At 42.2% G+C, this 526,719-nt stretch overlaps 13 protein-coding genes and 1 pseudogene across 23 annotated transcripts; 7 read left to right on the top strand and 7 right to left on the bottom strand.

Moving 5' to 3' along the window:
* Positions 1–3,364: 3,364 nt before the first annotated feature.
* Positions 3,365–8,771, bottom strand: tal1 (T-cell acute lymphocytic leukemia 1). 2 transcript variants are annotated; one of them, XM_033651236.2, is made up of 4 exons: positions 8,575–8,771; positions 6,774–7,322; positions 6,282–6,400; positions 3,365–5,362 (listed from the first exon to the last, which is right to left on the bottom strand). In XM_033651236.2, exons 2-4 carry the CDS (start codon positions 7,283–7,285, stop codon positions 4,833–4,835), a joined length of 1,161 nt encoding a protein of 386 aa, XP_033507127.1. In that variant the 5' UTR covers positions 7,286–7,322; positions 8,575–8,771; the 3' UTR covers positions 3,365–4,832. The 2 variants fall into 2 exon arrangements, with proteins under 2 accessions (XP_033507127.1, XP_078029448.1); XM_078173322.1 differs by having other exon boundaries at positions 6,312–6,400; positions 8,575–8,761.
* A 2,624-nt stretch (positions 8,772–11,395) lies between these two features.
* LOC117272347 (uncharacterized) lies at positions 11,396–25,428 on the bottom strand. The gene is made up of 10 exons (XM_033651227.2): positions 24,969–25,428; positions 23,226–24,460; positions 20,352–20,418; positions 18,876–19,028; positions 17,009–18,162; positions 16,023–16,170; positions 15,448–15,667; positions 14,820–14,932; positions 13,892–14,082; positions 11,396–12,689 (listed from the first exon to the last, which is right to left on the bottom strand). The coding sequence occupies exons 2-10, from the start codon at positions 24,424–24,426 to the stop codon at positions 12,496–12,498; spliced, it is 3,441 nt and encodes a 1,146-aa protein (XP_033507118.2). The 5' UTR covers positions 24,427–24,460; positions 24,969–25,428; the 3' UTR covers positions 11,396–12,495.
* Positions 25,429–25,970: 542 nt separating this feature from the next.
* Positions 25,971–42,257, top strand: rc3h1b (ring finger and CCCH-type domains 1b). Of its 2 annotated transcripts, none has more exons than XM_033651230.2 (20): positions 25,971–26,125; positions 27,446–27,865; positions 29,423–29,543; positions 30,630–30,869; positions 31,011–31,186; positions 31,432–31,632; positions 31,834–31,966; positions 32,333–32,451; positions 32,749–32,861; positions 32,976–33,221; positions 34,042–34,256; positions 34,370–34,779; positions 34,906–35,064; positions 35,222–35,377; positions 36,338–36,560; positions 36,654–36,744; positions 36,904–36,994; positions 37,278–37,517; positions 38,170–38,273; positions 38,374–42,257. In XM_033651230.2, exons 2-20 carry the CDS (start codon positions 27,635–27,637, stop codon positions 38,528–38,530), a joined length of 3,426 nt encoding a protein of 1,141 aa, XP_033507121.2. In that variant the 5' UTR covers positions 25,971–26,125; positions 27,446–27,634; the 3' UTR covers positions 38,531–42,257. The 2 variants fall into 2 exon arrangements, with proteins under 2 accessions (XP_033507121.2, XP_033507119.2); XM_033651228.2 differs by having other exon boundaries at positions 36,651–36,744.
* Positions 42,258–42,447: 190 nt separating this feature from the next.
* Positions 42,448–47,642, bottom strand: LOC117272356 (putative oxidoreductase ZK1290.5). 2 transcript variants are annotated; one of them, XM_033651243.2, is made up of 9 exons: positions 47,506–47,642; positions 47,275–47,369; positions 45,558–45,806; positions 45,265–45,366; positions 45,051–45,142; positions 44,614–44,796; positions 44,468–44,527; positions 43,921–44,055; positions 42,448–43,825 (listed from the first exon to the last, which is right to left on the bottom strand). In XM_033651243.2, the coding sequence occupies exons 2-8, from the start codon at positions 47,351–47,353 to the stop codon at positions 43,960–43,962; spliced, it is 861 nt and encodes a 286-aa protein (XP_033507134.1). In that variant the 5' UTR covers positions 47,354–47,369; positions 47,506–47,642; the 3' UTR covers positions 42,448–43,825; positions 43,921–43,959. The 2 variants fall into 2 exon arrangements, with proteins under 2 accessions (XP_033507134.1, XP_033507132.1); XM_033651241.2 differs by having other exon boundaries at positions 42,448–44,055.
* Positions 45,857–47,030, top strand: LOC144465032 (uncharacterized; annotated as a pseudogene).
* On the top strand, positions 47,611–51,775 carry extl2 (exostosin-like glycosyltransferase 2). The gene is made up of 7 exons (XM_033651240.2): positions 47,611–47,748; positions 47,944–48,013; positions 49,601–50,049; positions 50,182–50,252; positions 50,400–50,515; positions 50,648–51,107; positions 51,252–51,775. The coding sequence occupies exons 2-6, from the start codon at positions 48,009–48,011 to the stop codon at positions 51,045–51,047; spliced, it is 1,041 nt and encodes a 346-aa protein (XP_033507131.1). The 5' UTR covers positions 47,611–47,748; positions 47,944–48,008; the 3' UTR covers positions 51,048–51,107; positions 51,252–51,775.
* A 1,533-nt stretch (positions 51,776–53,308) lies between these two features.
* parla (presenilin associated, rhomboid-like a) lies at positions 53,309–59,456 on the bottom strand. 2 transcript variants are annotated; one of them, XR_004502933.2, is made up of 11 exons: positions 59,350–59,456; positions 57,454–57,655; positions 57,249–57,353; positions 57,027–57,159; positions 56,847–56,942; positions 56,566–56,715; positions 56,414–56,484; positions 56,225–56,326; positions 56,008–56,062; positions 55,801–55,898; positions 53,897–53,934 (listed from the first exon to the last, which is right to left on the bottom strand). XR_004502933.2 is itself a non-coding variant. In XM_033651235.2 (10 exons), exons 1-10 carry the CDS (start codon positions 59,427–59,429, stop codon positions 53,778–53,780), a joined length of 1,194 nt encoding a protein of 397 aa, XP_033507126.1. In that variant the 5' UTR covers positions 59,430–59,456; the 3' UTR covers positions 53,309–53,777. The 2 variants fall into 2 exon arrangements, 1 of the variants encoding a protein (XP_033507126.1); XM_033651235.2 differs by lacking the exon at positions 56,008–56,062 and having other exon boundaries at positions 53,309–53,934.
* Positions 59,457–67,727: 8,271 nt separating this feature from the next.
* fgf12a (fibroblast growth factor 12a) lies at positions 67,728–124,767 on the top strand. 4 transcript variants are annotated; one of them, XM_033651244.2, is made up of 6 exons: positions 87,855–89,104; positions 90,426–90,473; positions 93,999–94,109; positions 103,132–103,235; positions 119,905–120,103; positions 121,889–124,767. In XM_033651244.2, exons 1-6 carry the CDS (start codon positions 88,909–88,911, stop codon positions 122,002–122,004), a joined length of 774 nt encoding a protein of 257 aa, XP_033507135.1. In that variant the 5' UTR covers positions 87,855–88,908; the 3' UTR covers positions 122,005–124,767. The 4 variants fall into 4 exon arrangements, with proteins under 4 accessions (XP_033507138.1, XP_033507137.1, XP_033507135.1 ...); XM_033651247.2 differs by lacking the exons at positions 87,855–89,104; positions 90,426–90,473 and adding an exon at positions 67,728–67,968; XM_033651246.2 differs by lacking the exons at positions 87,855–89,104; positions 90,426–90,473 and adding an exon at positions 79,777–80,361.
* A 23,069-nt stretch (positions 124,768–147,836) lies between these two features.
* Positions 147,837–149,129, bottom strand: LOC144465105 (uncharacterized). The gene is made up of 2 exons (XM_078173324.1): positions 148,809–149,129; positions 147,837–148,280 (listed from the first exon to the last, which is right to left on the bottom strand). Exons 1-2 carry the CDS (start codon positions 149,115–149,117, stop codon positions 148,089–148,091), a joined length of 501 nt encoding a protein of 166 aa, XP_078029450.1. The 5' UTR covers positions 149,118–149,129; the 3' UTR covers positions 147,837–148,088.
* Positions 149,130–154,358: 5,229 nt separating this feature from the next.
* LOC117272346 (uncharacterized) lies at positions 154,359–185,578 on the bottom strand. Its single transcript, XM_033651225.2, has 52 exons — positions 185,320–185,578; positions 182,749–182,802; positions 180,535–180,624; positions 180,274–180,318; positions 179,923–179,967; positions 179,726–179,788; positions 179,506–179,559; positions 179,324–179,350; positions 177,542–177,610; positions 177,380–177,442; positions 177,247–177,282; positions 176,729–176,773; positions 176,463–176,540; positions 175,755–175,808; positions 175,597–175,656; positions 173,347–173,388; positions 173,196–173,249; positions 173,068–173,109; positions 172,893–172,971; positions 172,649–172,684; positions 172,327–172,503; positions 171,669–171,758; positions 171,312–171,395; positions 171,096–171,166; positions 170,816–171,004; positions 170,511–170,682; positions 170,316–170,405; positions 170,065–170,172; positions 169,094–169,188; positions 167,134–167,284; positions 166,913–167,026; positions 165,820–165,984; positions 165,518–165,604; positions 165,178–165,315; positions 163,890–163,988; positions 163,475–163,573; positions 163,118–163,257; positions 162,732–162,858; positions 162,545–162,625; positions 162,273–162,371; positions 162,048–162,095; positions 161,549–161,731; positions 159,770–159,900; positions 158,961–159,033; positions 158,597–158,671; positions 158,230–158,355; positions 157,950–158,045; positions 157,319–157,528; positions 157,051–157,228; positions 156,554–156,668; positions 156,284–156,456; positions 154,359–154,556 (listed from the first exon to the last, which is right to left on the bottom strand). The coding sequence occupies exons 1-52, from the start codon at positions 185,389–185,391 to the stop codon at positions 154,436–154,438; spliced, it is 5,013 nt and encodes a 1,670-aa protein (XP_033507116.2). The 5' UTR covers positions 185,392–185,578; the 3' UTR covers positions 154,359–154,435.
* A 100-nt stretch (positions 185,579–185,678) lies between these two features.
* On the top strand, positions 185,679–215,841 carry LOC117272345 (uncharacterized). The gene is made up of 47 exons (XM_078172857.1): positions 185,679–185,829; positions 186,064–186,157; positions 187,863–187,905; positions 192,455–192,526; positions 192,798–192,932; positions 194,064–194,108; positions 194,593–194,709; positions 196,359–196,424; positions 196,595–196,630; positions 196,775–196,837; positions 196,947–196,982; positions 197,095–197,136; positions 197,235–197,318; positions 197,434–197,478; positions 197,562–197,633; positions 197,723–197,767; positions 198,059–198,112; positions 199,384–199,447; positions 199,673–199,777; positions 199,955–200,113; positions 200,453–200,542; positions 200,649–200,800; positions 200,929–201,001; positions 201,242–201,348; positions 201,470–201,653; positions 201,756–201,821; positions 202,657–202,764; positions 202,929–203,147; positions 203,283–203,447; positions 203,627–203,794; positions 204,078–204,221; positions 205,273–205,383; positions 205,482–205,672; positions 206,033–206,096; positions 206,325–206,399; positions 206,540–206,647; positions 207,556–207,663; positions 207,856–207,927; positions 208,135–208,263; positions 210,248–210,355; positions 210,519–210,674; positions 210,763–210,870; positions 211,075–211,212; positions 211,354–211,470; positions 211,696–211,884; positions 212,010–212,293; positions 212,386–215,841. Exons 2-47 carry the CDS (start codon positions 186,105–186,107, stop codon positions 212,644–212,646), a joined length of 5,031 nt encoding a protein of 1,676 aa, XP_078028983.1. The 5' UTR covers positions 185,679–185,829; positions 186,064–186,104; the 3' UTR covers positions 212,647–215,841.
* Positions 214,302–238,161, bottom strand: nyap2b (neuronal tyrosine-phosphorylated phosphoinositide-3-kinase adaptor 2b). Of its 2 annotated transcripts, none has more exons than XM_033651231.2 (7): positions 237,202–238,161; positions 234,490–234,691; positions 230,382–230,698; positions 224,141–225,202; positions 218,867–220,144; positions 218,651–218,754; positions 214,302–217,507 (listed from the first exon to the last, which is right to left on the bottom strand). In XM_033651231.2, exons 2-7 carry the CDS (start codon positions 234,666–234,668, stop codon positions 217,220–217,222), a joined length of 3,228 nt encoding a protein of 1,075 aa, XP_033507122.1. In that variant the 5' UTR covers positions 234,669–234,691; positions 237,202–238,161; the 3' UTR covers positions 214,302–217,219. The 2 variants fall into 2 exon arrangements, with proteins under 2 accessions (XP_033507122.1, XP_033507123.1); XM_033651232.2 differs by having other exon boundaries at positions 224,141–225,199.
* A 14,073-nt stretch (positions 238,162–252,234) lies between these two features.
* gpc5c (glypican 5c) lies at positions 252,235–391,248 on the top strand. Of its 2 annotated transcripts, XM_033651306.2 has the most exons (9): positions 252,235–252,562; positions 265,633–265,794; positions 286,478–287,181; positions 308,519–308,682; positions 310,532–310,588; positions 311,250–311,372; positions 345,822–345,942; positions 368,422–368,560; positions 390,134–391,248. In XM_033651306.2, exons 1-9 carry the CDS (start codon positions 252,385–252,387, stop codon positions 390,319–390,321), a joined length of 1,836 nt encoding a protein of 611 aa, XP_033507197.2. In that variant the 5' UTR covers positions 252,235–252,384; the 3' UTR covers positions 390,322–391,248. The 2 variants fall into 2 exon arrangements, with proteins under 2 accessions (XP_033507197.2, XP_033507198.2); XM_033651307.2 differs by lacking the exon at positions 310,532–310,588 and having other exon boundaries at positions 390,134–390,460.
* A 26,289-nt stretch (positions 391,249–417,537) lies between these two features.
* On the top strand, positions 417,538–526,423 carry gpc1b (glypican 1b). Of its 2 annotated transcripts, none has more exons than XM_078173317.1 (11): positions 417,538–417,637; positions 424,321–424,898; positions 476,412–476,570; positions 500,993–501,220; positions 502,670–502,833; positions 512,327–512,492; positions 512,672–512,802; positions 518,973–519,101; positions 519,441–519,574; positions 521,289–521,464; positions 522,854–526,423. In XM_078173317.1, the coding sequence occupies exons 2-11, from the start codon at positions 424,739–424,741 to the stop codon at positions 523,060–523,062; spliced, it is 1,656 nt and encodes a 551-aa protein (XP_078029443.1). In that variant the 5' UTR covers positions 417,538–417,637; positions 424,321–424,738; the 3' UTR covers positions 523,063–526,423. The 2 variants fall into 2 exon arrangements, with proteins under 2 accessions (XP_078029443.1, XP_033506494.1); XM_033650603.2 differs by lacking the exon at positions 417,538–417,637 and adding an exon at positions 424,030–424,183.
* Positions 526,424–526,719: the final 296 nt, after the last annotated feature.

The raw sequence follows: 526,719 nt of genomic DNA, 5'->3' as shown, positions 1-526,719 counted from the left end.
GCAGATAATTTGGCTCCCAAAGAAAATCTGGATCTTTTTTTTTTAATAGTTTTTCTATTTCATTGTATAAACTAAACATAAATCACACACAAACATGTTTAACATTACATTACATACCCATATAAAACAAACAAACAAACAGACAACAGCAAAAAAAAATTCTTCTAACCTACTGTCTACTGTTTAGGTTTAAACAGTTTGGAGTTCTACTCTTTCAATTTAAAACAATCCTCCGTTTAGCAGTGAGACAACCCTCTCATTTTCATTGCAGCTTACCTATCTAGTTTGTCTCCTAGTAAACACAGAATAGGACATTTAGGAATAACAACCTGACAGATTTCTAAGGGCATCTGTTTAGGGTACCTTGTTTACCGCAACCATGCCAACATTTGTCTGGGATCATCTCATCCATTTCATTACATTTTACTGGGGTAATATACAGTATGCCCTGTGCAAAACTTTCATTTGAATTATTCTATATCGGACACATTTTGATATTGTTGAAGTATTCTTGCCCTTCTCCCATCAAAGCTGTGTATAGCTGTGCCAAAGTTTATATATACTGGAGTCCTGAACATCTGGACCTTAAGTTATCAGGGAAAAAGGTGAGCACACAGTAGCAGGTGTTGGGCTACACTGATGTGTAATGTGAACCTGCTTTATTTAGTGTTTTTGATGGTTTTAGACCTCTGCAAATAATCAAGCTCCTGGTAAAAACCTGAACAATGAGCACTGAGGGAATTATAAGTTTCAGCTTGGGAGTTTCAACTGGTTTCAATCTGCAGTCCTCACTGCTAGATGCCACGAAATCCCCCTAAATCTTACACACTGTTCCTTTTAGCTAAAAATATCTCTTAACTGGAGAGGCTTTGTTAATTGGAAAAATCGATACTGGGACATATTTGATACTTTATGAAGAATGCTGAACAGAAACATTAGTCGATGAGGCCTGTGTGCTACCAAGTAGATGGATAGGTTACCATGGAGGAAGTGGGTATACTCTGCTACGTATTCCAATGGCTTTTTGACTGTGAGTACTGTAAACAGCCAAAAAAAGAGGAGGGTATACCCGGTATACCTGTGCATACCCTCCACTACACCACTGGAAACAGAACACTAAAACCTGTTAAAGAGGAAAGCCTAGAATGACGTCTCCATCTACTGGTGAAGGACATAAATTTACCTCAAATTTCCACCTTATTTATGCTGCTGTTGGTGGTGATGGTGGTGTGTGTGTCTGTGTGTGTCTGTGTGTGTGTGTGTTAAAATGTTATTTTGCTTGTTTGTTTATAGGCCTATCTGTGGATGTGTGTATGTGTGTGCATTTATGTATTTTCTACTACTCTGTGTGAAAATATAAATAACTACCTTGGCGGTGTGTGCAGTGTAATCTGCTCCCAGCAGGCTGGATTCCCACTGTGAGAAAGACAGTATATTGTTCCTGCAGCACCACAGATAACAACTCATTAGCATACTGAATCATTTGGCTGCAAGAGCCACTCTGCCACCCATCTGCACCGAGCTGATAAACACACACACACACACCAGCTCCCTCACACACAGATCTATGCAGAGCGAGCACATCCACACTCACACAAGCCTGATCTCACAAACATATACATACACACACACGCGCAGGCACAAGCCTCCTCTCATCCCCTCCCTTTCGATCCCTCATATACACTCCCTGTATCCCTCTCTTTTTGTGAGTCTGTGTGTTTTTGGAGAGTCAGGAACACTAAAGCAGGTAAATGTTTGGCAGGCATTAACCCAGAGGGCCCCTCAGTGGAGTCCTTGCACAGCCAGAGCAGAGCACAGGAGAGGTCCCCAAACACCTGGATGTCTCTGATGCTCTCTGGAAGCAATTTTAGTTTTTAGAAATGTCTAAGAGATGATGCGGTTGTAGTGGCAGCAACATCTGCTGTGTGGAGTTACGGAATATAGGGAAGCAGACTTCAGAAAAGTAGCACTGGCAAAGCAACAGCTAATTTCTTATTAATGGCCGCGGGTTTGTGAACATAACTTTTCGATTGCGTAAGTGAATAACTTTCAGGGGCGGTGGGAGTCTCGACCAGCGCGGCGGTTTCACAATGTGTACAGACACAACAGCGTGAAAACGAGTGCAGCGGAGGCTGTCAAAACCACTTTCACAATGGCAGGATATCCTGCAGGTCACCGAGCCACGTTAACCTCTACAGGAAGTTGTCACTTGTTGGGAGGAAGTGAGGATTCCAGCATCCATTGGGGGGAGTTTCAGGAGGAGGTTGTGGTTTCAGCTATACACTCTGTACAGATAAGGTGTGAAACAGTTGCATGGTGTGTTATGCCACTGCCTGCCTATAGAACTTTCGATTAGGTTATGTGATTACAGGTAACTGTGTTAAAGATAGTCATGTGTGATGAAATGTGGCAAATATTGTATATGTTCAGTTTCTTGTACCATGACAGAACTGAATTGAATTGACTATATTCAAATATTCTTAAAATGTCCCCCTGAATATATTGATTAAAAGGCTATATCACAGCTGATTGAGTTTTTGTGAAGTGTTAGGAAAATGAGATTTTTTTTTATTGCCATCTTCTCTGAGTGTTATGTTAAACTCCTTTCAGAGCGTTAGCTAGCTAGCATACATTAGCTAGTGAACTTTCTGAGTTCATTGCACTTGCTAGCTTTGCATAAAGTTAGGATCTGTTAATGTTCCTATCAGCTGTTGACTGGAAACTGACTGTAACACCATGCAATAACACTGTATTTCAGTTAGGTTATGCATGAACAGGTGACATCAAAATCAATATGTGATTTTGCACTGGAGCTGTAATTGTGGAAATCAATAATGTTTTGCCAAAAAAAGCGTCAGTAATTACATGGAGTGGAATTTGGCCAGTTAATCAATGCTAATCAATCAACCATCACTCATGTAAGCTATTGTAGGTAAGTTACCTGCAGTTAATAAGTCACACATTCACCCAGCGACCAACAATGGTGCGAACAGGTGTGTTCGTTTAACATTAATGTCATATATTTGTATTGTTATTTGACTGTGTTAAGTCTGGTAAAGTGTCATTCCTTCATGTGGACTGTAGTAGATTCAATTTATTGCATCATCATATAGTGTACTTGATAGCTGTACTTGCTTATGATAAATAATACCAAAATAGGAGCTGAGTTTTAAAATTTTGAAATATTTTTTGAAGGAAAGGGGGAGCCACAAGCGGATTTAGTCCCCCTCACTGTTAATTCCATGGCCACAACCTTGACTTGAACTGTTTTACTGATTTATATTGAACTGAACTGAGATCAGTTTAATATAAATTAATTCAACTAAAGACCCACAACGTGCTTGAGTGAGATCAAATACAAGGCTTTTCCTCTGCGTGTTTTATTCAGGGGTTTTGTATAAAATTCATCAATTTAACATTGGATATATTTATAGATACAGCTATCATACAACAAATATGTCATTACCAAACGTACAATGTCCCTTTACTGCAATTCATAAAATACCATAGTTAACCAAAGGTACCAATATCGGCTACTAGGTCCTGCTGAAAAAGCAGAATAGCAACAACAGTGAGCAATACTTAACTGTATTAATCAGAAAACTGCTGGTGTTGTTATGATATTAACACTGTGTGTGGTGTGTGTGCTATGTGAGTGCCGTGCATGTGTGTGTGTACGTTTATGTGAAATGCGGCAATGAAGGGATTTATTTGTGTACCTTACTAAACTACAACTGCATTACAGTTTAAAAAAAAAACATTGAAACATTCATATCAAAAGGACTGCATGAGTCATTTTCATGATATCATATGACTCATATTTTGTACACTATAAGAAACACTGCATGTCTTGTACCTCCACAGCAAATTCAAATAGATAGATTCATCCCAGGCAGTGAAATTGTTTAACTGTCTGTTCTCGTATTTGGTGTCGTTTTCTCACCACCAACGTGTAACAGAAGTAAATGGTACCACATTTGATGCACCACGTTCAGTCGCTTGCGTTACATTTTGAGTTCATCTCGTCCCCTCTCCTCTTTTCTCGTCTCCCAAAAGACCATTTTGCTAGTAAACCCATTGACTAACACACTACAGTACATCTTAAACCACATGACTTGAACTCGAGTCACTGTTGTTACATTGTGCAGTGGAAATATAATGCTATTTACAATACATACGTTAACTGCATGGGTACAATAGAGTCTAGTTGGTTCATTTACAGCCTCCAACTGAGGCAAACTTACTTTTGTGTCATTATTCTAACACATTAAATTTGTTGGGCATAAATCTCATTGATGTTTAAGAGCCAGTTACTCGCAGCACAATGCAAGCACATCGGATCTACTCTGGCTGCACCGTATCTGTGAGCAGTGGTGGTGAAGCATTGGTCCAAACTTCAATATTACACGTTAAAAATCTTTACTTGTTTCTTGATTGATCTTTTGTTTGGTTTTGTTTTGTTTGCTTTTTCGTTCTTTGTTTTTTGTGTGTTTTTTATTTTATTTTAGATTATCCTGTCTTTGGACTTTCAGAACACTCAAAGTTATACTCCGCAGGTCAGTCAAAGACATGAGACATGCAGAATTTACAAGTCTTTTGTTGGATTGAATTCAACCCATCACCAATCAAAGCAAGCTATTCATCAGTGCTGCCTCAGGTGTAGCGTGGAGACGGGAACGCACTCCACTTTCTCACTACGTGGAGTTTGATTCTCTTTCCTACACTGACGACTCAAAGCTAACAGGTCCTGAGCATATCCATCTCTTTCTTAGTCCCTCTCACTGTTTTCTTTCAGTCTCAGGTTTTGTGTCCGTGGTCTGTTGGCATCAGCATCATCGGCGACTGGAGCCATCTAAAGAGCGGCCATTGCGCCTCAGCTCCCGGGCAGCTAGATGCAGCGGGGGCCCACGTGAAGCCGTTAGAGTCCTTGGAGCTGGAGGTGAGTCCTGCTCCTCCATAAAGCTCTCAGGACTGCCCTCGCCATCGCCATCAGGCAGGCTTCCACAACTGGAGCCTGGAGACATTGTCTCCAGAAGGTCGTCCCTGGCCAAGCCCACCACTGTGTCCTGATGTGGTCCACCCTGAGGGCCCCCCTCGTGGGCCCCGACCCCAACCAGCAGCCCTGTTTCCCCATCAGTTGTGCTGCCAACATTCCTCCCTCCATCCTGGTCCTCGAGGAGGTTGGAGAGGAAGCTGATGTACTTCATAGCGAGCCGCAGAATCTCATTCTTGCTCAGCTTCTTGTCTGGGGGGTGAGTGGGGATGAGTTTGCGTAGCTCGGCAAATGCCCCGTTTACATTCTGCTGCCGCCAACGTTCACGACTGTTAGTGAAGATACGGCGCACAATCTTTGGCTGGCCAGCTAGGAGAGGAACAGGGAGGGAGAGAGGCAGACATGAGAAGAGGAGGTATTGATAGGATAACTCAAATAACACACAACAGGTAATGCTGACTGTAAAAGGGTAAAGCAACATGTGCAGTAATAAAAATGGAAGAATTAGCCGCAGGAGAACACATGCACATTGATTTTGAGAAAAAAAATAGTTTGCCGGGAAAACAAGCAAGTTTATTTATCCTAAGAAATTAAGCTGCAAAATTGTCCTCCCTACAACCATGGATTTTTAGATGATGGAGAAGAAGCTAGAGGCTTGCAAAATATAGTACAAAAAGCTGTGTGCGAAATGCAAATGTGACACAAGAGAAATGGATGGTTTGACACGCCAAACCTCAGGAAAGAGTGTTGAGGGGACTGTGTGCTCCCTGCTCCATATTCTGTGTACTTTTTATTTATTTAGGTATGATAAAATGCCCCGCTGCAGGTAGTCACATCCTCCCGCCCTCAACAATGGTGTCTTCCAGGCTATTGTCGCCCTTGGAACACACCCAGTCTATCTTAATCCTTCAGCCCACTCTGCAGTAAAACCTTGGCATGGAGGCAGCAGCACCCCCATCCTCCACCCCTGTATATGGCAGTGAGTGGGCAGCGATGGAAAGGATGTTTCAAATGAAATAAACCCCAAATCCGCCTGACAGAGCTTACTTTAATGGCATGCAGGTACATATATTTGACATTCAGATTAGCAGCGTTCATTTATGACATGAATTATGATTTGATATTTATTCCAGTGGGTTAAACACTTATTTTTGCGAGGCATCTTCTGCAACACTCAGATTAGGTACAGTATAGATCCATGTCAGTGGATGAACGACAATGGAGATGAGGAGGGGACGTTTAGGGGACTATATTGGCAGAAGGAGGACACAGCAGAAGTGCGTCTTACCATACTTATAAAGATCTAAAATGCGCCTACCCTCGTCGAGTTCAACCTCATAAGGCGCCGGGCGGCGCTTTACCCTGTTGCTGGGATACATGCTGTACTGCTCCGACTCCCCTCCGAGACTACAGCAACAGAAAGCAGACAAAAGGTGCACAGGTATATGAGAAAACATGAATTTCAGCATACATCATCTCCTTCATTGCATATAACCCTCAACACCCCCTGCTTACCCCTTGCACCAGGAGCACACACACAAACACACACACATTTATAGGCCAGTTCTTTCTGTCACACATGCACACACATGCTCAATAATGTCAATATAATGTATACACTACAAGCATCTTTTCATACTCCAGTAGCCTGTGTCTGCAGGGCCTCACTGTAACAGGGTGACATCCAGCCATTAAACTTATGGCAAACACTCATCAAATGAAAACGTGCATTCATGAAACTGGCCTGTTATTCATTTCCCTTTTCTCCCTCCACCTTTACCTGTTGATGGCGGCGAGAGGCTGCGCCAGGTTGTAGAGCATCGCCCGGGCCGGGACAGGAAACGCGTTTGGGCTCAGTTGGACCATTCGAGCGTCGTCTCGTTGCGGCGGCGGCAGCGGCAGCGGTGGAGGTCTGCGAAGTTCCGTGATCGGCACCAAATGGCTTTCAGTCCTCTGCTCCACCGCTTTTATAGCGTCCCTCCTGGAGAGCTCGATCACCGGCACTTCCCTTTTCAGGTCAAGGGCGTTGTGAGAGGCAGTTTCCTTGGCAACGCCGTTGATGATGATGCTGATGCTGGTCCCGTTGCTCGAGTTCTGCAGAGGAACGTCATCCGTCTCCTCAACCCCCTTGAAGCTCCCTCCCCTCTCCTTCTCCCCCTCCTCTCTCCTCGGCTCCTCTTCCTCCTTGCATCCGTTCAGTCTGGAGATGATGGAGGAGTCCTCCCGCTTTCCAGGACCGGACTCTGCGTCAGGACTTCCAGGACGAAGCTCCGGCTGCCGTTTTTCCATCATTTTTATACCGTCACCACTCGCTCGAGTCCACTACGTCCTGAATAAGATTTTCCTCGATTAACTTATTGATCAGGGCAACATGTGACATTTTTATATAACAAATAAATAACCAAGCTTTTACTTCCCATGAAAGCCTGGTGCATTATAATTATTGGCATTAAAATTATGAGTAAATGTTTTTACTATTATCATTATTAGAATTATTATTATGAATTACAGAGCTGACATTTCTAGCTAATCAAATATTGTGGAAAAAAGACGATTAATAGGCTATTTTACCGGCCAGATTATTTTTCTTAATTATACATTTTTGTTCATTATTTTAAAAAAAATGAAGGAAAAAATAATATTTTGCCACAAGGGATGATAACACTAATGCTTTATGACAATTTAAATGTGTTTTAATACTCGAGGATTGTATAATTTTGTGAGCTGATGAAGGTTTGAGAGCTTTTTATGAAGTTTTGATACATTCCTCATATAGTCTGTATTTATGAATTTGCCCCAGTTAAACATTTTTACCATGAATTTGGAGCCAGTGATATGAGCTTTATCTTGTGGTTTCTGCATTGCATGTTTTTTGTCCTTTCTATGAATCTCTTATCTAAAGCTTGGCCTTCAGTTCAGTTTAAAACGTCCAGCTCATATCTAAACGTATTTAAACCCACGTTTGAGCTATTCATAAAGTCAAATTCGAGTACATGAAAATAAGATTTCGGCTGCTTTTTATTTAGAGGTGAAATGATCGTCTTATAGAGACTGAGCATGCCAGAGAGAGCCTCTTCGTCGAAATAAAATCCCTCCTTTTTTCTGCCTTCATCAAATCCAGAAATAACCTTCAAAATCACTTGGACCTGATCATTTCCACAGCCACAGATGTCAGAGTAGGTGGTGTCATTTTTTTGTTTTATGGCGGTGTATTAGAGGCTATAGGCCATAATGCTGTTGTTGTTAGAGCCGCACATCAAAGCCTTGTCATATTGAACACCCTACACACCAGTGTTAGGCGTTTCAGTGGCTTAATTAACTCGAATAATATTATTATAAACGAACAAAAGACGCGAGAATAAGAAAAGCGCACTTTTATTCCTGGGAATTCTCCAATAGGCCTCGCATCCGTTATTACATCCCGTTACAGTCTCAACCATCCGATCGGACAATAGCTGAAAATGTAGGCTAAATATTTCGCACATCACACCAGTAAAATTCAGACGACAGCAATCCAATTACAGCCGTTAGGAACAACGAGTGCGGCGGTTTAAATAAAGAGGTGTATTTTTTGCACTTACCGTTCCTGCCGTGTTGTTGATGTTACTGTGTAAGTGGAGCCATTTTGTGAGTGGGTCATCCATGTCTGAGGTTTTTCTTTTTTTTCCCTGCCAGTTGTGGAGCAGTGTGTGTGTGTGTGTGCGTGTGCGTGTGTGTGTAGCTGAGTTATTCCTCGCCGCATCCAGTGCGCTCCCTCAGTATGGGGAGCGGAACACAGGCCGCAATGTGGCCGGGTGAGATAAGCGCACGGCAGCGGCCTCTTCATTCCCGATAAGCCTCTAAACCCATTATTTATGAAATGATTCATTATTATTTGGCTGTCGTGGGCTATATAGGCTTGTGGAGGGCAAAGCATAAAAAAAAGCAAACAGGCACAGCGCAACGGCCTGTAACAACGTACTGTAGCCTGAGCTAGCCTATAGTGGAGGTGTTTTAATTTTTTTTCTCTCTCTCTCTAATGAAAGAAACAAAAGCTCAGGTTAAGCTGTTGACCTATTTATATTTCCAACAAAGGTTTTTTTTTTGCTAAGCCAATTTATCCTGCAATGAGATAACTGATATAGCAGAGGGTTGTCCCTTTTTTTTTATTTTATCCTAAAAAGAGTATATCCATTAATCCATATCCATTTCTGCGCCTTGAGGCTGGATGTGCGACTGATACACTAAAAGATTGCTAAAAAATGACGAGGGTATAATTATGATAACGATGCCTTAATCGAATGGGACACAATTCTTTATCAATTAAGCAATAAATAAATAATTAAAGGTGCTGTTGCATGTCATTGTGTGTGTCGGGGGGCCTTGGACGGCGGTTCCTCGGGGCCCATGGGGACTCATGGCTGGGGGAGATAAAAGCGTATCGGCTCCTGGTCGCATCAGATAAAAGAGCAGCACGCTATCAGAGCACATTCAGGACAGCCTGAATGGTAGCAGGTACATCCTAATAACGGATTTTCCACACTCTTTTTTTTCCTCCCTCTTCTTTAGTCAGACACATTTATGAATTTAAACAGGCCAATTGCATATAGGCCTATTTAGTCAAATAAACTCGTGACGTGGCAAAATGCAGAGCCCAGGCTGCGTCATTAGGGAAACACATGGATGTAAAATGTGGGAAGTCTTAATGCTTATCACGTTTTGTGTTTTTTAAGCCCTAATGTTAAAACAAAACAATTAGTCACGACCTTTAAACAAACCTGTTGAAGCAGCAGTCACGACCATCATCCTGCATCCGGTGCTCCTCAACACTCTGACATAATCCCCTCTAAACTTTTTGGTCAGCATTTTTTAAGGAAACCAAGATTGCGAGGCAGTAATTGCAAAATATATTAGGGGGGACACATCATCCCAGATATTAAAATATACTCAAAGTGTCCCCCCTCTCAATAAATAGATAAAGCTAACCTGTATAGTGGTATGTGTATCGTAGTGTGTGGATTTTGGTTTATGTATTTTATTGTGCCTTCCATATTTATAGTGTATTGTGGTTGTATGATGTTTTAAACTGTATATTTTTAATAACATTTTAAGTCGATGTGTAAAAGCCCAACTAGGGACAAGAGCTGATCATATAAATAGCTATAAACTCTGTGCAACACATCAGTCTCACTCTGTATTGGAAGTATGTTAAATTGCACCGTCCCTATCAAATGAAAAATAAATAAATAACAAATTGCCAATATTACTACTGGTTCTATGGGGTACTGCAGTTCTGTGAGGTGTTGCTGTACCTCAGGAGAAGCCATTGCTCCACTGTTGTGGGTGCAATCAATGTCAAACACTGTACTGTCTCTCTGTTTCATTACTTTAAAATGTATTAAAAAGTTTTAGAAAAACGTGACTGCAATATTCCTGTTACTTAGACTATATCATTGTTGATCGTGACATGAAAATGATCATTTTGTGAATGGTTATCTTTTCAATAGTCACTTCATATAGTGTACAGGTGCATATGCATATAATAAATGTAATATGATAAATCATTGGTTCTCAAATGGTGTGATGCCAATCCAGGTGTGCTGTGGGATTTTGTAATAACCACACATTGTTACTGCACTATTCAACTGGACCTATACAGAAAGTTATGAAGGATTTTTTAATTGACTGTATCAGCATGTTGTATGCACTCATTTCCTAATACAGAGGCAAACTCTACCTAAAAAATGTAATATAATTTAATTAAAAAAACATTCACGGGGAACCTATTTGTCGCCATTCCATGTGTGTGTGACACATCACATTTTTTTACATTATTTTATATTATTTCCTGTTTAAATGGATGTGTTATTGGTGCTTTGATGTCATTTTAAAACATTTAAAATTAATTCTTGAATCATTTTGTTAATACATATTTCATGAGTAATAGTGGGTTATCAATTGTTATTTGATATCAGTCAATAAAAATTAAAATCTATGTCATGATAAGAGTGATAACACACATTATAGAGGTTATTATGCACAGATATAAATACAGGTGTGCCTTGAAATTTTGGCCCTTTGGTGTCTCTTGGGCACAAGCAGTTTATAAACCACAGTGATAAATTATTGCCAGGGGGTGGATTTGGTCCCCCCAGTGTTGACTCCATGGCTACGGCCTTGCTCAACTGAGCCATTATTTTTGTTGGTAACAAGCTCTCAGCATGGCCAAATTAATGATCTGAAATTTGCAAATCAATAAGTCTAATTGATTTAATTGAGCCTGATTATGCATTTTGCTGCCAAATTTAGTAAACAGGTCATAAGATTTAAAGTTGTACTCTGAGTTTGAACACGAATTTAACACCATGTGATGTAACTGTAAGTGTCTTTTGTGTGGCATAATTAATAAATGTCTTACAAAAGTTTGGCAAAATAAAACAACTTTATTTATAAGCGAACAAGTATCAATTTCCTGAAGCAATAGGTGATACAGCACACGTGAAATGAAGGGCTCCGGCAGAGCCCCAGGGAAATATGATCTGTTAAAAAACAAAGAGAGGGAGTGACAGAGAAATAATTGCTTTTATATTTATGCAGAATTTGTAGTTGCAATCCATCGGAGGGCACCTTTAATTTCTTTCTTGCTTTAACCTTGTGTCCTTCATCAGTTTCCCAGTGAGGATGCTTTTCTGTGATGCTTGTTTCTATGTTTTGTGTTGTTGATGATGTGTTTTTGATACCCTTGTATGCTCATTTGTGCAAAGCAAATTCCTCTTGGGAGAATAAAGGTTTCATTCATTCTTTCTTTTATTTTAATTAAATAAAAAGCTCTTTAGTTTGAAGATGTCATGGGATTACATTTGTGGCACATCCTTCCACAAGTTAATCATCTGAAATAATCAATAAGAGTAATGGGGAAATTTTAAACCTGTGACAAAATATGGTTCTACTCACTACGCATTTAGGGTGGCAAATAAATCACATTTTGAACATGAGAAAAGCAGCGGTGCTAAAGTTTTGTTTTTTATTGTCACAAATACTAATAAATGCAGTTACCCTATTGCTTTTATTTTGGAGAGTTTAAGACTTTGTGAATGAAATTATCTCTGTTCAACTATGTCTGACAATTTAAAAAAACATATATGTATAAACAAGTTGTGCTGGATCTGAATCAGTATTTATAGTCTGAACTGTTTTATTAGTATCACAATATATACTCTGAAAACCAGTTTCTTGCCACCACAGTCCTGTTTACTACTGGATATATTTGGTTTTGTCATTTGGTCACTTCATTGATTTGTCATTGTAATCAAGTCCCCTGCAGTGTTGTATTGTATAACAATAGTTTACACTAATGAACCTCTAACCCTGAAATCCCATGTAGCTATTTTGAAATGTAAAACTGCACTGAGATACACTCTGACTATCTACCATGGGTTACAGTCCATCAGCAGTGTTTGCAGTGGTGAATCAGACGCCATGGCTGCAGGAGAAATGGCTCTGTGCCATGCCTATCCTCCCAGTCAGCGCTGGTTGCGTCGGGCCGGCATGATCCGAAGGGAAGCGGTGCTCTCCCGGGTCATGAGCCGCGTCACATGGTCCAGACTGAGTCCAGCCACTGCCTCTCCGTTCACCTGCAGAATTTCATCACCGATGCCAAGGAGACCTGTGTAAGGGCCTTCAGGGCCACCGTCACCCACCTTCTCTACATACACACCTGGGAGCAAAACAGTTGGAGGGGAAGACGGAAGACAGATGAAATAAAGATGAAGGAAAGGTTGGAGGTGTAAGGATGGAGAGGGGAAGTAGAATTTTAATAGAAGAAGAAAAGAGGAACCATATAACAGATATATAAATATACATAAAATAGCACGAGTAAAGTCATTTTTACACATTTTACCAAATGAACTTGTCATTGAATTCCTGCTAAATGCATCTGTGATTTAACGTATTTGTACTGTATCTGAATATGTTTCATTGATTACACATTTTTAGCTTCTTGCTTTTCAGAGTAAAGCCAAATCTAAAAATGTCAGTTCAATTCTACTCTATTTTTCTTCTCTCTCCTCTCTTTATTCTGTTTTATTTTCAAGAAGAACATGTCATTGAAGAACAGCCTCGCAGTCAGCCAAAAGAAAGTAACCACCAAAATGAAATAAATGCAAAGCCAAGCTCTATATTTAAAGGAACAGTTCACCCCAAAATCAAAACTACATCATTTTCCTCTTACTTATGGTGGTATTTATCAGTCTAGATTGTTTTGGTGTGAGTTGCTGAGTGTTGGAGATATCGGCTGTCAAGATGTCTGACTTCTCCCCTATATAATGGAACTACATGGCACTCGGTTTGTGGTGCTCGAAGTGCCAAAAATATATATTTGAAAAACTCTGTATCACAACGCAGAAGGATGCATGCATCTACTCGTGGATGAGAGGTTCGCACTCCTGACCGCACAAGATGTGAACACTGATGGCATCCTCCTCGGCTGAACTGTAACGTTAGCTAGCTCAGTGATGCTAGGTGAGCTAGCAGTAGATGCATGCTTCCTTCTGCGCAGTGATAGAGTTGGTAGGTGTAGTTTGGTAGAAAGAAAGTAGTTCCTACGTGAAACTGCTCACGACAAGGTCTGTGGATTATCATGATTTCTGGAAAGAGACATTGCTGTTGATGTTGTTGTTGTTGTTCAAATGTATTTTGTGCCACTTTGAGCACCACAAGCTGAGTGCCATCTAGTTCCATTATATTCAAGAGAAGGCAGACATCTCTACAGCTGATATCTCCAACACTCTGCAACTCACACCAAAACAATCTAGACTGATAAATAGTACTACAAGTGAGAGGCAAAATATGTATTTTTGATTTGGGGTTGAACTGTCCCTTTAACGCAGCGCAAAGATGGTGTGAATTAAAAAAATGTACCTGTGTCTGGTCTGCCTTTGCCCCTTGAGATGACGAAACCAAAGGGACCGTTTGGGGGTCTGACGAGCTCCAGGAGGAGGGTCCCATCGGGGAAAGCCTGGGTGACCCGGCCTACTGGACGCGCAATTCTGGAGGGGAGGACATCCTCGACACTCAGGGCCCGGTGAAGCTCCAGCTGAGGGCTGTCGGGGCTGTAACAGAAAGAGCAGAGAATCAGCTCTAGTCAAGGGCAAGGGTTTGGTTTCAAATATGAAGGAGGGGTCTGGTGTCCTCCCCCATGAAATTTTATGTGTCAAACATGTAATTTCCTGCACTGTAGAGAATTTTTATGCAACAGTTCATGACGGAAATGTCTTTATTATGTGAAGAGAAACAAAAATTCTCCTTTCATGTTATCTCTGTTGAGTCAACACACATGTAGGCATGATCTGAATGTGGCATCTATTCACATCAGTGATACGTCAATTCATTTGAATTAATTTATAAAATCCTGGACTTTAATCGCTCATATATGTTGTCATGTTCACAGGGAGAAAATGGAAACTTGGACAAGAAGAGACCGTGTCAAGATTTGTTTAAGTTACTGATCAGTACATGCACGTTTTGGGGTCATTTTTTAGTCATTTCAATCAGTAGGGTAGTTTTGTTTTTTTTTTTAACTTTTTTGGAGAATGCACATTTGTTTCTTCTATAATTACACTGCATTGTATGTTTTCTTATCGTCATGCAAGCTATAGATAACGATTATGCTTTTTAAAAGTGATGGGGGCAAAAGTGTCTATTAAAAAAAAACACTCTGGGTGTAAATGACACCTCTGGCTTTAGTCATTGTAAAACCAATAAAGCACTGCAGTGTATGATGTGGTTTAATACATGTTTCTTCTTCCTCTCTGTCTTCCTCTCTACTTTATTTTTCTTTCCCACCTACCTGGGCGCCAGGCCGTACGGTATCTGCACCTCTCCCAGTATTGTTGAACGCTCTGTTCTCCTCTCTAAACTCTGCACAGAGGAGGCTTTGCGCAGTTGGGCCAGTGGCAGCACCTAGTGGCAAATAAACGGCACTGTAAGAAATGGTGTCTCTCATGTTGGCAAAATTCACCAGATCGGCTTTTGGAACCGTTAACTTTCTGGCGCTAACACCCCTCTAAAACTAACAAGTGTGACTTTGGCACCACACACACGTACACATTATGCAAATAGAGGCTGTGATTGGCTGGAACAGGAAGTTGTGTTTAGTGTACTAGTGCAGCTGCCAAGAGGACAAGAAGGATGGCTACTGCAGGAAGTGGAAGGAAACACAGACAACCTGGAATGCATTATTTGCACTCCCAGTGTCAGACAGAAAGGATGGTAATACTTCAAAGCTTCAGTTGGTCCACTGTGGCAAGTAAGTAGTGAAAGGTACATCAAAGCAAAACGGGAAGTTTAAAGACATGTAAATAAGATGTTTCCTCCCTACGGCCTTCCTTTCTGAGGTAAAAATCACATCTATTTGAGGTGGAGAAATTAAACAAAAGACAATGGCAGAGCAGCGCAGCATGAAAAATGTTGCTCACCGTGTGCAGGGTTTGCAGTGAGGGTGTCCTCTGCATGCGGATGGTGGGCTGGGGTCTGCGTGTGGGGCTCGGGGATGCAGAGCTGGGCCGTGGGGCTGTGGGGATACTGAGGTGCTCCATGCTGCTGGAGCGGCCTCCTTTCACTAGTCTACCAACACTGTTCAGACCAATAGAGGAAAAGAAGCGACGCAGGAAGAGCTTTGGCCGTCCATCCAGCTTTCTGTAAAAGGAAAATTTGTTTCAGTTGACAATAATATAAACTCAAAATGTATTAAGACACAATTACATCCCCAACTAAACTCCCCAACAAGCCATGGATTGGTAAATTAATAACTATTTTGCTTGTTATAGTTCTGCTACAAATGTCCTCAACAAGTAAAGGCTTTTATAACCAGAAGAGGGCAGGATTGTCTTGATGTTCACAGAATATTTTTCATAACAACATCCTGTAGGTCAGGGTTTTAATCTCCTAACTGTGACCAGTCTGGCACGCTCAGGCCGTTTTGGGAACAGCATGGTGGGGGCAAAGGATTTATTATCTAAGCCACGACAAGAGTGTTGTTATCTTGGCTTACCTGGAGCCGTCAGAGTTTTCCTCCCATAAGGCCTCAGCTTTCAGGTGTTCTGCTCTCAGCAGCTCTGCTCTGAGGTCCTCGGCCCGAGACATGGCCAGGCCACGCAGAGCGGGGCGACACTCAAGACCAGAACCAGGGTCACTCAGACCTGCTGGTGGAGAGGGACGTGCTGAGTGGATGTCAAAGACTCACTCTGAAATGTTCTACTTTATTCTACTCTGTTTGATCTATTGTGTCCTGTTCTATTATATTGTACTCTGTGTTATTTTGTTCTATTATGTTCAGTTCCATTTTGTTCTATTCTATTTTATTCAGGTCTGTTTCATTCTATTTTGTTCAGTTCAGTTCTGTTCCCTTGTACTGTGTTCTATACTGGTCTGTTCTATTCTGCTCTAATCTGCCTTCTATTCTGGTCTGGTCTGTTCTATGTCATCATATTCTGTTCAGTTCAGTTCTGTATACTGTTCTGTTCTATTCTGTTTAGTTCTGTTCTGTTTTGATCTGTTTATATTCTTTTCTATTCTGGTCTGTTCTATTTAATGCTATTCTGTTCTACACTTTTCTATTCTGCTCAGTTCTGTTCTGTTCTATTCTATGTTATCATGTTCTGTTTCATTCTATTTTTTTCTCTTCAGTTCAGTTCTGTTTTGTTTAGTTCTGTTCTATGCTGTTCTATTTTGTGCTTCTTCTATTCTAATCCATCTTATTCTATTTAGTTTGTTCTTTTCTGTTGTACTGTATTCTATTATATTCTATTCTATTTCTTTCTGTTCTAATCTATTGTGCCTTCCATTTTACTCTGTTCTGCTCAGTTTCATCCTATTCTGTTCTATATGGTGCTATACTGTTATGTTCTGTTCTAGTTTATTATGTTCTGTTTTATTCTGCTCTGATCTGCTGTGTATTGTTCTGTCTCAGTTTTCAGGTATTCAATAAAATGGTACTTTATACGCTTATTATTATGCTCATTCCCAATGACCACTCACTTGATCCATCTGGAGTGGCATCCCAGAGTTCAGCAGCTGGCAGGTCAGTGGTGAGCCGGGCTGGAGAGTACCTCAGGGTGGAGGGCCTGATACAGGGCACCTGGCTGCTTGTTGCAGGGGTCCCTTGGGTCAAAGCCGATGCGCACTCCCTTCTTGCCTCTGGAGAGTCCAGGAGGGCAGATGGTCCTCCCTCACCTCCCTGATTTGAGGTCATCTGGAACTGAACTGTGGACTGACCTGCAACAGAGCGGTTTCTTGAACTTGACTTCAGGGCTGACTTGATAGGCAGCGATGGGGGAGGTGATTCCCTTAATCCGTCCAGCAAGCGGGGCTCCAGAGCGACGGGGCTATCTGGGGCAAAGGAAACAGCTCTACTCAAGTTGACCCTGTTCCTGGGATTTGAGTTACGCCTCTGAGCCCAAGATGGGCCGTAAGGGCCATGGCCAGACTCCAACCGACTTTCACCCTTCCTGCTCCTTCTCCTAAGTTTCCCAAACCCTGATGATTTCCACCCTGTGCTCGTCTCTTTATTTTCCCCCAGCACGTAAGCTCCAGCAAAGGTGACAGTTAGAGGAGCTTTAGGACGAGTGCTTGCCTCTGGCTTGTTATGAGGCACCCAGCGAGGAGCCACTTTCTCCCGTGGGTCCTCAGGCTGCTTTGGCTCAGTGTTCTTTGGCTCTGACGGTGATGAGACTGGCTGAGGCTCCCTGACTACAGAGCCACATGCCTCACACTTCTTCACCAGCACTATTATCTCTTTAATCACTGTTGTGGGTTCACCACTGACACCCACAACTTCTTGTTTCTTTGGAGGCATAGAGACACTTCTGTGGCTTCTGCTCCTCTCTGAACCACTGCTGCTAGAATCCGTATTGCTGTCTTTACTCTTGGACTTTGGCTGCCCGGGCCTGCTACGCTGCCTCACCCTATCCAAGTACCGAGACTCTGCTTCTTTCTCTGATTCGTCCTCAAAGCGCACCCGTGTGGGCGAGCAACCATAGCGTCTGGATCGACCACCTTGATCACTGGGGGAAGTGCTTCTTTGGTTTGGGATGAGGAGGGGACCAGATCCAGTTTGAGCCGCATGATCTTCTTTGGTTTGAACAGCTTTCTGCTCTGGTGTTGGACTGGGAGACTCAACTTGCTGCTTCTTTCTGTAAGAAATAACACAGAAGTGCATCTTTCAGACAATTTAAAGACACATTTTTTGTCTGTACGAGAGTTACACTTGTGTTAAACTCATTTGTGAGTCAGTGTCTTATGAAAGTGAAGCAAAAATGAACATGAAAGTGAAACTGTATGTCAGCCATCTCACAGCAGCAGATCAGCTAGGTAAAAGAACACATTTTTTTCTGATTAAATACACAAATGACATGATGTATTGCAATGAGACAGTACATTAAGTGGCTTCAGGTGGGTTTGCTGTGCAGTCATAGATGTAGGATTCAATGCAAGTGAATGCTTCCTGCTGATATAAAGGGATTTCAGCACTTTGTGACATAAACACTTCTTCACATCAGGTTCTGAAGATGCAACTTATTTTCAGTTATTATGCACCAGTAGCTTTGCAAAAACAGGCCAGGGGCAGGATGGAAAAAGCAGAGAAAAAGACATAAGGATTGGAAACATACTTTGTATTTTTGATTTTGAGGTGAACCATCCCTTTGAAGATATAGACAGTGTGGCAAAAGCACAAAAAAGAAAATGTATTAACCTGTCAGCAAATGGAACTTGTTATCACACCACTGACTCATACCCATGCATGCAAAACTGCACAGATACAAGTGGGACATTCACAGTCTCTAACACTAACTTGTGAAGATGCCAAAGGGCTCGCAGCCCACATCAGTAGATGTAGCCAACTTACACAGTGGATCTCTGATCGGAATGGGAGCGTCTGCAGGGGCGATCGCCTTTAATGTGATTGGAGCGAGCCTTGAGTCGTGCTCGCTCCAGAAGACGCTTGGCTTGCTCGTGTCTCGGGCTCAGAGGGAGCTCATCAGTGATTACAAGAAGTGACCTGAAGATCAAAAGAAAGATGCAAATTAGAAAAGAAATTAATCATTTTGGTGATGAAAACGGAGAGTAGAGATGAATGTATAATGAGACTAGGCCACGTCACCATCTGTTTGATGAAGTCTTTAAATGTGCCAAGCTTATTGTGTGTTGTGACATATCCAGCGACATCATATTCCCCGCAGATTGACTTAACATTGAGTGAATCAAGCTGCATCTTCTTAAGCTGTTTTATGTAATATCAGATAGATAGACTGGGGCGTGGCACTGGCAGTGAGCAGTAGAGAGAAACGTCATCCTTCCAACTATCCTTATGCCCAGCAGCTAAGCTGCTCTGCATTGTGCTTCATCGTCTGTACTCGCCTTTATCCCCTGGCCCAGTGATAAAGATAGCATGATACACCAGCCATGTGGATTATCCTTGTAATGGACTGAGTGTGATTCATTCTCTCCTGGGGTGTCAAGAGGAGAACATATTGTGTTTCAATAGATTACAGTTTGTCATGGCAAACTTGTTCCAGCACTGACAAATACGATATAATTAGCAGCCTGTTTTGGTGCCCAATATGCAACTCTATTATTTTGTAGTTTAAAATGATGATGACTAGAATGCGCTCTATAATGACAATAAACAGAAAAGGGTGGATAAGATGAACAATTCAAGTAGTGAGCCAAACTTTGATTTAAAAAAACTGAAAATAATGTTGTTGGTGTTGCTCAGTTACATAAATGCGTTCAACTTACTCATGTATTTATGTATTCTGTACACTTACGTAAGTATGACTGCTTCAAATGTCCCTGTCAATATTTAGAACATCTGCATTTGACCCCCCCCCCCCCCCCCCCCTAATAAAAACATGATAGTAGCAGAGGACTTTTACATTGACAAAGATAAATACATTAACAACATGTAGAACGGGCATAAATTGGTGCATAAAATAAAAACACCAGAACCCCAAACCCCTGTTTCATATCTGCCCCACCCCCCATATTAAACAATACCCACACCCTTGAGATTTTAAGACTTTAACTCTAGTGTCAGGTGTCACAGTTTGTAAATCACCTGCAAATGAGAGCTTCATTTCATAATTTTATTAGCATAAAATATTGGCTTCATCAATATACTGTATTTAATACTTTATGAATATATTATATCTGTATGATTTGATTATGATATATCTGCTTCAATCCAGTAAAAAAAATAGACTCTAAACTCCCATATGTGGAGCTGTAAGAGGGGACTTCACGAGGAGAGGATATAAATAGTGCATAGGAGTTGTATGTCACCGTCACTGCCAAGTACATAAAGAAGCTTTGCATTGCTCACCTCAGATAGGGTTCAAGTTCCTGCGCGAGGATGGCTGAGTCTGAGCTGTCCAAAGCCCCATGTGCACCTGTGACCGTCATAAAGCAGAGAGGAAAAGTACAAATCAAGGCAAATACAAAAGGTTTTATGCATACATAACGTGAATTTTCTGTCCTCTGTTTCCCCTGACATTTAGCTAACCTAGTGTAATTCATATTGTATTGTGGATTATTCTTATCTAGGGTTCAAGTCCTTTTTACTGTCTCATGCTCTGGGGGAAAACACCACAGGCAAGAGAGCCATCACTCATAATGTGACCTACAGGGACATGCGGGTATTAAAATAATTGGGTCTTTGTATGATCATAAGGATTTTCATAAACCATCATACCACTGGATTCAGTGACGGTCTCATAGGTTATCCCTGACTGATCCTTAATGTCAGTCAAAAAAAAAAAAATAGCACAGGTTACGCAACCACTGACAGATAAAGGCAGATTTCCCAGAGAGAAGAGGAAAAAAATCACTTGATCATTATGGATTTACCCCTATGGATTGCACTGACTGTATTGGTATTGACACATGCAGATGCATGCACAGGACACATCCAGAATCATAAATACATTGTATGGAAAAATACATAATCTGTCACCTTACAGGAGTACAAAGACATCCATTAGCGCGTAGTCAGAAATACAAAAGCAGGGACACTTCCCCCCACCGCTCTGACTGCTAATAATAGCAACACCCTCATGCACATCTGCACATCTGACATCTGTTCAACTCTGGGAATCAGCCAGGTTGCATACTGCATTTCTATACAACGTCATTGGTAGACAGACAAAGGCTTATATAAGGAACTTTGAATGGTTACAAAAGCTGGCAAGTATTCTCAGCGGACAAAATTTTAACATTATAAAAAGCTTTATTGCCTCAGTTACCATTTAATAACATTCACTAGACTGTACAAGGCAGTCAGAAACTAGAACTGAACCACTTGTGTAAAAAGAATAAAGCAAAGCCTTCATTGCATTTAGCCTGCGTGGACACTTATGTATATCAATATACCAGTATGCCTGCTTTTGCCTTTATTTTTTTTAACTCACACAACAGAATGTATTAGAAAGCTGAATTAGCCACTTTGATGTCACAGCTTTGCAACCCTTTGTCAGACACCTTCTGTGAAATACAATCCTTACATCAACAAACTATAAATAAAACCACCTCAAGATGAGGAGGAGGGATCTTATCTGTGACTCAGCCACAAGTTGGTCTCTCAAACCATTCAGTCAAGCTTTCTTTTTCAAGCCTTAGACCTGTTTATTATTTACAAAGTTCTTACAATTGACAGTAGAGAGGTATTTCACTGCTGGAGAGATGGTATTTCGCTAAAATTGGGCTGTCTCTGCAGTAGAAAGATACAAATGTGGCCAGTGAAAACAGAGGACAAGTGCTATGGCATTTGCTTTTGCTCAAGATGTAGAAAACCTACAACTACCAGAATGCACTGCACCACACTGGACCAATAAACTTTCCTGCTTGTGGGTGAGGTAATGTGAGTTTGGCTGTATTTTGAGACATGTATAGCTGCAGACGCATTCTGTTTGAAGTGTACACAACACGCTCCTACAAACCGTGCCCACCACCAGTACAAGACAAACCCACCATTGCAAGGGTTATCTAAACTTTGCTACAACACAGCACTGTAATGAATAAATATGCCATAAACGTAGCAATAATTCACTTTATAATCCATCATACATGAAGACATGATTCGCTTTATTAGTAGCAAGATGAAACCCTTACCATTACCCCTACCCTACCCTTAACCACCCCTGTTCCAACCTAACACTTCATAGCTAGCTAATCGCTAACTCAACATTTTCTTTGGGGCCTCCGCTTCGGGGCCAAGGAGCAAAGAGGGTTGATCGTGTATTGTTGTCTAGGTATGGTGGGTGAGTCATGTAGCTGCTCCAGCTGCAGCTTTTTCTCCTCAGCTAACAATACAGCTGGTGACAAACCAGCTTGAAATGTAAGTTAAACAGTAAGACAAAATATGTCTCTGAAAACATCTGAGGCGAGAAATACACAACATGGTAACACAGCCTTCATTTATATTTGATCAACACTGCTTAGTTTTATCATTTGCTCTTGGTATTTTCAGTCTGCATTTTTACAATACAGGAAACTGTATGGCGCACGCTTCCTGTTCACAATTTCTTGTATTACAGCCAAAGAGTGCACTAAAATGCGTTTCTAAAGACGAGAACTAGGAAATACAGTTACAGAATCTTGGTTTATATTCAATCGCCACTGCCTAGTTTTACTGTTCGATATGAGTTTGAGAGAGCAAAATAGGGGGGTGGGCAACTCACACCCAGGTTAATCAAAAAGCCAGTGGGACAATGAGGCTGTCAAACTGTGTTTGGTATGATGACATCCTGTAGTCTCATTAAGCCACTTGTTAGCAACTGTCTTTTTTAAGACACATAAAAGCTTCAAAATTCCCATGTGGGGTAATTACAGAACTATTTTATGTTGTAGAACAAAATCTAAAAGTCTCTTAAGCTTGTGTTGACGACAGTCCTGATTTCAGGTGTCTAACCACCATTCAAACTTTGAGACGAAGGAACTGGGAGTGCTAAAAACTGACTAATTTCCGTTTTTTAGGACCCATTCTTGGTGCACTCTATAAACCTATTTCGTAGCAAGTAGTTTATAGGAAGTACAATCTGTAGTTCGAACAAAATCTGCTGAGAGATGGTCGGAGAGATCTGGGCGCTGGTAAAATGAAGGAAAGTTTACCATAGTTCATTTACACATACTACCCACATTGTTATGATACAAAGATGGAAGTATCCCTTCAAATACATGCAGTATCCCTCAAGAGACCTACCTGTACAGTCCACTCTGCATGTCGTGTCTCCATAACAGCTGGCACTTTCTTCTCTACTCTGATCTCTCTCCTCCCTGCAGTTTTGTTGTCTTTCCCTCAACTTTGCATAAGCTCTCTGCTTCACCTTCAGCTTCTCATCAGCAGAGACCACCCCACTTTGAGAGGACACGCTCTCCCAGCTGTCTGAATTGCACAGTCCTTTGGCTACATCACCAGCGTCTGTCTCCTTCTGCTCACACCTGTCCAGGTAGCTCTCCACACTGTCCGAGAGTTTGAGTTCTGAGGATGCGTCAGTGATATCTGCCACACTTCCCACATTGCTCTTGGTGCCTGTTTCAGCTGGTTTAGACTTCATTTGAGGCTCTGCCAATACTTCTGTCTGATTGTGGTCCTTCAGAGGTAAAGAGGAGGGTATGTTGTTCGGGACAACCCCATTTAGAAGCAGTGTCTCAGGGCGTGCCACTCTCCAGAAGCCCTTGGGTGGTGCCCAATGTCTGGTTGATGTGGCGGAAGAAATGGACGATGCTGCAGGAGCAGAGGTGGTGACAGGAAAACAGGAGAGCACAGGTAGACGAGGAGGAGGGGATGGGTCATCCTTACTGCTGCTTGAGTTATTAGACACAAGACTCTCCAGACTCGTGCCCTCCCCAAGTCCACAAAGCTGGCCTGTCAGAGAACTGACCCGGTCCTCATTTTTCTCTGACCTCTCATCTTCAGTTTTCTCTCCCTCCTGAAGCAGCGGCTCTCCTCGTGCTTCAGCTGGAGGGCTGTGGATCTCAAAACTGACTTGCACCTCTACCTCCTCCTCTTCATCACTGCTGCTCAAGGTCTTCCCAGCACCTGATCGCCAGGAGAGGGCAGGCAGAGGTACTGGACCCTTTCCTCTGGGCCTCTGCCTGAGAAGGACTTCAGATGAAATCTGCCCAGCCGGACTGCTCACTAAGACCTCCGTGTCCAACCTCTCTCGTTCTTTCTCCCGATCTCTCCCTCTTGTCCTTCTCTGCGTGAGCGACTTCACCTTGGTCTGCAGTGCATGCACAGCGGAACTCTCAGTAAGTGGAAGTTGAGTGCTCAGAGACGGTGCTGGGAACACCGGTTCAGGGACAGGGCCAGTGATGAGTCCCCAGTTAATGGGAACCCCAGTAGGTAAAGGGGAGCTGGATTTTGCTTGGATATTATCAACCGCCTTCTCTTCCTCCATTGGCTGGTCATGCACAGAAAAGTCCAGACAGATCCTACAGATAAAAAAGAGAAATTATCTTTATACTCACGTGGACAAAACCATACATCTGTTCTACATCTCTGTTACCAGCTACTTCCTATCTGATCTGCCTGGTGAGGAGATATGTAATGTGGATTCAGTCACGTTGACTTATCCTCTGATTACTTTGCAGTGCACAGGATAATCCTTCAGAATGAGAATAAGCAACTGCTGCCTGCAACTGAGCCCCTGCACGAATAAAGAATATTATGCATGTGTGTTGTCAAACTAAATCAACAGTGTGCCACAAAATAAAACTTTCTGTTTAAATCAGTCACATATTCAATTAAAAAGCTGAGAGAAAAATAAATTATTCACCCTTAAGAGACTGACATATATTAAAATGATATGTCATGTGGATCATATCCTCCTAAACGCCCAATTCAACAAATACCATTAACATTATGAAACAAGTAGCTTCATAATGCAATCTTAAGAAGATTCAGTTACATAATTAGGCTAACAGACAATGAGCAGTGTACCTGGATATTTAGTGAAGATGGTGTCCTTTAAAACACAATCCAAGCGTTGACCATGATGATAAAGTTACCACGAATTCTGGTGCACAAATGCACAAGTTGCCATCCATTCTTAAACCTGAGCCAACCGTGCAGATATTGCAGCGCGCATCCTCAGGTCGGTCGCCAACATAAGCGACAAGACGAATCAACTTTCATCTCCGGATTTTATTTTCGCAAAAAAAAGGAAACAAAATACCATCTCTGAATAATTCTCCAGATCCTCGTGTTGTGCCTCCACTCACTGCCTACACTGCTCCCGGTCCAGGCAGTGTCGGGCGAGCCAGCGACCTCTCAATCATGATTGGTCCGGTAATCCCTTCAGAAATGAGTGGGATTAGACAAAAATGGAATACAAAAAATGTCTGCTTTAATTTCGTCCTAGCCTCGCGAACCGAGTGGAGCTCTCTGTTGCGTAAGTACAGAGCGCGCGCGCGCGCACACACACACACACACACACACACACACACACACCGACACCCTGCACACAGTAATAAGCCAATGAAAAACATAAAGCCAAAATGGAATAATGGGCTTCAGCCTAAATGAGATCCCCCCAGTGTCTTGTCATCCCTGAATATTTAGATGGATCTGATGACAAGACAGAGGCTGCCATGTGTTTTGGAGAATATAGGCCTAATTTTGCATCATAAAAACAACTGATTCTTATTTGTCAATACAGCTGATCCCTCCCTCTGTCTCAGCTCATCCCAGCTCCCTCTCCTTCTATCCCTTTCTGTTTTCATAGACGCGTGTGCGCACAAACATATGCCCTCGTGCCCTGTCACCCTAATTGGGACAATGTTCTGCTTGCCAGTTGTCACAATCCCCAGATGTGATCTGGCAAACGCTGCTCAGTTTTGTGTTGTGGCTGTGCGTGCGGTGCACCGTCAGCAGAGGGCGCCATTAGAACATATACACATACACACGCGCACGCAAGCACGCACACGCGCACATACACACTTCTTGCCCAGCTAGCTGTAACCGGCTAGCTAGTCTGTTGTCGAGTTGACACCCTCCCAAAACCTCGGCAGCAGCTAAGCTGCACAGTCGACATGGCAAGAAAATATCGCAACTATTTCCTAAAGAAAGATGAAAATCTTCCAAGTCTTTTGGAATGAGTGAGTAGTATCGACAATAATTGTATATTTGTCCCGGTGGAAGGTGGCGGTAGACGTTGCACGTTTTGTTTTAGGCACATTTATGACGCATAGCTATGGTTAGTTGTTGCTAACACGAAAGGTAGCTAGCTGACAAGCTAACGGCTAGCAGAGGGAGGAGTATGGTTTGTTCGCTAGGCTGTTAGCCTTCTGTGCTCAGGCGAGTAATTACGAGAAGAGTATTTGTGTTAGCTGCCTCTCTAAATGCGGTGAAAACACGATCCTAGCGTGAGTCTAAACGTTGTGAAGTCAATTAAATGACCGTGCCTGGTGAAATCGAATACATTTTCAAAGCAGTTGGGTTGCTGGATAGTTTCAGATGCTAGCGTTACATAATCTCGCTGTTGCAAGTCAAATGGCTCCACTTTTCAGTGTCACTGTGGTTCTTCTCTAGCTATCGTTTCCTTGACTAATACACGATATGATAATTAATGTTCTCGGCAGTGTGTTTTATTCTTCACCCCTGCTACAATCCAAATAATGACTGTATCACTAATAACCGACAATGAATCTTAGGTTATTACTATTATTTTTTAATCTGACGACGTTTGCTCGCTAGCCATGCTAGCAAACTAGCCACCCTTAGCTTAGCTTGCTAACAGTAAGCTAACGTTACTACAATTAACGTTAGCTAGCTAACGTATTGCCCCATATCTGATTTAATGTTAACCAAACAGTAAATAAGATTACAGCCACCAGAGTTAACTCGTTGACCAATAATGAGGTTGTCTGTGGCGTAATGGTTTTCAACTCTATTAGCAAACGTTAGACTCGTATCAAGTTAGATAGCGCAGAGGGACTTGGTTGTTAGCTTCTTCAGGACCCTTTGTCCATAGTCACAGTGGTTACCAGCTCCTCTAAGTAGGCCACACGGCAGTTGTTTTGATCCTTCTCCGTCGCTTGTTTCCTCTGTATCCTACAAATATGTGCGGTGTCATGTCGTTTTTTTGTTGTTTTTTTGTTTTGTGTTGCGACCGAACACCACATACCGGCCAGCAATCAAAGCCAAATAGACTTTAAATTATAGATTTTGTCATTTTAGTGGAGCAGTGTATCAGCAGTCCCACGAGAAACCTATTTTGTCATCCCATAAGCTTTAATGCATTTTTCAGATACAGATGCACTCATAACACAGCACAGCCATGTTTTGTTACCGCACTTAGATGCTGTTTTGAATGTACGATATAAAGGACGAACAAGCTACTTTTTGACTTGTATGCAAAACGGTTTTCATTGATGAATGTTTGCGCAATTTTAACTCTTTCTCTTTCTCTTTTCCAGTATTCATCACGCGATGTGATCCAAAATCCACAATGTGTGAGGACATTTAAGAACAATTGAGTTCGGAAGAAAAAATCTTGATTCCAGTGGAATCTTCCATATATATATATATTATTATTATTATTAGATTTTTTTTCTGTGTTAAAGCTTACATATATTTACACACCCTCGTCCCATCAACATATAACCATGCCAGTGCAAGCACCACAATGGACCGAGTTCCTGCTGTGCCCAATCTGCACACAGACATTTGAGGAGACTGTTCGCCGGCCCATCAGCTTGGGCTGTGGACATACTGTCTGCAAGATGTGCCTGAACAAGTTGCACCGAAAGGCCTGTCCCTTTGACCAGACAGCCATTAGTACAGACATCGAGCAGCTACCTGTCAACACAGCCCTGTTGCAGCTGGTGGGAGGCCAGGTAAGAGTCTTGTTTGTGTTTGTACACTTATTTGGAAATTCATGAGAGATCCTGTGTTGACAACATTCATGCAGGGCCCTTATTCATGTAACCCTGTAATGAAGGATAACCACTTATGGATGTGTTTGAGTAGTGGAGCATTTTAAGTTACCATTCTTGTCTTGACAGTATAATGTTTCCAGTAGTTGCCATTTAGGTATTATATTAGAGCGTAAGGCACGGGCTATTGCATGATGCACATAGCTTGGAGATTCCTGTATGAGTCATACTCCAATCATTGAGCAATGGCTTTAAATCTGCTGGTTTACTGAGTGCTGGCACAATCAGTGATGCTATATTTCTCTGAGGCGGTGTTTGACTGACAGGGTGAGGCAGAGCTAATGGTGTTTTGGCTTTGTGGCAAGGTTTCCAGATATACTGTGTAATAATGGGTGAGGTCAGTGTATCAACTATGAGCTTGCTGAGTGTCTGGCATAAAGCAACAACTGTGATGTCTTGTCTCTTAGCTGAGTGCCTGGCATATTTTCATCTTTGTTTGCATTACCGTAATCTTATCTGTGCTTCTACGGATTAGTAGGGTACAATGTACAATCTAAAGAATATCACAGATAAAAATAGAAGTTATTATTATAGTTCTGTACCATTGTCGTTCATGAAAATGACCTAATTTATCATAGATAATGCCCCAGAGCTGCAAATTGTTTTTGTCACTATCAAAGCAAAGGGTCTAAAGTGAAGATGGTATAATGATGGTTTCTTGATAGTTTCGTTGGATCCCAGATGGTTATATAAATCGGCCATTGCAAAGCTTGGAAAGTGTGCCTGCTCCAAAGTGTGATATCGCACCGCCTGAGCGTGAAAATACGAACATGATGAGAAATGCTTCTTATCAGTGTCACTGTTCTCTTTCAAATAGTGTTTATTAGCATTGTCTGGGATAGGTGTATTTCAACAAGCTATAATGTACAGAGAATAGAGCATACGCCTTCAGTGCAATGCACAGATTCTCAAAATGTGAGTTATAGATTTTCCTGTCAGTCATATTTCCTTGATCTGATTGTAGTGTAAGAAAGGTCCAGGGAAAACAAGACTATTAGTGAAGCACACTCTAGTAGTCACCATGTGTCTAATGAGATAATAAGGGAGTTGTTACAAAAGAGCTTCTAAGGACACGGTAGTTGCATGACGTGTTTCACTGCACTTGACAGATCAGTATAAATAAAGGGATGGCCTTTATTCTACATTTCTGGCTTTGTTTCAGTCGATAGTATGTGCTGACTAGAGACTGTAGAGTTTTACAGCCCAAACACCATTTCACTTTGTCACTTCTCTGCCCAAATACACTCTGCTTATACACACAAAGACGTATTTTAATATGAATTGACACACCCTAGTTGTGTTTGGCTGTTTAAGCCAATGAATTAGACAGTGAATCGAGCTGGTGATTATCTGTTCCACTACGCACACTACATCATTGTTGGGATATGATTGTACTAAAAGGCTTCAGCTATTGCTATGGGTTGTCCTAATTCTTTTCCTCTGTGTGTCATGCCGCAGGTTCCTAAGGCTCAGCCAGTTGCCTTGATTACCAGTCCAGAGGACTCGCAGCATTATGAGGAGGCCAGGCAGTGTGTGGAGGAGCTGGCCCTCTACCTCAAACCTCTCAGCAACACCAGAGGTGCTTAACATACACACACACAAACACATGCTTGTTACCTTTGTGGTTTGGTTTACCTTTATCATGATCTGTTGACACTCGTGCTGCCTTTAAGTGAAACACGGGAAATCCAGTACTCAATATTCTTGGCATTGAAGTTGTTTCAGATGTGAAAATCCTGCTTCTGGGTGAATGATGATGGACGTTGCCTTGTTCCCTTTTCAGAAATGTTTGTTTGCATGTCAGTGTCATGAAAGGAACAAGAAAGGGGTAGAAAACAAAGATTTTATATTTGTTTAAAAACGTAATCAGTAATTTCCAAAGGGAATAACATTTTCGACATCACTAGGTCATTAAATCAGTTTAAGTTATAAAATCACATTAAAACTGCAGTAAATGTACTGTTTACATTCGTGCTGCAAATTTTAAGCAATTTCCTCAATTCATCATTTGCCACGGTAATAATTAGATGTCCCAGATTGATTGATTAATAGAGAGAAATAGAGATTGCTTGATTAACCTTAAAACTATTGGATCAAAATATATTTGTCATTGAAACTGATGAAATGGGCTTTTTAACAGCATAATTCAGGTAAATTTGGTATTGTAGTATATTTGAATATAAGGAAATTGTTTGAAACGCTAAATACACTCCTTTTATTAAAAAACAGTTAATTTAAAATGTATCAATCCCTGACAAACCTGCTTGAATGTTAAGTATTATTCCATGTGCGTTTATTTTGTAGGCGAGGAAATGTATATTAATATGTAGCTTACAGTATATTAACATGTCTCTTCTATTTGCATTTTACCCAAAGTTAAACATTTTTCAACTCTTGGATTTATGTGATGTTACTGCAAGAGAGGACTTTTAAAAGGGGAAGTAGCCATGTTTAATTCTTTCGATGTAGAGGTGCAACTACATCCTCCAAAATGATCATAAAGTTGAACCAGCAGCTCTCTGAAACAGTTAACAACTAAACATCACACCCTTTGTAAAGGTAGGATTTATTGCAGGGCCATTGTATTTGGCTGTATTAGTTTTAAGTTGGTATCTTAGTATATGTCCCTTGGGTTTACCAGTTGTTATGTCTAATCTCTCACCAGGTGTGGGTCTGAGCAGCACGGCCCAGAGCATGCTGAGTCGACCCATGCAGAGGAAACTGGTAACTCTGGTCCACTGCCAGCTGGTGGAGGAGGAGGGCCGAGTGAGAGCCATGAGAGCTGCCCGCTCTCTGGGTGAGCGAACCGTCACAGAGCTCATCTTGCAGCACCAGAATCCACAGCAGCTCTCCTCCAATCTGTGGGCCGCCGTGCGTGCGCGAGGATGTCAGTTTCTAGGCCCAGGTAGGTAGTTTCCATCACCTGCAAAGTGAGACAAGCACATTAAGAAGAAGCAGTTTGTATTTCCTCTGTAAATTTTGGCTTTTGGCAGTCCACTTTTACTCATGGTTTTTACGTTTGCCCCCCCCCCCCCCCCCCCCCCAGCCATGCAGGAGGAAGCTCTAAAGTTGGTCCTTCTCGCTCTAGAGGATGGCTCTGCACTGTCCAGGAAGGTGTTGGTTCTTTTTGTAGTCCAGAGGCTTGAGCCACGCTTCCCACAGGCCTCTAAGACTAGCATAGGCCATGTGGTGCAGCTCCTCTACCGGGCCTCCTGCTTCAAGGTATGTCACTGACCGAGAACCAGAAGAACTTTTCAAACATTTTTAAAAATGTTGTTGCAATACATCATGTGGTGCTGCTCCACAGCAGGGCCTATTGCCTAAATACTCGAGCAAATATTGTTTAGTGTAGTTCCCCAGTGGAGATTTTATGTTTCCTGTCAGTCATCAATATGTTGTGCAATTCATAAAAAGCTCTCTACAGAAGGAGCCAAACACTCTTTCCTTCTTTCTCTCTGACTACCTAGGTGACCAAACGTGATGAAGACTCATCCCTGATGCAGCTGAAAGAGGAGTTCCGTACTTACGAGGCTCTGCGGCGTGAGCACGACTCTCAGATAGTTCAGATTGCCATGGAGGGTGGGCTGCGCATCGCACCTGACCAGTGGTCCTCTCTGTTATATGGAGATCAATCTCACAAGTCACACATGCAGTCTATCATAGATAAGGTGGGTGAGAGAAGTGAATGAGTTTTGTCTGTATGCATATGCTTGTTTCTGCATCATGGTATGTGTAGGCATATTTAGTGGTTTTTTTATATATATATATATATATAATCTGCTGTCTCTAAGCTCCTTATCTTAAAGCATGTCCTCACATAAATCTGCCATAAATGTACCAACGCATTTACTTAACTGTTTCTGACATAGCTGCAGACCCCAGCGTCTTTTGCTCAGAGTGTCCAGGAGCTGACAATTGCGCTACAGAGGACTGGAGACCCAGCCAACCTCAACAGGCTGCGGCCCCACCTAGAACTACTGGCCAACATTGATCCAAGTCCTGGTAAGAAACACACACACTTCAAGAGTCTTGGTTTTGTAGTAACGTAAGGAGTACGTCAATTACATTCAGTGTCACAGGTTGGAATCCAAACAGTGACCTTTGCATCTTTTCAACCTTCTCTCTCTGACAGCTTTTGTATTATCCCGGTATATCTTGTCTAACAAGTTGGGTTTTAAAACAAGCAGTTATATATTCGGATATGTCTTGGCTAGACTCTAGATGTTGCATTACAGTTAAACTTAAAACTTGTTCCCTATATATTAGATTTATTTGTGGGGTTCCCATAAGAATCTTTGTGTTTTAGTATGAGACAAATAATTACTGTGAATTTAAGTCTGTTTTTCTCATCTCCGTTTGTTTCCCCAGATGCTCCCCCTCCCACATGGGAGCAGCTTGAGAAAGGGTTAGTAGCAGTCAAAACAGTGGTGCATGGCCTGGTGGACTTCATCCAGAACCACAGCAAGAAGGGAGCTGACCCTCAACAGGTCAGTTTATCCATTGGACCACAAAAAGAGCTGGTTCCCTTTGGTGTATGTTGCTTAATAAATCCAAGTAATACACATGGGAGATCCTACCATCATCAGAATGTTGTTCATCACTTGTAGAAATACAAGACCAGCTGTTAGTATCACCTAGCTCTGACTGTAATGTTAAATATCAATGCTATTGAGTGCTAAGTTCTGCTTGTCGTTGAGCTAGGCAGCATCCTTTAATCAGGTTCTACCATAATATCACAAACAGTTGTGTTCTCCATTTCAATAACACTTGCTGTCTCCCTTCAGCCTCCTCAGCACAGCAAGTACAAGACATACATGTGTCGTGACATGAAGCAGAAGGGAGGCTGTCCTCGTGGAGCCAGCTGCACCTTTGCTCATTCTCAGGAAGAACTGGAGAAGTGAGTCTGACAAATAATATGTAGCATTTAAATCAGATATTGCAGTCGAAATGAAACCGTTTCCCACAACCCAGCGTTTCTTATACATTTTGCACTGTGTTGTATGTTTGCCAGGTATCGTAAGATGAATAAGCGTCTGGCAGCTCGCCTCCCTGGCTCTGGAGGGCTCATGCCAGATGAGGGCCTTCCTCTTGATGTAGCAGTGACCCGGAAGCCTTCACCCCTCACCAACGGCAGTGGTGGACCCTCTTTGCCCCAGCTCATTGCCCGCGGCACAGACACAGTCCCATATGAACTGTTGCGCAAACCCATGAAGATGGACGGAGGGAGTCCCAGTGCCCCAGGATCACCTCCTGATCCGTGAGTATAGGATTTTCTCTTCATTGTATTGATTGGCAACCAAAGAATAGGCAACTGCATGCCATGAAGTCAACAGAGTTCCCCTCTGATGGACACCAGCCGATTGCAGTTTTTCTTCGCTTTTGTTATGAATTACATTACCTGGAGGATATTTCACAGAGCAGGGTTACACCCAGGCCACACTGCCTGCTTAAGCGGTGCATGGCGGCTACCTTGCTAAACACGCCTGCAGTGTTTACACAGACAGTATTGCTGCTGCTGTTCTGTGGCAGAGCTGCCTGCTGCTATGATTGCTGTATTTCCTCAATCAACTCCACTCATTTATGGAGCCATGCAGCGATACTGTCCACAGAAACATTGTCAGAGGGCTTTTATTTTATTACGGAAACAGGAAGTGTTAAGTTAGAAATTAATATTTATATTTTTTCAAGTGCTGATATCTCCTCTTACTTGAGCATTTATTAAAATTGTATGTGTATGCACAATCAGTTAGCCTTTCTATCAGTTCAAATTGTTCACAGCTCTGCCAAGTACAAACACTGGACTGTATTGAGTCGCTATAGGTCACTGTTGACACATGGTGTGTCAGTCTGCAGAGGAGAGGGAGCATATCATTGTTGAATCTATAGAATAATATTTGAACGACAGGTGTAGGACGGAAGAAACCTGTATGCAGATTGATGATTACTCAGTAGGTAACATTGCAGACTCTGGGAACTCTATGGCATGTAGTAGTTATTAATTGACATACTTGTATGAATCATTTACTATCAGCCTGTTGTGTTTTCTTTAATTCATTCATTTACATTTATTCCCACAGCCTGGACCCTGTGCTGACCAAACCTGGTATGCCTTTACCACCTCATGCCATGGCCCACCCAAGGATGCCAGTGGACCACCTCTCTGGGGTGAAGCACATGCCTGTGGTAGCCAGAGGTTCACCGGTGTACCCCCAGCCACAGCTCCCTGAGATGTGCTACGACACTCGCCCACCACCTTCTGCTTCTCAATATGAGCCCCCACAGTACCCCACAGGTAGGGTGGAGTAAACTGAATGATACATAGTGGGCCTCTGTGTGTGTGACTGATGAAACTCGTAAATAATTTAGGGAAGTGATGCCAATAATTATTTGCTATTTATTCTTCAGGGTACCCGTACCAACAGCCACCACAGTACGTCCCTCGAGATTACATGCGTAACCCTCCTCCCCCCAGTGAGTCAGGACCACCTTACCAGGACCCCTACCCTGGCTACGGCCCTCCAGAGCGCTCCTACCAGGCCCCTCACTCTGGTCCACCTTTCTCTTACCCTCACCCTCCTCACCATGACCGAGGTCGCCACGGGACCTACACTGGCCCACCACCTCCCCCACAGCCTTACCCATCACAGAGGGATGGCCTAGTCAGAATGAGTCCCGCACCTCTGGATATTCCCCCACAATCAGCAGGACAGGCTAACTCGCTTTACCACCAGGAGCCCAGTACCCGTGATAGATACCCACCAGATGGCTACTACACACCCAGTGCCCAGCCTCCACCCATGAGGCCTTACGTCAGGGTGAGTTTGTTTGGATTGTTCTTTATTTTAGCTGTTTGCCTTTAACACTTTGCGATGCCAGCCTTGTTTCAAACACTAAAATAATACTATCAGTTCACCAGTAACATTTCTCTGTGTGTGTCTTAGGGGCCATCATATAGTGGTTCACAGCCCAGCCTGGACTACCTGCACCGACGTCGACAGGAGCTGTTATCCCAGCTGGAGGAAAGGAAGGTCATCTCCCCTCCTCCATTTGCCGCCTCCCCCACTCTGCCTCATCCCTTCCCCAGCGACTACCCCCCAGAGGTTAGCACTATGGGAATTTCATACGCCCCTGACACTGTTAAAATCATACACAGGCATTAAACTATAAGATTTGATGCATTTGATTTTAATATATAAAAACTATGAGTACATGTTAGTATTAGTGACAGCACTCTCTCTGTATGTTCTGTGCCTGCAGTATGGCGAGGAGAGCTCCAAAACCATGGTGAAATGCAGAGAGCCTGACTATGCAGGGCAGTACTCTCCCTGGTCTTGTGAGACCATCGGCTCCTACATTGGCACAAAGGACGCCAAACCCAAAGACGTTATGGTGCCTGGTACCATGGACATGATGGTGAGTTCAGATGGATAACCCTGTTAGTAACCACGTCAGTATTTTCCCATTCAGGGTTGAAAAATTATACATTGTTGTGATACCTTCTGGTCAGTTGCTTGATTTGTTGGTCTGTATGCTCTTGTCCGACCAAATTTTCTTCTGTCAAACAATCTCTGGCAGGAACTTTCATAAGGCCATGTGTCCACCAACAGCGTTTTTTCCCCAGTTAATAACACCAGGCACTTTTCTATAACACCCAGCTGGGAACACTAGAGCACTTGGGAGGTGCAAAGGCTTTTCAGCTGAGACGCTTTGGTTGTTTCTGGTTGCTATGATACTGAATATCCATTGCAGTATAAAAGTCTATGTGGCCAACAGTATCAAATTCTACTTATTGTTGTTTAGTGATGTGACATTTGGTCTTTGTGGTATTTGTCCCGCCCCTCCTCCACTGTGATTGGATGGCTGGCTAAAAAATGACGTCAGGAGCACAGGATTTTACCCAAAATTCAACATTTTCAACTCTCGGCAACCAGAAAAAAACACCAAATGTGCAATTCTCAGTAGAGAATAGATGCTCATTGCCTCGTCAAGCTGCTGGCATTTGTAGCATCATGTAAATATTCGGCGCTCCCACTACAACAAATTCAAAAGACTGGCCTCAGGAAAAAAAACACGGGTGGACACACAACGTTATAAGTTAGAGTGGAATCAGTGCAATGTGGCCAATGTAGTTAATCTAGAGATTATGTACATTTTTGTCCCAATAACCATTTGATAGGTTGAAGACTTTTTTTCTGATCGACAACTCTACATTGTAGTTCTGTCTTCAAAGATTCAGTGTTGATGGACAAATTTTTATGTGAAATACAATCAGTGCGAGCTACTGAGGTATTTGATCTTGTTTGAACTTGCCTCTTTCTCAAAACTCTATCCTAACCTATTCTGTATTCCTTTCTGTTTCTCTTTGACTGTCAGAACGCAGAGGCTAAGGGTCTGAGGGAACCGTCTCTGGAGGCTCCTCGGAGGGGTGCAGAAGTCAAAGACGATGACCCCATTATCCCTTTTGGCCCCCAGCCCACTGTGTCGCGCTTCGGGGCCATCTCCCGCACCTCAAAGACGGGCTACCAGACCACAGGCCCTGTGCAGGCTATGGCATCCACTCCCCAGAACCCAAGCTCTAAACATATGGCCATGCCAGGTGGGAAACCATGTGCAGAACACAGTGGAATTTTTGCAAAAGTTTGTCAAGAAAACATTTCTGACAACTATTTCACCACCTTGCCTACAGCAGAATACACATATGGAAGCCATGTAGGATGGGGTGGAGCTTCATACCCCTCCCACCCAACTGCCGCCTCCACTCAGGGACACTTCAGTGAGCGGTGAGGCCTGCGTTTGGTTTCCTTTCCTTTTTGTTTAATGTTCTTATGATGATAATACTAATCATGCTTTAGGGAAAGTACCAGAACCACAATTATGAAAATGAAAATTTGTGGTCTATAGTAGTTGTATACATTTCTTACTGTATTTACTCCTCACAGCCTGCCTATGGCAGAGAGAGAGCAGTTAAAGATTGAGCTGCAGCAGGTCAACCAGCAGATCAACCAACAGACCCAGATGCGAAGCATGGAGGTATGTATGCTCTCTGAGGACCTTCAAGAGGTCTGGAAAGTACAGAATTTGATTTTAAAGAATTCTACAAGATTAATAAGACTAAAAATTGTTCCAAAACTCCAGAGGAGATTATTTAATGTCTTATGTATTTATATCCTTGCTAACATTTAAAATGATCGACACTTAAAATGACAATTCTCCAAAAACAGATTTTCCATTTCACGCTTCATTTATTCTGATGATTGACAGAAATTTCCAAATTGCACACTCAGCCTCTTCACTTCCTGTCTCGCTATTACAGGCTGCCAGTAACTCTTTGCTGCTGCAGCGGGAGGCCAGTACATTGGCGGGCCAGCCTGTGCAGCCCAGCCAGGGCCAGGCAGCGGCGGCTCAGCAGCAGCAGTCACAACAGCAGCAGCAGCAACAGCCCAAGTGGCCAGCAGGGGGAGCGAGTTCAACAGCTGTCTCCAGTGAACAGCTAAGCCTGGAGCTCCACCAGGTGGAGAGAGAGATCGGCAAGAGGACCCGAGAGATGGCTTTGGTAAGTGCGGGGGTGGGCTTTTGAGCAATAGTAAGGGATGAAACAGTCTAACCATGTGTGCTGAGAGAAGTTAGGGCATGGGGCTAAATAACTGATGAAAATCAGTAGGTAGGTAACACCATACAGCCAATAAAACATTTTTTAACACCAGGACGAGTGCATATATGCATACAATAACACTTGTAGTGATAAGGGTCGTGGCTCAAGTTTTAAAAGATAATTACTGAGCTGGGTCAACAACATGTTGAGAACAGAATATGCAACTGGGTCCCAACCTGCATCGGGTCCCCCAAAAAAAGTTGCTTTTGTGGGTGGTATTTTGTCTTATTTGTTTTCCGGGTTGGTTCTGGGTGGAAAAAAAAGAACATGTGGATCGGCAAGATGAGTTAGGTTGTGGAACTATTAGGTCATGTGGTCATATCACGGTTCCAGTTTGAGATATTTAACCAAGTAAGTCCTGTTGTGATCACCAATCTCTTTTACAAGGGAAACCTGGCCAAGACTGCAACATACAAAAAGCTACAGCCAAACAATCACACAATAAAAAACATAAACGTTATACAGTAACATGTAGAGATATCAGAACACGTACGCACAATGTCAAGACCCAAGTGACTCATTCTCTTGCATGTTGTGTCTATCTCAAAACCAGGAAAACCAAGTAGCCCATGATGTTCAGCAGTACAAGATGAAACCTGCAGAGAATGGACAACCAGAGCACAAGACTCAGCTGGAAGAAATCTCCCTGGCTCTTGGGTGGGTATATACCTATCCCCCTAAATATATAAATGTTTCATCATAAGCCTACATCTTCCCAGTATTCCTAACATGGCTCTTTTTCTCTGTCTGTAATCAGTGAGGTGTCGAACGGCTCCAGCAGTCTGCAAGAAAGTGCAGTGGGCGGGTCCATGCTGTCACTGACCAATAAGACGTCTGCGTTGAGCCTGTGCTCTGACCCAGGTGCCACTGGCTCAGAAATGCAAAAGAATGGTGTCGTCCATTCCTGCTCATAGGCAGTAAACACTTACACACACACACACACATGCACACACGCACACACTCAAGATGCTCAATTGAAAAGCATGCACAGGCACACATACACCCATTCTATTTAGAAGATGAGCAGTATCTGCCGTGATATGAATTTTCTTTCTTTTTGTTCTGTGAATGAGCTTTTTTTAATGACTTTCCTTGCCTGGAAACCAGAGCATATGATAACATTTCTCGTGTGTGTTAATTTTTTTCTTCTTCTTCTTCTTTTGTTTTGTACTGGGATTATAGATTAACAAGGCTCACAATAGATATATCAGAAGAGAAAATGGTGGTGGTGTTGACAGTTGTATTTTCATTCAGAAATAGTCACAAAAAGTCAAGTTGTAGATCGATCCTCCCCATGTGAGATGTTTGGGTTAGTTGTGCTAGTAAACATGCAGGTGAACGGTTATATACAGAGAGGCAGATTAACAAGCACTATCACATTAACTTCTCTTGCAATCTGACGATCCACGAAGGCGTTGTACGAAACAGCAGGAGTGTGTCACTTGGTACTCAACCCCAGAATCGTAAAAAAAAAAAAAAAAAAAGTGATTGCCCAGATGCAGATGGTCTGAGGAGGGAAAAGCATTATGATATTCCACCAGTATTCAGCTGAGATGCAGGGTGTTCAAGAAATCCCTTTTGCAACACATGCACGTCCTCACCTGCCACAAGAAGTATGATTTTATTAGTGCATTTTATGAACACATCATAAGTCTGTTTCATACTTGAAAGCAGTATATTATATATTTAATTGAAGCATTCTGTTTTAAAGATTGCAACGAGTCTTTTTGATAACGAGCTTTCCACATGTTTTCTATAAGGGAATCTACAGTGTGCTTCTCTCGGTTGTGGTGTGACCTGATGTGGTTTGGTTGCATTCAGTCCTAGCCGATTAAGTTGTGAGATTTTTTCACAGCACGCTCAAAAAATTTGTGTTTTTTATTTTTTGTTTTGGGTGAATGTACACGATCGGGCCAAGAGAGAGTATGTCTTTCTGCCTCAGGGGTCAGGTGAACGTCTTTATAACGTAGGGTAAAAAACAAAACAACAAAGGATTTCCCTCCTCAGAGCTTCTCGTCTGGCCACACAAAAGGCCTCCCCATTGGGATTATCTTGTCATTTGTTCTCCTAACTTCTATGAAGTTGCCTTCCCTTGTCTTTTTTTGTTCAATTTTTGTTTTATTTTTCATGCTTTACGTTGTTACGATTTCGGGGGTGTGGCTTACCTAGTGAAGGCTTTATAGAGCTTAGCTGAATGCGTGTCATCTTCTCTATCATGGATTCCAAGCAAAACAAAGACTTATCATTTGTAGTCTTAGAACGGAGACTGTCGTAGCGTTTTTAGCTACGCAGTACATTTGAAATCATGTTTACAGCTGAGGAAACAAGTGTTAGTATCTGAGGGGTAACAAAACAAACATTCAAAACTACCTGTCCGCTGATAGCAGATTTGATAAGTTAGTCTATATCGCATTGAGTGTGTTTAAGCATCTTTATCGGTGAGTATTACAATATTCTGTTGACTGTCACATTTTCCTTCTCACAACTCGATGTCATCATCACCACCATTACCACTAAATTTTCCTCTTTCTCTGTCATGTTAATTGTTTACTGCTGACGCTCTACAACAGAGCTCTTTGCCTTTTGTAAACAATTAGCATGATTGGCGACAGTTTCAAAGCTCCGCTGAGAGCGAGTGAGTCCTTGTGTGCGAACGGTTGAGAGAAAGAGACGCTCTGGGTAAAGTCGTTAAACGTCGAGCCTTGGTTTCGGTCAGACGAGGGGCACTGAGACAGTTTCACAAATCCCTGATGACTGATGAGTCAAATAAATACAGACACAAATGTTTTGTGTCTCATCTGGGTTGTTTGATGAGCATCTCTTCCAATTTGTCAGCGCCATGATAGTGGATGTTTGGGTTTTTCCTTTCTTGGTTTTTTTTTTTTTTTTTTTTGGTTTTAATTTTTCCTACCACACTTCAAGCCTCTGGCTGCTCCTCGCTACATTTATTGTTTAGGTACACAGCTCACTTATACATATGAGTATGTATACATACATTAATATACTAAAGCACTATTAATGTGCCACCTCTTATTTTACTCGCTCAGCATTTATATTAAATGATCTCTACTTAGAATCAGCAAAATGTTTTTGTTTCTTTTCGTCGTTTGATTTGTTTTCTGTCCACTGGTTGCCAACACAGACTTTATCCTTTCCCAGACGAAGGACCTCTGTGCGCATTGATGTGTGTTCACTTAATCTTTTGTGTTCAAACAAAGATGTTCTTTATAGACTATGCTTCCGAAGAAGACAAAATTCTGTAACTTTGGAAAATTTATGGAGACGTTTTGTGTGTGCTAGATTGTATTGTAGAAAATGTACCCTAAGTTTTTTTTTTCCTCAAAGTGTGCTGTACTGGGTGATAGTTTGGAGGTATTACAAAAGTGTTGGGGTTTTTTTTCCCACCCCTGCCCCAAAGAGGATATTCAGGAAGTCTCTGATGATAGGTTGGCCTTAAATCCTCTTGCAGTGCTCCTTTACCATGTCTGCTTCTGGAGCATGAGGTGATCTCAAAAATACTAATTAAAACAGAATTGGCATGATTTAGAGTCACACAGATTGACTCTAGTAGACCCCACCCCCACCCCCCCCCCCCAACCATGTTTTGAAAGTGTCATGTAGAACAGCAACATGCAATAATGCAAATCTCTGATTTGAATCAAAAGTGTTTTATTTTTAAAGAAATGTTATTGACCTAGCTTGGTTTGTACTTCTTTTTTTCCATTCTTCTTTTTTTGTTTCTGCACTAGTTGAGTGAATTTACTGACCTGCAAGTCTTACAGTCTTTAATGCATCATCTGACCTGAGCTACGAGAGAATCTGAGTGACATTGTTCTTCTTTGATGAATATTTACAACAAATTGGCCCACCAGCGTAATTCTGCTGTTATAATGCCATCAATTGGCAACACATGGTGTTCATTCAATATGTTGTTTCTCACTATCTCTACGTGCAAGTCAACCAAAACTATCACCATGCTGATTCTACGTGATAGATCCCTGCAGGTCTGAATGAGCCTAAAACGCCTTTAGCTTAGCAGACATACTGACATACAATAACTTATGGGGTGGTTTACTATTAGTAAATAGCAGAGATGTTAATTTCAATCTCCTGTGTGTTTGTTTTCTGAGTGGAACTGCTGCCTCTACCCCTCATTTACATAACCAGTTAATCCCTCCACTCCCACCCTTGACCACTGAACTCTGTTACTGCTGTTTGAGGCTCACATTTTATTCCCTGACTTTCTGGGGAAATTCGCAAATGGCTATTTTATATGATTACTCCCTTGTAAAATATCTCTTAAATTAAGGTACAGGTTTGATTTCAGCAAGAAAAAAGAAGTTTTTATATGTATATTATACTCCATTAAGGAATGTCTAGAATTATCTTCCTCCAATGTGGATGTAGCCATTATTACGCCATTTTATGACTTTGTAAGAGAATTCACTGTGTGAAAATTGGTTTGCATTTTTGTATAATACAATCTGCTTTTTTTTTTCGTTTGATACGAGAGGGAGGTCAAACTGGAAGTTTGAAGAGAGAAAAAAATGAACCTGTGAAATTGAGAAAACAAAGTGTAACTTATGTACAACAGTGATTCTAAGCTGAGGGGAAAAGATTAAATGATATTGCTAACTCTGAGTATCTGTGTCGCTGTTTGTATTTCTAACATGTCTTTCTCCCCTTTCTGTAATGATGTAATTCCTGTTTAGGGTGTGGTCAGTACACCTTGACATCAGCGCTGGGTGTGGTCAAAGGTGCAACAGATTTAAACCTAAGATAAAATAACACCTAAGCAACAGTGTTTCAAGTTAATGAAAAACTGATGAAGTCAACCACATTTTTTTTATTGGTCAATGGTAACGATTTCAAATCATACTAAACATCGACAAACCTTGAAACTACCACAGAACTGAATTTATTGGCACCTCAGTAACCCACTTTGAGGTTGATAGCTCATGCTAGGCCTTGTGAACAGCAGTTGATTAAACAGTCTCAACTCAAGGGTGGCCTTACGCATTTTAAGGGCCTTAATATTTGTTAATTGATAATCAAAAGATTGGCGGTTCAATCCCCAACTCCTCCAGTCCGAATATTTAAGTATACCTACCTGGGCAAGTTACTGAACCCCAAATTGCTCCCGATGACTGTTCCATTTGTGTGTGCAAGCGTGTGAATGGTTACTGAGTAGCAGGTGGCACAATGTGTGGTAGCCTCAGCCACCAGTGTGTGTGTGTGTGAATGGGTGAATGTGACATGTAGTGTAAAAGAGCTTTGAGTGATCGGAAGTCTAGAAAAGAGCTATACAAGTGCAGTCCCTTTAAGTGACTGACTAATGGAGACTAATTTTTATTGTCAGTTTGAGTAAAGCCATCAAATTTGTGACTCAAGTCTGACTTGAGTCCACACCTCTGCATAATAGACCAGATCCAGAGCAACCTACAAGGTAAGAACTCACCTGCGGCCCAGGGCAGTATGGTTGGGGTCATACCAAGTCTGAGTGTGGATTTGACTTCTTGTTGCAAGTGGTATCTTTCTAAAAGACCATTAATGTATAATTATGTAATATGAGCTGTACCTATATATGTTTCCTTTCTTATTTCGTTTATTTTACAGAAATATTTTAACCATTTGCTTTTTTTACACAGCTTGCAGGTAAGTCAGAGACTGAAAATCATCATCAACATGTTGTCTGATGTGAGTCAAACTGGACTTTGAATCATCAGAAAAAAGTGGAGAGAAACTGAAATCCTGCTGTTCCTCAGTGAAACTGTGAGGTGCCAGGATTAGTGATACTGGGTGGGGGTCAAACCAGTACTTAAGATAATACCTGCACATCAGCCTTTTGAGTCAATGAATGGATATGTTTAAAGTGCCCTGCCCACTCAGCCTCATCTAATGCAGGTCCTTTGTTAAAGCCTGTAAATCCAGGAGTTAGGAAATCCTAAAAATCCTTCACATTCTCAGTGTGACAGCGTTATTTCAACAGAGGCAAATTTTCAGTATTTAGAATGAGAATCATTTTTTTATATAACCTATGATTGTAACATGCAGTCATTCTTGCATTATTAAACAAAAATAAGTAGATATTAATATAAAGTACAGTACTGTTGAATTTCTTGGTCCTTCTGAGTTCACGTGCCTGTTTGTTCATCTTTTCCAGAAGAGGTAGCTGAGATGAATGAACTTCACATCGTAGTAGAGTCTCCCTACAGGCAAAGTGTGACGCACTACTAATGAACAAAGCGTTAATTAAAATCTTATTACAATCACAAGATCATATCTTCAGTCATCTATTACTGACCAAATGTCCACGATAAACACTGACTCCTCTCACATATTTTTACTCCACGTTTGTTGGATCCCAAGTCACGTGTCTTCCATCGTGCAAGCTTCCCAAAGCGGCCATGTCTGACTCCTCCAGCTGGAACCCAAACACCTTCGTATGTGTGTGAAAGAGGAGAGGAAGAGGAGGAAACAGGTGAAATGAGATCATGAATGACTGTGGCATTAGAGATGATTCGAACTATGGCAGTGCAAAATGGCAGACTCTGTGGATGAGGACCTGCTCCCTATGCAGACATAAAAGGCTCATTTTAAGGTAATGAGAACATGACAATTCTTGTTTTCAGCTGATTATATACTAAAAAAACATATATTTCACTATATTGCATTTCTGCAAATATATCCCCCTAAAACCTACACACTGGACCTTTAATTTTGTGATAACCTTTTACTGTGTTTCATACCTGCTTGATTGGTCAATCGCAATATCATTAATCTTTCTTAATTTATTATTAAACACATTTTTATGATCAAGCAAACGACTGTCAAATGCATTTCCAACTCACCTGACAGTTTTCCTGAATCCTCTTCTTTGTGATTGATTTCGGTATTGTGACAACTCCATTCTAAGGAACAGAAGAGAAACCAAAGCATTATGGGTAAAAAGAAATGTGCGTTAAAGCAGGAAATATCTGAAGAATGATGTGCCAACCTGAATGCTCCAGCGGATGCAGATCTGAGCAGGTGTGCGTCCATATTTTTCTGATAACTGTAGAACGGTTGGGTTGCTGAGGGCTTGACCCTTGGCCAGAGGACTGTAGCCTTCAAACACAATTCCCTCCTGACGACAGTATTTTATCAGCTGATTGGGCTGCTGGAAAGGATGGTACTCCACCTGGTATGTCATTTTAAAGATACATTATAGGCAAGGTACTGTGTGCAGACACTTTATTTGTATGCTCCAGCATTCATGTTTTTGAGGCTTCTCAGACAGAAATACGTCAGCTACATGCATGTCTCAGCATTTTAGGACTTTTTAGAAACTGATTTAAGATAATGTAATACCAATTAAGATCTTATTTATAGATTAATTAATTTAATGCCTTTTAAGATTTTTTAAGTCTAACACTTCTGAAAACAAAAACTTACCTGGTTAACATGTGGCACAACACTGCAGTCTTCCTTTAACTCTTCCAGGTGGCGAACCAGGAAGTTGCTCACTCCAATAGCAGAGCACACCCCTGTAGTGACAAACAGAGAGAGCTCAATGGCATGTCCACTCTGTGACAGTATATATCATGATCATCATATCTTTGCAACATCGACATCATATCTTTGCAACATGATCTTTCATGTTGTGTACCTTCTTTATAGAGTTCCTCCAAAGCTCTCCAGGTCTCAGCTCTCACCTCCCTGTTGGAGCAACCAGGTCGCAATGACTCTGGCCAGTGCATCAGATACAGATCTGTAAAAAAGGGAGAGGTGATGAATTCACGCAAGACTACAAACTGCATACAATGTTGGGGAATGCAGAATGCCAAAATAATGGAGAAGCAAAGATCAATCATATTAGAGAGAGTTTGTACATCCCTAGGTAGTACTGCATTGATAACACAGATATCTGTTTAACATGTCTTCATCAATCACAACCCATACCGAAATATTCCACCCCCATCTGTGAACAGGAGTTCCGGCAAGCCTTCTTTGCAGCTTTGTATCCATAGTCCCCTGGCCACAGTTTATTGGTGACCCACAGATCACTTCGTGGTATCCCGCTTTCTCTTATCGCGTAACCCAGCTTCTCCTCACAGCCGTAGCGCTTTGCTGTGTCGATGTGGTGCACGCCACACTCAGTGAGTGCATACACAACGGCATCATGAGAGTATCCGCCATGATGGGATGTGCCTGGTGTAGAGAGAAAATACAGACAGTTAAAAAGCATCTATTCAAAGGTGATGTGTGTGTCATTTGGACTGGATAAGTGTGATAAGAAGACAATCAGGACCGAGAGGTTTGAACTACTAGAGGGCAGCATTGCAGATGTTCAGGACAGCTACATATACCTTGGGGTCCCGCAAGCAAATGGGAACAATGAGGAGGCCGCAAGGAAGTCAGTCACAGCCAAATACCCACACATAGCAAGGCAGGTCCTGAAAAGTCGGCTGAACAGAAAGAACAAGGTCTAAGCCATCAACACGTACGCCCTGCCAGTCATCAGATAACCTGCTGGTATAATAAGCTGCCCACAGAAGGATCAAGACAAGGAAACTTCTCACAATGCATGGAAGTCCCAAGTCCAGCACCCTGAGACAGACTGTACACTAAGCAGATCAAGGGGGGCAGAGGACTGCTGAGCGTCAGAGCTGCTGTCCAGGATGACACAACTAAGGTCCAGGAATACATCAGGAAGATGGCCCCAAAGATGAGCTACTAAGTGAATATCTCATGGAAGGACAAGCCCCTGCACGGCATGTACCACTGACAGATTGAAGACGTAGCCGACATCAAGAAATCCTTGCAGTGGCTTGACTGACAGACAGAAGCACTAATCATGGCGTCGCAGGAACAGGCACTAAGTACAAGATCAATAGAAGCAGGGGTCTACCACAGCAGACAGGACCCCAGGTGCAGGCTGTGCAAAGATGCTCCTGAGACAGTTCAGCACATAATAGCAGGGTGTAAGATGCAGGCAGGAACAGTGTTCATGGGACAGCATAACCAAGTGGCTGGCATAGTGTAGAGGAACATCTGCATTGAGTATGGGCTGGAAGTCCCAAGGTCAGAATGGAGGACACCTCCTGAGGTGGTTAAGATCCTGTGGGACTTCCAGATCCAGACAAACTGGTGATGGCTAACCAACCGGACATCATGTTAATGGACAAACAACACAAGAAGGCAGTGGTGATAGATCAAACAATCCCGAGCGACAGCAACATCAAGAAGAAGGAACAGAAGAAGCTGGAAAAATACCAAGGGCTGAAAGAGGAGCGAGAAAAGATGTGGGACGTGAAGGCAACAGTGGTGCCAGTGGTAATCAAAGCACTAGGGGCTGTGACCCCCAAACTGGGAGAGTGGCTCCAGTGGATTCCAGGTAAACATCCAGAAGAGTGCGGTCCTAGGAACAGCTAAGATAAATAAGAAAGAAAGGTAAGGACTGAGCTTTTAATACCAAACTGCCACAGCTGATTTAACATTTTTCAAATCACTTGCAAAATGTACAATATATTATTATAATCATATTATTCATGCTTTCCATCAGGGTTTTGTCCTCCACAATGACCCATTAGAAGAAATAATTTGATGTAATGAATAAATAAATAAATAAAAACAGTGACATATCATTCAGTGTTTGTGCACTTTTCATGAGACGCACCTAATCCCAATATTGGAATCTGCAGACCATTGGACAGTGGGACTGTAGGACAGCTCAGCTTCACCGGTGCAAAGGTCATGTTCCTCTTGAGCAACCTGGATCACAAAAACGTGTTATCACTATCGAAGGAATCGAGGGAAAGTCTATGTCCCTGCGTGTTATTGAAAAACAGCTGCACATGTTTACCTTGCGAATAGCTGCCTAACGTTACTTTGTGATAAAAATACATACCTGTTACAAATTATTCCGGTGCTGCAACACTAAGGACGCGTAGCTGGGGTTTCCTCGTGAGCAATTACATCAGATTTTATGAAGTTTTACTGCCGAAGTTTTGTTTGTGCCTCTTCCCAACGGCGTTAGCATCTCTGGAGTGGGTGGAGATGTGCCTCCAACGGAAAACCACACGACGCGACATTGAAGCCTATGGCTAACCAGTTAGCTTACCCCAACAAAGATGGCGTCTGTTTCCAAACGGTACGAAATATGTGGTAAAAACTGACGCACGACACCATATCGTAGAAAATGTGTACATAAAAGTTAAATTAATCGCATTTTCAAGCAGTTGCCAACTTGCAGCTTTTCTTACAATACAAACGTTTATTTATTTATTTTTGAGCTGTAACCGTTAGTCAGGCTACGTAGCTAATGTTACAGCTCTTTCATTTTAAGGCTCTTTGGTAACAGTCAACATGGCGACCACGTAAAGCAAACGGACTGTGAGCAGTGTCAACAAAATGAGGTGAGTTTTGACTTATAGACAGAAATACAACATTTTCTCTAATGCGTTTAATGCAACTAAATAGCTCTATCATGTGGCCGTTGGTTAAACTCAAGGTGTGGCGTTATGCTGACCTACAGAAATAATACTTGCTTGAGATGTCTGGATGTTGAACATGAAGTGGTTTCATATACAATGAGGCATTTGTGTTCAGCTAATATCTAATTTGATGTGCTTGCATGACAAATGCAGTATGTGCAGTGGTGTAGGCAGGGATCAGGGTCCCCGTAAAGGACATTTAATCTGGGATTCAATTAAAGAAATTAAACCTACTGATTTTTTTGGGGCTGTCTCCAGATGTTGACCCCCTTTAATCAGCAACAGCTTTCACCTCAGTGTGGTAACACATCTAATCACTTTCTGATGGACCCCAGTGTGTCCACTTAAAGTGTTTACACCAAAAGAAATCACAGTTATGTGTAAAGCCATGCTTCCCTGTTTCATAGCATGTGTCTAATCCACCCTAAGGGACTGTTCTTTACTTAACAGTGGAGGGGTGTGGCTGGGGTGTGACTTCATGCTTTATTTGTTTGTATTTTTTCTTGACCCTTCCCAAAGCTATTTATATTTTTTCATGAGCCTCCCTGAGTGACTGGGGGGAAATGCATGACCCTCCCACCACCATAAATAACCATATTTCTTATTTTAAGCCAGTACAACAAGCACACAGCACAGGAGTGAGAGTTATCACCAAAATAAACTGCTAATTTCTTAAGCAAAATGCAAATCTCCCTTACATATCGCTATATCATCACACAAGTTGTGCACTTCAGCAGAATATGGGCGCATATCAGCGACCTGTCCTAGCACACAAAACCAGCAAAACTTAAAAAGACTACACAAATCTACTGCATTTATAATTATCTATTTGGTGCAATAATGTAACTGCTGCAATCAACTGTGCAATATTTTTCAGGATACGACTTCATCATGCAGATAATTTCTTATGTTTACTCTTATTCTATTCTTTTTTTATTCTACTGAGGTATATTGTACTTAAATTTCACACTTACAGCCTCAGCACTGTGACAATATATATTTTATTTTCAGTATCTTAAGTGTTAAACACTGTAGCATGATGCACATTCTAATTTTCATTTTCATTGCTTTATATTTACATATTTCTGTTACATACTCTCACTCTTACTTATTATAATTCTCTATTCTTTACATCAGAGCGACTGTAACAAATCACAATTTCCCCTCGGGGAGCCACTTGGCATGGTCAACGTTATTAGATTTTAAAAACCTTCCCTTTGATGTTTAAAAGTTAAAGGTTTGAAGTTGAAAACAAAATCCTGGCATTGAAAAAAGGCTTGGTTTTTCGCTGTTATCATGCATGCAGGTGTGCAGAACTTGTTTTGTACAGGATCTGGTTATGTCGTGCAAACAGTGTATTTTTGGCATGATGTCCCTTCCCCCTGCTTCATGAATTACGAACAGTCCCTACGGAAATCTATTTTAAATATTGGTGTTCTGGGATATCCTAATGGGGAGTCACAAAACCTGGAGTATATCCTAATAGGATGTCCTGCCTCTGTGGTTCAGGGTCCCCAGATGTGGCATGGGCCTCAGACGAGCCTATTTGGTGTGGCCAATCCTGCTGCTGCTCCTGGTTGGTGCAGCTTTGACCACTCTGCTGCCCCCTGCTGACGACCAAAGAGGTGTCGGAGTCCTGGGGGTGCTACGCAGGGCAGCATCACAAAAGGAGAATCCTGCGCAGGTCCACCGTGACGACAACACAGTGGAGGAGCAGAGGTTCACTGTCATCATCCAGACTTACAACCGCACAGACATTTTGCTCAAACTCTTAAACCATTACCAGGGAGTGCCTCATCTTCAGCAGATTATCATAGTGTGGAACAACATTAGGGAGCAGACACCCCTGAAGTTATGGAACTCTTTGGGGCCTCATCCGGTGCCTGTGGTCTTCAAGGAGCAGGCGAGCAATCTAATGCGCAACAGACTGCAGCCATTCCCTGAGATTGATACTGATGGTGAGTATATCTGTCAGCTTGCATATTGTATATGCTTTGACTTAGTGCTTTTAAAAATGTATATTTAAACCTATGTGTTTTGTCTGTTTAAAAAAAAAAGTATTGTAGTTTGATTTGTGCTTTGATCCGTAGCTGTGCTGATGCTGGATGATGACACCCTGGTCAGCGTGCCTGACATCAGTTTTGCTTTCTCTGTCTGGAAGGTAATACAATGACAGTGATTAACATATTGTGTCTAAATTACATTCGGGTTTAACTTGATAATTGATTATGTCAATAAAAAAACATATCAGCATCATGTGGTACAGCACCATCCAAGACAGCATAAGTTGTTCTGTTCTGTTTTGCAGCAATTTCCAGATCAGATTGTCGGGTTCGTCCCAAGGAAACACGTCTCAACACCAGGAGGAGTGTACAGTTACGGCAGCTTTGAACTGCAGGACCCAGAAACAGCAGGAGGTGACAAGTAAGTTGAGCTTTGTCATAATTTTGTAAATCTCCACATCAAATGTATCACACATGCTGCTTGTCTGTCTTGGTTTTACTTTGATGTGAAGGGCTGTTTTTTAATACTTCTATCTTGATCCACTCACTGCAGATACTCCATGGTTTTAATTGGCGCTGCCTTCTTCCACCGCCGCTACCTGCAGCTCTTCCAGGACCAACCTCAAGCTGTGCACGCGCTGGTGGATGAAACACAGAATTGTGACGACATTGCTACGAACTTTGCCGTAGCACTATATTTAAGGAAACACTCCACAGGCAGTATTAACAAACCCTCTGGGGTCTTTGTCAAACCTGTGGACATGCGCAACCTGGAAAAGGACGCCAGTAGTGGGTACCAGGGTATGTGGCATCGTCCTGAACACCTCCTTCAGAGATCCTACTGTCTCAACAGGCTGACACAGATTTATGGTCTCATGCCGCTTTGCTTCTCCAACCTGATGGTCTCCCAGTTTGGCTTCCCCAGCTATGCTAACCACAAGAGTAGAGGCTGAGGTGCTGCCACAGTGCTGACTGTTTTGGACTGAAAGATGACAGACTCAAGTGACAGCCTGGTAAGTCTGTGTTTGATGGATAACACATCACTTGTGTGGGCTCAGGATTAGATTGACACTAAAGCTCAATTTCACAGACACATTTTTTTGTTTGCTTTAAGTTTACTTGCTTAGTGTTTTCCTCTTTTCATCTCTGTTTTTCAGTTTGACCGTGGCATCTGCACGACTATCATGGACTTTTCTGGACAATCAGACTGCTCTACACAAGGCCCAGTTTCATGAAATGTCCATATTTGATAAGGTAATCTGTATTTGTTACCAAAGCTGCCTTTCTGTCAGTATGAACTCTCAATGGATTGTAGTGCTGTTGTTTTATAGCCAGCAGGTGTCAGTCTTTGACATTTTGCCTTGTTTGTAACTGTGATGTTGTGCCTCTTAAATTTTGGTTGTGTATAGAACGTGTCATTTCTCTGGTGGGCTTGTGTACAGTCCCTACAACCTTAAAATAACTGTTGGAAGTTGGCCAAAAAAGGAGTCCCCACCAAAGTGCGAATAAAGCAGAATTATTGCAGGTATTATTACATTCTAACATAAGCTTTATGTGCAGTACTATGCATGCGCAGACAATCTTTTTTTTATTTAACAATGTGTGTACAGGTGTCAAGCTTGTAAGACTGTATCATGTGATTCAGTTAAATAAAGCCAACACCTTTTCTCTGAACAATCTGTGGATGAATTCATAATTACGTTATCTGTTAAAGAAGTATTTCACTGCTGGAAACATGGCCTTTTCATAAAACTGGGCTACTATGCTGTAGGAAGACGAAGATGCTATTGAAATCGGTACTATATAACCAGAGAAAACAGAGAACATGGGCTGTGGTGTTCGCTTTTGCTCAAGAGGTAAACAACTACCACTACCAGAATGCACTGCGCTGTACCAGACCAATAAACAATCCAGCTGGTGGGTGACGTAATTCGAGTTGCTGTCTTTCTATCTTTCTATTAGGAATTTTTGATCCATTGAGGGGTTACATTTGTATAACTTTCCTGGAGCTAAGAAAAGCAATTTTAAAAATCCATGATGTCACAATGAAGAGTCAATGAGCCAAGCAGCAACTTGCAGGCAGAAACACAACTGCACATAGTCAGTGGGCCACATGTTGGTATGAGTAATCGCCATCATGGGATCTGGTATCTAGGTGTTATAATACATCTGGGTTGATCAGGACTGTTTCCACACAGTATGGCCCTTAGAGCAGGCGCACTAAAGCAGTGGTTCCCAACTGGTCCAGCCACAGGGTCCAGATTGCTCCTTAGTCATTAGTTCAAGGTCCACATAGTTTAATACATTCAGTGTCATACTTGCATTTGGCCATGTTGTTGAGCTAGTTTGCTGTCTCTGTTAAGTAGTCACTCACTCTATAGCAGGAAATGGCACTTCAAAATAAAACTTCTGTGCTGGAAATTCACTGTACATCAAAATAAAGTGTGTTCTTTTTTACAAACTTGACACATTCACAAGTGACTTGCAGACCATTCAGAATGGACCCATGACCCACCAGTTGAGAACCACTGCACTAGAGACTCAATTGTGCGGCGCTTCTAGACTTTGTCTAATATTATCGAACCAAACTGATCATATTCTGATAGCGAAATGAGTCATTGCACCTAGGCTGTCTTTCTTGGGCCACAGGGCATCACATGATGGCTGTAATTCCACTGTTTGGCCACTACAAAAATTGCCTTCGACCCCCAACACACTTCCTGGTTTTGCTGGCGTTCAGAAACGACAAAGTACAATCTAGTTTGAGCAACAGCCCAAGAGCCAGTTAATATCTGCTGGATGACTCATTTCACTGGCAAGTGGTGAGATCTGGGCTCTGACAAGATGGAGGGAAGTTTGACGTAACTTGTAACAGTCACATTGTTATGATACAAAGCAGGTTGAAAATCTTCAAAGTCTCCCTTTAATAAGAGTTAAGTCCAGAAACAGGTGAACAGATGTGCAGATCCTGAGATGTACTGAATGATTGAAGAATCAAATGATGGTGCCAAATCCATGAGCGGGTGGTGCAAGTGCCGTCTTTAGTTTTCAGGGCTTCCCAGCAGAGTTACAGACATACTGATGCTTCTTATATCTGACATAAACAGTGTCACCAGTGTGTAGAAGAAGGTTGACGAAACTCATGAGGTAAGTTCTTGTTTCAATACAGACATATCCACTTCTCACTGAACAAAAATATAAATGCATAAATAACTGATTGTTAAAACTCCAGTTTTAATAGCAACAAAAGTAGATCCCACAGTTACATAAAGTTCAGCAATATATCCAATCTCTGCCCAGTCTTCCACAGTTGCTTTCAATAATATGAACAGGAATAAGCCAACATGACGGCTGAAGACGAAACATCTTCAGATTAATAAGAGGTAGGAGAGCGATATTTCATTGTGTAGCTTGTAGGAGTTACTTGTAGGGCAGCAGATCTCATCAGTCTTCACAGTAAACATCTGGATCACAACACCAGGTGTGAGGTCTGACTGGTTTTTCAAAATTCAGGTCTACATACCATTAAATCAACTTATGCTCAATACTAACCCTGAATGAAAAACTATATTTATTAATAAACAATAAAACCCGCCCCACTCGTCCTTGCATATTCTGGGGTAACTTTGGACTCCAATTCTTTCAAGAGTGGTCTGAGAGACTTTAATGTGTCTTAATGAGTCTTAATGTGGTCCAGGTCCACCATTGCCACCACTGACCCCAGGGCCACCTCCTGGCTTGGATCCACCTGGTCCACCTGGCGAACGCATGTCATGCCACATCTTCACAAGAGGCTCCCTCTTCCTCCAAATCAGTTTGTGACCATATGCTACATACCATCTGTAGGACAAGATACACAGAGATGGTTAAAGTGTACTGACTGCAGGACAGGATGATGCCAAACCACAAAATAATCCACTACAACATTCTTTAAAAAGATTTACACCACTATGAGTAGCATAAGCTGAAGTTCCAGCTACAATAATAAGTGTAAAATCATCCAGTAGTCTTATCACAGTGAATAGTTTTTGTTACAATGATTGTTTCATAACTGTGAGCGTCTTCATCAGCTGTTACGACCTAATTGTACTCTTGGTTTGCCTGATGACCACTGAGCCATTAACTGTGCATCTGCTGATGAAGACGGTAAGATGTGTTTGAAAGATTCTGAAAAAGCCAGTAGTGGACTCTGTGTTAATATTATTTTGTCAAACTAAAAGCACACTATTGAGAAAAAAAATCGAACTGCAAAGTTCACCTTGTAGCAGTTCTGGACCTTTTGATCGAATTTCAAGACTAACAGGAGTTTCCAAAAGTTGTAATTAATTTTAGATCTTCAAATTTCCTTTCTTTCTGAGCAATTAAAAGACTTCAAACCTCAGCTTTTAACTCCACCTGCTGATGAAAATCATGTGATCGAAAGCTCCAGAACAGCTAATAAATGAACCTTGTGATGAGATTGTTTTCTCACCTGCTTGGGAAACACATTTTCACCATTCTCTGACATTTTATAGACCCAACAACTAATCCATTAATCAAGAAAATAGTCAATAGATTATTTGATATTACAAATAATTGTTACTTGCAGCCCTACTGAACCTCAGCTACAAGGAGATTAAACTTTTTCACAGCATTTCTTACAATTTGGGCTGATTGCCAAACTTTCTACCACATTAACTGCATCTGATTAGAGGTGTAAGAAAATATCAATACACTTGAGTATCCCAGTTTATGTTTTGTGATACTGTATCTTTTCTAAAAGACACTGCTTTGATTTTTCATTGTTTACAATTTTTTTTTTTTACTGATATAGGTAAATGTAACTTCTTCAAAAAGTAGTGCTGTGATGTTAGATGTTACACGGACTGTGACAAATCCAAATGCAGATCCCACTGTTCTGATTGCATATTAAGTTAACTGTTAATGCATATAGTGGTGTGTTGTCTATACTATGACATTTTTCCTAAAGTTAATTTTTTTTTAAATCGCAATATATCACCTTGCCTGCAGTACGGCAATATACTTAATTGTCTCCCCTGTATTGTGAGAGGTAATCATATCGTCAAATTCTTGCAAATACACAGCCCTGCATCTGATGTATTTTGAGGATAAAAGTAAGACTTGAGAACATTCTTCTCCAGTTTAACCCTTTAAAACCTGGAGTGACATCAGTTTTCTTGTGCTGCATTCAGACGCCTTTCACAAGCATTTAAACCTTTGAAGCATGAGCAAACTGATTTGGATTCTTTTGAAAGAATGCTGAAAGGCAATGAGCAACTTGGCGAGAAATGTCCTGAAAATTGCAAAAAAAACAGTAAAACATGACAAGAAATAACCTGAGAAAGAAAAGAAAGAGAGGGGGGAAATTATTTGAAAATTAAAAATAAAAATAGGAAAAAATACCCCCCAAAAATGTATTTATAACTGTTATAATTGTATTTTTAAAATTCATTACAGAAAATAATTTATTACAAAGATCATTTGTTATTTCTTGTTAAGTTGCTCATTGCCTTTGTCTTGCGTTCTTTAAAGGAATCAGGTCAATTTGCTCAGCTCTTAAAGGGTTAAAACACTTGTATGTGTGTATTATTGGCTGTCGCCCATCATTTATACATTATCCATAGAGTTTCTGCATCTTCGTTGTTTACGAAAGCCATAAATACACTCAATTATTCTTTTTAATGTAAAGGAACATTGGCCACTCACACTCCAAAGAGAGCTCCTCCAAGGTGAGCCGCATGGTCAAACAGCCGCCATCCCAGTATGAGTCCTGCTGTATCTACGGCAACGAGCGCTTTCAGAGCCTAAAGGCAGACCAATGACAGGAACCTGACGTTACACACAATGTGCTGCACTAAACACTAAACCAACAACAACTTTCTCACTACCATGCATTCAGACATGCATACTTACACATTCACTCAAACACTTTGTCGGTTTCGCTCATGCACAGATTTACATCTCTTTCCTGCAGCGAAAACACAACACGACAATGTCATAACGTGTGACATGTATGAATTACCAAACTATTTAATTCACCTTACACTTTAGAGGTGTGTTTCTACATAACAAGGCAGGAAGTGCACACAAACACACACACACCTTGATGTATATACTGTGCATCACTTACAGTTCCTGCTGTGAAGGTGATCATGGGGAGGAAGATTATGCCAAGTTTGGCCTCTGGCACCTTCGCACAGACTGCGGCCAGCACCGCCATGACGGCACCTGACTGTGGATCAAACACAGACAGGTGGGAACATTAGGACTACTGCACTTCTGTCATTAAGCTGTATGAAGATTGTAGCAAATATCTTACCGCTCCTAATGATGGATGAAGTCGCCCAGTGGCAGTTTTACACATGTAGCTGACCATAGTGGAAATCACACCTGAAAATACACATAAGGACTGAGATATCACTCTTGAACGTAGTCACTGAAAGCTGAACCTAATCAGATTCTTTGACTCACCAGCAGACAGATAGACTGCAAGAAACTGCTCCCTCCCCAAGAGAGAGACGATTCCTGATGAGAATGTCCACAGGACATACATGTTCGCCACCATGTGGATAATGGAGTAGTGGCTGAAGGAGGACAGAACCATGGGAAGGCACCGAGTTTCTGGTGGGGGACAGAAAAATGGAGAATTTGATCATATGTCGAGTGGATCCAGCTGCAAATTTACACATGGAGGAAAATCACTGGGTCTCATTCATGAAATTATTATTTATTTAAAGAACATGCACACTCACTGGAGGCTGGGTTGGACGTAAAGTACTTAATCATGCTTCTCTGCATTGAGGGGATCCGCCAGCAGCACAGGACGACAGCATTCACTGCGATGATGCCTGGAAAACAGTAATAAGGAAGTGTGTGAAGCCATCTGAAGAAACACAGCGACAAAATGAGCATGGGTCTGCAGAATAAGTTACCGGTGACAGTCCTTTGTCCCTCTGTGAGGCTGCTCCAGAAGTCATCCACCGTGGACATGAGGAGGATGACCTGTCGCTGGAAGCTTGACAGCTGGTTCCACCAGTCATGCCAGTACGCCATGTCTTTAGACCCCTGGGAACATATGAATGGTTCACTGGATCACTGTAACAATGGTTTTATGTTGACAGCAAGGGAGGAGACAGCCAGCTGTAAAACCTCACCTGTAACAGCTTTTCCGACTCCTCTTCATCTCTTGCAGTTTGAACTCGTGACTTCAGGCTCTCATACTGCAGAATGGCTGCGGCGCCAAAGGAGCAGCCTGTAAACTGACATGGAGTCAGACAACAACCAACGGCACCATACTGTCCCAAACCTCAGCGCTGCATGCATTGTTCTCATTGTAGCAGATAAATTAAAGGGACCTACCCCCACTGTGAACATCAGCGGTTTGAAAAGTGTTGGCCTGGGGGCTTTGGGAGGAGGTCGAGGTGGGGGTGGAGGTGGGGGACCTGGTGTGCCAGCCTCAGAGGGTGAGGCTTTTGTTTCTTGGGTGACATTTCCTTTCTTTGTGTCTGACCTTTTGGCTTCCCGACGGAAACCGCACCTCTGTTGGTTGTGGGGGTTGAGTCTGCCAAAAAATGAGTAGACACAGTATTAAAACCTAATTTACAGATAGCTTATAGAATAACATGGACACCCGTGTGAAGTGAGGCAAAGCAATACAACAGCCCTGCAGTGAAAAGGCTTAGAATGTATGATTTAACTCTTTGTAGGGCTGAAACTAAATATTATTTTCATTATTACACCCAGACCAGGGTTTGTTGGCACACTTTTCATTCTGCCGTATTTCCAGCTCACAATTTATGTTAGAGCATTATAACCAGCAGCAAATAAAAACTTAAGATCTCAGCTATAAATAAATGTGTTTTAGTGTACACAAATGTTTTCAAACAGTAGATTATTTGTGATTACAGTCATGTTGTGCATTGTGCCAATCAGCCCCAACACAGGGAGGGTTGGCACAATGTTAAAATGCTGTAGTTACAACAAAATGAAGCAACCAAGAGAAAAAATGTGAACATTTAATTCAAACAAGAGCCAGAACACATGAATTTAATTGAACATCTGCCCTTTTTTATCTATTTATCATTAAAGATGCCGAATTACTTTCATCCATCGACCTTTCATAACAATTATATAAAAAAATAAGAATAAATAGATTGTTTTGTGTGTTAATCTCATAAAATACAGTTACAACTTTTACTTTTACAGCTGGTCTGCACATGTGCCAAACAACTCCGCTCACATTTGACCCAACTTATTCATGAAACTGTTTTAGTCAGCGACAATAACTCATCACAGACTTTAAAATCTTATATCAAAATATAGCTGATGACTATGACTTTTAACTAGAACCTATACTTTTCCACTATCACTATCTTAGTATTTATAATAGGATATCTTTAGTCCACAGACCACTTTTTTGGTTTCAGTGCTATTAAACTGAAATGTCACCCTCACCAATTAAGTTGTGACTCACATATGTTATGACATAACCTAGTAGATAAGTGCAGGTGAAGAAAGCAAACATTTTATGTTACATTTTTGTGTCTGTGACCTTCATAAGACCACAAAATAGCTGTGTGCCAACCAACCCTGGTGTATGAAAAAATAGTGACAAATGCTTGTGTGATCTGTCACAGTTACCTACAGCCTATGCTGATGTCTTCAAATGCCTGTTTTGTCTGAGTTAAAGTCTAAAACTCAAACTTATGTAGTTTACAATCACATAAGACAAAGAAAAGCATCAATACTTCTTAAATAAGAAGCTGAAATATGTTAATATTAGGCATTTTTTTGCAATTAAAAATGGCACCATTAACCAATTGCTCATCAAAATAGTATTTGTATTATCATTGTATAATGTTACTGTTAAAGGAAATTAGGAGCCATGACCTCACCTTACACTGACTATTCCTACTGGTCAAAACCAGAACTAGTTATGCATTAGGTGTTACATTTAAAGGGTAAACATTATGCAGTAGGAAAACAGGACATTCATTTTGCTGCATGAACAGTTTCAGCTTATTAAACACCATCACAGACAGATAACACACTGCTGGTCTGTGTAGTTTCACTGTAACCAAATTAAATCCAGTTATCTCCAGCCCCGTCAGTCTGTGTACAATGACAGTGGGAACAGTTAGGTAATCTGCCGCTCGAGACACAAACGCACCACACACATACACCACACACACACTCCTGCCAGTGTCATTTTATTTAAACAAACCCTGTGACCCGAGCAGCTTCAGCTCGACTCACCTGCAGCTCCGTAAAGTAGTGTTTGTACATCTGGTGAACTCTGTTTTGGCCCATTTCGTTACACATCCTCTCCACGCCATGTTTGTGATGACCTCCTGCCTGAAGCCCCTCCCACTGAGAGCTAATGCTGCGTTCACGGACTCGCCTAAAAGCTCCGACTTCTGACCACCACTCAAGCGCTCTTTGTGTAACAAACAGTAATACTGTTTTTGGGAGCAGTGGAGGGAGGTCGTTTATATTTTATTATGTGCAAATAAAAAATATGCTGTTATCAGTGTATTTGGTTGGTGCAGCTACATTGCCATCAGTGCTGGGAAGGTCTCTTTTGAAATGTGTTTGGCTTCAGATCACTAGTTACCATGTTAAAAATGCAATAAGTAGTCTGATGTAACTATTTTAATTACTTCATCAGAGTACATGTGCTTATTTTTTAATTACTGATTCTGACTCTTTTTTTTTTTGTCACAGTATTCCTGCATATTTACAGATAGTGCAAGGGTGCAAAGAAAGCTAAGAAAACATTGTAAGGGTTAAGTTGGACAAAAAGTTACAGAAGATGTAGAAAGTTGTTTATGTACAGTATATGCATACCTTTACAAGCAGTATGTATGCTTAGACATGACAATATATCATATAGATATACTGTAAAACTACCGGTGTGGCCACACATTTTGACAAATAAACACCTGGTTTGGTTGCCAGGCAGTTCTTTTTTAAAGAAGCTCTTCAGACGTATAAAAGCGGGTTGCTGGCTACCTCAAATTATGTATCCATTCTTCTATTACCCTGAAAGTTATTCATATTCCTTTAGACCGTAAGGGTCCTCAGATCAAAAGAACTAAAATGGTTTTTCATAAAAACTAATCCAAGTTGTGAATATTGTTTTAACAGGATAAAGTGGTGTTGTGTCGGTGTGCCGGGTGCCGTAATCCTCGAGTGCAATCTCGTGTAATCTCTCTGTTGCGGAGCTCAATCTAATGAATGATTTCTAACTGAAGCCTTATTTTTAAACAAGTAATATTCATACTGGTTTAAACAAAATATTTGATTGTATTTCCCTTTGCTGAGCAACAGTTTTGCGTGAAAGGAATTAAAGGCCTGTCTCAAATATAGGCCTGTTGATTTCAGTAATTTAATTTAAGCAAATAATAGCCTAGGCTATTATAGGCTATTATTTGCTTAAATTAAATTATTCAGTAATTTAATTTAAGCAAATAATAGCCTATAGCCTAGGCTACTGTAAAACTGTACTCTGTAGAGTTTTACAGTATATCTATATGATATATTGTCATGTCTAAGCATACATACTGCTTGTAAAGGTATGCATATACTGTACATAAACAACTTTCTACATCTTCTGTAACTTTTTGTCCAACTTAACCCTTACAATGTTTTCTTAGCTTTCTTTGCACCCTTGCACTATTTGTAAATATGCGGGAATACTGTGACTTGTTTATAGATGCTGTATGTTATTGTCCATTTTCTGTTCACTGTGTGTAAGAACTCTGAGAGCTACTGGAAGCCAAACAGTCAAATTCCCAGTTTTTGTACTTACACAGGTCAGTAAAGTTGATTCAAAAATAATAGTTCAGAGGACTTGAATGCAGCAGAAGGTGGAGGCCTCTGTGTTGTGCAGGAACTACAACAGCTTATTGTTTTTCCAGGGGCAGCACTTCACTTCCATCTAGTGGCGTAGTCAAGTACAGACTTGCCAAATGAACAGTGAAGTCACAGTGGTGGAAAATACATTTACTGAAGTACAGTTTTGAGATACTTGTTTTAATTCTGTGGTATTTTACACTTCCACTTGGCCACATTTCAGAGTGAACATTGTACTTTTTACTCCACAACATTTATTTTGCAGAGATTTCATTTTCATAACTAATGATCACTTTGTAAAATATGATTCATTTGCATTTTTCATTGCACACACACATTTCCAACACAGCAGGAAAAGCATATGTGCAAATAGGGTGCTAAAATTAAAGATGGCTGAATTCCATTTAGCTGCTTCAGTTTCAGGGGCCTGATAATGTGCATGCTGGCTCGCTGTCACACTGTCACAGCTTACTGGAACACTTGAGGAGGACAGAGCTATTAATGTTTAACAGTAACTTGTGCATTTCCTACTGTGACAAGTCAAAATGTCCACACATAGAGAAGCTAAAATTACACATTAATGCAGCAGTAACACTAGTCCAATGATGTAATGTAATAATATCACACTCTGAAGGGGACACTTCTGCAAGATAAGTTTAATATTTTCAAAGTGAGGTATACGAACACTTACCAAAAAGCTTTAATGATATTTATCTTCTCATATATTCTCAGGTTAATTTTTATCCAACTTGACAAGTCAATAACCTTTACCTTCCAATGTATCGTACATCAAGAGGACAGTATTCATTGACATACCATGGAGCCCAGCTGTGGAACATAAACTTGAACTTTTTAACTGACTCTATAGCCCTGTTTCCACCAAACACTTTCAGTATGGTACCTTTGGAACCAAAACTAACCCTCAGACATGGTACCTAGACCCTAGCGTTTCCTCCGCAAACAGTACTCTTAAATGTGGGCAGGGTTGTTGTCACTCACTGCTCTGTCCAGCACTCTCTGCATTTCCTCATTACCAGTGACACAGAGGGAAGTCTGCACCTGGTATATCCTCTGCAGAATGAGGCTGCACACTGACATTTTCTGAACAAAATAAAACAGGCAGTGAGAGTCTCTCTCCATGGGATATTTAAAAATAGCAGCTTTGTACGTTTAGTCCTTCTCAGGCAAGCGCAGGGGTTTAGTGTTGCCGTAGCCCACAGGAACGACATGCCATAATGCTTTTTTTTGTCCTCCAGGTGAGGATTAGAATATACACAGTTCACATAACCCAGCTAAAGTTAACACATATAAATGCTTGAAGATCCACTCAAAACTAAAGTGATGGTCAAAGTTGTCACAGTGAAATTGATGGTGTGATGTATGATTGGTGTGTTTATGGATTCACGTCATCAACTCATACATTGAGTAACATTACTAGTTAGCGTTCCATCTTAAAAGTCACCGACAGTCGGCCCAGAGAATTAAGTTATTTTTTTCTCCAACTCCAGCTGCTGCAAGAGGCAGCAAACATCCTTTCATTTTATAGTTACAGTTTACTAATAAAACTCTCCACGGTATGAACAGTGGTTACATGAGCATCAAAACCAGCCACAACTCAGCCCTGAACAAAGTGACCACTATTGACCAATTACCAGACTGCAGTGTTCACAGTTCCAACCCAAAAATGGGGACAGTACGGACCGGGTCCATTGGTACCATTCACAACTTTTCATAGTGGAAACGGAAAATATGTCCTTGTCCCAAATCTAATAGAAACTTAAATGTGGCTTAATGACAAAAACATTTGGTACCGTGTAAATCCTCACTGTGCTGTGTTGCTGCTGTGTTTCTGCATAGTACTGATTTATTTGATGTTGTGTTTATTTCTCCTCAGTAGCGTTGATTGTGTGGAAGATATGTATCTTTTTTTGACATTTTACTTTGCATCATGTTGTATTTTCAAATCTTTGCATAATTCATTCTTCCCTTTAGGTGAGATATCATGAAAAACCCTTTCTGGGTTTCCTTCCTCACCTGCACATGTACACTGTTTTTATCCTCCAGAGATCTGAGCTTTTGTTTGGTTTGCATTTTTAATTTCTCCTAGCTATTTGGGATCAGTAGGACAACATAAGTATAAAAAAACTTAACATTTTTATCCATAATTAAGTCCCAATGTGATCAAATGAATACTTCCTAGTTAAAAGTGTCTTAGTTTGCTACTGTTGCTAATTGGTCGAATTTGTTGCCATGTCAAACTACAAACATTATTAATCATAAATACACAAGTTTCAACCATAAAATATGATCAGGTTTTGGACCTTGTCCACTTTTGTGTCGAAATCAGCCACAGACTGACTTGGCAGAGATGGCCGCCATCTTGTTTTTTACATGGATTAATGTATTGTGCTCTTACTGCCACTAGATGGCACAAAAAGTGTCCATGAATGAGGACAACAGGTCTAAGTTAAGTAGAATGAAGTATAAGGTCAAGTAAACCCAAGATATGATGTTCTCACATGAGGACACAGGGTCTCAGGAGGTTATTCTTTTTTACTTTTCTCTATTCTTTATATGTAAATGTGCAAATAAACTTAAACTTAATAAGTACTTTTACTTTTAATGCATTTGTGCTTTTACTTGAGTGTTTTTCCATTGTTGTATTAATGCCTATAAAGGATCTAAATATCATATACCATACCAATAAATATTGTGCCACTGAAAATGGAGTGAGTGACAGCACTGTTAAAAACACTGTTAATATATGACATGTTCTTTGGGATGTCAAAATATAAGTAAAAATAATAATAATAAATGACTCGTCTTCTTTTACATTTTCATCTTTTTATTAAAACATTTTGTGAGCACTCTGAAATTTGTTTTCATGAAGAGAGAAAGCAGTGGGAGCCTTGGACTAAACAGTATTGATGGCACTTGGTGTTGCTATTGGCATCTGGACAAGTTCCACAAACTCCTCACAAGCTTGCCACTGACTCCAGAAATAGGTGAATAAGGTAGAAATTACAGCGAGAAGGCTGCACTGCAGTGTCTGCAGAGTAACTAGGGCTCTACTCCAATGCAATATCTGCACTTGACTTGCTGGGCTACTTTAGCTATAGACAATATTGCACAGAGAAATGATGTAATAGAGCTAGGAAAGTATAAAGGAAGTTTGGAAGAGGAAAGGTAATTAATCTTAACTGAAGCAGACAATGCATCCTTTGGGGACATTATAATACAACTTCACTTCTGTGAGACGATTATACAGTTATACAGGAAAGTGTAGAGGTTTCAGGGCAAAGATACAGCGTGCAAAGAAAGAAGAGCAATATGCCTTTGCCACTGTATGGACCCAAGGACACACTGCCAAGTCAGATGATATCCTATGGGTGCAGGTCTGGGGCAGGGGAGGACAGGGAGATGTGGAAGGGGAGGAAGAGGAGGAGGGATAAAGAGAGCAGAGAGGGGAAGGGAGGGATGACAGTGATAGGAGTGAGCACAGGACAGATTGAGGTGGGGAGGCCAAAGGGAGGAGAGTGGACGAAAAGAGGGTGAGAATCATCAATATTTAAGCGGCCTCAGAAGTTAATTTAAGTAAAAGCTGTTTGGATTTTGGTGGAGGAGTCGCTGCTGCAGCCCTGCTACGCAACGACACAACCCTCACACACACATTCATCTCCCTCTGAATCTGTAGAGGACTATAGGTTCCTTTCAGATCAATGCAGTGCGTTTTTCCCCCAGCAGAGGTGTCCTCTTTCAGGTCCTCTCATCGATTTGCTGTGAACCGACGCCAGCCAGGATTTGCCTGTGTCGGCAACAGGGCAACAAGGCCTCGGTCATGTGACAGGAAGTGTCTGAAATGCGAACAACTTGTCATTCATGTAGGACACGCATTCATCTTACTGCAACTATGTCCAGATAGAGTGAATAATAAAGCAACTCTGACGTGCGGCCCCCGTATTTTTGCTGTGGTTTGGATCCACAGGCAGATGCATGATGCGGAACGTCATTTGGCCTTGAGGCTTCTATTTCAGCCCAAAGGCTTGAAACATCTTATACCAGCAGCACATTCTTTTTATACCATCAGAGGAAACTCTAGCTGTTATCATAGCGTCCTATCGGAATGCTGACGGTGAGCTTTCTAAGACACTGATCAATGGGCCGGATAGATAATACCACTCTGTGACTTGTTTTCTGTTTTTTCCTGCATGGATTCTAAGAGTCGGTGGTCAGTGTGTGATTGTGGTGTTCTTTGAGAACCTGTTTATACTATTAAGCTGTGTGAAGTGGATGCTGAGTGGGATTTCAGATAACTCCATCACTGCAAAGTCCTGATGTTTATTTACCTAAAATACCACAGCACACATCATGGCAGCATCAACAAAAAGAAAAGGTCTGTACGTGCAAAGGTTATTATTTTCTAAAATCTAGGGTTAAAAAACATCACAAAACGAGAGGGGCACTTGAATAAATTTGAGAGCAGCACACTCTTATGCACACACTGTACCTCTGTCTACATATCTGCCCCGGCAGTTCAACTGATTTGATTACACAACACTTCCTCAAGAGCTTTTTGCACAAAGCCATTACAAAGGGACAGCCAGCTCATTCCGAATGCACAGTGCAGTCTTTGTATATACTGTACACAATGTCTGTCAAATTTCTACTGCAGTATAATCAAATAACAGGCACAATAAAGAGTCAGATGTTCAGGACACGACTATTGATCTGTGATTCCTTCATTAAATATTGATGTCTCTCTGCAAAATATCATCTGCCTTTGCGGAACGGTGAAGCAACACGGCACAGTACAGTATGTGGTCAGCAGGTGTGTGAGGACGCAGCTCATCACTGAAGGCTGGAACTGGAATTATTCATTGTTAATTCAGCAGAATGTTTCAGAATAAAAAGTGTACTGACACTTTTTGAATTTAGGATAAACAGGAGTACATTATACTGCAAGCACACTCTCACTGGTGTTGCATGTGCATTACATGACATATATTTTACATAAAGTTGTTGTGTGCTGGTGTTGTGTGCAATTCATGAGTGGCTAATGTGCAATACTGTTTTTTTATGATGTATGCTTTTCATTTCCTCTGGACTATTATTGTAAGGCAGCAATACTTGTACAGCTCCTGAGTCAAAGACAAATTTCCATATGTATCGTATCGTATCGTATCGTATCGTATCTTATCGTATCGTATCAAAGTGGCCCTGGATGATGAAAATTGCAATGACTGTTCAATTATGATGTGTCTAAGTTGTTAATTTTTGGTCTCAAAAATGTAGAAAAGAAGACAAAATGGATTACTGAATTCTTTTAACTTTTCCAGTACATGTTTTATGAGCAACTTGTGACATTCTGGATCTGACCTGTATGAATGTGTGGTGTCAAACTTTGCAATGACAACTATAAACCCCCTCCAACCTCCCATACAGGCACTATACAGTGCTGTTAGGCCCCACCCTTGGGCGGCTCTATGGGGCGAACAAAACTCCATCACTGACCCAAAATAACCACATACAGTAAGACATCTTTAAAACACTCAAATCAACGGGATTTATTAAAAAAAAAAACAAAAACAAAAACAAGCAAACAAGACAACAAAAATCCTAGGCTGGAGTCTATCCCAGCTGACATTGGGCGAGAGGCGGGATACACCCTGGACAGGTCACCAGACTATCACAGGGCTGACACTTAGAGACAGACAACCATTCACACTCACATTCACACCTATGGACAATTCAGAGTCACCAATTAACCTGCCTGTCTTTGGACTGTGGGAGGAAGCTGGAGTACCCAGAGGAAGCCCACACTGACACAGGGAGAACATTCAGACTCCATACAGAAGGACTCCCCACCTTGGGTTTGGACCAGGAACCCTCTTGCTGTGAGGCGACAGTTCTAACCACTGCACCACCGTGCTGCCCGTCATTTTATGTCACTTTGTAGTTATCTTGCCCTTTTTTAAAAAAAAATAAATTTGTGTCTCTTGGAAGTTCCTTTGCATCTTTTTGTGGTCTTTTTATTTTTCTTCTTGGTCAGTACGTGGTAATTTGAGTGACATTTTGCAGGTAAAGCCCAGGGAGGTGGGGTTACGGGGTGTCCCTGTCACTTTGGGCCCCTGCACATGTGCCCGCGAGGCCCGTTCAGTAATCTATCCATGCTCTCTGGCCACTAGAAATGGAAAAAGATAAAACAAGAAGAGGAAAAACAATACCAGAGGGTGTTGAGGGGCCTTAAATAAGCTTTTTTGCCCGAGGCCTCCCAGAGTCTAGGATCGCCACTGCAGGCTGGGCTTACTGTGCATTGCACAATAAAAGTTAATTCATTTAGACATCTAATTCATTGTTTTAAATGTTTTAAATTCATTGTTTTAAATAAGCAGTACCCACCTGAGAAGCTCCATGACCACATTTAAAGTGAAAATATTTTAAATAACAATAGAAAAACAGCACTGATCAGGTTGTGTCTATAATATAGAGCAGAATCATTAGTATAAAGATCAGTACAAATTACAAGCATGAAGATTTTGCAAGGAAACTAATATTTGGTCTGTCTTGCCACAGTGTAGCAGAACACTGGCAGCACAAAAACATCTACTGTACTCCTGCATCAAGACACAATGCACACCCTGCATCCGCTCTCCTCTGCAACACACACACACACACACACACACACACACACACACACACACAAAGTCCCAACCCTCCCTCATTCTTTACCTGAGCCCTCAGTCCACCTTACTCAGAAACTCTTGCAAACACGAAGGGCTGAGCACGAGCTCGCTTGAGAACTCTGCACGCGGTGTCGCTCTCGCGCGTTTCAGCGGGGTCCCAGAGGGAGCTCGTTTTGCAATTTTATTACTTGAAACAAGCAACTTGCCTCCCTCTCTGCCCGGCTGTCCCAACTGAAGAACCCAGCGCGCACCAACTCCAGGCGCATTCCTCCAGCCTACATCGGCAGTATATAATCAACTTCAGCACCGCAAGGGGATATGGGTGATAAAAACGCCGGTAAGGAACTTCCACGTGCTTGTGTATGAATAAGTTATGAGCTCATTTTGTTGTGGTGTTTAGTTGTTTTGTGGGGGAGACGAGGCGTTGTTTATTTGTGTGGAAGCACACAGACTGCGGAACACAAACAGCCTTAACTTTGTGATGAAATCTGCAGCGGGACAGCACATGTGAAGGAGTAGGGTGCACTTTCATTGCCTGGGTGTGAAGTTGAATGGGAGGATGCGCAGGATACTGTATGTGTTCAGCAGCCACACATCAGCACATGCTCCAGTGCTGCAGCGCGATGCTGCTGCTGCTGTATACCGGCTTCACAGCTCAGTCTGCCGCCTCACTAGTTTGCTCTCTGCGTTAAGCACCTAATAAATTTCCTTTAGGGGCTATAATTAAAACGCATCAGCACTATTAGTCCACCATGCATTGGAAAATATCTAAACTGCACATGAAATGCAACTTCAAATATGAGGCCTGCATTACAGTGTTTGCAGCCCCAGTGTTGCGCATGGTAAACGGTTTTAGTCTCCCTGCCGGAGCTTTCCTTGACTCTATCAGGGCTGTCAGCTGATTTAGACAAAAACTGCTGGCTCTCCACTTTTTTTTTCCCGGTGAGATGAATGTGCTGCTGTTCCCCGTGCAGCGGCGGCGGTGTGGCCTCAACGATCAGCATGCGTGTTGTTGACAAAGCTTTTCAACTCTGCCAGTAATGGGCTGTAGAGGCTGTTATTCAGAGCTACAGGATAGAGTCTGCTGCATGGGAAACTAGACGCTGCCTTGTGGTTACACACGGCTTAACTCACTGTAAAATGTGGTTGTGTTGACAGTGTTTTGCAGGAGATGGGGTTAAAGTATAAAACAGGTACCATCTTAAAATATATCTGGAAAAGGGACAGGGTGCCCTTGTTTAAGTAGGGTAACCTTCTCGCTCATGGTCACCCTGATCTGTTTTACACACAGTTTACAGTAAAGCAAAAATGCTGCAGTAAAGCAAAAATACAAAAAGTCATGAGTATACAGTAGCCGACATGTCAAGGTAACTAGGCAGGGGGGCTCACCTACATCCTCCACCCTTGTTAAATCCACTCTGGGATCTGCAGAGTTTGCAGCCTCATTCATTGATCCCACACACAGAAAACGAAGTGTTCACCACCCAAAATATGAAATGCTTTATGCTTCACTGTAGTCCGTAATGGCTACCCTCTATTGCTGTAATACTTGCCACCACTGCACAGTGTTTGCGTCCTTGTATTGTATTTGGGAGAGGCAGTAGCTTTATGATTTATTCAGATTTATGTTCTCTCATCGGACTTTTAGAGTCTTTTAGTTCGTCTCCGTTCAACAGAACTTTTTGATGCCACATGCGCACTCAAACTGACGAAACAAACGTATAAATAACCTGAGGACAATTATGAAGATATAAATCAGATGAATCAGGGCTGATATCCACAATAAAAAAGCCCAGACTATCCTAATACAGTCTGATCTTACAGTACGAGGTGTCTTCCTTTAGACAAGGGTTGTGCACACTTTTTTTGAATGGGGGCCAGATTACATAATGTGAAAACATTTGGGGGGCATCTGCCTCTTGCATCCAGTGGGTAATTACAAAAAAAGAAACACAAATGAGACAAATACAGCTGTTTCATCTTTAAGTGCAAAAGTATTCAGCATATCACCGTTCCTGAAAGTGGCGGCCTTTGTGGCCACGTCTGCTACTGTAACCGCTCGTTTGCTTATTTACCATTTGTTTAGGGAAACACATTTGTTCCGCCTGCGTAGTTTCTACATGTTGCATGTCCACAAACTGTATCATAATCCTTCCATTGTGAGGGGATGAGAAAAAAATCCAAAGTGATCTTGCTTGATTTAACCGAGTGGACTGTGGACCGTTTAAAATGGGTCCGCTGGCCAAGACTGGCCCCCGGGCCAGACTTTGGCCATGCCTGCTTTAGACCAACACTTTGAACTGCTTTGCGACTCTCTGTGTTTGTGTGTCTCTGGCTCATGTATGACGACAGCAAGGCTTATTTATTTACTATTTCCTGTTTTATTTTACCCATTTTAGGTGCCTCGTTTAGTCATGTGGCGGACTCTTCAGCTACACTAATGCCCTCTTGCACTATTTGTTTGTTTGTGTGTTAGTGTTTTCATGACCTGTTTGAGTTGTCTGCTCTGTAATTTGTCACTGTGACCAAACTAGTCTGATGTTTTTCTATTTAAAGGCAGGATTACAAACAGGCAAAGTGGGCTCTGCGACCCCAAATCACAGGTCCACTGTGTAGTAATTTGAGTCTATGTTTTTCTATGCTAATTGTGTTTGGGAATATGAAATTATGTTGCATTCCATTTGCACTAAGAAGTCAAAACATCTGTGTTCCGGTTGGAAATTTCAACTGGAACGCCCCCTGAAGTTGAATTTCTGACTTGGAAAGTCAGAGGAAGCTCACTAACCCAGAGAGACATACAGCTGCAGCCACATTCTGTTTGACGCCTATGCGACACGCCCCTGCAAACTGCAAACCACCGCTAGTACAAGACACACCTACCAACGCAACGGTCATTTGAACACTACAACAATGTCACCTTGTAGTGAATAAATATGCATCCAAACATAGCATTAATCCATTAGTCTACTATGTGATTCTCCTTGTAAGTAACATGATGTAACCCTTACCCTAACCCTAACTGTCTCTCCTTTAAACTAAGACGTCATAGCTAGCCAAACACTAACTTAGTATTTTCTTCAGGGCTTCCACTTTCAAGGAGGCTGACTGTGTAGGAACGGTGGGCGATTTAGGTAGCTGGTGGGCAGGTTACGTAGCTGCTCCACCTGCAGCTGCACCTACTCAAACGCCGATCTCAAAATCCAATATGGCTGCTCTATCTTCTTTACAACTTAAACTCTTAACAGTCACACACAGTATTGTCCAACTTCTGTGGACATGTTGCTCCAGTGTTTGTACGCGCAAAATAATGTGTTGTTATCATTGCTGACAGCGGCTAACTCGGCTAGAACTAGTATTGCTAACAACAGCTTGGTTTTCCGACTTGTACTAGAGGATAGTGAAGGTATGACCCACCCTACTCTTCCTCTGATTGACTAGTACTCATTGCCTCTGCTGGTTGGATTGGTTGGGTTCTGAAAACAGCCGTGAGATTGGTTAGGGTAGGAATGTCAGGGTAAGCTGATCAGAGGTAATGCAGAGTAGAGCAGGTCATGCCTTTGCCATCCTAGGAAATGCAGATTCACATCCTGGAACATGGTCCGACTTCCAAGGTAAATTGAGTGCAGAATTATGCACCGCTAAAGCATCAACTGACATAATGAGGACCTTAAGGTGGGGCCTGTTTTATTACCTGATCTTGAGGCCCTGTCTTGAAGAGGTCCCCTGTGTCAAAGGCTTGTTTCAAGGTGATGCTGCTACTGTGTTTACATGGTGTATATTTCTAAATTAATTTGTCTGTATTTCATTAGATTACAACACATAAAACCTGGGGGTAATACCCTGGTGTCTTCCTTGTGCACTCTTCTTTAAGAAGGGACAGAAAGCGCTTCACACACATATACACACAGCCGTTTAACGCTGCTGCTGATTCACTTCTCACCCCCTCTCTCCTCATCTTTTAAATCCCCTTTCTCCGTCATGCACACGACAGCAACCTCTTAACCTCTCATTTCTTATTTCCCACATTTTTGCAGCCCTGGCTATCACATGATTTGAAGATTCTCCTTCTTATTCCCTCTTCCTTACTCTCTCTTTAATACACAGGACCCGATGCAAAAACAAAACACAATGGAATCTTCCTGTTTCTACGAGAGGCGTTATCTGTGACAAGTATCTTGTTGCTGTGTTGTCGTATTCACAGCCACTAACCTCAAGTTTGCACACTTGTCATTCTGCAAGAGATTTTTGGCAGCTTTACTAAATGCAACCATTAACAGTTTTGCTGATTTTAGTAGCAGACGTTGCTTTAGCTTTGCAGAATATGAGAATGCTTTCTGGCATTTCAGCAAGTGGTAGTTACCATCAGCAGTGACTCAGTGCTGTTGTACAACACAGTGTGTGTTTATGTTACCCGCTTCTACCGACTACAGTAGTTTGTTGTCGCTAAACATTAAAACCAATACTTATAGTATAGTATTATAGTAGTTTTAAAGGGACAGTTCACCCCCAAATCATAGCTACATATTCTTCCTCTTACCTGTAGAGCTATTTACCAATCTAGATTGTTTTGGTGTGTGTTGTCAAGTGTCAGACATATTGACCATAAAGATGTTTGTCCTCTCAAATATAATGGCACTAGATGGCACTCTGTTTGTGGTGCTCAAAGAACCAGATAAATACATTTGAAAAACTCATCAGCAATGTCTCTTTCCAGAAATCATGACCCGGTTACTCAAGATAATCCACCAACTTTTTGCGAACAGTTTCATGTAGGAACTATTTACCTTCTACCAAACTACACCTGCCAACCGTATCACTGCGCAGATGGAAGCGTGCATCTCCTGCTAACTCATCCAGCACCACTAAGCTAGCTAACGTTACGGATCAGCCAAGGAGGACGCCATTAATGTTGCATGCTTCCTTCTGCACCTTGATATGGTTGGTGGGTGTTGTTCTGTCGAGAAAAAAATTGTTTCTACATAAAACTGCTCACAACAAGGTCTGCGGATTATCTTGAGGAACCTAGTCATGATTTCTAGAAAGAGACATTGCTGTTGAGTTTTTCAAATGTATTTTTTTGGCACTTTGAGCACCACAAGCCGAGTGCCATCTAGTCCCATTATATTTGAAAGAGGGCAGACATCTCTATGGCCGATATCTCCAACATTCGGCAGCTCACACCAAAACAATCTAGACCGATACACAGGCACTACAGGTAAGACTATAAGTATGTATTATAGATTTGTGGATGAACTGTCCCTTTAAGCACTTTATAGGGCCATCAGTGTTTTTGCTCCGATCAAATGACACATACTTTAAATTAAGAAGCAGATTTCCAGTGTTTTTTGTCTAACTATGAGGCATTTTGTTTAAACTTTAAAATTAGTCGTAAAAGACGATCATGTCTGCATGTTTTTGTCAGATATATTGGCACAAGGCAATGCAGCTGTGTGAAAGCCTGCACCTCATTAACACACAACAATAATAAAAACAAACATGATAATGATAACACTAGTGTGGTAAAATTAACAACCACATATTTGATCTCCAAATATTTTGCACAACATGCCTCTTATGTGTCACGTGTTAAATGAACAAGTGGCTTCTTCATATGTTTTGTAATGATCTGTTTTTCTCATCCAGCATGCCCCACTGTGGGCAGCTCGGCTGTAAACACTCACAACCAACTGAGTCATCCTCCCAGTTAATTTACACATGGGCTAGTTTAACAGTTTGTTAACAGTATATGCAGTATTTATTAGTGTCCCTTTCAATTTAATGTTGTAATAAAAAAAAACAGACTCACTGTATTGTGTATAGTGTTTGTGCCTGTTTTAATACTTTATTGGCGCTATGTTTAACTGAGGGAAATATTAAATATAAAATACAGTTTGAATGGCTGCACTGTATGGAGAGTTAAATAGAAAATTCTGGATGTGTTGTGCATTGTTTTGCACAAACTTCTGTGTAATGATGTTTGATCAATGCTTGGCTGCACAACATGAATTTGTAATGATGGAGCCATCAAAGCATTTGTTGGGTTGAACAGTCTGAGGCTAAATATTCCTGAAATACAGCAGTTTTGTTTCCTACTGCAGACACAAACAACTGACCCTCTTGTTGAGAAATCAGTTAAACTAAACTTTTAAATTAAATGCACACAACTCGTTTCTTTTATGTGAAATGATCTGGAAAAACAGGGACACCTAAATCTCAGTTTGCAGTTACTTTTCCATCAGCATAATCACAATAGATTTCTACATGATACATTTCAATTGCAGTTCCATTCAAAGCTGCTATCGCCTTACAAGGTGAACATTTTAACCTCGGCTCTGTTGATATACTGTATATAGGGAGGTGAAATGAGAGCTGGCTTGTTTCGCATCATTCCACAGTGTCATCACAGGCAGATCTGAGTTTGCTCAAATACACACAGGACACATCTTTTCTTAGACAAGGTAAAGTTACAACACATGCTGACTGAATGAAGACAGGTCATCCGCGAGGTGTCACGTGGACTCTGAAGCTTAGAGAAATTTGTGATAGGAAGTGGGTTAATTTTAAATCGGAAACTAGTACTGAGGATTGGGGGAAATGTCCCCCTCACATTTATTGTTTAATTTCTGACTAAAATCTCTCTGAAAGTCATCTTACTGCTCAGCCACCATAGTCCAGAGGAGAGAAGAGTGGAGCTGATGAAAACGTTGATACACTTATCCGAGTCACCTTCAGTAAGATACAAAGCTCAACGAGCAGTGAATGGTGTGGCCCTGGGTTATGCCTCTCAGGCTGCATGCACTCTGCCTTACCTTATTGGTGTAGATTGAGCTGTTGGGAGAAGTTTGCCAAGAGGGCTCTGGCTAACCTGAGGAAAAAATGTGATTTGGGTAAAAATGAATATGAATTGAACATTAGTTCAAAGGGCAGTAAAAAAGACATGGCTATTCTTGGTAAATACAACATTATACATGAGGTATTTACAGTTTAAAGAACACTAAAATGATTTAAGTTGGTTATCACAGACAGAGAGAATAGTGTGCGGTATGCTATATTAATAATATGGCACAGATCAGTGCTTATTTGCTTTTGTAATCATCTAATTTCATTGAGTGCTGATCAGAGAAATGAACAAATCGTCCTTAGGATCTTTATCTTAAAGGGACAGTTCACTGCAAAATCAAAACTGCATATTTTTCCTCTTACCTGCAGTGCAATTTATCAGTCTAGATTGTTTTGGTGTGAGTTGCTGAGCGTTGGAGATATCGGCCGTAGAGATATCAGCCTTCTCTCGAATATAATGGAACTAGATGGCACTCGGCTTGTGGTGCTCAAAGCACCAAATAAATACATTTAAAAAAACTCATCAGCAATGTCTCTTTCCAGAATAATGATCCAGCTACTCAAGATAATCCACAGACCTTGTTGTGAGCAGTTTCATGTAGGAACTATTTTCTTTCTACTGAACTACACGCACCAACCAAATCACTGCGCAGAGGGTAGCATGCATCTACTGGTAGCTCACCTAGCACCACTGAGCTGGCTAACGTTATATACAGCTCAGCTGAGGATGACGCCATTAAAGGGATAGTTCGGATTCCCTGTGTCCTCATATGAGAACATCACATTTTGGGTTTACTTGACCTTATACTTCATTCTACTCAACTTAGACCTGTTGTCCTTGTTATTGACACTTTTGTGCCATCTAGTGGTAGTAAGAGCACAATACATGAATCTATGAAAATTAAGATGGCAGCCATCTCTGCCAAGTCAGTCTGCAGCTGATCCCGACACAAAATTGGACAAGGTCTATAAACTTGTTTATTTATGATTGATAATGTTTGTAGTTTGATATGGCAACACAGTTGACCAATTTTGGCAACAGTAACAAGCTAAGACGCTGTTAATTAGTAAATACTTGTTTGAAGACATTGGGACGTTATCATCGTCTCATCTGAGGACACTGGAACTTAATTATTGTTGACAGTGTTTCGGTTTTTGTACTTATCAGGTCCTACTGATCCCAAATAGCTAGGGAGACATTAAAAATACATACCAAACAACAGTGCGGGTCTCAGGAGGATATAGTCAGTGTATTACATATAGTAGATGGTGGTCAGTGCACTCCAACAAAATGTATTTTAGCCATTTGAAAAAGGCCTGCCTAAAAAATCAGACAAAGTTGCCGCTAGATTTAGAATATTTTCACCGCTTTATCTTGTCATCAGACAGCCCTGTGTGTTATTTTATGCTCTGTAAGGTGACCTTGGGTGTTTTGAAGGGCATCTTTTAAATAACATGTATTATTATGATTATTATTATCATCTCATTCCTTTGGCACTACATTTTCTCAACCATATAACGTCTGTATTCCTATGGTAAAACACGGCTGTGCTGCATACTGTATCATGTCAGCTGTTTGGATCAGACTTTCAGCTGTTTATGGAGGAAACAATGAATTTAAGAAAATAATAAACTGGCAGACATCTCTGCGGCCAATATCTCCAGCCCTCAGCGACTCATAGTGAAACAATCTATATTCATAAATAGCACTACAAATAAGAAGAAAAATATGTGTATTTGATTTTGCGGTGAACTATTCCTTTACGCTCGTCTTTACATGTGTAATTGTGTTCCTCTGTCTGTTTGCTGTTGTTGTGAAGGATTTGGTTTGTCCACATTTACAGTATGTTTTGATCATGAATTTTAGTTTGGTTACATTTTCTTGCACTTCAGTTCCTGTCTGTGCCACCTCTTCCTCTATTTTCCTCCGCATGCTCTGTCTCTCTGCATATAGTGGTGACTGGCTCTGCAGTGGGACAGTATAGTGGGAGCTGAATATACAGCACCATCACCATATCTGTGACTCTGGGTCTGATGCCAGCTCCTTCCCTCCCTCCACTCATTCTCTCTTTACTCCTCTCTGACCTTTCCTTATTTGCATGGATGCTGTTGTTAAAGCATTTTGCTGACCTAAAACGTCCTTTTATGTACATTGTATATATTACACATCATGAGGGCATGTTCCAAAGGTAGCTGGTGCCATATTTGTCACCCTTGTGGTGCAAGGTTGCACGAGCATAAGAAAATATAAGATACACTGTAAGACACTTTAAATGCAGCAGTGTGTTAAAGTGATGCTGCAATAGCTGTTGAGCTTTGTTCACCACTGAGCCTCAACAACAGCAGTGTCTCAGCACACAGCAAAACATCTGTTTTACTGAATCTAAACACTTTAAAGGCCAGTGAGTGTACTTTGTCTCATTTTCTCTTCCTCTCTCTGCTTCATGGTCAAGTTTCAGTTTCTCTGCATGTTATTTTAACACAACTGCTTTATGTTATGGCTCCCCCTAGAGTAGAGAGTCACACATAGTTTTGCTTTTATGACAAATCAGTGCAACGCTCGTTATCCTGGGAAAAACCTGCATAGAGAGGTTTTGAAGTTTGGCTTTGGGTTAAAATTAGCAAACAAGAAAGGATCATTAGAACACATTAGAAAGTAATTAAATCCAATTGAGCTGCTGCATGCATTATTCCAAGTGTCTTATTTAGCCCAGTTTAGCACTGCAAGTGTGACATTTTATTGTTTTTTCTGTGATGCTTAAACTATTTTCTATAAAGGTATACTTTATAACACAGTTTTGTACAAGCAGCTAATGCAGTGACATCAAAGATAAAGTGTCGTCCATGGTGAAATGAAGCCTGTTATTTTTGTTTTAATTCTACTCTGTAGTTCTACTCCAATTTTTTTCTTCTTCTTTTTTAATTATGAAGCCTTTTTTTTACTTTTATTATGAAAAGAAATGCCCATATATGTCATTATGTAGCAGGTACAATAACCAGTGGATGTAATCAAGTACAACTTTGAGATGCTTGTGCTTTATCAAGTGAAGTACAAGTTGTACTTCCATTTTATTTATACTTTATACTTCTATCCCACCACAATGTAGTAGAAAGTTTTCACTCCACCATATTTATCAAGACAGATTTAATTACTTTAAAAATTAAGATTTTAAACAAAAAAAATGTGATAAATCATGATGTATTGCTGCAGATTAAACAATGCAACAATACATAAAATAGTTAAGATGATAGCAGCACTGACAGGGGGATTGTTTTGGCACTGAGTTTATTATATTTACATATATTATATATAAGAAAAAGTCTACATGTAATAAAATACTCACTTTACTTAAGTAACCACAATGCAGGACTCTTACTTGTGGTATTTCTGCCACTGGTGGAAGAAGTACTCAGATCTAAGTAAAAGTACAAAAGTGCTGACATAAAAGTAAACTTTAAAAGTACTCATCATACAGACTGCCCTATATTAGTATCATATATAGTATATTATTGGATTATAATTTGTGATGCATTAATGTCTTCATCACTGTAATGTTGCAGCTGGAAAGGTGGAACCCATTTTCATTACTTTGTATACAGCTGGGTATTTTAATCTATAATAATATCATAATTTATTAGTTGATTCTATTTCATATATATTTGATATTTATTTCGAACCTGTAAAAAAAGACATGAACGTACAAACAAGCAGACAGACAGACAGACAGACAGAAAGCAGTATTTACAAATAAAGAAAAGCATAATGAAAAGCAGTTGTCAGTGTATAGTTACTGTGATTTACACATACAAAAAGGAATGGGAGGAAGAATAAACTTGTTAAATCCCACGGCTAAATCCCGCTAAATAAATATATAGATCAGAATCTGCAAAGTAACTAAAGTCACATAAAAGGAATGAAGTAAGAAGTATGTTACAATAGTTACTTCTGGGATGTAGAATAGAGTATATCCTCCTGCGACCTGAACTTTTGTTTAGTATGCATTTTTAATGTCTCCTAGCTATTTGAGATCAGTAGGACCCAATAAGTATAAAACACTAAACACTATCAACAATAGTTCAGTTCCAATGTCCTCAAATGAGACAATAGTAAAGTCCTAATGTCTTCAAATCAGTACTTCCTAATTAACAGTGTCTTAGCTTGTTTCTGTTGCTAAAATTGGTCAAATTTGTTGCCATATCAAACTATAAACATTATTAATCATAAATTAACAAGTTTCAACCATAATATTTCATCAGGTTTTGTCCACTTTTGTGTCGGGATCAGCTGCAGACTGACTTGGCAAAGATGGCTGCCATCTTGTTTTTACATGGATCAGTGTATTGTGCTCTTACTACCACTAGATGGCACAAAAAGTGTCCATGAATGAGGACAGCAGGTCTAAGTTAAGTTGAATGAAGTCTATTCGAGAGAAAGTTAACTTATACTTTCTTTACTTTTCGCCCTTGTGGTGGAGACACAGCTGCTGCACTGGTCGCACACTGAGGTGACCACTCCTGACACCTGGGCTGTCGTAACGCAGTGTCTGAGCCTTAAACTTTCTGGTAGTAGAGAAGACACCTTTGTCTTTAAAGCGGTGGGCTGTAGCTGACGTAGGCTCTGCGTTGCCCGCTTGTTCCCAAAGGATCTGGGGAAACTAGATGGCACAAATACACGTCCATGAACGAGGACAACAGGTCTAAGTTAGGTAGAATGAAGTTTAAGGTCAAGTAAACCCAAAATGTGATGTCCACATATGAGGACACAGGGTCTCAGGAGGATAAGGTAGCACAAGTATCTTAAAACTGTGCTTAAGTATTTGAGTAAATGCACTTAGTTACATGCAACTACTGATTTCTACAGTGTGGTTTTGCTCCTTTTACTTCAACAAGTGCTACTTTGCCTCATGCCACTGGCACCTGCATTTGTCATGATATCACATGACTATATGTAAGGCAATGCACGCTGTAATCTGAGATTAAGTTAACTTTCTTGTCACCCTTATGGTGGAGGCGCAGCTGGATGGGCTGGTCAAACACAGATGTGACCACTGCTGACACCTGGGCTGTCATAACGCAGTGACTGAGCCTTAAACTTTCTGCTTGTAGAGAAAACACCTTTGTCTTTAAAGCGGTGGGCTGCAGCTGACGTAGGCTCTGCGTTGCCCGCTTGTTCCCAAAGGATCTGGGGGAAAAAAAGAAAAACTATTGGCTCCCGGGTAACAACATCTGTGCAGGCAGCGTCAGATCGTCGCCTTAACTGTCAGCTCCGCATTACCTCACTCGTGGCCGGCCTGCCACTTTACCCCTGCAGTTTAACTTTGGCGTGCATGCTCTCCCTCCTCTCTCCCTCCCTCTCCTACAATCTCTCCCTCTCTCTTCCTCTCTCCTTTCCTGCTATTACGTCCGCTGCTGGTAAAGACGCGGAGACAGGAGGAGGTGGGGGGGATGTACAATTAAGAGCACATTGTAACGTCCTTGCGTTGCCTGCCGTGGCGGAAGAGGAGTGTGCCGTGAACGCGAATGACCGTCGGTGGACGAGAAGAGGATAGACAGAGAGAGACAGGGCTAGAGGAGGAGAGAAGGAGGGAGGGAGAGAGAAAGAGAAAGAGGGGGGAATCACTCAAGATGCCTCGTTTTAGCGTAATTTGTCCTGCAGACTGTGCCCTTCCGGCGTTTTGAGGGCTGCTGTGAGCCTATAGAGAGAGGCTGGCTGGCTACGCTATGCTGCCTGACCCTGCTGTGTTGTGATAGCGTTGTCCGATTGTTTGGATTGAGGAAGGCTCCCATCAACCCAAATCAATGAGGATTCTGAGGCCATTCCTTCAGAAAGGAGCGCATATGCTGCAGTGTTTCTGTGGACAACGATCGAAGTCGACCACTATCACCAACGGTGAGAGACAAACATAGCATTACAGCTACCTTGGCTTTGCATGCTTTCTCTCTTGAGTGATGAAAAAAAGGAAAAAGGGGGGAGATATAGAGAGAGAGAGGGAGGAGGAGGAGGAGGAGGAGGACAAGAGAGAGGGGGGGTGAGTGGTTTCATTGGCCACTCGAGTGTGTGAGTAACATCTTCCGAGTCTGCAGTGGAGAGAGCCTCTCCTTGTGCTCCTCGCATCTGTCCCGAGTTCTGTGTGCAGGTTTGCAGCCCAGCCGCACTCCAGATACTTTACCAGACCGAGCTATATTTTGCAGACGAGTGTGTTCCAGTGCTGCATCTGAAGCGAGCCAAAAATGGACAATGCAGGGATCAAGTCATTAAACTTCAGGGGCCTGGAGAGGCAGCTTTGTTTCAGGGCCCCAAAACAAGCAGAGCAGTTCAGCACCGTGGATAGCGCCATACTGGAAGTGCTCCAGGAGAGGGGCTCCCAAACTTTTCATGTCCTCACACAGATTTATATCAAACAAGGACCCCACAGCTGACTTTAACTCCAATCTTGAGCTTTAACTACTTTAATACGTATTAAAAACCAGGCACAGAGCACCTGCATTCACCCTCACCTGGCAATCACTACTTTTGATAGTGACTTACTCTGTCCACTATTAAACACACCACACTTAATGAGTCTCAGTGACACACACGTGCATGTGCACATTCACCACCACTCAACAGTCTTTGGCAATAAGCCTAAGATGCCTGCCATGTCCTCTAGTCAATTCACTGCATTGCTGCTGCTGCTGTTTGCTCGTAACACAACTACACCTCCAAAGTCATTAAAAAAACATCCTGGAGTATTTTTCCAAAACGCTGTTTAACTGGGAGACAAATGCAACACCTTCTCCCCCATCTCATGCAGTACGTCGGCTCTCCGGTAGTTTCAGCTTTCAAATTCAGGGCAGACAATTAGAAACTCCATTAAGCACAGTTGATTCCTCTGAGGAAGTTGGACCAAAAGCAGCACGCACACTGGGATCTGTAGGGCTCGGATATAAAGCGCCACCAGTCCTTATCCTGCATCTGCGCTCACTGGTAGGTGAACCTTGTGACCTCAATCAAAAACTTTATGAGTCAGCTCATAGGTGTTGACACAAATGGGTGCAAAGTTAAAGCTTGTTTGGCATGAGGATGTGTCGGGTGAAGATTTTGTTTGAAAGTTTGTGTCATTTTTTTAACATGCCGTGCAAGTTTAATCTGGATTCTCTGTTTTTGACTTCTTTTGCAAGAAGTCCTAAAGACGAGTTTGACTGCTGGTCATCCAAAACTGTAACATGCCATTTCAAAACAGAGCTACAAAATGATGACAGTGTGCTTTTTAAATTTCAAACATACACTACCCTGCTCGTTGGTGATTAATCAGCCAGTATTAACTCAAATCTTAACTTTACCATCAATTATATATCCGCAGTTACACACCACTGACTCAGTGTGCAAATGGCTCATCAGACAAAGAGGGGTGACACACTTCACTTCACCTCGGCCGCTAATCTGACTGCATCACTCACTACAAGATCATGTAAAGAGCAGAAAGTGTTTCGCTCTCCAGATTCAGGCGCCGTGCCAAAATCACCTCTCAGGGATTTTCGGTGAAAGGTGTGTCTGAGTAGGCTTAAATGTTTGCACCTGCTTTCCTTTGTAGTGTCAAGCCTGCACCTGGCTTTTATTGTGTCAGAGTTAAATACAGGAGTCGGGGTGTTTCTGGATCGCAGGAGGCTTGTGTGGTGGGTGGCATAATGGAAAAACAACCAGAAACAAAACCTCATGAGTGGTAATACTTATTTCTTGTCTTTTCATCAGTTTCAATGAGACTGTTTAAGCACTATAACATCAGGTTTCATTTAAGGTCCAGTGTGTAGGATGTAGAGGGATATACTGGCTGAAATGGAGTGTTGTAAGTATGTTTTCTGTAGTGTTTAATCACCTGAAAATTAGAATCACTGTGTTTTTGTTACCTTAGAATCAGCCGTTTATGTCTACATAGGGAGCAGGTCCTCGTCCATGGAGATCACCATGTTGCTCCACCATGTTTCTATAGTACCCCAGAACAGACAAACCAAACACTGGCTCCAGATAGGGCCATTTGTGTTTTCATGTCGACCACCAAGGTTAGCAGCCCCTCCATGACGAGAGTATCAGAAAAATACTTTACTTTTTTATGTGAAACTGCTTTATTCAGTGTTTTTTTCCAGTTTAAATCACCAGGTCCATTTGTTTTGGAGAGGAGGAGACCCCTGCTGATAATTCGGCTCCTGGTAAAAACCTCCCGAATGTCTGGATCCTAAGTTATCAGTGTAAAAAGTTGAGCACTGATTAGCAGGCACTAGGCTCATGGCCATCTCTGACATGCCAAACAGCATCAGAGAAACACTGATTTGTCATGTGAAACTGCTTTATTCGGTGTTTTTACCGGTTTAAATCACCAAGTTTGTTTGTTTTGGAGAGGAGCACACTTCTACAGATTATTCGGCTCCTTGTAAAAACCGCCTGAATGTTTGGATCCTTTAGGTATCAGAGAAAAAAGTTGAGCACACATAAACAGGCGCTAGGCTCATAGCCAATTCCAACATGCCAAACAGCATCAGAAAAAAACACTGATTATTTTAATGTGAAACTGCTTTATTCAGCGCTTTTACCAGTTTAAATCACAGTGTTTGTTTTGGAGAGGAGGAGACCTCTGCTGATAATTCAGCTCCTGGTTAAAACCTCCTAAGTTATCTGATTAGCAGGCGCTAGACTCATGGCCATCTCCGACATGCCAAACAGCATCAGAGAAACACTGATTTCTAACATGACACTGCTTTATTCAGTGCTTTTAGAGGTTTAAATCACTGTGTTTGTTTCTTTTGGAGAGGAAGAGACCTCTGCTAATAATTCGGCTCCTGGTAAAAACCTCCTGAACATCTGGATGTTTAGTTATCAGAGAAAAGAGTTGAGCACTGATTAGCAGGTGCTAGGCTTGCAGCCATTTCTGACATGCCAAACAACATCAGAGAAACACTGATTTCTAACATGACACTGCTTTATTCAGTGTTTTTACCAGTTTAAATCACAGTGTCCATTTGTTTTGGAGATGAGGAGACCTCTGTGGATAACTTGGCTTTGGTAAAAACCTCCTGAACAACGAAAACTGTAGAAATTTTGACCATGAGAAGTTTCAGCTGGTTGCAGTCTGCACTCCTCACCGCTAGACGCCACTAAATCTTTCTAAATCTTACACACTGTTCCTTTAAGTTACTTGGGGAACAGCTTTTATTTCTCTGTAGAGTGACTGATTTGTGAAATGAGGCAATCTTTTGCAGACTAATGTGCAGCATTTTTTAGAGGAATCAGACATTTTTGCATTCTTGTCAAACACAGTTTGTTTCAGTGACTAACCTAATTTGTCTTTTTTAATTAGCAGCTGGTTGCCATCTGTGTGTTTGTGTGTGTGTGTGTGTGTGTGTGTGTGTGTTGCTGTGGTTTTGTAGCTTTTTGCTTTAATGAATGAGAACAATTGTCTTTGTTGCTGAAATAGTTCCTATTGTGATGTAAATGTTGAAAAAATTTCTTGTTTGCAATGCAGGGATTTTACTTTTGCCTCATATTTTGCTGTACTAAATTTAACATAAATAAGAGTCACACTGCCATCCATACAACTTGGGCGTTATGTAGTTATAGTACAAATGTATCACACTAACTATAACCTAACAGTTAGCTCTGACTTGTGTTGGTAGTCATGGGCAGATTATGAGACAGTCAGCCTGTAAGAGCAGCTTAAGCACATATTAATATTCGGTAAGAATTTCCTTGTTGATGACTCATCATATAGGTTCTGACGATATTAAAGTTTACGCAACAGTTTCTGTATATTTTGAATAGTGTATGGTAGTGGACTATACTAAAGTTAGGTTTATATTTACTGTATTTATGTGTCAGAATGCAGGCACAAGTTATTTGTGCTAGGTATAGTGTCATAAGGCAGTTTAGTGCACATGCCAAAAGGAGATGGTGGTTAACGTCATGCGTTTGTATTGGTTTGGATCCTTATAAGTTGTTGACCATGTTATACAGTGTTTAAGAATAATAACGGGTAATATGTGAGAATATATAAAAATAGGACATTGAATCGGTAGTATTGTCAATAAACCTCGTTGAACTTTTTCCCTCCCTCATGTGAATACTGTGGATCACCAGAGAGGGAACAGAAACATGAGTCAGAACTGAGACACCTCATAAACTAAGTGGCCTAGTAACTTTGGAACACTGAAACATCCACTACAAGGCCGCTACAGGACCTCCTTGCCTCGTTTTTTGTTGTGGTTTTGTGTGTCTGTGCTAATTTTGTGTCTCTTTGTGGTCATTTTGAGCCTCTTCCTGGTCGGTATGTGTTAACTTGAGTGACATTTTGCACGTGAAGGCCAAGGGGGGGCGTCCTCTAACACTTTGGGCCCCTGGGCCTGTGCCCAGTACTGTAGGCCTGTTCAGTAATCCATCCATGCTGGTAAGTGTAACTGTGGTCACGAGCATTGCGAGCCACAGTGTCACACTTACTCTCACACATGCCTCCTCTTTGCCTCCTGGAGACTTGGCAAGACAGTTTAGCAGACATTACTCGATGAAAACTAGCTCCAGCTATTGTGAGTCAACAAATCTGTGCGGTATCTCAAGGACACACTGAAGTGACGAACTTGGGAGAGTGGAAACATCCGCGGGTCTCTCTCTCTTTGATCACATGTGGTTCATTATTTTTCCACAAGGGGGCAGCAAGTATAAGGGAATGACTCTGAACAACATGGCACTCCTGTGGTGGTGGTGGTGGTGGCATCTGAGAGGGCCACAGGGACGCTGGGACTTTGGTTCATGTCTTTCAGTTTTCACATATGTTTAGTTCCTATACTGCGGGCTGCAGTGAACGCAACATGGAGGAGAACTAGAACACTTTTTTCTCAGCTTTCAGTGTCTTAAATGCAAATATTTCCTGGTTTCTTTACTCCTCTGAGACAGTAGACTTATTATTTTCGGGTTGTGGCCTAAACAAGACATTTCAGGACATCATCTTGAGCTTTGGATAAAAAACTGATCAACATTGTCACTATTTTCTAACATTTTATGAGCCAAACATCTAATCGAGACAGTTATCAACAGTGAATATATTCATTTGTTGCAGCCCTAATAAAGACAAATGACATAGGTGGTAATGAGGATGATGACATCACACCATTTCTGTAAATGAACTAGCAAACCTTTACAGAGTCACATCATTTTGATTGACAATTCAAATTGATCGCAAAATATACGGTCTGCAGTGCATTTCATAGTGACAGTGTTTTATTGCTCGCGGACGTATCTCAGCTGCAATGAAGTGAACATCAATTGTCTCTAGTAGAGGGAGGAAGCCTAGCAGATCCTCATTAGGGAATACTTTATCTTTTCCTGACAAAGATATATGTCCCGTGTCTCCACAGTGCTCCTCACCACAAAGTCCCTCCCATTTCTGAGAGGGCTCACTCCGTATACTACAAACAGCCAATCCGGGAAATGTATATCACACTCCTGCATATCCGTTAGAGTGATGAATGATGTATTGGAGTTGCTATTGATATTTCTTTATGCTGCAGTCATATTTGTTTCTACCACGCGCTGGCAACTCAATAAGAATACAAAGCTGGATTACAGGTTTTGATTTAGATGCTTGGAAACTTTTCTGTTGCTGTCTCTATTCTCCCTGTCTGCCTTTCTCTTGGAAAAGACTGTAGCTGCCCTCCATCTCACTCTCTCTCTCACACATACAAAGAGACACACACATGTGAAACACACAAAAGGTACCAGCGCTTCACATTCAACACTTTCATCCATTATATCCGAATCTTACGTAAGGGGGGCACAGACAGTGGTAGTCAAAAGAAAATCGTCTCTCTCTCTCTCTCTCTCTCTCTCTCTCTCTTTCTCTGCGTCTCTCCGAGGGTTCGGTTTGGAGAGAGAATGTCAAACCGAGTCCTAGAAAAAGCCTCTAAATGTTTCATGCTGTTTCATCAGGGGGAAGAGAGAGGTTTGCTATGCTGCTGAAGCCTCACGTGTTCGTCCTCCCACAGTGTGTGAGTGTGGCATCTGTGTGTGTGTGAGTGTGGCATCTGTGTGTGTGTGTGTGTGTGTGTGTGTGCCCCAGTCCATGCAATAATAGGCATGAAACCAGAGGCTTGCTCACATGCACACAGACACGTTTGCAGGACATTTTTGGGGGACTTTGCATTGATTTACAGCTTAGTTATAGCCATTCCGTGAATTCCAATGAAAACAGATCCATTAAGTATTTGTGCTTATAACAGCGGCAGTAAAAATAATCAATTGGTTGTGATAGAAACACATGCAGAATACAGTATGCTCTCACATATTCATGTCTGCACTTCTCTCCTGGCTCAAAGGCAAATTTATAAGCTGTGTTTCAGTGCTTTTTATGGTTTATGCAGAGTTTTGTGCCTTTGATGATGTTGTTATATGGTTAATGGCATTTCCATAAGCCTTAAATCAGGGGTGTCAAACTCATTTTAGTTCATGGGCCACATATTTGATCTCAAATAGGCTGGACCAATAAAACCATCGCACAATAACCGGTCATCAGCTCCAATATTTTCCCCTTTTTTTAGTGTTAAGAATTACAGTAATTCTGTAGATGTTCATCCTTTTACAAAACAGATGAACAGCCTGAAATATCTCAAGGAAAATAAGTGCAATTTCAGCAGTATGTCTCAGGTTTTCCAAATTCAGTCAGTCTAATTCCTGATACAGATTATTTTGATCTGAAGCTGCTGACTGACAGTATTTTTGCACAATGTTCCATATCTTCAAACATAGTCACAGTTCTTACATGAAGTAGGCAATGCATTGTCTAACTTGCTCCTGAGACCTGGCACCTTTCAGTCTGGTCATCTTGTGGGCTGCATTTTGACCCTTTGGCGGGCCGTGTGTTTGACACCCCTGCCCTAAAGCATATTCATCCATGTGTTGTGTCACCATCTGGGTCTCCAGTGTGCCATTTCTGTTTTGGGTTCATATTCTGTGCTGGAACCTGTTGCAGGTAATCCCTTTAGCCACATTGAATATGCTCTTTATGGCATGTGTGGGGTTTTAGAAAATAAAAAGTGTGCTTATGTCGCTTAAGCTATGAGAATAAGAATGTAGTATCAGCCAAAGCTGATTAAGATATCTCTGTCACCAGAAGAACACTTTAATGCGGCCTCCTCTGCTGACCTGATGTGCCCCATTTTAAATGTGGCACGCACATCCGGATTTTTATTTGTAATTCAACGAGACATTTGTGATGTCACCCGCCCCCTTTTTAGATGTGCACATTATCCCAAATGACTATGAAACGACGCGCGCGCGCGCACCCACTTTCCCCCTGCATAAACACCCACCCAGCTCTTACCCCTTTCCCTTGTTTATATGTTTTATATTCAGATCTTTTCCTCCCGGAGATCATCCATCTTTTCCCCTGTACACCCCTCCGAGAATTCCTAATACGAACCTCAATCACGTATGATTGCGTTAAAAGAGTTGAGGAGAGACAGAGAGGGAGAGAGGGAGAGAGGAGGAGGAGGAGGAGGAGGAGGCTGTGGACCGAGACCGTCCACTCTCCCTGTCGGCGATGTAACACACCGACAGCATCCATCCAGGACGCACGGGAAATGACGCTCTGCCTACTTTATTATTTGTGCGCTACAACAAAAAGCACTCTGGTGTGCGTTCGCCTCAACTAATTGTTGCTTTTCCAGACGAGCATCCCTCCCTGCAGGCTCACATCTCTGCAGCATCCTTGCAGAGTAGCCTCTGCTGCCGATTCCATTTTCCCCGGCTGCATTTTCGAGGTGCCATCGACAGAACCGGAGACTGGGCTCACGTAATCTGGGCTCCCGCACAGCCGCACGGACCGGCAGCGACCGGTCTCATTCATCGATGTGCATGGGAGTAAATTATTAGTGAGAGAGGGGAGGAAAAAGTTCATTTCTCCAGCCGCGCACGAGCATCTCGTGCATGGATTTAGGTTGATGCGAATTATTAAAAAAGGCGTCAGGGAGCCAGAGGAGAGGCTGGTGTGCAGATGAGGATTACGAAGTCGTGCTCGTCAGACGCGGCGCTGTTCACCTGGAATACCTGAAGCTCTCCAATGACACGCAGCTGCATCAACTTATCAACACTGTTGCATGTCTTTACGGCTGACATGTCGGCCCCTGTGGCCTAGCCCGTAGGTGCATGTTGTCTATCAGATCGGGTGTTGATTTGAAGCCCTGAGTGCCAGATACTTAGACTCACGCGCCGCTGTCCCCTCCAGAGGATGCTGCCTGAAGCGCAATGATGCCCGGGACCCGGAGGATTTTCTGATCAGGATGACATTTGGTTAAAAAACACTCGTGGACACTCTGAATCTACTCTCTCGTTTTTCTTTTTTTATTGCGCCAAGAAGCTGCACCAAGATCCGACCTCTGCCGAACTCAGACTCTCGGTTTTCAGATTCGGTTCGGGGAGATGGCCGCGATCGCCAGCTCCCTGATCCGGCAGAAACGCCAGGCGAGGGAGTCAAACAGCGACCGGGTCTCGACTTCGAAACGTCGCCCCAGCCCCAGCAAAGACCCCCGCTCTCTCTGCGAGAGGCATTTCTTGGGGGTCTTCAGCAAAGTCCGTTTCTGCAGCGGCAAGAAAAGACCCGTTCGGCGGCGACCAGGTCAGTGCTGTAGATCCCCCCCCCCCCCTTTTGAACTGATGTGTGTTATGTGTGCGTATGGAAGCGGTTTCCCTCAGCACCCCCCACCCCGCCCCTCTTTGGAGCATTATACTGCAGTCAAGGGCTCCAATCTGAGCCGGAGGAGAAGGTAGATTTTCTCCGCGGTGCCAAAAAATCCACCTGTTCCATTAGGTCTTCTTGTTGTCTGTCGATCCACCGCACGACACAACCCTCCCCCATATACCGAGCAAGAGCGGCCTGAATGTATAGCAAATGATCCATACTATGCTGTGACGTTACCCCCTTTATTTCTTGTGATCCTGCTCTGATCAGAATAATCAATCACCCTGGAACTACTGTATCTCAGTTACAGCTTGAATAGGCTTTGTTCCAGCTGCTAATATGTAAGCCTTCGATTTTGCACACTTAATTTTTGCACGCCCCTCCTCCCCTCCACACACACACACACACACACACACACAACTTGAATACACTCAAAAAGGCTGCTTTAAATGACCTAATCCAATATTACTGCAGATTGGGGGTACAGAGGGGAGATAAGTTGCACCGCAGTGCACCAAGGCTCTTTTGAGATTAAATGTTTTAATGGTAAATGTTTATTGCAGAGAGGGAGCTTTACTGCAGTGAAGGGAGGTATAGCCTTAGTGATTAAGAGCTACTCTGGCTGTATTAGACACAGGCTCCGAGCCTACTACACTCCATGGTATAGCCTTTCCCCCCTTTTTTTTCTAATTCCCCTGGCTCCGTCCTGGTGCACAGATAACAAGCCAGTGCTGCAAGCCAGCCCTCCCCAAATCCAGATAGTTCTGTGTGTGATGAACGGCAGTCAGGTCCACTCACAGTCCTGCAGACAGACTGATGAGGAATGAGGCAGGACGACAGACAGACATCATTTTTTAAAGGCAGAAAGGGAGGACAATGGAGAGACAGACACCCAGCCAGCCAGCTAGACTAAATTAAAAACGCTGTCGTCGCGCAGCCTCATCAGACAGACAAACAATCCCAGCGCCAAAAAAAGCCTCCACAAAATGAATAGAAACACAAGCAGACAGACAGACAACAAGCCAGTCAGGCCTCCAGACACTGTTGGGCAGGTAGGTAACTCCTTTGCAACTGACACATACATGAACAGACAGAAAGCACGGACAAGACAGATGCTGTGCTTCCTCTAATTGATCATCCTTATCTACCTTATGCCTTGCCATATATTTGCATATAAACAGCCGATACACTGGAGAATTCATGAATTCTGCCTGTTTAAAAGACTGTTGTTTTTCCTTCTATTCCCCCCCTTCGTAAGATGCACCCTCGAAACCTCCACAGGTGTCCCATAAGGGCTGCAGGCTAGGTCAGTAGCTCAGCCTCCATCCGTGTGTGCTGTGTTTTCTTCTCGTCTCCACCCCATCTCGCGCCCATGTCGACTCCCCCTCGGCCAGGGAGGGGGGTGGGGGTGGGGAAAGGGGTGGGACAGAGAGGGAGGGACGGGCGGGGGGCTTCAACACCTGTCTGACAGCCGACGACCCTCTCCCTTGCTGATCTCTTCTTTTTTCTTTCATCCCTCCTTCTGTGTGGCTTTCTTGGATTTCTTAAGCTTAATTTCGTACCTGTTCTTTTTTTTTCCTGGTAGCTAAAGCTCTCTCCTGTAGCCAGTCGTTTGTCGCTCCTCTGTCTCTCCTCTATCTTTGGCTCTGCCTCCTCTCATTTTGTTTTTGCCTCATTCTCCTCGTCAGTCTACGTCGGATTATCCTCGCTACTTGTTCTGTGTCTGTAAATATGTGTCAAGTACTGCTGTGTAAGTGTAGTAGAGGTCCTTATAGTGTATTTTGGTGTACATGGATATGTTGTGTTCCTCCTTGTCAAACACTATATCAGAACAGGTGATCATTCACCATTTCATGGTCATGACACCATTTGTCGACGTACCTAAATGTTTTTGTCCTTCTGTATTGGTATGAAGTAAATTTATTGACGTTTTAATGGCCCATACACACACAGGATGATTTGCTGTATGTTGCCACTGGAAGACATTCTTCTTGCACAAACACATGAGGTAAAATCCGGAGTTTGGCTTGAAGCCTGTTTTAACATGCACACACACACACACACACACAAACACACACCCTCTCTGCTAAATGATTGGAACTGATGAGCCGTCAGAGATTGCTCGGGCTCACGTTGAGGTCTTAATTTATGGAAGCGTAGTTATCACATGTGATTTACTGGTGTGTACCCTCCCATGTACTTTGACACACACACATAAGCGCGCACACTTTCTCCTCACCCTGCCTGTGATGGATGATGAAGGGCCTGTCCCAGGAATTGATGGCCCCATCCCAGGGGTAGGTGAGTTGGGGACTGATGGTCAGGATGATGTACAGTTGAGGTGAACCCACTCTAGTTGGGGGTCACCCGGCGTAGTCCTTCTACGGGCTGTCTTCTGTGAAATATAAAAGGAGCATATGCACTGGTAATTATTGCTGTGATCAGCGTTTGAGTAAAGACTTGGGATGGATTACTAAATGGGCCTCTTGGGCACAGGCCCAGGGGTTCAAAGTGTCAGGGGGACCCCAGGCCTTCACTTGCAAAATGTCAAATGCCAAAAGAACACGCATGAGCAGGAAGAGACTCAAAATGACCAAAAAGAGACACAAAAGAACCACAAAGAGATGCAAAGAAACTGCAAAGAGATGTAAAACAATTCAAAAATGGGCAAAACAACCACAATAGAGACAAAAACAACCACAAGGAGACACAAAATGACCACAAAGAGGCGCAAAACCACTACAAGGAGAGATAAACTGACTATGAAGAGAAATAAAACAAACCCAAGAGAGACAAAAACAACCACAATAAGATGTATAATGACTTCAAACAGATGCAAAACCACCCCAGTGTCTGTGCGTCTTGCTTCTACGTAGGAGAGGTGGTGGGGCCCAGGCACCTATTGTCTCATAATCCGCCCATGGACTCAGTGTATGCTGTCACTGTTAAAGACAGGTCTGGCTAAGAGTTTTGTTTCTCTGTCCCGATATCCAAAAAGTTTCTTTCTGCTAAATCATTTGGGGTTTTATGTGCCTGACTGGCCTGCACTCAACTGCACAGCCTCCAACTCTTCTTATGACCTTGGAGGACAGTCAGGCACACTCATATTCCCTTATTGCAATCACATACATCATCTATCAGGACACGATGTGAGCCCTGCAAAGCAAACATTTCAATTGTTGAATGGGTACTTAGCGGCATAAAATGAAACTGAGCACCAGTTTAATTGTGATAAAATGCTTAATTTGTTTCTTTTGTCAGACAGAGAATAAACAAAGGATTATTAATATCCAGCATCTGAGTTGATGTCTGATTTCAGTGGAGCTTGTATCAAAATCTCTTTTGCTATTGCAAAAACAAACACTGTTTCCAGCTGTAGTGTTTCATTATTCACGGTATCCCTAAGAAAACGTTTTAGTTAGATATACACACTCTCTACCTTTTCTTTTATCTGAGGAACAAGCTTTACTTCTCCTGCGTTTCCTTGTCAGGAGCCACAAGCCAAGTCTTGTTTACCTAATGGTGTCATCTGACTCTGACTGCTGCTTTTGCACAAATCCAAAAGACCTGCCGGACATTAGACAGACCACAGAGACCACTCGCACATTTCCCCCTCAGATAAACACTTTTCTTTTCTTTTTTTTTTTTTTTACACATCTATTTTTTCCTGGCGTAGCCTGAGGCCGAGAGTCTTTCTTTGCCCCGAGCTAATCCTCGTTTCCACCTGCTCCCCTGAAGTGTTGAGCGCTTCGAGCGGCACCCTGGCCGGTTGCCAGATGTCACAGCCTCAAAGTTGGAGGTCGGTTCAGGGTTAGTGCAATGAAATAAAAAGACTCTAAGAAACTTTAGGTCAGTTTCCTTTAGGTCAAGAAAAAGCACTGGAGTCCTTCGGGGTAAACCTGTTGCCTATGATAAAACCTCAGGATCTCTTTCATTGAATATCAGTGATATCGACCCAAAACTGCACAGTTGCTTCATACCAAATAAAGAAACCATTAGCATGTCAGTGTACATTACAAAGGGATTTTAAAAGGGGTTTCTAAATGGTGCAAAAACAGCCATTTTTCTCTACCTGATACAGTAAGACATTATGAGACAGTAACAATGTTCTCATCGATTTTCTGTCATGACGTTCTCATTGTAAAGGCCTTCCCGTCAAAAAGCCGCTTTGGGAATTATGCAGTACAACAGATGACTCATTACAAACTGTCCATCATAGTCGTATTGATATTCACCAGCTGGTAAGAGTTAAATAAAGAGCTGAAGTGGTTTTTAAGTTTAAGTTTTTGTGAGCAGGCAATTGGAGGCTGGACTGTGCCACGAGAACACTAAGACTTTTTAAAGTGTTAATTAAAGTTGAGTATTTAATTAATATATTTATAGAGATTCACACTTCATGCAGAAATTTAATTACTTTTGCTTTTCATTTATGCAATTCAAAAATTGCTGAAGGTGTAATTTATTGGACATGTAAACACACCAGTAAATATTTTTAAATGCTTTAGGCAGTTTAAAGGGTGAAAAGTCTGTAATTGCTCTGCTGGTACTCTCCATCTTCCACAGCCAGCTTGTCTTCTTTAATTAATTAAACACTGTGCATTTTATGTCTGTGAAACGTGTTTGTAAGACGTGTTTAAAACTGCTTCATATGAAGAGCTGTGAGTGTGCAAACACTTAGCTGAAAGCCGAGCTATCAACTCTTCTGTGTGTTTTCATTCACAATTAAGAGAATGCTGTTCTGACATATTCTTGGTGGGGATGGGGCTGTGGCTTGGCCGGTGGTTTGTGCGCTGTCTGTGTGTGTGTGTATGTGTGTGTGCGTGTGTTTCAGAGCCGCAGCTGAAAGGCATCGTGACACGACTGTTCAGCCAGCAGGGCTTCTACCTGCAGATGCAGCCGGATGGAACCATCGACGGCAGCAAGGACGAGAACAGCGACAACAGTGAGTGGAGCGCTATGGAAGCTACAGCTTCCAGCATGAAACATTTAATGGCAATGAGTCACTTGCTTATATAATATATTACCACATTTTATAAGCTGTGCTTTATCATTTTTAATTCTTACGTAACTGATGCCAGCCTAAAGCACTCCAAAATTAGTTTAAGAATGCCCTCGTTGAATTGGATTATCAATCAAAAAAAACCTACAATTTAAAAAGGGAAACTATTCACCAAATTCCTCAAAGCAGAATGCCCTCTTTTCTGAATCTGGTTATGCAACAGTATGCATGAGATACAACTGTAGACATAAATGTGTCAAAACCTACTCGAATGGTTTATGAATTCCTATCCAATCGTCTCATACCTTTCGAGGTAAGTCAATACAGTATTTATGGGAGCATCTTCTACTCAAATTTCTATCCCCAGTGAAATTAATTCCAACATCCCTGTCCCGGTCTCTCTAAGTAAACCATTTCTAGTGTGTACACTGCATGATTGTAAGCGCCACATTGTTTTGATTGATTCTTCTCTGAAGTGCGCGTGATTATCACAGCAGAAATCCCTTCCCTGAAAGCCCCATCGCCTGACACAACTGTAGCCCCGCAGCTTCACGTCTAGTCACACAGATCCCTCCCTGAGCCACTTCTTTGCAATATTTCACCACCAATCGACTTTCCATAGTGGGCTACCAGTAGATAAATAGTCTCCAGGGAGTAGCCCCCTAAAGATATCACACCTCCTTCCGCTCTCACAGGGACAGGAAAAGGGGCAAACCAGTAGAGAGTCTTCTGCATTAAAACATATAGGCTATGGTAACAGTTTCTTATGGGGAGTGAAAGATCAAGGAAGAGATATATGTCGGCGGAGAATGGTCGTCAAAGCGATAATGACGACGCTCCCAGTCTGGAGTGAGGCCAGACAGGAAACCAATCATGACCTTTCTTCTCTAAAACATCCTGCCAATCTTAAAGGAAGCCCGAGCCAAAGCTGCTGGACCATAGCAGTCATGCGGTGAAAAGAACGGTCTCTCGCTGTCACTTGTCGTTTTATATTTTATGAGGGGATAGATCTTCAGTACTTATAGCATAAGGAAAAGGGTCTTCAGGACAAAAAGGATTACTGCACAAACAAAGAAAAAAAGGAAAACACACCCTGCATTTCCTCTGTGCACCTTAAACACATTGCTGGTTTTTTTGGAGCCTCCATTGTGCTCCAAAGGTTTTTGGCTGATGAGTTTTTTGTGGAATGTGAGGGTTTCCCCACCTCTAGGTAATCCTCTTGTTAAGCAGTCCCGCTGGCCCAGGGATGGAGGAATGCAGTGAATAATTCAGCCAGAGGAAACTAAAAATACCACCTTCCCCGTTTGTACCCAATGAATAATTCTCTATGTGAGATGCCTTGAGCTGAGAGATGGTCCGAACGAAGACACAGAAAGAGAGCAGAGGCGAGCAGGAGGGGTAGCGAGAGGAATCTGAAGTGTTTTGAGAAGAAAGATGGAGACAGAAAGAGGAAAGAAAAAGAGAGACAGAAATAGACGATGAGATTTGGTATTCAGATCTTGCACTGAACTATCGACTGCCCGGCTGGATTATCAGAATAATAGATTACCCCCCACCCCCACCCTTGAACCATACCACCCCTCTGACCTGCAGCATCTTCAGCCGCGGCAGATGGAATACTGTAATTTATTTTCAGGGGGAGGTTCAGTGGAACCGATGGGATTGAGGAGCATGACGGCGCCTGCATACTAGGTGCGACCTGAGCCTGGAGTGCATTTCAATTCCATTTTTTATTATATTGCTGTAGAAGTGCTGAGACAAGGACACAACTGAACAGCAAATAGATTTAGCTGGAGAAATGCATCCAAAATAAATGAAATTCTGCTTTAATAAAATCAGCTCAAAAGACTTGTTTGACCCCAAATACTCAGTAAATTGTTACCGCAGTATGTAAAACTGCTTTAGTGGTAAGCATGGCTGACTGGCGGAGCCACGCTTAACTAACTGCAAGGGCTGTGAAACACTGTTCAATTAATTAGTGCTCATGTTCAAATTTGAGCAGTTATTAATTTGATTGTCATCAGTTGATCGCCTGCAGTAATTACCCACACACACACTGCAGCTCCAGAAAGATACTGCTGGTTATGAGACACCTGCGGTATCAGGCGTTCACACTCCATCTGTCTCGGATGCTCCTCGTTGATGGACGAGATGAACCGAGACCTTTTTCTATTAGTTGAAGACCAAGTTACTAATTTCAAGTACTTTAAGATGTATGGCATGAAGAAGGAGTGTCACCAGAATTGAGTTAAAGCAGCCCAGTCACCAGATGAAAATGTTGGCATTGTAATTTCTGCAAACCACAAATACGCTATATCTATATTAGGGTTGTCAAAATAACGCATCAATTTCAATTAATTAATCTCAGAAAAATTAACACGTTAAAAAATGAATGCCGATTTATCGCGTTCCATGGTGCCCTTTGACCCACTGTGTCATTGAAGGCCGCAGTAGCTTTGTTACATGATGGAGGCAGACGAGACGACGCTGCCTGGCCCGTGACTGGAACATTTACAATTTTTAAAAAAATGCCCAGATTGAACTGTCGATAGGAGCCCTGTTCTCTGCAATGTCTGCAGTAAGGAATTTTTGTACTATCGGAGAACTTCAAGCCTGAAATATCACCTCAATGTAAAACATTTAGCAGCAAACTCTGAGGTCAGAGCTAGCACAGCCTCTGATGCTAGCGCTAGCAGTTAGCCTCGTCAAGCCACACTCAGCCAGGTGTTCAGACTCAAACTGAGTAAGTCTACCTGTGACCGACTTAACTCCCTTGCAAAATGGAGTGCAATGGACTGCAGGCTAGTGTCAGTGGTAGAGGACAGGGGGACAATCGTGTCTAAAGTCCAACAGCTTTACTATGACACATCTGCCAATATTCATTTGAACTGAAATTTTTTAAATATTCTCACAGCAAAAGTTCATGTGTGCTATTATGTTGTATATGAGCTGACTTTGTCAACTAGATGCGGAGGGGATGGTGGACAGTGCAACACCTAGGTGAGCTGCAGATGATGGTTCAAGACCAACAAACATTGCTGTTGCTGTTTTTTCAGCAACTTTCAGGCAAAAATTGTGGTTGTTTTTTACCGAGACATTGCTGCTTTTCCTGCCGTTAAACTGACATGATTGTTGGTTGATTTTTACCGAGACATCACTGCTTTTTCTGTCAGGACAGTACCATGAAAAGAGGTTGTTTTTCACCCAGACATCACATCTTTTCTTGCAGGGATTGGGCCCCCCACACCAGCTATTTTGGGCCAAAACAGGATCTTTTCCTAACCATAACCAAGTGGTTTTTGTGCCTAAACCTAACAAGTAAAGTTTCAACATTTCAACTTTATGCCAGTTTCAAATATTTTTATTGTGAAGCAACAGTAAAACAGCAGTACCATCTTTCTTGGTATAAACATTGCCTCATTTCCATTATAAACAAACACATTACAGAACTGTAATTCTACTGCAGAGACTGGATCACTTAATTGGCCTAAAAGGTTCTGCACTAAGCTGGTTTAAATCTTATTTATCTGATCATTTTCAGTTTGTTGATGTTCATAATGAATCATCCTTACGTACCAAAGTTTGTTTTGGAGTTCCGCAAGGTTCTGTGCTCGGACCAATCCTATTTACTCTATATATGCTTCCTTTAGGTAACATCATTAGAAATCACTCTATAAATTTTCATTGTTATGCGGATGATACTCAGTTGTATTTATCAATGAAGCCAGAAGAAAGTAATCAATTAACTAAACTCCATAACTGCCTTAAAGACATAAAAACTTGGATGAGCACCAATTTCCTGATGTTAAATTCAGACAAAACTGAAGTTATTGTTCTTGGCCCCAAACAACTCAGAGACTCTTTATCTGATGACATAGTTTCTCTAGATGGCATTGCTCTGGCCTCTAGCACTACCGTAAGAAACCTCGGAGTAATATTTGATCAAGATTTGTCTTTTAATTCTCATTTAAAACAAACCTCACGGACTGCATTTTTTCATCTGCGTAATATTGCGAAAATTAGGCCTATCCTGACCCGAAAAGATGCAGAAAAATTGGTCCACGCTTTTGTTACCTCTAGGCTGGATTACTGTAACTCTCTATTATCAGGTAGCTCTAGTAAGTCCTTAAAAACTCTCCAGCTAATTCAGAATGCAGCAGCACGTGTACTAACAGGAACTAAGAAACGTGATCATATTTCTCCTGTTTTAGCTTCTCTGCACTGGCTCCCTGTAAAATCCAGAATTGAATTTAAAATCCTACTGTTAACTTATAAAGCTCTAAATGGTCAAGCTCCATCATATCTTAGAGAGCTCATAGTGCCATATTATCCCACCAGAACACTGCGCTCTGAGAACGCAGGGTTACTCGTGGTCCCTAAAGTCTCCAAAAGTAGATCAGGAGCTAGAGCCTTCAGCTATCAGGCTCCTCTCCTGTGGAATCATCTTCCTGTTACAGTCCGGGAGGCAGACACCGTCTCCACATTTAAGACTAGACTTAAGACTTTCCTCTTTGATAAAACTTATAGTTAGGGCTGGCTCAGGCTTGCCCTGTACCAGCCCCTAGTTAGGCTGACTTAGGCCTAGTCTGCTGGAGGACCCCCCCATAATACACCGGGCACCTTCTCTCCTTCTCTCTCTCTCTCTCGTATTCTATTACTGCATCTTGCTAACTCGGCCATTCTGGATGTCACTAACTCGGCTTCTTCTCCGGAGCCTTTGTGCTCCACTGTCTCTCAGATTAACTCATATCGCAGCGGTGCCTGGACAGCGTGACGTGTGTGGTTGTGCTGCTGCCGTGGTCCTGCCAGATGCCTCCTGCTGCTGCTGCCATCATTAGTCATTAGTCATACTTCTACTGTTATTATACACATATGACTATTGTCACACATGTATACTGCCAGATATTAATACATACTTTCAACATATTGTACCACAGTAGCCAGAACTATAACTATAATATTATTACTTTCAATAATGTTGTTGTAAGCTACTGTTATTACCTGCATCTCTCTCTCTGTCTCTCTCTCTCTCTGTCTCATTGTGTCATGCGGATTACTGTTAATTTATTATACTGATCTGTTCTGTACGACATTTATTGCACGTCTGTCCGTCCTGGAAGAGGGATCCCTCCTCAGTTGCTCTTCCTGAGGTTTCTACCGTTTTTTTTCCCCGTTAAAGGGGTTTTTTTGGGGAGTTTTTCCTTATCCGCTGCGAGGGTCATAAGAACAGAGGGATGTCGTATGCTGTAAAGCCCTGTGAGGCAAATTGTGATTTGTGATATTGGGCTTTATAAATAAAATTGAAATTGATTGATTGATAATACAAATACAAAATTAGAAAATACAAAAATAACAATACCTGGGGAGATAGATAAGAATAGAAAAGAAAAAACAAATATATGAAATAAAATAAAAGACTACATATTGTCCTAAATTTGAGATTATTGGTTTCAAGATCTTGTTGAAGTCTTCCAGCTTGTTGTTCAGAGCATACCGAATCCTTTCAAGATGTAATCTATCAGTCAATGCAGTTACCCAGGCCCTAAAAGTTGGTGTCTCCTTCGATTTCCAATGTAAAAGGATGAGTTTTTTCCCGCATAGGAGGCCGTAAGACGTCAGCTTTATGCCAACCTGCAAATATTTTGTATCCATGGTTTGCAGAAATGGACATGCAACATTTTCTGGTGACCCTATTAAAGTCTGTATATAAGACTAACACACCTGTGTTACACCAGCTCTCACATCTTTGGATTTGTGTTTCTCTCTGGATTTGGAGACATGCCCTTGGCATATGAAGTTTGGCTCAGTGTTTCTGTAAACCTTTCCTGCAGGCTTTATTTCCTACTGCGCCACTATTCCTTACATCAAATGCACGTCCTCCAGCCCACCTGCAGGATTTGCTTGCAGCCGATTACTGCTCCACTGGAAGACTTACCGTTTTCAAGGATTTCGCTTTATTGGGTTGTTTGAACCCATTTTGTCTGGCCCTTTGACGATAGAAGATCCCTGGAAATCTCTTAACTCTGTCCCTGCACCATCCCAGCCACTCTCTTTTCTCGGCGAGAGATGGGATTGAGGTTATTAAGGAAGAGGAATCGCCTCCAGAACAGTCATCAGGTACTCTAACAGTAGTAATTATGGAACCCATCAACCGCTGGAGCTGCAAATAGAAAAGCCGGACATTTAGAAGGTAGCTGAATGACAGCTCCTGTCGGCTGTGTAAGCCTTTGGCAGGCAAATGAGAGCAGGGATGGCAGATCATAATTATAGCAAAATAGTGGACTAGCTTGCCATACTTTATGCCTCCTTTCCTCCCACTTTTCAAGCCAAGCTATTACGGAGAGTCTTTTGAGGGCCCTATTGCAAGTATGACTGCTCAGAAAAAGCCAGAATATGTTTTGATAGGTGGAGGTGCTCCGAGGTGGAACACTCCTGGGTTTTAGTGATACGTGAGAGAACTATGGACAGTGCCTCTGAGAGACACTGCCAGTCATCGGAGCGACAAAGGCAGCAGCCATGACAGGCAAATGGAAAAAGGAGCGAGGGAACAGACAGAGGGGAGGGTGAGCGTTATGACAGAAAAGTGATGAAAAAAGAGATCGAAAAGTCTGAGAAAACAAAAAATTAAGGTGCTAATGGATTCAAATTCTGCCAGAGTACCCCAAACATCCGGCCCTCAAGGGTATACATAACTGCAAGAGTGGCCAGTGTGTATCACCCGTACCAGTGGCCTGAGGGCAGAGTTAGACCATTGGCAGGCGAAAGCAGCACGTCGATATTTATTGAGTGAAATTGAATCTGCTCGGAGGACAGACCTGTGTTGGCACATGTCCTCTCGTCCCTGCCAGCTTTATCTGATAGTCCCCATTGCCACTTGCAGAACAATCATCCCAGCAATACACAGAGTAAAGAGTGTCCTCACACCTTCACCAAGCTAAAGCCCACAAAAGTCACAGTCCTCAGATTCAAGAGAACGTACCGACAGAAATAAAAGTAATTCATTGTAGAAGCTGAAGAAAAAGTTTAAATAAATTAATGAAGCCTTTTAGATGATTGACCAGATATCTTTAAGACCAAACATGTCCAGTTGCTTCTCACATACTAATTCTTGATTTTGCTACAAGCTGCACGAATGAAAAATATACAGAGTCGTGAATAAAATCAAATTTTTATCATAGTTTTGGGCAACTTCTGGTTCTACTTGGCCAACACATACTTACTCCCAGTTCGTCAAATACCAACGCTTGGTTGATGGCCCAACACGTAGGGTCTAGGGTCAATTTTGGACACTCAGGGATGGTTTGTCAATTTCTACTCGATACATGCATGGTGTCTTTCAAAATAAACTTTTGTGTTCATAGGAAATATACAGTTTCCACTTGTCAAATGCATACACTCTCTTTCAAAATAGATTCCAACATAGGTTTACTTAGTTTTTAGGTTTAGGCAACAAAAGTGCATGGTTTGGTCAGAAAAAGATCATGTTTTGGGTTAAAATAAGTGCATTTCTTATTAACGTAACATTACATATTACACACCTTAATGCTACGTTCTTAAAATATTCTATATATTTTTGCGTGGGACACAAACAGCAGTCTCCCAGGTTAAAGTCCTGTGTTTGTTTGACCCATCCTCCACCCCTCCCTTAGCATTCTGCAGTGACTTTTTCAGTCTTTATACTATGGCACAATGGGCAAAATAATGCAGTGCGTCTCTTACAGATGCTAAAGGGTGCCTCACTGCGTCAGTATCTGATGCCACGGGCTGTTAACCAAGGGTCGGTATTCAAAGAGTTGGGAATAAGTATACTTGGCTTTACGTGCTGCACTGAAAGCCAAGATCCATAACAAATTTATTTTTATGTGGTGTCATTTGCGTGGTATTTTTAGACATCAAAGGCCCTGAAAACAAATGTTCTCAATCAGCTTATTGGTATGATTGATGGGTCAAATATGAACACACAATTTTCTGCCAAAGTTAAAACAGTTCTGAATATTTCACACAAGAGATTTCTGTCTGCACTGTTTTATCAGTGTTCATGTAACTGCTTTAAAGTGGGCGAGGCTCAGTTGGCAAAAGGTGATGTCACAAACTTCTGTGCACCGATGAGCCTTTAGTAATAATTGATCAAACAATAAATATTTAATGATTTATATCGCAAATTAGTTTTTTCTGAACTTTCATTTCCATGGTTAATTATTTAGTCATGAATATTTAAAGTCGAGATGAAATGAAAAATGCCCTTTTGACCCCTTTAAATCACATCCCCGGCCATATTCTGCACCTATTTCACAATATATGCCAAAAAATTAGTAAGAACCAACAGATTTCAACCGATAGTACCATGACATTCACCCATTAATCAATCTGCAACTTCACGCTGCTCAGAGAATGATTAGTTAACATTAGCGAGATAGCAACAGCATGCTACGTCAGTGTGTCTTGGGGTGTTCGCCACCTCAAGTCTTACATCCCATTTCCACAAAATACCATTTGCAATGTTACAGCGGCTCCCTAATCCCAGTTATGCCTGTTCAATCCAAAGTTGTTGCACACAAGGGACATAAATATAAGTTAGTGTCAAAGTACTAGCAATTAATCCTCATTATCATACAGGTTGTCAGATTAGTTGAAGACATTTTTATTCACCTACACCGGCAGACGTTAAAACAAAACAATGATGCTCATCGGATGCCTTATTTTATTGTACCAGAAAGTTTTGGATTTCTGTTTTAACATTAATGCTTCACTGTCACACTGAGGTGCATCAGTGTTCCCATTGTCCTCTTCACTTTACTGCTGACGGATAGCCAAAGTACAGAGAGCAGAGCCTGTTGTGTCTACAACAGTTAAGTGAAAACTCAATTGTCTTATTCTGTCCTTTCTGTCTGATGTCTCTCTTTTGTCTCTGCCTCTTTGTATCTGTCCCTCTCTCCCGCTCTCCCTCACTCTGTCTGTTCTGCAGCCCTGTTTAATCTTATTCCTGTGGGTCTGAGAGTGGTGGCCATCCAGGGAGTGAAGAGTGGCTTTTACATCGCCATGAATGGCGAGGGCATGCTCTACAGCTCGGTAAGACACAACCCCTTCCAACAGCCATGTCGTTGGGCCGTGCACGTGTGTGCGCTACCAGCATGAGTATTTGCTCATTAACACGTGTTGTGTTTTGTTCCATTTGTTGTCTCTTCTAATATCCCACTGCAACAAAGACTCAGCCCTTCTAAACCCTTTCATCTCCGTTCTATTCAAGAGCTCTTCAGATGTGCCTTTGTGTTGCCGTGCAGCGCTTATTCCCCCCCCCCCCCCTTTGTTGTTGAAGCAGCACCGTGCATGTTTTACATTTAATTTGACACCAAGTTCTTCTTCTTTTACTGGCCACTAACGGAGGCTTGTTATGTCGCGGCTATAAACAGAAGTAAAACCGAATTTTATTGTGATTTTGTTTGTTTTTCATCCTGATTTCTAGTTAAGGTTCTGGTCATGAAAGGATACTACATTTCAAAAAATATCCTTTCTGTATGAATGCAGTCTGAGCTGTGAAACGTGCTCGCTTGTCTCTGAAGTAAATCTTTTTAAATAATCTTTTAAATATCTATTAGTAGTGTTTCACAGAATACCAATACTAGACAGGTATTGCAATAACCTGTCTTTAAAAACAGTACAATACTCCATTTTATTAGTACGGGTTCTTTAAGAATGACAGTGTTTTAATAAGAGCTATATTTCCAATAACTTTCTATGAGTTGCGTCGATATGCGACAGTGCTCTGCAGGGCTCACTGCTTGCCCGGGTGAGGTAAACTCTGTGTTTGGGCAAGTGTAATGCCTCAAGCTGTTGTCTGATTGGGCAAGGAAAAAATAACTGTGGTATCTAATGTAACGTTATCTGAAATTTTTTTTAAAAACTGTGCACTGTATCACTGAAGCAGGGCTTCTCCAGCTGAGCTACACGAGTCTGTCTTATCATGTCATATACAACTTTCAGAAGCTTTGTAATGCAACCTTGAACTGCGGTGTCTTTTAGGAGACTTTGTAGAATAAATCCGTAGTGATAAATTGAACACTTAATGTCTTATTTGATTATTTGTCCATTTTTCCATGTTGAAAATAGTTATCGCTGTTGTTGTTGTTGTTGTTGTGAGCCATGCATGATGCCTTAGGTTGAGTGTCAAATAATCAGAGGCTAGGTTTTCAGTTGAAGTTTTAAGGTACTTTTTCTGACGTTTTGGACTTTTGTCATGTTATGGCTTCAGTTTTTTAGGCAGCTATCGTATCAAATCCATAATGTTGGTATCATGACAACACTATCTATTAGACAAATGAACTGCATGATCATAAAAGTCCTACACCAGCCTTGAAAGACGGCGCCATTATCTCATCACATTAGCAAAAATACTCATTCGGGTTTAAAAATAAAACTCATTTCAGGACTCAGCGGGGGAGGAAATATTGTGAAGATGGATATTGTATTTGCAGTGTAAGATATGAGAAGCATATAGGCTGGTGTGGGTAGCAGATGCACAGGCGGGGGTGGAACTAGTCACGGATGTCAGCTGGAGACAACATTAAGTCATAGCTGTTGCATTGAGGATGAAGACATGCTGCTGGAGCACGTTTGTGGAAATGAGCTGCAGAGGGAGAATGTGTGTGTGTGCGTGTGTGTGAGAGAGACAGAAAAATGGGGTGGGGGCACAGGCAGAGATGTAGAGACAGGAAAATATCCCTAGTTGGCATGGTTATATAACCGCCAGTCTCATAGTTCCTAATCCAGTTGAAGATACAGAAGAGAGCAGAGGATGGGAGGGCTGCGTTACCCACAAACTTCAACAGAGGGATATTGCGATAGCCGTCCGATCGTCCCTCGCAGTGATGATAAATGACTCGCAAGAGCTGGAACTCACAAACTGCCCATCAAACTTTGTCTTTTCTCAAAACACTCATAAAATCCGTGAAGGACAAAGCGAGGCCAGTGTCTGCTATATTGCAACTTACATTTATTGATAAGGGAGCCGTTTTACTGCGAGACAGACATGAGAACATTTTGAAATAGACCAAATAAATGGTGTACATGCTGCATTTAAAGAAAAAAAAATCTATTAAATTCAGTGCTATTATTTCAGTAAGGCCAGCATTCTCGCTCAGAACAACTTGAAAACAACTCAGTGCCTTGGCGGATGTATGAGCACTCGCAAGTTCAGAGAAGGACGTACAATAAATGCGCAGGCTGTTATGACTCACCCAGGTAGACGGATTCATTCATAACTAAAGGCTCATAAACAAGTGCACAACTCACAGCCCTACTATGGGGCTCATAATAACTCTCCACCCACCTATCGACGTCTAATTAAAGTTTAATCGTGCCCAGAAAGCAATCTTTTAATTTATTAAAATTGAAGTTGGGGACCCTGTATGACCCCCTCACCACCCACTCACACACTCAGACGCGCAAACACACACACAGATACCCTTGATGAAATCATCATTTGCGTCAGAGTGTATGATTATTATTAACTACGAGTGATTCAGGATTTCAGTGTCAGCATGACAAACAGTACTCTCTAATTTTGATCATCATTTTTCATAATTTTGACCTCTCTATCACAGGGAGATGGGGATGTTTGTCAACAAATGTTTTGCAGTAACAGCTGAAAGGCTATTAATGGCTGTTTAAAGGAATAGTGTGTAAGATTAAAGGGGATTTAATGGAATCTAGCAGTAAGGGATTGCAGATTGCAACCAGCTTAAACTTCTCCCTGTTAGGATTCCTTCAGTGTTTATTGTTCAGGAGGTTTTTAAAGGGAGCCGAATTAACCGCAGACGTGTCTTTGCCTCCCAAACAAATGGACGAGGTAAATAAAACCAGTAAAAACACTGAATAAAGCAGTTTCACGTTACAAATCAGTGTTTCTCCTACCCTGTTTGACGCATCACAGACCAGCACCTGCTGTGCTCACCTATTTTCTGACACAGACGTTTTTAATGTGAGACAAAAATAAACTCTCTGCCTTTATTTTTCATTTATAAAGCGCTTTTCAAAACAGAGTTACAAAGTGCTTTACATGTCAATAAAAAACAGACAAGACATGAAAACAACAATTTTTAAAAGAACTGATAAAAGAACTTATGTATATAAAAAATTAGGAAATAAAAGACACTCTACGTGAACTTAAAAGTCAGGAAATCAGGGAAGGCTCTCCAATAAAAATAAGTTTTTCAGAAGGGATTTAAAAGAGATCACTGACTTGGTCAACCTGATTCCCTTGGGCAGACCGTTCCAGAGCCTCGGGGCCCTGACAGCAAACACACTGTCCCCTTTAGTTTTCAGTCGGGCCTCTGGAACAGACAAAAGACCTCTGCCGGAGGATCTCAAAGTACGTACTAAGATAGATAGATATAGCTGGGAGAGGGACCATGAAGAGCCTTAAAGGGATAGTGCACCCAAAAATGAAAATTCAGCCATTATCTACTCACCCATATGCCGATGTCTCAGGTGAAGTTTTAGAATTAAGTGCACACATGTGAGCGCAGTGCACAGAGAGGCAGTTCGAGCTACAGGCTACAATGAGGCTAAAAACAGAGTTCAAATGACGTTTTTCCAAACAACTTTTTATGTCGGGGATCAGGACACTTTGATCGCTACGGACAAGCAGTATGGAGATATTTGGTTTTAATCTGGGGCACCATAAGCCTCCATTAGGTGGAGTTTTGTTGCTACCCCCTCTCCCCTGGGATCTCTGCAAGTGATGTGAGGACTCTAAAACTTCACCTGAGCCTCCCTTGGCATATGGGTGAGTAGATAATGGCTGAATTTTCATTTTTGGGTGCACTATCCTTTTAACTGTAATCAGTTAAATCTTAAAATCTATCTTAAAATAAAGAAGCTAAAACCCAGAGATTTAAACCAGTAAACGCACAGAACAAAGCAGTTTCACATTACAAATCAGTGTTTCTCGTATGCTAGTTCGGTTCGTCAGCTCCAAATCTGCTATTGTGTGCTGAACTTTTTTTACCGGACGATTTTTACCGGACACTGAATTATCTGCAGAGGTCTCTTCCTTTCCAAAACAAACAGGCCGGGTGATTTAAACTGATAAAAAGACAGAGTAGCACTTTCACATGTAAAAAATTAGTGTTTCCAATGCTCTTGTCGCAGATTGGCATACGCAAAATCGCATGTGGTCCAGGAGCTGAATTATCTGCAGAGGTCTCTTCCTCTCAAAACAAAACAACCAGGTGATTTAAACCAGTAAAAACACTGAAAAAAGCAGTTTCATGTTTAAAAAAATCAGTATTTTTTTGATCCTCTCATCAAGGAAAGGCCGCCAAACCTTGGTGGCCGACATGAAAACACAGATGGCCCTATGGAGAGCCAGTGTTTGGTTTGTCCATTCTGGGCTACTGTAGTGAAGCTGCAGTGGAAAAAGGGCGATTTCCATATAGGAGGACCTGCTCCTTTATGTAGATATACACAGCTGATTCTAAAGTAACAAAAACACGATTCTCATTTTCAGGTGATTATATACTAAAGGAAACATACTTCCTACATTATATCCCATTTCTGCCACACTGGACCTTTAATTAAAGCCAAGCAGCGAATGCACTCTCTGGCCATATGGAGGAGGTCCGGTTCCTCAGATGTGAAGCATGGGAAATTAGCATGCATTTGTAAGCAGAATGTGGGTGGTGGGCTGGATCACAGGGAGGCTTATAAGCCTTGAAGAGCCACAGAGTGCTCATAAAGAGGCCAAATTAGCATGCAGGGCTCAAAAAGCCTTTGTTTCCGTCTCCATCTCCCACTGTTTACCAGTTTCATTTACCAATACAGATTATGTTTGTTATAGACAGTGTGTTGCAGGGGGAACATTTCTGTTCTTTATTCACACTTTTACGAGAGCTCGTGTGGTGCAATCACAGCTATAAAATAAGTCCTTCACTTTCATTTTCTCATACTTACATACGCATTTACTTTTACTATTATTTGTCCTGGTCTCTTATGTTTTTTTCCCCTACTGACCTCCCTCTAATATTCGCTCTCCTCTCGCTTTTCTTCAAGGTCTCCATTACACTCTTTTGCCTCGCCAAAGTATAAAGTTTCTCACTGCTTGTTTTGTCATCTTGTTTTGTCTTCCTAACATCTGAGAGCTAAGACGCGCGTCTCTGTCTGCCTCGGCCCCCCCCCCCGGGAGATAATTACTGTGGGATATCCTCCTACCCCTTGATCACTCCCTCGTTTTTCTTCTTCTCTGCCTGCTGCTTTGCACCGTCTTGTTAGTGAGAGAATGCGACAAGCTTTGTCTTCTGTAGGAAATGATTCGGAGAAGTTGTTGTGTTGCAACTTTGAGAAACCTCCCTCTCAGGCTTTCATGTAGGTGTCAGGTATCTAACAAGTCAGTTTTTCCCGTTCCCGTTGATCAATTAAGTGGTTTCGTACATGCTGGTCGCTGGTTGGCTTTTCTTGCTGGGAGCGCAGAACTCACTGTTGAGGCTGTTGCTGATTGGAGGCTGATGTAGCCATGGGTGAGCAGGGTGATAATGCTTGTGTGGAGTGTTTAGCGATGAAGTGCGTGGGGGCTGAGCATCTACAATGAAGAGCTCCCTTCCATTATTTATAACACTTCTCAATATGACCTAGTTTACTGCACAGCAGTAACCACTGTTCTCTCTCTCTGTCTCTCTCATTGCTTCCCATCTATCAAACTAATTTATCTATGCATCTCACAAACAGACACATCTGTCCGCAGCTGCTCACACACTCAACAGACACACACACAGCGGCCTCTGAACTGTTCTTACTGTGTCTTTCAATCAGCTACTAATTTTACTGCTTCTTATTTATGTCCCAGAAAAAAAAATAATGTGTCGCAGTAAAACCTTTGCTGAAGGCCCTGAGGGACGGCTGAGAGAGAGTTGGAGTGGAAGGTCAGGGAGAGCTTCAGATTTTGTTGGGGTGACAAATGATAATGGCCATTTTGTAAGTAGTCTCTCCCCTCTGCCGCCGCCCCCCCATGTCTTGATCTTTTTATGTCTTGAACAAAAGTCAGAAGGAGATGTTGTGTTGAAGTAAAAACTTAGGGCTGCAACTAATCTGCAGATTATGTTTTTATTGCTCAAAGCTGCAGTTGGTAAAAATAACTTTTCATATTTGCTGTAACTGTCACTATATTCACTCAGCACGAAATAAGACCAAGCAGCAACCTTCAGGGCTGAAAAATGAAGCCAACACAGACATGCCAAAAACTGCAGTTCCTCAAATGGTCACTTGAGGCTGGCTCCAGTCAAACCCTATAGACGCCCATGTTAAAAGGGCCAGCTATACAGCAGACATAAACATGTTTACAGCCTGGTACAGGGGGTGAAATTTTTAACAACACATCCGTTTAAACTTTATGAAGGCTTAGAGTTATGCATACATAAGGGCAGGGCCGACAGTGACAGGTTGTCCTCCACAGCTCCACCCTCTCTTCCAAATATAGTCACTTCTGGCTCCAAAAAGACCAAGATGGCGTCAACTAAAATGTCGAACTCGAGGCTTCAAAATGGCAGTCCACAAATCAGTGGGTATGCCACGGTAGCTATGTCCATTATCTTTACAGTTTATGAATGAGACTGAATGAATGAATTGCCTTGTAGTGATTTTAATGGCCTTACAGCATGTGCACACACACATGACACCTAATTACACCAACATCGACTTACACATCGCATACTTACATTGCCTCTCCCTGCACTGTATTCATTATTTATTTTCCTTCCAACCAATTAGAGCTGAGGAGTCTCTAATGCAGCTGTCAATCATGTCAATCACTCCTTGGACATATTTCTCACCTCAGATGTTTTCAGAAACATATTTAGTGTACTGTTTAGCTGTAAAATGAGACAGTTGGTCCGGCTGGTGGGCGGTGCTTGGTTCTTCCGTCAACCATTTTCAACATGGCCGCTGGGTCACAAACTTTTTTGCAGCTAAGCAGTACACTAAAATATGTTTCTGAAACCATTTGAGGCAGTGCTGTAACAGAATCTTGATTTGTTTTTGACGTGCAGTGATTGACAGCTGTGTTAGAGACTCTTCGGCTCTGATTGGTTGTTTTTGGTGCGCTGTAGTCAATTCTAGCAAATGCCATTAGAGACAGTAGGAAGAGAAGGAGGGATATTCATTTTTTCACAGATTATCTGTCTCATTCTTCCAGGATATAGTGACAGTTTAAGCAAATATGACACAGAGTTATTCACATAAAAATTACAAGCTGTAACTTTAATTGTTTAGTCTATAAAATGCCAGGAAATAAATAAAAATAAAAGTGCCCATTTACAGAACCTGAGATGACATCTTAAGCTTGTATTTAAGACACTGGTAACAGCCAGTGTTGCTGCACTTAAGCAACTAATTGATTATCAAAGTTGTTGGTGTACATACACATTATAAAATCGCATATATGTGTCAACAGTAATGACAGGTAATGGACCGACATGCCCTCTGGAGGTAAGGAGAGAGAAAAAAAAGGAAAGAGAAGGAAATCAGAACATTAGCATGTGTTTGTAGTTTGATTTTAAATGTCCCCTCTGGAGGAAGTTAAGGACGGACAGAACAGAGACTTGTTTGATGGTGATTGACTTTCAGAGTGAGACGGAGAAAAAGGATAAACAGAGGAGAGGGACAGAAAAGTAAGAAAGAGAGTTTTTCAGTTTAAGTAATGTCTAGACAATCCCCGACCTGAATCTCTCCCAGAATAATAATGAGCTCCCCGGGAGTTCCATGGCAGGCCTGGGATTCTCACTGAGGCCAAATCTCTCAGACACACCAGTGGCTCAACACCCCCCCCCCCAAATATCCTCCGCATCTTTATCCAAAGTCAAAGGATGGCTGTCGGCAACAGCGGGGCTCCTTAATGCAGAGCTGATGGAGCCAATAACTGATTTGGATTCAGAATGCGTTCAACCCAGTTCTGTTGGCAGCCCAGTTTCATTTCCATTACATCGTGCTCTCTTACTTTGCGTTTCATTTTACATTTCCTACACCTGCACCCCAGCCTTCCAAAGCTCCTGACACTCAAACACACCTCACTGATGCATCATCTGGGACATTTGTTGTTGTCTTTTGTTGTGTTTGACACTGTGTGGCAACAGGCTTTAAACTTTAGATGTCCCTACAACTGTTAGCTACTCTTCTCTGCATCTTATTCCACCTGTTCGCCTTTTCTTCTTCATGTTCATGCATTAACTGAAAATTTGCATTTCAGTGCAGTCAGCACATCTGTGTATTACATCACCCAAGAAGTAGTCAGATCTTTACTTAAAGGAGCTCTGCAGCAAAGCACCATTTGCTATGTAAAGACATAGTGAGGTAATGGCATCCTGAGCAGAGAATGAGGCCTCACTCCCTGTGTGTGTGTTTTAATCCGAGCTTTTCTGGTATTTGTTGTGGACGGTCTGACTGCACATGCATATAAGTGGATATGAGTCACTGTGAGCGTATCCCACTGTCTAGCTAATTGACACTTCTCTGTACTGCGATTATTCGACGCCATCCCAACCCACGATGGTGGAATGCCATTGTCACATACATGTACTGTAATGGTCACCCTCCAATTCTTCCCACCTGTAATACCCCTGGCTCTGTCAGCACTGTTACCATTGTTAGCACTGTTGGCACTGTTGGTAATGTGATCTGCTGGCTGCCAGCTGAGTCACCTTCATGTTGAGAACTCTGTGCAGACAACCCCGGAGCATACTCTGAATCATAGATATGCGCTGAATGTTGCAGCTCCTTCAAGTAGAAGCAGCAATACCACAGTGTTAAAACACTGCGTTACTACTAGAATTAAAAGTCCTGCATTCAAAATATTACTAATGTATAAGCATCAAAACATACTTAAAGGTTCAGTGTGCAGGATTTAGGGGCATCTATTGGCAGAAATGGTATATAATGTTTTTTTATTAATTTAATTTTTTTTCCATTAGATAATAATCACCTGAAAAAACAATCAGTGTTTTTGTTACCTTAGAATGAGTTGTTTATATTTATATACAAAGCGGGTCCTCTCCCATAGAGTCTGCCATGTTGTTTCTACAGTAGCCCTGAAGGGACAAACCAAACACTGGCTCTAGATAGGGCCATCTGTGTTCTTGCATTGGCCACCGTAGGTCTCCTACACGCTTGGCACACGGGGGGAGTTTCAGTTCTGCAACCTCACTGCCAGGTGCCACTGAATCCTACACACTATACTTTTAAAATACCAAAATAAAAGTACTAGTTATGCAGAGTATAGTGTATTTATATACATTACTTAAATATGTAGCTGATAAAGATGGCGCTTATTTTTTACTATATGGAGCGACGCCGGCGAGCTAGTTCAGGCAGTCAACTCGAGCTGCACTGATTCACACATATACGTCATACGTCACTCCCTATATGTCATCTACAAACACACCCTCCAAATTTGGTGGCCTATTTAAGCTGCAAAATCTTCCCAGCTCTCCCTTTGCATTTTCTATGCCACTGCTGCCCTGCATCAGTACTGCCGCTCACTCTTTCAGCCCTACCTCCACCCCAGCATCCACCTGCAGGCTCCGGCTAGGGGGGAAAGATTTAATCATCACTTCCCCATATCTCATGTAAACATATCTGCGAGAAGTGATGAGGCCGGAGTCTAGACGCCAAACTCTAACTATGTTCTGCTGTTGAGATAAACATTTAAACGTGAGTTGTCTGACTGAAATATATATATTGCCAGAGAGCTAGTGAATTTCACCAAGGGATCAATAAAGTCTGTCTTAAAATCTTTATCTGTTATAATTCATTTGTTGACCATATTTTGTATTATTTATATCAATCTGCAAAATAACCGAAGATGTGAAATAAATGGAGAGGAATAAAAGTACAGTAATTTCTTCTGAACTGTGGTGGAATAAGTATTTTTATTAGTAGCAGTAAGTAGAATAAAATGGAAATACCTAAGTAAACTACCTTAAAATTGTACATAAGTACTGCATGAGTACTGTATTTAGTTACTTTCAACCACAAACATCACCTGTGAGCATGTGTGTACTAGTTGAGCACGAAATGCAAACAAAACAGGGGTCACGTCATCAAGTAGTTGCCCCATGGCGTCAATTTTTTCCTTGTTTAAAGGGTAACTACGCCCATTTTTAAAACTAAACATGTTATACCTATGGTCAAAGACAGTCCAAAAATATTAGTTAACATGTACAACTTTCTCTCATATTCAAAAACTAGAGCACTAAGACTCAAATTTATTACGTTTGGAACTGCTCCATAGTCGATGAATTGGAAAAGATGTTATATTGATTGAATTTTCCTAGGCCATGTAAATAACATAATTCTTACTTTAGGTGTTGTTCCCCTTTTACATCTATGCCTGTGAAATCGCATGGGTCTATTTTAAACTGGTAGAAGTTGCTGTAAATTCAGCTGGCAGTCTTTGATGAAAAAAATACATAACATAATATAAATTGCTGTGTGCTGAAATGGCTAAAACATTTATATTCTGTCCCCGCTTCATGGTGTTTGTTCACTGGGTCTCAGGTGGACCTCTGTGTTTATTTATCTTCAGCTCCCTAATGGTGACGAGTGAGCAGCCTCACGTGCTCAGTTTCCCTAACAAGTCCTTTGCCGTTCTCCTTCACATCACCACAGAATATAAATAAGCGTCCTTGTAAACGGTTTACTATCACTAAACACAGCCTGTTAGCCCTGAAATGTGGCACGTCTTTTTTTAATTTTCCTTGTTTTGCTACGGTAACAACTTTGGTTGATTATGTATTCCTGGCAGAGGAAGCGACAGCACAAACCTGTTGGTGTGCATTTTAATGTGCGGCGGCATGTGTGTCGCATTGAGTGTGTGTGTGCGCATGTGGTCGTTGTGTATTTCGGTGCTTTTCTTTCCCTCTGTGGTTTTGTGGTTCATGTGTGCCCATTACGGAGATCACATTAATCACGGGAGACTCCGACCCCGTCTCTTCACCTCATATTTCCACTCAGTCATCCACAAACAAGGCACTCTGTCAAAGACTTCAAAGTCACTTACATTCCACCCCTATCATTCCCAAGCCACAGCCAGGGTGCTTTCTACACTGCTCCTAGCCTTTTCATAGACAGTAACAGAGTGTCGTCCTTGTGGATGATTTTGGAGGGGATTCTACGGTGTGTCAGCAAAGCAAAGTGCCTGATTGTGAAGGGTAGGATAGTGGAGTGCACTTGTGTGTATGTGTGTGTGCTCGGACCGATTCTGGCTCCAAACAGATGAAGAAGGGACAAAGCCTGCTGGAGTGTAATGTATCACTGTCTGCCCCCTACCCGCTCTAACACATATGTTCACGCACAAACACACACGCAGCCAGACAGACTCGACGTGACCCCGAGTGCCCCAACAGAGAGAGAGACGTCTGCTGTTTGACAGTGTGTCAGCGGGCCCAGATAAAGTTCGCCGCCAGCTCTCCACAGAGCTTGTCCTCCCTCCTGCTGACCAGCTAGACGTTTCCACTCAGCCAACCATGTGACCTCACCTTCCCCGAGTCCTTTACACAGCCTGCTATGCACTGCTGTGTCTTATAAATGAGCAGTCACACACACTGTGACTCATTTAGCCAAACTGTGGTGTGCCATGCGAGCAAAGACAGACACACCTACTCTTATACAGCATTTTGATGGAGCGTTTAAAGCTGCACTCATCAATTTTTGTACATGAACAATTCGTCAAATGACGTGATTTGGAAGGCGTTGCTTTTAGTGACGAACGCAACGAGAATTATCACCTGACTCTGCAGTTTCCTTTAACTGTACTGAGCTTTTAAGCATCTTTCAAATCATTAGGCTTTTTCGCACAAGAAGAAGAAATTTTTCATAGTTTTAAGACCATGTGGGAATTTAATTTGAAAGGACAGACACAGGAAGTGGCCACGCTCAGCTGTTTACTTCCAGGGCTGGTACCTGCGGTTATTCCACAGGCTAGTTAATAACATGTCGGGCAGGAAATCCAAAGTGTGGGATCATTTTGAGAAGGTGAAGGACGAACCCAAGGTGATATGTAAACTCATCTTCATTGATCGACTACAAACATGACGTATCATCTGAAACATGGAAGTAGCTACATGCCCATTAGCCCACAACGTCATTAACAAGCGGCTCGCTCAGTGTGTGACGTGCACTTGTAGATAAAATATAGGCCTATATTAATGAAGGTTCATTAGTACGGTTTTGTATTTCTCTGTAATGTAGCACAGTGTTAACAATGTTACTGATACTATTCTTTCTCACACCTTCAACTCAAACCATTGTGTTGCCCCACCCAAAATATATCATTTAATAATTAAATTAATATCATAAACATGCGGGCGACTGGTCGACTGATGGCCTTAAATGACCACTATTGGTTGACTAGGAAAATTCTTAGTCAGGGGCAGCCCTAGTAATATCTCAATGATTTGTTTACAGTCTGCCCCCAGCTGGCCAAAAACTGTCCAACCCGCCCCATCACACTGAAGCACTTGTAAGGCTAAGAGGTGCAGGTTTTAGAAGCAAGTTAAACAGTGAGCAGCCTATTTCAGGTAAAATGCTACTTTGGAGACCAGAATACAGCTCTCTGAAAAAACAATCAATACTCACTGTGGTCAGATTTAAAGATATTGGACATTGTGCAAAAATACTGTCAATCTGCAGCTTCAGTGCAAAAGAATCTGAGTCGGACTTCTATCTTTAAACAATATTGATGAAACCCCATTGCCAAGGCACTGCCAAAATGTTTGATATATAACTGTTTTGTGAGGCAGGGGATAATTTTACCTGCTCCCTCAGTAGCTTCCACTTCAGTTTGGTGTGGTGATGCCAGCGTTACTACACAGGAGTGCATATGTATAGAAACATGCACATGTAAATAACAGAGAGAAATTTGGAGGTATTGTTATAGGTTACTAGTCCATACCCATTGGTAGCTTTGTCCCCTTCTACCTATGCCAATTCTCAATGCCTATGTGCAGTTTCACATAGATTGACCATGTCAGTGAGTAGAAAAACGTGGGACAGACAGAATGACTGACTGACAGAATGACACACTGACAGTTTCTGTGATTATGTACAGCATACCATACCATGACTTAGTCATACCAAAAATTAGAAAGAAAACCCAAAACATTGGTCCACAGGGGGAGCCACAGCGATCGGTCACATTTTAGCCATTTTTAAGCATTTTTCTGTTGTTATAGCGCCACCCAGTTGCCAATTAGAGTTAAATTTCTCCAGTCACCTTGAGACATCCTGTTCTACATATCTACCAAGTTTAGTAAAAATCGATATGGCGGTCAGGCCTAGATAAGAAATTAGCTCTCTAGCGCCCCCATTTTGTTTGATGGGGTCAATAATGGAGGGGTCCCCTCAGATTATGTGTGGTCATATGCCTACAAAGTTGCGTGGTGATGGGTGAAACCCTTGAAATGTTATACACCTTTATGTGATGAGCCACGCCCTCCGCAATATTCATTGCCTTATAGAAGCTCAGTTTTAGTAAGTTTTCCAACTTTTGCCAAGAGGGAACTTTAGATATTGGTCCCTAGATTATGTTCACCCAGTTTCATGCAGATCGGTCAAACTTCCTAGGAAGAGATCGATAGTGTTAAGTGTTTTTCAAAAAATTCAAAATGGCGGAAAATCTGTATAACCGGAAGTTATGGGTTCTGGAGGCAAATTTGTTCCTCATGAGGAGAGGCATCTCTGTGCAAAGTTTCATGTCTCTACAACATACGGGGCATGAGATATGCCCATTCAAAGTTTGCAATTTCAATCGGTTGCTATAGCGCCCCCCTTTGGCCAACTGATGTAATATTGCTTCGTTCGCATCCTCCCATGACCCTCTACCACTGTGCCAAATTTCACATGGATTGACCAAATCAGTGAGGAGAAAAATGTGGAACAGACACACAGACAGAGTTTTCATCATTATATAGTAAGATTATGCAATTGTTTTACTGGTCCAGCCCACTTGAGATCAAACTGATAAACTAAAATGAGTTTGACACCCGTGATGCAGATAGATACGTTTAATTGACCCAGGTTTTGAGATACAGCTCTCTTTGAGATTTCTGCCTCCAGTCCAGTACAATGGAATGTATTGAAAATGACATAAGAAAAAACTCAACGGCAACAATTCCTTTCAAAGGCAGTGTCACTCTTACTTTGGATAATCCACAGAAGAAAAAGAAAGTAGCCGCTGAAAATCACCCACAGCTTTAAGAGCGTGTTTTTCTGGAAAGACACTGCTGTGGAAAATTTTTCTTTGCTTTAAACATCACAAGCAAAACTCCTTTCACCTCCACTGTGGAGGCAGAGAACTCGGAGGATATTTCAAAACCTGGGTAAATAAAATCAAAACTAACAGGTTAATGAGAAAATACGTTTGGGTTTTTTTGTAATCTGGGTGACCCAACCCTTTAACACAAAACTTCTCAGCCTTGCCTTCAATCTTCAACTCTCTTAAAGGCTTTCCCACTCCATCCCTTCTCACTGGCACACACACACACAAACACGTAAACACTGACCTCCAGCAGGAAGCAGAATTGGGCTGTCAGTCAACTGGACAACCTTAAAAGGTCACAGAACCCTGCAGGAGATATAATGAATGAAATACAGCACCGAAACCCAAACACACATACACACAGTACAAAGACATAACAACATCCAGCGAGCCAGCTGTTCCACATCAGCAGCATCTATTTTTGACACACACGACTTCCCCGCCCTTCAAACTGACTGGTGCTAGTTTTTTAATTTGGCCTCTCGCAGCCGGGAAGCGTTCAGACGAGGAGGAGAGGAGAGATGAGGGGTAAGGGGGGGTGAGGTTTAGCATTCATCTTGTCAGCGCAAGTTTATCAGCTCACCTGCTTTATTAAGTATAGATTTCATTTGGGAGAAGTATAGACACATTTTTCTGCCTAGTTAAAAACATCAGCGTCACCATTATCTTCATTTAAATTAGCCACACTAATTCATTTTAGATTTGTTAGGGGTTAGACAGTCAAGTCAAGAGCATTGTTTCCTGTCCTAAACTGTCACGGCAATAATCTGGCACCCGCTCAGTCCCGACCATGTATCCAATATCTGGCACGTTCCATTTTTCCTGTCAGTCCTCTCCACCTCCTGTGTGTCCCCTTGACTTTCTCCTTGACTCACTGCTTTGATAATGAAGCTGAGAGATAGCAATCTTCCATTGTTCAACATTATTCTAATAAGACTATCGTTACTTAGATTCCAAGGGTGCGTGTGTGTGCGAGGGAGACAGAGAGAATACAGTATGTTTACTGACCTTGGCATTGTACACATGCTTGTGATGAGAGCCAATATTGGCAGAGTGAGACGGACACAGCTTTCTTTTTTTTCTCCTCATATTAGACTTTATTAAAATCATCCATCTGTTTCGTTTCTGGCTGTGTCTGCATGTGATCTTCACTTTATGTGGATACCAAAATTGATTTTGTGTGCATGCATGTAATCATTTGTATTGTAGGCGTTCCTTAAAGGAATACTTCACCCCCAAAATGATTATTTGTATATCAGTTACTCACCCTGTGTTTCCTTGAATTGGGAAAGAAAACTTTGTTTTTCTCACATGCCTCCACAGCGAAGGAAAATTCCAAAAGCAGAGGAAATTCTTGATGTACTAAAGTAAAAGGGGGTTGTATTTAACAACAGCAAAACTACATTAAAACATCCTTTTTGGGGCATCAGTGGCTTAGTGGTTAGAGCAGGCACCCAAGGTACAGAGGCTTCGTCCTTGCTGCTGCAGCCTGGGTGCTTTGCTGCGTGTCACTCCCCCCCTCTTTCCCCCTACACACACTTTGTTGTCCTATCCATTAAAGGCAAAAACGCCCCAAAAATAATCTTTAAAAACAAATCTTTTCACAAATTCTTACACAGCTTGTGCAGTATAATCCAAACCCCCGTACCAATACATCCCTTGCCCCTGACCCTCCATTTTGTGTGTTCACGTCAAGGGGTAGGGCATCCTCTTTTTCTTTTTGGGATAGAGGGGCAGGGGGAAGTGTCTAGGCTACATGCCACTCTAAATGGATGTTTGTAAGACTCCGAACCAAGTGTTATGAGAAATCATGGCCAAGATATCCTACACTTTTAATCTATCTCTATGTCACATTCCAAGTTCTTTTTTATTTGATGACTTTTTAGTTTACTGATAGCGTGAAACAGAAGTTGTGAACAAATCACGAGCGCCCATGCTTTTCTATCTCCATCATATTAATGATAAATGTTATCATAATAACACCATTATTTCCATGGTTGCGTTTGTTTATGTAAATGCAATCAATGACTGCTGATGACAAATCAGGGTTTTGAAAAGTTGTCTCATTTCATAGGGTGAGATTATTACCACTACCCCCTGTAACTCTGTTTTTTTACTTATCTTGTCGTATGCTCAGTAATTCCTAGACATACATTATTTTAAAAACCTTTGTATTTGAAACACCTGTGCATAAACAGTCTCACACACAGACGAGTAACACACCTGGGCAAGCATATGCATTTAAACTCTGCTCGTGCATTCACTTGAAGTGCCGCCTCTCAGCTTGTTCATTGGCCAGGAGTTCTGCTGTCACTCACATATTCCTAACGCTGTCTGGACAATAAATGGGGGGTGGAATTTCAATTAAATGCACCAGCGGAGTTCAAAACACACATGTGTATCTATGTCCTCAAGTCTCTGTCTTTTTTTTGCTTTCAGGAGATGTTCACGCCAGAGTGCAAGTTCAAGGAGTCTGTTTTTGAGAACTACTATGTGATCTACTCGTCCACTGTGTACCGGCAACAGGAGTCGGGTCGGGCCTGGTTCCTCGGACTCACCAAGGAGGGACAAGTCATGAAGGGCAACCGGGTCAAGAAGACTAAGCCCTCGTCGCACTTTGTGCCCAGGCCCATTGAAGGTATGAGAAAGCTTGTTTCATGGAACAACTTTTAATTGATTCTTTTGTGTGGTGATGCATATACTTCCTAATTATTATAAATTGGCTATACTGTGCTGGTAATTACTCTAGAAAGCATTCTAAAAAAAAGTTCAGATTTCCTACCACTTACATGACAATGTGGTATGAAAACTAATTATTTACTTATGGCCTTTAATCAAGCACTGTTAAAATTTTTGTAGTGCATCCTAAGGCACATAATATTTTAAATTTGTCAAATGTCAAGCTTTAGATTCTTAAATCTTGTTCTCATCAAACCAAACCTGAAAAACAATCAAGAAACGTGGGGAAAAAAGCTTAACTCTTGCATTTAAAGCATCTCAATTAAGCCGAGGACTTTTAGTTTCAGATATTATTAAACTTTAATAAGGAAACAAATGATCTTACAGTGACACTGCTGTGCATTTACTGTGATGGATTACATATCCCCAGCAAGTTTTAATAAATCTGAAAGTCCCATTATTATAATTAGTGGAACAGTGATTGCCCTGACGATTTCAATGAATAAACAATTTATATCTTAGTGCTGGCACTAATTTTAAGTACTCAGTTAATAGGCTTAGAATCCTCTAGTATAGTCTTTTGCATTTTCATATAGTTTTGTACATTTGTATGTTTAATATTTGCAGAAACAAAACTGGAATGACATGAATGGGAATAATAGGATCTGATGACTTATTAGAGGAATTGTTAAGAAATTCTGCTTATTCATTTTCTTGAGCACAGTAAGATAAATGTTGATACCACTGTCATATCTGTTTGCTAAATATAAAGCCACAGACAGCAGCTAGTTAGCTTAGCATTGGCATAACCATGGAAAACATGTAGAGGTAGGGAACAATACGCGTACCAGCTCCTCTAAATCTCACGAAGAGGTTATATCTTGCTTGTTCAGTCCATGCCAAAACCAAAGTCAAAAAATAACTTTGAAAAAAAAACTATTTTTGAATTAATCAAATTATAGAAATATAACGGGTTTATGAGTGAGATTCAGGTGCTGGTAGGTGGACTCAATTTTTCAAAGAGCCAGGCAAGCTTCCCCATTTCCGATGTTTATGTTGAGTTATGCCAGTTGGCTGCTAACCTTAATCATATTTAGCTTAAATATGAGAGTGGTATCTATCTTCTCATCTAACTCAAAGCAAAAAGAGAAAAAAAAAATTTGTCATGAAAGTGAAACACCCACCCTGCGGTTCTCTCCCACGTTAATTCTGTCAGCACTGTTGCCATCTTTAGCACTGTTCAGGCTATTAGCACAATGCCTAGCTGCTGGTTCAGCCACCGCCATGTTGAGAGCCATGTGCAGACAATCCCAGCTCAGACTCTGAATCATACTATGCACTGAATGTTGTATACAGATCCTTTAAAGTCTGTTGTTTTGACAGTCAGACTTATGAAAATTCATTTTTGCATGTATTTAGCTTTGGTTAGTATACGTTTATTTTTAAAATATCACCTCTAACAATGTTTTTAGTCGGAGCAGCGTTTGATAGATATCATGTAAACTTGTCGAGCAATGTGATAAAGCAAATGTGCTTACTTGGCCCTAATTCCCTGCCTGGTATAATTGTCCCTCCAGCCTCACACCTGACCTTGTCTCTGTCTGCACATCCATCTCTTCAATCTGCTCTCCATTGTCCCCTTTCTGAGCTCCTCCTCTCTTTGTCCTGTCGTCTCCTCTCCTCTCCTCTCCTCTCCTCTCCTCTCCCTCCTTCCTCCTTTCCTCTCTTTACATCTCTGCCACAGTTTGTATGTACAGGGAGCCGTCAATGCATGAGATAGAGGACAAGCACCGCTCCAGGAAGAGCTCAGGGACTCCCACCATGAACGGAGGGAAAGCTGTTAATCAGGACTCCACATAGCAGCGGGGGAGGGGTTTCCAGCAAGGGGGAGTGGCCTCAACCTGACTCAGGGGGAGGGGCCATAGGAAAACTCACCTCTCCCCCACCCCTCAAAATACGCACCACCATCCCCTCTGAAAAAAACGAGGGCCTTGCGACGACGAGGAGCTATTACTGTACACCCAAGACAACAAAAACAAAACTGAACTCTTGCCTGTGAAAACCTTTTAGATGAATTAATATGAAAACAGAGGATATATATATATGAAGAAAAAAAAAACATTTTCAATCAGGACTTGACCAACATTTTATGCAAAAAAAAAAGAGAAAAAGCTGTGATAAACAAACAAAGGAATGGTGGTCTCTCTTCACACAAATACAAATATCTATCATTTCCAATTTATGCTGTGAAAAACAAGCTTTAATACATGTTCGATTTTCATACGTTGGTTTCTTTTCTAAATGCTACTGCATCCTCATATGCTTTGTTGTGTTATTGTTGTCAGTAATAACTATAACATCATCATCATTACTAATCTGTTGTATCTTATCATCCCAGTTACTATCATGAAGTTATTCTGGCTTTTGTTTTTTGAGACTAAAGGAAGTTGGGTTTTTTTAATTACTTCTGTTTTTTCTCTCTCATAGTTTGATCTTGAATGCACTGTCACACTACCTGCTCCGGTGTGAGGGTAAGACTGAATGTATCTGATAGCTCTCTGTGTTGGACTCCAATAGAAACAGAGTGCTTAGGGTGGGATGTATTTTACTCAGGTGTGTACTGTAAGTGTGACTAACTGCAATGACGGGACAAGACTGATTCAAGCAATATAATAGAGAGCAGTCTAGTATGTCTCTAAATAATAGTAATAACAAACTGGCAGCACATCCCTGTGGTTGGTGTGTCTGTCGGTAGAGAAGACTGACAAAGAAAGTTGCGCAAGTATGTGAAAAGTCTGAGTCAAAGGAAAACTGTTTTGATATCGCTTCAATATACTCTTTAACATTCGCGAGGATTATTGGGTTTTAAGTAAAGAGATGTCCAAACTTGTCAAAAATGGCAACGAATAAAACTCCAAAAGCCAAGGGGATGATAACGACCAGCATCAGCACTATGAGCCATGGCCAAAAAACGGTCACTTCACATTTTGCACCTCAAGAAACACAGACCCCTCTCTCTGCTGTTCACTAGGCTAAAAATATAACCATATAACAGTATTCATGCCTTTGAACTATACGGACAAAAGGCTGTTTTTTCTAAGCAAGACGAATAATAAAAATTGTTTTGACAGGCCCGGCAGCGAGGACACGTGTTGACGAGTTTTCAAGACTATTTCTGTTACTTTTATTGTGAAAGCATTAGAGATTTCTCAACACTGGTGGACAGGGTGCCTGACTGTTTAATAATCCACTGACCTGTATTGTTAGTGTTTTCAATATGAGGTCACAATCATTAAAACTTCCCCGTCACAATGGAAGCAGAATGTCTCATGGAGGAACCAGTTCGTCTGGATATAGCCAGGTTCGGGGGAGGATGTCTCATCATCCTGGTGAGAGTATCTCCCGGTGTGTTTTCATGGTAACCCATACAGCCTCCACCCCTCCTGGTTTTGTGACCCATGAAATGAGCCATTTACTGCATTGTGGAGGAAAGCTTCTCTTTCATAAATCAACATGCTGACAGGGCTGTATAAACAAGGTGAATTGACTGGTACACCGCGTACCCTGTGTGCGCTGCATAGCTCATTCCTAATCCCCAATTAGTTTGTCTAACTCAGGAAGTCCTACAATTGTTCCGTGAATGGGGCCAGACATAAAAAGGCTGGCCGCTTGTTGCCCAGCACCCGTTGCACAAAGCCTGGCCACCGGTGTGGTGTTAAAGGAGGTCGGGACGGGGTCGATGGTATTTTTTTCATTAAAAGGTGGTGTACAGCTAAGCCTAGGAAGTTAGAACAAGGGATTACAAGAGCCGGGACAAAGCATGACTATCGCATGACTGTAAACGTTGATGTAAGCTTGGTTCGACTTTGAGTCGAGAGCGAATAAAAGATTGTTTTGGGGAGAATAGGTCCAAAACTTTTTTATGCAACGTTTTGATCAGTATTTTAGCAAGAGTTTATCTCCTACATCTGATATGCTACGTTGGTGGTATGTACAGTAAATAGCACACATTCAGTTGCACAGAGCAAACCTGCAGTGATATATATTATCGTGGATCCGGCGTTCTACCTGGGGCCCGGGTCCACAGCTGGTGCAAGTTACCTGCGAGAGCTAACGGTAGATTAGTTCAACTTCCACAGCACCTACAGCATAACACTGATACATACAGTATATTAGACGTGACACTGAAAGTCAACAGGCAAGACCAGCATATAGAAGTATCTTTTTATAGAGGTTTATATTGGTGCAAATGAGATACATGTGGACTTAAAGCAATGCATGAAATTGGATGTACTCGATGTCAACTGTTGACAGCAGAAAGAGAGGATTTGAGGAAGGGATGAATACAGCAAGGAGGTAAAAATAGCTGATGTGAACGCGGTAAAGGAGAGCACTTTTCGGGGGGGTTTACTGATGTATGAAAGGGTGAGTAAAGGCTTCGGTTGTATGTGATACTAAGTATAATTTATTATTTTTATGTTTGCAGATGATTTCACTGCATTGGAACACGCTCATATATGCATTATGAATTGTGAGATGAAATAAAAAAATATGCATTGATAATAAAAAAAAATCAGAATGAAGTTAGTGATTGTTTAAGAATAAAGACTATGTTATCAAAAACTTTCACCTACATGCAGTGATTGATTTAATGTGTTGTTAATCCTGACTGACAGCTGTTATGTGTATCTTTTTTTTTTTTTTCTTTTATTGATGTCACTCTTTGTAACAACAAGGGAAGCGGCGGGATAAGCAGACAAACTAAATCCATCAACTTGGGGATTTTATGTGTCTCAAATTCAAGAAAATCCAATCCGCTTCCTCTATCAATTCACCGGGGGTGATTTATCTTCTCACTAGCCCCTAAATCCGATGTGTCATTTTGGGATGGCGCTCCTTCGCCCTTAATTCTCCCGTTGTCATGGAAACAGACCTTCTGTGCCGTCTGCAAGGAGAATGAGGAGGAGGAAGAGGAGGAGGAGGATGAAGGCTCCCCTGACTTTCAGGACATGGCTTGTCTTCTCTCCTGCGTGATGGCTGCAGCACAGAGAACAGCAGAGTTGGAGGACAGGAGGGGGGTTGGGTGGGGGTAGCACTGTATGTTTCTATTTCTGTGCTTCTTCCAGTTACAGTAAGCAGCCGAGAAGAGTGCAACATTTGTAGTTGCTCACAGTAAGATAGAGAAATTGGGGGTGAAAGAGAGAAGAGAAAGAAAGTTAAAGGTGAATAAATATGTGAAAAGAAGCAAAAGGAAAGTTCTTCATCCACTGCATTTCACTAAAAATGTTCATACACACACTTAACGTGTTCACTAACACCAGCCTGTCCTCATTCCCAGGGCGTCAAATACTGCCACTTTGTCTCTCCCCTCGGCATGTGATATTGACGCCAAAGGCACCCTTTGGCGACTTTATGAGACACAAGTTGTGAACCCATCTGTGGCAACACTTGACGCTGAGAGCAACTGATACAGTATAAAGCAGTGGTTCCAAACTGGTGGGTCACGGTCCACAAGTGGGTTGCAGGTCCATTTTGAATGGACCGCAAGTGACTCGCAAATGTGTCGAGTTTGTAAGAAACACGTTTTATTTTGAGTTACAGTGAATTTCCAGTGCAGAGCTTTTATTTTGAAGTGCTGTTTCCTGCTGTAGAGTGAGTGACTAATGGACAGCTACATGACAGAGACAGCAAAATTGCTCAACGACATGGCCAAACGCAAGTATGACGTTGAATATATTGAACTGTGTGGACCTTGAACTAATGACTAAGGAGAAATCTGGACCTCGTGGCTGGACCAGTTGGGAACCACTGGTATAAAGAAAGAGAAAGTCTGTGTGGGGTGGGAGGGACTGGAGGTGGATCGGTCAAACAAAACCGGACTTTCATCCACAAGACTGCAGTTTGTTTTCACTGAAACCAAAAGTCAATGTTGTTACATGACAAACTTTTTTTTTAATTAAGAATTTTATTTATTCAGCTATGCAGTAGTTGCAATACAATTTTAGAGAAGTGCAGCTTACAAAGAATGCAACTACAACTACATTAACAGCGGAAAAAGGAAATGTGTAAAAAAGAAATCTGTAGCAAATATAAAATGCAACATATAGCAAATATCCTCCTGAGACTCTCACGTTTTGGGTTTACTTGACCTTATACTTCATTCTGCTCAACTTAGACCTGTTGTCCTCGTTCGTGGACACTTTTTTGTGCCATCTAGTGGTAGTAAGAGCACATTACATTAATCAATGTAAAAACAAGATGGCAGCCATCTCTGCCAAGTCAGTCTGCAACTGACCCCGACACAAAAATGGACAAGGTACAAAACCTGATCTCATTTTATGGTTGAAACTTGTTTAGTTTTGATTAATAAAGTTTGTGGCTTGATATGGCAACAAATTTGACCAATTTTAGCAACAGAAACAAGCTAAGATGCTGTTAATTAGGAAGTACTTGTTTGAAGCCATTGGGACTTTATTGTTTGTTTGAGGTCATTAGGCATCATCGTTGACTATGTTTAGTTTTTTTTATACTTACTGGGTCCTACTGATCCCAAATAGATAGGAGAGATTAAAAATGCAAACCAAACAAAAGTTCAGGTCTCAGGAGGATATAGAAACTAGCTTAGAGTCAGGTGCAAAATCTATATATAATGACAAAGACAGGTTACCAGTGGATGATAAATATTGTATGGCTGCTTATAAATATGTTTGTACATTTTTTCTGAACCTAACCAGATGAAGCTTAGCAAAAGTTCAGTCAGGAAGACTGTCTTTACACTCTCATTTCATTCACAAATCTCTCTGCCTCACTCTCCGGCCTGTGCTTGATTAACTGACTATGGGCGTCACTCTAAATTAATTCAACCAGATTCTGCCTCGACCTCCCTAAACCAATCTTATCATTCCTGTTATATTCCAAAACCGTTCTCCTCTCTGCTGCTGTCAGTTTTCATTTCAGGACGAACAGATGCAACCCTTCAAACCAATTCACCTCTAGACTTCCAGCATCCAGTGCCCAGTCCTGCTCCACATACCGTCATCCTCATTCTCAGCCAGAGCTCCTCACTTCCACCACCAGTGTCTAGACTCCAGCGGGGGGGATATTCCTAAACTAATCTTGGCATCCCTACCCACTTAATATACACATCACGATGGGGTCTAATCACTTAAGAACCTTCCACTATTTATCTTTATCCTGCACTGTGTGATGAATTATTGGTCGCTCTAAATGGAGTCTCTCCTGATTGAAGTAGTTTTGTTGCCTACACTTTACTATGTCACAATGTGTTTCAGCTATGCATCACATAGATACACTTAAGGTTGCCCTGTGTGTCACTATGAGACGTCAAGGGGTGTGACAAAGCATTAGTCTTTGACGATCTGGGAGTGAGTGCTGACACAAAACACATTTTCTCATGTGCACACGTCTTGCCATTTCAGTCTTGATAACAATTTATTTCCTGTATCGTTGACTCATCTTTACATCACAGTACTCTGTGATAATAATTGGATACTAGTCTACAGCCATGCCAGTGGCTCTACAAGGGCTGGGCAACCTGCTCACAATGTCAATATCAACAAGCTGATGTTATCAGATTTAACGTTTACCAGATCCACCAGTGTGTACACATGCTAAGCACTAACTGAGACCAGTGTTAATGCCAAGATTTGGTCATAAACCAAAGTGTTGGGAGCATAGAAATTTGTGCTGGATGAAAAGTTAAGGAATGACCAAAAGTATTCCTGAAGGAGACACAAAAGTCTGAACCAAATTTAACGGCAGTTCATTGCCATCCAACAGTGAGTAACCCTATGAACGCTGAGTTAAAACACGTCACGTTTAATCACAATCAATATGTTGTCTTGTTCACTGCATCCACCTCTGTGATTAACTTTCACTGAGGGCAGAAACAAGTCAAGGTCAGCTATTTAGACACCCATGGGAGTAGGAAGTCCAAATAGGGTCATCTCTTTAGATACACACAGGGAGGGCAAGGGCTGCAAACAGCTTGAAGGCCGCTCCAGTCTCCTCTGCTCTCCTCCCAGCTACAGCTCTAACTGTGGCCTCTGCTACTCCTCTCACATCCACCTGTCCTCCCCCACCTTCCCTCCTTTGCTCCTGTATGAAAGAGGCAACCTTGGACACTTAAAGAGACAGTTCACCCCAAAATCAAAAATACATATTTTCACTCTCACCTGTAGTGCTATTTATCAATCTAGATTGTTTTGGTGCAAGTTGTCGAATGTTGGCGACATCAGCCGTAGAGATGTCTGTCTTCTCTCCAATATAATGGAACTAGATGGCACTCGGCTTGTGGTGCTCAAAGTGCCAAAACAATGGATTTAAAAAACTTAACAGCAATGTCTCTCTCCAAAACTAGGATAATCCACAGACCTTGTTGTGGGCAATTTCATGTAGGAACTATTTTCTTTCCATGAGACTACAAACACCAAACATATCACCGCACAGAAGGAAGCATGCATGGATGAGAGGCTCATGCTTGTGACAGTGGCGTCCTCCTCAGCTGTGCTGTAAGGTTAGCTAGCTCAGTGGTGCTAGGTGAGCTAGCAGTAGATGCACACTTCCCTCTGTGCAATGATCAGAGTTGGGTATAACGCGTTACAAAGTAACGCGTTAGAGTACTTTGATTACTTTTTGCAGTAACGAGTAACCTAACGCGTTAGTTTGCTGTTTGAGTAATCAAATACTTAAGTACATTTTCAAACAAGACATCAGTTACTTTCGTTACTTTTAGAACGCTGGTCCTTCAGCTCTGAAACAGCAACGGCTGTTGTTTGGTAATGTTAAACCTATCAGTCTGAAAGAAGCCACGGAGCTTGTGGCTCGCTATGTGGTCGGAGAAATGCTGCCGTTGTCTACAGTGGAGTCTAAAGAGGTGGAGTAGGACTCGCTGACAGACATATTTCAGACTCAGGACTTGCATTATGCCTGGTACACACTACACACTAGTACTCACCAATTATCCCTGGTCGTCTTTCACGGCGTGTGTGATGTCATCGGGTTATTCTTGTCCTATTTTTATTTTACTATTATTTGAGTCACTGTGTCTGTTCATGTGCCAGCCGACATGTTGTTGTAGTCACCTAAAAGCGTGGGCAGATGGCAGGAGCTACATTTGAAGCGCCATACGTAAACTGTCAAGCTACTGTATCTTCCACAGGAAGTTCTGACAAATGTTTCAGAATAAAAGTCTATTTAGAAAATGGATTCTCTAGCCGAGTTTATAAGGGGCTTTTAATTTGAAACAAGTGTTGAGTTTGAAATGACGGTGCGATATGTTAACTTTACAAAGACAACAGAGCGGATAAAAAGTAAATATATAAACACACAGAGGGATTAATAAATAACGGACCGTCTATAATGTAGTTTGTTTCAAATGAAGCTGGGAGCCTCTGCAGTTGTGGTGAGTAAAAGCCCCGCCGCTATTTGTTAATGTTATTACTTAATGTCCGAACGTGAGGATGTACCATTGTTTGCTAGCTTGATGCTAATGACAGTAACGTTACTCAGCGGGTTGACAAAGTGCCTCTGCTGTTTCACACCATCATTTCCCCCTATTACTCTGTGTGGTAACATCCCTAGAGGAAATATTAAAAACGCTGGGGTGTTGTTGTCATACAGTTGTCTACGGCAGCAGATCGTTCTGTGTTTCTACTGGTCAAAGTGACGGCTGTGATGGGAGAACTGGATCTCAGTGAAGGGCAAGTGGTCCATAACTTCAGTTTTGGAGACAAAAAAATGTAGGCTTAGCGCCCTGTGGTCCATTGCCCAATAGGAAATGTAGAATACTCAAAAGTACTTTAAAAGTGTTTGAGTTACTTTTCTCAGGGAGTAACGTTGGAAGTACTTTTAAAGTAATTGAATTACTTTACTCAGGGAGTAACGCAGTAAAGTAACTGGTTACTTTTTTAGAAAGTAACACAGTAATTTTATTTGATTACTTTTAAAGTAACCCTTACCCAACACTGGCAATGATACAGTTGGCAGGTGTAGTTCGGCAAGAGGAAAATGGTTCCTACTTAATAACCAGTTCATAATTTCTGGAAAGAGACATTGCTGCTGAGAATTTCAAATGTATTTTTTTGGGTTCTTTTAGCACCACAAGTTGGGTGCCATCTAGTTCTATTATATTCAATAGAAGGCAGACATCTCTACAGTCGATATCTCCAAAACTCTGCAACTTACACCAAAACAATCCTGCTTAATTAGCAGCACTAGGCCCTGTGTCCACATATAGGGTGTCCATATCTGGCAGAAAGGCGCTGGAAGGGCGCTGCGGAGTGCTGGGATGAAGCATCTGTGCGCCCAAAAAAAAAAACACTCACGAGGGTTTTTGTTTCTATGACAACAATATCTTGACAAGTCCTGTAGCCGCGCGGTTTTGCAGGTTTATAGTTTAATGCTACAGCTGGTGAAGTCATCATCATGTTTTATTAGTAGGGTTTGTGTTAATGTACTTTGCCACCACTGTATGGGTTAGAATTGATTACATGTGTGTTGCTGTAAAATCTCTCAATTTATATATTGCTGGAAAAATAATTAATTTAACTAAAGGTGTGTTCACACCGGACTTTTTATTTTTTTCGCTGTCGCTCGGTTCGCTCCTTTGATATCGCTTCATAGCTCAGTTGCAATCGCTCGTCAACGTGGCAGAAATCAACAGACTTGCTTTTTCGCTTTGATGACATCATTGAAGCAATCAGGGTATTTCGGGGGGGGGGGGGGGGTTCTTGACTGTCATGACATGTCAGCTTCATTAAGAGTATAGCTGCAAATTAAAAGCAAAAATAGATGTAAAAACACACAGAGACAATACATCTGAGCATTTATAGGCTACCTCCGACCGCGGCAGCGGCTGAAAATTATACATTTTGATACATACAGGTATACATATTGCAAAACTCTGTAAAAGTACACCAAAGCATACATTTTTGTTAACAAATATTTTATTACACAAAAGACAAAGAAATTATGATGTATTTTTGTTTTTTACCTATTTTGGCACACATAGATACAGTCGGCAATGACGGGAACGCCCACAAACGTCACATCCGGTTAGAGCCGAGGGGGAAAACAAACCGGTCTCTGCCATTAGCCACAATGCCGAAGAGTTGCTGTGTGCCCTTTTGCACCGCAAATAAACAAAAAAATCGCCAGTTAAAGTTTTACATTTTACCAAATAATAAAACGGAACCACAGCGGAGGACAAAATGGCTTCAAGCTATCAGAAAAGAGGACAAGTTTGGCAGATTATGGGACCCAACAACAAAACGTGTATGTTTGCAGTCAGCACTTCATTTCAGGTAAGTTTAATGTAATGTTAACCATTTCCAAACAATCGTAGACTATGTCAGGGGTATCAGGAATATTAGATTAATTGTTTAAACGCTAGTGAACTTTGTACTACATTTGTAATTTATGTAGATTTCCTCGCAACACGTACAAAAGTACACATTCGGTACCTAAGTAGAAGTACAGATACTTGTGTACAAAAGTCTGGTAAAAGTAGAAGTACTGATTAAAGTTCTTTACTGAGTACGGTATATGTAAAAAAAAAAAAAAAGTGCTGGCTCTGAAATGTACTCCAAGCTTAAAATAAAATATAGCTGAAGGACATTTCTATTGCCTGTTTTTGTGCAAAGCTAAAAGAACCTCACGTCATATTGGACCAACAACAATTAGATGATTGATTGATTTATTGCCAACTTTTGAATCAGTCACCAACTGTTTTGATGTTTATTTTATGTTTAATTTATCATTTTGAGTCATTTTTAAGAAGAAAAAAGTCCAGATTCTCTGATTACAGATTCTCAAATGTGAATATTATTGGGAAGGTGTGCAGTGATGCAAAATAAAAATAATCTTTAATTACCCTCAGAATAGTGGCAAACTAATAGTGGCAGTAGCCTCCAGGTCTCCTCAAGTTTAAATTAACTGCTTTAGCTCTCTTACTTATTCTCATGTTTTTAACTGTTTTCCCTAGGCTTGAAAAATGAAGAAAAGGACAACCCAGATTACATACCCTCACTCTTCCCTGCCAGAAAGACGCAGTCTGCAGCTGCAAAACTGCAAAGGCTGGAGCGCAGAAGGGAGCGTCAACGTCACCAGGCTGTCCTCAGTGACATTCCCACAGCCCCAGTACCAGAAACGACACCACCAGACGCCCCAGTACCAGCAACCACAGCACCAGATGCTCCATGCCTTCCTCAGAGTGTGGAGAATGAGATTTTCAACTTAAGGAGAGAGAGGGATGAGGCCAGGAAGGAGCGAGATGAAGCTGTGCAACAACTGTAAAAAATAAACTTTTCTGCAAACAGTGTGAGAGAAAATGACATCAAATGCAAGCTGATGACTGGGCTGACATGGACACTGTTTGACACCTTGCACCAGTACCTGGTGCAGTTTGTAAAGCCATGAGAGACATCCAACTTCGACACAAGATGAGCTCTGCATAACATTGGTGAAACTGCAGCAGAACCCTTCAGCGGACTTTATGTGTGGAATACTTGACTTGGCACACAGCACTTTTCTTGATGTGTTCTCCTGGTGGCTCAATCTGCTGTATGCAAAAATTTAATTTCTGATTGCTTGGCCTGACAGGAACACAGTACCAGCCGAAGTTCTTTTGCAATACCCCAGACTGACGTCTATCATCGACTGCTTTGAGATCAGAATCTAACATTCAAAGAAGCTGAAAACTAGGTCAGACATTTTTGCTTTTCATCAGATGTCAGAATAACATTATTGACCTAGTTATTTCTCTGTATACGAGAAAAGATACATGTAAACTATTCCCATATTAATATTACAAAAATATTTGTCTTTTCTCACAGAGCAATGACCTACTCTAAGTACAAAAACTGGACCACAGTCAAGTACTTCATTGCATGTCATCCATCTGGTGCCATCACATACAGTACAGGCCAAAAGTTTGGACACACCTTCTCATTCAATGCGTTTTCTTTATTTTCATGACTATTTACATTGTAGATTTTCACTGAAGGCATCAAAACTATGAATGAACACATGTGGAGTTATGTACTTAACAAAAAAAGGTGAAATAACTGAAAACATGTTTTATATTCTAGTTTCTTCAAAATAGCCACCCTTTGCTCTGATTACTGCTTTGCACACTCTTGGCATTCTCTCCATGAGCTTCAAGAGGTAGTCACCTGAAATGGTTTTCCAACAGTCTTGAAGGAGTTCCCAGAGGTGTTTAGCACTTGTTGGCCCCTTTGCCTTCACTCTGCGGTCCAGCTCACCCCAAACCATCTGGATTGGGTTCAGGTCCGGTGACTGTGGAGGCCAGGTCATCTGCCGCAGCACTCCATCACTCTCCTTCTTGGTCAAATAGCCCTTACACAGCCTGGAGGTGTGTTTTGGGTCATTGTCCTGTTGAAAAATAAATGATCGTCCAACTAAATGCAAACCGGATGGGATGGCATGTCGCTGCAGGATGCTGTGGTAGCCATGCTGGTTCAGTGTGCCTTCAATTTTGAATAAATCCCCAACAGTGTCACCAGCAAAACACCCCCACACCATCACACCTCCTCCTCCATGCTTCACAGTGGGAACCAGGCATGTGGAATCCATCCGTTCACCTTTTCTGCGTCTCACAAAGACACGGCGGTTGGAACCAAAGATCTCAAATTTGGACTCATCAGACCAAAGCACAGATTTCCACTGGTCTAATGTCCATTCCTTGTGTTTCTTGGCCCAAACAAATCTCTTCTGCTTGTTGCCTCTCCTTAGCAGTGGTTTCCTAGCAGCTATTTGACCATGAAGGCCTGATTCGCGCAGTCTCCTCTTAACAGTTGTTCTAGAGATGGGTCTGCTGCTAGAACTCTGTGTGGCATTCATCTGGTCTCTGATCTGAGCTGCACTCGTTTTTCTTTAGTTAGCTGATTGGTTCTTGCCATAATATGAATTTTAACAGTTGTCCAATAGGGCTGTCGGCTGTGTATTAACCTGACTTCTGCACAACACAACTGATGGTCCCAACCCCAATGATAAAGCAAGAAATTCCACTGATTAACCCTGATAAGGCACACCTGTGAAGTGGAAACCATTTCAGGTGACTACCTCTTGAAGCTCATCGAGAGAATGCCAAGAGTGTGCAAAGCAGTAATCAGAGCAAAGGGTGGCTGTTTTGAAGAAACTAGAATATAAAACATGTTTTCAGTTATTTCACCTTTTTTTGTTAAGTACATAACTCCACATGTGTTCATTCATAGTTTTGATGCCTTCAGTGAGAATCTACAATGTAAATAGTCATGAAAATAAAGAAAACGCATTGAATGAGAAGGTGTGTCCAAACTTTTGGCCTGTACTGTATGTCTCCAAAGGATGGGGTGGGAGAGCATCAGATGTTCACATTGTGAGGAACTCTGATTTCCTGTCTCAGAGATACCTACACGCTGGAGATCAGGTAAGATTTTAACCATGCCTTTTATACTCTTCTTGTTTTGTTTTTCCTAAACAGATTCTTATCAGTGTGTTTATTGTTTCCCTGTAGTCCCCATGTTAATTTGTCAATGAAAACACAGTATATTTATGCTGTTCATTTCAGATACTTGCTGACCGAGGCTTCACCTTGAGAGAGGACTTCGCTGTTCTGGATGTACAACTGATTACGCCATCATTCACGCGGGGAAGAAAACAGCTGTCAGCAGAGGATGTGGCAAATTCTCGTGTGACCTCAAACATTGGAATTCACATAGGTAAATATTGTGTCAGCAGCTAGCTCTCCAGTATATGAATGTGTGAGGAATCAGATATGTCAGTTGTAATAGTTTTATTGTAAGACAAGTAACAAAAGAACTTTGACAATAAATATGTGATCTGTTTCTTGAAGAGAGAGTGATTGGTGCTCTGAAGAGCCGGTTCCATATTTTGGATGGTCCTATTCCTCTGCGCCTGGTGAAGAGATTGAGGGATGAGAGACAGAAGAGAGAAGAGGCCATGATTGACCAAATTGTACATGTCTGTGCAGCATTAATGAACATGTCTGGCAGTATTATGTACAACAGCAACTAAATTTGAATGTAAGGATAAAATAAATGTGCTATCATTTAATAATCTGGGCCTCCTGGCAAAATATGTTGCTTGATGAATATGTTTGATGAACAACTCATTTGTGTTCTGACTGTTCCACCTGTTGATTGTCTTTCCAGAGGTATTTCATTTCTTTCAGTGCTGCTCTGCTGCTGCACACCCTGTCACCCTGCCTCTGCCGCCTGCCATTAATTTCATATTGTGAATATATGTACTGTATAATGATATTAGAGTTTGTAAATATCACCCAACTCTCTCAGTAAGTATTCAATTAAATGTCTAAAACATGATTCAAAATGATTCAGTAACAAATAAATATGACTCAGAGTCACACTGACTTATTTATTGTCGTTTTTACATACTGATAGGAAATCAGACCACTTACCTGTGCATCTCTCAGCTCCTGAAGTTTAGGAACGATGTGTTGTGACCAAAATCTTTGCGTCACACTGATGGCATCACTGATGAACTCATCATCTCTGGTGACCCTAAATATCAGGCAAGTCTGAGGAGTCCAAGTGATGAAGTTGGCGTATACTGGCTGGGTGACGAACATCTGCATTTGGACCTATCAAATAAAGCCATTGTACATTTCTGTAAGGGGCTGTCTGCTTATCTAGCCTCTGACATTTGATTGGACCTAGTTTGTTACTACTTGCTACATTTACAAACAAATGCAATACAACTGTAATACTTAATATTTACAATATAGACAATACTCTATATATTTTGGGTTATCATACAAAATCTAGTTTCATGCTTAATTTTGGTGTATAGTAAGGCTAAAATATCTAAATACCTGTGTGAAATATGCATGGCTCCTCTTCAAGCTTGTTTCCAGGTGTCCTCTTTTGTCAGCAAGCCACTGCTGGATATGCTGGAACCCACCAGAAGTATCCTGAGCCCACTTATAAGGACACTTAGCTTCCAGAACACCCTCCCCACAGCAGTCACAGGATACATAGCCATCGCATGAAACCCCCAAGTATGGCATAGACTGGCAAATGCGAAAACCAGCCTTCCTGATGACCAGGTTGTGATGCGGTGTGTCTACTGGGGAACATATATATATGATTGCGGATAGGTTGGCTGTGTAACTTGCAGCTCCAAGAGCATGCCGATAGGTTTCAATGGCATCATTCTCATGGTGTCTCCCCCACTGGATCCATGGCTTCATAATTGGCCTGTGTCGTTGTTGACATATTTCATTTATTAATGACTTGCTTGGTTTATCAGCAGCTGTCAAGACACGGTGGGCTATGGATCCTGTAATACGACCAACTCGCTCTTGATGCCACTGTACACAAGATGCCTGGCTGATTGTTGCTCTCTCCACATTTTCCACCTCCTCTTCAGTCACCTCGTGCTGGCTGAAACACCATGGCTTTTTAGATGGTCTGGCAAAATCCTTACAACTGTTCAAAACCACAGCATCAGGTGATCTGTCAGCGAGCATGAACAAGTAAACATTAACTGACATAACGTCACAGAACATCAGTGAACATAGGCTAATCCCGTATACCTCCCCATATACCCTCCCTTGGGGCACTGGTACTGAAATTATGTTAGGTTTAATTCATCATATCTATAGCAAAAGTGATATAGTCCCTTACCAGGTGACTCGATTAAGTAGCAGAAGATGTCTGGAAATGACACTTCAGGCCACTGAGTCAGATCATTTGCCCAGTCTTTTAAAACGTATGGACAACAATCCAACCCCAGTGTATTTAATTTTTTAACATATCGATCCTTGTCAGCAGGCACGCTCCTCGCTCCAGGCAGCTCCAACTCCGCTCACATGCTCTGACTCAGGCATCAGAGCCTCTGAGCTACAGCGATAGATGCATTGGCGCTGTCCGTGGTGCTTAACACTAGGACTGCCAGGATTACAGTGCCCCTCCAAGTGCCGCAACATATGTAACTTCATTGTTTATGCTGCCCGTGTGTTCAGAAGCACACCAAAAATGCATTTGAGTAATTTCCGACAAGTTATGATAAAATTAAAAAAATATTACAGACTATAGAATAGGACTGACAACCTCTCCAGTGTCTCATGTCAATAAATTAACACTATTTGTCGGCTTTTTATAATATTTTTTTTTTTTTTTTTTTTTTTTGCTGCTGCGCTGCTGCTGCACTGTGTCTCCAGTTGAAAGAGGTGATTTGCTAAATACATTCTACAATAATAAAATAGATTAACTTTTGGTCTATGATATTGTTGGCTATATTACGCATTTTAATAAAAAAAAAATTAAGAATAAAAGAAATAAACACCGAAATAATTAGTGGAAACTTTTTTTTATTGATACTCCTCCTCTCTGACATACTAACACACACACACACACACACACACTGAGCACATGACTGAATGAATGATTGAACATTGGAAGCGGTTCAGCCGGTTCCTACTGGCTGGCGCAGTCACTGTTGAGATTCGTTTTTTATTATTAACAAAATGTTTTTTTATTGACCGGTTTTGTTTTCAAATAAATATTTGGAAACGAAAATGTATGCTTTGGTGTACTTTTACAGAGTTTTGCAATATGTATAGCCACCTGTAGGGCCTATGTATCAAAATGTATAATTTTCAGCAGCGCTCTGCCTCGGTCGGTGGTATAAATGCTCAGAAGTCTAGTGTGTTTCATTTTTGTAAAATTGTATTGTAAAGGCTTCAGAAAACATACAAGACACATTTTTAGGTAAAGTCATAGGAAGAGAAGCTTGTAGGTTTTATCTAAACAGAGTTATTTGCAATGTCTGGTGTGAACACACCTTAAGACTAAGACTATTAGGCCTATATGTATATATATATATATATATATATATATATATATATATATATATATATATATATATATATAGCTATTGTCTCTGTTATGGTAATGTCTCTGTGACATGTCATACAACTCCGGATAGACGGACACGGCCAGCACCAGCTTCTCCTCTGTTTTTTCTGGTTACCAGGGTGATGAGTGCTAATCACACGCTGCCACCTAATTAGAATCAACATCATAAAAAGCGAAACTACGACTTTCATAAGTGTAACTTTTTCAGCTCTTGTCTTTGTTAAAATGATGTTCAACCATTTTATTTTGGCCCGAGCAACCTTCAAATACTTTCCATAGCATTTAGCTTGACAATGCAAATTTTGCATGGAATACAGTACAGTACGCCTAAATTAAAATAACCTTGATTTCAAAGAGAGCCAGGAACCATTTTAGCCAACAAACTGGCCACGACCCAAAGCTCTACGGGCAAACTGGACACACAGGAAAACTCAGGAAACTAAATGACATTGCCTTAGGTTGGGAACATTTCTTCACACAAAATGTACACCATGAGGTATGACATATTGGTTGGTTGGACTTTAATCAAGGTGTATCCAGCTGGAATATAATAGCTCATTATATGTGATATTTGAGTGCAACCAGTCAAAGTGTATTGTAGCAGACAGCCTGAACACAGCAGGCTGCTCCTTTTTTTCTGAGCAGAGGAGGATTTGGTGAGTGGGTGTGGCAGCAGAGGAGTGGGGGTGGCAATACAGGTGGGGTGTGGTCAAAACAGAGGGGCAGAGAATGATTGCTGACTGCATACACCTGTGTGGTGTGAGAGGAAGACAAAGCCAGTGTGGAGGAGAGTTGCATGAGCAGAAGAGTTTTGAGCCACACAGCATTTTTCTGCATACAATTCATTCTCTTCTTTTTTTTAAAGATTTTTTTGGGCATTCTTGCCTTTAATTGGAAAGTTAAGTTAATTGAGACTTTTTGGGGTTTTTTTTTGTTTCAGTATATGTTGATATGACATGGCTTAAGTTTGTTTAAAATGTTGTGTTTAATGGGTTCTTGGTGTCCTGACACTAATGAAAAGACAGTGTAAAATAGTAACTGCTATTTGACCTGATTATTTGGTGGAGCGTGGGGCAGGTAAGGCCTAGGCTGCTCCCCTGAACCCTAATTGGCAGGCTTAATTGCTTGTCTGGCTAATAAAACTATTAATTAATAATTAACTAATAATTATAAACTAATAAAATTAATAAAAAAAGTTATGTTACCGTATGTGTGGTTGGATTTAGTGTATGACATCATCTCCTCTAATAATTCAAATGATCCAGCATTAATATGTTGGCTTATGGTCATGTTAACATTTGTGCTGTTTTATGTTTTTACACAGATGTCATGGATAAATGAAATGTCAGCTCGGGTGGCAAATTCTGCCCCTCTTAACAAACCCTCAGGTCTAAAGTTGCCCATGTTTTAATCCAACATGTGACATCTCAACCACACTATGAGGAGTCTGTTGCCAGCACTTGCTCACACATCTAAGTTTAGCATATTAGCAGGATAATATTTGATTATTAGCAGTAAATTTTAACAGATGAAGCTGCATCAGCCCTTTACACAGTTGTAAATTCTTTTTTGAGGAGGGCAATCTCTTCAGTGCAATCACTTCTTCAAATAAACACACAGAGCGAGACGCCAGCTCTGTGCTGCTCAATCTGGCCAGTGCCATCAAGTACCTGCACAGTCTTAATATTGTCCACAGAGACACAAAACCAGAAAACCTGTTGGTCAGTATGACACTATGAAGTATCTGTGCTGTTAGTGAGTGGTCCTTCATGTACATCGCGACTTGATCACTGCAATGCACTTTACTCAGGTATTAGTCAGAGCTCCCTCCATCGTCTCCAGTTGGTCCAAAGTGCTGTTGCCCAACTTATTACTGGGACAAAGAGGCATGAGTACATCACCTCTGTGCTTGCCTCCCTACACTGGCTCCATTATTACTCACTTTTAAGGCCTTAAATGGTCTAGCTCCGAAATATATTACAGACTTATTGACACAGTATGTGCCCTCTCGTCCACTGAGATCCGTAGGTGGAGCCTTGCTGGTTACTCTCAGGTCGCAGTTCATGACAAAGGGAGATCGTGCTTTTGCTGTCAGAGCCCCCACACTCTGGAATGCCCTGCCTATTGAACTAAGGCACACTAAAGTCCCTTCCTTGCCTCTTTTAAATCTCGTCTTAAAACCTTTCTCTTTGTAAAAGCTTTTGGGAATGTTTGACTGCTTTTCTTGTGTATCAGTCTTTTAGCCACTTGCCATGTCTGTTTTTACCTTATTTGATTTTATGTCTTCTTGTTAAGCACTTTGTAACATTGTTAAGAAAAGTGCTATATAAATAAAGTTTATTATTATATTATTATGTAAAAGCTTCCCATCTTCAAACCTCATAGGTCCATGTTTCCCATTAGTCCACATCCCTTTCTCCTCTTGCTACTTGTACATGCAGGCTTGCATTTACAACTAATAATTGAAAATACATTAAGGCATGTAACATACATTGAATATATAAATGAAGTTGTTAAACTAAATTACTGTACACAACTCAAAAAGGTATTTACTGTCAACAGAGCTATTGCATTAAAAACAAAAGGCTACAAAATAAGGTGCATTATCATGTCAAGGTGTACACAAGGGGAACAACACCACACTGTCCCTGGTTGTGTCCAAATAAATAAATCTATCATTATAGACTCATTATATACTATAGAGATCCAAAAAGACATTTGCAGCCTGTGTACACAACTTGATGTTAACTTCAGTTACCACTATCACAGCGGGTGCAGCAAAGCCACCAGCAGTACAGCACCACCAACACAGAGATGTAAGACAGTACAAACTCAGCAGCAGCTGCAGCTCACAGAACCACACATCAAAGCTCAAAGATAGCCTTAACAGTTTTTACACAGTTTCTACCTTTTCTTTAAACAAGTCTGTTGTTATACTCGCCTGTCTGAGCGTCAGTCTGTCAAGGCCTCCTCAATCTGCTCCAGGTTCATGCTCAAAGCAAAAATATGCGCTTCTTAAACTCCAGAAAGTTTTGAGCTGAATAAGGCTCAGCATGCACACCAGGGATTATTGACACAAACAGCAGAGAGGCCTCACAAAGTGTGTGAGGCCTCTCTGCTGTTTGTGTCACTGAAGATAGAAAAAGCTGGAGGATTCTCCGTGCTAGTATTTAGGAGTTTAGTTAGACCCGGCATGCACCTGTGTGGGTGTGTTTGATTTGCATCACTGGGCATGCTTGCTGGTTGGTGCAGCAGAATCAGAATGGCATACCTTTTCTTTTTACATAGGACATACTACTTTCTCATAACATTACACCCTCAATTTTGATCCTCTTGCTTTTATAGATCAACCCAGACACATCAGCTGTTGTTACTTTGCAATGTATGTAGTTTAACTGAACAATTATAACTGCACAGATTGTAGATTCCAATATCATATTTGCAGCAGTGAAATTACTTCTGCAGCTCTGTCATTGTTATTTTTATAGTTATGTCCTGTTGTTGTTTGTAATATTTAGGAGTATTTTGTTTACCTAAACAATTAATATTCCTAGTCATCAGTTACTTGATTGTGCTGTCATCTATCACTGGGACTTCTGACAGCTGTCAAACAGCTGTCAATCAAGCTCAGTGGGTGTGAGGTATCGTCCACTGCAGAGGATTGTGGGTCAGAATAGCCAGAAAAGCATGGTGGCTTGCATACTGCAAAATCAGATGGATGTAGTAAGAACATCCTGGTATTTTTGGCATACTGCTTTTGACATACTATGTATTAGACTAAATCTTTTTGTGGCATACTATATAGTATGGTAGTATGGGTATTGGAAAGCACAACACTTTTTTGGCCAAGTATGTGCACACATAAAAAGAATCAAACTCCAATTTTTTGCATTGCTCTCAAGCTATTTACGAGTGCACAGACGCATGCAGACATTTTGTTTTCATTTTTAAATCAGTGATTAATGTAGAAGTGGCTTTTTTAACCTACTTTGTGTCAAGATACAATAGTGCTCCTCCTCTTCACCATAATTCATATTGAAGTTATTGCATCCCTGACACCTGCCCACTGAAAATACACATTCAACATTTATCTTTCACAGAACATCAGCTGAGTGCAGAGTGTCTCCTCTGTGGACTTGGAGCTCTGTCCTGTTTCATTAGTTTTGCCAGTCTTTGGTCATAAACCAAAGTGCTGGACAAATTAAAGTTTTGACATGATGGCGCTGGAGGAAAGGTTAAGGGATCACCAAAGTTATTACAAGCCCTCCTGAGGGGGTTGTGAATTTTACGTACCAAGTTTCAAGGCACTCCATCCAGTAGTGGTCGATGTATTTCACTCAAAACCACATATGAGATGTTTCAGTCTAAAGTAGTGGTTCATACAATAAATACATACATTGCACCCAAGAAATGTGAGGATCTAAGATTAGCATGAAATTTATCGAGCACCTTCAGACCTCCCCAGACCCCAGAGAATAAGCGATTTCTACTGCTGCTTCCTCCAGTGCGACCCTCATGTCAGAATATTATGTTTCTATACAAGCTATCTCACATCTCAGTGGCAGATACAGTAGCTGTGAAATTTGATTACCCCAGCAGGCTGCCTGTGAATATTGTGAGCACACTGCGCACCTGAAATGAATCAATTTGATGCTTTAATCTCTTAAATTGTTCATTTAACAGACGAACCAGGTGGTGGTGTTAAAACTTCAATGAATTAGTTTTGACTGGTTAAATACCAACCAGTGTACTTTTCCAAAAATCCTCATCCCGTGGTACCACATCATTTCATTCTCTCCTCTTTTCTCTCAAACCATCTGTGTTAACATGCTGCAGAAGACTGAGTGGCTTTTATTGCATTTTAAAGGTCACAGCTGGCACCGTTTACAACATCTCTGGAACACAAAGATCCCTCTGCCAGGATTATGTCAAATGCATCTCTGTGTCGTAAGTGTCATAAATTACTTTTTCCCTGTTAGCAGTATCTGCTGTCAAATTGGAAATGTTTTTGCGGCTATGTACAACATCATAATGCCACATTAGCGCGGGTGGATTATGAGACAATGGGCCCAGATATGCAAAGGGCCCCACCACCTCTCCTACACTGGAGCAAGATGCACAGACTTTGTGAGGGTTTTGCTTCTCTTTACAGTCATTATGCATCCTTTGTGGGTGTTCAGTGTCTTTTTGAGATAATTTTGTGTCTTTTTTTAGTTGTTTTGTGCCTCTTTGTAGTCATTTTACATCTTTTAGTGGTTGTTTTGTGTCATTTTGTTGTCGCTTGGGTCTCTTTGAGGTAATTTTCTGTCTTACTGAGGTCATTTTGTGTCTGTTTGAGGTAAATTAATGTCTTTTTTGGTTATTTTTTTGTCACTATGTAGTCATTTTATGTGTCCTTATAGTTGTTCGGTGTATTTTGAGGTAATTTTGTGTCTTTTTCTTTGTTGTTTCGTGTGTCTTTGTAGTCATTTTCTGTCTCCTTGTGGTTATTTGGGTCGTGTTGTTGTTGTTTGGGTCTCTTGGAGGTTAGTCTGTGTCTTTTTTTGGTTGTTTGGTGTCTTTGAGGTCATTTTGTGTCTTTTTTTAGTTGTTTTGAGTGTCTTTGTAGTCATTTTGCATCTTCTTGTGGTTGTTTTGTGTCATTTTGTTGTCGTTTGGGCTAATTTTGTGTCTTGAGATAATTTTGTGTTTCTTTCAGGTAGTTTTGTCTTTTTTTTTGGTTGTTTCGTGTCTCTTTGTTGTCATTTTGCATCTTTTTGTTGTGTTTTTTGTTGTTTTGTCATCCTTTGGGGTTCTTTAAGGTAGTTTTGTGTCTTATTGAGGTAAGTTTGTGTCTCTTTGGGGTCATTGTATGTCTTTTTTTTGTTTTGTCGCTATGTAGTCATTTTGTGTCTCCTTGTGGTTGTTTGGTGTCTTTTTGAGGTAATTCTGTGTCTTTTTTGTAGTTGTTTTGTGTGTCTTTGTAGTCATTTTGCATCTTGTGGTCATTTGTGTTTTGTTGTTATCCTTTGGGTCTCTTTAAGGTAGTTGTGTCTTATTGAGGTAATTTTGTGTCTCTGAAGTTTTTTATGTCTTTTTTTGGTTTTTGTGTCACTATGTGGTCTTTGTGTCTCCTTGTGGTTGTTTGGTGTCTCTTTGTGGTCATTTTGCATCTTTTTGTGGTTGTTTGGTGTCTTTTTGAGGTAATTTTGTGTCTCTTTGAAGTTATTTCATGTCTCCTTGTGGTTGTTTTGTGTCTTTTTGATGTAATTTTGTATCTTTTATTAGTTGTTTTGTGCCTCTTTATAGTCATTTTACACCTTGTGTTTTTCTTGTGTCGTGTTGTTGTTGTTGTTGTCTCTATGAGGTTATTTTATGTCTTTTTGGTTGTTTTGTGTCGCTATGCAGTCATTTTGTGTCTCCATGTGGTTGTTTTGTGTCTTTTTGATGTAATTTTGTATCTTTTATTAGTTGTTTTGTGCCTCTTTATAGTCATTTTACACCTTGTGTTTTTCTTGTGTCGTGTTGTTGTTGTTGTTGTCTCTATGAGGTTATTTTATGTCTTTTTGGTTGTTTTGTGTCGCTATGCAGTCATTTTGTGTCTCCATGTGGTTGTTTGGTGTCTTTTTGAGGTAATGTTTTTGTCTTTTGTTTGTTGTTTTGTGTGTCTTTGTAGTCATTTTGCATCTTGTGGTTGCTTTGTGTCATTTTGTTGTTTGAGTTTCTGATGTAATTTTCTGTCTCTTTGGGGTAATTTTGTGTTGCTATGTAGTAATTTGGTGTCTCCTTGTGGTTGTTTGGTGTCTTTTTACGGTAATTTTGTGCTTTTATTAGTTGTTTTGTGCCTCTTTGTAGTAATTTTGCATCTTCCTGTGGTTGTTTTGTGTTGTTTGGGCCTCTGTGAGATAAATTTGTGTCTAATTGAGGTAATTTTATGTCTTTGTTGGTTGTTTTGTGTTATGTAGTCCTTTTGTGTTCCCTTGTGGTTGTTTTGCCAGTTTTTTCGGTTCCTTTGCTTCTCTTTGTGTTTATTTTAAGTAGTATTCTGAGTGGCATTTTGCAAGTACAGACCACGGGCCCCCCTGACACTTTAGGCCCTTGGGCCTGTGCCCAGTAGGCCCATTCAGTAATCCATCCATGGCTAATAGAGAACATGTAGATTTCAGCTGGGTCAACAACACAGACATTTATGTATGGCTCGTGCAGTTACTTATACAGAACTGTACATGACTTTGTTTGTCTTTTGCGCACTCATGAGCACACACAGTAAAGATATTCTCGATCTTGTATCCCAGGCATCTTTCTTCTCTCTATCTACCTCTTTTTGTCCTGTTGTTTTGATATGGGCCTGTGCCACTGGGACTCCGCTTGTTTCTCTTTTCTCGTCCTCCCAGGGAGAGAATGAGGGAACTCCCACTCAGAAGTGGGGCGTTCGGTTCTACTCATTAAAAATAATTGGTCTCTGTTCAATTAAGGCTCAGCGATGCTCCTTTGATCTAGCTGGCTTGGTGTTTCTTATCTGCGTCTTTTACATCCAAATCAACTGCACAGAGTTGGCAAAAGTATTTTATAATTGGTTCTAATGTGTTTACTTCCGAAAGATGGGAGGGGGGAAAGAGGAGCTGCCTGGGAGTGATTATATTTGAAAGAAATGAGTTCTGATGGGTAAAGAGAGTGAATTCAAGCCTCTGCTGCGGCACCTGAGACAGACAGCTGTCCCGAGACGACAAAAACAGATCACTTTCCCTTCCCTCTGCCTCACCATCTCTATGATTTGGCCTCTCCTGTTTGCAGATGAACACAATGAGGAATACTGCGAGCAAACACGCTCACTCACACTTAAGAGACATAAGACACATAGAAGTTCATGCACGGTGCACACATGCACCTACACACACTGTAAGCCCACTCACCCAGCCGCCCGCCCACACACCCACTCACACGCTCTGTATTTGTTACTCTCACACACACTCTATCACTTTATTGAAGAAGCTCTGCAGTATGGGCATGTTAATGTGCTGGCAGCGGTTCCTGTTACGGGGGGGGGGGGGGGGTTTGGTTGGGGGGGGGGGGAGCTGTTCTGTTGAATCCCAATAGCCCAGGGACAGAAAGGATACTAAGCCAAGCTTTGACTGCAGTTATGCTCCAACACTGCTACTTTAATAATTTTCCCTCTCATCCCCCTTGCTCATCCTCTTTGCACCCCTCTTTCCCTCCCTTCCTCTACGTTCTCACTTTCCTAATCTCTATTCCCTCTCCACCTCTGTATCCAATTTGATACATTTCTCCTCAATCTAGCCTTCTTTTTCTGCACCCTACATCTACTCTATCTCTTTTTCTTTGCACCTACTCTTCTTTAATGAGTTTGTGTAATTCTCACCAAATTCACCTCACAGTTCTACATGCATAACACACACATGGTGGAAATTGATGCTTTTTTTTAACAAAAACGCCTGTTGGGCATTCATTGTGGCTGAGCTACTTAAATGCATGCTCATCAGTGCGTTAACATGTGATATTACAAGACATATGCACACACAGGCATGTATCAGTGAATATGCAAATACAGTGTAAGTGCTGCACACTCACACAGATGCATGCATGAATGCCACACACACACATCTTTTGTCTCTGTGTAGATTGCATGCAAAAGCTACAGTATGCTTTAATAGGGCAAGATTAGCTTCAGTCACTGGCATAACAATTGAAGGAACATCAGAGATATAGAAGATGAATGGATGCCTGTAAAGCTGCTGGTTTATAGCTTTGCTGGTCTACCATGAAGATCAGTGGGAAACATCAAACACACTGCAGACATGACATTTAAAGTCTATCTGGTTTAACAAAGAGAAGAACAGCCTCCTCTGCTGGAGTGAAAATACTGTGGCAGAGAGAAACCTGCCAACAAAAGAGGACCCGTGAGGACACAAGTACTTTGATGTGTGATGAATGACTGAGTGAATGAACGTAAGTGATCTTGGTTGATTTGAAGTATAACAAATGCTCATTTCTACATGCCGGCGGAGCACCGCTGGTCATCAAGGAAGCCTGCCGAGTTTCTCAGCTCTCTGCAGGGCTCTTGTATCTTGCGCAGCTTCTCCACAGGAACTGCTCATTTACTGATCATTAAATATTCAGTGGCCACTTCATTGTGTACACCTCCTACAGACCGTCAGGTGTACTGTAAATAATGCAGGCGTGCAGGATCAAGAGGGTCAAGTATTGTTCAACTAACTGTGGGAGTTAGAAGCACCTGAAGTGATTCACCACATTAACTTTCATTAAAAGATACTACGCAGGTTTTTCCTGAAAAATGTGGACTCATACAGATGTGATCCCACTCATTCATCACTTATAACCCACAAGAGGTGTGTGGTGGTGCAGAGAGTCTGCCCTCTGCCTGGATTTATATATTTTTTTCTTATTTTCTGTGTCCAGGATTTTTATGAGTGTGAACCCACACAGTGCTCAGGTGAGGTTGGGACTTTATAAAAAGGTAGCAACCAGGTACCAGACCTTTGTAGTCGTGTGTCTCTTTGTAGTTGTTTTGCTCCTTTTTGTAGTGATTTTGTGTCTCTGTTCAGTTCCTTTGCCTCTCTGTCTTCATTTTCAATCTCTTCCTGGTCAGTGTGTTTTAATTTGAGTGTCATTTTGCAGGTGAGGGCCAGGGGACCTCCCTTACGCCTTGGGCCCCTTGGCCTGGGTCGTGCAGGCCCTTTCATTAATCCTTCCATGCTCTCTAATTATTTTGGCAAAGTCATACCTCAAAGAATGTAAGCTTTAGTGGCTTGGTTTATTGAATGAAATGAAAGCTGAGCATCTCACCATATACATTCATGTACAGTTCGCAGCAGGGTTCCACCATTATACATATTCACAGGCAGTTTGATTTGAGGTGCAGGCAAATTAAAGCTGCCATAATGTCCTCTCAGAATACCCTTCAACAAAGAACATTTATGTGAGCATGAACAGCAGAAAGTACTTTGTGTTTTTAAACACAATGCAGCTGAAAATGATTGTAGAGCAGCAATAAATTAAAGAGAGTTAGCAGGCAGTCCAGGTTTTCCAGTAGAAGACTCTGCAGCCAGACTTGCGAGTCGTCATGCCACCAAACAGTCCACGTCGATTCTTCTTCTGTTTCTCCATGTCTGTGGATTCTTTGAAGACATTTCCAAATTTTTCAAATTTGAAAAGTTTATAAAGCAAGTCCATGAAGCTCTGTTTCTTTGTCGATTCCTACAGAGGAAAATAGTGACATCATGTAAATGTTAAAGCATTGTAAACATTTACAGGCTAAATATGAAACTTCACTTTACCAGGTTTGTGCTTAAGGGAGATGGGAGTTTCTACCAAACTGTAAATCTGTTCCTGCAACAAAACTTTTGCATTTGTTGCTCATAGCCAGAGACGGGAATGCAAACTTGTACTGTAATCTCTAATCTGCAATTTCATGGAGGTGCAGCTCCATGAAATGAGGATAATCAAATGACAGTAATCGGGCAGGTAGCTCTGAAAGCAACCAGAATGATTCAGTGGGGATGAAATTACACTTTTAACAGATCACAGTAAATAAAATGTTTGTGCACAAGTATGGACAAACTTTATCTATTGAGGAGCGGTGGGCAGGACGTCCTGATGCCTGCAGTGTAATCATAGCTGTGACCTGCGGCCTGGTTTCAACCACCAGGAAGGATGGTATTCTGTGTTGTACTAAACGTAAGAACACATGAAGAAAGGCGTTAAGGAAATATAAAAGCATCTTACCTGGTTGTCTTGTAGTTTTTCAAGCCCTGGCAATGAGTCTTGCTGAAGCTGGAGGTCTTTAAATCCCTGCTCGGTCTCTGTATTTTCTGCAACACTTGATGCGAAACACAAAAGTGCCAAAATGCACAAGATGTGGGCCATCCTTTTTCGAGCTATCTTGCTTGTTTGCTTCTTGCTGTGAGAACTGTTTGGTAAGACACCACGGCATCCACTGCTGATGTCACGCCACAGTGAGACGTCTGTTTTTAAAGTGGTACCTGGGCCCAAAAAGGGAGGAGGAGTGAGTCTGTTGTTTGCGTAAAAGACCATCCTCAATTTGGTGTTTGCCTCCATCAATGCACTGAAGCGTGTAGTCTGTAATTTACAACAGCCATTAGGAGTGAGACAAAAGCTTTAAATAAGGACATTTTTGCCACCCAGGTCTTTCCTGGTGTCATCATTTACATAAACACACTGTAATCTGGTTGTAGAAATGAAGGTCATCCTGATGCTGTCGTCGGCGTTACTTGCAAATGTGAAAGATCCCTTCCGCCTCCTTGTTTAAAAGCAAATCCCTGTAAGAGAAGTGCAATGTGCACTCATGTAAAATAAAACATTAATGATGCTGACATGGGGGAAACAATGATTTCATTAACCCCGCTGTGCCATAAAAGTTGAATCAACGGGCAGCAGCAGAGACACCAGGATATTCAGAGGCCATAAAGGTCAACTTATCATTTGTTACACCTGCGTGAGTTTGTTCTGTTCATCTCTATAATGAGGTTTCTGCTCTGTTTCATTTGTCACAGGCTTTAATGATTTTGTAATGGCACATAAATATGCAACTGCATTACATGGACGGAAGATTTAGTAACGCTTTTAAAATCATCATGTTTATTAGGAAATGCAAGGGTTATTAAGTTAGTGTGTTTTATTTAGATGAATGTAAAGGCAAAGTGGGTCTGAAGACTTTCTACAATTGTAAATAGTGAATTCTGTTTGGAGCAAAATGGGAAAACAAACTAACATATGCTCCATCTCCATTACCACCAGCAAGAGTTAATGAGCCAGGTTTATCTCAAAGGATCAGCACAAGCCACAACAGGTATTAACTGAATGGCAGGAATGTTGTAACAACAACAACAACAACAACAGCAGAAGACTTTATAATTCAGTCGAGGTAAGTTAAATAAATTATTTTCAAGTCGATACATCTGCGAACAATAACTACGAGAGGATCACTTGTTGGATAGTATTATTTTAATCTTTGCAGGTATACAGTCTGGGTTATCCCTCATAATCAGCATTACTGTGGGTGAAGTCTCGCTATGAAGGTGTAGTTTAATTTCCCATAGAATTAAGCCTAAATGTGGGCAGAGGACAATCCAGTCCCACCCTATCTTATGACAACTGCAAGTGACTTGAAAGGTTTTAACAGTTGTTACTTGAAGAGACAGTTCACCCCACAGGTATACAAATTAATAAATAGCTAATATCCAGAGTGAGTGTGACAGGCAATGTCTCTGTAGGTTGTATGGAAAATACTCTGCAAAAAAATGTTCATAATATGAAGTTTCAAGAGGTCACAGCTATTGACTTCACCTGTAGTTATTCTGGATTAACACCATGGATGGGATGGATAACTGAATTGGCCAGCCAGGCACAGGCCCAAGGGCCCAAAATATCAAATTAACCCTCAAATTAACTCATACCAACCAGAAAGAGACTTAAAATGACCCCAGAAAGACCAAAAACAGATGCGAAGGAACTGCAGAGACACAACAACACAAATGGGCAAAACTACCACAAAGACTCACAAAATAACTACAGACACAAAAGGACCAAAAAGACACAAAATGACCTCAAAGAGACACAAAACAACCGCAAAGAAACTGAAAAAAACCACAAGGTGACACAAAATCAGCCCAAAGAGACACAAAAAGACCACAAAGGCACTGCAAACAGACACAAAATGATCTACAAAGAGACAAAAAAACAACAGATAAAGACACAAAATTACCCAAGAGACACAAAAGGACCAAAAAAGACACAAAATGACCCAAAAAGACACAAAAAGACCACAAAGAGATGCAAAGGCACTGCAAAAGAACACAAGATAACTACAAAGAGACACAAAATGACCTCAAAGAGACACAAAACAACCACAAAGACACCAAAAACAACCACAAGGCTACACAAAATCAGCCCAAAGAGACACAAAACGACCACAAAGGCACTGCAAACGGACACAAAATGATCTACAAAGAGACAAAAAATGACCAATAAAGACACAAAATTACCCAAGAGACACAAAATGGCCTAAAAAAGACACAAAAAGACCACAAAGAGACACAAAGGCACTGCAAAGGGACACAATAACTACAAAGATACACGAAAGGACCAAAAAAGACACAAAATGACCTCAAAAAGAGACACAAAACAACCACAAAGAAACCAAAAACAACCACAAGGTGACACAAAATCAGCCCAAAGAGACACAAAAAAAGACCACAAAGGCACTGCAAACAGACACAAAATGATCTACAAAGAGACAAAAAAACAACAAATAAAGACACAAAATTACCCAAGAGACACAAAAGGACCAAAAAAGACACAAAATGACCCAAAAAGACACAAAAAGACCACAAAGAGATGCAAAGGCACTGCAAAAGAACACAAGATAACTACAAAGAGACACAAAATGACCTCAAAGAGACACAAAACAACCACAAAGACACCAAAAACAACCACAAGGCTACACAAAATCAGCCCAAAGAGACACAAAACGACCACAAAGGCACTGCAAACGGACACAAAATGATCTACAAAGAGACAAAAAATGACCAATAAAGACACAAAATTACCCAAGAGACACAAAATGGCCTAAAAGACACAAAAAGACCACAAAGAGACACAAAGGCACTGCAAAGGGACACAATAACTACAAAGATACACGAAAGGACCAAAAAAGACACAAAATGACCTCAAAAAGAGACACAAAACAACCACAAAGAAACCAAAAACAACCACAAGGTGACACAAAATCAGCCCAAAGAGACACAAAAAAAGACCACACAGAGATGCAAAGGCATTGCAAAAGGACACAAAATAACTACAAAGATACACAAAAGGACCAGAAAAAAACACAAAATGACCCCAAAGAGACACAAAACAACCACAAAGAAACCAAAAACAACCACAAGGCGCCATAAAATCAGCCCACAGAGACACAAAAAGACCACACAGAGATGCCAAGTGACACAAAATAACTACAAAGAGACGTAAAACACCTAATAAAGACACAAAATTACCCAGAAAACACACAAAAACACCACAAAGAGATGCTCAGGCACTGTAACTACAAAGATACACAAAAGGACCAAAAAAGTCACAAAACAACCACAGAGAAACAAAAAACAACCTCATGGCGAAACAAAATCAGCCCAAAGAGACACAAAAAGACCACAAAGAGATGCAAAGGGACACAAAATAACTACAAAGAGGCATAAAACGACCAATAAAGACACATAATTACCCAAAAGAGACACATTAACCACAAAGAGATGCAAAACAACAACAAAAGAGAGGCAAAACCACCACAAAGTCTGTGTGTCTTGCCCCTGTGTAGGAAAGATGGTGGAGTCTTTTGCATATCTGTGCCCAGGGGCCCATTGTCTCATAATAATCCATCCATGATTAAGATCTGACATGAACTCGGGAATAAAAAAATCTTATAATGGAATCTAAATGTGTTTCATAAAGTTTCAATTTTTCAAAATTCAGCATGTAGTAATTATTTCCCCTCCAACACATGAAGATGTAAACATATGAACAGATGTGTTTCTAAGGCACATGTATGAAGGAAACTGAAAGGACATGTCCTTCTCACACAGGAGACAACCTTGAGGCGCATCAACCTTTCAACAAAACGCCATTCTAACCCAATTATAGAGGTGTAGAAGCCTAATATAGCTGCCTAAACAATTAGTAAGTGCACTGTCGGGAGCAGAATAATCCTGTTAAGAAGGCTACCAAGAGCACTTTACAGCAAAGAGTGTTTCTATCCATACTGACAACTGTCTGCACCAGGCCATGTAACACTCATTTAATTTAAGGTGGCATTCAAGGAGTGGCTGCATGTTACATCAGGACTTTTTTTCAGATGTGTTGGAACTGGAGTTTTAATGAGTTGAGGTTTTGTTCCAAAAACGTCAAAAAAATTAATTAGATAATCAGTGCGATACTACATCATGGGTTTTTAATTCCCATAAGAGGGTTCAGCTCCTCTTCAGTTGTTACTCGTGTTAGCTGCCTGCCTTACATAAGCATATGAGGCTGCTTGTTATTTCTGACTCTGAGCAATCGATGTTGGAATATCTGCGTGCCAAAAAGCAACAGCATTTTGAACACGGTGCTGTTTGAGGACATTGTTGTACCTTTTTGCATCTAGGTATATGGGGAGTTTGCGTCTATTGATCACGGTGACAGATATGGATGAGCAAGCCTGAATGACTGGTCCTCAGGGACGTATTACTCTGCTGAGAGAGGAGCGCAGAGAAATAAGAATCACAAGAGGGATGAGGCTATTCTGAGGGGAAAATTAGCTGGATTATTTCTGATAACAGCTTTTCAAACCACTGGTCACATGTGGAATCAACAGGGAGATTAACACGCAGTAAAAAAAAAACATTCTTCATTCTTCATTTGTATTTAATTTTAATATCTTCTCCTCCAATCGACAAACCAAAACAAGAGAGATGGAATGTAAAAGAACTGATTTCACAGTATCTCCTCGCAAGATCTTAATGTGCATTTTTAGACCCGAAGCCACAGAGACAGCCTCCCGACAGTTCATTTAAAATGGATTGGAGAAAGTTGTAGGCAGTATGAGTCATAAAGTCTTTTCCATGCACCATTTAACATGCTGAAAATCAAAGAAATGCTTTTAGAGCCAGGGCAGGAATGACTCAATATTTGCGCGTGAACACACAACGTAACGGTTCCAAAGCGAGACTGTGTCATATTTACGACATACTACCTTTCCAGATGTCATAGGAACATGTGTGTCATCTGTTGTGACCTATTGTGTCTTAACGTCACCCACTGACATCAGCTTTGTGTGGATAGATTAATCATTTCTCAGCTGTACATATCAGGACATTTAGTGCATCAAGACACCTTTGGTCACACAGATATGGCAACATAGGCAGTGTGGGTGTTGTGCTTGTTTTCCATATGTCACTCACAAGTCAAGTATTTGCAAGCATTTAAAGTAAAACAGAATATCTCTCCTATTGCTGCAACTAGTAGTACTTTTATCACTGCTATTACTGGCTGTTATTGAAGCAGGAATAATTACACACAGGTGGCACACTACAGCCTCTATAACATAATGAGTTATTGAACGTTTTGTTTATGTTAATATACACTATTATCAGTGCCTATAACACACCTGCAATTACAGATGATTGGCACGTTCCTTGAAATGTGTCGAAGTGTGTTTCCCTCAGACTCAAACACAGATTTGTAACTTGAATGCATCAGTTGAACAAACACGTCGACACTACAAACTACCAATCTGACTGTTTAATCTCGCGTTTCACATGTTTTCATTCTTCAAATGACGTTGGAAAAAGTAATACTGAATGTTAAAAATTGTCCCCACGTCTTTCGTCTCCTCTACCACCTGGCTGATGTTTGCTGCAGACCCGACAACGGCTGATGACGCTTTGTAGAGAAGGTCCCTTCACTGTCTGAGGCACAGGTTTACTGTAGGAGAGAACAAAACACACAGACAAACGCAAAGTTAGAAATGTAATTATAAATCCTAAGTAGAGTTTTGGATTGCAGCTGCATAATAGCTTAATTTAAAGGCCAAGTGTGTAGGATTTAGGGGTATCTGTTGGCAGGTTTTTATTGGATTATCTTCACCTGAAAATGAAAAATTGTTGTGTTTTCTAACCTTAGAATGAGCTGTTTAAATCTACATATCGAGTGAGTCCTTGGCCGCCATGTTCCTACGGTATCCCAGAATGGAAAAACCAAACAATGGCTCTGGGGCCATTCCTATTTTGCATTCTCTTATCAGTAGGGCTGGAGCGACGCGTCAACATATTTACATAGTTGATGACATCGACGACGTCGCCCCAGCCCTACTGACAAGAGAATGCAAAATGGGAATGGCACCAGAGCCATTTATCGATTTATTAGCATCAACACGTCGGTTCAAACAAAAAAAAAAATGGCAGCGTGCGGTGGCAGCAGCTGTACTGTGCTATCGTACTATGGCCTACTCAAGTGTTGGAATTTGTTATTTACGTGACAACACCTGAACGCAACACAGGCGTTAGATTGAGTGTGTACACAGGGCCAGGCTCTGTTATAATTGTCTCACCCGGGTCAGAAAATTCAGCCACTCACCTGTGTGTGTGTGTGTGTGTGTGTGTGTGTGTGTGTGCGCCCACGTGTTTGTGCGCGCATCGGGGCCAAACTCCTCCGTGTGCGTAACAGAGAGCAGAGGAGAATTGTAAACGTGCGACCATGGAGAGACAGAAATGACGTAAGATAAATAACATAAGGCTATTTAGCTAATATAATGGTAGGGGAAACACTGACGGTTCAATAAATGTTAATGTTAATAAGAAATGTTTTAGTATTCATAGTGTTTATTTTTTCATTATTTGATTAATGAGGCAATTTAATCGATAATCGAAAAAATAATCGTTTGGGACAGCCCTACTTGTCAGCTACCGTAATTAGCAGCCTCTCTGCAACGAGCCAAACAGTATCAGAAAAACACTGATTTTTAATATGAAAATGCTTTTGTTGTTGTTTCTACATGTTAAAATCATCAGCTCAGTTTGTTTTGTAGAGGAAGAGACATATGTGAGTATTCGGCTCCTGGTAAAATCCTCCTGAACATCTGGATTTTAAGATATCAGATAAAAAAGGTGAGCACACATTAGCAGGTGTTGACTTAGTGGTCCGTCCGTGTCGAGCCAAAGAGCATCGGGGAAACACTGATTTGTAATGTGAAACTGCTTTATTCAGTGTTTTTGTAGGTTTCAATTACCTGGTCTGCTTGTTTTGGAGAAGAAGAGACCTCTGAGGATAATTCAGCTGCCAATAAAAAACCTCCTGAACAATGAACACTTGCGTAATCCTAACTGAAAGTATATACTTAGCATAGTGAAGAAGTTTCAGCTGGTTGCAATCGGTACATACCAACACTGCTCTTTCAATTTAAAGCAACATTGCAAAGTAGTTCATTACTAGTAAGCTGCCAAATCACAAAAAAACTGTCCTTTCTAATATAGGATAAGATTTTGATTCTTAAGAGCACTATAGCCTAATTATCATAGGACATGCAAGACAAACTAGCAGCTGTTCAGGTCATCATGAAACACCCAACCCTGTGAATCTATATTAAACTGCGGAAGAGAGGCATCCCCCATGGCATGCATCCATGACTCTGAACACAGAAGGGAACAGTTTACCTGAACATGCTGTTAGGGTCTAGGGAGGCCAGCCAGTAGCTATAAGAATCAGGGTAGTAGTTACACGTTCCCCTGCCGTGGCACTCGATGAAGGGCACTTGGCGGAAACTTTCAAGGCACGAGCCAGGAGATACCAGGGGCTGGGAGGAGCCCTCTGCTCCAGCACCTGTTTGCTAGAACAGATAAAGGTCAAAGGAAGAAAATTACATGGAAAATAGTTGATGAGAGGATCCAGGGTTTCAGGAGAAAACAAAACACTGACGTCTTTACCATGACAAATGAGTATCCAGTCCATAGTGACTCCCAGCCTTGTGGACATACAGGTATCAGCGTTGTCTGGCTGTGGATGGCTATGACATTGGAGGTGGTTTCACACACTGAGCACCTATAAACCAGCCAACACATAAGCACACTCATATTAATGTTGTTCCAAGTCATCTTTAATATCCTTAATTGTACAATGAACAAGAACTGTGAATGAGGTGAGTTTTAAGATGATAAAATTACTATTTATGTAAATGGAGTCTGGTGGGTGTGATGATAGCAAACGTGGTTATATTGCAACCCTCTCACTCAATACTGGACCAGTTTCAAAAATTGTTGGTCCCATTAGTCACTTAGACACAAGAACATGGGGAAATAGGGTCCACGTTGAAAAATACAAACAAATAAAAATAAAACTGAAGAGAAATTATCAGAAAATGTACAGTATTTTGTATTTGCTAAGGAAACACGTCTGTGTATATGCGTGCATGCTCCTGTCCCACCTGCTGATGTAGGAGGCCAGTTTATCCCCTGTGATTGAAACCATGTTTGCAGGCATAGGAGTGTCAGTGGACAACCAGTAGGAGTAGTCATTACGTGAAGCATAGCGGCAGTTATTCTCTGTGTCACAGAACAGGTAGGGCATGGTGGAGAAACGAGGGAGACAGCTTCCCGTGGTGCCTGAGAAACAGTGTTTGAAAATTGTCATGAAATGACTCAAGCAAAGATGCAGGTTTTTAAGATGCAGACTATTCCTGTTCATGCTCTTACCAAGGTCCTGACCATGAGCTCTCTCATTTCCGTTGATGAAGAGGAAGGAGTAACCAGAGTAGATGCGGCTGGTGCCATGAGGGCAGTCGGGCACACTGGTGCTCTGACTGTGTCTGGCTATGAGGAAACTGTCGACATAACCTGGACCACCTCTGCCTGGCAACCCTGGGGGACCCTTTTTGCCTGGTTTTCCAAGAGCGCCTGGTGGACCTGCAGAGGAAACACATTATTAATTCAAAAACTGAACAATGGTAGCAAGTGACGTCATGTGGAGGATTTTGTTTGAGGATTTTATGGGTATCCTACAGTCTTTGTCACCGCTAAATCTCTCTGTTGGACTGAGGAGCTTGGTTTTAATATGATGGCAAGAAACTTTACTGGGAGGGTGCAACACAGGGTTCAGATTTTCCACTAAATCCCTCACTGGCTTCCCACCCACATACAGAAGTGCATAACCCAGCCATAAGTATGAATCTGGTTCTCATTAGTGTTTTGCCACTGCAGCACTGTTACGCACCATTATGTGGAAACTGTAGACAGATATTAGAACAAGCTCCTATTGATGTCATCATAACATATCATCTAGTCTGCATCAATAAACACTCCTATCAGCCCACACACATGCACACACCTGGCAGCCCTGCACGGCCTTTGTCTCCTTTGTGGCCAGTAAATCCGGGCGGGCCGTCTGGCGTGAAACCGCGCTCTCCTTTGATGCCTGTCCGACCTGGAACAGAAAAATGTCGTGTCACATGGTGCAAAGAAACCAATATATAGTTATAAGAAGCAAATAGTCCACGGAGCAGACCAAAGAGAAATTTGATAAAATTAGATGCTGTATCCTTGGCAAAGTAGTAGCACATCTTAAAATCAATGCATAGACTAAGCTGAGATAAAAAAAAATCTTGGACCTGGTGGGCCTGCTGGTCCTGCTGGTCCAGTGCTCCCTGGGGATCCTTGATTGCCATGGGGACCAGGTGAGCCGGGAGGTCCTGGTTCATATATCACCCTGACAAATGCTGGTTCACCTTTTAAGCCTGTAGTGATAGAGCAGGAGCATTTAGGAAGCTATAACACCTGTAGGCCATGACTGACTGTCTAGAATTAGTAAATGTCAGTGGTGTGCTAACAGTGACAGTATTCAAGTGCTAGATAGGTTATCTGACAGCGATGGATGGAGTATTGCATCTATGCTGTGAGTCATAACTGAAGATATTAACTGGGCTCAGTGTAATTCCTGGTTATTCTAAAGAGTGATAAGACAAACTTTGGCCGTACCAGGTCGTCCAGGAAATCCTTTCACCCCAGGTGGACCAGGAGGGCCTGGGATGTATCCAGGGTCTCCCTTGCCACCTAAAAAACACAGGTCATAAATATATATCGAGGGAATAAGCTTGTCATCACACCCTATGCATGAATTCAATCTCATCGGATATCACATAAGAAAAGTGAAATGAATCTTCATAAATCTTATTCTTCTCTGTCCACTTTATTCTCTGTCCCATTTGTATTTCATCACAGGTGTGGGGACATAAATCAACTGTGGACTATTACTCTTCTGTGATGACAGATCTGCCGTTGTCTGGGGAAGAATTGAAGGAGAATACCTAATCTACAGGCTGAAGTTAAAATGATAGATTACCAGGGGGCCCATAGTTTCCAGGAGGACCGGGATCACCTCTTGGTCCTGGGTCTCCATGTCTGCCCCTTGGACCCTTGGGAGACAAATGAAACAATGAAAGTTCAAAGATTAGACTTTTAGTAGTTCAGGGAGACTGAAGACTTTGCTTCAGTTGTGTAACTGCAGTTGGTGCTTGAGAGTAATCTCATCTTGGTTATTGTGCTGAAAGAAAAGGTTCACCGTTTAATGGCTCTTTAAACAATTATTGCGTTTTTAAAAACCTTTGCCGAGGAAAATCACCTCTCCTTTGTTACAGGTACACTATGCAGGAAATGTCCGCTACTGTTGGTAAACAGTATCGCAGGCTAAAGTGAAAGTGAAAGCCAACCCCAGCTTTGTTGCATTTCGCCTCCCTATATTTGTGGCGTTTTTTTGGTGCTGTGTTTGTGATTTTTGTAGCTTCCCCTTGGACCTCTGCTGCTTACAGTCTGGCACCTGGTCGCTACCTTTTTATAGTGTCCCAACCTCACCTGTGCACTGTGCCCAGGAACGTCCTGAACACAGCAAAATAAGAAGTACACAAAAAACACACAGGCGGAGGGCAGGTTCTCTGCAGATAAATACACCGCCATACACCTTTTAGTGGGTCACAAGAGATGATTAAGAGGGATTACTATTGAGTCTATACATTTCTTTTTTAAATCCTTTATAGCAAAGCTTTAAATACAAATATGGATAGAAGTAGTGGATTTGAATCCTTATTCTCCTTTGTAAAGACTTTTTTGAATTTATCAGGTATTCCTCAAAAATTAAATGTCAGGCTCACTTACTGGTGGACCCTCAGGGCCTTGATCTCCTCTGGGTCCACTATAGCCTGGACCTCCTGTAGGACCTGGGTCCCCTTTGTCTCCTTTTAACCCAGGCACTGTGGGACCAGGAGGGCCAGGTACACCACGACAGCCTATATATATGCAGTTGAGAGGAGAGGGATATTTCAGTGCAACTGAGACCCAAGTAAAGAAAGTGAAGAACTGATATGTCAAAGTAGCCTTTTGTCTCATGTTTGTACACAATGCAGAGAACAGCCACACCAGGGGTCCATTTCACAAAGCAGGTTCAACAAACTCTGAGTCTAATCCTGAACTCTGAGTTGATCTACTCTGAGATAGGCAACTCTGAGTTTCCGGTTCCAGAACAGCTGATTTGAATCAGGTTAATCAACTCGGAGTAGTTTCACCTGGAGTTAAGCGCGTGCACCACAACTATAAAAAGCCAGCATCAATGGAGCCCCGATTCGACGAGTCTCCATGGCAACGGGGAAGAGTAGGGCTGCGTTTTTCACCCCACTAGAATTAGAAATCTTAATGTGCTCATACGGCGAGTTTGCACACGTTTTCAAAAAGAAGTGCAACACCGCTGCAGCTGCAAAAGAGAGGAAGACGGCGTGGGAGAACATTGCTGCTCGGGTCAATGCGTAAGTTTAAATGTAGTCCTTTGCAATCACAATAATATTACAGGGGAAAACTGCTTGAATGGTAGCCTATTAATTTATTTCATTTAGGTGCAATCCCGTGGGGGAGAAGCGTACTTGGCAGCAGCTTAGGATGAAATATAAAGACATTGTTCAAACAGGTAAGACCTCTGCATTTTGATCATGTTTTACATTGTAAAGTAAATATTAAGTGGCTGTTTGACTGTGTAGTTGTTTTATCCCCAACATAATGCTGTTTTCACACACATAAATGTCTTCTCTTCTATATCATGTTCTGTTAAATAATTAAGCCTATTTAAACTAACACAGACTTCTACTCAGCCAACAGAAAGAAGGCAGATGCCTGTAAAACGAGCACACTTTTCTGACCGCCCTGCATACAGTTGTCTACCTCAAGTGCTCAGCATCTCCGACATTGTACAAAAAACTTCCATTTGCAAAGAAACACAGTGCAACACACAATATCTGCTGGGATGTGAGAGCATGACTACGATTGGTAATGTTGCAAATGTAAGGACGGATTAGGTTGTGCATGTAGATGATGGACTGTGACGTGAAACGGTACAGCTCAAAAAGATAATTGTCTGGAAATGCTAAAACATCTATGCACGGTCTGATAACCATCTCCCGATGAATATTTAATTCTCTGCGCAGTGAAAAAAGTTGCCACCTACTGAGCCTAATGGACTTCTAATATACTGACTCTGATTTTTTTTAATGATTTTTTAAAATGACAGACGGCAGAACTAGGCTACGCCAAAACTCGCCTGCTGACTGAATGAATGAGGAAATCAAATGGAGTGTGTGGCTCTGAAAGAGGGCGGAGACAGAGAGAAACTCGAGGTTCATTGAGAAAAACCTGGTCCCATTTAGGTTAGGTTCATAGAGTCTGTTACTACAGTAACTGACCGAGAGCTTAAGTTACCTCTCTCTCTGAAACAAGCTAGAGTTACCCCTCTTTCTCTGGTTTGAGTTACCTCCCTTTTTGAAACGGAAAACTCAGAGTTTCCCTCATTTCAGGGTTAACAGACTCTGAGTTTTCACTAAACCTGCTTTGTGAAACGGACCCCTGAATATTACTAGGGTATGTAAGAGTCCTCAAATAATGCATCCTTACCTGGGCGGCCAAGCGGACCAGGACGGCCGCGCTCTCCTTTGGGACCAGCAACACAAGCCCCTTCTCTTCCTGGTAGTCCTTTCACACCAGTTACCCCGGGTGCACCTGGATATCCTATGTCTCCTATTGGCCCAGGACTTCCTGTAGCAGGAAAGCTGGGGGGACCGGGCTCTCCGGGGGGGCCTATAGTACAGAAACACACAGACATGCACTAATGTCAACAACAGTCCTAATCAACAGTGAAGAATGTTGGTTTTTTAGTTGGTCAAGATAAAAAACACTTCATCTCTATCTATATTCAAACCATTTTTGTAAATATTGAAGACATCAGATCAGAATTTTGTCATTGCTTGTTTCATCAACTACAATGATGTGACAAGTATGGGTTACACATGGATAGGTGGTATTTCCCCTAAAATATTAGAAGGTTTTCAAGAAGGTGTTCAGAAAATGTTAGTAAAAGCCTTGAAAAGGACGATGTCATTTACCTGAGACTCACCTTGTTGACCTGGGTTACCACGTCTGCCTGGTTTCCCTCCTATTATGACTACAGAGGAGAGATGGAAGGATGGTGAGATTAAATGCAACAACAGAAGAGACCGTTTTTCTATAGGCCAGTGGTTCAGACATAAAGAAAATACAAACTATGATGCCTGTGGGTTTGATATATATGTGCAGGAGCACATGGAGCCATACAAAACTTTTAATGCAGGATTCAAATTACTAGTCTCTCCTTTCTGCCCTGGTGGTCCAGGGATCCCATCCTGGCCCTGGTTGCCTTTAGGACCTGGATAACCGCCGCCACCTGGCAGGCCTGGGTCACCTGAGGCAAACAGATTAAGACAAAAGAAAGGCTGTGGTCAAACTTTAAAGAAAGTAAAGTAAAGCTTACACTGTAGGCAGCAACTTTACAAAATGTTGTGCATTGATTTAGTAAAATGAAAAGGTTCCTTCTTTAGTATAAATTTAAAAAACATGTACTTCAAAGGACTTTACCTGGCGGCCCATTGGGTCCTCGCTGTCCTTTGCCTCCAGGAGGCCCATCTGAACCTTTAAGCCCTTGATAGCCTGGGGAACCTGGAATAGATGGGTGGTGACAGGAGAGGAGTGAGAGGTTAACTGAGTGTGAGCAAAACATACGTCAATCATAAACTGCCTTATTTTTCTGATCGGTGATAGTAACCATTTTGTCCTAAACGCCCAGGGTTTCCTTTGGCTCCATGGTTTCCTGGTAAACCTGAAGGTCCAAAAGAACCAGGTTCACCTTTCTGACCCTTCATCACATAAGTATTGGTTAATCCTGGTTCACCCTGAGGAGGGGGAGAAGAATATGTTTTAGTATTTTACTAGATTGTTTTAGTCAATTACAAAGACTTTTTAAAGATATTTTTTAGGGGCTTTTTCCCTTTATTTGACAGGATAGATGCAGCGTGAGAGAGAGAGAGAGAGAGGGGGGATGACATGTTGCAGGGGTGTGTGGCTTGGAATCAAGCTTTGCCTTTGTACATGGGGCACCTGCTCTACCAGGTGAGCTCCCCTACAAAGACTTTTCAGATCAGTCATTAGTACCTTTTGTCCTACTGGTCCAGGCGGTCCATATCCATTGTAATTTGGCTCTCCATTAACTCCTTTGTTACCAGTTGGACCTGGTACACCATCTAGACCTGGCCCTCCAGGGATTCCTTGATGTCCTTTTATTCCCTTTTGGCCTATATGGGTTAAACAAACAATTACTTTAGATAAGATACGTTGAAAAACGCTTTGTTGTCTACAGCTGCAGTATAGTACAGGATACAGTTAAATCATTCAAAAAATATTATATGCTTATTTTCTACCTATATTGTGACCCTTTAATGGGTATTAAAAGTGTCAATTTGATGGAAAGCAATGAGTGTGTATGGCCTTAAATTAAAGTTTAGGTCTTACCTGGAGGCCCTCGGACTCCCGGGTCTCCTGGAGCTCCAGGAGGTCCTCGACCTCCTTTTGAGAGCACTGTTCCATCAACACCTGGATTACCTGGGGGACCTGGACAAAGTAAAAATATTTATTTATTGATACACATCAATCCTGAATATTTGAATCAATTCTCATTTTCCATAGTATTGGTTCACAAGTGCCCTTTTGCCCTTTGCTTTTCCTTGTTGTTTATGTTCATTACAGTCTTCTGTTGTTCTCTGCCTTTAATGTCAATTTAAAATTTTTGGTATCAAAAAAGGTGTCAAATGTTGATATTTTTCATGGTATTGTACCAAAGTCAGAAAATCCATTATCACACCTCACAAATGCAGTTTCAAAAACTGTGGACAACTGTTTTGTTACAAATGTGAAGTTGATTTCAAACCTCTTAGTCCAGGACTCCCTGGCGCTCCAATTACCCCTCTCAGCCCTTTTGGTCCAATACCTCCATTATCTCCACGGGCACCAGGCAGGCCAGCGTAACCTGAAAAAGTAAAGGTAGAGATGGAATATTATCACCATCTCACAGGCTATACTAAACAGTACAATTGGCAAAGCCTCCATTTCTGACTTCGCATGTACTCTGTCTTTTTTTGTGAAACAAAGAACTGTAAGTTCTAGGGATGGGTACCGAGTTCGGTACTTTTATTGGTACCGACCGAATTCCGCCGGTAATCCCGAGTATCGATTCACGTAAAATCAAACGGTACCACATTTCGGTACCTGAACGCATCCTCGGGACTTTGAGAGTGGAAGAGTGACGTTTTCGCTGCCTATCGTGAACGCAGCATTGTACGCACGAGAGCGTGATCACGTCAGTAGCAACTATCAACAAAGCAGCATGGCTGAGAGAAAGAGGTCGAAGGTGTGGCTCCATATCTCAAAGTTTGATGCAGACTACGCTCGCTACAATATTTGCGATGCAAAATGCAAGGCCAGCTACGGAAATACCTTAAACCTGGGGAAGCACCTGGTAAAGCACAACGTGTTTTTAAAGGCTGACGACTGCACAGTATTTGATAGCCTGAAAGTTAAAGCTACTTCTCCCAGCGTTAGCACACCTGCAGCTAGCGGCTCGTTGTCATCTGCAGCCAGCATCGGGGCAGAAGAAGTGGGATTAACATTCGATGATGACGACGGTGATTAAGCGGGGCATCAGCTACATCGGTTCCAGGTAATTAATAAGCTTAGCGTTTAAAATGATTGGGCTTTGTTCTGGTCATTCTAATGTTAGCTTCGCATTTTAACTTGCCTTAGTTATCATTATCAGCTCGGTTCCTCGTATTCTGTAACTTTAACGTTACACTCCCCCACACACATTTTTCCCAGAGGGGAAAGAGGAGGAATAGGAGGTAGTAGGAGTGGGTTCATTTTGTGCAATAAAAAGAACTGCTGCATAGTCAATTATATAGGCTACCTTTTCATATTATGGTACAAACAGTGTTAGATGTTGTTTTATCCTGTTTGATATTGAGAAATAAATGTTAGTTTTGACAAAAAAAAATTCTAAATGAAATATCCTTTGTTACCACACATACATGCAAAAAAGTACCGAAAACAGGTACCGTTGCTTACCGGTACCGATTCCCAGGTACCGGGTATTGGTACCATATCGGTTCAAATGTGAAAGGTACCCATCCCTAGTAAGTTCCTCAATCTATTGTAAAGCTTACCCAAATCACCAGGGTCCCCTGGGGGCCCAAAAATATGCAGTGGTTGTGCTGATATGCCTGGAGGACCCATGGGACCTGGGTCACCATCCATGCCTGGTGGACCCCGGGGACCTCTGGCTCCGTCTGGGCCCGGGTCACCTGTAAACAGTCATGGGGGCATTGACTCCATCATCGTCACTGTGAACCACACACACAACTATGATGAATCACCAACCAGTGTTCCAAGATCCGACTCAAGACTTTGAAACTTCTTAATTTACCTTATTTGTTAAAGATGTGTTGTTGGTGTGTAGGGATTTACTGGTTTGTGAAGGTGTGTGTGTTTGTACTTGTGTGTTACCTATTTGGCCTGGTGGTCCTACAACTCCAGTTTCCCCTTTTGGTCCATATCCTGGTGACCCATCTGGTCCAGGGTCTCCTCTCAGTCCTGAGGAAAAACAAGTGGAACATGCGGAAACAATCTGTACATACAAGTCAAATTAGATTCAATATTCTACAATATAATGGACAATATACAGTACATAGTTAAGGCAGTGAATACTAAAAAGTATTCAAAGACAGTTAAAAAGTTGAAACCTTTACTTCACATCTGTCATGTATTGAAGAATTAATCATTGAGTGTTTGACTTGGCATTGCCATACCTGGTTGACCAGGCGGGCTGCTCTGTCCTGTGATCCCTTTTTGTCCAGTGAGCCCAGGTGGGCCTGGCACTGACGGCCCAGGAGAACCAGGTTCACCGGGTACACCAGGACGACCAAACCCTGGCAAACCTGGGTTCCCCTTCTCACCACGGGAGCCATTAGGTCCTGGGAGAAGGGGAGACAGAGAGACAGAGCAAAATGCAGGTGGGGAGAGAAAATAATTTGAAGATCAGGGAATGGTGGGAATGTCTTTGTTCTCCGCAGGGAGAAGCTGTTTAAATTCCCTCTCCAGACACATAAATACTTATACCAATATTTTATTTAACAAGGTTTCTCCACATCAGATTGAAAAAAATCTGAAAAGGGGCTTGAAGCAGATCTGCTCTTCCCCTCTCATTGAAATATCTGCTTGCAGTAAATGCTTTCCCCTTTCTCCAGTGCTGCTCACACTTGGTTGACCAGTGAAAGACAAGTATCCATAAACATGGGTAGCACTACAGGAAACATCAGAGTGATTAAGCCATACATGTGCCTCAGGAGGACCCAGACTTACACTTGTGCGCCAAAATCAGTGACTAGCACATGTATCAGAATGGCAAGTGGAGGGAAGCTCCAGGGTGCCGTTGCAAACTCTAATGAAAATTCTGCTCTCTGTACTGACAAGTCAGCTCTGTGCTCAAGGTTTCAGGTTCCTTTGTTGTGTTGAAATTTGTTCCTCCGTCTATATGCGTTTCCTGTATGAGAAAGCAACTGGCTTTCGTATTAGTGATGTAACTAATCTGGCTTGCCCGTGGTACGTTTGCATCTCAAATTTTGGGGAGGTGCACAGATCCCTTCAGTAGAGGAATGTGAAAACACTTCTAGTGACAAACTTTGCACAAGTACAGTCAGAATAGTCAAAGCCAGACATTTCAGGGGAATAAATACAGGAAAAGCTCTTTTGGGGAGAGGGGGACTTTAAATGTGTTGGACAGTGTTGAATTATGGGGAAGATGGTCGACATTTTATCCTCTTTTATCTTTCACCTTCTGCATTCATTGTCCCCTCTAGGGTTGACAGTTAAGTACATTACATGACTTCAATACACACTGACCTGGAAGTCCTGGATAACCATCTGGTCCTTGTGGTCCCCTTGGTCCAGGTAGATCACCTTTACATAAATCTTTACTACCAGGTGGTCCTTGGAGCCCTACAGAACCTTTCATTCCTGCATGTAACATTGAAAAAACTAGTAAATAGATGAACATGTGTTTGTATGATTATGTAGGCATGAATGCACATGTGTCTGTGTGTGTTAATTTATGAGTGAGGCACCCTTTTCTCCTTGAAAGCCAGGGCTGCCGTTTAGTCCTGTGATCCCAGGTGGGCCAGGGATCCCAGGATCTCCAACAGGCCCCTGATCTCCGTCTGCTCCTGGAGGCCCTGGGGGTCCTGGGGGTCCAGGGTATCCAGGGCCGCCATCACCCTGATGATCACAAATAAACAGTATGTTATTTATATATTCAAATTCACACATTTAATTGGTGCTTGTAGTTCGGCAATGATGTTGTCCATCATGACTTTTCACAGCAAAACTCACTCTAATATCTGCACAGAGGTCAGAGGGAGCTGTCTGTAGTACTGAAACAGCTGAATGTTCCTGCTGAAGAGCTCTTAACATTCTACACTCAATTCAGTTCCTATCATAGGTGAACTTTTGTTATATTCTATACAGAGGTTATGGCAGTAAAAACTGTTTCAAGATACAAAATCTTTTTTAAAGAACCAGTGAAATGAACACTCGACCTTCCTGGAAAACTGTTACCTCCTTAAAGGGGCTATATGCAACATTCAGAGCGTATTTATGATTCAGAGCCTGAGGGGGGATTGGCTGCACATGGTTCTCAACATGAAGGTGCTGAGCTAACGGTGCTAATAGTGCAAAGAGTGCTAACAACGGCAATAGTGCTGACAAAGCTAACGATGTTAACATAGGGGGAAACCAGAGGGTGGGCACTATGCTTTTGTGATGATGCTATCGTGATATCAATAGTAACTGCTGTATGCATGCAGCCATTGGGACACAGTTATAGGCCGTACCAGCTAGCACAGATTAAAACACACAGAGAGGTAGCGTGACTTCATCTGCTGCTCAGGACACTGTATCTTCACTATATCTTTACATAGCAAAAAGTGGTTGAGAATGTAACATGCAGCTCCTTTATAAACAGTACACTCTCAGCAAAGACTTTCTTCTGCACTGCTAAGTTAATGTACAACCAATAAAGCAGGCCGTTCTCATGCACTATTTGTACATTTTCCTATGAAAAGTAATGCGCCAAATTTCGCACATATCCTATGTAATTATGAGCCAGTAATTTGTGCATAACCCATGTATTTGGGAAGGCTGTGATCACATGACCAATGAGCTGACAGGAGTAAAGAAAGAAGCGGTCTTGAGCGGTTCACTAAGGAGGTAGGTTAGGGTTGTGAATGGGATGTGAAACACAGGACTTTCCCCCAGGAGACTAGTGTTTGGAACCGTGTGAATTCAGAGTGAATTTCAGGTCATTTTAAAGTACGTCTTCACCATTTTTCTTTTCCCTAAACCTAAACACAGTAACTTAACTTGCCTAAACCTAACCTCTGTAACTTTAGGTTATGTAACTTTATGTTAAGGTCGTAACGACATTTGTGGAGCACTGAAACCAAACTAATTTTCTCTCCATAACAGATGTCCCATTGGGTCACACTTACCACTCTCATGTCGATGATAAATATGAAGCTACAACCAGCAGCTGGCTAGTTTAGCACAACTGCTATAAAAATAATACTAATAATACAAGTAGTCAAATTTTGTTGCCTTTGGACAGATGCCGCCTAGTAGTTCCCTCATTTTGAGTCTCTAAGCTAACTGGCTGCAGACTGTAGCTCTCTATTTACAGTATAGAGAGTGGTATTGATATTCTTATCTAATTCATTAAGAAAGCCAAAAACACATATTTCCCAAATGCTGATTGATCCTGCTTGCTTTCTATTCTCCAACCCCAATGGAAGGTACATCACATTAGACAGAGACCATTTCAGGGAACCTTTAATCATTTAATATTTCCTGTTTCTCATCTGCATTTCTATTATATAGTGTAAAGCCTGGAATCTAGACACCTTTTTACCTTTTACTCTGCTTTCACAAAATGGCCAGTAAAGTACTATGTATATGATACGTAGATTCAAAGTACTATAGAGTAACCTCTCTTTGTAAATATTATAAATGGCAGATGTTTGTGTCTCTAACCTTCAGTCCTGCAAGCCCAGGAAGGCCTTGTGGACCTGGCAGACCAGACAAGCCCCTACCCGAATAGCCTGGAAGACCTGGCTGCCCCTTGTCACCTGAACACACACACACACACACACACACACACACAAAGTGATAGAAACATAAATTATGTATTAAATGTATTTTTAGCTGTTCCCCCTTGTCTTAAGGAGTTATCAGTTAACAACTTCGTAGTACTGATAATATAGCTTGTGCTCTAAGAATTTGAATGTTTACTATGACCCTCTTAACACTTGGTATTAGCATGCATTTGGGGTGACTGGATTACCCAACTGGACAGCTCTAAATACATACCTCAATGTGCTTGAGATCCGATCACCACATTCTGATGTGGTCTGGGCTACATATGGCCACATTCTTTTTTTAGCAGATTGTACGCTAATGTTTCCTGGGCCACATTGAAGAACAACCCACTCAGCTGTGTACTTACTTATCTGAATCCTCATTAAACAAAAAAACTTTCTGTTGCTGCCATTACACAGGTTAGACTCAGCGCTCTCCTCCCAGGCTGGCACTAGCACGAGTTAACAGCAGCCTGGCTCAACTCTGTCATTAAACCCACTAATGACCATTTACCAGTTGGCCACGTCAGTATGTGTCCCTGGCATGGAGCTCATACCCCCACAGCAGTAGTCTCCTAGTAGCGGGGAGTCGCTGAGACCACAGGTTGCTCGTCTGTGCACAGCTCTACATGAATTAAGATTTTACTCATTTTATATAGCCTATAAAGGCTGTAAGTGTGTGTTCAGCACAGCAAACCTCCCACCAATTAAAAACTACACCGGTTGAATGGAAATGATTAATACGTTTACTTGCATATAGAGCGATCACAAGTGGTCACTCAAGGAGCATGGGGAGATGCATTTTAATGCCAGGTGTGAACAGGCTCTATGAGGCTTTTTTCTTGAGCTCAATCCCACATGGATTACCTTTTTGTCCCGGCAACCCCGGCCTTCCAGGAAATGACACCTCCCCGCTTTCTCCTTTCTGTCCTCGAAAACCTGGTGTTCCTGGCATACCTGGTGCTCCATTAATACCTGGAAGTTTGTTGGTACGTTTTAGAGATGCTTCCATCATCTATTGTATGGTAACATAAAGTCGATCCATCCATCCATCCATCCATCCATCCTTCCGTCTGTCCGTACATCCATCCATCTCTCAGTCGTACATCTATGCTTACCTTGGCTTCCGGGTGGACCAGGCAGGCCTTTATATCCACGTGGTCCAGGAAGTCCTTTCGTGTGGACGTAGCTAGGTTCACCTTTTTGGCCTACCAGTGTAGGAGTAAAAGAAAGGATTAGATCTGTCTATCTACTTGTGCATTTATATTTACAAATATCTGTCAAATTGTATAATGTACAGTGTGTTTCTGTACCTGGAAATCCAGCCTGTCCTGGCAGGCCAGGTACCCCAACATCTCCCTTACTTCCTGGAACTCCAGTAGGCCCATATCCCACTGGCCCAGGGTAACCAACAGTTCCAGGACTGCCTAAAGGCCCTGGTAGACCTGGGGAACCCCGGTCCCCCAATTCACCAAAGGAGGGATACTAGAGAGTAGATGAGTTGTTCCAACAATCACTAGAATTACATATTCTGTTGGATGGGCTCTTGCACACAGCTGAGTTTTAGACTTTTGAAACATAAACATGGGACACCAAATGGCAACAGAAACCTTCTTACCGAATCCCCCGGGGGCCCTTGATCGCCTTTGCGACCTGGCAGCCCAGGAAACCCAGGGAGGCCATCTGTACCAGGCCTGCCAGGCTGTCCTGTGTCACCTTGCTCTCCCTTTATCCCAGGAGTGCTGTAGGAATATGAGTCTCCCTTTTGTCCTGGAGGGCCTGGAAATCCATTTTGACCAATAGGACCCTTCAGAGAAGAACTATTGTTTACAAATGTTTTTTAAACAAACAAACAAAAACAACACCAAACTACTTTTTTGTGCCATATGTTTTCTTACTGGGCTTCCAGGTAGGCCAGGAGGTCCTGGAATGCCTGGATCACCTTTAGCACCTGGTCCTTGATTATATCCTAAGCAACAGAAAGATATAAAATGTCTTTTTCAGTTTTAAGATTCATTCTCTTCAGCATTGTCAGTAAAACTTAAACATGCATTTAAATATAGAAGGATGGGTATTGTAGAATCTGTGTGTTTTAATGCAGTGAATGGTTTTACCAGGGATGCCTGGTGGACCATGTGGACCCGGTGGTCCTGGGGGTCCTGATCCGATACACTCATAACAGGGCTCCCCCTTCTCTCCTAAACAAAGAAAAGCCATGGGAATGTCTTTACTGAGTCTCATTTATATAACACAATATTATGTTTTCCTCATCCTGACATTATCTCCTTTTACTCTCTTCAGTCCATTAAAGAGCTGCATGAACTGCTGTTTAGCAACAACTGCACGTAATAGTCTATCAGCATACTTTAATGACAAATGAGGGGAATTAGCAGGCCAGAATAGATGTCAAACCAATTTGAACAAAAACTGAATAGCAGCAATTAATTTATGAATGACACTTGGTTTCCCACCTTTCCTTCCATACATCCCATCATGTCCCATATGTCCAGGTGCACCCCTCATTCCCTTCGCTCCCGGGAGACCCTTGGTAATCCTGTTAGCTACAAACAGAACCAACAGCAAAGCCGATATGACTGACTGATCAATGTACCTGCCACACACTGAAACTGCAACAGTTTGAATATGAACCTTGACCATGTTTCTCTGTGTAGTCTTTGATAAATGTTGGTTCATTTGTGAAACACAAAGCCTGGTGCTTTGTCCGTCACATAAAGCTCATGTTTGTGCACAATACTGTAAAAACACTGCTGACATTTTATCTTTACATAATAGAAAAGAGAAGAAAGCAAGTGAGCTTTAAAAAGAGGACCAATGATACTCAAAGGATGACAATATTGGTAGAAATCCCATGTCAACACGCTTGTCTAATAACTCCCCCATAAGCTTACTGTGACACTGTATAAGACAATAGAATAAAAAATTTCAAAAAGGAGAGGTTGACATAACTGAAAACATAAAGCACTATCACCCATGCAAGAAGTTTGTTGAATCGATCAAGATATTTGACATAACTGTCAGTATTACTGAACGTGGAAGCAATATTCGCAGTGGTAATAGTAGCTGTAGCAGTTCCAATTAAATAACCTTTAAGAGGACATTTCCACATACTTCTGTCTTCAGGAGGTCCAGGCGGGCCCGGATCCCCAGGAGGCCCTTGATCCCCATCATCCCCATTTAGACCTGGGAGTCCAGGAAAAATATCCCCAGGCTCCCCAGGGTCTCCTTTGCTGCCCGGAAAGCCATTGGGACCACGTGGGCCAGGCACATAATCCCCAGATGAATGGCCTGTGTAATGTAAAGGAAGAGAATGTTGGCAATATATTTCAGGAAACCAAAAGTCAAACCTATTTATACTGTGTGTTTTAAATACAGCACAGATAGATAGATAGATAGATAGATAGATAGATAGATAGATAGCTTCACTACACACCTGGAGGTCCGTCAGGTCCAGGAAATCCCTCAACACCTAAGAAAGTAATGATAACTCATATTATTTCTGTATATGCATGTGAAGTGAGAGCAAACATTAGTTTTCAGAGTTATAACTACCACACTACAACAATAGAATATGTCACAACTCAATCATCACACCAACTTTAGCCTTTGCTGGATCTATTTGTCGTTCATCTCACTTTGTCTAAATTGGCTTATTACACAGCATTATGTTCATCTACCTTGACGCCCAGGGGGCCCAGGCGGGCCTCGGAAACCAGGATCTCCAGGGTATCCTTTGAGTGGCTCAGTCACATATATCTGTAAACCGAACCACAGGAAGCATGTAGTGAAATCACGGTGGTTCTTCAAGAGCAGCTGGATTTACTCGTAACATTGGAAAAAGCATAGACTCACATCTCCAGGTGGACCAGGGGGACCCCGATCTCCCTTTTCACCCTAAATATTAGAGCATACCATCAAAGGATGATAACACAAAGCATACCTGGGGACTGGGGACTGTTTTTGGCACTAAGATTACAGACCGTCTCTCCTTGTGTCCCTGGATATCCTGGATCACCTCTGGGACCAGGAATCCCCTAAAGAAAACAGTACTGTATTCAAATGCCACACAAACATGATACCATAATGACTCTGCATACATACACACTCATAGAACAGTACAGAGAACAGTACCCTAAAGTCTCGTCCAGGGCCACCATCCTTCCCTGGCTTACCCTGTAAGGACAAAAGGCATCCTTCAATTTATTTTATTATTCAGAATGTGTTTGTGGTTGACATTACATGCCACTAATCATGAAAACCCCTCTTTCATTTCACATGGATGGATGTGATTAGCAGAGGCCCGCCCCTTCTTTAAAAGTACTTCCTCAGTTCAGGTGAATGCCACACGCCTTCAAAATAAAATATTAACAAAAACAAAATGACAGTAGTTTTAAGTCTGCAGCTGAGATGTCCCCGTTGTCTTCATGTTGTGTGACAAATCAAAAAAATCTGGCTTTATCTGGGTGATTCTTCAGCTTGTTTAGCTTTTGTGACCATGACAGAAATAAGAAAAACAAACACATTTTTTATCTCAGTCAAACTCAGTGGACACTAAAGGGAACACACAAAAATTTAATGATAGATCAGTCATTATTTTTATCATTTGAAAAGTGGCCCTTTAACTGTTTTTGTTATAATTCCTTTGTCTCTGAACCACATTTTGGACATTCAACCCTGCATTTTTTTTTTTTATTTAATACTGATCTAACGTTATTTTCAAAAACAAATGACACACACACACACACACACACACAGAAGGGCCCCAGCCGGCCGGTAGATACAAACACAACCCTCTGGGCCTTTCCCAAACCATACCCTACCCACTCCCACCCCGTCACAGAGTGTGACTCCATTTGTGGTCACCTTCACAGCTGATTGAAGCACCCTTTATTAAAGATCAGAGTGAAAAACAAGAAGATGTTTACAGAAAAAAGGCAAGAAATGCCACCAAAGAAGCTTAGTAGTAAGTTGTATATCTATTTATGTACCTAATTTGTATTTATTAATTTATCAATTTATTGATTTTTCTTCATGAATATGAAAAGTTACGACAGTTGCTTTTTCTGCCACAGAGAGGGATGTTTGTCCCAAAGCTTGCTGCTGTATTTATACCTTAAGCTGCTTGTTTTTTTGCAACCGTTCCTTTAACAGTACAATGTACAACACTTTACAATCAAATGAACGCATCTGTTTTCCACTGACTAGAGAGGGGCATGCCTTATTCTAAATTCAATGTAACCTTTAAGATGTTAATGCCTGACATTATTCAGTGTGTATTGTAGTTTGAGCAGTTTTCGTTTGCAAAGTTAGTCACATGGAACCCAATTTGTTCTGAGCGTCTTCATGACAAACAATACACCGTTGCACGTGGTCCATAAGTTGGCATCGGAGGGTTTCATAAGTCACTTCCACTCTTCACTGATTGGTTTGGGACAGCACTCACTGTGGCGGACCCTGCGTGTGAACGCAGAAACCGAGTGAAAGTGGACAGAGAGGGGTGTAGGAGGTGGTCTGGGAAAGGCCGTCTGACTGTGAGACGACAGTGCTAAAGTGCATGGCACACATGCTCAGATTTGAAATTCTCAGTCATGTTGGGTTGCATTGATTCCCCCCAAAAATCAGATACATTCAGATCCAATGAGGTCAGATCGACCACAGCTATGGACTATGTTTTTAGGGGCGCTCTCAATGTCGTAATAAACATTGCAAGGCATAGCAAAGCTGTACCCACCTCAACGTGGAAGATTTTGTCCCGATATTTGATCTTAACCCTTTCTCTCATTTCAGAGCAGCTGTTTTTGATGCTCTTTTGATGGTGGGCCTTCAAAAAGGGAGCTACAGTACAAGGGGTAGCGGCACTACTGTGCACTGTAACGTGGACTGATTTTCTAGCAACAGAATTATGATGAAATGGTGTACATAGATTGATTTTAAGTTTAAAGGTACTTCAGCTGCCTACAATAGGATGAAACTGTTGATTAAGGGAAAAGCTGTGTCGAAACCAAACCACATGAAACACATTCAAGATAAGCAAGCACATTAGTCCCATTCACTCTGCTACATTAATTACAAGTAAACAAACACACCTTTACTTTACATGCTTTCAAACTAATGCACAATTGATGAAAACCTGCATTTATCTGAGTGCCTGAGTGCCTTCTGTCTGTCCTCCAGGTGTTACACCTTAATATGTTTAACAGACACAGGGACACTGAATAAGGGCTGTCTCCTCTCTTTCTGTTCTCTCCTTTCTTTTTCCTGTGTGGCACTGTGGCAAATCACATTGAGTTTAATGCTGTATTACTGCCCTCTGCTGATCATCCTTTTTTTTTTGGCTATTCTCAAAGTGTTGAATAGAATAAATGGGATGTAGTATCTCACATCTGGACCATGCTCTCCTTTGTCCCCCTTTGCTCCTTTTTCATAATAGCCAGGGTCTCCCTGGGAACAGATTGAAATATGGACAGAGATCACAAACATCAGGGAGGATATTTGCACATATTAAAATCAAAAAGGGCAAGTGTAAAGTATATACTTACTGGTTCACCCTTGCAGCCTTTTCCGCCTACATCTCCTCTGTCTCCTTTTTCACCCTGAGTAGGACATAGACCTCAGGTTAGAGTTCATTAGTTTCCAGGATAATGTTGCCTGTAAGTCTTTCTGTCCAACATTTTGGTCCCAAATAGACCAAGATATTTGAATCTAGCCAATCTGCTGTGGACATCCATAGTCCCTCGAGGTAGATTCTTAATATTCCAGCTAGTTTTCCTTTACTGCCACCATCACTCCATCTACAGAGGAATATCTAACTATAACGAAAAGGTGAGAATGAAATTTACTGAAGATGAGGATTAGTCTTTCCATTTTGGACACTTAGTCAGCGTTTTCTCTAACGCCACTTTAAGGTCACTATGTTAACAGCCCACCTATCAACTGATCTCTTCCCTTTCTTCCTTTTACTTTTTCCATTTACATGTAGGAGAAATTTGCACTTTTGCCTGGCCTTTTTTGAACCTTAACTAAATGGAGGTTGAGTTTTAAAACCTGGTATTCAAACAGCACCTGCAAACTTTGGAAAGCATTCCAGCTTGTGTGAGTGTGACACCATTGGGTTTCGTGCACTAGCTAAGTCTCAAATGGACTTTATAGGTGCTATCATTCAGGGCAATTAAAAAAAACACACAGGAAACTACATGTTGTGAAATATGTAAGTGCTACAGTGATTTGATCTGAGTCTGTTACTGTACCTTTAACACAACACTCTCAGTTAAAAACTCCTTGATCCGACCCGGTGGCCCCGGTGGTCCTCGCGGTCCTGTTCTCCCCTACATCAAACAAACTGACATCATCCTCAAACATAAAAATGTAAAGAATGCACACAAGTAATGTCATGATTATGTCACAGAGATGGTCAGTGCTATAGGTTGTGCGATCGATGCAGCATCCTTTCCTCTTTAATTGAGTATAACCTTATTAATATACTGTAACAGTGTATTTAAAAAAAAGGAGTTACCTTTGGTCCGCGAGGTCCTGGGATACCACCTATACCCTCTTGTCCCTGAGGGATGGGAAAGCAGTTGTAACTTGTTTATATAAATAATCTAGTCTCCCAGTATTCCTAAAAAAATCCTAGTTTGGTTCCCACATTTAACATCCTTGTCACTGCCAAATCCCACCGATGGGTTTAGCCTGCCCTCCTCTAATACGCTACATCCTATCACCACCATTTTCACTGACTGAAAGGAGTTTCACAGGAAACCGTATCACATGTAGATGTTCTCAACACATTCCAAAATACTGCCATGCGAAAAAACAGCAACAGCTAGGAAATGTTTCCACATTCCCAGGTAGTGTGAACACTGCTAAGTATGATAATTGGAGAACCAGGCCAAAACAAAAAGCCTGCAGCTGTGGTTTTTCTCTGTGCCACTTAGGCGCCCAGTATATACTCACACTCTTATAATCAGCGGTAAAAGCTGTCAAACACGCACACACATACCCAAAGTGTTCATCCATATTTATTAGCGTTACCTTAGATCCTGGAGCCCCAGGACGGCCACTAAGCCCCTGTTCATAAAGAATGCAGACAGTTATATCAAACATCACATAATAACTTTTCCAGAGTGCAATACTCTGTGCAAGACAACGGATAAACCTCACTCACAACAGGGCCCCATGGTCCAGGGTTTCCTGGTGGTCCATGCTGTCCAGGGGGACCTGGATCCCCCTGAAATACAAAGGAGGCTTCCTCTTCATATAAATACATAAAACATTAACGTTATTAACAGAACTCTATCGTTATTATCAATGCAATCCAAAAAGTTACCTGCACTCCATCCCTCCCAGGTGGCCCAGGTGGCCCTGGTATTGCACCCACTGATACCCGACACTCACCCTGTGAAATCCAGGCAGCAAGTTTATTTAACATTTTGTTGTTTAAACTATTAAATATAGCGTTAGCATACCTGATAATTACAGGTATATAGTGATACTGTGTGGAGGATGTTATAATATTTCACAGTTGCATATTCTAACTCCAGTTCACAGTTTGGCTCTGCAGCCTTCATCACTCATCTTTATGTATCTGTGCACCTGTCATGCATGCGTGTGCTCAGAATCAGAATGAGGGGTTTCCTCCATGAAACGACCGCATAAACCCTACTTCTCATTCACCAATTCAGCAACTAGTGCTTGCAGGAAAAGGGTTACAAATGACAGCCTATTTCACACAGGCTTTGCCCTCTAAAGAGTTTCAACAGGCTTAAGGTTGCCCAAGCTGGGTAAGTAAGCATCCACTGCCATGACACAGACCTAACAACACAGCATTAGAGGTGTAAATGGTGACACAAGGGCTCTCACACAGTAATCTCTCCCACTCATAAGTGCTAAAAAGAGGCTGACGAGAGGCCCGAGCATGTTGCCAGTGCACATCTGAGCCCTGACTCTCATTTGGAGTCCACACTGCTGCTGGCCTCATCATGCATACTCTCATGGAGGTGTCTATGAACACATTCTCTCCAGAAATATTTATTCTGCCAGGATTTGTACTCCAATGGTAACGTACAGTACTGTGTGTGATGTCATAGGTCAAATTATAGTGCTTTTGCTCCTGTGCATAGTGAACCCTGATTGTGTTTGACACCTTGTCAAGTGAACAAAGTGATAAAATGGCTGCAGCAGTTTGAAAGATTTGTTTAAACAGAGAGAAGGTGTGGGGATTAGGGAGTAGCCGAATAGGAATCTGTTGTACTTGTATGCTAAACCATAGCAAGCAAAACTAAAGAACTTCCTCTGCCTGGGAGCCACAAATGTGGAAGATAATTCGACAAGACTTGATTTACGGGGAGAACATGTACTTGCATATTATGTGAGTGGGCGGCACGGTGGAACAGTGGTTTCTGGTTCGAACCCAGGGCGGGGGAGACCCTCTGTGTAGTTAGTCTCAGCTGAACATATCTCCCAATGGAGCTCATATTCAAAGCTAGGAAACTGGAAGACTGCAGAGTTCTGACACCTTTAGCTAAACATGCTTTTGGCACCCTCACATGCATTGTCCATGAGCAGATTGTCTGAGCAGGTGCATGCAAATTATCAGTCCACACAGATACACAAAGATGACTACAGAGTCTGCAGATCCATACCCAAATACAAAGCCTGCTACAGAAAATCATTATAATGCTCACAAGAAATCTTACTTTCTGATGTCGAAGGTCTATAATGTTTACTCTGGCAACACTCAGTGCTAGCATTCTTGTCAATACAAATAACATAAAGAGCTTCTGTCCTGAAAATTAGATTTGAGAATGAACACATTTGTTGCTACAAATAAAAGTGGAAGGATGGACTTGATAGGAGGAACAAAACAAAGAAAAATCTTTAAACAAGTTACTGGTCTCACACGGACTAGGTAGAAAATGAGCTCTGGGAGCTCGGGGAGGCAGAGAGGCCACCTGCTAGTGCAGCGTCATGTTTTTCTTGGTGCATCAGGATCCTGCTAATAAACTTCCTGAAAGGCAGTAATTGCTGAGCAATTCTGCAGCTTCACCCGTCCTAAATTTAAAAAGTACTAAACGACTGACCGTGGGTGGCACAGCACACACTTTATTACCTTAGGCCCAGGCGCACCAGGTGGACCCTGTGAAGGAAAGACAGAGCTGCAGCAAAAATTTCAAACAGTAAACATTTACCTTGATGGTTCATTTTAAGGACGGCACTAAACAACAAAAGAATGAAGGTGATAAGAAATCAGAACATTGTATTTGATTACAACATATAACAGAAATAACCTACTGCATGTCCATCAATCCCGTGGGCCCCGGGAACACCAGGAGGTCCATCCTCTCCCTAAAAGTATGCAATGTGTTTAAAGTGCTCAAAATGAAGTTTACAAAGTTGTGAGGGAAAAAGCTCTTGACTCAAAGCTCCATTATGCAAGCATCTGACAAATGAGTCAAATTATCACATGGAAGCAATGCCACCATACCACTGTTCATATGTAATATTTTCTTACATCTGTTCCATTGCAGCCTGGAGCTCCTGGAGGTCCCGGAGGTCCTTGTAAACCTGGAATACCCTGTAAGAGAATAACAGTAGAAGTTCAAAAAGTAACAGGTATCTATAAACATATGCAGGAACATGCACTTACACATTGCATAAATCAGATAATGAACAGCGTGACATGGATATATAGAGGGTAAGATACATCACCGGCAAACCATGAGAGCCAGCAAATCCTTCTTTGCCTTCAGGTCCCTGTAAAGACGGTAACAAAACCAGTTTACTTTTTAAAAGCCAATGAGTGGATACCTAGTCTACCACAATATTTGCACTTTGTCTATACACATACATATATCAGTCACTTTATTAGGTACACCTGTTCAACTGCTCACTAACACAAATGCCACGAAGAATCAAGGCAGTTCTGAAGGCAAATGGGGATCCAACCCAGTACATGAGACATTACTCCACACATGTCTATTTTCTCAACTCAATTTTCACGCACTGAGACATCAAATCAACACTCAACAGACACAAGCTTGAATAACACAGTTATTTTACCGGATCGCCTTGTGGCCCCGCAGGTCCATTGGGCCCAGTGTTGCCCTGTCAAAGACAGAAACCTATAATTAATCTTAGTGATTTGGTAAGATGCAGCATAAGCACAACTGAAAGTGATATCTGGAAACACAAAGAGAAACTGTAATTCATCATGGTCTATACACAGTTTGAGTCAATGTTGCCCTCTGACAACAGTGTTGGATTTAGAGATATACGGAATATAAGAGCGAAGCAGCCACAAGAGCCAGGCTGAAATTCTACCTTTGGTCCCAAAGGTCCAGCATGACCATCTGGTCCTGGACGGCCCCCTGGCCCTGGGGGACCTGGAAGTCCTAGAAAACCTTTGTCTCCCTGTAAGTGTGAGTTAATGTGTGTGAGAGAAAGAAAGAAAGTGAGAGAAAGAGATAAATGACTGTAGGATTTTTGTTGAAATATTACTGGGAGGCTGATGCTTAAAGGTGCAATATACCGCATTTAGAACAAACATTGCATCGAACAACTGTTTGCTATATAAAGATACACTGGAGTAATGGCGTCCTGAGCAGGAAATGAAGTCAAGCTCCCTTGTCTGTTCTTTGTGTTGGTAGCTAAGTCGGGCACGCTTTCATGTTAGTGCATGTGAGTCTCTTCTTTTATGTCCCTTTTGCTAGCTAATTGCCACTGCTCTGCACCGCGCTCATACGGCAGTCATCACCTGCCACTGTGGGTCCAGGACAGCATAGTCATGGAAGCATGATGCCCACCACATGGTTCCCCCTGAGGTTAATGCTCTTAGCTCTTTCAGCACTGTCGCCATTGTTAGCACTATTACCATAGTTAACACTGTTAAGGCCTTCACACACTGAGTCCGTTTTTTTGGATGTATTTTTTTTAAGCCGTCATCCAAAAGAAATCGTCACGCACAGAAACCTTACACACTGATACTGATGCATTTCATTGTTCTATTTGTTGTGAAAATTTGCGATACGTGACAAAATTAAAAGACGTGTTTCCTCCTTTGCCTCTCTCCACTGGAGTTAGCTATCTGGCTGTCACCACTCCCTCCCCGTGTCTTTCAATTGGCACCACAGCTGCATGAAGGGGCGGAGCTGTCCTCCACATGCTGTGTGCAGTCCACATCCTCCTCCTCCTCAATATCATCCACCTGAATATTACTATCTGACTTGGTGAAAGTAGCTATCTGAGTTATGAAATGACTCTGTGATACTTGTTCCTCTGTCTCTTCCTCTGGCTGTGTCCAGCCGCCACATTTTCTTCACTCATTCTTGGTCAAACGTCGCTGAAGGATCCGACGGATGTGAAAACGCAGAAAATCGAACCTGTTCTGAAAATTTTAATGCAGGAAACGTAATTGACACAACGTGAAGTCGGATTTATTTTTAGACATGTGACAAAAAAAACGGACTCAGTGTTGAAGGCCTTTCATGTGAGCCGCCAGTATTTCCGCTCAGCCACCCCGATGATTGCTTGTGAGGTCAGAGGTGAAAAGGCAATCTGGGCCCGGCTCTGAAAGTCGTACAGCTCCTTTAGTACACAACATTACTGCTGCTGCTGGATAATTTATTATTTTATGTCAGCAATGAAGGCCAGTGCCTATTTTCACATGCATAACTTTGATTTATAGATGTAAAATCATATCTGTGCATTGTGGTTGAAAATAGAAGCTTGTTCACTCAAACATTTCCAACTATTACTACTGGAAACAAACCTGTAACAACAGCAGCAAACTGATTAATTATATAGTTAAATTGTTGTCAGAGACTGGGGGGGTGCTTTTGACAGTAAGACTGATGTTAGCAAAGTGAAAATGAAAACTACATGTTGCATTTTTTTGCCATGAACATACAGTCTGTACAGTCACAGGATTTTTTTTGCAGAGCACCACTGAAGCTGAACTGTAGTAGACTAACAAGGTTTCATGTGTTCTGCTGTCTCTGCTCGGAGCTCACTGTAAGTTGATTTACGATGAAACAGCTGGTCTCTCTCCACAGTGGTAAAATAATTATTAAGAATGTAGAGACACTTCATAAGCGCTGTACAACTGCACCTGAAGCGTCTTGATTGTGGAAACCGCTGAACAGTGTGCTGTTTTTAATGCAGTTGTGAGACAATAGCACTGTGGCCCCTGGTGCTAGGTCTGTTCTGAAAGCTTTTTAAAATCTGTAGAAATGTTAGAAGAACAATAGTATTCATGTGGTAATACTAACAGATACAGTCTTTTACACATAATACATTTTCATATGTCACAGTAAGAAAAGCACAGGTGTAAACATAAATAAATAAAAGTGTGTCAGTCTGATTATATAATGTAGTTGCATCAAAGTACATGTACATGAGCTGAGGTGTATTGTACTTGAATTACGGGTGGAAACGCACTATAATTGTGACTTTAAATGTAACTCTTTAGGAGAGAGTTATATATGAAATACAGTTGTTTCAAAACTGCATGAGGCAGACAATAGATGATCCACTCACCTTGCTGCCTTTCACTCCTTCACAGCGGCACCTTGATCTCCCATTGCACACACACTGAAAAGAAATTGTAACATTCTTCAATATGTCTTGTGTAAATGGGAAACAGTGCCCAAATAATCTGTATCATTCCGGCATATGGTTTGTCTATACCAGGCATGTTAAACTCGTTTTAATTTTTTTACTACACTATTGCACAATAACCTAGAAGTACCATCAGCTCCAATACTTTTTCTTTATTGTGTAAAGAATTCCAAGTACATTCTGTCGACCTTCATCCTTTTACAAAACAGATGAACAGCCTGAAACCTTGCACCTCTTAAGCTGCAAAATACACCTGTTGGGTGATTTCCTCGGTTACCACATTGGGTTACTGTAGCTTTCAACCAGGACCAGATGTCCTCAGGTGGTACCCAACCTTCACCGAGTGTTCGACCTTTAAGCGCAACACTCTCCAGTTGGTGGGTCGGCAGCTGCCCATCTGATCCTGGCTTCCAGCTATCCTCCTCTCTCTTGCTCCATAACCAGCAGGAGGCTCGTTCAGCCTCTGCCCCCATCCTACGAGCAGCTTGCTTGTTGCTCTTCTCGTCCAGGCCCAGAACCGACAGCAGCCGCCATACTGATTCAGCAGGAAAGCCTCTGCATTATGTTTTCACAGGGAACAGCCATGCCTGCCATCCTTTGTCTCTGCCCTCCCGGGTCAGAGGTTGGTCTTAGTATAGTCATCTTGGGCCGCATTGGACCCTGTGGCGGGGGAGTTCACCCCTGGTCTATACTGTAATTTATTAGGTTAGACAACAATTGCACGTTCGTCTGTTCTGGAAGAGGGATATCTCCTCAGTTGCTCTTCCGGAGATGACTTACACTTAGCCCATTAAAGAGTATTTTGTGGATTTTTCCCTTATCTGCTGTGAGGGTCCAAGGACAGAGTTATGTATGTTGTCGAGCCCTCTAAGCCCCCCCTCTTCCATACCACTGTGACCCTATTTCATTTCTATCAACCACTCACCGTAATGTGGAAACTGCTACCAGACATTTGAAGGTGAACTACGTGAGTGATCCTGAATCTTAAAAGCCTCCCCAGTGTGAAAGCACTCTTGATTTCTGTCTGGTTGATACTTTCAGCTTTAGTTCCCTTTACCCTTTAACACCTCCTGCTGTCATGTGTACGCCCCCCTAATGGCTCTATGCCCCCGAGCAGGCTTCACCCTACACAGCTACTGATGGCAGTCTGCTGCTTTGAGTGATCCAAATCATTACACATAAATTACAACTTCTACAAGCATTAAGTTGATGAAGAATTTGTTATTTGCCCAGTGAAGGGAGGATTAATTCGGTAGGATTTGTGGATGCAATTTGCCAAAACAACATCCATAACTCTCCACTGTTAAGAGCTAACACCTCCTGTGTCTCCGTCCAACACAGTGGCCTTTAATTTAAGAGCTGTAAACATTACTGCTTATCAGCAAAAGCAAAAGCTTTATTGAAAGACTAGAAAAGTGAAGCCACAGTAGTAAAACAGTGTAAAAAAAGTGCTGTGGATTGTCTGACTGCGGGCTAAATAACAGGTCAGCTATAGGTTATAATAAGCCACTGACATAATGAACCATTATTGGTTAATGTGAATAATTCAGATGCATTAAATTTCCAATTCACCTTAGCCTTGTGGAGATTGAGCCATAAACCAGAGTACATTGCTCCCAAACAAAAAGAGGGAATACTGGGTCTGATACAATTTCTCTTTGACTCATTTAATAGTTGCCTTTTTACTGTAACATTCAATTTCCTTGTGCACATGAATGGATAATTAAAGGTGGAATAAAGTGGACGTTATAAGGTTGGAGATGTGTTTTGCCATGGCTTTAACAGCATAAAAATGTAGATTTCCTCATCATTCACAAGCTTCCTCTGCTTATTTTTACTTTCTTTTTCAGTCTGGTGATGTACAACGTGTTTTTTTTTTTATCAGAGAAACTATACAAATGTCTGCTTACGTCTCCGTCAAGTGCCGGGTGCCTCTTTTGCTTATTTTCCATCTACCATATCCTGTCCCCTTTCCACGGCCTTCCATAAAAGAGCCCACCAACATAGCCCAGTGAAGTGCATACTGTACACAATGAAGTAAACTAGACTGCAAGCAACCTGCATCTCTTCAGGATACACCATGTTTCAAGTTAAGCACCGACACTGCAGTTACAAACAGACCACAGCAGTTGTATATCAGAGCTAAAGCTGTGGAGAATGAATGGTGCTCACATTGTACACAACAGCACACACGCAAGGAGCACGCTGTAACAGAGTGATGCTGTTCTCCCGTAAACACAGATTTAGTGGACTTTTATGTTACCAGGGAGACTCAGCAAGAGAAAGGTGAAGTTATACAAAACAGAATTGAGAATTATTTTAAAAATTAACAAGCAGCCACCCCTAATCTCTGCAGTTACAGTATGGAAGAAAAGCACAAATAAAAAATAGTGTTTGCATTTCAATACCTGTCCAGACTGTGCTGCTGGCTAAATTAAATCAGCTCTTTCTACAGCGCTATAGTAAGTAAGGAAAAATTAAACATCTTACATTGTTGGCTCCAGTGCCCATCAACATCACAGCCAACAGGATCAGAGGAACTTCAAACACTGGCCTCCCCATGGCTCTTTTCTTGCTCCAGTTACATCAAAAGCTCAGCAGCTTACCACACACACACCCCAGAGGTAATGGATGTCTTTTTCAGCGTCCTCCTCAGCAACTACCCCTCACATTACACCCATCCACTGGGTGATGTTAGGTCATGGCTACAGCTGAATTAAAGTTCTCTGTCTGGGCAATGGTGCCTTGATAGACAAGACAACCCAGGAAAGTTGTTTAACTTGATCCTGAAGAGGGAGGCGCTCTGAGCTTAGTGATGCGGTCCACCCCAATCATCATCCGTCTCTTGGTCTCATCCCCGATACTTACAAACAGTGGCAGCTACTCTGTTTGGTTTCCACTGATACGGAGGCAGGAGATTAGTTTGAATCTTGTCGGAGATTATCCCGCTTAGGATGCACTGAAGCGCTCATGAAGACTAATGTGAACTTCTGAATTTGGGTGAGTTTTGAAAGTTGTTTTATGTGCATGATGGACTGCTACCTATAGATGCCTGAGGAGATTACCTGGGTGGGAGGGCAGCACCAACAATGTCTTCATCAGTAGCATGCTTAGATTTTTTACATCTTCATTGCATGTACATTTGACCTCACAGACAATCTGCACTGTCACATATTATCAACTGGATCGTGGTTCACAGGTGTTTTTGGTGTTTCATGCTTTTATCCGCCACAGGGGGCAGCAGTGAGACCTACACTCACCTGTTAAGCAGATTGATGAGACAGAAGATGGGATCCCCAGTTACAGTTGTGTCTCTGTGCCCCCTCAGGTTAGTCCCACTGCAACCATAATAGTAATGAATTATTATTAGCAATAACAACAATATGATATGCATTTTATCACTGTGGTATTTGTAGCAGCACCCATATCTGGTGATGATTTATAATAGTAACTTTTTGTGACATTTTTCCCACATGCATCTTTTTCCAATTTAAAATTTGTACTATTTTCATTTTATTATTTTTTTATTTGGGAATATTTTCTCAGAAAAACATAAACATAAGGAGGTATCTCTTATTAAATTTGACGGAAATCACTTCCCCTACTATGTAAACCTATTTACCTGAATACAAACACACGTCTTGCTTGTTTACTCAGACATTCAACACATCTGCATACTTGCATTCCAACGTGAAGATTCTGTATAAGAACTGACCTCCACCATACTGAGATGGTGTCACCTGCAGTGTGATGGTAGTTTGGATAGACAACATGCTTTTTGCTTTCCTTCTCTCTGGGTGGAGATTTAGTTCTCCTGCACACAAGAGCAACACATGTATGTCCCTGGAGACAAATATGTTGCATTTGTATATTTTATTTTATATGTATCATCAATGTTTCTAGTGACATAGTTGTCATTGGGAAGTGGAGGAGATAGTGGGTGATGGTGTGAGACCTCAGTGAGACAGCTGCCAAACTGTAGACCACTGTTTGAGACTAACAAATAACAAATCCAGTTTTGTTTTGTTTTTTGGCAACACATCACAGCATTTCCAGTGATGAATGTGCCACCTAAACTGGGTGTTTTTCGCAAGATATCGTCACCATTTCCGGTGCCGCAAAAACTGTGTTTTTTGTAGAAACACTGGCACCATTTATATGAGCGATTGTGACACCAAAACCGGTTGTTTTTTGGAGAGACATTGGCAACATTTCTAGTGGAAATAGTGCCACCAAAACTGTGCGTTTTTTAATGAGACTGAGTGCACTATTTCTGCGAGTGACTGAGGTAAAAACTTTTTTTTAGCACAGCATCAGAACCATTTCTAGGGGCCTCCCTAGTGTAGTGCTTAGAGCACTGGTCCTCTATGTAGAAGGTTCAGGGTTCAAATTCTGCTGGGGTCTACATCAGCAAAGGCATGTGTTCACAAGAGATTCCCACCACCAAATCAAGATCAGATTCCTTAAGGAGGCTTCAGGATAAGAGAGTAACTCCAGAATCAATGTGGGCGCGTCTCAAGCCTGTTGTAGACGGGAGGTTCCAGACCTAAAAGCAGATCATCATCAGTGCCATTTCTAGTGGTGATAGTGGCACCAAAGTGGCGTGTGTTTTAGTGAGACAAAGGCACCATTTCAGGTGCCAATTGAGGCACCAAAACCGGGTATTCTAAGCCAAAATATGATTTTTTCTTAACCATAACCAAGTGTTTTTTGTACCTAAACCTTACCTTACATTTACAAGAGCATAGTTGAAATGTAAAGAAATGTAAGTTTCAACACTTTTGATACATAAATGTTGCATATCTGTGGTTTGCAGAGATGTAAAATGCCAATATTTTTTCTGGCTATAAGGTTGAAGATAATGTGCAACAATTTAGCAAGTGGAGTTTTTTCAGATTAAATTAAGGCAAGCATTTTCTTTTTCAGTGTTCACTAATCGTGCCTCTTCTTATCATTTATTATCGTGTAATGGCATCCAGTTGCTGGGGCTAAATGAGACTACAGTTAATCTATCACATCTGTTACATTCACAGGTGGATCTTCATCCTGGTCGTCTTTGTGCAGCAGCTCAATGCAGTAAGACTTTCCTTTTTAAGTTTTCATCACATGCACATTTAAATTAAAACATATCACCACTATGGACATGCACGTGTTTAGCACCAACCTAGCCTTCCAACTACTCAAAGCAATTTTACGAGTCACATTCACCCATTCACACAAATATTCACACAGTGGTGGCCAAGGTGACGATACAGTGTGCCACCTGCTACTCAGTTTTTAGACATTAACAGCCATCCGGAGCAATTTGGGGTTCCGTATCTTGCCCAGGGATACTTTGGCACATGGACTGGAGGCGCCAGGGATCAAACCAGTGATCTTCCAACAACAACCCACTCTACCTCCTGAGCCACAGCCACCCCAATGCTATGACAACTTTAAAATCTAAAAACCTTGTAATCAATACTTTGAATATTTCACCAATACTCTCCAAATAAAATCAGTTATATAAACATACTGTAGTATATGACCATACTGCTGAGAATAACCATTGCCCATGTGCCTTTCTCCCAAACTCAAACATCTGACACACTGTAAGACACAGCAGCAACTGACCATAATCAAAAGCAATCAATGCTTTATTTTATCTGGATTTTGTTGTAAATAAACTGCAGACAATGAAAATGCGGCAACATACACGCCAAACAAGACTAGGTATGACGAGGAGCACACAGATCAGACCTTTTGCTGGGACCGATTTCAAGACTATGTTTAAATTATTTAGTGGACTTGTGCCTCAATAGATTAAAGATGCTTTTAAAGCACACTGGGTGAAACACATGCACTTGCAAAGCTGTTAAACAGCTCTTACATAAACTTTTTTTTTTTTTTTAATCATCAGCTTTTGGTGAGACCACTTTGTGAGGATGAGGATGTTGCATTGGACTGCATGCACTGAAATCTGTCACGTGAAGTTTAATTAAAACTTGACTGTCATAAACATTGCTGCAGCTACAGTAGCCAGGAATGTAGTTTGGGCCTGTAACAAACAACAAACCATCAATGCTTGGCCAAGATAATCCTGATATTGATGCTTCTGACGCATTTTATGTCACTGGGTGTTAATAGTTTTCTATATGTCAGTGTGCTCCTGTTTTGCACAAATCTGGGCTTTTAGTGTTAGTGTTAGTTAGCTAGTGTTCCCTGAAAAAAAATCCGTGATGTCCATGATGCACCTGGAGACTGTATGTGTTGCTCCCTATGTGTTGGTGATAGAGGCCCCAAAGTAACTTCAGTTTTTCTGCACAGTGTACAGGACTGCCTGGACTGATACATGCAAATGTATACATGCAAAATTCCCCGCTAAGTAGATAACATGTGCTGTAGGCTATGCATCATGTAAAAAAAGAAGTGCGAAAGACTGTTAGCAGATACTAAATATAACATCTGGATACAAGCATGAGCTGGCAACATACATGTTTTCAGCCAACACGCTGAAATTTGAACTGTGGGAGTTTGTCTTGTTTTCAGTACAAATGTGTTAACAAAATATGCATGTATAGCCTTCTGGCAAAGAAACAAAGTGTGGTTTTAAGGCATTTGGTAGGCCTACTTGAAAATTAAAATAATCCTGGATTAATGCTGCTGTTATTTACCATTATTTTACAATTTAAGGTCAGTGGCTTGATATAATTGTTATAAAATTGCAGAGAGGGCAGCCCATGCTCACAAAGTCAAGTGCCCTGAGTATGGAAAAACAATAATACGCATGCTGAAAGCCTTTGGCAATGAAGATGGCTAGCACAAATTTGATGCTTGTGTGGCTTCTTACCTGTTGCAGACTACTTCTACAGCATTGATTTGACTTGTCTGTTTTTAGAAGACAAATTTGAGGGTAACCCATATTGTCATAAACCAAACCTCAGTATAAAAAAATCTAATAAGAAGTTAAGTATTTAATATCATCCAAAGGTGAACTGAAACTTCTCCCGTGTGCCAACTGTGTGGGAGAACTACGGTGGCCGACGCGAAAACCCGAGCAGCCCGATCGCTCTATTTGCAAGCAGTATTTATTTTGTCCGTTTTGGGCTACTGTAGAAACAAAATGGCGGATTACGAGGAGAACTTTCTGTATGAAAATATATAACCAGCCCACTCTAAGGTAATTGTACACAACAGTTCTTAGTTTCAGGCGGTTATAAACTTGTGAAAATATAGCTATGAATATTATATTCAATTTATACCAATATGTCCTGCTTGGTTCTTCAGTAAGAGATGGCTAACTGCTAGCTTGTCGAGGAAGACAGTTTTGCTCCCTGTGTCAGTAATTCATTTGTTATGGTGATGTTACCTGGCCAAACTCAGGCTTTCAGGATTCCAAACATCTTTCTGAAAGGAATACAAACTATTAAACTGTGCTATTTTGGCTGAAAACATACAGTAACATTCGCTAAAGTTAGCCATATTAAAAGAGCTTACAAACCCGGAAGTGAGCAGCAAATTGGGGACACCAGGTAAAATATTGCCACCAGGTAGACCTACGCACCCTGTCAGATTATTACCTGTGTTAAACTGCGTGCAAAATGTGAAATAGCCAACAATGTTATGTCAACATGAACTGTCATTTTCAGGTTTTGTATTGGTCCAAAATTACTTATGAAATGTATTAGTCACAAAATTAGTTACTGTCCTACTATTTCCGTCCAACTAAAAACACCACTGTAAATAAAACAATTCCTACTGTGCCACATGAGAAGGATGGACATAAAATATTTATTTAACCAATGAACTAATAACATCAGCTACTACCAGACTAGCATCAAAGTAGTTGACAAACTTGTGAAATTATCCATCCATCCATCCATTTTCTAAGCGCTTATCCTCTTGAGGGTCACAGGGGGGCTGGAGCCTATCCCAGCTGACATTGGGCGAGAGGCAGGGTACACCCTGGACAGGTTGCCAGACTATCGCAGGGCTGACACATAGAGACCAACAACCATTCTCCCTCACATTCACACCTACGGACAATTTAAAGTCACCAATTAACCTGCATGTCTTTGGACTGTGGGAGGAAGCCGGAGTATGCAGAGAAAACCCACACTGACGGGGAGAACATGCAAACTCCGCACAGAGAGACTCCCGCACCCGGGATTGAACCAGGGACCCTCTTCCTGTGAGGCGACAGTGCTAACCAAAACTTAGATTTATGAATATGATATTTTGTAAGGAATAGAATCAAATTGATGATACAGTATTGATTTGTTTTGGTAAAAGGCTAAGTAAAAAAGCCAAACAATACATTTTCATCAGAAAGGAAAAGTCCAAAATCAATACACTGGGAAATAAAAGATCAGACATCTTGCCAAAAAATACAAGAGTGGGGACAAGACCAAAACAGATGACATAATTCTTCTGAAGTCATTTGACAAAGTAAGAAGTCCACAACAATGTCCTTTTTAAACCTTGGTAGAAATACCTTGGTGGGATAGAAATGATGAATCATCTTGAAAGTCACTTTCTTAACTTCATTTATAAAAGATATTTAGAGGGTAGGCACCAGATTTTCTTCCAGTCCAGGTCTGAAGAGAAGTTATGCCAGTAGGTTACAACATCGGGAACAATGACTATTTCTTTTTAGAATAAAGCACATATAGCACTGTTATTGTTTTAGAGGAGAAACAGTTCCAACCAACATCAGTAACAACAAGTTTGACAGGTATTAAAGTCAATTTAGATACTACAATTTTGGTAAGGGATGCAGCCTTGAAGTTTTGCTAAGTGCCGTTCTCTAAAATCCTCCCCAAACTACAGAGTGTTCAGCAACTCTGCTTTTTATGATAGCTACCTAATTTAATTAAGTCCTCAAGTTTCGAACTCTGCTCAAGCTGGACTGGACGTAATGTCAGAATGTTGGTGTAGCAATGGAGGCCTGCCAGTGGTTTTACTTCTCTTTATGTTTTTACAGTTTGCCTAATGCTAATGGCCTGTCCAAGACACAGCCAACTGTAGTATGTCATCGTGACTGATGCAGGAGAAACCCTTGAATGTTTGGACCAGAAGCGAAAGTGGGACAGCAGATGTGCGATAGACCTCAGTTTCACCAGCATTAATTCATCCAAATATTTAGTTAGCTTGAGAAAACACTACCAAATGTTTGGGACACAGGCACAGTAAAATTCCCCGTACACACTCACACAAAAACACACACACCTTGGTGGGAATGCTTTAGCATCTGGAGGTGTGGACTCGTTTTTTAAGAAGATGTCATTATGAGAGTGGTGAAACGCTGTGAGCTTTCTTTCTCATCAAGGTCAGAGTTCTCATTATTTACCCAAGTCTATGTGAGAACATTGATTTGTTTAAAGCTTCCTAATCAAGACTGTCCAGTCTCCACAGGGAAACGTGTTTATTTTGGAGGCTAATTCTCAAAGCTATAAAATATGCAGCAATGTCAGATATGCCCAAACCACAGCCTTATCTGATGGGCCCACTGATGTCCCTTTGACCTCTTCTTCTGCTCTGCTTAGATTCACACAGCCCCAGCCAGTCTCCATCATCCTCTTAAATGCAGTAATGATCAGTTCCTCTACATTGAAGTCCTCTGGTTTGTCTCTGATTTTGGTTTCAGGGAGGAATTGATGGCCCATGTCAAGGCAGAGACTGCTCCATATGTCAGTGTCTTCCTGCCAAAGGTGCAAGGGTATGAACTGATTCTTCTCATGTTGTTACATATTGGCAAGCTGTCCTTTATTACTCTTTCAAATGTAAGGTTGATATTTTAAATTGTAGTTCATTTGACTCAATAGACAGGTATTAAGTTGTGGGAAATACTCCAAAATTACCTACATGTTCCCTGTCTAAACTTTAAATGCCTAGTAAGATTAGCAAAACAAATCTTAATCCTGAAAGTGTTACTCACAACAACAGAAGTTAGAAGTTGTATGACTTTTGTCTTTGTTGTCTTTTTGCAGGGAGCTCCAGGGAAGCCCGGCCAGCGAGGCCCCCCGGGACCAATGGGACCATGGGGACGTGAAGGGCCACTCGGAGAGAAAGGCAGGAGGGGAGCAGAGGGCTCACCTGGCCCAGAGGGGCCCAAAGGAGACCGCGTTAGTATGCATGTCCACGTTGTGTGTTTGTGTGTGTTGTCTTTAAGGCGAGACATGGCGGGCAAAAACATAGATTTTTCATGCAGTGGTCAATTTTGAGATTTTGCGCTATGTATTCTTTCAAACTGCTATAAAGAAAACATTCAAATGATACATTTAGACATTTATTTTATTACATTTTGTCTACTTGCGGCAGTAAGTTTCTCCCGAATTTACCAAAAAGTTATCATTGTGCAGTGTAGGCCAATAAGTTTATTAGTTGGGTTACTACTGTTGTAGGCCTTATATGCCTGTCATGTTATTAAATGATCAATTTTCATGAGCTTGAAATATACTATATTAATATTACTAAGGGCCTTAACATTTATTCTGTTTGTGAGCAATTGTTTCCAATAGAAATGTATTAAATTCCCCAATGTAAATCTTTGAATGCTGTTTTCTCAAAATGAGTTTTTTGTCATACTCCAAGTCGAACATCTCAGCCTCTGTAGTACCTATGTACACCAAACGTTCCAGTTATATACCTAGCTATAGTCTGAAGATATTTCCAGGGGGATTTGTTAATATGTCATTCCTAGCCTGATTTATGTGACATTTTATTCCCAACAATATGGCGAAAATCGATTTTTTTAAGGCTATGGACAGTATATTTTCTAGGTAATAAAAGCAGATATCCTTAAATCCCTCTGTAATTTTTTTTCATCTTATAAGTAAACAAAATGAAAAAATAATTTTGCACCTGGCTTTATCAGATGTTCATATTTATCTTCCTAAAATGTATGCAAATTAGACATTTAATGAGATAATGTCTAATTTTTCATAATTAAACATTCACATTTTTAAAACTTGTAATACATTTTTTTTCATACTATTGTAAGTAATCAACTGAGGAAGTTTCATGATGATATCTATTATTTTAAAATTTTACCCTATTCACCTGTAGTGTCTCACCTTAAGGTAGAAACAGAGGCAGATACTGCATGCAAGTACAGCTTATAATGAAAATAAGTCTACATTATTAAACATATACAAAATGTTAACATGTAATTATTTATTGCCAGTGATAGAGAAAAAAGAAGGGGTGTAAGCCTGTAATGAATGACTGGTACCCATATGTTTTTTACATTTCAGGGCCAGACTGGTGTTCCTGGTTTTCCTGGTAATGATGGCTCAGCGGTGAGTAATACACTGTTGTTGTAAATTTCATTTGCAAATCCTTACAACTCACATACAGGTCGCACTGATAATAATAATCCTGTATAGGTGAGTAACCGTCTGAGGTGATTGCACCAACTTCCCAAGTTGTAGAGCTCAACTTTTCACTTATTTTTCCCCATAAGGCATTTAGAATATATCTTTGATTGCAATATCCGACACTTTTGCGATCATAAATGTATCATGCAGTATTCCCAACTGAGTAAGTGCCCACTTCATACATTTATGATACGGTATTGGAGCCTACACAGTAAATGGTGCAGTGATTTGAAGCTTGTGTCTGGTATGCCCTCTAGTGGTCACATCTTGGCACACTGTAGATGTGGGCCTGGTTTTTCTCTATGTTGTACAGCATAATTTCTTTATCATTCTCAACTAGGTCATATTTGTGGCTTCTAATATCCTGCCATTATACCAACCAGCATAACTGTACTATATTGTTCAGGGCCACCCTGGAGCAGGAGGTGAGCCTGGTTTGCCAGGAGTGGATGGCTGTAATGGGACAAGGGGTCGACCAGGAGTCTTTGGTATCCCTGGTATCGATGGTCTGCATGGGCCACCGGTGAGTAAAACTCCTGCTCTGATGTTTCCATTAGTCATTATTCAAACAGAAGTGAGACTTTCAGATGTCCGTCTCTTGCCTTTTTCAAAACTTAGGGGTTTTAACAGACTTATGCTGCAAAACCAAGCAAACAGGATTTGTAGTCAAAAGGCTGAAACGTGAAAAATCACCAGTAGAATATATATATATGTTGTGTTTCAAATGTATTGCAGCACACAATGTACGTCAAATTCCAGTGTTCAGATTCAGTGGCAAAGAAGGAAGTAGCATAGTGTGACATTCAGGGTACTCTCTAGTGTTGTCAAAAATATTGATTTATAGATGAATAACAATGATGCATATTTGAAACGGTTTCAATCAACATTTTCCGCAGTATCAATACTGTCGATACTTCTTCCTCGCTCTCTCTTCTCTCCGACAGTGAGTGAAAATGCACACTGCTCCTCTCACTTAGTCACAGTGCTGTCCTCTTAACACTCATCTCATTTGCTAGGCTTTTACGGCATGTGAAACCTGTGGTATAGAAAATGGTTTGAAATCCCAGTGCCGTGACAACACAAGTGCTTTCACATCTAACCTGTTTGGACTGGTTAAAACCGAACAAACCTAGGTCCGTTTGCCTGGTTGGTACAGTTCATTTGGGCTGGTGTGAAAGCTGTCAATTGAATTCTGTGTGTGGACCAAACAACCAGACCAGAGAATGCCTGAAAAGCGTGTTTCAAACGGACTCTGGCAAGGTTGGTCTGTGGTGTTAAGGCAAATGACAGCAGATGTGATTATGTAGCATGATTTCAAAATATAAACTACTATTAAATCCATCTGCTGATTGTGAAATCTCTTCAGAAAGCAATCTTATAATTGAGCTGTATAAGATCAGCTGTACTGTATATAACTTGGTGACCATGTCAGCATGATGTTTTTCCTGACTATAAGGCAAAAGCTTTTATACCTGCCCTGCTTGTAGCTGACTCTGAGTACTTTGTTAGTTCGTTAAGTCCATAAAAAATATGTGACAGCAATCCCACAGTAACAAGCTGCATATTTTTACCATACACTTCCTTTTCATCCTGTCTCTACCTGTTTGTCATTATACAATGTTAATGTTTATTTAGTGTTTATTAATTATTGTTAATTAGTCTGTCAGTCACTAGGATTTGATTTCGTCATGTGGGTCCGGATGATGCAGTATAACTTGCTACGTCTCTGGGTATGTTTGTAGGAACTGGACCTGAATTAAAATGCAGCTATGTTTCTCTTTTTTTTCCCCAAATGAACCAAACTACAGGTGTGAAAGCACCCTCATGTAGCACAGAGATAAGTGGGGTTGTGGTTGTTGACCAGAGGCCTGAGTGTGTGTCCTGTCTCCTACCAGCAGTTAACTTTTTAAAAATCTTTCCTTAAAAAGCTGGAGTTGCCTAATACTGCAGATGTTTTCTGAATGATTAACTAAAGAAACACTGGTTCTGATGTTCACAAAACATTCTCATTGAACATAATTCAATGTTTTTCCACATTGTCCAGTATTAACTTTCCTTTGCACCAGTGTTTTGTTAAAATGATATAGAACTACAAAACTTTATCTGCTTTTTGTATTCTGCTACTTATTATTTATGACTCATCTAATATAAACATTAACTGTCTTTAATCAGGGATTACCTGGACCTAAAGGAATAAAAGGAGAACCTTTGTATGGCATTGCCCTTCCAGGGCGTCCAGTAAGTTCCTCTAGTCTGGAGAGGCTCTGATAATGATGGACCAGGCTCCACCGGTGTCAGAACTCATTTCTGTATAATCAGTTTCATAATTATTTGCAGTTTATATTGTCTGTAGATACTCTCAAGTCCAGTGTTTATCATTCTCATCTATGTTTTGTTTTATCTTACAGGGGGACCCTGGTAGAGATGGACAGCCTGGTCCACCTGTATGTGTTCTTTTTTTCTCTTGACAGTAAAGCAGTAATCCTCAGTAATATTCAGCTAATAGATGAAGCAGGAATTGAATGCTTTATGTCTTACACTGTGCGTGTAGTTAAGTCTCTACCATCTTGTATTTTTTTTTAACTTAGGGAGGACAAGGAAACCCTGGGCCTAAAGGCTACGCTGGCCCTCCTGGCCCTCCTGGACTCGAGGTGAAAAAGTCTTCACATTTGTATATAAGTCTTTGTAATCAAGACCATGATATTACTGCACATTACAAGAACAATTGTGGTGAAGATCTATGTGTGTGACTCCATTTAGGGCTTTGAAGGGCCTAGAGGTGCGAGAGGACCACCAGTGAGTCACAAACTTTACCAGAGCATGCTGTAACAAAAATACTTCCATGCATACACGCACACAGACACCCACACACACATTAAAACTTACTGAACTTTTGGTTGTTGTGTAGGGCGACCCTGGAGGATCACTGGCAGGCGCTAAAGGTGACAATGTAAGAAACCATTTTGGCCTTTAACAGCTGTGCACTGAGGGTTTGTACGGTCTGTGCATTTCAGCGAACGTCCTCACCCCTTTAATTCCATATTCCAGGGTGAGCAAGGCCCACCTGGCCCTCAAGGACCAGAAGAAGTCATCGAGTTTCCACCAGAGTTTCTTCCACCCAAAGGTTACAAGGTAAGGGCAAAAAGCTCTCACTTGTATTTATGCGAGAATACTAATTGATGTCTACGGCATTGACCTGGATAAAGACATATATTCATTTTTCTTTATCTTCTTTCCTGCTTTTCAGGGAGACTGGGGTCCTCCTGGTCAATGTGGACAAAAGGGTGTAAGGGTGAGTGTCAAACAGTATGTTAGCATACAGGTATGTCTGAGAGGATGAGAAAGGTGTTTTACTTGCATTTTCTTCCTTGTCAGGGTGGTAGAGGAGACTACTTCATACAAGCAGCTAAAGGAGACAGAGGAATGCCTGGTTCTCCTGGACAGAGAGTAGGTGACTTAAATTAGACTGCAGCATGCTTGTATACAAACGTATGCATACAGACGTACAATAGTCACCCCATTGTTTCCATCCCTAGGGTCCTCCAGGACTTCCTGGTAGAGATGGATTGCCAGGATCTGAGGTACACTTGTAACACGACGTCTAAGCCTTGCTGTAGCTTGTGTTATTATGCATAGGCAGTTTTTGAGGTTAACAATTTAAATCACAGCTTAAAACCCATCTGTTCAGACTTGCCTATCCGGTTTAATTTTCTGTCATGTATTTTATCTATTTTTAATGTTGTATTATTGGTATTTTTGTATGTTTTTATTGTAAGGTGTCCTTGGGTGCTCAGAAAGGCGCCAACAAATAAAATTTATTATTATTATTATTATTATTATTATTATTATTAAATACAGGGATGTATTTTCAGAGTCCACGTGGAGAGAAAGGATTCCCAGGTCTCATTGGAAGAATTGGACCAAAGGTGAGCTTGAAACAGATTGTGCATCACAGAATTATAAAGCTTGTGTCAGATGCAAACAGAAGCCAGTGTTCTGTAAAAACGCTTTGGTTTGAGCTTATTGTAATTCAAGTGGACTGAGAGAACACTAGACTTCACCTTCTCTTGGATCTGTTTTCAGGCTTTAGAGAATATGGCCTGTGACGGGAGACTTTGTCCAATCACAGGTCATTTCAAAGACTGTGAGTTCATCTTGGCTGTTCTGTAAATGCAGATTCATGTGCACGTCCCTTTGGTGAAAGCCTGGTACAATTAGCATAGAGTCCTGCAGAGAAAGTTGCGTCTCAGGCATTTGTCAACAACTGCCTACACTGCAAAGCAACCCAAACAAGGAAGATGAACTTAACTAAATGCGAGTCTAAAAGCCTTAGCCTTCTGCTGACCAGAGCTAAATGTCCATGGCTGTGCCTTCAAGTTCATCTTTATGTAGCTTATCTTAGCTAGAGCCTCAAATCAAAGTGTGTCCTTCACCTCACTCCCCAACACTACAGCCCACCTCACTGTGAGGAGAGCTGGCAGCAGCTCCAAAGACGGACCCCCAGACAGTGGCCACGGCAACACAAATCCAGTTTGTACTGGCTGATTTGGAGACCCAAGGTCCATCTCCCGAGCTGCTGCCAGCTCTTATCCTAGGGAAGCAGTCCTTGGCGGCAGGGAGCGAGGCAAAAGGATTGCTTGATCGTTAACGTTTGCTTGCTTATTCTTGTCTTATTTGTGGTGAGATAAACAGAGAGAGTGGGTCAAGGAGTGTCTGGGTGAATGAGCTGTGTGCAACTCTACAATGAAATAAGACAAAATAAATGAATGTCTGGGAAACATCGGGTTAATGTATGAAGCACGTGCATATGCACATGGTTGTCTGGCGGCAAGGGCTTAGGACAGAGAAGGGAGAGATGATTTTCTTTTTGCCTTCTCCAGAATTCCGCCTACTCTAGCTGCGAGAGACATGCTATTGATGACATGAATCTATATCCTGCAGCAGTGTAGATGCTTGCTGACATATTTGGGATACCTTTGTTCCATTTCCAATCAGAGGTGTACTTCAAATATGTCAACAAGGTAAAGAGAAACTATGTTGTCTGCTGCCCTCTGGTGGTGGCTCAGTGGCATTTTCACATTAACTGGATAACACCAGTCATCTTTGATCACTCCTTTCATATTTAGAAATATTATGTACATCAGTGGCATTTTCTGTCTATGACTATGGTTTCCATCTCTGTCTTTGCCTCAAACAGGGTTACCAAGGAGATCCAGGTCCCCCAGGTCCCCTGCTCTTTTACAATGGAAGTGATGCCAGAGGTGAGGCCTCAGTAGTAGCTACACTCTACTCACTGGTTGAGTTAAGTGTGACCACTAGCAGCACTATCCTAGTATAATTTTTTTTTTATAATATGATAATGAAATCATATCTTTATTTAAAAGTTTATAGTTTACAACCTTAGTCTCACTGTTTTGACTCTAAGTTAGTAAATAATCAGAGTTAAGCTGACTTTTTCATGGGTCTATGTCTATATGATGGTTCAGGTGTTAAAGGTGACCGTGGGTATCCTGGCCCAGCTGGACCCCCCGGTGACCCTGGGTATATGGGCATGCATGGACCTCCTGGTCCACCAGGGTTAACAATACCAGGTCAGACTGTGTCTCTGGTCTCTAACTTTCAGGTTACTTGTTATTTGATGTACTGTATATGACTGAGTCTATCCCTCATTCTGATCAGGATTTGACCTACAGTTAGGAACTCAGTCAGTTAGTCGGTTTTGATCGGACCTTATCTGAAATTTCATACTGTCTCTCACACCTTCCCAGAAGTGCCAGGGCGTCCTGGTCCCCAAGGGCACCCCGGTCCCAAGGGATACAAGGGTGAACCAGGAGGCAATGACATTGTTGAAAATCCATTTCTGGGACCAAAGGGAACCAAAGGACTCCGGGGACCTAAAGGTGTCACAGGGCCCCCAGGTCCTCCAGGTATATAAGTGCTTCCCTCATATTTAATACAAAAGAGTGTCCTCTATGTCTTAATTAATCTTACAAATGTGATTTTATTATTTAAATAATTGTGAGCTAATCATATCTTTGTGCATGTTCATTTGAGTGTATACTTACCTTCTGGCTTGTGTGTGTGTGTGTGTTTGTGTGTGTGTGTGTGTGTGTGTGTGTGGTATACTTGATGTGATCGGATCAGGATGTGGAGGTGAGTTCTCAGTTACTTCTGATGGAAAAAATGTTCGCTAGTTCATGCATTCAGAGTCCTCACTAAAGTTTTAAAGTTATGTTGATGAATAGTTGTGGCTGGTTGATCCACAGATTACTATTGTGAGCCTGGTGACCCAGGGGAACCTGGTTACCCAGGACCTAAAGGACCTCGTGGAAACAAAGGGCTCAGAGGAATTAAAGGTGATCTATGACTGTTTTGATACTACTTGGTGCTGGGTTATTCTGGTTGATACCTTATCGAGTACTAATACCCAGCCCTAATTTTTGTCATCGGTGTCTCCAACAGGTTGTCCAGGGGATTGTAACTGTAGGTCTGGTGGGGGGAGGGAAGGGCCACCTGGTCCACCTGGTTATCCAGGACCTCCAGGGTTACCTGGAACTCAAGGACTTAAAGGAGACCCAGGGCTGAGAGGCAATGACGGTTCAAGAGGACCACAAGTAAGGATGACTGGACCCAAACTTACTTATAATTAAATGCCATTTTCTGACATGTATACAAGTGTGTTCTTTGTTATAGCCACAGAAACATAGTGTTGTATTGATTCTGACTTTGTGTTTTCTTGCAGGGCTTTCAGGGAGCTCCTGGTATAAAAGGACAAAAGGGACAAAAAGGTCACGCTTTTGTGGTAGATTTTAAAGGTGAGCACCACATCAAAACTGCACTATACATAGCGTTATTACACAAGCAAAGTGTACAGGTATTTTAAATGCTTGGAAACATCTACAGAGGACGGGAGACTTATGAGTCAGGAGTCAAGATGTATTCATTGGTTTGTGTTCACAAAGGTGATCACAGTGCATTGTATTCTGAACAGTCTGTTCAGTACAACAGTCGTCTGAAATAAAAATTATGTGCCTGTTTGTTTTTGTCATTGAAAGGTGCCAAGGGTAACAGAGGAGTCCCTGGACATCAGGGTCCTCCTGGAGCAACAGGTGCGCCAGGACTGGATGGCTCCCCTGGTCCCCCAGGGGACCGTGGAACACCAGTGAGAGCATACATTTCCCATTTTCAGTACTGTGAATGTAATATATCAAACAGAAAACATGCTCCACTTTGCTACATTCTGTTGGGTTCTACAGTTATGGTATCAGGTAACATGTTTGCAGGGTGCTGGATATGCAGGATTACGTGGTCCCAAAGGTTACCCTGGTGCTGCTGGACCCAAAGGGTATCCAGGGCCTGCTGGCTCTCCAGGTCCTGGTCTCCCAGGGCCTAAGGGCCTATCTGGACCTAAAGGTCATCCGGGACATCCTGGCCTACCAGGAATTCCTGGACGACAAGGCCCTCCAGGTCAGAGTCTGGGTTAAATTCTGAGATTCTCAGTTAGTGTTAATACACTGCATTAAGCCAGGTATCATGAGCTCAAAAAGTATGTTGTATTTTGGTCACCAGGTGAGTCATGCTGTCATGAAGATGGGATTGGATTACCTGGTCCTAAGGGTGAACCAGGTTCACCAGGTAAGTCTTCCAGGTGTTTCACATAATATCTTAAATAAACTGCATCCAAGCACTGTAAAAAAATTACACCTGTTAGTCAATGATGATTACTAAAGTGGTTGTTGGCAATAAAACTGCCAGAAAAAAATGTAAGCTTTGTACATTTCTGCAAACAATGGATATGTTACATTTGTACATTATTTTGTAGTGGATACGTTGAAAGTTTGTATTTCTTAACAATGCCGTGGTGAAGGTGTGGTTATACTGAGGCACAGGAAACATATTATTATGGTTAGGAAAAGATCATGTTTTGGCTTAAACACCCACGTGTGGTGGCACAAAAGCCACTGAAAAGGAGGAACGGGTTGGTGAAAATACCCAGGTTTGTTAGCTTGAACCTTGCTGGGAAATGCTGCGATTTGTTGGTAAAAACACCCAGGTTTGACTTCAAACACTCGTGGAAACGCCATAAAGGGTCGCCAAAAAACAACCGGTGTTATTGTTTATTGGTCTCAAACACTGGTCTGCAGTGGTCTGCTTCTTAGGAGGTGTCTCGCCTATAGGTGCCACACCATCCATAATCCCCTCCATCTCCAGATGACAAAATCAACTCATAAACTACATCACTTAAGAAATGTTGATATGATACATATGAAACGATCAAATGTAACATATTTGTGGTTTGCAGAAACATACAATGCAATTTTCCTCTGGCGACTGGGCTGTTGTTGGACAATCCATGCATACTGATCTGACTTTTCTAAAGTTCAGAGAAAAGTTGCTCAAAAGCCACGTGTGATGAAAGAAATGTGATCCATGACCAAGTTAACTTTAAGTTTTCTTTGGCTCCTTGTAGGGGTTCCAGGTGACCCAGGAAGAGATGGTCCTCTGGGAAATCCAGGATACCCAGGCCCGAAAGGCATGAAAGGAGATGACAGTGAAACTGGAGGGATGGGACCTCCGGGTAACCTTTCTAAAATATTGTCAAATTAAATTTACACACAAGATGAGAAGATATTTCTTCATTTGGGAACGCAGGTTCAAGCTTGTTGATCATCAAGAATCAGCACTGCAGGAAAGAAGGGCTGTTTAAACGCTTATACTGTAGGTCTCTCTTATTTGTAAAAGGACCTCTAGGTTTAAATGGGGATCCTGGTGACCCTGGTCCCAGTGGAATTCGCCTGGATGGCTTTCCAGGCTCTCCTGGATTGCAAGGACCACAAGGCAGGAAGGGTGACCCCGGAGATGTCCGCTTTCCCAAACGTGGCCCTACTGGCCCACCTGGCCGCCCTGGGGCTGTAGGGACAAAGGGACGCCATGGCATTCCCGGAATACCAGGATCTCCAGGTAAGTTTGATTTACATTTATGTGAACATGAACAAACCACTGAACTCAGTTAATGTGGTCTATATCTCAGATTTACTTGATTTACAGAGTACTTCCCATTCTTTATTTTATATTGGAATTGATTGGCCATAACAGGCGCACAAGGTCAACCTGGACGACCAGGTTGGAAAGGACAGACAGGAGACAATGGTGACCCTGGGGCCACAGGTCCCCCAGGCCCACCCTGCACTGTGTGTGATCTGACTGGATCTCCAGGCCCTCCTGGACCTCCAGGAAACCCTGGACGGAGGGGAGTACCAGGTGAGCACACAGCAGCATCAAGCAAAATTATGGATGTCTTGCTGTCACTCTGAATGTTCATCTGAATGTCTTTTTAAAATGTTGAGATTAATTCCAGAGTGTGAATATTTTTTTGTGAAGTCACCATCTAACCATCCATGAACATATTTCTTGCACTGAATTTTAAAAATGTTGCACAGGCTACCTTGGCCAGAAGGGTTATAAAGGAGATATAGGTCCTCCTGGTCATGGACAAAAGGGCCCACAAGGTTACCCTGGCCCTCCCGCTTTGCCAGGCCTAGCTGGACCCAGGGGCACCACTGGCCCCCCAGGAGATCCTGGGATCGATGGCAGGCCAGGACAGAAAGGTGAACCACTGGCCTGTCTGGATAAGAAACTTTTGTGAAAAGCATTATGTCTTTACCTCATCATTTAAAATCTTGGTATAAAATTTGACAGGTGCTTCCAGTCAGTTACACTGCATTGCCACACTAGGAGCTAGTTGCCAGTCAGCATGCTTTTATAAACATCTCCCCAAATCCCCACAAAAAAGCCTACACTGAAATCTAGTCTATGTTTTATCAACAATGCTTTATATCTGTTAACTAGCCTGCCCTGTCTGAAATGAGATTTTCCATCCAATTCATCAAGGTGAAAGGGGTTACCCAGGCAGGGCTGGGGCCACAGGATTACCAGGTCCTCCTGGACCTCCAGGAAAAAGAGGTAATCAAGGAGAGAGGGGCTTTGATGGTCAGCCAGGTGACCCCGGACTCCCAGGACAGCCTGGCAATAAAGGTAAGTCTTTGTTTACATAACATGAGCCCTATATGACAACCTATACCACATGGTCTATAGTGAGAGTGTCATCTCCCATTCCCTTTAAAAGCCAGGTGTCCCTGCACCTGGCACACGGCTAGATATCGTGAATTTCCCAAATTGGAGAAGTGAGCGATTGTATGCTGACAGTAATGCAGAACTAAAATTTTAGCTTCTGAAATAATAAATGAAGTTATGAGCTCTTCTTGTATAAACGTGCACAGTGTCCCTCTTAATAGGGAGTTGGACAGTAGCCCCGCAACTCTGTTCTGCTCTCTGCTATGTTCACATTTTAGAGAATTTGATTCATATTTTACTCATTAATGATGTATTATTTTACCCTGACCCTCACCTGCAACCCATCTGCGTGTCCCTGTGTATCTAACAAGCAGACTGTGCATGCACTGTGAACCCGCCTATGTAAGCACATCTTACTGTCTGAATGATGTGCCCTTTAAATAGCAGGAAAGCACTGCCATTCTGACTATGGACCAGGTTTTTGTTGGTCAATGGCACAATTAATCTCTGCTGCCATATAATAGCAATATGTCAACAATGCACCTCATCCTAAGACTTACACACCCATGGGTGTACAGAAGGGTGCAATTTGGGTACATTTGCTACTTACACAGTATGGCTGGCAGTGAAAATGACAACCAAATCGGTCTGAAATTAGCAATGAGAGTTGCTTTGTGCGAGGTGTAAGATAGGGTCCCATGTGTCTGATAGCTATACTCAGTCATGTCAGTTGCAGTGGCCTAATGTTTTTTAATAATTAACAACCAGAATATTATCAAATCATTAAAGATGTCTCAGGGCATGTATCTGTAATCATCAGTCAGATTCAGATATGTAACTAGCACAGCAATGTAGTGAATGTACCTTGGCTGTATACAGCTACAACATTAAGGAAATGAGAAAGCTGGAAAGATGAGCCAACATGATTTATTTCAGTTATTAAGTTGTACTTTCGGTGTACTTTATGAATCAGACTGGTAAGAATATCATCTCAACTCTGTGGTCCATCCAGGTGTACGTGGTCCACCAGGATTACCAGGACCATCAAGGCTCGTGAATATAACAAAAGGCCCACAGGGACTTAGAGGAAGGAAGGGGGAATTGGGGCCACCAGGACCTGCAGGCAATGGAGCTGTCACTTAACTTATACATTGTCTATAAACAAGACGATTTCACTCCTAACACTACAAAACAGTATATGACTACATTATTATTTTGTTTTGTCACCTATAGGCTTAAAGGGCCCAAGGGGAGTGCCAGGTGACTCAGGACCTGATGGATGGCCGGGTTCGCCAGGGTTTAAAGGCAGCACTGGTGCTCCAGGCAGAGCAGGAATACCAGGAACTCCTGGGTACTCTGGAATCAAAGGTTTCCCTGGTCCAAGGGGAAATCCTGGAAATTCTGGAGATCCGGTACACGATGAATCTAATTTATTGTCTTCATAAATTTAGAGACAGCTTTGTGTCTGTGCTCAGTTTTTTTAATATCTGTCCAGAAGATACTCATACTGTACACAGTGAAAAATGGCTGCTACTTGATTTACATTCTGTGCCAGCAGCATGTAATTTCTGATGATCCCAGTCTATAGTGCACAACCATTTTGTGTTCAGACACTTTTGAGGGCTGTGGCATGGATTAAGATTGAGGCTAGTCCCAGACTGCTTATGTTTTTATCTACATGTATACGTTAGTGGCTTTACGGTACATTATTTATTGTATGTCAACTTCAGGAGTGATGGTAAACAGACTAAATGTGTTCATGTTGGTTAAAGGGAGATCAAGGGCCTCAAGGACATTTGGGTATCCCAGGGCTACCAGGATTTCCAGGAGCCAAGGGTGAGTCAGAAGCGAGACAACACATTTATACAACAGGATGTGAATCCACAGCAGACTGGGTCATTTACAATTTTGTCTGGTTCATCAAAAACAATGTGATATATTTTTATAATAAATGCAAATGCAGTTAAGTAAAAAACAATAAAGCCAAATAAAATCTCTCAGTGTTTCATATCTGTTTCATTCAGTTGGACTGAACCTAATGAAAGCTGTCCACATCTGTTCCAGGTGAGCCAGGACTGTCTTATGGACAACCTGGTCCACGTGGACCCAAAGGATTGCCAGGGGAGGATGGTCCTCATGGTGAGTTGACAGAAGACCTACTAACAGATGACTTCAAAAGATGATAAGGGACTCATATTCTTTTTAGTTAAACTTGTGTGGAAGGACAAGTGAATGTATCACTGTAAATAAATTTATATCCTCAAAATAATTCCCTCGAGCACCCAGAGGAAGTCCAGGAGATCCAGGGGACCCAGGATTCCAGGGAAGAGCAGGACAGCCTGGACGACCAGGCATTGTTGGGGAACCAGGACAACTAGGAAGACCAGGTGATTTCTATTTAAGATTTGAATCAGAGACCTAATGTGCTGCACCAATAATTTAAAGTGGATAAATGAAGGAATGCTATTGTGTGTGTGTGTAAAGTGTAAGTGTAAGAACAGTGAGCCAGTTACTAAGATATTTTTCCACACAATATAAAGCTTACTTGTATGTAGATGCAAATGCACATATTCTGTCATTCACTGTAGGCTTGGGTGGTGTCTATTTTTTCAGACCTTCCTTAAATTTCAGTAGGGGTCTATGGTATATGATGGTATTTGTGTGCTGCACTGTCTTGCCCTGTTAACTCATTGTGTAACATACTTCATTGAAACTCACCAAAATGGTCTTAGTTAGTGTTGTTAGTCATCTACTGAGATTGTCCAGTATTCCATCAATCACCAACTCTGGTTTGGTGAAAATAATCCCGTCATTCACTGTGTTAGATTTGACAATGTGCTGTTATTGCTGGTGGTCTCTCTCAACTGTCCCTGGCCAGCTGTTTACAGTCCTGTAACATTATCCCTACCACAGTCGCCATGTTTCTCAGCTTAGCTACCTGTTCCACCAGTGGACACTGACCTCTGGTGGCACGTGACGTCTACTACATACAATACGTCCTCAATACAGCATCTCCACATGAGTTTAATAGAAAGATAAGCATCTGTATTTTTCACAAAATCATACTGTCTGGATTTCTAAATACTGTTGTATACCGTAATAACATGATACTGACCAGGCGTAATTCAGTGGCGATAAACCAGCTCCAATTTTCCACGATCTTCAAATTTAGAAATTTAGCCAATTAAACTACTACTACTCCCTTATATTTTACACTTGTGTTTATTCCCGTAAGTCATTTAAATCTTGTGCTTTATGTTAAAATGATTGGGCTCTTTTACGTGTATCTCCACAGGCTACTCAGGACCTCGTGGCCCATCAGGTCGTCCAGGTCCTACAGGTCTTCCAGGTGATCATGGAGGTCAGGGACCACCAGGCCCACCTGGCCCTGATGGGCCCCAAGGTACTTATATAAAATCAGTTGTTTCTCCCATCATTGGATAGGCAAGGTACAGGCATTGTGAGTGTCTGCTGTTCTATCTGTGTTGCTTTTTATTGGCTATCACTTGGTTTGAATTCTGTGTCAAAGGGGTTCTATGATGTGTCTGCCAATAACCTGACATTATTCTCATGCTGTGCTGTGATTTCATGTAAGGGCCCCCTGGACCACCAGGTTTGGATGGACTGGATGGACTTAGAGGTCCAAAAGGGATAAAAGGAGCAAAGGGTAAGAGGGAGATTTATCAACACGGTTTAGCAGTCTTTGTCTTGACTTTGTTTGTCTTTTATGGTGTCTGTTGATAGAAAACTTTTGGTCATAGTATATAGCACAAATTGCGTAAAACAGAAATGTTCAAGTGTAGTTTGAGCTAGTAAATTGTTTGTCATAATATTTTACTATTGACACTTAAATGTACCCATTTTTCACTTGAAGGCATGGATCACCCTGGCCCATCAGGACCAGATGGTTTTCCTGGAGCCAAAGGTATTAAGGGCCAGCAAGGGCCTCCAGGAGCCTTTTTACCAGGGCCCAAAGGCCAGAGGGGTCCACCTGGCTACACAGGTATCATATCTGTTGTTACCAATAGTGCACGTCCTGCATATTGAGCATAACTTTAGTTCAGGCACGACACAATGTCAAGCTCAGCTCACATCCCAGCTACATCAGCTGACCTCAAACAGCACAATCAACTGATGGAGCAGCTGATTGATGGAAGGGAGTCAGCTGATAGATCACATGATTCCTTTCTATGCAACCAATTGGCGAATCTCATTCAGGGCGCCCTATTTAAACTGCTCTGGCCTGCCTACTGTTGCTACTTCCTCTGCAAGCCACTTTGCAACCTGCCTCCACCCCAGCTACTCCTTTTCATGCTGCGTCTGACTTATCAATGTCATTTCTGTTTGTCATTGATGCTGCTCTGTTCTGTTCCCGGGGGGTCTTTGCTGCTGCTCTCCCTGCCTTAGACTTTCAATGTAGGTGCATGGAAGGGCAGGGAGGTTTGCTCTCTCTGCCTTAAAGGGCCAGTGTGTAAAATGGGTTGAAAACCGTTGGAAACAGTGACATCAGTGGTCAAATTCTAGATTGCAGGGCTCACTCGCTCACCCCTCCCGTCGGGTAAATGACGGTGGCCTCGTAGGGACAAAAAGCCTTGCACACGAGTTTTTCAGGAGTAGGTTTATCTAGCGATGAGGTGAATGTTTATTTAGAAATCTAAACCATGTTACGATATTGTAATGAATCCCTCATGAGCAGGAGACCAGAGGAGCGTTCGGGAAAAAGGCCAGTTTATTTGAGCACTCCAGAAACTCCGGTAACACTCCACTCCGTCCCAAACTCTGACTCTTCTGGCGTAACAGACACACTTCTAACTTTACACACATACTCGTTTACAATACTAAGTGGGGACCCCCCTCCCCTCTCTGCTCAACCAATCTCCAGCCCGCACACTGACTGACAGCGTAGCCGGTAAACAGTGCTCAGCTGTTTATTTAGCCTAGCAATATCTCCGGACTATAGTAGCTGCAATGGACGACTTTGAACGCGATTTTGAAGAGTTTCTTGTAGCGGACACAGACCCAGAGCCATACCTGTTTGAGCCGGAGCATACAGATGAGGAACTCCATGTGTTGGATGCTGAGCGGGTGAGAAGAGAGGCTGAATGCACAGAATGTGATTCTGTGCTACTGCTACCATCGTTGGGGAGATATATCATCAGGAGGAAAAGCGCCGCAGAGAGTGCATCACAAGGAGTGAAGTTGCGTCTTCTTTTCCTCGCAGATGACGGTTCGGGTTCATTCTCTCCTGTTGCGTGGTAAGTGTGGTCCATTCGCAAACTTTATAACTAAAAAAACTTTTCGCTACTCTCTATCGAAGAACTACTAACACTCTCTGCTGTTTCCTCCTCCTCCTCCTTCCTTTCGCTGTCTTCGTTGGTTTATTTATACACGTGAAACGCGTTCTCTGGCTGGCTGGATTGTCCACTCGGTCTGCCGTACATACATGGCGGCGCAAGATGGCGATCTCTCTAAAGCAAGGCCCTTACTATATATATATATATATATATAAAAGCATAATTATAAGGCTACGAAAACCAAACAAATTTTATTTTATAGCGATCATACACTTGTATAAACATATTAGTGGGTAGAAGATTCAGATTCAGATTCAGATTGACAATAAACCATGCCAAATATTACACACTGGCCCTTTAAGGCTTTCCTTGTGCGTGGAAGGGCGGAGGGGTGTGTTCTCTTCGCCCTTCTATACTGTCTATAAAGGTTGGGAAGAAATGAACTGTTGAAGTCAAACATTTTAAGTTATTGTTTCCTCACAATACCCCAGTGTAAGTCCAATAAGAAAAAAACTGATGATTTTTTTTACCGTGCAATAGTCTGTTACAGTCAATTAGACTGTACTGTGTTTTTGTTGGCATTTTATTGCCATTTCTTTACTATTTTTCTCTTTCCTCCCAGTGGGGTTGCTGTTCTGTTCTTCTATACAGCTTTTGTATAATGTATTTATCTTCTTGTATTTCTTACCTCAGGTTTTCCAGGTATTCCAGGGGAACCTGGTAACCCTGGCATAGAATGCTACACACCTTTGCCAGGACCCCACGGAGATTTAGGATATGATGGACCTCCAGGGCCCCCAGGTTTGTGTGTTTGTATTTGTGTTTATCCATTTGCCTATGTTTGTCTCCATCTTGGTGTGGCCACATTCAGGGATGAACACTGTGTCAATGTTCATGTTCAGTTGTGGGTATGTGTGCCTTTTTATCTATCTGTCAACAACTGGGAGTTTGTGTTGGGTTTTAGGTCCTCCTGGGGAGCCGGGCCTTCCAGGCAGCAGCATTTTTTCCAAAGGAGACCCAGGCCCTTATGGCCTCACAGGGTTACCAGGCCGTAAAGGAGATAGGGGTCTCCCAGGGCCTGCAGGGTCTCAGGGCTACCCGGGACTTACAGGACAGAAAGGTACGTTGCGGTGCAAGACTGCTGCTGTCAGTATTTACAGTGATGCTCTCCACTTCCATGCAGTCTAAGGGTTGCTGCACTTTGACAGGTGAGAGAGGTCCTGATGGTTCTATAGGTCCTCCTGGACCCAAAGGTCAGACTGGGGTCCCTGGGCCTTGGGGCCACAAGGGAGTAACTGGCTCAACTGGAGAGGCAGGTGAGCGGAACTGTAGCTAAGAGATATGCCCATAGCTCTATGCCAACACACACACACACACACACACACACACTCACAGTATGACTTAACATTTGTCTGTTTCTGTTTCTGTTAGTAAAGAATTAATTCTCATTTATTCAACACGACTGACATGCTGTGTTACAACAGTATATCTGGTAGTCATTGTATTATTGTTTTTTACAGGTCCCAAAGGTGCTCCTGGTGACTTTATTAGGGAACGTCCAGGGAATGCTCCCCCAGGACTCCGAGGACCTGCTGGTGACCCAGGACCTCCGGGATACCCTGGTGATGCAGGTCCTCCCGGGACTCCAGGACGTAAAGGTAAGAGATTATTAAATACTCTCTGAGTATGTGTGTACACATTCTGGTCCGTGCCTGAATAAATCTGTGTTGTGTGTCTTCATCCTCAGTCGTCTGTATGTATAATTGTCCTTATCTGTGTATTTGTGTCTGTGTTTTCAGGCCAGAAGGGTGCCATAGGGTACGTGGGCCTCCCTGGCAAATCAGGTCCTGCTGGTCTTGACGGTCCTGTCGGAGACCAAGGAGAAGTTGGTCAGCGAGGATTTACTGGACCTCAAGGTCAATAATCTGACGCAGTCATGTGGCATGCTGTTTGGCACGTTGGAGACGGGCCCTAGAGTTACTCAGTTTATGTAGAAGGGTCTGGATGAAACTTTTGGTCTTTCACTCAAGGCTACAAATTAAACTGTCGTCTGCATCCAATACCCAATTTCAACTCATCCTCACTCTTGTGCTCCCTCCATGTCACCCTGTCGCTAACTGTTCAACCCCTCCATTCTTCAGGTGTCGCAGGTCCACCCGGTGATATGGGTGCACCAGGCTACGGGGGAGCATCAAGGTCAGGCTTCCTTTTGGTTCTCCACAGCCAGTCAGTTCAGGTGCCACAGTGCCCTGGAGGCAGCAGTCAGCTTTGGGTGGGCTACAGTCTGGTCTACTTGGAGGGACAAGAGAAGGCTCACACTCAAGATCTGGGTAAGGATCTGTACAAAGTGGTACTTTAATTGGAAATTATTTTATGCATCAGTCTGTGAGTTTATAGGGTTTATTCTTCTTTTACTCTCTCTCTCTCTCTGTTCTTTTATCTCTTCTTCCTCTAGGCCAGGCTGGCTCCTGCCTCCCTGTTTTCTCCACCATGCCTTTCTCCTACTGCAACAAAGCTGCCTGTCACTACTCCAGTCGCAACGACAAATCCTATTGGCTCTCCACCACCGCTCCCATACCCATGATGCCACTTTTTGGCCAGGCAATTAGGACCCACATCAGCCGCTGTGTGGTGTGTGAGACAGGTGCGCCTGCAGTGGCTTTTCACAGCCAAGATCACACAGTCCTTGCATGCCCACCTGGCTGGAGGAGCCTGTGGACGGGCTACTCTTTCCTTCTGGTGAGTGTGATAAAAAGCTTAAGTGTGTCTGTGAGACAAAAACGCTTTCAACTTACCTAATGTGTACCACCTTCTGCAACTTTTCCCTTCAGCACACAGGGGCAGGTGATGAGGGAGGTGGCCAGTCTCTGACTTCTACTGGTAGCTGTCTGAAGGATTTCCGGACTCACCCCTTCATAGAGTGCCAGGGTGCGCGTGGCTCCTGTAACTACTTTGCAAACCTCTACAGTTTTTGGCTGACTACTGTGAGTCAGACAGAGCAGTTCATCACCCCGAGCCCTGGCACCATCAAGACAGCCGACCAACAGCGACGCAAGGCCAGTCAGTGTCACGTCTGCCTCAGAGAACAATAGAGTAGGGCTCTCATGGTCATGAAATTCCTGGAAAGGTTAAGAAATTAGAAAAATGGTTTTCCAGGCCTGGAAATTGTTTTGTATTAACAGAATGTTTTGGAAAAGTTTTGAGTATATATTGTTTGGCTATGGTTTAGAATATGTTCATAAAAAATCTCAAAACATGTTTAACATTACACAAAAAACATATTAGTGCCGTGCTGCGTGACTGTTAAAACATCACTAGTATCACATGATACACAGGCCAGTCCAACATTGCATCATCACCAAGGCTGCACCCCCCTTTTCCGGGTAAGAAATGTGCTGTTACATGAGGAGAGAAACTGGAAAATGCTGAAAGCTGATGTGTAGCAGGTTAACCAAGGCTTGCACACTGAGATTTGAGGCACATAATATACGTGAATATCCACTGTCAGTGTGGTAAAAGGCTAAATGACGCTGGTCACAGTTACTACTGATGGATAGAAAGTTGAGTGGGAGGCTACTGCAGTACAGTCATACAGTATAGCAGGAGCAGGCTGTCTTCTCCAGCCAAATCTCAAACAGTTGGTTATTCACAGGCAACAGTTAACATTACGATACCTGGTGATTTAATCCAACATGTTTAGATGTCTGGATGTTGAGTCATTGATCCATTTGAGTGGGGGAAGCCTGATAGGACATGACAGCAAACAACTTTAACTTATTAAGATATCACATTTTTTTAAACAAGAAATAAATGCAGATAAACTTGTAATTACAACAAACAAATTATAATCCAAACATCTGTATTAACATCTATCACTAAAATCTCCTTTGGTCTATCACCCAAAAGGCCTGGATGTTTTGCAAAGTATCCATAGGTGCTGGTCTGGTCAGTTGGCATACGCAGGTAGTTGGCGGCTTGAATGTGCATGCATGCATGTTTAAAGGTTTAGTGTGTAATTCTAAAGGGAGATAGTTGATTATTGAGTCTCAATGCCAGGTTGTCAAGTACCGACACTTTGGGTTGGTGTTTCGGTCCAACTACCAACCAAAGGTTGTCAGTCCGTGATGACCTGGCATGAGACTCAACAGTTTTTGCAAGAGTTACATATGGCACTTTTTATAATGTATGTCTGTATTGCTATGAAGGCCTAAACATTTTAAACGACATCAATAAAGTCATGAAAATCTGGTTAAATGTGATGGAAGACTTATGGAAAAGTCTGGAAAATTCATTGTCAAACGTGTGGGAACCATGATAAACAAAGTTTGCCACAAGGTATTTTTTAAGCAATTCCATTTTTAACATCTAGAAATCTCAAAGCCGCATTTTTTTATTGCTAAATATCATCAACTAGAATCTATAAAATTATAAAATAAAATTTTTAGTATGTTGCCATTACTGTATCCTTTTTATATCATTATTTTCAATAAGGTGCTATTTCTCGTAATGAAAATGTTTGAGAATTGATCATCTTGCTGCTGTACCTGAAGTTTCATGTTTTAAGTCCTGTAGGAGAAATGTTCTGAAGACCCTCTCTTCTTCATCTAAATTGTGCTCCACAATTAAAATGTTTAAAAATGCTTAAAGTTATTCAGAGCTCAGTAGCTTTCACATTTGGAAAAACAACCTACATTCAAAAATCCCAAGATGGGTGAAAATGAATAATTCCAACAGGACACAGTTCTCCATAGCGGGTTTCAAGTTCATATTTATTTCTCTCAACAGAACCCAAGTGACAATCAGAATACAGTACTTTTTTCCTCAAACATGTTTTTTCCTTTTCTTTTTTTATTACGCAAAACAAGAGAACACTCAGTGCAATAAGACAGAGGACTCTGACAGTGCGGTGCTCTCTCTACCTTTTCACAGTGCACGTTTATACACACAAAAAGATTGTACATCATCGTTATTACATTTCCAACCTCCACCTACCAACATCATGGATAGGGTAAAGTGAATGTCTTAAAACAATCATTTTCAAAGATTCAACTTGCATACAGTGTAGCTTGGCACACACACGCGCACACACAAACACATACAGCTCTCTCCCTCACACACACATACTGGTACAACACAGAGGAACCTCTGTAGCATTGATTCTCACCAGTGAGGGGGTACTGCACTTGCACTCTGAGGGCTAGCTCATTTGTCAAACCCACACTATTTTGGCAATGTCAATATTGCATTTTAATGTGCTAAAGAGAACCAATTTAGATGATGTAAGTAGGAGGTTGAGGTAGAGGGAGAGAGCAGGGGGAGAGGGACATGTATGTAATCAGCCTGATTAAATGTGATGTAATGTGATGGGTAGTGCAGATTTCTTTCTTCTTCTTCTTCTTTTTTTTTTTTTTTTTTTTTTTTTTTTTTTACACAAAGCCTCAGATTTGTAGGCCGTTGTGCAACCCCTGTCAGTTTGACTGGGTAGAGCTGTTGCCATGCTATAGGTCCTTAAACGATTTCTAAAATGGTTACCAGCCAATTGAATTGGGAATATTGTCAGAGACAACCAGTCATAGATGACTGCGTGCAACGTATCCTCATACAACAGTTCGTATGATATCCTGCGAATGTACACACACAACAGATTGTGTGAAATCCTGTAAATTAGCACCCCATGAATGATGTTATGCACTTAACGTAACGTTACGTAGGTTAGGTTTAGGAAACAAAACACGGAGTCGACTCAGACACCCCCTTTCCACCACGTTAGCTCTGGTTCTTGAGCTGGTTCTGTCAGGATTCTTGGAACCTTGATGCTATCTAGCTAATCAGCCCACGTTTGCACCAGTTCTGCGCGAAGCCACTGTGATCAAGGATTTTTCATCAACGCAGGGTGTTGCACGATGAACAGAAGTAAACAGCTGTGGCAGAATCATGGATTACACTGATTACCTGCAAACTTTTGTTCTGCTGTAACAGTGGCCTACTGAGGTTGTCACGGTCTGCACCTTCAGGCAAGGGAAACGTATTTCTTGGTTACAGCTGAGAACCAACTTTTCGGGTTCTAAACCAATTTACTTTTTGTCCAAAGGCTGTGAACGGATCAAAATTAGACGTGGGAACCGCAACAGAACCGGTTCCTTGTTAGTAGAAAAGGGGTAAAAGTTCACTTAGAGTTCACACTGTTCTGAACACCAGTCTCCAGGAGGAAAGTCCTGTGTTTTGTGACCCATCCACCACCCTAACCTGCCTACCTACAGGACCCATTCTTTACTCCCGTCCCCCCATTGGTCACGCTATCAATCAGGGGTCATACACAAATTACTGACTCATGATTACGCGAGATATGTACGAATTTCGGTGCATCACTTTTCATAGGAAAACGTACGAACAGTGCATGAGAACAGCCTGCTGCATGTCACACACAGCCAGCCTCCTGAGGCTTTACCTCCCCGCCAATAAATTAAAAACTTACATGGCACAGCTACCTTTAACATTTTCAAAAATATATATATAAGCATAATCTTGAAAGTTATTTCTTAAGCAAGTGCATATGGCTATTATAATCTGCAGTAAAATTAAGAAATGTTTCTAAAAGCTCAGGCGTTGATTGTACGGGCTGGTCGTTGGCATCAAGTATTTACACTTTGTCATGGTGCTCGCAGTGTGCATGGCCGGCAAAGTAAGGGCGCTAGTGCTCGCCAGCTATTGCCACCAATCCCATTTCAAATAACCAACCGTTCCAAAGTGCAACCACACCCATATCTCGCTTTGACAGGCTTTGGCTGGTTTTGGAAATTATACTGTTAATAATGTATGTTCTAATTTACTACCTCCCCGACCCACCCTCATAGTGTATCTTAGAATACAGCGTTTCACACTTTCTCTGTTCTCTACAACATGCCAGCCAACAGGTTTCCCTATAAAACGATTCAACCGCTTCGAAAGGCTTTGACGTCGTGACTACACAGCTTCTTACTGTAATATACAAACTGAAGCACACAAAGTTTCCTGTTTCTGTTCTAGGACCGACTGTTGTACATTCTAGAACATACTGTACTGGACCAGGCATGGAGGGCGCTGGAATCTAAAGCACGTTGACGTTAACTCCTCAACTTACAATACAACAGTGAAAATGTAAAGTATATATAGACAGAATTGAAGAGTCCATTCATTTTAGTGCTTTTGAGCACCCAAAAAAAAAGAGTTGGGCATAAGAAAATTATGCTACTACAGTACAAGTATTGATAGATTATGCTTTCAAATGTAAAGTAACCAAAACAAAAATAACAAAACAAACATTAGATTGCATCTACATCTACTATACATAATTTAAGATGCTTTTTAATCCCCATCTCATTTAGAAAATATCTATTCATCAAATATCTATTCTACTAATTATATTACAAGAATCCAGTCACAGGAAATAGAAAAATATCAAATATCACCAGTGATGATAAGAAAACATGACAACCTGAACGAGCAGAAATATTGCTATGGTAACCACCACTGTCCTTTGACATCAGCGAGTATCATCCCCCCAGTGCTCTTATTGGCTGTCCTGATGCCCCTGATGTTGCAGGGAAGAATCAGCACAACCCAGAGGAAAGAGGGAGTGGGTAATTCAGGGTTGTGTGGCAGGGAGGTGTAAGTGTGTCGTTACTGTCAGATGGCCGTGTCCCAGAATACGGTTTTCTGTGTAGGGTAAGGGGGAGGACGGATCTTTTTGGCCCCGCTGCTTTTCCCCCAGCCTGGGAGGACGGATGCACTTTCTTGCTTGCACTGACTCCTCTCCTGGTGCCGCTCCTCGTTCCTGTCCAGAGGAGGAGGCCTCTCCAGAGACCTCTGCAGGTGCGGATGTTGCCTGGAGCGGATCTCCATGCAGAGGGTGCGTTTCCTCTCGATCTGTTCCAGCATGGTGGTGTCTCCGCAGATCCATGGCATCTGGGGCATCTGAGGGAGAGTCAGTGCATCAAGAATCAGAATTAGTTGTACACACTTTAAAGGGGACCTGTTGTGCTCATTTTCAGGTTTGTACTTGTATTTAAGATTTCTAGTACAACACGTTTTAATATTAAAAAACACTATTTTCCTGGCACTGTCTGTGCTGAACATCTGTGTTCCCCCTGTGTTTTAGTGCCTGTCTCTTTAAGCCTCCCTTCAGAAGAAGGCCAGTCTGCTCTGATTGGTGAGCGCTTTTGGGGTCTGCCATATCTCACTGGGTCTGCACCGTCACCACGCCAGAGTCTGCCTGCAGTGCCCCGAGAAGATGGAGTCTGCACACCATTTGACAGGTATCGTAACCAGCAGATGCGCCACATCCGCTGCTAAATTTGAGCAGCGGGAGCGGCGTATATGTCACCACTACAACCACATGGCTCATACAAACACAAACAAATCGAGGGAGATTGATAAGACAGAGAACTGATGATGTCATTCAGGCTTATATAAAGTCATATTGTGAACGTCACTGTCCATGCAGGCACTTATTTGTCAACTAGGAAAGTTACTACGACTTTTGCCCTGTAGGCCGTTGTTGTTGTTGTTTGTCGTTGTTGGCATTTTCTGCTGTGAAAAATTAAGAGTTAAAGCCTCTTGACCAAAACCTTCACACCCGCACATGTTCCAGTAGGAATATGATCCAAAATAGGGGAGAAATGAAAATCCTGTGCAACCAAGATTATGTTTCCCTGATATTAGCACACGGCTTCATGTAGCAGTGTAGGTTACGTAATGTAAACACTTGCAGTAGCGTGCCTGGAGCAGATGACCATATAAGGAAATCCGTCATGAGCTGAGTTCAGCTTGTTCAGAAAGTAGAAAAAAAGAGTTCAACACTCCAAAACTGCTTCATCAAGACTATGGATGTAGTTTGATCAGATCTGACAGCGGCCCAACAACCCATCAGCTCTCATCTGATTCTGATTTATATTTTGGCCAAATCCTGATAGGGTCACATAAGGACACCTTTTTTCTAAATCAACTCAGCCACTTCAAACCAGAGAGAAGAGCACAGAGGGAAAAAAGGAATTACAGAAATGTCTGTGGTGAAATTGAGAACTTGTGTGTTCACCAGTAAAGACAAAGACTGCATACCTGACTCTGATGTGTCTCAGCTGCTTTCCTTTGTGGCGTTCCCATCGGGGACGGGTTTGCAGGCATAGAAGGTGAGCGGCCGTATTTAGCTGCTGCTTTCAGATCTATAAAGGGAGGGAAAATCATGTTTGGTCATATGTAATAAGGTTTTTGACGCATATACAAAAGGTTATGATCAATTCTACATTATCTTGAATTTGAGGTTTTAACCCTCACCATTTCCTGTTCCCATGGTCGTCGGTGGGCTACCAGATGATCTCCTGTGGTGAGTAGGTGTCGTCGTGGATGAGTGCTGCCCCGACACTGTGCTGCCATTCCTTTCTTGTGCTTTTGATTGATCGGTGCTGTAATTGGCTCTGTTGTCTCGTCTGGGTGTGCCATCTGATCTGTATCCACGTTCTTTACTATCACACCTATACTCCATTGCAGACGGGCTCTTGGTGCTCTTGACATCGTAATGATGCTGCTCTGAGCCATTCAGGCTTCTGTCCTTGCTGTCCCGTCTCGCTTCGAGTCCAGTCCTGCTCAGGTCTTTACTGTCCTGCCTGGGCAGAGGAGGAGGAGGGAGATCTCCCCCGTTGTAGCAGCTCCGATCTCTCCCTTCATGCTTGGATTCAGAGCTGTAGCCCACCCTGTCCTTGCTGTTGCTGCTTCTGGATGTTTCTTGTCGGGGTAAGATCTCAGGCGGCTGGTCTATTCTACCTTCATGCCTATGTTCTACGTCGTTTCTTGCTCTCTCTTTGTTATCCTGTTGGGGTAACAAATCAGGACGGTGGTCTTTGCTGTCATGCCTGTATTCTGTTCCAGTTCTAGCTCTGTCTTTGTTCTCTTGTCGGGGGAGAAGCTCAGGCGGCCTGTCTCTGCTTTCATGCTTTGAGTCCACACCGTTCCTGGCCCTCTCTTTGCTATCCTGTCGCGGTAAGAGTTCAGGTGGCTGATCCAGCAGTCTGTCTCTGCTCTCAGGTCTACAGTCTACACCGTTTCTTGCCCGTTCCTTGCTGTCTTGTCTTGGTAACAGCTCAGGCGGCTGATCTAGCAGTCTCTCTCTGTCTTTGCTGTCCTGTCTCAACAAAGGCTCCATTCCATGTCCCCCTCCCCGATCTTTGCTGTCTCTCCTCAGCATCAGGTCACCATTGCTAAGCCCCCTGTCCTTGGAGTCTCTTCTTATCAATGGGATGGGCTCCACACTGCTGCAGCCCTGGTCCCTGCTATCCCTGCGAACAGGTGGTGCATCTGCACCGCTGTAAGTACGGTCTTTACTGTTGCGTCTGTGGGGCAGTGGCTCTACGTTGCTGCTCCCCCTTTCTTTATCTTTGTCTCTGTCTTTATCTTTGTCTCTGTCTTTGTCTTTGTCTTTGTCTCTATCTCTCCGGTGAGAAGACTCTTTGCTGTGGCGATCCTTGGAGTCCCGCTTGGACTCCTTGCTGTGACTGTGGCTGTGGCGCTCCTTACCCTCACGCTTGGACTCGCTGTGAGACTTGCTTTTGGACTCAGCTGTAAAAGAACAGAGGAAAAAGGAATTCAGAAGGCAAATACTTAAATGATTGTTAGATCCAAATTCATTATGCTGTGGCTGGCAAGAGCTTAGGCTTTGTTTTAAGGAGGTTTTTGGGTCCTCTGTCAAAGAATTTCCTGTATCCTGATGAATTTTTATGCACCAATTTTTGCATTTTCTGCATCAATTTATGATGTTAATGTCCTCAATTTTGTCAAAATAAACCTTAATGTTTCTGGGGGGGAACAGAAGCACATGTTCTATTGATGGGGATGTGTCCTCTGCATCCTCCCTAAAATCTATGCTTATTGTAGTTGATGACGCATTGTAAATATTCAAAATAAACTGTTTAAATATAAACTGTCAATTACATTTTTAAGAAAAAAAAATACAGAAAGAATATTGTTTTTCTGCTTCAGGTTTCTGCACTACCATCATATGTCCTCTAGGTGTCACCCACTACTCAGTGCAGCAGCTGCAATAAACAACTGGAGTAAGATGAGTCAATATTTGAGCTACCAGGCATTAGTGTTCATCATGGTATATGATAATACACACTATAACTATCTGTTTTACAGATTTCGTTTCTTGCATTTTTTACTTTACTTTTCTTTCATCCTAAAATCTACAAAATAATATACATGACAGTACCATAGATTTACCATGGTTACCAGTATAAAACATATTATAGAACATAAACCACTGCCACTGGATGTCTGTGTATTTAACTTTACAGTTTCTACATGCACAACTAAATTGTGCATTCTGACTCTTCTTCAGCATCCACATCATATTCCAGCCCATGTTCATATAAAATTGCTAGCTGTGTGTGTGTCACTGAGTCAACGCTACGTAAAGACATTATAGATCATCACTGCACAAATAAAAATAAAAGTGCATGATTGATTTCCATGTAGGCCGTGCCTCTATATGGTTTCTATATGGGCTTTAGCATACAGTACCATGCACGAGCATCGCTTATCATGCCCATCCTGCGTCATATTATGTGTCATACATGGCTTTCAGTGTGTGTGCATGCGTGTGTGTGTGTGTGTGAGAGAGGGAGTGTGGCGATTAACCAGTTGGTAAGTGGGTCAGACTAGCTGTTACTGCCTCTATCGCCTCAGAAAGGGAGACGGAAAAAAATCAACCTCCATTCATTGTGTTAGGTTTGTGTGCCTGTTACACACAGTGTAACGATCACAGAGCAACACACGCAGCCTGTCAGTCCTTTAGCCCCATGTGGCGCTTGTACACAGGTGTGGGGATTAAAAAAATAAATAAACAGGAAGACCTGTCAGCACAGCCCACTTTTTATGTATAGAAAGCATATGCAAACTGTTTACAAACCATATGGGGCGAGAGACCAAGATACCATCAAAGGGCTGATTGGTAAGACACCACTTGCACCTGAACGCACCCCTTCACAATGTCACTATCACTTGATGTAAGCCTGTAATTTAATCAAGACAATGTATAGAAATGGCCAGATTAAACAGCAATGTGCACCAATGGGCACAATGTATGCACCGACTGGAAGATGTATTTATCAGTGCAGGCAAAATAGCAAGAAATCATAACCCGACTCAGCTCCCACTATCCCCATCTGCACAGCTGCCAGAGCCACATGATTGGCTCAGTCATGAGTGGAGTATGTGCTGATTGGACAGAAAAGAGAAACTGAAATCCTCTGATCAGGTGCAGATTTGAGTTCAGAGCCACAGCTATCCCCATCAGGAGCTCATTGCTCCGTTGTAAACCGGCATGCCCTGAGCTGTGATTGGCTGCATTACCCATGGGGAGGGAATCTGCAAATAAGAAACAGGGATTTCTCCTCCTTCCACTGTTGCTATGTTGTAGTTGCTAAGAGCGTCGAGTAAGGATGGATGTGTGGACTCTTTGTAGTTCTTTTATGATTTATGTGCAAAATGCGCTTGAATAATTTTAAGTTTTGGAGCATTTGATGGGGATTTAGGTCAATTTTTCATTTTCTATTACATTGTATAGCTCAGCTCTGAAGAGATATAAGTCAGCTATAGGGTTACATTTCATGTCAAACCTCACTCCAAATCATGAGATGCTCCGTATTAATTTATTAGTTACCCTTTTAGAATAATGCATGACATGCCTCTACATGAACTACACTATCCTGCATGCATTTATAAAACTCACTCAAGCCTAGTTTGGTTTAATGCTAGTAGTCATCAACCTTTTATCAGCTAACATTAGATTTCACAATATTCAGGCTACTTTACCCTAAAAAATAATGGTTACATTATGCATGAGAACATTAATTTGTGCCTGGCTATTAATGCTGCTGGTGCCAGACTTCCTATATGATGATGTGAGCATTAACATTTCTATACAACATTCAGAATATAATGCAGCAGCAACAACGTCTCTATGAAAAGACAGTGGAGTAGCAGCAGAGAATGAAGTCACACTCCCTCTGTGTGTGTGTTGTAATCTGAGTTTCTCTGTTCTCTGTCTTGGTTGCTGAGCATGTATGTTAGTGCATGTGACTTCCTCCCTTCATGTCCCTCTGGCTAGCTCATCACTGCAGCTATGGACGGCGCTCATACAGCAGTTACCGCTGACAAAGCTTCCCCGACCCACTGTGCTGGGACACCAGCGTTGCAGAAGCATAACACCCACCCTCCGGTTCGCCCCAGATTAACACTGTTACCTCTGTCAGCACTCTTGGCGTCATTAGCACTGTTAGTGATTGTCGCTACCGGATCCATACCAGAAATCCGATTTCTTCAGTTCCTATCCCCTGACCAATGGGCTGTCCTGACCCTAACCATTGGAGGTCAATGCCTAATGCCAAACATTGTTGCACATGTGTAGAACAAATTGGTCTTTGGCACAGATTGGGCAGCAACAGCACGGTTAGCACTGTTACCTTCATGTTTGATGGTGCCGTCAAAGGTGAGAGCTGTGTACAATCCTGTCCCAGACTCTGAGTGTCGTATAGTGTGTAGGATTTAGTGGTATCTAGCGCTGAGGTTGCAGAACAGAAACTTCTCCCATGTGCCAAGCATGTCAAAGAACTATGGTGGCCGACGCAAAAATGTGTATGGTTCTATCTACAGCTAGTTTGTGTGTTCTGGACGACTGTAGGACAACACAGCGGACTCTATGGAAGAGGACCTGCTCCATATGTAGATATAAACAGCTCATTCCAAGGTAATGAAAACACAATGATTCTCATTTTCAGGTGCTTATACGCTAATGAAACCATAGTTGTGAATATTATATTCCATCTCTGCCAATAGATGCTTTGCCTTCACGGTTGCATTCATTTCGGAGCCTTGAATGCAGCATGGCTATCTGTATTTAAACATGATGTTTACATATTTAAAAATAATGCTGCCTGATGGCCTAACGCCATGAGTAGGTTTGAGGGACCTGCTGTCCGCTTTAGTCTCTAATCCCCTCAGATTAAATCATATGATCTGTATCAGACTTGGCTCGCTGGGCCTAGATTAAACAAATGGAGGGTTGCAGAGAGCGCCACAAACCCCATTCCTGGTACTGTAAAAGTGCTGCATTCTCAGCACAGCCTCCTAATTTGGCAGGGTTAAACTTGTGAACCCAAAACAGGGATAATTTACACTATTGCTGATTAGGGAACTGAAGACTATGTATTTGTGTTTGCTCCAGTTTACTGCAGTGGAAGAGTTTAGACACCGACACCGTTCATGTCGTTCCTTAGATGCTCTGGGATGTTGCTCCTGCTCTAACATGTATTATTCTGAGAGTTTGTTCCTCCAATCTGCTTTCTCATTAACTCTCTTCACTAAGCCAGTCTCTATTACGAAATGAAGATATGTACATACAGGATAAATTTATGCAGGAAGAGATTTAGGAAAGGAGGCATTTATAGGCTGTCTACACTTTTCAGGAATCCAAGAAACATCAGTAAATACAAGTGCATGTGTTTGTGCCCTTTGCCTTACTACGTGAAGAGACAAATGTGTGAAATGACTCACTCTCTCCCGGCTCTTTCGACTTCCTACCGCTGGCATTTTTCTTTAGCATGTTCCTGCCAGTTGTGAACAGGTTGGTTAGTTCGTCCAGTGGGCTGGTTGGTGTCCGTGAACGCCCTGTTGACACATTCTGCATAGAGCCATGGTGTCGACCCACACCGTCTTGAGGTGGCGAGCCTTTGCCATGAGGCGTGGCAGAGGCGCTCCGTGGCAGACCCCCGGGGAATGGCATTGGAGCGTCAAAGGGAGGTGTACGCATGAGGCTGAGAGGGGTGAGACAGCGGCCCATGCTGACTGGCGATGGGCAAGCAGAGTGGCTGCGCTGATAGGAGGTCGAGGAGGAGGATTTGTAGAGGGTACAAGGTAGAGGAGGTGCAGAGGAGCGGCCGGAGACGGTGAGGGTTGGGGTGGCAGTGAGCTCCCTGCGGATGTGTGCAGAGGAGGGTGGCTCAGTGGAGGATGTTGGAGATTTGCTGTAGGATTGATTCTCCAGCATGGGCAATTTGGCTACATCTAGAGGGGTGAGGGGAGACTCGTCCGAGTTGGGCGAGCACTGGGCCGGCGCTGGTGGGAACACCAGCAGCGGAGGCCGATGGGTGAGCAGATTGGGAAAGGGTGCAGGAATGTCACAGAGTGGAATGTTTCGAGGTGTGGAGCAACGACTGAGAGGTTCAGGGTCATAGGGTGCCGGGGTGGGGCACGCGGAGCGACATCCCACAGGGTCAGTGCGGTACTCCATATCATCCAGAGCTGGGTACTTCATCTCCTCGTACACAGACTCTCCTGGTTCCTCATCCTCACTCTTCAAGGGTTCCCTTGCTCCGACGTCAATCCCACCCATTTCTATGTAGACAGGTTCATCTTCACAGTCGTCCGTAGGGCTCTCGTCGCTCTGTGGAGGCGAGGCGTTACGTTCGCAGGGGGAGGGTCTGGAGGGGCAAACACCGCCGCCTCCGTGGCTCTTGATGTAGGACTCATCGAAGGAAACACTCAGTTGTGTGTTGGGGTTCCTCTTAGGTTTGGGTGGCGGCACCCTCCTGCAGTCCTCACTGCATCCTTGAGCTGCTAAAGAACAGAGAGAAGAGCCTAAATACAAATTCACTGAAGAATATCACACTCACAAGCACTACCTGATAACTCTACACACAACACAATACTTCATTTGACGAAAAAAAGTTTTTGTCAGCATCATTTATCATTAAAAAGCCAGTGTGTCAGATTTAGTGGCATCTAATGTTGAGGATTGCAGATTGCAACCAGCTAAAACTTCGCCCATGCCCCAAGCATGAACCCCTGGTTAGGATTCCCTCAGGAGGTTTTACTGGGAGCTGAATTATCCACAGAGGTCTCCTCTTCTCCAAACAAATGGACCAGATGATTAAAACTGGTAAACACACTAATTAAAGCAGTTTCACATTACAAATCAGTGTTTCTGGGCTGCTGTTCAGCATGTCAGAGACAGGCTCCTACCCCAGCACCTGCTTATGTGTGTTCCCCTTTTTTCTCTTATAACTTTAGATCCAAAAGTTCAGGAGGTTTTTTCCGGGAGCTGAATTTTCCGCAGAGGTCTCTTCCTGTCCAAAACAAAAGGACCCATTGATTTAAACTGGTAAAACCACTGAATAAAGCAGTTTCACGTCAAAATCTGTGTTTGTCTGATGCTGTTTGGCATGTTGTGGAGGGCCTGCTAACTGCGGTGGCCAATGCGAATAGCCCTATCTAGAACCAGTGTTTGGTTTGTCCATTCTGGGCGACTGTAGAAACATGGCAGACTTCATGGATGAGGACCTGCTCCCTATGTAGATATTCAATATATCAATATTTCAGGTAATGAAAACACACAGATTCTTATTTTCAGGTGACTATACACTGAGGAAAACATACTTATTCTATCATACTCCATTTCTGTCAGTACATCCCCCCTAAATCCTACACACTGGACCTTTAAGTGAATCATTATCATTAATATAAAGCCTCCTGCAGTTTTGTGGGTTAGATGTAGGTCAACGTGCGTAGCTGAGAGCAACACTTGAGTCAGATATGTGGGAATGTTGAGGCATATGCATGTTTCTAGGTCACATATATGGCAGTGGAGCAGTATGTGAGTATAGTATCTGGGTCACACATACTGTGGAACTTCTTTCTGATAGTGGTGACGTAGCATTGCAGTGTGAATCTCTTTAGATGTGGTGCAGTGAGGCTACGGTACAGTGCTCGCTCGCGTCAGCTAGATACTACCGTACAGTGCGGTCTTAAAGCTCGTTTACTCACAGTAAAACAGCGCTCTTTACTACAGAGTCGCTCGCGGTGTATTTCTAGGTCAGACACTGGGATGTTTGGATAGGAGTGTCCCTGTCTTTGATAGGCAGGGGGGGAGATAAGTGAAGTTAAGAGCCGGACCATGTCTGAAAACTAAAAACTGCAGATTTTACACCTTTAATAATTCAGATGCCAGATGGCCCAGACACACGCATACTTCCCGCAACTGTATGACTCACCACCATCCCTACATGCGCGCGTACACGCACTGCACATGCCTACACATTCAGAGAGGGAAATTAGGACAGGCATGTACACATTTCATACCACACAAGCTATGACGTCAATCTTTACTGAAAGTGGGGGTCTGTTTAGGTGTGTATGCCTTGTTTTCTATTGCAGCTGAATATATAACTGCAGAATATGTTGCAGTATAGATAGATTTATGGTGTTTTATTTAAATTGACAGCATAACTACAAGAAAGTAATGAAGGCTGACAAGTAGAAACATAAAAAAATCAGGGCTGATAATGATGCTAATTTGAACTGAGGATGAAACAGGCCTTTTCTCCTCGTTACCATTAATAAGGTGTTAATAGAGGATTTGGTTCAACCCAGATGTGTTCCTGGTATGTGTTTAATTGGACTGCCATACTCACATCTTCCTTTCTTTGTGTGCGCAGAGTGGTGTAACTATGCCTATCACCAAATGAGTTATTACACTATCAGGCTCGCATGGTGGATCTTGAGATCTGTTAATGTACTGGTGATGAATCCGTCCCTACAAACATCTCTTACTCCCCTGTCCCTTCTCCTCTCCTCTCTCTATAGCTCCCTCTTCTCCCCCTCCCCCTGCAGCGGATGTGTTTACCCGCAAACCCCCTCCCCCTCCCTCTCCTCCTGGGGAAAAAAAACGAATCTAGGTCAATCGCTCCTCCTGAATGAATTCTACTCCGACAAGCTCCTCCCCTTCCTGCTACAGCGCCAGCTACAGAGCACGCAACCCTCCCCTTAGCCAGGGACACCCCCACACTCTCGCTCCGATTGGCTTGCAAGCCTCAGACTTCAGCATCTCTGGAGCCCCATTGGCTCGTGCTGCTCAGTGATTCTGTGATTGGCTAGGCTGCAGGGGGTCTTGTTTCTGTGGGATGGTTGCCGTGGTGCCCAGGAAGATCTGTGTGCACACAGAGAGATCCCCACCAATCTGAGCCAGGCTGGGCGACTCTCTGAACATCACGTTGGCAACGAAGCTTCCGAAATGAAATGGAGTCAAAGCTTCCTGCTACCTCTAAATCTTTCTGCTCTCACACACACCTACCTCAGAGACCAATATTATTACACTCTAAATGTCAGTTTAATTTTGCAGCGCTTGTTAGTGTTTCTTTGTGCTCAGCACTTGTACTGTCTCTAATAAGACTGTTAGCCGTGTGCACATGCTACAGCAGTGACTGTATCTGTGGCTCGCTGAGGGAAACATTACTTTTGCTCAATTAATTCCAATTCTATTCATTAAAGCTTTTCTTACACTGAGCTGATGTTCTATAATTATACCCTCTTTTTTATCCATGGCCACACAGGCGTATTGTGTTTGTTTATTTTGCTTCAGAAAACTGACTAAAATTGCTGCAGGGTGCTCCGACTGGATCTCGATCAAGGCGTCTCTAATTTTTGGTCTCGCCAGTTTTAACTGGAAGGAAAATAGTTTGGATTTTATAGCTAATTTGCCTTGTGGAAATCTATAAGTGAGCCAGTTTTAAATGAGGTTACAGAACTGTCAAGGCACTTCTGCCTGAGAATAGTAACTAACTGTGTGACCAATAACCTTCTATAGCCAGCGCCGACTTCTAAGGTGAAGTCACTAGAGCTTCAACTTAACGCACAGCATGTGTTACTATATTAATCAGGACATTGCTCTCAGTAATAGAAACTGGGACAGTAGTCAAAGCCTGGGAACCCTACTGAGGGAAAGGCAGTGTATATATATAACACCTGATGAGTGCATGCACAAGCAAAAATGTATAAATATTTGTTTCTGCTGTGAAAAATGAACATGTGCTCTCAGCTTTTACTCTTCAAGTGTCTCAAAAAATTAAATTCCTGAATACACCATGGTCCTAAATGGTGTCAGAGGTTATATTTTCCAAAGCCCAGAGGTTTGAAGCAGCACAAACATGTACCAGCCATGCTTAATGCATCACATTACAATATGTTCACTCCCGGCTCAACAAGTTAGTGCCCGATTCTCAATCTTTTACTATCTGATTTATCTGTGGGGCAATGGGAAGTAAGTGAACAACCTGTATATTTGTTGATCTGATGGTAAAAGGAGGGAAAAGAGCACAATGTAAAGTTAAATAAAGTTACGACTAAGGCAGCGATCACACAGAAATGAGACGCTAGAGACACGGACGCTTCAAAGACACTTGAAACGCTGGAAGCGCTTATTCAAGGCGCGCTAGCTACTGGCATCTGACGCTCAAAAAGTTGAAAATATTTTAACTTTTCAGCGTCTACGCGCATCTAAAAACGCGTGTCTAAAAAGAAGCATCTACAAAAATGCGCGTCTAAAAAGACGCCGGAAAAACACCTGTCTAAAAAGACGCTTGAATGCCGGTCAGACGCGTTTCTACAGTTACTTGGGTTGTTCCACCGTTGGCCATTTTTGCTACGGGGGATAGTAACTGCAAAGACCTGCGACAGATACTCTCTGGTAACAGGGGGATAGCTACTGGGGGGCAACCAAGCGGCAACCTCCAGGGATGACGAAGTGCCAAAAACTGCAGTTCATTGAATGGCCACTTGAGGCAGGCTCCAAAAGCGAGTCAATCCCCATAGACCCCCATGTTAAAATGCTCAACTTTACAGCAGAAATAAACATGTTTACAGCCTGGTACAAAAAAATGGTTTTGGTCTCTATTGCTAATTTCCCCTTTCATGACAACTGTACAGGGGGGTGAATTTTTTTAGAACATTTATAACCGTTTAAATTTTATTAAGGCTTAAAGTTGCACATAATTAAGGGCAAAGTTGCACATAATTAAGGGCGTGGTCACTTTGAGTGACAGGTGGCGCCATCACTAGCCGCTGGCTGTCTGCTAGGCATCATCTCAGCTAATTCGCAAGCCACTGAACCTGACCTCCCAGCCGTGTTTGTGCCTTCTGGATATTTTGTTTCATGAGGGAGCTTGCACCAAGCTGGAGCATGAGCGGGAGCAGCAAACACCACAGGGCTAGCCAAAGTAGCGTAGCTTGTTAGCCTTAGCTAACTTAGCAGCTTCGAGCGAGGTGGGCGTGTTTAAGCAACCAGGCTTCATTTGGCCCGCCTCTTTTTTGATTGGCCAAGAGTTGGGCGGAGTCAGGCACTGCCAAGATGGCGACAGCCAGAGAAACCAATGGTTGATGTTACGGTGACTACATCCATCTTTTTATACAGTCTATGGGGGCAACAAAGCGCTATCCCCTTCCTGTTTTGGTTGCACAATGGTTGATGCACTTACTTGCTGTAAATTGAGCCAAAGTGAAAGCGAACCTAAAGGGAGCCAGTCTAAATGCAGAAATTACATACAGCCTAGTTCCACTTTAATTAATCTTGAATATGTTTACATTGGTCATTCAACCATAATAAGGAAAGTTTCTCACAGAACAGGCAAACTGTTGTCCAGATTAGTCAGTGTAATGCAGCACAACACTTGTAAGACTCCTTTTAACACTCATCCATATGTAATTCATGGATCTGCTGGTCATCACATTTTTATTGTTGTCTAGTGCACCCCAAATGTGTTCACTATGATTTAACTCCACTGTGCTTATAGCTCATTATTATATATATTTTTAACATCAATTTGCCAGAATGGTACTTAGAGTGAAGTATGCAGTGAATAGCTAGATGTCATGTCATTGTAGGAGAAGCAGTGTTGAGGAGGGCACTGCAGAGAGCAGCTATATATAGCGCAGCAGTTTGCTGTGAAGTGCCACCACCACTCACCGTCACATCTCTCCCCGCGGCAGGTGGACGTGGGACTGTGGTCCACCGCCTCAGACGACATGCTCAGCTTCGTGGCTGGGTCCCTCCTGGGCTTGGGTGGGGGTTGCTTCCTAGAGGTCGGGCTTCCCACTTCCTCCTCTCCTCCGCCACCACTGTTCCCACCGCCGACAGAGTGGAGGGACTGGGAGCGTACGGAGAAGCCCTGCCCGCAGGCGAGGGCGTGCGGGTGGGGCATGGGCATGCGTTCCTGGGGGTCCGGCATGGTGATGGAGCCCATTCGTAAGTGCTTGCCTTCAGTTGCGATGTCCTCACCTGTCCTGAAATGAGAAAGCAAGGAAGCGAGTGAGTGAGGGTAGAGAGGACAAATAAAGGGTCAAGGCAACAGAAATATATGAATAATAAAAACAATCTGAAATATCATATAAGTTTACTTTATGGGGGCTGAAAGAAAGACACACAACTCATCATCCCCTGGAAGCTGTTTGTGTCAGGATGCAGCTGAACTAACACATACTTGCCCTGACACACTGACGAGAGCGCCAAGTTATCAATAACAGGCATGTTAGTGCCACTGCAAACAGGGTCTCTTTCAGGGCAAAGCATTGATCTGAGTTTAACCCTCAATATGACCAATGCTGCTCACACAACCACACACATAATGACACCATGGAAGTCCCTCCGCCTGTACACAATCAATCCCTATAAATGGATGATTGGCCTGAATGGAGCGTTAATGATGTCTGAGTGTTGTGTGGTAATGGGGGGAAGGAGGGCTGTGTGTTTGTGTGTGCAAGTGTGTGTGTGTATTGCAGTGTAAATGAGCTCAAGATGTGACTTTGTGGGGGGAAATGGTTCGTACGAAAGACATTGTGAGTATGCAGTCTGTACACACTTGATCTCTGCAGTTGGTACATTTATTTATACTCATATCAAAGTCACATCTAACCTTGATGTCAGAGATTTTAACATCTAAACAAATGCCATAGTGAATTTGCATGTGTGGCTTCGTGTGTGGGTGTGTATGCGTGTGTGCGTGTGACCCCTCCACGTGTGACTTTGCTGACTCTGACTCCCTCCCGGCCAGCTGCTGAACAGAAGGTGCCTGGTGGGGTGGGTTCATTGGTCAGGGGCTTAACTTTGCCTAGCAACAGGGTACCCATAGAAACCAGACACGAAACCAGCTGCCACCGCACTTTAATAACAAAACACACGTGCATGTCAGATGCACATCATGACCACATCGTGCTTTGTTGATATGAGAGGAAGGTGCCTGCTGCAACCTGTAGAGCCACGTTGCCAGTGTTATTTGAAAGAAGGCAAACATTACATCACATGTTCACTGGTTATTAATGTATATTTTGTATAAATATTCATGCTCGGGCTATAATGTCTCTGCAAACAGTAGAAAATCCTCCATGGCATTCAGCCACAGGTGTCAACGGTCTCTCCCTCCCCTCTGTTTTGGTTTTGCATCTGCTGTGACAGCGTGCATGCACACCCATATACACGGGCTGTGTGTGTTGGTGTTGGTGGGTGGGTGTGACTGGAGTGGTGGTGACTGGAGTATTTATAGGATATTTGCCCAGTGATTGGCTACAGGACAGACCACAGGTGCACTTGGACTTGTCGTCGGGCAGCTCTCTCACTGTGACACTGTGCGACAGGGAAAACATCACAGAAACAAACAAAACACTGAAGGAGAGCCTGAGGGGGGGAAACAATTGGAAAAAAAATCTGTCTGTGATTGTGTGCATGTGACAAAGGGCAAAGACAGAGAAAGCAGTCGTTTGGAATTTGCATGCATATGTAAATACAGGTAAATGAAAGTGTGTGTGTATGTGTGTGTGTGTGTGTGTGTTTATAAGTACGCTTGCACGTTTAAGTAAATCTGTGGGCATCTGTGTGTGACTGTGTGCACAACTTCTTCTGATGAAATACAATAAAAGCAACCCAGAGTGAGACAGCAGCAGGCAGGAAGGCCCGCCTCACTCAAATCTAACGTGCCGCTCTGATTGGCCTATGGCTGTTCCAGCTGTCACCAGGCAGAACACATCTCCTGCAACTGAGCTCACACTTAATCTCTCTCTAACAGGTTTTTTTTTTCTCTTTCCCCTCCTCTCACTCTTAAACACATTTGCTCTAACAAGCTCTTTCTCCCTAGCACAATCACAGGGGCCGTTTATTTCGCTCCTACCTTTTCTCACACACTAAAACGTCCTGTTTCCCTGTCGTCCGTGCCCGTGCATGCACATGTCACTAGCACACAATGAATCCTCACACTCTCAGTCAGTTACTGTAGAAATGGGTCGTCTCATTGACCTACTTATAGGCCTCATGAAAAATCCAGTTATTTTTTAGACTCTTCCTCCAGTGACTGTGTATTAATATTTTAGCTTTGGCAACAGCTGAGAGACAGTGGAAGGATAGCAGGACAGTAGATGCCACTTTCCTCAGGCATCGCCCTGCTGTCCCATTCAGCGAGTTACTTTCCAGCCCTGCATCAGACTGCTAATAACGACGGAAGCGGAGACATTTTGCTGGCAAGTGATAAAAGAAAGTCCAGAATAGATTTTGGAGTCTTTTTTGGAACTCTAACTTAGCTGTCTTCCTGATGCCTGAGGTACACAGTTGAACTCTAAGTCAGCTTTGATCTTGAAAGTGATATACGTCACGAGTTCTGCACAATGCGCTGGGACGATTACAGCGACAGCTCTTTTTTTAATCTCGGTACCCTTTGACTGAATTGTGACAGGGTTCAAAGTGTGCCTGAATAAATCAGTTAAGAAGAACCACATCTGGTCACATATAAATGCACAGCCGTCAAAACCACATCAGTGAAACACATCACATCACTGAAACTCCCAACAGCTGCTAAAATACTTTGTACCATGTCAGGCAGACTGACTGAACAGAGATGGTTTGTAGATTCCATGACAGCGTTCCCCATAAGCCTTTCCACTGGAAACTGATCATTAGATTAATTGTTTGATTATAGAGTGGGAAACAAGTGTTTCTCTGCAACTTTAAGTGGGTCCTCTTAAATAAAATCTGCATCTTAATTGATGTTCTCTTTAAAAATAACAGTAAATAGCTACTTATGGGTGCTATATACCTTACTATGAAGAAGACAGCATGATTTTTTTTATGTCTTGACTTGTCAAAATTATATATTTTCAGATGAGTCATCAGCTCTAAAACTGAGAGGTGATACTATTCCATTTTACAGCATAGAAACGACCATCGAAGCAGATTTATGATGTTCATAGCTCTTAAAGCAAAGCTCAAATTATTAACCAAAACCAAAACAAAACCCATAACCTACTCAGAGTGATTCTTGGTGTCACTCCATACTTGTCTTTGGGTAACAAAGCGACACAGATGTCCATGTCTTCACACAAACACAATCTGAACCCCTCTGCGATGTCCCGCTAACATCCCGATGACTCTGTGACTCAGTGCTCCCTATTCTACCCCACAACACAAGCACGCCGTATCCACGTGCTGGTCACGTTGCGAGTGCGTGGCTCTTATTCGCTCAAGTTTTTGGGATGCCACACAGCAGTGGCACAGCTGCAACTGCTGGCTCATCACAACATGTGAAAACAGGGTGCAGCAGCACATGTGACTGGGTGTTGCAACCACTTCTTGACCTTCCCCACATTTTCTTCCAACAAACAGGTACACTTAAATCACAACAGCATAACCACAAGTCTCTTAACATGTCACATTCCCATCCTCATATCCTAACACACTTTCTGTCACAGCCCACCCCAGTCTTTCTTCATTCTAAACACTCTCCATCTCAGAAATGGAGCAGCGGCGACCTCCATCCAAGGACAAGTCCCAAATAAGTCTAAAAGTGAAAAATTAATTATCCTCTATAGATCATGGGGTGCACCAGTCCACACTGGCAACCCCCAAAATATAGCAACCTGCCATTGCCTCGGGGACCCTCTGGCCACTTGTCCCAATTACTTACAACCTCTTCCTGAAGTGAACCCAGTGGCATTCTTGCATTTACAGAGCAGAATCCTGAAGTGTGCAAAACCTTTGTCAGTGAGTCTGTTTCCCCTTTGTGAAGCCCTTTACTTGTTTGTGTCCTTCCTACCTCCTTATGGCTTCCTCCTGTTTTCTCTTCTTGTCGTTTTTCTCCTGCAGGAATGTCCTATTTCTCTCATTCCTGGCGTGGTCCAAGTTCTGTGCTACCAGGCCGTTGTAGGCTCTCAGCCCATTCTCCTCAACATACTGGAAAAAACGGAGAGTTTCCTCCTCTTTGGAGCTCATCATTCTTCAAGTGTTTCCACAGCATTCTGACAAAGACATGTAGAAAATGTTAAGTGATTGCCTTAAAGAGATAGAGACACACAAAATACTACTAGGACTACAAGGACATCACATACGAGTGTGGTCTGAATGCAAAACAAGCACGCTGTTATGCCAGTAATCATTCTCTCAACCTTCATTTTTCAAGGTCAGCCTTGGTGAACTGAAATGCGATGAAGCAAGATTGCATCAGCACTGTAATGATGTCACACGACTGAGTTTTTATAATGTTGCTATTGTTTTTAATGTTGGCTACTGCTGCTGTGCGTGGAGTTCATGGCCAGTGAAAGATTCAAAGACTTGCATCATGTGTCCGCAAGAGTAAACGTTTCCCCTGGAGGCTTGCAACATCTCTCTCTATCATTCTAGTGCGCACACACACACACACACACACACACACACACACACAGAAGCTCACATGCACATGTTAATATGCAAACAGTCAAGGGACTCACCATCTAGCTACAGTTTTACTCATAACCTTCAGTTGCAGTTTTCTTATTGGCTGTGGATCAGTAGCGGCTGTTCGTTTTCTCAGTTGTGTTTGCACATTTTCTGGCTGAACATATTGGCTGTAACCGAGTGAGTGTCTGAATGAAACTGAAAAAGGGCTTTCATCTTCTGCAGTTGCAATATGTGCTGGGCTCAGATGTGAAAATATAGTACTCCTGGGAGCAACCACACAGATTAAATGAACCACCCTTACTCGCCTGTGATGCATGGTTTTGCATATGCGGACATCATCAATCTGAAGTCTCAGATCTAAAATTAGTTTCCTCTTGAGTTGTTCCTTGCTGCCTTTTTGATGGCGTAAAAACACGATTACTGACACCATCATTGTCATGAGAGAGAGTGTGGATGCTTCTGCGAGGAAAAGCCTCTTCAGTGAAACATCCATATTAGTGCAACCATACTCACTGCTTCCACATGTGAATCATTTTAAAACAGCATTGTTTGCAGCCACTTGAGATCCAAACACAGCATGGAGCACCCGGTGATGTGATTCAGCGTGCACGCATTTGCTTGAAAACCTGTGCAACTGCATGCAACATAGTATATGCATTGTGCAACAGCCGGATGTGAATTTTGGAGAGTCCAGCGGTGGATGGGAAGAAGACAGTGCACGCTTTTATGTAGGTCAGTGTTTTCAGATCAGCCTAAGACTCATGCTTGTTTACGTGTGAGAGAAGCACTGAGTGTGAGTGTGCGTGGAGAGGGGGAGGGGGCTTCTGATAACTGTATGTATGTTTGTGCGTAGGGAGGCAAGGGCAACCGGGGGGGGGGGGGGGGGTGCTTGCCAGATGGAGATTGCAAGGCCAACTGAGAGACTGGCCATTGTCTGGCCATCCTCAGCATCCCTCTAACTTGTGTCTGCCTATCAATAAGTCCAGCATGGTGCTTAGGTCAGTGGGTTTATCTTCCACTCCCTGCGACTAATTCTCAGCTCTCCTTAGTGTAGGTTTGTACAGGCACGAGTAGAGGAGTGATAAGAGCCAACGGGACAGATGGATTCACCATCTTGGAGCAGAGTTCAAACTAGGGCACTGAATCCTGGTGTCAAGTGCTGCGGAGATTTTTTCCCCCTGATTATCAGGTCTTATCGCTGATGCACAGGCACAGCCAGAGATCTGGAGCTGTACAAAGAAAATACATTGTGGTTTCTGAAGAGAAAATGAGGTGCACCAGTTTGATGTGTTGAGGGTGCAGCAATGGGAAGGCACAGTTCAAACAGTGTTTGAGCTGAATTAAGCCTGCCTGCCTAATCCCTGTAAGCCTGCAGCAGCACTCTGCACTGGAATCAGCTTGTTTATCACACTGTTTTTACCAACCCGGCCTTTCACATTGGATTGTCCTCCCGTAACTCATCAATGTAAAATGCTATTCTTGTTTGCTAATCTCTATAAAAAAACCTGTCAATTGAGCAACCCATTTTTCTCAACGCAGCTTTTTTTCCCTCCTCTCCTCTCGTTCTCACTCTTTCCCCTTCACTTTATACGTTTTTTTCTTCTCTATCTCATCTCCCCTCGCTCCCTTTGCCCCAGCTGACATGGGTTGCAACAGTTGGAACACAGAGGTGCACTTTGCGTTAAAAGTAAATGAAACTGGCACACCGTTTCTGTTTCCAGGCAACCATGTCACAGGAGAAGGGCAGCATGGATATTCTAGAGACACAATGTCAAAAAGATTGCAAGGCCAGTTGTCTGGTGACAACACGCATGGGCGCTCGTGCGCACACACACACACACACACACACACACACACACACACACACACACACACACGCATACATCAGTGGACTGCGTGAAGGTTAACCTGTAATCCGAGGCACACACAGGTGCAACACTTGGCATTTTTCCACTTTCGAGATTTTTATATGGATGTGAATGGAGAAACAATCACTTTGCATTATTGTGATGAGTATAGCACGAGTATTTGGACGCATATGTGGGTTTGTGTGTCATCGTTGTGTGAAAGCAACTGCATGATGTATACTTACAATGGGGCTGTGTCCCTGCTGGTTTGTGGACCAACGTGTCTTCCCTCTTCCCCTGATGAGTCCAGTGCACACTAGTGAACTCTGACCTATGCTGGAGCACCCATGCACTAATCCACTTAAATCCACATAGACTTCCATCCATTGTACGTTCCAACTGATTGACTTGCTAGAAGGAGTCCCTGTGACCCAGGATAAGGCTGGTGCTAGAGGGGAGCTGGGCCATTGGGTGCCCGGCCCAACACTCCCTCCCCCTGGGCAGAAAAGGGAGATGCGACCCCTCCAGTCCAGATGGTGCCAAACTCCTAGCCAGGTGCCAGCTTCACTGCTCCACACATCTGCACATGCTAGAGACAGAAGAAGGGAGACGCAGCGTAGCAACAGACCGCACCCGCAACCGCAAGCATGACACAAACACACACTCTCAAATGCTCTCACATCAAACTCCCCTTTGCAGTTGCAGACCAGGCGCTCAGTCTCTCTAATGCTTCTTTTTTCCCAGATTTTCTCTCCTTCTGCTTTGATATGTCCAAATGCACAAAATGTCTCAGAGTGTCGCACAGGTACAAAGAATCCACAGTGCCAGTGAGGTAAAGCAGAGTGGTGTGCGTGTCCAGGGATGGCATTCCCTGCCGGTTTCCTCTGCCCCGCTCGTCCGCACAGGTCTGTACAGTTGGTCTGTGCTTAAGCAGATGACACCGGGCTTCCCAACTATAGATCACAACAACAAGAACACGCCCACTGCCTACTGCAGCCACCTTCTACTGGAGCGTCATCCTCTCTCTCTCCCTCCCTCTCTCTCTCTCCTTCCTTTTCCCTACACTCCTCCTGCTGTGTGCTTTTTAACTCATCTTCATAAGCACTCATACCCGAGTCTCTTTCTCCAGTTAGTCGTTCTTTGTTTTTGTCTCATGTGTCTCGCCTGCCTCCCCTTCGCAGCTGCACTGTAACTGGAGCCTGGATGTGTTTTTCTGCTTTCAGCACCACGGAGAGCTCTCCCTGTCAGAGGGTGAAGGGGGGGGAGGTGGGGGTTGAGTGGGTGGGCACACTCAGAGGGGGCCAAGTGGAAGGATGGGGGAAGTGGGGAGGGGAGGGCTGAGTGGGAGGAGTCACTGGGTTGCCAGGGTGTGACCTCATTAGACACAACCTCCTCTTCCCCCGGCAACCACTGCACTCCCTCCCTCCTCCTCCCCGACACCCCACACCCCCCTCCCCTCTCTCTTACAGCTCGTAAACAAGACCACGACACAAAAACACTTGCAGTGAATACACCGTGTTGCTCTCAAGTGCATTCATTACATGTACAGTAGCCAAAACAAAGCAGGAGAACACAAATGCATGAAAGCAAGATGCACAAAAAAGGGAAAACAATACTTTGCGACTTCCAATACACACACATTGACATGCTGATGCAAGATTAAAATATGTTTGCATAGACAAACAAAGAGATCCAGAGTAGAGACTTGTTCCCAGTGGCCACAAAGATGAGCAGGATGAAAGCAGGGACAGAGTTGAGCCTGAGTTGCGTTGTGTTTGTCAGCGGGGCTACTGCGGCTGCCGTGTGCTTCTGCTTGACTGTCTGGGGGTTGAGTATTGGTTTCAGTAGTGCTGTCGGTTGTTTATGTGGTGGGAGCGCCTGGTTTATGGTGCAGAAGCAGGGGCTGAGAGAGGGTGTGCAGCAGTGCCGGTGGGGAGGTGGGGGGGAGGGGGGATTGCTCGGATGGATTAACACCGTCGACACAAAAGGATTAGGGAGCAGGGATCTGTTGTTTTCATCAACCCTTCCCACCATTTCTCTTAACCCCCCGCCCTTCACCCCCTCACTTTCCCCCTCCCTCTATCCCTGGGTCTGTCTCGCACTTTGCAGGGGGGTGGAAAAAGGGTGCTGGAGCAGGAGGTCGGAAAGCACCAAAAACAGTTTTCACAAACATGTGTTGGTCAGTTTAGAGGAGGGAAGGGGATAATGGGGGTTGTTAAAAATAAAGTAAGGGGAGGGGGAGCCAAAAAGAGCAACAATGCACTGGTGAGTTCAGCAGGGCTGGAGATGAACCGCTGTGCTGGATCGCACATGATTATCAAAAGAGGCGGCTGTTTTGGAGTGAGGATAGGAAAGGTAAAACAGGGTGAAGTCAAACAGTATTTCTCTGCAGCCCAGCTCCAGCACCCCTCTCATCACAGCATGCCACATGCCATAAATAGACAACTGCTATGATCTCACTGAGATAAAATGCTCTGTCAAAAGGTAGTCACCCCCTTTTTTCTGCCTATTGTGAGGGATCTGGTCGAATGGCCACGCACAAAGCAAGTCACTCTATCCAGACCAGCTCAGCACACGCACCCATGCACATGCACATATACACAAGGGCCCCGGTCTGACCTCAGTGCACGGCCCATGTGTGAAATCTCAAAGGAGGTATTTAGATCCCATCAGAGTTCAATGAACACAGACAGTGAGGAAATCTCAGGGGTGAATGGGTTAAACAAATTTTTCCACCTATGTGCACAACAGTACTTTGTTTTGTGAACAGTGGAGGATGCTCCCGCAGGGACAGAGTAGGGGGTGAAATAAGATGCAATGCCTGGAACTTTTCAGTTCACCCACACTTTACTGACACATAAAGACTTGCATACAAAGAGAGGCATCCAAACTGCCTGAATACATAATTAGAAGCATGTTTTACTGTATTCAAATTCATTTGTAGCTGGAGTTTGACAATGAAATTGGTATTGTACTGTATATAAAGCTGGTTATACAGATTGCAGGATAACACGACTCAGTTTAAAGGTATACTATGCAGGACTGTTGGTTAGTGTTGGTAAAGGTAAAGTAAAAGTCAACCCCAGTTTCACGCTTGTTTGCCATTTAGTCTCGCTATATTTGCATTTCTTTAGGCAATGTCTGGCACCTGGTTGCTACCTCACCTGAGCATTGTGTGGGTACACACCCATAAATGTCCCAAATGCAGAAACTAAGATAATACAGGCAGAGGGCAAAGTCTCTGCAGGTTAATACATCGTCACACACTTCTTGTGGGTCATGATGACTGAGAGGGATCACTTCTGTATACATTTATACATTGTACAGACATTATTTTTCAACCCAGTCTCACTCCAAAGTTGTCGAAATCTGCTTGGGCAGTGACTTCCGATAGTCAGACACTAAAGAAAAAAGCCGTCGGCATGATACATGGCCAGTCTTCGGTATAATTTAACGGCACTCAGTGGCGTCAGGGGGAAACGTGACGGGATTGGAAACTAAAGTTAAGGTGGCAAAAGTTTGAGTAGGGCACACGGGAGGGATGGTGGATGGATCCAAAAACACCGACCTCCACCTGGGAGAGCAGCGCTCGCATCCCCTAAGATGATACAGCCAAACCCTGTTCTTTTTTCCTAAACCTAACCACGTGTGTTAGTTGTTAGAGGAAAAAAACAACAACGTCAATTTGTGATGCTGTACTGATTTAGTGCGTTTATTTTGAAAGAGACAGTATGTAAATCGTAAATTTCCTGTGAAAACGGAAGTGTATTTTGAAAGAAGACAATGCATGTAACAGGCAGAACTTGACACGGCGTCCCAAAACACACCCAGGGTACCTAAAAGTCCACGACAAAAGGTCGATATGTGACGAGGTCAGAGTGAGGATGTGTTGTATTTTTAGGAACATTCTGCCCCTTTAAGACATCTGGTGTGATTATATGGGCATCAATAGGCCAGTAGGTGCTTGTGAATATGTATGTGTAATAAAGTGCTGCAGGAATGAGTTCTTAAACACAAAAATAAGTTAGCATATTTGCACTTCCGGTTCCCTCACCTCAAAGTCAGTGGGTTTTTATGAATTGGTTGTTGGCGAAATGCCTGAAATAAGGTGTGTGTGGTTAACACAAGTGCAAGAGGTGTTCACCTTTTGTTCTACGGCATAAAATACGTCAGTAAATAATGCACTCTTCCTTGTTGAAGCTTTGACGTTTCTTAAAAGGGGTTGCTTACAACTGGCCAAATGAGACTATAGAACATCATCACACTGAACACGGCTTTACAGCTTCACTGTGGTGGCGACGTTGAAGTTATGCAACTGTAATGTTTTTCGTTACTAACCTAACACTTTGTACTTCTAGCTACTGCATTATCTTGGTGAGCCAAATGTGTAATTATCATAAATGTTGACACTGGTTATTTTTTGCAGTGGTTTGTTGAGGGAACCATTGCGACAAGAACGTCGGGGTCAGCCCACAAAAAACCTCATCCCTGCAGCACTCTGTACCTGAACTCCGAACCAAACCTTTCATCTAGTGACCGTTTAAGGCCCAGAGCACAAGGCAACACATGTTTGGTACTGGCCCATGGCAGTTTAGCTCCAATGTGGTCGTCTCATTATTATATATTATTTGTTTCATAGCTCATTTTGACTGGGGGCTGATCACAGTAATACTGTATCTCCCTTGATCATTTCCTAACAAGCCAATAACACACACTTAGACAATCAGTCTTTTAAGTTATTGGCAAAGTAACATAACCTTGCCAGTTCCTGTACATAAAGGGCCACTGTGACATTCACGACTGTTTACAAATACAAACCAATGTGCCCTGGAGCGGGTGCCCGGCGCTTGGTTCAATCATGCATGTAATGATGTCGTATCGATCCACTGCTGTAACAGGCTAATGAAGAGTCTATGAAAACCATTATACTAATCAATTAAATGCTGAGGAAACAGAGTCATTATAAAGAGAGCAAGGACTCTGCATTACAAGGTGTTAGTAAGTGTGATTTCTCGCTGTCAGGGATTGGCACCTACACATGGTGCTACTGTAAGTGGTATCTGCTTTGAAGGAGTGTGAGTGGGGTGGCATTCACGATCTTGAAAGCGTCTGTGAAGCTCAGAGGCGTTCTCTGTTTTCTGTCCTTGCTGAGAGTGCCATGCAGGTGAGGAGGAAAAAGGCACTGGCAGGACAGATAGTGAGACAGTGGCACTGAAGATGTCAGACTCTCATTAAAGATGCAACGCGGCTTACTTCCACTCTTCACATCTCCACCCGAGAGAAATGGAGCATAAGGTTCCCGCTTGGACCAGCACTGTGCAGACATTTGACCACTCCATGTTTCAAGTATGCATGCACGTACCGTAAATGTGTGCACCCTTGTGCACAGCATACCCCTGTTAGGATTTTCTGAATGCAAGGTGCTCCATTACTTTAAAAGATTTTATTTAAGACCAAAATCTTGTCCACAAGTTCCTTGGAATTCAGCTGCACAGCGTGTGGTAATGTTCTACTTAATCAAGCTTCTCCAAACTCATTTATCACCACATCCTCCCTCCAGAGATGTCAAGCTGAGGCACGTCTCTAACGACCACCCTCCACACTTCCTGCTGTTTCGCCAAGACAGAGAGGTGAAAATGGGAGACTGAATAGCGTAATCTCTCAAACAGGCAGTTGCCGGCTCCAATCTTGGGGGTTTAACCCCCTGTAAGCCCCTTAAATACCCAGTTTAGAGGGCCAGAACTGATGGGCTAAAGCCTCCAGAGATTGTCTACTAACTCCTTGACTCAGACGCAGCATGAGTACACAGAATGAAAGATCCCCTGCCATGACTGCTGCAGCCACTTCATCCTTCCATAGCCCTAGTCAAAGGATTGGATGGGCTTAATTAGCATTAGAAGTACCAAAGTCATGTTCATGATCGTATGATGGTAAAGTTAAAAGAAGGTCAGCATGAGGATGCAGACAGATTTGTGATTATGGCATAAATACTGATAGATATCATTCGTCTTGATGCTGAATAAATGTCATGTTTTATGTGACAACTGAGAGGGTGCTGGGGTGACTGATGGCCTGCCAGCCACTAACTAGGTAAGGTAAGTAAGGTCCAGCTTTGAAATAAGGTTTATACAGGCTGGAGAGAAAATGGTAACTTCCTGTCACCTCAGACAGGTTCAAACATGTTGTCCTTGTCTCCTCCTATTGACCTTATTTTGAATTATGTTAATGGAACCACTACAGAAAACTTAGCCTGCATAAATGAGCATCAAGGGTGTCAGAGTGAGGGTTCTGAAAACAAGGGGTACTGGCGCCATCTGCTGACAGAGTACACCAACACTTAAGGTGCATCTATTTCAGACATACATCATTTTAAAATATCTCCTTTCTCTCCCGTCACATGGTATCTACATGCCATACATTGCACTTACCAGAAGCAGCAGCATCAGGAGTGTCCACTGGAGCCTGTAAGTCTCTCTGTAGAAAGTAAGGTCTTACTGTTAATAACGAAATGTTTAAGTTTTTATTTCCCCTAAAATAGTCCAAGTCCTGACAAACAGGTCCTTGTCGCAAAATACAATAAAGCATAATTTTTTACCGTGGACAAAGCACAGTTGTACTTAATAACATAATGATGGCTGCACTCCACTGAAGGGAATTCCTGTTGTTGTACATGTTTGTCTGGTTCAATCTAATACAGAAGCGCTGACATTAATATGCCCTGAATTTTGTAATTTTAACATTTTTGTCAAGACAGTTATATTTTTTATATATATAGAGATATATGTATCTGAATTCCCATTTTCAGTACTGCATATGCTCTGAACCATTTAGAGGATGTGAAGATGGTCTCATGCTGTTAAAGTTTTTTGACAGGGGCACCATCTTGTGGGGATCTCGCTGTGTTACCTGTGCCTGCTACAGTGGTCTATGGACAAACTAATCATGAAACAACATAATCCATACAGTATGGTTTGGCTGCCCGTGGTTGGATTACAAACCCCAATGCACTACCTTCATTTAAACACCCTGACATTGTAAACTATCAAGTCCATAGGCTACACTTTGGTAATACAGAGCACATACCTCACAACAGTGATGACTCGACTTACAGTCTGCAGGCTGAATCTAGCTCCCAATAGGGTGCTGGGTGGCCCCCCAACCATTTTCTCATACACAATAAAAATAAATTAATTCACACTGGAAATTGTTGTTGTACTACCACTATACATAAGGTGCCAGAGTGCATAAAATACATTAAAATAGAGCTTGTTTATATAAAAAAAGTGTCAGTGGTGGATCCCCCACACCCAACAGAGGTCCTAGCTAGTCTTTAATGTTAAAAAAAAAAATCCTAGAAACGCCCCTGAGTACATATATGGGGCTGCTGCGACTGGCCCCTGGGCTCCTGACATTTTGCAAAAGTGGCCCCAAAGCAAGTTGAGATGGTGCCCCCATCCTACAAGGCAGAAATACCTACCATAGACTTACATTTTAAACTAGCAGTTTAGGTTCTTACCTGCGGTCCGTTTCACAAAGCAGGTTTAGTGAAAACTCAGAGTCTGTTAACCCTGAAATGAGGGAAACTCTGAGTTTTCCGTTTCAAAAAGGGAGGTAACTCAAACCAGAGAAAGAGGGGTAACTCTAGCCTGTTTCAGAGAGAGAGGTAACTGAAGCTCTCGGTCAGTTACCGTAGTAACAGACTCTATGAACCTAACCTGGACGGGACCAGGTTTTTCTCAATGAACCTCGAGTTTCTCTCTGTCTCCGCCCTCTTTCAGAGCCACACACTCCATTTGATTTCCTCATTCATTCAGTCAGCAGGCGAGTTTTGGCGTAGCCTAGTTCTGCCGTCTGTCATTTAAAGAAATCATTTAAAAAATCAGAGTCAGTATATTAGAAGTCCATTAGGCACAGTAGGTGGCGACTTTTTTCACTAACATGGCATGTCCTTTTGATAACGATCCCGTGGATGAAGGTGCAGCATTACTGCGCAGAGAATTAAATATTCGTCAGGAGATGGTTATCAGACCGCGCATAGATGTTTTAGCATTTCCACACAATTATCTTTTTGAGCTGTACCGTTTCACGTCACAGTCCATCATCTACACAACCTTATCCGTCCTTATTTGCAACATTACCAATCGTAGTCATGCTCTCACATCCCAGCAGATATTGTGTGTTGCGCTCATACTGTATAAAAATGCGCTGTGTTTCTTTACAAATGGAAGTTTTTTGTACAATGTCGGAGATGCTGAGCACTTGAGGTAGACAACTGTATGCAGGGCGGTCAGAAAAGTGTGCTCGTTTTACAGGCATCTGCCTTCTTTCTGTTGGCTGAGTAGAAGTCTGTGTTAAATAGGCTTAATTATTTAACAGAACATGATATAGAAGAGAAGACATTTATGTGTGTGAAAACAGCATTATGTTGGGGATAAAACAACTACACAGTCAAACAGCCACTTAATATTTACTTTACAATGTAAAACATTATCAAAATGAAGTACCCCCATGAGATTATGCCGAGGTCTTACCTGTTTGAACAATGTTTATATATTTCATCCTAAACTGCTGCCAAGTACGCTTCTCCTCCGCGGGATTGCACCTAAATGAAATAAATTAATAGGCTACCATTCAAGCAGCTTTCCCCTGTAATATTATTGTGATTGCAAAGGACTACATTTAAACTTATGCATTCTCCCACGCCGTCTCCCTCTCTTTTGCAGCTGCAGCGGTGTTGCACTTCTTTTTGAAAACGTGTTCAAACTCGCAGTATGAGCGCATTAAGATTTCTAATTCTGGTGGGGTGAAAAACGCCCTCCCCGTCCCCGTTGCCATGGTGACTCGTCGAATCGGGGCTCCATTGATGCTGGCTTTTTATAGTTGTGGTGCACGCGCTTAACTCCAGGTGAAACTACTCTGAGTTGATTAAACTGATTCAAATCAGCTGTTCTGGAACCGGAAACTCAGAGTTTCCTATCTCAGAGTAGATCAACTCAGAGTTCAGGATTAGACTCAGAGTTTGTTGAACCTGCTTTGTGAAACGGACCCCTGGACACTAACCTAACTGCACCAGGCGCTGTTTGCAGGAGAGTCACGTGTACCATCCTCACTTTCCTTCATCTCAGATGCATTTTAGTGATGTCGGAATAATCGGAAAAAATAGTTCCCGACAGTCTCAACTGGGAAAATTCACCTAAATGCCTCCTCAAGTCGGGACTTAAACTCGGAAAGTCACGAAAATGTTGATACAAGAGTTGCCGAGCTGAAGTTATATAATGCAAAAGATGGAAAACGAAAGTACATACTCGGTTGATGGCAATAAATTTTGTATTCTTTCACGAGTCAAAAACTCGGGAAATGAGACCATTCAAGGAGTACTTGAATGCAGCATACGGTTAATTGGTTACACCTGCAGCTGTTGGAACCAACTAGCCGTTAGCTAGCTAATATAGCTAGGCTATATGATGTTGACAAGTTAGGCTCTGGTTTTTGTAACTAGCTAACACATGTCAGACCTTTTCGAAATATCCTTAGTCGACTGTTTTATCTAAAAAAGGTTGGTTTTGTTGGCAAGTATGGACATATTAAATCTTCTTACCTTTGCCCCCAGAAGTTAATCTGAGGTAAGCTAACGGTTATCGCCTCTGGGTGTCAGGCTAGTTTACTAGCTATCTGTCATTAGCTCCTCTTCCTTGGCTCTGTTTAGCTATACACTGGCCTGTGTAGTGGCATTAAAATATGTAAACGAAGAACTACAGCATTCCTGTGCAAGCACAAGTATCTTGCACTTTATACCATGATATAATTTCCTCCTTTTTCTTTCCCAGCTCCTATGGCATTATAGCATTGACAGGATGCAGATATGAATAAAATGCAGTCTGAAAGAATCTGTATCCCCTTATAACTTTTGCTCTTCATATTCACCAAGGATATTAGTTATGATCTGAAGTTTATATGCAAAATACAACACTTGATGGGCATTACAGAAAGGGGATATTCAGGTTGAAATTGCAGTCTGAAAGAAAGTGTATCCCCCTTTAACTTTTGCAAGGAAAGTATTAACCTCTCTATATTAATTAAGGTTATTAGGCATGATCTGATAGTATAATAAAACCCTTGAAAGTAGGGTATTATGGAGAGGATTATATATTTTGGCAGACTGCATGTCCAGCCTGGTAGTACAGGTAACTTAGTCACTTTATGTTATGAAAAGCGCCATATAAATGCAGGGACGGTGAATACACAATAATTTATAACAATTTCCAAACATAGGCTATCATTTGACATGGAAACAAGGAGTATAGGAACAAAGTTTTGTTTACAAAGCTGCATTAAGTGTAATGTGCATTTTGCGCAAAGTAGATGTAATTGAGGCCGGCAATGTGTAAACTAATTACAGTGATCTTGAGTTTACAGTTTCGACCACATACATGAATGAACAAATCCTTACAAAAGGTTAGAGAGTAGGAGGGTCTGGCTTCTCAGCATCAACATAGGATGACCAAGTTATCGACTACATCATCAAATTATCATGAGAAAATTAGGAAAAACATATGATCGTCATGATTTTTCTGTAGACATTCTCAAATCAGTGCAATGATTCATGAATGATATGAAGTTTGATTACATGTACAGAAGAATAAAACCTCCAACTATCTAACTATCTATGGCTCATTCTAAGGTGATGAAAACATAACAATTCTTATTTTCAGGTGATTGATTATACATTAAAAAAAGTGTATTCCATTTCTACCATCATATCCCTGTTAAATCCCACACACTAGAACTTCAAGGAAACAGGAAACACACAGGTGACACTGAAAGCATTAATGATTGCATAATTCCACTAAGCATTCCAGTAAACTCTTCCAGTGAGACAGGGACAAAACCAGGACCTTCCTTAAGTGGAATACAGCCATCATTATTGTTATTAGATACACCTGTGTTTGTCCTACTGTGACATATCAAAATGTTTACTATGAAGCTTTATTATAATACAGTTGGCAACTGACAACTGATGTAGTACCACGTTTGTCCAGGAGAGGGCAGTATTTAACATAAAAAGCAAAAGGAAATTTAAAACATAAGGTCACATTTGGAACTGTAAACTTTCAAAATCAATGCTAAAACACTTAAAAATACATTATATTTTTTATAATAATGTGCCAGGTCAGATTCAACACCAAATCTTAAAAAAAAAAAAAAATTGTGACAGTTTTTAAATCATTATTATAGGCTCACTAAGACCTCTTAATGTACAGAAGAATAAAAACATTAATTTTGACAAGTAAGATGTGTTCTCTGTAAAACCTTGTTGATAAAACAACAATAATAAAATGATAAACAATCCAGATGTAGCTATCTATGAGTTACCTAGGTGAAATCGAAGCCTGGTCATTTAGGCCCACCTACACATGCACACTCCCACTGCCAGGGGCACACTTCCTATCCGTGGGTAACTACCTTAGCAGGACACCGGAAAATGTGTCTGTTTCATTCTTCCCGATGACCACATAGGAAAAATACTTAGATTTCCAACAGGCCCTTGTATTTAGACTTTATACTGTGCCAACAAAGTCACACAAGGTGAATTAGGTGGCCTCAGAGTAGAGCCAGGTGCCCATTTGTCTTGTTTATTTGTCCTCATCTTGTACTCTTGCACAAGTTGTCTATGTCTATTTTTGGGCATTGTTGTTTGTAATAGTTATCTCTAGCAGTAGTCACATTGGCTGGTTGGAGCTCCTGTTTTTTGGAGGTTGCATAAATGTTCATCTGTCTAGTACTGCTAGAACGATGCGCAGCATAACTGTTTAATCTGACAGCAATATCAGCCACTATGTGCAGATAGTTTGGGTTTCTAAGACAAGTAAATGTCCATGTTCCTCAAATCAAGTTAGCCAGCTACAGCCCCTTCTGAGTGACCCTGTATGCTGCCTTCACATCGGTACTGTGGTGAGATGGCAGATCATTTACCAGTTGTGGAGGCGAGAGCAGAAGTGTGATCTCTTATCCAGCAGCTGTATCATATTGCATCTCCCAGATGTCTTTGGGTTTGCTCAGGCAAGAAAAGTAGAAATCTAGTTTATATCTAAAATAAAATACAACGTGTACTTAATACTGGTTGATAAATTGTACACTGGAAGGGGTTATCAGTACACCTACGGTCAAAGTTGCTCATAAAAATGGCTAAACCTGCTAATGAAGTGCAGTTACAATCTTCAATTCCTGCTGAGACTGCCAGGATCTTGATAATTTACTTGATTTGTTGATCGTTCACATTAAACATGTTGAGGTGTTGACTCTGATTATGAACATATTGCCTTCCAGGAATTGGGGAAAACCTGAGAGCATGGGCCTTCCTGAGGTAAGTGGAGGTTGAGCCTGGAGGTAGTGTACATTATCTTGGAAAGATACACCAGGAGGTAGACCTGTTTGCCTCAGAGTCATTTAATGAACTGCCCCTTAGGTCTTCCACTTGCTCACCAGCTGTTGAGTGAAGATGCTCTGGCATAGACCTGGCCAAATAGCCTTAGTCTCAGCTGTTTTCGATGACGCTACATAAAACAAGCAGGATGAGCCAGTGCTGCTGGTCCCTCCAAACTACCCAGGGAGGATATGTTACCAACACAGACATCTTGACTGAATGCTTTGGCCTTCTCTACACAGGTTAGATCTTCTGTCACATTGTCACATGGCAATGTTTTACCTGTGCAGTAAAAGAAACACTTGTGTATATCAGAAGCACACCTGTAATCCGGCAAACATTCAGACTAAACTGAACTGAAGGGCATCCTACTGGCATGCTTTAGAATCGCACATAGAAACTACTTGCCAATAGGTGCAGGCAAAACAGTGAGGAAACTGCAGAGCATGTCTGTAGTACTCACAGAAGCTGTTACACACACTGCTGAATAAAGGACTTTAAGTCTTTACTGGAAACATCTATGTGATTCAAAGTGCATATTGTAGCAGCAGCTGTTTGTGAGTTATGGAGGCCGATGTATGGGTGGTGCTTTGTCCAAGCAGTTCCCAGTAGTGCTCGCCCCCTAAAGCTGAAATGAAAATCATGCCTGTGATTCATAAGGAATGGGAAATCTCTGCTGTAGCAGGCCTGCAAACCATCTACAACAGGCAATAAATTTGCCCCCATCCCACTAGATAATAACTTAAAGATCCAGTGTGTAAGATTTAGGGAGATTTAATGGCATTCACAGGTGAGGATTGCAGATTCTAACCAGCGGAAACTTCTTCCGGTTAGATTTCCGTCAATGCTCACTGTTTACCAGGTTTTTACCAGGAGATCCTTTCCTCACAAAACAAACCAACCAGGTGATTAAAACTGGTAAAAAACAAATAGAGCAGTTTCACGTTACAAATCAGTGTTTCTTGTCGGCACCTACTGATGTGTGCCTTATTTTGCCGATAAGTTAAGATCCAGACATTCAGGAAGTTTATACCATGAGCCGGATTATCTGCAGAACGGATTGGTTCATTTAAACAGGTAAAAACACTGAATAAAGCAGTTTCACATTTTAAAAAAATTGTGTTTTTCCAACATGGCAATCTCTGTGGACAAGGAACCACTCCATATGTAGATATAAACCAAGGATATATGTAGATATATCCAAAATCTATCTATCTATCTATCTATCTATCTACCTACCTACCTACCTACCTACGGCTCATTCTAAGGTAATGAAAATACAACAGTTCTTATTTTCAGGTGACTGATTATTTGCAATTATATTCCATTTCTGTCAATATATATCCCCTTAAGTCCTACACACTGGAACTTTTAATACAACTTAATTCCAACTTAATGCCTTATTTATGTATCAAATTTATTCAAAAAAAGTTTGCAAAATTAAAGACCTTTTTCATGGCAGACATTTTGGCTTGTAGCAGGAAACACAATTTATACCATTAAAGATGGATCAGTTCCATTAAGCTCTTCCAGTGAGCCAGCATGCACAAAACCAGGACCTCCTCTAAGTTGAACACAGCCATCATTATTGTTGTTAAATACACCTGTGCTTTTCCTACTTTGACGTCAAAATGTTCACTGTGAAGCTTTATTATAATACAGTTGGCTACTGAGTACTCATGTAGTATCACGTCTGTCCAGGAGATGGCAGGATTTAACAGAATTTATGCAAAAGGAATATTACAGCATAAGGTTACATTTAGAAAAGTAAACTTTCAAAATCACTGTTATAACACTTAAATTACATTACATTTTTTTTAGAATGATGCGCCAGGTTAACGAATAGATTGAACCCCTAATCTAAAAAAAATAGAATAGTAATAATCATGCCGGTTTCATGTTTTTTATTGTTATTATTATAGGCTCACTCTCCAAGACCTCTTAAGATGATACGCCATAAACAGACTTGACATCAAAGGCTGCAAGGAGCACAATACTGTGACAGGCAAATCAGTCTGGAAAAAAAAAATCATGTTTTCCACTTAACATATTCACCAGTAGATGGCAGCGATGTGGATTAAATAACAAGTACTGCCACACAGCTTCAGCATCTTGAAGCACAGGATTCTGCCTGTTAGTTTCAACTCAGTAATCACCATACTCTGAAAACTGTGTCCTATTTTACCCTTCCCATCCCTCATATTTAAGTAATATTTAAGTAAATTGGTCTATAATTGTTTTACTCATTATCCTAAGTTTTGATGAAGAAGAGGGAGAACCAGATAGAGACTTAGTGCCCTGTCTACATTACTAATATGGCAGATTACTTGTCGCAGTGACTGCTAGTGTGACCATAAGTTTAAAATTAAAATGATTTTTGGCTTACAGAAAGAAACAAACAAAAACATTCAGGGGAAAGGTGAGATTTTGATGTATTTAATTTGTAGATCAAAAGCAGGATCATGGAATTGAAATGGCATAATCAAAATGACTTTTTTATATTATTTAATTGTAACACAGATGCTACAAAAGGACAGAAAAAGTCGCAGCCAAAAGTTCAATTCAACATTAATAATATAGGAAATTGTTTGTAGGGATTTAAAATGCCCTAAGGATACTGACTCTGCAAGTCCCTATAGGGATATTGTAGTGAGTTTTAGTTGGGGCACTTAGCTGAAGTAAACAGAAAGGGAGGGGAGTGTGCGCAAGGCTTAGGAAACAGGCATGCAGACAGCCGACCACTGCAAAGTGTTGAGCGCGGGACAGACTGGCTTTAGGACACACCACTCTTCCTCTGTCCAAGAGAAGACCCCAAACCTCCGCTGTGAGCCGCTCACACTCATCCCAACCAATAATGTGAAAATCAGACGGAAACGTTAGTCAGATGTTCAAACTCATCGTCGCTTCATTGTACTTGAGTGCCGTCTATTTTCAACCCTGTCACACAGTTTGCAGTCAGGCTACAGTAGGCTATCCACAAGGATACCTGGTGTGAGATGCGGCAATGTCCCGAGGAATATGCCCACGCGTAAACTCTTGCGGAGCCTTCTGGATTTTGTCAGCGGTCGTATTTGCGGTGACTGTGATCGACGTGGACGCGTACAGCTGTCATGAAGTGAGGACCGCTTTCCAGCTGCGGCAGGTCGGCCCGCTGCACCGCGTACCGGAGATACCTGGCACAGGTGAGCCAGTGGGTTTGGCACCTCACAGTGAAGAGCACTTTGCCGAAAGCGTACTGCAAACATCATAGTGTGTTAATTGATCCACTGGCAAAAGTCATGTTTACTTTGAACTACATCCATAGCCATTTCAGTGAATATTTAAATGTGTACATAGATATGACCACTTTTATTTTAATAGAGAAAAAGGCTTTTCTTGATGTTTAATGCATCTAACTATTCTGTGCTTCTGTCCAAAGCACACGTGGGTAAGTACACACGCACTGTCGCACGGTCTCCCTGAAGCAAAAGCTAGCCCACTCATGTGACAGCAGCAAGAGACTGAAAGGCTTGATGGAGAGAACAGATATTTCTCTCTGTCTTCACCTTTGTCATATTGTCTCATATTAGTCATGTTAGTTGGGGAGACCTTTCTAAAGGGTTTTACCATAAATGTTGTGTATTTGGGATGCTGTTATTTTGTGTTTGTATTATAAACAATATCTGAAATGATCATAAAGTAAGTGAAATGTGATGTAATGTACTGTAAGGGATCTGTCAGTCCCTTTTCATCATTGTACATTCTGAAGATTCCCCCAAAACATGTATCTATACATTGGTGTGGTATTGGTAATAGTTAATATTACATGTTAAAGTCACTCAGTGTATAGGCTCCTTCTAATCTGCCTGGTTTAAGGCACCAGAGCCTCTTGATTTTCTTCACAATCTGCAGCTTCACATGCCACCCAGCTGCTTATCATACAAGCAGGCTGTTTGGAGGGATTAAACAATTATTTTGCAAATTTCCTTTGGCAGAGAAGCCAGCCGGCACATTCACAAGCTGCTGAGACAGGGGTTTTAGAGCTAGAACAAGTCTAGCGTGATGCAGAGGTCTCATATGGTTTAATCTCTGTGGATAAAGAGGCTACAATATTGCGTCCGTGATTTACTTGCACTTCATAGATTGACTTGCAGAAGTCAGCCACCAGCAACTCTTTTGGCAGTGTGTGTTTAGATACTCAGGGTGGCATGGGCCCTTAAGTGTACATGCACTTTAGCTCAGGAGCCTCGGTTTATGAAAAATATACTGTCCAGACTCTCACAACAGGCCGATAGAGGCTTTGGCACTTCTGCTGACATGGTTCTCTTTTTTTCTTTGTCTTTTGTCAGATTTTTGTCAGAGCGATACTTGAAAGCAGCTTCAAATGCCTTGAAGGTTTCGTGGTATGTGCTTTCCTCCTGCACACTGAGGAAAAGTTATTTTATGAGAATAAACATTGGTTCCAAATCTGTTTTGGAGGCAAAATGCATTTTGAGCGAGGTTTAGGCTTTGGTTCAACTATGCTAGGTTTGCTTGAAAGTTATCCTGCAAGCACAGTAAGAGACTTATTTATGACGAATTATGTCATATTTCTTCTGTGTGGCCTTATCAGCTGTCATACTGTGTACTTGAACACAAGAAATCAGGCGACTCAGTGTGCATTATCATTACGTATTTACCCTAGTCTTTTAAATCTTTTAATAAATTACTAATATAAGTCTTGTAGTCTTAGGATTTTCAAGATTTGAATGCATTTTTCCTGGCAGACACTCAAGATGAATGTACAACTATCTATATGACTCCAGACCATGATCCCTGCAGCAATAGTGTCACATGTGGGTTGATGGCAGCTTAAGTATCACCCAGTCTGAGTCTGCAAGCTGTAACAGGGAGAAGAGCAATAGATAGCTGTGTGGGAAACATACCTAGAGGTGCATCCAAACCACTCGATATGTTTGTTTAGCAGGGTGTCACTACTAGCAACAGAGGATGTCAATTTCATAGCAAGCAGTAGTTTTGGGTTAGACAGTCTTAAAGACAACAGACGAACCTCAGTCTGCTGAAGATGTCTGCAGTCTGGAGCAAGGCGTGTGTGATAAACTTTTACAGTCTGCAGTACATTGGCAGAAGCTCGAATGAGAATCTCAGCGTGATGAGCATTTTACCTGTATGCTGTGAAGGGTATGCATTAGTCTTCCCCTTTAATGAATTTGCTGTCCTCACCTCTGTGTTTTCTCTCTGAGTCTATCCCTAGTTACAGTATTTTTGTAAAGTGGAGCTGATATGATCCAGATACAAACTGCGGCTCCTTGGTCTGTACTATTAATTGATATAAATATTTGTTTTTAAAAGGTGTGGTGAGCTGCATTTTTGTGCCTTTACACTCCACCGGCTCTCTGCTTCTCCTTCCCTTCACAGCTAATCAAACATTGCTGTAGCTTCCCCAGAACATTTTGGGCTTCTATCTTATTTTGCTTTTTATTTGTACTCGTCCTAGAGAGGTTGTTTTGGGTCAGGCACAATCTTGTCTTCAAAGCGCTCACCAATAGAAGGGGGTGTTGGAGTGGGAGATTTGGTGTATATGTGTGTGTGTACACAATTATGCTACTCTGCTTCAGTTCTCAGATCAAATGCCAATAAAAGCAACTCTTGAAATTTGAAGTGGCAAAACTTCAGCCCTTTTCACAGTCCGATGTTTGGTTTAGGATACAGTGCTGCGTTTCATTCATGTGTGGTGAACTGATTTCTCACTAAGCGCCAGGAGTGTGGCAGCAGGGAACTTCAGAGCCAGCCAACTGGACATGATCCTATATAAAAAGAATTGAGCTTTTACGGTACAGATATTTTATGCAGTATGTCTTTTTCTTTTTTTTTAAATCTTGTATCCAATGAAAACACGAAGTGCAATAAGCAGTGATAGTGCTGCATGATTGCCAGGATCACTCTGATTCCATGCTGGTAAGCTGTGGTGGAAGAAGTATTCAGATTCTTTACTTACGCAAGTAGGGATATACTGAAATAGAGCAAAAGCTAAATGTAAACATATTTCTCACCACAAGTAAAAGTCCTGCATGAATTGATTCCCATTACTGTCATTTATGTTTTGTAAGTTAACCCATACTCATTCTTGGAACCCATCGGCTGTATTCGGCGTCTGACATCCGGCAGACGGCGATACCCCCGGCAGACCCCCAATTTTTGGGCTTTCCGGTTTGATTTGGGCAGAGGAGGCAAATTTCCGTTTCTGACTTCCGTTTATATGCTGAACCATTGCAATGGATTCAGAGTTTGCAGTTCCGCCTCCTTAGTTCACCGCACGGACCGTTTAACCTGGCAACAACTGCAGCCGGCTCAAACGTGATTGATCAATATCACGCGGACTACAAACAGCCTACAACCGGAAACCAGGGCTCTTCCGCTCTTCTTCCAGAGGCAAGATCTCCAGGGTTTGTCTACAGACTCTACATTCACTGAATGTAATGAGTCTGAATTTCTGACACAGAGCTTTTACTTTGAAGTACCGTTCCCTGTTGTAGAGTGAGTGACTAACGGACAGCTACACGACAGAGACAGCAAACTAGCTCAAGGACATGGCCAAAGTATGATGCTGAATACATTGAAGTACCTTGTCCTTGAAAGAATGACCAAAGGGAAATCTGGACCCCGTAACTGGACCAGTTGGGAATCACTGCTTTGGAGGCACTTAGAATTTAAAATAGTATTTCACTGTTGGAAAGATGGGCTTGTTTTAAAACTTGGCTGTCTGTGCAGTAGAAAGACTTTTGAAACTGGTGCTATATGACCAGAGAAAACAGAGAAACAGGGCTGTGGCATTGGCGTTGGCTTTGGCTCAATAGGTAGAAAATCTACAACTACCAGAATGCACTGCGCCGCACCAGACCAATAAACGCTCCCGCTGGTGGCTGATGTAATGTGAGCTTGGTCATTTTTCCACAGGAAACAATATGGTGGCGGACTTGTTACCAACAATATCAAATGACAGTTAAGGCGTTAAAAGAAGTTTCTGGAAACATTTGAGGCGAGAAATAGGCAACGCAGTCACAGAATCTTGGTTTATATTTGATTAGCACTACTTAGTTTTACCGTTTGATCTCAGTTTTTTCAGCCCCCGTTTGTACAATACAGAGAACAGTATGACACCCACTTCTTGTTCACAGATTCTCATTACAGCCAAACAGTGCACTAAAATATGTTTCTGAATAGATTTTAGGGCGAGAAAAAGGCAATACAGTAACAAAATCTTTGTTTATATTTGATCAGCATCGCCTAGTTTTACAGATTGCCCCAGGTTTGGTCTGAGTTTGAGTGAGAGGGGCCACTCTCTGTCTCGATCTGCTTGTTTGTGTCCGTACAGCAATCTATAGTTAGAGTAACAGCCCTAAAGCCAGCTAAAATCTGCCGAATGATGCAGAGATATCTGGGGGCTGGTAAGAGGGCGGGAAGTTTAGTTCAGTGTAGTTCATTTACACATACTATTGACATTGTTATAGTACATAGCTGGCCGAAAAGTTGCAAAGTATCCCTTTAAGTGAACATAAAAAGACTGAATTATTTTACCAGTACTGTATGCCCTTGTATTAATTATTTCAGCCAAAAATATTTGCTTTCCAGGCATTAAATGTTTGTTCCCTAGGCCGCACTTTATAAAGAGCAACTTTATTTCCGTGCCAGATTCAGCATCAAGGGAACTTAGATAATCGGTGACATGAAGTTGCTTATCCTGTGATTATTTTGAAGAGTTATGGCCACTTTGGTACTGTGGTACACAGCCAAATGCTCCATATTGAGATTACCACAGGGTGCTGATATAGCCCTTTGGAGATAGATCATTTGGAAAGCAGACAGCCAGCAGTGCTGTTCACAGACACACTAATTCTACAGCTGGCTCCTTAGATAATGTCCTCAGATATGATCAACCTATTTTCCAGCTCTGTTAAAACTATCTGATTGAGCGGGGCTTATCTGATTGTGTACATAGCACACACACACACACAAACGCTCTGGTCAGCGCATTACTCTACTGCCATTCTCTGATTTACCGAGTCATTAACAGCTATTTTTGAGTGAAAGAGAAAGTGTCTTGTATCTTTAATACAAGGCAGGCAGGGTCATGTGTTAATAGCGAGGGAATGGGAACACAGTGTGTTATCGCATGTCACCACACCCTTAACCGTTACAGTATCAAAAGCCTTGGCAAGCTCTCAAAGCTCAACGTGTTCTTTGATTGGCTGTAGTTATTTTTGATTCCCTTTTTAACTTGGCCTTTCTCACTGACAGCATACACATGGAGCACACCTACTGTATGCCATACATACTTAACATCATTGAGCTTCTGTGTTTTCTTCTCCTGGCCATCTGTCAACTAATCGATGTAATGTAAAATTCACATAAGAATGTTGTGTTTTGTAAAACTAAAGCCATTAGGGAAACACTGGTGAGAAAAATAACATCCCTGACAATGGCTTCAAGTAAAAGACAGATTGTTGACCTGACAAGCACCTCAGATGCTCTTTCTCCAGCCCACCCCAAACACACCATCCTTAACCAGTGTTGTCCAAGTCTGAAGCTGATTACTGTGTCTGAGTCGGTGTCTACCCAACATCTCTTATTGGATTTCGGCCTAAGTCCATCTTGTGTTTCAGTTGATTGTGTGCTACCATACCCTGCTGGCTTGCTACTGTAGTAGAGGCTGAGGCAATTTTATGAAGTTAGTAGACTGCCAAGTATATCATCTACCTCTCTAATAATGTAACCATTTAGAAAAGATGAACCTTCTTGCGCTCTCAGGATAGAATTACTACATGAGAGGGGGGCTGATTTCTGGGAGGGAGTGTTCAACAGATTATTTTAAATGTTAACATAATTACTCTGCCAGTGTGTGGCTGAGCACCTCTCTGATATAACGCTGCTTCATCAGGCCTGTATCTATCTGCCCAACCGCCTTCCACTTCTCTCTTTATGCTCTGTCTGTCCAACCTCTGCCCTCTGGCGTGGCTTTGGACCCCGTGCCAATCACTGTAGGCAGTTCCAGCTCGGGATCTGGGAAAGCAAAACATTCCAGTTGAGTTTCAAGGTTGTCCAAAAAATGCAGGTATGTGGCAGAGACTCTTTGAGATGTGTTTTCATTCAACGCGGTCCATCCAAAACACAGCAAATCTGTAGTAAATATCCTGTATGTTCAGTGGATCTGGGAACTTCAAAGGGAACTGGCTTCCTGGGGCAGGAGAAGGGTTACTGCATTAATTGCCTGTTTTCTAACAAAGTTATTCTTGTTCTCAAAAAATATCAAAACAGCAGCATCAGGAAACCGCAACCCTCCTGGTCATCAGCGCATTCCAAATCATAACAAAATTTCCATACTGTATTGAGGAGATGTGAGCTGCATATAAATCATTTCATGAGTGCAGGAGTTTGTGCACGTGTGTTTGAAAAGGGTGGTTATAGCATAACCATCCTCTCAGCAGTGTACTGTATTCGGCCATGCTACTGTAGTACCACATATTGAGAATGGCATGTGAGTTAGCAGGGCAATTATACAGTGGTAGAGTTTCTCCACTCAGGAGTTTTGACTTGTGCAATGAAGGGCACTGAGGTGTTGCTGAAGGGATTGTGACTAACAAGTCAAGACCCCTGAGCCATGGCTTTAATATGGCAAATTACTCCAGAGGTATTTGTCACCTGAGGACGATTAAGGGAATTAGGATTCAGAGTTGACATCCAGTCTGGAGAGCAGAGTGTGTTAAGGTTTAGCCAGGCAGAAGGAGCAGCATACACATTGGGCACTAAGGACCTGTAGAGTGCAGTCCTCTTGGCCTACTGGGGTCTATGTTAAGTCACATTAAAGCCAGAATTTGTTATTTGAAGTCAGATGAAAAGCTATAACGTGTAGACAACACAGCATGTACAATTCTTGAGAAACTTTGAAATTTGTTAGAATAAATTCACTGTAGCACGTCCTGCTACAAAACTGCCGATCCTCACATTCTGCATACTACACCTGTCTGTGCAATTTATCTGTTCTCACAAGTTTTCAGCATATTAAAAACTGTTACTTAACCAGTGCACCTACAATGTGGGCACAAGTTTTGAAACTCAGAGCTCAGTTTGCTGTCTTCCACTACGTACTCTCACAAAAAATATTTATTACTCAATTTAAAGTATTTAAAGTAATGACACACCTTAATCATGAGTGCCACAGCTGGCTGCCTTTAAATGGGCCTAATAATTGAAAAGATATCACTGGTGATTCATCATGAGACATTTTCTCACATCAACTCCGCACAAAGTCTGCAGGAGCAAGTCAGGACATTGTCCGGAGTTTCCCTTTCACACATGTTGCACACAACAGGGAATTGTCTGCGGCAGATCCATTCAGATACTCCGGTGTCGGCATGGAGTGGCACCTTGGCAGTGCATACAAGAGACAGGACATGCCACAGACTACACGGCAGCCTGTAACCAGTTCGTAATTTGGTCGTAAACAAAAGAGTCACTTGCCGTTCCTTGAATTGGCTCTTACCCACAGAGTTACCGAATCTCGTCACCTCTTCAGCTAGACATTTTCATTGCCGTCTTTGTTTAAATGACCCTTCTTCTTTACTCGTGGATGTTTATTTTCTCCCAGTTTTCCATGAGTCGCATCATCGGAACGTCACCCACATGCTCACTTGCTCACGGTGAATTCTCTGCACACTTACATGCTCTATCCACACATGGGCTCAGTTGGACATTACAAGGACTTTGTAGGGAGCGGACAGGGTTAGATTTCTAAGATATCCAGTCCAACTGCTTCAGACAGTTCGTTCTCACGTACAAGTCCTCAGGGTTATGTGTAGATAATTTCAGGTTTGCAGTGCATGTGTGACAGGGGCTATGGTGAAAAGCATCAGTATCTGAAAGGTCCAACAACTGATCCATTTTATTTCCTGGCAACAACTACAGGATGGAGACAAACTCCACAACAAGGTTGTTAAAAAGTACCAGTCATGTGATGCATGCATACAAGAAAATTTACAAGTTACAGGAAGATCAACTTAAAAAAAGAAATAACTTTAAATTTTATGCCACAGAAGTTGTGTCTGTGAGCAGAGCATTAATGAGTGAGGCCACCTGTGTGAAGTAGCTGCAGGGTTCCATTGCAGAGATTGGAGAGATGCCGCATATAATAACTTTATGGCAGAGTGGCAAAGAGAAAGTTGAAGTAAACAAAAATGAACAAAGCTGATCTCAGCCAAAGTTACGTCAGACACCAATACAATCCATCCAATCCAACATTTGAAGCTTGAAAATTGTTGTTGAGTCATCGTCCCCAAGCAATTTGACAGCGCTTGAGTACTTTTGCAAAGAATAAGGGAGAAAAATTGTCCAGATGTTCAAAACTGTTACTGCTGCCAAAGGTGCCTACTAAGATTTGACTGGAAGAGGGTGAGAATCTACGAAAATATTTTAAATTTAGAGATTTTTTTTTTAAGTTAACATTAAATACTCTTTAAAATCCTCATTAAACAAAATGCTTTATTTTCATGAAACAATAAAACATGACATTTCTGTGTTTTACATGTCTGTAGTCTGTATACTGAAAATGCAAATGAAGTATGATTTTCATGATACACGTATTACTAGATATTAATAGATATGTCCTACATTGTAGACTTCACTGACTCATAGAGACCTTGGAAGACTGTGCCTCAAGTCCCCAATACATATTTTAGTGTATCCTTCAGGCAGAATCCACTAAATGCTGTTTGTTGGTATACTGTATGTAATATATTTTCAAAGATGAAAAAAGAGTGGACTCAGCAATATGTTTGCTGTTGGACATACAAATAGTGGCAATTGGCTTCTAATGATTCCAGAAAGTGGCGTGGTATATTCGTGACACAGTCAGCCTGTCCTGACTACTGTGGTGGCTTTAACAGCCAAAGTCTCTCTGAGTATCACTTACTCCATGCAGCTACTCGCAAGGGACGGAGAGGCCAGGCTAGATTCCTCTGTGAGTCCCTGGATATTAGTTTCATATCACAGATAACACACAAACACAAAGGAGGGAAAGAGCCAGCCGGTGAGGAGAACGGGGTCAGGGACAGAAGGGGAGAGAGGACACACACCAATTGTGGTGAAAATGACAACCTTAAAACAGAATTAAAGCAATATATCTTTCCCACGTGGCCTACAGTGTGCTTTCCAGGAGCCAAATTTATAGTTTGCTTTACCAAGGGCTCTATGAAGTGGCGCTGAGAATTTCTAGCAAAGATAGCAGAGAGAACAGATTGAGCTTGGTATGTGTTTAATGAATCAGCTTATTTAAGATGTCTTCAGTGATGAGGTCCCACCCGTGTGTAGACACTTCTGTTTATTGAGTGATTGACAAATGTCCTTACTTTTTTAGTAGCTGATGGAAATTTAAAGGATATCAATTTTTGGACAGTATAGCTTCTAGAGAAGACATTTATGGTTCATTGTTGCATATAAACCTACCCAGACAACCAATACCTTACACCTAACATGGTTCACCATCAACTTTTTGAGGCACTTGTGTTTTGGACTAGTAAATTTGCCTGTCACTTGTTCAGGCACTAAAGTCACTTGACTATAATAAATGACAATAATTTACTTTTTTCATTTTGTTAAATGCAGAACTGAGACAAACCTTGTTTTTATCAAAGTACTCAAAGTACACATTTTTAATGACATACTATGGTATAGCTTTTCACATGACATTTTTATGGCATACTATACTATGGCCTTTTTTTTTTTATGACATACGATACTACCACTTTTTTATATGACATTTTTATGCCAAGCTGAGTGGCACCACGTTGGCACTGAGTTGGCAGTTGAGAGACATCTCCCACAACTCACTGTCAACTAGGAGAAAAGTTTGCATGGTTTGTTGTGACAACGGGTCAGCGGCCTTCAATCTGATTTAGGACAGTCAGTGAGCAACCACTTTCTACGTTTTAGTTTTCCATTCATTTTATATGCTAATTACTTGTGCCAAGGAGGTTATGATTTTGTTCATTCATCAGCTACAATAATAAAAACCAATCCTTTATAATATTATTCTTAAAATTTTATTAAAATTAAAATTTAATTTCTGAGTCAGTGGAGGTGAGTGTTTGAACTGCAAGTGGTTCCTACTCTGCAGAATACTTGGATCGACTACTGATTGGTCACTCAAGGCATGACTCAGAAGTCAGCGTATCCTAATACAATGGTTCATATGATATCTTATGAAAATGCACATATGGTGGTTTGTATGATATCTAATGACCTAGCGCCCAACAAATGGTGTTGTCATGTTATGTACTTGACGTGAAGTTATGGTTTAAGCAAATAAAGCTACAAAGGTTAGGTTTAGGAAAAGAAACATGGCGATGACGTACTTTAAAATAACTCAAATTTCACTTGGTTTCACACGATCCTGAACACCAGTCTATATACACAAACTACTGGCTAATGATTACGTGTGTTATAAGCGAATTGTGGTGCGGAAGACCGAAGATCAAGGACGCGGCGACGCGGCCCTGCCACGGCAGCCACCCGTGGGCAAACAAATCAGTCTCCAACGTGCCACTGTCCAGCAACCTCGAATCTGTAGGGGAGGGGGGCGGACACGACTCGCGGCAGTATTTTGAATTTGAGTGCAGTCACCGTTTTGGCCACATTCTTACATACAGCGCCTTTAATGAGGCAATTAAATTTCTCTTCCACTTGTCCCAGACAGGCAGACAAGCTGTAATGTTGAGCCCTGCCTTATCAGTGCTGCGCAGTTGCACTTACCCAATATAAACTAGTGGAAATGTGTTCTTGGATTGCTCCTCTTGGTTGGTGAGGTCATATTAAAAGAGATCCATGTTATAAAGTTCGTGTCACTAGATGTAATGGTGGAAGTATGATGACATTTAATCCCAGGATGAGGTAGACAGCCAACAGTGTTCACTTGTTTTTTATGTCTTCATAACCAAAACCAAACACATGGAATTAGAACTGACAGACCCATTTTGTTTTTTGGAGTTACTCTTACATTGATGATGCAGTGGGAAATTTTATTGATAGATTTATTTAAAAGTGCATATTGATGTGTGTTTGTATGTATGTTGAAATAGATTGGGGTTCTCATATATATTGCACCCATCAATCACATTTGGAAAGGAGCCCTTTTAAGCCTGGTAGGAGGTACTTTCAAAAGTAGCAGATGTAAGCCAGCCCAAAACAAAAGTTTAATATTGTAGTTTGTTAAAATTGGTGGTATGCAGACTTATTCATTGATGGTCTAGGTAATTGGGCTGTATGATTTCAGGAAAAAATGCACTATGTGATAGCATTTGTTAATATTGTGATGACGATATGACTCATGATAAATTAACAGATACTGAAGTTTTAATGTCTGTCTGCTTTAGATTTGTGCTGCTAACATATCAATCATGTCATCAATCAGTAGCACAGTCACAATGTAGCATTATCAAAAAATGTGCTGCGTCCCCTGGATCGCAAAGCTATCTAAGATAACAGGAATGTCTGTAGTAATATCCTATTTTTGTATTTTATGAACCTTAAAATACAAGATTATTGTCTACGAGTGGTCCACAGGAACTTCTGTGCCACCCCGCCACATTTACCGGGAAATAGCCAAGCCTCAGAAAGTCAGGGATGAGAGCAGATGGGTGGGTGGACTGGTGTCAGATCTATGTACAGCACCAGAAGTAAAACACCAACACATCATGGACAGTATGATAATAACATCCAAAACTCAAGTTTCATTCTCAGTGGTTTCTGTTACATGAGAAATACTATTTAAGTCATGCATTGTCACTGTTTCAACACAACATGCAGCGTGTGAATGCATGGAACATGTTAACGTACTACTTATCACAGTTCAAGCAGTGCTTCGAGATACCAACATTACGCATGTTGATGTCACGATGAAGGTAAATTGTGCAGCCCTACTAGGTAAGCGACATTAAAGTGGTATTCCTTAACACACCCATGAAAAAACAGGATAGGATTTTGCAGGAACAGTATCAACACGGAAACAGTGTCGACAGGGATATGGTGTCAACATAAAAAGACTGTACTGCCACAGAGATGGCGATAATGAGCTGTAAGGGGCAGGACAGCCAGTTATGACTTCACTCGCCTGGCTCTGGGATGGGAACAAATGGAGCCTCACTGGGTAATTAAGAGACACCCAGGCCTCACTAGGATATGCCAGGCAAATGGGAGAGAGGGAGCAGAAAGGGAAAGAGGGATTGAGAATGCAACCCTATTGTGTTTCATGAAGGGATTTGGACAGTGAGGCACTGGTCTTGCGGTCTGTCCTAAGGCCATGCTTTAGGCTCTGGTTACAACACCTGCCTCTAGCCACCCCCGTCCAGCCCTTCCCCCTGTAAAATGAGTTATCATATCAGACTTCTGCATTATGGAAATGTCCCTGTTCAAGGAAATGTGTGGGAAAGGACGATTTTAATAGCCCATGCTAATTGCAAGCAGTCTCAGTGATGTCATTACAGTGTTTATGTATGTAGCGATGGTGAGAAGCAGGTGACACTGGCAGGACAGGGCGGACTCTTGTTTCCGCTGATGTAATTGTGCCTGATTGAGCTGTTCTTTGGATCACAGTATTTGCAGTTAAGTCATTGCCTTTATGTGGTTGTAATGAACTGCAGTATTATGGCTAATGACTGTCTAGTTTTAGAGGTGATTTCACACGGATTACTCTACCCTGTATGTTTGTGGGTGCATTTGTGTAAGTGACAGTAAATTTAGCATGTTTGCATTGCAAAATGCAAGTGCATGCATGTATTTTTATGTTTTTATGGGACATACAGTATACATGCATGTACAAATGTATGTCTTGACGACGTGTGCAATTGTGTGAGCCACAGATATTTATACGTGCAGCAGAGATAGTATTTTTAGCAGGAAACATGGATGAATTCTTGGTCTACTTTCTCACCCTCCCGTGGTGCCTCCTCTGTCTCCCAATGGAGTTATGGCCTGTCTATCTATGTGCATACTCAGGACACTATACATATACTCACACATATTTGCCCAGCACAGTGTAGAATCATATGTCTGTCTCACAGGATAAAAGATGTTGTCTTATCTGATCCAAACTGAGATACCTCAACCTTTATCTGCACTTCCATTTCTTGTGATATGCTTTAGGTGTTACCACTGACTTGAAAATAAAAGAAAGATAACTGCTGATTAAAAGAATTTAAAACGTGTCCTTTTCTGACTTTTCTAGATGTGGATCTGTTGGTTTGCAAGCACCAGGGTCCATCCTGCTGCACCCGCAAGATGGAGGAGAGCTACCAGTTAGCCGTAAGAAGAGAAACCCTCCACAACATTCAGTCCTACAGCTACGAGCTTGAGCACCTCATCTCTGGACACTCAGATGCCTTCCAGGGTAAGTGCTGGGACAAATGGACCAAAGCTGGGTTAGATGGGATTGGCCTGAGGCTGTCATGATGAATGAGAAAGACATTTGATTGTGTGATTGGTGAATTGTCAAACAGCTATCTGGTACATACCGTACCCACCACCACATGGGACGTACACCCCAAAGTGCTCGCTTCTACAAAGTATTTAATTTAAAAACTTGACCCAGCTTCATGCTGACCTGACACTGAACTCATGCCCTTTTTTTCAATCCAAATTCAGCAATAAAAACAAAATAACTTTGTGTTTGTTTTCTTGCTTCCAAAGAATATTTATTTGTCCAGTTTTTGGTGGAAAAATTTTTTTACTCCATTCCCCAGGGTCACGGTAGCTGGCGTGCAGGCAAGTGTGCAACTTAGAACATGGGCATGGCTTCACCCCCCCCCCCCCCCCCCCCCCCCTTCCCTTCTTCTGTGGGTTTGGCAGCAGCAGAACTGTAGAGAGGGATCGCTGAGGGTAAACGGGAAAAAGGGTATGAAGCCTTTTTCTCAGCATTTAGTGCTTTGTCATTATCTGATCCTGCTCTCAGGACAGCAAAACAATTACTGGAGCCCTCGCACAAATTACAGTAGTTTTGGAGAGTGAAGCAATCTGTGCACAATAATTATTTTTGTTTGTTTGTTTGGTATTTATTTTGCAGTGTATTTTTTTGGTTGCGATGCCTCTTTCGTAGCCCGGTCATTCAGAAGTCTGAGTTCCGGATAAACAAGGCCCTGCTGTAGATACAAAGCCTGTTTCAGCAAGGTCTTGCCTGCCAAAGGCTTTTGTACTACGCCCAACTGAATAAAGCAGTGCACTAGTTGCCCAAGCTTGTCCTTCCTCTTCCTCTAGTGATTGCAGTGTCATTTAAGTTTTAACATTTCCGAAATAGACCAAATTTTTCCTCCCCAAAACCTCCGAACACAATCCCACAGGGTTGGACACATGCTTTGGATGTTTTTAGTCTTACTGGAATTTCAGTACCATGCAATTAGTTTTTTAAGACAATGGACTGCTTAGACACCATGTTGGCCAAGTTCTGTTTTATAATGGATGTAAGACGACTGGTCCAAGTGTGCAACTCATATGTGATCAGATGCTGTAATAGAGAATGAAACTGGTTAGAGATAACTGTTACATTTAATTTGTGTCATCTTGGCAGGATATATATTACTGTCACAATGACCCCCCCTTAAAAGATATGAGATAAGGTATTTAAATATATGATTTAACCTGATCACATTTACACCTGGTATTAATGTGTGTCTTTTGTGTCCACATCGAGATCCAATTGAGATCCGATTGCTCTGTCCAACTCAAAACAACTTAACATCACTCTTGTCATACTCCTTCTTTTGCCAGTTTCATGTGTTTAATTTTTTGTCACCATTGCAGTCAGGACTGATTGTAGGCATTCTCCATCCTTTACATAACTATTGCTTTATAAATTATCTGGTTGCCAAGTTTTGCTTGTGTACTTTAATCGGCCTAGATTGAAAGCAGACACTTGGTCTCGTCTTGACTGCATATGATAATGGACGTACATGTAGCTACTGTGATGTCACCCATTGGTTTGTGAACTCCCAATTTGAAGCCTTGATTTCGGCATTTCAGCTGTCACCATCTTGGTTTTTGGAGCCAGATGTGACCATATTTGAACAAGAGGGTGGAGCTGGTGAGGAGCAAGAGGTGGATTTAGCATTGTCACATTAGAGCAAGAGGGTCCCTGGTTTGAACCCAGGGTGGGAATTTCGAACCCTGGGGTGGTAGAGCCCTTCTGTGCGGAGCTTGCATGTTCTCTCTGTGTCAGCGTGGGTTTTCTGCGGGTACTCGGGCTTCCTCCCACAGTCCAAAGACATACAGGTTAACTGGTGACCCTTAATTGCCTGTAGGTGTGAATGTGAGTGTGAATGGTTGTCTCTCTCTAGGTGTCAGCCCTGCAATAGTCTGGTGACCTGTCCAGGTTGTACCCTGCCTCTCGCCCAATGTCAGGCCCCCACAACCTCTCTCTCTTACCATGGCTGCAGTTTTTGGCACTTTGGCATTAGATTCATTATCAGCTTTAGAGGTTGCTGGTTGTTCTTAACTCCTACGACAAGTGTCTTGAATATCCATAAGCTTTCTTGCTGCTTTCTCGCAAGTAGCTTAGCTTGCCAACTGGCTAACCGCTGCTACCTTGCTGGGTTGAAATGCTCGCACGCAATAACGTATTTCCGTTCTATCTGATTTGAAAATGCAATTGCATTTACACCTCAGTGCGTTTTGGGTGTGTTCACACCTGTTCTTTCATGAGGTCAAGCACTATTGCACTTCAGTCACCCTGTAGGGGGTCATTGTGTTCAATGTAGTGAAACGCCACAAAGATGGAAATTCCAGCCTCTTCAAGCACATTACTATGTAGATGTTCACAGAGTGCTGGAGATAAGACCCTCTTACACTTGTTTTACAAGCAGATTATATGAAAAAAGAAGCCATGTTCGAATAGTGTTCCTGGTATTTGTCCTTTTCATCATCGTCATTAAGATCTTTCCCTTCTGACCTCATGTCTGAGCCTGTCTAGAGAATGAAGATCAGGTGTTTCACATCTCCAGAAAAGGCCAAGATGGAAAATAACAATGGAATAACAATAGAAACTGAAGTATGGTGGTGCCGAAAATGATGATGTCACTAGCCCTCAATTTACAAGGCCTTCTAAGGACAGTCTCTGTGCTGTCTGAGTGCCTCAAGTGGAATGTGAAGTAGCAAGTGGCTCATATACCGCATGAAGTAATGAGAATATGATTTTGGCTGATACCCTTGGTACTGTTATTCACACGCTGGATGGTGGAAAATTGTTTCTGGGTAGCTTTCTGCTCCGACCCCCTTTTTTTGTTTGTACTGTATCTATCCAATTGCACCACATGCAGCTTACCACCGAGCCACTTGTCTGCAGGCTAGAAACTCTGCTCTTCTGCTGTTAATCTGTTTATTTGATAATTCTTTCATGATGTGGCCACTAGTTTCTCTCTGCAACTTTTCAACTGTCTGTCATGCAAGTCATAATGTAAATCTTGTAACAGCAGGTCCTACGTGTGCGTGTTTTCTTTCTCCAGCTTTTATAGTTTCAACCCAGAATCACTCCTGCTGATTGCTAAAGTTTAGCCAAAAGGACAAGCCCATTAGAAAGGAGATGGTGTGTGTGTAAGGAGTGTGTCTGCGCGCGCGTGTGTGTGTGTGTGTCTGAGTGTTTTTGTTGGCCTGCCTTTGTTTTGACAGCCCTAAAGGCCCTACTGTGCTTTGTCATGTGTGGGAGTTGTCATGTCATGAGTATGACTCCATAAACACAGACCACATTTATAAATGCTGAAAGTTTTTTTTCTGCAAATGTTTCTGATACTCTTTAATATGAAGAAACAGGTTCAACTGTATGGTGCAATAACAAAACTTTATTGTGAAACAGAGCCAATAAGCTCTTGGGATTCTCCAGATATTGCCGTCCACTTTTATCCTGTGACTGCCACGCCCTAAATAATCAAGGCAGGGTACATCTTTTTACGTAACAACCTCCTTCCCCTGTTGTATATCCTCTTCTTCATCTTCCCCCCCCTAAACCTACGCCCCCCCTCAGGTCTCCTCTCACCCCCAACACACAAACAGGCAGCCTCTCCTAATCCATGCCATGGTTGATAGGTAATGAGTGTTAGGGCCTGATGGTGGGTAGGTGTCAGCCACAGAGCCCAGTCTAAGCTGGGCCAGCTTAGAGCTGCCATCAAGGGCTTTGGCCTGTCAGCCTGTTGTAGCCAATCAGATCTGGAGTAATCGTGCTGGTTGGGCACCTCTCTGAGGCCTCCTGATTGGCTGAGAGAAAGTTGAACAGATGGATTGGCCACTAGAATCTTTGTACTGGTTTGTCTGTTTGCCCACTACTTAATCAGTGGATCCATTCTCTACTTGCACAGTGTAGTGAGATGGAGTTCCGTTTACAAACTGTGTGTCTTTGTTCCTCCTTACAGCTCTACAGTAACCTTTGCTCTCAACATTAGTGATCACAGTGCTTTTGCATCCTTAAGTTAGCTGCTTTACTTTTCACAGGTAGCTTTGTACATTTTGTGAATAGTATTTACCATTTGTTTTTGTAGGTTGTTTTTTTTTCATCATTTTAAAGTCACCTCAGTGTCGTTAAATAGCGACATTAGCCAGTCAGGTAGCCTAGCCAGCTGCTAAAAATGAAAAAAAAAGCACTGTCATGTACTGCTCGCTTTTGTAAGATATTGTCTGTTACTTTATTTTTTGGCAGCTTCTCCAAGAACAGAGTGTAAAAAAGGACCATAGAGGCCTAACGTTAGCTCTGAAAATCAAGCTAACGTTGGTGCACTATAGCTAACATTACTAAGGCCTCATTTACACCGCAAGTGATGCGTTCGTGAAGCGGTCCACAAGCGTAGCGGCAGCACACGTGCATTCACACCAAAACCGAACAGACGCATCACGCAGCGGCCGCTGCTGTCCTGTCAAATACAAACCACACCTGAACACTTGGTGGCGGTAGTATACCGTGTTTGCAAATCTCCAATAAACCCCAAAGAAGTTAAAGTGAGTTTGGACCCTTTACTTCCTGAAAATAAAGGTCTTTCTTTTTCCATTAGATCGAGTGGTCGACAGGAGAAAAGCCATTGCAGCTTTTCTATTGTTGTTGCGCATGTTGTGACCTCTCTCGGCCACTGTAGATGATGATTTTTTTATTGAATACAGTGACCATTCGCTCGTGACTCGCACCAAAGATCGGTGTCTCTTCTATTTTCGAGCGTTTCCGAGCGCTAGGCTAACACATTGCTTGCTGTGTAAATGTGGCCTAATGCTTATCTAAGGCACTTAGGCGATTATCAAAATAATCAAAAACAAAAACAAACAGTAAATACTATTAACAATATATAAAACATAGGGCTGTCTAGCGATAAAAACATTAATCTAATTAATTACTTGCTTTAAGATTAATTAATCTAAATGAATCACATACATCAACTTTTTTTTGTTTTTTGGTGCTGTGTCTTTTAGGTGCCTGCCTCTTACAGTCAGACACCCATTCGCTACCTTTTTATAAAATCCCGGCCTCACCTGGGCGCTGTGGCGGTACAAGTCCATAGACGTCCTACACAGAAAAAAAGAAGATACAGGCAGACGGCAGAGACTCACCACTGCACACTTCTAGTAGATTATAAGTGATGATTGAGAGGGCTTACATCTGTATGAGAAGAAGGTAATAATACTGTAGAGCTGACAGGAAGTAAACAGACATGCTGTTAGTAAAATGGATATAAGTCACGCTATGTTGTGCACGTAGAGAATTGAGTGAGAGCCGTACTTTTAGTTAGTTCCAGCAAGTCCTCATATAAATTACTTACTCAGTCCAATGTGCAGCAATCTGCTGTTGGCAAATTGTTGTGCAGGCAATCCAATTTGTGTGTGTGTGTGTGTGTGTGCCTGTATGTGTGTGAATGACAGGTGGGAATGATGAGCAAGAGAGTAAATATCTGGTATACTATATACTCACACTGCTGGGGAGCAGATGTCAAGAAAATGCTGACACTTTTGATCACCAGTGTCACCGATATGAGGAGGACCTGGCCCACAGCTAAAGGCCATGACATCTGTGTTTGTGTGCATGTGTGTGTGTAATGTGGGTGTTCAAGCATTTTGTACATGTGCATCTTGATTATTGTGTGTGAGTGCATATACATGTGTACCAAAGACATGTGAGCATGTACAGTATTTACCACCCTTGCAAGTCACCATGATCACCTCAGGGCTCAAGTTGTCCTCACAGGAGTTGACAAATGCTTTGCAGAGACATGTATTCTGCTGGCCTAGATAGCTCTCTATCATCAATGAAAGTGCATTGCATTTAAAACTTTCGGTGCCCTTCAGTGATGGGACAAGGAGTTCATTTGAGAAAGAGCAGCAGCAAAAGAGAGAGAGAGAGACAGACAGAGGAGAGAAAGAGGCCATGGCAAGGACGGTGCCTTTCTGCATCGAGGCGACATAATTAGCTGATCCTTGTCTCATCATCCAGGAACTCTCAAGACCCCCCTGTTCTGGGAGACAGCATGAACATGAGTCTATGCAAGAGACAGAGTGACCAAATCCACAACCTGAGGCAAAGGGATACTTGAGGGCCTCAGCTGTTAAAGGGAAAATTCACCACCCTTAATGTAGATGTCTAATCAGTGTTGATGGTAAGTGTAGTCAACTGAAGCAATAAATTCCTCAGTGCGTGCTTAATTGACAGAGAAAGCAAAGTTCCCCAGCTTGCGTAGCTGCTGTGCCTACATGTTCCAGGATGCATTGCGTGTGAGTTACTGACACCCAGCCGAAACATACTGTAGGCTGCTTATGTAGGCAATGAAATAAAAACACAGAGACTCTGTAGTCTGAACCAGCATAGCCCAAGATGGCATCAACCTTTTTATTATTTTCCACAATGTCAACGGCAGCACATTACAGTCGCCGACCATCTCATCCTCTTAGACAGCAGCCACAGCCTCGGCCTCTCCTTGCAGCGTTACTTTGGCTGCTTTCCCTGTTTTAGATAAATGCGGCTGAATATCCCAATTAGCCATGACACTGTAAAAAAAAAAAAAAAAAAAGAAGAAGCCTTGTCAATTATATCCTCTGCACTCATACATTGGGATGCCATTCTCATTGTTCACAACATCACTAATTTGCAAAGAGAACATGGAAGTTCTGTTTTAGAGTGGGTCCCTTATCTAACCTTAAACAGCTTGTAGTTCTGCCTCCTGTCAACCAGGTCACTGTAGTGCCAAATGACGTAGATGGAAGGGGGAAGTATTACAGTCTTTCTCGGTCAATATAGCACCAAGTAAGGATTTTATTACTTTAGTGGAGGACATTTTTTATCAACCCTGATTTGACATCCACATACTCAACGTACAGCTCACGGGCCAAATCTGGCCTATGATAAGGTGTCAGGTGGCCTGACAGCCATTTTCTAATTCACACATTCACATAGAAATGAATTGATTGACACTAGGATTTTTTTTCTTTTGCATTTTGAATGTAAATAAGATGCCAGAGCTCATCACAAAACATCAAAATAGAGCTTGTTTACCCCCAAAAATTAGGGCTAGGGGGGAGGATCCTGTGGACCCACTGACAAAGGTCCGGGTTAAACTCTGAATGTCCACAAATCCCAGAAATGATCCTGCATACAGCTGACCTGTGTGGGGCTGCTGAGACTGGATTTGCCTCTTTGCAAAGATAGGGGAGGACAGCAAATGTTGAAAGGTTGAAAACAGGCAATTTGGTGAAAAATGGACAGATGGATTTGCCTTTATTTTGCCTTTGTTTTTAATGTTGATTCATTTTATCTGATAGATATCATTGTGTGTTTATTAGCTGTCCCCTTGCCTCCTCTCTGCGAGTTTGCAAAAGTGGCCCACAGGCGAAGCAAGTCGAGTATCCCTGACATAAAAAGTGGCAAATTTTCCTTTTAATGGCAGAAGAAGAGGTCTTGGAGATGTGAGAATTGGTAGAGAAAGACAAGAAACACTGACTGCGTGGTTTGTTGGTTTGTCTTCCCCCTGTAAATGTTTGTCCCCCAGGCTTTCACAGGTGGCTGAGTTCAACCCTACTGTAATTGTCTCTGCCCCTTGGGAATTTGCAGCCTGCCTGATTCCCTGCTTGGATACAGTAGACAGTATTCTCCATGTCTATTGCTCTTTGCACTCCTACCCCCCAGCGTCTCTGATTCCCCCCATGGCAGAGACAGACAGACAGACAGACAGGGATATCTACCTTAAAGCCTCATTGTTTATAAGCCACTCCAGATGAAACTGTTTTGAAAATTCCTCTGCTGCCTTCATTTCTCCTGTCAGGATCATCCTGGGTGGCGTAGACCACACGCCCTATGTAAGGGCAACAGTCTTATTTATTAAATAGTGATGATTTATATGTTTGTGTAGGCATGTGTGTCTGCATGTCTATATGTGTGTGTGCAAGTGATAGGAATGATGAATCACTCGGCTGTGGTGGCCTATCTTTATTCTTTCATCAGCCACACAAATCCCTCTATCTATATTGCAATCTCTGCATTTGTCTGGAAGTTCTCTCACTCATTTCACTTGTGATAATCTCAGCCCGTCCTCTCTCACATCATTACTTTTTTTCCCCCTCTCACTTCATGTCTGCATGTATTTTTCTCTGCAGATGTTTTGACCGACAGGGTTATTGCTCTAGAGGCTGATGCTTGGACACAGGATGACATTGCGCTGCACCATGAGCTCATGCTCAAATTAGGGAGGATATCCGGAATCCATCCCTACACGTCTCATTTAATCATACAGGGCGGAGGGGAAACGTGTTTATGGACCTAATAGTGGGAGCGAATATATTGCGTATTTGAGTGTGTACGTGTGTGTCCTAAGCATGTTTGTGTTTTATCTACGCCTCTCTCGTCTCCTGAGTAGACATGACACATAGGGGCAGGATGTGTATCCCTCCGAGTTTGCAGACTCGCTGGGGAGAAAGAGGGAAAGAACAAAGGGAAGGAGGGGGGAAAGAGGGGAAAAGCTCAAAGCCTCTCGCAGTCATAAAGTCACACTCAAAGCTTCCCTAATTACCTCTGCTTTTCATCTGCCCCTCTCACCTCAGCATGAATATGTGAGAATGCAGAGAAGTAGGGCCTAGGAGAGAGAGCCGAAAAATGAAATGGAGGGGAGGGCACATGGTTTGAGTAAAGTTTCAGTGAAAGTGTGCGCAGGTGTGTTTGAATGTGGTCTATCAGGTGTGTGTGTTAGTGTGTGATGTGGTTTGCCTTTAAAGAGAATGAATCAACAGGTTTTTGCCCTGTGGATTCACTGTGTACTGCTGCTTCTCTCCCCCTTTCTTCCCGTGTCTCTCTCTGTCTGTGGTCCATGCTTTGCCAGCATTGGTTGCTTAACAAGAGCATGCTGGGCCTGGGTGGGCACCATGCCAACAGCTTGCGTGCTGGCATGTGCGCTGCAGGGAACCCTCGTGTCTCAAAGATAACCCAGCTGCCAAGAGCGCGCTCCACAGAACGAAACCATAAACACAAATTTCTTCTCCATCTTCTCCTTCACCCCAAAAGTCTCCTTTCATTTTTCTTCATCATTGTTATTCTGCTCCCCAACAGCCTCAGTCTTCCTCACCAACCATCCATGCTCCCCAACATTACATCCCAAGCCTAAACAAATACAAGGTCTGTGTAGATTAGCATGCCGCCAGTCTCCACAGCCATAATTTGACATACTAGCTTGAAATGAAACTGAGATAAATACCCCTTTATTTCTCGCCAGCACCATCTCTTTTCTCATGGAATGATTTTCTGATGCTGGTGCTTCACAAACACTGTTTCTGACAGTCTTTTAGCGTGCCTCAACAAACACTCCTGGTGTAGACTAAGCTTCATCAGTCTCACTATGATTGTATGAGCAAAATAAGCTTGATGTCCAGGAAGTTTCTTGTTAATCAGACAGAGTCGCATCTCCCGGGGCTTGTTCTCTGTCCAAGAGAATTTGGCTTTTCTGGAACACAATCTGTCTGGCTGGCTGATGGGATTTGTACTCTGCTGCTGCTGATTGGTCCAGTCTGGCCTTTTCCTGTGGCCTGTCTGACTCCGCTGCACCCGTCCTTCCCAGAATGATCCCACAAGCCATAAAACTTGTGTATGTGTGTGTATAGGGTTGAGATATAGATCTGCATGTGCACACGTCTGTGTGTAGCAGCTGGCAGTCAAACTCCTCATCAGAAAATGTCTGATAAGCAGTATAACTGACAGACTTCTTCTCTTTTTGATGAAATTGTCATTAGGGATGTTACAAGAACTGACACTTCGGTGCCAAGTTGATGCCAAAATTCTGAAAAAGTGATAATAGTTTTTCCCCAGACCCATCGCTACCAAGGATGCAATTCCTCTGGATGGTTACAAGTGTTGTAGTCTGCCATAAAATGCCAAAGGAAGTAGAAGAACGCCAACAACAACAGGGACAACAAAAGCACATGGAAGACGGCAACAAGTGCAGCTGTAGCAACAGCTGCATGTCGACTCGACAAAAAGAAAAGCATTTTTCTTGAGGCTAGCATGTTTTTTTTGATTCTCCTCAATGAGAACACCTCACAATCATGCTACAAACGCCAGTAGCATGACCAACCACTGAGTGTCTGTTCTGCACTCAGCACTGGACGTTTCGCGTTTTTCTGGTTGGCAAAAGTTAAAAGATGTTCAACTTTGGGTAAAGCATTACGCTCGTCACTGTAATTTTTTACGCAGACATCCAGTAAATTAAGCAGGGGTGGGACAAATAGCCTGCCAAAAAGACGAACTGTCGCATCTTATATGTACAAGTGCTGAACAGCTATATGTTAATATGTTTCCTTGCCCAAAAAGTCCCATGAACCCACGTAGACTAGTACTTTGGGTTGGAGGCAGGTCATCATGGTTGAAAACAATTTAAATCATGTTTTTCAATAAAGGAGTGTTTGTTTAGACATATAGGATTTATTTATTTATTGCTTAATTTCACTGGAATTGATATAGACTAAAATAGCTCTGGTATCCTGATATGCCTTCTCATCATTCATCTTCCTTTGCTCACTTTAGTGAATGAGATATTTTTAATAGAAATGATGGTAGACTTTGACCAAAGTAAGGTCATGCTGGGAGAAATGAAAGAGTGTTGGTGAGACATAGCGTGAGGGAAAGAGGCACTGAACATCGCAAATTGGCCAGACTTGCATGTCAGTGAGGGAGAGCAGCTTCCATCCGACGCCTGTGGGAGAACAGGGTGTGTGCTCAATATGTGCTTTTTAATGCATATGTGGATAAGCATCATGATGTACATGTCCCTGTGTTGTGACTCACACAGTTCATTCAGCCCAGAGTAGGTTGGATTTGGCTTTCCATCTCTCACCACCAACTTCACTTCATCACTCCTTCACTCAAGTCAACCCACTTTCCTCATTACGCCTGTGTTGGACACTCCTCTGCTTCCTCTCCTTCTTTCTCCTCGCCTCTATGGCTCCTAGCGCACCATTAAGGAGTCCCCGCGGTAGGTTTTATTCACTGATCCTGCAGTCATTCATCCATTGTATTCCAGGAGAGGAGGTACAATAAATGAGAGAAATGGACAGACAAAAAAAATATTGCTCTGACCCTGCCCAGCTGTGTCCTGTTTGTATGATCCATGATGGATTATGATATCTGCTGCAGTGTCTGCCAAAATGAACAATAATGAGTCTACTCTTAAATCAGCCACAACGCGGACTATCACTGGCAAACTCTAAATACTGGAACTAATGGTGGAATTTGTCCTTCACAAATATTTTTATACATTTATCTTGATTATTTAGTATTTTTCCTTTGATTTATTTCAGCCCACACAATGTATTGAAGTGTTTTTTTGTGTGCGTTGTTTTTACTGGCATAAGGATAAAGGCCAAGGTCTCATCAAAGACTAGTTTTGGCTCATAATTGAAACAATGCACAAATGACCCTGTGTTGATTCATAAGAAAGCTGAAAAATGAAAACAGGGGCCACACCTGCTAAGAAAAGTGGAAAACTCTTCATTAGACTCCCTTTCATCTTGGATTCCTTTCACACCTCTGAGTCAGCTCAAGGGTCTGTTTCATGTTAATCTTATGTTAGCCTAAATGTTTCCTTTCCCTTTTCATGAAAATCTGGAGTCCAGTCTCTTTCTCCAGCCGTCTCTAGTTGTCATCATTTTCCAGTTATATAATGGGTTGTTACCTTGACAAGGCCTTTTTGTTTATCACAAAACCACAGGCTGTCATCAGTGTAGCCAGGTTTTTGGAGAAAATGCCTCCATTCTGTTGAATTGACTTAAGAATGTTCCATCCTGCAGAGTATAAGCCACTGACAGCTGATTTGCTGTTGCATAGAATCTACTTTATATTCCGAATCTTTCTTTCCTGCGCTTGAGTCCTTGTTTGGATGTGTGTGTTCTACTTTTCTACCATCTGCAGAACTAAACAATATTTCACAACTGATTCTCTGGAGTATAATGTCTGTAGCAGTCCCTCTAAGACAGGGGTCAGCAACCTTTGCTATCAAAAGAGTCATTTTTTTACCAAAGATAATAAAAAAAAAAAAAAAAAAAAGTGTGGAGCCGCATAAGATATTTGAGCCTTATAATGAAGGTGCTATAGCCTGTTAATTCTAAATTAGCCTAAAATAGTCTAAATTAGCATTCATTAATATGTTTTCCTAGGTGGCTACTGTGCAGGGCGCTATTTATGATTATTTGCTGGCAGTAAAAGCAAACATGAACTATTAAATTCTTTATTTTATTCCAAGACTTTTGCTTTTTTGGATTTGGCATCCATAGCTAACCAGCCAGGGAGACTCAAGACGAGCCACTGCTGTCAAGGTTCGTCAAAATTTCGAGGAAAGGTGCCAGGCAGTCGAAGTATTATGCACATTTTAGTTCTTGACATGTTGAAACACTTTTTTTGTTCGGTTTTGGTAAGTTTCACATTTTTACAGTTGGAGAATGTAAGAATTACGTTAGGCCTAAAACAATGAAAAATGAAAATTGAAATGTTAAAAAAAAATGATGAGTAGTTGTCTGGTGAAAGCCACAGGGAGCCACTGGAGAGGGGCTAAAGAGCCACATGTTACTCCGGAGCCACAGGTTGCCTACCAATGCTCTAAGGCTATGAACTAGGGTTGGGCTGGCGTAAACATTTTCAAACCAGTTTACTATTTAGCTAAACACCAGACCGGACCAGTACTCCAAATATTACCAGGTGTCACACTTAACTCAGCAGCTGCTCCTATGTGGAACATAATGACACCGGGTCTCAACAGCAAATGAACATCTGTCTATGGTGTCTTGTAACACTGGAGCTCTCTGTCCACACTGAACCCCTTAAATATGCATTTCTGTTTCATGTAAACAAATATTAAAGCAAATATTAGCTGCGCACTCGAGATCAGACTGGAAACGTTCCCACTGAAAAGATGGGTGAGTAGCCTGCTTGCTATCTTCATACGTTTTTAACATTACTTTTTTAAACAGAAAACATGTTTTCTATTGTGATATTTACTGGAAATGAAAACAATATAACCAGCAGCAAGAACAGTAAGTTGTTATTAGCGGTGTGTTTTAGCTTACCAGAAACTTTGAGCTCCCTGGTAATCTCATTCCCCAACTGACACCATTAGATAATTCCTTATTTTAACTTCACAAATCAGCCGTTCCTGGTCCATTGTGGTGCTTCCTGACAGAAGGTCAGCTCAGAAAGTGTGTCACACTTTGCCAGTTGGGACACTATTTTGTCAGCTTCAAATCCAAAATATTGCCATATTGAAGCAGTTTTAGTTTTTTTTTAACTCTAAGCTTGTCATGTTTCATCTCGTCACACAGAAAAACACGTTAACTTTGTAGTAAACAAACCTAACGTGCCAGTGCTTGGCTTGTTTAACATCATGATATTATGTCAGTGTTGTTGTCATATTGCTTAGGACTAATGCAATACAAGCTGGGTTTAGTACCTACTTTTGAATTAGCTTGAACGTGTCATAATGACAAATGTTTGTTCAGCCGGTAAGCATAAAATCAAACCAGTTAAAGCTTGTGCACCAGACTGGACCAGAACCAGAAATCAACCCAGCTCTAATATGAACTTGCATACTGCCTGGGCAGTAAGGCTGCTCATGCTGTACATAAGAGTCAAAAGTCATTCCTACTTGTGCAGCTGGCATACTTTTAGTTGTAACTGTATGTAGTTATCAATGAGTGCAAATGCTTTCTGTGTATGATACTCTGTGCAGCTCCTTAGCGCGACACTACATCAAAAGAGACACTGTGATTTATATACCAATAAACAAAAGAGAAATGGGGGGTCACTACAGACCTGTGGCCCCCTTAATGTGTAGGACCAGAGGTGCTGTCCATCAGCCTGTCAACAGTCTGCCCTCATGCTGGCCCTCCACATCTCCCCGTTATGGCATTAGTCATTTGAACGACCCTCCCCCCGCCCCTGCCCTTCCCTCAGCCCCTCACCCACTGCCCCCGTGCTCTGTCTCCTCTGTCCCGTCCTTCTCTCGTCTGCTCATTCCCCTGCCTTCGATCATGTTTCCCTACTTTGGCCAGAGCAGGGAGCAGTGATCCCCCTCCTGTCCCATCTCCACCGCCACTTCTCCCCCCACACCACATTATAGCCCAGTGCACCCTGCGTGCCCCTGGCATCTGTGGAATTGTTTATGTTTCAGAGTTTTGATATAGCTGGCCTGCCTTTTTAATTACCCCCACCTCCAGCCCTCCTCCTCTCAAGCTCATTATCCCACCTGTTAGCCCCCTGATAGGACAAGACCAGCAAATTAGGATTTGGGGCAAGGGTTCGCTGAAATTTGTGCACACATTTGTGATTGCATATGTGGGGCTTCTAAGGGGCTTGTGGAGTCACAGTGGTTTTGGCAGGAGCGCAGCCCCCCAGTTCTTGCAGGTCAAATTTGCATGAACAGCATGTCTGCGCCTGTTGTCTGACAGATGAGTCACGCTCCCTCTTTAGACTTTAGACATGTGATTTTACCACACAAGTATGGTGAATAAACAGATTGATTCATTGACTTATTAATAGTTTATTACCATTAAACTGTTTGCTGAAAGGTTAGCGGCTGGGAGATTGTATGACATTGCAGCTCTCCCCTGTAACCTAAGATGACCAGCGCTGAGTGGGAGATTGCCCTATGTACAGTATTTCTACTAATTAAAACAAGGATATGTAATCTACACATGTGTCACTATGTCATATATCTGTGTGGTGACCTGTGTGAAACCCAAGCCTGTGGTGGGATTAAAATGCTTTGCCTCAGAAGATGGTTGGTGAGGTCCAGTAAGGACTGATTGCCAAGACAGGACAGGCCCACAGCCCCATGGTATGAGAACAGTGTCTCCTACCTCATTATCACAATATTACCGCATCTTCAAGCATGCACATATGCACACCCACCTCTACAGGCCCACTTGCACGTACTTAAAAATACAGACATACTGTACATGCACTCATACTTGCACTTACAGTATTAAAGATAAAGTCTTACTCATGACACAGACACAGATAAACCCTCTAACCCAGGGCTATAAAACTGGTTTAGGGCAGGAAAGGTTTCAGGGCCACGCAGGATACATTTTCCATTTTTACAATCCAAAAGATTCCATACAGGTGAAATGAAGAACTTGACACCTTAAATTTTCCTTACAGTGCATTTTGCAACACTGTGTGTTTTAAATTCTCCTTAATTTCAAGCAGAGTTCTTAATTGATGTTAACTTTACCTTATATTAAATAGCAAAGAAATAGCAAAGGCTTAATTGCATTTCAAGGAGAATTTAAGGGACCATTTTATAGCACAAAAGTCACCTTTCTTATCCTACAACAGGCCACATCTGGAAAAATTTTGTATCTTTATCTAATAGAATGAAATACATTTCAAGGATTTTACAGGAGTAGCAAAGGGGGGCTTATATTTGTCACTCAAAAACACACAAGACGTTGTGATTCCTTTCGGTTAAAAGGTTAATAAGAAAAAAAAACACTTTAAAGTTTGCTGTTTTACACTTGTTTGTAATTGTTGGACATACCGATAATAGCTGGAGAATCATGTTTATGACTAGAAATTTCAGACATGCATCATTCTTGGACTTAAGAAAACGGTTAATTAAGTAAAACATTATAAATGATTTCTTACAAGTCATTACATTTCTCGGTGAAGCTTATACCCAGGTGACACTGCCTACTTCTACCTGTGTGTTAGGGCTACCTCGCCAAACTGCTGTGGTTTGCACGTGTGGTGTTCACACAGAAAGTGGTGATGCTGCAGCATGGCTGCTTGACAACCCTCTCTTTCTATGTTGAGTTTGAGTTTGGATTCTAACCTAAGAAACACTGAAGGGCTTTTAATTGGAACCCAAAACAAGAAGTGTTACATTAAAATAAATATTTGTAGATTTTTTTTAAATGTCTGTGAGATGTTCCATACATATAGACATTGAAACTGTAGTGATGTCAGCATGACTATTGATAGATCATTTTGATTACTTTTGCTGCAAACCATGCGCAAGACTCCAAATCTCCAGATGTGCCACAGCCGTGGAGAAGCTGTGTGGGTGCTCCAACCTGTTTATGTGGACGGCAAAATAAAAAAAGGCTCTGGGATGCACATGTGATGCTCATGCAGGCAGTGTGGCCCAGACGTTTGCCACTCTTTGTAACTCTGGTCTGTCATACTGTAAAGACTGCACATGTATAACTGATGTAACTGTATAGTTGCTTTGTGGCATGCATCGTGTGCTACACATAGGCACTTTAAATAGTCATAAACAAGTAGCTTACCACAGCAGCAACTAGCACTATTACTAGAACTACTACTACTGATCATACAGTATAATTGTCCATGACCTGTCATGCCTGTCTGGTGCCACATGTCTGTGCTGAGATGTGGCAACCTAGCTTTGATGCCTTGTCCTTAAATACCTACTCCCACTGTGACATTACTGCTCATTTAGACACGCGCACGCAAACATGCATCTCTTTCAGTGTGAGAGTGATTCAGAAATCAGGGACTGCTGGGAAGCAAAGGCGAAGAGCACTATGGTTGTGACTTAAATCATAGAGCTGCCACTGCGTTTATTCTGACGCAGTTATTGTGGTAGCCTCACCATGGTGACACTAATTGTGCCAGTAAAACACTGGGTTGCCATGCAGAATGTAAAGTGGAAATAGCTTCTTATGATCAAACCCAGTGATCTCAGAGAGTGGCCTTGGCAAAGTATTTGTGGAAAGATATGGTATAATATCCCATCCCAGAGTCATAAATACATACTCAGTTTAGGCCACTGCAGGACAAAGGCCTTCTCTGCTTTGCAACTGCTGCTTTTTTATCCGTTTAATACCTTGTTTATTCCGAGCAGAGAGCATGTCAGATTAGCCCCACAGGGCCACAGACAAAGCAAGCCTGTTCATTTATTCCTATATAGTTAGCTTGACAATTATGTGTTTTGAATTTCAGAGTTTTCAGGACTTCCTTGGAAATTAAAGATAATTGCTCCATGCAAAACAGCCTCAATCCAGCCAGACTTCATTTCCCAAGAGACTTACCGATGGGAGTGTGTGACATGGTAATGATAGCCACCCACGACTCTGCATCTGAATGCACTGTGGTTAAATCCAGATTCAGACACTGTGGTCAGCCAGAACAATCAAACCCAATTGACTATCATGCAATGGTACTTAGGACTTAAAAAGCTGCTGGTTTCATGTTTTTTTGTTATCACCCTGTTTCCCAGTACTGGAAAGTGCAGAGAAACCCACAACGACTGTACTTGATTTATCACAGAATGAGAAACCGGATACATTTGAGCGTGGGAGAGGACTTGATAGAGACCAGAAAATAACCAATGTTGAAAATGAATGAACCGCACGATCCACTTTTTTGTTTGTCAGGGGAAGCGTGGAGAGGAAGAAAAGTGGACTCTTGTCCTAATTCTGTATATTCAGAGAAGGACATGTTTGAAGTAACAGCCACGGAGAGACAGGAAAGTGCTCCGGACCCAGGGGCCAAATGAATCCAGATGTCAGAGCATGTTCACAAGGTGGAGTCCACTTGTACAGTAGTTGTTTTTCCTTGTTCAAACGTTCAGTCGCTTCTTTTTATTCCATTTTTCCTGGCGCTCTCCCGCTCTTCCCTTTTTTTTCCCCCATGTTCATGTTCTCTCTCAGTGTCACTCTCTTGGCAAATAAAAATACGATTTTATAACGAGTACAGAATGTCTTAAAGATTTAATGATGCTGTCAGAAACCGTTTAAAATATGTGCATCCATTCATGAAGCTCTTGAGACATACAAGACAGACTTTTTTTTAAGATTCGTCTTCTTGAAAACTTGATTGTCTTGTTGTGTGGAGTTTTGTTTTGCCCCTACCACAGCTCACAGAGAGTATGATTAAACCGTGGTATTTCTGAGCATGATAATTTTATAATAACATTATGTAATGCCGTGTAACCTAAGTCTGTGGGTTCATCTTGCGGTGTAAATGTCTGACTGGCAGGCAAGCAGGCAGACCTCACACTGGTACCAACCCTGCAGCCCCTCAGGCTCATAGGAGACACTGAGGTGGAACTGCAACTGTAACTTCCTGCAAATCTAGTGCTATTTTTGCCCATTCCTTTTCTGTTTCTGTTTGTCATGTTGTTGTCCCTCCTGGTCTGTCTCTAGCTGGTCATCTCGGGAGGTCTTTCTGACTGCTTTCAGCCTACAATCAGTCACCCTCCACTTTACAGTAATAATCTGTAACAGGCCGTTAACTTTTCATGTCTGCTTTATTTCTGTCACACGCAGTCACGCTGCTCAAAACTCATCTAATGGGCTACACTTTACATGTGCAGGAGCAGCTCCGATCATGACAATGGTAATTTCGAGTGCATTATTATGAGTTGTGCCTTTTGCTGGCCGGTGGGGAGTCCCTGTGTGTCACAGACAGCGGTCATATTAGTGCAGCTGTTGAGTAGGACATGACTGTTGTTATCCTTCTGTCTGTGAGCTGGGAGGGGCTGGACACACACAGGCACACACACAAACACACACATACTCATTTGGTAACAATCACTGTACTGAGATAGATCGCTATGTGAAAGGTACTCTTATGAATGAATATGTACGTGTAAACATCGAGCACTTTTAAAAACTGTAGTCCATAGTACATGATTAATAACATTTCATTAGTGCACAGTATCATATGTACAATTGTCATACATTTTGGGCTTATGCTTCTTTTTCATTTTATTTTGTGTGTGTGTGTGTGTGTGTGTGTGTGTGTGTGTGTGCTGTGGTGGCGGGGGTGGTGGTGGGGGTAGGGGGGTGTTGGCACCCTCCTTCTCCTGTCTCAATTTCTGTACAGTTGCTACTGCTCCTTCATGTTCTGTCATGCTTTTAAGCTGACATCACACCCCAGAGGAGAGTGTCGTGTCCAGGACACGCATACACAAACACACGCCCACACATACATACACACATGTACATACGGTCCCACACAGTTGCATACAGAGGAGAATATATGGAGAGCTGCTGAGAAGGAAAGCAGGATGGAAGGTTTCAAGTGGACGGGCAGTGACGGGATGGTGGGACAAAAGGATGAGTTTGGCTCATAGACTGTATAAAAATAATGGACGTAGCCATTGGTTTGTGGACTCCCATTTTGAAGCCTTGAGTTCAGCATTTTGACTGCCGCCATCTTGGTGTTTTGGAGCCAGAAGTGACCATATTTGAATATGTCTCCCAGGCAGCCTGTCACTCAAAGCAGTCACGCCCTTAATTATGCGTAACTCTAAGCCTTTATCAAATTTAAACAGGTGAATTGTATAAAAATTCACCCCCCTGTACAGTTGTCATGAAGAGTGAAATTAGCTTTAGAGAGCAAAACACTTTTTTGCACATTTATTTCTGCTGTTAATTTGGGTATTTTAATATCCATGGGGATTGATTTGCTTTTGTAGCCAGCCTCAAGTGGCCATTTGAAGAACTGCAGTTTTTGGCACTTAAGAGGTTGCCGCTTGATTAGGCTGTACAATAGGAATGGTTTCCAAAATAATAATAAGCAAGACTGCCCACTTTTCTGTTGCTGTGTGATTATTTATGATCAAATTACTATTACGTAACTTTCTGGTAGACTCTTATGTAAGTATAAACCATATCTGTAAGCAGTAAAATGGGGATGGGGATGTTGGAGAAAAAGGAGAGAAAATTTCATTTCATATATTTTATTTATGAGGACAACACACATTAATCAACATTTCTGTAAAGGTGCCAGTGTAAACCAGCTGACTAATTTTCAACTGCAGTCCTGCGAGATGTTTTGAAATCAATAAAAGGATGAAATAAAGACAGCATGAAGACACAAAGACAGTATTAATAGAGCAAACAGAAATTGTCAAGATAGACGGAAGCCATGCAAAGCAAATGACCGTGGAAGAAAATCAAACTGTTTTTCTGAATTTCATGGGTTGTTTTCCAGCCCTTGCTTCACCCTCCTCTCTACTCTGTTCCGGTACCTTGCTTAGCAAGAAGTGGCACCTTATTGGCACTGATCCGCGTCTGCGCTGACATCATTTATTGCTTTACAGCTTCACTTGCTTACCAGGAAATGACACAAGAACTAGATGACTCAACTGTTGTGTGTGCGTGAGAGAGAGAGTGTGTGGTAGGTGGCATGTCAAACACCCTTGCAGAACCTGGAATATACAATATTTGCCAAAGAAAATGCAAACTGATTGCGGTTGCTGCTTGTACCAGGATGCTGTTCAAATCTCTCTGTCTGTCTCTCTCAGTGTAGACATGCAGAGACTGTCTCCTTAAGACATACTTACTGGGGTGATGACTTCATACACAATGATATCCAACCGCATTATAGGGAAACTTTACACTGGTTTCCCGACCCAGCTTACTGACGCGCACAAGCCAAGCTTAGCTGGTTAGGAGCCAGGATTTGGATATGTGTTTGCATTTTGGATGCCTGACACATTTCATGGACAGCTTCTTGTCATCAATGATTTTCAATATTCCCCTCATATTGAATGTCATCTGTCCTTGTCTTTCCATCTGTCTCTTATCACTGTGTTTCTCTTTTGCTCTCCTTGCAGACATGTTCCAGTACCTTCTGTCCTTCTCTCAGGGCCACCTGAGTTCGCTATTGGAGGGAACCTACACATCCCTGTCCCGCCATGCCCTACCCCATGTCAACCAACTCTTCTCCTCACTCTCCCTCTACCTCCGTGGGGCCAACGTCTCCGTGGAGGCTTCAGTTCACCAATTTTTTAACAACCTCTTCCCACTTGTCTACACGCGGCTCATCAATCCAGGCATTGAAGGCAGCATGATGATGGGCAATGAAATGGGTGACTGTCTCCGTATGATCAGGCAGGACGTCAACCCTTTTGGGCCTCATCCAACTGTCATGGCCCAGGAGCTTGCCGGGGCATTGGGAGCTGGGAGGCAACTGGGCCTGGCCCTAGAGGAGGGTCTGGAAGTGATGAACGCCACTGAACATGTCAGCATGAGCAAAGAGTGTGTGAAGAGCCTGGTGAAGATGGTGTACTGCTCCCACTGCAGAGGCCTGACGCTGATTAAGCCCTGTGTGGGTTACTGTCTGAATGTTATGCGAGGCTGCTTGGCCAGCGTATCGGAGCTAGATCAGCCTTGGAGGAGGTATACCAGCCTGTTGGAGCAACTAACCCACGCCATGGCTGGCCACCACAGTTTGGAACTAGCCCTGCTGGGGGTTAGAGGGCACGTTAATGAGGCCTTGCTCTATGCACAGCTCCATGGTCCACTCATCACCGCCACGGTGAGTACACACCAGATCATCAGCTTTAATAGCACATGCAAAAAGCCTCCAAACGTTTTTGTTTAACATCTTTGTTTTATACATATACCTTGGCAGCCTTTAATGTATTGATTGGAAAGGTTTTGCAGGATGCTTGTGGGTTCTGAGCTATTTTTTCCACCAATGCAACAAAGAACTCTGCACACAGCATTAATGTTTGTACAGTGTTGAAACTATTCAGAGAAAAATAATGTTTATACAAAGAAAAAAGCCCAGCCCCTTCCAGACAAATGCAGGCTGAGCCGAGCGTAGAGAAGGACTAATTTTCCAAAATGGCAAGGCAGCTAAATGTCACCGTTGTTGTTTGGATTCTTACTGTCGGGGAATATTCCTCATTGACTATGATGGAAATGAAAAAAGATAGATACAGATAAAATGGGGAGTGAGTGCACTTGCATGCTGTGAGCACTACCATATGCCTTTTGTTATATATATGGTTTTAAGTTTGATGTTCACCACATGAAGACAGCTTCATGGACGACTGCCTAACATTTCTTAGAACTGAATACTGCAGTGAAATCTACACTTAAAATTGTACTTTTGTTTCACTATTGGATTTTTTTGTTGTTTGTATGTTTTACGGCAAGGGATGAGAATAATGAGAATAATTTTGACCTGTTATTCATGTTGGCACTGCGTACCAACCAGGTGTGGTAAGAGCTAATGTTAGCAAGTGGTGCCGCTCATTTGGTCAAACGCTGTCCCAAGCCAACAGCGTTGCTGTCAAAATAAAGCTGCTTGTTCGCCTGGACTACCCAGTGGAGAACAAAGACTGGGTGGCCACCATGTTCCCCGTGGCAGGACAGCATTACCAGTGATAATGGTCAATTAAGTGGTCTCGCTAGCTAGCTCCCACCCGACCCTGGTGGTGCGCAGTGCCAAACAGCCAAGGCTAACGTTAGCTAACCATAAGAGGCTGGAGGATAGGCAGTGGGCACTTTGTTTTTGGATGTTAATGCGGCTAGCCGGCTATTTGTCAGCCTACAGAAAAATTATGTATAGAATAAAATAAAAGGCAAGACAATTACACCAAGACATTAAAATTTCACCACCTCTAAATGGATAGCACTTTAAAATGCAGCTCAGTGAGTCAGTGGAGGGCTAAAAGAAAATGCCTCTAGGACTAGAAGGAAAGTCCTCTCATATTTCATGTCATTTTGCATTTTTTGTCCTTAAAGAAATAACTACTTAGTTATTGATTAATGGATATAATACTTTAGAAAGCAAAATTAACCGAAACTGGCATCCCTATTCAAAACGTACTGTGGCTGTAAAAGTAGAGCTCAAATCTCTGCATCATCTGAAACATATCCCTGTATACAGAGCAATATATAATACACATCAGATGTAATACACGCTGAGATTGTAGTTCTGTTTTCATGTCAGTCATTTGCTTTATTTTTGAGATCTAAAATCAACTTTTTCAGTAAATACAGCACACTGTGACCTTTATCTTTACATTTTTAAGCAATACCCTACTTGCTCTATATAAGGTGGGGTCATGCATGTGGGTGTAAGGTGACATGAGTCATACACAGTGGAGCAGGAGGTGATTAGCAGAGATTTATGTACATCATCAAGAGGAACATAAAGTTTAACTTGCGTTCAGTCCCCATTGCATCTTCCTCGCTCCTCTAAATTTCAGGCATGCTTGTTGACGCAGTGCATTTGTATTTCATGTTTCTAGAAAAATCTGTAAGAGCACTCATACATGTCTCTCCCCTGGGCACGAGCTGGAGTTCTGGATGACATACTTCCATTACCTTTACTGGCCCCTTTTACTGAGTAGGTGGCTAGATTCAACTCTACCGAGCTGTGGGAATAGGCTGTTATATTTGTTTATCCTCACAGCCTGTGTCTCTCTTAACATCATCCCTACCTCTCTCCATCTCATTAGTTTGATATTACGGGTTACAGATATGAGTTGTTTTAAATCATACCCTGTCAACACGTTGAGTTATTCGGTTGAACTGTGTTGAATATGGAAGCAGAGAGGGGAAGGACAATGCTTCAAATGTTGACGGGGTTATGTGGGGTGCAGTTGTTCCCTAATATCTTTAATGGGACCACTTGTGGACAAGTCGACACTGGAACTGTTCCCAGAGCCAGACTAAAACTGTAAGACAACACTAAAGAAGCCATAATGTCCAAGCTGTTAGTGGATTAAACTTCAGCATGGCTATTCTGCTTGACTTAAAGTACAGTGCATTCTTCCACTGAGCTATTGTCAGTTATTCTCAAAGACTAGTGATTACTGTGGTGAATAAGGCTGTGCTCAGACTGTAGGCAAATCAGATTTGTTTCTCAAATCAGATCTTAGACTGTCTGCACTTTTGTTTGCAAGCGTTATAGATCTGATTTGTGTGTCGAGACATCACCAACTTATCTGCATGTGTTGCTGTGGTAATAATGTAGGCGTCAGTAACTAACTATCTTCAAAGGAAGACTTTGTCAACATCTGTTTTATCTAAGGGTGGCACAGTGGTGCAGTGGATAGCCTCAAAGCAAGAGGGTTACTGGTTCGAACCCAGCGTGGAGGTTTTGAACCCAGGGTGGGGGAGCCCTTCTGTTTGCATGTTCTCCTCGTGTAGGTTTTCTCAGGGTACTCTGGCTTCCTCCCACAATCCAAAGACATGCAGGTTAATTGGTGACTCTAGAATTGACCGTAGTTGTGAATGTGAGTGTGAATAGTTGTCTGTCTCTATCTGTCAGCCCTGCAGTGGTCCAGTGACCTGTCCAAGGTGTTTCGGAAAAGTTACGGAAAATAAATCTATTGTAGCCAAATGTATCTAGTGAAGCACAAAAGGAATTGACTTTATCACACTAGTAGGTCACTAAAAGTTTGATTTGTGTTTGTAATATAAATGATTACATAATTTTAAAAAAATCAATATTTGGGTTCCATATATTGATACAAAATAGCCATACAAAATATTGTGACAATATGCTATATTGATTTTTCCGAAGTTTTGATCTCCATGTGGTCCTCCACAGCACTTTTGTCATTCTGGATTTGACATCATCGTTGCGTGTCATGTTGCAAGTGACACGAAAGACACTTGCCAATCCGTTTTGAGCAGCCAAAGCAGCCGGACTGAGACCGATCTATAGAAATTTGATTGGAACTGTGTTTCAAACCTCATCCAAATGTGGTTTGGATCTGATTTGCAAAAATGCCTTTTCATGTGTTTTGTTTTGTCAAGACTCTCAACAATCAAACTGGATACAATCTGGATACGCCAATAACGGATTTGGGCTGTCAAAACAAGACCTTAGTGTGCTGGCCAGGTTTACTTAAAGCAGCATACAAATAACAATTTACTCAGAAGTTGTATTTCTGTTCTTTTGGCAGCGATCATCTGCCTCCCCCTACTTAAACTCCTGGCAAGCAAACAAGCAGACCCCCAAAAACGTCAGTGTGAATTTCAAGTTGTAATCCCTACATTACTCATTACTGACAAAAGCAATCACAGCACTGCTCTGTGCTGTAGTTCTAGTCTGTCGAACACCGTACATTACTGCCAGACATCTCAATACTTCCTGCAAGTAAAGTATCATGGTGTACCAGAGTGAACTGAAACAAACGTCAGTCTGGAAGGTGGGAAAAAAATGTATAGCAAGTCGGAAAATGGTTGGCAGTCACACAAAGTTTAAGGAATTTGTAGTTAATGGTCTTAAACATGCAAAAGCACTGGTGTGGTCTTTTTAAAGTTGTTAAGGAGCATTACAGATGATCTGAATGATGCTACGTTAAACACTCAGGTTCAACACACATCCAAATGCATAGACACTTACTGTATAGATACATGCATGTGCAGACAGAGGAGGGTTGGTTGCCAGGCTTAAAGACTGACCTAATACAACTATGCAGAGAGAGAACCCAGCTTGTATTTCGTGTGTGTATGTATGCATGTGTGTGTGTGTGTATGCCTGCTTGGTATTCATGGGGTGGCAGGCCAGCCTGGAGCAGGGATCCCAGCACGGGGACAAGTGGGACAGAATTGAAAGGGTTCCAGCTAGGCCATACAAACTAGACCCAGCCAGCTGGAAAAAAAGGACCAAGAGAATTGTTGCTGGAAAAGGAGGTGGCCCCCAGTCGGACACCGGTGGCTCCCATTTTTTGTGCTCTCATTGCTTCACGCAGGCTAGAGGGCAAACACGAACACCGAAGTTTACTCATTCACTTACGCGCTCAGACACACACAGAATAACACACGGTTCTATTGCCATGTATTACCTAGAACCCATGGCCTTTTTAAATCACAGTGTGTTTTTATAAAGCCACAGTGGCCTATCAAGGAAAACTGTTAAGTCTCTAGTGCACAACTACTGTGTCAGCGTAGCCACTTTCACCCTTACACCCTCATATACCCTCCTCCCAGATGAACACTCAATTTCAAACACCTATTTTTTTTTTATATATTACCCATACTGTCTTACTGCAAAGCAAATAAAGCTTAAATACCTTTCTTAAACTACTGTTGATTTTTATGCTGTATGTGTGAAGTCAAGAACAAAGAAGTAACTCTTGTTTTTTGCCAAGTAAGAATATTATATAGAGATGTTATTAAAGGAATTATTGTGACTGTGTGGTTTTACACTGGGATGTTATCCCAAACCATTTTGTGGTTGCTCTCTCTCTCACTTAGAGAGCTGCAGACTACACAGAGTCTGCACTATATGTTGCAGTACGTCATAGGGTAGGACCTGGGTCAAAACACACATACTGTACACACACGCAGACCAATCACCACACCGTGTGCAGGTATCAGGTTTTTAGAAGTCCTGTAAGGAGCCGTAGATGTGCAGCCCACCCTGTGACAATACTAGCAGCACGCGTTAGTCTGAAAGGCAGCTATTGATGGTTATGTGGGGCAGCAGGAGGATGGATTCTGTTTTAACACATTCCTGCTCTTATTGAGACGGAGCGTGAACGCGGGTCGGAGGGAAGTGGTTATGGTTATGGATACTGGGGGAGCCTGGGGCTGGATTATGTCGAGTAGACACAATTAAGAGAAAATTGGAAAATATCCAGTAAACGTGGCCACTCTTATTGGGCCCCAGTGCAAATGGTAGCTCCAATGTTTAGTGAGGTTTTCTTCCTCTGAATGCTGCCCTGTTGAATTCATATTATAGTTTTACCCTCTAGAGTGAACCGTGCTGGAGAGGCCACAGACTGCTGTTTATTGACATGGCCATAAAAATGATATGGCTCATATGACCTAGAGGGGAACTTTATATCCTCTATTTGCTAAAGATGAGTAGAGTTTAAATCTTAAAACACAGAAGCATGTTTTCAGTCATCCATTCACTCACTCAGTTATTCACTGAGAGCTTTATATCTGTTTATGAGAAAACAGCACCATTGGTCCAGATTAGAGCCGTTTATATGCAGGTCTACCTTATCCGCTTGTTGGTTTTACCCCAGCTTCTTATTACAGTCTTATGGAGGAATGATAATAGCAGCCTGGGTCTTTAGATAATGGAAACAAGGGCCAGTGGGATGACTGGAAGGGTTCCATCCACCACGGCGGCACCTCAACAGACAGCAGTGGCTGACATTGCAAGCGCTTTTTCTTTTACTCTATCCCACAATAAAATGAAGGAATATCATTGGTGTGAAAACAAACTTTGTTGTTATCACAGTTTCTTATTTTACATTCCCTATCCCGTTGTCTGCAACCATGTATTTCCATGGTTTTAGCATAGAAATGGGCAATATGATACGCAATGTGTACCACCAGATATCTCTGCCATACTGTTAATATTGTGGTATGTATTAGGCCATTGTGGGCAGTGTAGAATATAAACAGTTTCCAAAAATATTTTCCAGAAACGCTTATAAATTTATATACAAGACAAGGAAATTGAAGATGTTGCTGGATAAATGTAGTTATTATTATATGCTAAAATAAAATAAATGGTAAAGCTACATAAGGATTGCCAGTAGGGATGAGCGAGCACCATTATCTGTATCTGTGTCTGTATCTGTTTAACCAACTAAATTATCTGTATTTGTGTCTGTACTGGAAATAGGCGGAGTTCAACTACTTTTGGGTAGGTGTCATTTTTTTGTGAAAAGCTAGAGTCCATTGTATACGCTGCCTAATGAATTAAAGCTCCTTAAAGGCATACGTTGAATATTTTTAACTAGCATTGTATCATAGCAATGTTTGAAGTATGTGTAAATGAACTGTGGTGAACTTCCTGCCATCTTGCCAGCACCCAGATCTCCCTGCTCATCTTGCTTTTTTACCTCCGCCAAGGAGGTTATGTTTTTGCCGGCATTGGTCTGTTTGTCTGTTTGTTTGTCTGCAAAATAATTCAAAAAGTTCTGAACGGATTTTGATGAAATTTTCAGGAAAGGTTGATAATGGTACAAGGAACAGGTGATAAAATTTTGGTGGTGATCAGTTGAAGCGAAATGGATAAAATAATAAAATGGCTGGAAATCCGAGCTGCTCTAGTTTATTATTTTTGTTTGCCCACCACCACCGACACAAAGAGTCAACTAAATATAAACCAAGATTCTCTGACTGTACTGCCTATTTTTTGCCAAAAATGTTTTTATAAACATATTTTAGTGCACTGTTTGGCTGTAATATGAGAATTTGTGAACAGGAAGTGGATGCCATACTGTTTCCTGTATTGTAAAAATGACGGCTGAAAAAGATTAGATCAAACTAAGCAGTGCTGATCAAATATGAAACCAAAATTCTGTTACTGCTTTGCCTGTTTCTTGCTTAGGTTTTTTCAGCAACATATTTTAGCTTACTGTTCGCTATAATTCAAGATTGTTTGTTACAAGCTGGCTGCCATATTGTTTTATGTGGAAACATGGCCAAACTCGCTTTGTGTCACCCACCAGCAGGAGCATGTATTGGTCTGGTGCGGTGCAATGCATGCTGGTAGTTGTAGGTTTTCTACCTCTTGAGCAAAAGCCACAGTCCTGTTTCCTCTGGTCATATAGCACCACTTTAAAAGGTATGCATCTTTCTACTGTATATATATATATATATATATATATATATATATATATGTGTGTGTATGTGTATGTGTGTGTGTATATATATATATATATACTCTATATTTTACTAATGTAATATAATGGAAAACTTTTTGAAACACTCTGACATCAGCTGCTGAGGTAACGCTATATAAAAGGATTAGCGTCACCAGCTCTGGCCTTTATGTTTGCTCTCTGTGTCTAATATTTGAGACTGCTAGCAGAATCATAGCTGACGCAAAATGCACTGGTGGCCAATCTATACGCTAAACCCATCTTTCTAAGTTGTGTGCGCCTTTGGCACTAGGTCTAACCCTCAAGCTGACTGACTGACTTACTCAGCAGTCCATTAGCTAATGATGGTGGGTGCAGCCTCTCCTGCCTCAGCCACCCTCACGCATCTTTTCCCGCTCTAATCTTTCGTCCTTTAGTGTTTGCCTTGCAGTTGGTGCTATGCTGCAGTCCTCAACACCACAAAAAAAATTCCTGTATTTCTTCTCCTCTGTATGAAAAATGCAGCGTTAGCCGTGAGCAATCGCCATGTGATTGATTGCTGGGCCATTAAATTTGGATCTGAACATAAAGCAATGGTCCACAGTATATTATTTTTTCTCTGTGACCCATGACTTGGATTGGCGGGATTATATAATTATAGAGATCATGTAATTTCTCAGATATGAGTTGATTATACGTTGATGACATGTTCACAGAAGGGAGACTAAATGATGTGGGGTTTTCCTTCAGAGCTTGAGGTCTGCTTCTCAGATGGACTGTTTCACACAGAATAAGAAATGACAGGATAGAGAGGCATGACGAGAAATAGAAAGAGGGTTGACAGGAGCACAAATGCATTGATGTTGTTGTCCTTGAGACTAATAAATATCAATAACAAAGCTCGTATCCATAAGTGTTCACTCCACTGGTCACGGTCTGTCACTGGATGAAAGTCTGAATTTGATTTAGGCAATACATTTAAATTGTGAGAGAAAAACACCACGACATGACAGAGTTTCTGCCTCTACCTTGTCCATTATCGAGTAAATCAGAACACCTCATCATGTAATAATGCTTCTGTGTAGTGTAAGCTGTCACACAACAACTTTTGCAGAAAAAAACCTTATCTGGGATTACTAATCAGGTCCTTTTTCATCATTTGGTTCTCATAATAATGCTTCTAGATTAAACGTGATGAGCTACTGTAGACTACGGTGACCATCAATGGGCAAACATGCTACAACAGCCCAAACATTTCCATTAGGAGCATTGTGCTGCAGCTTCAGAAAATATCCCAATTCAAAAACACACCAACCCCAAAACAAATGCACAACACAAAAATGCTCCATATCCAGTCAACACAATGGAAGTTCTCCAGACCTCTAGGGTGGAACTAAGTGGAACAGCATCATTTTTTACTTGAGAGAGAGAGACCAGATGAGGGGTGTGTTTGTTTTTGAAGTGAAAAGAAAAGTGGAGTGAAGAGGCTACAAAGAAGGCACATATTCCTTTTTACATTTTGCCTTACTTAGTCTTTTGCAATACTATAAAAGAGCAACAGATTTATGTAAAAGACTAAGGTCATATCTAACAATCACACTGTCCTGTCTGTTCTCTTTCCGCATTTCTTGCTGTTGCTGTATTTGTTTTGGCTTTTTGCAACAAGTTTTTTAATTTGCCACACATTTTTATTGTTTTATTTGTTTTGGCTTTCTATGTGTCTTTGATTGGCATCTTTTTGAACCTGCAACATGTTTCTCCTTATGAAAAATGCTCTGGGCCATCGTAGGGCATTGGTGGACACCATAGTAGACATCTCAGCAAAGTATGCCACCTTTGGGCCACTTGTTCACACCGTGTTGTCTCAGTTCATTGCATCAGCACCCCTGGCTGCATGCCTTTTTACCCTCTTATAAGCCCGCCTTCCTACCCCTCTATGTTTCTCCCCCTGTCTGTCTGTCACACTTTACATAGCCTCTACCATCCCTGTGCGTCTTCATATTCCCAACATCCTCACCTGATGCCCGGGTGCCCACCGGCCCTGTGTTTTAGCACCTTTAAACTTGAGCTAGCTGGCATGATAATACCATGCAGCTGCAGCTGCTGCTGTGAAGTTAACACAAATGCCTACTGCATCTGTGTTATGATTTTAGTGGTAATTGCTGGTTCACTTGGAGGCTTCAAATGGACACGTGGACTCTCAAAGTTTCTACCCGCCAGCTTATTTTCTCTGCTTGTGTGCGTGTGCTCCACCATATCGCAGACACAGACAAGATGAACTCACTTGACCTTTCTCTGTCTCCTTCGCCTCCGTCTCTGTGGTATAACACCACTTGAATCCTCCGAGACATGTTGCCACATTTGGTGTCTGTAATTCTCGTAAATTTGTTTACGAAGATGGACAAATGTTGTCAACAGACTCCAAAGTAACACCCATTATTTATAAGGAAAAACTGAGGGCCTCTCATTTTTAGATCATCTGTGAGTGATTTCATCAGGGTAAACAAGCCTCAGTGCGGAGAGAGAAACTCAATGTTCTCTTTACTGATTGGAATCTCAAGGACTTTTCCCCGTGATATACGAGGGACTGAGTCTCTCTTTAATTAGCCCTGACATCATTCGGATAAGAGAGGAAGAAAAAGACGAGGAGGGGGGCTGATTGACAGAGACTGCAGAGTGAAGACTAAAGAGAGAGATGGAGACAAAGTGATTTAGAAAGAATGAAGAGAGACCTTAAAAAGATGGCAATGAAAAATTGGCGGGAGGCGAAAAGAAGGCAAGGGGAGAAGAGTAATGCTGTAGATCATCTATACACTCTCGCTCAAGGCTTTCTGGGAGAGGCCAAGTGGAAGGCTGTCACTATTAGCTTACGGGTGGCTCAGGGGGTGTTACAAATGCTGCATGTTTCTGCAGTGAAATAGCTGAACACTGTTTAAGCTTTTGATTTAAAGCTACAATACATTTTTATCTCCAGAATACAGAATGTTTAGAGCAGATCCAAATCCATAAAATGATGTTTGCTTTCTGTTGTGTTCAGTAATGAATTAATTGATAGGGAATTAGTTTTTACAGTTCATATGACACACACTTCTGTCTTTGATGCAGTTTTTCTTTAATTAACGGCTGCTCTTTTACTCACCAGCTTTAATCTTCCCGTACCAAAAGAACTGGAGTGTTACCTCACACACATGTGAAAAGAATGAAGGATGGCATTAGTTCAGTTGTTCAGTTTAACATTATCAGATGGCAATTACTACTCGTATCAAGTCAATGGGTCTTTTAATCACAGAAGCTCACTCATTTTCAGTCATTGACTACTGGCCTATTTTTAAGCAGCAACATTCTGCCATTACTGAATATACAGATTTCCAATAATTTAAAAAGATATTTGTGATGGCATCTGTTACTTTGTGCATCATGTATTGTATAATCGTAGTGCCAGACATAAGAATTGTTCTTCATCGGTCAGGATTGTTTTAGTTGCCGAGTGTTGGAGATATCAGCTGACGAGATGTCTGCTTTATCTCGAATATAATGGAACTAGATGGCACTCGGCTTAAGCACCAGAAAAACATATATTTGAAAAACTTGAAAAAACAGCAATGTCTCTTTCCAGAAATCATGACCCGGTTATGTAAGATAATCCACAGACCTTGGTGTGAGCAGTTTCATGCAGGAACTATTTTCTTGATACCAAACTACACCTGCCAACCGTGCACCACGTAGAAGGAAGCGTGCATTTACTGCTAGCTCACTTAGCACCACTGAGCTAGCTAACATTACAGCTAAGCCGAGGAGGATACCATTAATGTTTATATCTTGCATGAAATGCACGCTTCCTCCTGTGTGGGGATATGGTTTGGGGGGTTTAGTTTGGTAGAAAAAAAACAGGGTAACACTTTACTTGAAGGTATCTACCTAAGGGTGACATGACACTGTCATAACTATGACATAACACTGTCATGAACTTGTCATAAACATTATGTACATGTCATAAACATTTATGACTGCTTAAGTGTCATTCTGTCTTTGTAATGACAATACATTAAATTTGTTTGGGATGTCCTTATTATGACAACTTGACATTAACCAGGATGACATTACCAGAAGATGTCTTTGTCATAACAATAATAATCATTATGTCAACTTGTCATAAACACAAAAAGAGGTGCATTTCTTATTAATGTCAAATGTTATGACAAAGACATCTTCTGGTAGTGTCATCCTGGTTAATGTCAAGTTGTTATTATAAGGACATCCCAAACAAATTTAATGTCAACTTGTCATGACAAAGACAACTTCTGGTAATGTCACTTTGATTAATGTCAAGTTGTCATAATCAAGACAATGTAAACAGTGTCAACTTGTCATTACAAAAACTGAATGACACTTGACGACAGCAGTCATGAACATTTATGACATGTACATAATGTGTATGACAAGTTCATGACCGTGTCATGTCATAGTTATGACAGTGTCATGTCACTCTTGTGTAGATACCTTCAAGTAAAGTGTTACCGAAAATAGTTCCTACATGAAACTGCTCACAACAAAATGTATGGATTATCTTGAGTAACTGGGCCATGATTTCCCCAAAGACACATTGCTGTTGTGTTAACTCTTTCACATTTATTATTTTGGTGCCCTGAGCACCACAGAAGGCAGACATCTCTTTGGCCGAAATCTCCAATACTCAGAAACTCACACCAAAACAATCTAGACTGATAAACAGCACTACAGGAAAGAGGAAAACTACTTTGATTTCAGGAAGAACTGTCCCTTTAAGTTAGAAATAGTTCCAGCAAAAGGGTGCCCCTTTTAGTTTAAAGTATTAGAAATATATTTACTTAATCATAAGTGAGTTAGTGTTGAGCAGTTCTATTAAAAATGTAAAATCAGGCTGGAGGAGAAATACTTTACTCTCTATGTAAGATCAAAAAGAGCTATGACTTATCTCCCCTAGAGAGAAGTGCTGGGACTGATGGAGGCTTTCACTGGATGAAACATTGTTCGTTGACTTGAATGAGTGCATGAACAAAAACACCTTTTTGGTAGGCCTGGTCATCCATCTCTTTTTATATTATCCTTGAGTTGCACAAATGCATATGCTGCTTTCTGTCTGTCACTCAAGGCAAGGTAGTTCACTATGATGAACAGGTCTAATCACAGAGAACAATGTCTACCCATACATTAAAGATGACATTCATCACAAGTATCAACCTTAGTTGTGGCTCTATATTAAAAAAACAAAAAAACAAAAACATATCTTTTAATTTATGTATAATAATTTATGTAAATGACTGGCTCTACACACAGCAGTCTTAATCATTCACACTGTAACCCTCTCATTTTAGATAATCAGCATGTGCTCCACTCACAGCCACTTTAGATCATCTTTGGAAAGTCAGGCATGTTACATTTTCAGAGTAGACTTAACATTTACCTTGCTGTCTAATCTATAGATGAAAAATTTAAGTCTACCGTCCTAGTCCTGGTTTGACCGCTGTTTGAGGCTGTGGCGGTCTGATTCAACTCAGCACCTTAAAGCCTACATCTGTCTCTTTGTGTGGTTAAACACAGTCAAACAGTGTTGCTGAGGGAGGAGAGAGACTTCCTTATTCCCCTAACCCACCCAGATTTTCCCAGATGGTCTCGGGTTTGAACTGGCAACCTTCCAGGCTCAAGCCTGCTGCCTTAACCTCAAGGCCTCCACCACAACACTGCTAGTCCTGCGAAATTCAAGTAGTCACCTTAATGCGTAAATAAAGGGGGAAAGTGTTTTTATCTGGCTGGATCCATGCTACACACATATATATATATGGTTGTTCTTGGATGACAGTTTATTGTGATAACAAACTGTTACTCATAGTATCCAGTGTTGATCCAAGTCAGGTCAGGTAATTGTGGCCTTTTTTTTTGTTATTTGGATGGCACAAAAGCATATATATATGAAAGACTGCACGTGTAACAGTACGTCTAAGGTTGTTGATGATATTTCTTATTTTAACATGATGAAAAGTGCACTCTGTATATTACAGTAGTCATTGAATTAAAAGGTAAAACAAGCCTTTTTACTTACTCATGAGTATCCCATTCACTTCTAGGTTTGGGTTATATTAAAAGGAAAAGAGAAGAACTATAGCTGTGTCTCAATTCAGGGGCTGCAGCCTTCGAAGGTTGCATTTGAAGACCGATTGCGTCACATCGGCGTGACCAAGGCTGTCCAATTTTGAAGGCTCCTTCAAATGTGGCCAAAAACTGCAGCCTTCTTTCCCAGAATTCGGAGGATGCAGCCTATCCCAAGATGCATTGTGCACCGGTGACGATTATATATTAAGTTAAGATGACTAACAGCTTAAACAATCTTAATTTAATAAGTTCACCTGAAATCGGTCCTCCATTAGCCTGAAATATATCAAACGGCAGTGTCTCTGGCGGTGAATCATCTCCTCAAGTATTAGATATATATAATGACAATCTCTGGGTCCATTAGTTAAGGCTAACTAACTTACTAGCTTACTCCTTCTTTCGTCAAGCACAGCTGGTTGCTAGGTAACAGGAATGCCAACAGTTACTAAACCAGGAAATCCTCCACAGACTGGCCCGTCCCATTTCAGAGACCGTTAGTTTTGCTGATGCGGTATTCAAAGGATGTGGCCAACATCGACATCTTCAAACGCTGCTGCCCCTTATTGAGACACAGCTAATATCAGAATCCCAAAACATGCCATACACAGTGTTAATCAATCTCCAGTTTTTAATTTAACTGCTTTATTTTTACTTTTTTTATTTGCAGTTTTAATTCCTTGTAACAACCATTCCCCTTTTACATATATTCTTTGTGTTTGTTCTTAACCCTGTTTTTTGAAACATAGCTATTCACCTGAGCTCATACTGCCTCTCTCCAATTTCAAACAGCCTCTGAATACACTGAGGAAGCAGACTATGTTTTGCTTTGGACATTATTAGTGCAGTTTTAAAATCAGCTCTGTAAAAATTGAAATGGAAACCCCTTTAATGTACAAGTCGCAGGCCCTCCCTCTCTGTGTTATTATGTGTTGTAATTAGGAATGGAAATGGTTACTTGTTTAAACATAATTATCGTGATACTCGCCGGCAAAAACTCCAGTCATTTAAAATAAAATTGATGCCTTGGGTTTTCTTTGGAGAAACATCATAAACAACCATGTTGCCAAAGTAACAAGGATCTTCCTATGCGGTGGAATAGAGAGCCCACCAGTATGTGAACCAGTGGCCGCTGCTCATGTCGCTGCTTGGCTACTGATTGCATTTTTTCTTGTGCTTTTTTTCCCCTGCTTTAGTTACTAACTGCAGTGAAGTAAATGCCAAATAAAGCTAATTGCCTTTGCTCTCACTCTCTTTTTTGTTCTCGTTTGCTTGCTTTTTTCAGTCTGGTCATTGGTTGCTGTACATAACTCGCATGGAAGCATTCACATTGAATAAAATTCCTATTCCAAAAGTGGTCCAGCTTGGTACTGAACAGGAGCGTCTGTTTTGTTTCTTCTCTGACTCTGTCAATACATCATGTATCTAAACCCAAATAGAAGGAGGGCACTGTTGACAGTTGTGATGTCTATGTTTGAGAGCAGTATGTTTTACTGTCACTTACAGGAATGTCATTTTATTTCCTAATTCTTACTGGTTAGTGAATTTTTCATGGTTATTCGGGAAAAGAATTGGTCCAAAGTCTTGAGATGACAGTGTCTGTGGTTTTGATAATGGATGCAAGACTCCTGGGATTCATTTCAGAAAGTACAGTTAATGGCACAGAACCAGTGGTTTATCGTTTTCTGGGCCACATGGGCCACAGAGTGCTGCAGGAATGACGTTTATTTGTAGTCCAGCACGAAAGTTATCATTGCCCTGGTTCCCTCGACAAAATGCCAACGGGATTTTTCCACTGGACTTTAAACAAAAGTTTATGTTACGTGTACATTTTATTCAGACAGACAATCTTCACAAAAGAACAATGCTTTTATGATTTTTAAAGCCTAAATGCAATCGCCAGAAGTAAAGAGCAAATTTTAGTCTATGAACGAACGACACCATGATCGCGTGACTTCATCATCACCAACACAACAAGTCTGTAAAGCCCTGTTCCATGTGATGTCTTAGGGCACAAGTATACTGGCTGCGTGGCTAAATGTATGCATACATAGTGTGCTGCGCCTGTGTGTATACTTGCTGCAGCACGGTCGTTCGTCGACGCAGCCAAAACGACTGATACTGGTGGTCTCCGCTAGGGGCAGACCACAGCACTCAGACACAGAGGTCGCGAAAAGCGAAGAAGGCGGTGACATTGTATTTCCAGATGTAGTAGGCTGTTAGCACATGCATGCTTGTCGCTATGCATGGGCGAGGAGGTATCATACGGATGCCTGTAATTGCAGACAAGGTCCGACAGCCTTTCTTCACAACTATTGTCCGCCATTGTGATGACCTCCGACCTCACGTTCACGGTCTCTAGAGGTCTACTTCGCACGAGCACCACTAGTGTTCATGTCAATATTGCATCTCACGCACGCGTCATGTTACCTCGCGTCAAAGTGAGCGGCTTATCCGCCAAACGATGACAAAATACGCATGGCAGCCATGATGCGTATGCACACACGTTGTCTGCAGCAAGTACACTTCTCCTCTTACATAGCCACTTGTTGGCAATCATCTTTTTTAGGACATGACAAGACTTCAAAATTCACAGTGGGGTATTTACTGACGAATTTCATGTCCTATGAATTTCAAAAACCCAATGACTTTGAGATGAGGGAACCAGAGGTGCTAAAATGCCAACTTATGTCTGGGCTTTAGGACTCAGAGCTCTACTCAGCCCTATGATATGTAGTGAATACAGTCCCTAAAGCTTGGTTGTAAAGTGTTTGAGACCAGGAACTAGTAATATAACCCAATGTGACTGTTCTGATGTGTGTACCTTTGCGGCAGATGGTAAGAATTTCTGAGCTCTGTTACAAAGAGTATGTAGCCATTGTTAGCTTTGGCAGAGCTGACAACTAAACTTCAGTTCCTACAGTGGAACAGTGGGTAGAATTAGGCAACCAGATTGTATGTGTGTATGCACAAACTTTGGAAAAGTTGAAGAGGGGTCCCTCACTGGCCAAACAAGCCCTCTTCATCCCACAGTGCAGTGTGCTTGGGGTGAGAGGGGGCTGAGAAAGTTCCCTTAGCTTTACTGGGTAATCCCTTGATAAATAAACTGGGAAGACAAGACCACCGCTGCTATCTGTAAACCAATACTCCCCTGGAGGAGGGATGGCCCTGGGCTTGGCTAGCTCAGAGCTGATTCTCTTGCTGCACTCTTCTTTCACCCTCTCGCCTCAGGATGATGTGTGCATAAGGCACAGATACACACACACACACATGCCAATGTTGAGCTAAACATACTGAAAGAGATTCTGGTACACACGCTTTGAGGTAAAAATAAATTATTTAGTTTCAGTGGTATAATGTCTTTTCTGTGATATGCAAAATATGTAGTTGTAAAAACACAGATCCATCCTGCTTCCAGCAGTAGAAATCAGATTTCATTGGCTAGCTCAAATACACATAGAATACATGCCTTGTATTTCCCTAACGCCCCCCACGTGGACTACATGCATCTCACCAATCTGCCCCCTCCATCCGACTCGTCTTCGGGCAATCATATGAGGAATGCTCCACAAAATAGCTGAAATTGTGAAGGTATAACAAGGACAAACAGGTGTTCCCACACACATGCACATACAAACCCAAGTACTTATGCTGTGCCCACATAGGATCTTCATTCTCACGCCATCATCAGGTCAGGAGATAATTGATTTATGGCTGTGTTCTAGCCCGTGGTATTATTCAACCTGTCGTCTGATTGGCCTTCAGGATTATGTGGCTATAAGATCCAACCTATAAGAGCATGTCTCATTTCTCAAGAGGGTCCATGACAAGAATGTTTATTTTCCCTGAGATGACTTTGTGTTCTGTTTACACTGTTGTGTGCTTAGTTAGGCATAAGAATGATTAGTGTCAGGGTTTTAGTTTTGAAGTGCCTGCCTTTCTCCAATCTTTTCTGGACTCTCTTAAAAGTAGCGCATTTTTGAACCCCCTGCTCTGTGGTTTGGTTTTAAAAATAATGGGGTAATACAAACAGAACTTAGCACGACCTCCGCTTGATGTTCATATTTTACACGGATGTTTACATTTTTGTCTCGGAGAATAGCAGAGTGTCACACAAAAGCAGGTGAGAAATGGCACTGGATTTAAAACTTTAGTCTGCCTCTTTGAAAAGTTCACAATGACAGGATTAGATCCTGTCTTAATCCTCCGTTTATCACCGCTGCAGAGAAATGATAACCTGAAGGTCAAACCTTTTTTGGTTGTTTTTCACGCGCTGAATTAAAGTAATCTCCTTGAAGTGTGTTTAAAACATAAGGTTAAACTTTTAGGAGGCTGACAAATATTTACAGCCCAGTTTTTATCTCCTGCTCTTTTGAACTATTTGGATCATATTATAACAATGTGCTGCCTAGTTTGACAGTTTGACCGCGGTTCACAAGCAGTGATTGGCATGACTGACAGCTGCTCTAGAGACTCTTCAGCTCTTATTGGTTGTTTTCTTTACATGTGGTAATGCCATTAGCAGAGCTACAAGGCAATAGAGTGGGCAGAAGAATATGTTTTTCTTTCACAGATAATCTCTCATTTAGTGCTGTGTGAATACAGTGACAGTTGCAGCAAATATGAGAAAAAATATATTTTATAAAAGTAGTAGCAACTTGAGCTTTAACAAAAAACAGTAACAATTCCTACAGACTAGTCTTGGTTCTGCACACCTGCCCCTCGCACAGCCAGCTTCACCACTTTCATTCAACCACACACTCTCTCTTCCACATGCACAGTGCTGTAGACCTCCCAAACACTTCAGTCTGGACATGATATCATGGGGCTGTATGTTGTCTGAAATATGTGCTTTGAATCTCTGGAATTTATTTTATAGACATCTATTTTTTGCTAAATAAGGAAGAAGCATATGGTTCGCCTTAGCTACATCTGCCACACTGGCTAAGTACTTTAAGTATTTATACATTTAGCTTATAAACAGGTTCAAGCATGTTTGCTTGATAGAATGAATCTGCCTTGACATTTATAGCTTTACTGCTTCTTAGAATTAACACTGCTTTACTGAGTCATTTTATTTTGTTGCTACAAACACTAGTGTACTTGCCAATGTTGATTATACTGGATTGAGCAATGTTGAAAGCTCTGGGCTTATCTACAGAATATAAAATTTAAATTTAAATATTCTTGCCATTACCCTCGCTGAGATACTCTAATTTGGCAGACTTTGTTTTATAAAACAATCCACTTTACAGGTTTGAAATTTACAAGTGTTCTAATAAATGTCTGAACACGTCATGTTGTGCAGACGGTACTGTATGCAAATGAATTAAACAGTAATTGTCCGCTGAAGAATCGCAGCACATGCAAACAGCATTTGGCTTAGTGTGTTGATGGGGCTGCACGACCAAAAACAGTTGCTATGTTCTATCTTTTATCACTGCCACAATGTAATGTGTGTGTGGCATGTTTGAATGTGTATGTGTGGCTCTGTGCATGTGTGGCTGTGAGCCGCTCTACCACATGTGAGCGTGTTTTATGGGTCCAGAGGGAGTTAAGGTTAATGCAATAAAACAGCCATCCCCGTGCCCAACGTCTGCCTTGAGAGAGGATTTAAGACCAAAATGTAGTTAGGAAAATGTAGGAGAGTAGGGCCAGAGTGAAGAGTGAAGTGCGAACAGTGCAATGAAGATGAAAAATGGTCAGGTAGTTAGTTACGCTGTTAGAAAGCATCTCCTGGGTTCCCGAGCTATTGACAATCCAGCTGTCCAGGAATAGCTAGCTGTTATGTGAAATCTCCGTTTAAACTCCATTTATAAGGCACATGTGATGACTGACCTGCCTCACGCTGGAAGGAAAGTGTATTTTTAGCAGGTTGGCAAGACACATTTTGTGACTGTTAACACATATTTCAGCTGCTTCCAGACTTACTTATCCAAACTCTTCCCAGCATGTGGACACACCCCTTCAAACAACCATTTAAACACAGATGCTTGCCAGTTCCTCCCCAAGTGAAGTTTATGTAGTTGTTTGTGCATTGCATTGTCTTGGCCCCCCCACAAGCTGTTCTGAACACCTAAATTGCTGTGGCATTGTTCCCCTCAATGTGAGAAAACATTACGCAAGTGTTTTAATGTTCTTATTAGTAGAGATTTCCGGAGCAGATCAGCAGGATTAGTATCCTGTGTTTATTGCTGTATTATTTAATGGATTGGTGAAGCCTATATAAGGCCCAGCCAACTATTGATCCTTTGTTTATTGTAACTCATTGTGCTCTGTTCTGTGTCCCTAATAACACTTGAAAATTGCACTTTTTCAATTTGCAATTTCACAATATCACTCAGCCCTTTTTGTACTTATTTTTGAAGTACAAAAAGTATACTTAGTCAAGCAATGTGATCATCCATCTGTTCTGGGGAATAAATAGGAGAGTGTAGGGAAACGTTGATTCCTTTTAATATCGTATATTGTGTGTTGTGACACTCAAAAACACTATCAATTTTTAATCAAACATGTACAAGCAAATATTTTTTGGCAGTGGTTAGTTATCTCCATTAGACATAAACCTGGAGGGGATGATTCATATGGTTGTGTGTGCGTATATGTGTTTGTGTTTCTGTTTGTCTGTAGCTAATCTCACAAACTACTGGACCAAGCAGCCTAATATTTTATATACGTCGTTGACTGCTCACTCCTCACTCATCTTATCTGGCTGTTAGGGGCCAGTGTTTCCAACTATGTTGTGTTGCCGACAAGGTTAGTGCCAAAAGTATCAAGGATTTGTTGCTGTTTCAGTTATTAAAATACATTCATCCTCATAATTACAATGTACTGTATCTATTCTGTAATTCACATGCAGAGCCTATTAGCAGGAAAACACAGTCTGCTCTGTGCATGTGCTGTGGCTCTGTCACAAATAGACGACGCTTCTGAAATGTGCTGCAGCCCGTCTGACGTTAAAAGCATTGTCTAGAGTGGCCATGATCAGCTGGGGTTGGCTGCATGGCTGCGTGGCAGAGTCTGCACTCTGCTTAGGGCACTTTTTTAGTTTTGTGATGTGTTTAACCCTGCAACCACTAGATTCTTTGGTGTTGTAATGTATCTTCAGTAAACTGACTCCTTCACTCCAATTTAACAACATAATGCTAGCATAAACATAAAGAACACAAGCCTATGAAACAGGCAGAGTCATAAAGGGCAAACCGCTAGCACCAACAATTTTCCTAAAACTAGATTTCAAAGAATTTTAATATGAGGTCATGCTTACAGGATTGTAACATATCTCAGTATATTGAATCGTAATGCCTGTATTGTGATACTTAGCATATCACCAGTTGCTTGCCAATACTTAGCCCTGGAAGAAATCACTAAAAATGAGGAGACTCCTTTATTGAAGTAGAATTCTCACTGCTTCTTATTATAAGGCTCCCTTTTTCTAAATCAGTGATGAATAAATAGTGCTGCTTAATATTGTTGGACGCCCTTACATGGCAGAATGACTCATCCCTCTAGACAAAGCAGCGTATATACAGTGTATTGGTCACTGTATTCAGCCCAGTGTGCAGGAGCCATTACACTCTGTCTCTCTGGCTAATTGAGGACCACTTAATAACACTGACCAGAGGCTTTTAAGCCAATGAGATGTCATTGATTTTACCTCTTGGTTTGATGCACACGCCCCTTCATTTTCATGACCCGGCTGTCTCTGCTGCTGGCTTTAATAGCTCACTAGAGATACTCACCATCGCTGCCAACTGTGGACACGTGCGTTCACCTCTATGAGGTAGTGGAATGTTCTACATTTACTGTCAGCCCTCCTGGCAATAACTCACTCATCACACCATTTTCTTTCATCACATCCTTCACTTCACGCCCACCGTTTTCCCATGTTGTTCGTTACTCTGAAGTTCTCTGCTCCATAATTCTCTTCACCTCTCTTCACCCTGCAATCATTCATCTGAAATGTAGGCATTTCTCATTTGAAATTGATGGCGTCACTCTGAAGAAAAAAAAAAAAACGTTCATGTTGAATAACTTATTTTAGTTTATATGCTTTCATCTGCGCAGGTGTTAATTCGTGGTTCATGAAAGTCACCCTGCAGCTCCACCCGTGCTGTTAAATGTTTTCCTAGCATAACAGGTGTGTGTCTGTTTGCTCTATCCTCCCCACAGGTGGACAAGGTGTGTGGCCTGTCTACTGGGGAACCTACAAGCATTCGGCCTACTAGCCCAGAGGTCACAACCTCTAGCGTGACCTCGTCTTCTCTTCCTCCATCTGCTGCCCCCTCCCAACCTCTACCCGAGCAGTGGATGAAGCAGTTAGCCCACTTGAGGAGGTAAGACAAAGCAACGGACTTAACTGGGATTCATTCAGTCAGTTTTAAATGTTTAATACTGCTTGTTGTTGATTAAAATGCCTCTTGTTTTGTGGCAGATATTCAGCTGCAGCTATTTTTTGCTTGGTAGTTATTTATACTGCTAGATAGATAGTAAATTTAAAGGTACTGTATGTAACGGATGGAAAGGACTCGGACCAAATTTTCCAAGAAAATCGAAAGGATGTGATGACCCTTAACCAAGACATCCCTTTCTGGCAGACAGCTCTCTAGACAAATTTCTCCAACCAGCACTACAGTGTAAAACAGTAGCTAACATACCCTTTTTCCCCTTTAAGGGCGGTGGCCTTGTGGGTAACCTGTGAGGGTGTGACGTGTCCTTCATTGTATTTGGAGAGAAGTAGCTTGCTCGGTGTGTCATGGTGAAGACGACAAGTGGCAAAGAGTGAAGAAAGTCAGCAGAATTCAGTGTCTAGATAAGCTCAGGGCTACTAAACCTCACAAGAAGGCCATGTTTGTTGTTCTGTGGTAAAGACTGCAATAAAGCCATTGTGTAGCTAAGTCAAAGCAAGCTGGGCAGCCAACGAGCTAACTGTAACCTAAGCTGAGGTTAGCCGACTAGCTGTAGCTGGAGCCGAGTTTCCAAATGAAGTATAGAAACATACAGATATTAATGTTATTCTAAATATGATTTTATTTATTTTCAAGTACTCTATCAACATGATGCTGGTCAATCAAGATCAGTCCCTTGTTAGTCACTGTTTTGGCAGTTGCAGCTGCTGAGGAGAGTTGCGGAGAGAGGTGTCACTAAAAACAAGGATTTTGTGAGAGTTTCATACAGAACCTTTAAGTTAAATGGAAACTAGTCAGGTCTGTATGCCATAAAGTGGGGGGTTGGCTAATGTCTATTCACAGCTGCCATCACTGTTCTCTTTCTACATATGGTAAGTTGGACACAACACACACCCCCACACACATAGTATGTAAATGTAGTGCCTGGCACTGAAGGCCATGCCCTCCACCTGGCCTCTGAGGCAGCCATCCCATGCCCACAGCAGCTGGCAGTGATGCGCCAGGAGAGGGGGAGTGTGGGTAAGATTAATCTTGACGGACCAACAATTTCCTGTTTACCCAGACGGCCATACCACCAACTCTGCACACCAGCCGGCCTCAGCTTAAATAGCATCACACGGAAACACACACACTTGCAGCGCTGCCTGTCTGACCTTGTCCCAAACCATGAATCACTGCACTGATGCCAGCCATAGCTGACAGGTCTGGCCTGGCACTGCCACCACCATTCATGGCAACACAATCCAGCTCCATGCCTGCTGCCAACCCTGACCAGCACACATGTGAGCGTTGACCACTTCAGAGGCATGGCAGCACCCACTGCAGTAAAGGGAGAACCGTCTGCTGCTGAAAAATATGAAATGGGATACAGTAAAGCAACATTTGTGTTTCGTTTTAATGGGGGAAAAATATGAATGTGGAAGCTCAGCAGAACTTTCTTTGGCCATCCTGTGAATATTTAACTGTTTTCACGTGTGCAGATGTTTGCTTGTCTGTTTGTTTACTGACTTAACATATACATTACATACCAGTATCTGTTTTAATTGTTGGTGTGGTGTGGGGAGAAATTGTTATTGATTTTATGTGTGGTGTGGCTAGTCTCTGCATGTGCATGATTAATCACTCTCTTCCAGGGTCAACTGACTGTCTTTTCTCCCTCCTCCCCCATGTGTCGTGTCATCCTTTTGTTTCCTTCTCTCACGTCCCACGTTTCACATCTCTGCATCCTCCTTGCTTGCAACAATGTCCCCTGGACTCCACCTCCCATCATTCTCAGCTCGTTCCCCCTGAAACCCTCCAAGAACAATAAACATAGTCTGAGAACACTCTCTAGGTAAGCATGAACCCAAGGGACTTATTTCTCTCACTCTCTCACACACTCAGCAACGACAGCTCATATTGTGACTTGTATACTTTGTGACATTTCATTTACATAAACTGTTGATTATCTTTGTCTTCTGGGTGCATTTTTTTACATCTTACAAAACCATTTGTGATTCCCGACACTGATTGTCCCGGCACATAACCTCCCATGCCCCCACCTACAGTTTTCGCTCTGCCACACGGGTGGCAACAATGTGTGTCCGATCAAAAATATTATACTATTGTTTTTGCTCAAGATGACAGTGTCTATATCGATAACATGTGTTAGCAGATCTGGTGAAGCAAGCACTTTACCGCACAGCATAATTGCAAAAAATGTGCTGACATAGAGAAGTGGTCACATTCAGAGCCACTCGTTTTCTGCCACCATCAATATCATAATGCGTATTCATCACATGCATGCATTGTTGAATGGAATGAAGATACTGTTTGTTGTTAGTGGTGTGTGGTACCAAAGTATTGGGAAGTGCGTTCACCAACCACACCAAGAATACGACCACAGTCACACAATGCATTCCTCAGTTGTATATTTCTAACCTGGCTTGTGATTTAGAAAAATATGTGGCGTGTATTAAAATGGCTCTATGTCTATGTGTCTTGTTTTTCTGTAGGGAGTTCTTGCTGTACCTGCAGCGCTACAAGTCTTTCTTTGCAGCATTGCCAGAGATGCTGTGTGAAGGAGAGAATGTAGTGGACGACTCCACATGCTGGAGTGGAGATAACGTGGTGGAGAGGTAAGAGAAAATTAATCCTAAACTTGAGATTGTGGAAAGAAAAGACTTGACAAATCAGATTTTTTAAACTAAAATTATAAGACTTTCAGTATCATCTCCTTCAGCTGACCCTTATTGAATTATACGCCCAAAATCCATTGTTCTTTTCAGATTAAAAAAACTTGTGATTGGGCAATGTTTTGTATCTTGTTACACTCCTCTGACATAGCTGTTGTTGCATGAATGTATTTTTGGCAGCACTCTGAGATGACAACTTTCATTTTGTCTAAACGACACGACAGCAGGTGCTGGCTTGTATGTATCCCTTCAAACAGGTCGTCCAGTTTCACCTGAAAAATACTGTGCTTTGAGGTGTGTGAGTTTTGAAAACGTTCAGATTTAAGAAAAACTAACAAACCGTCTGTGTATTTGTTTGTGGGCTTGTGTAGGATGATGTCTGTGAGTCACTGTGGCTGGCTGTTGTTAATCAATGTGGAATAAGGAAGTCATTAAATCCATCTCCACGTTGAGTGAATGCAGGCAGAACAAATAGTTGTGCCGCTCTCCTCTTCTTTGTATTGAGTTGTAATGAGTTGTTATCTGTGCCTTTTTCTCTGTTTCTACCCCATTCTGTTTCTTTCTCTTATTTATGAGGTTTTTATTTTGTGCTGATTTATAGGTGTGGCCCTGGAACCCTTTTCCCGCTTATGGTTTTGGATGCATCTCTCAGAGACTGAAGTTCTTACTCTCTGTCTCTGTTTGTGTGTGTGTGGTTGTGTGCTTTCTCAGTCACCATGAAAAGAACAGAGAAGTGATGCAGATAACTGAGCCAATGCGAGTCTGTAACTGATTCCCCCTGCTGGATCTGTTTCTTAAACGCTGTAGAAACTCAGTCCACAATTATGACAAGGTTATGCTCTCCTTCTGCGGTGGCCCTGAAGTGGCTCCCATTACCATGGCAACCTCAGCTCTTGGCACTGCCAGTTTTGGCCTTGATAGAGGAAAACAGAGGTCCGGGGATGCCTTTTCCCCATGATCCACCCTTAGTGTTTGTCAAATCCTTTGGCCCATGTCCATTTTGCTTGATTAAGCCATACATTATGCTTTACATGAGTACATGGGAAAACATTAGGCACATGAACAGATGTGTCTGATTTCGAAAAGACCCTTTTATTATCCTTAGTGGTTGGCAAAAGCATTTTGTCAGATATTTTCATGAATAAGTTAGACTTTAATTAGCTTAGAAATAGTTAGCTTTCAAAATGTTTTTGTTTTAGTTTGGATCTCGTCTCTTCTCTTCCTCATGTCCTGGCCCGGTACACTCCTACCCTTCCCTGCTGCAAAGGATCTGCCAGTGGCTGAGACATGTTGAGCAGACCACCCATTCATCAGGGCCTGTCACAGTGTGTCAGCACACAAAGTGCAGTAGGCAGCCAATGTGTGTGTGTGAGGTTCATGATCAGGAACATATGAGCAAGTAAACACAGGGCGAGGCAACCATTCGTCACCTAAAAACACAAGAAGTCTAAAATCAGCTTGTTTGGCTGTGTTTAAAGGATAGGCTGTATTAAAGCTGGACAACATGTCTCCACTTCCTCCCACTTTATGAGGATGAAGCCAAAATATCCTGAATATGGGCACTACCATCTTGCACTTTTAAAGCCAGAGTCTGCACAGTAGAGATCAGGAAGTGGAGCCGCGGTATTCACACCTATACACCCATTGGACCCAATCACAAGCAGCGCCATTGATCGTGTTCACACTGATTGATAGGGCTGCCCCCTGAAGGTCGAAGATTCAAATCATCAGGTGGAGAACCCTCAGTCGACTGAGATACATGCAGTGTATTTCTTGGGATGTTTCAGTCCCCAGATGTAGCTGCAGAGTAAGCGCTCCTCGCTTTCATGCTGCTCTCCAGAACAGGCACCTGTGGACCCAGGGAAAGTCTGAGTAAGAAGAGGCAGCTGCCTGGGGAAGAGAGGCTTTACCCTGTCCCGCTCCAAAATAACGCCTGGTCATGTACAGCCCTACTGATTGGCACACACAGCTGTCAATCATGACGTCAACCCCTTTTTTTCTATAGCATCAAATAACTAATTAAAACTATCAGAACATACTTCAGTGTGATAAGCAGTACCTAAAATGACAGAAAGTTTGATCGCCATCAGAGGGCGATGGAGATGTTTTGGCTCCACTTTTGGGGAACTGTCATGTCGTCCATCTTTATATACAGCCATTTCTTAAAGCCAGCGCTTTATTTCTGCACGCTGTGTGTGTGTAAGTGAGTGAGTGTGTGTCACTTTTACTACCAAGGGCACTGGTTTTTCAAGAACAGTGCTAATGGGTTGTAACGGTGTGTTATCGCACACTCCCTGGTGAGAGCCAGGCCTTTGCTTGTGGTGTCAAGTGTTCTTTGGTTGAATAAGAAAACATTACCCTACTGAGACATTTGGCACCACTCATAAACTGCTCAGGTTGGCCTGTGGCTATTCAGCAAAACCCTTCCACTGTATCTGACTCTCTTGGCATGTATTCGATTGAGAGGGAGAGAGAGAGAGAGAGGAGTAGGACAGGGCATGAAAAGGGTTGGCGTTTTGGTGCCGCGGTGCCCCCTGTGCCTCCCTGTGCCCCTGATGAGGGAAGCATGATGGAGTGATGTGGGGGAGGAGGGCCTTGGCAGCATAAAGACCCATTGTGGAGTCAGTGGAGTGGGGCACAGCCCTGCCGTGGGGACCCCCAAAGCCTGGAGGGGGAACAAAGACCCTCCTATGAGGCTGCATGGGAAAGATTCGGACATCGCTGCCACTACTACTGCCACTGGCCACACCATGCCTGGGAAAGTTGCATGAGAACAGCAAAGGAGATGAGAGAGGGGAAGATAGTGGAAGGCAAAGACGAAAGTACGGGAAGAGATGAGGAAAAAGTGTGTGAAGAAGACACGAATAGTACGGTCATAAATGGACATGCTAAGCTGCTGTGGCGTTAGTCCATGTCATAGTCTGATTTCCTGTGCAGTGGGCACACAAAGCCTCTGAGGGCTCGGTGGGTTTTCCCCACACACAGGAGGACACAGACACATAAAGGCACGCGCACTCACATATCAATCTACACAGGATCCATATGCTAGTCAACAGCTGGAGGGGTTATTCATTCAGACACAATCATACTGTGCTCAGGCAAGGAGACACACATCCACATGTGAGAACACACACACACACACACACACACACACACACACACACACACACATTTGTATGTTGTAATACTTCAAAGCACATCAAAGGCATTGGGGATTGAAATTCCCTTCCTCTCTTTATTCAGCATCTGATGACAGAGGGGCGAGCAGGGGGCAAGCAGTTGTACGTACAACTAAAAGTGCGTGTTGGCATGTATTCAAACATCTCTGAACATTTACAGCATTGCATGTGTGAATACTTTGCACCATCTTTTCCGGAAAGATAAGATCAACCAAAATTGCCACATTCTTTATTTAGATTAGCCAGTTACTGTACAGCTATTGTAGTCGCTGTATCACAGACTTACATCCTTCACTGCCATCTTTCTTACCCATAATTATGCTAATTACCACGCCTGTTTTGTTTTTTGACACATACTTGGAGATAGTGTGGGGGGGTTATGAAACAATGCTGCAGGCTACAGCCACTGTTATGGCATCAGAAGGAGCTTTATTAGCCAATTGACTGAAAACACATGAGAGGTAACCTCAATGAGGGTTTCATTAGGCAACAACTTCTTCTCCCAGACATAACCAGATCCAAAGTAACCAAGTGTGGATGGCAAATCTCAGGGAAATATTACAATTCAGAACACTTTTCAAAGAAAGAATTCCCAGCTGCTCTAAGTATTCAATTCTGGAAATCAGCTCCATAATCCATCAGTAACCAAAACCCCTCTGACCATCATCATCTGATTTTAGATATTTAATCCAGATTGTGGGAAACACGGATAGATGTTGGCATCATTGTGAAGATCCTAAAAGCAGAACACTGTGGGTGCAGCCAGCTGAATTAATAAAAGGAATAGTGATCTGTGATTCAGGGTTGAACATTCGCTTTTTGTCCACATGATTCTGTGGCTGGTGGATCCCAAAATCTACCATCCTACCAATAGTTTGCATGTTTTACCAGTATTTATACTCACCTGCCAGCGAAAAAGCCATATACAGGAGAACATCCCCACTTCCACCTTGGTATCATACCCATCTCTAGTACTATTTCCAACCCTGGTGATTGGTCCCTGTGAAGGGCTAATTCTGAGGTGAAGCCAGTCTGAGCACACATGGTAGCCACCCCCATCCTTTATTTTATTTTTTTATGAGAGGCAGCAAGGCAGGTGTGTAACAGGGTCACAGGTGGCAAAAGAAAGCCAGGTGGAACAGAGGCCACAGTTCAAACGAGTAAACTGTGACCTGGAAAGAGAAAAGGAGAAAAATCATGGCGGGTCAAGCAATCACAGCTAAGACCTTTTGTAAGCAGCTTGTCACGCTCAAGCTGCAACCTTCTGGCCTAAAAAATGAAGCCAGAGGGGAGGCACCAAAAACTGCAATTCCTCTAATGTCCACTAGAGGCCGGCTCAAAAGGACGAGTTAGTCCTCACAGACACCCATGTGAAACCTGTTTGATCAATGGAAGCAAACAGCAAACAACATTTGGATTAACAAAATTATAGTTCCACCCACACCAGTCCAAGAGTCAGACCTCCCCAAATTTGGATTTCATGCTAGTTAAAAGGTTTCATGTACTACAGTGATTTTTTTTTAAAGATCTATGTCCCTAGTGTTGTAAAATGCATTGTAGCAATGGTGGCTTTTGATGTGTTTGATAAAGATTCAATTCAGTTCAGTTTTATTTATAAAACCCAATATCACAAATCACAATTTGCCTCAGAGGACTTCACAGCATACGACATCCCTCTGTCCTTGGACCCTCACAGCGGATAAAGATCAGGACAGCACTCCAATTTTAATTTTTAATATTGCCACATGGACGTTCCGGGCAAGACGCCCTACTTCAGCCTGCATTCTGGCAATGTCACAAACAATGTACACAGGTGGAGTTAATAATAGGTAACCACAACCAACACAACAAGCGCATCCTAGCAGGGGGAGACATAGACACAGAATCTTATGGATTAGAGCACAGAAATGCGAGACAACCCAAATTTATTCACTTCATAACAAGTTATAACCTTAATAAAAAAACAAGCAAATGAAAACTCAATCAATGGAAATGGAAAATCAATCATCCCATTGGGAATGAGGGTATCAAGAAAAGTATCCAATATGCCTCCCTTTGGAGAAGGGATTAGTTGTGAGTGAGCGTGTTGTGTCTTAGGTTTCTATGTGTAATCACTCCTTAATTGATATATATCATTTGAAAGCTCTTTTGTGGTCTTCATGGTGGAATGGTAAATGGTAAACGGACTGTACTTGTATGGTGCTTTCCTAGTCTTCCAGCCACTCAAAACGCTTTAACACTACAGTAAATGTCACATTCACCCATTCACACACTGGTGGCCGAGGCTACCATGCAAGATGCCACCTGCTACTCAGTAACCATTCACAGGCACTCACACACCGATGGAACAGCCATCGGGAGCAATATGGGGTTCATCTCGCCCAAGGATACTTCGACATGCAGACTGAAGGAGCTGGGGATCAAACCACCGATCTTCAGATTAGTGGACGACCTGCTCTCTGTCTATGGAACTATCCATAGACACATTGGGTCAATGTGACGTTAGTTGTAGGGGCATTTGTAGAGGCATTCGGACTTTGTCCTTTGCAGCATTAGAGGACAAAGGTCAAATTCTATACTCCTCAGTGTTATGAGGATGTGACTGGTAGATAGAATATAGTCTAAGATTTACAATGATATATGACTGATATTCTGTGAAGGTTGCCCACTTTTATATTGGTTTTATAGGTAAAATGGTAAAAAAAAAAAAAAAAAAAAACATTGAGAAATTACAATGATGGAAGCATAAAAAAGAAGAGATAGAACATGGAAAGCTACCATTTCTGTAATGCTATCACTAGAGACATAGACCTCTAAAAATGTCACCATGAGACATGGTCCCTCCAAGCTGACACAGCCAGGCCCCTGGCTCATGGACTACAAGCACGGGATTCTGTGTGGTGGACTTGCTGCGCCTGGTCTTGCTGTAGCCTTGGACCTGCTTTATTAAATGATGTGAAGCAGGAGGGAGTTGCCACTTACATTCTATGCTGATGGTATAATAGAAAGACGTAAAAGAAATATGGGAAAGTGAATGAAGTCTTGTGTTCGGACAGCCTAACTCTGTATACACCGCATGTGTTAAGAGATGGTTTAGATGGACTTTGGCACTTCATCAGCATTTTCTGACCTACAAACTCTGGTGGGATTCACTTTGTACTGAGCTGATTTACACACTGTATACAGGTAGAATGCGATCTCTGTAGGGAGGGAAAGAAACAATCTTCTTCAGGCCAAGTAAGTCAGCAGTCAGAAATCACTACCATTTCTCCTTGTATTGACCTGAACGAGGAGAGAAATCTTAAACCCTGAGGTCAAACCCCTCAAAAGCACCAGGGCCTGAAAAATACATGACTTTTTATTTTTTTCATTTTAGGCTTATTTACTACAGTATATTTGTAAAGCTCATTCATTCAGAGTAATTCAACACTGAACCCCTGTGGTGCAAGAGTGTGTCAGATTGCGGTCAGATTGCTACAGCAATGAGATCTGAACACGAGTGGGTGTGTGCACATGTGGGTGTGTATAGTGCACGTTCATGTGTGTTTGTATGTTCTTTAATAAGAATAGGGATCTAATAACTCATCACTGTACTTTGGGGATGATTCTGCAGTTGTAGATTAGCTCAGGAGTACAAACCATAGATAGTACAGCAGTGTGAGTGCTTCTGAAATGCCTTGCATTTTTATAAGGTTATGACAATCCATTTGTTTATCATTTTGACATCTGGAATCCATTCTGTTATTGTAGGGAGAAGCAGGGAGAGCGCTGCACCGGGCAAAGCCCTCGCCCCTCTCACTCTCACTCACTTTTCTATCCTTCCTCCAGTCCCATCAAGTCATAGGTTTTTTTCCTCCCTGCCTTCTCTGTGTCGGTCTCTTGGGTCAGGGGAGCTCAGTTTGAAAAATGCAAGCGAATTGGATAATGAAACTCTAGCAGAGGGGACAATAAATTAATTACTATATGCAGAGGAAGGACATTCCCAGCTCCGGGCCTGTGTGTGCTGTGTATGTGTGGCTATGAGTAGAAGTCAGTGCAGTCTTTAAAGTTCAGTTTTTCAAATGCAGACATGAGGAAAATGTGGCACATTGGAGTCATGAGAACAGTTGACATCAGAGGGATAATTATGAAAATATATACTTCATTTCCTTTCATTTTTTTCCCCTTGCACCTACCCTTTCACCTCTGCCATTTGCATTTGACGTCTGCGACAAACCTCTCAGTCCGTCCTCTGTCCCCTCCCACAACCCCTTTTTTTCTGTTTCTCCTTAGCTCCGATTCAGTGGCCCATCCCTTTCCCATAACCCTGGGCTGCTGCCTGGGACCTCGGCATGACCCGCTCTACATTACTACATTGCTTAGACTTGCCTGTCTCTTTGGGCCTGCATCCTTGTGTTGTGTGTGTGTGTGTGTGTGTGTGTGTGTGTGCGCATGTGAGAGAAAGCGAAAACAACAGCGATCATATTGCAGTCACTGTGAGTTATTTATTCTCTCTGCTGACATGCTTGGATTGCAAGAGTTTGGAGTTATGGTATTTCCAAATCTGTAGCTGTGCACTAGAAAATAAGGGAAAATGTGTCGGAGGAATGTTTGTGTAGATGGTGTGTAAGCAAATGTGATTTTCTTGGCCTCGCTGTACAATTATTTGCCAATTTGGGACTCGACAGGCCTCTGAGTGAAGAGTGTTTATGGGTTTCGGCCTCCTCAAGTTTAGGCTTTATGGTTCGCCTTGTGGACATTGTATGTTTGTGAAATTTCCTGCCAACTCCTTTCTGTCTCCTCTTCATCACTTTTATAGAAGGGACACAGTTTTACAGTCTCTCTCCCTTCTGTTGTGTGTCCAGCCGGTGGAGTGGGTAGAGCTAATATAATTAAAATGCCACAATAGACTGGCATGTTTTACTGGAGCAGTTCCTACTGGGCGAGGTAGACCCATTGGCAAGGCATCAAACTCATAGCAGGAGAGGAGGATGAGAAATAGAGGGATAGACGTGCTGGGGAGGGGGAAAGGAAGTGTGGTTGTGAAAACAATGGGTAGCAGGAGAGTCGGACTGATGGATGGATGAGGGGGAAAAAAATGAGGGATGTAGGTCAGTGGCAGCAGGAAGCAGTGGCTTTAGGAGAGCCCTCTGTCTTTGTGGCTTAATTGCCTCTATGAGCCTGTTTGAAGTCCTCACTGTTGCGTGTCTGGGTGCCAGCCAATAGTGGTCTGTGTGGTCTGCGTGTGTCTCAGCCTCTCGAGCATTTCTGTATCGCAGTTCGACACAAATTTCTGACGCACCAAGCCAGCAAACAAAGGACAAAACCCTAAAAACAACGCCTCCTCCTTGATGTCAGCACCGCTGATTATATGCAATTGTGCACACGCCACAGCGCCCAAAATATTACGTGTAAAACAAAACAGTTGCCGATGAGACCTCCAGGACGAACCCTGCATTTTAGAGGCAATTTTATCTTGTGTCATAAAATTGCTCTTGGAAGACACCACAGCTATGCAATAAAGTGCTCGATGTTTCTCGGCACACGCTCAGCAATGCTTATCATGGTGTCGCAATGCTCGAGCTGTCTCTGGCTGTGTCAACAGTCTGGTTCCTTATGGACTTTGTGCAGGGATTTCAGCTTCATTTCCACTTTTTTTTATTTTTTTTAACATAGCATACAAAATCAAAGGTTGCAGCACACATCAGATTTCTATACTGACAGCCTCTTGTGAGTTTAAAGTGGGAATACCTTAATGTGCTTACTAAAGGAAGCCACTCATTAATGTGTCTATAAGTGCGCTTAAAGAAACAGTGTGTAGCACTTAGTGGCACCTAGAGGTGAGAACTGCAGATTGCAACCAGTTGAAACTTCATCCATGTGCCAAGCATGAACTCCTGGTTAGAATTCCTTCACTGTTCACTTTTTAGGATATTTTTATTGGGAGCAAACGGACCCCGACTAACATGGGTAAAAACACTGAATAAAGCAGTTTCACGTGTTTCTCTGACGCTGTTCAGCTCACCACAGACAGGCTGCTAGCCCAGTACCAGCTAATGTGATCTCACCTTTTTCTCTCTGATAACGTAAGATCCAGGCATTCAGGAGATTTTCATCAGAAGCCGAATTATCTGCAGGGGTCTCTTCCTCTCCAAAACAAATAGACCCAATTATTTAAACAGGTAAAAACACTGAATAAAACAGTATTACGTTAAAAATCAGTGTTTTTCGAATGCTGTTTTGCTCATCTTGTATGGGGCTGCTAATTACAGTGGCCAACGAGAAAATGTTCTCTGTTGTCTGTTCTGGGTTACTGTAGAATAGAGATACACCTGGTGACTAATTTCCCTGTCAACTAAACGAAAATTTTCAGTAAAATTAGTCGACTAGTTAAAACAAAGTAAAACACTCAGAAAACAGTCAAAATTTAGCGCAATTTAATGTTAAGTATTTGAAACGTTGTCCCAAAAATATTGTGTGCATTAAGAGCCCTTTGAAGGCTTTAATCACAGTCATGTCGGATTTTAAATGCTGCTGAAGCACAAAACACTTTGGGCCGTGCGGTATGAATGTGAACATGACGGCAACTCAAAAGTTAACCACTAAAATAGCATCTGAAATAAATACAGATTTTCCCACAGAAATGATAGCAATTCACTTTAAAGTTAATAAAACAATATCTCAATTCTAATTAAATTTCAGCTGAAATGAGAGGCATTTTGCGCCGTGCAGAATGGCTGTCTGTTTTCGAGCCCCCACTAGTGGCGGCGGCTGCATGACAGCTAAGCAGCCTTGTACGTGAATAAAACACTAATAGGTTTAACCAACTAATATTTCTGGTGCCGACTAGCGAGGTGGTGGACGTTTAATCGTTAAGATGTCTAATTGCATGCATCCCTACTGTAGAAACATGGCGGCACAACATGGTGGTCTCTGTGGACGAGGACCTGCTCCCTGTGTAGATATAAACAACTCATTCTAAGGTAACAAAAACACAACAGCTTCATTTTCAGGTGGTTATACACTAAATAAATTATGTTAAGTACCATTCCTGCCAATATATGCCCCTAAATCCTGCAGACTGGAACTCCAAAACTAAGAAGAAATTTAGTTCTCACGTCCCATGTTTTGAGAAAGGCTTCACATCTTTGACTCTTACTATATCAATAACACACACTTGCTGACTCACTCAGTCTGTCGTGCATTTTAACACTCTTCAAAGGAAGAGAGAATCCACTTTCAAACCTCTGCTTTGATCCAAACACGCAGCTCATACTGCAGCCGTGGTGACACGGGATTACGGCCTCATAGACCATCACACTATTTCTGTGAGCCACAGGCAGTCTACACACAACACATTCACACACACACACACACACACACAGCACACACCAGCACTCACACAGCGCAATTACATCTGAGCTGAACCTCTCTCTGTCATGACTATTTTTAGGGACACTGTTATCCTTTTTCCTGGGGGATACAGACTTAACAAACATCAGTTGGAGCTTGATTGAGTGAAAGTTTTCTTGCCTGAATCTGAGCTGAATTTTGGGTGATGAAATATATACCTGTGAGTCTGAATTTGGGGCCCATAGCAAGCTTTGGCAAGATTCCCTGTAGAGTTTTAGTGTCAATGCAAGTACCCATTTAAGTTTTCAGCGTGTGGTATTTACCATCACAGTGAGATTCTGAACAAGACGTCTGGTTTGAATCCAACTGCAATTTTAAGCGTTGGTCCAAGTTGTTGTCCGAGCCCATTGGATAAGTATGTGAGCTGAAAATGAAACTGAATGACAGGCACGGGAGGAGAGAGGGAAAGCTAACAAAACCAACTCTGTACAAACAACAAAAGTACAGTACACTACTGTGGAGGGTGTTGTGTGTGTGTGTGTGTGTGTGTGTGCGTGCGCGCGCGCGCGCCTGTGATCTGTGCTCAGTGTGTGTATGTGGTAACCTGAAACCACAGGGAAAACGTTCCTAGAATTCCGGGTGGGTTTGGTGTCGTGGCTCGCTCACTGGAGCCCCCTGAGTGGTGCTGGGAATGCAGCCTCCGCACGGAAGAGCTACAGAATGAAGGGAAAGTCAGTGCCCCCTGTATGTTTGACACAACAGGTAATTGAATAGGTTGTTCCCTGAAGTTTGGGTGAACTGACAGTGCATGAGTGTACAATATAAAAGGCATCAGATTGATACAAGACAAGAATCCAGTTTTGGTGAGGATATCTAGGCCTGCATTTTGCAGAGTACGTGTACTTAAGATGGAGACATACAAACATAATCTGGACATTTTATTGATGACAATAACCTGTTTAACATAACACATCCACCCAGTGCTGAGACAATAACAGTAAAACATGCAGAGTTGTTAAAATTTAAAGTAAAAATTATAGGGTGTCATTGCCAGTTTACAATTCATTCAGACAGATGATGAGCGCCACAGAATGCCAGTAAACGAATGCTTAAATGAAATGTTTTCCAAATTTATTGCCATCTTTTTGTGCCTAAAAGGCGTCAGCACAAGGAGTGCATAAGTCCAGACTTGGAAAGTGTTTGTGACGTCAATGCACTTCGGATTTGAATGAAAAAAAAAAATCCGCAAAGGACAGCAGGGAAGTGCTAAAAATGGTTTATGGCATTTTCTTGGAGGTGATGACAAGGCCACCAACATTAGTAACACTTACAATCCTGCATATAGTTATACGTTTAAGAATGTGACTTTCCTATGGCTTCAAACTATCAGCAGCTCCATAAATAATTCCTTGGGATGAGAAGCCTGGCAAAATCACAAATGCTTTGTGATTTATTGTAACAGTATAGGAAAGGGGTCATCGGATACATTTGTCCAAGGGCCAGAATTTTTCAGGCTCGCAGGCAGACACTGTTGGGGCTGAACTTTCAAATAAAGATAAAAATAAAATATAAAAATAATTTGATAAATTCAGTTAAGTTTGTTTGATTATATAATAGAATGATTCTAATGATAAAAAATAATTAAATATTTTAAAGGAGTATTTTACCTTCAAAATGACCATTTGTAAATCAGTTAGTCATGCTGTGTCATATTGAATTTGTGAAGAAAACTTTATTCATTCATTCAACATATTGATTTATTGGGTCCACAACTGACAACAACAAAACTATAAAACATAATTTAAAACTCACACAACTCGTGTAGTATAATCCAAGTCTCATATATCCAGTCGTATGCTTAGTGCTTCCCAAACGTGCAGTTTCACAAACAAAAAAAAAACAGTCTTAGAGTCTGGCTTTGAGGAGAGAGCAGATGAAATTTTATTTTCAGTTAAGTGTTTAATAATAAAGTTTAATTTGGAGATATTTGAGTCCAGACCTTTGAATCTGTCCACTCTACAGAGCTGATTGAGACTGATCATTACAGCATGTGTGTGTGTGTGTGTGTGTGTGTGTGTGTGTGTGTGTGTGTGTGTTTTTGAGACAGAGAGTGACAGACAGATGGAAAGAGAAGGTTGAAGTCAGAGTATTGCATGCAATCAGGCTATTAATAACTTACTGGGAACGCTGCTTAGTCACTTTTTGACACATCCCCACTACTCACTAATAATAAGCTGACAGATGGGTTTATAACTGTTGTAGTATCTGCAGGTGGAACACACATAAACAGGGTTGGTAAATCATTCCTAATGCAATTATTTCCATCTCTTATAGCTTCAATAGAGGAAGAATAAAATGCTCAATATCTGACTCGAGAACATAAAATGCCAGAGAGGAACTGATCTTATAAAAAGCGATACAGTCAATGACTCTGAACTTTAGGAGCAATTTTGCTCAACTTACAGCCGCAGCCTCTTAACCCAGATGCGCACCTCTCAGATTCAGCTTACTGACTGAGTTACGACTGTGTGTCCAGTTTCCAACCTGTGGCTGATTGACAGATAAGCCTGATCATGACAAACATGATCGTAATGACTGGGACGCCTGGCCATGTGTTTGTCAATGCTACCATCTGCCTGACTTCATTTGGATAATAGCTGCCTGACCTTTGCCCTTCTTCTCTCTGCCTGCAGTACAGTCACTCTCTCCTACTCCTTGACCTTAACAGAAGTTTGCACAACATTGCAGTATATAATCCTATATGTTATTCTGGTGTCAAGTAGCTGAGGATAGAGCCGCCTGCCTATCTCTCTATCTACAATATGCTGTAAACTGTCCGTCTTGCTGAGTGCCTGGGGACCGTTTCTGGTCGTGTGTGGGGGGTATGCTGATATTCTGATTTCACGTAAGCTTAATAAATGCACTGTGTGGTTGTCTGTGTGTGTGCACGCTGTTTGTGCATGTGTTCTTGGCAGAGGATGGGTGTGAGTTGTGCTCCCACGTGCCCTTTGCAGCAGCAGAGAGTCTGATCCCTGACCCCCTCACTCAACACCCTCACAAGCCCTCTCCACTCTGTACGTGGGTATGTCTGAGTATGTGGATGCCTGTGTGTGTTTGTTGCCTCGAGTCAAACGCACTGTAGGTTTGAGTTGAAACTAGACTGTTTGCGCCGAGCGCTCTTTGCTTACACAGGCAGCATATACAGTGCAGTCCAGATGTGACATCATGCCTCCCTCTTTCTGCGTTTGTCCGTGTTTACAATACACTTTGTACTCACTGAGGTATGCAGTGATTGCAAAAGCAGCCAGAACACACAGATTTAATGTAAGTACATAAAATCACGACGTATAGTATATTTAGTTTGATCTGTGGTGAGCCCCTTGACTGGTTTTTCGTTTACACTGGAGCTGTCAACCTTAAGCACTAGATCATGCCATTCTGGCCCGGATCAGACAGACAGACAAACAGGTGGTCGTACCACACCAGAGGATCATGGTCCACTCCACCCGTCTGTGCTGCGGGGCATAGTTTATTCTCCTGGCTCTGCCCCTGCCTGCCCTTGTCTGCCTTCCACACACCAACTGCCCCTCCAGCTCCCCCCAGACCTCTAACCTCAGCTATCCATGCCCTCCTCGGCATGTTGGCATGTATTCATTTCTCTCAGTCTTGTAACTTACTTTCTGTCTGTCTGTCTGTCTGTCTGTCTATCTTTCTTTCTTGCTTTCTTTCGTTATTTGTCTTCCTTCTTTCTTTCTTCCTTCCTTCCTCTTTCTTCCTTCCTTCCTCTTTCTTTCTTTCTTTCTGTCTTTTTTCTTTCTTTCTTTCTTTCTTTCCTCCTCTCTTGCTTTCTTTCTTCCTTCCTTCCTTCTTTCTTGCTTTCTTCCTTTTTTCTTTCTTGTTTTTATTCCTTCCTTCCTTCCTTCCTTCCTTCTCCCCTTCTTTCTTTCTTTCTCTTTCCTCCTTTTCTCTTGCTTTCTTGCTGTCTTCCCTTCTTCCCTTCTTTCTTGCTTTCTTTCTTTCTTGTTTTTATTCCTTCCTTCTTCCCTTCTTTCTTGCTTTCTTTCTTTCTTCCTTCCTTACTTCCTTTCTTCCAGCCTCTATCTGTCCTCCCTGATCTGTCAGTTTCTCTTAAATGCATCTGTTATCCCTTTGTTCCTAACACACACACACACACACACACACACACACACACACAAAATATCCTTAAAATCAGCGAGTTGTCTGGTGGAACTTTGTGGAATTGAAACTGGCTAATGCTGCCATCTACTGGGGTTCAGCGTAATTGAAATAGGTATACAGTTTCAGTTTTTCCCAAGAATTTGTGAGGTTTCAAAGTGTTTTTGAGAAATTAGATCAGTTTAGTGAAACTGGTGCTACACAGTTTTGCATAGAGCAGGGGTCTTAAGCAAATCTGTGAATTTAACTTTTACCTTTTCCCCCTCGGTTTGTTTGTGCTCTAGTTATACATTAAAAGCTAAAATTGTGCTGAAAAACATATGTAACACTTGATGATAGCACAATATATCACTAATTTACAACAATGCAGGCCCAGGCAGCCACTTTTGGGCTGAGGTGTAAAAGGGTTAACCATAATTTAAATTAATATCCAGGGCAGCTGTGTGCTCTAATTAAATTTAGCCTAAGCAATGCTTTCACTGTCAGTAACGGTAATTGCAAATAGTGGCGCAGGCTAATAGTAGATATTTCCTCATTTTTATTTTCACATGTTTTACATTTTAAAGACATAAATGTGTAGTTGAATCTGTGAACTCAAACACAGAAGAGGCTGTTTGTGCATGTTTGAGAGGAACACAAGAGTGTGTGTGAGTGTGTGGGGGGCACACGCACAAGAGAAGATTAGTTGTCTTTGTCAGGAAATGATGTTTGTCTGCATGTGATTTGCGGGTGTGGGCAAGGCGGACATGACTTTTTCTTGTTTCTCCAATCTAATGGAGCTGCATAGCCTTTTCCCAGAAGTCTGTGTGGTCTGTTGAGTCAGCCTGCAGTACGTCTGCTGGTACATCGGAACAGGCGACACAGAGAGGTGGGGAACAGTTACACCCAGTGACAGACACAGCCGGGACAGTCAGGCCTGGGAATGTCCTCAAAGCAAACCACAGGCCAATTACAGTGGTAATCTATGTAACTGCCACCTATTAAAGCTTACATATAGACCTTTAAACCTTAAAGCCATATAGAATGTTTCTTTGTCCGTCTCTGGCACTGGAGACACGCAAATGGAAGCTCCTCAGTTTGTTCCTTGTTTAACTTTTATGTAACTAAGGAGTCACATTGATTTGTTGTTGTGGAGGAAGAGCGTTGGTCTGTTTCCCCTCACTTCCTACGAGAAGTGTGTTTAATTAGCTGAACATTGGAGTTAAATATTACAAGCTCAGTCCATGACTTGGTGTAATCTTAGAAAAATAAAACTAATTTGAAACAGCGCATATGTTTGGAGGGAAATGTCATGCCAAACAATTTCTGTTTTTCATGAACATAATAAGGAAATGTCAGGTATAGGGATGTCACGATCAAGTTTTTTTTTTTGCCTTCAGAGTAATTTCGTAATGAGTATCTGCCGATAACCAGTCCCGATCCAACTCTATTTTCTTAGCTAATACAGCTGCACAGTGCACATTTTAAGTACATTAAAGTTATTAGAATCAATTCAGTGTAATTGAAAAGCTCTGCAATGCATCTAGAAAAAAGCTGGTCCATACTGGTCCATGTTTATTTAATCTTTTTTGACCATATCGCTGTCTCGAGTAAATGTGTCTGTCCCTTTAAGAGAGTATTCTCCAGTGTATGTTGCTTTGGTGCGGCCTTTGCCTGACTTACCCAAATGAACAGTATTTTTTTCAGTGTTTATTTTTGTCATCTGTACATCTCTTGCACAGATTAGGCTACATTAATGTAAAACTTTTGTGAGCTTTTTGCTCCTGGGGCTTTGGTTGCACTTGCAGCGGTTTGTCAAATGTGGTTGTCGTCGGTTCTCCACCGCTGTCTGTCTCTCTTCCAGCTGCGGATAAACACCACAGTGCGCCATAAATGCATGAGTCTTTCACACTGAGCTGAAATGAAACAAGTGCTCATAATTATGGTAAAAAAATATAAATAAACAGTCTCATACTGCATCTTACTGTCGTTTATGGCGTGTGGTGTTTCTCCCTGCTCTTACACATACGTGGGAGCTTAAGAGGAGGAGAGTTGGAGATGGCTGCACTCCGCATGTCTTTACATTAAGGCTTCGTGAGTAGGAACACCTGTGTGACAGCTGACATTTAAACACAGGATCAGATCCTCTGTATAGCTCAATATACCAGATCCCGATCAGTTACAAAAATGCTCTGATCAACCTAAATCCTGATCTTTGAGATCGGATCGGGACATCCTCAGCTGCTAATTAATTTACCTGACAAACAGATGTTCACTGACAGTTTGTAGTGACTACAGCAGTATTTTTTATCACCTTTTTATGAACATTTAACCAAAATCGTGATCTTTCCCAAAGACAGGAGTCTGGGCTTAAATCCAATCCTCTGGTGTCAAGGTCCTGCACTTGAACGCCAGCCATCTGCCCCAATCAAATCCTTCCAAAGTCTACACAGTACATGAATGTAGTGTTTTGTAACCTGAGGGAAATGTCTCTGATTACATTGCCACAACTTAATTATTAAAGCAGTTTAAAAACATATAAATGTAATTTCTAGGAGACAGGGTTGGCTTAGCATACCTGCAAAGTCATACATTTCAGACAATGACATCGCCACCTCATGAACAAGGACACATGCTGTCTTTTTTTTTATAGTGGTGTATGTGAACAGCAGTTTTTCATTACCAGCTGACATTTTATCATTTCAAGAGAGCATTTATCATTACTGCTGGATATGAGTTACAGGGTTAGCATTGCGGGCTTTCCATAAAGAATATTAGACCACAGTCTGACCACATAACAGTTCTATAAATAAGTGCTGTAAGTGCATTGATTTGAATTGAGGTGAATGACATTTGGTTGAATGGAAGTAAATTGTTGAAAAATATCTTTAACTCAGACACACCTGGTCAAAAGATGAGCTTCAACTAACCATTGTTTTTGTTGTTGATTAGTCTGTTGATTATTTTCTTGATTAATTGATTAGTTTTTTGGTCTAATGTTGATCTGTGTCTCCCAAAACCCAAGATGGCGTCCTCGAATGTCTTGTTTTGTCCACAACCCAAAAATAATCAGTTTACTGTCTTGATCAGTAAAGAAACCCTAAAATATTAACAGTAAGATGCTGGAATCAAAATTCTGGCCTTTTTTTCTTTAAAATTACTCAAACAGATTAATTGAATTAAAAAGGAGTTGGTGATTAATTTCAAGGCTGACAACTAATTAATCGTTGAAACCCTATTCAAAAGTCTGTTTACCCTCAGCTGTGATTGGTTTCAGTGCCACAAGTGATGCACAAACTGCCAATACCCATGAATGAGATTATCAGGTATGTTCAGTGATCCCAGCTTCCTTACTTTGAAAGCTTAGAACAGTCAAGCTTTGCTTGAGACTAATATCAGATATATCTAAGAGCCATATCTTTAAATTCTTAAAATACAAGCTTAAAATGAACTAATGCTGTTAAGATCACATTATCCTGAAGGCATTATCAGACGCTCAGCTCGTTGTTAAAAATCAAGCTCAGAATGGGCCAATGGTGCCGTTGAATTGCAGTACACAACATTGGCCACATGGGTGCAGTGTGGGCACATGTTTCGATCCCCTGTCAGCCCAGCAGCTCAGTCTGAAGAAACTAAATGTGGTCCAATTACAGTAATTTATAGTTTGTATTTTCCCTGCATGAGGAAGTATCTCATCCCTTCATCATTATGTCAGTGTTTGGAGGCAGAACTAAGTACAGAGAGTACATGCTGGATCCGATGGCTTCGTACAGAGCGTATGAGAGTGTATACATTACACTGTGCTGCAGCTTTTGATTTGCTAATGTCAGGATTTGTTTACACTGCCACAGGAATGAGAGGAAGAGAGCGTGCGTGTGTGTGTGTGGGAGAATGTGAGGAAGAAAGCCGGGGCGAGAGCAGTTTGTTGGCACGAGCAAGTCACTTACACCAAATTAATTCAGCTCTCTGCAGTTGCCGTGATTGTTAGATAAATCGATACTTGTTCATTAGCCTGGAGTAGCACTGAAATGAAACATGCTTGGCTGTGTGTAGGCCTATAATGGGCCAATGATGAGCCAAACTAGATATTGTAGACATCCACTAGCCTGCAGAAGGAAATAGAAATAGACGAGGAGAATAGCCCTAATGATGAGTATCAAACGCCTCCTGGGTACAAGGTAATCACAGTATGTGATTACCTGTAAGTGTATACGCATGCTAAGTGAATCACTATGCCTAGTCATACATCATTTTCCCATCTCTTTGTGTCTCTCTTTAATCTCACCACACTCCCTCTTGCTCAGTGTCTATTCCGGCTCTCTGACTCTTCTCAGCGTCAGTCCAGGTCACAGTGACCTAGGGAGCATACCAGGGTAGCACCAGACTAGGCTGAACCCACAAGACAGAGTACTTGTTGAGGCTGCCTTCAGCTAGGGCTGTTTGCTACCACAAACAGGGACTCAGGCAACATCTTGATAATACTAACATCATTAATCTGTCCACAGATGTGGAAATTTGCCTTCGACTTTACCAGTTTGTTAAAACACATCATAGTAAAATCACAATACATAAAATAAATAAACAACATGCACAGTACAAACAATAACAGACATGGTTCTAATGCAAATGGTGCTTATACGCTTAGCACAGTTACTGCATTTGGTATGAAAGATTTTTCTGTTAATGTTCTTGGTTGCTGCAGCAGCTCTATAGTGTCTTGCCCAGGGCATTTTATGAATTCTTTAAAAAGACGATGAACAAGATTATACTTTTTGTTTCACCTGCATTTTATTTATTTATCCCAGTTGTTTCTGCTCCCTCCCAACAATTCCACTACGCATGTTTTAAATTCTGGACAGTGTATTCTTGTTCTTAGCCCCCAGGTGCCCATACCATGCACACATGTTAAAAGTCTTAACACTTTCAACACAACTTCTTTAAACAGTCTCTAAAATACTCTTGCTTTTAACATATGAATCTAATTTCTTGATTAGATACAAGCATTCATTTTTCAGTATTAAGTTTATTCTGTGTTGGCTGTAAAACCACTTCAAAGGCTGAACTTTCTTTAAAACAGGTGGAAAATAGTGAGAGGTTTTGTGTTGACTTGCAATAACCAGCCCCTTAGTCTTACTTTCTAATTTAAACTTTAGGCTTGATGAATCCAGGAAGTGTAAGTGCCATCCTGGTCAGCAGTGCACACACCCAAAACCAGATCTTCTAAAACCTGCTAAATGAGAACACTGTTTCCCTCTGGAAATTCAGCTGCAGTTATTTTTTTAAATATTAATGTGGCACTGAGCATTTTGGAAATCCCAATTCTAAAGAGAGCTCCAGCATGCTATTAGCAGCGGGCCACATCTCCACCAGACCATGGTCTACTGGCTCAGAGGGGACTGGGGTCAGCTTTCATCTCCATCCACCCAACAATCTGATAAGACACATCCAGTCAACAGCTACCACGCTGATTACACAAACAAACACAGAGGCAAGCAAACATTCAGACAGGCTGCTTTGCTTCACCACATGGAGCTCTCGTCACTGTGGAAAAAAAGGGGAAGCTAGCACGACACAAATGAAAGGAAATCTGAATTTAATGATTGGGTATGAAAGCTATATTCCCCTCAGGAGTTCTCAGTGAAAGAGATATGTGTTGGCAGTGATGGGCAAATAGAAAACAGGATGGATGAAACTATTGATTGGATACTTGACCTAGCCCAGTAAAGGCCATACAGGTGTGTTTGACAGCATTAAAAAAGGATACAGAAAACAAACATGCTGCATGAAGGGAGCCATTCATAAGTGCAGTAACACCTTTTATTGCACTGTAGAGGACAGGCTTTCAGTGCGTAATAGCCATGAGTAATTCGAGCCATTGGACCTTCAACCATATAGCTATTACAGTGCAACCACTCAATAAACCAGCCTGGTCTTGGTAAAATCACCCTGGGACCTCTTAAGAAGTGGCAAAGCAGTTGAGACCAGCATAGTGGTGTGTAATTCCAACCCAACCACACAGCCATAAACAGCCATATTTCACTGATGCACAGCGCCACAAAGACAGATATACAGCGTGCTCAGCACAGGTGTCGTGCCCCAGGTGAAGTGCAAGACAAAAACTGTAAAGACTCATTAACATAAATGTCCCAGGCAGAAATGTTTCATCTTGGGTGAAATGACATAAGCCTGCAGTTAGTGTAACTGGAGTTAAAAACAGCCGGTGGAGTGTTTGTGTTTGAGTGTGGAGCCCCATAATGAATAGAAAAAGGACATGTCTTCTGCACTTACTGCAATTACTCTAGGTCAGCAGATTTCAGCAGATGGGGCCAGGCTCCCCAACAGCCCAGTCGCCAGAAGAAAATCTTTGCATCGTACATCTGCAAACCACGGATGCATTACACATCACACTAGAGAGATAGGGGGATGGTGACGGCTTGACACTTTTAGGGGCTGTCCCAATACCCACACTTCCCCTAGAAATACCCACTTGCACTTGGTTGTGCCCGTTCACGTTTAGGCTAGTGGTGTCCCAAAACAGAATTGAGGTAGTGGAAGTGGTTTCCAACGCTTCAAACCCGCCCTAGATTCCAAGGTAGCCCCGACCCACACTTACAGCAAAGTGGAAGATGAAATTTCCCAGAACACCTTGTGAAGTCGGCAACTTTGGCAAGTTTAGGAAAACAATTTGTTACTGTCCGATTGGAATGAAGGCTATACAAACAACAGATGGTTAGACTAGCGTAAACTCATCAGCAACTTGGTTGAACACAGCGTCAAAATATTTAAACAAATCGACTTACACGAACAAAATGAATCAGAACTAGAAGACGTCGTAGGCGACTCCTGTTTTCAGCATTTCTTCTCTGTTGATTCATCAGACGCAGAAGAATAAACATAGCACACGCCACAACACAAGCGCTGGAGCTGGCATTTTCAAACCTGAATGACTAACGGTATCTTTCGTCGCTACTACGCGTGACGTATCCCTGCACATTGGCCATGCTGCTTTGCATGAAGTGGTGTCCCATTTCTTAGGGAAAGATCTCTACCTTAATATTTCTCACTTCTCTCATCAAGGGTTACCTCGCAATCAAGGGCACTCAATACCAAGTGGAAGATTTAAGGGTTAGAAATGGGACAGGCCCTTAGGTGAGACGGCTGCCAAGCTTCAGACCACTGTTGGTGACCAGCATTTAACAACAGCGGATGTTTTTCACCAAGTCATCTGTGGCATTTCCAGCCATGACTTTGCAGCCAAGAGCTGATGTTTGTTTACAGCAAGTCATCGTGGGAATTCCAGGAGCTGTTGTGCCTCCAAAAACTGGTGTTTTTTCGTGAGAAATTGGCAGCATTTCAGCTGTGATTGTGCCATCAAAAATGGGTGTTTTAAACATCTTTTCCTAACCATTACCAGGAGATTTTTGTGCCTAAACACAACCACATGTCAACCAAAGTTTTAGCATATCCATTTCTTAATAACCTACAAATGTTACATATCTGTGGTTTGCAGAAAGGTACAATGCCACATTTATTCTGGCAGTTTGGTTGCCCCCAAAGAGGTTGCAAAGTGATTAACAGGATATGAGAGAAAGAAAAAGAAGTGCTACAGGAAGTGCTTGCTGTTTGGTTGTGAACCAGTGCTCCAGGTAACAAACTGTAAGTTCAAATGAATCTTTGGCATTCCCCTCCAGAGAAGGACACAGCTCGATGAACTACAGATGAATGATTATGTAGGCAAAACAAGTTTAAAGAGTTTAAAGAGTTCCACATCATCTCATGATTAGTCATGCAGACACTTCCCAAACACAAGGAGCAGCTCGTCAGTATGAAATCATCAAAACAGTTTCCAACTAACTTCAAAACAACAGCGATGAGATTGCTGGGTTCAGCAGCTGACTCTGTTTTTGATCTTGTTTGGAGTTGCCAACATGACTGCTGTGCCCGTGCTGCTCTTTATATTCCTGACCCTCCCTGACTCTGCCTACATGTCTGACTCATCATCCAGCACAGAAGCTTGCCAGGCTGCAAAGAAGCATGACAGAGGGCCCACTGGGCTTCTGGCCAGGTCTGCAAAATCACACAGCACCCTTGACTCGGCTCTCAAAGAGAGTAACTGGGAGCTTCACATAATTTGGACAAATAATTGGAAGTGTCATTGCTTGGAACTACAGTCAAAGGTTCAATGTTCAGCTGTGGAAACCAGAAATCATATTCCTATTGAAACAGGACCATTACTGTAAATTTAAGCCTTTTTTGAGTTTTTCTTGTGGATTAAACTTGGGCTAACTTCTTTTAAAGTCTGCCGTGTTATCCACAGTGTCACAGTGTTGCTCAACATCCATTAGGTTGCTGTCTCAGTGGGACAGCACTGACCATAGAACTGTTTCATTTCCAAATCCCCAAGCTGCCAGCTGGAACAAGGAATAGGTGAGGTCAAAAGATAGGAGGAGACAGATAAAGAGAGGAAAAACACAGAGCTATAGTGAATAAAGCGTGACTAAAATTAAGCCAAGACTGCATGCCCCAGGTACCGCTGAGACTTCCAACTGACTGTGGCTACTGGTGGCGTTCAGTGTGTTCATGTGGTTACCAGCTGGGTTACAAAAGACAGCAATGAGAACAAAGAGGGAGAAAGCGAGATTTAATGGAGTGTGAGGTAGTGGGCAGAGAAATCAAGAAGAAGAAGAAAGATGACTCGAACCAAAGACATGGCCTCTCGGTGGACTTTGGGAGATCGTTTAAGAACGCGAAATAATAGGTGGAGGGGCGGGAAGAGAAAGAAATAGAGCATAGAAAGAAAAGCACACTGTTTGAGCTTGCCTGCCCTGCAGATGCCCTCTCCTGATTTGCTTTGCTGTTTCTCCTTGCACATTTTATGATCTGAGTATTTCCTCTCTAATAAAATTGCCTTTGAAACACAGGAAGTTCCAGCATATACTTCAGACATCTTCCATAACAGCAGCCAAAGATTTTGCCAGTGCTTAATTTTGTATATAACTTCATGTTTGAAATATTTATTTCCACTGTGTTTATCATTGGGGACCTATGATAAACTCAGACCCACCACAAGGGTTTGTGGTAAGCCTGTGTGTGTATGTTCACATTGCATTAAGGGGCACAGGCTTATGAAACGTTTGCATGTGTTTGCACATGTTCGTGTTTACTGTCCAATGTGCACATATGTCATGTTGATTAAATGTTTGCAAAGTGGCTTTTGACCAGTCGCCTGTTCATGAGCTTAGTGTTAGTACAGCGAATGGCTGCTAATGGCACACAATGTGTGAGAACAGTCTGGCCTTTCAGAACAAAACCTCCTGTTCAGAGTATTTCAACATGTCCAAGCTCTGCTCGTAAAGTTAGCTGGCTACAAACATCTACACAACCCCTCCCTTAGCTCTCACCACTGGCCTCACTCGTGACTTCAGGTCCTCTCGTTCCAGGAAGAGAAAGTTGTTATGCCGTATTTTACAATGTCATGGGCTTAGTGTTATGGTGAGCGGTATGTTTTCATCTTATGCAGACTTAAGTCACTTAATAAAACCAAATCAGCAACAGGCAAGCCTTGAGAAAGGCATGTCTGACAAGTACAGGAATCTACTAATGTGGATAGAAAATGTGTTATTAGTACTGGCTTTAAAAAAGATATTAGTGCACCCAAGGACACAGGTTTAATTTAGAAAGTGGTGGGGAGACATATGAAGTGGAGGTTTGACTGCAACCTTATGAATTTCTGCACCAATTAATGGTGGGAATGTCTTTATTTATGTAAGGGAAAACACAAAATTAAGGCAGCAGGTGACAAACCAAAATACAAAACTGAGATTCTGCATTGCTTTTAAATATTTCCCCTTATGCAGATTCACTTTTCTCATTTAATGTTATCCCTGCTTACTCAACATATATGTCAGCATCTTTTACTCTTCCATTGCCTCGTGTCTTTGTTTGGGGAAGTTGCCCATTTAAATGTGCATGTGGCACCCATTAACATCAATGATACATTCATTAATTTAAATAGTGGTTCATGTTTGTAGTCCATATCTGTGTTCTCTGGGAAGTTGAGAATAAAGTTGTGATTTAATGAGAAAGAAGCAAAGGCTGTATAAAATAATGGGCGTAGTTACTATGACGTCACCTATTGGCTTGCGCTCCCATTTTGAAGCATCTAGTTTTGGTATTTCGGCCGTCGCCATCTTCTTTTTTTTTTTTTGGAGCCAGAGGTGAGCATTTGAGCGAGAGGCTGAAGCTGTGGAGGAGTGTGGGGATGATCTGATTCATAGACTGTAGCGACACCTCACAGACAGTCATTCAAACGCACCTGCCCTTAATTATGCGTAACTGTAAGCCTTAATAAAATGTAATTGGGTGTGTTATCATGTTACATTAGTTGTCGTGAACAGGAAAATTAACTATAGAGACCAAAACAGTTTTTGTACCAGGTTGTAAACATGTTTATTTCTGCTGTTAAGTTGGGGGTTCTATTGGGATTTACCCACTTTTGGAGCCAGCCTCTAGTGGCCATTTGAGGAACTGCAGTTTTTGGCACTTTGGCGTTGCCTCAATTGTTTGCCTCGCAGGTTGCCACTCACAAAGAATTCCTAATATTTCAAGACAGTATGTTTCACATCGCTGCATGTGAAGGAAGCAGGAACAAAGCGAACAGACCATTTGTAGATCTGATTTAAGTTATATTTGATTTAAATGGATACTTAATTAACATGAAAGAAGTGGTGGGGACAATTTCAGGTATTCAGAAAAGTGGGAAGGACATATCCCCATCATCCCTACTATAAATTACACCCATGAGTGCATCTCTGCAGATTAGACTCTAGTAATACTCTACTGCAATGTGTAATGAAAGAGCTGCATAGCAAGAACTTTGTCTACAGGGCAGGAAAAATGCATAGTGTAATGATAATATTGTACTAACTGCCACCATGATGGACCATAAATCAAAAGTGTAATGGTGACGCTACTTGAATGTGAAGTTATCTTTTTGAGACACAGCAAAAAAAAAAAAGCAGTGACTCAGTATCATAAACGATGTCACAAAGAGTACCAGGCCTCAAAGATGACATCTTTAAAAAAACTACAGCTGACATGACCCAATGTGCATTAATCACAGGGCTCAACACATGTTTAATCTTGTATACCCACAACAGCCGGGAGGGTGGGGAAAGGCTTTATTAATCACGATGAACCAACAATTTGATGTTTACCCTGACAGCAGTACCACCAGCTCTAATCCCGTGCCCTCCTCATCTGAAATAGTACCACCCACAGCCACGAAAATACACACTCACTCAGATGAAAGCAATCTCATCTCCTCTTAATCATTACTCATTGACACTTTATCACCCTCCTGAGTTTGATTCAGCCCGGTGTTTGTTTCGGAGGAGTCATTTATCTAAATCAGCTTACATTCGGCAATGTGACCACCAAACACACAAACATGTTTTTATGTTTAATATTTCAGATATGCAGAAGAAAATTTTAGCCCAATTAAGTGAACATGTATAAAACATTCAGTGTTGCCCTGTATTTTTTAAGATGACATTGTTAAAGCGTAAATTAGCTATTCATGTGAATAGTTGGTGCAGATTTTAAAGAAGCAATGATGACAGGAAGTTCATCATGGCTTGTATTTTCAGTCAGTATAGTTCAGCTACACGGCACAGATGGGCCTTTTTTGTTATTTAAATGCTTTTTAATTGTAATGACACCTTGTTGACAGACACAGACACACATACACACACACACACACACACACAAATCATGTCCATGTCTTTGATACAGTGGATTATTTGCATATTTCACTGGACAACAGAGGTGTGTTTGCCTTCAGCACGATTTTACATTGACGTAGGATTTACTGTAATCTCTGCCAGACAGGTACTGCGTGTCGTCTCCCTTGCTTCCTCATTATGTCACTGTAACATAAAGAGACTTAGTGATTCTGTTTGGACCTGTGTAGTTCAGTCTTTACATGCTTCCCATGGTAAATAATAGTAGTGTCTGCAATAGACTTGGGAGATATGATGAGGAGCTTGTCATTCAAAATCATATTGATTTGCCAAGATAATGGTCATTATGTGTCCACGATAACAGAACGACATTATGCACTAAATTCAGTCTCCCTTTCACTTTATTCTTGTTTCCTCTATGCACCCATACAAATAGAATAAATAGAAAAGATATGAAAGTGTTTGCAGTGCAAAAGAAAATAGATCTGTTGTTAGTTATTATGGTGACAGCACACATCAGTACGTAAGAATGTGGCCACAATGGTTACTGCACTCAAATTCAAAATACTGCCGCGAGTCGTGTCCGCCCCCCCTCCCCTACAGATTCGAGGTTGCTGGACAGCAGCACGCTGGAGACTGATTTGTTTGCCCACGGGCGACTGCCGTGGCAGGGCCACGTCGCCGCGTCCTTGATCTTCGGTTTTCCAGTGGACCATTCGAGCAAGTCTGGCTTCTCTGCTGCTAACGCTGCTGCCGGGATACAGCTGAGGAGACTGCTAATGCTATGTACTGTCGTAACTGTAACTCAGTCGTAACTGTAACTGATGCTGAGACTCTACTGACTTTGTGAGTGGTAGACGGCGGTGGGTGGCGCAACAGGCCAAAACACAAATTCGAAACATAAACATGATTTGCGGACCGTAAAATTTTTTTTTAAATGCGAATATTCTGGCTGTACTATTGTTGTCGGTGAGATCAGTTTGTTATATGAACATTATTCCTTAGTCTCTGTGACATATTAGGATGATTTTACGACTATTTGCTTTAGATTTCTTACATATAGCTCCTTTAAAGTGTCCTATTTTTACACCTATTTTCCTTATTAAACAAAAAAATACAACCGTATACCGATTCAAGTTTCTCTTTTACCGTTCTAAGATTCATGTTAGCTTAAATTCCCTTGTTAATACGAGTGTCACGATCCATTGAATTAGATCGATATGTCGATTTAATGATCAACGATCCAGTATGATCAATGCAAAGTGAATATATCGGACTATATGGTCATCTTTCTCTACTCAGGAATAAATCAGCAGAGTGGAAATAAAGGGGCCAATAGACGTCTCACTAAAGTAACATTAGCATCTCTGTTTAAACAATTTTGGGCTGAAAAAATGTGCGTGCAGGCTGAAATTCAAACGTGCCATTCTGTCAGTAGATGCAGTGACTTAAACCAACACTGAGTAAGAAAAACTATAAATAATACATGTAATTTGTTAAGTCATGAACATTAAGTCTATGAACCTTGACAGTTGTTACTGAGCTGAATTTGATACATATGTTAAACTACGTTGTTGTTTTATGGCTGTTGGGAGAAGTTTGCCTTCAAACTTTGCTTATGAAAAATAAAATGGTTTGGGTTAGCATGAAAAAAATACTATCAGAAAGGACTTTCTGGCAGAAAGCCCTGAAGGTTAACTTATCCCATATATTGTTTAAAGTACTGCAAGTGGTTACAGTTATTGACATTATTTATGTGTTGTTTTCATCTTTAATGGCCCAAAGCAAAAAAGAAAGGAATGGCAGCTCCTTCTGTAATCGTTTACTTTAAATGGGCAGATGATATAGTCTCATATCGATCGCAGGCCTCTGAATGGCACCTTATCGAAATGGTATCGTGGCAGACTTTGTAATATTGGCAAATATTGTATCGTGATATCATATCATGATGATTTACACAGCTACTTGTTAACTCACCATAAAACACACTTCATTCAAACACAGTAGAAACTGAATGAAACTCACCAAAACAGTTTTAGTTAGTCTTGTCAGTTGTCTAGTTAGTCCACTGTTCCAGCAATCAACAACTCTGGTTTTGTCTAAATAAACCCTTAATACACCGAGTTAGATGTAAAAATGTGCCGATCTGCATGCTGTTAATATCTGTGGTTTCTGCCTCTCAGCTGTCTGCTGAGCAGCAACTTTCCATAAGTTTATTGGAAAAAATGTAGGCCTGTATCTGTGCTATCCTCATTCCAGCATGCCCTTGTGCAAAATAGTGCTTCCTGCTTTTGCATTGGGGCTACTAGGTGGCCACTTCAGGGCATTAAAACTTATGCATCTCCAATCCAGATATTCAGGTCTGTGTATGCTCTGCGGCTCTCCTCAGATTTTTCTTTTAGATATATCTTATGTTGTTTTCCTCAACGATACAAAATCAGTAGGGGAATTCAGAATAGCTCAACTCTAGTCTGCAATATTGATTTTAATAGCTTCGGAGATGATGCTCAACAGTATATGTCTATATTATTCAGTGGTATTATCCTATTGATGCGCTGCATCAGGGCATTGATCGAATAAACTTGAGGATTTCATGAAATGTGCTGCTTTTGAGCTCGTACAAGATGATTATTGATTCTAATTGCTGAAGCAAAGATCCAGATAAACAGTGTACTTAAAATTCCTGGCACAAGATGTCAAGCCCCGAGCACGCCATGTAACCTCGGTGTGCTTTTTAATCCTGATGTGAATTTTGAAGCGCGTCAAAAATATCAACAAAACCGCCTTTAATCATCTCAGAGATGATGCACAACTAGTTCTTTCCCTGCCAGATACCAGTGGATAATCTCATTAACCATTGGGATCCTGGCAAAGATCTCTACAGACAGCTTGCAGTATGAATGCAATTAAGCAATTAGACAATCCAACAGGCCCTACCTGCTGTATGATTATTGCATATTGTCCATGGGTCATCTTGTAAGTGCACGGTAATCTCAGTACTTTGTGTTTAACTAAGAGTTTTGTTATATTTGTTTTAAATGGAAATGTGACCAGCAATAAGAGCGTGGAGTGCTCTAATGAGTTGCACAGAAGTAAAGAGACGTATGGGGAAATGCAAAGATGAACCCTTAGCTGTAGCTAAAGAGAAGTGCTCACACACTGTATATACACAAAGCATCTAGCTAATTGAATCCCTGGTGAGTGTTGTGGGCTCATTAAACCTTCCAGCCAGACCTCAGTGATCGGTCAAGAACTGAGCACAGATGAAAGTCAACCAGAATCTACTTTACCTGGGGCCAGTCTCCCACACGCCCCCTCACTCTGGCTCCGGCCAGCCTCCTCTGTACCTTTCATCAAATGTTTACACATCCTTGAAATGTTATTATCCATGTTACAGCCTCGCTTTGTGTACATCATATACACCGAAATGCTCGGGCACATGAGCGCACTCAAAATGCACATAATTTTTGTTTCTGTCATCTCCCCGTACACCGTGAAAGACGAATATTTGATTTCTGTTTTCTGCCGTACAACCCGTGAGCATTCCTGCAGGCCTTCACAAGATCAAGGCAGTTCAGTTTGGGGTCAGCGTCAGGGAGTGGAGGTCACTGACGTGTGACCTGTGTGCTCCAGGCAAAAGAGAAAGACGAGAGCAGACAAAGCTGCCTTTAGGACAGTGTATCAATTGGGCATTCACAGGGGAATGAGTCAGTTCCACAGAAAGGAGTCAGAGAAGCCATGAGTCAGAAGCCATACATGTGTAGGTAGTCAGTTTGAATGTTTTTTGAGGTTGAACATTTGAGGCCGCCAGAGGAGAGCACGAACTGTTGATTACACAAAGCTGTTATTCATTTATAAGCCACAAGAGAGAGGGATATTATTTGCGTCTTCTATTTTTCTTGTGTAATCTTGTACTCCGTGTTCACAGTCACACTTAAATTCATTAGGACATAAGGTTAAAGCAAGGACTACTTTGAAACAGTACATTATTGCTATTGGCAGAAATCATATCATAACATCTAATGCCTGCCCCACATCCGTCCAGACACTCATTGATTGTCTGTCTATCAGGTGATCGGCTGTGGGAAGTCCTGCCATTTCACTTGTCACGTCCCCTACATGATATCAAGCATACCCTGTGATGAAATGTTCCAGGCCTAACGCACTGCCAAACTCACCCTGACACTTCCCTTTCATTAGCATCCCATCTGATGAGCTCATTTCCTCGCCAACACTGTTATTCCAAGCCAAGCCTGGAGACAGACAAGCATATGTTTCCTAACACACAAGGCTCCTACTTTCAACCACTGCTTTAGAGAGCCGTTTGATTCGTCAATTTATCATGTATGTCAGAGGGGGGGAAGTTGAAAGCCCAAAAGCTATCGATTGTTTCCATCTTGACAAGAGAAGATGCAGAGCCGCTGGCAATTAAGAGCTTCAATTGTTGTCAAAGCAGACAGTGGTTTGTGTGTTAGTGTGTGAGGCTGGGGGAGGGGTTGCTCAGGGTTCACTTTGCAAGAACACTCAAGTGAAACAAGCATCTGAAGGAGGAAGAGGAAATAAACAAGAGGTGGGGGGGATGTAAAGTAATGTGTAGTGGCAGTGGGTTAAGCGAGAATTTTTTGCATTTTTATGGGCCTGATCTGTAAAGCGCTGTTTCAGCAAGTTGAGGGAGCGCAGACCTCACTGAGACATTGCTTAGATCACAGGCCAGAGATTCTCAAGTTCAGCACTTTTATGATTGCCTCAACTCATATTCACATGCATATGTACAAGTGCACGCACACATTCCCATAAACACGGCCATATAAACACATTCACTTACACCGTCCATAATCACCTTATCAGCCTTGTGCTGCCTGTGGAAGCATCAATTGATTTGATGCCAGCACACATCATTCCTCTCCAATGCTGTTAAATCCCCCCGCGCATGGAAGATTAGCATCAACATATAATTCTCAAATTAATTTGGATAACAGTATAATGGCTGTGGGGGGGGGAAACAAACTTTATGGATGTGAGGCAAAGCTTGAAATGTCTGTGTATCTGACCATCACATATAATATAGAGCTTAAAGGGGAACTACACCCTTTTTCTTCTCTCAAATCCAAAAACTAGAGTGCTAAAACTCAAATTTTTGATGTCATCAAGTTTTAAAGTCTGGAGCTGCTCCACAGACAGTTCATTTTGAAAGATGTTACAGCTGACACTGAGAGCACCCAGAGGAATGCTCTGAGTATATGGGTACAGTTTCAGTTTCACAGCTGAGAACACTAAAATAGAATAAAGCTCATTTGGGTACAAAGATGAAAACAAACATTCTGTGCATCCACATAATCAGGCTGCCATTCATTCTCTATGGAGCAGTTCCAGACTTTATACTTAATGACATCACAAGATTGAGACTTACTTCCCTGGTTTATGGCTTTGAAAGAAAGTAGCTCATGTTCACAAATACTGATTGAACTTCCCTAGGGCATGGAAATAACATGTTGTAATTCTTAATTTGGGTGGTGTTCCCCTTTAACCAAAAGGATACAATTAGTTACCTTCCGAGGTTGCTGGTGTTGCGACGAGGGAATATGTATGTACTTTAACTCTCTGGGTAGGGCATCAATGAACTTCTAAAGAGAATAATGTCTCAGCGCTTCTTTATGACAGGCTATTGTCTTATCCTTTCCCTAAAATCAGGAGTAAGAGGCTTATCTGATATTTTTCCTCACTAATCCTACCGTTTATGAGTTGTCATTCTAAACATACTTGCTGCTACAATTAGTGACCTTGCTTTGAGGTTATAAGGAGATATTGGCTAATTAGTCTTTAACATTTCTTTAACCCAGTGGTTCTCAAACTTTGGGGCATTGAGCCACTGCAGGTGGGGCGTAAAGGACCAGGGGGGAAATGTGTAGTGAAAAAGTCAAAAGCCCCTTTTACGCTGCCAGATTTTCGGCGAATGTTGGGCCGTTTTGCCGGCAAGCTGCGAGCGTTTAGACACACAGAGCCGGATTGGCGAGTTGATCCAAGGTGCCCAATTTTCCACCTCTTAGGGTAGTCATATTGGCGGAACCCTTTTAGTTTAAACAGACCGAGGTGGCCTTCCACAACGGGAGGAGCTGTTAATGACGCTGCATGTGCGAGCCACTGGCGGTGGATAAACAGGAAACAGCTGATAGCAGGAATGAGCAGCTAGTAGCAAAAGGGAAACACAAACCTGACAGACACTGTAAAGATGAGCAACTGGGGAGACAAGGAATTTTGCGCCCTCCTTGCCCTCGCAAACAAAGAGGCCATTAACTGTCAGATGACGGGGACGGTGAGGAACAGGCTGATTTATGAGAGAATCGCCAACGCGCTGACCAGCCGCGGCTTCCCTCCCACGTCACTGTTTACATCACACGCTGAGCTACATGTTTTGTTACTTGCTCACGCCCCCCCATTGCGCCGAAAAAGGCACATTCTGTATAAACAAAAGTAGGTAGGCGGCATTTTGCTGCACTCCCTGATTTTGCTTTTATACTGCCAATGCTGAAAGAATACTGATTGGGCTTTCCTGCAAATTTGCACAATTCCTGTTTAAAAAGGGCTAAAGTTGCAAGTTGCAAGTGCTTCCCCAATTGTTGTTATTGGCTGATAAAAATTAGAGGTTTGGGGAGCATGAATTTTTGCAGCTTCTGAAGGGGGCATGAGAAAAAGGCCGAGAACCACTGCTTTCGTGTAATCTAATATATCAGGTTTAGTGTGATGACTCATTTCCTGTTAACCTGCTATTCACTTCATTTTATCAGTAACTGTTGATAAATATTGGTACTTTTTGATGACCTTTAACAGAGAGCATAGTTTAAAGAAATAATAAATAAAAGCGCCAAATTTCTGAATGCTTTATGGGAAATAAATAACAGAATAACTGTACGTGTGTGTGTGTGTGTGTGTGTGTGTGTGTGTGTGTGTGTGTGTGTGTTACTCCAATACTAATTAGCTGGACTTTGATTCAGACATAACCCTCCAGTGCAAGCTTGCTTTGCTAAACACAGAGGTAAAACTGCCTGTTCTGTGTCATCAAATCGCCCGTTCAGGCAATAAACAGCATATAATTCATTCCATGGCTGACACTTTTCTGTAGTATAAATGTTAAATCAGTTCATTCCCAAGCCAAACTGTGCTTTGACGTGCCATGATGCTTGGTTATTTCAGCCAAAACAACTTTTGTGTCTATTATACGAAATTAAAACACTTCCCCTCTACATCAGGCAGCTGCTCCAAATGTTAGCCTCCCTGACATCAGCTCAACAACAGCTCTGACAAAATCAACAGCTATAATCCCCGCCGAGCTGCAGGCCCATGGAGCATGCCAGGGATTACAGGGTCCGGCTCACCATGTCTCTCAATTTCATTTTTACAAGGCTCTGCTCAGTCATATTTTCATTTAAAATATTTTCAATCACAGAAGGACATAAAAGCCGCATTAAGTGATTTTGACCACATTTGATGCAAAAGTTATTGCATAATGGAGCTTTTAATGTTTTCCGTGCAACATGCCCTGTGTTTCGTCTTCGACAAATGAGGCCCTAATGGTTTTTAGTTTATGTTGAAGAAATGCTGTGGCGCAGTTGGCAGACTTCGAGATGCAGACATTGATGGACTGCACGATAAACTAAACTAAAAACCAAAGAGAAACATGGGTTTGGTTTTTAGTTTATTTGACAGTAAAAGCAAAATTACATCTACCCTTATTTTTTAAGCACAACTCGGTAAAGTCAAAGCCTTATTTCCTCTGTGGTCGTCGATATGGTATAATTACACATTGTTACATACAACAATAAAGACTCCCACAATAACAAATACAGTGCTGCACGTTAACAAGCAGAATAAAGCGAAGTAACACCAGAACATGGCTGGTGTTTGTCAGGCAACCACGTCTTGACAGTCTCACTACAACTATCTGCCTCTATGTAACATCTCACTCCCCTTTTTTCTACTTCACACAGCTATACTGGCCGTGTCGTAGGAAATGGTCTGCACGCCCAGAGGCAAAACCCAGAGGTCAAAGTTCGCAGCCCGAACCCTACGCTGGCTGAGGTCAAGGAGAGGTTGGAGCGCTTCAACCAGGTAGGATAACCATTGCTATTTATATTGAATATGCATGCATAGTTTTGTTTAAAAGAAAAAATGTTTCCAGTGTTAAATATGTCACTACTCTGCAGCATGTTATTTAATCAGCCGAAGTATGATGTAAACAGCAACACTAAAGTCTTAATTAATAGGGCTGTTGTTTAATTAGTATGTCTTGAACAATATAACACGCAGCCAGGAGTGCTGAAACATCCCCGCCATTTCTCTCAGATCCAAAGACTTGTTTTGAGTGCAGAGGCAGATATCAAAGATAAATGAAAAGGATAGCGGGTGAAAGGGAGATGGTGACAAAAAAAAGTGAATTACTGTGGAAAGAGAGAGAAAAAAAAGAAAGATGAGAGGCGGGAGCAAAAGGTCAGGAATGAGTGACAGATAGGCAGAGATGACACAAGCAGCTTCAAAGTGACACTGTTTGTCATGTAGATGGGGTTTAGGGCTGAAAAGGACCAAGAAGAAAAGGGCCATTTCACACAGTCCCTAGAGGCCATTTGAGGAGACAAACGGGCCAGGATTCAGTTCCCCTCTGCCTGCCTGCCCTTTTGTTGCCCTGAAAATTATGCCCACAGATAGTACACCAGCCATCTCTCACTTTCTATCTCTACATCTCTCTTTCTTTCTCCTGTTTTTACCTTTTTTCGGAACCTATTTGATTGCTGAAGCTTCTAATGGAAAACTTCCTGCCATTTTTCTCATTTGTCATCACTCCTCGTCTCTGTTAATGCATTTCTGTTGCTCCCTTCTATATTATGACAATTCTTTATCATTACCTGCCCACGTTTTCTCTCCGTCTTTCTCCGCTTTCTCATCCATACATTTGTTTCTCTTCTCCGTTCACATCTACCTTGTATCTCACATATATCTGCCACCCAGCCAGTCCACCTGTCTGCCACTGACAGCTCAAGATCATTTCTGTCCGACCACAACATCCCATTGTGCACGGTGGCTGTCAAGTATCCCGTTGTCATGGTAACTATGCAGAGTTGAGCGGGTGTCCTGTTGACATTTACAGGGTTGAAAAGCCTACCTTGAATCCAGACCAGGCGGCAGAGCTTGGTTGAGCTTTGTGTTTGTGCCAGATAAGAGCAACGGATCACAGAGTGTTAAACTGCATAATGTGGCGGGCTCTCCAAGGTTTCTCTGGAACAGTTAAGCACAAATATATTTTTATCGCGTGTGTGCCGTCACATGTGCATGCACAATGGGAGCTTTACATTGTAGCAGTGTATATACTGTATATATACTGAACTGCAGCATCAGACACTGTAAAAAATTTGCTTAAAATCTATTTCATTTCTGAATTTAAACATTTCAGCTTCTATTTTTTTACACTTACCTGTGACTGCTACCAACCCTCGTTACTATCCAAAGTGATTCACATAGATCAAAGTTGTTTTGTTTAGAATAAGAGCTATTTATATTCCCCTTACGTACAAAAATAAATGCCTCATACTTCAGTGCGTTCTCTATGTTGGCATAGACACAGCCAATAGATGGCACTAGAGGGCAGAGTCAAAGATGAATGATCCCTTTAAGGGAGGCAGCGTTGTAGACGGCGATAGTCTGTGATCTGCATTTGGACGGACAAATCTTTTCACTATATTACAGATTAATTCCATTATTTAAATTTCCTTGTCATCTCTTACGGTTGTATCTCGCTTGAGCTACGCTACACTGCCTCTACGATCTTCGTTGGTACTGCTGTGTTTTGTTCGTATCTGTAAGCTTTCAGGAAACATGCTCAAATATGGATGAAATGAACGCAGAGTACAGACAGAAGGCTTTGTCCGTCTCTGTCTCTGCATTGAACATTGAGCATAAATGAGCCCTTAGATCCTCTGTGAAAAGCTGTAATAGCCCAATAGCATTTTAAGCTCAAAAGGCCTATCACACTTTTAAAGGCATGCTCTTTAATTTTGTTGTAGCACTCCATAGCATTCCTAAATTGCCCCACCTCACTGCTCTTTGAGCTACATTTTACATGTCCAGTGTGTAGGATTTATGGGCATCTATTGGCAAAAATGGTACAGCCATTCATCCATCCATTTTCTAACCACTTATCTCTTGAGGGTCGCCGGGGGGCTGGAGCCTATCCCAGCTGACATTGGGTGAGAGGTGGGGTACACCCTGGACAGGTCACCAGACTATCACAGGGCTGACACATAGAGACAGACAACTATTCACACTCACATTCACACCTGTGGACAATTTAGAGTCACCAACACCTTTCCCCAATCTGCATGTCTTTGGACTGTGGGAGGAAGCTGGAGTACCCAGAGAAAACCCACGATGACACGGGGAGAACATGCAAACTCCGCACAAAAGGGCTCCCCCACCTGGGATCGAACCAGGAACCCTCTTGCTGTGAGGCAACAGTGCTAACCATCCTCTCTTTCTCTCTGTGTCTCTCTTCTCTCATGGTCCGTAGTCAGATATTCAGTGACATAACTGTCATTTAAACATTGTTTAAATGGGAGAAAATCACATTCCTGTCCAAACATGCTTTAAACAAACAAGGCGACAGATATCAGCATAATGATGTCACCTGTCTTGTTGTCTACCTTTCGAGCAAACAAGGTTGTCACTTGTTCCCGGCTCTCTTTATCCTTGCTGCAGAGCCCTCAACAGATGTTTGGAGACAGGGCCATTATATATGAATCTTCCAGGTGGGCGAGTCTGTTCACAAAATAAGTTCCCATTCAGATTGATTTTGGCAAGCCCATCTGGATCTCTCTCCAAATTACAAACTTTACTGGACACCCTCGGTGCCTTTTAGGCTGTAAAGTTAATTGTAGTTCAATCAGGAGGGAGTAGTTTCGATATATAAAGCATTGTTGATCCACACAGGGTACATTTTTGCTTGTGCAGACTCCATTGTTCGGCACTGACTCAGCTCAGTGATTGTGGACATGAGCTTCATAATGGCTCAGTTATATAATCTTAAACAAAATGGACAAATGGATGATAGAGCAGTAGTGATTAGCAGTCACTGTGTGGATAAGTGAGAGGAGTTTTTGGCTTAGTGAACCTGAAAAGTTGTAGGATAATAAAGGGAGGCAGGGAAGGCATCAAAGTTTTTCAGAGTCCTAAGATCCCTCCACGTTACAGTGCTACACTGCTGTTCTCTCTGTTTTCTGAGATATGAAACCAAGTGCACTGCACACAGTCAGTAGTGCGGGAGGGCCTGGAGTAGGGAGTATTCCCTGCAAATATACAAAGCAGGCCCGACTCTGTCTATTTAGAACGCTTAAAATCTCAGCAGACATCGAGGTACTGACAGTAAAGTTCTTGGCATTGATCAGCAGCACCTGCAAGCCTCTGCTGATATGTTATGGCAAGTTGGTGGAAAGAGCCAGTAAAGCATTACTGATTACATCTTTAAATGAATGTATTCCTTTAAACGTCTGATCCGTTGTTATAAAACAGCAGGACAGTTTCAGAGTCTGGCAGCCTCACACTGTTAATAAAAAAAAAACCTGACCTTGACTGTAAGAAAAAAACTTAACAGAAAGAAACATTGTTAAATAATGCATTTGCTGAGATGTCTCCCATGGACTGATCAAACTAATGTCTCCACAGTTGTTAATTTCGGATCTGTGTGTGTTCCTGAACTTTCATCCTCGCGAAAACCACTGTGAGTTTCAGGCGTTCACACAGCGAGGACATTTTTGAGAAGTTAGTCCTTTGATGTTGTGGAGACTGATACAAGTGATCTATTTGGTTTTAATTTTGTGTCAGTGTTAGAAGTGCAATTAGGCATCTCTGTATGTTTGTTCTTTCATCCTTGGAGCTTGTTTGGGTTGTTGTTTTCACTGAAAGTAAAGAAAATTCTGAAAATGCATTCACTGGACTGGGGATGGGCATCATTTGGATTTTATTGATACTCTTATCAGTACTCCATATCAGCTCTTATCAATTCTTTTTCATTACTAAATAATGCTTTTTAAAAAATATATATCTTTTTAAAAATGAATGAAACAATGAGTTCAGAGCAGGATAAACCAGGATATTTTAGATATAACTCAATGTAGTTTCCAGAGCAGCAACAGTAATATTTACAACAGCAAAGTCAGGGTATAAACTCAATAATATCTGACTGGAAACACATCTGAAATGTCAATAAAATAACTATAATATTATAATATTTCTGACGTCACAATACTGAGTGGAGTTTAGAACGAATGCAGGACAGTATCAGTCTCTCCTAGGGTTGCCACCTTGGATTTGTGAAAAAAAGGGACACTCGACCAAATGTTTGAGGCGGAGGGCTCGGCCATTATTACCAGTTCAGACTGACTAATGAACATGAAATTCGGACATAGGAGTCCAGATTTGCCATCATTCCATGTCCTTCTATGTACCTGTATTTTATATTAGTTTTTATATCAATGAAAAAAACAAATCTGTGTTACTAAATTCTTACATTTTTACATGTATCTCATCATAGCAAGTTGGAAGTTGACATATTCTGCCATATATGAAGAGAGGAGAATCTGGTAATATAAGAACCATGATGGTGGGACATTCTGTCACTTCACAGTTGTCCAAAACATGTGGTTTGTGCCAGGCGGACATGATTGACAATATTTTTTCATTATTGCAAGAAATTCCATTGACTCATTCACAAGTCAAAAATGTGTTTTATCTGAAAGAAACATGCAATATTTACATCTAAGATCATAGAAAAATAGTCAACCAAGTGCAGTGATGTCCTCCAAGATAATATTTGCCACTTTGATTGCAGGCACGTGTCCCCCTCAATGTGTATGGTGACTACGGCCCTGTCAGCATGCATAATTAGGCTACAGTTGTCTGGGTGCACAAAGGTGAAGTGGCTGGTCTTGTCATACAAAGTTTGATGGAGTGTCAACTGGACAATATGGAGATATTTGCATCTTGAAAGCTGGACTACAAATGTGGACAGACAGGGAGAAACACACGCAAGCCTAAGACGTGGTCAGATACGATATTCCTCACTATATGAAGTGACTGATAACAAGATCTGTATCATTGGTTGTAAAGAAATTCGTCAGGATTTTATTTGGTAGACAATTGATCTGTATTTATAGCGTGATGGGATGACAGCACAATGATGTGTGTGGTATCAGTGGAAAGCTCTGCTCCTGCGTTTTCATGTGATATGTGTGGCATTCGCGAGTAATCCATCCAAGAGTAATGTGTGTGCAGAGCTGTATGAAAGCTCTGTTATACATCATTTTAGTGTAACTTTATCATTTTTTTCGCTGTGAAAACATTCGGAAAGCTATGATTCCGCTGTTTCACGTGATATGCGTGGCTTCTCGCTATGACGCACGGTCGTGGAGAAAAACCATAGAGAAGAACAGGTGTGAATTTGGACGCACTATGCGTCGTTCTGGATGGACTCCTTGGCCTGCTGCTGCTGCATTTTCCCCAAAAAACAGGACAAATTGTGTCCCGGGAGAGATTTTTTTTTTCCCGGGACAGCTGATGAAAAAAGAGAACAATTCTGGGAAAAACGGGACGGGTGGCAACTCTAGTCTCTCCTCCTGTCCTCTGTGCTCCTCCCTCTGCTGCTGAGGTGATTCACTGCCCACAGGTAACGTCATGAATTTTAAGATACATGGCATACTTAGCTAAACAGTTAGACTACACACAGAGAGCTTTGGTAGCTTGTTTGTAACAATTTGCCAATAGCCGAGCTAGCATACAGTGCTTGTGTAAAACAGCAGTGGTATATGAGAGACTGCAGACAGAGCTGATTAAAAATATTGCTTTTTATTAGGGCTGTCAAAATAACGCATTCATTTAGATTAATTAATCACAGAAAAAATAACGCAGTGAAAACATTAACGCTGATTAATCGTGTTCCAAGGTTCCCTTTGACCCGGTGCGTCAGTGAAGGCCACAGTGGCTTTGTCACATGATAGAGGCAGACGAGACCCTGTGGCCCTGTGAATAGAATATTTACATTTGAAAAACGCACAGATGGAACTGTTGATAGGAGCACAGTTCTCGTTCATTTTTGTACCATCAGAGTACTTAAAGCCTCACCTCAGCACAAAGCATTTAGCAGCAAACCTGGAGGTCCGAGCTAGCACAGCCTCTGATGCTAGCGCTAGCCACCAGCCTCGTCAAGCCACACGAGACCTGGCGTTCAGACTCAAACTGAGTAAGTCTACCTGTGACCGACTAACTAACTCCCTTGCAAAATGGATTGCAATGAGTTTCGGTGGTGGAGGACAGGGGGATAATTGGGCCAAAATTCCCTGAAATGAAATTTTTTAAATACTTTCGCAGCAAAAATGTATGTATGTGGATAATTCATATTAATTAATCACAGAGCATGTAATTAATTAGATTAACTACTACTTTTTACATGTTTATTTGTGTTAAACAAGCGCATTAATAAAGTATTGGTTTTTACCAGCCAAGGTTTTATTGCACTTACTTGCAGTAACAAGTGTAGTTTTTTTTGTCCACTCGAGTAACCTTCAAGTTATCTTCACCTCGTCTGCACCGCAGCCTCTCTGCTCTGCTGTTCGCTGGCTTCACTCTGTGTCGTGTGTGTTTGTGTGTGTGGAGGAGAGGCTGCAGTGATCACGAATTACACCAAATGTTAAAAAGTACAGATAAAAGTACCGGTATTGTAGGAGTTTATAAATAACTACGGTATTTAATAATTTAGCACTGAGGCCTGTTCTTTACCAGGTTTCAGTACCCATCCCTCTCTGGACTGATTTTAAATTGCATGTATATTCTCCTTTTCTATTTAAAAGGTATTTCAGGTATTTCAATGAATCCTTAATCTGAGCTTTTGAATTTGAATAACCTCAATTTCCGGGATTAGTGAGGTTAAGACGTGTATATTTTTACCTACTGGAGAGTAGTTAGACCCAGAGCACTGTGGCACTAAGAGGATTGGGAAACTGCTGCTGATGTATCACAGACTCTGACCCCTCATCTACCCGTGGCATTCTCCTTTTAAAGCACTCAGAGCCACATACAAAATGAGTGTGTGTGTTGATTTGCCCTGTAATGTTTGATTCACACACATGAGCACAGCGTGTGGTAGACGGGTATGCAGGATGGAAGAGGAGAGAGGAATCCTGCACAGTTGCACATTTCGATGTAGAATCACATACATAAAAGTTGGAACTCACACACAAATGCACACAGGACAAGCCTAATCTCTTGACCTCCTATAAAATGCTCCATTAAGTGAGTAGGCCCAAGTTATGGTCCTCCCCTGTGTGTCTCTGACTATCCTCTTTCTTGCTCTCCTTCTCTCTGCCTGTAAATATTGCTAATGTGGACAATAAATGTTTCAAAGTGGATTTTTGATTCCCAGCCATCGGTCCAGCTGTTTTTGGGTGGGGATCTTTTTCACAATGGTCTATCTGTTTCCATGTGAGTACTTAGGCCAGATCATTTGTCAGTTTGTCAATTTGCACTCTGGTAAATGCAAAGTCAGTGGCAACACGCAGTGCGGGAGAAAAAACACCCAGACGCTCATTCTCACGCTTTATATTCATCTTTATTTGTTTCTCGGATACATGCATAGACACACACACGCAGACACAGACATGCAAACACAGACAGCATCATTAGAAATGGTGAAAGCTGTGGTGGATGGAGAGTTGGGAAGACTCCAGCATAATATCCAGTACAGAGAGGCCGGTTGTGTGTATGATTGATGAGATCGACTACCACTTTGCTGTCTGGTTCGGCCAGAGTCCCGGCCAGGTTCCACATCAGAGAAGCCTTACTTGTGTTTAACACACACTCAGCACATCTTCTCCAAGGATCCAGTCGATCCTCAGATCTATCAGCTACTGCAGAGACTGCGTGCTCTTGTTAGTGAGCACGGTTTGTGCGTGCGCTTTAGAGGACTGTAAACATAAACAACATAGCATGAGAAACCCACAGTTGTGTGTTTCAATATGCCTGCACTGTATATGTCTCTCCTATGTGTTAGCAATGCCTATAGCAGTCAGACAGCCTTTGAGCTTTAAAGAGTTATTGGAGTCCTGGGATGAAGAAGGAGCTCGGGCTGAGCTGGCAGCCGGTCACAGGGAGGGGACAGATTCTTTCCACTTGAAGAAGATGATGGAGCTGGCCTTCACAGGAGCTCTGCTGCTCTTTGCTGCTGCTGTGGCAACGATACAGCAACAAGTCTCACTGCCCAGGGCTCTCTGTTAGCTTGGCAACCAAACTCCATGATCCGAGACTCTAATTTAAGCATAATATTTTTTTTTACCATCGTAATTAGATGCAAAGCTTATAAAAAAAAATCCAGTGAACTGCGACTGTTTTTCCACATTGGGTCATAGTTACTCTCCTCATGGGTTTTTCAGTTTCATGCAGACAGTGATTCTTGTCATGTGGAGGAAATATGTGACCTGTTTGTGTTACTGGAACGTAGTTATGAAAATCCCCTTTTTTCAATGTGATACGGTGTGCATGTGTTAAACCCAGCAAATCACCATGGTCTAAAGGTCATCTGCTGCGGGGATTACAGGCTCATGTGTGTTTACATTTTTAGCAAACATTATTGAAGGAAGAGGGTGGTTTTATTTATTTATTTATTTATGTATGAATTTATTTATTTAGTGTTGAAGTGAATCATTGCACTTGGGATGATGGGCTGTAAAAATGTCGTCAGTTAGGGCTGTATATTGGCACTGACTTACTGATTTGATAACATCTTGATTCTGACACACCCTGTGTGATTCACTTTAATTTGACTCAACTCATTTCAAGTTCAGTGGAACATGATTTATATCAGATAAATGCCAATATTTCATAAATAGGAAAGCACTTCTTAGAATTTATCTGGGGAACTTCAGTTTCTTTTTTACTCCACAAGTCAGCGGCTATCATACACTTTACTGTTGGACTAAAAATTACTTTTTGTTTATGTTGTAATAACTTAAACTGAAAATAGACAAGTGTTTTGCTTTAAACTATAAAGTAAATGTTGAATGCACAATGTAAAAGCCATATGAACATGACACTATCAGCATTTAGATTGGTTCCTTTTAAGTCTCGCTTTCACTATGCAGTTCTGTCTGCCAGCAGGTACGATCTCCTGAGAAAATGAAGGCTAAATTTTCGGCGCAAAGGAAGTGCTTTAACCTTTGTGCAACCTGGTAGCTATTGGTAGCTCAGTCTTGGAACCCACTGGCTAATATTTGGGGTGATCCCGCATAGCAAGTGGATATCCGGGCCAAGACTTTGGGCCAATCCCAGTTCTCTTCCCTTAACCTTACCCCTTGGTTTCCCAGATAGGTTCCCCTCAACAACAAAGGGGTAGGGAATTTTGCCTACAAATTGGGACACCACTTCATGCAAATTAGCGCAACAGACATGTTCACCTACGTCACGCGTATCATCGACGTAGGCTTCACGGAGAACTCTGTAGCTATTCGTGTCGGCTACATTGTGAATGAGCAATTTTCAAGCATTCATATTCTAGCTCAACGCTTACAGATAACAATGCATATGCAGAAACACATTCTGACATATTTTGGAATTTTTGCATGCTTATTTGCAAAAATAGTACTTACAATTGTGCAATGCCTTTCTCATGGAGGCTGCCATCTTCCTGGAAAACTCGCCTGGCTGGATAGTTTCGCAATGCATCCTGGGAAATTCAATCTTCCCCTCAGTTGACATGGGAAGAAAAAGCTAAATAAGTGTGCATCGCACGGCCCTTCAAATTAAGTGGGGATTTTAAGGGCTGAAAAGCACTTCCCTAAAGTTTGGGACACCCTAGTCCTTCGCGGGAACGGGCAAAAACAAGGGCTAGGGCCAATTTTGAGGGGAAGTGTGAGTATTGGGATGGACCCTTTGTTTTTTTGTGCAGCAGTGATTGTTGCTGCTAATCTCTATCGACAGATATCTTCATTTGATACTAATGGATTTTTAAAAAAGCTAATATAAAGCTAAGTCATTGTCAGACGATAGCCAGTGCGTTCCACCACTCCACATGGGCTGTTTACCTGCCGCTCAAACATGATTGGTCAATACTACTTAGACTACAAATGGCAATACCAAAATCTAGTCCTGTTGATTCTGAGTACAGATGCAGATATCTGTTTATAAAGACAACATGTAGCTATCCCCAGTTACCAAAGAGTATTGCTGTATGTGAGAAAGCCTCATTTGTGAAACAAGTTTGCCTGTCTATTGGATTACAGGTTTGTTTGCTTCGGTCTGTTAGTAATCACCTAAGTGACATCATCCGAGCTGTCATCTTAACAAGCTGGCAACGTTAGCTCAGTTTCAGTTTTGTTCGTTGTGGTTAACATTAAGACAAGTGTTGTTCCTCTGCCATTCATTTGCCATTCACCTATACCAACTTTATCCATTGCTGTGCATTAATGCTTTAAGGCGGGGGTGGGGGAGACCCTCTGGAGGAGTTTGCATGTTCTCCCAGTGTCAGTGTGGGTTTTCTCCAGGTTCTCTGGCTTCCTCCCACAATCCAAAGACATGCAGGTTAATTGGTGACTCTAAATTGGCCGTAGGTGCCTTAGGTTGTCTGTCTCTATGTGTCAGCCCTGTGATAGTCTAGCGTCCTGTCCTGCCTCTCGCCCAGTGTCAGCTGGGATACACTCCAGCCCCCCTGTGACCCTTAACAGGATAAGCGGCTACAGAAAATGAATGAATGTGGATATTTCTAATTGAGGTTGTGGTTATTCGCAAGGCTCTGGGGAAATAGAAATCAGTGTGGTTGTCTTTGCAACAGCAGTGCCAACAATACAATACTTGGAAACGCTGGGGGTCAAGTTAAAAAATTGTCCGGATCCATTTTAATTACCTTAATGCAAACATTTTACACACTGTGAATCCTCAACCGTACTATGTATAACAAGTAAAGACTGATGTTGGGATTTTAAGATCAATAATAATATACTGTCTCACTCAACTCAAAATCCCAGCCCAGCCCAGTTCTAGATAGATAGATAGATAGTCAAAAGAAAAGTGGAGCACTACCATATTTTCCTTGTTCCCAGCTGCACTGTATTAAAGTTGTACTGTAAAACTTGCATTGATTACTGCAGTATGTGGGTTGATGATAATGATGGACATTCATGGGGAGTGACCTGGACTGGTACCATATCGGGGGCTCTTCAAACCTCTTGTGTTGCTGCCTTATAAGGACTTTTGTTTTCCAGATTGAAGTCTGGAAGGCCTCTGCTTGCAGCAGCAACAGCAGCAGCCGCCGCCCTCACTGTCTGTTGACCCTCACATCTCACACAACAGAGCAGCTAGGTAGCTGTTGGAACACGCTCTCAGAAAACCGCTGATGTCACTCAAACTGTCATACATTTTTTAACAACATCTCCATCAGTCACCCGTCGAAAGCCAAAGTTTTTTCACCCGTGCATACATTACACAAACACAATCTGCCTCAGTCAGGGCCTGACAGGAGCAGGGTGTGACAGCCCAACGCCACAGCCCGTCGTCGTGATTGACTCACGAGGGTTACGTGAGGTCATGGCCAACAAAGTGTCACTAACTGTTAGCAAGAGAATTGACTTGTACGAGCTTGCAGTGCAGGGGCGTGTGGCTCTGCCATTGTTCAAAACATGTTCAAAGTATTACTCAGACGTCCTGGGAAATGCACTTGTTTATTCTCCAAAGTGAAAGCAGATTTCCACATTTCATGCAGATTTCATCAAATTCGGTGGAAAGTTAGGCCATTGGCCCATGAAGAAGGGATTAGTTTCTAGTTTTGCAGAAAACACAACCATGATGTGGCCACTTTAAAAAAAAAAAAAAGGACATTTTGTTTTTGACCTGTAGAAGTTTTTCTGTATTCCTTGGTTCAAGACAGTGTTTGCCCAGGGACATTTGTGTCTGAACTAATAGCCATTTTAAACATTTTTTTCTAACACTCCTTCTCTGTGCTTCTCCTGTGAATTATGCCCAACCTGCAGTTTGCAAACCCAGATGACCATTGTTTAATTTTACTCCGAGCAATCTGGCAAAATTTGCAAGTGTATACAATTAATTTAAGTGGCAATAACAGCTATAAACAAATAATAAATCATGAGTCTGACTCACGTTTTTTCGAGACTGGAGTTAGGTTTGTGTGGCCTTGGCAGAGGTGACTGTCGTCCTACAGTGAGTGTGTCTGTGCATATGTTAAGAAATCTTTTTTGTTTTGCCTGAGCCGGTGTGTTGTCTAGATTCTAGGATAACTGCCTGAAGTCTGTATGTTTTTGTGCGGGGTGGTGGTCAGCAATCTATTGAGGATTAAACTTCATCTTTTCGACGTCTTCGGAGCAATATTATTTTCACATCTAAAAGTCAACAAGGCAAAAGATCTGGCTGTTAGCTTTGGGTGAGGGGTTTTTATTGGCTTCATCTTTAACCATGGAAAAGGACAACGGCAGAAAAGTGCTTGGCTCACCGCGGTGTTGGGCCTTTGATTTCAAATTCACTTTTGAATCAGTTTCATTTTCCGTGTTGTGGATGGCAACACAGACTTTTGCTATAGTCCAGACTCTGACAGCTACTATTAATGTCCAGCCCAAAAGTTGCTTAGTCTGCCAGTCAAAGTCTATCTAAACTGGTTGGCCATGCACTAATAATCCACACAAACAATACATCCTATCTGTTCCAGAATCAGCAGCTATGGATGGCCAAGCAGTGCAGCTATCTACAGTTACTCTTGTTTGCAGCCTGTCACTCTTCCTGTAAGTCTCTATCTCTGTCTGTTACATCCTTTCTCTCACTCCCTATCACACTCATACTTGGGAAATGCACTTCTTTTTTCCCCACAGGCTTCCTTTTTTGGTCAGATTTACAGAGAACTGCAGCTATTTCATACGTAGATACAGTGCATGCTTACTCTGTCGCTCAGCTGATGTTTGCTTCAGCACAAAAGCATTATGACCCTGTGCAGTATGTGAGAGAATGGAGAGAATTTTAATTTAAAAGTTTGGAGGACTTGTGCAGACTTTTAGAGATTACCACTGTCACTTTTTCCTCCAGTCTCCTCCAGGTTTTTCCTTCCCCTCCTTCCCCTATTTCTCTGTCCACATGTGCAGTTTTACCACGACTGCCCTCAATGAGGTGATACTGTTTCAAATTGTCAGGGAAGAAAAAGAGCACATGTCTCAGTGCGGGCATGCAAAGGTTATGACTTATGATCCCAGTTAACTAGTTTGACAGCAGAATCCCACATAATACACATGCACAGACGCCTGCACAGACACACACACACACACACACACACACACACACAGCGACTGCGACAGTTGAAGTATTCATATCCCATCCCTGGTGACCACATTTCACATTTTTACATTTCATAATCAGATTTTCTGTTTCCACATAAAACTGGAACGTGTATTCACAGTAGCTTGAGCTGCACACACACACACACACACACACACACTCGCTCTTTCAGCCCCGTCTTTCTTCCAAGCTCCTTCAGAAGGTGATTGGTTACTCCTGGCAGTACAGATTTTAGTGTGACTAGGATGCACTCAAATACATGCAGGAATTCAGCCCTTGATGCTCTCAAACCTGCCCCATCATCCTTTGACCAAAGAATGCTTTTGAAAAGAAAGAAAGAGGAGAATGAGTTGGCAGGGCGAGAGGAGAACTAGAAAATATTTCATGATTTGGGATTTTATTCAGAGCTCTATGGGAATACCTGATTTGTCTGTGGATGCCAGGGTAATTTCAAGGCAAGCTTTAAGTATAAAGGCTGGCATCTTGTTTTTTCATCCCCCTCCTCTTTCAGCCCCCCTTCACCTGTTTGCACAACTATGAGCTCAGCCTCTTTGTCTCAGCATACTTTCCTTTTTCTTTACTCTCAATCTCTCAACCCTTCTGCCTCTCACTCCCTCTTTCTGTTTGTGTCTATCTGTCTTTCTTTCATTCTTGTCAATCTATCACTATCCGTTTGTTTTCCATGGCATGTATAGTTGCAGATCTTAGCAAGATATTGATCTGAAGTTGCAACACTCCCACACTCTCACATCCCACTCATTTTTCTTGATTCAGTTCTCAGATTGTTAGTGAATATGAAAGCAAAAGCCTCAAATACAAAAAAACAAAGTGAATAAACAAAGGCAAGATACTTCATACTTAGATTTCCATGAACGTCTTCATGTCACCTTGAAATATTTACACTGAAATAATAGTCTGTAAGTGAAGACAGTGTCAAATCCAAGATGTCAGATTTTTGTTTCTGAACCTCAGCACTGATGAGAAATGGTTTCACTTTAAATAAGCTAATGGTATTTAAGCAGGATGTAATATATCACAAAAGAAGCTGATACAGCCAATTGTCAACCAGTAGTGTTCATAATTTTTTCAGCTACAGTCAGGTCCTATAGGGAGATGAAAATCATTTTGGAAGAAACAGATTAGACAGGTAGATTACCAGCTAAGTCATCACATATTGGTGCTTTTCAGTGGCCTTTCACATCTACATATCACACCTTAGGTATACACTTGCATCCGCTGTTGACGATCCAGGATGCATGCAACCAACGCTGAATGTCAACAAAAGCACATGTGTAGGTTTTAGACAAAGGCGTGTGATTTGGTTTTAAAAAATAATAATAATAACAACATGGTTTGTGCTCTACATTCATATGGGAAGTGAACACCAGGCTCCAGGGTGAAAGTCCAGGGTTTGTTGGATCCATAAACCACCCCTCCTGTTCATCCTTTAGGGTCTTTCCAGCTCCTTATATTTCACCGTTACTGGCAGTATTCCAAACTGATACCACCCAGCAGCATATCATACCACTGCAACAGGTGCCATCGGCCGGGTTATGAAATGACACCACCCATCCGTGTATCATACTGCCATGACAGGTGCTGTCCAGCCGACCAGCAGCGTATCATAACACCGCAAAAGTTTCTGTCCACCTGCGTTACCAACTTATGCCACCTGGCGGGGGCTCATACTACCGCAAAAGGTGGCTTTTGGCGTCAGTGTCTGATGGGGACACCTGAACATTAGAACAATTAGTTCCGCAGCCAGACCAAATTTGCCAAAACAAGATCCACGGCCTGACCCAAAAGTGCAAATCCTATAATAACCATGTGCTTTACAAATAATTTGATCAGACAGCATGTTTGGAGTGATTATATTGGGCCATCTCATATGTGGCTGCAAGATATTATGTTTAAGGATGAAGGTAATTCAGAAAATACAATTTAAATGAATATTTTTTGCTCATTCTCTTAATATTGAGCAACACATCTCCACAGTTAACGTGCCTGTCAGTAAGGCAACTGATTGAAGCATCTCCCATGTTCCAGCTGGAGCAGAAGACAGAGCCCACATACAAAGTCAGCAGTCAGAGGATTGAAACGTTAAATAATTATTATTCTGTATGTATGTTAATACAGCACATTTATTATCTAACACCCACAAGCTCTGTTGCTCTATTTTCCAATAAGGACTGAACCCGGAAATAAAATTTACACCTGTGAATCCAACCTCATGCAGCACTTTAATGTGGAACATACAATTACAGTAGGTCACACTTCAACAAGGTGTAGTTCAGACCAGTATCATAAAAACGTAGCTATATAACAGTGCATTTGACTCACCTTTGACCGCTTAGATGTTGTTTTTTTATTTTAAAGCATGTTCTCATCATCTATAGACTTCTAAAAGAACAAACGTCTATACCAGCTTTGTGATAGCCAGCATTGTTTTACATGTTAGAGAGAGAAGGCCGAGTCATGTGAGAACAAAGACATCTGTCCCCTGTAGGGTTAAAGGCACAGCAGATTTCTGCTTTGTACGTCACATAAAGGCTGCTGCCATTGAAATATTCTGCCCACTTGCTCATATTTACCATACGGTACTGTGTGACGGATCAGGAGGACGGGGCTTTGAAAGGTTGTTGGTGTTTTGGGGGACATAAATAGACCATCCTTTGTTGTGTTCAACACACAGTATTCATCTGTGGGTCCTGAGTTATTTGAAGCTAGGAAATATTATTTTCATAGTTCCATTATTATTTGTACTTGAAATTAACTTGCACAGCTAAGCATATAATGTGTGTTCTGTGTCTACTCTGAAGAAGATAGAAAACTTGAAAAAAAAAAGGCAATTTGAGAAACTGCTTAAGACTCTCATTGAAACCCAGAGCTGGTCCTCAGTGCAGCAACAGTCAATCAGAAAGCAGATAGGGAAAGAGAGAATATTCACTGCATATTATGCATTCAGCAGTCTTTAAGAACTCATATTGGAATATTTTGTATCTCTTTTCCTGTAGCTCCTAGGACAAATTAGCTTCTTTACTATGCTGTTGGGATAGCACAATTAAGTTCCCTGCGTGTTACTTTAGAAATGACCAATTTGAACAGAAAGAAATAACAGAAAAGCCTGGCAGTTTTGCAGTCCTGACACATTCAAAACAAACCAACAAACTGCATTGGACGGCAGCCAACTGACAGTTCTACAACGGCCCGACCGTGGTTTCCACAGCAACGACGCCTTAATTGATTCCTTCTCTAATTAACATGCTTTCAGGACAGCTGGGCCAAGCAGCATTGTGTTAAACGTCCCCTGAACGGTACGGTTATTAGCTTAACACCCAAATGGTTATCTGGATGGTGTTGGTACACAGCATTGTGCTGTTCAGCAGAGCATTTCCACATAAACTCATGGAATGTGCATTGAATTTATTTAGTGGCTTTACATAATAAAAAAAGGTTAATGGGTTTATCATGGTTGCGGTCCAGAACATAGGAAGTTCTTCTCTCTCTCTTGCTGTCTGTCTTCCATTATCACTTATCTTTCCTTTGCAGGCTTGTGCTAAAAATTTGAATTGATTTACTGGATAGATACTTAAATTCTAGTTAACTTTTTTTGTGCATAAATCAATGTACTTTTCCTGTAATTCACAGCAACAGAATAGTGTCCAGAAAGAGTAAAAGAATGACCAGTGCCACATACTATATGGTATGGCTGTCAGCTCACCAGTTATACCCAAATCATGTAAAAACAAGACTGTTTAACGACCCCAGTACGCAGAAATAATTTTGAAAAAAGTCAATGTTCCTTTATCCCTCGCCAAAATTTAGCGTAACTATGGAGCATTATTTGCCCCCCTTTCCAACAAGATAGCATGCTTATGAGTTCTCGGCAACATGCATCAGACCCCCGCTCTCAGATGGACCATTTAACAGTACCTGCGGGGGTGGTATCTGGTATCCGATAGCGTGTTTAAATGTGTTTTAAAGGTAAAATTCCATTTATTTACCATGTAAATACATCGACATTTTATTTTCAGCGATATAAGTCAGTAAGTACATTGTTGTACTTGGTCCAATTTGGAGGTCAACCTTAGACCTTTTCATGGGCCTTACCTGTGGCCTTCTGTACACTTTGATCCCAGTGTTTCATAAAATAAACACACAGCAGCAAAAAATACAATAATCTATCATAAAACAAAATTATTTTTCCACAAGCAATCATTCACCAGAATGGTTGCCAAGCAGCATGCAGGCACAGTGGAAAGTGCCACCTGCTTTACAAATCTGTGGCAACATGAAGCCAAAGAAGTTTACCCTCATGTGCTCTAGCAAACTTAAAGTTACATCGTTACCTTACCATAGAAAGTCTGCTTGAGTTTGTCCACTTCGGATGAAGATAAAAGGCAGGTGGAATGGGCGGTGGCACCGTCAGGTATTTCTCCAGCGAAGTGCCCGTAGGCTCCGTAGTCTCTCTTTGTTTCTTTCGCTAGCATTTTTGTTTTGTGGTGCATTCACTGAATGACAGTGTTGCGTATTTCTGACCATTCTCAATAGTTGCCATCTGTAGCTCTGCATCTAATACGCAGCTGCACATCGGACCAGACTTTGTTGACAAGACCCTCAGGTGCGTTTGGATTCAGAGAGTGCTTGATCTTCTGAAAGTCTTCCTCCGTTAATGCCTAATGGTGGGGTGTTCTGTCAGATCTTTCTCTGCAAAGTTCTTCTCTACTCCCAACGGCAAAAGGATGACATTGTCTATTTAGCGGTCCCAGCTTTGTTTCTTGACTTTTCCAGCTCATCAATTTCTTTCTCATTAATTTCAGCATGCCTCCTTTCTTTTTAATCTTCCTCCTCTATCCTGTCCATCTCTTTCAACCACTTATCCACACTTAGCCCACCCGGCAAATCCAAATTCACAACAAAATCTGACACTTTGACACAACGGTTAATTGGCGCAGTAATACTGTTGTCATGCAGTCACAGCTGCGTGTTTATAGAGTATTTTACAATGGCTTCGATTGCGGCCCAACCAAGCATAATCAAGGACCACAGCTATCCGTTTTATGATAGGATTTTTAGTCTGTCTCCCATAAGCTATGAGTCCCCTAACCAAAGTTTCTCCTGCCGATACAGCATATCACATTGCAGCCTGAAAACAGGCGGAACAAGTACAGGAGGACACACAAGAGCCTCTCAACAGGTTGCAATGTGAGCCTATCCATAACTATAAAATGCATTACTGTAACCAGTGTGTTATATTGTTCACATTTGTTCTGAGTTATCCTCTTAGACCTAACTGTCCATCTATGAAAACTGAGCCGTCCAGCTATTGCCGGTGGCTTTCATTTTTGCGGTGAGCATAAGTGATATGTTCTAGCTGCTTCCACTAAAGGGCCCACTCCAGTTTCATGAAGCCTTGCCTTATGGTTGTACATGACTCATTTCACTGGAGCACTCAATTCACTCACTCAGGCCCACAATGAGAGGGGGCATATTCACTTTTAGTAAAAATGGAATACACGACAGATGTAATGAGTTACAATATCAAAAGTACCCGCTGGTGTCAGGCTCTGTCTCGTCTCCTCTGACTCTCTCCCTCGCAGACAACAGTAATCACTGCTCTGGTAGGAATGTCAGAAGGAATACCAATATATTCACGACTGCTCTTCTGATGACTTTGACGCCAGTTGAGCTGCTGTGGAATTACTGCTGACAATCAAACATTCATATGTCAACACTGGCTAAGTTTTGTGAGAGTTCCTCATTATTTGCCTCATTATTTTTACTTGTCAGTTTAGGGCCTTGACTGTTTGGACATCTGTTCTTTTAAACAATTCTCTTCCAAGTTAGGAAGGGCTCGAGTAAAATAACAATGAATTTCAGTGAACTATTCAAATATTCTTGGTTCCCAGAGGATCAGTCTTTGTGACTTTGGTGTTTCCCTGTCGTCTCCTCTAGTTCCACCAAGATATGATATTTTTGGTTTTGTGTGAAATGTGCCAAATATTTGATGGATTGTCATGAAATACAGACACGCATTCAAATATTTGAGTTCCCAAGACATTGTATTCTTACGGCTTCAGTGCTTCCTTGACTTCTTCTTTAGTGCAGGTTAAATCAGGTCAATGTTCTTATTTGTCCAACACTTTAGGTTTGCAGGTATTTGGTCATCAACCAATGACATCCCCATCAGCCTTAGCTGCACGTTGTGGTTTTAGTGCTACTTAGCAAACATTAGTGTGCTAAAGTAAGATGATTAATATGGTAAACATGTTTCCTGGTAAACATTAGCATGTCAGCTCACTGATCCTCACATTTAGCTCAAAGGTCTGGCAGAGTTGTAGACTCTTAGTGCTAATTCATACAACCAATAGTGTGTGGTCTTACGAACGAATGAACAAAAAAGTTTTGTAATAAGTTTAAACAACGAGCAATTACTCGCTTGTAAACAACCTTCACAGTACGATGCCTTTGAACACAACGCCAACCTTCTCCTGCTTCTTCTCTGTGTCCCATTACATTGCAATGGTTTTCTGCCGGTTGGCGACACCCACGTAAAGGATCATTATCGCCATCAAGTGGGCTGGAGTGTATAACACTTCAGGGTCAAACGAATGATCAAGCGGAAGTTTACACACGGGTGTGAGGCAACTGAAAAAATAGTTCCACAATCAAGATGAATACCAACAACACGGATGGAAACCACAGTTTGCTACGATTTTTATGTCAGAACATCAACGAACACCACTGACCACTCGGTGAGTTTCATGGCTTTGAAAACAAACGTTTAGGGTGGTTTTAGGACAGGACCACACATGGCCATAGGCAGCAGTGTTAAACCAGGCAGGAGAAAGCCAAATTCTCAGAAATGGAGCAATCATCAAAATTTTGTTCTTAACCAATCTATTTCATCACAAACAACCCTGAAATGGGGCTCAAAGTGCAAAATACCGGACTTCTCCTTTAATTGCATGGCATAAGTGCATTTTGGGTGTGTCAACCACTTTTGCTACAGTAGTTAAACCGCACTTAATCTAAGTGCAAAGTGAAGTTCAGGGGTTTGTATTTAGTCTCTTTATTAATTATAGGTGTGTTTTGGGCTTAACATGAATTCAACCAATCAGCGTGTCATGTCCCATTCCCTTTAAAAGCCAGGTGCACCTGCATCTGGTGTACTGCTGCTTAGATGGCAGATTTGGTAAATTGGATTAGGAAGTGGTTTCCTCCTGTTTAAGCAACAAAACTAAAAACCGTAGTGGTAAATGTGACAAAGGAAAGAGGACTAAACTTTAGATTCTAGAATAATCAGTGAAGTTACACTGCTCCCTGTGCTTGAATGTGCACAGCATCTCTCCTGATGGCGAGTTGAACAGCAGCCCTGCCGCTCTGCAGTGCTCTTTATGTTCACGTTGCAGAGAATGTAATTAATATTTTTCCTCACTGATGATGTCACCCACCTGTAACCCATCCGCGTGTCCCTGTGTGTTGTAACAAGCAGAGCAGAGGCTTTGTGAACCTGCCTGTGTGGCTGCATCTATACTGTCTAAATAATGTGCCCTTTAAATTACAGGAAAATACTCTGCCATTCAGACTGTACACCAGGCTTTTGTTGGTCGGTGGCGCAATCACTTACTGCCACCTCAGAATAGCAATGCCAACAATGCACCTGATCACACCTCATTTAAAATGGTCACATGTACATTTGCTACCTATGAAACCTGGCCGCTGGCTTTTAAAAATGACGACTGTGTCGGTCTGACAATTGCACTGTGCTGTGCGTCACTTGGTGCCGGATGTAAGATATGGCCATTAATCTTGTTTAAGGTTTGTACTTTACATTTAGCTTTGCATTGTCAGTATACATCTAGTAATCAGCATACATAAGCCTGTCTGCTTTCGTGCATCGTTTCTTTTGGGGTGTTGAAGGCTCAGGAGACAACTGGTTAAAGGTCACCTTTGCTGTCAGGTGTGTTGAGTGACAGGCAACGTCTGGTGTCAATGGCAAGGATATTAGTCATCCCTCAACACCCCAAACCCCACTCCCATTCCTCCCACCCACCTCTCAACATGTCTTTAGTGGTTATTCCCTCCATATGAAGGTCAGCAGCGTACCAGGATTGATCTTGTCAGCTTTCTCATGAATGTTTAATAGTGTGTGTGCATGTGCATGTGCTAGCATGTATGCATATACAGCCTGTGTGTGTCTATAGTTCCACATGTTTTACAAATCTGGTATTCACGCCACTTTCTTACCCTCCTACTCCAAAGGATCATTTGTTGTTGTGTCAGGAGCGTTTCTTGTCAGACAGGGTGTGTGATGGAACAAAGACCACCTTGATGATGGTGGACAGCAGGAAGGATCAGCAGGTGGTCCAATTAGTCGGCCCCGTGCTGAGAGGGAGGAGCATTGTAAGGAGTAGTGCTCAGAGTGTCTTCATGCAGAACTCTGTTATAGAAGGGAGTGATGAGCCTTCTGTAGGTCCAGGCGTTGATTACAGCTAGATGCAAGAGTGAAGTGAAATACAAATGATGATGATGTAGATGTTTGACATACTGATCACCATACAAATAAACCTAACGACAAAAAAAAAGCTATTGTAACAGTGATGTTTAATTTATTTAGTTTCCTGTAAACTTTACAGAGAAACGAACTGAACACCAGGATGGAGGAGTGCATTGAGCTTTATCCACAGGATATAAACTTTGCTGTCTAAAGAAATTAGTAGAGTTATAAAACTCCCTTTTGTTTTGGGGGGCTCTTTCTCAAGCTTGTAATCAATGCTTCTCATAAAATGTGGTTGTAATTAAATGCAACACATCATCTTACCACCCAGGGCCCTCACTGTACACCACCCACACTGCTCCTCTCTTCCCCATGATACTATCTCTCATCTGCTGGGCCCTTGCTGACATTTACAGGGACTGATATGTCAGAGCAAGAGACTGGACACAGGGGGCATACTGGAGGAAACCCTAATGTTCCTCTGGGAAACACGCTCGTGCTTTCTGGTTGCAAGATATGTGACTTTCTATGCAAATGTATTCCACATAAGCATTTCAGTTGCCTCTGTAGGTAGGGACTTGTAATGGTGTAGTGGTGTAGAGACTTAGCTTCTGTATGGTAACTGTTGACGTCTAGACAACTAGTATTGTACTAAAGTGGGAGTCAAATTAGTATTCTGCATAAACCAGTGTGTGTTAAACCTCGTGTTACTGTGTTTTATTATTCAGGAGACCCAGGAGAGGTTTCCAAAACTGGGCCAGATGGAGGCCTGGGATGAGCTGGGCAGTGGGGAAATAGAGGGCAGCACCACAGACTGCGATGATGAAGATGGATGTCAAGCCTCAGGAGACGGTCAAGACCAGACCTGTAAGTAATAATGCATGCCATCCTCCACATACCCTTACATTTACACACAAATCCCCCTTTCCTCTATTCCCTTTCCCTTTGCCAAATGCAATATTGTCGTAATACGCCTCAATCTTGTGGGAGTTTGCTTCACTTGCATGTAAGAACCATACTTTTTATTACCACTCACTGGCCACATGATGCCACCAGCAATTTTTAGCCCCTTTTACTTTGCCTGTTTAAGGTGTAAATGTCGCACCTGGTTCCACCTTGCTGTTCTGTATAAAAGGTACAATCACTGAATGGAGGGACAGAATTGTTCTCCATTTGGCAGAGGTAGTAACAGCACAGAATCAACGTCTGTTAGCAGCTAACTTAAAGCACAAGAACATCGACTGAAAACTTCCACAAATTGGGTAGACAGTGAGGTCCAGGGGAGCTCCTTACCTTCCAAGCAGAGATTGAGATCAACAGTCGTATAACTGGGACAGCTAATGATGTTGCCATGTTATGCCACTGTTATTGTTAGAAAGAGCTACCTGATGTGTTTGTAATATTACTGCAATCCACTGCAAGTTGGATGTCGATAATTCTGACTCGGTCTTCCCAACTTACGACTAAATATGTCCCAGTGCATCTTCTTGGGAAAACGTGGACACCTGCAGCAGACTGATGTTTGTAGGTCAGATCTGTGAGCTTCATAAGCATCTACAGTGAACTTAAATCGATTACCACAGCACCATTAGCAAAGAAAACAGAGTTTAAAATAAGTCAACTGTCTCGCTCGTCTTTGCACATTAATAAAATAATGTACAACTGCTTGAAATTGTATAAACATGTGCTGAGCATAGTAGTGTGAGCCACCCCAGCCAGTAGCATAAAGTTGTTGTGTGCGTTTGTTTCGCCGTCGAAGGAGACAGACAGAGATACACGCGCTTGCAAAAACTTCTATCAAGCACAAATCCACTTAATGGAAATGGCAGCTACAGTGTTGTTACAGCACGTTTCACAACAAAAACACTACATAAAATATTATATATGAAGAAAATGTCATTGTGCTCGGTTCACTGTGTGCCCCACCATGTTGCTAAGTGGTGTGTATGTATCTTGCAATGGCTGTTCCATTGCATTTTTCTGTGGTGGAGGTAGTTTTTTCCAAGTTCAGATTACAATGGATTGCAGCACTTGTCATACTAGAGGCTGGTGCTGTTGTTTCACAGGTCACGCCTCTTTTGCTTCCATAACACCAGCATGCTGTTGATTCACACACCGAGGCAATATTATGCCTGCATTGTTTGCTTCTGTATAAAAAGCCTGAGTAATGAAAGGTCTTCGTTGCAGCACTATCGTGGGATCTCTTTGTAAAAAGGGCTTTTGTGATGATTTACAATATCTCTTGTGTTCTACCCTCAATCACCTGATTTTGTGCAGTATACAGTATAACCAAGGACAGACCCGCCTCTCAACACAGAGTCCTTTCTCTCTTTTCTCTTGCTCAGTGAGCCTTGACTTGTTTTCAGATGATTGCCACAAAGTCACTCTTTCATTCACCTCCTACATGGCAAGGGAAATTCACTTTAAAACACATTTTCACACTCTGCCATCCTCGCCTACTGTGTCTCCTCGAGGCTACAGCAAAGGTGGTGGCACAGGAGGATCCTCCGAGCCTTAGACAATGAGCCAGTTTGCTTCAGTGGGCACACACACACAAACACACACACACACCAGGCAGTGAGGAGGTGTTGGTGCTTGTGTTGGCTTTGATGAGAATCATTTGATCTTCTGCAGTAGCTTCTTGTTAATCATCCCTAATTATCATGTTATTTTTCCACCTACACAGTCAAACAATGGAGTTGGGTGTGAAGCATTGTCTTACTAGCATGGAGTGCGTAGAAAGGAACATGGAGCACCAAATAATGCACTAAACCGTCCCTTCAGCACCAGCAGGTGCCAAGTTTGATATAACAGTCAAGATTTTTTTTGGCTGGTGAATAGGCCTTCAGGAGACTGTACACAGAGACATCTAAGCTAGCAGACAGGCAAACACAATGAAGACAGGCCCAGTGATAAGATCCTCCCTGGAGTAAACGGAGCCTCTTTGGCTTCCCTACTTCTTCTGCAAGACTGCAGAAAAGCCAGATGCTGATTCAGAAGTGTTTTCATGTGTAACATGTTTACTCAGTCCAACAAGATGCTCACAAGCCCATTTTGCATGGAGAGCTAACTACATACATGAACAAGTACCTTATGATGAATACACAATACAATGGGCCCAGATATTAAAAGGGTTACTTTGCCAATTTTCAACCAGTCCCCTATCAAACAGTGTGGGCAGTATGTGCAAAAGAACTGTGGCAAAACTTCCCTCCATCTTACCAGCACCCAGATCTCCCTGTTCATCTCTCAGCTCAAATCAGTTCGCTGGCTGTGGTGCTGTTTCTTGACAAACCAAGCTCAGATCAAACAGTAAAACTAAGTAGGACTGATCAAATAAAAAACAAAATTCTGTTACTGTAGTGCTTATTTCTCGCCTGAAATGTTTCTGTAAACATATTTTAGTGCACTGTTTGACTGTTTGTTACCTGTTGGCCACCATATTGTTTCATACGTCAAAACAGTTAAGTTCACATTATGTTACCACCCAGCTGGCGCATTTATTGGTCTGGTGCAGTGCAGTGCATTTTGGTAGTTTTCTACCTTTCAAGCAGAAGCGAATGTCACAGCCCTTTTCCTCTATTTTCTCTCATCATATAGCACCAATTTCAAAGGTATCTGTGACTTGCTACTGCACAGACAGCCCAGTTTTATGAAAAGACCCATCTTTCCAGCAGAAAAATACTTCTTTCAGAACATGTATTCACAACAACCTCATTTCAAATTTGACTAAGGACCTTTGTTACACGTCGTCTCTTCTTTCCCCTTCACCTCTCCACTTTCTGTTATCAAAAAAAAATGAAAAATTCCCCAAAATGTCTTTGAAAAGGATTCAAAAGACATTCAGCAGTCTCCTCACAACCATCCAACAAATCATTTTTCTCCTCTGAGTTGCTTGGGTCACAGCATCGTTTATTATTGCCACATAATTTATAATTTAAATGGCATTCTATCTTTTGGGTCACTCTTTACCGACTCACCTTAGGCCTCCTAGGTTGTGTCATGGATTTTCTGGGGGGAAAAAAAATCATGTGAAAACCTCTATTAAATTCATTGGATCTTGCAAAATCCTATAGCTCTACTTAAACACTTTTTTAGTCATAAATTCTTGAAGTTTGGCCCTCTGAGCTATATGTAGTCATTTTAGCGATTGCATTCTAAGCCTCACCAATTATTTTTCACTGGATTGGGATGAAATTTGTACTGAAAATCCGAGACACCCTTAGGATAATTTGCAACATCTACTCTGACTGTGCTTTTATCAGCACATCTTAAAACTACTGGTCTAGTTTTACCAAAGGGTGGCGAGAAGGCTATCCACACCACAATGCAACTAATACACCAATCAATAGCCATTACATTCCTAGTTACACACAGTTCTGAACAGGTCCTCTCTTCCCTGCTCCTTGTTGTGATGTGGATAAAACATGCCAGCCTTTCTTAGAGCTCTGACAGCAGCAGCAGTATCCCAACAGCAGGGGATAATCAATCAAACCACTGTCTGAGATTTTCAGAACAAAACCCATTAGTCTGTGCTTAAAGTATAAATCCATATCCTGGTGAGTCCTGTTGCCTGTGCAACTGTCTTTAAGCCTTCTAAAGAATATTTGTCATCCAGTAACAAAATCATTTTTTTAGGAAGGTGTGACTGGCCTATTGGTATCTATAAAGACAAATTACAGCATGGGGCCTAGTATCAGACAACACTGACTGTAGACAGTCATCCGCTTCTCTGAGGACTGATCCCAAGACTTGTGCTGTGACACATGTACAGTTCAGTTTTGGCGCATCATTCATTTCAACCAGCCAAACCTTGCTTTTTGAACTCAGTTGTGGGTATGCTCTGCTATTTGGCAATTTCCAAAGCTTTCAGGTTGAAAAAAGGCTATGGTAATCATTCTTCAGTTCCATTTTTCAGTAAGGTGCTGCACTCCCCTGTGAAGCCCTTTGAAGTAACCAGTTTGAGGTGTACGGTTTTCTCTGACTGTTAGAATTTTTAAACTTTTGAAAGTTGGCATCTCAATGCAGTATTGACCTAATGGGGCTTACAGTATGTTACAGGGGAAGTTGGCTTAAAAAAAACAAACTAATTTTCTGTGTGTCATTCTCCTATGACTTCATGAATATTGATTAAACTGTTATTGATTACCCAATAGGGCTTGGAATTGGTACTCGATACCTTTAAGGCATTGACCAAAGTTTACAATCAAGCAATACCTTAATTCAATCCTTCTTGTGCCAGAGGTCTAATCCAAGACTTTACCAAATCCCTATTAGGTAACTTTCTGTTGCTGCCGTTGCTGGAGCCGCTCTCCTCCTGTTTGATGGTCAGTTTAATGTCTGGCTGGTAGGGTTGCGGTGGTATGAGAATTTCATGATGCAACTAGCTAAATATCGCAGTTTCATGGTCTGCATTATTACACAGTTATTATTATTACTATTAATAGTAGTAGTAGTAGTAGTAGTACCAGTAGTATCAGTAGTAGAAGTAGTAGTAGTTGTAGCAGTAGTAGTAGTAGAAGTAGAAGTAGCAGTATTGGTGACAATGACCCTTAAAAGAATTAGAACAAGGGTTTTTTTACTCCATTTTAATTGACACTTGAAACTTATTTTTTCAGTGGATGTATGTGTACATAGTCTTTTTCAATATCGTGGATAAGCAGATGCACATGGTATTATACCCGTCAGTTTTCATACCATGGTATATAGTTTTACAGTATACTGCTGCAACCCTATTTTCAGGTTGCAAAGATCTAACACCGCAGCGGCTAACGTCAGACACCAAGCTGTTAAATTGTCCCAACAACACTGACACAGAAATGGCCCGACTCTGTCATAAAACCCATTAATAACCTGCTGCTCATACTCCTGCAGCAGTAGCTACAACCCCTTCAGTCTGACGTGGTGGAGTTGAGCACAGTCTATTTGGCAGTTTAGCATGCTGAGAAGCCACCGAAATATTTGAAAGTATGGCTATACTATGTGCCACGCCATCCACATTATGGGTATTGAATAAAGTACTGTATTGGTATACGGGTACTTGCATTAGTACTGGTATAGTATTTTTTTAAGTGATACTCAGTCCTATTATCCAAACTTCAACTTTGGCAGCTGTTAAAGGAATTATTACCTTCCATTTATGCACTTGTTTGCCTCTGTGTAGCTGTGGCGGAGCTCCCAAGGTCCATGTTAAAAGGGGGCATGACCGCCCGCTGTTATGCTAAGAGAGACTTTATTACCAAGCTAATGAACAGCACTAATCTGCAGAGAACAGACTCACTGTCTCTATCATCATTCAGATGTGATGGAACTTCTGCAAGTCTCACTAAGAAGATAAGATGCATGCCTGCAGCCTCCTGCACACTGAGAGCATGTTTAAGAATGCAGATACAGATGCTGCTACATGCACAACAAGGATCAGTGGTTGTTTAAACTAAAGGATTGTAGGCAGCCATATTAAAACTGAGCACAGTGTTACTATTTGACACTGTCCGGCTCAATAAAAACTACAAGACAAGAGTTTGAAAAGTAACATTCTTTTCACATACTCCAATTAGCCCTCCTCTTCTAAAAGAGAGTGCAGTCTGATTGCATGATGTCATGCCTGTTTGATCTTGGTTCAGACCCTGCTCATCTTGCCCGGAGGCATGTTAGTGTACTTTGTGTGCCGACTAAACAAGGCCTAGTCATGTACGAACTGCCATGACCGCAGCCATGAACAGGAGAATAAATCAGTGTATCTTTAATGAACCATATCATCTCTCTCCCCTGCAGCTATAAGAGCTTCTTCTGTGGTACATTTTGTGGCGTGACTATGGCTTATTAACTGTATTAGCCCGGGAACACTTATGGCTGCTTTCTCCAAAGGAGTTATTCATTTGTAGCTAGCTCATTAACGTATTAATCTATAAAAGACCCACAGCGGCACATTAGACCACTATCTCTCCATTAGGAAGAGAGTGGAGACTCCAAATGTCTGTGCATCAAAAGGTAGAACAGTATTTTATTTGTCTGTCTGCTGCCGTGAGTCCAGCAGCCTTGTCTGAGTCTCTGGCAGAGTCGGCGCAGTCTTTTCTGTTCCGGCCCTTTGTGCAAATCTGGAAAAACAGACCGAGGAGAAGGGATGTTATGTTTCTCTCATGCTGAAAGTGAATATATGCTAAAAGTTTGCTTTTAGTTTTTGTGAAATCTTAATGGATTTTCGGATGGAACGTGGGAGATTTAAAAGCTTTCCCACTGCTACACCTTTTGTATTGGACTGCAGAATAGTGTTGTTAGTGCTGCTAGTGCTGCTGTTGAGGCAGTCTGCCTGACAAAGGTGCGGGAAGTCATAAAAACAAAAAGAGGAGAAAGCAGGTTATCCATCTCCGAGGAGGAGGAGAAGTAAATGCATGGATAAACACTTCCTGTGATTGAGCCGGAGGGATGTGCTGCGGAAAAGTGTGAATCGCACAGCCATGAAAGTACAATTCTCTTTTGGTAACAAACACCATCTGTCAGGAACACTGGTGAGCTCATTAAGAAAGTGAAGACACCCCCGGCATTGCTCACACACTCTGCACTTCAGTGGGTAAACCTCTCTATTAGCATGAAGCCATTGGCAATGATTGTTTTGCTTTGCCATCCTGTCAAAGAACATAATCACCTAAATATGACAAGATTGAAAGATTTAGGAGCGGATCAGTGTGCCTCTGTTATTCCTGAGCAGAAGGACAAATATATTAACTTTTCTTGTCTCTCCTTACAAACCCCAAGGAAACAGCTGGCTGGAAGTGTGTGTGTGTGTGTGTGTGTGTGTGTGTGTGTAAACCTGACCCCAAGGGAAGTAAACTCTGTAAACTCTCAACACTATTTTAAATCCACAGCTGCTAGTTTTGTGGACTTTTTTTTTTTCTCTAAGAAAATGACGTGATGAAAGTTGTGAATTTTAATCTACGAACCTTACGTTACACACACATGCACCACACACACACACACACACACACATTCAAAGACATGGAGAGGTGGTCTGTATGGCATGAGAAGGCTCCAATCAGCAGATTTTGAATGTAAGGCTGAAGGGCACTAGAGCAAAATCTGCGCACCCCATCTATCAATGTCCAGTGTAATATGCAATTTATATTTTGCTATGCACAGATGTATAAAACCCTTCTGTAGGGATCTCGTCTCTACCACTTAAATGTTTAAAGGAGTGCAAAGTATTGTATAGAAAATGACCTTGAACCTGACTTTGATACAGTGATTCAACTTTGACATATCGGCCTTGTAATGTTCTTGGGCTGCCAGTCTGTTTGTACCTGAATGTCAAAGGCATGGAGAGAAGTTCTCTCCAAAGCCGAAAAGGCCATAAAGGTGTGCGGCAGCTGTTCACCCTGGCAGGGGAAGCACATTCCTGAAATGAACGGCTGCTTTGGGCAGGATATGGCCAACCTACATCAGTGTTAGCAGGATTACACTGGATCGGCCCCAAGCCCACTACAGCCTGCTGTTGCCTTGGACGCAGCACACACCTTCCTTTCATGTTAGAAAACTCGCATGATGGAAAGACAAGCGGAGATTAAGGGTGATGTGCTGCGAGTTGGGATTTGAGAGAGGACATAAGGTCACAGGTAGAGGTGAAGGAAAATGGTTTCAGACTGTTACAACAATGGAGCGGTAATACCGTTGAGCTATATGATGTGATGCAACAGTACAAGATGTAACAGAGGCATGGAAGTACAGCTAACACAGGAATAAAATGTCAAGGGCCGCAATCCAGAGAAGACGATTGCAACATACAAACCTATGATCCAATCTACCGTGAGAGACTGGGGTTACGAAGGGTGGGAGAGGGATTTGGTGATTGTGTGCTCTGCCAGGCTGGGTAGAACCAATCCCCACCCCTTGATCTTCCCATCCTAGGTCCTGGACTGAGCCAGGGCCCCTTAGGACTGGCGTGCGTAGAGGCCGGCTGGCCAGCAGATGTAGTGGCTGCGTCCCGGTGCGGATATTACCAGTAGGACTGCCATTTCCCTTAGCCTTTCATCTGGAGCTCAAGGGGCGGAGAGAGAGCTCCGCGGGGCAGAGTAGGGTTGGAAAAGAAGGAACAAGAGGATCAGAGACGGCTTTGCTGAGCAGGAAGATGGTCTGGTGTGCGGATGGATGTGGGAGGAGTGAGTCACATATTCACTCAGATATGCAGAGTCATCTATTTGTTCTATCTGACGTTGTAACATTGCGTAATTTTCTCAACTCTTGTCCTGACAAAATCTGTGAAGGTTTCCAAGAAACTGTCAGCATCATTCCCAATGCAATAAATACAGGGAAACACACCCTTCAAATTAACAATTAGAGGGATAATCTGTTAGACTAATATGTGCCCAGACCCATTTATTAGCACTTCAACTACCTGACAGACATTCTGTTTTATTATAATCACTGTATCACAGATTTTTATTGTAATCTGCATGGGTGATCAACTGTCTCCCATTTCCTGCTGCGTCCGTCCACTCCTTTTCACACCATCTTCCACCTCTGCTTTCAGTGATCTACTTTTTCTTCCGAGCTTGGCATATTCTGCCCTGCTGTTTTTATGGCACTTTGAGAGCATATTAGCTTGAAGGGCTCCCTAGGCGTGCGGTCATCAGAGGAGAATGGTTCTCATTAGCAAGCATCATCATTTTCTTTCTAAGCAGTATCAGTGAGGCCTTTATGATCAAACCTCTCCAGCACACCTTTGGGATGTTTGGAAATACCAAGAACCTCTGGTGTGGCAACAGGTTATAAACTAAAGGAAGTGGTGGGATCGCGGGAAGTTAGTGAAAACGATACGTAGAATTCAGCAATTTGTATGGTTGCTATGAAGTTTACCAGCAGTGGAACAAGGAATGCAAGTGACTCAGTGCACTGATACCGTAGCCACATAAAAGTCTTAACTACAGTACCACAGAAGGAGCTGTTATTCACTAATATAACAAGAAATCCTTACGACATGTGCAGGTTTCCAAGCAGTAAATGGTGTTTTAAAGATGGTGTCCAGACTCATAAAGTGGTCTTTATTGAAAGCTACAAATTCAGTGGATATGACTTGGACTTTACTGTGTGCAAAACACTCTTGCACCCCACACTTTCACCCCCGGCCCCCAGTCGGGCTTTGACCAAACCTTTGGGTTGGGACCAGATTAAGGCCCTCTGTACATGTATACAGATATTTTTGTCAATAGATATTTCCCTCTACACTTTGGCCTCTCGTCCACAGGCAAATTGACTTTTCAAAACGCCTTCTTACATGCAGATTTTTCTGAACTCTGGTTACTGTTGATCTGTGTGGACATGTAAACGGGCTACTGGTTTACTAACGTTTTGGCAGCACTAACGACTGCTGTCCACAGTTTAGAGTCCACCTGAAATGGGAGTTTAGATCAGGCCCGGTCAAACCAGAAGTTGGTGGGACACGTTTCAGAGTGGGATTGTTGTCGATGAGGAATGGGAGGAAGACCTTTGCATGTCCAATCACTTGTATCTTTGAGTGAGCTCCTTCGTCATTATATCAAAGGGGACTCAACAGTGGTGAGATCTCCTGTAGGTGTTTTGAAAAAGGTAATGTTAGCCTGTACACTTTATTACCTTTGTGACAAGGAGAGACTGCCAAAGACAGCTAACGCCAGCGAGCAATTAGGGTCGCAGTATTCGTTTTCACAAATATCTGTATACGTGAAGACAGGGCTTTAATTAGTACTCAGTGAATATGTGGAAATGTTTTGTTGCTGGCTAAACACACTAACAGACAGACCTACAGCTGAGGCGACTTAGTGATGGCCCTAGTTTATTTGGGCTGCTTTATTAATGCTCATACCTGGGCTTTTCTGCTGGAGGTTGTGATGGGGATTGCATGGGAGGGTGTGTTGAGTGAGTGACCCCTTCGTCTTCCTTGACTCGCCTGGAGCCCAGCTACTAACACAAAAACTGGCATTCCTGCTGTAACACAGTACTGAGCAAATAAAGGCTGACATTCCACTGATATTGAAAAATACAGTACAAGGATAAGCAGGGATGAGTCTGATCCTCTTTGTCTCAGCTCAGCCTGGAATGCAGGGGGAAATACAGACTAGGTGAGGGGAGAAGGAGACAGAGCATGGAAGGACTCGGGGTGGGATTTTCCCAGGTAGGTACTTGTCTCAAACTCAAAAGATGTGAACTTTTGTTTTAAAGCAAAACCACAATCAGAGTATCTGTTTCAGATAGCAGAGGTGCATTAGCATTGCGTGAGTGGTCAGATAATGGAGGCTGGTAGCAATGAGCCAATTTTTGTATCGACTACCTGCAGTGCAGGTCTGTGTGTAGCCTTATAAGTGTGTATGCATCAAAGAGCTGCGCATGCAAGACAAGTCACTTCATTAAAGGTCTATACTATTGACCAGCGGTGAGAGTGACAAAGCCCTTCTCTCTTATCCATAATTGATGTGGCAATTAGAGCTGAACCTGGGACAGACTGTCAGGCCTGAGGGCTGGGAGGGGGCTGACCTCTCACTGCTTCAGCTGATTACAGATCAGATAGGAAGGGCCACTGACAGCGTACTTAGTGCACCGTTCTGAGTAATTTGATTCTAAAACTGCACTCAGTTATGCAACCAAGAGTTTACATCAAAGTATTTGACTCACCCCCACAAAATCAAACATTTATAACATCACAGCACAACTTTTTTTTCCCCCCCTAACCCACACAGATTTCTGACTTTGAAGTTGAAAAGGCAAGCATCACTTAGATCAGTCTAATTCAGAGGAGGCTGGTCACATGGAGCAACACAAGACTGCAATCTATTCTCTGCATTTTACTTTTGTGTAAGCACTGCACTGCTGATAGTTGGTGTCACTGCGCAGATAGCTCCTTAATGACAGTTTACACACACTAAACCCTCTTTCCTGTACTTCAGCCCTTAGTGTCACTTGAACAAGAGCAAACTCTGGAGGGTTGAATGTGTCATTGGATTCTTGGCACTAAAGGAAAGACTACGCACAAAATCACAGAGAGAAACCTTGTGAGAACAGGTGAAAGCACTCGTCTTGAGACTTCTGTACAGCTTGGTTGATTCCACCGGGCAGGGGGAGGGATCCATGTGTGAAATGTTATGTCAGGAGACACGCACGGTGACAGCGTCTCTTGACTGCTAGCTGCACTTCCTCTTGACTATAATGGATGGCCATGACGTGTGTATGTGTGTGAGAGGGAAAGAGCAAAAGAATATGAATGTGAGTTTATCTCTGCATCCTTCACGCTTGTCTGTCTACAAGGACACCTGCCAATGCAATGAGGCGGCTGGTGTTTGAGTGCACGCAGGTGTAGTGTTCGGTGTGTGTATGTGTGACTGAACACTGACATCATCCGAAATCAGTGTTCTGGTGGGGAATGGGGTGTGCGTGCACCTTTGTTTGAGACTGAAGAGTTTTACTGGACCTTTAAAGGTATACTAAGCAGGAACTGTTGTTTACTGCAAGTTGCTGTACATGTGTAGGGATGCAACATTTGTAGTAATGGAAAAGCTAATACTTTAGCAAGCTAACTAAGCTAACCCCCACACCTACCTGTTCAGAGGAAAACATGCCTTCTCGGCATTGCTCTTCATCTTCTCCTTCAGTGCTCGCTCGTTTTAGAATGAGTTTTCTCTGCTTGCAATTACGCCCAGCTTTATTTGTGTTGTTTTTTTTGTTGTTGTTTTTCTGCACTGTGTCCATGATTTTCATAGCTTCCTCTCGGATGCGTGCTGCTACTACCTGGTGGCTGCCATTTTATAAATTGCTGCACCTTTATTGGCTACACATCACTGCCCAAAGGTTGCAACTCATAGGTGTCCCGAGCACGACACAAAAGAAATAAAATTTGAAAATACAGGCAGGCGTGGGCGGGGTCCCAGCAAATGAATACACCGTGGGTCATAAGTGATGCTTGAGAGGGAATAATTTTGTATGAGTCGATACCATGGCTGGCATGAAAAGCTAAATCTCCTAAACTTGAAGCCAAAACATCTTAATCGCCACCTGGTGGCTGGCTGCAGTATAGGTTATAAACTCTGCCTCCTCCAAACTAAAAAATCAAAGTACACGTCAAATATTTCCCAAGGATGGCTTCTGTCATTTTACATAGACCTCACGACATTGTTAAGCGTTCAAATGTTCATTTTTCTTATAAGCTTGGTTTTAATTAGTTATATGATACTATAATAAAGGCGGTGTTGTGCTGCTCACAATTGGGTTGAATGAGTGCATGAGTGGGAACTTCATACCAAGGCTCCAATGCCCGTGCCTGTGTTATTTAGGCTTCATTTTTAGACAGTGAGAGGAAGCGGAGACACATCATCCATCTTTATATATAGTCTGTGGTCTACATATAGTTTTAGAGGAAACTCCTGCGTAGTATACCTTCTGCTTCTCTCTCTCTCATAGAGGGGGCTATCTCCTTAGGATTCCCCTCCATCTTGAGGAACTGTCACTGACTGGTGGAGGTCACTGTCCTCCCAGGGCCCCTTTTGCCTATTTGTTTCTGTGTGTATGTGTTTGTGTGTGTGTATAGGGGAGTAAATCTTAATCTTGCCAAGAAGCTTAATAGCCTAGTACAGCCAAGAATCGCACTGGGCAGATTCCATTGCACTGATCCCTGCTCTGGAGTTGCCATGCTGCTGTGCCCGTTGCTAGGCTAGCTGTAGGCTAAGATGAGTTCCCCACTGGTGCCCCTGTATTTTTGCCCCTTTAGCCCCTTAGGTGGCCTGCCAGAGACCCTGTACCAGTCCTGGATTCTCTACATAGGTTGCCTGTGAACCAGAGGGACAGTTCCCAGAGAAGTGAGTTTGTGTCCATGTGTGTTACTTAGAATACGGAATAGGGAGATTAGTTTGACGGGGCGAGGAGCCCCTGCCTGACATGGCACCACATAAAGAGTGAGTGGTGGACAAAAACAGCACAGAGATGGATGGCTTGTAATGAACTGTGTGAAAGCATCCTCCCCTTTTTTTCCACCCTCTAACCTTACCCCTCTTTGTAAGAAAGTGTGTGTGAAAAGAGATAAGGAAATGTGTGAGTGCTTGGGAAGGTAAATGTCTCTGAGTGTGTGTGAGACAGTGAAAGAGAAGCCTTAAAAAAATGACCCAGAGAGTTTTAGCATTTGCCAGCTGTACCAAACAATGTCAGGACACCCGTGATCCATAGCCACCAAGAGCCGCATCAGTCTTTTATTGGTGTACAAAGGTCTGATCGGAGGCAGACTGATAGCTCTGTGTCCTAGGAATGCTTGCTTTACCCAAGAATGAAAAGAGGCTTGTACGCACCTCTTGGTGTGTATTAAGCTCCTCAGGCATTCAGGTCTGGTGTTGTGTAAGAATGATAATGTTGCAACCAACGAGAAAGAGTGGTCACAGAATTGATGCATGTTTTCAACTTGGACTCATTCCCAAGTCATCAAATACTGATCCGTCTGTCCTCTACGTCAGACGCCAATGCACCATCCTTTAGTGGCAGCATGAAACACACTAGACAGCAGCATTTTTTGACGCTCCAGGTAACTACCGTAGTATGAAGAATGAGAAACTCTGCATAGGGTGGATGGGAGGGGTGGTTGAGGCTCAACTCCAGACATTCACTTTGGAGTTGGTTGCGTCCCGTGTGAAACCAAAAATCAATCAAGTTACTTTAACAACAGCCGAACCGTGATGTTTATTTCTAGACCTAACCAAGTGCTTTTGCTGCCTAAACCACAGATTGTGAACCTAAAAACTATTTTTTTTAACCTACATTCTCGTTTATTTTGAAGAGACTGCATGCATTCAATGAGCAGAGACTGTACATTACCCGTGAATATATACGTTTATTTTACCAAGACACAATTTATACAAGGAGCATAAATTAAAATGTTGTCAAAACTGATGCAGGAGGTTACATGCCACCTCAGATTTTTGACATGTAGGGCCACTGACCAAGCGTCTGTATTTGATGAGTTGGGAGTGTGAATGTGTTCCCTTTGAGTCCGTTATGTATCACTACTGTATAACTTAATATTATTGCAGCCCAAATAAGGGCCAGCACACAGCTTATCTACACAAAATGGCACAAGTGTGTGAAATTACCAGGGTAAAATCTACAGTCATGAAACTTTGAAGCATCCCTCAGAATATTTGCTCATACTAAAAGGGAGTAGTGGAAATTTGTACCTCATCTTTGTCTCTCCCCTTGCTCTCAAATGGATGGATGGCAGGTAGCAAATATCCGGCAAAGGTCATACACCGGGTTGGATCAGAGGAGAATGCTCTGTCCCTGTTAATGACGGAGACTAATGGTACAAATCATTTTTACTGACTTCACTGCATTTGAGAAATGGCGAGCTGGCGCCCACGCTTCAAAGACATATCGGCTATTGCATAAAGATCTTGTTTTACCGCAAATAAGGATTGATCTAGAAAATCAACAGTGTCATTATTCAGCTGCTTGGCAGAGCTGTCACAGGAGCCAGACCGTTGCTCATGCTCACGAGACTTGAACTTTCATGGAACCGAGCACACACTGAGGAGAGGGGCGACTCGCTAATCACATATCGTCTCACTGCTAATTTCAAACACCATGTCCGTTAGTGTGTGTGCATGTGTCGTGAGCATGCGTAAATCTTTGTGCCTGCGTGCATGCTTACATTTATGTGTCTGCCGGTGTGAGTGGTAAAAAAATGTGTCAGAGGTCATCTCTCTTAATGAAACATTGCTGTGAGGCAGATCCAGTGGCCTTGTCAAAACCCAGGCCAGTGAGCTGCTTTACAGCGCCCCCACCCCCTTCATCCGTCTCCCATCAGCTGCATAGCAGGGAGAAGACCCTGAAGGTCAAGGCAGGGAGAGAGGAAGATGGTGGGAATGCGAGTGAGGAGGAGCAAGTTACAGACCTCCACCACGCTGCCTCCATGTGTAATAAATCAAACCTCCACCTTCTGACCGTCTTTATAATTGCACACAGCAGGCAGGGGAGTGAAAACTGCCACAGGTGCTTTAAAGCATATGATAAACAGGAAGAGTCCTCTGTTTACACATGTAACTTCCGTGTGTGGTTACGCTGGACAACAGTAGGTTACACTGTCAATAGGATAAGATGCTTCAACACAATTCTGGGCCAATTTTAATTGTGTAAAATACTAAAAACGTGAACTCAGTTGAATCGAATAGAGCACATTTATATTTGTAAAGTCGGCTTTGACCCTGGAAAAGCTGCCTTGTCATCTTGATAGCATATAGTGTGACAACTTGCTAAGCCCCAGTATACAGTAGCACCATTCCTCACTGGATTACAGCTCTGCAGCTACTGTTCAGCCAAGAGTCCCATGCAGCCTTGCACAACACACACACACACACACACACGCACACACAGAGCCATGCACATCACATACTTACCATAGTTTCCTAATTTAACTCATTGGATTTTTCTCTTAATAAACTCTGTGCCCTGTTGCCCCACCACTGAGTGTGCTTTTGTTCGTGCATTTGTGCTGCCCGTGTGTGCACTCTTGTCCACAGTATGTACAACGCACTGGGGAAAAGGGAGATTAAATCTTATCAGTTAAAGACAGAGGGAGGGTTGTTTGAGAACAGTTCATGTCTTCCTTTTGCATGGGGTTGAGGGTTTCATCTGTGTGGCAGCAGTGGCTATGTGCCAGCTAACCAAAAGAAACACTGACGAGAAGAGAGAAGGAGAGACAAGAGAGAGAGAAAGGGAGGAAAGCAGCAGTAACAAACTGACATAGTTGCCCAAGGGACCATCATGCAAATTTGTCCCCTCCTAATTTTTCCAAAGAAATGATGGCTAAGACGTTTGTTATTCCTCCCACTCACCTTCCAGCCCGTAGTCCTCCCTTCCTCTCTCCCTCCCCTCCCATCCCTCCTTCCTCTTGGCGAGCGCCTGAGGTCCACCTCTTCTTCAGTGCTGTGGCCAGAAGCAGCTGTTGTTGCTCCTTTGCCAGTGGGAAATAGAGGCTCCTCCAAACACACAATCTGCCCATCTGGAGAGGCATTAGTGGCAAAGGACACTACGAACCATTTCTCACACACTTGGCCAACACAGAGGTCAACAAGGTGGCAGAAGACAGAACATCCCTCTTTAACAAGCTACAGGCTGGGGTTGAGCTGTGGTGCTTTCTTGTACTGTATGTGTAGTTTATATCAGTGTTTGATGTTCAGGTGTACAAAGTGACATGATCTCCCGTCCTCCTCTCCGTGACCCTGTCCACTACAGGCGTTATCGACAAATGAAAGCCACGAGAACTCATTTTTTATATTAGTATACGTTCCACACACACATATTTACACACTTCCTCTCAGATGTTAATGTCTGTGCTCTTGTACTGACTTCTCAGTGCTGCACTTCTATTTGTCTCTTGGGTTTCTGTCACCCTGTTTTTCTCTGTCGCTGTTTGTTGCCTATTATAAAGCTTTTTACCAATCAAATCACATTTGTCTTTTACTGCTGGGGAACATATGTCATTGATGGTTGTTGTAATGGGAGAAGCATGTCGATGCGCCGTCACATAGCCTTGGAGTCGCCCGGGGTGATTGATTCCATCTGCCCTGATAGGAGTGACGATGGATCTTCATCCTCATGCTGAAAAGCCAAACTAACTGTTTTCCTCTTCTAACCCTCTCCGTCATCTTTCACTCCCTCCCGCCCTCGGTTTTTCTGCCTTGCTTGTTCTCCCTTTTTACATTTGGGGGATTTACACATGAGCCAGCTTATGAAGCATGGCTTATCTGCTAACATTGTCTCATTATGACAACAACATCACATTCCATTATGCTCCTGCCCTCCTGGTTTCTGTTTCTTTGTACCTCAAGTTGTTGCTTTTTTTGGGGGTGGGGGGGCTTTGACTGCCTCTACTGTTCCGTTTTTTAACTGTAATAACTAAATTATTTTCAACTGTTGCTAGGTGATAGGGCTAAAGATGTTAATGCTCCCCTGAATTACCACCAAGGTGACGTGTTGAGCGCCAAGCTCTTTATCTGTGTCAAGCTCTTTCCTGATGAGGAGCTTGGAGCTTCAGACGTCACCTTAGTGGTAATTAAAATTATATGGGAGAATAAAACAGCGTGCAGACTGTATTTTTCTGTCTTTTACCTGTTCTTCTGTCCAGCACCTTGTTTTCGTTGTCTGGATGTGCGCGTTTTTGTAAACCTTACGGGCACGTCCCTACTAGTCAAATGCCCGAACCACCTCAACTGACCTCTTTCGACGTGCTCTACTCCAAGCTTCCTGTGGATGTCCGAGCTCCTCACCCTATCTCTAATATCTCATAATATCAATCTTATTTTATAACCTTAATCTTATATAAAACTTATCATTACATAACATTTTCACACTATGTGATGATAATATTTAACGTAATTAAGTCTATTCTTGCTCGACCCATGTATTTTTCTCAAATAAAAAAAGACCAGGCATGTTATTAAGATTATTCTATGTATAAAAAATATTTTTAGGACCAAATTGATAAGATAAAACCATCTATTGGCCTTTATCATGTGTGTGTGAGCTCTGTGTGCACGTTCCTTACCTGAAAAGGTCTGAGGGTGTCCCCACTTGACCCTTGTGGTAAATCTGCCCAAATAAATGTTGAGTATTGTTTACTTTTGTTTTACATTATTTATTTTTTTTTTGCCATTCTACTTTTGTTTGAGAGATGGCATTGAAGAGGCAAACTGGAAACGAGGGGATAGAGAGGAGCACAGGACATGCAACAAAGCGCCCAAGGCTGGAATTGAACCCGGGATGATGAGGTTATGTGGCACGCACTGTAAACACTGGGCCACTGGTGCTGCCAGTTTTGTGTTGTTTAAAAGTAATTGCTTCCAGATAAATATTACACAATGCATTATTGTATTACACACACATCCTGTATTAAATGATGGCTGTGTCTTAAATTTTACTGCACCTGTCAGGGGCAGAGCTCTGTTTTGGATCGCTTCACCATCCCTACTGTGTTACAAAACAGATGTTCATCTGTTTCTAAGACTCCAAACCACTGATGTTTTCGCCAGCAGCGTCATCTTTAAGAATAGTTTGAATCTATTTATAAAGACACATTGTCCGTGTAAAAACATATATCAAACTGATCTACAGCCATCAAATTTTGGCCTCTTAGTTGGGTCCAGGTCACAACAGTAGCACATGAGAGCAGTTTAGGCCAACTTTTCCCCAGATGTGTCCTCTATCTCACTGTGGAGGATACTGGAACATTTTCCGGTTGGGATACATTATCTCTTGTAAATGTTCTGGGTCTTTTCCAGGGTCTGTTCCTGATCTACTGAGCTCAGGATACTTCTTTAGGGGATGTATAGTGTAGCAAGAGCTTTGGTTTATGTATAAATGAATAGCAGTGTAAAAATAAATGAGACATAAGGTAAATACACAAATATGGCTTTCATTTTTCCTCTTTTATGCACCTCCCAGCTGGTGTGACTTTGGGTAATCACGGAGTTTGGCTTTGCTTTAAAACGGACCTAGTTAGATGATTAGTTTAATGAGTATTGACTCTCAGCCTTTTTAACTTTATTGCATCCACTTTTATTTTATTTCAAAGATCACAAAGTGTTCTGACACCATGCAATCCAAAATGCCTACTTTACATTAAAACAAACACTAACTAGTTGGCAGTGTCGTTGTCTGTGCTGTTATTGGTTGCTCTGGCAAGGACCTGCTCCATTAATTAGCCAGTTGGTTAGCCTGCAGTGGAGTAGTATTAGTGTTGTGTTGGCCTATTCAAATGCTGCTTTCTGACATCTCCCTGATGAGATGCAGCCCATTTCCATTGAAACAATAACAGCAATCTGATTTGGGATAAATGATGTCTTTGTCTATTGTCTATTGGAACAACAAAAACCATTGGCACGGAAAACGCTCTTCTCTCAAGAGCCCTGCCTAGCCCTATTCACACATGCAAGCCCAAGCGCACAGTAGGGATGGGTTGATATGCATTCTCAGTCTTACAAAAGAACATATTCTGAGATGTACACATTTGATCTTACAAGGTGTGAAATGAAAAAATCTTGTTGGATGACAGCTTTAAAAGAGCAATACATTTTGTACTTCTTTATATGGGTGAAGAAGTGATTTAGTTAGACATTCAAAGCTCTTGGATGGAGTGCTATAAATTTTCACATTTTATATGGGTGTAATATCTTATAACTTATCACACACCTGGCTGTCAAGTTGCTTGACAGTGAAGTCACCACACAGTGGTGGCTGTAGCTGCATTTAATTAGACAACTGAATTCTAGACAGATCAGTGTTACACACACTGACGGGACTCACTCCAAACTTGGCCTGTTTTTTTGACAGTGACAGCTTAAAGAGACATTTTGACACAGGGCTTCGGCACTGTCAGTACTCTGATAACTAGCTATCACAACACACATTCATTCTGTGTGTGTGCCCCAAACCCCTGTCTGTTTGTTTCTTTCTGTATCCTTTGGGATCAACCCTCCGTGATTTCACCCCGTCCCTCTCTTGGAACTCGCACAAGGCTTGCAGAGCTCCTAACTCTTGAGTACAAACTAAATGTTTGAAACTTGTAAGGCCTTAGTGATTCAGGTTAACTTAATTGGTAACTGACAGTGTGTGGTGCACTTGCTGTGCTGAGGGTGGTAATCTGTCTCATTGATGTACATAGCAGGGCTGGGTTGGGTCCGGCTGGAATCCACGAAGAGGAGTGGAAAGAAGGAATGGGTAATGAGCAGGAGGAATCCATTTCCTTTTGATTTTAGAGACATCAACATGCCGTCGCATCCCAGAGGGAAGCCAGATGAAGAGAGGAGAGAGATGCGTTCAGAGCCGATGTGATGGCGGAGTTTGAGCGAGCCTGGAAGAACAGCGAGGGGTACAGAAATGAGTGAAGTCCTCTTTAAGGAAAGCTGGGATTTCACCAGCGTCAGCAGAAAAGCGTTTGCGCGTGTAACTTTATATGCGCGTCTGCAGGGACTGTGATAAAATGGGTGCTTAATGTCCTGCCCTCATCGCCCTGATTTATCTCTGATTGGCTATAATGACACAGTTAGGGCTGTCCATCATCTGCTGCTGGAGATATGACACCCAGGCAGCCCTCCATCATGATATGTGTGTGGAGATGATTGTAGGAGGTCAGTTTTACTGTATGTTACTGTGTCCCATGGGGCTGAGAAACACTGTATAGCTGCACAGGTTTGTCGTGTGCAACTCGGGCGTTATTCACCTCTTGACCCTACCACTTAGCCCTCCATTTTGTGCGTTCTCATCTAAGGGTTGGGTGTTCCAATTCTTGGCCGTAGAGAGGGAAAGGGCGAAGTGTCAGGGCTACATGAGAAATCAGCAGCAAGATGGCTGCACAAGCCACAAAAGAAACCTAAAAATGTTCTTTCTTTATTCATTGAGATTTAAAATTATGATAGCTATCATATTGTGGTCCTTTTCTATATAACAAGTGCACACACATACACACAATAAAATGCTAGTAGTAGCCCACACTAATGTCTCAGTAGCCAGCTAGCTAATGTAATGTTCATTCCCACATTTTGACGTATTTCCATGTTTCTAAAACTTTTGACCCGGTGAATCCAAGTACGATTGCAGTGTTGTCTTTGTTAAACTCGTGTGGCTGTGCAGGCTTTACTTTTTTTCTCATGCAGGCTGTTATTTAATAGCCTTGCACCTACATGATGTGCATATAATTACTCACTCTCACCATGTTATTAAATCTCTCATAAATATAAGGGTGAATGAGTGGGTTGGAACTTGTCATTGCGTGTAGGTATTTTAATATTTCAACATGGGTATCGTCTATGATTGTTATCGTGGTTATTGTTGCTTGGCTGTAACTGAAGCCGCTGTCTTGGCCAGGCCTCCTTTGAAAAAGAGGTTGTTGATTTCAGCAGGACTTCTTTGGTTAAATATGGGTTAAATAAATAAAGAATAAATAAAATAGGGGAGGATTTCAGCTACTATTCCTCACAACTCTGATCCAAAGGGACAAAGGAGCTCAAGCATGACATGTAAGGGTAAAAAAAATAAGAAATGGGATTGGCCCTTAAACAAAAGGATATAAAAGTGATTTAATAGCTGACTAGTAATACAGTGGCACTGTAAATACTTTTTTGATAAATCTTTTAAAGCACCCTTCAAAATAAATTATTGCTCCAGAGCAATGCTTCGTCTGATGTATATATGAACTCACTTTAACTGTAACAGACATAATCATACATCATTTTTATGTCTGATTGTTTTTGAAAACCCTTGGAATGAGAAGATGGGAATGTTGATTGGATGATCATAAGCTCCTTATATACAATTTTACAAGCCCAAAGGACTCTGAACATTAAAGCTGATTACCGTGATTACAGTGATGAGCCAAGCCATTTATCTCTGTCTGCTTCTCTCTTCCCTTTTCTCTCTCCTTCTATCCGTCTCTGTCTCTCACAGCGCATACAGAAGCCTCCAGTGAAGGGAAGCCCGTCGGGAGACTGCCTGGAGGTGACAACCCGCACGTGAACCCTTCCAAGCCCCCCTCAGTGAAGGTGATAGGGGGCTCGGCACCTGCCAGCTGGGCACGGCCCTGGAGCCTCGCACTGCTCTTCACGGCACTTGGCTTGCAGTGGACTCTGTTCTGATGCCAGCACCCTCTGTGAATCCCCCAACGACCCCTGCCCCCCCTTTAGGAACCACATACATGCACAGAGACACTCATATATACATATCACGCATAGTATCCCTACTCATGTCCTCAACGTGTACGGATGGCTGGTAATGATGGAAAAAATGGAAAAGGCGTGGAAGAGAAGAGGACAACGTTGTAGGAGACAGTAGACGGGGGGCTCTTGCAGGAACTTGTTGTCCTGCAGCATCACCAATGTGGGTGTTTGCACAAGCTAATCTCATGCACGCTCATCTACAAAGATTAGGCCGGCTGCTTCTTCTAGGCTGTTTGGGACTAGACGTTTGTGTACAGACACCAGTACGGCCCAACCACTTACACGACACACCCTTTGTGGTTCAGAACGGGACTGCGTCATTCTGATTTTACTTAAAAGTGCTTATACAGACTCGCATACACATATACAGTACAAATACAGCCGTCTTCTCTTTCTGCTGTTGGTTTTTACTTATCCTTTCATCATAGCCTCTGCACCATTTGCCAGCCAGGCAGAAGAATTCAGCTCATTTAAAAACTCTCCTCATTTTCTTTTGGAGGATTAAGGAATGCATGATAGACTGATAGATCAATCCCAGGTGCCTGGCCCAGAACAGCAGATTTGATATACTCTAATGACTGTGTACCTTGGCGGGGATTAGAATGTAATGAGTTCACAGGTAGAGCACGGGCACAGTTGCACGGCTGAACACATTGTGCAGACAAACTAGGTGTGTATAGTATGTAACTGTATATAGGTGGAAAAGATTTGACGGAGTGTATGAGGTCCTGATTCAACAAAAAGCTCTTAACTGATTGAGCTGAATGGGGTTTTCTTTTCCCTCAGCTGTGAACGGACTGCGCTTGTCTGCTCCATACTACATATAAAACAATGCAAAAAAAAACAGTTAAACCTATAGAGATTTAATTTCTATCAGAAGTAAAGCAGGAATGCACATCATTTTTCCAACTCAAGCCATTGACATAAATGGTTACATTTTGGATGTTTGAACAAAGCCTGTACATTGTTGATTTTACTAATGTTTATTGTGCATCCAGTTTTGTGTGTTTGCTCGTTGAATTGCACATTAATGCATGTATAACCTACCAAGTTATCAAAATTGTTATGGTAGGACCAGGCCCTTCTTTAAGAATCACCAAAAACTCATTTCCAGTAAAATTTCCTGATGGCGCGACGACAGGTTTCATCTTCCTCTCTCAAATGACGGTTTGAAACTTGAAAACAAGAGGAAGGTTGGGCTGCAGATTGAACACAAATACAATTTAACACACACACAAAAAAGACGTGTAGAGTATTTTTTACAAAGCTGTGTGCATCTATTGTTCAGAACAGTGGTGGCCATTGTGTACAACCCACGTCCTGATATATCCTACATTTTGCCAAATAAGCTCTAATGTCTCTTCACTCTATCTTAAGCAGACCATTCCTTGGAATTCCAACAGAATAAAAGCAAATCCTTCTTAGTTTTAAATGATTCCTCATGGGGATGGAGCAAAAGGGAAGTTCAACAAAAAAAAACAAAACTGTGTGACTGTTATAACGGCTTCCTCTGTATACCTGCTTTCTCTCTTGTGTAGAGGACGGCTTATGTACTGGTACAGTAAAGTACCTGTGTGAATGAGGATGAATGTATGGTCAATGCTATGCAGATACAGTATTAAGCCTGATAATGCCTGAAAGCTACACAGATACAGTATCTAAGCTAAATAGGTCTATACACTTACATGGGTCTATGTGCAGTGAAATACCTCTTCCATTAACTAGCCTGTATCATAAACAGAAAAGCAGCTCACCGTTGACTCTGCCTAAAAGTGGAAGGATGACCTGCTTAACTACCTGCATTTACACAGTTATAGACAAAGTGTTGCAGTTGATGAACAGAGACGACTGCAGCGATGTAGGGTGTTAGCAGTTTAAATGTGTCACATCTTGTGTTCTGTAACCACATTGTGTTTAGTTCATATGATTTCCTCCGTGTATGTTTTGTTCATGACTGTCGTTCATCACACCCACAGACACTTACAGCCCTTTACCCTCGCATGTGTATAAATGTACATATTTTAAGTCACTTGCCTTTTGTGTCTCATTTCGTCTCCTTTTGTATCGGTATGATACACTGAAGCTGAGCTCTATTAAAGGCGCTCTGCTTTTCTGCTTGTCTCGATAGCCTCTCCTTAAAGAGTATGAGTCACAAAAGACCAGTGTTGTAGTCAAGACCACCTAAACCGAGACCAAGACGAGACCAATACTAGAGTGTATCAAGACCAAGACAAGACCAAGACCAGAGTGTATCGAGACCAAGACAAGACCAAAACTAGTGTGTATCAAGACCAAGACGAGACCCACACCAGAGTGTATCGAGACCAAGACCAGAGTGTATCGAGACCAAGACGAGACCAAGACCAGAGTGTATCGGGACCAAGATGAGACAAAGACCAAAGTGTATCGAGACCAAGACGAGACCCACACCAGAGTGTATCGAGACCAAGACCAGAGTGTATCGAGACCAAGACGAGACCCACACCAGAGTGTATCAAGACCAAGACGAGACCCACACCAGTGTATCGAGACCAAGACGAGACCAGAACCAGTGTCTATTGAGACTAAGACGAGACCCACACCAGAGTGTATCAAGACCAAGACGAGACCAAGACCAGAGTGTATCAAGACCAAGGTGAGACCAAAACCAGAGTGTATCGAGACCAAGACGAGACCAAGACCAGAGTGTATCGAGACCAACACTTTGGGGGGTTGAGACCAAGTCAAGACCAAGACCAGGAGTCTCATTTATAAACACTGCATACGCGCAAAACAAGGCCTGAAAGAGGCCTACGCCACTTCTCACATAAAAGTTATGATCCGTAAAACCAATGCTTACGAACATTTTGGCAGGGCAGATGGTTAGGTGGAAGCCTGATTGTAAAAATTGTCAAATATTTTTTGGCGCACGCCATTTTTGGCTTTTACCTGTACATACATTTTTAGTTTGGATCCTGTGCATTGTTTTGTACATGAGACTCCAGATCAGTGCAAATCCAACACTGCGTGACACAAAATGGGGAACAGCAAACCACAGGCACTCCTGAATCTGATGTGAAAGTTCCTCATTCCCGTAAAAACACCCAGAAAACAAAGATTCCTCTTCATTCAACTCTTTTGTTGCCATACTGTTTGTGTATAAGTGTATCATAACAAATGTCTTGAAAAATTAATCATTACGTACTGCAGGGGCGAATTTTACGTGTGGGAATGTTCCTCTGTTTTCTATAACCAAACAAACAAGCTAAAATCAGCTTAACCTTCTTTTTTGCACAGGCAATTAGTTATATCCCCACAGCTGTTGACCAGTCTTGAAATAAAATCCAGTGTTCTCTTTATCTGAGACAGGACCAGGTAAAAATGTGCTTGAGTCTGAGACTAGTGCTTTAAAAAGTGGCCTTGTTAAAGGGCCCCACGCACCTTTGGCACTCACTTATTTTTCCTGATTAGTCCTTGTCTTAGGACTGTGTGGGCTCGCACAGACTGATTGACAGCTGTAGGTGTGCAGGCTTTTACATATTTCATGCTGACAGCACTCACATTGCCCCTGTCTTCAAAGAGGAATATTAAACAGTGAGGTGACCACATTATGCACACCCACTGTTAGGCTACTTTCTAAGCCTTTTAAAGGAAGAATTTGACATTTTGGGAAGTATACTTAATTTGCTTCTTGCCAATAGTTGCAAAGTAGCACCCTTTAAAACATGGACTTTGTATCACGTAGAGACACAAGTCCTCAGGAAGTCACTTGCGCCCAGCCCAAGCCCCCGGGGACAGTGCCTAGCTGTGGAATTACAACTTCCGTATCTGTCATGTAATCCCACAGGGCCCAAAAAGACTTTTCCTATAGACTTAAATTTTGAAAGAGGTACATCAGCTTCTCATGAACACTTAAGTGTTAAGAGTTTCCTACTGTCATTGATGTGAACGAGACCGAAGGGTTGATAGGCGGGGTTAAAGAAAATTGCCCCTGCTCTGTGGGCCCATGGATGCGGACGGTGCGGATAATTTTATACCCAGAAGTTGATTTTTTTGGGTTGATTCACCACTGACCAACTTTCATGGGAGCAACTGGGCTCAGCCAACGCTGTATGCAGTAATCTTTCTACATCCATGGCACAGCCGAGATTCTCCAAAAATACAGTTACAGCATGTAATGTAAAATCACAACATGTTGTCTTTTACATTTTGATTTCTGTATGGATTAAAGAAACTAAATGAGCAAGTACATGACTTTTAGAGTTGTTAGAAAGTGCTTTTTTTAACTAGAGAGAGCCAGGCTTTCTGTTTCTAGTCTGTGTGCCATGCTAAGCTAATCACTTCCTGGCCTGAGCTCTATAGTTAGCTCATGAGAGTGGTACTGATTTTCTTATCTAACACTTGGCAAAAAAGTGAGTATGATATTTTCCCAAAATGTTGAACTACTTCAAACCAAGAAGACTAAGTAACTATGATAACATTGGCTTTCTTCCTGTCCCTGAAAACACATCACTGTTTGATTGACCATACTGGCCTGTAAGTAATGAGGGAGTAAGAACTGTAGGCAGAGCAAACCATCTCAGGCTGACCTTCTCTATTTGCATCCAGGAAGCCTCTTGCTAAACATATCAGTCTGTGTTCGCACCAGGAATAGAGGCAGAGGGGAGTGTGGGAGTGCAGGAGACGTGAAAAGGTTTGCTGCTGGAAAGGACAGTCAGCTGTGATGACAGCGGCGTCGACAGTGACAGTTTGCTCGCTCAGCTGATGTGTGGCTGACCCACTGGCTGCTCCTGCAGGGGAAACTTTGCCTGTTCATGGGCTATAATTGCCCTGAATTAGTCTGTGCCATCAGCTGCAGCGTTAGCATCACTGGTAGCCTAGCTGAGCTACTGTAGGGCACATATAAACACAAAGCAAGCATGAAGGGAGCCACTGTTGGTGAGAACAGACACATGTTTGTGGGGTGACGCACAAACAGCCAGAATGCCCTCAGTGACATTCAAATAGAGTGAGGTTATGGCCTAAAACAGGGTGTATGCCATGTGTTATGCATTATTTTAGCATCACAAGACAAAGTTAGATAGCCTACGCCAAAAAGCAGGGGTTGGACCAAGTCATTGTTTTGCAAGAAACAAGTCTCAAGCCTTTAAACTCAAGTCCCAGTCAAGTCCTAAAATTTGAGTTTTGAGACCTAAACAAGTCATAATGAGCTCTTCCCCAAATGCAATGCCATCTATGTGTGTTAAATTTACAAAAAAATCGGGAATGCTTTTTGAAGTTTGGAGGCTATTCATGTTAAAACTAGTTAGTTAAAAGTTACTTAGCATTTTTTAAGAGTATTTTTGGGCTTTTTGCCTTTAAATGACAGCTCAGTATTAAGTGTGAAAGGGGGACAGAGAGAGGGGATGACACGGCTTTGTACATGGGATGCACACTCCACCCTCAGAGCTACTGAACACCCCAAAAGTTACTTAGCTTTAAGCTAACACTAGAGAAGGATTAGCTTGGTAACCATGTTAATATTAGCCTCAACTTACCCTTCTTTGTGCATCTTCAAATGTCGAATAAAGTTGATGCGTCTCCATCTAATTTTCAACCTGCACATTTTGCTGCAATTTTGTTGACCATTCTATAGTTACTGCACACAAATAAAATTATCATTGATATTATTTTTCCAACTGGTACTCAGTAACAGGACATTAAGTACTCCAAGGATGACGGTTTTATGTGCAAATGCGGAACTTAGTGTCACCCTGATTCCCTTGTCAAAAAAGCCTATGGGATTTTCCACTGGAGTTTGGCTAATTGCTGAAAACACACATATTTTTATCACTACTTTTATGATTTTTTTAAGCCTGAATGCAATCACCTTAAGTAAAATGCTAACACTAGGCTATAAACGAACTACACTGCGGTCACATGATTTAACTTCCCTACCACAACAAGGCTGTAAGGCTGTTGGCGTGATGACGTTCTGTAGTCTCATTTAGCCACTTGTTAGCAACCACCTTTTTTAAAACACATAAAAGCTTAAAAATTCAAAGTGAAGTACTTATAGATGTAATTTATGTCACAGAACAAAACATGAAAGTCTCCTGAGCTCGCATGAGCAGCAGAGCTAACCACCATTAAAAAAATAAACATGAACTTTGAGATGAGGGAACCGGGAGTGCAGAAATGTTAATTCACTTCCAGGTTTTAGGACTCTATTAGTTCCTCATGGTTCTTTCCTGCAGCTGAACTGGATGCTGTCAGATTGGTTCAAACAAAGTGGATCGTCTTGGAATTAACTGTCAACTTAATGGGAATAAATGGCGTTAACGCGAGTTGATTCGGGAAATGAACTGATTTGTGGCTCACTTTTTAAGAACACATACTTTTTAATCTCTGATCTTGGTGGGAGGTATGAAGTATTCTTTCAGTCAAGAGGCTCAAGTCCAAGTAAAGTCACGAATCACTGGTGTTAAGGTCCAAACCGAGTTGAAAATATTTTTTGATTTTGTCAAGTTGAGTTTAAAGTCATCAAATTTGTGATTCGAGTCTGACTCGAGTCCAAGTCATGTGACTCAAGTCCACACCTCTGTCATAAAGACATACAATGAAGCAAAAATATTTAGAAGTAACATATATAATTGGTCTTCAGGGCAACGCTGGTCTTTTTTTCCTCCACAGTTATTATAAAAGCATTTCATGGCAACGTGTCAGGCGACAGTGGCCCTCCAAGTCTCACCACACCTCCCACTGTTTTAGCCATCAGCCTGGGAGCACATAACTAATAGCACTTTCCTGGCTAAAGCACACAATGTCCACGGGCTCCTTCTCACTCGCTTTGTGTCTCTCACACACACACATACACTTTTACGAACACGAAAATCATCGCAAATACACACCGGTGATCTCATTCACACACACCCTGTCCCGCAGTTGTACACTTCCAATTGCACGCAGTCTGTATTTGATCCTTGGAGTCTATTTCATGCTTGTTGCTGTGAAACTGAGTGTCTGGCTGGCTGCAGCCGAAGAGCAGAGAGAGTGCCCAGTCCAAGGATATCGTGCCTCCGCTTTGCCTGAGCTGTAATTGGACTGCATTGTCCCTGCCTGACAAAACCAAAGCCGTCTGTCGTCCTTTAATAACCTCCACTGACTGACGCGGAGAGCCATGGATGACTTTAAAATATGGACAATGATGGGAGCAAACTCAGACACTGGGAAAGAGTTAGTCCGAAAATTACTTTTAACTGCATTTTCTCTCTTAAAGGAACAGTGTGTACGATTTAGTTGCATCTAGTGGTGAGGACTGCAGATTGCAACCGGCTGAAACTTCTCCTATGTGCTAAATGTGAACTCTCTGTTAGGATTCCTTCAGTTCAGGATGTTTTTACCAGGGGCCTAATCATCTGCAGAGGTCTCTTCTTCTCCAAAACAAACAAACCAGATGATTAAAACCGGGAGAAACACTGAATAAAGCAGTTTCACATTAAAAATCTGTCTCTTTCCTTCATTGCTTTTCACAGAGAGGCTGCTAATTATGTCGGCCTATGCGAAAATCCAACGTCCTCATCTAGGGCAGGTGTTTGGTTTGTCTCTGCTGGGCTGTAGAAACATGGTGGTGCAACATGGTGGACTCCAAAACACCTCATTCTAAGGTAAGAAAAACACAACAGTTCTCATTTTCAGGTGATTACACACTAAAAAAAAAAAACAGATTATTTTCCATCTCTGCCAACCTTGAATCCTCCACAGTGAACATTTAAGTTAGCTTTATAAAGACGTGTAATGGGTAAATGGGTATGCATGATTCAGTGTATCCTACTGTAGCTGCAGACATACACACACATTGCAAGGAGCAGTGTGGTCAGTGAGTTTAACTGAGAGTTCCGGGGACCTGAGGTCACAGCTGCTCAGCTGTCTGTCTGGGCTATTTTAAACGGTAGCACACATCAGCGCTTCTGTCCCACTGGCTTGGCCAAGTCCACACCTAAACGTCCCCACACATACTCACACACACACTGAAAATCTTGCCTCGGTAAAAAGCGGATCTAACACTAATTCACACATTCGGAGATGAGCTACAGTTGCATCACACACCGTGAAAAAAGTGCATTTTCTAACAGATCTTCCCTGAAGTCAACCTGATTGTGCGGTAGCAGGGTGACAGCAGTGGAGCACCCCCCTCCCTCCCCAGATTGTCTTACCTTTTCAGCCTGGGGATCAGAGTGACAAGCTTGAACTGGGAGGAGGGAGGCACTGGAAATAGCTTTTCAAAGATGAACAATTGGGTGAGGTAGAGGGGAAACGAAGGGGGGACCTGCAGCTCCTATTAACCACAGCTCTCCGTTTTGAGTTTCAAGTCGTCAACTGTATCCATTCCCCTCTGTGCAGAGCTCCCCATGCCATCACAACGGGCTAACGCAAGCTGTCACTGCCAGTTCTCCCTCCATCACCCTGCTCCGCTGGCCAATTAGCATTTTGCTCAGTGAGCTCTCGAGCTGACTAATTGAGTCCAATTAAACAAATTTTCAACATGACAGACCATCAAGAGGAGACTCAGCAACACTGACAGAGATCAAATCTCTAACAGGGACACAAGAACTTTTGCTTGATTCTTCCTACTCACTGATTGGCCTCACTTGTCAGTTCTGTTTCCAATCATGCACTGTGCTGCTGGCAGAGGGCAGGTAAACAGTGTGAGGAGGTGTTACCCTCCTGTCAGCTACTGTGAGGTTGTTGTCATTTTCTGTCTGGAAAACTGTTGCGGGACAATGCACAACAGTTTGCTGCTGACTGAAGACTGAAATATAAAAACCGGGATGCATGTAAAACATTAATGCATACCAAGATTTGTGGAAGACTGCACGTCATCCTGTGCACTCAGTAGAGAGCTCCCTCTGGCAAGTCATTCTGGATGTGTACGAACAGCACAGAATATGAACGCAATAATGCAGAACAGCCATTCAGCTGTGCAATAATCTCAGATCTCCCACAAGAATCCCAATTTATTCGTCCTGTTATGAAAGAAAAATAGAGGCAGACATGAACCTTCCACATCCACAAGCCAAAGGACTGGGTGTCTGGCATGGACCGCTTCTAACCACTCAAGGTGACCCAGAGGTGAAGAAGTTTTCTGGACTTTGCTGCACTGTTAAAATCACACAAGGGAAGTTTGGTGCTGCCTCACATGTCCTTGAACATAATGAGAAAAGAGAAAGCATCTTGGACAAAGCAAGATAGAGAATGCTATATATGCCCTGTATCTTACAACTGTTATTGGTACAATAGTAGCAGTGGCAACACAGCATATGGATGCCGCTTATAGAGCATCACTGTGTTCTCATTTGCCAGCTCCTCCTTCTGTACAGACTCATGCAGGCTTTTGGCTGAAGCAAACATAATGCCATCAGTGTGGTGGCATCTCACTTATAAACCTACACAAAAACACTGAGTTTATGCAAAGGAAGTCTATTTTTAAATCATGTAGCTTTTGGCAAAGGATATGAAAAGGATCCTGTCGACCCTGCTTCATGTAATAAATAATACACAGCCAAGTAACAACCTCCAGACCTGAAAAATGAAGTCAGCATGGAAGTGCTAAAAACTGTAGTTCCTTGAATGGCCACTTGAGGCTGGCTCAGAAAGCGAGTCAATCCCTATGGACACACATGATTAAACTTCACATCTTAACCAGAAATAAACATGTTTACAGCCTGGTGCAAAAAATGGTTGCGGTTTCTAAAGATAATTTCCTCTTTCATGACAGCTGTGTGGGATGAATTCACTCAAGCAAGGCCACTTGGGTGACAGGCTGTCTGAGAGGTGTCGCTCCAGTCTATGCTGGGCCCAAAAAACACCCAAAATGTCAAACTCAAGGCTTCAAAACAGCAATAATGACTTATTGATTTACAAAATATTCTTATGATTCTGCATTTTGACAGCTATATTTCACATATTATATGTCTTTGCTGAATTTTTGATTCTGATTGGTCACTTATGGCTTTCTATGGTCTGTTATTTCTGAATAGCAGATGCTGCCAGGAATGACAAACAGTTGCTATGGACGCAGTTCTGATCATAGACACCTTGCAGATGCGATAAAATTAATTTTAGAACAATAAAATCATTTTAAATCAATATTTTGTATCAAACTACTGATTTCATTATTAAGTAGCCGTGCAAGCGGGATAATGCACCCCAACCTGGATCACTGTCAGGGTTTATTTCACATGACTTGCTCGCTTCACATGTTTTTTCTTTTTACTTAAGTATACACTGTTGCCTGCAGTATGCACACAGTCGGGACGTACTACTTCGTCATACTGCACCCTGAACTTTGACCCTCTTGCTCATTTATCCGTTACCCTGGAGATGAAACAAAACGGCAATTGCCAGAGAGGTCAACCCAGAGAGCTCTGCTGCTGTTACTTTACAATATATGTATTTTAAACTTTTAAGTTGCCACTGCATAATTGTATATTCTAAGACAGGCCTATTCACGACAGTAAAATTATATAAGCATTTCTCTGTCATTGTTATTTTCATATGTTTTTGTTGTTGGTCATCTCTGTGATTGTTTTGTTCGCTTAAACAATTAATATTCCTATTTTTACTATTCTGCTGGTCATTAGTCACTTCAACATGCTGTCATCCATCATTATGGCTTCTGACAGCTGTCAACAAGCTGTGATCTGTTTGTGGTTCAGTCGATGTGACGAATCTTCAGCTGAACAGAGGACTGTGGGTCAGAGTGGGCAGAGAAGCATACTGGCTTGCATACTGCAAAATGCGACTGTATGCAGCACAACATCCTGGTATTTTTGGCATTTGACAAACTATGAATTGAGACATACTAAATCCTTGTCTGGCATACTAATTAGTATGGTAGAGTGGGTATTGGAACGTGCAGATGGTCATCAAAATGCAGTTAACATAAGGTTGATACGGTGTGTAATCCAGATGTCTAAAAATGTTTTCCATGAAATTAAGTCCAGTTTTAAAAGACATTTAGATCCTGACAGTTCATTCTAGGTAGAGCTTAATTACCTAATTTAAGCACTGTAACAAATGTAATGATGTTTGTGTTAAATTTTCCCCTCAAAGACTTGAATGCCATCCAAATTCCATGGTGACCAGCTATCGTCATTCATTACATTGTTCGACCAATCCACCTATCAGCTTTTCACTTGACTATGCTGCTGTGGTTATCGTGGTATGGCAAGAGAATGTGACACATAAATCAACCTGCAGATCAGTCTATATATTTGCCTGACAGATGTACTGTGGTACAAACAGTCATGCACATGCCCACAAAGACTCTAAGTTATTTGCTGGCCCGTGAAAGAAACAGAAGTGCTGGGTGAGGACGAGTTGTCATTAGAATGTATTGTGTCTTAATAAGGCTATGCAGAGGGGGCCTGAACATTAGTCACCATGAAAGTCTGCCTGTTAGGAAAACAGATTAACTATGTCGCCACATGACAATGGCCAGCCGGAGAGAAATGTGGCCGCTAGCATGAGCCCCCCATTCCAATTAGACCAGTGGGGTCTGTACTGGTGTGTGTGTGTGTGTGTGTGTGTGTGTGTGTGTGAGTGTGTGTGCAAGGCATGATTGAGGAGTTTAAGAAGGAGTTTGTGTGTGAGTGTGTGCCTGTCACACGTGTTCAAGGCTGGCCAGCATCTCATGGAGAATTCTCCGTCAGGCTCACTCTGTTTGGCATGCTACAGGCAGCCTCCTTCCTCATGTCCCAGAGATGGATGAGCACTGGTGTGAATGTTCCATCGCTCCCTTGGGTGCCATTCCACCTTTCCAACTCTCTCTCTCTCTCCCTTTCTATCTCTATCAGGCTGGGACAGAATTCACACATTGCCTGTGTGACTATTATATTAGTTTGCCTCTGTGGTTTTTTTGTTCCATTCCCTGCGTTCCTTTGTCCTGTCAGGATTTTCCCCTGTGCATTTGTCATCCAAATAGCTCATATCAGAGTGTTGTATTAGCATGAATGTTAAATTTAGAGCATGAACTAATTTGCAAGTGTGGCCTATATATGTGTGTGTGTATGTTGGCCACATGTGTGTGACCCAGGATGAATGAGGGTGCAGGTAGACAGGAGCATCATTGATTGGCTCTGATTATGGATTCAGAGATGCCTGCTGCTGCCCGATTCTGCAGGCCATGAGAGAGGGGAAATCAATGTTGCAGGGCCACTAGGCCTCCGCACTCATACATATAACACAAATCCGCCCTTCCTCATACCAGACAGGATTAGGATTACATTAACGACACTGAAAACACATTGCTGGTTGATTTGACTACTGTTGGGCCAACACAAGTCTACATTTTTCACTGTTCACTTGGCACGGTACAACCTGGAGAGGAGACAACTACACATAGTGAATTCTTGGGTATTCCTCCAGTGGCTGACACGTACTCTTTGAGGATTGGGAGTGGGGTGAGAGTGAAGGGGTTGGGGTCAAAAAAGACAGCTTCTGAAAATGTAAGTAGGGGCCTATTTGCCATGTTAAGTGAGGCTGTGGCTCAGAGGTAGAGCAGGCAGTCCTGAAGATCGGCAGCTTGATTCCTGGCTCCTCCCGTCCTGCACATGTCAAGGTGTCCTCGGCCACAATACTGAACCCCAAACTGCTGCTGATGGCTGTTCCATCGGTCACTGAGTAGTAGGTGGCACTGTGCATGGTAGCCTCAGCCACCAGTGTGTGAATATGTGTGTGAATGTGACATGTGTAAAAGCGCTTTGAGTGGTCAGAATAATACACTATACAAGTCTATACAAGTGCAGTCCATTTAAGCGGTGTAGCCTACGTGTTAGCCAGTGAGCTTGTTAGCTTTGATGCAACATGACTTCTTTATTCAGACATTCATCATACACGTGTTAGCTCCTATGATATGAAAACAATAAGGCCTATATAGTATAATGGGTAAAGTAGCCAACATACATCACCACCTTAGATATGGCACATATTTTCCACATGCCTTGTCTGTCCTGCAGCAGATTTATAATGCCAGAAAAAAAAGACATGCATGCAATTAAAATAGCTTTTTGTTTTTTGGGCAATGAAAATTTAGTTCAGTCTAAATATGCAAACTTGGACAATTATCACTAAAATCTAACAGCAACAGATGCAATACTGACATGTTTTATTCATGCTTTGACACAACCAGGCATCCAATTAGGGGCAGGATCCTTACACCATCAAAATAATTACTAATCAGACATTAGGCCCACGCACTGAAAGAGTAATTCATTTCATAACTTGTTATTCTTGCTACCCAGCACAGCTCCACATCCGCACAGCACATACTCTGTATTTAATGTGTAGAAATAGAAAAATGCATGCTTATATTTTTTTCTTCCCTCTTGATGTAAGTGCCATTTGTCATTGATAAGTTAATTCTATTGTCAGATGGTATGACTTGCTACAATACAAAGAGAAATATATTTTGGTGTAATGTTGAAGAGGTTGTCAGATATGTGGGGCTACTTTGTTCCTGTATATTTTGACCCCTGCAAATCTTAATTGTGGTCCTGTGTAGCTACCGTACATGTGTGACAAATGAACAGGAAGTGAAGCTTTTATTGTGAAATTTTCAGTTTGAGGAAATAAACAAGGATGGTAGAACAACACGGATGTTCCAAAAGACTGTGGGTCGTTTAGCTTGGGATATTTCTTGACCTTAAAATCGAGTCTCTCCTCATCCATTCTTCATCACGCACAAAACAGCAACAGCTACAGAGTTCTCCTTATACATCAATGGTGTGGAGAGGAGTCGAGCTGCAAGAGGAGCAGAGATAAAGAGCTGCTACGGGAGCCGGTGTGTACAAGCAGAGAGCAAGTGGGGGGAAATGCATTAAATTCTGGGTGTGGCTAAGCTGGAAATAGGACAGTGGCATAAAGTGCCACCACCAGTGTGGGACTGTACATTGAAAATAATAGGGGCATATTTTTTGTTTCATTTGCCGCCAGTGTGTTTTGGCCTTTACAGCTCAGCTAAGTAGGATGCCATAAATGTTTACATCTTGAGCCTCTCCTCTGTGAGTAGATAAAGGATTCCTTCGGCGCATTGATTTGGCGCCTGTGATTAGGGCTAGTGGGTATAGTTGGGGACAAAGACAGTCCGTGGATTATCCTAAGTAACCAGGTCGTAACTTCTTCAAAGAGACTGTTTTCCCAATTTAATTTTTTGGTGCTTTAAGCACTACAAGCCGGGTGCCATGTAGTTCCATTATAATCAAGAGAAGGCAGACATCTCTGCAGCCAATATCTCCAAGACTCTGCAACTCACACCAAAACAATCTAGAGTCATAAACAGCTCTACAGGTAAGAGAGTAAAATAGGTAATTTTGATTTTGGGCTGAACTGTCCCTTTAATTTCACTTCCGGTTTTTGCACGCAGCTTTCCAGGTGACTCCTCCTCACAGGTGCGCACCACGATTCACACACCAATTCTTACCTAAATGAGCAATTTCCTGAATGTAGGCTTACCACATGCCAATGTTAGCATGTCTGCTAAGAAGACACAACACCAGGAGTCTCGTTTCTCCTCTTTATCCGAAGTCTAGCCGCCTCCCACACCTCCATCTCACTGCACCAGTCTGATGTAGTTACCCAGCTGATCTCTTCTCAACGCAGGAGACCACACTGATGTCAGCCATCCATCAGACTCCTGGTAAGACAGCTAAACTGATGGCGTTTTAAGTTACAGGAATTCATAGCTGTAATTATTGGATTTTAAATTGTAACCTATACTAGTGTAAGGTAATCACATTACAGTAACGCCATACTGAGTAACATGGTTTACTTGGTTTTAAAGTTCATGCTTGAAATTATTCAACTGTTAGTCAGTGTTGGAGTTTGCTTGTTTGTTTGTTTTATCTTTGGAAAACCACAGTTGTAATTAATTACATTAATACTGTATGGTTGCACTCTGATTGGATGAACCAGTTCCAGTGTCCTCATACTGTGAATGATGGGTAACTGACTGTGACACCTCAGTGCAACAGAGCCATGGGCCTTTTTCACAGCAGACATTTTGCCTTGTCATAGTAAGAAAAGCACAGGTGAAATTAAGGAGCATTTCCAAAATGAGGTCCTTTCTCTCTCAACATGAGAAGCTTGTCTTGAGAACGTCATCCATACTTTCTTCACTGTGATTACTGCACCTCATTGTATTGAGACTGAGCCAAAAAGCCATCTCACTGCTTCAGCTAGTGCAAAATGCAGCTGCCACATCAGCCCCGTTTTAGCCTCTCTTCACTGGTGACCGGTCAGTTTTAGAATCAATTTTAAAATGTTACCGATCACTTTAAAGCACTAAAGCAGCTTCTACCTTACGAGCCAGGTCGCAGCCTCAGAGCCTCAGGCAGGGCTCTGTTGGCTGTTCCTCAGTCGCAGCTCAAAACTGAAGGTGATTGGGCTTTTACGGTCAAGGCCCCTCAGCTGTGGAACTCCCTGAGGCTGCTGAATCTTTTATACAGCTTCTTAAAATGTATCTGTTCACAAAAGCCTTTTATTAATTTCAGCACACTGTTTATATAAGTTTTATTTGATTATTTTTATTGTTATTATCTTGTGTTGTTATCGCTTATTGTATTCTTTTGTCCTGTATTACTCCGCAGTGCAATCTACAGGGCAATTAGTTGCCAACTTTGCTTATCTGCTTCAGTGCTGATATTTTATTTTTATTTTATTTTTATTGTTCTTAATAGTTTCTTAAAATTGCCTCGTTTTATTTGCCATCATCAATGTTCTTGAATACATCTGTGCTTTATCTACTACGGCATGTCAAAATGTCTGCTGTGAAAAAGGTCTGTTGTTAATTATATTAATTGCACCTGTTTGCTGTGAATAGTCAAATATCTATTGTTAAAAACCTGCCCAGGGAGCAGGATATGAGTGGTGTAAATTTCTCCAAAACAGCACTAATGCTATCATATCATGTGCAGGTCAGGTTTTGAATACAGTTAATAGACTTGACATGACTTTTGATGTTCTATTTGGTAGAAAAAGTCCCCAGAGACTCCATCAACAAATTTATTCATTATACTAAAATGAAAGAAGTTTGACCTGAGAGAGACCTAACAGGAAAGAGAATGTTATTTGAATAAAGCGTGTGTCGTCTCACAAATTATGCTTTCAAACAGTCCTGCAATTACAAATGATTTGCAAATTTCCGATGTTGCTAGATTGTGGCTGCTTATGTGCACCTTCAGTAATTTGTAGACGAGTGCGTGGGAGGAAATGTCTGTAGGTGAAAAGAAGAGAATTCCTGCACTAGTTTGAGTCCTCGGAGCTTCATCGGGTCTGATGAAACATGCAGGAGTTCTCTTCTTTTCCCTTTCTGATGTCCCTAGAAAAAAAGCCTCTCTATAGGCACCTTATAAAACATGCATCACTGGTCATGACAGTGTCATGCTACAGCGGCAGTGACAAGTTACATGCAAAGCACACCCTTGTTACATTCGCCGCTGTAAATGATGCACCGCCAAGAAGGTCTTTTACATCAATGAGCGCATGGCGTTCTTCCACTTAGGGCTGCAGGAAATGTACACACAGCATTCTAGCTTCATTGGAAACCCAACCAAAGACAGACTGTTTCTCCGCCGACAGATTTACAGGCTAGATTTGTTTTACAATCCAGTTTACAACACCATATGAAGGGAGTGCTGAGAGAACCATCCGTCTCGATGGCAATTCCCCATTAGCAGCTTCACTCTGATCAGACAGGGTGAAGGAAAAGGCTTTAGACAAAACAGTGCCAGCATCAGAGCTGGGCGGCTTTCACAAGTGTTTTAAAATAGGAAAATAACTGCTGGTGAAAGCTGGCAGTTTATATCAGTGGTAAGAATTAGTCCTCACACAGCCGCTTACTGTATTTGTGTCTGGAGATGAGACTGAGTCAGCACTGATGCATTACATTTCTTGTGCAACTGCTCTCATTAAAAACAAATTGGAGAAGTGTGAGGAGGAGTAATGTGATGAAGTACTTCTGTACAGGGGAGGGCTGAGGAATGTTTAAGGAATGTGCGGATATTCTAAAGTGGCAGGAGGAAAATAATGAAGGACTCCTCATAGGGGGCTGAGAACCACACAGAGACATGGCCTCCCACTGTTTCCAGAGTCCGTGTGTGGAGGAAGATGCTGCCAATCTGGACGAAGATAGAACCACATAAAACCTGAAGAGACTTGAGGTTAGTTGACTCTGGACTATTTGCATGCATCGAAATTCAGATTAAGACTTGCGGCCTGTTTCAGTGTTTTAACTTCTGTTTTAATACCAAGGTCACTGTGAAGGTCGCTGACAGGAAAATATTATCCACCAGCATTATTGTTTTTGTAACTCAGGACATGAAACTCGACCACCATGATTTTAATGATTATATGGATCATCCCAGTCAGCAGAGAGAAATGTTGGCACTGTTACGCTCTACAAATGTTGCATTTGTACGCTTCATAGGAATCATATCAACATTTCTAAAGTCACATAATATGTGAGCTGCTTTGGCATCAGGAGATGGAGAGGATGGTGGATGGCGTGACACTTAGGCGAGATGGTTGCCAAGCTGCAGACCACTGCTCATGACCAACAGACAACAAAAGCAGCTGGTTTTTAGCGAGACATTGGCAGCATTTTCAGTGGCAGTTGTGCAATCAACAGGGTTGGGAAGTAACGCAATACAAGTAACTATGTGCAGCCTTTAAAATACAAAATTTGAGTGTTTTCTGTAACTGTAACTGTATTTAAAAAGATTACTTGAAGAGACTACTTTATTTGTTTAATCTGCTCTAACACTTTGTTTTAACTGAATGTGACGTCAGTTTGATTATATTGTTTTTTTACTGGAATATTCCAACTGTCATTGAGTGACACAGTGCCAACGTTTTGAGCTGAACTTTCGTTGGATGTATTGTTTCTGTTTATTCCTGTCACTCGCTTTGAAACCTCTGCAATGGACGAGGATTGACTTATTCACAAAGTTGAAATGAGAAGTTATCTGCACCAGTGGTTCCCAACTGGTAGGTCACGGTCCAAAAGTGGGTCGCAGGTCCATTCTGAAAGGGCCGCAAGTGACTCATGGATGTAATTTTGAAGTACAGCATATTTCTGGCACAGAGCTTTTATTTTGAAGTGCTGTTTTCTGCTGTAGAGTGAGTGACTAACAGACAACTACTTCACAGAGACAGCAAACTAGCTCGACGTCATGGCCAAATACAAGTATGGCATTGAATAAAGTTAACTATGTGGACCTTGACCTAATGACTAACGCTAGGGCCACACCGCCCACGGAAGCACTGCGAATAGCCTCGACAGTGATCGTTTCGGCGTCTGGTCTATTTTCTACGCGAGCCGCGAGCGAATGTGTCAAGCCGGGTGATGGAGACAACAGCTGGGAGCAGAACCGCTTGTCGACCGGCGTGGAGAAATGCGCGTCTGAACGGAAGTGCTCCGGCTCGCGCGAGAATTTCGGTGCGCTGCGCTTCGCAGCACTTCCGCGGGCAGTGTGGCCCTGGCGTAAGGAGCAATCTGGACCTTGTGGCTGGACCAGTTGGGAACCACTGATCTACACAACACCTTCTCATTTAGCTGTTAAAACCTAAACAAGAAGGCCGAATCAGAAAATCTTATTGCTAATAACTACCAGGGATGGAATCCATGATACGATATTATCACAATACTTCTTCGTGATACAATATTATTGTGATTGTAAATATGATGTGATATGCTGAGTATTGCGATAAAATATATTGTGATATATTGCGTTTTTTAAATTGTAAATTATTGTATATCCCTAAAGAAAAACGTTGTCAACATCTGTTTTATCTAATAAGATAAAGTTTCAGTCTGTTCATGTCACCTTTGTCTTTTATTTTGCAGCAGCAAAATGTATCTAGTGGACTGAAGAAGCAATTGATTCTATTATTCTAGAAGGCTACCTAAAGTTTAATTTGTATTTGTAGCACTACTAATTTATATAACGAAAAAAATCGATACTGGGCACTATGTGACGATACGATATTGCTACACAAAAATATTGCGATGCAGTGTCGATTTTTTTCCCCCAACCCCTAATAACAACCCACTTGCTTTTAGCTATATTGTCATTTCCAGTAAATATTACAACATAAAATTTGTGTTTTTAGTTAAAAAATTACAAACGTAGGAAGATAGAAAGTACTCATACTAGCCCACCTTTTTTTTTTTTTTTTTTTTTTAAGATTTTTTTTTTTGGTCATTTTGCCTTTAATGGACAGGACAGGTAAGCATGAAAGGGGGGAGAGAGAGGGGGATGACATGCAGTGAAGGGCCACAGGCTGGATTCGAACCCGGACCACTGCGGCAACAGCCTTGTACATGGGGTGCCTGCTCTATCCACTAACCCACCGACGCCCCTACTAGCTAGGGGTGGGAATCTTTGGGCACCTCACGATTCGATTATGATTCAGGGGCTACGATTCGATTATAAAACGATTATTGATGCATCTTTAATTTATGTATATTGATGCACTTTTTCACAACACACATTTCTTTTTGTCTCACTGAATAAGCATTCAACACTTGCAATTTTTAAAAACAGTGCATTTGTAATAAGAAACAGTTGAATTCATTTCCATTATGTTTTATTAAACATATAAATGGAAATGCTTGCAAACTGTAAAGTTACAACTTCATTGTATGGAACCGAAGGTAACAACAGGTATCTTAAATCACAAGATAAAATGCGCAGTTTGAGTAACAAATGATTCGGTGGCGACAGATGTCCATGCATCACATGTAACTGCGTTCCTACCTGCCTGCCTTCAACAGTGAGGCCATGACTTCTGTTTTGGTTTGGTTATAGAGTGTCGGTGAAATAGCGTCGGGATGGGATGGTGTATCTGGGCTCCAGTGTATGCAGCAGTGCTCGAAATCCCTGATTTTCCACGACAGAATAAGGACGCAAATCCTTGGCAATAAATGCCGTGATGGCCTTCGTAATTCGCTTCGCCTTTTCCGATGAGGGTGGCAGCTTTCTAATTGCTTCCTCGATTGTTCTCTGGTCGGTAGCGCCACTAATTGCCACAGCAACAACAGCCTGCCGTCTCCCTGACTCCTCCGTCAGGTGGAATCGAGTTACATGGCTTCTCATGTTTGTTGTGTTGCCAAAGTATTTTATTTTAGCATGACACAGCTTACATATAACGTGGCTCTTGTCCAGTTCGCTTCCGCCGTCAACGTTGTAGAAGCCGAAGTATTTCCACACGTCTGCTTTTAAATTAGAAGAAGCTGTTCAGCTCTCACGGCGAGGTGGGTGGTGGTCAGCCATGTTTGTTTTCCTCTGTGCGCGTGTCGGCGTGTCTGCTCCAGGTGCGCATCCCAAAGTGTCTCGGAGATGACACGTACCGCGCTTCTTAGTTCCGCATTATTTAGAACCTTCTGTATTACTCTAATTAACAGATTTAAATAATCGAAATTTGGACGTTTGTGAATCGATTCAGATTCGTCCACGTCCGAATCGCGATGCATCTAAGAATCGGAAATTTCCCCCGCCCCTACTACTAGCCCATCTTTTAAGTGGTTATGTCGAGTGCCCAGCTGATAGGTAGTCTATGTGGTTTGTTTATATGACGTAACAGAAGTGTATATTTAATAGAGTCAGTGTGAACAGTGATGCTCACTTGCTGTTGGAACATGGTGTAAAATTCATATACAGCACACATTTCACAAAGAAAGATTTAAAAAAATATGCTGTGCACCTGCCCTACAACAATGGCAGAGGAGATGCACAGCCAGGACTGTCAGGAGTGTGTTTTCAGCTTGGAGACACATAAGCCCAGATAAATGAGCTCATCAAGACGATTTTTAAGTATTCCAGAAGTAATCCAAAGTATTACGAATATGTTACTTAGTTTGAGCGATCTAATGGAATATGTTAGATTACATTTCAAGGCATGTATTCAGTAATCTGCAGTGTGGTACATTTTAAAAAGAACCCTCCCAACACAGGCCACCAACATGTAGTGAGGCATCAGATGTAATTTTGCCACAACTAAGCATAATAAAGCGGTTTTTGTACCTAAAGCACAGACTGTATATAAAGCTGGAAAATCTCCTCCTATTGTACTCCTGTTGTATCAGACTAATCCAAGCAGCACCGCTGATCGCGAGCACACCGACTGGCACACACAGCTGTCAATCATGATGTCAAACCTTCTTTGTACAGCACCAGATATCTAATTAAAAACAAACTAATCAGAAAAATGAACACTTTCTGATCGACATTATTAATGCTCAGCAAACAGAAACTGGCGTGGCAGTCTTTCTTAAGATGCCATCTGAGTCTTTCAGTTTTGTCATGAGTTTATGAGTTTTCACGGCGAGAGGCAGATGAGGAGAGCGCTTAATTCATCCTCTAAGACATATGACAAATAGACGAGGTGAAATATTTATATGAGAACAGCATGCGAGCAATTAACAGAGTAATTGGATGAAGTTGGTGCAGGAATGAGGAGACGCCACTGCGAGAGGGGTTTGGTGTGCTGTTGTGTGTCAGAGAAAGGGATCGGAAGAAGGTCAGCGTTTGACTCAGCGCAGTCCTCGATAAGTTACATAAATGAGATTTCAGTGACTACTTAAGCTACTGTAAATGGATAGATAGTAAAACACTGGCCATCATTCAGATTTAAGTGGTGTCTCTATTAGATTTCATGCACTCCACCCTGCTCCACACCGTGGTGATTTCCTAGGAAATAGTTTGGTGTTTCTTGTATTAGATTTCATCATCTTGGAAGATGCACCAAAGATTTCTTTCTCCTCCTGTGTCCCTGCTTGGACAGGACTGGAATGTACGCAGATTACTCAACAGAAAAAAGTGCCAGGATGCCCACAGAGACATACAAAAGCACAACGCAACACACCACAGGGGGCATCTCTCATCCACGACAGCGCCTGCTCACAAGAACAACCCCCAAGAATTCAAGGATCGGACCACGTTGGTCATCAGTTGTTTTCACTTAGTTCCAGCCCTTTTTCCTTTTCACTCCTCTGCTCTGAAAACTGTTTGTTTTATCTCCAGTGCTTCATCCTTTCCACTCTGAATGTACAATCCCTCCCTGCTACTTTTTTCCCCAACTCACTTCTCTGTCATTCACCGTATGTCATCCATCATCATATTCTCCCCCTCCTTATCTTGCCTCATAAGCTCACCCCCCTCTCCTCCCAGTTCCCCTTGCTATTTCTCATTTTTCTCGACAATACTATCTGTCTACCCTTTGCACTTAGCATCAAAATTTCTCCCTTTTCTGTCATCATCTGTCTCTGGCAACTGGGGAGGGCTCCATGTGTGGAGATATGCAGATCTACTGTTTGTGGAGGATGTGTTTGCACAGACAGACACTGGGTAAATGTGATGAAGGGAAGATGTGGCATCACAAAATGGCAAACAGGCAAGGACAGGCAAGAGGAGAACGCAGGCGTTAAAACAACCCTGAATTTAAGTTTCACGCATGACTGTGTTTTAACAGGCAAGGACGAAGGCATGATCGTGTGTAGATGGGAAGAGGAAGAAAGCAGACACAGAAAAGCAGAGGTTGCGCGTACAAGAGGGAAAATAGTAGCGAGATGGAGTGAAGAGACAATGAACGAGAAAGGGGAGAGATAGAGCCGGTGAGTAATGTGTACACACTCGAGCACTCCGGCGAATGTGCTGAACTCAGGCTAATGGCTGACATAAAAACCCAGAAAAGAGGCAGAATCGATGCTATCTGTAAGAGCCCAGGATGAGACTGGTTTTAGGGAGAGGACACAATGATCTCCCTCTAAAGGCTGATTACATCTGTTGAAACAGCATACTGATATTTACATAGAAACCCCGCGGAGGCCCGGCAGTGGGCTCTGTACGCCGGCCAATCCTGCTGCTCCCTCACTGTATGGCTGTGCATGTCTTCTATCAGATCTGGCTGTACCTTGCTCTCTTTGTCATTAATGTCCTCATAAAGCTGCTCTCGTGGGTGTGATGGATGAGAGCACTCTGTACTCGTGCATTTCAGTGCTACAGTATGAAAATAATGTAAATGACAAAGTCCTTTTTGCACTAAAAGTCATATGGGTACATGAGTTTCAATGGAGGGATGAGATTGTATCCCTAAGTATGTTTGTGAAACTGGACAAATTACATGTTGTAAACAGCTCTATGAGCACAGAATGTCACATTTTCAAATGGGATACCTGCACAAGTGATTTCTACAGTATCAGCCCAGTTGCCGGAAGAAAATATTGGCATTGTAGGTTTCTGCAAACCACATATACATTACATTTGCAGGTTTCATACATATACATATGTTTCTAAAGTGGCACATAACTTTAAGGAGGATAGTGGATGGCGTGTCACCTACAGTAGGTGAGATGCCTGCCAGTCTACAGACCCCTGCAGACCACTGCTGGAGATCATCAAACAACAAAAGTGGCAGTCATTGCTGTGTTTGCAGCAGCTTTTTAGGCCCCAATTAATAAAACCATTAAATATTTTATTATAAACGTAAAATGGGAAGATGAGAGCTAACTAATAGTGGAAGAAAATAACTAATAAATTCTAATAGCTCATACACTGTACACATTTTATACATTAAATACAATGACAGTATAGTTAGTCTCCCACCTTTTCTAAAACACATCTTCCCTATTCCTATTTTGTGAGTCACGTTCCCCATGAATTTTACCTCTTGAATCATACTCTTCCATTTTATTAAATCTGGGGACTTAGTTTTTTTCCACTGTTTGGTTAACTGTTTGAGTTCTGTGATTCTTAAGATTATAGGCCCCAATTTTGGGTGTTTTTTAGTGACCCATCACTGAATTTCCAGCGGGGATAGTGCCACAAAAAGCAGCTCTTCTTTACTTATGGTGCGTTCGTTGTGTACTCGGAGGTCGGAATTTCCCAGTTCCCAGTCGGAAGTTTAAACGCGAACGCACCCTGAGATCGGATTTCCAACTCGGAAACTCTGAGCAACAGCATCAGCCCCGACTTACGAATTCAAGACGGCTGCCGGTCACATACATAGTGAGTAAACACTCTGCTAAAGTACTGTTTATAGCAATTCCATCTTACTTGTTTTACATTAGGTCAGCCATACCCATAGTACTGTTCAATTCTTATCCGTGGGCATGTTGCTATGCTGTCTGTATGTGCAAAATACCACATAGAGCGTGGTTATCAACTAGGGTGACCATATTTTGATTTCCAAAAAAGAGGACACTCGCCCTGGCCACGAGATAGCCTACTTAAATGATACTTAAATGATACTCGCAGTTTACTCAAAGATTCCTTATAATTTTAATATTTTTTAAGTTTATATGTATGGATAGAAAATTCAGTTATATTACAAAATAATATCTCTCAAAGACAGAAATTCAGATAGGCTTCTCAGAGGTTACTCAACTTGCTTTTATTATGCCTAAAATAATAATCTTTTTACAAGTTTCAATTGTAAAAAAATAAATATAAATGTAAAATAAATGTAAAATCTCTGGAATTAAATAATGATAGAAATAATGTCTCTTCTGTATTAGAAAAATCAACTTGTAAAATAATAGCTATCTTTTCAAGTCTTACTGGACAAATAAATAAATAATATGAAATAATGTTCTAAATAATACCTCCTCTGTATTAGAAAATCCAACTTTGAGCTCCCCGGCACCTTTATTAGACACAGAATCATATGTGCCAGCTTTGCACACGGTGCACTCAGCCTCCCGTATGTCCCAACCGGGTCGGGACGGTAAGTTGGGAATTTTTTCTGCAGTTCATCTGTGAAGCTACACTTGCGCTTCGGCATCTTGGAAGCTTAGAATAATGCTGCGCCGCTGGTGTCCGCTGCTTCCTCGTTGTGAGTGTTGGAGATCCGCCGATAAGGCAGCCTCTCGGGGATTACGCGCGCACACACACACACACACACACACACACACACACACACACACACACAAGGAAAACCGGACATTTTCATCAATTTATAAACACCCCCCGGACGCCCCGGACAGGACGTGAAAAGTGGAGATGTCTGGGCAAAAGAGGACGTTTGGTCAGCCTATTATCAACTGATATTGCTAACAGTGGCTACGGCTAGCCCAACGGTAGAACGGTAACATTCTTGCAGGTGTCCGTGTTTTTTTCCCACTTGTCTACCGTTGTGAACTAGAATGCAAAAACTGTTGTCAACTCGGAGGTGACGTCATTCCCACTTCTGACTTCCGACCTCCGAGTACAAAACGAACGCACCATTAGACATGGCTGCATTTCCTTCTGGGATAGTGGCACAAAAATATTTTTTTACCAAGACACTGCTGTGTTTTAGTGAGGAATGAGCCCCCAAAACTGGGTATTTTTACTTATTTTAATTTGTCTTGGATGAGAGGCGCAAACGTCTTCAAGAAATGCAAGCAAGTCCAGTTGCCTACGATATAGCACTTACGATCACAGCGTTAGTGTAACATAGGGTTTCAACGTATTCACTACATAATAACGTGCAAATGTAACATATCTTTGATTTGCAGAAATGTGCAATGGCAACAGTTTAGCTGTATACAACAGGAATGGCATCATAGAAGCGTTTGTTTTACCTATAGTGTTAGCATCTGTTTTTGCCATCTCTCCCAAGCAATCTTTAAAACTGATTTTGGAACAAAAGTACACCAACATAGTCCAAATCTAGACAATTAGTTTTTATTCAACAACAAGTTTCCAGCCTTCAATATTTCCTGCCGCTGCATCACAATAAAGGCATTCCTTTGCCTTAGGGGAAATTGGCTTTAACGATGTTTAATAGAGCAGCAGGTTTCAAAATTATTCTGATTACACAGAAAAGGAGCCTTTAGTTTGACAGCAGTGAATCGGTGCAATCAGCAGTTAATCAGCCGGTGCTACATTTGGGTGTGGCAATCCTGCTGAGTTTCTGTTCTGAATATTTTCACCTGTACAATATTGTAGACTTGTGATGATGATTAAAATTACAGTTTACATGATGCCTTCAAAGCACAGAAACACAAAAATCAATGATCAGTTGTTCTTATGCAGCATTGGTTAGATAACTCACACTGTCAATACTCAGTTTGAAGGTTTTGAAGTTTTTTTTTTTTTCCATGAACTAACTTTCTCTTCATCCATGTCTTAAAAGAGTATGCAGAGGTACAATGATTTCTTAAAGGGACAGTTCACACCAAAATTAAAGATACATATTTTAACTCTTACCTGTAGTACAATTTATCAGTCTAGATTGTTTTGGAGTGAGTTGCAGGGTGTTGGAGATATTGGCCGTAGAGATGTCTGCCTTCTGTCCAGTATAATGGAACAAAATGGCACTCTGCTTGTGGTGCTCAAAGCGCCAAAAAATCTGTTTCTTTCCAGAAATCATGACCCAATTACTCAAGTCGACCTTGTTGTGAGCAGTTTCATGTAGGAACTATTTTCTTTCTACTGGACTACACCTGTCAACCCTATCACCACGCAGCAGAGTGTGTGCATGCTAGCTCACCTAGCACCAGAGCTAGCATGAGCCTCGCATCCATGAGTAAATGCGTGCATTCTTTTGCACGGTGGCAGATGTGTTGAGTTTTTCAAAAGTATTTCTTGTCCCTTTGAGCACTACAAGCCGAGTGCCATCTAGAACAGTGTTTTAGCACACTGTTATTGCAATATTTAACTGGGCCTACACAGAAAGTTATGAATGAAATTTTATCAGTATGTTGTACGCACCCATTTCCTAATAAAGAGGCAAACTCTAGCTAATTATGTAATCAAATTTAATTTAAAAAACCTTCATGGGGAGCCTATTTGTCGCTGTTTGCGCGTTGGAATTATAAGTGTGTGACACAGCTAAACCTCTGATTGGCAGCCAGTGTGAGGGATGATAACATTTAAAAGGAGAAAGTAGTGAGCGGGACAATGGATCGCTTTATTGTATGCCACAAATAACAACACAGCACCAACGAAGATAACCTACCACTGAAAGAAAAGAGACAAAGCCAAAACAAAACTGTCAGTAAACAATATCATGAAAGCTTCCTTTCTTATTTTTATTGTCTTATGGCATGATAAGAGTGATAACACATGTTATAGAAGTAATAAATACAGGTGTGCCCTGAGATATTGGCTTGCCCTTTGGTCTGCCTCGGGCACATAAAGTTTACTGATCTAGACGGCAGACATCTCTACGGCCGACATCTCCAACACTCTGCAACTTACACCAAAACAATCTAGAGTGATACATATCACCACAGGTAAGAGAAAGAAAATGTACGTGTTATTTTGGGGTGAACTTTCCCTTTGTTGAAGTCATTTGAAACCTAGAAGCAAGCTCTTACAGGATCTTATAAATTCAAGTCACGGGAGCTCCAGGTTACAGCTCTTTAAGCTCCCACAGTGGCAAACAGTTAACAGAAGTGAGGTTTACAATAGTTAAGCAACAGCGGGGGCTGTCATTGCTGTCTCAGCCCCAGAGGGACACGAGTCACTGCATGTGAAAGTCCGCCGTAGTGACCAAGCTGGAGCAGGAAGGGCAACGCTCAAGTCTTTTTTTACAGAAGCTATTCCTGGCTACGTCAGAGTAGCTTTCACTAAATGTATGTGGGTGAATTGTGAAGTTGCTGGCCTATAGAGTCGGGCCAGAGTTGACTGAGTTTGTCCTATTTGGCTGTGTACATGAGTTGTAAAGTTTGCAGAGCATTTAGAGCAAAAAGCCTGTGTTATATAAACATGTTATTCCATCTATCTACTTTAGAGTGTTTGTGCCTGAAAGGAGTGGTGAAACGTGTAGTATTTCTGTATGGAAGCGATGTCATTTTCACTAGAAGACCTCATCACACCCTGAAAACGCTCACCACATAATTACCGCATGTGTACGCTAAACTGACAGTTGCTCAGTTGTACGGTCTCTCACCCCGTTCTCTCCTCGCTCTGTGCTACCATTCGGCCTCCCCTCTTGCGCTCTCTCCGGTCTCCCCAACTTCCCCCCCAGCATCCTGCTCCTCATTAGAAGGCCTTTCATGGTCAGAGCCAATAAAACTTCAATGGAAGGCAGCCTGAAGAAAACATGGCTGCTCTGCGGCTTTACTGAGCGTTAATTACATGATCTCCACACCAGACAGTGGAGGCCCAATCAGTTTCTCCAACAGCCCCGCTGACCTACAGCCACATGTGGGACGCAGTCAGACACATAAACTCACATTACACACACACACACTGCCTCTGACACGGCAGAAATGTGCACACATACACATAAAGGTCATACATACACAAACCCATATATAATAGCCACAGACATTTCATTATACACACACACTTTGAGGCCACTAGACTTATTAACCTCTGGCCACATGTGTCTAACGCTGCCCGGCGTTCCCCCACAGCGACAAGAAAAGTGAAGCAACAGTATTATACATAATTAGAAAGTGCTTTCTGTCTGCTGTGTGGCACAATTACACAATCCTCAACTCTAGCAGAGTAACTGTGCCGGCCACATTTGCCCGAGCACACATGCACAGGATGCCAATGAGTGCAACACTTGACATTGCAGAATGAAGGTGTTAATTCATGCCGACTCATTTCAGAGCTGTAATAATGGGACGTGAGTGTAGCCATTTGTCAGTTAGCGATATGCGAGATGCTGTCCTCTTTGTTTGGACTCATCCAGTCATGAGGAACAGACTAATTATAGAGTAACATTTTCCTAATGTATTCATAAACAATGTCTGCCTTCATAAAAGAATGATTGGGAGGCAGGAAATGACTGTCCTTGCCATGTGACTCACTCCTTCTTGCTGCCTTTTCTGTCCTCACTCCTTACTTTTGTTTGTTTGTCTGTCTGTTGTGTGACGGCTGGTTATTTCAGGCGGCACTGGAGTTTTTCCATGTGTCACTGTGATAATGTGCGGTGGCATCTTCTTCCGCAAACAATCCTTAAAAAGCATCTCCCACAGGAGTGACACCATCAAACACCGTCTGATTCAGTTTCACACACTGAGATGACTAAAGAGAGTATTTTAAGTGAGAGGACTGGATGACTTTTTAGTGCTACAACACAACTGTACATGATATGCGGTCTACACTGCAGAATCACTCATGGGTTTCTCATGTCAAATGAAACATGGAATACTTTTTACCTACACTTATGACTATGCATTTTCATGTGCAAGGTTATTGGAGGATGCATTAGCCTTGCAGTCATGAAAGCAGTGCAATCAGCTCGGTCATTCCATCGTAAGATCTTTAAAGGAATGCTTCACCTGCAAAATGATCATTCGTATGCTGTGTGTTACCTTGAATTCGTGAGGAAAACTTTCTCACATACCTCCATGCTGAACAGAGAATCCAAACAATAATTTGTCGGAATCCATTCTGAATGGACTGCAGGTGACTCACAAACATTTCAAGTTTGTAAAAAACACACTTTATCTTTAAGTACAGTGAATTTCCAGCACATCTTACTATATAATGATGAAAACTCTGTCTGTGTGTGTCTGTTCCATGTTTTTCTCCTCACTGACTTGGTCAATCCATGTGAAATTTGGCACAGTGGTAGAGGGTCATGGGAGGATGCGAATGAAGCAATATTACATCAATTGGCCAAAGGGGGGCGCTATAGCAACCGATTGAAGTTGCAAACTTTGAATGGGCATATCTCATGCCCCGTATGTCATAGAGACATGAAACTTTGCACAGAGATGCCTCTCCTCATGAGGAACAAATTTGCCCCAAGAACCCATAACTTCCAGTTATATAGATTTTCCGCCATTTTGAATTTTTTGAAAAACACTTAAAATCGATCTCTTCCTAGGAAGTTTGACCGATCTGCATGAAACTGGGTGAACATAATCTAGGGGCCAATATCTAAAGTTCCCTCTTGGCAAAAGTTGGAAAACTTACTAAAACTGAGCTTCTATAAGGCAATGAATATTGCGGAGGGTGTGGCTCATCACATAAAGGTGTAGAACATTTCAAGGGTTTCACCCATCACCACGCAACTTTGTAGACCACACATAATCTGAGGGGACCCCTCCATTATTGACCCCATCAAACAAAATGGGGGCGCTAGAGAGCTAATTTCATATCTAGGCCTAAGCGCCATATCGATTTTTACTAAACTTGGTAGATATGTAGAACAGGATGCCTCAAGGTGACTGGAGAAATTTAACTCTAATTGGCAACTGGGTGGTGCTATAACAACAGAAAAATGCTTAAAAATGGCTAAAATGTGACTGATCACTGTGGCTCCCCCTGTGGACCAATGTTTGTTTGTTTTTCTAATTTTTGGTATGACTAAGTCATGGTATGGTATGCTGTACATAATCATGGAAACTGTCAGTGTGTCATTCTGTCAGTGTGTCATTCTATCTGTCCCATGTTTTTCTACTCACTGACGTGGTCAATCTATGTGAAACTGCACATAGGCATTGAGGATTGGCATAGGTAGAAGGGGACAAAGCTACCAATGGGCATGGTCTAGTTGTTTTTATTTTGAAGTGCTGTTTCCTGCTGTAGAGTGAGTGAATAACAGACAGCTACTTAACAGAGACAGCTAACTAGCTTGATGACATGGCCAAACATAAGTATAACTGTGGATGTATTAAACTGTGTGGACCTTGAACTAATGACTAAGGAAGAATCTGGACCCCGTGGCTGGACCAGTTGGGAACCACTGAGTTAAAGTAAACAGGGGCTGCAAATCTGTTTCGACACATCCATTCACAGACTCTCACATAACTCATGCAGTGTAACACAAGTATCATTTATCCAGTCGTATGCTTAGTATTTCCCACACATGAATTTTTTGCTAAAACATTACAATTTAAAACAGGTCGGTGCAAGCAGTCTCATGCACAGCTGAGGGAGTCTTGGTACTTGATCTCTGCTCACGTGGAGCACACATGGCATGCCACTCACAAGCGGATGTATTTTATATTGTTTTAGCAAAAATTCTTGTGTTTGGGAAGTAGTAAGCAAACAACTGGATGAATGAGAATTAGATTCTAATGCAGGAGTGCATGAGAGTTTGTAAACGGATGTTTTGATATACTTTTGCTGTTGTTAAATGTGGACCCCATTGTCTGCCTTTTATGGATTCACCGTGGTGGCATGTGAGGACACTGTGTCTTCACAAACTCAGGGTAACATGAGGTGAGATGATACAAATGATCATTTTGCGGGTGGAGTAATCTTTTTAACTCAACCGTTGCCTCAGAGGGCTCCTGACCTGAACTGAGTGAACTTCTCTCTCTCCCATACAGAAAAAAGAAGAAGAGGAAAAACACATTAGTTATGGACATATTAAAGCCAGTGGCCATGACAAGGCACTGCCTTGCTCCTTGGGATCCAGACTTACTGATCCTCTTAGAAGTAATGAATACACTGAAAAATTCCAAGTATGTAAAAGATGTAGTCTGCTTTATAAACAGATCATTTCCTTCAGAGATGTAAGGGAAGTAGAAATGTCTTCTACCAAATAAAGCCAATTACGTAAACAGCCTTATTGGGTAGGGTTATTGTATATAAGACAATTGGTGCAAGCCATAGATGGATTACTGAATGGGCCTACCTGGTGCCGACCCAGGGACCCAAAGTGTCAGTGTCAGCACTCACAAAATGTCACTTAAATTAACATGTACTGACAAGGAAGAGGCTCAAGAAGACCAAGAGATGCAAAGGAACTGTAAAAGAGACACAAAATAAATACAAAATTGGGCAAAATTCATCAAACACATTCTCACTCTGACCTCGTCACATATTGACGTTTGGTCATGAACTTTCCATGTCCACATATGACATGAAAGATACCCTGGGTGTGTTGGTTGTTGTTGTTCTGGGACACCGTGTCAAGTTCTGCCTCTTACATGCATTGTCTTCTTTCAAAATACACTTCAGTTTTCACAGGAAATTTAACATTTCCATACAGTATCTTTCAAAATAAACGCACTTTGTTGGTACAACACAAGGAATTGCATTTTTTTCCTTCAACAACTAACACACATGGTTAGGTTTAGGAAAAAATAACAGGGTTTGGCTTTAGAATCGTACAGGACATGAACACCACTCTCTCAGGTGAAAGTTCATCTTAACTTTCATCCTTTTCCCACCGCGTTTCCCCTTCCCCAGGGCGCCATTAAACTATAACGATGACTAGTAGCGTATCATGCCAAGGTGAAAGGACAGATTTTTTCATCTGGGTCTGACGCCGCAAGTCACTGCTCACGCACCAGATTTCAACGACTTCGGGGTGAGACCAAGTTGAAAGTATCAGAAGTTCCCCCTGGCCTTCACTTGCAAGATGTCACATGTCCGCATTCAGGATAGTCCAGGGGACTCAGTTCAATTGGGAGGGGAATGCGGAAAAATTTCACACCTTCATTTGGTTCAGTTCACTTTCACACTGCACTTCTTAAAGCGGACCAAACTGCCTGGACAGTGTCACGCAGTTACAACAGCTGCTCATTTGGGGGTGTATTGCCCGAAACCACCACTGACCAGGAAGAAAAAAAGCATGAGGAAAAAAGAGAACCCGGCTCATTGATTGGCCAGGACCGAAAACAGAAATCCATCCTCTTCAGCTGGCTTGGTCACCACAAAAACACCAAACACCAAAATGCAAAGCGCTCTACGTCACTTCCTCTCTTTGGTCCGCTGGATAGTCCGTTTGCATTTCCCACTGTAAGCAAACCACACCAGGATTCACTAGCAAGTGAACCCAGACCCCCAGTTTTCAAGTGGACCAGGGTTCGCTCGTTTGGTCCGCACCAGAGTTCGAATGAGCATTCATACCGAATGAGCATTCATACCACTCCAAATGAACCGAGACTGTCTGTGGAAGCGGACCAGGGTTCCTTTAAAGCAGACCAAATAGTGCCAGTCCTTAATTTAAGCTGTCCTTAAATTAACATGCACTGACCAGGAAGAGGCACGTAAAGACCAAAAGAGATGCAAAGTAATTATAAAGCAACACAGAACGACCAAAAACCCCCCTCAAAATGACCTCAGCAGGACTCGAAATGAACACCTAGACACAAAATAAATACAAAAAAGGTGCTTTATGATTACAAAGAGCTCCTGTGTTGGAGAGGTGGTGGGGCCCTTTGCATATCTGTGCCCAGGGGCTCATTGTCTTATAATCCGCCCATGGTGCAAACTTACTTCATACAGAAGGTTGGTATAGTTCACATACACCTACAGAAACTGGGATAATGACGGCATTCAGCAGGTGACAGCTAAACAGCCAACAGGGCAGGTAGTGACTTGTAGTGTAATTGCACCTTGAGGAGTGATAAGGCGCATGTATGCAGCCACTATCTGTGGTGGAGGAGAGGTACACTCAGCGCTGACCTGTGCTGGTGGGTGGGTGCGTGGGGTCGAGGGCACGCCCACAGCTCACCTGAGACACCTGGCTGCTGGAGCTCAAGCTGTCAGGAGGCGTCGAGCACATTCTTTCCCTGAGAGCCTCATGATACACCCAACACCACATGCAGCACTGATACTAACTGAACACGACAGATGTTCCCAAAACTCAACCCAAACCTGTTCGTAATGTTATTCTGAAACATGTCTAAAAATAATATTTAGATGAGACAGAGGAGGAAGGCGAAACCTCATATAGTCCCTCTCACTCTCTCTTCCACTCTGTCTGCCTCTCCTCTCCCTCCCTCCTCCTCCTCATTCCTCGGAGTGGCAGCGCTGGCATAGCATCGTTCAGAATATCCTGAGCCGGGAACGAGCTGCGGTAGCTGCTGCCTGTGTTGAGCGCACCTCCTTACTCAGATCCCTCCGGGCCGTCATAGCCGGTAGGCGTGCGGCGACAGAACCTGGCTGCACCGCGTCAGCGCAACACAGAGCTATTTTCTGACACGACCTAAATTATTTCAGCTGTAAACGCGTAACCTAATTCTTTCATCTCTCTCTTGCTTCTCCCTCTCTCTAGGTGAAACCAAAAAAAAACCCACCCCAACAGTGGATATACAGGAGACAGGAGGTCTGCACTCATCCCGGGCACAGCGTGAGAAGATTTGATTGTTTGGGGAAAAATAATAAATCTGCTGTCCTGTCCACATCGGCCCTACAGGAGTGGGAAGAGACGGGACCTCTGCGCTGTGAAGAGTCGCTCCTGTGCCGTGCAGCAGTGCGCGGAGAGCAGCCACACACTCAGCAGACGCACTGAGAGGGCAACAGGGCTGTAGGAAGGTGGAGGATATTTTACGCACAGCAGCACTCAGTAGCCCCGTTTGACACGCGGCCACTTACACTGGGAGTCTCCTGCTCCGTTTGAGGACTCAACACAGTCGCTTCGCCTCTTGGTCGGATTTGCACTTGACTAAGTCCACATACAGCAGCCGGCCGGGATGGATTCCTTCATCATAGCGGCTCTGGCAGTGTGCTCTCTAACGGCACCAGCCTATGGGGACAAAGGGACCAGCAAAGCCCGGAGTTGTTCGGATATCAGGCAGTTTTATAGCGGGAAAGGATTCCCTCTGGATGGTCTCCCTCAGTCTGAAATATCAGGTAAAACTCCTTTAAAATACACCCTGAACAAAGTCATATTGTGTGCACTCTTTTTGGATCATACCTGTCTATATACAGCATAACAGTCAGTTTAAATCATGCCATAAAATGTTCAGCCTCACAGAGTTGCTGTAAACTCATTGCCACTGAGAACCATAATCCCTCTGCAAGTCCCCCCTAGGAATGTTAGTCTATTTTGGGGCCAAAGTCGCACCTGCAGTAGCACCATTTATTGTGTAAGTGCTGGTGTGTACTGTAGATCTGACCTGTCCCGTAGAAATGAATGATCCTGAAAATGAATGATTGTGTGCACTTGGTTTACAAACTGCACACAGTTGGCACACATCACTGCAGGGAAGTGGTACTTTTAAAAAATTGTCATGTTCACGACAAACTTAAAAAGGATGCACTTTGTTCTGTTGTGAGTGAGCGAATCCCAGTTCCTGTCTTTGTACCTTTTAAACCTGTAGTCAGGCTCATCTCACGTCACGTGGTTCTGTAAATCAGAGGAGCTCTACCTCTTGGCTATTTCTCAAGATGAAACACTGCTTTGAAAAAGATATTAAGACACGTCAGAGACTATCTCTCTGTGCTGGATGCCCGATCAGAAATATGAGAAAGTCCCTTCAAATTGTCTCGCACGCTTGACATTTTTAGAAACAGAAGCAGGATCAGCACCTCTGTTTCTGTTCGTGTTTCTCGGTTTCCCTGTCACTGTAAACTAAGCTGCTGCTGCTCCTGAGGGCACTCCCCAGCCTGCCCTCGTCTTTAAGCTATATGTGGTCTTTGTGCGGAGAATCCTTATAGAATTGCCAGACAGTCACTTGACCATGTGCTGTAACCACGCAAATATGATGTTGCTCACTGTGTCATTCATGGTCTGATGTCAGACAGTCACAAGCCCGTCTTCAGCTCAGATGATTACACGTGTGCCTCCTGTGGAATTCAGTGCAACGCTCTCACACACATGAACACACACACATGCAGTTTACTGCAATTTCAGGTTCTACAGTTACAGTATCGTACATGCATGGACAAGACAGGAGGCTGTGACTGTGCATGCTTACACAACCACTTTCCAGTGCACGGATTAAAAAGGAAATTTAATTTTAAACTGGCATACTTTATAGTTCATTGTCCCAAAACTGTCAAAGTACTGCACGTGAAGAACTGTTTTCCAAAAAGTACAGAGCAGGAAGTAAAACACTGATATCTGAAGTGATCTGGAGGCTTTTACAAACAGGAAATAAGCGTGGGCAATGGTTCATACTGTAACACCGCCACAGTCCCTCTCAATCTGATAACATACCCTTTCCTCAAAAAGCCCCCCCAGACTCTGCGTCAGTCACCTCCTCTGTGTTGTCCAATTCATTTTCTACAGAGTGCTACACCACTGTGACAGCAGATAAACTTTCCTCCCCTGTGAAGACAGAGATGTTTGTCCATTAGCACAGGCCGATTGGCACTGAGACATACAAGGGTGACTTTCTGCAGTATTCACCTAAAGGTCACACACTCCTAAAGTAGAAGCTGCTCTATTTTCTGATAGCATATGGGCTCTCACACAGCACAGCACGGCTGCAGAAAGAGCATTGTGCCGTGACAGAAATAGACTGCATATAACGTGCTGTGGGTTTTGCTTCTCGCCCTACAGATTTTAGGTGTTTCCCTGTGATCTCACTCAGGTTCCTAACTATCCAGAGCTGCCACTAAGATGCATAAATGGAGCATTAAGAGTGCGCTTCTGAGGAACATGATATCCGATGCAAAGGCAGCACAGTAGATCTTTCCCTGTGATTGCACTGATAGGATGGGAGAGATTATAAGATTTTGAGGGTGGGGCGGTAATGTGATGAAACTGTTAGCTCATGTCATCACGCCATACATCATAAGGTAGTGAGGGCCAAGTAGTAACTGGACACTTCTAATTTAATTGATTGACCATACTGAATAAATCATTTGACAGAATTAACGCCAGCCCCGGTGCCTTAGAAACCCCCTTTTCTTCCAAATGTCTGTAATCCATAATGCTTTAAAGATAAAATCTGTCTTGTCATGACACCACCTGTCCCTCTTGTTTCAATCAATGATGTGGAGCTTACTTAAGTCTGGGGTCAATGCATTCTCGGTAAGAGAGAAAATAAGGGAGTGAGACAGACCCTGAGTGCCAGGAAGAGATGGATAGAGAACTGAGGGAGAAAAGGAGAGATGCAGAAGTGGATAAATGTGAGACAGAAAGAGAGATAGAGGAAAGGGGCGATTTGGCTTTGACAATATTTCTCCCCGTGTCCCCGTCTTCTTGGCTCTCAAGCATAAATAACTGCTCATCCGCTCCAGTCTGGCATATTAAACACCTGAGTAAAATATGAAAGCTTTAATTTATGCCTCCAAATTATGAGCCACCTGGATGTTGTGCATGATCCCTGACATCTGAAGAGGGATATTTCCTGCTCTGACGCCGGGGCTTGATCAACGTAATGTATTGGCCGGGCCTGACTCAAGGTCACATGCTGAGTACATCACCCCGAGTCAGTCTGGGAGGACGATGAGAGACGGCTCGAGAAATGATGTCCAGTCACAGCACTTTAACATCCTTTGCTGCACAATATATGAGATCAAATTCCTTGACACACAAAGTAGCCAATACACTTCTGTAATTCTTCATTTTTAGGTGCACAAACTTATGTAATTAAACATGGAAGCATATGCAGAAGTCTCAACAAAGTCTGCAAGTAATATACCCTTAAAAAAGTTGTCAGTGCTTCTAAGTCCATGAGATTTAATTTTGATTAGTTTGGGATTTAAAGATGTGCTCTTAACTTTTCTACATCTGCTTTTTACGTTTGCATTTGGTACGTTTGTGAACCTGTGTGGTTAAAAAAACTGCAAAACACTCCCATCCCACATCCCGCATGCCAGTCCCTGTTTGATTATGCCCAGTCAGCGGTGGAAGAAGATTCCTAGATATTGCTTTCACATCGATACGCCTCATATAACAACTTGGATAGTCCCCCTGCTCTTAAGTAATTTGCCCTAGAGAAAAACCCACGCGGAAGAAAGCTATTGAGTTCAGGGTGAGCTGTTTGTTATTGTGTTGAAGCGGAGTTTACTGGACCATGGTAACAGCATCAGTTGAGCAGAAATGAAAAGCGATGGGTCGCAAGCAATCAAAATGAGTGCGATGATGCTAGTTTAACTCCGCCGAGTGTAATCAGTTTTAGGAAACGGCTTTTTTTGTTGGTATTTACCAAAAATGGGTGATTGATTTTCACGAGGCTCATCTGTCTCCTCCCTGCACTGCCCCCTCCCTGTCCCACCCCATCATTACAGTCCTGATGACTTATCTTTTTGTCTTTCAGGGGATGACATTCTTCATCTCTCTGTTTCTCTCTCTCATCGGCTCTTAAAGCGAGAGGCGCCAGACGCTCTTTGAAAGCAGCTGGCAGCCAATGAGTGTTAGATGCTCAATGACATATAAGCCTATACAAAGAGACAGGCTGCATGAGACATCTGCAGGAAGGCTGGTTACGTTTTGGTATGACTTTGGCTTTTCCCATGCTGTATTTGTGTTGTTGTTGATTGCTGCTTGCTGGTTGCTACAGGCTGACTGCGAGTGGCTCGCTGCTCTGAAGTGTCATCTCTAACCAGTGTTTGGCTAATGATACAGTGGGATCGCTGCTCACCAGGCTTGCTAGGAACTGTTGTCGACTAAAGACTGGCTTGTGGCTGGAAATATGGGCTGATCAGTATGTTAGCCCACAGCGAAAAAAAAAAAGTATGGGAATGTTTTGAACTCAGCAGCTTGACTGTGAATTTGGGTATAAGTCTGGAAATGCATAATAGCAGCGTTGTAGCTAAAACAGAGCATGAGTTTTCACACGCTGGGTAGGAAATCTCCTCAGGCGACTCTCTCACCTCTTTGACTGAGGGTAATGATAAGATAATGGCTACTTGTGTATTTGCTGCCCCCTACACCATTTTCTAGCCAGAGGTTAAATGCAGATAGGAGTCCACTGCCAGAATAAAACATAGCTGGCCAGCCAGGGAGAGGCTGCAACAACAAAACAGCAAAAATATAAAGGAGTCATATTAATTTGACTTTTTATTTCACCCTCATGGTATACAAGCACCCACCTCTCACATCCCTGCGTTATCTTCAACCCAAATGGCTCATCGACTTGAGTGTTTATGGTCCAGAGAGAATTGCAGACTATGTACAATTGTGTATGTATTAAAGCTCTTAATCTGTGTGGACATACTTATACAGTATCTTTATGTCTACCACCAGTTGCTTTTAGCTTAAGACCCTCCGGCTCCTCTGTCCGCCCTCCTGTGAGGCTGCTTGACATGTGCTGGCACCTTATTCTTATCCCCTCAGCAATGTAGTCTCATGTCAGCTCGGATTATAAAAATATGTTCACAGTGTTATCAATTATTTATTAATCTTTTAGTACCAACACTGCACTGTTAACAGTGTTACTGAGCTGAAGTGTTTCTTTACCTGTGCAAGCCAACACTCTGTAGCAACAGGCATAGAGACTGAATCTGTGTCCCAGCTCAGGGAGGCATGTATAAGAAAGCGGACTTGGACCTGGGGTGTTGCAATTAGATGGTCAGCATCTTAAAACCCTGGAGCAATCTCACTGGGTCGGACACCATGAGATTTCCGAACATTTCCAACATGGCGTAAGCCAAAAGGAAAAAAAATGCTTACTTCCTGTCTGCCTTATTACAAGCATTGCAATAAATTAGCCACTCAGTCATGTGTGTGCATGTGTGTCTGTCTGTCCACACCTAATCTCACACACTACTGGACCAGTCAGCCTAATATTTGTGTGCACATTTATGACTGTATGCTCATGGACCTCTCATGGTTGCAGTAATCAACAAGTGTTGAATTCTGTTTCACTGACTTTATTATTGACTGTATTATACCATTACTGACTGCTGCTGTCACCAATCAAGTGAGTGATTGACAGAAGGTAAATTATCCACACGAGGTAAAGATATGGGCCATGAACGGCCATGGACATCAGGTGTCTCTACTTGAAGCTGACTTGGAGTTGGGCTTGCTTCATAAAAGTGTCAGGGATTTGGACATCAGGAACGTCTATGTTGACAGAAACTGATGGTGACCTTGAAGCAGGCTGAAGTTAGCCATAATGCAATGTGTGTGTGTGTGTGTGTGTGTGTGGGGGGGGGGGGGGGGGGGGGGGGATCTGTGAAATGTGCGAAAATTTTCACATGGTGCAGTATTAAAGGTCATTCATCACAACAGTCAAAACAAATTAGCCAAAATAGCAGTCAAGAAAAATCATTTAAATATGGCAGAGCATATGCAAACATTTCTGTGGCATAGATTTATCCCCGATTTAACAAAGTATAAGTTTGGCACCAGACAGGAGAATAAACACAATCCTACACTGACATTTTCTAAGTAAAATATTAATTTAAATTAGTTGGGGATTTGTCCAGGATAGCTGGTATCCACCACTACAAAATGTCAAGTGAAAAACACAAATCATTGCTTCATTCTTCAATCAAATCCCTTTATATTCAACCCAAAACAGACTCAAATCAAATGATAAATCTACGTTACACCATCATTCCTCTAAACCAGCTGGTAAGGGCCGCAAGTTCTCAGCAAAGTCACGTAGCAAGAGGCATTTCCAGCAGTTGGCTTTGCTAAAAACAAGCTGTAACTAGTCAGTTCCTGGCTACATTTTGGCATTCCATCAACGGGCATCCATAGAAAAGTTTGGTTTCATTTTAAACCAGAGCCTCTGCAGATTCATTCCATATCTGCTATGTTATGACCCACTAAAGTCAGGCACGACACGAGATGAAAAAAAAATCCTCATTTCATGAACCATCTTGATTGTAAGGGAGCTGGAATGGACAACGCCACCGGGCACAGCTGTGCTGCATGCATTGTTTGAAGCAGCTGCCTGGTAGAGATCTGTACAACACTGAAAGCACTTTTCTAGTTATCATGTGTTACTGTATGCACAAAGAAAATAATAATTGTCTCGTTCTCAAAACACTTAAAGATGCTAAGGAGAGACAGACATTCTCATTCATGCCAGCTGCACAGATGATTGAACTCATATTCAGTAAAACTCTAAAGCTGTGACAGCATTTCTAAATTGCACAGTCACAAAAAAAAAAAAAAAACATTACTTAAACACGTGAATCCAGCAATGTTGTGCATTTCATTTTTGAAAATGGCTATAGACAGATAAAGGGACAGACCAAACTTGACCATAAATAGTAAACACCATGTGTGTGTGTTGAGATAAGCTTGTTGTCATTGCAGACGCTGTGGACATCAGCCTTATCTCCACCCCATTAATATCCCCGCTGATGTGGTGTTCTTATATTCTCCATATGGCGGATAACTAATTGATCGCACTGAATTACATATTGCCGCCTTATGAATGGAACTCATTAACCAACTTGGAGATAAGAGGGCCAGGGCTTATTTGAAGGTTAACGTCAGCATAAAGCCCCATGCATCTGTTGGTCTTCCTCTACAGACGGATTAAAGCAAGAGCAACAGTTGTTTCTGTATCACAGTGTGCAGGCTCGTAACTCTGCTGCAGTTTAAAGTGTGCGAATCCCTACATCTGGGCTCCTGTCTGCGCCTGTTTATGTGCAGCCGTGTGTGTGTGTGTGTGTGTGTGTGTGTGTGTGTGTGTGTGTGTGTGTTTGCGAGCGTGCACGTCTCTTTGTGTGTGTTTTCCTACCAACTGAATATGTTGGAGTTGTTAAAATGCTGAAGTCAGTAAGAAGCCTCTTGAAGCATTAAGCCATAATGGGCTGCAGGGAGCATGAAACAGACCACAGCGTGTTTGATGTTCACCAGAGAAAGGGAAGAGAGAGAGAGAGAGAGAGGAGAGAGAGGGAGAAGGCCGATGGACTGCTGAGTGTGACTTGGGCTGCCCTGGTCTGCTTGGTTTTGCTAGTCCCTGCTCCGCCCTGTGACGGGTTATATGTGGGAAAAAACAACACAAAGAAAAGATGGAGTTAAAAATGGTTTAAACCAAACAGCTCCTTTTAAAAACGTGCTCTGCGCTGCATTTCTTTACGTAATCATTTTCAGTCTCAGGCCTGTTGGAAACATGGAACTCTAGAGGACAGTCTGTCCAAACATGTTTAGTTGCTCTGAACTCTACATACAATGCGAACAAGGACGGGGAAACCTTTTCCACAGGTTCCACACTTAGCAGTTTCCTCGATTAAGCACAGACATCGAAGTTGTCACTTTGATCTGAATCGTTTTTGGGCAGACGATTTAAGGTCAGACTGAAATTTTACGATCCTATTTCCTTTGAAAAGCACAAGTAAAGAAAACAGTGAAATAATTACATTGACGGCAAAGACAGAAAGAGGTGGAAAACTCTCTATTTCCTATGAGTGATTTTAGAAAACTACAGTAATTTACCTCAGTGTGTAAAAGGTAGGAAATTGAGTTCCCACAGAGATTGCTTTTTAGAATATATTGCACCACCTTGACAACTATCAGCTGCCGCTTCTCAGACCAGCATGCACTTCAGCTGCTGCCACTCCTCTCTATTCTCCCTTCTCGCGCTCCTCGTGTCTTTTGTTCCTTGTCACTCGTCTAATGTGAGAGTTCACACGTACAGCCCTCCCTTGGCAAGCACACACACACACACACACACACACACACACACACACACACACACACACACACACACACACACACACACAGATGACAGCATAGGCCAGTCTTTTTATGTCACCACAGGGGTTTGCAGTGTCATTGCAACAGGCGTGTGTGTGTGTGTGTGTGTGTGTGTGTGTGGTGGTGGTGGGGGGGGGGTTGAGGGCTGCAGTGTGTTGGTGTATGACTCCTCTTTTGTCTTCAGAGGAATTGGTTGTGTCAAAAGGAGAATTATTCCCTCGTCACAGCAAGGCACTTCACTGTCTCTTGTTGTGTGTGTGTGTGTGTGTGTGTGTGTGTGTGGTTGAGCGCAGATGTGTGTGCAGTGCCCAAGCAAATAGGAGAGCATTCATTTGTGTGTGTGTGTGCCACAGATGTGTGTGTGTGTGTGTGTGTGTGTGTGTGTGGACTCTGCATGACTTCTAAAGCCGTAGTGAGAATGTTATTAAACCGCTTCCTTTCCATTTGCTGTCATTGTGTGCGAATGATTGCTAGCGTTTGTGCTTTGCCCTTTCGTCAGTTATGTAAATGCGCATGTGTGCCATGGCAAGCTGTTGTGGCCCATGTCCCCTCCAGCAGTGCTTTCTGTAGACCAGGTGAGTATTTGAAGTGACAAGGAACTGGCTTTAGCTCACAGCGTGGCTTCGATCCTGCTCCAGCTACCTCTCCTCTTGCCCTCTCGCCGCTTGACAGATGGTATAGACCCAAACCAGGACGCCTACTACAATATTAAGTGAGGGCACGCAGTATGAATTTTACAGGGTGACACGCCCTTCGCCAACACACACATATGCACTGTCTGCAGCTGTGGACCGGAGTGTTTGTTGGGAAATCCTGTGGCTGTGGCACTATGGCAACAAATTCAGCAGGCCCACAGAGACACACAAACAGCCACATATGGGCTTGTAGCTTGTGATTCTGATTATTGATTCCGGCTTGTGTGAACTCTTTTAAACGCTAATTATTTAAGTAAGGATAGATTTTCACAAGATTTAGTCTGTCATACAGTCATAAACAGTCCCATGTGGAATCTGCACATAATTTTTTCTTTTTAGTTTTCAGCAGTGATAAATCTGTGTAATTCAACTGAATGTTGTTGTTTTTTTTTTTTTGATCAACAGTATTCATTAAAGATAACAGTTTTTTAATCTGTGGGAAAATCTGTGGAGTTGTCGTCAGAGCGCTGCAGGCTCAGATTCCATGTGGGCCTGCTCATAAATAATGAGGTATATTGTTGTATATTTACATTTTTTGTTAAAGATGTGAAAGACCTAATGACTAATCAAGAAAATTACGTGACATTAATCTTTAATAAAAATAAGTATTAAGCCCTATTCGGACGGGATTAGTTTAACGTGAGGTAAAGTAATTATTACCAGGGATTTTAGTCCCGTCCGAGCGCGCCATGTCTGTAATCATTACGGATAATGTCAGCAAAAATGACGGCGACTTTTACCTTCTGTAAAATGGTCTGGAGAAATTACCTTGGGTAATATTAATCCTGTGCGAAGGCAATAATCTGTGAAAATGTATGTAAATATTTTGTCACAACAATTTTTCCGCGTTTACAACTAGTTATCCGTGTTTTTTCGATTGAAGAAGCATTCGGTGTTGTCAGCAGTCGTGATAGCAGACATTCTTCTAATGATCGCATAGCCCTACGTGGGACAACTAACAATTAATACGGTCAAGAAGAAAGCACTTTTCAATGCCACAAGACTTCTGGTTGTGTTAGGTAGGCCTAATATAAATCCATAATGCTAATCGTTGTGTACACACAATCCTGATCATGGGCAGTATTTCATATTGGGCTAATCACTAATTATTATTACACATACAGGAAGCAACGTAGCACGCACATGCTGACAGGGAGGTGACGCCAGGGCGCAAACCAAGTTACCACTCCCATCTCTGGTAGAATTACGGAGATTTCTTGTCCCGTGCGAATTGGACATTTATATTACAGACATCCTGTGGTAAACTGACATTAGTCCACATCCCTATGTAAAACTAATCCCGTCCGAATAGTACTTTAGTGGCAGCACTGTTTCTGATGTTCAAGTCTACAAAGTGTCAGAAACAAAGTGTGACTTACATTGATATAAAGAAAAGAAAAGCTGCAAATACTTTTCAAAAGAATCTTGTTATTTTTTGCTGGATTCATGATGATTAATTGGTTGTTGAAATAGTTGTTGATTAATGTTCTGTCAATTGTCCAAAGAACTGATTGAGTAATAGGGCAGGTTCGGAAAGATTTCCAGCTGTCCTGGCCCGGGTCCTATCATCGATCTGATGTGGGGCGTGTTTCAGATGATGACTGACAACAAAGCCTTTGCGCTTTATGCACAGTACATGATGATGTCATTTTTGGCTGGCGTACCCTCGCATTGGGGACACTACGGGAAGCATAAACCATGCAGAGCACCGTCCACCATCACAGCTCATCTCTGCATGCTGTAGTCTCTTTGCGCTTGTCCGTCACTCAGTGTTAGGTCACATTCAATTGCTCCTATTGGTTGTAGGTCTATCCTATTGGTCTGCAGCTGTTGATTGGGTCTTGTGATGTCAGACGAGCATCTAAGATCAGGTGATTCAGGGGTATCATTGCTAGGAACTACTTTGTCATATGTGCCATTGTCATTTGTGTGCAGCAACTACATCTTTTGTCCACCACTGTCTTTCGTGAAGCCGAGGCACACTTTTCAGCGCTTCTCCCAGTTTAGATCCAGTTCGCGATACCCAATATAATTGCCAAAATAGATGGATATTCCCTGATGGAGACAGCCTCCAGGCTCCTATCTCTCAAATACAAAAAAAGAGGAAATAGGAATTGAAGAGATGAGAGATTGGCCTGTATATAAAAAGACTGGAAGAGATGATAAAATCAGTAAGGTGCCGTCTAACTGTTGAATGCCTGAAATGTGTCCAGCACCTCGCTGCTCAGACGCCTGGCACACACAATACAGATTTAATAAAGATAGGACACACAGGCGCAGCAGTACACATATCCCTCAACTACACACTTCCCTTTGATAAGCAATCATTTCTGTTCTGCTCTGTTCAACAGTGGCCCTTTCTTCCGCACCTAGGTTTTTTATTAAAAACACTATAACTCACATCTGTAGAATAAAACAGTGCCGGAGTGGCGGTACAAAAACTGGACTGCAAGTTATCAAGCCTTCTGTTAGCGTATGTGTTGTTAGTGCGTGTGGGTGTAAGGAAGATATCCCAGGTGTTTCAAGACTTGTGAATATCTTCTTTGTCTCCAGTTTCCCCTCCTCTCCCCTGAGGTGTCAACATTATTCTCCCTAATCTCCTCCAAAGATGCATGTTTTCATACTTGGGATGCAGAACAGTTGCCACTTTCCCCTCATCTCTGTGGAATCTGCTGCTCTCTGATGGCTCCCGCTTTGGCTTTTTAAATTGGTCATTTTGGAGGATTTTGTTTTTAGCCGCTCTAGGCAAGTGGCTCCACACAATAGTTATTTTGCTTTATTGTTACTTGGCGTTCATAATTTTCCTGAAGGTTTTCTCTCATAGAGATAAACTGTTTCACACTAGTTTCCATTATCATAATTATTTCCTCCCCTCTTTCTTTCTCCCTAAGTCGTTTCTGCCTTTGAGGCTTTATCTCTCATTCTTTCCCCTATCTGCTCCTGCAGAGGAAGTTGTGAATTCATTTATATTTCATGTGAAATTTACTGCATGCTCACAGATGCTCTCCAAAAACATTGTTAGTTTGTTTCGGGTACTTGTCTGTGAATTTTACGACTCCATATTTTTGTGATCTAATTTTACTCACGCATTTTATAGCCTGAACATTAAAGCCATATGTTTCAAGAGTTCAATCCAAAAATCTAAGAAAATCGACATTGTTTATGGAGCTACACACGTCGGTGTCTCAGGACTGCTCCGTCTCCTGGGCTTTGGGAGACACGTGTGAGAATAAGACAGATGAATTCTTAAAATGTTGCAGATTCTGTGAAATTTTGCAGCATCCTGTTAGTTTTCTTTTCCTGTGGGAATCTATTTTCTCACACTCACTTTAACCGTCCCCCAACTTCCTTTGCTTTGAGTTCGAATGTAATTACAGTGAAATCTGTGTGTTGTTTTATTGGCTTCCCGGAGGCCAAGCAAGCAGAGTTTTTCCAGGCTTTAGTGCTCTGTGATCCTGCTGCATCTCTCCCTCTCCATCCGGTACATTTTCGGGATCTCCACTGTATAATTGGCTTTAACTGCAGAGATCCTCAGTCCCCCATAACATTAGTTCTTCTAGCAACCAGAATACCCAAATGGGTTGTTCTGGCTGTGCGTTGCAGCCTCTTTATATATCTCCCTCTCCCAGTTTGTGGTGAGGCAGCTTTCTTCCGTTCTCTCTGAGTCCACTCCAACGTCCAATCCAACTCTCATCTTCTGCTGGATTTTCTGCTTTCTAAGCACATTTTTCTGTAATTAGATACTGAGATCTGGTTTTATGTGACATCATTTCTCAAACGTTATTTGTGGTGAAGGAAAGCCCCATGTACTTCATGGTGGTTTGCTTATTTGGCTTGACCACGCTTGGCTATTTAGATCTGGAGGTAGAGTGACTGTCTGAAGATAGAGGAGCGGGAATGACCAGAGGATTACGAAGGTCTTATGAGAAGAGGGGCGCATAAAAAAAGCTCATAATTACAGGGACACTATGTAATTACTGTCAATTGTCATCGTGTTTGCTGGTACAGGATTAGCTTTTTATCATCTAAATCCTTTATTTTATTTTTTCCACTCCCCACTCCCTGTAGGAGCCTCTTTCACTAATTCCAGTCCATTTTTAATGTGTGTTCTGTTTTCAGAGCAAGTCGTTTGAAACCGTCCGTAGATATCTGTACATCCTGTGTTGCATCATGTCTTCCACATTTGAACCACTTAATAGCAAGGTGCTGGAATTCATCCTCTGTATCTGTCTACTTGAAAAGATGAAGAATAGTAATTGTAAATGGACTGCACTTGTGTAGCACTTCTGACCACTCAAGGTACTGTTACACTTCATGTCACATTCACCCATTCACACACTGCTGGCCAAGGCTACCATACAATACCATACATTATGCCACCTGCTATTCTATAACCATTCACACGCACTTACACAGTTTATTTACTGTGAATGAACAAACAGCTCTCCAGTTTATATTGTCATTGAGGAGAGAGTGGTCTGGAGGGATGGGCCAGTATGTTTGATGTAACCTGAGTAATTTTTTTCTTTGCGTCTGTGAGAAGGAGGGAGCTGTAGGTGGAAATCACCAGGGGATCCACGATACTAGAGATGCACCGATCCAGCTTTTTCAGTTTCAATACGAATCCTGACGCTGTGGCTTTGAGTATCAGCCGATACCGATCCGATACCATGGTTGACCTAAAAAGCTATATATCTTTACATGTAGAACAGAAAAGACTAGATGCATCAGGCATTGAAACACAGTGAAACTGATTAATGCAATGATGAACTGTTTATTTTAAACAAAAATAAACAATCGTGCAACAGCAGTTGAAATAGTGTGAAATACCTTCACGCAGCAGATTCTCTCCTTCGCTCCATGACGTATGACGTAGCACGCGTCGCAACAGATTTAAAGGGAAAGGATCACCTCAGGTATAGGTTGCATCTTCCAATACCCGATCCATTTATTTTGATGATATGGGGGCCGATATTCGATCCAGATATCGGATCGGTGCATCCCTACACATTACGATATTATCACGATACTTAAGTCATGATACAATATTATTGCGATTTTAAATATGCTGCTGTGTTGCGATGAAATATACTGCGATTTATTACCTTTTTTCAACTGTAAATTATGTCCCCAGAGGAAAACTTTGTCAACATCCGTTTTAAAATAGTCATTTTGGTAACATAACATTTCTTGATACATTTGTGACTGTGTTTGGCTCCACATTTACTGCAGCATTTGACTGTGTTTGTGAAACTGGAGAGGCTGCACTGAAGGATTTGCCAGTAATAAAACTGTAATGCTTTTTGAGTTTTTTCTTGTGCAGAAAGCTGAATATTAAAAGTTTAAAACTCATGAAGCAATTTTCAGTATGAGTTTATATTCTAGCGTGCAAGAGCTCAGGAGGTTTTGCCACTGTACAAACATACCTTTCCCCCCCTCTCTCCTTTCTCCCAGGAGAGGATGGCACGCAGTGAGCTAATGAACTTGAAATGACAATGACTTATTTAGCTCGCATTTCTTCCGTTCAGCTGTAACAGAGGGCATTTCAGTTGGGCCCACTCGCCATCGTTTCATTCGTCTCGTTATTTGCTATGCCTCCATTGCTCCCTCACTATTTTCATCTCTTCTTCCTCCCCTGCAGAGTCTTCTCTCATAAATATTTTACATCTTCCAAATGAACTCTGTCAACCCAAGCTTAGCGCATGGCTGGCTGCCTTGTGTGTTTCTAATGCGTATAATGTGTTTATGTATAGTGTGTGTGTGTGTGTTTGAGTGTGTATTTGAATGTATACTATGTAAAAATGTTCATCTGCGTGAGTCTCGCCGCATTACTCTAATGCACGACTCTTTCTGCTCACATATTTTGAGAGGCGCGCTCGTAACGTGTTTTACATAATATTTTCATTTGTTTGTTCAACTGTTACTTTACCAGACAAGGTGACAAAGAACATGTTATTTACAGCAACCGGCTTATGCAGGAATACATGATCTACATATTGTACATACTAGATGCATATACAGGGAGCAGCCGACCACTCTGCCAATCAGTGAGAGCCACAGTATAATTATAAGCAATTTCATTTAAATAGTTGGAGGCTAAGTGCCTCATTCAAGGTCAGTCTGACAGTAAAGATGAAAGCTTTTATCATGAACCACCTCAACCTCCCCGAGACCAAATGTTGCCAGCAAAAAAAAAACCAACAACCCTGAGCTCACTGAACACAGCCCAGAGTGCAGATCTCCAGGATAGCCTTCATATTGTTTCAAGGCAGTGCATGTCTTTACCCCTTATACATTTTTAAATGTGTCTAAGCTGCACACGGACAAGGTGATACAGCGAGTGCAGTATCCAGCAGCACTGTCTTCCAACTGGTTTCCCTGATTCAACAGTGTCATATTAGATGCATTTTTGGGGCCTGAGGCATGCTGGGTGCTCCCTCTCATCTGCAGCTGTCTGTGTGTTTGAATGCTACAGTCTATACAGTAACTTTATGATATTACATAATGTATGTAGTGATTGTATTTAAGGCTGTGATGGTATGGGTTTTTACTTATTGTGGTTAAAAAAAAAACATGTATACCCAGTGAATGCTCAGAGGTGCTCCTCCTTGGGAAAGATAGTGAACCCCAAATCGCTCCTGATGGCTGTGTGAGTGTGTGTAAATTGTTACTGAGTAGCAGGTGGCACCTTGTACAGTAGCCTCAGCCACCAGTGTGTACTGGTGCAGGTCCATTTGCAGGTGCCCTGGCAAATGGACCTGCAAATGGACAATGCCCCCCCGCCCCCAATAAACTACAGTCTGAGATTTATGTTGGACTTCACAGAGCCCCTGCTGGCACCACACATAGCGTTTTATGCTATGCTATTTATGATATGATTCTCTGGATTTTCAGTGAAGTGTAAGAACTCCACTACAGACAAGATTCTTTACTCACAGTGACAAACAGAATGATGGGATGGTCCAGTGCAGGTTGTGCATTGGCAGGTCTGTGTGGTCACTGATAATCTGGTCCAGGTGCAGTCTTACTCTATCTTCTTCTTCTTGTAATTCTCGTACTCATGCAACTTAAGTTACATCCAATGGCTTCTGTTATTAACGGCAGAACAATACCAGCTGAAGCGCTGGTTTGTTTTTGCTGGTTTGTTTTTGCACTCTCAGTATAAGAGATTGTAATGTTTATAACATATTTACGTAATATCTTCTGTTTTACGTCGGACGCACAGTTCCAAGTTAGCTTGCTGACCGGAGCAGCTCCAGTCTCCGTCTTTACTTCACTTTTTGGCACGGCAGCCTTCAGTATTGATAAGTTATTATTCACAGAGTTATACTGTTTTTCATTAGTTAGTTACAAGGGTGGGTTTGCTTGTTTCAGTTTATCTTTGATTGTTTCAGTTTTGAATAGTAAGTGGGGAAAATGCCGCTGGCATCATGAAGTGGGATAGCCAACTCACTAATGGTGCAAACTATAAATTAAGACACAGATGACAATAACTAGCACAAACCATCATGTTACGAACAGACACACTATAGACAGTACCAAAAAACATGACATTTGCATTATGGAATAGAAAACTACAAACTTAACAACAAACTACTCAGTCTGGCATGCTGGGAAATATGGGTGTCGCTACAATATATATAATAATATGGGGCAACATTTAAGATGTTTAAGGCAATTTACTCACAGTTGAATAGACATCCCAGTCTCAACAAATGGTAACACTTTACTTGAAGGTATCTACATAAGTGTGACATGACACTGTCATAACTATGACATAACACTGTCATGAACTTGTCATAAACATTATGTACATGTCATAAATGTTTATGACTGCTGTCATTAAGTGTCATTTGGTTTTTGTCATGACAAGTTGACATTGTTTGGGTTGTCTTGATTATGACAACTTGACATTAACCAGGATGACATTACCAGATGTCTTTGTCATAACAATAATAATCATTATGTCAACTTGTCATAAACACAAAAAGAGGTACAGTTCTTGTTAATGTCATGTTGTCATGACAAAGACATCTTCTGGCAATGTCATCCTGGTTAATGTCAAGTTGTCATGACAAAGACAACCCAAACAATGTCAGCTTGTCATTACAAAAACTGAATGACACTTAATGACAGCAGTCATAAACGTTTATGACATGTACATAATGTTCATGACAGGTTCATGACAGTGTCATGTCATAGTTGTGACAGTGTCATGTCACTCTTATGTAGATACCTTCAAATAAAGTCTTACCCAAAAAACATATGCACCAATTCCTATTCATGCTTCTTGTGCCGGCAGTTTTACCATATTGACAAAGACTAAACTGTAAAGACATATCCTGTATATTTGTATTTTATTTAAGTTGTTTTTGTAGGTAAAGAATATTGTTTAGTTATTTTTTCTGAAGTTTAATTTTTATTTTTATTTCAGTTAACTAAAATGTTTTTCCACATCTAGTTCAGTTTGTAGTTTACTTTTAATTATCGATAACGACCTTGTACTTGTGGCGTGTAGCTAATCAGATAGTGCTGTGGGCGAGGCTACAGAGTGGTGACTACAGACAGAGGGCTGCATCAGGGCCATTTTTCAATAAATGTATTACATCAGCTAAAAGTGCAGTACTGACGTTGATGACCTCGTCGCCACAGTAGCATCACATGACCACAGTGATACGGTGATGCAGTGATGCAGTTATCGTCACAGCCCTAATTGTAACAGTGAGCTGCGTCAGAGATAGTCCAGTATCTCTCTTCTCTATTCTGTGCCTGAGAGTGCATCTGTGGACCAGGATCTAGTTTAAACTAAAAGCCTTCTCTTTAAATCTTTGATGCTCTCGCTACCTTCCTGCTGAGATGAAGTGGGAGGAAGAGATGATGCGTGAGGCTTATAAAGCAATAATATCTTTTAGACACTTTTTCTTTCATCTTGTCATCTCTGTTTTCATGTCTCGCTATATCTTTATTTAACCTCAGCATAATTACTTTTACTCATGTTATTCCTCCCGCCCAACAACACATTAAGCTCCTCTTTTGTTCCACAGTGTGTGTACAGTATTGCACAATGGGCCATTTTCAGATCTTTGTATGACTGTGTTTATGTCTGCTAACTCGTGTCCTTGATAAACTGGCTACGCAGATCTACAGTATGCGACTAAACTGCCGCCGTGAGCTGTGAAGCAGGGGAAGTAGCTCTCCTGTTACATTACATGTCTCGTGTGTGTCCCTGTTCCCTGCGCCTTCCTTCCCCAGCAAACCCCCAGCAGCCTCAGTTGCGGCACCGGGGCCCAGGGCATCACTCAGTCAAATTGAATCACAAATCCTGTTGGGCAGAGGAGACTGTGGGGCTCAGGATGAATGGCTCGGGTCTGTCATGTGATGTCTGCTGATGAATGGCCGGGGTCTAGAGGACAGTGTGGACTGAACCAAGGAAAGTGGGTTTGGTGTAGGAGGATGTGCGGTGTAGAATACTCTCCTACAAAGGATTTTGTTTATTTAGAAACTTGATATTATTATATCAAAAAGCAACGGGCTTTGAAAAGCTTTTCAACATGTATCCTGGGTCTGCAGCATTTATTGAATTGATGATCTCCCCCATGGAATAAAGATGAGAAAAGTGAAGTGTGCTCTTCTTGTTGAAAGTACAGTTGGTGGAGGAGAACAACAACCTACTTTCCCTGTCTTGGTTCTGGCAGATGCACCCTTCTTTGCTGATGCAAAAAGAGAAGCATCCAGGCTTTGATGTCTCACATTGGGGGGGTTTTGTCAGGAGAGTTTTGCACACGCTGGGATGAACTCTCACTGCAACAGCCCTTCCCTTCTTAAACCTTCCATCCCTTTTTTAGGCTCTCGGTGTTTGAGATATGAGTTTGAGAGTTGAGACTTTGTTCCCTTTCTCTAGCCTTATATCCCGTCTTCCTCTTTCCCCTCCAGCTCTGTCTTCCTCTCTCCAGCTTTCTTCACCTTCTTTCAGGCCTTCTGTGTCCCTTCACATCTCTCTTGGCTTAGTTCCCGTGATTAAGCACAGCTGTCGCGCTCATCGCAAAGCCGCTCTTTTTTTTCACATTGTTATATAAATTGGCTGGCTGTCTTTCTCAGGCCCCGGCCTTGTTGATTTTGGGTGACGTCAATAACTGTTGTTTATTCCTTGGACAGTGAGCCGATTCTGCTGTCTCCGCGGACTGCTTTGACTCAGGTCAGTCAACCAATACATAAATGTGTGTGTGTTTATCTGAGTGTGCCTCGACAAGGCGTCCTCGTTAAATTGAAATCAATCACAAATTGCTTCTCCAAACATATCCCTCCCCTCAGTTTCTTATAACTGACTTGATTATTATCTTTCCATCTTTGGCAGCCGAATGGGATCAAATTCTTATTAATAGTAGGGTCTGCAGGATGGATGAGGAGGAGAGTAATACACGTGACTGGCACTGGAGCGCTGCTCAGCTCCTCTGAATCACTGTGTGAAGCAGAGATGTGTACCTGCAGGGTACCGAGGCAGTCGGTCCACGGCAGACTGGGCTGTGACATTGAGGTGATGGGAACTTAAATCATTCGCCATTGTCTGTGTTTATCTGCTGCAAGCTGGGCAGGAGTAGAGCTGAACGGTGAGGTGACCTCTGGAGAGGGACAGTATGCTGTGACACACACACATACACACACACTAGCACTTGTTGGCCCTCAGTCCTCCATTCTGTATACTGACTGAGCAGACCATATGCTTGACTGCAACAGCTCCAGGCCTGATAAAAACAATAAAATAGGTTTCGGGAAAGCATGCTACCAAGATGAAAATGAGTGGTGAGTTAAATATTTTTGTTGCTTTCTCAGACACTTATGTGGTGAATTTGGAGCCAATGTGGGCTACATGAAATATTTTTGGTGCTGTGGTATGCAGGATATGGTGTGTGGTGGTGTTTTTGAAGCATTTTGGTGAGGACTAACATATTTACTCACAGAAACAATCAGTCAGTTACATGAAAATGAACAGTTTTCTAATCAGGTGATCGGATCAACATCATTGAACAAGTAAAAATACCAAACATTTGCTGATCTGATCACAGACAAGACAATGTTTTCATCATTGATTGATCCGTGGGTTACTTTCGTGATAGTGAATTATTAGTTTCATCCATAAAATTTGTTGAAATAATAAAAAATGTCCATCACAATTTTCCCTAAACCCAAGGTGACATCCTACTTTTCTGACAATCAGCTAAACATGAGCCCTTTTTAGACAGAAATTGTGCAAATTTGCAGGAAAGCCCAATCACTCTTCTTCCAGCATTGGCAGTATAAAAGCAAAATCGGGGAGTGCAGCAAAATGCCGCCTACCTACTTTTGTTAATACAGAATCTGCCTTTTTCGCGGCAATGGGGGGCGTGAGCAAGTAACACAACGTGCAGCTCAGCGTGTGACGTAAACAGTGACGTGGGAGGGAAGCCGCGGCTGGTCAGTCTTTCGGCGATTTTCACGTAAGTCGGCCCGTTCTTCACCGTCCCCGCCATCTGACAGTTAATGGCCTCTTCGTTTGCGAGGACAAGGAGGGCGCGCAATTTCTTGTCTCCCCAGTTGCTCATCTTTACAGTGTCTGTCAGGTTTGCGTTTCCCTCTTGCTACTAGCTGCTCGCTGATTACTGCTATCAGCTGTTTCCTGTTTATCCACCGTCAGTGGCTCGCACGTGCGGCGTCATCAACAGCTCCTCCCACAAGTCATCAACAGTCCCTTCCGTTGCAAAAGGCCGCCTCGTTCTGTTTAAACCAAAAGGGTTCCACCAATATAACTACCCTACGAGGTGGAAAATGGGGCACCTCTGATCAACTCGCCAATACACGTCTGTGTATCTAAACGCTCGCAGCTTGCCGGCAAAACGGCCCAACATTCGCTGAAAATCTAGCAGTGTAAAAGGGGCTATAGTTGTTCCAGCCCCACACTTTTGCATCCTCGTGGGCATTTTGTCATCTGTCTAAAAGAAAAAAGAAAACTACACAAGCACTGAGTAACTTCAGTAGATGCTATTTGTTACCTCAGTATACTGCATTCAAACCGGTCCTCAACAGGTATTAAAGAATGAGAAGTGAATGCTTATAGTCAACTCATGGCCATATCCAGACAAACAATCCAGAACCAGACAAATAACAAATTACGTGGTATTAAAACAAAACAACAGGGTAAAAGATTTGCGTCATTAGGGGAGCAGAGCAGAGAGCTGCTTCTGGGACGTGCTGAAACGTACTTTGGCACATCTGGTGGAATCACAGAGCAACGGTTTCTAACTGATAGGTTGCGGTCCAAAAGTGGGTCTTGGGTCCATCCTTTAATTTCCAGTACGGTGAATTTCCGGCACAGAGCTTTTATTTTATTGTGTTCAGTTTCCTGCTGTAGAGTGAGTGACTAACGGACAGCTACTTGACAGAGACAGCAAACTAGTTCAACTACATGGCCAAACACAAGTATGATGCTGGATGTATTAAACTGTGTGGCCCTTGAACTAATGACTAAGGAGAAATCTGGACCTAATGGCCGGGCCATTTGGGAACCACTGATCTAGAGTGGCAAGCAGGGGTTACTGAATCCTCAAAGGAGAGGCTTGGATGCAGTCAGCATCGTGTGTGTGTGTGTGTGTGTGTGTGTGTGTGTGACTATCTTTTCGCTTGCTGCCGGACAATCGCTGTCATGCGTCCCTTGTTTTTTCCTCCTTGTTCTTTCACTCCTTCACACAATAAAAACAAGAAAGCAGTTGTACATATGTGTATAAATACATGTGTATTGATACAGCACTGACTACTTTGACTGCGCCTCATTCAGTGCCCCCCTTAAACACCCATCATCCCAATCGCACACAAAAGAAAAAGAGCAGAACTGTACTAACTAACTGTATTTGAGTAAGAGTAAAAAGTATTCTGCCATAGAAATTACTCAAGTACATGTAACAGAGTAAATGTGACGTGTTGCTACCCACCACTGATAGACCCCATTGTACACTGTGTAAATAGAATGGCGTGCATTTTGGTCTATATCTGGCCTCAATAACACTTTAATGAATGTTATATTGGTCACGCTTTTTGGATGGGCGGTATAACTTGAATGGATGCTAAATGCATCTCAGACAAGCCTCCAAGGACATGGCTCCATTGTGATAGAGAGCACTTCAGCCCTACTGATGAGATGCGTTCACTGTCAAGCTGCAATATACCCCACCCCCCGCCCCCACCACCATATTGTTACCTTTTTTAAAAGCACTTTGCTCTCTTATTCTCTCAGTTTGCTTCTCTCAAACAGGCATGGCAAGTTATTCTATGTGGCGGCCTAGCAGCTCTACTGTGGCTAAATGACATGCAGCAGTTGTTAGAAGAGGCGGCTTTAACTGTTCCCACCTCCCACATCACCCATTTTGCAAATTGTAGCTAGGCCCCCTTCTCCCTTGGGAACACAGTGCCTAATGCACCATTACACAGCTATAAATATCCTTTTCCATAGACCGGGCTCACACTTCCATTGTGCTGTGATTATTATTTTATTTCCACCTACTGTCACGGGTGTCCTGAGAGTGAATGTGGAGTGTTGCTTTTTCGAATGATCCTAGACAGGCAGTTATGATTTGGTCCCATGTGTCTGATAATTACCAAAGTGAAATATAAATGGATAATGTGCCAGTTTACAGTTTGTTTAGCATTAATGTACAACATCCCAAAGCAGTAAGTGCTTTTTTGCTCGATTGTCTTTCACTAATTGGCCCCAGAGCAGAAGTTATTTTTGATTAATGCTCTGCTGAAACGTATACAACGGTCGTCTTTGTACTGTACATGTGTACGGTTAGGTTTTAAATGGAAAGCACTTTGTCATTTTTATTGGTAAGAGCAAAACATGAGCCAACACTGGTGGCTGTGGTGATGGCGCATACTAAATAGAAATGTTCTGTCCGCATGCAACATGTTGCTCTGCCTGTCAGGTCCCGAATTATGAGCGGTCTCTTTCCTGAAATAATGGAAGGTTTTGACTTGAAGAGGCGTTTTCTTTGGTCATGGCACAGAGAGTAGTATTTTTATGTGTTCCATCCAAATATACATTTTCAATTCAATTCAATTCCATTCACAAATGTATTCACAAAAACAGATAAAGAGAAAGTACATGTACAGTTCATGAGAAATAATGCAGATACACCCTGAGAAGCTATTGAAAGCTTGAGAACAGGGGCCCAGACATGAAGCAAATTGTATATTTAAAGGTAGGATCTGGAGGATTTTCAAACAAAACAAAATATAGACATATACAAATGAAATCCTGCTTAATCATCACCTATGGTCTTCTACTCATGTGTGGTGGTGACTCTGTTTGCAGAGCTCCTGCCCTTTAACTGTATTTTGATGTTTTGTGAGCTCAGACCACTTCTGGGCGGAGATTTCCCCAGCCAATGAGAGAGCGCAGGTGCCGTGCCCGAGCGTGTCCGGGCGTGAGCCTTGCCTGAACCTCTTCTGTGAAGCCTTCTTCCGTACCTCCGGGCTCTGTACACCCGGGAGAGTTGAGCCTGATAGGAGGGGCCAAATTTGAATGTGTGTTTACAAACAGCAGACCCTACCTTTAAGTGTGTTTATGAACATGTTGTCTAGATGTAAGAAAAGAAAGCACATATAATAACCTACAGAGCTACTAAGACCAACCAAAAACCTAGAGACTAAGCTAACCTAATGCTAACTACTAAATGGTCCGAAGACATTTATTACGTCAGTCTAAACATTGGTTTGATGGGTAAGACAAGATGAACAGAAACACATGGCAAGTGGAAATAACATTACAATATAAATGGATTTTGGACTTGGTAAAGCTAGTTGATCAAATTGTAAATATAGTTTTAGAGAATAATGTATGTGTCACTTTTATTCTGCCTTCTTCGCTCTTGTAGGCAGATTTTTTTTTAAATTATAATTGTAGTGAAATCAAATGAAGTGAATGATGCAGCAAAGGGCCCCAGGCCGAAGTCGAACCCACGGCAGGTGCCCCATGAAATCAGCATTTTAATCTGTTTCTGTTTGTTTTTGGTGTCCTGATAGTATTTACCAAGGTGTCTCGGGTCCTTAAAAAGTCTTAAAATATCTTAAATTTTATAAATATTAGGCCTTAAAAGTCTTACAGTCTAATTTGTAGGTCTTAATTGTCACATCTAATGTCGTATAGCCATCTTATCCACTTATTTTTGTCAAAATGAGCTCTGTGTGAAAGCCTACGTTTCTGGTATTACAAATCTTTAAACCTACCACCGACCCTAACACTGTATTTTTACTTTATACTCGCACCTACCTGTTGCCAAATGTAGATTAAGCTAACGTTTTAACCCAATGTTCAGTTGAGCTTATGGGACTTTTTACAGTCCCTGAGAGTAATCAGCACTTGCCTGGTGTCTTGTGTCTTGAGTGGGAGAGGGGTAATCACTTCATTGGGGCCATCAGGTGGGCACCCTCCTTCATTGGAGTTTCGTTGATAAGCCCACGACACCTCTGGGGAGTTCAACGGTGACACCTTGCTTCCCAGGTTTGCACCCCTCTACTTTAACCCTCATGCTGGACATCTTGCAGACCAGTTGGGGTCCTTCCTCTTCGTCCAAAGCCAATTGCTGCTTTGCTCAGCAGCCTCTGATAGTGACTTGATGGTTTGTCAGAAGGTCTGTCCAAACCTGGTTGATGATGTGGCTTCAAATTCTCTACACCCAGCCTCTACAGGGAGCACCTGGGGACACCAGCCACATTCTTCTGCCTCAGCTGCTTGATCTGTGTTCTTCAGGCTTTTGTGTTCGTAAGCTTCCCCAACTGCAGCCTCCCATGGTACTGTTAGTTACATGATGTACAAGGACTTCTGTGAGGTTGACCAGAAGATCAGATCCGGGCTGAGATTAGCTATCTCTGGTGGAAAGCTGAGTCTCTGATCCAGGTCAGCCTGCATTTTTCAGTCCTGGGCAGTATCCAGGAGGGTTGATTCCACTCTTGCAGAGAATGACCTTAACCATATTCCTAACCAGGTGATTTGTCCAAAATTCAGTCTTAATTTAGTTCAGAATGATCTTGAAAAGGTCTTAAAAAGCATAAATAAAAGCATCTGATACCCTGTTGAGCCACTCAATAATTTCAGTATCAGTAAAAGGATTTGCAAAATTACTTAGCAACATTAAAGCATCATTAATTGCAAACTCAGCATGTGGTTAAAAGTCTGGTGCTTAATTCTGTTGATTCTAGTCAGGAAGTAGAGTATCCTCCTCAAGATCTGCCCTCCTCGGTAGCTGATGTGGCAAATGGCAGATAAACAAAGCAAGAAAAAAAAACATAAAGCCGAGGAAACTGCGGCTCTACTCTGACCACTGACTGTTTACTCACGGATTAGATCCCTATCTCCTCTAATTGAGTTCCCTGGGATTGGCACACTCATAGCCTGTCTACAAACACAACTCCGGTCTCCCAGCGTCCCTGTGAATTCCTGGGGTCTGAACCTGTGAGCTTTTAATGAATTTGGGTTGGGAAAGAGGAAATGGATGCGATTCAAGGCCGCGCGTTGTGCCTCTGTGCGTCCTTGTAGAGATGCTTCTGGGGCTCATCTGTCTTCTTGTCAGAATTATATTGTCTCTGCCTTGTTTAGCAAACAGAACCTGTCGCGGTTTAGGCTTTTATTGTACCTCAAGGTGTTCCTGCGGTCTGTATGTAGTTACTGTATGTGTGTGTGGAGATACCTGCTTTTATGAGCAGGTCTGTCCTTGTAGTTAAACCAGCCTGTAGCACTTGGTCGTGAACTGCAACAGTGTTCGGTGATACAGACATCTGCCCTGGCAGTTAACTGGCGACTACCCCCGTAGTTATTATTGTAGTCTGTAAAGGGAACCCATCGGGCTGTCTGGAGACAGCCGCCTTAATAAGACTCTGTCAAGTTCATGTTCCTTTCTCTGAAGTAAAAGGACCTTTTCTTTCTTTCCTCCTCCCTTTTACCTCTTCTCTTTCACCCTGTCTTTTTTTTCCCTTTGCTGAGATTCTTGTAGGTCTATTGGCTGTAAGTTTCTGCTGCCTCTCCACCCTCCCCTTTTCTCTTCCCCTATATCTAGCCCAAAGCAGGCTTTGATGTTCAGTGTCTTTACTCTCTGAAATAAGGCTGTTCTGCTACCAAAGAAACACCCCATCTCTTTCCCCTTGCTCCCTCTTTTCCTTTTTTTTTTTCAAACACTGCAGGTGAAAAGAAACCTCCTCTTCATACCCTAGAATCTTTCCTTTTGTGAGAACTGTGTTCAGCCAGCTGTTAGATAGCCGATGTTTCTCTCTGAGTTAAGGTGAGCTTCTCCTTTCGTCCTCATTTTCCGCTTGTGCCTTGAATGTCAGCCTAGCTTGCGATTAACACTAGCGAAGCCAAGGAGACAGGTAATTAGGAGAAAAGGTCGTTTTCAAGCTCACTTTATTACATTTTCACCCCCAGTGACAGGGGGTAATAAAAATAACTTTATATATTAAGGTTAATATTAAGAGCACAACACTGAACATTAAAGCAAGTTGCTGTAGACAGGTACCTTTACTTTCTGTTGCATTAAATCACAAAAGACATACAGTATATTTTTCAGTCAAAGCTCATCTCCACCCCATGTGTTAGATTAGTAGCTGTAAAAATGGGTTAATATTTTGGCCTTTTCCCCCTTTTAGGTTTCAGATTTTCAGAGAATAGAGCTGTCAGATCCATTCCTCTCTAGTCGGGGCTTGTAGCTCAAAAGCTTACTGTACACAATACCTCAGAAACACACACACGCAACACCTGTTGGATAACTGCACAAAGGTGTGCGCGTACCAGATGAAAGGGGACTTCTATCGTATGACGTCTGTTTGTGCAAATATGTGCTAGTTTTCATGTTGGCTTTTTTTTCTGCTTTTAATTTTAGGGGGAAACTCCCCATAAAGATCAAATGAGGCATGATCTGACATGTCTGCTTTGGCATGGCTCGGTGGTAGCTGACAGATTTGAAGTTAATTAAAAGTGCTCTTTTGTCCGATGACTGATGCCAGTGCAGCGGGATTTGGGTGGTGCGACGGGCGTGGGTGGAGGGCACGGGCCGGGCCACACAATGGTGGGCTTTGTAGGTGGCTGTGATGGAGGGAAAGGCTACATGATGTCAGGCTGGCAACGATCCACGTATTCAAGTCCAGTGGTCCTCCCCCTCAGAGCATTTATAACACCTTCTCACAGCTGGATGAGGACGAGTGGGAAGAGCAGGTGGTGGAAATCTATCCTGCAGGAGGAGCTGCAGCACAATGGACTGCATTCCTCATGAATAATACGGTGGAGAATAATTTGGAGTGAGATGTATTTTGATAAGGAGTTCAAAGAGGGTTATATGTCAGATGTACTCATACACTTTGCAGCTGCATTAAAGATTAAATCATCCAGCTGGAGTAAGAAAATCAGAAAGTAGACCTCAGCTCTTACTCGATGCAGCTGCTAGACTTTTGAACAAAACAAGTGAAGAAGCACATTACACCCATTCTAGCAAATTTGCACTTTCTCACAATCTCTTAGAGCAGATTTTAAAATGTTATCCTAGCTGTTAATAGTGTAGCACCTCCAAACTTAGTTTAACAATCCTCCTTCTATCATACAGCATCAAAAGATGTTTTATAAGAGCTGGATTGGATGTCCGAATCTCATATCTATATGCTAAACATGAAGCTACCACCAGAAGCAAGTTAACCTTTTTACCATGAAGACTGAATGTAGTGACTATTTCCTAGGGGTGTAACGATACATTGATCTGGCGTGATGTGTTGATTTCATGAGCAATGATCCAATATCATCAGGGCTAAGTGAAAACACTGATACATATCATCATCTTTAAGACACACCCTTTTATTTTGAAATTCCCATGGCACGTCCATGTCACCATTTCTGTCCAAGCACACCTCTTTCCCAAACATTCAAACAGTGCTAGCGGCCGAGGCGAGCGCCATGCAGGTCATAGCAAACAGCCAAAAAAAGGGCAATAAGGATATTTACCAATATCATTTGCCCGTCCATCCATCAATTTTCCAACAGGTCGCTAAGCAAAGCATTCTAGACACCCCTCTCCCCAGCAATGATTTTCAGCTCCTCCTGGGAGACCCTGAGGCGTTCCCAGGCCAGACAAGATATGTCATCCCTCCAGTGTGTTCTGGGTCTGCCCTGACGTCTCCTACTAAGTGGATGTGCCAGAAACACATCTAAGAGAAGGCACCCAAATGAATCAAATTGAAATCGGTTTGTGGCAGACTTTGTGAAATGAAGAAATATGATAGCGTTGTCCATAGAATCAGTTTAATTTCATATTGTGATGAAACTTGTGACTTCCAACCCTATTTCTTCTCATCCAACTCTCTGCAATTAAGCGTATTTCCCAAAATATTGAACTATTCCTTTAAATGAAAGTAGGGAATCTCTTTCTCATTATGGCCCAATGCAATAGTGCAATAGTCTGTCCATTAAAACTTATTATTGTGATTATGGGCACAGTAATGGAAAAGAAAATTATGCCCGTCTGTGTCTTGGAATATGTGTGTGTAGAATGAACAGATTTCCTTTTAAGTGTTAAGGACTGATAAAATGAATAATAGTCTCACATTACAATAAAGATGCCAGCTCTCAAGTCTCCTTAAGCATTATTAGCCCAGTGGTTGTGTGCAGTGATGCTGCCGACTCTGAGCCATCCTGCGTCTGTTTCTGACTGGCGTTGGGACTGCAGATAAGACCCAGAGTCGCAGAGGAGTGGCTTAGATAACCACAGAGAGCCCTTCAGTCCCTCTGCCTGTCTCTTACTGCTTCCATACTCTGTCTGTAAATTCTCAATTTCTTTTTCTACTCTCAACTTCTCCTCCTCCCCTCCCCGGTTGGAGGGATAACCATCTACCCTTTCAGCAAAAGCCAGTGCCCTATCTGTCTCCCTGTGGTCTCCCTCTCAGCTCCCTCTCTCCCTCCTTCTCCTCTGCCTTCATCTCGCTCGGGGAGGATAACCATCTAGCCTTTCAGCACAGGCCAGCTCTTTCTAATGACTGTTTCCAGTGAGGGAGGACAGTGGAGAAGCTTTGTCCCACTCACTCTGGCACATTTCAGCAGCTCGGGGGGAAAAGGGGAAGTCTATACCATATTTTAATATTTGGACAGCACCACAGAGAAGGACATTTAATTTAATGTGCTGGCGAGATGAGATGAGATAAGATTCCTGCCTCTTTAAACGTGACCCTTGCTTGTTGAAATTATATGTCAGATAATCTGACACCAGTGCCAGTGGCTGACTACTAATTTGATAGTTATGTGGAGTTTTTTTAAAGGGCAGCTGGTGGAGTTCAACAATCACAATCCGCCACAGTTGAACAGAATTTAAACTTTGGCTTAAAGCTAAAATCAAATTTTCTGAGTCCTGTCAAAATGGAGAATAAGCAACGCAGCTGCCAGTGCGTTAGAGCCAGCAGCATATCATTTTTTGTTTGCACCAAATGATGAATCACCGCACTTCGCATCAGACCAAGCATCTAATCTGTACGCCGAACAAAATCTCTCAGATGTAACACTGCAGGTGGGAAAGTTTTGATGACTGATAACAAGAGCAAGGAGTCAAATTTGGAAAGAAGAGGAAGTTGGGAGGTCTCGACAAAGAAGTAATAAAAAACATGTTTGAGAAAATCTGATGTTTGGAAAACTGATAAAAGCCTACAAAATGTGGGGATAAAGTACCCTGAGAGGAGCAAGACAGAGTTTCAAGCTCCGTGTTTAAAGCGTACATCGGCAGAACACCAAGAAACGGTGACAAGCGACGTAAAAAAAAAAAAAAAAAAACATGTGAAACTTTGAAGTCAACAGGCACATGAGCTCTGAGAGGAAAGACATTAATAGAGAGTATGACAGAGCGGGTGAGTGAAGGAATGAGAGCACGACAGAGGCAGACGGAAAGGAGGACAAGGGGAAGGCAAGAAGCGAAGAACTGCTGCACTTCCAAGTTCAGGAGTGCAGATTTGACAAGCATTTAGGTTTTCACTTTTTTTTTTTTTTTTTTTTTCAAAGAAGGAGAACCTATGAAAAGCCCTCTTTCAGGCCTGGGCTGAAAGGGGATTAGACAGAGGCATAGAGAGTGAAAGACACAAACATTCCTTTACACATCTTGTGCATTTACCTGTCAGAGCGCTGCAATAAAGCTGCTCCCACATGGGCAACATGCCAAGATTTTGAATTCTAAAGACCTAAAGGGCTGTCTGTGAAAATCTCAACACTGTAGTGGCTGTGTGTCTTTGTTAAAGATTACAGCCAAGTAATATTTCTATAATGTGCACACACCTCGGATGTTTGTTTCTCGTGTTATTCCCTGCACTATTTAAATGTAAATCAGAAGTAGAGGAGATCATACAATCTTTGGAGTGTAATGCATATCTTCTCCTCTTCCCCTGACTGCTACTTTCTAGTCTGACCTTTTAGCATCGGAGTTGTACATCAGTTCCAAGCCCACAGCTATGGCGAGGAGTAATTTGCTGTGGTTCTCGCTGATCTATCTGCGAAGAATGCTTGGACTGTGCTGCGCGAAACATAAATCCTCAAACTGCACATAATCTGTCTACTGTCCCTGTCAGCGGAGAGAGGACTAATGATTTTTTACATCATTAAGCTTGTTCCAGCGCTTGGGGGGTCATTGTGTGACCAGTCAGCCTTGCACTGTCACGCTAACCCGTGACAAATTCGGTTGTATTTGTAGTTTGGGCTATCAGCGGTGGAATGTGTCAAAGTCTTTTTTTTAAATGTTTTTTTTTATCTCCTAGTTTGATAGAGATCAAGTGGTCCACTCTGACCTAGTCTAAATGCACCCTCTTCCAGGAAAGGACTGTATTGTTGATTCCAGTAAAAGATGATTACACCATTGTGAAAGCATTTGTAAGGCCGTCAAGGCCAGCCAGCATAGCTACTGCACATTCGATTAAACCTATACTTCTGTGCAAACGCTGCAGCGAGCACAGGCAGCATTTCACATATATCTTGTTTTACTTTATTCATATTTAAGCTGTATATTTATGGTGGTTATGTATAGTTAACCACAGTTGGGACATTTGTATTGAATTTAATGTTTAATTGAACATGTAAATAATAAAAAGGCACAGTACACTGTTAGCTCTTTCTCCCACAGGGATAACAGTGGGTCATTTTAGTTGCCAGTAATTGTGCACAGCTTTGTGAAGTGAGAACAAGGGACAGGAAACAGTATGAATCATTTTTATTTTTTTTTTCATTTCTATGCACGCATCACAGATTAAGCTTTTATTATAAGGTGATCAGCACTCCTACCTTGTTGCAAGCACACGCTCGGAAACACAACTCCTAAATTACAACAACCTATGATTAATTCTACCCTGCAGTCATACAGCAGTCGAATGTTTTGTACTTGTGTGTTTAATTTGAAATACGCCAGACGCATAAGTAATGCACAAATTATATATCATGTATTGGAAAGCTTTTTGCTGAACATAACCACTCAGATGTAGGACTAGAGGGACCGCCACCAATCGTTGTTCACCAGGGTTTAAATCTAAAGCAAGGTCAAAGGTCACCTTGATTTAAGTGTGGAGTTAACTATCTCTGTTCAATAGGCAGCTATCCAACGTATCCTCAGAGGACTCCCTCAGAACTATTAAAATAAAGAGTGCTGTGTGCCTGATGCATCTTCTCATTGCCTTACTTTTTGGATAAGATGACAAAACTGTAACTTAAAACGTTGTTCTAATCTGTGCCTTTATCCCAAAATTAAACCTGCAGGAGACCCCACGCCTAACTGTGACTTCAACAGAGATGTTTTTTTTTTTTTTTTGTAAACTTAGCTCCTCATACTGCTGGCACAGCTGCAACCATGACTAGACATCTATGTGGATTTTCAATGACTTTTACCTGACTGCTGATAAATTCCTAAATTGACCATGGTAACGTCAAACTGTAAAATATGTACAACTAAATAGTGTTAAAATATATTAGCATTTAGATGGACTAAATTATGTCTAACAGCAAAAATCTACTCAGAAGCAGAGCCTGTATTCTGACAGCAATGTAGTATTTAGTTAGTCCACCTACAGATAGTCTATAGAGTATTTTATTTGCTTATTTGTTGTGATTCAACAATTCAACTATTTTTCTTTGTCTGAAATTGTTTAGTAAGAGTATTTGTGACAGTTAACTACATATTCTCATAATAAGTTAGTTGAACTTGAGCTATTCACTCAACCTATGCTGCACAGGTTGAGTGACTGTCACATAAACTCTAGAGTTTTGGCAGTTAGTGGTGATACAAGATGGGAACCTCCAAACATCAGGCATAAGTGTCAGATGCTTCAGCTTTGGAATAGACTTGTGAAGATGTCGGCTCAGAGACTCACTGAAAAGTTTCTTAATTGGTTCACCTCCAACTGTCATGACAGGGCTAATGAGTGAAAACCGTTAATTTATTTAAACAACTTATCATTTATTTTTCAGAAAAGGTTACTTTGAGATATTCAGGAGATTAGGAGTTTCGCATGTTGAGAGAAAAACGGTCTGTTGATATATGGTATAAACCAAAACTACAAACTTATTGTATTGTCAGAACAGCTACAGTGTGGAATTTTACATGAAGTATAATCTTAACAAAAGACAAAGATCCCTGTGTGCACAGCTGCGCTCAGGAACGTTGCCATTAGCCATAGGGCTGTAATATACTTGCTGCAAACAACGCAACCGCATCATGGCTGCTATGCATGATCTGTGTTCATTTGATGCGTCGGCCGCACATCTCAACGCGATCTACCGTGACACGTGCGCGAGATGCAATATTGACATGACCGCTAGAGGCGCTCATGCGAATGAACACGATGACTGTGAGATCAGACCAGACGGAGTCGCTGTCGGAGCAATGGCGGAAACGTTTGAAGAGAGGCTGACAGACCTGGTGCAGAACTACCCGCATCTCTATTATATTTCCACGCCATTACATAGTGACAGGCATGCCTGTCAAAATAGTTGGCAACAGATCGGTGGGGTTTTGGGGATCAATACCTGCCAAAAAAAATGGAAGCTGATTTCTTTCTTCTTCTTCCTCATCAAGCATATCAAGGGCATCCATGTTTGCTTACAACACCCGGCATGCACTACCCAGTTTCCGGGTTATATTTCTGTTGTCAGCCCCAAGTGGAGACAGCCAGTATTGTGCATTTTGGCTGGAGACACGGCGCATTGTGCACGCGTACGTGCGATCAAGCGGCAAGTCTATTACGGCCCCTAGAGACTGGAAGGTTTAACGCCACCCCCGAAGGAGGACAGAATTTTTGTTGTGTAATTTACGTGAAGTTGAGAATGAGGCTCACTTCCTGTTTTACTGTCCTGTATATGATAACCTAAGGGATATACTTTTTGGTAAAATGACCTCCATCTATGTTGATTTCTTTTGGCTGGATGATCATAAAAAAATTGAGTTTTGTTTCAGAAAGGGAGCCTTTTTTGTAGCTGAATTTCTTTGCCGACCTGGGATAGAAGGCAGAGTAATCTGTTTCTGGACTGAGTAGTTGAATAACATGTAGCCTACTTTTCATTGTTACTGCTATGTCATTATAATGGTGTCTTGTATACCCATGAGGGTTGGGGTCATGTAAGTTTGCATGACGCAAATAAAAGTCAATCAATCAATCATATGAACATAAACTCTATATATAAGCTGTTAAACACCCACAGAATAAATCAAAACAGTTGAATTGCTTAATCTCAACTTATAAACTGTTGAAATGTTGCAAATACTGAACTATTTGTTGGCAGTTTATTGAAATAAAGTGTTTAAAGTGAGTCCCTCATCCTCAAGATAATACTCTGGTGGTTATCTAAGAAGGTTTTAGAGCAATGATATTGTACTGTATGTCTGTAAAGAGGAGCCAGAAGAATTTTTTTGTATGATTCCAATTTGTGTTCTTTGTTAACAAGTTTCAGGGCAGGCAACGTCAAATGCCATCAGTTGTGTAATGCTTTGCTTTGTATCTAAACTTCAGCATGTTTGGCGCACCACTAACATCCTGAAGGTGACTCAGCTTCCCCATGAAGCCCCTTTTTCCCCATCACGCACAGGCACAGCTGGGGGTTGTGGTTCTTAAGTCATTATTTGTAAATGGTCAAGGACCATGCTGTTTTGCATCAGGCAGGAGAAGTGTGTGACATCAGCGATGGTGGCCTACATAGAACAATGATTTGGTGGCCTGGTTTCCGAAACGAGCTACTGTGGCGAATGGTGCTCTGTGGTGTTTCATGGAGTGTCATTGTGGTTTGCTGAGAGAACAGGCTGGTTGGGGGCGAGCGGGAAAAGCAGAGACCACACACTTAATAGTTCTGACATTCTCTAAGCATCTTTATCTTCGTCTTGACAGCACTGTTGCTTTCCAGCGGTTTGTGTATGTGTTGACTATCTTCTCCATCAGTCTTTGTTTGTTGTCTGCCTACCTGCCGGCCTCTAGAAAAAGCCTTCCACTCTGTTGTCTAGCTGCCCATTTGCCATGTGACTTTCATGTTTCTGTTTGTTTGCCTTTCGGTCTCTCGGCCTGGCTGTCAGTTAGCCGTGTCTATCTGTCTGTTGTCAAGACATTTCACTGACTCACAGTGACTAAGTGAGGCCTGAAGTGCTAGCTTGTTCTGACCTGACTTCAAAATAGACAGCTTGGCACGCACTCCGTGCACACACAACATCACCAACACAGGGCTTTCCTTGTACTGCGTTAGTTCCCATGTCAGCCCCTGTTTCTGGCGTTTAATATGACTCACTGGTTATGAGACTTATGAGCGATCGTTTGAGAACAATCATTAAAGCCCACAGCCATAACGAGTCTGATTGTCAGTAAACGGGAACACACACAGTGGAATACACAGCTGTTGGATCACTGATTAAAGTGCTGCTGTTGGTGCTTTGTTGATTGATCAGACTTAAGCGAGATTGTTTATTTTATGCAGTGAGCGTACAGAGACGTAACCTCAGTAGGTTGTGCAGTTTAACTCCCATCAAACCAATAATGCCACCAAATGACAGATGATGATACTATTTATCTTGATTTATTTTAAATGTCGACAAATGACAAAATAATACAGATACGAGAAAACCCCCCCGAGGTAAAGAGGGATGTCTCGCCCCAGCCATAAATAAAACATGCCAGTGTTTGAGGATCTGGGCATGTGTGGATCTGCTCTTTGGAAGCCCAGATTCCCTGGCCGGATTCCCAGCCAGAGGCGAAGGAAGGAAAGGGGGAGGGAAAGAGTGTGAGGGGGGGAGAGATGAGTGAAATAAGGGATGAACTGAGAGACTTGTCTGTGCTTTGATGTGATGACTGAGGCAGAGAGAGCGTCAGTCATATTTTCTCCGAGCGCTGATCTATAATCAGATCGCCCAGCATTTAATATTTATCTGACTCATTATCAAGGATTAAAGTAGATCTGATTGAGGATTTGACAACCTTTCTATCTGGCTTTGAAAACGGTTAGATGGGAGTGGCAGGGGTGTGTGCATGTGGGTTAAGAGCCGGTGATTGATGGCTTTCTGTGAGGGCCTTTGTACTGTGGCAGCAGAGAGAAAAGAGCCGGATTAAATAGTAGAATTACGTTCAAGACTTCCATCATATGTGCCATTGGTGTTCTATTAAGAATGGATTTCTGTTCATTTCTATCCAAAGAAGGAGAGTGAGAGAACAGACCGCTCATTCTTCCTGTGGAGCGGAAGCTGGGAGCATCAATCTTAGCTGACAGCATGTAAATGCTGGAGGTCTAAGTGGTTTAATTATTATTATTATTATTATTTAGCAATGCGTATTAGCTCTCTATAAAGAAGTAATCGCTGCGCTAACAGTAAATCTCTCACTCTGTAATTTGTTCGATGCACACAGTCAGATTTGGAGATAAGAATGGTTTTGCACAATGCACAAAATGCACCGCTCTGTATATTGTGCATTGTGCAATTTCCTATTTGTGCAAAAGAAGTGGATGCGAACAAGGAGGTGAGCTTATAAAAGTCAAAGGTCTTGACAGGTAGCAGCTGCGCCTGCAACTCCCTGCAATCTACTGCTGAGAAGATTAGCTCATTAATCATTTATCATCTGGCAGGAAATTATTAGATTGCAACTTTATAAACAGTTGTTAAGTCATCTGACTTAATGTTTTATAGCTGATGTTTAAGGCTTCAAAGAGACTCGCTTGCTTTTGTTTCAGTAAATATTGAACAGCTTTGTGGATGTTTGGCCGCTTGTTAGGCAGAGTTAGCACTCTTAAGACATCACATTAAGGCTTGTGGGTAGTAATGGGAATGTGTCATCATTTAATGGAGTTGATGATGTGAATTTCTTTGCAGACATGTCTCTTATTTACACATCTGACATCTCCCGTGTCCATCTGACAAATTAAAGTCGCACTAGCTCTCCTTTTGCATCCACCAAGTCTGCAATTCACCAACTAGTTGCTAACTTTGTCTGTCTGCCATGTGGTGCTGGGCTTGTAGTGTGGTTAGAGCTTCCTGTTTGTCAAAACAACAAGAGACACCACTGCCTTTGCATCTCTACTAGCGCGTAGGAGAATACTATTAGAATGGAAATCACCATTTACCCCCAAAGCATCTCTATGGCTTAGAGACCTCATGCTTTTCTTAAACCTGGAGAAAATTAAATATAGTCTAAGGGGGTCATCTGGAACTTTTAAGACTGTCTGGGGCCCTGTGATTGACTATATAAGCAAATTGAGGACATTTCAGAATTAATGAAGTATTCACCCGTCGTGCACATGTTGTGACATTTTATCTACCCTAGGAAATGTTTTGGATTACTTTCCGTATACATCTCCCTCTATATTGTCACAGACTCAACCATAATGTCAAGAAGGAAGAAGGTGTGCGTGTATTCTTATTTTTTTAATTTAATGTAACTTAATTTTATTTATTTATTTTTATTTCATTTTATTGTATTTTTAAATATTTTTTTTAATTATTATTATTATTTTTTAAATTTAATTTATTTATTCACTTATTTTCCTTATCTTTATTTATTTATTTATTTATCCTTTGTTTTTGTAGGACCAGCGGGGTGGGGGTGGGGGAGTTGTGTAAAAGAAAAAGGGGGGAAAAAGTGTTATCTGTATTCACTAAATTTCAGTGTACTGTACTTTATAAGATGAATAAATAAATCTGTTACAAAAAAATCTATCTATCTATCTATCTATCTATCTATCTATCTACACACACTGGTCACTTTATTAGGTACACCTTGCCAGCACTGGTTTGGACCTCTTTTTGCTACCCAAACTGCCTCAATTCTTCGTGGCAAACATTCAACAAAGTGCTGGAAACATTCCTCAGAGATTTTGGTCCATATTGACATGATAGCATCACACAGTTGCTGCGGATTTTCTCTTTTTCAGACCATCCTCTGTAAACCCTAGGGATGGTTGTGCGTGAAAATCCCAGTAGATCAGCAGTTTCTGAAATATAAAAACCACCCATGCCATGTTTAAAGTCACCTTTCTTCCCCATTCTGATGCTTGGTTTGAACTTCAGCAGGTCGTCTTGACCATGTCTACATGCCTATATACATATACATATGTACACATAAATCCCAAAATATAAATCCCAAATAGCCCATAAATTAGGAAAGCAGTGGCAGGCAGAACAATGAGCTGAAATATGCTATAACTCTCTGCAGATAAAAATGGATTACAGCCGCTTTAATTTGTAATGAAAGCAATTTTTAGTTGAAGGTCACTAAATCATTCAATTTTTTCCCCTTCCTCACCCTCCCCATTGTTTTCCTATTTTTGCATGTTTCTCAATATGTCTCTGGCTCCTTTGTGAAAACTTTTCATCCTCTCTGCTTTTTTTCCTTTTACGTCACCCCGGCTCTTTTATGCGCTCACCTTCGCCATTTTTCTCCTGCGTACATCTCTCTCATCCGCATCATCCACCACCCTCTGTGTCCGTGTCTCTGACTCAGTCCTGGCTGAATGTGTTCTAGCTGTTGTTGCTTTGACAGGCCCTGACAACAGCAGGTCAGCTTCTATCTGTCAGCCTCTCCACCTCTTAGAAGCACAGAGCAGAGGGGAACTGGCTGCTTTGTTTGTTCTTTCACCATCAGGAGACAGCCCTGCCACAAAGGGAAGCTTGCACATTTATAGGAGTCAAGCCATGAGCTCCCTCTCGCACAGGCACAGGCGCATATGTGCAACTGTAATAGCTCGCCCTTTCTTTGTCTGTCTAGCCCCTGTCACATGTGTAATTAGCGTAGTGGCAATGACATGTCACTTGTCATTCTTGAAAAGGAACACATAGCGTGTTTCAACAAATGTTGCTGTGGTAATTTTCCTTCTCAGGAACCTGTTGTAACAATTCTGAACTCTTAATTATAAAGACACCAATCAGGAAGTGAGCGTGGGTGTCTGTGTCATTGTTTCCAAAAGTCTCACTTGTCACCGATCAAGACTAAAATGCAACCCTGGAGTTTCCAGACTAAAACAGGGACAGCAGCGTTTTCAAAAGGTCTTTACACTGGGCGTAAATGTAGCAACGGTTATGTGTTTTAAAAAGAAAATGCATTAGTGTGAATGCAGCAGGAGAGCTGAAGGGGGACCTCTTCCCCACCACCGCCAACGGTCAGCAATCAAGCTGGAGATAAACATTCAAAAGCAAGAGAAATGAATCAATTTGTCAAACTCTTACAATGCTCCTCTTTGATGTCACTATCCTCCAAATTCGTATTTTCAGCAGTGTTGCAACCAAATCTGTCCTGACCAGTCTGAGCTGTTCCTCTCTGGGAAACTGAAATCCAAAAAGTCAGACACTGTCTCATGGATGTTTGATGCCAGCAGGTTTATTGTGTAAAAAGGGCTTCTGTTTTTCTTTCCTCACACTCCCTCCTATGGAAGAGTTTTTGTCAAGCTTCTAGACTTCATTGCGTGCAGTTGCACAGGAGGCATGAGCCTCAGTCTGCGTCATGTGACAGGATGTTCCGCCTGATGTGTGTCAACTGTTGACACTTCCTGTCAAAGACCTTTGCTAGACCATCCGTGGAAAAATTCACCCACACACACATACACACTCCAAAACAACACACCACATTCCTCCAGACACAGAAATGAGGTCAGCTCTCTGCAGCTTGTGGTTACTTCTTTTAGTTTGAGATGGCCTATACGATACAGTACGTCTAAGATACGGTTCAGATACACATCAACAGGAAAACTTTCTTCAGAGTTACTTTTTCACAGACTTTTTTCCACTCCCTGTCTGCCTTGTGTTTTTTTGCTTGCACACATTGAGATTCAGCAAGTAAGTCAACACACAGACGAGCTCAAGTTAAGGCATGTCTGTAACAGGCAGGAGAAGGGTGGGTTATAGGGTGTAACTGGGACAGTGTGTGTCTGTACTGTCTGTACAGTATATTGTTGGATGTGTTATTCTTGTTAAGTCTGAGCAAATTACATTCTCCCACATTCCAGGTCAGTCCGGTTTAATCTCAGTCAACACGCAAAGCGGAAAAAGAAATGGTGGGAATGGATAAAGAGTGGAGATGACACTGAAGGAGGCAGGACATGGTTGGACAAGTTGGCAGGCTGGTCGGAAAGCTACAACACCACATCAGCCTCTTTGACAGCACTGTGACTGTACCTGCTAAGTGAATGGGACAGGCCGCTGCCACCATTTAAAGCAGCTGGCTCTCACACTCTTTGGTTATTCATTGGCTGCTGGGATTTCAGTGTTTGTCTGTGTAGGCGTGTGCATGTGTGTGTGTGAAAAGGAGAGAGAGATGGAAGGAGACAGAATGAACAGGACAAAGAGCAAATGCAGTTGTGCGCATTTGTGCGTGCGTGTCACTCCGTGCCTGTCTTATCAGAGTGGGCAGTCAAGCATGTTTGTCCGGGCTACAGCAACTTAATTACAAAACCTGTTGTAATCCATCATGTTCCTTATAAATCACAACTCCCATTAGAGAGTTGCCACAGAATTGGGATCCCGCAGGTTCTGTCCGACCTAGTGCAAATGTTGCAGCTTAACAAACACGTAATGTCGTGCATTTTCTTCCACTTAAAGGGTAAATTCAGTATTATTCAGCCTGGACTCCATTTTCCCATGTTTTTTTATGTCTAAGTGACTAATGGGAAAGCAATTTTTGAAACATTTCCAGTATTGAGCAAGCGCTGCAGACGACAGTGGCGAAACAGACTGTCATGTAACCATTTGGGCCATGTTTGCAACGTCAATTTACATCCACTACAAGTGCTTGTTTTTGCTACAGACATGTTCAGATTATCAATATAAGTGTTGGAAAACGTATTGAAATGATCCCCACTGAGATGGACCTTTTTGTTAAAGAGTAAGATCTTTTTTGTTCAACTAGAAACAGTCTTTCTAGCAGACTCCATCTTAATGAACAGCAGTTTTATCATCGTAAAACATGCTTCATTCAAAGTCAACAAAAGTCTTGGTTTATCTTTCGCTATTCCAACAATCACCAACTGGTTTGGTTCAAATAAACACTTAAATCACCCAGTTAGATGTGACAATATGCTGGCTCTATACATGCTAAAATTACTGTTTATTTTAAAGTGCTTTCAGACCTAGAGTTGTCTTGCTTTGGTCTGAATCAGGGACTAATTTTGTTTCAAAGTTGTATAGTTGCCTAGAGTTGGTTCGTGTTCTCACGGCAGCATTTACAAGCAGACCAGATCAAATGCCTTGTGTGAGAAAGTTGCTCTTGATTGGTCAGAATTTCCATGCGGGAAAAATCCAGGAAGTAAACCAAACGTTGAAGAAGAGTACACTTGCAAGATAAATGTGACATTTTCTAATGTCACAATGGAGGGACAACTACGCAGGTTGATTTTAGCGCTGCTCATCGTGGACTATATTGCTGTCATTGTTCATTTTAGTCAAACCATACAGTTTGAAAACGAGGCGCGGCTCCAACTAGAAAACAATGTTTTGATGCACTGGATGTGCTGAATGTGCATATTAAGGCAGTACAGGAGGAGGTGCACATTAATAATCCTCCAGGACTGTAACATGCTCATGTTCAACCCAAACAATGCGTAATGTGACTGCAGCTGGTTCAGATCCAGGTCGGAACACGTTCTCACCACAAACCAACTGCACCAGAGTTTGTTTGTAACTGGACTGAAACCACGTCTTCAAGAAGGTCTCAGTCCGGTTGTTTTGGTGCTCATCCAAATGCGACTGCTGCGTTCACCCCTGCCCAAATGAACCACACTTAGGGGGCAAACAGGGCAGGTGTGAGCGCACCCTAAATCTAGCCTGGTGGAATTGTCAATGTGATTTCGGGGCTGGTTCTTGTTAAAGAAAGAGTCTTATTCTTTTACAAAAAGGCCTATCTCTGTAAGATGCTTTCAGCAAGTTGTAAGACACTTAGAATGATAATCTGAATCTCTCAGTGGTAAAAACAAGCACTTTCAGTAGATGTATTGATGGTGTGAACATGCCCAGAGCGGTTACATTGCAGTTTTGCCTCTGCTGGCTGCAGCGCTCCTGCTCAATACTGAACCAGTTTCAAAAATTGTTGTTCCCATTACTCACGTAGACACACAAACATGGGAAAATAGGATCCAGGTTGAAAAATAGTGAACTTACCCTTTAACTGTGCGCTTCCAGACGAAGTAAAGATTAGGTTGCCTCTCTTGCTCACATTCTCTCTCTGCCTCCTTTGTAATGTTAGAAATTGCCATTACTAATCCCTTTTGATATGTAAACAATGACACTATCACTGTTGTTCTTCCAGTCTGATGTTCCAGCATCTGGTTCCCATCTGTTGCCATGGGAGATGGTATAAACTATCAGAGAAACAGGGACGCAATTCATAATCATTTTATTCACTATAAGGTCACAGTGTCTCCCAGAGAGGCTATTTGTTTTTACTTTGAAAGGTCACACCTTCTAAATGTGACTTATCAAAGAGCTCAGTAATTGTATTAGCATTTTTATGTGTGCTTTTATGTGTTTTGTATTTTTCCTTTGGAAAAGGGCAGTGCAAAACTGTGAGTGGTGCATCAGCATGAGCACACAGTGATGTTAAAGAAACAGTTAGACACGCTTTTGGTCATAAACACATGCTGGGGCAAGATACTGTATCGTGTTTTATCTTATCCAGTCCTATACCATCTCATTCTGTCCTGCCCTTTGCTATACGCTGCTCCCCTGCTCCACTTCATTTCTCTCCGGTCCATTTGTTAACACAGACTGACCACAGAGTTAATCACAGCCGGAGCTATTTAACTCTAACCAAGTGATTTACTTCCCACGGCCCACATCATTACATTATCACATTATTCATTAAGCTATTCCTCTCTCCTGTAGTCAACATGAGTTGCTGGTCAAAGTTTTCCCAGCTCATTAAAATGAGTCTGATTCAGCACCTGTTTAGTGTGACAGTTGAGGGCAGTATACTCGGGTGTTTCATGACTCCGTTGCTACAGTGCTGCATGTATAAATTAATAGCTCTTGAAGCAGGTAGCTAGGTAGTAAGTGTGGGTTTGAAGAAAGCAACATGGAGATCAGCCGGCCTTGGAAGTTATGTGTTATTAATGTGTTGTGCGGCCGCCTCGTCGTCTGGCTCGAGGAAGCTATTTATGTGACTTTCTGCTTGGCTCACATTACCAGACTGGTGAGCATCTAGAGTCTAGGTTGAGGCCTGGGTCGCCCGTAGGTCGATCTGTGTGTGTGAAAGTTAGGGGCGCAAAGAGAGACGGATAAGTAGACAGACGAAGAGGAATGCAGGGTGGTAGCTGTTGGACAAAGACCATACTGTTGCCTGTTTTAAGCATTTGTTTGTTTGGTATTTAAAATTTTACTGTGTACAGTTGTTGGATGAGACATGTAAAGCTGTGCTGCCAAATAGCCCTGTTATTTCTCATCTGTTTAACCCTAATCCACTGCTCAAGTGTGAGTGAGGGTGTGTGTGCGATTCCTGGTGTCCATGGGTGTTTTCCTTGGCACTGGCAATAATCCACCTAGCTGTGGACACACACACACACACTCTCACCATTGACTGGATTAGGCTGCTAATCTCTCCGATCCCACAGCATGTGTGCACACACACTCATGCGTGAAAACGCACACACACATGCTGTACGCTGGTGTTTGAAACAGTGTCAGTTATGCAATGGCAACCCGGAGCCATCAGTTATGTGTGTCAGCATATCAGTGCGGTCGCAGTCATGCCATTTTGTCAAATGTGCTTCAGAAAAAAAGCATGGAGATAAACCAACTGTTCACATGTAATGCGTCCAAAATTCCTGTACGCATACTTCTCCATAGCTTTAGTGCCAGCAGTGGCAGACTGAAAAAAGTGAACTCTAGTCTAGTCTAGTCTGCTCTCATTGCCATCCTCTTTATTAGCACAAATGTGAAAATATTGTTCTCTTTCAGAACTTGACTTCAAACTAGTCTTTAATTTTTCCTTTGTAGTTTTTATATACTTACTAATCTGGCAGTCGTTGGAGAGATAGGTAAACTGGGGAGTAAACTGACTCAGCAGCAACAACAGGTTAAAAAGACAAAGATAGTTAGAAGCTAAAGCCGAACTATAGGCTACAGATCACAGTGTAAAAGTGAACCACCACATCACTGCTGATCAACACACAAGACAATGAATATAAAGGGAAACTTTGCTGATATTCAACCAGCTGTGTGGCATCGCAGTGTGTGCAGATGAACAGTGTTTGGCTTAGAGTTCTCAACGGGCCCAAAAATTCAACCCGAAACCGAAATGACCCGAGGGACTTGAAGCCCGATACTGGCTCGGCCCGACATCATCACATACATCGCTGGGTCCGAGCCTGACTGAACCTGAGTTTGTTTTTTTTTTAAATAGAAGGGGGAAAAAATGATGATCCCCCTGTGCGCCTCAGCAGTCTGGCTTCCCTGGCTCAAATACAGTATCTTTAATCACTTAAAGTCAACCAATCATTCATGTCCCAAAATAATATTATCAGACAGACAGGCTTCAACGTCAGTGTGGGGGAGAGCAACCATTGCACATCATGTAGCGCTGCGCCGCTGCATTTAATGAGCCGCAGCCGCTCTCAACACTTTTCCTGCACCTGAACGCTGACTGACTGAACTTCGCTCACACTTCACAGCCGCATATTTTGTTTTAGTATTATTATTTTTTTCGTCAGAACGGAATTCTTTATTTTTATAATTTGCATTTTCTTCTTGCTTAATTATTATAGCCCTATTATCATCCCCCTTACACACACACACACAACTCGAACACTTTATTAAAAACGGTAACTATAACCTTCAAACATCAACAACATAACATCGATGAATGGATTTGGAATAATCTTAACAGACATGCATATTTTCTTCCTCACAGGCTGCTCAGAAGTGAGAACCATGGACAGCAGCATTGTGTGTTAGTGCTGCTGTGACACCCTCACACAGTGCGCTTCTCTGACAGACACACTTTTTTTTTTCCCTCTCTCTCTGCTGTCCGAGCCCGACTCAGCCCTCCCCAGTTAACTTAATTAGTCGGCCCAAACCGACCCGACCTGTCGGGCTTATTCGGGTCGGGCTCGGGCTCGGGTTGAAATTGAGAACTCTAGTTTGGCTTCACCCCTGTGCTGCTGCCAGCACCTGGACCTCTGCTGCCGGACTGTCGGGGGGTTCCAGGGGAAGTCAAACAACGTTCATCTGCACACAATGTGATGACACACAGCTGGTTGAATATCAGCAAAGTTTCCCTGCTTCCCTTCACTGGTTCCTGTACAGCAGGGTCGGTCTTTGTTTCACTGTTATAATCATTAAAAAGCAAAAGCAGCATGTGTATACATTCAGTAGGCTATATCTTCAGTAGCTAGCTAGCTAACCCTACACTTTTCAGGGTTTGATTTTGGTTTTGGAACAGGGAAGAAACGTAGCCTATATCTTTTTCCAACCTCTCCAGGTAACGAGTATCATTAATACACGACGTGCCCCAGGCACAACATTTAGCTCCAAATCCACAAAACCAGCCTGAAAATGAAGGAAATCTGAAACAACTGCATTAGAGTCAATGGAGCACAGCTGTGTTGTTGTCGGACCCTGGTCTGAGCCAGCTCGATTGTACGTTATAATTAGTCAGTCTGTGTCCGGGAGCGGGACTTGGCAAAGGGTCAATTGTTGGTTACTGTTTGTAAAAAGTATTGCCAGCAAATGTCAAAGTGAAAATCAACCACAGATTTAGTCTTGTTTGCTATATTTGCAATTTTTTCAGTGCTGCATCCGCAATTTTGCTTCCTCTTGGATGCGTGCTGCCTACCATCTGACACCATAGTAGCCACCTTTTTATGAAGTCCTGACCTCATCTGTGCTTTTGTATGAGACTATATATTGCTTTTTAGGAAGATCCTGCAAAGAAATAGTTAAATAAGAAGGTGTTATTGGGGCCAAGAAATGATTTTAATGCTCAGTTAAACAGATGCCCACTGTGTTCAGGCTGTGTGACATTATTAGCCTTGATTATTGAGCCCTTTTGTTAATTTGCAAAACAAGATTAAACCAAACCCACTACCCTGCTAAACTCCAGGTAACATGCAGACTCTTTTATCCTGGCAATCAGCTCCCTAATGTCTAACCCAGGAATATGCACATGATGGTCAGGGTGTAGAATGCACAAGAGCAGATGCTGAAGAAAAGTTACAGGTACCCATAGGTCTAACAGTCCAGACAATGTTAATGTCTCGACAGCAGCACCTATGGGCATTTTCTGAGTCTCCAGTTCATCCAACTGAGCTGAATCCACACTTTAACGCAGGGGAAACATGCAAACTTCACACAAAACTGGGAAGGTCGATTCCTGTGAGGCGCAAGTGTTACCTGCTGTGCGGCTGTTAAAGTAGTTGTCATAATAAAAATGAATTAAATATACACTGTGCTTAAAGGCGAAAAGGCCTCAGCGGACGACAATGGAAAAAAAAGAATATTTTATGGCCCAATTTTCCACCTTACCAACATAAAGGACAAAGAAACTGAGGATTTGAATAAACTGTGCACAACTGGGGGCAAACTTAAAATCTTCCATGAACACACTGAATAGTCTGAATTGCCGAGCTTCAAAATTGCATATCTCAATCAGCCTCACACCTGCACAGGTTAACATATTCTGAATTGACGGAACGAATGTAGCATCAAAACTTGCCAGAGGCGTGAAATAGTCTGAAAGGACGGAAAAAAAACCTGCTACAATGGCAGTGCATTATGTCGTGTTTACTTTTTATTATCCGTTTTTAGGACCCATGGACCAGAGAGAAACAAACCTACACTAAATAGTGACACAGTGATGGTGACATTGCCGAACAAGGGCAGCATTATGACTTCTCCTGTTTTGCTCCCAGACTTCCAGACGAATGACGGAGACACTTTGGCTTTGAGTCATTCTTAATTTCCTGTTGCCCTCTCCTCTCTCTGTGTTTCCCACCGTCTCTAAAAGCCGCTGACTGTCAGTCTCTCCCATGCTTTATCACATTGCCCACGACCTTATTCTGCCTTCCCAGATTGCTGTTTAATAGAAGCCTTCCTCCCTGGTGAACAGTGATAAGCTAATGGTTAGGGAATTGCTCACCATTTAGCAGCCGTGTCTGTCAAAAGAAAAGGGAAATAAGTGATGGAGGACTGTTACAGGGTGAATAGTTTCCCTAATTTTGCCCTCATGCATAGATTAATTGTTGGGTGGGTGGTTTATGCATGTGTGTAATTTTAGGAGAGGCCCGATAATTGGCTCGCTACCTCTGTGCTGATTGGCCTCGCAGAAGGTGGCTGATTAATGCAGAACACCTACTCTGTCAATTTGAATATATTTGAATAGATCATTTAATTTTGAGCAGATCTTACTCATGTGTGGGCTTTTTTGTTTCATCTCTGTGCGCCAACTGCGCAATCAGTTTAAATCTGTAATTCATCCTCTCTTGCGGGACGTGAACCGTATTATTATCACGGCTGTATTTTTCAAGTTTATCGTGCATTCCATGAAGTTTATTCAGACTGCAGGAACAATTCGGGAACAATGGAGACAGGAAATGGCGAGGGCAGACTGGAAATTGGTTAATGCAGGAGTAAATGTACGAGGAGTGGTCTTGTGGTATGTAATGAAAACATGTCTCTTTTTTTTTTAGCTTAAGTACAGAAAATGGGATGTGTCTGGTATTGTAAGCACAGAAAATTGGGCGTCTCGAGCATTAGCATTAGCTGCCCCCTCTGTTGTGGCTCTTTAGATGCTACTGTTGGAGCCTCCCACTAAAACAGCTCTTCTCCAGATTGAGCTATCCTCCACTGCTGATTACTCTAGTATCCTCTGGCTATGAGATGTGTGTGTGTGTGTGTGTGTGCGTGTGTGTGTGTGTGAGAGAGGGGGGAGAGAACGAGTGTAAGTGTAAAAGCGCGAGTGTCTGGTTGTTAAGGATACATTTCCTCGACACTTTGATCGAGAGTGGCTTACTGTCGCTCTCACCCAAATAGACACACACAGATTTACACAAACACACACACACACACACATTGGCTTACTCCAGTTTACTGAGTCAAATGGAAGAGTCTGCCCTGTGTGTAACATTAGCCGACTGTTAGGTTAGCCAACTGGAAACGTAATGCTCTGTTACAGGTGACCTTTCCTTCTGTGTGGCAGATGTGCGCCTAGGACCTTGCATGTGTGTTTAAAACTGCACGTGTGTGTCCACTCTGCAGATGTTGTGAGTGTGTGTGTGTGGAAAATAATAATTTTTTATATATATAAACATGGACTCTCTGAACAGTTTCTGCCTGGCTGCGTCTCACAGCCTCACACCTCCAACGATCCATGTGTGTGTGAGCGTTTTGTGCTTCTAAGTGTGTATTGTTCTTTGCACAGATGTCCTTCAAATGGCAGGCAGCGAGCAGATTGCACTGGAAGAAATGGCCACAGGCCCGTAATACGCAGACACACCGAAACCAGTCCAGGCATTTAAACGGCCGTCCCAGGGGCTGACAGATTGCAGCTGACCCCTGATAGTGCTGTATGCTATCCCCCTGCCAAGCTTCTCGCTCCCTCCTCCCCTCCTCCTTCCTTTTTTCTTCTCCATTTCTTTGTACTCTCGTCTTCACTTTCTCACCCTCTCATTCAATTTATTTTTTCCTCTCGCCGACACGTGCAAATCACACAGACTTAACATACAAGTGCCCTTCTCCGGGTCCAAACTCCCTCTCTGGTGGTGTGTGGATGTGACTAACACCATGACCAGCGAGAGGGTGCTGAGTGATGCTCAATGTCACCTTGTCCTCTGATCTGAGCAGCCTGTCCTCCACTGCCGTGTTCGAAGAGGAAAATTGCCTTTAATTGCTCCACTTTAGAGTTGGCCTGGACGAGGCACTTAAAGGACAGTTTCAGAAACTTGCTTGACACATAATCAGTGAAGTGCATGGATTCTTGTCATACACACTGTAAAATACTCTGGAGATGGAGGACTTGATGGGGGTGTACGCGGTGATTAACTCAGCCCACAGCTACAGTAAATGAAGCTGAAATGCTTGCTTGTGATCGTCGAACCAGTGCACACAGAAATCAGTAGCTTTAACGACTGAGAGGATGGCAGGATCAATCTTATCGATGGCAGCGCTGTGCCTATAGACTTGCCCTCAGCTGAAACTCCACCAGGTGCATGCTAATAATAGCCTGAGCGACATGAAATCATTAATCCTGTACTTATGTGTGTTTACTGCGTTTGTATATGCTTTTGTGCAGGCTATGTAAAGCTCAGTGATGTGATGATAAAGCAGACATATTACAGTAATTAAACCTTTCAAGATGTGTCACAATATGTGTAAGCTGCAAAGCTTTGATGATTAGACTGCAGCTTAGGCTCATTAATTGACTTCAGTCTATTAGTACAGGACACAACAGGGACGTGTTATTGTACATGCTACGTACATGAAAAAGCATTGTGTTATTTTATGTTGTTGTTCTGTATTCTGTGTTGGAAGGTTTAGAAGCAAGCTAGAATCTCATTTATTTTTTAAGCAGTGCATTCTCATATCTAAACCACTAAATAGGTCATTTGCCAACGAGTTCCAAAACGACACACTGTGACTGTTGGAGATTATCAGCGATGGGTGCTCATAGTGAGGGTGGCAATTTTAAATACGTAAATGGTAAATGGACTGCACTTGTATAGCGCCTTTCTAGTCTTCCAGCCACTCAAAGCGTTTTTACACTACGAGTCACATTCACCTATTCATACACTGGTGGCCGAGGCTACCTGCTACACAGCTTTAACACACTCACACACCGATGAAACAGCCATTGGGAGCAATATGGGGTACAGTAATTTTGCTTAAGGATACTTTGACATGTGGACTGAAGGAGCCGGGGATCGAACCTCTAATCTTCCCATTAGTGAACGACCCAACGCCTTTGCAGTTATGCACCTCATCTATGTGGTTAGGGTAGACAAAAGATTATGACTTTAATTAAAACAAGTGTGTTTGTTACATAATTTAAGTGATGTACATTGTTATCTTACTTTATTTTACTCATATGGGACACAAACATCAGTCTCCTGGGTAAAAGTCCTATGTTTGTTTGACCCTTCCATCCACTCTGACCTTATCCCTTTGTGGATTTTGTTGCACTTTATTCTACATTACTTGACTTTCTTCTTTGCTCTTTACATAATTATGACACTGGAGGTCACCGCCCAATAATAAATGTAAACATGGGTCATAATAAACTGCTTGCACATGACCTATATGGCTGTTTTTTTGGGGTGAGGGTGGGAAGTTTTAAGGGTTGCAGGTAAAATCTGAAAGGTTTACAGTATTGCAGCAAAATTTTAAGTTAGCCTCTCTGTGCCCATCACACGAAGCTTTTGTCTGTGCATCAGATTTATCATCACTGTGACACTGAAAAACAGAAAATAGAAAAATAAAAACTTTCCAAGTTAGATTCTGATCAAATACACTAAGTGGCCATGAGTTTCAATTTGATTACAATATGAAAACAAACAAGACTTTATTGGTACATTTAGGGTCTATATATGTGTGTGTGTGTGTGTGTGTGTGTGTGTGTGTGTGTATTTGAGTGAACCCGTAACAGACAGATGAAAGCCACGCAAGAGGATTTCAGAGGACCCTCAAGCAGGGGAGAGAAGAAAGGGAAAGGAATGTCTGGCGAGGTGGGAATTACAGGGAGGCTGTTAGAATGCTTGTCACTGCAGGGCCTCTGGGTGGGAAGGTAGACTCAGTGAGATTCACTTAGGTGCGTCTTCCGCGGTGGGGGTAATACAATTAGAATGGAAATGCTACAACCTGCACTCTGTCTATAAACACTGCTTAACACAAAGTGCAACCAGTGGCACTCTAATATCAAATAACAATGGAGATTTTGGCTTCTGTAACACAGACTATCAAGCAGGTGATAGCACACTCTTGTTGTTAGCACCTGATTTTAACTTGTGAATCTGGCACTCCTGCTTGAAGAAGAGAAAGGACTTGCCAACAGTTGTGTTTTGAGTTATGTTGTGAGAAATTATGATCAACAGTGTGATGGGCAGTTGGTTAAGAGGACTAGAAATAGATGGCTTAACACCCATTCACACCTGGACCCTTCTAACCCTAATGGCACACATGACAGCTGGGTGGGTCAGTGACTTACATGTGACCTTGACAACTCTGAAACTCAGAGCTCACATGTGACCTCAATGACTCTGTGAGGGCTCACACGCACACAGGATTTAAAGGCTGCATCACCAGTCCGTTAAAACTGAAGAGGCCTCTTGGATTGGAGGCGAAACGTCCTCAGGAAGCTCAAGCAAGTCCAGTTGCCTACGATGTAGAACGTAAGACTAGACAAACAGAAAGTGTGTCTTGTGTTTCATGACTGTGCAGTAAAGGCGTTTCCAAACAGGCCCAGGGTGACACAACAATTTGAAGCTTCTTGTTTGCAGAAAAATTAAAATATTCATATAAACTCATACCCCCACATCAACAACAGCAGTCATAGAGCAAATAGATGTGACCTCCACGCTGCCTGAGGAAGAGCGCCGAGCTCAAAGAGAGGTTCCCATCCTATCTGCATACTCGCTACAGCCTTTTGATGTTTGTCTGAGCACTTTTGCGTATGTGGGCGCATCAGAAGCTTTGATAAATATTTTCAAGTTAACAAATGAGTGTTGTTTTATGTTTAGAGGTCCAACAGGATAGTATAAAAACTTAATTTTTATCTCACTACCACATATGTGCCTTGCTGTACATAGTGCAGTGCATCCTTGTGTGCTTGTGTGAGTGTGTTTCACCGTGGATTCAGATTATGTGCGTGTTTTTGGGTCTGTAAATAGTATTAGCGGGGAAGTGTTGCATCACACATTATCTGCAGTCTTCACCTGCAAATGAGCTTCACCCACTTGAACTTTGTTTGCCCGAGGCTCGGTTGCATTGATGTGGATGATTGTATTTCCGTCTTACATAATTTCCTCTCATTTCAGCTGCAGTTGACTGCAGTTTTAACCAGCTTTGACAGCCCTTGTTTAAATTCTCTCATATGGTATTTGGTTGTGTGTATACTTATACAGAGTTTACGGATTCTTTCTACTTGCCTGGTTTTCTGAGTTTGTTTGTGTGTGTGTGTGTGTGTGTGTGTGTGTGTGTGTGTGTGTGTGTGTGTGCGCGCGCGCGCGCGCGCTCTTGCAAAGGCATGCACAGGCATGCGTGTCAGGAGTGCTCATTAAAATTGTATGGGAGCTGATGCTGTACTCCTGCTCCACTGCTCCCATTTCCACAGAGTTCTCCACATCTTGCCAGGTAATCAGGCGGGCGAACACATGCAGCAACACCACCTCGACTGCCAGCAGGCTTGGCTTTAAGGCCATAAAAACAACCACTTTAGCTAATTCACCCTGTCATGTTCACGTTCACTGTTGAGTATTTTTTACGGCAGCAACACAGAAACTATTAATCTCGGTTTTGTTGTGCAATGACTGAATTGATTGAACCTGTTAATGCTAACGCCATGCTTGCTGTCCCTTTTTTCCTCTACCATTTCTGCCCCCTTTTCTCCACCACCTCCCCATCCTTTCTCCTCCTCCGTCTCCACCTGTCCTCCTTCTAGGGGAGCACCTGCGCATCTGTCCCCAGGGTTACACCTGCTGTACCAGCGACATGGAGGACAGCCTTGCCGTGCTGAGCCGCAGGGAGATGGAGGTACTACTTAGAGACGCCGGCCGATCCTTACAGGCCTCACTCACTGGACAGTACAAGGCCTTCGATGGTGAGTTTGTGTTTCACAATAAGTGTGTGAGTGAGTGAGTGAGTGAGGGAACGATATGAGAGAACATAATCATCATCACACTCTTAATTTTGACATCATATACACAATTTTTGGTGTTTCTATGTCAGCTTTGAAAGCACATGGTCTTGCCAGTCGTGGTGTTTTTCATTTCACATTTTCACTCCAGACATACCCAACCTACATAAAAGTGCAGACATGCACATACACACAGACTGACAATACGTGTAAGAGATAAGTCAAAGTCCTTTTATCATACAGTCCGCAGATTGATGACAAGCATTGATCTACTGCCATGCTTCAAGAGAGGAGGTTGGTGATGTCTTGCAGTGGTGTTGTCAGAATGCCAAGTTGATGTTTTTCTTTTAAACTTTGGCACCAGGTTTCCAAAGTCAGAGCTACAGAAAACTTGATCTATCTTGTCAATTCTTGCCCATTTCATGACGGGACATGATACTGTTTTAATTCCTTCAGCTGAATCAAACAAGACTTTATTTTAGAGATCTCCCAGTCGAGTTTTTTTTGCCCTCTATCCCGATTCGAGTCTTTTAATATTGAGTATCTGCCAGTGCTGAGTCCTAATCTGATACTATTATCCAGCTTTTGATACAGCTGCACCATGCACACCCTCAGTACTTCAAAGTTATTAAAATCAATCCAATCAATCCAAATGGCTCTGCAGTGCATTCAGGAAAAAAATTACTGCATCCAAGCTGTTCCTCAGTGATTATTTTGTTATTTTATTTTTACAAAATAAAGTGTAAAATTACTATCCCTTTTTTTATTCTTTTCGGCCTTGTCGTTGTCTTAAAGTTACAGTGTGTAATTTACATGGTTGTTTATTAGCAAATATCAACTATTGCTTTCATAAATATATATTTACTAAAGTGTAATGCAGTTCACATACAAATGGAAGCTTTCTCATAGGCTTAGAATGATTTCTCTATATATACACAGGCAGGGCGCGGTCTGCTGGAGGCTGCCCTCTTGCGTCGCCATATTTGAATACAGTGGCCGAAAGGGATATACGCTCTTCGCCTTTCACGTTTACCTAGAACTTGCCGTCACTGGAGACGGAGAAGGTGAAGCTCAATCCGGGGTGCTTCTGCGTGAACCTGCTTTGTACTTTTATGATTCTGTCGCATTTTAAAAGGAGGACCACACATGTTTTGCCCCGTAAGAGGGAAACCACGCCACCAAATAAAAGAAAAAGATCAGATAAGCGAGGACGGGACAAAACGCGAGTGAATATCGGCGTTGCTTATTCCAGGTGGAAAAAACTCCTGTGGAAGAACACTCTGGAGATGCATATATTATAATCGTACCAACCTGTATTTGCCGCACTGTGCCGCGACTATCACATAAAACGTGTTATTTTAGCATTACTGTGCTAATGTTTGCTCGTGTTAATAAAACAATTAGAGATAAAACACTCCTAACATAACGTTATATCTCACAGATAACCTATATCTCACTGGTAAGCTATAACATATTGTAGCGTCCGCCAGGATGTGTGGAAAGGATGACGCAGTTATTCGGCAAACCACCGTTTATTACTGAACAGTACAGGTTACTGTTGGCCGTAACTACGCCAAAACAACCAACAAACAAGAACTTAGCTGTAACTCCAACTGTGCACTCCTGCTCTCCCCCAGCTCGCTCATACACACACCAGCACGCGCACTCACACAGCTCTCATCCCCGTCACACTCGTACCCCGCCCCCCTACCTATACTCATTTAATCCCAAACATGCCATTAACTCACAGAACATTGACATTATAACAGAACATTTACTGCAGGGTCGCTATAATATCGTAACATGGTTTAGATTCCTAAATAAATATTCACCTCATCCCTAGATAGGCCTACTCCTGAAAAACTTGAAAAACTCGTGGATGATGCCATCTCTGTCTGCGCAAGGCTTTCTGTCCTACGAGGCCACCGTCACTTACCTGACGGGAGGGGAGAGCGTGAGTGAGCCCTGCAATCTAGAATTTGACCGCTGATGTCACTGTTATTCACCATTTTTACACACTGAGGCTTTAAGGGTATTTCTTTCTCCTTTGAACCTATTATTCTCAGTGTTTGTCGCTTCAGTCAGGCCTAGCTGAATGAACTATATTCCATTCAGTGTTTATTTTCTTTGCTGGTACATCTTTTGCCTGGATTGGGCTACCTTAATCAATTAATCTAATCTTTTCTTGTGGGGCTTTTGTTGCACTTGTAATGACATGGTGAGTGTGGTTGTCTTAAGCTCAGCACCGCTGTCAGTCAGCAGTGAAAGATCATGCGGCATAGATGACAGCAAAATGCAGGAGATTCTTAACCTGGAAATCCAGATGCCCCGCCCCTAGCAAATTCGAATTTGCACTGCACAGGGATCTGGCCCAGACGAGCAGAACCCGTTGAATCGCCATAGGACCAATCAGATCAGTCTATCTGACAGAGGCGGGCTCTGGGCGGGCGTAACATGAATCGGGACAGCGCTGCGCCGTAGGAGTTGAAAAATAAACAGCCAAGATGGCAGCTGCCGAAGGACCGCATCCATTCAATTTAGCTTTGGAAGAAACGCTAAGCCAACTACACTTATCTTTGTCCTTGAGAGAGGAGCGGAAGACTGCCCTAGAAGCCTTCACTTCCAGGAAGGACGTTTTTGCTGTTTTGCTGACGGGATACGGCAAAAGCATAATGTATCAGTTAGCCCCACTGTTCGGCAAACAAATGGGGCTTAGTGCAATAAATACGTCACCTTGTTTTTTGCTCTGATTGGCTATTGTGCTATCCAGTTGCATGCAGGGGCATTTAATATGCCTCAGTTAGTGCTGCCCCTTGGGTAGGAAGGGTGTATCGTGAGGGCCAGACTCAAAATCTTTCTAGATTTGAGCCTGGATTTCCAGGCTAGGAAACTCTCACACTGAGGTGAAATGAAACAAGGTCTCATAACTTAGGTAAACAACAAATAAACAGCCTCATGCTGTGTTTTGCTGTTGTTGGCATGTGGTGTTTCACTGTGGGCGTGGCTCAGCCCCTGCAGACAGATAGTGGAGAGCTGGAGAGTTGATGACAGCTGCACCTGTTGCGTTGCTGTGCATGACAGCTTTGCGAGTGAAAACCCCTGTGGGACAGCTGACGTAAAACAAAGGAGCGGATCGGGCATTATATAGCTTAATACAGCTGATCCTGATCAGTGAAAAAATGCCTTGATTGGCACTGGAACGATGTTTGAGATCAGATATTGACATCATTATTTACAAAAAACCCTCCTGACTTTAACCCTCATGTCCTATGACACATTGCACTTACTTTTTTAAATTATGCTAGCATTACCCAGTAAAATGTGTATGTAAATGGCTTTGCAATTACTGTGTTGTAGCGACATGCACCAGAGCAAGAGTCTGAAACGCTAAATCTGCTCTGCACCTTAGCAAAATATTGTTTAAGCTCTTAATGATATGAAACAAAATCAGGGCTTAATTGCAGTTCTCTGAGTGTGAGAGAAGAAATGAGGAAGACAGAGAGAGGGAGAGAAAGGGAGAGGGATTTTCAATCTTAGAACATTGGCGCACCAAGGCAATTATTTGTGTCTAATGACCTGCTCCAGTTAATAGAAGGGTGTCTCTGTGCTCCACTTGTTCCCCTTGGCCAGTCGGTGACAATGGATCTGTCAGCCGGGGCTCTGAGTTTGGCTAGTTAGCCTGACCTTTTCAGATCACAGTGATTAGTGGCAGAGTGACATTTCTTTACTCCTCTTCTATCGTTCTGTGTCCTTCTTTCTCATAGTCCCTCCTTTTCACTCAGGGGGCTGTTGTCTGTGCCAAAGGAATACAGTCACCCTGCCAAGTACACACACACACATACACATACATCCACAGATCTGTCCAGGACATACAAAGTCTCTCCAAGTTAGTTTATGTCGTCCTACAGTTCTTCAGCTTTTCCATTCTTCAGGAAAGCACCTCATTTAGCACAGTGTGCCAGTAAACAACACAGACTACAGACACACATTCAAGCAGCACTCAGCTCCGACCTCTAAAGATTCTAATGATGTGCATCCAAAAACTTGTAGTTAAATACACAGAGACGACGTGCTAACTTGAGTTGCCTGAGAATGAAGTCATTTGTAGCTTGTTTTTGTTCTTGTGTGTTTGCCAGATGTGTTCCTAAGAATGTCTGAAATTCCTCTCCTCTCCTCAGCGACCCATTCCCGCTCATTTCAGCTTCATATTTTTTTGTCCCCATTTCTCATGTCCCCTTATCTCACCCCAATGAGCATCAGATGGGGATGGCAGAGCTGACAGAGGGAGGAGAGAAGTATATGTGCATTGAGACCTTGAGGTCTGAAAACCATCTGTTGTTGACTGCGTCTTCTGAAGGCGAAAGCCGAGTGAGAGACTGAGGTTAATTGGACCGTAATATGCTGCATTTGCTGCCAGTTTATCGGCGCAATTTGGGAGGATTCAGCCATTCTTAGAAAAGACACCCTGTTAGCTGTTGAAAAGTGCAAAGTAAGATGAGTTGCTTCTGTTTCAGGCTTTCATAAACCAGCTCAGAATAGATTGGTGCTTGGGTCTTTGAAAAATATTCAGTAACGTTGATATTTATGGTTAAAAATAAGTGAGAAGTACAGTTTTTTGTTCATATGGCTGAAGGAGAGCACAGCGACATTGTACCATGCTGCCAGTCCCTGCACATCTGGCTGTGTTTAGCAGGGTGTGGGCTAGCTAGCGCCATGTGGCTAAGTGTAGGGTGTTACTGTTCCAGCCCAGGCAGACTAGGCCTTTTTAGGTCCAGAGACTTTGGAAGAAGCCCCAACCAAGCCACAGATTAGAGGACCAGCGTGCTCACATACAGCTTTCCCTGGGCCTGTGAGCGTGTACACTGTATATATATGTGAGCATGCACATGTGTGTTTATATGCATGTGTTTGTAAGTTTGTGATTTAGTGTGTGTCACAGTGTGACTGAGTGAAAACGGTCTCCGTATACGGAATGTGTGCATGTGGTTTGTTCTTGGTACTCCCAATCTTTTCACCGTCATTCATACTGTGTAGAGAAGTACAAACTAAATAATATATTACGTTAAACAAAGATGCAGCGTGTAATGCAGCGGAGGAAAAGAGGGGGGTGAAGGAGAGGACAGGGTAAAAATGAGACAGATGGAAGGATAAAAGATGGAGAGAAAAAGGGACGTCTCATCAGAGCAAGGACGAGGGTAAGAGATAAACAGGTGAAAATGGAGAGTGGTAGCTGGGGAGGGTGTGGAAGGGATAAACAGAGAAAGAGAGATGGGGTTAGATATGAAAGTGAGAGGGAAAAGGTCAGAGAGGACACGGAGAGTGATGGCACCAAAGGGAGCTGTGTGTTAGATGGCAACCAGGTGTGTTAGACAGACGGAAGCCTTAAACCTGGCAGGTGGTGTTTGGCCTAATGGTGCCATCACTTGCATCTGGATTCACTGGGTGTGAGTGTGTGTGTGCGTGTGTGTGTGTTCACTTGTTCTGCTGCCACATATAGTGTCATGCAAACTTTGTACAAAGGAATACTTGTTCAGACTTTATTTAATAACAAGATCAAAAGAAAAGATCATATTAACAGAATTCATGCCTGGTAATTTCGAGAGTCAAGTTTAAGATTTGTCTGGCGCCCCATGGCCCTGCATGATCCTGCATACAACTGCAAACTCCTGCCCTGATCCCAATGCTTACATAACTTGAGGTCCTCAAAGACCAAAGATATACTTGCTTTAAACTATGCGTTCGCTAGCGCATAGTGGTTGCCCAAGTGTTTTTGTGCACGTCTTCAGAAATCAATGTGATGTGTCTGCAGGATGCAAGACACACATACACATTAGAGGCAGTTTTGGCAGAACAAGAGAGACATACCGCCATGTCACGACGTGCTTGAGACATAGTATCCACAATGATGCTGCTGTCTCTGCTGTGATCCATGGTGATCTAAGAATTAACAATATAGTAACCTCCCTGAGTGTCAAAGGCTAGTTCACGTTACACGATTTTCACCCCACAAAATACGTCGCGGAGACTATCATAATCTTTTGAGTGTTCATACCTGGCTATGTGTGTTTCTGTCATCGGGAGTCTCGCCAACTGCGTTACAACCTGTGTGTGCACACCACAAGATTTGTCCACCGAGCCCTCGCCAACAGAGCCCCAGATAATGCGGTGACGTCACCAAACTACGTTTTTTATCCTGGAGACGACACATCTTAAAGGCATGGATATTCTTCCCAGTGTTGAATCAGATCTGCCTCCAGGGCCTGGGTCCAAACACAATGTGCTCCCCGTGATCCTGTGGACACCACCATTGTTGTTGTTGCTTGCCGGCTTGTCAGTGTTGCCAGATCTTGGGAGAGAAACAAGCAACTAGGGCTAAGGAAACAAGCCCAAAAGAAGGGCTGGATATATATAGAGAAAGGCGATGTTTAGAGAGCAAGCCCAAATAAGCAACTCCACTTTAGAAACAAGCCCAAAAAACTGCAACCCGTGACTACCAATATTTGTAAGCAACAAAAAAACAAGCCCAAAGTCGCAGCTTATAAACGGACCTGGCAACCCTGCGGCTTGTCCTCCTCACATTTCTTCTGTCCTCTGGGATGTATCCCGCCTCTCACTGGTTGATGCTCTTTGTCAGTCGTGTCAGACTTCTCAAGTTTTCTAGCATGCCAGATATCCAGTCCCAGTCGCAGACGAGGAGGTGACTTGCTCGTAGGCTTGTTCACACACGAGGACTCATCGTGGCAGACTATCTGCCGACTCACCTCCGACCCAAGGTGGCTCTCAAGATCCTCTGCGATGTCAAAATCGCGGTGAAAATCACATAATGTGAACTAGACTTAAGGCCCTGTTTATACCCACTATTAATCTGATCCCTCAAACCACTTGCTGAAGGTGGTCTGGGACGCATATCTTTTGTAGTGTAAATGCTAATGCATCCTGATGCATCTCCGACAAGGACTTTGTCATCAATGCAGGACATGATGGTTGTTTTAGTGGCAGCCCACTAATATTCTATAACTTGCCCATTCTACAATGAGTTAGACGAAATCTTGCGTGACCGTCCATTGTTTTGCAATATGGAAGGAGATGTGTTGGATTCTGCTGACAAAAAAAAAAAGGTCAAATTTGGACATAGCTTTTATATCTGGCTAAAGATAATGGAAGCCCCATCCATCTTTATATTTGATTTTCACAGTCCTTTGATGTTAAGAAACAATTTAAAACACATTTTAACTGTGCCTGACCTCTTGTTTTAGTTGTGTATATGGCTATGGCACCATGACTTTAGGGAAGGGCTGAAACGATCAGTCAATTAACTGGAACTTTTGATACTGGATTCATCATCAAAGTAGTTTCTTATACAAAAAAAGCATCATGAAAATGTTTTATTGATCAAGTGATTTATTAGGCTGATTTCAGAGTCTTGTGTTGTTGTTTTTGACTAGATAGATGAATATTTAGACACAGAGTATGGGTCAAAGAAGCTTAACTTTTAACTCAAGTCCTCAACACACATACTACACACACATTCATGCACTGGCACACAGGATTTATGAACAGCCAAATGCTTATTGGCCAGTGTGTTCCAGCCCATTTCAGTTCAAGGCAGATCAGTGGTCATAGAGCTTAATCTGATTTGAAGAGTACTGGCTGGCTGGCTGGCTTATGGGTACACTCATTTCTACTGTAGTTGACCACGCAGGACTCACTTATTTATTCATTTAAGTAGAACTCTGAAGATCTCCCAGCTGGACTGTTAAGTAATTCCATCTTCTCCCATGGAGATAGACTGAGGGGGAGCAATCCAAGAGAATGACATCAAGCACTCTCAATTGAATCCTATCAGATTTAGGAAACAGGCCCTAAACTAGGATCAAAGAACAAGTCTGTATCGCCATCAACCGATAGCAAGCAGCAGCCGACTGTACTTCTAGCAGCTCATTGTGAGTTCTCATACACAGAAAACACTGCACTGTCATCCCAATAGAAATGACTTTGACATTTTGCAAGTACAATGCATGCATTTCTATGTTAAAGCTAGAATGCATTTGAGTATATGACTATATTTTGTGAAAATAGTGGACATACTGTGACATCATCCATTGGTTTGTGGTCTCCCATTTTGAAGCCTCGAGTATGGCATTTAAGCATTATTAATATGTAAAAAACTGAATTATATGAAAAATTCAACCCCATACAGTTGTCATGAGTTTGAAATTAGCTAGAGAGACCAGAACATGTTTATTTATTTGGACATTTTAAAATGGGTGTCTATGGGCATTGACTTGCTTTTGGAGCCAGCCTCAAGTGGCCATTCAAGGAACTGCAGTTTTTCTGCTTTGGCTTCATTTTTTAGGTTGCCACTTGGTTTGGTTTTAACTAGTTATTTGATACTATAACTTAGGGCTTTGACATCCTGATTGACAGCTGTAAGTGCCAGTTGGTGTGCTTGTGATCAGTGGCTCTGCTTATGATTGGCGGGAACTCACTACAGTTGAGATTGCTACTGCACAGACTTTGGCTCCAAGTGACACCACCAGCACAAGATGGCAGTGGCCAAATCCAGGATATTTTGGCTTCATTTTTGTACAGTATGACCAAGTGGAGACATGTTGTCCAGTCATTGAAGTGTGTGATAAGAGCAGCTTTCTCGCGCAAGGCATTTGATCTGGTCTGCTTGTAAATGCTGCCGTGAGAACACGAACCAACTCTAGGCAATTATGCAACAAAATTAGTCCCTGCTTTGGACCAAAGCAAGACAACTCTAGGTCTGAAAGCACCTGAAGTCCACACATGGGATGGACAACATATAAGGAACACCTTTAAGTATAACGCAATATAATTTAGCAGCACCACAAACTACAGCTTCGAAAATGACCTTAGTTGAATCAACTGTAGGGTCTAACATTTGAAGCTGAGACTTGTTGCAGACTGTCACATTTTGACCGCATTAGTTTCAGTTAGGTGTTCCCTCATAAACCAGCAGCTGATTGTTTTCAACCAAATTTAGCCCAGTGTTCTTTTCTTTCACCTCCAAATCACTAAACCCATGCATACTGGGATTGGACACTAGTGGCACATTCTACATCTGTGTTGCAATATCCCTACAATTAAGCAACAGATTTGATTCACTCCCACCTCCCGCCGCCCACCTTCTAATTTCCTGCTTTCAGGGTCACCTCTGATGATGTCATGAGAGACAAGGACATCTGCTCCCATTGTGGTACTTGATTGGCTCATTTTATCTGCATGCAAATCACGTCGGTGGGGACCTGGAGTACACTGGCCTAATTATGCCAAACACATTACTCACTAGGAGCGATGGCGCCTTGGAAGGATAAAATGAGAGAGAGAGAAAACAAGACGTAGAGGAGAAGAAAGAGGAATGCAGTGTTAGAAAGGATGGCATTGGGGCAAGCAGTGGAAAGTAAGATGAGATAGAGGGAAAAAGAGAACAAAATGATAGTGGGGGTACGGAATGGTATGGAGTTTGGGGAGGAAACAAGCGAGGGAAAACAGCTGAAAAAGAGAACCAGATGGACAGAAAAAGAAACAGGCATGGGTAAATGATGCATAATGCCAGCCAGGGAAAGTCAGAAGAGAGAAAGTGGAATAAAAGCTTCCACAGAGCGCCTGTTGATAAATGATATGCATTATGTGATGTGTCGGCTTGTTTAATATAAGGGACCTTTTAATAGCATCTAAATGCTGGCTAAGGGGCTTGCAGTGCTCCCGGGGCACAGTATGTGTGTGATAAGTGTTGTTATTGATGGAGAGTCAGACTGACACATAAACAGTCTAATGGCTCCCATATCATCATTTGTGCATTCAGTGTGCCCAGGACAGCAGTGTGTGTTTGTGCCTGTTTTTTTTTCTTCATTGTCCTTGCACAGGTGGGGGGACTAACAAAGGGAAAGGCTGAGGATTGTGGGTACTCGAGGATGCGGGGGTGGTTCTGGTAGGAAAAGTAGAGATCACAAAACCATCTGGTGCTTGCTGGAGAGGCAATGGGTGGGATACAGAGTAGCCTTGCGGTGCCAGAAATATTACAGCTCTTTGTCTCTCAATCTGCTGGTCTGCCTTTCTTTCCTTCTCTTGAAGATCACCCCAATTACCTCAAACATAGAGGATATATTTTGGGCTGTGTTGAGCTGTTTGCTCGGCAGTTCGTTTCTTAACTGGATATCTCAGAATCTTATTGACATACTCCAGGAGAACTAAAGTAGTTAGGCGTATGGTTCATTTATTTCGTGTTTTGCGAAGGGTTGGCTACCAAACTCAGTACTTGTAAAGGCACTGACCAAATTATGTCAGAACTACCAAGCATAGTTTCACGTCAAATCCATCTGTGCCAAAGTTCAGTACCTGAAAGCACATCTTGGTGAGAACGCCAGGCTTTAAACAAGAGGCAGAAGTGTCGCAAAGCGCCCCTAAGCCTAGAAGCCAGTCATGGAGCTCCGAGGTTGGCATGGAGCTCCGCTGAGCTGCCAGGTTCAACTTCAGACAGGAGGCAGAAGCACCCAAAGCCAGGGAGCTGGCCATGTAGCCCCAAAACCACTCCATCGGCTGCTCTGTTGGCCGCTCCATTGGCCACTCCATCGGTCTCCCAGCAAGCCAAAACTGTCACTTCAGTGCCGATCTGCCTTGTTAGTTCCAGCGTCTGGTCTATTTTCTTTTCTATATTATTCAAGTAATAGCCAAGTATCACTGCTAGATGAACAGACGCATAGACACACATCCACACACACAAGCAGACAGACAGAGACAGAAGGTTAGATCTATGTGTGATTAGAAGTGACCAGAGGAGCAGAATTGCCTTTTAGTCCACTGTGTCACCCCTGCAGCTTGCTCAAAAATTACATTTTTGTTATTACAGAGAGAGTAAAGCACTAAAGAAGAGATATGTTGGGCACCAATCCTGAATTACAGGTAGTCTGTATTGATTCCAATATGAACAATACCCAACCCTGGTTTTTCTTGTAAATTGTACCATCATAGCATTTATTCTGACACACCTTACATTTGATTTAATTAAAAAAATGTAACCAGAGGAGCTACTGGATATAGAAGCAGGATTCCTTGCTTGAAAACATAATGTATCCGTGTGGGCCATATCTGTTTTGGCTGGAAAAAAAAACTTCTTGAATGCATTATGAACTTTTAACCAAGTGCAGGTGACACTTGTGACGGTATTGAGCTTACAGGTGGCAACATGATGAATTCAAACGGCCGTAACTCCCAAATTAGTCCCGTGTTTAAGTCACAAGAATGTTGCACAATTTATTCTCGTACAAGCACCTAATATTCCCAGACAGGGGTTTGGATATTTCCCAAAAGTCATGGCAGCCACCAGCCAATCACCATGATTGTGTATTTTGATGCAGATCAGATCCAGATGCAGCTCAAAATGTTCCATCATTAAAACAACAAATTTAGAGCAGTTGTACATGCTTGGCTGTGGTGCCGTCTCTTACCAGCACTGAGCCTGGCAAAACAAGTCTGTTCTACCATGGTCTCTGGTCCTGGAATGATCTGCAAGCCAGACCCTGACTCACAACCCTTATCTCTTTAAATGATTTATAACTTACGGTAAAGGAAGTGGTCATGGCTAGCTGCAGCTGCATCAAACTCTGGACTACATAATGCTGCCTTCTTAACTGCATCTTATTATGTGATGTTTTTGACGTACCTATTATTGCTGTAATGATTTGTTGTTTGTTTTTATGCTGCTTTATCACCCTGTCTTGGCCGGGTCTCGCTTGCAAAAGAGGTCTTAATCTCAATGCGACTCCCTAGTTGAATTAAGGATATATGTATGTGCTTTCCGTGTACTTTCTAGTTCAGTTTTTTTTAATGTACAGATGGCACCTGACTGTCTCCTCTTAGCATATGCCTCATCTTTCACTCACTGTCTTTCTGCCGCTCCCCTCCCTGCCAAAGATCCATCCAGCTAATATGATCATTCAGCACTTGCCAAATGGACAAATAGAATTAAGGCTGTGAGATACTAAAGAGATATACAATTGTTGGTTTTGCAGTCCTGTTTTCCTGTCTCACTCCCTCTCATTCTTTCACTCATCTTCCTTTTCTATCCAGTCCTCCCATGTCAGTATCTGGCGCACTGCCAAATCTCACTTGATCCGCCATGTGTCATGAACTGGCTCACGGTTCAGACAAAGGAGGGAGAATACACAAAAGGCTGGAGGTCAAAAGTGAAGCAATTTATTGAATAACATTATTTACAAAACATATTAATGAGATTTGAGCAATCAGTAACATCAGTAAGTGCCAGGGTGAGTGGAAAATAGTGTATAAAGATCTTGGGGACTTATTATGCTTTGCCTAACTTTCTGTCATATACACTCACCGGCCTCTTTATTAGGTACACCTTGCTAGTACTGGGTTGGACCCCTTTTACCTTCAGAACTGCCTTAACTCTTCATGTCATAGATTCAACAAGGTGCTGGGAACATTCCTCAGAGATTTTGGTCCATATTGACATGATAGCATCACACAGTTGCTGCAGATTTGTCGGCTGCACGTCCATGATGAGAATCTCCTGTTCCACCACATCCCAAAGGTGCTCTATTGGACTGAGATCTGGTGACTGTGGAGGCCATTGGAGTACAGTGAACTCATTGTCATGTTCAAGAAACCAGTTTGAGATCATTTGAGCTTTGTGACATGGTGCGTTATCCTGCTGGAAGTAGCCATCAGAAGATGGGTACACTGTGGTCATAAAGGGATGGACACGGTCAGCAACAACACTCAGGTAGGCTGTGGTGTTTAAACCATGCTCAGTTGGTACTAAGGTGTGCCGAGAAAATATCCTCCACACCATTACACCACCAGCACCAGCCTGAACCGTTGATACAAGGCAGGATGGATCCATGTTTTCATGTTGTTTACACCAAATTCTGACCCTACCATCTGAATGTGGCAGCAGAAATCCAGACTCATCAGACCAGGCAACGTTTTTCCAATCTTCTATTGTCCAGTTTTGGTGAGCCTGTGTGAACTGTAGCCTCAGTTTCCTGTTGTTAGCTGACAGGAGTGGCACCTGGTGTGGTCTTCTGCTGCTGTAGCCCATCTGCTTCAAGGTTGGACGTGTTCTTAGTTCAGAGATAGTTTTCTGCAGACCTTGGTTGTAACAAGAGATTATTTCAGTCACTGTTGCCTTTCTATCATCTTGAACCAGTCTGGCCATTCTCCTCTGACCTCTGGCACCAACAAGACATTTGGCACTCTCTTTGTTGGACCATCCTCTGTAAACCCTAGAGATGGTTGTGTGTGAAAATCCCAGTAAATACTCAGACCAGCCCGTCTGGCACCAACAACCATGCCATGTTCAAGGTCATTTAAATCACCTTTCGGATTCTGATTCTGATGCTCGGTTTGAACTTCAGCAGGTCGTCTTGACCATGTCTACATTCCTAAATGAGTTGATGCCACGTGATTTGACTATAAATACACGTGAATGTAATCTCAGGCTTCAAGCAATTTTCAGTACTGTGTTTCCAATGTTGTCTTTCTGCTTTTTAGACAAGATGATGTCAGATAGTGATGAACTTACATATATGACCTGCTCCAGCCAAGCTAGTGCAATTTTTTGAATTACGGAGCCTACACTGCCGCATGAAGCTGCACGCTAAGGTCAGGGAAACATGTAGTCTTGGTTGATGATGTGGTTAATTTCTCCCCGAGTTAGGGTCATATTCCTGAAACATGTCAGCTTGTGTTTAGAAGTGAACATTGTTGATTTGTCATGGTAGAAAGTGCCACTATACCCTGTTACAGTCATTCATCCGGCTGCACTAATGTTGTAGACACACTAAGAGGTGGAAGACCCTGAAATGCTGACCAATCAGAGCAGACTGGGCTTTTTCAGAAGAGGGGACTATAGAGGCAGACGCTGAAACGGAGCATCTCAGACAGAGGGGGAACACAGGTGTTCAGCTCAGACAGCGTGAGGAAAATAATGTTTTTGATCATTCTAGCATGTAAACACGTTCTAGTAAAAACCTCAAACACCAGGATGAACCTGAAAATGAGCATAATAGGTCCCCTTGAACGATTCATGTCAGCATCAGTGTACCAGTATCTTCTTTCATTTTTCTTCTATTCCAGTGCGTGGGTTGTCATTTTCCTGCAAAAAAAACCCCCATGTAATTCAAACATTGAGCTTTTCCCAGAATTTGGATTGTATATTTTACAAAGTTTATTCACTCCTCCGGCACGGTCCCGAGTGCTTTGAAACATTTCCTGCACATGTAAGACAATGTTAACTGCCAATTGGAGGAAACAAACACCAAAATGAGTTTTCACGGGAGACCGGAGAGTTAGGTGAGAGCAGACGAAGTCGTTAAAGATTCAGCGATTTCTTGTCAGCCCGTGATTATTTAATCACCGATCCATTTTAGCTCAGATTATTCAATCAGCTGCTGTGAGTTGCAACTTTATTAGACCGCGGCAAATGTTGCCAGATCCGCTAAGCCTTCTGTATGAGAACCCTGAATCTGGATTATCCTGGAATGAGTAGCACAAGCCTCGGCCAATTAATACCTCTGTGTGAGAAAGTAACTCGGGATCAGTTCAAGCCCTCAGCGAGAGTGATTGGCAGCCGAAGGAACATCAGCGCTACCTCTGTGTTACACAGAATCTCTTGTCAATAACACAACTTGACACAGGAGACAGAGAGAGGAGGGGGATGACTGAAGATTGAGAGACACCAGAGAGACAGAGGAGGTGGAGGCTGCACTGTATTGATTGATATGAGACCAAGAGGATGTAGAAGAGGATAAAATACTTGAGAATAATTTTATGGTATATGAGGGTTTGTGTGCACACTAAAAAGTGTGTGTGCGAGTGTGTTTAATCAGGTTTAGAAGCAGTGGGATAAGTGAACGTAGCAATAGAGTTAAAATAAGCCTCTGACATGTCAAGGTGGCCTGGATGTGAAGCTCAGAGTGATTACAAATGAAATCATTAACTCCCCTCTCACTGCAGGAAGAGAGTCATTAAGACACACATGCTTGACTTAGCTTGTTCTAAGTGTGTGTGTGTGTGTAGGTGTGGGTGTACAGTGTGTGTGTTAGACAGAGGAGAAAGAATGAAAGGCAGAATGTGTTGGAGGTAGAAGGTGGCGAGAGGTTTTCCCAATCTACTGTCACATTAAAGAAAAACATCTGCTTTTAATTATGAGAGTACACAGTCAGTGTGGTTGGTCTCTGTGATACAGCTGAGCAAACAGTTGGAGTATTATCATGATATCAAAAAGGATGCTGTCCAATATGCAACACAATACTGCAAATCAGGTGAAAAATCACATAGAAAACATTCAAACTAGCATCATATCAGTAGCTCATTTAGCTTGTTTTTAAATGTAGCCTGCTTGAAATCATTAATTTGGACAACTGAACTTTCTGGAAGGATGTTATGATAAGCTCATAGGGTCACAATATGATTCCGCTCAAACCATAGACTGTATATAGATAATAGCCGTAGCCACTGTAATGTCACCCATTGGTTTGTAGACTTCTTTTTTGAATTTCTGCCTCAGATTTGGCCTTTTGGCCGTCGCCATCTTGTTTTTTGGAGCCAGAAGGAACCATATTTGGACAAGAGGGTGGAGCGGTTGAGGTGCTGTTGGTGGATCTGACTCTTAAGCTTTGGTGACACCTCACAGAGCAGGTCCATCCTTAACTTTGCGTAACTTTAAGCCTTAACAAAATTTTACAGGTGAGTTATCTAAAAATTCACCTCCTGTACTAACCCCGTCTCACTCCAAAGTTGTCAAAATCTGGTGCTTGAGTACTGATTTGCGGCATCAGTCAGTGATGAAAAAGTCGTCCTTTAATGTTAGCATGATACGCGACCGGTCACCGTTATAGTTTAACAGTGCTCGGCAAGACAAGAACGAAAGTTAAGGTAGCGAAAGTCCGAGTAGGGCGGCTGGGAGTGGTGGTGGATTGGTCCAACAAACACCAACCTCACCCAGGAGAGTGGTGTTTGTGTCCCGTAAGATTCTAAAGCCAAACCCTGTTCTTTTTTCTTGCGTTGTTGTACTGACGTAGTGCATTTATTTTGAAAGACACTGTTTGTTAACATTAAATTTCCTGTGAAAGCGATGTGTATTTTCAAAGAAGACAATGCATGTAACAGACAGAACTTGACACGGTGTCCCAGAACGTCAACAACAAATTCACGTTGTATCTGGATGTGGAAGGTCCATGACCAAACGTCAATATGTGACGAGGTCAAAGTAAGAATGTGTTGCCTGTACAGTTGTTGAACGGAGGAATTAGCTGTAGAGACTAAATCTGTTTTTTATTCCATGCTGTAAACATGTTTATTTTTGCTGTAAAGTTAGGCATTTTAACATGGGTGTCTATTGGCATTGACTCACTTTTGGAGCCAGCCTCAAGTGGCCATTCAAGGAACTGCAGTTTTTAGTACTTCCGCATTGGCTTCATTTGTCAGCCTTGGAGGTTGCCACTTGGTTTGGTCATAACTAGTTATGTGATACTATAAATAGGGGTTTTGACATCCTGGATGACAGCCGCGTGTGCCAGTGGGTATGCTCACGTTCAGTGGTACTGCTTGCGATTGGTCACATGGTGGGAACTTGGTACCGTGGACATCACTACCGCGCAGACTCAGGCTTTTCTTTGTTCTAGGCTGTAAACATGTTCATTTCTGGTGTAGAGTTGGACATTTTATAATGGGTGCCTATGGGTAATGACTTGCTTTTGGAGCCAGCCTCTAGTGGCCATTTGAGGAACTGCAGTGTTTGGCACTTCCATGTTGGCGTCATTTTTTAGCCCCAGATGTTGCTGCTGGGCTTAAACTTAAAACAAGACAATATACAAATCAACTAATTGAAATCACTCCTAATAAGGGTTAGTTGTAATTTTAAAGTCATCTATTTAGGAGGGATAAAATGTCCTCATGACTGCCACACTAATAAGTAAAACTATCCAACTATCCCAACTGTAGTTTGTCCCCTCTTTGTCCCCTCCACACCCAGTGTGCTGGGATGTAAGCCATTAGGCACCCTCTCCCATCACTCCTTCCCTGGAGAGCAGACGCTGGGGGAGAGGAGGTGGAGGTTAGGCTTTATGGGATGATAGAAGATTGAGGGAGAGAGTAAAAGGAAGCAGGGGTGAGAGAAGGGATGAGCTTGTAGCTCTCTGTTTCACACAGACACAAACAGATGAAGAATGGGAAAGGTCATCGCCACACACAAAAGCACATACGCACATGTGCACGGGGGGCTTTGTGTCATACTAATGATGATCATTATTCACTTGAGCTGAAGGGCAGAGGAGAACCGGACAGCATGATGCCATTTACTGAGATCTGCCCTCCACATGTGGTGATCCCAGAGAACTTAAAAACATGCCCCGACCACATAAAGACTGTAACCAGGAATGTGGATAAATCGTTTAATGGAGAAAAAACTTCACTCCATTACCTGAAAGAAACTATTTCTGCTGAAACTCATTTCGCTTAGCCAGACTTAAGGGTTTTTTTTACAGTATGGCTGACAGTATGCAGCAGGAATGAATTCTAATGGGGATTAAAAGCAAAGCTGCACCTGTCACAGCAGCTCCCCGTCTGTCTATCTGACTGCCACTGTGTACTCTGCATAGTGTGTGTGCGTGTTTATGTGACGGTCTGTGATCCTCGTGTGTCTGTGTGTGCATGTGAGTGTGCTGTCACTTTGAAGTCTCTGCTCACGTGTGTGTGTGTGTGTGTGTGTGTGTGTGTGTGTGTGTGTGTGCGCGTGTGCTTTTCTGCTGACTCCTGGAAGTTTGTTTTTGTGTGTTGGCTTGCACAAATGCCTGTGTGATTGACATAGATGCAGTTCTCTTGGTACTTTCAGGCTGGCCGAGAGCAGTGTCTCCACATAGTTTGAGTGACAGGAGGTCAGGGAACAGGGGAATGATGTGTCATCCAGCCAGGAAGTCATGCTACTAAGCAAACACAGACATACGGCTGCTGCTTGTCAGAAGCATTTATCTCACCAAGCATTATAATCTAAGAAATTATTTACGTCACACACGAGGACATAGGCTACACACCATTCATTATGTTGCCATTTGCTCTGCACTCTGAGGCCTACAGCTATAATGAGGAACTTAGCAAATCATTTGCATCAGCATTTTCTGCCGTTAGAAAATGCACTTGTTTTTTTATACCCTCATTTATTTCTAAAGAATATATCAAACACATTTTAGTGCTTCCTCACCATCCTTGTCATCTCACAGTAAGCCTTAAAATCAAATAATTACCTTGTGTGGTTTGTTTCTTTCAGCGTGTCCAAGGGACAGTTCACCCAGAAATCCTACATATACACTTTACATCACACCTGTAGTGATGTTTATGGTGTGATTTGCCGAGTGTTGGAGATATCGACCATCTTCAAATATAATGGAACAAGGTGGCACTCAGCTTGTGGTGCTCAAGGGGCCAAAAAATACAATTGAAAAACTCAACAGCAATGTCTCTTTTCAGAAACCATGACCTAGTTACTCAAGATAATCCACAGACCTTGTTGTGAGTGTGTGTAGGAACTATTTTCTTTCTACCGAACCACACCCAACTGTATCACCATGCAGAAGGAAGTGTGCATCTACTCATGGACAAGAGGTTTGTGCTCATGGCAGTGCGATATGTAAACATTACTGGTGTCCTCCTCCTCTTGAGCTGTACAGTGGTGGAAAAAAGTTTTCGGACACCCCATGCATTTGTGAAATATTGCATTAAGAATCACTCTTAGGTCTTCAAGTGCAATTTCTTTTAGTACAGTCACAGCCAAAATACTAAATAAATCCTAAAAAAGCCATTAAAAACTTAAAATTGATTGGTTCCATAAAAATACATAAGAAATTTTGAGTATTGGGTCATTTTGGTACCAGTGATGAAGGGCGTTCTTTTTATTAAAAGACACCATTTTTGTTGCCAAGCTTCGTGTCTACATAAAGCCAGCACATTTGAAAGTTCTTCAGACACAAAAATGGCTAAAACAAGGAACCTAATGCAGGAAACATGCCTGAAGATAAAGATTCTCAGCCAGGAAGGGTACAGCTGCCGCCAGATAGCCAGGAAGTGCAGATGCAGTCCTTCAGCAGTTGGATACACTCTGCAGAAATACAGACGAACCAACAGCTTGGAAGACAAACCAAGATCTGGGCGTCCAAGGGTTTCTTCAGCAAGAAATGACCGCATCCTGATCCGCATGTGCAGGCAAAACCGCCGAATGACATCACAGGAGCTTCAGCAGCAGTGGTCAAACCAAACTGGTGTCCAGTGTTCCACCCGCACTGTACGTGGCCGACTTTTAGATCATGGCTTAAGGTCCTACAAGGCTATCAAGAAGCCCCTGATCAATGAGAGACAGAGGTTAGCCCGGCGTCGTTGGGCCCAGGCACAAGAACTGGACAGCCAGGAACTGGAAGAAGATTTTGTGGTCAGATGAGTCCAGTTTCCAGCTTTATCTTCCTCCTACTAGTGAGGGTACGCAGAAGGCCAGGCGAAGCATTATCTCCAGCGTCTACAGTACCTACTGTCAAGCATGGCAGAGGCAGTATCATGGTTTGGGGATGCATGAGTGCTGCTGGTGTTGGTCATCTCACTGTCTGTGATGGCACATTGAACTCTACCAAGTATTGTACCATTCTCGAAACCCACATGCTCCCTTCTGCGCGTGCACTGTTCCATTGAGGTAAAAACTGGATGTTTCAACAAGATAATGCCCCTTGCCACACATCCAAGGCCAGTAGAACTTGGCTGCAGGAGCACAGTATCCAGGTCTTAGAGTGGCCAGCTCAATCCCCGGACATGAGCCTCATTGAAAATTTGTGGTGGATTATCAAAAGGTCTGTTTCAAAGCATAAACCAAAGAATTTAAAAGAATTAAAAGCAGTAATTCAAGAAGAATGGGACAAGATTACCCCTCAACAGTGTGAAAGGCTCGTGGGGAACATGCCAGCCAGGATTAGAGCTCTACTACGTGCCAATGGCAGGACTACTAAATATTAATTTGATGATGTGATGGTTTATTTATTTTTTGTTCAGTTTTGAACACATTCTCTGTTATTTGTTGACTTTGATACCGACAATGTTGAGAACTGACATATTGAAACTGTCAAGAATTTAGTTTTGTTAGTTTTTCTTGTAAACAATAAACAAAAAAATATAATTTGTATTTGTTTGTATCTGTCTAATGCAGCCACACCTTTTGAAACACAAAAAAGATTTTTCCACAAATATTTCATGATAATATTTGAGATTGTGTAAAATTTTAAGGGTGTCTGAAAACTTTTTTCCACCACTGTAGCTCAGTAATGCCAGGTAAGATAGCAGTAGCTGCACTCTTCCTTCTGCACCGTGATACAGTTGGTGGGTGTGGTTCAGTAGAAAGAAAATAGTTCCTACGTGAAACTGCTCACAACAAGGTCTGTGGATTATCTTGAGTAACCAGGTCATGATTTCTGGAAAGAGGCATTGATGTTGAGTTTTTCAAATGTATTTTTTTGGCACTTTGAGCACCACAAGCTGAGTGCCATCTAGTTCCATTATATTTGAAGATATCTCTATGGACGATATCCCCAACACTCGGCAGCTCACATTTAGTGAAACAATTAAACTGCCACGTATTATAAAAATACAATTTTATACTTGTTAAACTTTTGTTTCTGTCACACCAGTGAGGCAGAGCAGGCACAAGTTTTCAGCACAATACAGCAAAATCCCAAAAAACAGGTTCTTAGAGATAGCCATCCTCTGTTGCATTTTTGAACCCTTGACAAGCACACATTTCTACCCACAGCTCATTGTACATGTTTTGACATGAGTGTGCATCAAAAGCATGTGACTGACAACATTACTAAAACTGTGGTTTAGAAATAATGCACACTGACATTGTTCTGGGATCGAACCCAAGTGGGGGAAACGTCAAAGGCCAACTGGCTGTGCTATCGAACAGGACTGTGTTTATAGGAGAAGGAGCACGACCTTGTGTGTCATGGTGTGGACCTTTTCAAACCAGAACAAAGATATAACTTGATGAGTGGCCTTTGATGTTTTCAAGGTGACTTCCATTTTCCTGATACACTGTAAGCCTTAGGAAGCATTCACTGAGCAAAGAATGACCATAAAATGCAGCAAAAGCAGGAATAGAAAATGATGTATGTCTCAAGGGTGGTTGTCTGCTTGTGGAATTAATAATGAGTCTTCACTGGAGCACATTTCTGTTAACATTCAGTCCTAAATACATCTTTTCAAATCAACAGCTCCGATGAGAGTAGACCTTTTAGCTCCGAGTCTGTGAAAATGCCAGAAGAAAGCAGCAAATAACAGCAGCGGTGAAGCAGGCCGGCTGGTGTTTATCAATGAGTGGGAAAGCAGAACAGAGATACAGTATCCAACAAGGCCAGTGCTTAGATAATGCCACGCAGATGGGTCAGGATGAGCTTAGCATATTAAAATGTTACGTAACACCAAGTGCTGTGATTGTCTTCAGGCCCTGCGAATGTGGGTGTTGGAGTTTTGCTACTGTATAACTTAACTTGGTTTTTCCATATGTTGTCATCAGGGAAACTGTTAGAAGGCAGGGTGTGTTTTTATTTTGTTTAAATATTCTGGAGTGTGTGTGCGAGGTGAATGTTTGTGTTTGTGATGATGTTTTTAAAAACAGCTTCGTTAGGGGAATAAGCTAACTCCAGGCGGGGTGTCCCCTGTGGAGGCCGCAACCTCCGCTTTTCTCGTCTCCTCCCGATCTGGGGTGGTGGCAGGCAGAGATAAGACACCTACAAAGTAAACACTGCTGCAGACTGCAGCTTCCCCATCTCCCTGACACACAAACTCAAATGCATACGCACACAGACAAACAGATAAATACACACACACATGCACCAGGTTTGAACCCATTGTGTTCGTGGAGATGCAGAGCAAATGTTGGGCCTGAATGGATGGATGGTTCGGGGACAGTGTTGTGCTGAAGCTTCTGCTGCCACACACCTGGCAGAGCAGGGGTCTCATTTATGAACACTGTTCACACACAAGATGGATGTAAAAATCTCTTGCCGGCTGGGATTCATGAAAACAGATTTGATATGTGAATGTACGCACCTTGACGGAAACTCACCCATGACCCATTCTTAACTACACCTGTCCAGTCTCATGCAGTCCAATAAAACAATTTGGCTGGAGTGCAGGACTTTGACAAATCAATGAATGTCCATTGCTTTTAAGGCCTCGCCAATGAGTTCACACAATCCTGATTAAGCCTCTGGCCGCAAGGGAAATCTCCACGTATCTAGTAGTATACCTGAATTGTTGCATCTGCGGCGACTTTCCTGCACTGGCGCATTGCAATTGATGCTTTTTATGTCAATCAGCCAGAGCTTAAGTGAGCAGCAGCTAAGAGTATGGCAGAAGCTATGGTGTAAAATCCTAAGAAGCGTTAACAGAAAGTTTCTGGAGTGAATTCAACAGATAAAAAGAAGAAATGCTATTCATCAGAAGAATGAAAGTCAAAGAAAGAAAGCAAATGACACTTCGGACTAACACGGACAACACTGATATAGTCTTTCCTTGTTAGACAGTAGTGGAAATAGTGAAGGGACAAAGGGAAGACATGGCGTTGAGCCTGATTTCTAACAGGGTGCTTGACACTTTTCCATGAGTTTTGCTTGACAGGAATTAAACAGCCCATGTTGTTTTCAATTTATGCTTCAGCGAAAGGTTTTATCGAATCCTGCGGCGGGGGAGCCCTTCAGTACTGAGTTTGCATGTTCTCTCTGTGTCAGCATGCATGGGTTTTCCGCGGGTATTCCAGCTTCCTTCCACAGTCCAAAGACATGCAGGTTAATTGGTGACTCTAAGTTGGCTGTAGCCATGAATGGTTGTCTGTCTCTCTGTCAGCCATGTGATGGTTTGGCGATCTGTGCAGGGTGTACACCACCTCTTGCCCAATGTCAGTTGGGATAGGCTCCAGCCCCCCCGCGACCCCTAACAGGATATGTGGTTACAGGAAATGAATGAATCACTACAAACAAAGCTGGTTTATTCCTGTGGAGCTGACATGAAAAATATTTTGTTTGTGTAAATGTCTGCTGTCAGTCAGCCTGGTGAAAGCAGTTTGACCGGCAGCCATCCTCTCAGCTTCGCAGGAGCTGCTGCGGACAGACGGCTGCTTCTGTGGACAGGTTGGCATCAGTGTGAATTAAAAACTACTATCACCACGGCAATGATAGTAACACTACCAATCACATTGCACAACACAATATAACGTTGTCCACAGCAGAAAGAAAATCTTGCAGAGCGACACATTTTTCTGTCCAAAATTCATCATGTCTGTCGAGCGCCCTACCATAGATCAAGCTTTACCACTCTTGGACAGGTTGCTACATTTCTGGCATGGATAGTTATCTCATCTGATGACTCCATTACAGGCCTTTTCTTTCCCTCTGCCCTTATTTGCTTATTTGCTATTTGGAAGACCTAAAGAGGGCTGCAGGTGAGGGAGATGCCACAAGCTCACCTGCAGGCATACGACATAAGCACGCTTTGACAGTGTGTAATTACTCTCGATGCCAGAGGGGGGAGACAAAAGTTCCACACTGCACGTTTAAGCATTAAATGTGTTTTTGTAGACCTTTTTTTTGTGAGACTGTAGTTATTAGTGGAGTTGTATCAGATTGCATTATATATAGAGACGTGTAATATCCTGTCGCCTCATGCCTCAAATGGTTTGGATGAAACATTAGTGCAGAGTTTGGGTTTGCAATCAGCGTTCCTGTATTTGTTCGTGTTTTGGTTTGCTCTTGTCCCAGTCAGACTTCATCATTTTTATACTTTTTTTTCCTCTCCAAGACTGACAGTCTGCCTTCCTGCCTTCCTCTGTCTGCCTGCCTCTGTCTATATCTGTAAATCCTCACTCGGAGCAGTATATACTGCACCCTGAAGCGCTGTCAATTCTCTGACATCCCCTAAAGGGACCCTCTCACATACTGCAGCTTTAGGTTCACTGACAGTATGAGGCAATGTTGGTATGCAGCACAGAGCAGAACGAATAAGAGAGAAACTGTGTAAAAATAATTACTGTTTTTGCTTTAATAGTTATCTGGAAATATTATAGACAGCTTTATAGCGACGAGAGGCTGATACATCTTGTGTTAATTACTTGTTTTTTCTCATCCCACATTTAGTGTTTTATTGAGCAGCACACAGACTACATGTACAGTGGGTGAGAACAGTAATGAGAGGATATGGAGGGGGAAAAAAACGGCACAGAACAAATAACACTACGCAGTGTGTAGTTGCTGACTCTGTAAATGTGATTCAATATGAAACCATTTGTTTTCTCTATTTGTTTTTAGGTTACTTCCTGGATTTGCTGAACCGCTCTGCAAGTAGTCTACAGGAGAATTTCATTCCAAGTTGGGGCGTCTTATACACCGAGAACTCCCAGGTGTTCTCTGACCTGTACGCGGATTTGATGCGCTACTACCGAGGCTCCAATGTCAACCTGGAAGAGGCGCTCAACGAATTCTGGTCCAGGCTGCTGGAGAAGCTCTTCTACCAGGCAAACAAGCAATATTTCATAGGTGGGTCCAGCTTTGTTTGTGGAGCACCAAATTACAACCAGGAGCTAATTCATGGGTCGGTGGTGCATTACAAACACAGGTTTATTGCCCGAGAACAGCAGTGATATGCCAGTGTTCATTTGCCAGCTGTTTTGGATGTAGTCTCACGCGTATGTGGTTTAGTCACATTTAATCACCTTCATCCTTCCTTTAGCCGGCAACAGCTCAAAACATTTGGTCCCGTTTCAGTCAAAAAAAAGTCGTTAAATTCTCGTCGACTTTTAGTCAGGAATCAAGGTGACAGGTTGTATCAAGTGCTGAAATTTCAACCTACAACTAAGAATAATTTCTACACCTTTACAATCTTGCATTACTACCAAAAGTTTTTTGACAGGTTTAAAGAATGATTTATGAGCGCACGGTCACTTATCATCATTTAAAAAGCTCAAAATCTCAACCTTTGACACCATAAATCACTAATGTGAGACAACTAGGGTTTGTGCAGAGGTTCGCTATGAACTCCGACTTATAGGTCTCAATGTAAAGAAGCAGACAAAATTACAATTTCAACTTGAATTCTTTCTGAATCTACAATATGTTAGTCTGGAGTTTTAAACTCATGTTCTCTCACAGAGTCAGTGATTAAAACAGGACTTTCAGCTGTCAGAGAAAACTCTGCTGAGCTCAGATTATTTACTTAGAGCACAGCTACGCTCACAGATAACTGAGCCTCGTACCTGCCTGTCAAACAGCAAGACAGTCTGGATCTGAGTGGAGACCTGCAGGGATCAAAAGTCTGGTGGCTGCTTGCTCTGCTGCTGTTCAGTGGCTAATAAGTGGAGCTAGCTGCTAACTGCCACCACTGCAACTAAAAACTCTACAAATCCATTCAATGGCTCCACATGACTGATTATTTACTTCCGAATTGCAGCTCACAATTCGCGCTAACGGCTGACTCTGCTGTGGAGTGAGTGTTTTGCAGGCCGGCGAAACACCCTGGTGCTGACTACTTACTGGCGTTTACCACACCTCCGATCTCGTACTGTTCATACGGCATTAGAAAATGATGGCAATCACTGCCATTATAAAATAATTTATCATTGTTCTCTCCTCTCATTTTGAAAGTCTGATAGCCCACTGCTAACATTTTAGTCACGCCCTGTCAATGAAAACAAAACGTACATTTTGTCATTTTTGTAGTTTTTATTATTAAAGACCTATTTTTATGTCTTGTTTTCATTGGGGGAAAAAAACAAAAATGTCACTGACCAATATTTTTCTTAGCTTTTGTTAACAAAATTAACACGATAATTAACAAGATATGAGGTAGCTTTGACGCTGTCCAAACTAATATCCTTTTTATTCGTCTAGTAAAGATTTGAAGATTATTTTATATTCTACTTAAGCATAATTTATAGATGTATTCTCTACTGAGGTAAAGCTTTTAATGACTGTGTGTACTGCTTGCAGGTGATGACTACCTGGAGTGTGTGTCTAAGCAGTTAGAGACACTGCGGCCCTTCGGAGACACCCCCCGCACGATGAAGATGACGGTCACACGCACATTTGTGGCAGCACGTTCCTTTGTTCAGGGACTGGTGGTCAGTGGGGAAGTGGTGCGCAGAGTCTCCCAGGTAAAACATCTCTTCCCACCCTGCAAATGTTTCCTCTCCCGTTTCCTACCCTTTTTTTTTGTTTTGAATGGCCTCCTCTCCATCTAATAACAGTGATTAGTCTCTTTCCCTTAAAATTATAGTCCCGTTTTCCTACTTTCCATGCCCCCTTAGTTTTACTGTTTTTCATGGAGGCGACTAACTGCCTCACATACCTTTTCACTGGTGTCTAATCTGCCGCAAAGCTAGTATTCTCTGCTCCCACTACATGTTCATTGGTATTCATGGGTTAAGGGGTCTTTATTCATCTCTTCTTGGTGAACACCACCAACACACACACACACATACACACATCGGTTTTTACCAGTTTGTGCGCGTAGTATAAAGCAGTGGCAGATCAATGTTGGTGGAAACGAGAGGCTCCATAAAGTATGGCCCCCGGCTCAGACAATCAGCCCCTGCAACAACAGTTAATGTCAGCTCCTCGCTGAAAAATGTCTCCCTGGGCTGCGGGGAGGGTTAATATCTCCCAAGAGAAATGGTCCCCTCTGTGTATAAGACAAGAGTAAGGTTAAGATCAGAGCAAGCCTGAGAAATCATTTCAGCTCCTGAAAGGGAGGTGGCCAGTGTTGGCGCACTGGTTGAAAAATATCTCCCGTCAGACACTGGGCAAGGAGGGTGTTGAGAGCAGTGGCCCCATGAGAAATATACGCAACCTTTTAGAAAACAGATGCTGCAGCAGAGATGAATATTACAGTACAGTTCTTTGTTTCGTGAAATATTACAAGGTCAGGCTGTGTGTAAGCATGAAAAAACAAAGAGCAAGAGGGGAAAAAAACAGTAGCATGACAAAACAGGCTGCGGTGCTACTACATGACTGCAAGGCCACACATTTGGATACATGTCAGAGAAAGAATCTATATGATCCTTCTCCCTTTTACTCTGATATATGTGTTCTGGCCAGCGCTGTGGGCGGCACATACTGTACTGTTTGCCTGCATCAGAGGGAGACGGCCTGGCCCAGTACATCTCTCTCTGCCTCTCTTTGGCTCAGAAAATGGGTGCAACGTCTCACACCTACACAAAGGGACCTGAGGATGTCTCAATTAAGTATCTGCACGCAGCAAAGCCTAGCACATCCACAGCCACAGGGGAGCAAAGTCAGGAATAACCGTGAACATGGCTAGTCTGGCGTAGCAGGTAGCTACTGAATAACAAGACGCAGACAGTGACAGTGACAACTAAAACTGCCTGCCCCGGAGCTAAAGGAATCATGCAACTAGTCTAATGGAGTTAGAAACAGTTACTGCTCAGCTTCGACACAAGCAAGCAAACGGGGGAGTAAGGATGTGAATTAGCATGGGCAGCACGCTGTGCTGAAATTGCTATTCATGATTTGTGTCACATGGGTGTAGCCCCGGACCAGTCAGAGTGGCTTATGATCCCTGCAGAGCTCTGCCAGCAAGGCTCTAAACTGATAAGCATCTCTCTTAGACAAACATTTATATACACACTGGAGAACACACGCACACAAGTGCTTAATGGTACAGAAACACACACACTTCATCTTTCCATCATCCCCCTCCAACGGTGATGCACATTTCCCCTGTGCAGCTACTTCTTAATACACATTTCCTGACTGATGCCGTTTTGTCGGTGCTGAAGGACAGTGAGCGATGTGTTCATTAAACAAGGCTGGCTGGGGAGAACGTGTTAATAATTAGCACAGCTTTTACAAAATTACAAAATGTCATCCCAGCGTTAATAACAGGGCACTGGAGCCGCAGCCACTCTGAATAAGGTCACGGGCTGCCTTCTGCCCTATTTACACACACTCATCAAAAGTCTGAAGAGGGAAGGCAAGAGCACACTGTAATGCAAGAATAGACACTATAGACACAATTGAGTAATCTGGGTTAAAGGAACAGCGAGTGGGATTTAGTGGCATCGAGCAGTGAGGATTGCAGATTGCAACCAGCTCGAACTTAGAATTCCTTTAGTGTTTATTATTCAGGAGCTGTTTTATCTGCGGAGGTCTCTTCCTCTCCAAACAAGAGGACAAGATGATTAAGGCCTTGTTTACACAGATACTGATACAAATAAAAACAGATTTTTATTTATCCTGTATAAAAAAAATTCCGGGTTTACACGATCAGTTGTGAAAATGATATCCCTGTTTACAAGAAAACACAAAAACTGCAGTTTGTTGCTGCAGCATGCCAAGCCAGTAGGTGGCGATACGCCATATGTCAAACACCATAGAAGAACGTTCTGCGCATGCACAGTGATTTGTTTTCCTCTTGACGCTAGTGATAAAAACAATGATAAACTACATTTTAACCTGATGTAGCATAGTTAGCTGCTATGCTGCCGATGTAACAGTGATGTTGATGCAGCAGTGCTAAGTTCATTTGTAAGCTCGTAAGTAGTCTCTAAAGTGCTCACAAAACATAAACAACCTGGCATATATCCGCCATTGTTGTTGTGGTTCCTGGGCGCCTAATGGGCTTGCGCGAACTGGGTTGCAACGTAACCGTTTTCAAAAATCTCCGTCTATCCTGTCTATCCTCCATAGAAACGGATATTTATAAAAAACATTCACTTTGGAAGTTGTTTTGAAAATGTCTTTTTTCGTTGATCAAAAAAACGGTTACGTGTAAATGATAGGTGCAAACGCAAAGATAAATACCCGTTTTCAGAAATATACAGAACCGTATAAACAGGCCCTAAGACCAGTAAAAACACTGAATAAAGCAGTTTCACATAACGAATTAGTGTTTCTCCCACGCTGTTTGGCTCGTCGCAGATGGGCAGCTAGCTAGCACCTGCTAATGTGTGCTCACCTTTATTCTCTGGTAACTTAAGATCTAGAGGTTCAGTAGGTTTTTACCAAGAGCTAGATAATCTGCAGAGATCTCCTCCTCTCCAAAGCAAACAAGCCTGGTGGCGTAAACCAGTAAAAACTAGGGGTGGGGGATATAATCGATACAGCATAGTATCGCAATATTTTTGTGTGGCAATATCGTATCGTTACACAGTGTCAAGTATGGATTTTTTAATTATAGAAATGATTAATAGGACAAATACAAATTAAACTTCAGGTACCCTACTAGAGTCCACTACATACATTTTGCTGCTGCGGGAAAAAAAATTGGCTGACGTCAGATGAACAGACTGTAAACTTTGTCTTATTAGATAAAACAGATGTTGGCAAAGTTTTCCTGTGGGAACATAATTCACAAATGAAAAAAGGTAATAAATCACAATATATTGCGATATATTTTATTGCAGTACTCAGCAATAATATTGTATTATTGTATCATGACTTTTTGTATCGTGATAATATCGTATTGTAGATACTATGGTGATAATCACCCCTAGTAAGAACACTGAAGCAGTTTGTCCGATGCCGTTTGGCTCGTCGCAGAGAAGCTGCTGACTAAAGTAGCCAAAGCGAAAATGCAAATGGCCCTATCAAGAGACAGTTTTTGTTTTTTCCACCCATGGCAGACTCCCTTGATGAGGTCCTGCTCCCTATGTAGATATAAATGGCTCATTCTAAGGCAGGCATGTCCAAAGTCTGGCCCGGGGCCAATTGTGGCCCGCAGACCAATTTTAATCGGCTCTTGGCTTGACTTTCAAAATATACCATATGTGGCCCTTTACACAATAATGGTTAATAGAGCAAGATCACTTGGCATTTTTACCCTTTGCCTCACAATGACAGGACTATCAAACAGTTTGTAGACAGGCATCACATAGTAATAGTTCATTAAAAGATAAAAATGGTTGTATTTGTCTCACTTTTTTTAAACCCATTTGATGCGACAATCAGTTGGCCCCTAGGTATTTTCACGTTGTTTTATCTGGCCCCCATTCAAAAAAGTTTGGACACTCCTGTTCTAAGGTAACGAAATCACGATGATTATACACTAAAGAAAAAATACCTACTATATAATGTTCCATTTCTGCCAGTATACCCCCCTAAATCCTACACACTGGACCTTTAACTGGAATTTCAGTGCTAGGTTTTTTTATCTGTGCAAGTCTTTCTTTGAGTCATCCAAGTCAAGGCCTGTTTGGTACAACTTGACTGAAAGGAGTACAGACTTCAACCAACTGTTCAATTTCAAATTCATAATTTGTATGTCAGTCTGTGTTGCTGTTGTCCCCAGCACACAGTCAGCACAGTGCTCTGCTTATGCAGATTGGAGCAGCATTGTGCTGTGATGGGAACAAATGAGACAGTGAGAAAAAGCAAGACAGGGAAAAAAAAGTCTGTGACATACTCCAGCATCCTCTCCTTCCGCTATCTTACTGCTCAGTCAATCCATTTTTCTAGTTCCTTGCCAAATAAATTGTCCTTAAACATTTCTGTTGATACTTCCCAGAGCTGTGCCCTGCGCTGTCCTCTGTCTCCTTTTAGTGTGAATAGCTTGGTATATTAATTTGGATCTTAGCTTTCCCGTCCTTTCCCCTGTAATTCTATCTTCGATTGATTGGGCCCTAATGAGACAACCGCTCCTATTTATAGCTACGCATTGCCACTTAAAGGGCCCAGTGACGGAAGATGTTTACCACACGCTGCCCAGGGAGATATTACACTGCTTGAGCGAGAAGCTGGAGAGAATAAAATTCTCTCTGTGTGTATATGTGTGCTTCACATGTCTTCCAAGGAAGTGTTTGTTTTTGCTACCAACTGAGAAGAAACATAACACGAATCCCTGCTATGTTTGGGTTGGATTAAACATGAAAAATAGGAACTATAGTGAAAGGTGATGAAAGCGACCGAGACGTGTGGAAGAAACTGAATAATTTGAGAGATGTTTTTGTGCGACAGGAAAAGATCTCAACAGTAAGATGCAGTCTTTTTTTTTTCTCTCTCGTACAGTATTTATTCCTCCCTTGCTTCGCTCTGAGCTGCACCAGTTGCTGTGTCCTTAACTTTTTCCGGACTGTTTTTATTCCTTTGGGCAGGGGAGTGGAGGAAGTAGGCCACGCGCCACATGGCTCACTCTGGAGGCAAGGAGTCTAGATTGTCTCGCTCTATAACACAAGGGGGAGAGGTCGCTCATATATCCTTACTAATTACAGAGGAAAGACAGGCAAAGAGAGGGGGAGAGAGAGACAGGAGAGACTCGATTGCCACTGGCGACATGGAAGGTACTGACAGGTGGGGGGAGCGTGTTGTGAAGGTGAAGCAAGGGCAAGTAAGGGTATGGGTGTTTAACGTATAATACGTCATGTCAAAGAGCTACATGTGCAAACATCAAAGAGAGAATTTCAAACCTCATACTTTCTCTTGATAAGTCAGTATGGAGGTGATTCTAATCAGGTCCGAGTATGAAGGTGTGTATGAGTGTGAAGGTGCACTTTGCCTCTGCAAGTGTTATTGATCAATTGCTTAGTTGATCTTAGGGCAAGACAATGTGGGGATATTTTACTGATATGAGACTAGATATCGTCTTAAATTTTGGATCTTTAGGGTGCTTTCCGACATAGATTTCACTTGCTTTGGTCCAAATCAGGCACTAAAGGAGGAGGCGCACATTAATAATCCTCCAGGACTGTAACATGCTTGTGCTTGTTTCACCCAAACAATGTGTAATGTGACTGCAGTTGGTTCGGAACATGTTCTCACCACAAATGAACCACACCAGACTTCCGGTGCACACCAACACGGTGAAGAGGTGGTCTCAGTCTGGTTGTGTTGGTGTGCACCTGAGTGCGACCTGTCCAAACAAACCGCACCTAGGGGGCAAACGAACTTGAGTTTGATTGAACCGACCACACAGGGCAGGTGTGAAAGCACCCTACAGTAAGTGTTGTGTTTTTTCCTGGTTTCGGCTGAATTACAGTAAAGCGATGTAATTTTCTGTACTTAGACTATTCTATTATTTGCCTTTACCGACTCGTCATTGTATCCACATTACTGATGATTATTATCAAAAATCTAATTGTGTTATACCTTTCTGACATTTCACCAGGGTATATGGTAGATGACGGTATTTGTGTAAAAAAAAATGTAAAAGCTAAGCTACTGGTGATAGAAGTCATTGTAGCATGTATATCAAATTAGCCTACTTATGTTGTGTTCACACCAAACGTGATATTTCATGTGGAATCGCTTCATACAAGCAAATAACTTTCGTCATACGTGCGTGAAATTGCTGAATCTATGAATGAACTTCCACCCGTAAGTCCTCGGCATCTTACGTCCCTGGAGGATCTAAATGCTGATTGGCTATGGCGGTGGGAATCGGCTGCTGAGGTTCTGATTTTTCAACTCTTGTGAATAAGCGTATGGCGCAAAATCACACTACTTGCTTCATTCATGCCACTTAATTTGCGTCATGTCCATCGCACTGCCCGGTGGGAATATGCGTCTAAACGCATCTTTACATTGGCTTTACATGTAATTCACTTGCGCGAATTGTTTTATTCGAGCCTGGTGTGGACACAACATTAGGCAAGTCTTGCTGGGTCTAAATACTCATGGCCCTAAGAACAATGAATAGATAGCTTGAGGACAAAGACACTTGTTGACATGACAGATACCAGTGGTCTGAACGGAAATGATTTGTTGAATGCGATCATGTGGATAATAAACTGCTTTTCTAGTTGAAAGAAGTCATTTCAAGATAAAGTTATATGTTGCTATACTCCCAAACAGTTTTACTAGTCCTGTAAGGTTATCCCTCCCACTCGCAGTCGCCAGCTTTCTCAGCTTGGCTGCCTGTTCCATCAGTAGATAGTGACCTCTGGTGGCGTGTGCTGTGTACTGCAGCACCTCAATATAGCATTTCCATATCAGTTTAATATAAAGAAGAGCATCTGTGTTGTTGGCAGTGCTGAAAATTTTACCTTCGAGATTCCTAAATCCCCAGTTATACCATGAAAACTTAATCAACTCAGGGCCTGCTATGTAAATATTTCAACTCTGCAAGTATCTCTGCATCAGTATCAAAGTAATTGGTATAACATATTGGGATATTTGATTTTCTCCATATTGTCCAACCCTAGTTGGTCACCAGAAAATGTATCAGTAACAGTTTTGATCAGTGATTAACCTTTTAAGTCATTTATCAAGCATTTTTAAACAGCACGCAGCAAATTTATTTAAGTATGACGATGTGCTCCTTTCCCCCCCGTTTTATATTTCTGTCAGTTGGTTAAACAGTTTAAAGAAGAACTAACGCCCATTTTCAAAATTCATATATGTTATTCTTACAGTTTAAGATGGTCCAAAAATATTAGTAAAACTGGACAACTCCCTTCCAAATCCAAAAGCTAGAGTGCCAAAACTCAAATCTGTGATGTCATAGGGTTTAAGGTCTGGAGCTCCTCCATAGACAGTGAATTGGGAAAGATGTTCTAGATGACGTTTGAGGCTTATTCGTCTGTTTTTTGGGCTTTCAGAGAGCAGCCCATGTTCACAGATACTGACTGAAGTTTACTTGGCCATGAAAATAACATATTAGAATTCTTAATTTAGGTGGTGTTCCCCTTTAAGGACGCCCTCCTAAACTCTGGGTGGTTAAAATGGGCATTTTAATACATTTTTTCCCAGTTTATAGGAACAGTGATCAACAGATTCATCAATAATGAAAACAATCCTTAGTTTCAAGCGTATTACTGCTTCTAATGTGACAGCCCCTCCTCCTTCACAGTGCCTGGTGCACCGCTGCTCCAAGGTTACAGAGGAAGTTGTCAACATCAACCTTCAATTAGCATCACAGAGGAGTTACACACTGTTTCATGTCTGTTGTGCCTGGCCTGGGATTCCCAGCATTAATACTGTATGGATGATGTAACAGAAACAAGATTAATGCCTGTCCCTCCTTAATGAGTATTTCATTAACATCACCCTGGATTTTTTTTTTTTTTTGACTCCCCTGCCAACGCCCTTGGTGAGTCTTGTAGCTTTTTTTTCAACATCCCCTTATCTCTCCTGTTTTTACTCTTTTTTTCTGCACTCATCCCTGCACCCCCCCTTCCCTCAATCTTCTCCCTCACCGGAGAGGCATTCGTCTGACTCATCCCTGGCTAATGAGTGGTAGGGTAAGGATGGGAGGAGGGGAGAAAAGGAGGGCAGGAGCGAGGATCTGACTCATGTCTCATATGACTTGAGATTAAGCCTGGGAATGTGGCGTGGTTATTGCTTTTCTGTGTCACTTATTTCACTTTGTACTGTCCTCCTTGTGCAGCTGGCAGTAATTTCCTACTTCTGTTGCTCTCTTTTATACATCAGAGATGCATTTACTAATTGAGGCTTATTATGTGTTTTTTTTAATGTGGTTTATGGTTTAATTTAGAGTTGAAACAGTTTCAAAATGAATAGCTTTTGCCTTATGTGGATCAAATATGATTAGATTAAATTTTAATGATCCTTGTGGGGAAATTGGGTTGATACAGCCATAAATAGCCATTGAATACAGCCAATAAAAAAGGTTAAAAACAGGCTACAGTGAAGGTTATTTACAGCCAAATTATTAACATGAGAACTGAAAGAATATATTTAAAGCGTGAGGGAAAAGATTTATGAACTGCATGCAATAAGATGCACACACAAATTCCACCATGAAGGACAAGTGCTGCAGAGGAGCTGCCTTTGTCAGTGCTGATTATGTTTATCAAGGGACGAGGCTGCTGTCTCTGGTCTGAAGATGATTATTTATTCGTCCAGTTATGCCGACTATCATCACTGAACTCCTAACAGCACTCCAGAGTATTCAAAGTATCTCTGATTTGTTTTCCCACCTGATCCTTATTGTGCTATTTCGTCTGTATATTTGTTAAAAGCTGGTTTTAACTGTGACTTTGCTGTTGGAAGAACTGTTTCCAGGAAAAGCATCAGGCTGGCCCAGATGTCAGCTTAGAGGAGCTTTGTATGCGTAGCTGGGCTCATTCCACCTCTCTCTCTCTTTCTCTCATACACACACACACACACACACTTCCTGAGGTTTTGTATGCATAGCTGTACTCTCTTGTGAACAGAGCTTACTGGTATTAACCCAGTTTCACTTTTCACGCACCAAGGCCCTTTCCTGGGGGAGCAGCCTTGCGGGATAGAGAGAGAAATGGAAGGAGCAGGAAGGATGGAGTGAGGGACTGAGAATACTTGTATGAATGTCAGGGCCTTTTCATCGCATGTGAAACAAAAAGCGAATTCTCCCAAAGTGGTTTCCAAGGAAACTGTGCTGAATGAGAGTCTGGTGCAAACTGAAAAAAAGGTCACCATGGGAGGTGACCTCCCACGGTTCTGCAACTGTCATTGTCTGGCTAAAGAAATTTCCATCTTCACATCTTGTTAACACTGAACAATTTTGTGTAACACATATTTAATCCTTCCGAACAGAGGCAGCCAGACTTTTAACAAAGTGGTCAAACGCGCAGTTTGATCAACTGCTGCTGTCATTTTTGTCTTTTATACTATTTGATCATGCATGCTTGACAAAACAGTAATTTTTCATCCAGGTGGTGTATGTTTATTTCTGTCTGTGCCCTACCCCAGGTGCAGCTGAGCCAGGAGTGCATGCGGGCCATGATGAAGATGACTTACTGTCCCCACTGCCGCGGCATGGCCTCTGCCAGACCTTGTGCCAACTACTGCAGCAATGTCATGAAAGGCTGTCTGGCCAACCAGGCTGACCTCAACACCGAGTGGAGGCATCTGGCAGGTGGGGAGCACAAACACACATTCACACATGCATCCAATTCAGCCATATGTTTGCTCAAAGGTTCTCCCGACACATGATGTTGCTTTGTGCAGTGAATACAGCCGAGGCGTTCTACCAGTGTGCGACATATGAAACATTTCACACTTTCTTCTCTCTAACTGTACCTCCTGTCTTTGTAGAGACAATGGTGCAGGTGGCTGGTCGCTTTGATGGCCCATCTGGTGTGGACAGCGTGATCCTCTCCCTCCCCAATCGCATATCAGATGCCATGTTTACCATGATGGAGAATATAGAGACCATCAACAGCAAGGTCAGAGCACACATTGGTACACACGCCAAACCATACAAACTGTTTTTACTACACAGAATACGATGAACAGTTCATTAAAAAGACATCAAATGATATTGGGAGTTATACCGCAATGTTGCAAGCATCAAAACCACCATTGCCACTGAGTATCCCTCCCTGGTGTCATAGCATTTGAATAGCAGTGATCACAGGCTAAATTTACATCATATTTACTGATCTCTGCCAATGGAAACTCACTGCTGACAGAAAGTAGAGAGCTGTGTGCGCCTGTTACATACAACACCTACATTATTGGAGTGCACAGTATTAGTAGGTGTAATGTTCCTGCTTCAGTCATGACCAATTGAATCACCCATTTCCTTGACTATTAAAGCAATTCACTCTGCACCACAACTGTGACAATGTACTAATGGAGGAGAACACTGTGGTCATACCATAAAAGCTTCTTCTGAGAGGAAACTAATGTAGCGCGGTGCATGAGGTGCAGAATTTAAGTCATTTTCAAGTAAGGTGATAGTGGTATATTTCTGTATATCTTCTTAAGATGGTGCTGTAGTCATAGCAGAATGATTACCCAATTGTATTTGAAATATATATTTTAAAAAGACAAACAGAAGTTTGCTGCAAACTGCATAAAGTGTAGCTACAGGTGAGAACATCCATCAGCCGGTTCATGGCAGCTTCCCGGCATATACTGACACTTCTCATCTCTAGTTAGACTTAAATATATATGTATTTTTTTCCTGCTTCAGGGAAGTAAATCAAAGTCAAATTGACAAACATACTGATAAAATGCTTGGCACCATTTTTTTAAAAGGCCCTGAAAACTAGGGATGCACAGATGCAATTCAGATATTGGATATTGGGCCGATACTGACTCAAACGTCAAGTCAAATTACACGCCATGCATCAGCTGCATGCTGGTTGACAACATTTTGCTCTTATTTTATGTAGTTGTTTTATACTGGAATTTCAAATCCTGTTTATGTTTTGACCAATTTGTTGCTACATTTTAAAAGTTCACATGTCAATGGTAATTCTTGTTGATTTTGAATGTTTTTACAAAGTTGCTGGTGCACAATTTGTTATTTAAATTATTAAAAACTATTCAGTAGCTTTATACCTATTTATTTATTTGTTACATTTTTGTAACAATGTTTAAAGCTACAGTTGGGAACTTTTATGAAAATGATTGTCACTATAGTTTGGAAGAAGTACAGCAGACAGATAGTCTGATAACAATCATGGCCCTCTCCTTTTCTTCCTGCTGCCGCCAATGGCATTTGCTAGAAACAGACCTTGGCAAGGTCAGCAACAACCAGCCTGAGCTAATGCAGCTGTCAGTCATGTCAATCACTGCCCGTGAGCTGTAGTCAAACTGTCAAACTAGGCAGCGTGGGTGCTTATTTCCTATGAATCAAGATCCTGTTACTTTTTTCACCTTAGATGTTTTCAGAAACATATTTTAGTGTATATATTCAGAGCAGTACAGTACAGTTCAGTTTGGTACACATTTTTTCCGGTTCCACTGTGAAAAGTTGTGGATTAGTACCAATGGAACTGTGCTGTACCGTCCCCATTTTTGGTCCCCCCTCTGTTGGGGTACCTAGCACACAGATCTGGTACTAAAAGGTGGAGCTGTGAACACTGCAGTCTCTTGATTGGTCAATAGAGGACGGTCACTCTGCTCAGGGCTGAGTTGTGGCTGGTTTTGAGGCTCATGAAACCACTGTTCATACCGTGGAGAGTTTTATTAATAAACTGTAACTATAAAATGAAAGGATGTTTTGCTGCCTCTCACAGCAGCTGGAGTCTGAGAAAAAAACTATTTAACCCTATGGGCCCGAACGACGCATAGTGCGTCCAAATTCACACCCGTTCTTCTCTGTGGATTTTCTCTGTGACCGTGCGTCCAGCGGAACTGTAGCTTTCCGACAAGGCCAAACACTTGTCGGCAATCCAATGTTTTCACAGCGAAAAAAAATGATAAAGTTACACTAAAATGATGTATAACAGAGCTTTCATACAGCTTTGCACACACATTACTCTTGGATGGATTACTCGCGAACGCAGGGTCGCACAGAAATGCCACACATATCACATGAAAGCGCAGGAGCAGAGCTTTCCAGGGATACCACACACATCATTGTGCTGTCATCCCATCACGCTATAAATACAGATTGATTGTCTACAAAATAAAAACCTGACGAAATTCTTTACAATCCATTCAGATTCCAGAGAGTCTCCCCTCTTCATATATGGTAGAACATTTGAGGTGAGAACTAGGCAATGCAGCAACAGAATCTTTATTAATTTGATCAGCACTGCCTAGATTGACAGTTTTAACACCATTCATGAGCAGTGATTGACATGATTGACAGCTGTGCTAGAGACTCCTCAGCTCTGATTGCCTTACATGTAAAAGAATGATCCCAGTCACTTCCACACACTGAGACATACAGTACTCGGTATAGGCCGATACCCAAAGCCCAGGTATCAGTATTAGAACTGAAAACAATCAGTGCAGCCCTACTGAAAACCTATTTCCTTGCCTCTTTCTGATCGCCAGGTGTTCCTGCATGAACACACACACTGCCAAAGTTGCATCAGTGTGTCAAGTGGGTGGGTCCCTGTTGGGGAAAAAAATGTGTTGTCAAGCACTGCCATGCACCAATCAGGATTTAGCAATGTTGGAATCAAAATGAGATGACAGTTGTGCGCTCGCTTGCTTATGTAACCAGGCGACTGTCAATCAAATCTGTTCAAAGCACACCCACATAGTCCCACTGAAGCAGATTAGCTGATTGTTGCTTATTTAGTCATGAATATTTAATGTTAAAGAGAAATAGTTTCCAGGGGCTTTAAAATATTCATACCACACTTGGTTAGGCAGTCGAAGTAGTCGTGAGGAAGTAAAAAATCGTGGTGCATACTGATACACACACCCTGCATCCATCAATTCACAGACTGTCTCCTCTTGCTGTGCCACCCTATTGCCCCTACATTCATTTTAATGTCCAGTTAACACCTATCCTACCACTACATTGATGCTGTTGCAGTGCTCCATATACCTGATTTAAAATAAAAGGATGTGAGTCATGACAGAGTCTGCAAGCCAAGCGTTTACTTCACTGTTTAATGGTGTTTGAGCAACAGTTTTATATGATCCTTTAAAGGCACTGGCAGCAGTGGAAATCTGACTGAGTTGTTTGGTGAAGGTGGAAAACAGCGTAGATGCTGAGAGGAAAGACAAAGCTTCCTCTGTGCTGGTTTGCTGTTAAAGAGCCGGGCTGGCTTGAGGTGAGCCGTAGCCTGGCGGACTGCCTGTGACCCGGTTCAGTATGGTAATCACACACAGCTTCAGCTTCTGATCTTCATCTCTAGGGAAAAGTGTTGCGTTGATCCCATAGAAGTCAATTCATGTCTGTGGTGTGGTATTATGGTCGACACAGTGTAGGACAGATTATCTCCTATTTACATAATCTGTTGACATCAAAAGCCATATGTTGTGTTGCGTACTTTCCCCATAAAAACATGCCAAACATAGATATAGAAACTGCAGTGTGCATATGGAAATGCAGTGAGGTCTATCTGCTGCTACTCTGCTGTAACAGAGTCAACTCCATGTTTTATGTCCATTACTTAATGCACTTCAAACCACACAACATCGACGGGTTCTGCCGACAGACATGAGTGGAAGCTTAAGACAGGATTATTTCATAGTTATGTGTGAAGGTTCAAAGGCTTGAGGCTCCTCTAAGCAGTCCAGATTGGATGACAGATTGACTACAGTCATACTGTATTCCCTGGGCTCCATTTATAAAATGTAAGCCCCATGGGGACAAGTGGTGTTTTCTGTGCTTGAATCACTCTGCTGAAGCGATGCTGCTACTGACCGTTGAGGTCATGCATTAAAGGTAGAGATTTGTATGTACCAACATGCTCAAAGGTCCTTTGTGTATGTATAGATAAGTGTTTTGCTGATGGAGTCAGCATGTGTTTGTACTATGTACTGTATGTGTGGATTTATTGGATTCTATTCAGAGAGCTGCTTAAGCCGCGTCAGATTTCTGTCTTGTTAACACCAACACCAATAAAGAGCAGGAACTGCATATGGTAGGAAAATAAAGTTAATAGAGATAGTTTGAAGCCTTTAGTTCAAGTAACTTGAATTAGATCATAAAGCACTTAGATCTGTTTTGGGTTTTGCAGAGTTTTGAAAGTTGAGTAAACTGTAAACATCTTTCAGAACAGAGCTGAGTCATGTTCCTCATTTCAACCTTTTGTTTAAAGACCCAGTGTGTAGGATGTAGGGGCATAGAATGGCAGAAATGGAATATAATAAAATAAATATGCCTAACCCTAATCATTCTTTAGTGTAGGTATAATCACCTGAAAATAAGAATTGTTGTGTGTTTTCATCACCATAAAATGAGCTGTTTATATCTACATAAGCAGCAGGTCCTCATCAACAGAGTCCACCATGTTGCCCGGCCATGTTTCTACAGTACAGTGGCCCAGAACGGAGAGACCAAACGCTAGCTCTAGAAAAGGCCAATTGTGTTTTCGCATTTTAATATTGACCACCACCATAGTTCAGTCAGGAACACTTTAGTCAAAGAAAACTTTATTTACATTTGCAGTATTATAGAGTGTGCCAGGGCTGACATCAAAACCCGGAAGTTTAGCATCGCGCTGGTTCCCAGAAGAGAAAGTGAATGTGATTTTTGCATTGCGTTTTGGATTATGTCAGAAAATAAGCTCTGTGGCAAACACAAGTTTATGATACTTACAGGTTTTGTTCAGCGAGATAATCTTCACATATGAACACTTTTCATACCGCATTTGAAGCTTAAATGCGATCGCCAGAAGTAAAAAGCTAACGTTAGGCTTTAACGGACTACGTGACTACTCCAGGGTCACATGACTCTTGACGTCACCACCACTAAGCTTTCAACTGATTTCGGACGCTTTATTTTAAAAACATTGTATAATGGGGAAATCGGACTGTTTAAGCTAAATAAGAAGCTGTAATGGCGGACTGCCAGCACTCTCGCCTGTTCGGGGGTGATGACGTTTAATGTCCCCGACAGGGTTTGTAGTCGTATTGAGCAACTTGTTAGCAACCGCCTTTTTTACGACATGTAAAAGCTTCAAAATTCACAAGTAGATTATTTACTGACATGTTTTATGTCGTAGAACAAAACCTGAAACTCGCTTAAGCTTTTGTTAACCACAGACCTTATTTGAGGCATTTTACTAAAATCCCATTCAAAAAACGTATTGACTTTTAGACGAGAGAACCGGAAGTGCTAAAAGCGCTAACGGAGTTCCGGGTTTACTGGCAAACTCTATATTAGGCGGTACGGCTCTGTTCTGGGGCCTCGCTGCCTTTCCTCGGGCCTGCACAAAAAGCCTCTCCCACGCGCTTACTAAGGCGGAGAGAGCACACCTGTCTGCCCTTCCACGTGCAAACAAGGAAAGTCTGAGGCAGAGAGTGCACACCTTTCTGCCCTTCCATGTGCTTACATGGAAAGCCTAAGGCGGAGAGATCACACCTGTCTGCCCTTCCATGTGCAAACAAGGAAAGTCTGAGACAGAGAGAGCACACCTCTCTGCCCTTCCATGTGCTTACATGGAAAGCCTAAGGCAGGGAGAGCAGAAGCAAAGACCCCCCAGGAACAGAATAGAGCAGCATCAATGACTGGTTTAAATCACTGAATCTGTTTGTTTTGGAGGAGAGGAGACTGCTGTGAAAAATTTGTCTCCTAGTAAAAACCTCCTGAACGTCTAGATAGATCATAAGTTATCAGAGAAAGGAGGTGAGCACAGATTAGCAGACGTTGGGCTGGCAGCATCAGAGAAACACTGATTTGTAATGTGAAACTGCTTTATTTAGTGTTGTTACCAGTTTGAATCACCAGGCCTGTTTGTTTTGAAGAAAAAGAGAGAATTCGGCTCTTGGTAAAAACCTCGTGAACACTGAAGGAATCTAAAGCAGTAGTTCACGCTTGGCACATGGGAGAAATTTCAGCTGGTTGCAATTTGCCGTCCTCACTAACTAGATGCCTCTGAATCCTACACACTGTTCCTTTAATTCACCCCTCTCTCTATTCTATCCTCTATTTATTGCTCATTCATTGACTTTTCTTCACTCTCTCCTGCCCCAGTTGTTCCAGGCATGTGGCAACATCAGAGAGGGAGGAACCAGCAGCACAGGAGTGGATGTCAACATGAAGAGAGGGAAGGTTACAGTGGAGGACAGGTTGGGATCCAGCTCCACCAAAATGGACAGACTGGTTAGTATTTACCCGACTGAATCTGTGTCCTTGTTATTGCTCTCTGACGGCCTAATCCGGCCCATTCATTGTTAAGGTTTATGACGCAAGAGCCATTGCTCATCATGGGCTATTAAACCTTTTTTTGCTGTTCATTTCACCTTTACACAGACAACCATGGGGTGATTAGATGGGAATGAATGCTTGGATGGATGAATGAGTCAGATGACTGAGCACCGCAGTTGGTTATTTAGGAAGCAGGAGTTTTTCTTATTCTTCCTCTTTGAGTGCACCATCATGCTGTGATTTTGAACAAAGCGTAAAAGCCTCACAATTTTGCTCTCGTCAACTCTGCCTCAGGTGTCTGATGTAACCATAAGACTGAGGGACATGCAGCCATACTGGGTTTCCCTCCCAGCTGTTCTCTGCAGTGACAGAGTGGCCACTGGAACAGGGGCAGAGGACAAGTGTTGGAACGGCATGAGCCGTGCCAGGTAAGGCATATAAACCAATAGAGACATTATTTCAGTGTTGGGCTGTAGCATTACTACAAGTAGCGACATTGATAACTTGTCTACATTTCTTCAGTAGTAGTGTGGTAGCATCCATAAAATTTACAAGCTAATGCAGCAGACTTTTTTCTGCAGAGGTCTGGATAAAAGTTAGGACAATAGAACTGAGGATAAGTGATGTGACTGACGCCAGTGCCACGCCGAGGGGAAGAAGCATGCCAGCATGACATCACATACTAATCCTTCAGTTTCTTCTTTTTGCTGCTTTGCTGTGGGCTTTTCTTGGCAAGACCCTCCCTACCCTGCCTCTGATTGGCTACATTACACTTCTTGATGCATCTTTCACGTGTCTTGTCCATAGACTGTATATATTTAGTGGATTTGCAGTGGACACCAGAGAAGTAGACACAACAAGGGCCGAGAAAAGAGCTGAGAGACAGAGAACAGCATTAAGAGGAGAAGGGGGAGAGGAGTGTTATTTGCAGAACATGTTCATGCTCTAATGTCCCCCAAAAAAGAGAGGCTTTAATTTATAGAACTGAGGATAAGTAATGTGACTGACGCCAGTACCCATCATTTTTGGCATATCTTATAAAATGCTGGGTACTGTGAGTTACTACAGAGGTGGTAAGACATCTGTTGCTAAAATTGGTGAAATGTGTTGGCATATCAAACTACAAATGTTATTAATTATAAATAAACAAGTTTCAACCATAAAATGTGATCAGGTTTTGGACCTTATACACGTTTGTGTCAGGGTTGGCTGCAGACTGACTTGGCAGAGATGGCTGCTATCTTGTTTTTACACGGACTGGTGTATTGTGCTCTGACTACCACTACATGGCACAAAAAAGTGTCCACGGATGAGAACAACAGGCCTAAGTTGAGCAGAATGACGTATAAGGTGCAGTAAACCCAAAATGTGATGTCCTCATATGTGGACACAGGGTCTAGTGCGTAGTGTCAGATACATGGCAGTCCTGGAATTTAAGCTCATATTGCATAGAGAGATCCTTCAACATACTTCTAGGGTTTCCACCATTATTTGAAATGATCATTGTACAGACCATACAAGCAGCACTGTTTTCGTCTTTCTTCATTAAACGAAGCCACGCTTTGGACAGTTTCTTCCTCTGTGCCATGACTCCTTGTTGCAACTTTCCAGCAGTGTAGCGGCATGAGTTTGACCTCACTGTTTTGCAATGCGCAACTAAAACAAAACATGCTGGCATGGATAAAAGGAATTAATAAGCTCAGAGGCATATGATCCTGGTGGACAATTTGGAGCCAGTTCACAACTGGAACCAGTTCTCGCTTCCCGTTACCACCAGTTTGCTGACTTTATGACTCCTCTTTATTGATGTTAATGTTACACGGCATTTTCGGGAAACAGAAGACACGAAGTAAACATACTGTATCTCACTAAGAGACGTGATCGTTGTCTTCTGTCTGGTTTTCTTCTTCTTGTTTTCACACTGGTCGGCAACAAGCTTTTTACAGTGTAGGTACATATGTGCTGCCATTGTCAGTCTGGTTATCTAATGATGTCTTTGAAGCAACAGAAAGAAATTTAATGTGCTTTTATCCTTGCATTACCACTTTTTGACTCAGTGTCCACCGTTGATGAAGTTACATAGTCTCCCATTAACTGTGCTGAGATGTGCTTCACTTGTTAATCAAATGTTCATGTGTTCAGGTACCTTCCTGAGGCAATGGGTGACGGGCTAGCCAGCCAGATCAACAACCCCGAGGTGGAAATCGACATCACCAAACCAGACATGACGATACGCCAGCAGATAATGCAGCTGAAGATCATGACGCACCGCCTGAGGAACGCTCTAAACGGCCAGGATGTGGACTTTCAGGACACCAGTGAGTACTTTTACTTTTATCATCACAGCCCACGACTTTTTGAAAAATAATTCACAAGAAACTTCATGCCAGATGACTCACTGATGATAAGAAGCTTTCTAACAAGTTCTAGATTAAAGGAGGTAACTCTATTTCTGTTCATCTGAGGAGGCAGCACACTTTTAGTTTAGCTCGAACAAACTCTATCGAAATGCCAAAAGCAGTACATTTGGAATTAAGATGAAGGTATAAAAATGCTCAGACTTAATCACAGTGCCATTTTGAATAATTGAGGTCATATTTTTTGACCATATAATGTAAGTAACGCAAGATGATCCTGGTGGTCAAATTTCATCCTTTCTCTGCACCTGGACAGAACCTCATATTTCCTGTTGATATAGTCAAGCTGTATGTGCACAGTATGTTTGTATGAGTATGTGGCAGTGGTCTTAATATGTTAATCCAATCCAACTTTATTTGTTAAGTACTTTAAAACAACCACAGTGGACCAGAGTGCTGTACAGAATACATAAAAGACATAATAAATAAAAGGCTCACCTGAGGCATCAAAATTGCATATAAAATACAAATGAAATAAAAATAGAAGAAATTTAAAGGCATAAAACATAACAGCCATACAACAAAAACAATAAAATAAAATGAAATCAATAAAATCAACGTCTCACAAAGTGTCAAAGGCCAAGGAAAAGAGATGGGTTTTAAGAAGAGATTTAAAGTCTACTTTAACCCCTAGGTTTGTGATAGTAGGTTTGATAAACTGGGCCAAGGAACCCAGATCTACCCAGTGGTGCCACCAAATACCATCACTTCTGTCTTTTTATCATTAAAATTTAAAAAGTTCAGAGCCATCCAGGCCTTCATGTCGTCAAGACACTTAAGTAACATTTTGACAGAGTATGTGTCATTCTTAGTAAGCGGCACATAAATCTGACTGTCGTCTGCATAACAGTGGAAAGAAATACCATGCTTCCTAATTATGGAGCCAAGCAGGAGCAAATAGAGAGAAGAGAAGAGGGCCTAGAACTGAGCCCTGTGGGACCCTACACGAGAGAGGAGCAGAGGAGGATACAGAGTCACCAAGGCTGACACAGAAAGTTTGACCTGCCATGTATGACCTGAACCACTCCAGTGCTATGCCCCTGATGCCCACCCACTGCTCCAAATGCGAGATCAGGATTTCATGGTGCACTGTGTCAAATGCAGCAGTAAAATCTAAAAGCACAAGAATACCACATTCACCGGCGTCAGTAGCTAAAAAGATATCATTAAAAACTCTTAAAGGAGCTGATTCGGTGCTGTGTGTGTGTCTATGAAAACATAAGCAACACCGCATGTAAACATGTATGTAAATTGTACCTGTAAATTCATATCCTGACCCTCTGTCTACAGGTGATGATGTCAGCGGTTCAGGAAGTGGCGTGTGCGCCGACGACATGTGCTCCCGCGGCCCACGCATCATTGTCCCCGTCACCGACCGGCCCATACTGTACCCCTACCCCCCAGAAAACAAGGAGGTGAAAGGCTCCAACGCCCACCAGAACCTCCCCTGCATCACCATGTACCTGCTTACACTGCTCATTTTGCTGCTCCGGCGATAATTGACGGCGGAATCTACCAACTGGGACTGAGTTTGGGACACGGAGGATGGGGGAGAGTCTGAAAGGGGAGGGAGGAGAAGTTGGGGGTTAGTTACTTTGCCAAAACTAAATAAGTATAAGGAAACAACAACAAAAAAAAATCACTTGGATGGACTTCCTTTTTGGTTTTGGATTAGAACAAAATGGAATATTCATAAATGTTTTGGTTCTGCTCTTTTCTTTTATTTCTTGCTATATTATGACACCATTAGAGCTGGTCTTTTCACATCTTCTAATGATTTGTTTCTGGTGTTTGGGTTCTCTGAGATTATATCTGTACCTAAGACATGTGTGAGACTATATTGCTAACAGTATGTTGGTGTTGACACCACGGGGAGAGGGAGAATGGGGCTTTGCAGCGGCGCTCAGATACATTTGTTATTCCACTCCTTTAAAACAGCACTTGTGTTAAGTAGAATTATTTATTTATCAATAACTCACAGCAGACCCCAGAGTGCTTTAAACACTCTCCGATATTTATAGAAAACAAACCACAAATGAAATACAATATTGATGACTTTTAAAGGAGGATAATCTGGACAGCGCGACCCACCAGACCTCTTAATGCATTAAGCCTCGCAATATCATTACACTTACACGCAGTCTCTCACAGCGAGGATGCGAGCACTCGGCGTCAGCACCTTTCGCCGTTTCGTCATGTAAGCTGTAATAACAGCCGTGATCACATTCACGCCAACATGATCGTCTAATGTGGGAGTAACGTGACCCGTCCGCCACTCCATCCATCCAGCTCATCCCTACATTCCCCTCGCCCCCCCTCCTACTGGGGCAGATCTCCCTCTCTCAACAGACCCTGCTGGCTCTGTAGGATCAACTCGAGAGTCTGGTGTAAGCAAAACACATGCTGGTCCGGGCCAGGTCTCAGATGACAGCAGCTTCCCACTATAGAGCACTGTATGTGGAACGGGTGGGGGGGTGTCGGTGTAAGATTGCCGCCACAGCAAAGGATTGACAGTTTGTGATTTTGTGTAGCAGAACAGAAATGTACACAGAAGCAGAAACACTGCTGTCATGTAGCGCTTATTTTTTTCCCCCAGTATTCTTTTTTTCATGTGCACAGCAGAGCAAAAATATAATATGCATAATTTTGTGTGTTCCCTGCAAAGGCCCAGTGCTCCTGTGATTAGCATCATAATTGCAACTAGCAATGTCATGCGTTTTTGTCTGATTGCAGCAATGATCCATATCACAGTAACAGCCACACCATGCACGTCTTTGAATCGTACTATTTGTATGGCAGACACAACAGTGTACATACTTTTGATTTCTTCTTTGTTGTTTTCTAGAGAAAAAAAAAATAGCCAATTAGGTATCAAAATTTTATAACAGCCACATCATTGTATGCTATAACTCTCATTTCATTCGTCATCTGTCACAGCGTATCCATATCTGCCTTCCATTTCTCTGCAACTTTTCTATATCAGTGCCTCTTTTCTCCCCCCCACCCCTTACTCCCTCTACCCGTCTCCCCTGCTCATCAGTTATAATGACCTTTAAAGTGTTCCTCATGCTTCTACATGGTGGCAAGGCAATATGACAATGACTTAGTGCTTCATTATGTGTCAACCTTACCGGGAATGTTGCGGGAACACAGTGTAAGGCTCCCCCCCCCCCCCGATGAGAAGCTTGCCGAGGAGGAAACAAATACCACGTTTTAATTCAAAGAAATGTCAAAGCTCTCATTTAAGAAGGCTGTGCACAGGATGATGGGACGACGCTTGCATGTGTGTATATGTATGTGCGTGAATGTGTCTTTGATTAATAGAGCAAAAGAGGGACAGACAACGGAGCCTGTATAAATCTTGTTTGGATGGCGCGGAAATGAAATGTATTAAAATGTACTGGGGTAGCATTGTCTGACTTAGTGCAATTCAGCTGACAGCGACGGGAGATTAATATAGCTCATTTTTCAAAAAATGGGATTTTCAACCTACTACTGTAATAACTCCCAATCTGTATTAGTGGTATCTTTGCTTGTCAGTATTGTATGTGACAGATACATTTCATTTGGAGGATGGAAAATGGACACATTTTAAAATACATCATCGCTTCAGTTGCACACTGGGACAATCCACCATGATTCATTTTATGAAAAAAAAAAAAAAAAGCACCTAAAAGTTGATAATACTGCAGATCAAATTAAGTTGTCAAAAATTGAGAAGCACATCTGTTACATACTTACTGCTCTGAACATGGGTGAGGCTGTTGTCAAAAGTGTTAGCTGACATGTTACTTTGATCATTTCTTTTTTTTTTCCCCCAACGCGCTTAAATAATGAATGCTATGTCTGCTGTGTGTATGTGTGTCTCTGTCTTTCTGTTAGTCCCTGGTTAACTGCCTGTGACTGCCTTTGACACTTTGTTTAGGGTTGGGGTCCATTTTAAAATTAAAAAAAGAGAGATATAATGATATTAGATGGTCCAGTGAGACAAAAATTCTATACATTTTAAACAAAGAACAATTAGTAAGAGCACCACACGGGTCTTCTTTATGTGACCCTGTAGTAAAGTCTGAATATGAATGTGAAACGTCCACATTAAGCCCTGTAAAGAATGAGAAACGACTCCAACTGTGATGGTGACATTCCAATTCAAAGACAACTTGTGACTCACAACTTCAGTTTCAATGACTGCCTCACAATGTCATTGGCTGAAATTTGCACAACCCCCCACCCCACCCCACCCCACCCCACTCCCCCCTTCTCTCCTCCTCCACCTTTTGATCTCATTAATTTGTTGCTCAAAGTCCCCCCTCCCTTTTATAAAAACCTGCACTTTTATGAGGCCAATAAATGGCATTGTCTGCACAAAGACATCACAAGATGGTCGATCAATACACGAGTCAACACCTTCCAGAAACGACTATTGATTGGGGATGTGTGTATGCAGATAGATATGGCCCAGCAAGACGTCTCTTGTTCAACTGTGGTGAAAACAGTGTAAAAACAAAGCCCCCGTGTGTGAGAGGAGGCAGGAGAAAGGTTTGTGCACCTTAATCCTGCCCTCGTTCGTCAGGTGGCCGACATGCAAAGCTGGTTATCCGGCCATTTAAAGACGGCTTTGTTCTACACTGAATTGAACATGGGAGGAATTTCTTAAAGGTGCCAATTTATGAGGAAAAAAAAAGTACTTTTAATTTTCTTGTTTTTATGTACTTTGGTTTTATTGTTATCAGAAATCTATGGAGAGTTTGTGCTTATGGTGAAGATAGATGCCAGAAAGAGGTTGAAAAATACAAATGTCTCATTTGCTGTTGTACCTGAAATCTTGTGTCAATTATATACATTGTAAGATTTTCAACACGCCTGTGTCCTGTTCTTTTAATGGTGGGTGTGTTTATATTTGTGTGTGTGTTTTTGACATAGACTGTATATAAAGATGAAAGGCATGACAGCTCCTCAAAAGTGAAGCCAAACCATTGTGATCGCCCCCTGGTGGCTGGCTGCAGTATAGGTCATAAACCCCACTCCCTCCATGTTTGCAGGTGGGACATGGGCCAGACAAAAAAAAAATCAAATTACACGTCAAATAACTTTATCCCAAAGATGTAATTGTCATTTAAGGTAGCTCTTATCATGCTAATGTAGGCCAAACAACA

The sequence above is a fragment of the Epinephelus lanceolatus genome, chromosome 12 (assembly GCF_041903045.1).
Source record: "Epinephelus lanceolatus isolate andai-2023 chromosome 12, ASM4190304v1, whole genome shotgun sequence".
Taxonomy (NCBI): Eukaryota; Metazoa; Chordata; class Actinopteri; order Perciformes; family Serranidae; genus Epinephelus; species Epinephelus lanceolatus.
Note: the sequence above shows the minus strand (reverse complement) of the source record. Positions and strands in the feature narration are given on the sequence as shown.

Bases quoted from the DNA above. Each gene is read 5' to 3' on its own strand.
- tal1 (XM_033651236.2), bottom strand. From the start codon at position 7,285: ATGATGGAAAAACGGCAGCCGGAGCTTCGTCCTGGAAGTCCTGACGCA. The intron at 6,401-6,773 runs GTAAAGGTGGAG...CTGTTGCTGTAG, and splicing joins CCTCTCGCCGCCATCAACAG to TCTCGGAGGGGAGTCGGAGC. The intron at 5,363-6,281 runs GTAAGACGCACT...TTCCTCTCCTAG, and splicing joins TTTAGATCTTTATAAGTATG to CTGGCCAGCCAAAGATTGTG.
- LOC117272347 (XM_033651227.2), bottom strand. From the start codon at position 24,426: ATGGAGGAAGAGAAGGCGGTTGATAATATCCAAGCAAAATCCAGCTCC. The intron at 14,933-15,447 runs GTGAGCAACATT...ATTTGCCACTAG, and splicing joins CACTGCAAACCCTGCACACG to GTGCTGCCACTGGCCCAACT. The intron at 12,690-13,891 runs GTACATTTTTTT...TTTTGCTCCCAG, and splicing joins CAAAGGCAGACCAGACACAG to GTGTGTATGTAGAGAAGGTG.
- rc3h1b (XM_033651228.2), top strand. From the start codon at position 27,635: ATGCCAGTGCAAGCACCACAATGGACCGAGTTCCTGCTGTGCCCAATC. The intron at 31,187-31,431 runs GTATGTCACTGA...CTGACTACCTAG, and splicing joins ACCGGGCCTCCTGCTTCAAG to GTGACCAAACGTGATGAAGA. The intron at 32,862-32,975 runs GTGAGTCTGACA...TATGTTTGCCAG, and splicing joins TCTCAGGAAGAACTGGAGAA to GTATCGTAAGATGAATAAGC.
- LOC117272356 (XM_033651241.2), bottom strand. From the start codon at position 47,353: ATGACCTTTGCACCGGTGAAGCTGAGCTGTCCTACAGTCCCACTGTCC. The intron at 45,807-47,274 runs GTGCGTCTCATG...TCTCTACACCAG, and splicing joins GATTCCAATATTGGGATTAG to GCACATCCCATCATGGCGGA. The intron at 44,528-44,613 runs GTTGGCACATCA...TCTGTTCCTTAG, and splicing joins GCATCCGCTGGAGCATTCAG to AATGGAGTTGTCACAATACC.
- extl2 (XM_033651240.2), top strand. The intron at 50,050-50,181 runs GTGAGTATATCT...TTTGATCCGTAG, and splicing joins CCCTGAGATTGATACTGATG to CTGTGCTGATGCTGGATGAT. The intron at 50,516-50,647 runs GTAAGTTGAGCT...CACTCACTGCAG, and splicing joins GAAACAGCAGGAGGTGACAA to ATACTCCATGGTTTTAATTG.
- parla (XM_033651235.2), bottom strand. From the start codon at position 59,429: ATGGCGTGGAGAGGATGTGTAACGAAATGGGCCAAAACAGAGTTCACC. The intron at 56,716-56,846 runs GTGAGTGTGCAT...GTCCCCCACCAG, and splicing joins TACGTCCAACCCAGCCTCCA to AAACTCGGTGCCTTCCCATG. The intron at 56,327-56,413 runs GTAAGATATTTG...TTTGATCCACAG, and splicing joins TTCATCCATCATTAGGAGCG to TCAGGTGCCGTCATGGCGGT.
- fgf12a (XM_033651244.2), top strand. From the start codon at position 88,909: ATGGCCGCGATCGCCAGCTCCCTGATCCGGCAGAAACGCCAGGCGAGG. The intron at 103,236-119,904 runs GTAAGACACAAC...TTTTGCTTTCAG, and splicing joins AGGGCATGCTCTACAGCTCG to GAGATGTTCACGCCAGAGTG. The intron at 120,104-121,888 runs GTATGAGAAAGC...TCTCTGCCACAG, and splicing joins TGTGCCCAGGCCCATTGAAG to TTTGTATGTACAGGGAGCCG.
- LOC144465105 (XM_078173324.1), bottom strand. From the start codon at position 149,117: ATGGTCTTTTACGCAAACAACAGACTCACTCCTCCTCCCTTTTTGGGC. The intron at 148,281-148,808 runs GTAAGATGCTTT...TTTCCTCTGTAG, and splicing joins AAAAACTACAAGACAACCAG to GAATCGACAAAGAAACAGAG.
- LOC117272346 (XM_033651225.2), bottom strand. From the start codon at position 185,391: ATGGGGAGGCCAGTGTTTGAAGTTCCTCTGATCCTGTTGGCTGTGATG. The intron at 177,443-177,541 runs GTAACTTTTTGG...TTTGTATTTCAG, and splicing joins CTGGGAGGGATGGAGTGCAG to GGGGATCCAGGTCCCCCTGG. The intron at 175,657-175,754 runs GTAAGTATATAC...ATCTGTTCCCAG, and splicing joins AAGGCTGCAAGGGTGAACCA to GGAGACCCTGGCTATTATGA.
- LOC117272345 (XM_078172857.1), top strand. From the start codon at position 186,105: ATGAGACAGAAGATGGGATCCCCAGTTACAGTTGTGTCTCTGTGCCCC. The intron at 196,631-196,774 runs GTATGTGTTCTT...TTTTTAACTTAG, and splicing joins ATGGACAGCCTGGTCCACCT to GGAGGACAAGGAAACCCTGG. The intron at 203,448-203,626 runs GTGAGCACACAG...AATGTTGCACAG, and splicing joins TGGACGGAGGGGAGTACCAG to GCTACCTTGGCCAGAAGGGT.
- nyap2b (XM_033651231.2), bottom strand. From the start codon at position 234,668: ATGATGAGCTCCAAAGAGGAGGAAACTCTCCGTTTTTTCCAGTATGTT. The intron at 230,699-234,489 runs GTAGGAAGGACA...TTCTCATTTCAG, and splicing joins CAGGAGGAAGCCATAAGGAG to GACAGGTGAGGACATCGCAA. The intron at 220,145-224,140 runs GTGAGTCATTTC...GTTCTTTTACAG, and splicing joins GTCGAAAGAGCCGGGAGAGA to CTGAGTCCAAAAGCAAGTCT.
- gpc5c (XM_033651306.2), top strand. From the start codon at position 252,385: ATGTCCCGAGGAATATGCCCACGCGTAAACTCTTGCGGAGCCTTCTGG. The intron at 287,182-308,518 runs GTGAGTACACAC...TCCTCCCCACAG, and splicing joins GTCCACTCATCACCGCCACG to GTGGACAAGGTGTGTGGCCT. The intron at 308,683-310,531 runs GTAAGACAAAGC...CATCATTCTCAG, and splicing joins CAGTTAGCCCACTTGAGGAG to CTCGTTCCCCCTGAAACCCT.
- gpc1b (XM_078173317.1), top strand. From the start codon at position 424,739: ATGGATTCCTTCATCATAGCGGCTCTGGCAGTGTGCTCTCTAACGGCA. The intron at 424,899-476,411 runs GTAAAACTCCTT...TCCTCCTTCTAG, and splicing joins CCCTCAGTCTGAAATATCAG to GGGAGCACCTGCGCATCTGT. The intron at 476,571-500,992 runs GTGAGTTTGTGT...ATTTGTTTTTAG, and splicing joins ACAGTACAAGGCCTTCGATG to GTTACTTCCTGGATTTGCTG.